The 576,716-nt window shown below is 41.5% G+C and overlaps 15 protein-coding genes across 27 annotated transcripts; 7 read left to right on the forward strand and 8 right to left on the reverse strand.

The window, feature by feature from the left end:
- Positions 1–395: 395 nt before the first annotated feature.
- Positions 396–17,772, forward strand: prag1 (PEAK1 related, kinase-activating pseudokinase 1). Its single transcript, XM_084035488.1, has 6 exons — positions 396–605; positions 3,877–4,221; positions 4,328–6,066; positions 11,976–12,121; positions 13,156–13,922; positions 15,256–17,772. The coding sequence occupies exons 2-6, from the start codon at positions 3,952–3,954 to the stop codon at positions 16,399–16,401; spliced, it is 4,068 nt and encodes a 1,355-aa protein (XP_083891614.1). The 5' UTR covers positions 396–605; positions 3,877–3,951; the 3' UTR covers positions 16,402–17,772.
- A 3,005-nt stretch (positions 17,773–20,777) lies between these two features.
- edf1 (endothelial differentiation-related factor 1) lies at positions 20,778–24,093 on the reverse strand. Its single transcript, XM_084034416.1, has 5 exons — positions 23,953–24,093; positions 23,047–23,098; positions 22,753–22,913; positions 21,981–22,074; positions 20,778–21,385 (listed from the first exon to the last, which is right to left on the reverse strand). The coding sequence occupies exons 1-5, from the start codon at positions 24,028–24,030 to the stop codon at positions 21,324–21,326; spliced, it is 447 nt and encodes a 148-aa protein (XP_083890542.1). The 5' UTR covers positions 24,031–24,093; the 3' UTR covers positions 20,778–21,323.
- A 297-nt stretch (positions 24,094–24,390) lies between these two features.
- LOC311029322 (uncharacterized protein) lies at positions 24,391–26,349 on the reverse strand. Of its 2 annotated transcripts, none has more exons than XM_084034418.1 (4): positions 26,187–26,349; positions 25,419–25,557; positions 25,221–25,325; positions 24,391–24,977 (listed from the first exon to the last, which is right to left on the reverse strand). In XM_084034418.1, the coding sequence occupies exons 2-4, from the start codon at positions 25,554–25,556 to the stop codon at positions 24,813–24,815; spliced, it is 408 nt and encodes a 135-aa protein (XP_083890544.1). In that variant the 5' UTR covers position 25,557; positions 26,187–26,349; the 3' UTR covers positions 24,391–24,812. The 2 variants fall into 2 exon arrangements, with proteins under 2 accessions (XP_083890544.1, XP_083890543.1); XM_084034417.1 differs by having other exon boundaries at positions 24,392–24,977; positions 25,419–25,575.
- A 500-nt stretch (positions 26,350–26,849) lies between these two features.
- On the reverse strand, positions 26,850–48,925 carry prrc2b (proline-rich coiled-coil 2B). 4 transcript variants are annotated; one of them, XM_084035422.1, is made up of 31 exons: positions 48,748–48,925; positions 44,215–44,392; positions 43,936–44,113; positions 43,541–43,643; positions 42,960–43,023; positions 42,629–42,772; positions 41,069–41,382; positions 40,791–40,915; positions 40,528–40,691; positions 39,826–39,910; positions 39,215–39,383; positions 38,184–38,523; positions 37,901–38,094; positions 37,461–37,662; positions 37,155–37,359; positions 34,946–36,982; positions 34,517–34,677; positions 34,176–34,291; positions 33,946–34,087; positions 33,578–33,654; positions 33,103–33,390; positions 32,806–32,907; positions 32,420–32,612; positions 32,234–32,331; positions 32,022–32,149; positions 31,663–31,891; positions 31,340–31,507; positions 30,791–30,870; positions 30,550–30,631; positions 30,031–30,234; positions 26,850–29,282 (listed from the first exon to the last, which is right to left on the reverse strand). In XM_084035422.1, exons 2-31 carry the CDS (start codon positions 44,327–44,329, stop codon positions 29,115–29,117), a joined length of 6,675 nt encoding a protein of 2,224 aa, XP_083891548.1. In that variant the 5' UTR covers positions 44,330–44,392; positions 48,748–48,925; the 3' UTR covers positions 26,850–29,114. The 4 variants fall into 4 exon arrangements, with proteins under 4 accessions (XP_083891548.1, XP_083891547.1, XP_083891550.1 ...); XM_084035421.1 differs by having other exon boundaries at positions 34,517–34,680; XM_084035424.1 differs by having other exon boundaries at positions 30,007–30,234; positions 34,517–34,680.
- Positions 48,926–52,540: 3,615 nt separating this feature from the next.
- On the reverse strand, positions 52,541–59,179 carry LOC311030072 (inactive phospholipid phosphatase 7-like). The gene is made up of 3 exons (XM_084035619.1): positions 58,794–59,179; positions 57,876–58,632; positions 52,541–54,121 (listed from the first exon to the last, which is right to left on the reverse strand). The coding sequence occupies exons 2-3, from the start codon at positions 58,366–58,368 to the stop codon at positions 53,733–53,735; spliced, it is 882 nt and encodes a 293-aa protein (XP_083891745.1). The 5' UTR covers positions 58,369–58,632; positions 58,794–59,179; the 3' UTR covers positions 52,541–53,732.
- A 658-nt stretch (positions 59,180–59,837) lies between these two features.
- fam78ab (family with sequence similarity 78 member Ab) lies at positions 59,838–70,046 on the forward strand. 3 transcript variants are annotated; one of them, XM_084034650.1, is made up of 3 exons: positions 59,838–61,056; positions 61,169–61,472; positions 64,953–70,046. In XM_084034650.1, the coding sequence occupies exons 2-3, from the start codon at positions 61,210–61,212 to the stop codon at positions 65,476–65,478; spliced, it is 789 nt and encodes a 262-aa protein (XP_083890776.1). In that variant the 5' UTR covers positions 59,838–61,056; positions 61,169–61,209; the 3' UTR covers positions 65,479–70,046. The 3 variants fall into 3 exon arrangements, with proteins under 3 accessions (XP_083890776.1, XP_083890775.1, XP_083890774.1); XM_084034649.1 differs by having other exon boundaries at positions 59,838–60,348; XM_084034648.1 differs by lacking the exon at positions 59,838–61,056 and having other exon boundaries at positions 61,106–61,472.
- A 7,498-nt stretch (positions 70,047–77,544) lies between these two features.
- Positions 77,545–105,564, reverse strand: nup214 (nucleoporin 214). Of its 2 annotated transcripts, none has more exons than XM_084035206.1 (36): positions 105,400–105,564; positions 104,391–104,586; positions 104,102–104,256; positions 102,341–102,539; positions 102,175–102,245; positions 101,999–102,062; positions 101,760–101,863; positions 101,033–101,139; positions 100,807–100,876; positions 99,797–99,920; positions 97,201–97,359; positions 96,249–96,684; positions 96,023–96,159; positions 95,811–95,893; positions 93,894–93,977; positions 93,457–93,606; positions 92,397–92,555; positions 92,190–92,293; positions 91,917–92,096; positions 91,599–91,687; positions 91,422–91,508; positions 90,636–90,944; positions 90,316–90,483; positions 89,853–89,964; positions 87,760–87,817; positions 87,131–87,200; positions 86,935–87,019; positions 86,644–86,696; positions 85,095–86,549; positions 84,140–84,207; positions 83,841–84,015; positions 83,550–83,702; positions 82,388–82,559; positions 80,635–80,813; positions 79,585–79,618; positions 77,545–78,066 (listed from the first exon to the last, which is right to left on the reverse strand). In XM_084035206.1, exons 1-36 carry the CDS (start codon positions 105,439–105,441, stop codon positions 78,030–78,032), a joined length of 5,928 nt encoding a protein of 1,975 aa, XP_083891332.1. In that variant the 5' UTR covers positions 105,442–105,564; the 3' UTR covers positions 77,545–78,029. The 2 variants fall into 2 exon arrangements, with proteins under 2 accessions (XP_083891332.1, XP_083891331.1); XM_084035205.1 differs by having other exon boundaries at positions 83,841–84,018.
- A 3,799-nt stretch (positions 105,565–109,363) lies between these two features.
- Positions 109,364–134,449, reverse strand: nacc2 (NACC family member 2). The gene is made up of 7 exons (XM_084035518.1): positions 134,345–134,449; positions 116,726–116,907; positions 115,854–116,603; positions 114,185–114,361; positions 112,747–112,852; positions 112,415–112,512; positions 109,364–112,315 (listed from the first exon to the last, which is right to left on the reverse strand). The coding sequence occupies exons 2-7, from the start codon at positions 116,835–116,837 to the stop codon at positions 111,783–111,785; spliced, it is 1,776 nt and encodes a 591-aa protein (XP_083891644.1). The 5' UTR covers positions 116,838–116,907; positions 134,345–134,449; the 3' UTR covers positions 109,364–111,782.
- A 2,602-nt stretch (positions 134,450–137,051) lies between these two features.
- Positions 137,052–138,889, reverse strand: tmem250 (transmembrane protein 250). Its single transcript, XM_084035016.1, has 2 exons — positions 138,685–138,889; positions 137,052–138,402 (listed from the first exon to the last, which is right to left on the reverse strand). The coding sequence occupies exon 2, from the start codon at positions 138,218–138,220 to the stop codon at positions 137,801–137,803; it is 420 nt and encodes a 139-aa protein (XP_083891142.1). The 5' UTR covers positions 138,221–138,402; positions 138,685–138,889; the 3' UTR covers positions 137,052–137,800.
- A 28,027-nt stretch (positions 138,890–166,916) lies between these two features.
- lhx3 (LIM homeobox 3) lies at positions 166,917–176,437 on the reverse strand. 2 transcript variants are annotated; one of them, XM_084034678.1, is made up of 6 exons: positions 175,908–176,437; positions 171,302–171,473; positions 170,977–171,179; positions 169,208–169,359; positions 167,957–168,128; positions 166,917–167,364 (listed from the first exon to the last, which is right to left on the reverse strand). In XM_084034678.1, exons 1-6 carry the CDS (start codon positions 175,975–175,977, stop codon positions 166,934–166,936), a joined length of 1,200 nt encoding a protein of 399 aa, XP_083890804.1. In that variant the 5' UTR covers positions 175,978–176,437; the 3' UTR covers positions 166,917–166,933. The 2 variants fall into 2 exon arrangements, with proteins under 2 accessions (XP_083890804.1, XP_083890803.1); XM_084034677.1 differs by lacking the exon at positions 175,908–176,437 and adding an exon at positions 173,405–173,511.
- Positions 176,438–190,748: 14,311 nt separating this feature from the next.
- gpsm1b (G protein signaling modulator 1b) lies at positions 190,749–213,433 on the forward strand. 4 transcript variants are annotated; one of them, XM_084035664.1, is made up of 14 exons: positions 190,749–190,966; positions 199,311–199,532; positions 200,485–200,620; positions 201,427–201,569; positions 203,081–203,204; positions 204,380–204,495; positions 204,732–204,887; positions 204,979–205,087; positions 205,217–205,331; positions 205,953–206,023; positions 206,115–206,285; positions 210,892–211,028; positions 211,129–211,357; positions 211,510–213,433. In XM_084035664.1, exons 1-14 carry the CDS (start codon positions 190,905–190,907, stop codon positions 211,708–211,710), a joined length of 1,992 nt encoding a protein of 663 aa, XP_083891790.1. In that variant the 5' UTR covers positions 190,749–190,904; the 3' UTR covers positions 211,711–213,433. The 4 variants fall into 4 exon arrangements, with proteins under 4 accessions (XP_083891790.1, XP_083891788.1, XP_083891791.1 ...); XM_084035662.1 differs by having other exon boundaries at positions 190,751–190,966; positions 210,889–211,028; XM_084035665.1 differs by having other exon boundaries at positions 190,751–190,966; positions 210,892–211,048; positions 211,152–211,357.
- Positions 213,434–214,135: 702 nt separating this feature from the next.
- Positions 214,136–218,995, forward strand: ak1 (adenylate kinase 1). The gene is made up of 7 exons (XM_084035350.1): positions 214,136–214,261; positions 217,088–217,125; positions 217,795–217,830; positions 217,944–218,107; positions 218,434–218,550; positions 218,634–218,825; positions 218,913–218,995. Exons 2-7 carry the CDS (start codon positions 217,119–217,121, stop codon positions 218,976–218,978), a joined length of 582 nt encoding a protein of 193 aa, XP_083891476.1. The 5' UTR covers positions 214,136–214,261; positions 217,088–217,118; the 3' UTR covers positions 218,979–218,995.
- Positions 218,996–226,240: 7,245 nt separating this feature from the next.
- eng (endoglin) lies at positions 226,241–377,033 on the forward strand. 2 transcript variants are annotated; one of them, XM_084034748.1, is made up of 15 exons: positions 226,241–226,334; positions 227,167–227,346; positions 239,967–240,109; positions 245,424–245,537; positions 248,864–249,041; positions 251,266–251,446; positions 251,539–251,641; positions 251,930–252,125; positions 252,538–252,689; positions 252,817–253,041; positions 253,230–253,296; positions 256,644–256,754; positions 256,841–256,888; positions 256,977–257,139; positions 377,023–377,033. In XM_084034748.1, exons 2-14 carry the CDS (start codon positions 227,292–227,294, stop codon positions 257,096–257,098), a joined length of 1,695 nt encoding a protein of 564 aa, XP_083890874.1. In that variant the 5' UTR covers positions 226,241–226,334; positions 227,167–227,291; the 3' UTR covers positions 257,099–257,139; positions 377,023–377,033. The 2 variants fall into 2 exon arrangements, with proteins under 2 accessions (XP_083890874.1, XP_083890873.1); XM_084034747.1 differs by lacking the exon at positions 377,023–377,033 and having other exon boundaries at positions 256,977–260,540.
- brinp1 (bone morphogenetic protein/retinoic acid inducible neural-specific 1) lies at positions 328,073–433,560 on the forward strand. The gene is made up of 8 exons (XM_084034746.1): positions 328,073–328,388; positions 355,353–355,620; positions 377,333–377,523; positions 386,747–386,916; positions 403,145–403,250; positions 415,944–416,180; positions 421,015–421,237; positions 428,809–433,560. The coding sequence occupies exons 2-8, from the start codon at positions 355,403–355,405 to the stop codon at positions 429,947–429,949; spliced, it is 2,286 nt and encodes a 761-aa protein (XP_083890872.1). The 5' UTR covers positions 328,073–328,388; positions 355,353–355,402; the 3' UTR covers positions 429,950–433,560.
- A 103,824-nt stretch (positions 433,561–537,384) lies between these two features.
- On the forward strand, positions 537,385–538,340 carry LOC311030365 (myosin light chain 4). Its single transcript, XM_084036068.1, has one exon. It carries the CDS (start codon positions 537,454–537,456, stop codon positions 538,060–538,062), a length of 609 nt encoding a protein of 202 aa, XP_083892194.1. The 5' UTR covers positions 537,385–537,453; the 3' UTR covers positions 538,063–538,340.
- Positions 538,341–576,716: the final 38,376 nt, after the last annotated feature.

Consider the following 576,716-nt stretch of genomic DNA (forward strand, 5'->3'; position numbering starts at 1 on the left):
AGTGGTCCAGGGGGGTGGGCAGGAAACCCCAGGGAAGCATGTATGCATCCACCTTCCACATCAAAGAGCTTCTGATCAAGATTGACTGCCTGCAGGATAAACCTACACACACACACACACACACACACACACACACACACACACACACACACACACACACACACACACACACACACACACACAAAACGTTACAGACATTTTTCTTCCAAATGACAGCTGGGTTATTAAAAAAAATCCAAAAATTGTTATGACAGCTAATAGAACAAAAGCCTTATGAAAATTTGAGAGTGGCCAGTGACCAGACTGCATGCTCGGTTAGGAGCTCCTCCCACCTCCTTGTGCTCCCTCCACGCTGCTGCAGAGGACTCCTGCTCCGCCTCAACACTCCACCTCTGCACACTAGTGCAACAGCAGCAGCAGCAGCAGCCGGAGCCGAGACCTGCAGCGGCACACAGCCTCCTGGTCATTAACCTGTCGCATGGGGGATACCTGAATACAGGATAGCGGCTTCTGCGGGGATTAAAAGAGCATACAACCAGTGGGGTTTTTTCTGTTTTTTGGGGGGCAGAGCTTTTGTGTTGCCAGGGAAGAGAAAGTCCGAGCAGGTAAGCAGCAGCCAGTCAGTCGCCACTCGATATAACCTTGGCTACATAGCTTGTTTCCCCCTTGTTACACATATTTTATTGCATTTTTTTATTAAAGCATGTAATGGAAACAGCCTATCTTGCATGAGGGGAGGACATAAAGGTTGTTTCCTCCTCCTACAATAACCACCGTAAACCAAATGCAGCCACGGGGGAGACAAGTGTTCGGTCATTTATCGCATCCAAAAACGGGAGGCTTAAACCCAAACACGTGGGGGTGCGGACGCCTGTAAACCGGGGGGGATATTAACCAAATGTGCCGGTAAACATGCTCAAAACCTAATGTGGAAGTTTCGAGGTATGTGTGAAAAGTTGGCAAGTTTTGGCGGAAATCTCTCCAGAGTATCGAAGAAACAGCTTGTGAGCCCCCCCTCACACTCCCCCTAAATGAATGGGCTGTGTGCGCGAGGCAGGCGTGACAAATGCTGCTCGTGAAAGCGTTTGTATAAAGCGGGTGACTCCACGCTGACGTGACCTGTTTATCACCGTAATATGGACTGGCTCCTTATTTTCGATGGTGGATGACGTTGCCACTCTGTCGGCATCTCCTCCTTTGAAGTGTGTGGGGTTTTATTTTTATGGTAATTCAGATGTTTAACGCTGTGAATTATGATACAGTAAACCTAATAACTAACAGACGCCCCATACTTAATTAAGGCTTTTCTATTGCTCGCTCGCGCATGTGTGTGCACGCGCACCTGTGCTGGTGCGTTCAGGGGCCGGTCAGACGTGCGTGCTGCTCGCCCGCCGCAGAAGGATTCAGACAAAGTGCAGTTTCGCCAGCTGTTGAGTGTCGATAAGCCCTCTAACCTTTACCTTAATGACTCCTCTGGCTCCCCATATCTCTGGGCTATTTCAACTGTTGCCGTCTAGTCTGACATCGCAGCCCGACTGCATTTCTCAGAGCATAACAGTCTAGTCAGGTCACAGCCTATCACTGCCCCGTTTTGTGTTTTCATGGGAAAGTGGCCTCCAGATTTAGGATACAGTGTTTACAATCCCTCAGATATTGAGACATCTAGTGGACTGTGTGTGGTGTACATGTGGTCCATGACTTAAAAAGTGTCTTTATGACACAACCCTCCAAAAGATATAAATTCCACACCAGACCAACACCAACCCTCGCATAATATTCCCTTGCACTCATCTTATTTTTCCAGGCCTTGACTTCTAACATGCTCAAGAGATATTTTTCAGTTTCTTTTTCCTTTTTTTTTTAAAATGGCAGGCAGGTCTTGAGTTTTGTCATGTGGCTGACCTTTTTGCTGTTTTGCCCTGTGCAGGAGCATATTTACAAGAGGAAGTGAGAAATATTGGACCTTGAGCTTGAAAAGGTGTGGGGAATGTAGACAGTGGGGTCTATCTCTGTTCAAACAAGCAGGGACGGACATGTAAACAACAAGTAGACTGACCTAAAGCTGAGGTGTGTTTCATCCATTCAGCATCTGAAATTAAAAGGAAATTCCCACATGTCCACATCTGTTGTTGTCTCTGATTTCCTCCGGGGAAAATAGCACAACATAGACTAAATTCATCCCGTCAGTTCGGTCTTAACCTGCAATACACGAACACGCCACTCCGTCTATCTATGCGTTGTTGTTGCCTGATTGTCCCATGAAGACGTTTTCTTGATTGACAGTCAGTCTGTTCCCTACAGCAGCAGGTCAGTAGCGTAATGATCAGTCATCGCTTCATATGACTCATGCACAATGCTGTGAGATGTTAGGCAAGGCGCCGTTTCCTCTGTTGTCGCAGGAACGGTTAAACAAACAGTGAGCTAGTGGGTGTTTTCCTGCCCAAACCGAGTCAGACAGGACAAAAGAAAAATGTTAGCATGCGTTATCTTTACCAACAGGAAAACTCTTCATTCCTATAGGATTAGTAGATGGCAAGGTTGTTATGCTGGAGCCTTGCAGGAGTCTGAGGAAGTCAGTCTTTTGTTCTACATTTAACAATCGTAGAAATCGAGAATCACCGTGGCTTAAAGAATGTATATTATATTGTATATCTGATTAAATGAAGGTCACCTGAGTGCATATGTTGACCCATTTTCATTGTTTTAGGTGAGTAAGTGTTCATCCTCTTGTTTTCTTTCCGGATAATGAGACATGATGGTGGGCTAATGTTGCCATGTGTCATTGCAGCACCTTGTTGAGAGGCAATTAAAGCTGTGTATAGAACATAAAGGGGGACACCCAGATGCAAGGAAACAAACGATCTCTCAGAAATGGTGTTGATCTTCTCACTGTCAGCCCAGTTAAACAGGACAGACAGAAGAGGGAGAAGAAGGAGGTGTGTGTGGGTCAGTTTGTTTGTGTGTGTGTGTGTGTGTGTGTGTGTGTGTGTGTGTGTGTGTGTGTGTGTGTGTGTGTGTGTGTGTGTGTGTGTGTGTGTGTGTGTGTGTGTGTGTGTGTGTGTGTGTGTGTGTGTGTGTGTGTGTGTGTGTGTGTGTGTGTGTGTGTGTGTGTGTGTGTGTGTAAGGGGGATGGGAGGTTGTCGTGGGTGTGAGATTCACCCTGGTGAGACTTTAGACATTCCTGACATTCCGACCTCTGGGATGCTTGAGGCTCCTCCGTCGTCTTCTAGCATGTCGGGGGCTGCAGAGGATTCTGGAGGGCTTTTATGTCGCTGGGCTCACACCGGCAGACCCTTTGGTTGAACAGAAGCCACATACCCTCTAATTTAGGAGGCCATGGGAACAAGAAGCACAGCACACATCAGGCCTTCTTACGTTACATTGGCAGATGACACTTAAATCCTAGCCGAGGTCTTCTACGAGCGTGGAGACACTTGTCACTCGCCGGGACTCACTCATCACTGTCTTTACAATTTAATGTAGATGTTTGAACTTTTTGAACTTTCTTTTTTTCCATCAGAAAATAATACATCTGGTGTTGGCAAAAAACTTTTTCTTAACTGTAATTTTCTTTGCAGAAAGACAGAATTTTACGTGACTTTGACAAAGAAACTGTATTTAATGTGGATCGTCATGTCATTTTAATAGTTCTATTAGTCCCAGATATAGAAGAGGAGATGATGGGATTAATTCTATTTTTAGACAGTTCTTCTGTACTTCAAGCAGCTGTACTTGGTCACAAAGACATGTGGGATTGTTATTTTGGAAACCTACACATCATGACTTCATTCTTTTAACAATTACGTATTCTTCTCTCTCCTCTCCAAACTGCCATGTGATCAACATCTTGTGACCTTGCAACCTTCTGCCGGTCAGCCATGATGGATCATCCGATGTCCGCCACATCAGTCAACGGCTACTTCTGACCAAACCTGATTTAGCAAACCAAAGATGTCAGCGTGCAGCGACTTTGCAGAACACGTGTGGAAACCCGGCTCTTGCAAGAACTGCTTCCACCCGCTCAGTGCACACCACAAGACTGTCGGCGGCCTGGATGGCAGCGTGCCAGCCGCTTGTTTGAAGAACACCCTGGGAGGCGATGAAGAAACTGGAGTAACATCGCCTTCACCATACAGCAAGCCAACCATCGCTGTCAAACCCACTATGATGAGCTTTGACACCACAGAGTCGATGACTGATGTCAACATGAACATAGAGCAGGTGAGTCTTTCAAATGTCTCTTTCCTGTAACAAACCTTGGAATTTATTATTATTACCCTGAATGGTGTTCTGTTCCTTAACATGTGCTCATGTTTATGTGTGACAGGAGAACACAAAGCGTTTGGGCCTGAAGACGGTGCTGGACCTGTCGTCTCTTTACATCGACAGTAACGGCTGCAACAAGGCCCATAGAGACACCGTTCTTCAGAGTCCGGAAACCAAGATGGACTACAACAACTGCTTCTCTCTGGCTTCCTTATCTCCCAACATCCTGCCCAAAGACTCCATGATCATCAGCAACATCTTTGTCACCCAGGAGGAGGGACGAGGTTCTCAGAGTTTAAAGAAGAATGCCAACGGAGACGCCTGTAGGCAGGAGAACACCACCTCCGCTAGAACCAACAGCACTTATAATGGGATTAATGTGACGACCAGGGCGAACTGCCAGGAGTCCCACCTGGTATCTGTGGGGATACCTTTTTCTGAGGATATCGTCACTTCCAGTCCTGCCACAGTTCATAGCAATGGCATCAACAGTGGGAGTACTGCTACTGTTACAACTAAGACATCCAGCACTTCTACCACTTTCCCCACCACAGCCTTAAGTGTGGACACCATTAGCCACAGCCCCCCGCCATCGTTCCACTCTCCTCCCATCCTGTCTAAACAGACCAGCCTATCAGACTCCTCTTGTTCTTATCGTAGTAGTACAGATTCACTTCCTGGGGCAGAGGGGTCGGGAGGAAGACAAGTTAGGTCAGGGAGCCCCCAAAGCCCAGCAGGCATGGGCAGCTCACGGTCAGCTCCCAGCTCCCCCAATGACCGGCCAGACTCAGAACCCATTTATGCAGAGAGCACCAAGAAGAAGCGTAGGCCTGAAGGAAATCAGCTGCAATCCCATCTTGTGTCCCCAAACCAGACTAAGAACTCATCCCAGAGCTCTGAGCTGTCAGGAGAGAGTCAACGGGCCACCATCACAGTAATGGCTGCTCACATAGAGGAGAACAGGACTTTCTACCTGAGCAGTCCAGATTCAGCCATCAGCACCCAATGCCACTTCAGCCCCACAGCACGTAAAGATCCCAGCAGCCCGGCCTTCCGCTGGCCCAGCCCCAGCCGTAGCGCACCATCTTTGGTTACAGACGCCAGCCTTACCCCGACTCTCCACCCCAAGCCTCACTCTAGCCCACCTATCCCCCCCAAAAGGACCATCCGTTCCCCCAAACTGGGCACCTCCAGTCTCTCGCCGTCCATCTCTTCTCCAGTCCCTCTTCACGATCTCCCCAGACTGGGCACCTCCAGCCTTTCGCCGTCCATCTCGTCTCCCGTCCCCCTCCCCGAACTCCCCATGCTTTTCCTCGTCTCTGCTCGAGAGGGCCACTTCAAGGTCCACACAGAGAACCACAGCGCAGCAGCGTCCGAACGCTGGCACAAGTCGAACCACCACAGTTCTGGCTGGAACTGTCGCATCGAGGAGGAAGAGGAGGAGGATGAGAGAGAGCGGAAAGAGGGGCAGAAGAAGAAGTTGGCTGCCAACCCAGGGATAACCTCTCGTGTGACGGGCCTGGTCAATGGTGCCGCTGTCTGGAAGGAGACCAGGGACTGGAAGGCCCAGAGCAGCCCCCCTCCAATGACAGAGCCAGGCACGGCCCCCCCAGCTGCCCCCAACAATGGTGCCTGTCAGGGGGAGATGGAGGGCACCGGCGCAGAGGAGGGCAAGCATAACGGGAGCATGCCGTCCAAGCAACCGTTGCAAGGCGGCTCATCAGGACTGCTGGCAGCAGGAAAGGGAGCAGCCAAGAATGAGCCCAATCCTCCACCTCCCCCACCCAAGAAACTGCACAGGTAAGAAAAACAGAGAAGGTTTTGTTTGGCTCTTACAATTACTGGATTACTGGATTCATCTTTTTCAGTCAGTCATGTTGTCTATGAAATGTCAGAAGTCATGAGAAAATGCCAATTAGAAGTTAACAGAGGAGTGAGACCGTTCCATTGGACATAAGTCATCAAGTTATTCAGTTTACAACATGAGTGAATACATTAGTTCTTGATAATTGGGAAGGATTTAGATGATTAACCATTTATCAATCTCACTGTCAGCGTCGTACGTTTTTTTTTTTTCAGATTCACCAACAATTATTCTCACGCCATTTAATTAAAAAAAAAGTTTCAGCAACTTTTCCAGCAATTGACCTTTTATAATTTCCCCATAATACTCGTTATGCTAAATATTGCACAGAAAGAACACCAGTGATCTCGAGGAAGGGTTGGTCTTAAATATTGTTTACAGTAGGGCAGCTTCTTAAAAGAAAGGGTCTAATTGAGTTTTAATTACACACTAGTATACCAAACACTTGCTGTAATTTGAACGCTATGCATTTATCAAATATAAACTGCCCATTATAACATAATGTATATGCGTGCCTTTCCTTCAGTCTTACTTGCATGAGAAGCCATGGCATCATTATATTCCATAATTTAGCACTTGCAACATGCACTTAGTCAAAATGCATACATGCCTTTTACTCTCTGATGGGACAGTGGGTATTTATATATATTATTGTTGGTGCTGCTTATGGAATATACGCTATGCTATTTTGCCCGCGACCGTGCACATGCGTATACATCCTCACTACACACGTACTTACAGTCATCTGTGTGAGTCCTACTGTGCCTTCCCCTTTCATAGCATCATTATTCAGCCTTGAATCAGCCTCCATTCTTGCAGCTTGTGATCATTCAAACTGTTCAGGCCTATTCCTCAATGCATGCCTTGTTCTATTCATGCAAGTAATGTGACTTCCCAATGCTAATTAACACACAAAACGGGTCTGTTAAATAGTCCCCCGCTGTGTCGCGTTTCGGTGAATTTGTTTTGGCTTCCTTACAGTAGACGGAACTGTAAAAAAAAGAAAAATAGGCCTTGTTGCACCGATGTTGTCATACAGGGACTAAAAGATCATATTTTCACTGTTGGCATGCATTTTTAAATTCTTCACGTACTGGTTTTTTTTAAGGCTTTGTAATATTTAATCCCATCACTTAAAGGATGTGCAGAATCATGCATTTCCACCTCTTTTCAAGACTATTGCAAGCTACTTTACTCAGCGCCTCCTAGCCCACAAAGCCATTTATTAGCAGCAACCGTTGCATGTTGCACGCTTTAACCTGAGTCTGCATGAGGATAAGAATACACTCCACTGTCTGAGTCAGCTGCACCAAAGCAGAAACAGAGGCCTTGTGTTGTTGCAGTTATTAGAGCATCAAATGATCCCAAAAATAAAAAAATGTGCTTTGTCCGGGTCGGCATGATGAGGTGTAACACACACGACTGTGGTTTCCTCAAGACAAACAGATGTTCCGCCATCTTGAGCTGCTGGAGTCAGCAAAAGCAGAGTGGGAGTGTTTTACCGTCAAAAACACAGACTGCCGATCGCATTTCAAGGGCCCTTATGTTTGCGGTAATTCTAGTAAGGACGCATCTCTCCTGTTATGACATTGCCGACATTCTGCGCTGATAAAAATACACCTTGTTGTGACACATGTGGGAACACGCCTCGAGCCAGCCAGCGACAGTTGTGGCTCGCCGAGTTAACGAGCGGGTTTAGTGTATCTAATCAACAAGTGTGACAAAGTGCTGCAGGGGATCTAAATCTTGTGAGCGTGGAGATTTATTTTTGACGGAAAATGTAATCGTGTGTGTGACATGAATGGGAAAACATTCACAATACAAAAAAGGCACGCGTTTACATGCAACCCGTGAAGCAGCATTCTGACGTGCTGAATCATTTAAAAGCCACAGATGGTTGGGAAAAATCTGCTCCCAGTGCCTTTTGATCACAGTGGAGAAGATCAAATGTCCCCTCTTTTACTCGTCAGGTCAACCTACATGTGATGTAGTGGTGGGTTTGTGTGCATGTGCAGGTCATGCATAAGTGTGTGTGCAAGTACTCTTCAACAGGGAAAGCATGTCCACTCCACTGGTCAGTGAAGGTTGCCAAAGGGAGGAGCTTTAGTGAACAGATTGTCGCCCCGGGCAACTTCCAAACTGCCCCCCCGTCTGGCAGTCGGTTGCCATCAATAGAAGTAGAATTTATAGATCGGCCGTGTGGATTCAAGTCCACCGAGTTTGACTCTGGTCGGAATTGCCTTTTGCGCTATAAACCATCGTTCCAAGACATGCGGCCCCTCCCTCACAGAGCCACCATGCTCCCTTCTGTGCAGCAGGACACATAGCATCTTGTTGCCGCCTGAAGTGAACTACTAGGTCAATGAGCGAATGCTATATATGAGATGCGGGTGCTTAAATTTTGCACATCTAACGGGCGCTGCGCTTTTCCTGCCGTGAGGGACTTTAAATACACATATGACTCGTGTGGAGCCAGGGTTGTGTTACTACACATGACGGGGCTTTAGAGAGCCACCAGTCTGATCCACGGGCATTTTGTGCCCGCCAGCCTGACAAGGACCGTTGCCCATCCAGCATGAGGTAGGCACCTGACGGCATCTTTTACTCATGTGTCCTCAGCAAGTATTGACGTCGCATCTATCACTGCACTTGTGAAGAGAAACGGTCAAGTTCTTGTTTCCGCAGGAAGGTGGTTGCAGCGTCTGAGTGCGTTTCAGGGGGAAACCACAGAGTTTCACACCTGCCTGGAGCGCGGTAGTCTAAATTCAGAGGCGCAGTGACAGACGACATCTGGTCAACTTTGTGCTCATTCTTTATTTCCCCTCTTTCACACCTTCACTTTTGCTCTTCAAATCTCTTCTCATCCTGTTTCTTCTGTTTCTGTCTATTTTTGAGCCCATCCTGTTGGGAAGATTAAAATAGTTACAGTTAAAATGAAGAGGATGAGAAGTTAAATGTATGTGTTTTACTTTATGTAAAGTGGGGCAAATAAATGAAAGTGGCTTGTACTGAGTAAGGGGAGGAGATACCTGACGGAGAAGCAGATAACAAGGCAAGGCTGGAGCAGTTTGCAAAAGATAACAAGGATTGGTGTCAACCATTAATGGATCTGTTTCAAAGATACGGTTTATATGGCTGTATAACCACGGCAACTATCCTGCAATCATGGCAAAGAAACAATGCATGCGCGTTCTTCTCTGCGTGTGCTGTAACACACAGGAGGTTGCAAAAGTCTGTTTCTTTAGGTCTCATCACCAAGTCAACGCTGTAAGCTTCTTAAAGGTTGTGAATGTTACATGGCTGTTGTGGGGGATTGGATTACAAGTGTTCACGAAAGACCACCTCCACCCGAGTACGTTCTGCCCGCTTTCATAGCCGACTCCACCTCATTTGAACAAAAACCTGTCAGCTGTGATCAGGTTACAGTATTTAATTTCAACACTCTTAACGCTGTAGATCTCAGATTTGGACTTGTCTCTGCCCCCGGAATACAGTAGTCTATCATTTTATATATTTACGGTCCTAAAAGGAGTCAGGAAGTGAAACCAGTTGCGTGAACTTGATCCACAACAACACTGCAGTTTAGTTTGGCTCTCGTCTTACACCGTCAGACTGCTATCTGTAGTTAGGAGGCTGTAACCCCAGGCCAATCCCGTTTTAAAAACTCCCCCGGCTCCTCTCACACCACTTTATTAATACCTCACAGATCCAGTGTGTTACTTACTGTCGCCTGATTGTTTACATCTTAAATGTGGGTGACTGTCGTTGCCGGGCTGATTGCAGAACACAAACCTTGTGGGACATTACATTACGGCGGTGACCATGATAGTTCATGTGTACTTTAATTCAGCAAAGGAAGTGATCATATCTTTTCTGAGGAAATGAGCAATTAAGATGTCTATTAATAGATGTTTAGACTAAAACTGCATTCAAGTAAAGTGATGAATGCTGCTTTTTTATTTTTAGAAGAAGAAGAAAAATAATTATGGTTCTCTCTGTCGGGCTGTAGATACGTGATTGTAGCGCTGAAATGATTAGTCAATTAGTACCCAGAACATTTATGCAAATATTATGGTAATTGAGAATCTATTTGGGTTTTGAATTCCTCAAACAAAGTCATTTGAGTTCCTTGAAGACATCACCTTGGGCTGATGGGCATTTTTCACTACTTTCTGACCCAACAATCAGTCAGTCAAGAAAGTAATCATCAGATTATGTAATGAAAATAATGCATTGCAACCCCTAAGTGACTGTATATCCTTACAGGCGGCCCTAATCTGATTCTTTGCATGCCCTTGCTCAGAGGGCTCATTCATCCATGCACATCCTCCCGCAGGACTTAGGCAACGACCTTCTTTCACCGAGGAAAATCACATGTTTTGGATACAAATCCGAGAGATCCTGAGTGAGACATGCACAGGCGGCAAACATGCACATGGACTCATAATTCCAAAGGCCATTAGCATTTCTCCTCCGCCTCAGCGTTTCCACTGCCTTTCATCACCACTCTTTGTCTGTAAAATGATAGCGGATCCTTCAGCTAACTGCCCGCAGAGAATACCTAACCCTTTGTCTCCCCCCAGTGCTCCTCTCCGTGTCTCCTCCTCATCTGTTTGTTCTGCTGATTTACGGTGGAATTGAAGTCGGGGGGCCAACAGATAAATGGAAAGCGGAGTCATTTTGTGATGGGAGAGGGGAATGCGAGATGAAGGGACGGGGATGAGACCCTGCTTCCCTGAGCCATTAGTGGCTATAATGAGACAAGTGAATGGCTGTCACTCAGCCTAATTGGCCACCTTGATTAGGAAGTCCGCTCATGCACCGTTTTCATTGGTATTATAAGTGGCCATCATGGTCCTCAGGCTGAACAAGAAGAATGCAGAGCTTCTTTTTAGCAAGTAAAAAAAGGGAAAAAAAGATGAGTAGTGCCATTTTTTAAAGTAGAAATAACACAATCTTTCTTTTAAAAGTGGAACGTGTAATTAATAAATAATAAAACACCATTACTCACTTACACTTACAAGTTTTGTTGCTGCAGCCTTTAAAAATATTAGTTTGGTACTACACGCCTTCATTTATAGACTGTATTAGAGAGATGACAGGAAATAAGGGGAGCGAGAGATGGGAAATGACTGCTACAGCTATATTTGTACTTTTATAGGGGTGTTACCGGTTTCACAATAAATCATAATAAATTCCTGACAGTTAGTATTAGGAGATTCAGGTGTGTTATGATTGTATCTAGCCTCAAGCAGCTCTTCTTCAGCCCTAGATTTTAGTTTTGATTTTTATTTTCAAATGTGTTCAGCCCCAACAGATGGTGCCTCAGGGAACGAAAGCCGAATATGACGTTCTTCTTTTATGCAAGACCTGTAAGCAGACTTTGATGTGTATAATTGGTAGTTTCCCTTTAAAAGAAACAAGGGAATCTTGGGAAATGTAGGAAAAACCTGCTATTCGTATGTACTGCACTCGTGGTGACTTGTGTCAGTTGTATTCATCAGAGAATCGAGAAGTATGTCTCCTGTACAGGGAAGTGAAACGACTCCTGACGGTGTTTGTTCATCACTGAAAATGAAACACTGCCTCTTTGACGTGGACTCATTAGTCATGCATACGGCAGATAAGATGCATCATGGGGAAGTTCAGTGCTTCCACATTCATGAACAGATAGACAAAAAGGAAATATCCGACCTACCGGTGGACGCACTTGGCCAGGCTGATGATTGGCAATGATGTCAGCAATGCAAAAAAAAAAAAAAATAGATGACTAAATATGGCTTGAATGTTTGTTGTTGTCTCATCATGCTCACTCACCCCGTCGCTCTGGTCTCCTCCCTTGCAGAGTGTGTAGTAAGATGAGCGGCAGCAACATGGAGCTGGATCGCTGCAGCCAACAAGGGTCGCTGGAGAGTCCTACTTCCTCTCTTCGGGGCCTGGGCAGTTCCAGCTTCTCCACTGCCTCCACAGACAACCTGACTGGGGACACGGGTAAGTTACACTCACTCATATTTTTGCTCCAGTAGAAACATGCACATGGAGTCTAAGGAACATTGATAAAGCAAACATAATTGTAGCCGATTGAGAAAGTTTCTTCCACAGACTTTAGTCGATACGTGTTTGCCTGCATGTCGTGCTGCTGTATCGCCAGGTTCAATCATGCAGATGCACTTTGTCACAGGGAAACTATGCAGCAATAATAAAAAGAGGAAAGGGAGCGTTGTGAGGTTTTACAGCAGGAGTCTGTCTGCTTATCTGTTCTCCTCTTATGTGAAGTGCACTTACGCTCATTTTCATGACCAAGATTTCTACTATCATCAAACCTGAAACGTGGCTCAGAATGAGTGGCACGGGTCCTCGGTTGAGGAATTATTGTCATCTTCCACATATCCTCTGCGGTGCAGACACTTGTAATTGCTGTAACTTCCTGGGCCAAGTTGTTTGAAGAGATAATTATGGACTCTGATAACGAGGGAAAAAGGGCTTGGCTACATCCTACAAAGTCCTTTTTCTCCTCCTTTACAGTCTGAAAGCATTTATTGAAGACTGCACCGCACAATTATCTCAGTATCTGTCTCCTCTAGTGCAATGTCAAGTCGCAACTTTTAGTCTTTAATTGACAAATGGATCATAATTGGATGGAAGATGTTTTGAGTCTCGGCTTCAACCCTGAATTGTGGAAATTTCCATCTCTTTTGAGGAAGCGAGGTACGTGTTTGTGCTCGGGCTGAGCACTAGGCAGCGACAGACGGGGTGTAGTAAATAAATCAAGTTCACAGCCGTCGCCCAGGAATATGTGGGTCTGTGAGTACGATGAGGTTACAGTAAGTTAACTCACAAGGAAACGGAGAAGCTAAGGATATATTGTGTTAACGGTCTTGGTCTTTCTCTTATTTCTTCATTTTAATTATTCTAATTATTGTATTTTCTACAATTAGAGAAGGAGTACACTGTACTGAACCTGGTCCTGAGCTTTCTTTTATTTTAAGCAGACTTGCTGATATAATTTCTTCTCCTCTTCTCAGGTTCTCGGGATGCCACACGGATGTCTTGTTCGTCTCCATTTTCCAGAAGTCCAGTGGCCTCGGCTCCAGGTTCTCCTCACCCGAACCCCTTTAACAGCTCAAGTAACCAGCCGCCTCCCCTCCCCGAGAAGAAAATGGTCAACCGCACCGTGTCGGCTCCGGATAGCGCGAACGGAAGACCGTTTGTCCGAGCCTACCCACGCCTTCTGTTCACTGGCTCGGAGAGCAACGTGTCTCGGCCTGCGGATGTGAGCTCCCGGGCCAGTTTACCATCCAGCCCTGTTGACCCGCGACCCATCTTCTCCTCCAACGAGTCTCTGGAGCGCTGCCACGCCCCGCTGAGCCGGCCTTCGAGGTCCCGGACGCTCGACGAGCCGCTGAAGACTCACGGGCGTCTGGGGGTCCACTGCCGCAGCAGCATCACCTGCTCCTCTTCCCCCCAACTCAGCGCGCCCTTCTCGGCCTCTGAACCAGGTTCTGCACCAAATCTGGGCTCCAACCTGCAGCTCCAGACCCTCCTGAGTAACATAGACAGCAGGGAGGGAGTGTACTCTAAACTGGGAGGCCTGTACGCAGAGTCTCTGCGGCGCTTGGCTCTGAAATGTGAGGATCACTTCACCCGCTCCCAAAGGAACCCACTTCGGTTCGAGGAGAGCAACTGGTCTCTGTTCCGGCTCACCTCCAACAAGCCGAGCTGCAACTCAGGAGATGCTGTGTACTACTCCGCTGCCTGCGCCTCCGACCCCAGCAACTCCTACGCCGTAAAGGTAATCCCTAAACTCATTTGACTAGTATTATCTTATACAGTGCATTTTTTAACAAAAAGTTTTTAAAAAATAAAATAAGAAAATGCCACCGCTGACAAATATATTGTATTTCTTGGGAGCATTTAGTCTAGCTGAAATGAAAAATGCCTTATTAATTACCCTTTTAGTTCACACCCCATCTTTTCAGCGATCAAACCAAATTCCTCCCACATTATGTCTCTGCCGATCCCGTTTCATTCAGAAATATGTCACGATATCGAAGCTCGATACTTTTGAAATCGTGTTTCAGCTCGACTTCATTGTGAAGAAGCAGCAAACATATTTGAAGCGTGTGATTTCACGGCAGACCTGGACTTTGAACAATGAGCGCAGAAGACGATGAGTAAAGGACTGGAAAGGAGCGCAGGTTGTTTGAGGAATCATTTGCACAGCGGGTGTTGTCAATTGATCTTTTAAGCCGGGATGTGACAGTTTGAGGATGGAAGGAGGGGATTAAAATGGGGCAGTGGTCTCGTTTGTTCCTAGGCTACAGATGGGACGGCCCAATCACAAACCCTCAGGGCATGAAGTGTAAACAGCGAGGAAGAAGGGTGTGGATTCAGTCTCACTAACCTTTGTCCCAAAGTCATTAGTGTTGTACAAAGCAGCAGCTGTTTGTACAGTATGTGTTGTGCCACAGGGAGGGTGCCCACAGTCTTGCTTAATATCTCGAGGCCCAATTAATCTTTACATTCCTGGCAGGATTTACAGTCAGACAAAAACCTGTTGTTAAAGCCAGCACATGCAAAACCCCCATACGCACTATTTAGTATGAGATCAATTAATAAAGATCATGTTATTATCTGAAATCACCAACGATTAGTGTCACATGCAAGTGTAGTAATTGTTATTTGACGTGCTAACCAGTGTGTTGCTGACTTCAACTCCATGAAAGTGGCTTTTAGTCCAGATAAGCGTTAAGAAGAGCTTATATTATATAATTATATATAACTCTGACCCGAACACGTTTGTTTCCAATTCTGATTAGGGTGTGGATTTTCCCACAGCTTGCAAGAGAATGGTAGAACCTGGGGGGCTGTGGTAGTTTACTCAAACCGAAGTTTCAGGGGTTTTTTTTCAAGCTTTTCAGGAGCTTTTTCACTTGAATGAGAGCAGGAACTGAATTGGCGTTGACCTTGGAGCCTCGCTAACAGGAATTCCTTTCTTATGTTTCTTGGCTCCGCTCCCTTCCCGTCTCTTTGTGGGGGATTCTTCTCTCTCCCTTCTGTCCCTTTCTTCTCCTTTGCTTCACCGTTTCCTCCCACTGATTTTTTTTTGGTGTTTTTTTCTCCAGATCTGCAAGAGTCCGTCCATGGAGGCCAAACAGGGCCATCTCTACGGCCTGTCGGTGCAGCAGAGCATGCCTCCCCACTTCAACCTCCAGCAGGACTGCGGCCACTTCCTCGCCTGTGTCCCCCAGAGCATGTTGCCTTCCGACGAGGTCTCTCTGCCCACCACACCTGCTTCGTCCCTGCCTCAGCCCCCCACGTCTGCGTCTGTTCAGCAGGCGGAACGAGAGCGAGTTGTCGTCATCACCTCGGAGATCCCTCGGCAGACGGCGGCTGACTTTGTCCGGGAGTGGGCGGCGTTCCACAAAACGCAGCCAGAAGTGTACGAGCGCCGCGTGTGCTTCCTCCTCCTGCAGCTCTGCCACGGCCTGGAGCACTTGAAGGAGCACGGGGTCACGCACCGCGACCTCTGCCTCGAAAACCTGCTGTTGGTGCCACATCTCCGCAGGTCCTCCCAGTTCCCCCAACCTTCCACCACTGACAATGGCACCAGTAACAGCTCAGACAATCAGCGTCACCTTCCCCGGCTCCTCATCAGCAACTTCGCCAAGGCCAAGCGTCGCTCCCCCGAGGACGCCGCCTCGACCAGCGTGGACCCTCGCATCAAACGGGACCACGCCAGGTTGGCGCCCGAGATCGTCTCGGCAGCCCAGTACCGTAAGTTTGACGAGTTCCAGACGGGCATCTTGATCTACGAGCTCCTCCACCAAGCCAACCCGTTTGAGGTGAGTCCAGCTCTGAAGGAGCAAGACTACCGCTGTGAGGAGCTGCCCCCGATCCCCGCCGTCTCCCTTTACTCCGCCGGCCTCCAGAGGCTGGCCCAGCTCCTGCTCCAGCCGGACCCCATCAAACGCATCCACATCCAGGAGGCCAAGCGCATACTGCAGAGCCTGCTCTGGGGCCCCAGGAAGGACCTGATGGAGCAGCAGCGGGAGAGACAGGGGGTGGGCTTCGTCGACGGCTCCCGACACGAGGGCCTCCTCAACTGGCTGGATGTGAAACGGGCCCTGCTGATGATGAAGTTCGCAGAGCGTTCGCTGGAACCCGAGAGGAACGCGGAGCTGGAGGACTGGCTGTGCTGTCAGTACTTCTCCTCGGCTCACCCTCTGTCTCTCTGCCACACCGCGGAGCTGCTCTACTCGCTGAAGTGACGGCTTCGCTTTAGGGGGACGCGCGGGAGAAAGACCACTACTGTCAGATGTCGATACACTGTGGACGGGAGATACTGTGAACCTACCCACCTGTCTGCGCTTCTGCTGCATGCATGACAGCCGTGCATCAGCCCGACCGTCCATTCTCCACCTTTCACACAAACAGTATCCTGCTACAGACAGTCAACAAAAAATCAGCTGGGTTTAAATGTTCTTTGTCCCCCGAATCATGAAAACATTCACTTACCGGCTGGAATGGTTTTGTGCCAGTGATGCTGATAAATACATCTGTAAAAAAAAAAAAAAATACGGACAGTATTCATGACCCTGTAATACACTTACCAAAGTTTCATGTGTAACACTGTATTGTGTGTATTTATTAAATATCAGTTTCGCCCACTGAGAACAAGCTAATAATTCATAACCTTCTTCTGTTTGCCAGCTTCCAAAGTACCGCCGTGTCGTCTCCACGTAAATGTGCAGCTAACTTCTCATTTTGATAGAAATACGAGGTCACGAGCAGACTTACACTGTTGCACCTTTTCCGTTTATAAATGGGCATGTACGGCACTGCTGTACGGTAAACTGTGCAAACAACACACATTCTAATTTCCTTAGAATACAAATGCACAGGAAGTTGCACAAAAATGTCCGTCAGTGAAGGCTGGTGCAGTAGTTGCACAATCCTGGTCACAGTCCTTGTTAGACCGCGTTGCATAATAAAGGCTTAGTATGAATCGTAAGCCATACTGTCTGACAACTCGAGATTAATTGGGTTGAGAAAACAATTGGACTGAATGAATGCCCACTTTTCCCTTCTTTTCAGTGTGTACTTTTAAGTATTTTGACATTTGTCACAGTGCCTTTTGTTTGTCGTATATGTTACAGTGACTCGGAAGCCAAATGTAAATATTCCCGATCATTCGTCCTGCGTGAAACTGGCCTTTCACCGAATGTTCGAGAAGCAACTTTGTACAGTAATTTGTAGATGAGAAGAGAAATGATCCCAAGCAGGTCTTAAAAAAAAAAAGCCATGAAAACGAGCGGCAAAATATTTATGATATAATTTGTTATCTTGTAGTAGTCACTGGAATTTCTCTGTTTATTTTCATATGTAGATTATCAAGGTATTTGTTTTTTTTCCTCCTGTATCCCACGAAGGCTGCAGAGAAAACTCCAAGCTCACGGATATTTTATCTCCGACAAATGTGTTTCCTAATAAAGTCGAGAATTGAACCGCCTGCGCCAGGTTGGAGTCCACGACTGACTGATGTTTGTCTCACAACTAATACATTATTGCTTTTAATTATTTTGTGTGTGCCTCACCTATTTGCATCTATTAATAAACTGTGCATATATTTTCTCACAGTACGAGCTGGTGTTTGGGTCTTTTTTGGATGCATCCCCTTAAACGATTGGGCCTTCGAGGGTGACATTCTGCCTCTATTGTTCAACTAATGAGCGCTTTAAGACATACATTCCTTGCATATGGAGAATCATGCATTTTATTCGCTGCCTTAACGAGAGATTCAACATTATACAAGGCAGTACGGGAACCCATTTTAATTGCAGCATGAAAAATCTTACGTTTGTAAGCATTCCTTTGTGCAGGAATTAAAGCGATTTATGCACCGTTACAACTTAAAGAGACAGAAACGTAACAAAAAGAGAGCCAAACAAACTAGTCAGCTGAAAGAGAAGAAGAGGGGGGGGGGGGTCAACACAACAGGTTGTACGTGAAGTGGAATCTCAATTGGAGTTTAGAGCCTCGGGCCAAAACTAGACCCCAGACTTCCAATTCCCCAGGCCTAATGTAGCTTTCTGCTTCACATCACTCCTTCAAAACCGCTGGCTGCTCCCTTGTCATAGGTGGAACTGTGTTGCTATGGTGCTTTGACCAATGGAATGGCATTTGCAGGAACGCAGCGAGTTTCTGTCTCCCTCTCTCTTTCTCTCTCTCTCACACACACACACACACACACACACACACACCCCGAGTGAAGCAGCCTGTTGAGCAAGAATCCAAATAACCCCCTGGTAACAACAGCAAGGCTCCCTCCTTTGTTTGTCCAGTGAACACCGGCCAGGAGGCTGCATATTTTATTCGAGCAAATATTCATCCCAGCACACCGTTTTCAGCACACGACCTGAGAGGACGGGGGGGGGGGGGGGGGGGGGGGGGGGGGAACACACACACACACCACACCCAAACTTCCCACAACTAGAGAATCGATATGGTACTGCTGTAAGAAACATTTAAAGTATAAGTTCAATCTAACTTGCCGGTCTTTGCTGTTGCTTCTGTTGGCATCCTTTCTTATCCCCAGGGATGGATTCACCAAACAGACAGACATATATCATGTAAATTTCCTACCCCACCACATTGTCTCTGCTGTGCATCCAGCCATAATTACTTTGTAATTACACTCATGTCTATTACATCTAACTTTCCATACCAGCTGTATAAAAAAAACATCTACCTGCCCTTTATCACATGAACACAAACCACCAACTAGATGCCCGTCAGCATCTCTTTAGCAGCGCAAAGATAACTGGAACAACATGGATGTGATGCAAGTGTGTACTGAAATGACTGCATGTTGCTCAAACACACGTCACACGTCACCCATACGCATCTCTTCACCCCACTAGCTGAAGTGGAGAGGTCACGCCGACATTAAGAAAGCCATCTAGAAAAGTTCCCATCCAGGTCGTTTCCATTCACATAATTAAAGCGCAGCCAGCGTCTGATTTGACAGTAGCCCGGAGTGCTCCGGCTCCGTCAGTTCAACATAACTACCCATTAAGAGCCTGCTCACTTAACACTGGGGAGAAGTGCAAAATGAAGGTCAATGGAGATGTCGGGCAGCGGTTTCCTTACTGTTTCTACTGTATGTTTAGACTCTAGTTTAGTCCCTGGACTACGAAACACAGCTCAACTTCTGAAGCTTTTTTCAAAATAAAACAAGCCAATATTATGCCTGCTGGCTTAAATATCACACATATTTTGTAGGGTACACTAATGGGATTGTTCCATTGGTCTAAATGTTAAAATCTCTTATACGCTTGTGTTAACCACAGGCCTCATTTCAGGCATTTGACCATAAACCCGTTGACTTTTAGACGAGGGAAGTGGAAGTACAACAATGATGACTCATTTCCTGGTTTTAAACCTCATTCCTGCACCACCTGATAGTTCATGTAATTACTAACACCTGCTTTTCCTATACGAGTTAAAATGTCTGCTGTGGGAAGGCTTGTTAGGAACCTCATGGGGAACAGTAATGGACATGGCAGCATCGCTCTCTAAGTATTTACAGCGGTAAAGGTGACACGTTACCCAGCATGCCGTGGGACAAGCTACCGAATACAAATGAGCAATGTAGTCAGAGCTGCCTGCTCTATCTTTTGGCAATTCCTTCCAATAATGACCACATTGATTTAAAGATGTGCCCGGGGCACCGCAGGGTCTTATCTCAGGCAACCAGAGATTACACCGTAGGGCTCGATGGTGGCTCATCAGGACAGAGGACGTTTGGGCCGCATGACCTCCGTGTGACCTTCTAGCACCCCTTAGTTTACGTCAGTCCATGAGTGGATCGTTTCACTCGCACTTCCCCTTACCGTGCTGTTTTTGCGCTTCCGTAACAATAAGGTGCAGGAATCATTAATAAAAAAGGCTGCCTAAGCACTTCTAAAAGTAAGTAATTCTCTAATTAATAACCCGTGGTGGAAGTGGAACACTGCCGAGAGAGGCCGCTGCTTAAAGCCAAGCTATATCAAGTTATTACAAAGTACATTGGAAGGTTAAAGGCATGACTCAATTTCAAGAGTTATTTTTTTTAAGCTAAAATAAACTTGACAAGTCAGAACATTTCAACATATCCATGCTGTCTAAATGTTTTAACAGACACGGTTTGAATTATGCACCTGTGCTTCATCAGCAGTAAACATTGACATTTTTAACGGGTAAGAGATACTTTTTTTAGAAGGGTTCAAAATAAAATGTTCAAATTATCTACAATTTTCACATTTCTACACAAAGCAGTCACAGAAGTTGACAACACAAATGATCTACTGCAGTATGTTGGGAGAGTGGAGCATTCCAAGTGTATTTCTGGTGCTATTCTGCCATCTAGTGGATCAATTTAGTATCACATTTAGATTTCAGGTTGCTGCAGCTTTTTCTCCCAACTCATTGAGAACAATGATCCAAACGTAGTTTTAATATAAATGTAGTTGGTTTTCTTAAATGTACACGGTAAAAAACTGATTCTTTGTCAGCGATTTTTTACAAACCTGCCAATGATACCAATTCATGGATGTTTAAGAATACTTTGAGATGAAATCTTGTGCTACAAATGCAGACCCAGAAGTGCCATGAACTGCCAAACTTTATTTTTTAGATCAAAACAAAGCACAGTATTAAAAACATTTCAACACCTTTATGGCATCCACCCACTGTCTCAAGTGTGTGAAAAAAAGATGTGATCAAGCACTTTTGGCTTAACATCATGCTCAGGATTAACATACTAGTTTGTTTGGTCATGAAAGACAATTCTACTTTTTAAATGAGTTCACATTACTATCAAAAAGTTGAATTTATCATGCCAAAGCCTAAGCAGACCGGTGAAAAGAAGATTTGCAAGACGTCATTTTTTGTGACGTGACGTGAAAAATACGTTCGACCATTCATTTGACTATGTGATCAAGAAACTGTTTCAGTATGCAGCCTGTAATGCAGTGGAGCACCGGGTCCTCAGGCAGGACACAGGTGAGATCAGCCCAGGTAGAGGGAGGGAGGGATGGGGGAGACAGCAGGAGAGTTTGAGGGGGTTCTCGGAGGAGGGGTGGGGAGGGGGTTCTGGTTTCAGAAACAGGGAAAAGGGGACTTGGGGAGGGCTGATTTCGAGGCTTTGTTTTCATTTCTTCTTGGGTTTTGCCTCCAGGGGTAGGCCAATATCCTTCCCACGCAGTTTCAGCCCTATTCATAAACAAAAGTACATTAGTTATGCATTATAACTCTAGATTCTTTGTGTACAGGTAAGCAGTCGTGAAGACCCTTTGCCCTGCATGGGCCTCTATAACATCCACACTTATGACATAACAGTTGTGCGACCATAGTTCTGCTCCCAATGTAAATGAAATGCTGTGGGAAGCCCCTCGTCTGTGTCCTCATTGCCTCTGGTGAGGGTCTCATAGTGAGGTACCAGCACTCTTAGTTTTCTGTGTTTGGAAGAAGCCGCCTCTCTGAAGGGCCAGAGCTTCAGGAAGTGAGGACAGTGGAGGACGTCTGGCCGGTGGCTCTTGCTGGTAAATGCTAACTTGGCAGTACAAAGGTCCCAGGGAGGATGCAGCCGATCTGGAAGTCAGTAAATGCGTTCACTTCTGCTGCTTGATTCTGATGGATAGGAATGGGACCAGAACTATGGTCGCTGTTTAATGTCACAAGTGAAGATCACAAAGGCGTTAAAATAATCTTAACAACCATGTATGTGTGTGGGGATGAAGCCAATGGTGAAATAGAAAATACAATTTAGACATAATCATAATTCCATTTTAGTAAAGAATATTCTTACCCAGTGCTCTCTCTACCTTGCCCAAGACCTGGTTGTTGGGAATTGCTCTCCCACATTCGTAGTCTGCAATAACTTGAGGCTTCTCATTGATTTTCTGAGGAAAAGATTTGCCATAAATAATTTAGAATCGTCTTAAACCACAAGTCAGCAGAACTACTCAAGCATGCAAAAGCACATCCTATGGCTGAAAACTGACACGAGCATGTTTCATGCAATGTTTGTAGCTGAACTTTTTCCATATAATAAATAACAGGAAATGGTTGTGTAGACATGTTTTAATCAACTATGTCATGAGAACATATGATTGGAATAAAAACAAAGGTCTGTTTAGTAAAAATTAGTTCACTGTACAATAAAATAATGTAATAATCATAGTATATTGATGATTGTATACTCTTTGCAAATACTATGACTCTCATTCAGCAACTGATTCATATTTTCAAAAACTTCCATATCGGAGCTAAGATATAGTATTCAATAAGAAGCAGTGTTTCACAGATGTTACTGCCAGTGTTTTTGGCCAGGAAATGCATCTGGCCTTCTACTTTCTTGGTATCTACCATTGGATGGTGTTACGTCAAAACGAAGCTGCACATTGATTCGGTTATCTCAATATAAAGTATGCCTTTCGCTGTTATGGTTACCGTCATCTTATACATAATAAAAAGGTAAAGAATGTTTTTCAACTTAACAAAAATGCATATTTTCCAGCAGTACTACCAACTGCTGCATATTTTGCATGTCAATATATTATGTAAGTGTGTATACTCACAGTGGCCAGGTCTTTCTGGGTCATACCGCAATCCTGTCTGCCTTTCTGAATGTACTTGCCCACCTCCAGGGAAACCCTGTCATGGTGTAGCTCCTCTGTCTCCCGGTCCAGTTTGGATGTGTTCTTTGTCACAAGATGCTGTTTGTTCTGCCCTGCAGACCCTGTGTGACAAGCAGTGTGTCAAAAACATATTGAGGCATCAGCCAGGGTGGTGGAGGTGCAAAGAAAAACAGGATAACATCTGCAGAATTCATTCTTGGAAATTGTCAATTTGTACAAAATGTATGAATTTACATTTCTTGGACGTCTCAACGTCCTCCCCACGTCTCTGAGCAGCAGTGATTGCCTAGAGAAAAACATTCAAATGTCAAAACATATTCCAGATTCACTGACTGTATATTGCATCATTCCGCCTTTGGCTTACGATTAGAAACCATGTAATTAATAAGTAACAAATCTGCTTATCCGAGTATGACGCATAAACTAAACAAAAGACACGAGCATTCCTGTCTGAGCTCAAACACGTCAGCTTTAAACACTGATTAGGCTGCTAGTCTTTCGGCTAACATTAATTTTCCAAGATATTTAACGAGAACAAGATATATTAAAACAGCTATTTAAGTAACTTGTATGCTGATTTGTCTGTGACTTTTAAGGTGTTTGACTAACGTTACATGGGGGTTGGGCATGGCGTCCTAGCCCACCTTATACCGTAGACCTATTTACGGCTTGGCGTTACTTGTAAGTTACTTAGCTAACGTTAGCTATAGCCAAGCATCGTTTTCAGGTTAGCTGGCTAATGCTAGCTAGCTAGTTGCTAGCTGCTATTTGGATCAACGTCGTTAATGTAACGTTGGCTAACTTAATCCTGACTTGGGTAACCTTAATGATACCTGCGTGGTGTTTGGTTTGCCGAAGAGAACAACGCTATGATAATAATAATAAATAACAATAACAACAATATTGGCTATCTACTATCCACTGTTGTTGTTTTTGCTAGCTTAACTTACCCACGGAGCATGAGGGATGTGTGCTACTCGAATTACCGTTAACACTTCATCCTTAACCAAGTGTAAACATTGGCGTTTTATACCCCTATAGACTAGACGTTTACTGATAAGCTAGTTCAGAGGATCAAAATTACAGCGTTTGCTTCAGAAGAGGTTAGATAAACAGCCGAAGCGAGATGTTCATGCTAACCTGCTTGGATTTGGCCTGGGCAGCAGTCGGCCCCTTCTTCCTCAAGACCGTCACGGTATCCCAGTCGCTCTCCGCCATGTTTTCAGGGGTTCCCTCTTACACGAATAGTTACAAAATAAGTACAACTCGGTGTGTTCAGTATTATGCTTTTACAGAAGCGTGTGTTACTTTGGAGAAGCGAATCTGACACTCCTTCCAGAACGATCACCCACGCTTTCTGCCAAAGCTTTATTTACAACAGGGGGATGAACACAGTTAGCATAATGGAGATTCAGCAGCGCCCTCTGCTGGTGGAGCACGTTCATCGACAGCCAGTTCACATGTTTCCTACCGGGACAGAACATATTTCCTGATTGCACATTTAAAAAAACACATTACATCATACAAGACTTATCTGAGTGTTACAAAATAACAGTTTCTTGTATCTGCTAGTTATTTGGAGAACAAAGTACAAACATTTACAAAGTCCAGGCTTAAATAAGTAAACGTAATATGACAATGTATTAGGAATAAGTTTAGACATAACTGTGAATAATGTATTACTGAGGGCACCATTTGTATGTTATGAGTACTGTTTTTTTATTCAAGCAAAATTGAAAAACATAGTTTATAGAATATATCACAAACTTTAAACAAAGGTAGCATGGAGTTAAAAATCAACATTCTTACAAGATAAGTTTAATCATGATTTTATAAAAAAAACTGAACGTTCAACAGCATAAATGCAGGACCAAATAAAATATACAGTATTACACTACATGTAAAATTAAGCTTTCAGTCATCAATTGGGTGGAAGTCAGCTTTACCATATTTTGCACAAATTGCAACCTGAGTTGATGTATAGGCCACATTCTACCAGATCACCAGTTACAAGACATTTCAGAGGCAGCGTCACTGTTTCGTCGGGTGCGGATGGGGGACCAGCCGAACTCTGACCGGGCGTCGTCAGCAGGGTGGAGGCGTCCCAAGCGGTACCCACGCTTGGATGTCCCATTCCCTGCCCACACGCGAGGCTTGGGATTCATCTGGAAATAGATGAAACAGAAATGAGTGAAGAGCACAATATACTGTCTGGTGTGCATCCAAGTCTAAGAAATAGCCCCAAGTAGAGCATGGGAATTAATTAACTTTTAAAAAATTTATTTTGGGGGGTAAGGTGTACTTCTAAATCACAATAACTTGGCAAGGACCTCAAGGTCTATCGCAAATAACCAAAAAAACAGAAGGGGATTTTGCACCATATTACCCAGACGCCATCAGAAACTCACCTGAACAAAAACATTTGTGTTCATGTGGAGAGTCTCCACTCGCTCTGACAAGTGGTTCAACCATTCCAGGTGGTCAGCGATAGACTGGGTCAGATCACTGTTGTTCTATTAGAGGAAAATAATGTTCAGACAGAAAAATACATTTTGATGAAACTGAGTTTTTATTATAGATAGGGATTTATTGCACGCCGAACGTACCCCGGACAAGTTGTCCTTCAGCTCAGTGGCAGTGAGGCGAACATGCTCCAGTTTGTCAATCTGCTCTTTCAGCCGGTCGTCAAGCTCCTGCATCATCATCAGGCCTTCATCAGACCTGACGCCACGCTTGTTCGCCATCCTGGGTCACAAAACAACCCTGTTAATCAAAGAACACTGAACAATCCTGAGAATTGAAACAATTTAATGTTTTTTGACAAAATCCTGACACTAAATACAACTAAAGATGGTTTTGCCATTACTTGCAGCTGGACACACACACACACACACACACACACACACACACACACACACACACACACACACACACACACACACACACACACACACACACACACACACACACACACACACACACTTTAGCTAAAATCTCACATACAACATAACGGACTATAAAGGAAATAATTTGAGCACAAATTAAATAATCTGATTTTTGCTGCATATTGCAACTTCCATCCCCACTCAAAGCAGAACACTGGGCCAGTTTACGCTTTGGCCTTCACAATGCTTTTAGCAGCGTTGTAACAAAACCACAATGCAATTCACCGTCGGATATTCAGAGAACAGTACATTTCAAAACGTCGCTAACGTAAAAAACAAAAAAACCCGGCTGATTCTAATGTTAAACGTGATCAAAGAGCAGTAGATGGCGCGTGCAACACACCGAGAGAACAACATGTCTGTCCTCACACTACCACGGCGGGGGCAACTCAAGACAAAGGAAAAGACAGTAAAATAAAGTAAAGTTACCTTGTTTCTTTGACGTAGAGAAAAACCCAAATGCTGGGAGGTAAACCGCCGAGTTTGGAGGTGAAGTCGGCTACGAGACTTCTTCACTCCGAGAGACGACTCCGCTGCAAAAAGGAAAACTTTTTCCGTCCAGACAAGCCTCTTTGTCCCCCAAACATCTCAGGAATCTGACACTTCTGACGTCACGCAGCCTACTTTTTTTTGCAGGTGCATTGTTTTGGTATTACTAATTACTCTGCAAACCATGATTTTACCCCTCCTCGTTTCATCCGGGGTATTTTTAAGATGATTTTTAGGATTTAGGATGTAACCAACCTTCATTCCCTAATAAGCAGAGTCTCAAATCAATGTCTGCAAGTATCATGTGTACAGGATCACTACAAGTCACAGGACAGGAACCAGTGGTACGCTTTCATGGCATAACCATGCACGGAAAAACTGCCCATGCAAACCATGTTTTTGTTAAAATGTATATGTAAAGTTCTAAATGATGGTGGGGTCCACATAAGCTACCGGGACAAAGATACTTGCAGTGTTCAGGTGGAAGCGCTGATCTACAAGTGAAACACGTTTGCATGTGCTAAAACCACAGCATAACATTCAGTATATTTCTGGACCTGTAGCCTAAAACCATTTCCCCATAATATCTGCTTTCACAAGAAGTTGATGCATGATTTTAATATGACAAAGTGAGAATACAGATTCAACAGTACATTTAAGAAATCACAACTGCTTTATTTCTTTTCTTTCAATAAGCTCTTTTTTTTTTAAACAAGGGAGAGTAATGACCAAATATCTGAAAGGATAAAGATCAAGTAGGATAAATAGAATGCTGGATCAGCTGTAGAAAGCACTGGTCCTTTGACAAAAATGAAATATGCATCTTAAAAGTACAAAAAAAAAAAGTCAGGGCAACATTTCGGTGCAGGTACAGTGATGAGAAGCATCGAGATCTTTTGCAGTAAGGGATGAGAAGCAAAAACACTCCAAGCCTGATAAACCTATCAACAAGTGAGAGCAGTCCATTCTGAGAACACAGTGACCTTTTTAACGTTAAATCCTTTATAGTGCCACAATATCTAAAATGAAATGTGGGTTCAAGCCTCCCCTCGCTGAAGAGGCTCGACTGTACAGTAAAGTATGCATATACATATATACCAGTGAAACACTGTCAAAGATAAATCGCAACATTTTGTAGTGTCATGGAGCGTTAAGGTAAGCAGTAACATTTAACCAGTTATGACATTGGCCTTGTGAGTTTCAGGATGAGTGTCCATTACAAAAAAAAAATAAAATAAGAAGATTCCAACAGCTTCACATTTTCAAATAGAACAAACACTTTAAAAGTCCTTCGTAGTTGTCTGGAACAGCAGGGCCCACAAAAAAAAAAAAGCTTAAGCAAATATTGTATTTTAAATTCAATAAGCAATGCTATACGCCCCTCGTTTGTGATCATTAGCCTCTAGCAGAAGAAAAAAAATGTGTTTTTTTATTTGGACCCTGATTGTGATTATAGTTAGGCTGCATTTATTGCTAGTGCCACCTCAGAGACCAGATGCTGAATAATCAAATGGTGTTGAGTATGTTTCTTCAAAAGTCCCCACAGTACTGTTACATGGGGTTTGAACAGAATCGGAGAGAACAGCCTTTAAAGAAAAAAGCTAAACGCCCCAGACTGAGGGATGTAAAAATCATCACTTACATCACGTTCATAAACAGACAGTTTGATTCATTACAACCCAAACAAAGCGATAAGAAAGCAAACATTTCAATCACCTATTTCAGGGGGGTCCTTTACAGCAATTGCGAATGTAGCCCCTCCCCCGCCCCTCCCCACACACAAAAACGTCACAACGAGCCCCCACCCCCCGCCCAAAAACAAATGTTGCCAGCTGGGTTGATCAAAATTCACACAGTCGATGGCAGCACTGTGAATGCTGAGTCCAGGTACAGTCTTGGTGAAATGTTGCTCTGTTCTAAATAGGCGTCCTGCAAGTCTACACACGTTCAGCACATCACATGCACACGCTGCATCAATGCCAGTGAAGTTCCCATGGAAGCAACATGATTTTGGAAAGAAATGTCCAACTTTAAGTTTCAATTTACATATAGAAGAGAGCGAGCAACCGAATGTAAAAGAACAGTTTTAAGAAAAGGAAAGATTGCTACCAATCTAAGCAGTTTCACAAGTTGATGGGCTGGGTGAGTACTCCAGAAGATGCATTTCTAGGGTGATGCGCTTGACTTTTGCCATGTTGACATGCAATGATGTCCACAAATTTGAGGATTCTTTTTTTCTAGGTTAGTAAAAGAAGTCCTTTACCAATAGCAGGAATGGGTGATGAACATTATATTTACCAGCAAAAATTCCAATGAAAAATGGCAAAAAAAAAAGTGCCCCACCGCATTTCAAATTTGTTAAAAAAAAAAAAATTTAAACAGACTTTGCTTCTCGTAATGAGTTGTGACAAGTGTCTGTCTGGTCTCAACCGACACAGTCCATTAAGAGGGAAATAGTGGGTAAATAGTTTTACAGTTTGGCAAAATAGTATGAAAATGAACCGTCTGAGTTGGCCATTTTCCTTTTCCCCACCTTGACGAGAAACACAAAAAAAAACAAATATCTTTTTTTCTTTACCATTCTCTTAAAAGTGACTAATAATAAATTAAAGAGGACCTTGAAGAGATCTGTTTAAAAGACTGTGTGTGTCTATGTATATATTTATATATATTTATATATCTCTATACGTGGTGTGAAATAATAGTGTCCAGTTCTGATAGTTCGAGAGGGGTAATTCATTATAATGTCTGCATGGATGCGCCCCTTGCCATGGTGCCTTGGGACGAGGTGGTTCTTGCAAGGCTCAGACATTGGTCAAGGGGCTTGCGTTAGCAGGCCGAGTGGTGATGAGGATTGAAGGTCCATTGTTATGCCTTGCCCTCCTCTACTTTGACAGCCTGGGGTTTGATAGCTCCAGTGCGTGCTGGTTTTGCTTGCCCCGTGGGGGAAAGGGGCTCCTGGAGTTTGCTGGTCATGCCCCCAGATGGTGCCTTGCCCTCACCCACTACCTTGCGCACTTCTCGCATGGTTTTATTCTGCACGAAGAAAAGCCAGAGTTACTAAGACCTACAACAGCACCTGCAAGACCATACATTTATGCATCAACACTTGTTTGGATAACCCAAGGCTGAAAAACAACTAGACGTCTACAGTTTCTGTCCATTTTTAGCAGTTACTGTATTTATATTGGGTGAGTTTCAGAGCATCGTGAGGCAGGAAAGATTCTCAGCACATTTCTAGCTCAACTATAATATATAAAATATTTATATGCCATGAACGCCCCCAAACTACGGAGATAATGATTTAGTGTCATCTCTGATCCATTTGTAAGCCACTATAACCTGACAATTTCTAAACATAAACATGCTGATTAAGTACAAAAGATACTGACACATTATTGTCACTTAAAATTAAATTATCAGCCTCAGACTAACCAAAAATGTGTGAACATTTATTCCTATTTGATTATAGAGGGGAAAAAAGTTAATTAATGTTGCCACGTGGATGAGGATCCAATACATTTTTTAGACAGTCATTTGTTTTAACATTTTATAGTGCATTTGAGTCTACAAACATCATTATTAACAGTATAGACTTATACAATCACAGATAAGTCTTACAGCAATACAAATGCATCCTATGAAATCACAAAGTATTTGTAACTATAAATCAACATCGATAGTCAAAGGCACACACCGAAAAATATACAATACAAGAAATGCAAGTAGAGTAAAAAGAAAATGGATGAAATTAAATTACCTATATTTATAGTGGGTGGCTCACCTTCATGCCATCCTCTGGCCCTTTAACAGGGGGCTCGGGGACTGAGGGAGGGGTAGAGTGGGAAAGGCCAGGATTGGGGTAAGGGGGAGGGCGGATGATGACAGGCTTGTTGACCTGCATGATTGGTCTCTGGATGGGGTTGGGGAAAGGGCCATTGGTGGGGGGCCGCATGTGCATCACCATGCTGCCCTGAGCAGTTGAGACCTATGGGTCCCGGGACAGGAGAGGAGGGAAGGGAGAAGAGGGAGTGGGAAATAAATTAAAACACAAATCATTAGCATGCCATTATTGAATTTAAGGACATTTTCAGATTTAGTCAAAATACTATAATTCAGTTGCAGGTTTGTTTCTTTTGTTGCGTGTGTTTAAATATATCGTTTTCTATACTTTATTCCAACTGTACACGATGTCAGGCAAATGTGGATGCGTATAACCAATCGTGTTGTTCAATTTTAATTCTTAAAAGTGAATTTGTGGTTATCTTTTTGAGACGGACAATATACATACAAAAATAAATACCTGTTGAGCATAATGTGTAGGCAGAGGACCTACAGGTCCCCCAGGACCAGAGGGTTTCCCACTGGGGCTGGCAGACCCAGGCCTGATGAGGAGAAGGGAGCAAGAAAAGACATGTAGAGTTAAAATCCATTTCCTAAACCACTGCTATTGTGATATATCTCACTTTGACAGGGAGTTGACAGAACAAAGCCGCATACTTGGTCTAGACAGCTAATTATTTGCAAAAGTAATTTCCGTTCACCTGTAGGACCCTCCAGGCATGCCTGGGGAATGACTGGGCTTATCAGAGAACTGGAAGCCTTTCATCTCCATCTGTGAGGCCTGAGAAAAGGGCAACGAAAGAAAGAGACAATGTCAATCCCAATCCAAAAAAATGTCAATTGTGGATTGCCTATTTAGGGCCTGTGTCTAGATAGCATGCATTTCTACCAGAAAAAGGCGGTCGCAGGGTGCTGGGGAGGGCTTCATTCCAGTGTTTCATAGAAAAATTCCCAGAGCGTACAGTAACGTGACAACATATCACCACTATAACCATCGTAGTTAGTAATAATGGTCGCACTCTGGAGCCCTGGCTTCCTCAAAAACGATCCGTGTGGAACAATGATCCCTGCGCTGAGCACGAGATAGGAATTTAAGGAGGCTTCAAGGCAGAGTTTGATGTGAACACAGGCCCTTGTTGATGACATATTATAAGGATTTCACTACATGTTTTTGGTTGGAAAAATGGACTTCCACTAATCAATGAACAGACTAGTATTAGGTTGAGCAACATAAGTTCAGTAAGTCGTACCTCTCGGCTGCCAGTCATGACGGTAGGCTGAGAGCCAGGTGGCAGCATGCGGCGTGGGCCACCAACTGACAGGTTCTGACCCTGCTGCAGCTGGATGGACTGTGGAAGGATGAGATGCTGCTGAGCTGAGCCATAGCGCAGCTGAGACCCAGGCAGGGGCATGGTCACCTATTGAAAACAAGGATTTGATTGTAAATGTCATCAACAGTCCAACCATAGTCTGATTACGCTATGATAGGGCTAACATTAATGTAATGTAGCAGCATCAAGAGGAATACAGTATCTTGAGGAGTTGTGAAACTGAGCATCAGCAATCCACTGACCTGGATGAGCTGAGAGTCCATTAGCTGGGAGGAACCCATACCAGGCCCTTGGTTCATCTGGCTGTCATAGACTAGTTGCTGGCTGCCATTCATAGGCTGGTAGTGTGAGCCTGACTGCGTCTTGACCATATCTGAGGGGTTCATGCCAGGGAAAGCAGAGTAGGGCCCCTTGAGAGGGGCTCCACCTGAAAGCACCATGGGGCTGGGCTGGTGCATGTAAACCTGGGACCTGAACAGAGCAAGACACAACAGGACAGCAAAATGAGCGAAAGGAAAAGATATTAAACAAAATGATCGTGCCACCTACATGAAACAAATATGACCCGTTGAAATCCAATGATAAATCGAGGTGGCAGTACCTGAAGGGGGGAATAGAGTTGAACATCTCTTGGGACTGAGAGACAGGTAGACCCCCCCGAAGCCCCAACTGAGCCTGAGCCTGGAGAGACGTGTGTAAAGAGATGGGAATCTGCTGGGCTGCAGCCGCCTGAATTGATGAAAAATGTCACAGTGACAATTCTGCTGATACACAAAGAAGCCTGTGTGTGTGCGTGTATGCATTTATCTCTACCTGTTGGTAGGTCTGCTGTTGGGTCATGGTGGAAGGTACAAGGCGGGGCTGGCTAGGAAAAACATGACCATCCAGATACAACGGGGGAATATGACTACCTACAGAAGGGACAACAACAGGTTTTCAGTTTAGTTCCACTCAAAGATTAAGCCCTCATTAAAAAGAGAAAATGAAATGCAGTTTTACCCTGCATGGACATGGAAGGTGCTACTGATGCCACAGGCATCGGAGGCATTGAAACCCCTCCAAAGGAACTGTAGCTAACACCGCTGGATGAGCCAACGCTGCAGGGAGCCTGAACACCTGAAGCACCTCCACCAGGAGAGCCCTGCTCGGGGAGGGACTGGGAGTTCTCCCACGCCTTACGTGCTGATTCCATCTGAAGAAAAAGAGACATTTATGGTTGATGTGCACGTTAGAATAAAACAGTCAGTTTTGCCTTAAAGTGCCCACTATATTATTACAATAATTCAATACAAGAAAGGGTTGCACAAATAGACATTCCATATACCTTATTTGCTACATGTATGAAAAGATGCAGCTCTGTAAACATTGAGTTGTATTTCAAATACCTTGAGAGTGAGGTCAGCACTAGGGAAGGACATAGGGTTGAGGTTAATGCCAGGCTGCAGATGGTTGGAACGCAGCATGGGGATACCCTGATTCAGAGCCGTCTGTTTAGAAACAAACACAAGTTTAAGATCAACAAGTCAATATCTCTCAGCAAAAAAAGATACTTCCATGAAAAACCTTGAAGCCCGGTATTTATGATTCCTGTGATGATGGTTACATCAATCATTAATGTATATGCCTTACCACTCATTATGTTATCTACAAGAGATCACAAAAGTATAGATATAATGACTCACATTGGTGGCAAGTGCCTCCTGAAGCTTGTTGACAGGATTGGACACAGGGACTGGGTTGGAGCCCGGTGGTAGGCTGAAATCAGAGTCTTTAGCACTGACACCAAACTCGATAGGAGGCACAGGCAGCACAGTGTCCACATGGAGGTCCACACCGTTTACGGGTGTTATCGGGCCACCTTCCAGCCGATCAACACCTTCTGATCCCTTGCGGTGCTTTAGGGAGCGCTCGTTTCCTATGGGCCCTGGCTTGTGCTGTTCCTTACTCTGCTCTGGGCCAGCATCAGAGTCCTGGCAGAAGAAGAAAGATGAAGCAAAGGCAGTGATTAGTTCAAGGTTCTCAAAGTTGGAGCCAATTTGTTATTTATCAATAATAAAGAAAAGCAAAATTAGGATTTAGAAACATTGTTGAATTGCAGCAAACAATGCAGACACATATATACGGTGTAGGTTCCAATGAGTAACTGCAGTGTGCTACCTCAGAGTTGGGCTCGCTCCCAGTGTAAGACACCTGTTTAGTCCATGAGTCTCCCCCTGAAGACTGAACTGAAAGAGCTAAAAAGATAAATCAATGGCATTAGTGAAGTATACAATCAATCTATTTATCCATTCACAAAAATAGCCTGAAGCCATCTAGAATATTTACACTTTTTTTTTATAGTTGTGCATAGTTGTTTAAACTAGGCATGCATATTTTAAATAATTCTTTACAAAAATGTCTTCTTACTGGTCGTAATAAAAAGGTCAAGAAATGTTTCACTTTGTCTTTCGGTTTAAAGAGCAAATCTGTATGAAATGATATTCTGCTGACAAAAGCATGGACACAAAGTTGGGTCTGTCTAATACCTGAGCTGTTGGTCTCCCAGATTTCGGTTCCCAGGTTGTTGGAAGAAAGTGCGTCCTCAGTTTGTTCAATGCTCATGCTTCCATGCTTTTTGGCAAAGCGTGGTGGTATCTTGGATGTGATAGTCCTGTTCTTCACTGGCACCTAATACAGGCAACAATGAGAAAAAGCTTTAGAAACGACACACTTATTGTTAATTCCTGGCATGATTACTGATCATATGCTAACTTACAGCAGAACCCTGTTCCTTCCTCCTCCTATCGTCTTCCTGTGGGCGTCTTTGCTTTTTGGACAGGGCATCCTGGTATCCATCTTGATTTGAAACTGGTCCCCCTACATCCCCTTCAACTACAAAACAGACATTTTGACAATATCAAATTATCTGCTGATAGGTTGGAACTGCAGAACTGAACATTATCTGTATTTGTTTAAAAATGCGAGACAGTACTTCAATGAGCTCAGTGTTGAAAAGTAGCAGCAGGGTTTTTTTCAGTGCAACAGTTCACCTTTAGAAATGTTTAATTTCCATCAACATGGATCATTTAAAAAGATAAATAAAAAATGTGGACTCACTTGGATAGCTGCTGAGCTCATACTGGGACAGAGGTTCGGTTATGTCGGTCTTGACAGGTCCTTGCTTCAACTCCTTATCCAATTTCTTTCCTGACGGCTCATTGGGCTCCCTCTCCTCTGACTGCTCTAGGCTGTAGACTGGGCCAGACTCATCTGGGCTTCTGCTGAAAAACAGGAAAGATAGACACAAAGGGTTTAACTTGGGGATCATCAAAACAGTGTCAAATTAACCGTATATTGAAGTCAGATATAGAATACACCCAGTATACACCAACTAACTATAGCAATCAGATCTGAAGCATCACAGGAGAGCATTAATGTAGTTCCCCAATACATACTGAGTTTGATTCATTCTCAGTGGCAATACATATTGGTACATTAGGACAATTACTTCAACAGTAAGTTTTTTTTTCCTATTATTCACCTCACCTCTTACAAGATGTCCCTCCATTCTGCCAACTGTCACTCCTGTTGGAGGACAAGGTAGAAGGATTATCGGGTGTACGTGACATCTTGCTGGCTTCCAGCAGTGAAGGCTCTCCTTTCCTGTTCTGGCGTTCCACCAATGGTCTCTGGCTAGAGAAGCTTCTCTTGCAAAGTTCCCTCTTCTCGCCAGAGCCTGGTTCACCATGGCCAGAGTCTGAAGGAATATCACCATGTCCTTGTGCAGGTGCACCTCCGGTTCCACCCCGCTTCTCTCTCCAGTCAAAGTCGCTGTTCTCTGATCCCGTCTCCCATTCCTCTGTCTGACCATGCTGGCTTGGGCGTCCACCAGTGTAGTGGCCGCTGGGCCAGTTGTCTTCCCCACTGCCTTTGGCACGAGCAGGCCAGGGGTTTGTTAATTCTCCATTTATGTACTCCTCACTTGTCCACTGGTTTGAGCCAGGTTCCCGTTCTTGTTGTAGACGACGGAAGCGCGGAGGCTTGTCTTGACGAGGGGGACGCCGTCTCCTTAACATCTGTCGGTCAGGGTTTTCATTGTCAAAGTAGTACTCTCCTTCACGCTCCTCTGTGCCATTTTCCATGAAGGAGCCAGTGAATTTAGGGGGGTACTTCAGAGTCTCACGTTCAACAGGGGGTCTGCGGGAGTACGTAGCCTCAGCTCCATAACCGTTTTCTTGCATGGGACCACCTGTGCTACTAAACTGGGCCCCACGGCCCCTCCATGTAGAAATGTCCCTGGGTCCTCCAAAGCCTCGACTGTAACCGCCTGTGGTATTCAATCTGGGAGGCAGCACGCGACCTCCAAAGCCCCTGGTGGCCTTGGCTTTTTCTCTGGCATCTGGGGCCATTTGGTCATCTGTGTACACCTTGTTGGATCGCCAAGAGTCTCTATCAGCCTTACGGACTTCTCCAGACTCTGTGTACCCTTCTCCATTTTCAGATCCCTTCTGGCGGCGCCTCTTGGGCAGCTCCTCATACTCCGAGGCTTCACTCAAGGTCTCACTGACGTTTCGCCTGCGGGGCTTGCCCCTCTGGAACTCCTCCACTGTGATAATGTCCCTAGGCGATGCTCTGCCTCTACCTGTCCGTTGGGTGCCACTGCTGCTGTTATTGTTGTTATAACCCCCCCTGAGATTGTCTCCACCTCTGCCACCACGGGTTCCACCTCTTGAGCTAAACTCCCTAAACCCTCGACTGCGGCCTCTACCTGTTCCCCTGATGGCACCAAAGGCCTGCTCTTCATCAATGAAGATCCAGTTATTGCGCCGCGGTGCCTGAGGCTCCCGAATCTCCTGGCTTTCTCTAGGTGACTGGCTCTTGCCACTGTCCCAGGCGTTCTCCTTGGGAGCTTCATCACTGTGGGTGCTCAGAGGCCTGTCTGTTTTGGGAGCTGGTGACTGACGCTGCCTCTCTTCGGGCTGTTTCTCAACAACAGGTGAAGCTGAACGCCTGTTGCTGGCAGGCTGGTTATCTTTCTTCAAGTCATAAACATTAGTTAAGATTTCTTTCTCCAAGCGGTAAGGGACAGGCTTCTCCTCAGGCTCACGTTTAGGCTTCTCATTCTCCTTGTCTTCCACTTTGAGAGCCTTGAGTACTGGTTTCTTGATGGGCCCAGTTCTGCGAGTCAAGATGCGTCCAATGTTCTCAGATGGCTGGCTGACACCACTACTGGAACTGGAGCTGGGTTCAGACCACTGGTTTTGAGCACTGTTGAGTCCTCCGTCTTGTTTTTGGACTCCATCCCTTTTCCAATTGTCCTTAGGGCCATCTGAAGTCTCATCGTGAGATTCACAGCCGTCTTTCAGGTGCTTGTCTCTAGTGTCTTGTTTTGGATAATCACTATCAGCATGATTCAAGGGGTGGTTCTGAGCAGTGGTCAGCAAGCCTTGGTCATGGTGTTGGTGTTCTCTCTCTGGCCCTCGGCTCTGATAAGAATGATGGGGAATATCATCTCTGGGGTGGGTCAAGCACTCATTGGCTCTCTCTTCATAGGAGTCCTGTTGGGAGCAGGCCATATCACTTCTGTGGGAAAAAAAGATGAAGAATGACAACAATAGACAGAGGCCTATGTCACCAAGCATGGTTTGGCCTGCTGTGTGAGGCCGGTTCCAGGGATATCAATCAACATACAAAAGAATGCCTTCATTAAATTATTGCAAAATTCACATTTCACATTTTAAATATAATTACTGACCGGTCATCTGGCTGGACACTGTCTGAGCTTTCATGCTGTCTCTGGTAGGGTGGAGTGAAGCTGCGCAAGGGGTAGCCATCTTGATTCCACATAGGGTAAGGCTCAGTGGAAGGAGCTCTTCTCTCCTGGTGCAGGTTGGGATTGCATCCCTCATCGGAACCAGGGCTGTTCAGATGGTCTTGATGCATCATAGGTTTCATCATTCCTGAAAACAACCAATGTTCAAATTAGAGAAGAAAAAGTACCAGAGGAAAGTCTTATTTCAGATAAGAAAGTATCTACTCATTCTATTGAGTTAGTGCTCACCTGAAGAGTGGACAGCACCGGGGTAGTAGTCCACAGGAGATCGTCCTTGGGTCATGCGGGGATCCATGAAAGGCGGCATCATCATCCAGCGGGGGTCAAACCCAAGGACATGTGGGGGATAATAGCCCCGCTGACTGTGGTTTGTGCCAGATGGGGCAGGGTGACCTGACTGCTGCCAGTGCTGCATCTTGTATACTTGTTCCTGTAGAATTTATGCAACAAACACACTTATGTTATGGTGCACAAAATCTACTGTCTTGTATAAATGACTTCTAACATTCAGCTGAAGCTAATGAGAGATTTTAGAGTTAGTTTGCAAGTCAAGAGGATGAAAAAAAAAGCCTACTTCCACAAACTCTTGAAAGTCCTCTTCGACTCAACGCATTGAAGCATTAGTCTGGGATTAAGACTATGGGTTAGGGGCATCATATGGCTCTTACCTGCTGTTGCTGATGGTGCTGTGGCTGCTTTTGAAAGCGGGGTGGGATGGGTTTGGAGGGATGACGTCCACTGTAGTCTCCTGAGGGGGAGGTGGGCTCCTGGCCATCATCCTCACTGGCACGGTAGTTAGAGAAGGCAGGTTCATCATGGTAACTATGGCCAGGAGAGTTGTCTGGAGGACACTCAGTTGCATCTAGAAAGAATTAGGTCATAACACATGATTCTAATTTGCTGTTATAATCTGCAATAAGTATGCCTAAATGTACAAGTTTACGTATTTACCTTTTGTGCTGTACTGCCAGTTCTCATGGTGGCCTTTACTCGGTTCCCTCTCTGGGGAGAGTGGAACTTCTTTGCCCTCTCCCTCTTTCTGTCCCTCCTCTGTTCTTGATGTCTGCCTTTCAATCTTTCCAAACTTCTCATCCAGCCTTTTGAGTTTTTCAGCACAGGCAGCCAAGCGTTCATCACGGGCACGCCTCTCTTCCTCCTCCCGGCGTCTGCGAGCCCTCTCAACAGCCTCAGACAGCTCAGGTGACACATACTTTGCCCTAGCTGGCGGTTGGGACTGCCGCTGGTGATTTTCCTGTTCCGGCAGTGGCTCACCTTGGGTTTTCTGCTGGGCCTAGAGATGGAAGGGAGTCAGTCCAAGGTGGAAGTATATACATTGACCAACATTTACTTTTTGGTTTTGTGTGTCTATCTAAATGATAGAAACATGAGGAAAAATTGAGGGAGAAGGAGAAGCAACTAAGGTCCCAAACCAGATTAAAAAAAATAGAATGCACCTTAGACCAATAGGTCTTATGGATACCCCTAAATGAAATTGTCTGCTTAGCCCATCCACTTGCATTGGCAATTTAAAAGCCTCAACGTCTTGTTTGGTGAAAGAAAATATTAAATATGTAGGTTCAAACATGCAACTCTACTCATAGTTTATTTTAGGGAATTTATCTGGCAGATTTTCACATTGAAACCAGCCAAAAAAAAAACAGAGGCATAAGTCTGTATTTCCATTTTGTCTGTCACATCATTTTCAGTTGCCAACAAAATGCAATGCAAGTGAAAAAATAGTCAGACACACATCTCTATGGTAACTGCAAGGTCATCTCTCCCAATTCACAATGACTGTCTCACTAGAGGGTGTGTGAAGGCACACTGCTAATCATATGCTCTGCAGTATTGCCCTATCCTCCACAGGCGGATTAAAGAACAAGATGTGTTATACTTGTGGATAACATCATAATGAGTAAATCTTAGATAAGTCATCTCAGTGGAGAAGGATGAAAGTGGAAAAACACAGCATAGTGTGTTACCAGAGTGTCCGTAGAGAGATATCTGCCGTTGGTCTTCCTGGGCAGCTCGTGGTGGTGATGTTGGTAGGAATAGCTCTCTTCTGGGCCCTCCTGGGGGTAAGACACCTCACCCAAACTCAAGGAGGATTGGCAGTCACGCTGGATCTCTCTCTCCCTCTCCCATTCAGTCCTAAAAAGTAACAGGGCAAAATTAAATTAGGAACCCTTTAAAGAGTAAGTGCACATTTAAGGTTTTTAAGCTATAAAATAAATTATATGACTGAACTGTGATGAAACACATCAATGTTCATGTTAATATTGACATTTCTATGTCATGAAATACGAGCATGGTAACGCCCACTTATCGCCCCTCTCCCCACAGCTTGTATAATTTTACTTTTTCCATAACCACTAGCATTACAATCACAGCACATGTAGCAGCTGGCTAGCTAGCTAGCTAACATGCTAGCTTGCTAATCCCACCGTTATCATGCTAACATTACACCGGCCAGCAACAGCACTGGGCCCTTGTTCCCCATAGCTGCACAAGGGCTGTCGAAGTTACACTTTAAATGATGACAAAATCAAGAATGTTTTATTTCAGAGCAATAATGATAGGAAGGAGGACTCACCACATCCTTTTTTTTTCACCGGTGTGGTCTTCTTCGTCGTCACTGAATTTAAGCTTCTCACCATAATCAACTTCCTCATGGAGTCCTGGAAAGAACAGAAAGTACAGTAACGGTCAGTGGCAGTCATTTTGGATGGGATATAAAGCATTGGGAAGAGGCATTGGTTGACTGGAAAAACAATGTTGAAGTTCCTGCATGATCCCCATTACATTCACACGGTGACAGATTGATATAAACAGCCATAACTTAGTATTTTTAGTGAGTGGAGTGAATTAAGCACCACATATGAGAGGACAATCTCTGACACAACTGCTTAAATCATTTGGTTGACCCATAGAATGTTACACTAGTTAATGTAATAGATGCAGCTGGATCTGATAAACAACTATTTGAGTTACATTGAGATCTCAAGATTTAGTATCTCTCTCTCTCTTAATGTAATGTACCTTGACTCACTTTTGTGTAAATGTGAGATCAAACCTCATCTTGTAGCTTCCATATAATACTATTGATTCATGCTATGGAGATCAGCAGCTGCCATACATTGTTCTACAAGAGTACATCATGGCAGGGAGTAAATTATGACATCTGATGGTTCACACGCAAACTATAGCGGTGGTGAATATTAAAAAGCTCAAGAAGAAACTAATATTGTATTTGGAGGGGTGTGGAGGCAGTTACACAAGTCTAAGAAATACTGACCTGCCCAACCATCCTCGCAGTCATTGTCAAGCTCATCCAGATCCTTCAGGTCGTCTGGATTAATGATGGCTGGGCGTTGTGGTCTGTCACCAGGCCTGCGGATGGGCTGAGAAGAGGGTCGAGGTGGAGCACGGACAAAACGGTTCTCTCGTCTAACATCACCACTGCAATCAGAGATGGTAGAAAGGCAATTAGCAATTGCCAAATGTCACAACACACTTGGTGAAATTGGATAAATGCTCTCACATTGTGGATGTACTTACTTGGCAAGTTCAGGTTTGGCGTAGCTCTGCCTAAAAGTGGGTTTGCTTTCAAATCGGGCTGGGGCTGCTACAGTGGCTGGAACATGGTCTGTACCTGGGGTTTCACGTGTCTCTTTAGAGCACATCTGAAAAGAGCAGGATGAAACAACTTCTTCATAGCAGAAAAACAACGCAAGATTTGAGCAGTGTCCAGCAGTGTCCGGCTATACCGATAATTTTGTCTTTGATGCTTTTTTTTCCAAACATAAATGGTCTAAAAGGAGTCATATTGTACTTACAAATGCAGGCAACATGTCATGGTAGACAGCTGTCGAAGTGTGGTGAAGCTGATACTGCAGGGCAGTTGGGACGGTTGTTCTGCGGACAGGCTGGGCGGGACGCAGGGAAGGCTCCTTGGGGTCGAGGACTGGTGACTGAGGAGTCACCACACTAGTAGAGGTTGTGCCAGTGGCAGAAGGGGGGTGAGATGAGGCGGGAGGGCTGCCATTCTCACACAGGGCAGTGAGCTTAACCTCAGGATCTGCTGGTAAGCCGAGGGTCAGGGACGAGGGTTGAAGGTTCCTGCCACCACCTTCCCTCCAGCTCGTCACATCTTGAAAGTGGGGAAAGGGCCATTTCAGAAACATTGATGAACAAATTCTATATGGATTGACATGTGTAAAGTGAAAAAAATAAAGTAAGTGTGAGGATGTGATGGCGTGTGATTTGTGCATCCAAACCAATGGGAGATTTTAGAAGAATAGAAAAAAAAAACTCAGCAAATTGGGGAGACAACAAGGTTACTCTAAACGGTATCCTTTTAATTTGTTATTAAATCTATAGTGGTTATCGGCATAAAAAACATAATTAAAATCATTAGGAAATAAATTATTACATTTTTATTTTAATATTATGAAGTTAAACAGTTTATTATTCCCTCTCCAATATATTGCTGTGTTTTTTACTTACTAATTCATACTGAGTAGCTCTTGAATGCGCCATAATGCAAGTCAATGCAGCCCCTGTTAATTACTCTTAGCAGCATGCGGGGGAATGAATTTTAATAGCAGGGATCCCACTCTTTTCTAGGAATGATTTTCCAAGATTAGAATATAATTTCTCTCTGTGGAAGTCTGTTTAAAAGCTATGCTGTCTATGGCAATACATACTTTAAAATATGACAAATTGATAACAGAACAGTGTGTGTGTGTGTGTTTGTGTAGCTGTGAAGGTACTGTCTGTGTAGTCTTGTCTTGCCAGCCCCTTCTCCACAGTAGAAGAGTTTGGCTACAGTATATCGCATCTCCGGGATCGGGAAAAAAAAAATGCTCTGGCTCGTTTGTATTTCTTTCAACCAATCACAATGGTCTTGGGCGGTTCTAAGCTTCGGAAGCCTCTGTGGCAGCAAAATAGTGTCGGAAACTTGTTTCGATGAGCCCTGTCATTAAAATGTCAGATTCCCCGCAAAAGAAAACTCTGCATAAAACCTTAAAAAAAATCTATGTCGATTGTGTGACAAGAACAAAAAACATAATTTGATCGTCAGTGACCCAGCGGTGAAGCCTGTCTATACTTAAGCTCTGGAGGAGCTCACTGGACAAATTAAAATAGCAATAGCAAAAATATTTGCTAGCCGTTTGTAGCTCTTGCAAAAAATTACTCAACCAATATTACTGAAGTGATGTGGAACGGATCGGTACTTTGGTCAAGTTCACAACCGATCAGCTGAAAACAGTCCGGTTTCGATTTGTAGTCGATTGATCGGTGAATCACTCAAGACACTCAAAAAAAAAATGTCTGCTAATTTAATATGTTTCTTTCCAGCAGACATCATCTTATTTATGAGAGTTAAGACTTACTCTGGGGGCGGAGGCTTGGTCCGGGCCCATACGACGGATCGAAGCCGCTTCTTTCCTTGCCAGCCCTGTCCTGTTCTCCAGCTGCCTTCAGTGTGGGAAATTCCTCGTGAGAGAAGGGCTGAAGTCGGTTTGAGGCCCTTGAACCTGTTTTCATTGGAAAAAAGTTGCATAAAGAAATAAGTTTGATTGACGTATGCAAACAGAACATTACTCTACTAATTGCCAAAGTTGTGTGGGGGTCACAATCTGGACAGCATATTGCTCACCTTTAGCATGTCATTTGATTTTAAGCACTGCTCGCTCAATTGTAGATAAATCTGAGATGACTCACCATCTTGCTCTACTGCCTTTCCATTTAGCTGGGCCCATTGCTTTGGTCCACCTGTGTTTGTGTTCTGTGGAAATAGAGATGAAGAAAACCATAGTCAGCCTATTATCTGCTCTCTCTTTGACCTTTGTGACATAGATTGGGTCTTTTTTCCTGACAAAGTGTGGTTAAAAGCTGCCAACTCCATCTAGATTTTCTCTGTTACTTACACATAAAGAGAACAGATAGACTGCAACAGAAAAGAGTAGGAGGTATCTTCCTCTGTGGATGTTTCAAGAAAAAAATGTATGTCCACCAAGCGGAGAAATATGCTCCTAAACTGAAATTGTTAATGCAGCCAAAAGTATGTAATACAAACTGGGACACACTGAGAATTTATGAGAATTGCCAAAAAGTGCCCAATGGATTATTAAAGCTTGGCGTGTGTGGCAATTGTTCAGTCACATTTATTTTAGGTTTAAGTTTTCTTGCATAGAAAGAGCATTTTTATAACATATTTCGTGAAATCTGCACTAGACTGTGTATTGAGTGCTTCTCTGACGATCTTCATGATGTTGAACATAACCAAAGCTAAACATACACACCTCCTGGTTGGCTACCGGTGAGGGCTTCTGAAGATTGGAGACAGATTTCTGTAAAGCCAGCTGTGGCTGCAACTCCGGCAGCTGTGGTGTTGATGCAACAGAACTACAAATAAGCAGAGAAGAAGAATAAAACCGTTAGGATTGTGAAGTGGGCCACAGGTACCATGACTTGATAAAAGGCAAAAGCACAAATACACAAAACTATAGACTGTCTTCCACTGACAGACTGGACCAGTTGACATTTACAAAGTCCAAAACTTTATTGTATTTTTTCCTGATGCTGCCTTCTGAGAAGGAAAAGTGTTTAAATGATGCTGGTGTCTTTATGATCAAAAACCACAAACAAATGCTGGCAGAATACCACTGTAGTACATATTAATATCATAAATGATTACCTCTTTTGATCGGGTTGTTCCTGCTTGTTCGCCCATCCTGTACCGTCTTTTGGCACAATAATCACGTTGGGATCGTTTCCTTTGTTTTCGGACTTCAAGCTCGGCAGGTGAGCAGGTGGGGGCATGCGCCGGGCTGTGGCCACTTTGCCAAGACTCTGCAAGCCATGTCGCGGAACTACTGTGAAGAAAAACACAGCATAGATCAAGCATGGGGAGTACAATTGTCAATGACATTGAAACATGGTTAACACAGCGAGAATCGAAATATGTCAGCCTTACCTGCGTTTTTCTGAGTTTCTATTGATTTTCCCTTGTACTTGTCAAATAGGCTGAGTGAGGAATACTTGCTTTTCCCATCCTTGGACTTGGTAATTTGCCCCAAACGATCGGACATTGCGATGTAATGTCATCGAGTATGGAAATTTCTCTTTGCGCCTTTTCCCAGTGCCTTCTGATTCTACAAAGAGAATAAGACATGAAATGTCTTAAGTACAGACCTCAGTGTAAGAAGAAAATATTTAGAGGTGCAAAATACAAGATTGGGAGCATTTCGCCTCAACATGGTGACCCCTGAGCAGGCGGCTCATTGCCAACAATACAAACTATGTCAAATATGCGGACACAGCCAACAGCCCTTTACCTGAGGGGCAACCAAAAAGTGGGTGCTACGCCTCCACGACAAGGTGGTGTTATCAGTTGTAAATGCTGTATAAGAGCAGTGCAGAGTGGCGGTCGTTAGCTAGCCAGTGGGGCACGTATGTAAATTTAAAGCACACATTGTTGCCCAGCTATGCCAGCAAATTTGTTTTATGAGTATAAAAAGACACCATGTTTTGAAAGCAACAACTCTCTCTTTGCTGCAAAAAGCAGCTAAATGTATGTCCAGTTTTAGTTCAATGTGTATGGCACATATGTATAGCATTGATGGGTCTAGTATAGTTGGTAGTGACCGTTAACAATGTGCAGTGGATAAGAGAGCATTTTCTGATCTGTTCAGCCCAACCTAACAGGGTTCAACCCATAAATGCCACTGCAAAGCAAATAATGGAAAAAGCAAATTAAACATATAAAATGCCAGTTTCCACTTTAAAAACAGACATACTCTGTATTGTGAGCATATGAGTTTAATCAGATTCATGGTAATGTAGCCAAATTATGATTGGATAATTTGTTGTCTATGTTCTGTTTTTTTTTAATTTAGAGAAACAGAGTATTTTCTCACACAGGTGCAGGATGCACATTGACGTTCGGAAAGGCTGCTACGTATAGTTGTTGCAATGTGTTCGTGTGCAACTTTTAACAAAAGATGCCATCTAATGTGAGGTGACACATCAGTCTCTTTGTCAGTGCTAGTTCTTCCGTATGTCAGGGCCCTTGGCTACACAGTGTTCCTAAAGCATTTCAATGCAACATCAGCAACATCACAGTTAGACAGAAAACTACTTGCACTGTGTCGGCTCTGATCACAGTTTGATCACAACATGATTTGGAACAGTATCATCACCAAACTGAAAATACCTTTTGTGCTCAGGTAAACAATGTGATGTATATTTTAAAAAGCAGTTACTGTCCTGTTTCTAAATCCTATTTGTTTTTAAATGGAATAACGTAATGTACTCCATTTCTATTTCTGCTGTGAAACTTCACTTTAGTTTTTAACTAAGTGCATTTCCTGTCCTGAGGTCAGAGATGTCAACACGTCCAACTTACATGACATATAGCCTAAGTGGCATAGTTCCTTGAGAAGGATTACTGGTATTTTACGAACAACTCTGAAAACAAATGCTGCCAAGACTCTGCCCTTCATATGCCAAAAGGAAAGGTATGCAGGACTGAAGATAAAATTCCTCTCTTCCCTATTTAACTTAAACCAGGCACTTGAGTATCATCATTTTTTAACTTTTTTAATTTTTTTTATAAAACAGTTCAGGCCTATAAGTTATATGCCTATAATCCCTTCTCTCCTGGGTGAACTTCATAGAACGGATGTAACGTTTTAAGAAACACTTTGATTTGTGGCATGGGTTTTTAGAAAGAACTGTGCACTCAAAGCACCAGGTTAAGCATATATACATCAATGTGCTTATACGTAGTTCACATCTGAGAACAAAGAGAAATATGCCAACATACACCAGATGTAATGTGACGACATACAGCAAATACTACTCCAACTTCTAACAAAACTATCCACAAATGTACAGAAAAACAAAAACACAATTATGCAAGAAACAATTAATACAACATTTTAAATATCATGCCAATTCATTGATGTTTATGGTGCATTCCAGTTGTACTCGGAAATCGGGATATCCGAGCTCCGAGTCGGAAATTTCAACTGGAACGAGCCCCGAGGTCGGATTTCCGACTCGGAAAGTCGGACGATCCACACAAACCCGACTTGACATTTAAAGATGGCTGCCCCGGTTGTAAACAGTAACGTTACTGATGACCGATCAAAGGGCGATCGATACTTTTTATTTCGATACGTATTTTATAACAATGAAATACGTAGAAAGACTTTGTGTTTTCTCTTAATACACCGTGTTTGCAGGTTGCAGAAGGACCGCATATTTGTCCAGAAGGTGTTTATATTCGGACAAGGCAAGCGCGAGAATAACTTTTGTAGATGTAGCCATCTTGTTTCCTTTTCCGTTTTTGGCCGTTGGCTACTTTTTCCGACTTTGTAACTGAAACGCTGATAACTCGGGTGTGACGTCATTCCCAGCTCCGGCTTCCGACTTCCGAGGTAAATGGAATCTGCCCAAATAGTCAAGTCGCCGCAAACATTAACTAGCAATAGCAGTAAAACAAGATGGACTAATTTCTTGTATAAAAGAAATTAGAATAAATGTATCTTAAATTAAATGGTTTTGACAAAGACAATCAAATCAGAAGTGCGTACACAAAAATGTGTGATACGTGGCCAAACATGTTACTAAATTAACATTTCGCATGATGGCTTATGTTACACTGTTTTTAACAGTGATTGCTTGATGCAAGTACCAAAACAATATAGATGGAGACACAATGCTTTAATAATGTGGGCTAAGGACCACCAAATATAGTCATGCGGGAAAGAGTCCTAAAAAAGAAATGAGTTACCAATTTTCCATTTCCTGTTCCCATGTTTTTCTTTTAATGGGTTTTTGGTTAGAGGCCTGAAATAGGGTCTGTGTTTACCAACAAGCTTTAGAGATTTAAATGTTTTGTTCTACAATATAAAAAAGTCAGTAAAACAAGTCAAAGTAAAGCTGCAATCCATTTTATCTGTAAAATCGAGGGGGGAAATTACCTCAGAAATGGTGCAAGTTCAAGTCAGAATTCCCTAATTCCCCAAGACTAACCCAACTTGCTGACATAAACACACCTGTTGCGACAGCAACATGGCAGTGCAAAGTGATTTGTGTTTTCTTCATTTTAGAATTAGGTATTATGTAGTCTTCAGATCCTTGAAACATCTTGATATATATTTTTGGAAATATTTCTCCACAGGATTGTCTAGTTGTTAATTAAAGATGGTGAATGTATCCACCATTTCTCTTTGCTATTGGCATTGTCATAATTAATGTAGGATGTCCTGTTGATGCATGTGAGCTCACATTTGATATACAAACATCAGTTTGCTGCAGGTATCCATGTTTTCTCGAGATGAGGCACTGGGGAGCGTTTAAATTGGAAGTCGGAATACCAACTCACAATAACCGACTTCAAAAAAAAGTTACATTGGTTTTTTACCAATTGAACCAGAGCGATGCTAACTTCCGGGGTTGGCCTACAAAAATGCGTCATCCCTGCACCACTCAAATTTAGAGTTAGTTGACATTAGGTTAGAAATAGAAGCTAACGTTATGACAGCTAGCTATGGTTCGCGGCATACATCCATTGACGTTGTTTAGCATTTTAAAATGTTATTTTCACCCGACAACCTATGGGGAGGGGGGAAGTAAGGTTAACGTTACAACAAACGAACATACTAGCTATAAGTATAACATACTTTTCACGACCGCTTGATATCGTATGACCTCTCAAACGTTAATTGTGGGTGTCGTTACTTCATTGAATGCTAATGCTAATTCCGGCAACTGAAACGGACACCGCCGCACGAAAACAAAAACAAAATACATTTCAACTGGCATTGGTGAAACAAAACAAACGGTCTTAGTCAAATAAGCAGATAATAAAGACTACCCGACATTGCATTACATTAAAACGTAAGAACACAGACGCAAAAAAGGACCATAAGTGCACTGTAGCTAGCCATCACTAGTAAAATATGCTAGCTGGTGGCTCTGGAAAATGGCTATGTAAACATGGCCAACAGTAACCAAGGTCCTGTGGAGCTGTATATCATTTTTTATTACATATTATATATGGTTAAATTACCATTGTTCTGTTAATTTAAGCTAGCGTGCAGAAATACCCACAACCAATTGTTCTTACTTAGCATCAGCTAGCTTCGACAGTCACAGCTTGTTCGAAAACTAGCGAAACAGCGATCCCGTTCAACTTCCAGTCAAGCTAGTGTACCGAAGACAACCCTGACAAGCCGGGGGATTTCAGAACATTTGCAGTTGTATTTCACATTATTAAACACCGTGTTTTCGAGGGGAAACATCTCTAAACCCCTCAGATCCACGCTAACATTTTCAACGGTTCGTGGTTTTTCAGAGAGGTCTCACGACAGCGATGGGAATGTAGGGCAATGCGATTAAAAATGGCTGCTGCTCAGAACAAAGCAACAATAAAACTGGGCAGCGGAGAAGACGAGCAAAAACTGGGGATTTGACACAGCCACTCGCAACCATTACTCACCGATTGAACGATTTAGTGTATCTTCTGAGCAGTGACAGTGATATATTTCCACAAAATGTTGTCTATTCAAAGGATGGATGGCGATTGAAAAGCCCAATCTTCATAGGTTGAACCGATCGCAGCGTTGTTGCTGGGGTTCTACCCGGCCTGGAAATGAACAGGGCTGTGTGTAGGCTGGATCGGCTCGGCTGAGAGCGTCATACGTCACCAAACGTCGTTCACACAACACAGCAAGCGCCTTTTCTCCTTGATTTCAGCGCCTAGTCTTTAGCCTTTTATGAATAGATATTACATTAAAAAACTGTATAAAATAATAATATAGTCTGACATGGGATCAGAGTCCAGTGATTAGCTGATGAGGTATAACATAACTGTAGGTTCAGGGTCAACTTCTCCAGTGTTAACTTCTATCTATCTATAAATAAATATGAGAGATAATTTGTCTGTTACACCCATAAAGTAACTGCAATAAAGTTGAAATACATTAATTGTTATTCATATCTGGATTGGGATGGATTGGTAAATGGCCTGCATGTATATATTGCTTTTATCCAAGGGACTGTATAGTTTGCCTCTCATTCATCCATTCACAACTAAATCTCTGCGGCAATACAGCAGTACTGTAAATTATAAGGATGTGTGTGGAATATATTAAAAGATTATGTAAGGAAGGAAACGTAGGTCTTGACCCTTTTCATAATGAATCAAATGAGTTTAACAGGGAATCCAGCTATTCAGTGAGTATGTTTACATTCACAGTAGTGTCCCAGTAGTGAGTCATATCCTGGCATTGAGCTTCATCCAGTTGTGACTGACTCTACTGGTATGTCTGATCTCTTACAGAAAATTAGTTTTTCAATTACATTTTAATAATACACATTTATTCAACCCTTTTCTCCAAGTTCTAAAATAAGCTGCGCCTAAAAAAAATGTAAATACATGTGCTTCACTTCACAGAAAGTTAAATGGAAGATATACTAACCTTGCTGAAGGAGCTCTTCTATGTGATGTGTGAATTAACTCAGACTGTAGGACACAATTAAATAACAAAACAATTAAAGGGATTCAATAAGGAAATGAGCAAATAGATGCACATTAAAATAAGTAATACAATGTCAATGCGTTTAATAATTTTTCTCTCTGCACTATACATTTACGGTGTGTGTAGTATGAGTGATTTTCACAGGTCAAAGTCATATTAGATATGTTAAAAAATATATCTTTCTGCTGCTTTGAATCTTTAAGACAATAAAAACGATATATTTGCAGAGCATTGCCAATGCTCATAGTCAAGACAAGCAGATTCCTCTAGAGGGAGCACTTGCCTGCAAATATCTAAACTGATCCACTGCATGCTATTTTCAATGGAAAAAAGTCAGTCATGCAAATATTTAGTGCAAAAATGAATTAATACAAATGTTTATTAAAGCAGTTAACAGTGAGCCCACAAGATGTTTCTTGTGTAAAACGTAATTTACTCCACCAATGTGGCCAAAACCAATTTTTTTGTGAGTTCATTGCATTTGTATGCAGCTATTTTGCAGACTAGTGACACATGCTTTGCAATGGTAATCGTATTTTTTTTTATCAACTGAAGGAAAATTTCAAAAGTTGAGAAAATGCAAATGTCTCTGACGATTGTCAGAATACCCGTTTAGGGGTTATAACATGACCACAGCTACATACAGCATACACAAAGGTCAGTGGCACCTGGGAAGTTGTGGTGTCTAACGTTTTCTCAGAGCATGACACAAACAGGAGCATCAAGACACAACAGAAGGAAGTGTGGCGTCTATTGAGATGGTGCATGTGAACCCTGCAGAAACAGGCATGCAAGCACTATCAGCACCTACTCACAGGGATATTTTGGGTACATAATATGCAGGATTGTAAAGGCCTTGATTCTGATGCAAAATTAAACAAACCTGTGCTGCGAAAAAACTCATTTTTTCCCCCTTTTAGACAGGTAATCCCAATGAGACAGCGACTCCTTCTCAAAAGAGACCTTGTTCAGAAGCAACAGCCATACGACAAAGTTACAAACAGGCATGACATTTACACAAAAGACAACATAGAACAAGTGCACTGTTTACGTGACATATAAGTGGGCAGCAGTCCGAAGGTGGATTATAAATAAAGGTATATCAGTGCTTAGTTTTGGGCATGGATAATGATAATGATGAGTACAATGGTGTGTGTGTGTAAGGGGTTTATAACCAGTTATGAATATAAGAGGCTGCATCCAACAGGTGACGAGAATGAGCTGGAGCCGATCCCATTGGGCGAAGGCAGGATAAGTGGTTTTGTTCTTGCAGCCTTTTTATCCGAAGGTAGATTGAATAGAGGGTTTGCAGGGTGTAGAATGCGGTTGTGCAAAGTTCAGAAGTGAGGCGATTCATTTAGGCTGTATAATTGCAATATACCTTACAGTTATTGAGAAGGTGAGCACACTTTTTATTACCCCTCTGCAAAATTGTCACATTGCAACCTTTGCCACATTAAATCTCCTAAACTGTCTTCAAAAGAATCATCTTTTGCTAATTCTGTTTGTGTGGAAACGTAGTTCGGATTGGTGAGATTGATAAACAAGAACAATCATCCTTTGGAAATATGTCCATTATTTCTCAAAGCTCTATTACTGAAATCATATTGTACGATATTGCTTCAAGCTGTGTACAAACCAGACAACTTGAACTTTATCTGAATCTGATTTAGACATCGATCGGTGTTGGCAGCACTGTCAAAGGCAAAAAACTCTTGTGCTCCAAGATGGCTCTGTCTCGTCTGATGTCTAACCATGCAAACATAACAAGGTAACATAAGAATCTCTGATTGCTGAAACTCTTTCCCCTGTGACTGAGCCAGAGAGTATATTTAAAGTAGTTTCTGTTCCTGCTATTTGAGCGGTTTCAGAGCACACACCAGTGCATTGGCGTTGTTTCCTGTCAGATTTCTCTGTGGTAAGGGTTGTATGACAGGAAACCAGTGCCAAAGGCTGTGAAGACACACAGACTTAATGACTGCCAGAGATATTGTTGCATCAATACATTCCCATTTGCTCTCTCAGTCAAATGAAATGTTAAGTCTAAAATTAGTTTGTTTTTAATAGGGAACTGAGACTAAGATTTAAACACCGTTTTGGAAAAACACAGCTCTTTTTCAAGTAAATCCCTACTTTGCATTTTGCAGAGCTCTGGCCGTATAGTTGCACTGGAAATGCTGAGATTGCACATTTCTTTTTTTCACGTTGAAGTAATTCTTTTTCTGTGTAATAAGCATGCATTTATATGATTCCCCCATTAAGTGTACCATGGACAGAATGCCATGCCCGAGTTGTCTCATCACTAGGATTGTGCACCATGTGACGCATGCCATTGTAGAAGCAAACATAATTTGTTGCAGAAAGCCGTCTTATAAGTGGGCGGTTAAGCTTCCTATAGGATTCAACTGATTCATTAACATTCATCAAATAAGGTTTAATGGGGGTTTCCGTCACTCAAGACGGCGCACGGATTCACCCAAATTTCAATTTAAGGTATTTGCAAATCCTCATAAGAGTATTGCAGATGGAGAAAAGCTGCATGGCAACATCATACACCCACAAGATTCACCCTGAAAACGGATATAAAAACAAACTATTTGGACTATTATTGGCATTTTACTGTTCAAATGCAAAATGACTAAAAACGCGACGGCATCTACGTTTTACTGACAGCGCACCTCGTTTTATTAATGACTGAAAAAACAACTAAGTAAAAACATGATACAGATTGCTGTACAGAACTAAACAAACTAAAGTACACAACTTTATTTACACGCCAAACTGCAAAAAAAGGTCTACCACACACACATACACACAAAAGAAATCACCAGTAGTCATTCAAAGGTCCATAACAACAAATTAAGAAAAGAAAGGCATAATTTGTTAAAAAATGATATTTCAAACAGATATTTTTATGCCAACATTCATGCACACACACACACACACGCTTCAGTTGTTTTGTGGGGCACAGAATCAGCATCACTGACCATACATAAGCATCTGTTAGGCTGATGTGCAGACTGTAGCAGCCTCAAATTAAAGCGCTGAAGAGAAATCTGATTATGCCATAAAAAAAGTGAAACTCTTTAAAGTGTAAATGGCTTGCTGAAAGGAAATTATACTTGACCCTGTAAGAAAAATATTAAATTCTGTGCAAGTGTGGCATTTCGTATACACAAGCAGCTAAATTCAGTGGCATCAAAATAACTTCATATTTGATAAACATTCAGCAAGAAGAACAGAATCCCATCAGAGATATACAAACTTTATAGTCATGCCAACCGGGGACAAGGTGGAAAATCCAAACAACAATCAATTGATATATTCTAGTGTTACATCCAATATTGTAGCCTTCCACCGATCTATTCAGTGTCCCAGGTGGTTTAAGTATATCACTGTTTCAAAATAAAAGCATGGATATTCAAAACAAGTGAGAAAAGAGGAAGAGGTGGAAGGGAAGGTAAAGGGAAGTGAGATGGGAAAGAGGAAGAGGTATATCGACTCGAGAGGATTTGTTGAACAGAAAGAGGTTAAGTTATGGATGAATGGCGGCCGACCAGCTTTTATACTGCATGAGAATCACAAATCTAAAATAAAAGAAACTTCAAAAATCCTCCATATACATTATCACCAAATCATTGTGAGTTTGCATTTGACTTTCCTTTTATTAGTAGTATTAAATTGAAGTTAAGGACCAGTAGAGTTGGGATTTCGTAGATTTGACTGAAGATACTAAGATTTAGGAAGCATTATGGATGTCCTGCCTGTCTTGGCTGTTACATGCAAGCCAGCATCTGATTCCAAATATGAATGCTTCTCTGTTCACACCCTGCCGTAAGAACTTCAGACCCTTGCAACAAAAAAAATAACTTCATCAGACCGTAGTCCTTGACATTGCGAGGTTCGTGTATCAAATAAGCCCTGTGTGCTATATATCAAAAGCTCAGAAAAGGGGGCTCCAGCTGAGCGTGCCTATTGAAATCAGAGTCTGACAGGTGCTTGATGAGAGCCACGCCGACTCCATCAAGCTGAAGTGGAGCATGCCCAGCGCAAAGCCACACACCATATCAGTTAGGTGGTGCTTCCCCAGCAGCACCCGGGACATGCCCACCAGGAGGGCCCACAGCACCAACAGGATGCGGAGCGGCACGGCGAGGACCAGGTGGGACAGCAGGAACTTGGAGACCATGGCGGCACGGCTGGCGTGAGCGGCGGGGAAGGAGTAGATGTCCATTGCCACGCAGTCCATGAAGCCCGGCGTCATCTCCCAAGGTCCCCTGCGCTTCACCAGTCTCTGGACTCCAGCCACCGTCAAGATGTCAAGAAAGAGGGCTGTCACATAAAAACAAAAAAAAGGGGGAGTGAGGCCGAGATCAGTAAGAGGACATTTTAGCAGTGATTGTTTTCAATAAGAGAGAAGCGTTTTTACGTTGCTGAGCAGCTGTATCAGTATGAGCTTCACGTTTTTGTAGGAGTGCCGTGATTGCCTCAAATTAAAAAATTAAAAATCAATACAAAGCAGAAAAGCACTCAATGTCATTAGCATATTTCTCATCTGCTTGATACCTGTAGCTTTACGACTTTTCCAACCGTCGTTATCACGATCTGAACACAAAACAGCAGGCCTGGAGGCATGTTAGTGCGGTACTTGTTTTATTTGTTCTATTAGAGGTCGTGGTTTGTGCTAACATTCGCACTCATTAAGCTCTTTCAGTGGTTGCCTAGCAATAACAGAAAAAGAAGCAGCAAACTGAAATAAAATGCTCTGTCTGATCCGACAACAACATGGCAGTGTGGTTCCTTTCCATCAAAGAACACCAATAGTTTCCCTGTAGCACCACCATGATATTCACTTTTTAAGTCAGATGTGATTCAACTATTAACCTTGATGTTTGGTGTAGACCACTTTTATAACTTTGTAACATCAGCAGGTCCACAACTTCGTAAACGTTCATTTCTGACTAATTGCTTGCAAAACGACAATTTGCAAATGATAAAATGCTAACATGCTAACATGCTTACGTAAGGTGTGAACATTATACCTTCTAAATATCAGCATGTTAGCATACTGTAGTTAGCATTTAGCTCTAAGAACCTTTGTGCCAATAACCTAGTAGATGCTTAGTCCTGATACATCTGTAAACAAAGGACAGAACTATACTGCTACGAGTAATATACAATAATTAACATCTAAGAGTAACAAACTGCTTCAGTGCATTTTATATAATTAGTGATTCTAAGCAGAAATCAACTATAGTACATATGAAAGCAGATATCTGGGTGACCAAGAATAACTGATAAGGCATACAATACTGAGAAGCATTTGCTTTGAGTCTGCATACCGGACATATGCAGAGGCCTTTTATAGCTCCGCAGCAGTCCCCAAAAATATCCCTCCCATTGCCATCTACAACTTTAGTTCACGTCAGCCATCCTCACACACGCTCTGCCAGCCACGCGCTAAATAACTGTCAGTTGTCTGACATATTCGTGATGCCGCCCTAATTCTCATTCCAGTCACCGACTCGCTGTCCTAACGGGGCCATTATTCTAAACTTCTGTCCCAGCTCCTTAAAGGCAGGCTAGTGAGGTGGAAAAAAAATCTAAACGCAGAAGGGGAGATGAAAAGAGAGGTGGGCAGGCTTGTAAAAAACCAAAGTAGTGTGAGTGAGGACTTTGCTGCAGGGGCCAGGCGAGTGAGCCAAGACACGAGGCACCTTCAGGTGACTAAATGAACAGTGATGACTTGGTTTGTCGGAGTAGGAACGTGAATGTGTGTGTTCAGCGTTCTTGGCTGCAGTCAGCACGGTGTATTAACATGTTTGAGGTCAGCCACCCAGTCAGTACGGCACGCCGTTATTGATCACACGGATGCTGTTTTGAGCAGCCAAAACACTTTCCGTCAGTGAGTCAGATTTACTGTTCGAGGGGAAACGGTAGAAACAGGATGGAAACTCCATCTTCAAAGAGTGCAACAGGTGTGGGCAGAAAGTCAGGCTGCCATAGTTCTGATTGCATTGTGAGGAAATACCACAATAAAATACCACGATACTTCTTGTTTTACTCACACAGCCCAGCTATGACAAGTGCTAGAACAACACGTTTTGCTGTGCTTCTTTGCAAATTCAGCAGTCCGTCACTGATTCTAATTGACTCATTCAGGCCAGAAAATAATAATTAAAAAAAGATATGCCATATCGGGACCAATCTATAACCCTTACTAAAGGCTGATCTTGCTCTTCAAATGTACTTTTACAAGATTGTTCAGCTGAAGATGATTTTAAATATGTTTTATTCCTTTTAGCCCTGTTTTGGTCTCCACCAACTCCTATGCAAAATATCTGTCTCTTTAGCATCTAAATGCTCCACTATGTTCACAAGCAAGTTATTTGTTTGTCGTCCGGTGCTCAGCAGGTAGCACAAAGTGGGTTTAGAGCTTTTTTCGCTAAAGACAGTTGCCTGCTGAGCTGATAAAAGCGGTGAGAGTGAAGTGAAACGAGTCAAAACAGGCTGCAGAGCTCTGCAGAGCTGACCGGTACTGCAGAGTCAGCTGAAAATTATCTGTGGTCTTCTATTACTGTGGTTTTGCAGATTTTTTTTTGCAAATAGAAAGTCAGGAGCTGCACACAGGTAAGCCACTCAGAATATAATGCTAACCTCTGTTCCATTGAGCATAGTGAAGAAGACAGATGTGTGATGTCATCTTCCATGCAGGCCTCAAATACAGTGCAGGGAAGTGAGCATTTGAATGAATGTTAAAAAGGGATTGTGCGTGATATGAAATAAACATGGACTGGGAGAAAGAAGTACAGTTACACAGAAGAAGAAACCTGAAAACACCAAAACAGAGCTACACCTCATGTGATAAGGATGGGAATGTCAAGTTCCTCTTCAGGAGTCTCTTCTACTCAGTGGTTGTAGTAGTTTGTAGAGAGACCCTGTCAATTCAAAATATTTCTGCACTGCACAGTTCTTACGCTCATGGCAGTGGACAGAATTAAACCAAAGCTGACAGGCCAGTCTTGGTTGATTATTTTCCTGTTAGGTGAAAACAAAACAGAGGTTCAGTCATCGTTAATATGTTGTTTCCCACTGTTCAGCATGTCTGTAGATTTTCTCCTGATGGAGCTCAATAGACTCAAAATGATCCGGGGCCGACAAATAATAAACAAGCATTTGGGGCTGACCAATGTCCCAAACACAATACAACAGTGTCCTAAATCCAGAGATTTACTGGCTTCCAATCAGAGCTCAATGACGCCACAGCCAAGAGATTTGCGCTGTTTTTTTGGTCAATAATCAGTGTTTGTGCCCAGACTGTAAAATCCATTCAGAAAAATGTGATCTCATCATAAACGATGTAGCACATACAGGAAGTCAACATAATGTCGTGAGCCATTGTGCAATCTGACGGGAATATATGCACTGCACATTTGCATATATTTGTAATTTGGAGTCATTCATGGCTGTATGAGGTTCTGCCGTCACATTATAACTCATAATGCATCAACATTTCCATGCAGTGTCAAAAAAAGATTAACATGAAGCACGTTTATGATGATTAAGATTCATAAAGGTATTGCACTACTAGAAAAACTGCTATATTAAAAACATCCCTTTAATATGTAATGTGAACTTTACTGAACAGAAGTGACACACGTTGGCATTCTGTCTTTTTCTTCTGAAAGTTTGAATTTGTTTATCTTCTTCTTTACTTTGTCGCTGAGGGACAATCAGCACAAAACGAATAGTTTGTCAACCATAAACATAATTTACAATACAATACATTTTGTATCATAAAGTGTGAGTTTTAAAACACAAGCTGGTACCACTTTCAAACAAGCCATACCTTATGAAGTATTCATATAATTACTTTATTAATGGTTGATAAACATTAATCATGTAATTTACAACCCCTGATGTATTTGACTGTTTGGCTGAAACTTTTCATACAGTGGAGAATGACGCTGACTGTGATTTCACAAGGGGAAAGAAAACAACAGAAAAGCGAAAAAGGGAAACTGTGAGCGCATGCGCGGTGCATTCTGGGTACTGAAGTTGCACGGTGTGATGTGTGGCAATTTACCAAGCAGCAGGTTGACGAGGACCTCTTGCCCGGCCAGAGTGTTACTCCTCGTGAGACACACGATCGTGCCAATGATCCACGTGATGCCGTGGCCCGTGAGCGCCAGCAGGCTGACCATGGAGCGGCAGCCCCCCCAGGAGGACGACGTGTTGGCGCACACCCCCATGCGCTTGGACAGACAGATGTCGATGGCTAGGAGGGAGTTCATCGCTATCCCTTTGAACGAAGGGTTCAGCAGCATGCAGTCTTCCTCTGGCATCTTGCTGGGCTCCCTCCGGTCCTTGCTGCCGCTGTCGGTAGACTCCTCGCTCGGTTGGCTTGTTTGGTGCTTGATCTGAGGCGGTCGCCTGGCGCCGCCTCGGCCCTCCGCGGGGCCGCCACCTCCAGCGCTGCCGCCGCGGATCGGGGGCTGGTTCAGGGAGATGAACTCGGGTCTGCTCAGGACGCTGTTTCTCTCCCGCGCCCTGGACCTCACATTGGAACTCGAGGGCATGTTTTGGATTGGGCCGGGTCCTCCTCAGTGGGTGCAACAACCAGGTTGTCAATCTCCGGAGGACAATTCAAGTGGTGCGAGTTCACCACGCCAGTGAAACGTCCCAGAATAAACCCCCACCCCTGAACAAGTCCTCCCCTCCGCTGGCCTTAATAGATATATTTAGACCTGCTGGAATGTGCGATGGCCATGCTGTTTATACTCATGCAAGCTGGGAGAGTCCATTGAATGGCATCCGCCTCAGCCAATCCGGTGGAACCCGATCTACAGCATGGAGATAAAATAACATCATGAGCATCTTGTTTCGCCACAGCATGATGACACAGAGCGCCTCGGCTAACAGCTGCTCGACGGTGTGCGGAGCAAAACAAGCTCAGTGAAAGAAAGGTGCAAGAAATACGCAACACACACGGTGCTCATCTTACCGAGCGAAGGGCGAATCTGAAACGCATCACCCTAAATCCGCCCCGCAGCCTTCCATCACACCTCTGGGGTCCTGGCAGCGAGGAATAGGGGGATCTTAAAATAAACCGACGCAGGCAAAAAATGCTGAAGCGGTTTAACCGTCCGCCGATATCGTCAACAAAGAGGGGCAGCCCCGGACGGTGCAGCGGTCGCTACTTCCGGATTTGACGTAATTTACGCACAACGCCGATTCCGGCTCCGCAGTGCGCTCTGCTGTGGAGCGGAGTTCTCCAAGGTGCTTAAACAGACCGCAGCAGGACGGAGGAGCCGCCTGGCAAGACGTCAGCTTCACGGAGACGGAGGGAGGATCGTCAACGTGCTGCTGCCACGCTGATAAACAAAAGAATAATACACATGAAAAATACACGAAGAAATATATATAAATTAATATGTATTTTGGTTGTTTTGTGGAGAGAATGACCTACAATAAAGGAATCCATGCAAAGAAAAAAGTCACACCACATAATAAAAACATATCAGTCAGACTATATTGATCATTTATTACTTACAACAATATCCAACCTTCCCCTGAAAGCTGAAAGACAAATCAAATTAAATTAATTGGCATGAACGTTAGTATGTCTAAGTTACTAAATGGGTTATTAAAATGAATATAAATGATCACAAGGTATTGTTATTGTGAATCTGTTTGTCTTCCATTTATGTATCTCTCTTATTATTAACATTAGCCTATTATCATTATTATTGTTATTATTATTAGGCTATTATTATTATTAATATTATTATTATTATTATTATTATTATTATGTCATTTGAATCCTCTTCAACATCAACAAGTGTTCAAATATTCTCTCTCTCTCTCTCTCTCTCTCTCTCTCTCTCTCTCTCTCTCTTTCTTTCTCTCTTTCTTTCTCTCTTTCTTTCTCTCTTTCTTTCTCTCTTTCTTTCTTACTGAAATCCGCCGCGCCTACGTTTCCCAGCATGCCCTCAGCTCGGAGCGGAAGTGTCGCCTCAAAGATACTTATAAAGCCGCTTCCCAGGCAGCTGAAATAGACCAATGCGTAGCGGGGGTGAACCTGCCGCGGCGGCGATGGGACGAGCACGGAGAACTGACAGCTTGTGCAGGAATTTAGGCTGAGCCGCATCCCATCACAGACAGGACCGCAACTGTCGACCCGGTCGAACTATGTGACAGCTGACATTTCTCCTCTTCCGAGGCATTATAGGCTGTTTTTTTAAAATATTTTATTTTTTTAAGAATGGATCCGGTGAAATGGGTGCTAAAGTTGACCCGGCGGTGTCCTTTGGGCGCTGCGGTGCTCCGTCTCCAACTCGGCTAGATTTCAACGCTCGTGGAAATGCCACCTCTCTCCGTGGGACGGTGAAATCATTTGCAGCTGCAGGGGAGAAATAACGGGCAGCGAGCGTGGAGGAGATAACGGAATTACCTCTCGGACCGAAGAACTGTGTGTGTGCGCCGCGGCTCACGCTGGATTCCTCCAGGATCTCACCCCGCCGAAGACACTGGGGACTTCCCAGGGAATTGTTTTATAGGTAGACTTCTTTTTTTTGCATGTTGTTTTTGTCACCTCAATATAAGACCGCAATTCACGCAAGTGCACTGCACGAGCCGGTAATCCGCACATGTATTAAAAAAAACGTTCGGAATAACGCGCTTAAATCGTTAAATTACACTTTTTTTTCTATAGTGAGGATTTGAGGCTATTGCGGATTAAATGGACATAAGGCTCCTCCACATAATGTGAGCTGCCATTAGTCGTAATAACTGTCATTTCTGATTACGATTCATGTCATCATCTGGACAGAGAGCACTGGCTTTTGAATAGTCGCCAACTGCCAATGACTTAGACACACGCTACAGATAATATGACGCCAATATGTAACATTAGTCCTTTTTGTTAATTATTTAGCTCATAATTAACTCGAACCTTTTACGCGCACCGTTTCCAATGGATGCATGTTGCCAATAGGCCGAGTCCTTTTGTGATGAAAGCTCATTTGGGAGGCAATGCCTATTAACTTGAAGCATGGCAACACCAGTGCACGGATAAAGGAAAGTTGTTGCACCTGCACTTGTTTGATGAAGTTGCGTTCAGGCACCGGAAAGCATGCGCTCTGCATATATGAAGGTCTTCTAAGCCCGACTTCTTCCTATTTTCTGAAAATGATTTTGCATCAAAGATGCATGTTTTTTTTTCTCTCAACGAGACTGTTTGCTATAAATAAACACTTTTTAATCTGGTAAGCTTTTTTATTTTTTTAGGGGGGGGGGGGGGGGGGGGGGGCATTATGTGGATCCACCTGTGGTGATTTTTTTTTCTTGCTGTTTCCATGCATCTTTCTTCTTCTCCAGACCTCTGGACGTTGTTGTGGATTGTGTTGCTATTTAATGCAATGGGCTGTATCCAGAGTATCAGGTGTAAGCCTAAGAGTTTCCGAGACAGTATCATCGTCCTGGAGGTGAACACTTCCATCGACCCCAGCCCCACCAGCATCGACGAGTCCTCCAGCGTAGTCCTGCGTTATCGGACACCACACTTCCGAGCTTATGCCCGGGTGCTGGTGCCGCCAGTAGCCTGTAAAGAGACATGGACCATCGGCTGGATTCAAGCCTGTAACCACATGGAGTTCTACAATACGTATGGAAACAAAGGGATGTGAGTACCTGTTCTTGCTCTGATCGTCCTTGATGAGGACACTATGGTTTATGTTTGGAATATCAAACCCCCAAAACTGATGAATGAAGCCTTCACAGCTCGGTTGGCTCATTTGCTGCAACATTTCTGCCATATTTTACATCATATCCTTTAAATAAACTTTGTGTTGCCCAATTGAACGCCAACATCAGTCTGCGCCATGCAAACAAAGTATATTTGATGAGGGAAACATTTATGGAAAAGTACAATAAATTCAACTATCTGTAGGCGGACAATGCATGCAGGCTACTTCAAAGCCTGACCAACATGAGAGCAGGACACTGTGATGGAAAAATGATTGCTGTGACCTTTCGGATGCATCCACTTGTCAATACGGCTTTATTCGGCTCCGGCAGTTACAAACACGAGCAAATTCAGCTGAAAAGTATGCTCATAACACAGAGTGATTATTAACAGGCCTTTTTCTCATTCTTTCTTTCTCTTTTTTTCTCTCAGTGTGTTTTTATGGGGGGCTATTGGTACCCAAAGGTTAGAAAAGTAGTGTTTTTATATCCTGTAGTGGGCAACCACAAGCTGACATGAACATGCTTTATCTAGACATTGCAGCTGCACGTCTAAGATTAGAGACAAAGTCCCCTCCCCAACACCCTGAACCCAGCATGGTACTACTGTGTGTGTGTGTGTGTGTGTGTGTGTGTGTGTGTGTGTGTGTGTGTGTGTGTGGGTGTGTGTGAGAGAAAGGCCCCAATTACTTTCTAAAAAAGTCCAGTGTGATCAACGCCTTTTGTAGATTGCATTTTGTGTTTACAGTAATAGCCTTTTCATCCAAGTTTCAATAGTTACTCTTTTATCGAGCTGAAGTCGCTCTTTTGTCTAGTTCCTTGCTCATCTGAAAGGAACATAGACACATTCAAAAAGCACCCAGTTTTGAAACACAAAAAGTAGAATATCTCCCCACTTTGAAGCCCAAAGGATCGTTACTGTCTCGAGTTGTTACAGCACGGTAGTTCTCTCATCTTTTGAGGGTGTAACCTCAACTACCAACAAACAGGATCCTGAATAGTGTGAACTCTGCATTGAAAGGGACTTAAATTCATTTAGGTTAAATGTTACTTAGCAGCATTTTTCAGCTATTAAAGAGCAACGGTCATCAGCACCTTCACATATGGCGTGTGCTTAAGAACGTAGCTCTAAAGGAGGGAAAACATCTGTGGCTCAAGTGCCCAACAAAAATAAGAGACAACATTCTCCAAAATAATTATTGATGTGAGAATGCAAGAAGTGAGTTTGCTCTCACTGCTGAGACTCTCATACTAAGTAGCTTGATGGCAATAAAGCTAAAGTGTGCTGTAATTGGACAGAACAGCCGAGGACGGTAATTGGATGGTAAATGGATTCTGGACACATTCATCATCCATCATCCACTCGTCCTCCCTGTTTGTTGTGCCCATGTGTGACTGGCTTCACTGTGCTACAGCTTTGCAGGGTTGAAGGGTGGGTGTGTGTTTATCAACAGGCAGGCACACATACCGACGTGTGATTACACTAAAGGTGCTAAAAACAGGAACTGTGGCTGAAGGGAAACTATAAAAAGAAGAAAGACAACTGTTGTAACAGATTGACACAGTCTGCATTGGCCGTAATGTTTCTTCAGATGAAGGTCAACCCCTGGTCGTGTTCTTTAATACAGCACGCAGACTTTACTCCCAATATTCTTGGCAAAGGCGTGGCGTATAATCTGCACCCGGCACGTACAGCTGGTGAGGCTTAAGCACGCTGTAATTGATTAGTTAATTGCATTGGCACACCGTTTCTTTCACTTCTCCAAAGTTGATCCAATCCTCGTCATCTGTTCTTACTACCGACACAGTTCGGATACTCTACAGCCGTTTGCTCACAGCAACACCAAAAACAACGTGGCAGCAGCAAGTTGCAGAAACAGGAAGTGAGCTGGGTTTCCATGTTGCTCAGCAGATTCATGATTACTCAATAGGGCCGTTTCTACATTTCAAATTGTGTGCTCATTTGAACTGGTTTCGCACTGGATGCCGTTTCCCAATATTAACCATATTGTTACAAATCTTTTGTTCCTAGTGTCAAGTTTGCAATGGCTGAAGCTCGACAAATCAAGCATTTAAGTCCATTTTTTCAGCTAAATCACTTGTCCAATAAGTGTAGCTAACCATTTGACCCTTGCCTTTTCAGCCATGTATCCATTACTTTGAGCTAACTGTTTTGAGGTCTCTGTTCACTTGCTAACTTGTTTGCACACACTCTCAGTACCAACCTGGCAGCAGTAGTAGTCCCCCCCCCCCCCGAGCTCCAAGCGCCCGGGTAGGGAATCACTGTGCTAAAGTGCATGCAGTTTGTAACATCCCTGCCGTTCTGTCACAGACACGCCACTTATGTCAGACCATTTGACTGTGACAAAGCGGGCAGTGAAGACACAAACAGGAAGTGAGCCACTTCTATGCAACGCTCCCCCCCCCCTCGCTTGTGGTGAATGTCCCTACGGCGGGTAGACGACGCCACGTTGTACCTGCGTGCAGTCCGCTCTGCTCTAGTGCTCACGGTTCAAATAGTGTCTGCCAAAATGGAGAAATTGCTGCAAATTGTTTTGGAGGCATCAGCTGAGTGAATTGTGTTTTTCCAGAACAGAAATGGGCATGCGCGCACACACACACACACACACACACACACACACACAAGGGCCAGCTATTATCATGCATGACACGCTAATCTCCCCCCCCCCTCCCGGGTGAATAGACAAATCAAAATGCGAGGCCAGGCCAAGCAGGCAGTAAGTCATGTGGCTGGTGATCAGACTGTTATCTCCTCTGTCCCGCTGATCCTCGGCTTCAGGGAATGAAAGGTAATCTTGCTCCCGCTGCGGGGCAGACAATCCATAGGTGGACAGACCAGAGGTGCCATGTCACTCGAGCCGTTCTGTGTCGCCCGCCACGGGCGACAATATTTTATTGTCGTATTGTGTTTGAAAATTGGCGGAAAGATCCAGCTATGAGGCTTTGAGTCAACTCCTTGCATCCGTCATGTGTTGTTGGGTGTGATATTAAGGGGGAGACTTGTCACACTGCAAATTATCAGCTGTTATACAAAAAGGAGTAGACGAGGCTATTTACAAAAGGAATCCTTTGGTTGGGTTTAGTTGCCGGGGATGAACTTAAAGGATAATTCTAGATTCATCTTGGGTCCTATTATTGTAGTCTTATATAATAGAAGTGATAACATCTCTAAAGAGAAGTCAGACGGGTCAAGAACATATCCAGAAGAAACAACAAAGGCAAATGGAAAAACATGTGCTCCAAACTAACTATGCAAAGGAAGTGGTTTAAATAAAAGCGGGCTTAATTTGGTAGAAACGATGACCAAAGTTTGATCAAATTACCAAATGTGTAATGAATGTCATGTCTACGAGTACCATTTGTGGGTAAATCTTCATCTGTGACTTTCAACTTCCAGGTCGAGTTGGGAGCTCCCCGAACTGCGTGACGGCAAAATCCAGGCAATCAGCGACTCGGACGGGGTGAACTACCCGTGGTACGGCAACACCACGGAGACCTGCACCGTGGCGGGCCCCACCAAGAAGGACAGCAAGTTCACTATTAGCATGAATGACAATTTCTACCCCAGCGTGACCTGGGGTGTGCCCGTCAGCGACAGCAACGTGCCTCAACTTAGTAGCATCCGCCGCGACCAGAGCTTTACGACCTGGCTGGTGGCCATTAACCAGGTCACCTCGGAGACACTTGTGCTCCAGACAATCCACTGGAGGATGCGGCTCCACATCCAAGTGGACCCGGAGAAGCCCCTGGGTCAGAGGGCTGTTCTGAACGAGCCCGTGGCCCAGGAACAGCCCCAGATCCTGGGCAAGAATGAACACATCCCCTCTAACGCCATGGTCAAGCCCAACGCCAATGACGCCCAGGTGCTGATGTGGCGGCCAAAGAATGGTGACCCCGTGGTGGTCATCCCGCCCAAATACTGACCTGTTTCACTGACCAGACTGGCCTTGGATACCTTAACAGTATCATCTCTTATTTGTTCTCGTTCTGTTGTTCCTGCTCGTCACCAGCTCTCACTGCTTTAACCCCTTTGCCTCTTTTTTTGCCTCTATATTCTTCTCTTTTATGTTTAAAAAAAAAAAGACTGACAGAGAAAAACAGGCAAACGAAACCAGCTCTGAGGAAAAAGACCAGCTGTTGCTCTGAGGTGGAGGGCTTGAACACACTTGTGAAACTGGAGTGAACAAACTGCAACCATTCTACCTTCAAACTGGGTCGGGTCGCACTGTGCTAAAAGAAATCATTGCAAAAATGAGAAGCAAGAGAATTTCTTTGTTTATTTGTTGTATTTTTTTTTTTTTTTTTGTATTTCAGTTTTATATTTCGGCCGTTTGGGCCAAGTGTTGTGGAGTTTGTGAGTGCGGGTGGATTTAAGTATTTGCATGACCATGTGACGTACATGGACATGCACAAACCTCGTGTATGAATACCAGTTGTGTTTTTATTTATGGGCAGGGAGAGAGTGCATTTAACTTTTATTTGTTGTTGCATTGGTTGACATATTAGGTTTTAATACTTTAAAAAAAAAAAAAAAAACATGCAAGACATTCAATCCATGCTGCCTTAAGTTTACATCGCTTTCCACTGCAAACGTTTTCGCCTTAAACAAAGTGCAATGCAGTATTTTGCTCATTCACCCCGTCGCTTTCAGACTGGTTGGTGCTGACGTGTGCGGGGGTTGAGGACATAATACCATAGAAGAAGACCCGGGTCCGAAGGCTTTTTATCGCATTTACCTGACAAATGTATTGTCTCACGAGTACAACCAGCATTGTGCGTAGCTACAGTTACACAACCGGGCTAACTAGTTGTGTTCCAAGTGCATTATGCAACAGTGAAACGCCCTGTGCCGACACAGAGAACACCAGTAAAGCCGACCGTTGTCAATAGCACTCAACACAATAACGTGCAATAACCTGAGCAAAAAGCTCCGTAGCACTCCTCAGCTAACCTCATTTCATTGACTTTATTCTGTTTATAGGCGGTCTCTGCATTCGACGTCAGAATACCAGTTTTCCTTCCTCTGTATCAATCCATCTCAGGGCCCCCTTTTTCTCCGCTTCCTGCCCTTCTCCTGTTTCATCCATCCTGTCTGGCCTCCTATTTATTGCCACAGTGAATAACTAAGTATTTGCATTGCTCACATTGAACAATCAATACTTTGATTGATAAGCAGCCACAGGCAAGAGGGAAAGCTGTGCTGTGCTGTCAATTATTTTATTTATCCACATTGCTTCAATAACACCCCTTTTTCTTTCTATCATCTTCAAATCGAAACACGTCTCTCGTGTTAACGGCGGTTTTGTTCCTCATCCTCAGTCATCTGTAATATTCATCTACACCAGTGCCCCCACTCCCTCCACTCCTCCCCCCTGCCTTCCCCGCTTCTTTCTCTCCCTTTTTATCTGTTGTCGAGAGCAGGAGGCATGCAAGTTTGATCCTGACTGCTCGGTTGGCATATAGATGACCCACTTCTCTGCCCTGCCAGCTGTAGCTCTCGCCGCAGAAACGCAGGGTTTGTCTCCCTTTTATGTTCGCTGCTCGCAAATGCAGGCCGCAAACACGCGTACACAAACAGCTGTGGTCAGCTAAATAGCACGAGGTGATGGCCGTTCATCTTTCGAGAAGGGCTCCAGCTGCAAACTCTTAAAAGCAGAGAGAAAGGCTGCACACACACAATTCTAAAATCTGCTAATGAGCTCTAAGATTGTTCTGTCTATGGCCAGTTTTTCCATTTTTTGAGCTCACCAAGCTCCTGTGTTTTGCCTCCGACCAAAGGAATACTTTGCATGCGAGTCCGACCTGCTCATGTATGTCACAATGATCAGTAAGCTGCTGCTGTCTCAGTGTGTTAGCTGGTCAAAACAAAGCATTCACCCATCAAACTTGGTTTAGGCCACATATTTAACTGTTGGGCTACAAAACAGAATTATTTTGGGGAGATTTATCTCAGTATTAATTTGATTTGGTTGACATTCTGCGCTCATGTCTGCAAAGGTAAATATGAAGCTATACCCGGCAGTTAGCTTAGCTTAGCTAAGCTTAGCGAAACTGGAAAAGGGGGAATTAGCTAGCCTGGTTCTGTCTGAAGAAAACAAAATACACCTGCCAGCACCTCTAAAGCACACTAAAGAACACATTATATCTTGCTTGTTTTATCTGTAAAACACCAAAGTGTGACAATGACGAGCTGTGACCTTTCACAGGCTCTTTCTAGTCTTTATGCTAGGCTAAGCTAACCCTGTCCTTGCTGTAGCTTCATATTTACTATACAGAGTGTTTTATTATTGAGATATGATTGATATTAATCGTCTCACCTGACTCGCGGTGAAATCGTTTTCCATTTAAGTTAATGGTGGAATGACAACACTGTATGGAGGATTAGCTTTAGCCGCTGCAGAGCACCATGTAGACTACATGGGCCCTAGCAGGCTAATATTTAGCTGAACCAGAGCTCAAACATCAATTCATGATGTCCATTTGATGCCACCAGCTGGACTGCTTTGTTCACATAACTTAATTTCGCAGACACTCCCGCTCACCTTGGTGCAGCCGTGATAGCCTCGGCTCGGGGCTGGGTCGCAGGGCGCCGTGGTGACGGGAGAAGAGGAGTAAAAGGCTAACTAAAAGGGGAACTGCTGTCATAATTAGATCTGCTGTGACATACTTAGATGCCCTAGATGGACTGAACTGTGCTGAGTTGGTGCGGTGCAAAGCGAGGGCCAGCTAGAGTCATGGGTAAGGTGTAAGTGTGAGGTCAGGTGGCAAAGGTCGGGGTCAAAGTGTCCGCGTGAGGGCCAGCCACCGAGGTCCGAAAATGTTCTGCAGGCGGAAGAGCGGCGCTGAGAGAATGAATACGAGGGTGACAACAAATTGAATCCATTTGGACATTATGGCCAGTCCAAAAATAGCAGTGACATTTACCAAGTCCAACTTGGATGTCAACCACAAGTTATTTCAATTTGTGGTTTGTTTTGAAGGCAGCAGAGGAGCTGCGGCTGATGTAATAACCTCGGTGACCTCTCACCTGAAGTAGTGTTTGTATCTGCCTCGTAATGGAGACGATGGACACATGAGCTGGACTGCATGTAATGTAGCGTGTCCCACACTCACAACACGTATGTGTGTCTGTGTGTGTTTTCATATGAGCGTGTGTGTTTAATCCCAATCGAGGGATTAGGCAGGATGAGGAGTTTCACTGATGTGCTTCTGCTGTTGTTGAGTCATGATTCTTTCTCTCTCACACAAACACAGTGCAGGAAAGGTTACGTCCTTGTCATAAAAAACAGGGACAGAGCTTGCCCTCACACACACACACACACACACACACACACACACACACACCCTGAAGGGAAAGGAGCAGGCCTGGTGTGGTATCTGATTGTTACAGCAGTGCATTGACAGTGAGGACTCATTTATCAGCCCTGCACATTGACTGTCTGAACACAAGCCATATGCACAAACACAGGAAGCGATACATGTATCCGTCGTGTTGTTAAACTAGAGCGAGTAGGCTTTAATGTGAAAGAGATTGAGGTCACTGCGTGGGTGCCTGTCAACTATCAGCAGCATTTTCATGTTTTATTGTGGGATAAGGCCACTAATTGTCTTCTCTGTGTGTGTGACTGAGTCTGTTTAACACGTGTTAAAGAAAACAGAAGAATTTCATAAATGCTTTACGTGTTTCCTTAACTAAGCCACAGAAAAACAAAATCGCACATTGTTTTTTTTTTTTAAGTTTTTTTTTATGGAGGGCAAAAGGTGCCAAAATTGGACAAAGCCAAAACAATGCATTAGGATATTGTTATTAACCAGTGAACTCTCAAAACGTCTTGGCACTTAAGAAGAGGCCTGTTTCACTTGTTTTTTGACCATGAAACATTTAGCAAATGTATATTTCCAGAGAATCGTCGCAAATGCAAAATGTAGCCATGAAGAAGATTCTCTGTTGTAGCGTTTTCGGCTTGTAGAGCTGAGACAAGTGGATGAAAGCCTCCTCTCCTAAACCCACACCATCACAGTTCTTCTGAGGGCTGCTATCTTTGCTTCAGATTGCTGTTTTTTTATTTAACTCCCATGATTAAATCAGGGGATTTGCATCCCTTTATCTAAACCAACAAAACATCCTAAATACACGATCAGGACCACCTGCCTTCGTTTTCTGCCTTTGACTTTTGGTTCTACCCCGAACAGAAAGGTTTAGTCCATCTTGCTGTCGTCCTTTTAATGAAATCAACATAGTCCCATGGTTTAAACACAACCCTAAATGTAGCACAGCTGTTTGGTTTTGTTTTCTGGAAATACAGCACTGAAATAGTGAAAGCAGTTTGTGTACTTTTGTTCAGCTTTGACTTTTACACCAATACTTGAAAATGGGTCAGTTCTGGCAAATATAAAACTGTGAAAATGCACAACACTGGGGAAACAAACCCTGAAGAAAAAATATACAAAAAAGGTCTTTTTCATTCATGAATAAAATGTACAAATACTATCTGTCGTATTTTCCTTTTTAGCTTAAACGCGGAGACTATTCCGACTGTGACCGTTTCATTTCTGTAATTTCACGGTTGTTTCCTTTCCCCAACATGTGGCTTTGTGTTCCTTCACACAAAGAAGCAGATCTTGTCTGAGCTGCGTCAGAGAGAAACGTGGGTTTGAGTGCCGAATTGGAAAATCTTGAAAGCGTGAACTTAACGAACAAACCCCGGAGGCAACACATACACGGCTGAGCACATGATGCATGCCTCGGCTAGTCAAGAGATTTCTACAGAAAAGGATGTCACCGTTCCATATAGTCTCTTATTGTTGACGGCAGTGAGTAAAGAAGGGACGTATAAAAGAGTGACATAATGGAGGATAAAACAGGAAAATTACAAATAACACGGTATAGAATCATATGGGAGAAGAACTTGAATTTTAACTATCTGTTTATTGCAAAGAAAACTGAGGAAATTCCCATTTTACATATTAAACTGTGAGAGAATATGCATCTGTAGTACAATATAATTCAGTGCAGTGTATCTGCCTTGCGCTGTATTTCCACACTGGTCTTTATAGCAGGGTATAAGCTGGTAAAAGAAATGCCCCCTTATCTCTCCTCCAACTCTAATTACACTCACACTTCTCTTCAATATTATTCTTTGGTATTACTTTCTGGATTTTCTCTTGAACTTAGCTTTATTGCTATTTAAATTGTAAGACTGGCAATATATTCTTATTGTCAGTAAATGCCATTTAAATACCAATACCGTCTGACTGTGGCAAGGAAACCTTTCACAGCTGCTCCCTGTTATTTATTCCGAGCATCGGCGCCACGTTATATAAGACGAGGCACAATGGAGCGACGACTTATTCTCCCCAGTGTCCCGCCAACACATCGTTGAATCAAAATGTATGAATCTGAATGAGGTCATTGGAATGCAAGAAGGTAGACGAGTTCTTCTCCACCACTTCTGCACCGCGCCTCCGTCAAAACTCTTCAAGGGGCTCTCGAAGGATTGCGAGGCGCTCTATTGGGTTGCTAGATTTCATCGCTTGGTACATAATATCACAAAGTTAAGCACGTAGGTACTGGCTTAAAATGAAATCTTTAGTCTACAGTTTAAGCGGGGAGCTGATATCGTCAGAGAATCTCAAACCTTAAGAGAAGTTTGGGATTGAGCCACTGGTGGCTTTAGGAAATCTGGATAACAGTGAAGTAGAGAAGGCTGATGAGGTGAAGCGATACTATAAAAACGACTGATCCTGTGAAGAGAAGTCCTCCAGCCGCCTAGTTGGACTGCAGCCTCTACTGTCTGTGCTATCCTGGTCACATTCCTGAGCTGTGCATTCACAGCTATATTTACTTGACTGGGAGTCTGGGAGTATGGTGCCGCGTCTCCCAACATACATCCACCTGTCTCTATTTGTAATACCAAACGATACACTGCTCCACCGTAGCCCCAGCACAAGACATTACAAGTAACACGTCGGAGAACTAGTAGCTCTCCATCACTCTTTGTGATCTCAGGGATCTGATACGGGGGTTTATTAGCCACTTGATCTACAGAAACGCTATTTTGGATTACTAGGATTGGTCTCTTCACTTTGTCGTGTGCAGCTGGACTTTACGCTTCCTATCACTTCACCCCCTCGACTTTCAAAGTGGAAAACATGGAAGTGTAATACATTGGAGTCACCTTTTCATTTTAGCCAATAGATTATTCAAATACATATTTGTGAGAATATAAACTATTAATGAAAAATGGAGGGAAATACGTATGATGGATTCTGACAATTATCTGAACATTACATTTGACGTGGCGTCCAGGGATTCAGTTTTATTTAGAGTGTCATATCACAACCAAAGTTATCTCAGGACACGTCACACAGAGCAGGAATGGAGGGGGGAAAGAATATAAGATTTCTATTAAGCGATAAACTTTCCTCCAGTCACAAGATGTGATATCTCCGTTGATATCAGGGTTACATTTCACACTCTTGTTGTCTCGTCTCAATACCTCACAACCATTGTACACTCACAGGAGGACAGTGAAAGTATTTGATTTAGTACTTCACAGCTCTATATCACACTCGTTAATTAACACAACCGGGACTCAAGCAGACAAAAGGTGGATTCCTTCATCAATTTAGTTTGTGCTTAATTGACACATGTCGATAATGGGATGATGATTCAGTTCACAGTAATGAAAGGGAAACTCGTGTGAACATAATCTGCTTTCTCCACAATCCCACGTTTAGTTAATACACAAAACATGTTTTTAAACTGAGGTTACTGACAGTAGACTTTTTTTTAATTAAATGTAAGACTTTTTAAATACATTGTATTTGTCAGACTAAGCTTTAAATAAGGACATGCTTCCTATACAGTATGGTGTAACTTTCCATTGACATGAACGATAGCCGTTAAACATTCAACACCCCTAGGTGTAGGGAGAAGGGCATTCAGAGACAAACTTTAATTGCCCTCAGTATAATTATAACGTGATGTTGTTGGACCCTACACCTCCCAGATATCACACGCAGCTCCTGGGGGAAAGCCTTCCTTTTCATAATTAGAAGCCAAACTACTTCATGAGAAGTTCAACCGAACGCCTCATCTGACCGGTGCCCGCCCATCCCATAATTACATTTCTGTGAATATTAATACCTTCACCCACATTAATAAAACATATGGCTTAGTCTCCTTTCATTTGGGAGTTACTTTAATTTCTCTCTCTGCAGTTTTAAAAGCTGCTTACAAAAAGGTTGGGCGAGGGCAGGTCTACAACGCAGACAGAGCGACAGCTTTTTGAATAATCTCAATTACAGACTCCTTTTTCTAAGAACACATCGGTCATTCTTCTCGCTGCCGGGGTCGGGGTGCTATCGTCCTGGGTGACGATGTGCAGCCACACGGTGATGAACGTTCACGTGTCAACCCCCACTCCCCTTTTTTAATCTCATGTGGCTTTCTGACCGTTGGGACAACATTTCACTCAGATTGATAGAAGTGAGGACAAAGTGTGAAACATTCTTCACGGTTATTTTTTTTGCTTCAACGAACTTCAAACTTGGAGCGTCGTGTCTCCTCATTCCACACTGTCGTGCCACGTGTATCACCCGCACAACAACAACAAGCCGCTCAGTCCTCAGACAATACTGAAAGGTCAATCAATCATTTAACGGCGTTATGGGTCACTTTTGGACGGCTGAAATCCTAATGGCTGGCATTTGTCTCTTTTTTGTTGTTGTTGTAATAATGCAATAAAATTAAATTAAATGTAGCTTATCCATTAATTAATAATGGGTTTTCTCACTTTCTAATATATTTACTTATGTGGATATTCATGTTAATAAGACACTAATAGCAGGTTTTCAACATCAAGACTACATCATTTATTAACAATTAATTAATTAATTAATGGTCACTAGTTAGGAGTTTAGTAAGTCACTAGTTACGTTTATAAGGGTGCCTTATAAGAAAGTGGTCAGCCATTGAAAACATGTGAATTTACTTTATTTGATCATTTATGTAGAATTTAAATATAGGCTTGCAATATTTGCATTTACCAGCAAGCATTCATTTGCTAATCCTATGCAGATAGCTCAATGCTGCAATATAGAAAGAGTACATTATCTGTCGGTGGGGTTTTGTGTTTCGCTATCTGGCAAAGGCTAAAGCTACACCGAGTGAATCACTTTTAAGCATTTGCTAACTGAGCTAAAGCCGAGAGACGATGACACAAAGGATCAGTACCTACAGGAGGTCGGCTCCTCTGACATCATCAGCAACACATGTGGTTGTAATTAATGTAAAAGCTCAGTGAGCACATGATTCCTATGTTTATCCTCTTTGACCAATCAGAGAACGGCAACGGTGACCGGTAGTTGGGCCACACGCCTGTTAAAACAAACACCATAAAGATAATTAACGTCAAATCTGTGCTCTTATTATCTAGATGCATACTTAGCACATGATGAAAATGTGTGTGTGTGTGTGTGTGTGTGTGTGGAGGGGGGCGGGGGGTGGGGGGGGGGGAGGGGGGTCTTATTTGGGGTGGATATGGATTCAGTTAATTTATGGACCCTACATTGTGCAGCACAACACACATCTGCTGACGCCAGCAGTGCTTAATATGCATTCAAATGCAAGATGCTTGCTTCGGGAAAAGACCTGGATTCAGCAAATGAGAGCATTAACTCCTGTAACTATCGTGTTGACTGAGACTCAAGAGCGCCAACTGGTATCGTCTCACAGGGGTATACTGATGAAATAATGCAAGTCTTCTTGCTGCAAAGCAGATTCCATAAATCACATAAAACACTGCAATGAAATTACACTTTGAGCGGTTGGATAAGATAACGACATAGTAACTTTAGGGATCAGCTGTGACGTGGATGATTGATGAAACCTGAGCGATGCCTGAGACCTTAATCTCAAGCGCGAACTGGATGCCAGCGCTGTGGAAACTGGGAATCCTCACCTGAGTGGGACATTTCGAGGTGATGCTGGGAAGCTCCTTCATGAAGAAGAAAAACAAGCAACTTTTGTTGGCCAAAGCAGGGAGTCTGTTTGCCTTTTTCTGGTGCAGTTTTACCGTCTCATTTTAGTTGCTCCCTTATGTTTACGTTGGAATAATGGGAAAGGAGACAGTGTGCTCAAAGCCTCTCATCCCTGACATCTGTGATAACGCCTGACATCCACCATCAAGTCTCTTAGATAAGACTTTAAGCCCCTTCGTGGTAATCCATTCACATGCAGAGTAAGGGCAGAAATTGCTTTTGCATGTACCTGTTTATGTGTCACGCGTAAATGGAGAGGGAGTGACGGCTCATGGCCTGGACACGTTGCGTGGACTCGGGAGGCTAAACAGAGTTTTGATTTCCATTTAACTAGGAGCTCATTGGTAGTATCGATGCTATAAGTAATGACACTGAACTGCGTAATCCCCGTGAGTCAGTTAAAGGCAGAGAGGTAATGAGAGGGAATGAGGAGGAAGTGAGGCAGGTAGGTAATTAAAGGTTGTGGGGTTTGGGATGGACTATTGGGATGGCTGGAATAATGGTTTAACCTACAGGACGCCAGTCTATCACAGGGCTAAGATGTAGAGACAAACAACCATTCACACTCACATTCACACCTACGGCTAAACATTAATAGTAAATGTGACAATGCAAGATTAAGGAAGTGAGTCTCATTTCATTAAAATGTTGGAATTTTGGAAGTGTTTTTTTTTTTTTTTAATTCCTTTTTGTCGGGTAAAAATATTCTAAAAAAACCCATCATCCAATTAACTTAATAATGTGTGGACTAAGTAAGGTTTTGTTATGCATATTTATGGAATTATGTGACAGGCATCAAAACAAGATGTCGAGCAAGAACAAGAGTCTACAGTCACGCTAGCGGTTCTGCAAAGTGTCTCCAGAGAACACTGAGGGTTCCTCCACTGCCCCGCCCCTTCAGGAGACTAGTGGGTCCTGAGTCTATTAACTCCAATGGGAGACGTGAGCCTGAACACAAATTATGACCGATTCTTTCGCTTCATAGTCATCAAAGTAAAAAAAAATGCACCCATTTTTCATAAGGGGTATGTCTTCCAACATTCTGACACTGAAATGCCACTTTTCAGAGATAGAATTTGGGAAAAAAAACAAACAAACAAACAAAAACCTTTCTGTTTCTTGCCAGATCTGGCAAGTAAAGTTTGCAGACAAACACATTTTCATAATCCTAAATATAATTATTAGTAATGTTAGCAAAAGAAATGCTACTAAAACGACCACGGTCCTTTAATTTAACCAAACATTTCCTTTGATTCTGAAAAAAAGTGTATTAATTTGTTGCAGATTAAGAAAACACAGCAGTGGTTACCTTGGTAACCTTCTGACCTTCCTTATTCATCTTCCAGATTATTTTTCTTGCGATCTTCAAACTTTTCAGAGCAGTGAAGCGACACATAGGTGTGGTTCTCGTGTATGGGGGGGGGGGGGGGGGGGGGGGGAGTGCACTACGATGCCAGAGAGAGGAGAAGCGGGGATTTCCTGGTTTGTTAGTGGATTATTGGATTCGGACCATCTGCGCAGGCAAAATTACCCATTAGGGAAAATTGTAGCACGGTCTTTCCGAGGAGCCGGTGTTCACCTCAAACAGCAGCGACCTGAACTGCACGGCTGGTGCCTGCGTGGCAGACACTTGGGTGACCAGAATCAGTAGCTTTCACCACCGTTCACAGAAAAGGCTTGAAGACCCGGCAGATACGTGGAGTGAAGTGGCATGACGATGAATGTGTCAGGATGCGCCTAAAAGCTGCTAATCATCACCCACTTGGGGGTTTGGGAGGGGGGGGACAGAGAATGAAGGTGGGGTCGGGGGAGGGGCGGGAGCTGGTTTTGACTGAGTTATTTTTAATCTGGATTCCATGAGGACAGCTGCCATCCTCCCGAGTGTCCGTGAGACTTTCCATCCCCAGGAGCAGCGCCACAAGACAGATGTAGTGTTACCATTTAGGATATCAGTCATATTTGGGTTGTAATAATAATAATAATAATAATAATAATAAAACAACTCAGCCATTAATGCTTTCATACCGGCCAGTTGGGTGCTGAAAATCTCATAAGCTCATCCGCTTTAGCTGAAAGTATTAGAGACTTTGGGCTCTGTAGCGGCCGTGTGCTTCTGTAATCTGCCAATGTGCCGACATGACTTCACCTGAGACATCGAACAGAGCGCACGCCACGTCACCCATCACCGTCAAACCAAAATGCATAAAGAAAAAAAAAAAGACACATATTTCTGACTTATTTATACTCATTTATTTTCACATCCACTAAGCCACCGGCATTCTGCAGGCACTCTACTATTTCCATCTATTCAAGGGAATAAGGGGAATGCAGATTCAAACAAGTGGCTGAGTTCGGGTCACGCTTCATGACCCTGACATTCCCGTGCCACTTCAGAGCGACCAGGAGCTCCGCCACCCGTCTGGTGACGAACGCCAGATAAGGATGGACAGAGCGACGGTGACATGCTCCACAGCCATAAGCCGGGAATGTAATTCTGCCGATGATGGCCGAATGCCACACCGAGGATCCGACGCGCGCCAAAGAACCCCATCAGCATTCTCCCACAGACCAAATTAGCTCTATATGCGAGTCAATGAATTCCTTAGTTAAGATAGAGGAATGAGCTGCATAACAAGGATTTAGCATTCATTAGTGAATCGAATAGAAGGCCTCGGAGCTCGCTGCCACGCTATTCTTCATGCCACCTCAAATTAAACTGAATTTAGGTTTTATGACTTCTGAGATTTTATGAGATTTGATTGTCCTCTGTATTAAAGGATGTGTTAAGAATACTGATTCTTAACTGTGATGCTGTGAAACAATGTTGCTGTGCATGTCGAGATGTTTTGGTAAAATTGGTTGGTTTTGAATATTTAATAAATTCAAGAATAATCAATATGCCATTAACATGACTGCATTAAGAAATCAAAGTTTGAACAGACAAATATGAGAAATGTTTTTTATTTCCACATGTCCATGTAAAAATATACATCAAGCTGAGAATTAATGCAAAAAAAAATAAAAAATTGAAAAGGAATATATAAGTTTCACCTCTGACCACACAATATCCTTTTCTTTTTTTATACAATCGTTTTAATATGTTGGGTTTGTTTAGTAAATTCTAGTCGACTCATTTTTAACATATCTTTCATTCATTTCTATGCTGAGGATACAATTACAATGAGCAAATGGTCCAGAAGTTTTTGCGCATTTCTACGTTTAAAAGAAGCAAAAACATCCAGAAAGAGAATAGAGACGTTTTCTAAAATGCTTTTCTAAGATATATAAAACGTTTCTAGAAGAAAAAAATGCATGTAGATCTTCTATTTCACTTTATTTAACCAAAATGCAACACATTATTCATACATTATGTGGCGCGAAGAGCTTGATTGCAGAAGTACTGTAGCGGTGACGTGGAGGTTTAATAAAACTAACTTCTCCAGCTGGCAAATGTTTGCGGACTTGATCTAGATGAAGGAATCACAGACAGAGAGGGAGAGATTATTAAAACAGAGTTTCAATGCTTGAATCAACACCAGTTGTAGTGTTGTTAGAATTACCGCAAGACCTGTACTATTAAGTTATAGTGTTGTTTACATGGATTTGAATATATCCATCAGATTAAAAGTTGAACAGGTAATTCTATTCAGAAACACTTTGTTATTTTACATGAAATCCTCATAACATACCGATAGCAAAGAATACATTAAATGTTCCGACAAACAATTTTTTTAAATGTAGCACTCCTTTGGCGTTCTGGGGGCGGGGCTTTGAACAGGGGTTTCGGTTCGGCGATGCATTCAAAGTCAATGTTTCTGTGGTTTTTCCAAATGACCTACCCAACCTTTAAGAATGATAAAGCTTCAATTGAGTGTTGGAACAAACGGATAATCTAAATGATGCTGAGGAAGATATATGGAAATTGGGAAATTTAAGGGGTTGATCTAGATGAAGGAGATAAACCTACAAGCAGTTGAGCCGGACAGACTGAATTTCCATATTCTTGTGTGATAAATCAAATATGACTGTAAATTAAATGGCAAACAATTTCAAATTATTTTCAACCAGTGAACATGTGTGTGTTTCACACAGTTCAGGACTCGTTGAGCATCGTGGATTTAGTATGGGCTGGTGATATCTGTTCAATCTGTTTTCTAATTCTGAGAGATTTCTTCAAAAGAAATTACATTTCTGTCAAAAATGATAGAGGCTTGTTTTTCATATTTACAAGAAAATAATAATAATGCAATAATACAATTAAGCAAAGAGACACGCTAAGCAGTAAGATGAATATACTAAGTGAGGAAACCACTAAATAAATAAATAAAGAGTGGGAAGGATTATTGACAACATGTGAATGTGTCCAATAGGCTAAGCTTCGTCTCGACACACCCCTGCACACTTCGGAGTGTATTCCACTGGAACACACCCCGGGGAACACTGGCTGCCATGTGACACGCAGCAGTTAACCGAGGGAGAAGCAGCATAAGCGATGGAGAAGTAGGAAGTGGGACTGAGGGACCAGGGGCCAAAAAAGAGAAGCAGTAGGAATCACAAGGGGGCAATTAATAAGGAAGTGCTAGAAGAGCATTCAGTCATGCACAGCGATCTTTAGTATGTGCAGTATTGTACAGTATTGTTTGTATTATTTATTGTACAACCTTTTTAAACAAGATGTACTGTAGCATTTATTCGTTCCCTGCGATTCAATAAAGTGAAATAACACAGCTGAGCGTGACTCTAGACAAATAAAGAGAAGCTTAAAGGCAAATAAAAGGAAATAAATGAGTTAGAAAGGTGGTATTAGATCTGAAAGGTTCTATGGGGAACTGTGTTGTGGAAGAAAGATGTGAACTTCAGCAGAGTTCAAACACTACAGGCACAACACACTGCTGGCAGGGGAGAACGGGGAAACGTGGGTCCATCCATTCATAAGTTCAGACAAAAAAACATTCATATAAACTAAATGAGATGAATATACTTACTGGTTTGTAGATCCAAAGGTGTTTCCAGAGAATCCTACGAAATGAAAAAAGGAAACAATAAAACATAATGACTCTGGAAGTTGTACTAAAAGGATGTAAAGCCACAATCCTAATGCAATTCTCATTTCACAGCATGACTCATGTCTACCAAACAGATCTGAGTGCTGTGAACGTAATACGATACGGACACAGGAAAAGTGTCGACACCCAGGGCAGGGAAGGTATAGAAAGATAAACGGATGAAAGGAGAAATTGGATGATCTGACATTTAATATGTATATGATTAATGACAAAGTCATTAAAGGAGAAGCAAAGGTGACTGAACAGCTTAAAAGCACCATACCAGTGTTACTACAAGTCACTGTCCATCGACATCATCGGCCTCCTAGCTTACTTGAACCCATCTCCAACTTCTCCCAGTACGACTTCCTCATATTCATACTGGGACATGTTGTAAGGTTGTTCTCTCACCAGTATCTTCTTGTCTACATTGAATTGTGGATTGTAAACCAACAAGATTGTTTATCTCACCGCTTGCTGGTCCAATCAGAGCCAGCCAGAGAACTTTTGGGATGCAGCCAAGGAAACGTGCGTTTCTTGTACCAAGAGTGTTCTTGATATTGAGGTCGGCTTACGCCGAAATGAGACTCTCTTGAACTTGATATAACCAGCTAACCCAGAACCTGCTTCTAGCTTCACATTTCAATGGCTTTTATTAGAGTAATACAGTAACTCTAGATAAAATAAACAACACAGTGATTTTCACATGGTTGAGTTACTTAAACCCATCAACTGAACAGTCTCGAGTGGTTTTATACACCGCTTCACACCGAACAGCAATTAAAACAGGTGTTTAAAACAGGTAGGCTGAGCTCTTCAAATGTAAACATTACAGACACTGATGTAACAAAATGTGTTGAAGACAGGAGATCTCTGCTAATGGAGAGAATTAAACTGGTATGGTCCTTTAAAGGAGACGAGAGAGAAAACACACAAAACTAATCGCATAGAGATGAGGAGAGTGGGGGGCTGCTGAGCTAGTAGTCTCACCTCCCGCCTGTGGCTGTGGCTGTCCAAAGCCTGAGAAGCTGCTGGGCTGACTTCCAAACCCAGGGCTCTGCTGGGGCAGGCCCTGCTGGGCTAGTCCTTGCTGGGCCAGGCCCCCAAATGACGGAGCGCTCTGATTGGCTAGTGCAGCGAAGGACGGGCCGCTGGGTGGTGAGGCAAACCTGAACATGGAAGCAGACAGGCGGCATGATGTTGGTAGATGGATATTTATGTTTAATGTAGTCGTCGTAGTAGTTATACCTTCTAGTTATTGATATTGAGCAGGGCAGATGAGACAAAATGAGTGAAAATACTAATCCATGGGGCAGGATGTCATTTAACAGCTAGGCTTTCAAATAGCAATTTATTTGTACAAAAAGAAAACAAGGGAGATAAGAAAGCAAATGTACTGTAATCTGTATATATTACATGTTTAGCTCCTTCAATGTAAACATGCTACATGACAGTGTTATACGGTGTGTGTGAGAGAGAGGACTGAGAGACGGGGGTTTAAACTCTAATCTCACTCCCATTGACTCTCAAGGGAGAGAGAACAGGGAGAATAAGCAAAACAGAGGGGGGAGAGAGAGAGAGAGCAGGTCAGTTTAATCTGCAGGCAGCATGACCCTGGAGTGGGATTATCTGAGGGGAATAATCTAGTCCTGCACAGGGCTCCATAGTTTTGGGCTCATAGCCATGCTCACTGTAACAAAACACATGGTGGACACACAATGGTGAGAAATGATGTGGAGGAGGAAAAGATTATATAGAATCCACCTTTCAGTAGTTTAAAGTTAAATTTCATTCAGAATAAGGCTGACCTTTTGGGAGCTGTAGAGAATTTCCATTTCAGAAAGTTGAGTTAAAATGTTTGTCAATTTTACAACTTTTGGTTAAATTTGGATTTGAAAGAAAAAAAAAAAATGTGTGTGAATTACAGTATGAAGACATTCTCGCTCAGTAAATGGACATGGTTTCAATGGGGCCTCCAAAACTGAATCCATTCGGTTAAGCACATCATCACTTGGTAATGTTAGCCTCGAATGGTTATAGAGGGTTTAACAATGTGGTGAACGGTGCTCTTCAATTGCTTTATGTGTTATGGTTCGTGATGGCGCACTGAGCGAGAAAGAACACAGATGTTCCAAGTTACAAAAAAGCTGCTTCACCCTGCAAGCAAAACCCACTACTCTGCTCCCCCGTCTGTGTTGCTCAAAAAGCCTGGATACACTGACACTCATTTCTCAAAGTAAACTGCTGGTTTAATGTGTTTCACTACCTTGTTACTAAAGAAGACTGCACCACATCTAACATCTGCTGATTTCCCCTTGAATGCCAGAATTTGATTTAAACCAAAAAGAAGAAAAAGATGCGCTTGAATATTCAGGCTGTAACTCAAATATTCTATTCAGGTTCTACACTGTAGATGTGGTGGGGTTGGAGTGGCAGTTCGCTACATGGGTTTTGTTTGAATTATTCTAAAAACATTGTGTTATGACTATTGGATATATTGACAAGTGACCTGTGTCTTTGTGCTTATGTTGGAGTCAATACTGGCTAGCCGGCCGGTTGCTACAGACACCCGTATGCAGCTATCGCCATGCCAGCTTTGTAAGGATCTCCAAAAATGGCAATTAAGAAGCTGCTCAAAAATATGTGTCATTTACTCAACTAATGTGCATTATTGTCTCACACATGTCTATGAACATATTAATGAAAAAAAAAAAAAAAAAAACTTTCACATTCAGTTTCTTACCCAAATCCTCCCATATTGGAGGCCGCTGTTCCCTCTCCAAACACTTTACCAGCAGAGGGAACCATGTTGTTGGGGAAGGAAGGGCTTGAGCCGAATGCTGTTGCAGCACCAAATGCTTGGGTACTACCAAATGAAGGGGGACTCCCAAACACTGGAGCACTGCCGAAACCACCTGCAGTGAGAAAATAGACCAGTGCTTAAAAAGCAGAAGAAAACATACAGGGAGTTACATGGTCCTCTGCACTTTTTCTACGGAGAAAATTGGTCAGTGATGATGCCGTTTCTGGGGCTTTTGAAGCATTGTGTGATTATAACTTCAAATACATTCCACATGCGGTCTGAACCAGGGATAACACACCGAAAGGGTAATGATTGTACACACGTTTATATATATATATATATAAAGAATGTATATAATTGTCAATCATATTTCCAATAACAGTGGATATTTTACCCTGTAGTATGCCCAAATAAGATGTCTGTACATGGTTATTCCAGTTACAACAATGCGTGTGGTGTACAGAGCATTATTGTTTTGAAACAACACAATGTGGCGGCTTAAAGACAGGATGGACACTTCACACCAACCGACAGCCTCCGAGGTGAGAGCAGCAGGGGAGAAGGGGTGTATTGAAATTACAGCCTGGCTCCCAGCATGCCCCAGTAAATAATTGATTGAGCTAATGTAACAAGATTACATTCCCAGTACGTAGGCCAGTGACAGGGCTTTAGTGTGCTGAGTGGTACCAATATCCCAGTACAACTAAAAACATAAAAAGACAGAAGCTCAATTTACATCTTGAAAGCCAAGTCATCTATACAGTAATAATATAAAACATCACTACTACAAGCCCTATCAGGTGAATGTGTGTAAGCGTGGAATTATGAAATCATCACCACCATAAACACCACTATTTACATTTGCTAGGCTTTAGCTCAATTTTAATTAAGAAAATTAATCCCTACCCTTAGGACGAATGAGCAGCACATGGAAACAAGTCTGGTCTGAAAATGTCAGCACTATAAATGATCTGATAAAATGTGAACTGCGCAAGCAAGCATCACTTTTTTAGAGTGGATGAGAATACCTTAAGGGTGAGACAGTAAGGAATGAAGAACCAAAGTTCTGTTGGATCAAAAAGCAACATGGAGAAAGCTTTACTTGATTTTGTCGGAGACGAGAAGGATCCAAATCCCTGGGCTGCGACACTCCCTGCACCAGTGGTGAAGGTCCCACTCGGTTTCTGCTCACCAAAGGAGGACTGTCCAAAACCAAAGGCCTTGGCACCGCTGTTCCCAAACAGAGTGTTGGTACCTAGAGGAAGACAGTAAATGGTTGTGTCTGGTACAGTTTCCATTTGGCACCGCTGGTACACTCATCAACATGTGAACAGAAGTTGTAATAAAAATATATCAGCAATCTTAATTATTTTAACAGATTGCAGCAGTTCACCTGTCTGAGCAGGCTGTCCAAAACCTCCGGGGGCGCTGCCGGTGCCGAATGGGTTCTTGTTGGCAGCGTCTTCGCTTGGTTTGCCTCCGAGGCCTGTGAAGAAGCCCCCACTGGCAGTTGAGCCCGCGGTAGCGGCTGAATTTGAGCCGAACAGAGTGCCACCAGATGATGGCTGCTGCTATGAGAGAAATGTTAGATCCACAATGTGTCCAGAAGAATGGCTTTTATTTAGAGACAATAATATTTATAGTTTGATCTATCAATCAATCAAAAAGTGCAAAATAATAATCAGTGGATACCTGTCCAAATACACTTCCACTGCTAGCTTGTTGACCAAACACAGGGGCTGCAGAAGAGCAGCCAAAAGCTGGAAAAGGCAAAGGAAATAGTCAAGACTGAGACAACCTCTGCACTACCAGATGTCATGTAGCCGATGATGCCATCTCCTGCAACATGATAGCCTTTCATCCTAAATGAGTGTCACATTGAACTTCAACCACCATAAAAATAAGCAGGCTGGCTGGTCAGTTAAATAAGATGATATTTCGCAGACAGCCACCTTAACTGCCCTTAACAGCCATAATACAATCAATACAAGCATAAACATTGGCAGACAATTGGCAGACATATTTGGAGCCGTGTTTTGTCTGGCTGACTTGATTTTACAATTGACTGGCTTGAAATAGTAAACTCAATTACTTTGAAAGCCTAAAGGCATAATTTTCCCAATTTATAAATAGCCACAGGATTCCAATATGAATATGGTGAAATGAAATGACTGCATTGACGTGAAATAATGAAAGTTTTTCTATAGTTCTAACAAATCCAACAGAGCGATACATCCTCTCTCTTGCGGTGTCACATTCATTTCAGTTTCAATTCTACCAGTTAAAACTTTAATTCGTATCAATAATCCATGAACTTAATACTTCTGAACCTGAACCTCAAGTATTTGCATACAAGTAGCTCATGAAAAATAAGCTGTGCCAAATTTAGTAGCTACAGCTATTAGTTCAAAGCATCACACACACAAACGTTTAAGTACATATGAATATCAGATCAGACTTTGTATTGGCAGATACCTGATCGGGATCAGAGCCAAATAAACTTGATTGGGAGTCGGTACATCACTAATCCTTATTTCATCCCATAGAAATGTTGGGTTTCATTATTCAGCGGAAGGAAATAAGACCATTAACGACATACCTTTTTTTTTTTAATCAATGAGAAATAAGAAATCAAGTACAGACTCACCTGAGGTCTGTCCAAAGCTGAATCCTGTCGATGAGGATGTGGTTGTGTTACTCCCAAACACAGACCCTTGCCCAAATCCAGTGCTCTGGCCAAATGCTGGTGCTGTGGTCTGTCCAAACAATCCTGAGCCAGTGCTGCTGGCTGTGTTGGCACTACTTGTGCCAAATGAGAAGGAACTGGCATTGGTAGCAGTAGCCGCACCAAAAAGACTTCCTCCAGTAGTTGCACTGTTAGAACTTGCTCCAAACGCTGATTGGCCAAAAGAAAAGCCACCGGACGTCTCAGTGTTGCTGGCAGGCTGGCCAAAACCACTCACCTGGCCAAACACTGATTTGCCGAAACCAGTTCCAGCTGATGCACCAAAGGCAGTTGAGCCAAATCCTGTGGATGCTGGGGCTGCAGGGGATGAAGGGACTGGGGGGGCCGGGGAAGCCGGAGGTGCAACAGGCTGCCCAAACACAGCAGTAGTTGTTGTACTGCTAACAACAGCAGGGGTGGGAGTGGTGGCTGCAGCGGCAGCTGTGCAGATAACTGGTGTAACTTCAAGGGAACTGCTGTCGGTCGCTATAGGGGCGGGTTGAGTAAAAATAGAACCTGGTTTGTCAGAATTGGGCACCTGAAATCCTGTTGGAGCTACATGGGAGATAGGTGCTACAGCAGGGGTGGCAGCAGCTGAAGTGGGCCCAGGACCAATGCTGGTTGTACTGTCTGGGGTGGCTTCTATTGTGGGAGGTGCACTGGCTGGTGTGGCAGGGGTTGCATCAGTTGGCGCAGTGAAGTAGGGGGGAGGGTCTGGGGTAGGGGCAGATGTGATGAAAGGAGGTGCAGGATTTGGTGCTGTAACTGCGAGTGCTGTGCTTTCTGTTGTGGATGTGGGCTCATTTACTACAAGGGGACTGGCGCTCTCCTCAGCTGGTTTGTTTTCAGGGGCTGCTGTGGGTTCTGAAGGTTGTGGGGAAACCTTTGGCTCCTCTGAGGTTTCTGAAGAAGCTGCAAGTAGACTACTGAAAGAAGTAGGTGAAGCTGAGGTAGCGGAGCTAGGAGGCTTGAACAAGCTGCCTGATGCTGCCCCCTTGGACAAGTCTGCTCCTGTAGAATCTTCTGTGGACTTTTGGAGAGCTGCAAAACTAAACTGTGGTGCTCCTTTGCCGACACCAAGTCCAGTTTCCCCAAAGGTAAATGATCCAGCAGTGGGTTTGGTGGCTAAATCTTTAGCCTCTTCTCCGTGGCCCACACGTAGTCCAGAGAAACTGCCCAGAGTCTCTCCTCCAATTGTCTTAACAGGCTGTGGCTCTATCCTAGCGGCAGTTGTGGTAGACGCAGGTTTGTCTCCTAACATGTTTGGAGGCTGGGTGGGAGACCCAGTGCCAAGAGCAGGGGAGGTGGACTCCTCTCCCGTCTGGCCAAACATGAGCTTGCCGTTTCCACCAGAGGAGAATTTATTCATATCTTTCACTGGAGAGATAAAAGTGGAAAAGAGGAAAAAATAATTATGAGGGTGTATTTAACACCATCGACTATCTGATTGCAAGTTGCTGTATTATTTTACCTTGTGACATTCCAGTTCCCTGTGCAATTGAAGCAAAACTGAAGCCTGCAGGCCTGCAAAAAAAAATTAACAATGAACGTATATGATGTGTAAGTTGGCCACTCAAAATTGCATTTGATTGGATAAATAAAGTATGCACCCCCAATGTAGGATGAGTCAACAAAAATATTTCAATGATTTACAAGAGAGAGAAAGAAAGAGGGATTTTGTAAGATGAATACTCAAAAACATTTTTGACAAGAACAGTTTTCCCCCCATAAAATTCACAAGAAAATGTTAGGTGTGACCCACCCTGATGCAAGGGAGAACCCTTTGCTGGTGCCTTGCTCTGCTGAGCTAGCAGGAGTCACTGAAACATCAGTTTTAGAAACCTGACCTGAAAGACAGAAGTTTATGAAGTCAATCAAAATCACCTTGCAAAAAAAAAAAAAAGTCAAGATGTTGCACACATATGGTCAGGATTATATATTCATCTAACATTGCTTACCAAACATGAAGCCTGTTTGAGGGGTGGTTGTGCTTTCAGTAGGCATCTTCTGATTACCTTGGGTAGGAGTCTGCACAGAAGGTTTTAAACAGGTATTGGCCTTAATACAGAAAACACTCTATACATCTATAATGTTTGAAAGATTAAAAAAAATCATTATGCAGGTTCCTTTGGCCACCCTGCTACATCTGTTGCAATCTGAAAACGGATGTAGTGTGTATGTTTCAGTATGTTTTCAGTCATTCCTATTAAATTGAACAGTGAAAAAGATTTGTGCAAGGACTTTCCCTGTCATCCAACTGCTACATGTAGCATCAACATGGGAGGGAGCTGGGACATTTCTCACCCATGCACTTAATGGTCAGTCTTTACATGCAAAACTGTCAGCAATCTGTGAATTCTCACCAGTTGAATGTTCTTTAAAGATACAGGGAGAAGGACACCAACAATGAATTTGCTATTAAGTAGTATATAAGTACCAACATGTAAATTGATTAAAAATACATTGAAGACATCTATGTGTAAGCCAACATGTCACTTCAATGATAGTTATATAGCGGTGTGGGTGTGCAAACATATGAAAAGATGAACAGTTTGGTGGATGATGGAGAGAAAGGTATAATACTTACTCGTTTGGCCTGGTGGGAAGAAACTGAAGCAAAGATCTGAGCTGCTGCATCTGATGAGCTGGGAAAAGAGAGAAAAAGTATGAGAGCACAGGTTCAGGTGTTTTTTTCCGCACACCATATAATTTTGTGATATTAGCTGCTCATGTTAAAATGGGTATCCACAACCAAAAAACTGGTCTCTGCTTCCAAATAAATTCTTTATGTCCCCGGATGAAAAAAAAAAAATTCAATTCTTGGGAGCATATTTTTTTTGGAAGATTTTGTTCTGGTAAAACAACATATTGAGCTGGGAATCATTTGAAGAAATGTCTGAACCGTGACTGTACTGTGAGATAAAGACTGTAAGGAATCAGGGAAAAAAGCCCATTTTCATAATCTCTCACAATGCCTTACTTTGCTTGTTTGTTATTGTGAGCAGGCTTTATTTGGGAAAAGCCCTAAGGAGGGATGGCCTGCTGAAATATCACGCACAAAAGTGGAGCACAGCCCACTGAGGCAGAAAGAGTACGGTGCAGGAGACCGGAAAGGGGCAAAACAAGAGCGTATGAATCATGGAGTGAATAAAGACCCAAATGAAAGTCATGAAGAAAAGGAAGTGAAGAGAATAATGGTATGAAAAGAGACAATTAGTCAATGTGAATATAATAAATCTAAGTATTCGCTTTGGGTTTTTTTTGGCTCCATTCTCCAGCACACCTTCTTACTATTTAAATGGAAGTGTAAACTATAAGGATATAGTATTGACTCCAATTTGTGCCCCTTTTTTAAAATACACAATTCACACAATAAGACTTAATCCTTAAAAAAACACTGAAAGTCACCACTTAACAGGCTGCATTGTATGAGAGCAGAGACAGGATCATTAATACTGCGTTAGCGTAAGGGAGGTTAAATGAAGGGAAGAAAACTAAAACAGATTTTTTTTAACTGGACATTAAAAGGCTAAGACTAAATACAACATTATGTGCATGATAAGAATTATGTGGAAGCTATAATGCAAATGTAATACATCCCCAAAGGCTGCTAGCCTGTGGCAGCCGTGTGCATTGGCTAAGATTAGGTGGAGTCAGTGACCTGATAAACAAACAGCAGACTCCTCGAGGACTCTTAGTGACTACTCACTGCATCAGAAATAGATACACATGCATACAGGCATGATTTTACAGCATAAATATCAAATATCATTATAATTTTTTTTCAAATCTGTCTCAGAGGCTCAAATGATTTTCAGAATGTAGACTATAGCTTTGAAACACACTTTATCAACCCCTTTGTGAAATTGCCTGAAATGATGTGATGACACAACACCTAAAATTTGTCATCAGTAAGTGCCTACAAATATCGTGGGAATGTTTATGGTTATTCTGCAAAATAAGACAATGAAATACGAATGTTAAGGTTCCTCAAAATCAGTCCTAGTAACCTTCCAGTGCCTAATGAAGTTCCAGTTCTTTGTACGGCTCACAAATTACAATAGGTTTTGGGATATCACTGTATCATAAGTACGGTATCCAAACCAGTAAATTCCAACATATACCAAAGAACTGTTGACATATTCCTGAATTTAACTACCTGGAACATAGAAAAGTGATAATGTTATTTTTGGTTGTAAATGGTTACCCTACATCAAGACTCACTGCCTGACAACCGATCCTAACTTTAACCACTCAAGGTCAATGCCTAACCTAAACCATTCACGGTCAACGCCTAGTCCCAACAACCTGGCAAGAGTTCTGTAAATCAGGGGTACCATCTAGGCACAGGGTTTTTTTTTAACCTATTTTCAAAAATCTGCACTATGGAATATGATGCCAAATTTAATCATGTATAAATGTTTCAAAGAAAAACAAATTGCACATTACACATTTTATGAACCATATTACATACTGTTAACCAGTAACAGTATCCTGTAAGTCCATCCAATGATAGCTAGCTGATAGAACCTCATACAACATACCGTCAGTCTTTCAGTATTTTTATTCTTTCAAAACATACCCTACCTCTCTACACTAGAACATTTCACTTACTCAAAGGTGTTTTCATGGCATAACTCCCAAGCAATGTATAGCTTGGGCTTTTTTTTTCATCTTTACCTGATGATATTGGAAACCGGCATAAGAGGCCCTTTGTCCTTGAACTCCTGGACATTGACCACCTGAGGAACCGTCTTCAAAGTGGATTCTGTCAAGGATGTACTGTCCACAGCTGGAACACACAGTAAAGCACATGTCACCAATCTATCTAAAAAATGTTCATACAACAGACAGGTGTATTTAGATGAAATTAATGTTTCATGGTGATTTAAGCCTGGTTTGAATTATAATGAAACAGTTCAGGTAGTGATTCTCAGATATGATGGGGCGTGAACTGTTCGTGTTATTTGGTCTGGAAGTCTGTGTCTCCCCCTGGTGAATTACAGCGGTTACAGCAACACGATAGTATACAAACAGCTTCTTATACACACAGTGTTGTCCATAGCAATTAAATTTATTCCATGCCATTTTAAAATAAAGAGATTAATGTTTTAAACTTTAGTCACAGTCATGTTATTCCAACCTGTCTTTTGATTGGCCATATGCCTGCGTAGAGCAGCACAGGCTGCAGCCTGCTGGGCGGGGATGGTGACAGGAATGGTCCTCTCAGTTGGTGGGGCTCCATGTTTAACTGTCTTTGTGGCCAGCGCTGTGCTTTCAGCCCCGCTGAGGTTGATCTTATTAGTTGGAACTGAAAAATCAATACAGTTAGCAACATTTATGAAACAAAGCATGCCTACTAGTGTTTAGCAGCTGCACTTGGCGTTGCACGTGACATTAAAAGCAGTCACCTCATGGCTTTGAATGCCAAACAACTCTGTAGCAATAGTTGGATTTACTCACTAGGGCTGGCGATAGGGCTGAGTCCAAAGCCCAAACCCGGTACTGAGTGAATCTTTGTTAAAGGGGTGGACTGGATGGCCCCGAAGCCTGGAAGGATAGAGGGGGTCCTCACGACTGTGGGATGGCGGGGGTTGGACATTGCTGGAGGAATGATAGTAAGAGGAAGGGGTTCTTGCTGTAGTTCCTCCTCCTCCAGCTCCAAGTCAGCTGGATGAGGCTCCAGGGACTGGGACAGAGAGGATGTGGAGCTCACATCATCCAAGTCCTCGTAGTATTTTGGCGAAAGGAAGGCTGAGCGAGACAGGTTGGCTAGAAGAGAATACATTAAGAAAATAGAGATCACCAATACACTTGTATTAAAGTTGCATTATGGTAATATTTTTAGAACACAGTCATAAACAAACATTTCAACATGAATCTCATCAAAGTCATGGAGCTCCACAACTGCTGAATTTTGACAATGTTATTGCCGTTCTTGCAGGGAAATTAAAATCAGCTCTATATAAGAATTCTGAGGATTTAACAGGTTACATCCCTTTACATTAATAGACAATCTTTTCTTGTTCAAAAACCCTTTCTAAGTGAGAATCCTTCCAAGCATGCATTTATTTCAATCCACTTTTTTTCTTTGTTTGACTGTAACTGCAGTCCATTTGAGAGTTTTTGGTAAAGCCAAACAGCATTCATAAAATTTCATGCAACTACAAATGTATAGTCAGCAGAGTCAATTTAAACAGTAAAAATGATTGCATATCAACGTAACCAGTTTGAGCAGGATGTGTGTACCTGGTGCAGTTGAGCGGACGGGAGGCATCTGCCCCTTTGAGAGGAAGTTGCGCAGCTGGGACTGTTTCACTGGCGATATCTTAACGGCTGGAGAAGCATTCATAGTTAGCATGTGTTGAAATTAAGAAATGTGATATTCTTTATGATTTTCATATCAAAATATATAAAGATTGATACCTGGAGATTTGGATTTGGTTTTAGGAGGGGTGGTGTCCAGCCTGGCTTTTAGGAGTGCATCCCTTAAACTCTCAAGCTCGCTTTCCAAGCTGTCATAAAAATAACAGATACAAAGAGTTTAAGTTGCAAACAACACCTTTTCTAAGACCCATTTGCAGTGTGTTGATGCACATCATTAGAAATTAATGCTAATATCCCATTCCACACTGAAATTAATTATTGCAATTTTTAAGGCATTCTTGGAATTCTATGGTAATTAGGGTTAGGGTTAGATTTTCACATTCCTCCATCCCTAAGTGTGTTTTTGCCAGCTCCTACCCGGCGGTCGTTTCTGTAGCAGCACTGCGGTTTATAGTTGGAGCGGTAGTCTTGTTGTAGAGGCGCAGTGAGGTGAGTTGCTTAATCAACTGATCCAATCTGTTCTTCTGCTGGTTGATAATGTACAGGTTGTTGGCCAGTGTAGTGAACAGACCCTCACGCCCCGGCACGGTCATGTGTCTGTGAAGAAGATGATATTGAATATATCAAATAATACTTAACACCAAAGCTTTTCAGTACAAAATGTTCAAATAGCTGGTGTTTTGTGCTTACTTCTGCTTTTTCTTCTTCTCCAGGTGTTTCTCCCATTCCACATCCAACACATCGTTGACATCTTCCACAGCAAACATAACGTACTGGTACAGCCTGCGAATCTCCTAAATAAGGAAAACATTTCAGTAAAAGAGAAAAAAATGCTATGTGTGTAGCTGACTCGTTTAAAGGCCTTAGGAAGAGTATCCACTCATGCAAACATTTCACCTTGAGCTGTTCCTCGCTGCGGGGATCCAGAGGCTTTTTGTAAAGCAACTGTCTGTAATTTCTGTCTCTGCTCAGCTCACTCTGGGCCTTGGCTTCTTCTGCCCCAGCAAAGCCCTCCAGCAAGGTGGTCTTCAGTGTACCAACATCCCCGTGGAGAGACTGCAAATCAGAAATACAGGTTGGAAGAGGAGAGCCGACCTATAATAAGCTTATTTCAACAACAATGTAGTTGTTGTTGGTGATTATTTTGTGGCCGTTTTCCTAACTTTGTTTTTGGCGAAACGAATAAGACTAAAAAGGCTCGTTTTTATTCGTTATAATCTATTCATGTAAAAGTCAATATACTCTTTCAAGAAGTGAATATTTATATTTTTTGGTGCACTTTTCAACATCGTAAGGTAAAAAGGAAAGAGAAGAAAATATTCTACATGCTTTCAACAGATTTCTTTTAAATGCGCTAGCCCAAATAACATTACCCAAATACCCAAATGTTATGCATCGTCTCCACCCGACACAAAGATGATACACATGCTAGTGTTTTTATTTATTCAACCACTGCAAACGTATGACAATGTTTGTTATTCTAGGAGCCTGTGTCCACATTATTCTGAGCACCCGTGTCTTTTTTAATTTGTCCCAAATGAGGAGAAATCGTATGCGGTCGAGTTCCGAGTGCTTCAATGAACACGGACACTGAATGTTGCTGGTGAGTGTTTTTATCGGCGTAAGCCTCGTCACTGACGGATCGCCCTCCTTGCTTTATCATTTTGGCTGTCAGATTGAACAGTGACAAGTTCATCCGTATAAAGTATGAAGCAAGCCAAGCTCAGGGTGAAAAAACAATATCAAACAAATAGGTAGAAGCCCGAATAGATAATAAAAAGCAAAGGGGCGATGCTAGTCTATGATACAAAGGTGGCCAGATTGGTGATGTGTTCTCAAGATCAAGATCCGCTGAGATGAAGGTCTCCCCAGCATCCCGCGAAAAAGGATTTAGGTGGCGAGTGTATTCTCGTTAGTAATATCTGAATATGTTTTGTTTTTCTAACTGTGGTCTTACCTCTGTTGTTTCCTTAATCTCTAAAGTGAAAATATGGAGGTCGTCTGACTCCTTTCTTAACTCCTTCATCTCCTCATTGCTGCCAACCTTGAAGTCAGCTCTCGTGCTCCGCGCCTTAAGATCATCCAACTCCTTCTGGAAGTGTGCAATCTGTCGAACATGCATAGTTATCTTTAGAAACAATTTGAGGAATCATTTTGACACTGGGTGTACGAAATTATCTCAGCCAGGAATTGTGCTTTTTGTGCAATGGTCTACCTAGTTTACATCATTATTAAACAGCACTTTAGTGTTAGACAAGACATTTCAACCACATTGAATGAATGATCTCTCCTTTATTAAGTTAACAAGTAAGCATCAGTTCTGTCATTTAAAACTAGCTAGCTAACCTAGTACAGAGTCTGGTATTCAGGTGTGTACTGGATGCATCATCTTACCTCCTCCAATATACCAGCCATAATGGGATCCGACTCTCTCTTTTGCTGGAGCTGTTTCTCCAGGACCTTTACACTAACAGCTGCCTGCATCGGGAAGTAATAAAGTACAATAAAACCTAGTTAAGTCAGTAGAACACACACACCAACAAATACACACAGCCAAAATAAGCATGAGCAAAAAGAAACATATGTAAGCTAGTTAACTTTTCTTCTGCCACAACAGTTGGTTTCAGTTGAACATTCTGTCGATAGCAAACATTACCAGTAAAGTTTCATAGCAGTTGCAGTTTAACTGACATTGTTACATTCACAATTGCATCAGATCTGTTAAAGGTTAATGTTTTGTATTTTATCTAGCCCCATTTTGAAGTATTATCTTTGGGTTCGGGTCAAAAATAAAATATACATTTTACTTCACTAATGGAGAACAATCTCTTTGGTCGTGTAAAAGTGCTTCGCTCCATGGACAAACTTACAATACCAATAACCTGAATCACTTAGGGTGTGTAAAAATGCCCCATGGGTTGAGTTACACAATTCCACGACCTAGGTCATGGAGATTATGAGAAAAATACCATTCAACAGTGTGTTTCAACAACCCGGGGCGGCTTTTTGAAATTGTTTTCAATGAAAATTAAGCGTTTTGCACTCGGCCTTTGCATTGGTGAGCACTTTTTCCATTTTTCAGCTCCATGCACAGCTTTTTCTTTGAAAAAAGGATTCAAATCAGGGTGGAAAAGGGCCCAACGTCTTTAGCATTTTGACTCATTGTGGTGACTTTCACTTGTTAAACAGAGCGATACGACTTTTCCCACTGTGGTTTCCGTGCTCTGAACAGGAGACATCAGTAGACTAATATGTGGTACTTGAACTATCGGTTCCGTTTTTCCATTCATTTAAACTGTATTATTAACTATTAGGTAGCGTATCATTTGGGGACACTGAACCTGAAGCATGGGAGGGACAGCTGGGACTGGAGGAGCGCTTTAACCTCTCGGTTAGAAGGCAGCAGGGGGATCATTTCATTAACGTGGCAGAATTTCACTGTCACACACTCAAAGGCTTCCCCCACACGTTTTTTAATCATTACGTGTCATGATGAGTCTACGAGTGCTGTGTGACAGGAACTGTGCTGCCTTAATGAAATGAGCCTGTGCTGACTTCTAACTGAGAGGTTAAAGCACCCTCACCCCGAAGCCCAAATGATACTTCTCCACTGAATGAGCTTTTTCTCATAATCTCCATAACCTAGTTAATTCTCTGCCAAATCAATGGAAGATGATTTAGTCTGTGTGAAAGCATTCCAATCCATGGGTTGAGTTACACAATTCCACAAACTGGGCTATGGAAATTATGAGAAAAGTCTCATTTATTATTCTAATAGACTGGATGTTAATTACATTGGATTAATATATTGGGTGTATTTCATACATAGACTGAATGTTGTTCTTTCACTGATGGTGCATATTTTGTTAATGCAGTGAAGCACAATGTTGCTAATTTGACAGTTTTCTTGGAACTGTACTGATCCATTCTAACAGTAATTGTTATTTAACAACTGCTGTCTTCAACCTTGATTGGATGAAGGTTATTTTTTTAGTCCAATGCATAGCTTAGCACCTACTTGAGTACTGAGCAGAGGGGAAATATATCTTATGTTAAAAATGGAGAATGGAAGAATAATACCAATATTGTCTTACTGAATATTTCCATGGTTCTAAATATTCTGGAGGAAGTTGAGGGAACAAAGAGAGGCTCTGTGCCTTCAGTGTGTCCCTATAGAGGAACTTTTGACATTTTGTGAGCAGAAATATAAAAAAACAACAACAACAACAAAAAACCCAACAACAACAACAACAAAAAAGGTCAAGTTAATATATTACAAGAAAAATATTATTCATAATAAAGAGACAGGACCTGTGGTGGTTGGACACGACCTTGGGCAGCGGGAGCAGGTTTCTGGACGACTGTGGGAGGTGTGCTGGTTTGAACTGGACGCACTGGGACACAACCAACAACATTAGAATCACAACCCAAGCCATGAACACTTAAGAATTATTTGATAAAATATCAAATCAGATGGACAAGCTTGTGTATGTATGTGTAAGTATGAAAGTGAAGGACCTTACCCAGTACAGCAGGTGGCTTAGTGACTGAGAGTGGAGGTGCAATCAAACTACTGGAATTGGGGGCAACTGGTTTGGGCAGTGAGGAATTGAGGGGGAAAGACTGTGGGGATGGTGCTGGGGTCTCCAGTGCTGAAAACCTTGAGAAAGAGAAGACAGATTATTTTGTATGGGTAAAGCTCAATGTCTAAGTTGGAATCTTCTTAAAATGTCCAAAATAATGATTTACCTCTCATTTAGATTAAGCTTCACTGTTGATGCGGTAGCAATGGTCTGGGGTGTCGGCGCTGGAACTGGAGTTGCTACTGCCGATGGTTTGATGGTCGGGGTGAAAGAAAACGCTGAGTGGACTGAAGGAGTGTCAGTGGGAGGTTTGGAGGCGAATGAGAAGCCAGAGGTCACTGAACCAAAAGGTGTGGCTACCCCCAAGGAGAAAGCTGGAGGAGCAGATGGGGCACATGTGGAGGGGACAGAGAACGTGAAGCCTGATGATGATGATGATGATGCAGGAGCTGTGGGAACAATGCTGAATGGGGCAGCAGATGATGATGCAGCAAGGGCTGGAAAAGTGGAAGCAGCTGCCGAAGTAAGACCGAGGTTTGGGAATGTCAGTGGGGCAGATGGGATAGAGGCAGCAATTCTGGGTGGTTGGGTTGCCAAAGAACCTGTGGAGAGAAAATAAATTGTTTCTCATTTGATTTCATCACATGTTGGGCAAGTTGTGTCTTCAAGCAAAGTTTGCTAATTCTAGAAATACCTGGATTTGCCTTAGAGAGAAGAAAAGGTCCACATTTTTCATGGTTCTGTCGGTCAGACATTTGCAAAGGCTCTCAGGGAATTTGGCTAAAACTGATTTTCTAGTTTTATAGAAACATAATCATTTTACAGTCTAGTCAAATATCCCTGTATGACCAAAACAACTGGTCTCTTTCAATAGAGTGGTGCAGGGATGACATATTTTTGCTGGCCAACCCCAGAAGTGGGACAAAAAAGCCAATGGAATTTTTCCACTGGATGGCAACACAATAGGAAATTGAAAATCGTACAAACACGTTGCTAATGCAGACTCAATAAATAATTATCATTCTAGGAAATGCATCATTGCAGTGTCTGTGAACGAATAACTGCAGCCCTGTCTGCAACATTTTAGATGAAAACATCTATCGAGTTTACTTTCTTACCTAGCTTGGGCAGTCTCTCCCCCTCCAAGGGGAGGCCAGTGGGGGCGGAGACCAGTTGTTTCACCCCAGGATTGAGGTTGAGCAGAGCAAATGGGCAAAGTAATCCCGCTGTGGATAGCATCAGCATAGTGGGTGCTGGGGGCAAGGTCTTCTCATCAGCTTTGAGGGATAGAAAGATGGGATACAAACACTGAGACCGGGAAATACTGTAGTCTACACGAGTAAGTCAAAGACTCAAAAATAGGTAGATAGTTTCACAAAATATGTCAAACACATAACCCTCCAGTCAAAAACACTCACTCTCCCACACACACAAAAATCCATTTGCTCTCCGTCTGATCTGTGGAAGGCTGCAAAATGTGTCAAAGAGATCCAGGAAGTATCCGTGGCTCTTGGAGTTTTGTATAGAGAATATTAACTGAGAGCCGCATTAATGTGCAGTAAAAAAAAATTAAAAAAAAGATTCTACACAGCTTTGTGCCTCAAACTGCACGAGGGAAATGAGACACAGCAAGTGGTGTATGCTCACTATGTTCAAATTGCTGTTTACTCATGCAAGTATTTGAGGCCAAAGACTGTATGTTAGTGCTGTACTTATCTCATGGTTCATTATGCCCCCCAGTGGTTAAAATAAGAACCCAGAGCTCAGTTCAATAAGGCAGACTGATGTCATCATGTACAGACAACTTTGGTAAAACGCAGTCTATCGCATTCCCCAAAATTCTTGCCTGCTCTTCACACCCACTTCCCCTGCACTCTCCATAATCATGCAGTGTGATGTTCGCTGCAGACAGAAATGGCAAAACCAGCCTAAAACTACATTTAAATAATGACACCGAGTATTCACACCCAAAATTAAAGATGCATTAGTCAGAGTTGATGCTAGTCGTTTCAGATACTTCAAAAAAGGACAATTTGTCCTCTACAGCGATCTCCTATATAAAGCTATTCCTCTAACTTTCATATCATCCATGGACGACAGCAGTAGCTGCTCTTACCAAGTACATTGTGGTGTTTGATTTATTGCCACTGACTCGCCTCTCTGACTATTTAACTGTATTTGCACCTACTGTGTATTCAACTCATGTGCTGCCTGTATGCTTCTGACATTATGAATATTAGGATTTTATTGTCCACATAAATGCAAATATCTACTATGGACACAAACATCCACACACAAAATCCATTTGCATATTCAATATACAAATACATATTGAACTAAACACAGAACATTTTTCAAGATTTTAAGTGTCCTAAGTTCTCCACAAAATAAGCACACAATGCAGAGAACAGGGACAAAAATATAGCATCTAATGTTTAGTTTGTTATTTCTCAAGTGTGACACTTTCGTTGAAAGAAAGTGAGAAGCAAAAAGGGGTGAAAGAGAGCGAACAGAAGGGAGAGACGCATGGTAAACCTCATCAGCATTCTGCAACAGGATTGTCTGGGCTTTGTTGTTTGTTGTGGTCCTCTAGTCTGTCTGAGCCATTTTAATGAGTGCATTTTTTTCTCCACAGATAACTTAACTCCCTTCGCTTTCCTTATCTAATGTCTCACTTCGGATAAAGGTTTTGATCAGACTACAATCATGTCAAAATGTTGCTCCCATTGCAGGATTTTTCTTGCTGGGGAGGGAGTTCTCGGAGTGGGGAGAGATGGGGCTAGACAGCAGCAGCAGCAGCTCTACGTGAATGTCTGGCAGACTAGGCCATTTAAGATAAAACAGTGTACTGAGACGGTAGCTTATCACTATTCTTTACACATGCTGCAATAGAGCACTGCAGTGGATGCTGTATGCACAAAGAAACCTGACGGCTTTCAGCTTCATCTGGGGTGTGTTGAATTTTAAATGTTCTGGAGCTTGAACAAAGACAACAGAACACTGTTCAAGACACCAATTTCTATGAAATTAAAAGTTAATTTTAATATGATAGACACCTCTTTGATTCTTAAATATGCCTATAAGCAACTTAATAACACAGAAATCATTCCTTTGTAGGAAACAAATTGAGAAAGTAACTGCTTTGGAGTAAAACAAACAGGTAAACATATATCTTACCAGCTACAGTATGAAATACTCTAAGCATGCAAGTTCATTAAAACAGGCTTATCAGGGTGGGCGGTATCACAGGTGGCAGATGGTGTACAAAGTCACCTAAACTGATTTCATTCTCTCCACACAGTCCATAATGTCATTTAACTATTTTCTGGAAAACCCAGTGCATGCCTTGAGCTTCACCACAGACATGCAACACCATTTATAATTAATATCACTGCAAAAGTAATACACAAAACTGTCCTACCTGAAATTAAATGGTACAGAAAAAACATCTATCTCAAAAACTCAAAAATTCAACTGCACCAAAGTGAGAATAAACTGTATTTAGCATTAAGCCAACTTCTCTTTATTGGACATATTTAAGAACATATAGCAACACCATTTTGAAAGTTGCTAAATTAACTTTGCTGTCCTCCAAACTTGGTGTTAATTGCAGAAGACAAATTACCGACAATATTAGGGAAAGGTATTGTGTAGATGTACAAACTGGTCAGACAGGAGAAGAGTGGAAGTACACAGAGAGCTAAATAAACTTACTGATGTAGATCGCCTCCTGGCTGGTGTAGTCTATGGCTAAGCCAAGAGGCAGAGTGTCTTCACTTGTGTCAGTCACTGGAAGCTCAGCCCTACTCGCATCTTCAAGGATCCAAAGCTCCCAGATCTGAAACAACAATCAGTCATGGTCATCACAGTCTATGGACGTTAGGTGTGTTTTCCTCACATCAGCTGTCTGTAAATAAAATCAGTTTTATATAAAACAAGACCAAGCATCAGAATGTCATGGAATTTGTTGTAGCCTTGATAAAATCAAGTCTCATTCAACAATAAAGACCCAAGATGACATTATTTGTTTTGCAGTAGAGACCTAATACACTAATTGAACAACTTTAGCACATCCACCTACCTAACTGTCCTCTAGAGGGCTAGTTAAGTATTTGGCATTTGGGCTTGTTGACTGTAGATGGGGGAAGCTCTGCTCACATAAATTATTTAACAAGGGTTTTGAGTAAGAAGACATTTGAAGAACAGTTATGTAACTCTCCTTGATACTTTGGAGCATCTCATTATGCCGGGCTCAAGACTGAAGTTTAACATTGGTTGCACTGATGTACCAAACTTTTTTTATTTTGGTGCACCCTTTTTAAGTGTTTTTATCAGTGATCATACACAGTGGAAATTTCTTATCACATAATGTAAATGATAAAAAGGTGGTGGAGTTCTGAATCACCAATCATTTTTAAAGTTGTGAGGGAGGAGTTCAGGGTGCTGTTTCACTCATACACACGTAGCTGCTAAAGGTGCACTGATGAAAATGTTCTCGCTCTTGACAGATTTGTGTTTTTTCCCCATGACCAATGCACTCCGGGGCTTTGTCATGTTTTGCTTTCAAACTATACAGATCTCATAGTTCACTCTCCTGGAATTTAAATGGATATCCGTCATAGTGCCATCATCGTGAAATTCACCTTTCTATTCATATTCAAAGCAGCATGTTATTTAAACGTGTGATTTCGATAGCATCTTCAGCTTTTCACTCATTTAGGTACCTTGTCTTCTTGTCTGGCAGCTATGACGCTGACTTCAATAGAAGCTGCCGATGCTGCAAAGACAAGGTCCCTGGATGAAAGAAACAAGGCAAAGCAAAACATTAACATCACTTTAACATCACTTTGAAATGAGTCAAACTTAAGCATTTGAAATATTAAACAACATTTATCATGCTTTTGGGTGCCTCCTATACAACCCATGCCTGTCGATCGTGTCAATTCTTACCAGTCCTCTACATGGCTAAGAAAATAGTGGTGTTGTCGCTCCGTGCAGCTGCCGTACACCGTGTCACTGAAGTTCAGATACTTTGTCTCCACCTTTTCATCTTTCTTCTACAAAAAACAACAACAAAACAAATCAAACTTCAACACATTTGCTTTTGGGATACATTCACAGGATGGAACACGTGATGAAACATATACACTATGTATTTCATGCTGTCCCTTGACACGCAACTGGGATTTGAAATGTCATATTCTGTGACAGTTGATATGAACAAGGAGATGTGTGATAAGTTGTGACTTCAGTAGCACTAAGAAACTGACAACAACAGCCTTACATACTGTATAGCTTAGTGGTCAATTACATGAAGGATCCTACTCAAATAAACAATATATAAGGAGGTGCATGGGAGCCTTTATGCAACTACAGAGCCACTACATAAAAATATGGTCACTCCACAAAGCACATGGCCTTCAAAGCTACAATATAAAATCTGGCAGCGCATCTAATGCTACATTTTTTTTTTCTTACCCTGTTCTTGTGACGATGTGGAGAAAATGTCTTCAATTAAACATGAAACATGCACGTGAATCTCATAAGAAATATATGGCCAAATGTATCTACTGAAGAGATGAGTTAGAGAGCAATGAATACTGCAGGGGTCCGACCTGAAGATAATCCAATTGGTATTAGGAGAATTCAGTGGTCTATGGATGTAGGGCGTACTCACAGGGAGGGAGATCAACACAAGCTCAGGAGGGGTCTCAAGGGACCCATCTGCCGCAGCATATACCACTGCAAACACAAAGGTTCTCAGCCACTGCACATCCAGAACTGTGAGAGACAACAGGAAAGAGAGGCATTAGCTGCAGATGGGATTTCGACAATAATGAAAGTAAAACTACATTTAGAATCTGTAATGTATTAGTGACATAAAAAAGTCTCTTATGTGAAGGGGACATGCCTTACCTTTGACAGGTTGGTCAGATGTGTAGAAGTGTGGACACGGGATAACTTTTTTTTCTTCCAGTGCCTTTTCAACAGAGGAGAAAATCATTCATCCAACTCGTCAGTCATTGAATGCTTCATCTCTGAGGGAGCAATAAGTGTTTTATTTTCAATGACGGTGAATTATGTTCACTTACTGGTGTATATTGACTGACTGTGGAATTCATTTTTCCTGCAGCAACTTGTTTTCCTTTTGGACTCCAGCAAACTGTGTGAAACAAAATACATTTACTAAAACTGAGCCGCAATAGAAATGTAGGGGGGACAAGTAAACTCAACTATAATGTGCAGAGTCTCACTCACGACACGTGATGCCGCTTGAAGCAGGTAGCTCAGCCTGCACTTTGACACTGTCGGTAACATCCAAAATCATCATACGTCCATCAGACAGACAGGCGGCCAACATGGATGCCTGTACAGGATTCCACTTCAGGTCTTGCACTAAATTGCCTGGGGGTCCTGCTGGCATCAGTGATGCAAAGGGTAGTTTTTGTTGTCTTGCCTGGAAAGGCAAAAAGAAAAGTTTAAAAACTGAATACTGCATGGAAACTGAAATGTGTGAATCTGAGAAAATATTTGATTCCCATGACATTATTTCAACATGTACTACCTTTTAATAATTTAACAGTTTGTTACATCAGTGTTTCCCCCACGTTCACACAGCAGCGGCGCGCCGCCGCCGCTGAATTTTCTCCGCCGCTGCAAAAAAAATCCTTTAAAAAAAAAAAAAAAAATTTTTTTTTTTTTTTTTTTTTTAAAGGATTTTTTTTAAAGGATTTTTTACGTAGCTCCTTTTAGAAAATGTACAGCGCGTAACGTCAATTGCGCAGCACGCGGCACATCGTCACGTAACCAACATCAAAGAAGAAAAATACACAGCGAGTGTGGCAGTTGTTGGCAGTAGGCTACCCTACACGGTTGCAAAGTTACATTGATTCTAGCAGTAGCGAGTGAAGCGGAAGATCGAAGAAAGAAGGAAAGAGTGAGACAGACAGAGAAAGAGAGAGACAGACAGAGAGAGAGAGAGAGAAAGTAAGTTGCTAAAATGTGTCGCTACATGACCACCAGTGTCGCTCTCTTGTCCTCTTCCCCTGACTCTCACTGTCTCACAAAGGAGCTGAGCTCACCTGAGGTCTATTTGTAGTGCTAAGGCTCACACTGATTGGTATTCAATTAGCTTTATTTTTTATTTTTCATGTGTGTGAGTCTGTGTTCTTTTCAAATTTTAGTTAGGTTTATAATTTAAAAAGATGTGTTTTGCCCATTGTTGCAGGAGATTTCATTTTTGAACAAAGTGTCTTATGTAAAAAACAGTTATGCTTTTGGCATAGCAACCATGTTTAGTGTTTAAGCATTAGGCAAAAATCTGTAAATAAATTGTGCAAATTATATTTGCGTTGTGGCATTTTTTGTTAAATATTACTATACAAAAATATAAAAATCTGTAAATGAAGACACAAAAGGCAAAGTTACAACACCAATAATCCCATCTACAGTAATACACAGGACTGTTTGAATAGGATTTAAGTGCATATTCTCCTCTCAAAGTGCACCAGATTCATGCATTCCAATGTAAAGGGTACAAAAAAATTTCGGCCGGGGGGGCATGCCCCCGGACCCCCCTAGAGGGTTCGGGGACCACCGCTGCTGAAAAAAATCCTGCGGGAAACACTGTACATGCAAGGCTGTATTTAAATGTCAACATAAAAAAAGTAGATTAATTATTTGTTTTTTTCCCTATTTAAGGCATCTGGTTTTTGCTGCTGCTTATACTGGATAGCTCTGAATAGCAATGTCAGCTTTAAAAGCTTAAAATTAGCAGATGAAAACCTTTATTAGAAGAGACTAGTAAGAGGTTTCCCCAGTAGAATTGTCCATTTCATGACATATTTACATTGGACAATTATTTACTGAAGGACTGTGACCTGCAGTAAAGCACAACTAGCAAACCTTCAACTGTGTCTTTATGTTTGTTCTATAAAAAATATGTTCAGACAAACCCTGAAATAAGCATGATATATTTTAAATACAATGGTACATTAAGTACACGACAAAAGTAGTCACCTTGTTCATGAAGGTGCGGACATCATAGAACATGAGGGACAAACCCGCCTCCTCAGATATGCCACATACTGACAACGTAAGTTCATCACAACTGAGAGCCAAGTGGTGAAGAGTCAATTCCACAGGCACCTCCGCCAAAGGTGCTGTCCCCTCAACTAGAACAAAGGACAAAATCTGAATTAATTTGAATATGAGACATGAATGGAAATTCAGATAAAAGTTGTATTGTTAGTTACAGTAAATTACGTGACAATGTAGTGAAAAATTCAAATCTGTACAAAAAGCATACCTATTTCATTGGCATTGCCATCAAATTTATCTGCACCAAGAAAGTCTCCAGTTAGGTAAACTTTGAATGTTCTGTCGAGCCCGACAAAAGTCAAACCAAATTTGTTTGAGACGGCGAGCAGACTGTTTCTTTCTTTTGGCAAATCTTTAGCAGGTTCAAAGACTCTTGTCTTCTTCATCTGACGAAACTGAAAATCCTGAAAAAAAGAAAGAAAAACAAGCACAGATTGTCACTTTAGGGTACCCAATTGTGGGTGGTAAACATATGCTAGTTCAGTTCAGTGACTTCAGACTTTAAATAAACAATACCTGCTAGTAATAAAAATAATACACTGTAAACAACCGTTGACAAGCGTTACAGCCACATTTCTTTAACTGCGACATGAACATTCAGAGGCATACTTGCCGTTTAAATAAGCATCTGGCTACTTTAAACTTGTGCTAGTACGTTGACAACACAGTTAGCGTTACTTTAACCTTAAAATTAAAGTGAAAATGTTGGTTGATAACCCGTTACTGTGCAGTCACGCCACGTTAGCTGATGATGCTAAGCTACGTCGGTAACCTTAACGTAACAGCAACATATATTGAACGTGACTGTAATATTTAATGACTTTATTTCACACACAGGAGTTTGTTAATTCACCCAACGTCAAGCCAACCTTCAACTTTCAATGAGCACAATGTTCTATAGTGTAGCTAATGTGCTAATAGCTTCCGTGTAGCTGTCTACAAACTGAAAACATAACAGTTGCTGTAACCTACGTTAACAGATTTTTACTTGGCTTTTTTTCTACTGTTACCGTCTCTAACTGTCGTTTTTGTCTGCGTTATCAACACTGTCCTGTATATGCTTTGGGGTATGGTTATCTAAACTGAAAAGCAAACGCGGCTAGCCGACAAGCTAAGCTAGCCAGAGCCATTGAAGAGGAACCGGCAGTGCTACAGTGCTATCAAACATTAGCATAAGCATGCTAATCTGTCAACACAACTTGTGGTTAACAGCATACCTTCATTTCCCTCTCAGGAGGGGAGTCTGTGTCGTCACTCATTTTGCCGGACAGAAGCTGTTGTTCCTCTAGACGACCTGTTGTATTAGTTTATTCCTTCCGTTTCTGTATCTGAGCCACATTAGCACATTAGTGTGTCAGGACAGCTGAACACACGCCGCGCGATTTTCCTACAGAAGGACGTCACAGCCACGTAGGATGACAAGTAGATACCAGAGCACCCCGATGACCACACACACCAGCCCATACACTAAACCTCCCTTACACAATGACAACATAGCTGGCATATTTTTGGAACAACTAGGGTCACATTTAAATACAAACACAAAATTATACACAAAAACATACATTTACAAAGAAATGTAATTTATCAAGCCATCAATCTGATAATAAACACTGTGAGAATGAATCAGTCATATGGGATTTAACCATTAGGATTGCACAGAGGCCTCATAACATAAATAATGTGATGATCCATGGAGAAATGCATCCAGCTCTAATTCAGAAACTGTGCCTTTTAATGAAGCCATCAGGATTTCTGTACCAATATAGAGTATTTCACCGTTTTACACATCCTCAATGTGTCCCAGTTTGTTTCAGCCTGTGGTGTATGTGGATGACATCAGCTGACAGGAAGTAAACATGGATCCAAGGTGTTGCCAATCAACGCAATACTGCTGAAATTAACGAAAATCAAAATAGATTATTTTTATTGGTACCCATTTACTGCGCATCAGAGATATTGGTAACAAGAGGTGAACTACATTAAGCTATGCAACTCTGTTGTACAATGACAATAAATTACACCTTGAACCTTCAGGACGATTAAAATGTTTTGTCAAGATGATGTGATTGCCCTTCTTCTTGACTTTAACCTGCTATATTTTATGTGAATCCAAATGCAGGCTATCATATGTCTACTATACATCACACTTCCTCGGGTGGAAATCTGTCCCAGCAGATCCTTTTGTGTAACAGGTATTTGGGGTTCAGCACTGTGGCAAATCCCTGAAGGTATCTTAAAGAAATAAACAGACAGAAGAAAGAGGAGGGCAGTATATGGTGAAGTAAGGACTTTTATTAGAAAGCAGAGTTTTCTGTATTGCATTTAAAGAAATCAGGTACTCTTGGACTACACAACTGAAACTGGTGATGGCAAATACCATGATGGGAATGAAAGGTAGATTCTTATGCAACATCAAAAAAGTGGCAACTTGCATTTCTGTTGTATATATTATTGATGCTTGAGTTCAGAAGGCGCATAAACATTTTTAACATTTCTCATTTGTAACACAAAGCAGTATCAACACCAAAATTGTCCCATCCTAGTTTTGCCAAGCCCTGTTGACTGTGAAGAACGTCGCCACGGTCAAAGTGTGGGGTTGCATGATAGGATCCTCTTTTGTCGCACGGACTGTTGTCCATCGAGAGGTTACCAATGAGCCCAGACTGAGGACCGCGTTTGGCCCGTGCTTCCCAGAGCATTACAGATATTGTCCATGTCAACATGGGACAGCTCTGTTCAAGAAGCACCAAAGTTATCAGTCAGATATCAGTCAGTCCTTGTTGCAGAGACATACATTTATAACCAAGAAGGCTGGAGTTAACATCATCGTGTCCCCTCCACTCTGGAAAGTAGCACAGATCAAAGCAAGCAAGGAGAAAGACAAAGCAATCAGCAAGAGCACAGCAAGTCATGTCAGATCTCCCATAATGCACTTTGGGTCTCATCCCTATTCTGATTGTCAGCGCTCTGAACACATGGCTTTAAAAGTTGCGTTTTCTCCTCATTCGCCAAACCCCTCGGCCACCCTTTTCTCTCGTTTATTTTCTAAGTAGTTCTAAAGTGCTGGCATTATTTTCAAGGACACATACATACACATACAAACTTTTAGTGCATTTGTTTTTCTGAGTCTGCCGAAGGTTCAAATGCACACTCAACTTGGGTAGTTCGTCTCCATATTCCACTCTTTGTCACTATTTTTCTGTCATTATTATAATGGATTAAACTTGACGCAAACATTCAAGAAAAGGCCAGGGTGTGTGTTAAAAATACAACTCTAGTCATCGCAAGACTCCGCAGTCTTAGTTTGCTAACAGTGACAACAGTTATTCAGCTTAAATTACATGGTGCATAAAGATCAGAGGTTTCATTGGGTTAGAGTGAGTGTCTGAATGGCATGCATTTTATGATACAAGTATCTTTTTGCATATAAATGTATCGTTTTCAGGATAAACCACTAGACGGAACATTACCACTGTTCCCATCTGTTTTTACAGTAATGTGGGATGAACGGAGCACTTTGTACAGCTTTAGAAAGTAAGTTACAATTTATTTGCAAAGAAATGTTTGTGAAAAGAAATTCTTTTCAACCAACAATTCCCTCCTTGTCTCATTTTTTTTTCCATTTTCAATGATCATCCATGTCAATGCCATATATTGCAAAAAAAAACAAATTTCTGTCGTTAAATACAAATTCTTAACCACAGAGTTTGAGACACCAGTTTCAATCAATATATGTAAAATACATATCATTACATACATTTTACAGGACTTTTCTTCCTTTTAGCCACCTCATACAGATTATCCTCCCCAAGGGTGAGCCATGACATTCTCTGAGAATATCTCAGTTTATAGTGCAACATCATTCATTTTCAATTCAACTTGCACAAGAAAAAAAAGACCTTAAGCCACCAATCCCACCATTTCCCTACAAAATGGAGTCAGACAAACAGTGAACAAGCTGAAATGTGAATGCATCAAGATAAATGAACATGTTTATACATGTGGGATTATTTTGTGAGGAAGACTCATCCAGAGTAAAGTCCCTCTTCTTGAATATGAGCAAGGGAATGCAATAAAATATATATTTGTAATACTTGTTTTGTATAACTGATGTGAGGATGTCGGTCCAGGGGAGTCAGGTTGCTGCTGACTCTTGAATGCATCGAAGTGCACTAAATCTGTTAGTTCAACGTAATTGGGCTGGTGCATACAATCTCCTTAAAGATGGGATGATGGCAAACATAAAGTAAGAAAATGAGCGAATGCAATATTCAATACATTATTCCAAGCAGACGTTATTAAAGGCCGATTTTAGTGCTGGAAAAAATAATCAATCGATATCTGCATCCTACCACCACAGGTACTTTGTCTGGTTTGTCTCTGATCATAAAGGTTCACATGCACAGTCACAGTCTAAGGCACTGCTCCACACCCCATTACCACTACGGTGGAGGATAGCAATGTTTCCCACCACATATTTTATACATACATTTTTCAAATTAGAGTTCATTCCAAATGAGTTAAAAGTAATGGTCATGCAATTAATCTGCCTGTTTGAAAATAGAACCAAAGGCATACATTTATTGTGCATGAAAATACAAATAGAGAAATAGATTAAGCATAGATGTTGTACTTACTGCACGGTTTAACAGTGGAGTAGGCAGCTTTCAAATTGGGGGTAGCAGGTTGATTAAGTCGCACGATTTTTCGTGAACTAAACTGTGAATTTGATTAACTTTCAAAATACATTTTGGGAAGACTGTAACCTTGGTTAACAAACAAATGGAGGTGATCCTCTCTCAAAGGCCAGTAACTTAGCGGCTCCAATAAACAACTGAATAGCTTTATTTTTCTTACAAGAGCAACTTTCGGAACTGAAGCGTAATAAATTAAAAATTAGATAAGGAAATAATTTGCTAAATCTTGAAGTCTGTACAGAAAAGGATTCCTCACTCTTGTGAACATTTCAACATTAGAGACAGAGGTAACTTTCAAAGTATCTAAAAAAAAAAAAAAAAAGGAGCTTGTTGGGATAAAAATAGAACAGAGTAATAAAAGCCTCACTCAATTATTAGGGAAATACTCCCAGTAGTGCTCCGCCTTGGAAGACCAGTTTTAAAAAAAATCACAAAATCACAAACGCTTTAAGTTTGAACATCATCCAGCCTCACAGTCAAATTAAGGTTATATTACGGCCCATTTTTATTTGCAATTGAGGAAAAAAGTAAGTCATATAAAAAAAAAGTTTGACCATGTTCAATCAAGGCTTTGAGCCTTCGCCAAAGCAGTGCTACAGTTTACATTCATTCATCATCTCAGCCATTCTATCACAGCCCTGTTTTTAATCTACGGTGGATCACATTTCTTCCAAAAGAAAAAAAAAAAAAAAGGTACTGTAAACGTCATTATTATTATTACCTAGTGCAAATCTAACGCTGTGTTTCTCGTGCAGGGCCATCTGAAAGCTTCTCCTAAAGAAGCCGAGCTAAAAAGCCTTTGAGGTGGCACAGCACGGAAGCATCAACAAACAGGTCGAATATATCGGGGGTCTATACCCTATCTTTTTTTGCTTGGTTGTCTTTTTGAAGTGGAAAAGTCTGATTCTTTTTGCCCATAACTCAATTTAAATGTTCTGACCTTGTGATGTGCTTCGACAGGGAAAACAGAAAAAAAAAACCTACAACAGTATATCTCTTAAAATCAATGCGCAAAACAACAAAGGAAGGTTGTTTGGACTACGTCCCGAAACGCGTGACAGAAAGCATGAACAACAGAACAGATACCAAAAAGAAAAATGGAAAAGAAAATGACTATGACAAATACAGGTTTTTGTCCCTGTTCGACATTTCGCTTCACTCCGCCCCTTTTCTAAAATATAGAAACAGTCATCTACAGAAAGACCAGTTTTCTCCTTCCAAACCCACAATCTTCGAATCAAATACACAATCGGGGTGATGTGGGGCCACATTTTTCAGTCTTTAGTACAGTCACATTTTGTCAAACACCTTAGTTTCCCACCCTTAAATCTTTTTTCGAGTGCAAATGCAATAAGCCAGCAGAAATTGCTTTTATAAGTTTTATTCAATAATTTACCCCCCAACCCCCGCTCCCAGGAAAAATAAAACAAACAAACCAGGATGGAAGCAGGACTAGTCTTGGTGCCAATCACACCAACCACATCAAGGTGACACAGTGCTTCCCTCTTCCAGCACTCGGTGTAGTGCACTTCCTCTTGCTACTCCATATATTCACTCTCCTCTACATGTGGTGACAGCACGCTCCATAGTTAAAAAAAGAAAGAAAATCCAACGGTCGGTCCTGCTTCACACCCAGGTCAGTTCTAACGTGTGCCGGATCCCAGCCAGAAGTGGAAAAAAAGTCCTTAAATACCATAGAGGCGACAGTAGCTGATTTCTTATTTAGATGCAGGTTTGTGGCTTTGTTGTTGTTTTCTCTGTATCCATTGTTTGTATTCGTGCATGCAAGCTTGGATTTAAGTGCATGTTCTTGTTCATGTCTCTCTCTTTATCTCCAAGACTGAATGGTGTCATTGAAAAAAGGACTTTCTCAAAGTTAAAAAGCATTGTTACTTGTTTTTTTGTTCTTTTTTTTGGACAGTGTATTTTAAATGCATCGGTGGAGTTATTAAAGGCTAAGTATCATAAGGTGAGAAATGTGTGCATGTGTGTGTGTGTGCGTGTGTGTGTGTGTGTGTGTGTGCGGTTGGGAGGGGGCGGGAGGTCTGGAGCAGACACAGGCATCACATTGACAATCTAATCCAATATGTCACGGGCAGATAAGCATGAAAACACAACTCCATGTGATAGATTATCTGTTGGATTATTGAGAGGTCTTTAGAAGTCAGCTTTTTCCAAAAAATACTTCTCCTCATCTTTATCTAGAAAATCACATGACTTTTTAACAGAAAGGAACATTTTTATGGTCGTAATGCAGTAGGCTACTTTACCCTTAATTATTATACAATCTTTGATATATATATTCATACTTTTTTTTTCATCATACAACAAATAAGCTGCTTTTTAAGAGAGCTTTGTTCCCTCGGTTTTCCCGAGGTTACACGGGATATTTTCAGATGTGGCTTTCCAAGGAAACAGAATCATTTTTAAAAAACCATTACACCACAATCCATAAAATGCCAGCAAAGAAGCTGTTGCTTTTTGTATTGCACTGAAATGATGAATCATTCCAGCCATTTGTTCTGCTATCAGGCCTTTGCAATACTGCTGCAGGTGCCGAAATACTGAGTAAATACTGAATATACTAAGAAAAGGGTGGAGCAGAGAGGGTTGCTTTTCTCAATGTGCTAATGCCATGCCTGTGTCTACTGCTACTATGAATGATCTACTTCCACTATCAGTGGGTATGCGTGTACACAAGCACGCGGGTGCGCATGCATGTGGGACTAATTCCTGTATAGTAAGATCTACGAGCAGCTTTTTGTGCTGAATAACTCCTGTGGAGGAAGCACAGAGGGGCAGAAAGAGTGGGGGACGAGATGTTAAGAGTAAGAGAGCAAGCAAAAGAAAATGCGGTGTTAAAGAGATTTCACAATGTGAGAGGCAGCCCGGATGGACATTCACTGTCCGTTCACCCTCAGACCTTGTCCAAAATTTTCCACTTCCTGCTGAGGCGGCGTGTCGCCACAGCTGCCCCCCTCGGCCCCCGGAATCAACGTTGGCGCCCCCAGTGATCCGTCCACACCTTCTAACCCGGCTTCATCCTCGTCCTCCTCCGGCTCCTCTTGGACCACTCCTTCGCCCTCGCCTTCGCCCTCTGCTCCGGCCGTCCCAGACCCGGGGCTGCCCTCTGTCAGCGGTTGGTGAGTCCTGAGAGGGTCCTTGCGATCTGGATACAACCTTTGGTCTAGGGCCTTGAAGTCAGCCTCGAAGGGGAGGGGTAACCCTGCTTGAGGGGCAGCCAGTGCCAGCCCCAGACCCACAGCAGCACCCATGCCCATGCCAGCGCGGTACACCTCCATGCCGTCGGGCAGCATGGACTTGATTTTGGGCAACCATCGCTTGCGGACACGCCTCGCATTTGTGCACATGTCAGCAGCAATCACATTCATTTCACTCTCCTTGAAGTTCGGGTTGAAATTTTGACAGTAGACTGTAAGAGAGAGAAAACAAAAAAAACTCCATGTAGACAAATGTTGCCTTTTTTAAAATTCGAATCAAATATATTTGGTGATTTGGACAATCAACCTACGTTTGACAGCGTTGAGGACCCTGCTGTCCAGGGGTTTCCTACTGGGGTCACTAGTAGAGGACCGGATACCTGTCCCACAGCTATTGGCTAAAGTGTTTCTGCAGGGATACAAAGTCAACACCAGGGGGCAGAGTCAGCAGCAGAGCAACATGGGAACACACACACACACACACAACTAACGCATTGCACAACATGGCCACAGATGGAGTGTGAAAGTTGGTTTGAGACAACAGCAGTAGTGTTGGAGTCACACAAAAGAACCCTTACAGTGAGCCCTTAAAGCCTCATGCAAACTGTCCTGCTCAGCCGGCGTACATAGTCTTTACACTCACCTATCAAAGAACGTGGCCAGCAGACGGCGAAGCAGGACTTTGTGTTTGATACCGGCACATAGATGACAATTCATCAGCTGTCCTCGAGTCATGAACACTTGTGTACCTGGTGTAGAAAGAAAAAAAAAAAAAAAAAGATTTGCTGAGAAAACCCACTCATATTACAATCCATTTAATCTGTCAGACTCAAGGGGTTTTGTCCTTTCTCTCTTCGGCCCAACTGCCAGTTGATCTTTTATTTTTCTGCTAAATTTGAAATTCAAGGAGATCTTTAACGCAGTGAAACAAAGCCTCAGCTGTCCAAACCGGAATCAGAAATCAGGAGACGAATCGAAGTTGAAGGCCATAAAAAAACGGCACACGATTAAATTACGTGGTTTGCTTTCTTTGCAGAAAAACATCTCTTTCACATTCGTGTATTCAGCGTCTAACATGCAGTCGACAGAACTGAATAACCCGTTTCCACTGTGTTCCACCGTGTTTTTCAATTCCATCTTGGGCTGATTGAATCTGAGCATGAGGTAACTTTTTGACCTCATGTACCATAAAGTTTTTTGAGTGATTACTGAGTACAACTCGCAGCATTCAGGCTCTATTCTTTTGTCTGAAAAGATTCAATACTGAATTGATTAAACCTTTTGCCCTGCTCCTTTATATGAATTCTATTAGCTGCATGTTGAACAGTACCTGGGCTCTTTGAAACTCCGACTGCCATGAGCGATGTCTGGCAGACCAAAGAGTTCAGTTTTTATTTCATCATACCAACAAAAAAAAAATCTTTTTCCTCGTGCTCTCGGAGCCCTGTAAGGGCCATTTGGCAACCACTCGGCAGGCTGTCATATGCTTTTTACTCTGGAGTGACTGTCTGTTCACTCTACCATAAAGGCCTGATTGATGAGTACTGCAGAGATAGTTGTCCTTCTGTCACGGTCCTCAATCTCTGCAGAGAAACTCTGCAGCTTTGTTCTGTCCTTTTGAGATCACCACAGTGATGTGGCTCAAAATGACTATGCCGGCCAATCAGAACCTGACTTGTTTTCATTGGGGTTGAGAATTCAACTGAATGCTATTGAAGTCTATACATAATTTCACCAAAAATGTCCACCATGGTTTCATACTAATTTATGTTAGACCTAGATAGAGCCGAGTCACTGGAAGAATGCATGTTGAATACATGCGTCTCCATAAAAGGAGAACAATCAATGGCCTATTTGCCCATTCATTGATTTGATGAGAATTGGCAGCTTTATTTTAGAGGATTTCTATTTCGATGGCCTGAATTCATTCGTTGAATTTCAAACGATCTAAATGTGACAAAAGGGTGGAGGTCTGAATACTTCCCAAACTAACCGCGTTACAAATGAGCCTCCGCATGCGTGTGATGAATTGCGAGTCAAAAGTGTGAGTGGATGCATGCGCTTTGTGTGTGCGTGCCTACCAGCTACCAGTTCCAGCTTCTCCCCGGGGTCCCCCTCGGTGTAGAGCTTAGGGTGGCAGCGGTAGCCTATCTGGCTGATGAGGCTCGCAGGCAGCGCCACCAGGTCCCTGCGGATCAGCACGCAGTTGCGGCTGTCCAAGGCCAAGGGCATCGCTGCCATCTCCGGCTTGTCCTGGACTGATGAAAGCAAGCGAGGAGCGAAAGGGTTCAGAGAGCTTTTGTTAGACAGCAGACACAGAAACTGATAAAAAGGTGTACCCGGCCATGTAATTGTCAGACTTTAAACTTAAAAAACAAAATAAAACAAAAACTATCATCCATGCCCTTCCGTGCCCTCTATTTAAAGAGCGGCTACAGATTTAATTAGTGAAGCAGGTTGGTGTAATCTCAGACAAGCTTGTTGTGTTTCATAAATGTTTCAGAGCATTGCAGATGTATCCCAGATAAGTCATGATGCCGCATCAGCAACTTGAGTTTTTGGACGGGAGACGGATCTGAAGCTGGGTGTTAGGTTCTTACTCACAAAATAGTTTCCCCTAACCTCTACGATGACTTGTGAGTGCATGCAAACGCACACTCCCCCTGTGCACACGCATGTTAACACATGCACACGCACAAACACACACACACACACACACACACACACACACACATAGAGAACAGGAGAAATAAATCTGTTAATTGCCAGGCACATGCAAAGTGTGTTTACAGAAAGGTGTGGATTAATGCACTTGCATGTGCATTCACACTTATACCCACACCCACACACACACACACACACACACAGGACAGACGTGCATGGTTCTCAAATATCCCACAATGTCACCCTGGGGTGCTCTGATTGCAGATAGAGTGGATTTCATAAATATCTGAAACTCTAGAATTTGACGAACCTGTGTGATGCCTTTGAGCTGCAGGATGCTCAGAATGTTGGCAGGCGTGTGTGTGTGTGTGTGTGTGTGTGTGTGTGTGTGAGACGCATATGTTTAGGTGTGAGTGCGAACATAAGTGAATATACTGTAGCGTCGACGCCTGCATGTGTAGGCAAACCTACACCAGCATGAAAACTCATGGCAGAATGCAGTTGACTAGCTGCTGTAGCTGTGATAAAGAGTGTGTTGTTGGTCACGATGCACTCCAATCATAACTCCATAAAGCTATCTTTATGCTGAGAGAACCCACACACACACTGGAGGCACAACATCTTGCTTTTTCAAGACGCTCAGGATACATGATTTATGAAAGATTGAATAATGTAACTGGGATAAAATGAATGTGCACCCGTTTTTTCCCCCACAATACAATGGAACTATGTCCCATAAATCATGGGTAGCCTATATAATTCTGCAAGTCATGCCTAGTTTCACGCTGACATTGGTCCATGGGTAGCCGAGAAAGTAACTCACTCAGATCCTAAATGAAGATTTTGGCGAGAGGATATTGATGCAGGCTTGACACTGAAATTCTCTTGTTAGCAAAAGCTCATTTGACTTTACTGGAGTTTAGAAGTAAGTACTGTACCGGTTTGTGAAGAGGAATCAAATATTCTCCAGTTTGTCGTAAGACATTTTTAAGAGTTTTTAATGATGAGTAAAGCATCAGTGATGAGTTCTCTACACCAGAGCACTGCTAAGATTTGAGAAAAGCATCAATATAACATAATACTCACTCCCATAGGGGTTAGCCGAACGTCCGTAGAGATGACTGTAGGCATCCTCTGTGATCCCATCGTAGGGCTCTTCCTCAAACTCCTCATCCTCATTCTGGTAGGATGTAGGACTGTCAGTGGTTGGTAGGCTGGACGCTCCGGGACTGGACCTTTCAACTCCTCCTCCTGCTCCACCCCCACCGGCGCCTTGAGGGTGGTAGGAAGGCATACCGGGGATGGCGGTCCCACCGGCCGTCGTGTAGAACAGTGAACTGGCCCTCGCCAGCCGACTCCCCAGCTCTGAAGACAAAACCTTGCTTTGCGTTGAAGCGATCGTCAGGGGCGTCGGGTCGCCCCCTTCTAGTTTAATCTTACGTTGCGGCATGAGCAGGGATGAAGACCAGCCTGGGGTTCCCAAAAGGGCCGCCACCGCCAGGCCGTTACCGTTGTTACAAGGACTCTGCGGCTCGGATCCTGTTTCCCCCGCCGTTTGCGAGTCACAGTGAGGTGAGTTTGCCTTGAACATTAGGTCCATGCCTCTTTCGACTATATGCTGAATTTGGAGGTAGCCAGCTGTGTACATGACCACCAGCTGTTCACTCGCTGCCATTGTTAGTTTCCCTGTATAGCAGAAAGTGAGGATCTGCTCAAAGCAAGCAGGTGTGACTGAGGAGGGCAACTCAAACTGGCTCTTGGTGGAGCTGCTGAAGAGGTCGCGAAAGTAGAGGCTGCTGGCAGCCAAAACGGCCCGGTGGGCTTTGAAAGCCTGACCTGGTTGATCAAAAAATAACAGAGAGCGGGGGGAAAGAAATGAGAATACCGATACAAATATTGTAGTGCGATTTAAAAGTCCTGTGACCAAAATAACATCTCCAGATTTGCTGCGAACCCACCTTTGACCAGGATGGATACATCGCAGTAGTGTCCCAGCAGGCGCTGCTCATTAAGGGAGCCCAGAACTGTGGCTCCAAAGTTGGGGATCTCCACATGGAGAAGCTGGGACATGTTGGCCACAGAGGAAGAGGAAGGTGGGGTTTCAGATATTCACTGCAGACTCCGCCACTGAGAGAGGCATCTGTAGAGAAAAGAAAGGACAAAATAAATAAAAAAGAAAGTATATAGAATGCATTGGAAGGGAGAAACGCAGCGATAAGGACGGAGCGGAAAGACAACGCGTGAAAGATGAGAAGACATGCCAGAGGGAGTTAGAGAGGCGAGAAGGGAACATTGAGAGAATCTTTAAAAGGAGAGAAGAATGGAAATAGAGTCGAGATGAAGTGAGAAAATGAATACAGTTGAGGGAGAAGTGAGAGGTGTGTTAAAGAGAGATGGATATGCGGAGATAGTGGGTGAGAGAGTAGAGGCAGGAGAGAGAAAGGAGGAGTCAACTCAGTCCACATGAAAAAAAAAAAAGAGAATACAATGCCGTGCCTACTGTACATGAGGACATTGTGAAATACCTTAAGGCTATGTTGTTTTACACAGCTTAAATTCCAAGAACCTCGGCCACTTCCATGTACTGCACTTAATGAATCGAGCATGGGCTTCGCTGACCTGCAAACCAGCCTCCACGATAACTTCTCCGAGGGATAAAAACCACCAGTTTTTTTTTTTTTTTTGTGTCAGAGTTAAGGGATACTTCTCGATTTTGCTGACTCTATACTGTTGTCAGCGTTTGTCCTCTTTCTAAACTCTGGCCAGGAAACAAAAACCACACAACTGAACGTGATGCACACAATTTCACACTAACTTTGATTTTTTTTCTTTCCTTCTCAGTAACATACTCCAGGCATGTTAGCACCTTCTTTTCTTCCCTGTCATTGTTTTTTCCCCCCTCCCTACCAGCCCACACACAGACACACAAACACACACATACATACACATACGCACTGGTTTCATTATTAAGCAATGCTGCAGAACTGTTTCCAGGAATACAAACTGAAAAAAAAAAAAAAAAAAAATGCCACCGCCTCTCTCTCTCTCTCTCACACACACACACACACACTCTCACTCTCTCCCACTTCATGCGCTCCATACAGACAGTCATGCACTCTGGCTTACTTACATAAAATGTTCACGCCTAAACACACATACAGTGCAGGCTGCATAGGGAAATGACTGTGTACTCTGGCACGCAAACACTCACCTGGGGAAAACCGGCACACGACTTTCCTCCGCTAACAGTCTCTCACACTCGCACAGATGCAGAGAAAAGCGCCCGCTGCTATCCCAGACAGTTCTGACCTGCGTGAGCCCGTCTTCTGGCAAAAACACACCATGGAGCCGTGACACGCCACTAACACACCGGCAGCGGTCAGGACCGGGACAGGAGAGGAGTAGTCGGGAGGTGGAGGGAGGGCACTCTGATGTGCTCCCGTCTGGTCGACTCTCTCTTTAACTTAAAGTGTCATCCCCACTGGCTCAGAGGTGATTCTCTCTCTGCTGTCTGACTGACTGACTTTTCCCTCTGTCTGTCTTCCCCACAGCCTGTCTTCTATCTCTATATCCTCCAAAGCCCCATTCTCTTTGCTCACTGTCTGTTCTAGCGCCGTCTCAAAGCCTGCCTCTGCCTCCCTGTCATTATCTCTCTCTGTTTCTCTCCCCTCTCTCTATTCTCCACGGGTTGAATTCAACAAGTGCCGCTGTAGAGAGAGAGAGAGAGAGAGAGAGAGAGAGAGAGGGAGGGAGAGAGAGGGGGAGAGTGAGAAAGAGAGACGAGAGAGAGAGAGAATGGGGAGAGAGGAGCAGAGCAGAGCGAATCAATGATGAAAGGAGTGGGAGGCTCAGTGTGCGCGTGTGTGTGCATGTGTCTGCGCGCGTGTGTCTGATCAATGCAGTATCTATACGTCGCAGGGAGTGGGAGGGAGAGAAAAACACAGGCTACAGTTACAGACGGAGACAGAGACTGGGCAGAGCTAGAGAGAAGCAAGGGAGGGAGGGAGGGAGGGAGGGAGGGGAGAGTTGAGACAGAGAGAAAGTCATTTGAGGACAGTACGAGTAGAGAAAGACAATTAGGTTGAAGCAACTTCTGCCACTTGCCCCTGGACACAGATCCTATATGGTCGAACAGAAAGGGGGGGGGAGGAGGGGGGGAGGGCGAGACAAAAGAGAAATGAGAAAAAGCTCACAGAGGTCATAGCCACCGTTAATTAATTAAACGCCGAATAGTGAAACTTCTGAAATCCCTGTTTGACGCAAGTCTGGAGAGGATGTGTCACGTCTTGGTAAAGGAAAGATTTGGCAGCTTAAACATATGCAATCCTCTAATCTGCTGAATTGTAGAGTTTCAAAAAAAAACAACAACAAAAAAGCACAAGCAGTCATTTTAAGGTATTTCCCATTGTCTTACAAGGACAATAGTTAACAAAAAAAAAGAAAAGGAGAGGTTTTTACTTTTGAGCAAGTGTTGTGTATTTTCTCTGAATCATGCGAGGACCTCTCTGCCAAACACCTACACATGAGCGGAGAGAAGTTCTGGCTCCATGCGAGGCTATTTTGTATTTCTACACGCATTTTCGGTCATTTAAATGATTAATTCACGCCTCCACTTTGCTGGCTCAGCGTATTCAGGTGACATTTCTGTTTTGTTTGCTGTTGACCAGCACATGGAAGGCATCCCTTCAAATGTGGCTCGATGTGGATGAGGGAGGACAGGAGCCAGATGTCGCAGCCTGTGACAGCGACGGGAAGATAAAAAGACAGCGACTAACTGAAAGGATAAGTTCCAGAAAGACGCGTGTGGGAGGATACCAATGCAAATTGCTGTGACAGATGAGTAAGTGCATTTGTACAGTACACACACACACACACACACACACACACACACACACACACACACACACACACACACACACACACACACACACACACACACACACACACACACACACACACACACACACACACACACACACAACACACGTAAATGTTGTGTAATTCTCACATGTCGGAGCAACAACACATAAGAGGAAGCTCTATGACCTCCGTGCTACATTTTGGCCCAAAGAGACCATGAAGAAGTAAACAAATTCAACGAGTGATTTCAAAATCTCATTTCATCTTTTTCTTCTCACAACACACCATCTGAAAAAAAAAAAAAAAAAAAAAGCTGATGTGGAGCATTTTTTTTAAAGATCTGTCCCCAGAAAGTATCCAGACACATTGCGCTTCATTTCTTTCCTTTTTTTTTTTTTTTTGCCAAAAAAGAAACCTCAAGTGGAGAAAGTTGTGCTAAACTGAGCTAACTTTTACTCTTCAGTCACAGCAGGAACATGAAAGGGAGGATATCACAAAGCGTTGAACACAGTGAGTCAGACTTTGGTTTAGAGAGCTTTGCCCCGGCAGTGTGATATCTGCACGGCACATATAGCTACACATGAGTGAGCGCACACAAAACGCAGGAGACACAAAATCCGCAAGCACACTAATGGAAACAGACATAGACACACACACTCCCCCCCCCCCTTCCTATTCTCTTACACACATACGCCAACACACTGTCAGGTAATCTCCCTGTGCACACTCAGCAATACACATTCTGTTTGTTTGTCCGTCTGTCCTTCTGTGAACCTGCCAGACTGCTTGTCCGTCGGTCCATCAATCAGTTAATGTGACTATTGTGTCCTTGCATCGCCTCGCGTTTCTCCCCTCTCCCTTTCCCCCCCCCCCTCTCTCTCCTTCCCGCCCTGCATACCACATACCCACTGTCTCTCTCTGCCAATTAATGCACACAGGGCTGCATTGCAGTGAGGTTGGCGCGTGCCACGGCAGCAAGCACAGTACAGAGTCTACAGACATGCATGTACGTGCCAGCCGGGCAGAGCGAGAGGGAGGGAGGGAGGGAGGGAAAAGAGGAAGAGGGAGGGGGGGAGAGAAAGAGCAAAGGAGAGTGAACGGAGAATATGTTGAGTCAGGCAGACAGGACGGCGGTGTGGCACACTGCACATATACACAGACACACAGCCGCATGTGCATGTAAATGTATGCACCACTGAATATATAACCAATGGGCGTGTACGTTATGGGGACACACAAACATGTACATGCACGTACACGCACACAAAGAGTCGCACGGAAAATCACAACCTCCTGCCTGCATTATATAGAGACTTTGCACATCTGTGATGATAAAATATAAAGGGATGAACGCCCTCAATGAGTGATCATGCATGTGTGTGTGTGTGTGTGTGTGTGTGTGTGTGTGTGTGTGTGTGTGTGTGTGTGTGTGTGTGTGTGCGTGTGCCTCTTTGCATTGCCATGTCAAAGTTTCATGCCTACCTCGGCTTGTTTTTATAATCATTGTTATATATTCGGCTGTGACTTTTGGCACTGTATGTCAGGCGCTTTTGTGTGTGTGTGTGTGTGTGTGTGTGTGTGTGTGGGTGTGTGTGTGCCGGCATAGTTTGCGATTTGAGATATGTGATCTGATTGCTGTTGTCTGCTTTGCTGGAATGTGTTACATCCATTTTAATCAAGGATTCATACCTACGCACAGTGTTATTAACTGTAGCAGCAGGTCCAGGCATATTTGAATAATATGAAGAAATGAAAAGATTCGCCAGATGGCACACACACACACACACACACACACACACACACACACACACACACACGCACACAGATTTAATTACGAGTTATACTGTAGCTATCTACCAAATAACAATAGGGTAACATTCAAACATAACACTATAAAAGTCACACACAGTTATGATTCAAGCTTCTGCCCAGATAGTACTTTATAGAACAGTTCCAGCAAGTCGAATCTGCAAGTTATGTCGCACTAACTTTTATTCAAGATGCAGATAATAAATGACGCACATTCAGAAAGAAAAAAAATACAGAGAAGCGATAACGTAAATTAATATTTCATTTCAGTAACAGCAATCCACGGATGAAAGGAAAATTAAAAGATTTTTTTTTTGAAGCGAGCTGAATAGAAGCAGCTCCTTCCTCTCGTGCTTATGTTGCCTCTATACAATCACAATATGAACAGTCCCCTCGTTATAAATATTCAGATCCTGCAGTTGTTCTCATGTCTAAAGTGTACCAGACAACAGATTCTATCCACGTTGAGACGGCAACGCTCCCTGGCAACAGTTCTACCAATCGGGACCGAGCGGGTGTCTGCCTGAGTCTGTCTGAGTATCATTATGGGATGTCGAGAGAGAGAGAGAGAGAGAGGGAGTGAGAGAGGCTGCTTATCACTGCTTATAATGCAACATCATTCTCTGTGTTATAGACCCTGCTGGTTGAAGTTGTCTGCACATAGTCAGGATCAAAATCATCTTTTCTTTAAAAAGGAAAAAAAAAAAAAAAACGCCCCATGATTCACGCAGTTATGTAACAAACAGACATCTATGAAATGATTTGTTGTGGGCTGAATACTGTCTGGTATCTTTCCACTTGTATTCACTCAATATGCACGAATAATGTAACTTGTGGTCTGAGTGTGTGTGTGTGTGTGTGTGTGTGTGTGTGTGTGTGGGGGGGGGGGGGGGGGGGATATGTGAGGCAAAGAGGCATTTTCAGGTAAAACTACTGGCACAGTCCTGTCGGTGACGACACAAATATGAAGTCATGTAGAAAATCTAAAACTATGGTTGGATGATGTAACCCAAAACCTGTATCATATCTTGTCACAATTAGTTAGATATTAAATGTTATTAATTGTTACATCAGTACCTGAATATTAATCTAATTTCTGATTCATTTATCCTGATTAATGCAGTACGACTTAGAGTTTTCTGGACTTTTGAACTGCACTTTAAGCAGATTGATTTGTTGAATTTCTGGTAAAATGAATCTGGCCTCTTAGCTCACTTAAAGCAAGTATAATCAATATTTTTCATAATAATGGATGCAAATACTATGTATAGAGTCAAGAGTGTGTTCACAGCTTGTTTACGGTGTGCAAAGTGGCCGAAACTGAGCAACGCAAAATGCATTAAACATTAATTCTACAAGTTCATTTGGAATTAGGCTATTTAGGTTGTGTTCAAATTTAGATAAAACAAATATTGTGTTAGTTCTTAGTTTTTTTTAACTTGATTTTATTGGAAAAAGTGGCAGCCGTGCTTGGTTTTTGTCGCTCTTCTCAATTTGATTTTATGTAATTCAATTTAATTTGGAGTTTGGGACTTTAATAATTTTGGTAATATGATAGATTTAGTTTCGTGACCTGCCCTAGGGGGTTGATTCCCCCTAAAATCAATAATTCAAAAGGCCCGAATTGTCTTTTTGTGCAAGATACTGTCCATCCATTTCTAGTGTAGGAACAAGGGATCAATACCCCCCCCCCCACACACACACACACACACACACACACACACACACACACACACACACACACACACACACACACACACACACACACACACACACACACACACACACAGTATGTAAAAATACTGCAGCAAGTTCACGATCACTTATTGCAAATAAAGCGCTGACTGTTCACGGAGGTTTGAGGACTCAAACACAAAGTTGTGACAGAAACTGTCTGTAACGCTAGGCTACCTGTCAGTTTAGCTTGTCGCCGTGGTGATGTGCGTGAGAGAAAACAAGACAGTAGGAAAGAGCATGTCCGTGTTTGCATGTGCATTAGTGAGTATGTGTGTGTGTGTGTGTGTGTGTGTGGATGATCCTCCTGAGGCAAAGGCATTGCTAATGAACTCCAAGTGGCTGTGGGAGGTAAACAAACAAACAAACAGTAGCAACCGGCTACTTCATCACACCAGACTCGCTGCACACACCCAAACACATTAAAGCAGATCAGCCCACATACCCTTGAATATACATGATGGCTTTTGGGCATACAGTTGAGAGCTGAGGAGATACAGATAGAGAAATATTGAAAAGCTACATGAGGGGAAAATTAATTGAGAGAGGCGGGGGAAAAAAAGAGGAGACGAGAGGAGATAGAGGAACAAAAAGGAGAGAGGACGGAGAGAGGGAGTGCGTGTGAAAGATGCAAATAGAAAAGAACAAGAGAGAAGTTGACAAAGCGGAGTCACAGGGAGAAGAGAGTTGGAGAGGAATAGGGAAATTAGTTGGAGTGATAGCGGAAGGTGATGCTTAAAAAGTGTTCTGGAGGAGGAAGGAAGCTGTGGGAGCCAAGACAACAAAAAATACAACCAAATTACAACATTAACAACAATAAGCCAAATACACCTGATTGGCTGTATCAATAATATGTCTGACTGTCATTCTGTGTGTCATTTCAAACGCTGTATTTGGTGTCTGCTTGTCAGAGGGAGGCAACAGACGAAACCGAGCGATATCAACAAACTGACACTTTGTTCTAATCAAAAGACATTCCACCTCCACATTACTGATGCCAAAAAATGTCAGCTCCGCCAAAGAGGCTTCCCAGACTTCTGGGAACGAAAATCCTGCTTACATGACAGAGGGAAAGGGGGAAGAGAAGAGAGTGCATGGGAACAACGGGGGAAAGTGTTCAAAAGGACAAAGACGGTCGGGCTTTTTCAGGAATACTCATATTGCAGAACCACAGGGGCCAGCAGGTCATTCCAGTTTACAGCAACACATTAGTGTGACGTTAGAGCAGCGGGGGAACTCAGGGCCGGCACTCACGCAAGAGTGAGATCTTCTGAACAAACACTGACACAAGACCGAAAATTCCCCCGATTTCTAACTTTAAAAAAGGGACACTACGTAAATAGCACAGGAAGAAAGAAGGAGGAAGGAGAGATGGTTCACCAAGACAAGAAATGAGTTGAATGAATGAGTGTATGTTGAGCAGCAGCGGTTCTCTTTGGGCACAATGATACAGTATACTGACCCACAACATGTGATATCTCTTCTTTTTTTTGGGGACAGTCTCAGCAATAAATCCTTTACATCGACGTTGAGCTCAGAGGCACCATGTGATCGGCGGGTGTCCAAAGCGTAACACAGACCCGTACATTTCCATGAGCCTAACGGGGCATAATTTCATGCTGGTGTGCATTTATCTTGTGCCAGGAAAGTATCAGTTGGCAGATTTGCCCATTTTGTGATGAAATTACTTAAAAATAAATGGGGAGCAAACTGATATTGGTGTCAATTTTGGTACGCATGGCATATTTAATTACAGTTTGATTGCAAAGTCGGTGGACTGTGTTGAATATTATTGTCCAGTAAAAACAGGGAAGGTTATGCAGTTTTTTACCCCTCATCACACCTTCATAAGAAAAAGGCCGGGTTTATTTCCAGGCTGTTCTAGACTCAACTTGTTTTGTGTGCCTCAAAAAATAGAAACGGCGGGAAAGGCAGAAATATTGTAAAAACGTTTTCATGGCAACAAAGGGAGACGCATGCGAACGGATAACTGTTGAACTCTAATTGACATACATCGTTGCCCTTGGCACGGCAGTCGAGGTGCTGAACTCCTGCCTTCTGCTTTGACGTCGACGCCGGTTTACACTCACGCTTCCACATTTCCAAACTGTGACTGTGCCACGGCGGGGAGTGTACCGGTTGGAGGAGGAGCTGATTGGCTGTAGTTGAGAGCTCCTCGATAATTTATTCTTGCACGTACAATTACAAAGCAGGTGTGCCGCTGCCGCGTTAGCGCTCCTGGCCACCAGACATCAGATACGCGAGCGCACTATAAAACACTGCAGATTTGTGCAGTCGATCGCACTCTGTTTGAAAAGCACAGGGCCCTAAAACCCCCGTTGGTATCTTCCTTTAACATGACCTTCATCTGGGGACAGCGAGGGCCATGAGACAGCCTGCTGAGTGTCACTGACTGTCACACAAGGACTAAAATTAGGTTAGATTTCACAGGAGGCCTTTATGTTTGCGAGTGCATGTGTATCAATGGTGACACTCTGTGTGCATTTGTTCCAAACATGATTTGATTTCCATGCTCAACGAGACAGTGAAAAATGGAGGAAATCGTATGAATCAGTATCAAATGAAAGCACGCACATGCTATAGAGAAAAGAAATAGCAAGTGAATGGAGGGGGAGAGAAGAGTCCATTGTACATGCTGTATGTATTTTAATGCTGCTCTGTGAATATTGACTTAGAATTAAAGCAATAATCAAACATGTTTTACCGAGGGCTACTTTAAAGGTGCCATGTGGCGTTTTCTTAATTATGCTCAGTGTTACTCACCACAACACAGTGTGTGTATATTTCAAGCTCATAGTTTCCTTATAATTAATCATTAATTCTATATTTTAAATCTTGAATTCCACATCCACGTTTGTTGGCTTGCCTTCTTTGTTCATATGTCGCTCAGCAGCAGAGCATGAACCTGGTGGCAGGAGAAGGGATTGCGAGCACGTTCGTATCCGTACAATCATTGCTCATCACTACTAGCGGACATTTTCACAGGGATTTTCTTTGGTAATTTTTCGGGTTTCCAGAACCTCCACTATTCTTTCACTTCAAACATGGTCTTCACATGTGGTTGGAGCATATGTTTGTCTTTATGTCAGCATTGTGTTTTTCTCTATGAAGATTCTTAGTCATCCAGGTCAAATGCTATCTACTCTCCCTAGGTTTAACGGTTCTGGCGGGTGGGGAGTTCCCGGGCATCTAAATCTCAAAGTGCTTAAGTTTTGCTGGGGGAGTTTTCAAGCTGATAATAGGAACAACTTAAATTGTTTGTAATGTGGTTCGAAAACGGCAGCTAAAATTATAACAAAACTGAGCAGAAGATGATAAGTTACCAATTTCACAGCCTCATCAGCCCTCTTGACTACCAAAATGGATTTTCTGAAATTGACTGGACTGTAACACGGATATTTTGGGGGTGTGCCTTTTAAAGAATAACTAACTTGCTATCCAGCAACATATTGGGAAACATAGCTAACATTTTTAGAGCTGCTAACAAATCCATATCCTTGTAGCTCCCGTGGCACAGCTCCATCCATGAGACTAAAGGGCTTTGATAGTTCTAGATTACCGGATTTGATCGTTGACATCAGGTCTGGTCTATAGGTTTTTACCTGCTGCAAAGCAATTTCAATGGAAAAGTCTTGGTATTCGCGTGTTGGTAGGATGTGTTATATCAGTGGATGTTCATCCAAGAACAATTAACAATGGTGGAGGGCGACTGCAGCAAGAGTGTCACTCAAATGGCAGCGAGGCAAAGTGAGAGGAATTTAAATAACACCAGCATGCAAAGAGGTTTTGCTCTGATTGGATTGTGGCACCTTTAAGTGTGAAGCAGCATTTAATTCCCTCCCAGCAAAGCCGCTCTCCGCCGTCTCTCTGCATGAAAACCTCATTAGGGAAGGACATACTGTATGTTAAAGCTACCGGTGCATATAGCACAGTGAGTGAAAGAGTGAGCGGCAGGAAGAGGGTGACACACGAGCAGAGAGAGGTGAGGGAGATATGGAGACGATGAACATGCCATTTTGAGCATCGCTGAATGTTCGGCAGTGACACATGCGTGACATCAGAGCAGCCCGACATGACCGCCGGAGGAGCCCGGTGCAGTGCAAAAAAAAAAAAAACGAGGACACATCTTTCAGCATCAGCCCCCCACTGTCTACAGACAGGCGTACACAAACACACACCCACACAGAGACGTATACAGAGAGAGCAGCGCCCGCATCCACTCGGTGCCATGTCCTTTTTTTTTTTTCTTCTCCCAGTTAGAGCAAGACAGAACGCTTTAATTAATTATCCTTCATGCAAAAAAAAAAAGAAAAAAAAAGAAAAACAGTGGGTGAACGAAATGCTGTTTGATATGTTCGGGGTAGGTGAATCAAAAGGATGTCTCATGACATGCAGCAATTCCCATAATAAAAATCATAATGCTGCCAGTGTTATACTGTATCATAAAAGACTGTTTGTTCCAGTGTACAGCAATACATTTACCCCCCCACCCCCCACACATACACACACATACACACACATACACTCACACACATTACTGTGACCTAAGAATCCCCCAGTCAGCACCAGACGAAGCTTGCATATACATAATCAAATAACATGCCACCTTGGTTAACCTCATGGTTAACGCTGAGAGGGCCCTAGCTGACCTATGCAAACAGAGCTTGCTTATCTCGGCCTCGCTTCATAATTGAATCAACAACATGGACTGGAAATGGACGTGGCATTTGTTTTGATGTGGGTCAGTTGAGGATGAGTGAATTCTTATTGCCGAAACATGTGATGAATGACACGCACGCAAGGCTATACACTGTTGCACAAAGCAGCACAGATATGATCTTCCTTGGAGGAGATAACGTCAAGAAAATGTAGAACAAGTTTTTTTTTTTTATTACTTTCAAAGGTCCAGTCGTTTAATTTGCTGACAGAGCAATGCGGCCTATGCTGTTTTTCACACAACTACAAATGTATCAATAAAAATATGTTTTTTTTAATGTTAAAGTAATAGTTCTACATTTCCTGAATTACACATATTTGTCTTTTTTACCACTGTGTGTTACGGCCGGGTTACATGTCAGACTATTTCTGTACTATACTATGTCGCAAGAGATATTATTCAGGTCAGCAAATTATATTGCATATTCCTTCCATAGAGTTTTATTTAGCATTTATATCTGCAGTACACCTTTGAGCCACATGGGGGAGCCTGAATGTTCGTAGTCTTCTGATAATCACAACTATAACAATGAATGTTTGTTTTACAGATAAAAGCAAAATTAAAAGAATGTAATAGCCTGTTAACGCCACCTAAATTCATTTATTTGATCTAATTTAACATGTTTCCGATAACACATCAAGTTGTGATTTATCAAGCCTGTATCTCTTCCAAATGGCTGGTTTACTTAATCAAGATAACAAAAGGTGATGCGGCAAAAATAGTCAGGAACGTTTATTAATTCACAAATTCTCTCTTCTCGTGATTTATAAATAAGGCCTATTGGGACTTAGTTGCGATGGTTTGTCATTTTTAAAAAGACGCTTGGGAAACGCTTGGGTATAGAGGAGATGTAAACCAGATTTATTAAAAAATATGTATGCTAGGCTAGTTTCCTTGTTTCGAGTCAAAAATGCAAAAAGTGCTAGCCTGCTGCTGCCTGTAGCTTCACAGCAAATCGAGGGAAGATGAGATTAATGGCTGCCATCAGAATAACCACAAAACAAACATTTGCAGTATTTTAGTATATTACAAATCACTAAATGCCAGGGCAAACATTTCCAGTTAGTGTGGCTCTTTTTTTTTACCTTCTGCAGGGAACACAATTGCAAGCATCAGGTAGGTAATGCTGTGATTTTACAGTAATTGCAAACGCATGTTAGCTGTGGAAATGGGAAGGTGTTGGGGGGGGGGGGTGTAAAGGGGGGGGGGGGGGGGGTAGTGAAAACCACCCGCCTCAGATTCCTGTCTTTTTCCACTGGCTCCTACCAGCATTCTGCCAGGCTGTTAGGACATGAAGAGCACATACAGGACAGGTCATCGCCACAGAGGGAGGGGGGGGTCAGACCATTTGCTTTCCTCACTTATTACCTTATGCACTAATTAGCCAGCTTTGTTTACTGGCACTAGTCTTGCGAGAGGTTTGAAGTTTGCAGCAATTTAATTATGTACAGCACACAGCAAAAGAGCATGGAAAATTGAGGTGGGCTGCAAGGATAAATGCCATCCACAGTGCTCTCTCTCTCCGTGTGTGGTGTGTGTATCTGAATTATTCTGTGGGGTATATTTATGTGTTTGTGAATGCATGTGTTTGTGCATGTCTATGTGCGTCACCCCCCCGAATTATAGGTTTGACTTTTACACTATGTCTAATGTCCCTCAGCTGAAAATCGAAGGATCTGAGAAAATGTATCAGGCTACAGTTTCAATGAAGCCCTTCCAAAGATATCAGGTTCAAAAAAAGTTCACTTAAGCTCACACTTTCTCCTCTAGAGATGTTTAAGTGAATGCCAGTGAACTTATGGTCACGAGCCCTGACCTGTGAATTAAAATGGGTTCAAGCATGGTTCCCAGAAGTGGAAATCTAGTGCCAGGTAATGCTGGCTTTCCAGAATCGGCCCTAATGCATATTATACAACAACAAGTGAAATAAGCTCTGTGTAAGACCACGTTACCGTCGTGAATTTTTCATGAGACGATGCCACAAATAGCCGTAACATGAGGAAAAATAGCTTTGTATATGAAGTATTAAATCTAATTTTCCATACAATTTGACAATGTCTCATGACTGTATCAGCAACACATCCTCGTCTTACTGCTCAGCGCCCTGTAATTCTCCACTACGTGCTCCTATTCAAGCTGAAAGTACTTGGAACAATAAAATGTGCACATGCTCCCTTTCTTTTCTTTTTTTCTACTCAAGCACAAATGCACACACACGCACACACACACACACACACTCACACAACACAGGCACGACATTCATGCCATGTGATCTCGCTAGGCATTATGCCAACGGCCAAACATGTCACTTACCAGAAATCTCTGAGACAGAGTGAGAGAGTGAGAGAGAGCGAGATAGAGCAAAAGAGAGAGAGAGAGAGGGAGAGAGAGAGAGGGCTTCTGCACATTTTGACCGTTTGTGAGAGCTCCCTTCTCGTCAAGTGTACAGTACACACACACACACACACACATGGAACATGAGATTCAGCCGCCACAGTTTTATCTGCGACGTAGCGCGATGTGGGGGCAGCCGATTCGGAGAAAAAGAGGGACACGTGATCTTTGAGATCTAATGTGGAATTGTTCTGAGCAACATGCCATGTTTACTGTTCATTGTCTAAATACTTGGAAGGCTTCCTGAAAAGCCCGTAGCGAGCCAAAGAAGCCCAATTCAGTTACATTTTCAGGTCGCTTAATGGCTTTTGCTGATCCTCTCTTTCTCACGTTTGCTCCCTCGTTATTTGCTTTTCTTTTTTTCACGTTTCTGGATCCCAGCACACAAACGGACGGCGCCTGCACGTTTCCCTCCACAGCAAATGACAACACAAATACATAAAATGCGTACCTTATTATTATCTCTATGTGTATGACTATAAACCACCTAGGGGAATACAAAATTAATTTTAAAAAGGTGGATGAATGAACAGAAAAACGTGTCCCCTACAGTTTATATTTTCCCCACATCTGTGTTTTCCTAAAGTGGGAGGGACTGACAAAAGGTTGTAGTGAATTCCAACAATTCTGCTACATTACGTATTAAACGAGTGCATTTGAGGAACTGCCCAAGCCTCTTTTGCAGCCTCGGCAATCATCTTTTACTATCAACTCAGGTGGGGAACGTTACCTCCCATGTATCAGTTAGAAGACAGAGCGGGGAAACGTTAGTCATTTTGACATGCTTTAGTTTATCTAAGTTAATTTATTTTTCCAGCAGCGCAGCCAGATTCACCTATTTAGCAGTCAATCAGATTTGATGCGAGTCCCAACTTAATTTAGCTTTTGATAAGAAATGATGTGGACAAGGCGAGGTCACGGGGGCCTCCAACTTTCTGTATTATGAGGATTTATAGCCGTTTAAACACACGCGTGGATACTCTTCCTCTGTTTTGATCTTTTAAACCTTTTGGACGAGGAGCATTAAAGTCATCTCAGATTTATGGACTTGCGAGGCATTTAAACAGGACTACCCTCATACCGACGGACCCTTCACCGCGCTAAGAAGAGAACCAAACTATCTCACTTTTATTTTTCTGGCTCTCTGGCACATTGTACAGTTTAAGTGCTCCACAAATAAAAAAACCCGACACGACATTTGTACGTCGGACAAACTGAACCAGCGCCACACGGCAGCGGAAAGGGTTAAGTACAATTTGCAATCAGCTTTTAAATCGTTGCCACTTTCGGGAAACAAAAAAAACACCTTGACACCTTAGAAAAGTACTGCGTGCTGGAAAAAAAATAAAACATTACAACCTGCTTCTAATAAAACTCACATTTCTGCCTGTGTTGTGACTAAATTTCGGGAGAAAGACATTTCTTCACAGCTAACGAATTTCAGCTGCGTTAATGGCAACCGACAGGCCTGAACACACCAGCGGCAGATCTCTGCTACATGGAAGGCACAAGAATGTATGAGAATATGATGCATTGCTGTTGCCCTGCATTGCATACCATCCGCGATGACTCATTACTGTCTCAGGAAAGGAAAATCAAACACCCATAAACACACTCCCCACATGAGTACACACACGCATATACAGTGCAGATGAAAGTGCACACACACACACACACACACACACAGACAAAGCAAATGAAGCAGCACAGGGAGAGAAATCTCTTTTAAATGCAGTTTGGATCGATAAATGTCTTCTAAGTGAGCTCTCGTCATCAAATATTTGTGTCATAAGAAATGAAGAATTTTATAAATGTTGTATAAACTCAATAGACTTCATGTGCCGAGGCAACACGGACCCTTGTTCATCCGTGGGTCTAATCAGAGACGAGGAAAGACTCAATGAGGCAAGCAATTTGTACTTTCCCCCTCTTTCACGCTTCTGCGTCAGTATCCGCATCGGTTCGGATCTGAAACTGTGTTGTCGTTCTCTCTCTCTCTCTCTCCTTGACACTCCCCTCTTGCACACAGCCCCGGGCCCCCTTGTGGAATGCTGTATAATGTGAGGCCTATGGAGGAAGGGCATCCCGGGACACGACGAGAGCGCACACATGCACACATGCGCACATGCGCACACACACGTGCGCGGGCCCTGCCGACACACTCGCCGGCACACGCAAACACGCACACACACAGACAAATACAGCTGTTGCGAGCCATCACAGCCCCTTTGGCAGACGTCCAAGTCAAAGACCAGTGGTGTTGGAAGGCCTCCGTTTAGAAAGAAAGGGGGAGAAAAAAAAGAGTCCCACATTTTCCATGTATGTTGTGTTGAACACTGGAGATAGAAACTTGGCAGTAAAAACTCTCATTAACCCAAACTGATTTCCCCCGTTTTGACGTGGATAAAAGGCCTTGGGTCTGGCAGGTACACCTATGGATCCATCCGGTTTTAGTTACTCCAAAAAAAGGTACGTATAATAGATCCGATTATCCCACCGTGACAACTCTGCATGAGAGAAGCAGAAACAGATGGGCACTAAAATGCTCAAACGCTCAAAAAGTGGGATTGAAAACTGTAAAGTGGTGCGGGAAAGCTCCACAATTCACACGGCGCCGGCTAAATGAATCATATGACTCCATAAGCCGAGCTGTCGTTTTAATGGCCAACCTGCGCGACACCTGTCGGGAACCAGGATGCTACATGTACTGGAAGTTACACACTCACAAGAGATAAAGATGGAGAGGCTATAGCTAACTTGGAAATATTTGTTTTGTGGTTGTTCTTTGGGGCTTTTTTTTTTTTCCACAGTCATCTTGAGAACAACTTGACGGTGGACCCGATACGCAGAGAGAACGAGTGCATGTGAGAGGGAGGGAAAGTGACAGGAAATGAAGAAAATTGCCACAAGCTACATGCTGGCTAGCACACACACACACACACACACACACACACACACACACAAGCACACACACACACGTTGCACCCATGTATACACAGGAGAGGAGGGAGGTATTGCATGTATACTCAGATGACTCTTGCAGGGTTCAGGTAAGGTAAACAGGGTCACAACTGACAGACCTGGCACAACACCAGGAAACAGTATGGTGTATAACTTTTAGTTATGTATTTAACTTTCTGAATGCAATCTTTATACTGCAATCACTCTAAAGGTATTTAACATTATGGATTACAATGTATTGATCCATTTTGGTTCCTAAATATTTATATAATTAAAAAAAAAACAGCTTAGTTTTTTGTCTCTTGCTCTAATGCAGGATTGTTAAGGCTGAAAATAATGATTTAAAGGAATGTCTTGGATTAACAGTGTTGACAATTTGATGCAAGGAGATATGCTTATGTTTGAGAATATGAGAAGCCAGCCGGATTGGAACATAGTATTCTCATTACTACACTTGTACAGTAATGCCCCCCTGACGAAACCAGCCACTGCAATGGATTTGTCTAAAGTAGACGTATCCCGTGTCGCATGCAACATATAGCACAACAATGGATGCATTATGGGTGGAGTTTTTTTTTTTTTTTTTTTTAGGTTTTGGCTTAATCGTGACGCAAGACCGATATCGTGCCAGTTTCTCCACTCAAACAGTTGAAACTAATGACAACACCATTTCCTGTGGTGAAGTGTTTTAAAAAGTGATGTCCGGCATTAAAAATAGACTACAAACAACACGCGCGCCGGTTAAGAACTACAAATATTAGCCTATAGGAGTCTTGATTAGAATGTTCGGGTGGCGCGTGGTGACGCCAATCTCCCCCCCAGCGCGTGAAACCTTCACATTTCGCGGTGTCACTTTGGCGAAAGTTGAAGAGTCCAACTTTAGTTCAGCCGGCGGTTCTCTCGACGTGAACTCGCACGCTGTAATGTCAGCAGAATGTCGGGGTGTGCAGCTGCCCATTGTGCCCATAAAGAAGGAGAAGCGAGGGGGGGGTGGAGGGGTAATAATGCATGGCGAACCCTATGCGTCACACAAATCAGGCACCGTAAACATCAAGCCGAGACAGAAGGGGGATATATTTACCCGATGTATGTCGCTATTCCATAAACCGCAGGCTGTCAGCTGGCGCAGATGTGGCAGGCTTTCTCTCCGGATAACCTATAAAGTTTGCGGGGTGTGTGAGTGTGTGTGTGTGAGAGAAAAAAAAAAAAAAAAAAAAAGCAGCAGGCCCCGCTTTCCCCCTCGTCCGCTGGCTCACTCTCTCTATATCACTCCGGTCCTATCTTGGCCGCTCGTCCCCCATCTCTCTATCCCGCTCGCTCTTTCGCTTCTATCCCTGTGCAGGAAGTGGACGCCGCTCACATGGACGGTGCAGGCGGACTGACATCATGCAGCGCACGGCGAAGAGTTCTTTTTAAAGACGCAGACATGTTTTTTTAATCGGAGGACCTGCCAGGTTATTGTAGGTACACTGTCCCTACTGTAGTCGGGTCGGACTGACGGCTCCGCTCGCTCATATCGTGCGCCTTTATGGACACACGAACTCGGTGCACTCTGCGGGCTTAAAGGTGCAGACTTCTGTCTGTGCTGTTAACCCCGCAGGGGCGTGTTCGAGCCCGCTACCGAACACTGGCTCTTATACGTGTTCATGGGAGGACAACTCGAGGGGACATATTTCGCAGCTGGGGGTGAGAAGAGGGCCGTCTTGTCGTCGCTCCTAAAGAAACATTTACATGCGCGGCTACCTCACGTGTCTCCGATGTGATGACAGCTCAGGCCACACGGTGCGCATGTGTGCTGTTCTGCTGGATTATAAGCGCTAACTGCTGGCGGTGTGACCTCATGTCAACTTTTCTTTACTGCAGACATGCGATATCACAGTGGCACAGCTCACCGAAGCCCTGCTAAGGGCTCTGCTGTAACTAATGGTGGCTCCTTAACACCATGGTATCACCATATATACATGTTCATGTCACCCATAGTATAGTTACACACTTCATAGTCAGGGCCAAATGTAGTCAAGTACATTAAAGACAGGAACTACTTCTTTGCCCATTTAACTATCTGTGAAGAATTATTTGTATCAGTTAAATTATCAAGTTTTCAAGGAATATAAAAAACTTCTATTCAGTTGTATTATAGTATTGTAAGTCAGTTTTAACTTGTGACCCTTTAAAATAAAGTGGAGCCAAATTACGACCATTTGCCAAAAGTGTACATATGTACGAGCTGTGAGCTCTTCAATCTAAGATCTAAGGTAGATTTTTCAGATTGTTAATTTGATTAGATGCCAGAAGAGGTAAGACCACTTATGTAAAAAGTAGAAAGAGAAATTTCCCCAACCCCTTAAATCCCGTTGGAAGTTATCCATGTTAAACTACAGCAATCCTTCATATTTTATTATGTATTTTATATCACACTTGGTGTTTATCTCCTCACTTCATGATGGCGTTACATTATTTTTTTATTATATCTATTTTTAACGTCATCTCCCTGTGTAAAAGTTTCCATGACATTTCAAATAAAGTGCTGTGTATTTGTCCGTACCGTGATGAGGAGTCCTGTGATATCCCTGTACGAGTTTACAGTAGGCTGATGGCATTTAGGAGAATTTACAGTGCCCTCATTGTATCTCCTGGTATTTAAAAAGTGTATGGTAGCCCTATGATATTCCTACAGGGACTATCATGTGTCTGTGGTCATCGGCAGCGCCCTTATAATGATCTCATTGTATTGGGTCCATGCCATTACACAATTAGGACTACATTCATGTTGGAGATTTCAGTTTTTTAATCATAGCTTGTTGTTCAGCTTGACTTGTGAAGACGGAACTGTAGCCGAATAAAATGGGATCGGATTGCGTTCACTCCGGTTGTAAAGTGGCGTCGACGCAGCAGATCAGACCACGGGGAAGAGTGAAGGTCAGCGTCATGCTTCGAGGTCATCACAGGAGAGGCGTCGACGCCGATCAGGACAACAACAAGAAATTAAAACTGACAAGTCATTCCTACAAGTAATCAACTTCAGCTTTTAAAAAACATAAAAGAAGAAGTGAGACTGAGCAGGCAACGACTTCATCATCGAGCCCACCTTCTGCACGGTGTTGACATCACAAGACGACTCATGTTCTCTAGTTCTGCTCTGCTGGAACTGGGCTGTCAGGTCGGCCCAACTCAGGCATGAATGAGGCATATGATGTGTTGATCCTCAGAACAAAAGCTTATTGTTTCCCTCGCCCGATTATCTAATTACAGACTGAAGCCATACCAGTCTCAAGCATGTCTCCGTCAGGCCGCCAGCATGTGTTGAAAGACGATCGAAAGATAGTTTTAATTTGCGCGGCGACGAATGAAAGCTGATGCTCGTACGTGACGGCATAGTTATCCTCACAAATTATACCGGGGCAGGTTTTAAAAAAAGAAGCTTATTTCAAGTGCTTCGGCCCTCCTTAAATCCTGTAAGCGTACTTCATGCCATGTGAAAATGAGGCTATATAAGGTGATTGGGACACAGCCATTGCCATTGTTATGCTTGGCAGAAACAGCGGGAGTCGTGGCTGGTGTTTGTGCGCTGGGAGGAAGCTAAACAGAGAAGTCTGTCAGAGCGGCTCTGAGACGAAGTGAGGAGAGCGAACTGACGGAACATTTGACCCAAAGACGTTCTCGTTTTGAACTGTCACACACTCTTGTGACACAGCTCGAGGCTCGCCATCATGGGTGTTAGCCAACACAGTACGCACATTCACACACACACACGGCCATGCAAAAGCACCAAACATTTCATCAACAGAAAATACGTTTAATAACTTTACAAAAAAAAAAGAACGAAAAAAAAGTCACTCTTTTTTTCCCTTCTTTTTTTTCTGCTCCACCCTTTCCACAAAACCACATCACACACACTTTACAACTTGACTTGTGTTTTGGTCACTTTATCCACTGTAAGTTACTGTGTCTGCGGTTACATGTATGTTTACATGATATTGTGTTCTTTTTTTTGTTTCTCTCTTTATACACACAACATAATCATCTCTACCTGGGAATCATGGGACACGTATGCGTTTGGAGCCCAACCCACATTGTTTTGGCACAAATGACTGGCTTGCATCACGCAGCCGCGATGCAAATCATTCACGTGTTCAGTCACCTTTTTCCATGCAACATCGACATTCACGTTTTCCATTATTGTAAACAAAATGTTTCCAGTCAAGATTTCCAAAAAACTGGTGAAAACGGTTTACAAATGGCATGATAATAAAACTGGAACATAAGCGTCTCCGGGGAGTCCTGCATGAGGATCCGCGTCTGACCCTTTGTCAGACTGACTTCATGCATCATTTGATGTTCGGCAATCAGCCGGACCAACCATTTTAAACTGTACATACAGTTCACAGATTCTTACTGGATTCTATCATAATCTGACACTAAACCAATACGATTTGGAGTTGAGGAAAGGGATGTGGAGCAGTCCTACGGGATGCAGAAGTCACAGCGTGAAGCATCCACATCACGTTCTACATTCCCCAGGGCGCTCACGCTGCCACTACATGTCCACGAACACCATGAAGCACCAGCCAAGCCCCCCCACCAGGAACATGGTGATCTGCATGCTGTAGATGAGCAGCTCATTGAGCACCCCAAAGTCCAGACGCCGGTGCCCTAACAGCAGCAGGATGACGGACAGCTTGTACTGCAGCCGCAGGAGCACACGCACGCTCACGTACTGCAGGAAGAAGAGGACGGAGAGCGCCACCCAGAGCAGGGAGGTCAGCAGGCTGCAGCCGAAGTAGAGGAGGAAGCGCAGGAAGCTGTACATGCAGCGCGAGCGCAGGTAGAGGTCAAAGTTATTGTACTTGGTGCGCACTAGCTTGGAGGCGTGCGTGGACCCGCAGGCCGAGTGCATGCAGGTGGTGTGGGGGCCATGGAAGCTGCGCACCCGCCGTGGGATGGGGATCACAGGCATGGGTGGGCTACCGTCCCACCCAGTCCCAGGTACGGGCGGAGGAGTCCTCTGCGAGTGCGTCCGGGCAGGGCGTGAGCTTCATTTGGTTGTGGAGCAAAGAGCGGCTCTTACAGGAGCCCAGGATGGAGGCGAAGCTGCTGGTGGTGTCGGTCTGCTGGAAAACCCAGTGGGCAACATTGTCTCTTTTGAATGCAGCACACAAAAAATTACATTGTTACTGTATGTTTTTGATAATCAAAATGCACACATTGTTGCACACCCAATGCAGGGAGTGCAGGCCCGTTTTCTTGAGTTTTAAAAAATAGATACATTTAGGTTTAATCGCATGTAAGAGCATAAAGATATCAATGGCTATATAATGGCTACATCATAGCTAGCACACGTGATCTGCACCTCCACCCAAAGAAGCACCTTTCATCCATATTGTGGTGTAGTAATAAGTGATCGTGCAGAACCGATCTTACATGCAACACTACGACGTCTTCCTCCTCACCAACAGAAGCTGCTGTTTGAGCCTCGGCCGACTGGAGCATTGTATCACATTATAAACGGCTGCGACGTGTAAACAACACACGGGACTTGTTGTTCTTTTCTTTTCTTTTCTGTTCCAGGATGATTTCTGCCAGCGGCGACGAGGCAGCGACGGCGAGCCGGTGGTTGTACGTCCTGTCGCAAAATATACGAGTCATCCTGCTGTGACGACAGCTGCCGAGTTAAAGGGGAAGTGCTCGTAAAAGGGAAGAATGCTCGCTTTGTGTTGGTACGATCACCACGCCGGAGTTGTTATTCTGTACGTGTGTGTGCTTTTCTTTCAGTTTAAAAACTAGATTGGAAAGATTATTATTATTATTTTACATTTTTAACAAAGTGAGGTAAAAATGTGAAATACATGAAACCGCAGATACACAAGATTCAGGGACTAAAATGACCCAAAATCATATAGAGAAAACACTTAATTAACTCCAACTTAAAATTATATATTTATTTGAATTAATATTTTTACATTTTCTTTCTCTACTACAATTAAGTGACGGTAAAAGTGTGAAATACATTTCACTACAAATACACAAGATTCAGGGACTAAAATGACCCAAAATCATATAGAGAAAACACTTAATTAACTCCAACTTAAAATTATATATTTATTTGAATTAATATTTTTACATTTTCTTTCTCTGCTACAATTAAGTGAAGGTAAAAGTGTGAAAGTGTGAAATACACAAAATTCAGGGACTAAAATTACCCCAAATCATACAGAGAAAACACTTAATTAACTCCAACTTATATATATATATATATTTTTTTTTTACTTATTGGTAACGCTTTCCCTTGACTTCCAAAAAAAGAAGACTTGACCTGCAAAGGTCACGCATGCATCTGCAGTCATGTGTCTGTAAATCTCACACAAGGTTGCACAGTGCGTCCACGTGCATGTCCTCACAAGTCTGTGAAGCCTCTACATCAAGTCGCCTAACCTTCATCGTGCAGATTTATGTGTCGGCCGAATGATTACATCCCAGCTATCTGTCAGCAAGCCAGATGGCAGCAGGTGACGGTAAATCATATAATACAGGCTTGGAGAGGTGGGAAAAAGAGAGAGTTGATTGCAGTTGTTAATAGCGTGCTTGATCACTTTGCTGGGAATTTAAAAGTGTATTATGCAAACTTGGGGAAAAAAAGCAGACCTAATAATATTTAATAAAACATACATTAAACTGTCACTGAGGCTGAATATATGAATCTGTGTACTTGGCTTTCACATTATGATTGAAATCCATAGCAGAGTGGCAGCCAAAGTCTGAAGTCAGCTCTGACCATACAAATTAAGATATTATAGCTATATATACATATTTTTTTCTTTGTCCACAAGCCAACTGCTGCACTTTCAGTGTGTTGCATATTAGCCTAAATGGCTCATCGTTCCCAGTACTCCATATCTGATAAAGAGTTTTCAAGGCTCGGGGTCATATGTTGAATTCATTGGAAGAGCTGCTTACAGTACTCCCTTTCATTTGCTCATGCAATCATGTGGCCTCTTAATGAACTTTTTGGCATATCAATGCCATCACTGTGACATACGACCTGAAACCAAACGGTCTCGCTTAAAAAAATCATTTTCAATATTAATAAACAGCCACATTAGGGTGTTTGTTATAACCGTGAACATTAATCATGGCCTCGTCCGTATCTTATTCGGTTGAAAGTACAAGCTGACACTCTATTGGTGTGTTATTCCATCACAGCTTATTCATGGGCTACTAGTTCACTTTGTCACTATTCAGTCATACACCAACAATAGTTCACCCGCACCAATCACATCCACTACTGCTTGCAAACGTCAGCATGGTTTTACATTTTGAATAAACACCAAATAACTTAATATCTCTCAAGGCAGAAACTGTTGAACCCTGTCATTTTAAGCTCACAAAGTACTTCCTTAAACTTTTATCACACCTATTTGGCAATAACTTTGTTCAGACACTTTCTCTCAACACTTTCTTTTCTATCTTTGCTCGGAATTGGATTTTTGGGTCTCTGGATCCCTTTGAGACCAGAACCTGCTGCACAGATTGTTGTGCTTCGTCTCCCAGCTGACTTGATTCTATTTGGCAAGAAACTTTTCTGCCTATCTCCCTCTGTAACTCCCTAGAGAGGTGTTCTTATAATGGGTTGTACTATTTTCTGGTTAGAAGATTAATGGTGGTCATTTGGAAAAAAAACATACCTGGAGGGGTTATCCTTGCTTGTCGGGTTGTGAAGAGATTCCCTTTTCAGGGATAATAATGTTGGCACGGTAGGAAAGGACACATGTACATTAAAGGGCAAGGCACCAGAATGATCTCCATGTGAGTTCACCTTAATTTGGTTGATTTTTGATTGTTAAATTGTGCAAGTTTAAGCATTTACTCTATAAACTTTTGTTAAAAATGAAGAGGATATGACCCTGAAGTTGTCCAACACAGATCAGCTCTTTTTTAATGAGTCTAAGAGAGTCACACAAGTTGACCTATTTACAAGGCACGCTCATCAAACGGAACAAAGCAGGGTTTGAATTTAGTCGTAATGCCAAGTTCCAAATTGGCGTTTCACAATGGGACACCCGCTATAATTTGCTGACAGGAACACTGGCCTACAATAGGAGAGGTTTTCTCTATAAATAACAACCATACCGTGCATAATATTTGCTTGGAGACTTTCCCTTGTTTTCATGTTTGTAACGTCTGTAAGACATTTCAATCCATTTTTGAAATAAAAAGAAACAATTGGATGAAGCTTCCCTTGTTGGATTTCAGCCTGGAGATGGGTACACAAGAGAAAAACATGTTTGATTACTCACCACTGGAGGGAGCTGTTTGTCAAGGTTTCGCTGTATGCAAGGCTTTCCAGTCCAGCGCTCGTGAGGAACAAGCACATTCAAGGGCATGGCTCCAAGCTATCTCTCCTCCTCCTCCTCCTCCTCCTCCTCCTCCTCCTCCTCCTCCTCATATAGGCATATTTGAACAAAATCCAGCTCCTACATTACTGCCGCCTTTGATAAATGGACACATGCAGCACTGCTGGGCTGCGAACGCTTCCAGATTGTGCGAAGTTTGGATGTTTCAGCATCTGGTTAATAACTGCATCCAAGCTGAGGAAGCTCCTCTGTCTCGTACCATTATCAAGAAAAACGATGTCGATAAAGCGGATGCTAGTGATTTAGGCATCCAAGTGCCCTTGTAAACGATGTATACTGGTTCTAATCATGCATTATGGCAATATTATTGACTCATACATTTTCTCTTCCAAAACGCGAGGACCTTTGGAGTATTGCCTAGTCTTTCCTGAAGGTGGAGGTCGGTCAGGGGAAGCAGATTCTGTGCAGGTCTAAGTGTCTTTCCAAGTTTGAAAGCAACTGAAGAATGGTGCTTTTAAAGTGTCGTTGCCAAGGCTACTTCTTCATTCACTGACAAACTGCAGAAGGCCAAATGTTCTCTGTACTCGTAGCCTTGTGGAGTGGCAATTGCGATCCACAGCCAGCCCCCCCCCCCACCCCTCCGCCCCTCCACCCCTCAAACCTTTGCCAATACATTGCCATCATGACCCGAAGAGTGTCTGGAGTAAGCAAGATTAAAGGGGCAACACGTCAAAATCCTCTTTGACTCCTCCAAATACACTTGGGCTAAATCAATTAATTCATTAACTAAATAGAGGTCACAGCCAATAGCCGAGCTAAGACAAATTAAATCAATTAGTCGGGCTAATAAGATAAGGGAGACTTTAATTAGTGAAAGTTTAATCAAAGCCATGTTTGCGCTGTGCTGAGTTATGAAGCAATGGATCTCCTATAGAAAAAGATCCATTAGGCCTGCCAGACCAAACTTTGGCCACACATATGGAAATATAAACGCGTGTCCCTGTTTTATGTGCTTGTATGTTAGCTTCATTTTATTAATAGGAGTTTCTGCCCTCTTTTATTTGTTTCTAAGGGATGTAACACTAAGTCTGAGCATGTTTTATTCATTTATGAGCGTTTTTAAAAAGTAGAGTGAATACAATTAAAGGATTAGAAAAGTTCCTAACACCGATCCACTCTCAGGACAGTTAGGTGTGCGGAGGATGCCAAGCCTCGGAGAGCAAATTAACTACCCTATTAAACTAATTAAAGTAAAGCAGGATGCAGCCACTCGGGTCAGAGAGTTGCTTCCAAGTTTCTTTTGCTATATAAAGCTGAATTATTAAGGAAATAGCCCCAAGGCCGTTCAAACGCTTTCAATCATCCGCAGTGTTCTGTTTCGCCTGGTTTTGTTCAGCTCTCGGGCATGTGTGTGTCTGTGAAGTGCATGCATCTGCGAGTGTGTTTCATAAGCCTGTCAAGCCATCTGTTTTCATCAAAACCTGCTCCTGTTGCACCAGAGATCCCGAGTACTCATCTGACCAGATGTTACTTTGAACTATTGTAGCTCAAAGTTTTTGCTGGTCGTTTTGCACCGGGCCTCGACAACTTTGAACAAAAAAGGAAAAAAAAAACACGAGTTCCCATGTGTGATAGTTTATGTGGTACTTTGAGAGCACCTTGGGGACAAGCTCATGTTTGGAATTAAATGATGTTATCCAACATTTTCATTTCAATAATGCACTTTCCGCCTGCAGATTCTGCCTATAAATAGCACATTATGAAAGAAAACAGAGGCTGGTTCGCATTGATGCAGCTCTTTCCCTTTTGTTCTGTCTTGTCACCCACATGTGGCTGGATTGGGCCTGGCTAGTGTTAATCCTTGGCATAAGTGGGCTAGGCTGGATTATCGATTATCTGTGAAACATCTGCACGCGTGGATGAGTGGGGTGGCGAAGCTGCCTGTGAAACTCGCCAAGACGCCACATATAAGATCATCACCAGATCTCCCAATTCTGTCAACTTGCTATTTTGGCACACAACAGAATATACAACTAGTTAAATAAAAAAAATGTTAAATATAATGATAGAATATGTTAAGAGCATTTTCAACAAATTAGAAAACTATTATTGGCCACAATAAGGAAATAGGATTAGTAACTCTATTCCTCCAAGATAAATATGACTACTAATATTTAAAGTCTTTTCAAGAACTTAACTTTACTGCCTATTTGTCAGCACAAGCGGTCTTGCTGCTCATCGCGAGCCCCAACAAAACCAGGACCCCGGGTTTGTGTTTTTCATTTTGCATATAGACTCATTTCTATCTGCATAGAGCCATTAGTATGCAGGGATGATTTAGAGGGCAGGGGAGACTGGGGGATTAGGCCTGATTCAGTCCTCACTGGGGGAGTTTGAGGAAGGAGGAGGTTTACATCAACAAGCCCTGATTTACGTTGGTGAACAGATGGCGGAGAAATTGCTCTGTTTGGAAAAGATGTGCAATTTATTTCAGTTGATATCGAAGAGAGAGAGAGTGTTTCTGGTAAATTCCATCAACAGCATCATTACATTTATCTCGTCTTTTACTGTTCTTGGTCGAAGCCTATGTATTTCTTTAAAATGAGCTGTGCTTTATAAAAAAATGTCATGACACTCGATAGTAATGTAACCTTGGGAGCTAACTCTAACGTTGTTTTGCTGAGCAACAGCAGTGTTTGTGTTCAACCCTGCTTCATTCCTAGTTTCTTAATTTTTTCAAACAACTGGCTGCATCTTGACACATTTGGACCCCGGAAAAGCAGCAATTTCATCACATTTCTTCCTCTGTTTGGCCCCTCTCAGCTACTGTACCATTCTATGATGTGGCCCTGTGACATGGGCATGTCTAAGTGACAATAAGCTCTTTACATTTGGTACAGGCATGCTCTGAGGGTTAAGTCAACTCCTTGAGTTTGGCCTGTCCGCCCCACCGTGTCTGGAACGACGCCCCTCTCTTGTCAATTAAGGATCCATACACTACCATTACATCAAATAAGTGGAAACATGATACAGTCACCACATACTGGATCTGATCAATACAGGCCACTGCCACTTCCCCATCCACACACACACACACACACACACACACACACACACACACACACACACACACACACACACACACACACACACACACACAGCATTTTAGTACATAATTGATTTATGGAAATTTAGCCTGCAGAAACATATTGATCCGCATGAGGCAGTTTTGACGGAATATGGTGATTTGACATTTTCATGATTAATATACACAAGTGGTCCCAAACGTAATATTTAGTACGTTTAAGACTGAGAACTGTGACAGCAAAAAGTTACTCCTGACTCCAAAACAGGCGAGCAAGGTCCGATCATTTATTTATAAAGTGAAGTGATCAAAGGCCCGTTGATTTTAACAAGCGTGCGGAGGGAGAAAGGTCAGTGCTAACGAGGGTCCCTCAGTGAAGGGCGTGCCAATACAAGCAGTTAAAATGGAGATTGGTTAGAAACCTACGGTGTGAGATACGGCTGGATGTCAGTCTGTGTGTGTGTGTTCAAGGAGTGCAAGTGAAAGGATACCAGTGAGGTAAGGCTCCAACCAACCAGCCGCCATTAGCCTGATTGGCCTGAGAGGTCAGCAGGGGTCAATTGATGGGTCAATCACATTGTCGATTTGATGACCCAACCACATTGGTTTGGCAAATAGAGGGCTGGACGCCGGACACGCTCGCCCTCCCCTCCCTCCCTCCGTCTGAGTTATTGTGCACGCCGGGGCTACGTTACATTAACGCAGAAAAATCTATCCGATCACTTATGCTGATTTACGCCCGGGCTGCACTGCCCCGTCAACCCTCTTGACCAGCTCAAGAGAACATTTTTAATGCAGGAAGATTTATGCTGCAAATTACTCCGCAGTGGTAAAATACGAGTGCATGAGATCTGACATCTGAGCAGCGTGTGTTGGTGTCGGCCTCTTTCAAAGCCGACCCGCTAAGACAATGTAAAGATTTATCTAAGATCTCTTTCATGAAACAATTACAATTTACTTCTCTTTTCTTTTTTTCCTCACTATTGTATCTATTACCATCGATTTACAGTCAAAAGCTGCTCGACCATCATGTGGCCGAGATAGAAAACACAAGATAAACCCACCAGTTTTCGATGTCCGTCTCCTAATCTGCAGCAAAGTGCCAGGAAAACTGTGTCTTTATCGTAGCCGCATTAATGATACAGCAAGTACAAAAGTACCACGGGTACCACGTTCCTCTGAACCTGCCGACTCAAATCTGAGCCACCGGAAAGAAATACCTCCACACGCTGCTCCCAGCGACATGATGTCAGGGGTCAACAGGTTAAGGGTCAGGAAAGCGGGTGACCTAACCTCATTGCATCATTGCCACCAAAGTAGCAATGAAATGATTAAAGGGGGGCAACCTGTTAACCTACATTTTGTTAATATGACTCTTTTCTTATGACCTGACTGCAAAGAGAGCCAAAGTCAAAGTCAGTGTAAATAATCCAACTGACATTTGGAAAAAAGCGAATTAGAAAAAAAATCCTACAACATAACCCGACTCAATATTAAGTCCACATATCTAAAAAACATTTCTTTGTTCCCCTCCTTTAATACAATGTACTAAAATAACGTAAATGATAGGATGACACAATATGGAAACATAAGAGAGAAAAAAATAGGTCAACAGACGAGAAGCACAAAGGAGAGCAAGGTAAGAGATGTTAAAAAAAAGGCGAGGATGTAGAAGTGGATGTGAACAGTCTTAGCCTTTTCTGTTCATTTTCAAAACCTTTCAGTCATTTTAAGTAATTGGCAAAAATATACAAGAAGCCAGCGTAGGAGGGAGAAGTGCACACTAAATGTCGAGTGGTTCAGCATGTCTGAAGAGACAGAAGGCCAAAAGGTATTTCAGAGACTGAAGCAAGCAAGTTTGAGTTACGATGACATAGGAGCACAATACATTCTCACTCCCAAGTGGACGAATACGTCAAATACTGGGCCTGACGAGGTACACACTCTCACACACTTTACACTGTCACATGCTTTTATGCACTAAGGCCACGAGAGGGTTTACATGGGCGTGAGCTGAGAACCTGGTGGGTCACTGAGTCCCTGTTGAGTTGGGGTGAGAACGAGGAACACAGTTGCTGTAAAGTTTTCACGGGAGCTGCTAGTTTTTTTTTACTCTGTTAAATCTACATGGATTGATTTTTTGGGGAGCAGAGCAACACGCTGTAAACACAACATATTTACCATCTGATAAAGTTAATATGGGGAACATTTAACTGCTCCCTTGTCACTCGTTGCAGTGGCTCCTTCTGTCCACTTACCCTCCACCTGGCACTATGACTTCACTTCCTGCTTTTACACCACTTTCTCCTACATTTCCCATCTCCACCTCGTGCTCCAGACGTCAGCAACGTCGTATCTCATGTTACCTCGCTATAGTCGATGTGGCATTAGAGATTAGTGATTCACGAAACTCGCTTAACAACCTCTCTCTTATCGGAAGACATTTATCAGCATTTTTCTCCTCACTTTTTTCCTGCAATTTTAAACATAAAAGGTAGGAATGAGTGAAGCAAACGGAACAAAAATCAGGCGAGGATATCAGTCGTCCAGGCTGCCGTTTTGACAATAGCTGTGTTGGGCAGCGCTGCAGATCATGTATCCAGCTTCACACACGGTGACCCCGGGTTTTCAGGTTTGCGGTTACCTCCAAACTCCTCCAATATTAAACACAGACGTCTATTATCTGCAACTGGTCTCCCTTTACACAGCGACACACGGAGAGGCACACACACACACACACACACACGCACGCACGTATTCGAGTTGTGTGCCTGTGTGTGTGAACTGTAAGGACAATGGATGGGCTCACAATGAAATATTCAGGAAAGAGCAGCTCATAGCCTGAAAGGTGTTGGGGGGTCACACCACCAGGAGGAAGATGAGGAGAACGAGGAAGGAACATGTGTGCTTTAAACATGCTTCCTTTCCTTTTCCTTGTTTCCTGATCCAGCCTTAGCTTTAGCTTGAGTTCACGTCCTTTAGCTTAATATTTGTGATGTTTAGTCTCTCTTTCATTTCACTTTCAAATCACATTTAGGTATGCTAAAAAACATGAAGGCTGCTATTTTCTGGGTCTATGATTGTATTTTAATTGTTCAAAATGAGCATTTCCACACAGAGAGATGATTCCTACCGGGATAATTAGAGTTCCTCCACAATTCCTAACATGTGCTACAAGAGCAGACTTGCTTCGGAGCTTGTGGTGGCTTATCCTGCCCAGGTGGGGTTTTGTCCCAGTCAGCTCGCTACAAAGAGCGTTTAGCCTCTCCTGAATAATCCAATGAGAGCATCCGGTAGATGGAGGCCTGGGGTTGGAAACCCGAGAGCGACATCTGACACATACATACAGAGGGGAGCCGGGGACTGGATGACTTCAGGTGGTTGGTTGTGGTGGCGGTGTGGTTCCTGGACATGTCACTTAACCCAGAGCTCTCTCTACCCCCCCCCCCCCCCCCCCCCCCTTTACTCCCTTGTTGATGCCTAAATGAGGCAGAGCAGTGGTCGAAATGAACACACTCTCTCACTTTGGCCTCGAAAGGTCCAGTCTACAGTCAGGGTCTTCATTCTGGATGGGATGTCTTTCTGTGGTTTCTGTGTGTGTGCATCTGTAAACTAATATGCTAAAGAAATGCTTAAAAAAAAAAGGCTTGCGGAATATTAACTCATGCAATAAACTCTGATGCCATTAAAAAAAAGAGAAAAATTGCAAATAAAGCAAATAAAACATATGATAAATGAATACAGGCAGGCATTTTGAGAAACGCAATGTTGCACCTTTTTCGTCCATTTCCCACCAAAGCACGTCACGGTGTGGTCCGGCCACGACAGAGGTTCATGTCCCAGCTGTCAGGCAATCACAATTACTGTATATTTGTTGGCCACCTCCACGACTCGCCCTGAACGCGGCGCTCAGTAACTTATCGCCCCGTCCCTAACCTTTCTGGGCAGACGGAGCATCTATCATCTTAAAGTGCGATCTATTCCGGTCCACCTTCAGTCAGGAAGGGAAAGGCCCGGGCCAGTGTGTGTGTGCGTGTGTGTGTGTGTGTGTGTGTGTGTCGGCACAACTTATGGGCTGTCAGCACAAAGTGCAGAGCCTTGCCGGAAACTGACAACCACTGAATGACTGACAGGGACATTGCACTATTACATTCCCTATATGTGTGTGTGTGTGTGTGTGTGTGTGTGTGTGTGTGTGTGTGTGTGTGTATAATCATGCACATTAAACCTCCCTTCAGTTATATTTCTCTCTTTGCCCTAAAGGATCTTTCTGTTTTTTTGATTTTTTTATGCTACTTGTCATGTAGTGGAGCAGCGTACACAACCACCACTTATCATTATGATGGCTTCAACGCTGTCACCTGGAAATGTGACTCTGGAAAATTAGACAAGCCTTCTTTAATCATTGCTGCAGTAATGGCGTTCATCCTTTTCCCAAGACTCCTATAATTGTTTCTGTTTACATTTTAATGTACCTCTATATATTTCCAGATCTTACGCCCCAAAACACATCAATCTCCCTTGGCGGCGGCGACACCCAATGCCTTACACAAGTTGAAATTCCGCTGTCATCGTGCTGCTTTATCGGGGCACCTCTGTCGCTCCTCCGCGTCGCTCTTATTCTCATGTTTTCTCATACATGGCTCCTCCTCCTCCATTTCTCCTTTTCTACTCCTTTTCCCCCCACTTTCAAACGTTCTCGCCTCTTTTTCCACTCCCTCTCTCCACCATGTGAGCCCTCGCTCCATCCCCCCCACCCCGCCGACCCTCCTCTTTCCCATCAGCACCCAGGGGCTGATGAATGCGTGGCCTACTATTGATCGCGATGGGTGATGGATGATGGCTGGGAGATGAGTGATGGGGTGCAGGCGAAGGTGCCAATAAGGGGGCAGCCGGAGGGTGGGGTCTCCCCTACTGCCACTAATGGGAGAAGACTAGGGGAGACGGCCGCTCAGCCCCGCCTTTCTCAACCCCGACCGCGCTCGCCACTGCGTTTCGGCTCTGCTTTGCATTTCCTTCCCACACACAGCACCTATGGGTCACGCGTTTGTGTCCTGCTTGAGACAGGCCCTTGCATTGCACCCAGCTGTGTGTTTGTGCATGATTGTTTTGTGTGATTGCATGAGGCTCTCAGAATGTATTCCTGTATGTGTGGAAAGAAGGGGTAAGGGTGTGTAAGTGTGCATCAAGTGTGCATGAGCGTGGGTGGTTGTAGGGGGGAGGAGGGGGAGGGAGGGGGGTAGCCAAGTGGTGGTTAGTACGAAAAGATGATGGATGATGGGGCAGGAGGGGAAGACTGCTTCGCAGCTCCAAATTGATATCCCAGCAAATGTTTTTGTCTGCTGTGAAAAATGGTGCTGCAACCCTCATCTCCACTGCCCCCCCTCCCCTCCTCCCCCCTCCCCCCTCCCCTCGCCTCCCCCCTCCCCCTCTGTGGTCTCTCTTCTCTCTCTGCAGTGAATCACACCCTGCAATCCATTTCCAGCACCCAAAGCTTTACTTCCCGCTCCCCGGCATCCTGACAGCAGCTGATCACCGCATTGGCCTCCTGGCTTTTTCTGCTCACTTTGTATACCTGGCTCTCATTTCCTTGTTGCCATAGAAACCTGCCTGGGATTATTGTTCATCACCCCCTCGTCATTTATCCCTTTCTTTGCTCTTGCCCCTCCTGGCGCAGCATTTGGAGAAAGCTACCTATCAGAGTGGACTATCGGCGGTGGCTGTTGGGGGAGGAGTGGAAGAAAAAGTAAAAAGTCCTCCGGGGAGAGGCGGCGGATTCTCTAATTGAGTGGGAATATGGTGGAAGTTTGGTAATAGAGCCATACGGTTTAGACAGATTCTTCAAATGTAGCCTTTTTAGAAAGCAAATGTGTGAATAAATCGATAATTAAGAGTCAAAATAAGACTACGGAATAAAAATGTATTCAAATGTGTGTGAAAGCAATTGTTGTCTCTTTGTAACTAATTTTGCATTTCACATTTATTCGGACAATTTTGACTTCTATGCGTTTTAAGGTGGATTTATCCCACCACAACAATGGAACTCCAGCATGTTTTGAGAGATAATTCCTTTTCATTTGTACAAAAATAAATGGAAACCATTAGAGATAAAAACTAAATAAATTGGTATTTCTCCTTTCTAGTAAATTGGCAAAAACATACAAAACTTCTGATTTGGCGTTTTATGTTTAAAATCTAAGGTTAGACTATTTAAACATTTCTCTCACACATAATATATATTTCAAGTATGCTTTTCTGTTGAACCTCCTAATAAAGAAGATAGGATATCCTGGCAGGCGTTGGCTTGTCTGATCATCTGACCTGCCTTACTACGCTGAAGCAATGTCGCCACATTCCCAGAACCCACTGATTGCTTTGGTGAGCACAATAAAAACCCAATCGATAGAAAAAAAAAGTAAGACCCATGTTGTAATAAAGCGGCACTTTTCTTTAATAGTCTATCTTTGTTTGGGTTGCTATTGCCTTGCCGTCTGTGCCGTCTGTGCCGTCTGTGTGGGTTTAAAGGACACGTTCACGCGATCACCGTCTATGCTTTATGGCTGTGTGGAAAATCAAGTGCTCGGGATGAGAAATGAGAGAGTAATGTTGGGAGAAAGGGATCAGAGAGTTGAGAGATAACAGGAGAGATACATGCAGGGATGAGCTCACTTCTTTTGCGGTGCTTAAGGAGAGAACCATCTGCAGGAGAGATTTTGCCTCAGATTAGGAGTGAGGCGAGGCTCCAGTGGAGAGGATTACGCCCGCGAAACAGAAGCAACACTAATAGAGGACAATCCAGCTGCCTGGCCTGAACCAGCTCTGCCACCCGCCCAGGAAGACAGAGTAGCAAAAGAAACCCCCCCAAAAAGAAACACACACACACAGAGACACATAAACTCTGCAGTAAAACACACATACTTATATTAAAAGTAGATTTAAGGGTTCTTGAAACCAGCTTCAATGAGGCAGTGAGCCAAGAGCAATATTTGGGAGACAAGTGATAAGTATTTGCCTATGCAGATCTTATTATTTATCCCCCTGACTGTATCTGGAACGCCTTGATAATTTGTCTGTTTTAAGCACTGCTTTCATCACTGAAAATAACAACGACTAGATGATCAGAAAGTGACAGAATTATGCTAAACATTCACTAATATTTTCTAGAACATGGCCGTCTATATCTCTCCTGTTTTCTCTTTTTTTGATCAGAGAAGCAAACCCTTTGACGACAGCAGTTTGTCTCAGTTGCATACTGTAAATGTGAGGATAGAGTCCGGCTATGTTTGGCTCCAGGATATGTCGTAACTCTAATCCTAGTTCACTAACTGGGCTGCCCAGTGAAGGGGCCAAGAAGCCTACTCCCATAAGACCAATCTCCCTGACATCTGGGCCTCTGCCTTTCTCTGGGCCTAAGACAGATGTTGGATGATTGTTAAGCTCCCAGGGTTCTTAGGAAAGGAGAAGTGAGAGTTGGCCACGGTTTTGACTGAAGTATGACAAAAGGTTTGTAGATGGTAGGATGGAAGGCCAAGGCCAGGTCTCTGAAAGAGAATGTGGTGAACTTGGTTTTGGAAGACACTCTTACCTTGTTTGGTCCGGACCTTCAGACTGCAGGTGTGAAAGATGCTCTGGGACCAAAGGACCACAATTTGGTCCGACCAAAAGAGGTGGTCTAGGTCTGGATCATACTGAACCCTTTTTGGGGGGGGATGGTATGAAATTAGAACAAATTAGAAGAAGTTAGAGGCAGCTAGCTATCAAAGAAGAAGAAGAAGAAGAAGAAGAAGAAGAAGAGTCATGGGGGAGGCGGAGACAAGATATCTAAGCCCATTAGGTGATGATGACGAGCTGTACTTTGTGATCAGGAGTAATTATTGCTAAAATAAGCAAATGCTAACTGAGATGGTGAATATTGTAAAAAATACACCTTTGGAATATTAGCATGTTTATTAGCGTTGTCCTTGAGCCTGATAGCATGATGATGTTTAGCTCAAAGTGATGCTGTGCCTTCAGCCTGCAGCGTCACAGAGCAGCAAAAATACATTAGTTTTGTTATTTAACACAAGAATGTTATGTTCATTTTAGTAAAATAATACTAGAATAATTTACTAATATATTCAAGCACACAGACGAAGGTCACACCAGAGTTCAGCTTAGAAAAACCCCTCCTCTGCTGCTTCATCAAATCTAACTTGCCATCAGCTGTTTTCTAACCACAGAATGACCTACTGTGTTGGACATTCAGTCAATGCAAACATGCGAAAACTCCTATCAGGGTCGTTTTCCTGCCCCTGCTGACTGTAACACTCTCCTCCAGATTTACAGTTGGGAGGTCAGAACACTTGTTATTCGAAGGCGACGTCAGATTTATGGACTTTGGGTGAGTCTCTCCGCTCAGCCGCTACTGAAACACATCCCGAGAATACACACGCAGACAGTTAAACACAGCAGCTTCCACTTATGTTTATTATAAGAATAAAGTCCACAACTTTGGTGGGGATATTTCTGGCCGTCTTTAGTGAAAAAAGCTCAAGACAACCTAATGTACTCGACCTGCTGAGCACTCTCACTTCCTATGGATTTTAGTTTATCTCTGCAATTACCAAACGTTCTTTCAAATAGTGAATACTTTTAAACTCCTGTTACTCGTGTATATTTCAGCCCAACAACATTTTCTGATTCTACATACCATAGTAGGCTAAAGTGAACCCACCTTGTTCACCCCATAATGTCCAGTTGTCTCTCTATAATAGCCATGATATAGTTTGATTGGTGGATTAAACACTTATCCCTCCCCTCAGTCCGCCTTATTGATTTCCTCCCCCCACACACACCTTTCTCAACCCCCCTCTTAAAGGTGAGGTGGATGCATGGCCTGATAAATGGCAGAGGATTGATTCGTATTTAATTAACAATTTGCCGGAGACTCTCTCTCCCTCCCCATCCCCACCCCTCTCTTCCTCCGTCCCAGACGGCTCGCGAGACACGCAATGAGGAGAGCAGAGGTGATGCATGGGTAATTTATAGTCTGATCAATAAGTCCTGGCCTAACATCTACACCGCCTGGATATGAGGGCCGGAAGGAGTGTCAGGGTCCACAAACGAGGACGAGGGTGAACGTTGGAAAAGCAAAGAGTGACAGGAAGAGAAAGACGGATGGAGGCAGGCAGAGAGGAACGTGGAGGCAGAAGCTCAGAGAGAACGGTGTGGAAATCATGTTCGGAGATCGAAAAGTGAATGAAAATGACAACGTTCAGATGCTGGAAGGAAGGGGAGGAAAGGACTGATGGATGACACAGTCGAGAACGTCAAAAAACGAACAGAAGCATGAAGGAAATCATGAATAGAGCAACAGAGTTGAGATGGTTTTTGCACTAGTTTCAGTGCATTTACAACTGAAAGCCTGTCAGTCTTTGTACAACAACTGTTAAAATGGAAATATTACATACATTATTATTAAATCAAATTAATCACTGCTGTGAATCAGCTTTAGTCACTTTATAGTCAACATAAATTGATTCATTTAAAGCTGCTTTAAAACAATATAAGAGATATTCTTTTACTAACAACTCCTTATCTATTTCTATTTATTGATTAGTCATTGACATATGAATATGTTGCAATCATATAAAGAATTTATAATTTTAGTTAACATTTCATTGCATGACATGTTATTTTAAGACATCACCGTGGGCTTATTTGTGATTTTGAGTATTTTTTTTTTAATATTTTCTGCCATTTTATAGACCAAACAATGAATATTTCAATAAAGAAAATGACCAACTGATTAATGAAGGATGCAAATAATAATTTGCTGTTGCCTTGTTTGAGCTAAATAACACACACTACACCTCACTCTAAGGTGCTGTTATTCTCTCATACAACCATCAGGGGGCAATGCTGAGTGCAAAGCCATATTATCCATGCTCCTCTATAAACCCAAACACAGAACAGAAAAGAAAAGAAACATGAAAAACAACTCTTCAAGCCACACACACACACACACAAACACAAACGCACACACACATATATATATATATATATTATTTTCCTGAAAGTAACGAGACACACGATACAAGTGTCTGCATGACTTTAGAGAGGCAACAAATTAATTTACCCAGAATGAACCTGGACCAAGGTGACAACAAAGACAATTAGTTCGTGCTGCTCCACCCCCCCATTAGGATCACTGGATCTGGACACCCACACAGACGAAATGGGCCGCTTAGTGGGCACAGCGTGGGATGGGACCGCAGCATTTACAGCCCTCCCCATAAAAGTGTTTTATCACATATCTTGTAATGCAACACATTAAGGGTTGCTGTTGTTATTTCCAGCAAGGTCATTTTTACCCTCTTCCCCCTGCATCTTAGAGTCTACCTCCCTCTCTCTCCCCCCTCTCTCTCTCTCATGATGATATTATTACGCTCATAAAGGTGTGAACGCTGGGAAAATATACACATGTAGGAATAGCAGAGTGCTGCATCGTGACAAGGTTATCTGTAGCATCGCAGCGTGTGCCCCACATTTCCAACCAGGGTTTATCTGTGTCTGTGTTTGTGTGTCGTCTGTGTATACACTTTATTTATTTTTTTCCCTCTTCGGTTCAGCCGATATGCACATTTCTTTGTTGGGGGAGATTATGTGAGACGTGTGTGCACGAAGTTTGTGCTCACTGTGTGTAGTCGAGTGTGTTTGCACAATCGTCTGTGTCACCGTTGAACTGCTTTTGAGTTCATCTTCGGATTATCAATCCGGCCAGACCTACTTTTACCTTTTATCTGGATATTTAGCCCCTTCTTTTTATTCAGGTTTTTCATTCAGTCATCATCTTAATGAACACATATATGTATTTTTCTTTTTTTATTATTATTATTATTCCTCCCTTCATATTTAAGTCCATGGGCTTTTCTGGTAATCCTATCAGTTCGGCCTTACCCCCTAACCCCACAACTCTCCTCCAGCCTCAAGCAGTAATAAAAGAAAAGCATAATCCAGTGTTTAGAAATATCAGATTTGCTTGTTGGAATCCAATGAGCCATGTTGGATTAAGGATGGCCTAGGCTGGCCCAGAGGCGTGTCTCTGAGCCCCCTGGTGATCATGGCTCTGGATGGGTGGAGAGAGATGGAGAGGTAAGTGTGAAAAACACTTCCTGTTGGAAAATGAAACAATAAATAAATTAAAAAAAAACGAAATTAACACCATTTTTCCCCAACCTGCTTGTTTTTTTGTGTAAAAAAAGGGAGAGATTGTGTATGTAGGCTACTTTGATTTTTTTTTGTGCAAGTGTGTGTGTGTGTGTGTGTGTGTGTGAATAAGGGTGATCAAGACAGAATGTGTGTGTGTGCATCCATGTTATTTATGGCTGCCAGGATTTGAGATGATAGAACCGGAAATTGGGCGGCGTTTTCATTTTTTCCCTTTCCTATTTTACTGCACCCCGCTCATTTCTTTAATACCCTCTAAAATGTAAATCCGTATGCACACATGCATCCTGGACAATGCCCCCGATGTGAATTTTATGTAAAACGTACCCATAACTCTAGCCGACGGTGTAACATATGACTCTGTGTAATTTCATTACGTAAAAAGGGTTTTGTGTTTGTTGGGGAGCGGTGTGTGTGCGTGCGTGTGTGTGTGTGTGTGTGTGTGTGTGTGTGGGCATGTGTTCTGTTTGCTGTTGGGAGTTAAGAAGATAGAAGAAGTGATTATAAGTAAAGCTTTGTGTTTGTGTCATGCCGGTGGTGCTGTGGAGGGTCGAGGTTGAGTGTGTGTCGGCATCAGGTTCACAGAAATGCAAAGTGGGCATTAAATAAAGAGGGGAGCCTTTCATTGACATTAGAATAATCCAAACTGTTTTTTTGTTTGGAGATTTGACCGTGCACTTCAATCTACATATGGGACTAAATTGGAAAGGTCAGATCCCAATCATTTGTGATATTGTAATGTAAAACAGAGGCAGGTCTCAACTTCGATGCACCTCATGAGAGACATAAATAAAGATTAGAAATTAGAAATTTGTTGAGTATGTTTTATTATACTGTTTAAAAACAGGGCGTCCATATACCTGTAATCCCACACAAGCATGGATATCATGAAATATATAATTTTATAAACATTTGTCATAAAGATTTTAAAGATCATATTCTATATTTAAAGACCAGTGTTTATTTTACTGTATATCGTTGCAAAACAAAGATGCTGCATAATCAAAAGGTGCTAAAATAGCTAAATGAAAATATAGCATGCGGTTAAAAAGTCCATAATTATGTCAGACAAAATCAAATACCATTAAATTAATTTAATAATGTTCATTCACCATTTAGATATACTTCGCCCAAAACCAAATGTAAACAAATATTATGTATTACTCCTGATTTGTGATGCATCTTGCATCTTGATCAGTTTCTCTGTTTCTATATTTTCCAATTAATAAATATTTTGAAAAAAAATAAACACGCTGTGCATATAATATTGAATTGAAGGGACTGATGCATGTGTTAATGAATCTGTGTGCGTTGTTATCACTCTGCATGTCCTTGTGGCTGGAAGCATGCATGTTAATATTTCATCATCCTGCTCTGCTTATGTCATAATTCTCATCAATGTCCTCTCATCCAATTAGCGTGATTAGAGGTTGAGTTTGACGAAGCATTTCTTGTTTTTCCTGCATTGTTGTGCCCAAAGTTGTGCCCTTTCTGGATTTTATGATGTGTGGGTGAAAAAGGCTTGTAATGTAGCTGTAGAAATGAATGAAAATATAGCCATGTCACTGTCTTCTATATTCTCTCTCTACATAAACAAGCACGTTGCACACGCATGGGAACGCCAATGCACACACACAGACGTGCACCTTTTCTTTGATGAAGGACCTGCCAGTCTGTAATGTGGAAATCATGCTCTGGTATTGATTGGGGTGGTGTGCTGTTTAGCAGCAATGGCAGCGAGACCATGAGTATTTTTGTTTGTACCTATATATTTGTGTGTGTGTGTGTGTGTGTGTGTGTGTGTTTTATGTGCCCCTGTGTTTGTGTGTGTGCTGTAGCAGACACTCCAGTCTATTGGATTGAGATTCATTCGCTATTTAAGGGTCAGGGTTCGGGCCACGTGTGCGCTGCATGCCTCACTGATCAATACCGCCGCCACACACCCTGCCTGACCCCAGCATTTTGTCACCGTAAATCCTCAAGCTCCCTTTTCTCCTGTTCACCCCCCCCCCCTCCTCCTCCTCATCCTCCTTTTTTTTCTCAAGTCATTGAAAGAATTGATGGATTCAAGGGGGAGCACTTTGTCAGATCTAAATACATTTAATGTAGCCGGGGATGGCTCTTTGATGTGTAATGCTGGTTTTGTCTCAGGAGGGATGTGTCATAATATAGCATGCCACAAAGAAGAGGAAGGTTGAGTTTGCATGAGGGGGAAGTTGGAAAAGGGTTTTGATGGTGAAATTATTAGGAACGAACCTGATCTAAACCTCTTCTACTTATTATTGCAAAAACAAGTGCCATTTTTTTGCACATAAAAGTTACTCAATCCATAAGGGTTCATAACTCATTTTGCAATGAACCAAAAACTATATGCAGATTTTTTTGTGTTGTAACAAACATTAGGAAGGTGTTTTTGGTATATAGTATATGATAACTAACATTATTATTTCCTTTCTATATGTCTGATGGTAATTCCTCTACACACAGGCCTCCTTTTCTGCATCTAAATACTTGTTTCTACCATCAACACACACACACACACACACACACACACACACACACACACACACAAACACACACACACACACACACACACACACACACACACACACACACACACACACACACACACACACACACACACACACACACACACACACACACACACACGCACACATCTCAGTAAGTAAGCAAATACATGCACGTGCAGGAATAAAAACACACAGCACATTTGCCCTTCCTCAGCGTCCTTCACACACGCTCCTCATTCCATACAAGATGCAAACACGGTGCCCCTTCACCTCCCATCACATCTGCTCTACATACCTCCCTCCCTACCTCCAACCTCTCCTTCCTTCCTTCCCTTCATCTGTGGGACGATGGTGGCAGCCGTCACACCGTGCAGACGTGTCTGCCTGTCTCCTTTGATATAGTGGCATAAGGTTTGCCTGATCACCAAGGTCAGGGACGGACAATCTATTCAATCCACTCATTATTATTAGGGGTATAAATAAATTCGGATGGGAGACTGCACCTTGAACCTTGAACCTTTACCCCGAACTGAAATTTATCTTTTTACCATTTCCCCCCTGTTGCTTGGTGACAAAAGGCGTCTCCTCCTCCACCTCCCGCCCTTGTGTTCTCCGGTCCAAGTGTGCAACAAATCCATTAACTGAATGAGATGCATGCTGCCACTCTGCATACGCAGCATTAACAGATACAGTTTCCATATTGACCGATATCTTGTTCCACGGTGGAATGAGACAAATATACCAGCTTATGTATGGCAGAAATATTGTTTTGTTTTTTGTATTTTTGAAACAAATACGAAATAATTCAGATTTAAAGTTATTCTTTCTTGGTCAAATTTAAGTATTCAAACCCCTTATATTCGTAACATGAGGTTGTCAGCTGGAATTTACAGTATAGCTTTAGCTATAGTATTTTACAGTGAAGTTGATTAACATAACACTGCAAACTGCAGACAGAAGGTGAACCTTTAAAGTTTGGCTACAACAAGTGAGAAGTTGCTTTGCTTCAAATAGACTTTGAGAGCGACATCATACCTTGTCTTTTGAAAAGATATGTCTTGACTGTGTATCTCGTAGTTACAACATTTTCAGAAACAATATCTCAGCTTAAAATCACCAACACTGTACTGTATTCTGCTCCAGCGTTAACAATAGTTTGCCGTCTCCCTCTTGCTTTTGTCCCTGATCCCCCCCTCCCTCCCTCCCTACCCCCAGAAACCAAATTATAAAATCATCGAGAGCATGATGAGATTGCTGCTCGGTTATTAATCTTCAATAAATACATCTTGACCCAGGGATTAAGTGTGTGCCCTCTCCACCCCCCACCCCCCGCCCCCCTTCTACCCCAACACACCACCCTCACTCGCTCATCTCTCCAGAGATGCTTTGACAGGAATTATGGGTGAAAAAAGAAGAAAAAAAAAAAAACAACAGCCAAGGGTTGAGGAAGAGCGTGGCCGGAACAAATGTTCCAACCTGGATTGTCTGTTTGGCGACTGATGGCGGCGACCTTGGGGGGCCGTCGGTGCCGAAGCAGAATTACTTCTTCTCTCTGGGAAAGACAAATAGCAGAGCTGGAAACAGTCAGATGGAAACCTGGCACTCATGTTCAGGATAGGTGCAATGAATGAATTTACAGACGTGCTATTTTTCACACGGTTACAACATCCTCGTCTCTCAGAAATGTAGAAAAATGGTGTAAAACCAACATTTTATTACACCAGCACCATCGTCAAAGTAAAACAATACTTCACACACAACTATATAGCATCACTTATTAATTAGATGAGAATTGGAAATCATACTGAAATTCTATATGGTCATAAAAACAGGGAACTCTGATGATCTAATGTTGTTCTGTAGTTACTGAACATTGTGACAGACGTCTCCTAAAGTGAGCTCTACATGGTGGATATGGTTGGAATATTTATTTTTTAATTTATATTTTGACTTGGATAATGTCAGCAAACATGCACTTGCTGTACAAAAGTGTCAAAATTGCATTATTGCTAATTTAACATAGATTCATTACTCACACAATAGGATGTGCCGGTTTGACGTTATGCCCATCAAATTAACTCTCTGATCAAACAGCAGCCATGGAGGCCGACCTGAAGCTACTGAGAGATTCACTTCCAGTCGATTCAGCAATCTAAATCTACCTCAAGCAGAGGTATCTCTTTGGTTGTGTGTTGAGTGGCGGATGACAGGAAGCTCCATTGAACGATAAACATACATACATATGGTGAAGAGATACATGTTGAGCAAAAAAACACTTCCTCAATGTTCTGCCCTCTTTTCCCCACCGTAAAGTGATAATCAAATTAAAAGGTGGACAATCAAACATGCAGGCCTCCTCCTCCTCCTCCTCCTCCTCCTCCCTTTTCATGCAACATAAGTGAGCATCCCTTCCGTTGCCACTTCAACTGTTGGCTTCAAAAGCAACAATTATACTCAGTGATTTATCACCTCCTTCAGTCAGAGATCAGAGACGCTGTGCCGGGTCGAGCCTCTTTGATGAGCATTGTCAACTCAAGCATGATGATACTGGTTCTATACTGAAAACTGGAGTGTGTTCTTTGGGTTTTCCAACTTTGGGATGTAGGAATTCTCCATCTCCCCTTGTTTCTCTGCCCCCCTACACCCAACCCGCTGTGTGTGTCACTGAGCGATGACAGCTGAGCTATGGCCTTTCCCAGGCGTTAGCGATAATTGAAAAGCGCGATGGCTGCTGGTGTAGCGACCATCTGTGAGTCTGAGTGGTTTGGTGAGTGTTGCTTTCGTGGGCGTGGAGGTCGAGGGTTATGTGAGAGCCAGACAGCCTCCCGTGGGGAGCTGTTAACACCTCATAGATGCCGAAAGGCCCCAAGATGGCCCTTCGCCTAGCCAAGGCTCCTAATGAGAAAAGGGGTGATTATCCCACTGCAAATACAAACACGTGCTGTTATGAATCCTGACAACTAAAATAAGAAGGCAAAATCCAGCAGAAATATGGTTGAAGCATCGGTATTTAAATGTTTTGTTAAAATGTACAAACACTGGTTTGTCCATAACAGCTGGCAAAATAATTATTATATTCTACCAGAGAATTTATTCATGATAAACCAACAGAACTGTAGATGGAAGATTTATCACCTATAAAAACAATTAATGCTGAAATGATTACTTAATTATTCAAGTGATCCATGGAAAATTAATTAAATCCAGATTGGATTATCATCTGTTTTAGTCATTCATCAAAACAGCTTCAAAATGCAAAATAACTGCTTTCTTTGTTTTCTGTTATTAAAAAAAAAAATCAGAAAAAGAAAAAGAAAAAGAAAACAATGTCATTATTAGAAGTAAAAAAGTTAAAATAATGCACTCCATACTTTAATTGATGATTATCATTGATTGGATAATTAAAAAAAACTGTTACTTATGTTAACTTTTCATGCAATTTGGTAAATATCACTGGGTTCACAAACAGCTCAAGCGAAGCGGTGAAGCGGTTGTTCATAATGATTTTTGAATAAGCATGCTGAAAATGAGTATGCATCCCATGTAGCCGCTCCCAGGTTAATGCCTGTGTGAAGCGCCTGGAAGATCGCATGAAAAATGACAAACATCTAAATGCCAGCAGTGAGAAGAAGCGCTGAGTGATACATTAGCCGATACATTTCTAATATGAATGTCCCCAGATGCATTTCAGTCAACCATGGCAGACAGATTACCAGATATTGCATTCCCGTCTAAGAATGAAATGAAGAGATAATTATGCAGCCGGCGGGTAATGGAGAGGTGGAGCCGTGATAGATTTGATTAAAGTTGTCAGTAAAAACACACGCTAATGACCATGTTGATTAGTTAGATTGCTTTAATGCTGCTGCCGCCATTAATCTACAGCATAAACAAAAGTATCCTGTTGGTCAGTGCTGTGTTTGCAGTTTGCATCATTTCACCTCTCCAGTCATTTACATAGCAATTAAAGCATCTTTTATGCTAAGTTTTCTTCTGTTGTTATTTGGAAACTATTTCCTATCATTTCTTGGCACAATAAAAAAAACCAAATCGTATCTTGTATTGATGCGTGACTATTTTCCCATCCCTCGTAGTTTTCCCAGCACATTTTCCTTCCTCATATCTGCCTCTTTTTACAACCACAAAGCCCCAAAAACTGCAGGATCTGATTCATTAACTCATATCTATAATTGATTGATAGCTGGACCACAGATAGTCCTCCGTGCTCCTCATCGTCTCTCCCCCACATCGCTCCCCTCCTCCGGGGGTCCCAAAATGAAACGCTGCTTCCATGCAACCGTGCATACATTTACACACACACACACACACACACACACACACACACACACACACACACACACACACACACACACACACACACACACACCAAGCGGCCTCCCCTCCGTTGCTGCTCCATTAGGTCTGAATTGTAGCTGTGATGTGTGGGACCCAAGGGAGGTGTTATTGTCAGACCTGATTTACTCAGCACCATCTGACATGGGGCTGGGGGGGCTTGTGCGTGTGTGTGTGTGTGTGTGTGTGTGTGTGTGTGTGTGCATGAGAGACAACAGGCGTGCTGCCAGGCTAAGAGTCCTTTACAGAAAGGACAGTCCAAAGCAACAGTTTAACAGGAGCTGCGAAGCAATGGGCAATCGTAACAGTCAGTGGGATATGAATTTATATTTCCTGATTTACACCTTGTCGTTTATGTTGCATAATTGTTACACTGTGAGCGCCGGTGACTTTATGAGGAATCTATTTTTATTTTTGTTTTGGGATTTAGAAACTGAAAACTCTATTATTCTTGTTTCAATGTAAATATTGTTCCTTTTTTGTGTTTTCTTAGATCAGCTCGACTAAAACATACACCTTATAACATCTTAAAATACACCACACATGTAATCAGAGGCCTTATCTTTAGAATTATATTCTTATAAATGTAATATCAAGTTTCCCACATATTCTAAACACATTTAGAACTTAAATATTTGAAATAAAAAGGTCTATCTGTGAATTTCCTTGTTTGGTTCAAGGTTGAGTTAGAGCAGCGATGCAGCTAAAAGGCAAAAACAAACAGACGATGATGCATTTTTGGAGTTGGGGAATGAGTAAAAGAGCTCAGAACAAAATAGTGTTCTTCGTCCTTGTGAGAGCTGCCAACAAAAATATAAAATAAATATAAGGGGATCATTCAGGGGACCAGTAAATGTGATCAGGGTACAATAAATCCTCTTCTCTGTTGACTTCTCTTTTTCAGACATATTATGCATGAGATTCAAATGGTGCATTATCTTATCAAATATGTGCCACTTTTATATGAACATTGGAAAAAGTCAGGTTCAAATTTCATTTTGTTGAGATATTAGAGTCAAAGGTTTTTATTGAGGGGGTTTTCTATATCTCCTTTTATCGCTCCATAAATCAGAAAATACTGTCGACAGCCATAAAAAGAAGTATTTTCGTCTTGTTTTTACAAATAAAATATTCTATAAATCAGGGTATGTGAATATATGAACAAACACCTTTGCAGAAACCTTCAAAATATAGATAGGAATGAAAGTAACTGATGATAACTTACATGAAGACAATATTTTTGATTAATAAAATAACTTTTTGTCAATTTAGCAGAAACCTGCAGATTATTTAAATACAAAAGTGTAGTAGAAATAAAGACCGTACTTTATATTTTGCATGTTTTTTCCCCAAAAACTAACAAAATAGTCCAAACTTTCAAGATTGACCAGTGCATGAAAAAAAACAAACAATGATTTTTTTCCAAGTATCCTTCCTTGAGGTCAAATTAATTTGAGGTAAGTAAAAGTCAGGAAGCATTTGGCGTTCAAATAGCTTTCAGTTTAGTCCCCTGATTCTCTGTTGTATGTTGAATGGCTCAGCATCATCAGCAGCTTTACGCTTCATCACCATCAAGGAGAGCCTTTTTAACTCACATACTTTTCCCACCATTTACATAATTATTGTGAATCCCTACATTTATTTGCCCCTTTCTCACCTTCTTCTTACACAACCCATCTGACAAATTGCATACCCGACCCTAATCTAATTCTTTACTCAGAAAACAGTGGATTTCCAAGTCAATCTGGAAGAGTGGGGCGGGGTAATCCTCCCAGGAGTTCATGCCGTGGTCACCAAACTCTCACACCTGCTGCGTCACAGAGCTTTTCCAGCGTGGTTCTTAACAATTCCACTCCGTCGACACATTCAAAGAATTCCCAAAACTCTACACGAGCATGCAGCCTCGGCAAATCAGCCTGTCTAACCCCAAACACAAACAGTCTGGTAAACTGGACAGGGTGGGCATCTGAGAGATTAACACGGCATTTGACACTTCACTCTCACCGCCTCGCTGTCTTTGCCAAACTGTCTTCGGGTCGAGTTACACACCTGTCGCTTTTTTGCGGGGCAACAATGATACCTGCCACTCAGCTGGAAGGATTCAGCTGGATATCCTGTCTGGTGTTCCTTTTCTTGTTCTGGGAACCTGAGGAGCAGAGCAGGCAGCCATTAATGGGGGAGGAAGTTGGAGGTCGCGCTCCAAAACAAAAGCTTTGAGGACAGCTGGCTGTCACCTTCATGCGTTTCATACCGAGCGATTCATGCATGCAGAAAACACAATAAGCATGCAACAATATACACTCTGAATGCTTCGGCTAAAACTGAAGATCTATTTTTTTTGTTCAGAATAGTCGGATTTCGCAGGAATGAAGTCTGGCATAATTCATTTGACTGTGTGAATTTTGTTATTTTGACTCAGATATTTTACATTTATTACTTAAGTAAAAGTACAGAAATAGGACCATCAGCAAATATACTGATGATAACTTATCAAGTCTCATCGTGAAAAACTACCACTTCAGTGTGTTACATTGATTAATGATTCATTTGAACTACTTTATATTCCAAATGATAGTTTTAGTTATTATAATGTATCTCATGTTTTGTTAGCTGTAGCTGTAAAATGTAGTAAAAATACAATATCATCCCCAGAAATGCAGTAATACATGTAATGTAATAGCATAACATGGAGATACTTCACATGTGTACTTCAGTACCTCAGTAATGGTTCTCCGTTACTTTCCACTTCTGGCTCTTCAGAATAAACAACTTTGATTTTTAGGCTGATTCATTGAAATGTGAGTCCCACAAACAGTCTTTAGTCTTGGCTTTAGAAACACTCCACAAATAAATAAACACACACACACACACACACACACACACACACACACACACTTACCTACACATATACTGTTTAATCTACTTAATTGAACCTAACTAAACAAACGATGAAATTCACAAGGGGCATTTGATCCCTCCTCCGCTAATGGATTGGAGATTCCTTTCCCATAGGGGCATTTGGGCAAACAAGACCCGGTAATCTCTGAATTGATGAGTTGACTCTCTGTCTGCATCACATTTCTCCACTAAAGAGCTCTTGAACCCCCCGATACAGTGTTGGTAGTTAGCCAGACACTCCATTTGCAGACACGGGCAGAACCGCGGGCCTGCTCCTGTTTCATTATCAGTGCTGTGCTATGCTATAGATCTGCACGCCAGATAGATGCTGCATGCAACGTTTTAATTGTACAAACGAACCACCGTTCATGATTATTTTAAGACCACTCATTACTAATATTTGGCTCAATTTTTTGTAGTCCGACCACAAAAAAAGGATAGAACTCCATTGTTGATTTAGATGACAAATTTATTAAAGTCCTGTCATTTAATCAGGAATCATCATCATCGTTACCAGAGGGAATAAATAAGACATGAAACATTTTCCACATAAACAAACATATACATCAGACCCCCGGGCGCTACAGCAAGTTCCTCCTCGGGGGTTTGTTTTTCGGTCGAACGAAACGAACGAGATACATCTGAGAACACACAAATGCATAGAAGTAATTGGACCCCTAGGTACCATTTAAGACAACATCTACATTTTTGCCTATATCCCTGTTTAAGAATGTACAAAGTCCTCATATCTGGGTTCTTATTCGTGTCCAGGAAGGGGTTTGTATAAAAATAAAGTCTCCACAATGATAGACCATTATATATTTATATATATAGACATTTGGCAACAACCAGACACTGAAAGACTCTGAACTGAATTCTGCACCTGAACACAGTGTAGAAAACAAAGAGATGAGAATAAAGAGGGGAAGTTGGTGAAAATCCAAATGATTGAGTGAGACGTAGTGGTATCTGAACATTTTTGACAGATTTCTTCCATTACATACGGTTTGACTACTGAAGGGCAATTGTTAGGCCAAGTGCTTTTAATGAAGGACATTGTCCTCCTTCCTTCCCTCTAGATACTGAATGGACCTGTTCATCAGATATTTGTAAAGGACAGCAGTCTAGTCCTTTCACTGTCCTGCATCACTACTTTCCAAATCCTAAAATCCAACAGAAGACACAGAAGAACCCCCCGCCCCACCACCCCCCCAAAAAAAGTCCAACTTCTTGTCATGGACCAATCAAAACTGCCCGTGGTCCACTTCATCTAACCAGGATGCAGGGCTGGCTGGAAAGTCTGGGTATCCTCCGCTGCTGCCAGTGGAGAGGTCCGAGCTGGGACCGTTGGCGGCCGCCATGGAGACCCGAGCTGGGTTGATCCCGGGCCCGCCGCCCTGGGTCATGATAGAAAGACCAGAGTCGGGGTAGACCAAGCTGGAGATGAGAGGCTGGTGTCTGGGTAGCGCCTGAAGCGAGCCCGGCGACTGAGGAAGGCCGTAGGGGCTGCTGGAGCGGATGTCGTGGAACTGGTCTTGAGAGGGGAGGACGCCGTGCTCCAGGGGGAAGGAGCCGTGGTTGTTGCTTCCTTGACGGCCCCCCATGGCCGGAGAGGACTCACTCAGGCTGCTGTAAATGCCGTTAGTGAGGCCGAGCTCCGACATGGGCGGTTCATCTGTGCAACAAGGACACGAGGACAACATTTGTTATTCAGATTGGACTACATTTATTCAAACGGCAATAGTCCACAATGGAAAAATCATCCTCCATCTCTTTGTTCAAGTATACTACAGTTTTTATCCTCCGTTTAGCGACTGAGCTAACCGACTCATTTCATTAACGTGGATGGGTTATCTCCTCCTCAACAACTCTTTTATTGAATGAAATAATGTAGCCAGGAACAAAACGATGCCAGGGTGGGTAAACGGCACAATGGCAATGGAAGGAAGTTTGGAGGGCTAGCGCGACTGCATAGCACCAACAAGTCCCCTGCTAATGTGTTAGCGGTTAGCTCGCCAGCTACAGTATGTGAGAAATCACTGTAAGCTTGTGGAACTACATACTTTGCGCGCAGAAAAGTCCAAAGATTTTGAATTTGCCTCAACCATTTCAGCTAACTAGTACTTTATTAATCAGTTCAAACTGGAACAATGCTTATTATTCCTATTCATAGTTTATTGTGTTTTACCTACAGGTGACTCGTTGTCTGCAGTGTCATACTGGGTCACTTATATTCCTCCATTCCTTGTGCATGCTTGACTCTGTACCTGTGAAGGACACCTCGGCGTCGCTGTCCATGCCCTCCTCCTGAATGCTGTCCTTGTCTGATTTGGAGCTTCCTCGTGACCTCTTCATGTTGCGGAAGTACTGCCCCCACCTCTGCCGACCGGCGTCTTTCTTCAGCCTTTTCTCTTTCGCTCGCCTGTTCTGAAACCAAACCTGGAGGATAAAAAAAATGAAATGTCTCATTTGGCAATGGCTTTGATGACTTACTCAAAGTACATTTGACTGATTAGCAGAACGAGGAAAATCATTATAAAAGTATATTAAAATGAATGATTGTAAATATATGATGAATGCACTTTTCAGACAGCAAAATGAAACAAACTGCTGCACTATTTGCAACTCTTCATCTCATTTACATAACCCTCCCAGTGTTGAAGTCCAAACACAATGTTGTTAAGTCACCGCGGCTCACAAGTCAACGTCCTCTACAAGCAAAGTCAGCTCTTTCCCAGATGAAAACAAAACCAGTGTTCAAGGACTGTCTGGACGCAGCTTCACACCTTTGTGAGTCCAAGTGGAAGAACAGTGACACTGAACAGTAATCCTGGGACCAGCACCCCCCCACAGCAGATTTATCACGCATTTAATAGCTCCACGACAGCTACAAGTTGTCCTCGCCCTGAGCAGACAGGTGAGGGTGGCTTAAATTATTTAAAGTTTTCTACATCCACTTCTGATCTCTAAACTTTAGCTTTAGAAAACACAAACACGACACATAACACATACATAACCTCACCCTTGAAAAAAATGGATGCAAAATGCCCCATTTCTTAATCATCTTTATCTTACGCACCGCATTAATTCATTTTACTCACGAGAACAAAAAGCAGTTTTACATTCTCCTTAATGATATTCCACCCTTCGTGAACCCTCTTCACCTCTTCTCTTTCACTGAATAATGAGCAGCATTTTAGTGGCTTCCATCCCTACTTTTGTCCTTGCAAATAAAACAATATATATGACCACCACCTAGCAACGGGCGCGAGGCTCCTCAGCAGCAGACAATATGCGAGGGGCCCTCTTAGCATTGTTAACGAGGTTGCACTTAAACCGTGCTGACTTTCAGGTTGACTTCATCTCACTCCATCTAGCCGTAAATCCCCCCCCACCCCCACCCCAACACGCACACTTATTCGTACAGTCGGCTTGTGCCACTTCAGCCACGATTGTCCCTTTATAATGAAGTCAGGACACTAATGGAATAGCCCTTAATGGATAATAATATACTTTACCTGCACAACCCGCATATCCAGGCCCGTCTCTGACGATAGCTGCTCCCGGACGTGGCGGGCAGGTTTGGGAGAGTTATTGTAAGCGTTCTTCAGCGTTTCCAGCTGTTTAGCCGTGATGGTTGTTCGTGGCCTTTTTGCAGTCGAGTCTGCTTCTGAAAGAGATAATGGGCAACACGTAATGTAAGCCAGTGCTGGACAATTATTCTGCTTCAGAGCTTTCCATTTTCTTTTTGAGGTCCCAGACCTGAGGTGTCAAGAAAAATGGTTTAATTTTGCAATCCTGAACTGAACAATAAATATGAGTGAATCTTTAATGTAGCAGTTTAATGTAGTAACTGTAGTCTTATAATTCCATCAGGTTGATATTATACTTGTGCAGTTTTTCAACTCATTGCTGTCTCTGACATTATAATACAAATATTTATGAAATTTAAAATAGGACTATCAACTTTCCATTTTCGACTCATTCTTTATGTGCATATATTTTGGGTCAGGGACATGAAAATGTTTGATCGAAACACATTCACAGCAACAGAACACATATAACAAGCTTGCATAATATACAACTTTTTCATTTAACATTAATGGATATAAATTCTCCTCTGCCTATAAACACACAAAAAAATCTGGCATCCTGCGCATAATTGCATCATGTCTGCACATCTGTTGGCCAGCACAGCAAAATACAGAAAACCATCATCCAAATGGATGCTGCCCAAGTAATTGCGCCCTCTCATTAGCAAAATAAACGTGTGTGTTTTTAGAGAAAACTTGCGTTAACTCGCTGCGTAAATCAACACTCGGTGTCCGGCAGTAAATTCAAACAAACAGATGGGGAGATAAAACTTGACCATACCAGTGTGCCCTATCAGGAGCAGAGCATGCTGGGAAGTTAATGTGGCATTGGATGATATAATCAGGGTGTCCTCATGAAAATATTTTGCGCATATATAAACAGTGTTGGAGGAAAATCTATTCACTATTTCCACACAAGACGTTATAAACTGCATATCAAATATGTTAAAAAGCAGTAAACATGCTTCAGATGGGATAGTGTGTGTAGAATATAGAATATGAACATTGTTGTTTTTTGGCAAAAGTATGTTTTTGATTATTTAGCTTCATTAAGCTTTTAAACTTGTTTTTAACAACTTGTAACTATTTGTGCTGAGTACACAATAAGAAAATTAAATTTTTTTACTAACAAAATATTAATATGAGTATGTTTGTGTATGTAGCTAAAGTATAATTGCAAATAATTATTCTTCTGATCAATATTAATGATGTTAAAACATATTAAAATGTTAATAATTTGTTTGAGTCACACATGAAAATGTTTATGTTCAGAATTTATTTCTGCTATAATGAAAGCAGGAAGCTACAGTGTGTGAATTTACTGCAAATGTGCAATCTCAAGAAAATAGTAAAGAATAAAAGCCTTCATCGTTTAATTCATTTTTTTTAGAATTTAAAAGGATTTTGATATTTTAAATCGGTTATTATGGCTGAATGCTTCTCGTAACATAATTGAACATAATAATAAACTTTGTGTTTCTGCATAGCAGGGCGCACGCGACAATAAGAGTTCTTGAAAGCTGATTCCTTGGAGCCGCAGAGAGCACGTGCAGCCTCCAGGCCTCCGCTTTACCAGTTTGCTATCGATTGGCTTTCGGGCAACGACGCAATTAGCGCAGGTGGGTCAGAGTTTATGGGCGACCTCGTGGTAACGTCCAACGCACAGCTCAAAGCATTAAAAAAAAGCAGCTCACCTCTCTGTTTGGCGGTCTCGTAGTCGGCCTTGCACACCAGCCTGCTGTCCTCCATCAGGTAGTACTCGTCACCTGTGGCCAGCTGCCTTTTGCACACGATGCAGGCGAAACAGTGCAGGTGGTAGACGAAGTCCTGCGCTCTCCTCACCACCTGCGTGGGCGGGATCCCCTGCTGACAGGCTGCGCATTTGGTCCCGAATCTCCTTTTTGGGAAATTAAGATCAGTCTGAATATCATTTTTGAGCGACGGATGTATTTTTCATAAAATAAAGTTAGCGAAATAAAGGCCCATTATAAAAAAAAGAAAGAAAGAAAAGGTCCTCACTTGAAGAAGTCCTCCTTGCAGTAGACGCTGTCGCCCCTGCTGAAGCACTTCTCCGACAGCTGCGTCTGGCAGTCGCCGCATTTCAGGCACTTGCTGTGCCAGTGGCGATCCAGCACTTTGAGGATGAAGCGGTCCACGATGTGTTGATTGCAGCCTGCACATACCGGGATTTCTGCAGGAGACGTGATGCATAGCATTTAGCATAACATAGTCAGTTAGCTAGGCTACGTAAAAAAGGCTTGACGGGGAGTGACAAGTGCTTAATATGTGCTGTACTTTCTGTTAATGTATGAATGTCTCGCGAGATGTCACGCTTTATACCTGAAATAAAGATCAGCAGCGTGAATATATAAAGAAACAATGAATCACTTTGTCTATTTTCTACTTTCTTTTTTACATTTTAAATAGTTGACTTTGTAACTATTTTTTGTTATTTTAAAATACATTACAATTTTCAATAGGAAATCAAATGATATAGACTTGTATTTCAAATAGCCTGAAAAACCTCTCATCACCAGAATTAATGTATCACCCAAATGCAGTAAAACAGCAGTAAAACAGCTAAATGCCACTATACACATCAATCCATTGCACGGTATAAGAACACAACAAAAATAAAGTAATGACTGAAGAAAGCACAGTGTATTTCTGGTGGTTTATAACAGCGACCGTCCAAATGTTTCCCCACACGTGTTTGTGCAGGGACTTAGATAAAAACAACCAGGATATCAATTTCTTTCTATTCGGTCTCAGTATCCCTTATTTGAGAATACAAGTAAAACAAAATACATATATTCAAGTAAAACTTAACTTGAACCCACTAATCTTATATCTCACATTTAGCCTAATAATAACACGCATTTCTCAGTGTTGGATTTTTAAAATAAATAATTTGTTATTGCATTATTATAAACAAATAATGATATCAGAGTAAACTGACTATTTTGTAAACTTTTAAATGGACATTCACACTTTAATTGTGCAAATAGATCATACTGAATAAAAATGAATCCATATAACCAACTGTGCAGACCGAACTTTGTAAGGTTTCCTAAAAAAAAACAACAACAAAAAAACACGAGAGGCATTTTCAAACTTCATATGAGACGAAAGCTACAACATCACCTTAGGAATGAATAGCTCGTCAATCGAAATCGGCTGTTTATAATTTTTGTCACGTGGAATGATCTTTAACAAGCAGCGGACGGGACACCATGGGTGTGTTGTATCCACATTCATTTAATCGGATTAAAACAACAACCTAGACAATTAGGAAAAGGTATAAATTAAAAAGTACAAAATAAGGAGAGCTAAAATGCCAGGTAAGACGTCACGACGGCCCCTTTATTACTAATTAAAGGAGGTTCAACCACTTCATATTCCATCCGTGCAAGGAATCGCATTCCTATTGTTCTGCTGTGGACAATTCGTGAAACATTAATGAACCATTTCTTCTGGCATCGGCAGCAGAGTCCTGCAAGTGTGGCGGCGGCGGCGGGAGCCACGTCAGGAACAGGTGTATCCAGCTCATCATTAATTCAACGCGCTCTGTAAAACTAGAAAGCGGCGGCCTATAGTCTCACGGTGCAAACCAATAAGGTGTCCAAGCAAAGTGCTCGCCTCGTGGGGCCCACTTGAAATATTGAAAATAAGCGCGCGTGCAAAAATCCCAATGGAAACCTTCGTCAATTCACAATCTCTCATCTGGGAGCAGGTGAGCGTCGATGCAATTGTTCAAAATGTCCTAGTGGAAAATGTCCCAGTGGAAAATGTCCCAGTGGAAAACAAACTCCACTCGGCAAAAGTTTATATGAAATTTTCATTTTCATTTTTAGATATTTTCAATCCTAACATGGTCACAAAGATGTCAGGGTAACACATTTCCAAATGAAAACGGTGCGTAAAACGACTTCACTGCTGTAGCATTCATCAATCCGTTTACCTCTTATGATAGCACACACTTCTTCAACATGGTGGAAACACCATCAACAGACTGCACTCACAGCATCACTCAAAGATCCATTCAAACGCTAAAGTCCAATAGCACACGTGTGTGGAATATGCACAAACGCATACATTGATTGCATGCTGGCTTCCGGTTACCTTTCCGTAGCTCCTCGCTGTGCGACAGCAGAGCGAGGAGCATCTCCGTGTTAGTTGGTGCCTCTTTCGGAGAGTCGCGCTCAACACGTCCATCCATTACTCATGATTTACGCTCACTTTAACGAAAAAAAAACTGTGTGTGTGTCGCATCAGGAGCCCCGGTTGGCGAACACGAGCGCGCGAGTGTCCGGCCGGAGTTTGCTTTTATGCTCCACCGTGCAGGATTACGCTGCGCCGTTTCCTGGGCGACGGGGAGGTAGATTAACATCACCTACCGAGAGTACTTTATACCCGGAAGAGGAATACACAGGAGGCGAGAGGAGAAGCCAATAGAGTTTCAGGGGTGGTAACGTTACTCGGATACGCGTTACATTGGAGCCTATTGCTCCAAATAACACGGAAAAGCGATGTATGTCAACACATCCTCCTTAAAATGTTCGTCATACATAAAAGGGTCAGCCATAATTGTTCGTGCTATTAAAGTTTTTGTAAGAGGCGTTCAAATGTCTCTCGTAAAATATTCTGACTTTATTTTTAATATTGCTTTACCGAGTTTGTGAGTAATATTCTTAAGTGTTTTGAGTGAGAAGTCCAAATAGAAATAATATTATTACATGACATGTTTATGATCCTACAGCCTCAACAACAAAATAACCAACAACAACAAAAATGCAGAAAACTGGACACTATTATGTTGTTGATTTATTATGGAAATCGACCGAAGTGATTTCTCGCGAGGATTCGCCGGGAATCCATTTTTAATTCAGATTCCAGTAGAGCCAGGCGTAAAGCAGAGATCGGGCCCTGAGGGAACACTACTGTCTTATTTTTAATTCATTCATTTATTTTTCAGCACAGCGTAAATAACCTCAAATAAAAAGGACAATGGACCAGCTATTATTTCTCTCAAATAATCCTTTCTGTGATTTACAGACAGATCCAAGTATTTTTACACTTAGAAAATATATCATATTTTTGTAGCTTTTATTATTTTTTATTCTATTCTATTATTATTAATAATAAAAGGCAACAGTGAGTTTTTTCACCAATCTAACTGCAAGTATACCATTTTGATTCTGGTCAAATGTTTAATAAGTGATTTTAAATATCTTACACACACACACACACACACACATACAATCTCCATCTCATGTGTGTTGAGCGCTGAAAGACAAGTGTTTATTTAGGGAAGAGATCGGCTGTTCAATAACATGTTGATCGGGCCAAAACCCCAATGAATTTTATTGACACTGATCTTTGGCATAAAAGAGCGCCTGGGGAAATCACGGGTAGAGCCACATCCGCACGGGCCCTGATGAATCCAAAATCAATGTCCCATTTGGTTGCATTTTAGAAGTATATGAAAGACGTTTTGGAGAAAGGCGCGGGGTTCATGGGTCCCCCTCTTACTTTTCAGCTTTGTAATAATGTTTATGTCATATCGATCGCTCATATTTTGAGGGGGTGAGTCCGACAGTAATGTGACAACAACGCGATAAAATGACCATCAGAGTGATGACCAGTCAGTCCGCGGAAGTGGAGGACGATCAAGGAAATACGGGTTTCTCGTTCGAGCGTTTGTTTGTTTTGTTTGCCTCAATTAGAATTTGTGAATTCGGTGAAGTCAACTGTGTGACCTAATTCAAAACAATAGTAGTTTTATTTAAATTTCACACACACCATTTATTCAAAATGAAATGAAAATTGAATTTGTTGTTGCCTTAAACACAACCAAACAATAAAACGAAACAGGCCAAATGTAACAAAACATGTATTTACAATGTTTCTTTAAGCCGCTAATTATTTAGCATCCAAGGAGGGCTTTAAATACGACCACTATGACATCATCACCTGCACTGGGAACCTCAGGTGTCCCACCTGTCGGGGCAGGAATGTCACCTGTTGAGCGTTTTGGAAGCAGCTCCTCCGCGCCTGCTGCCAGTCTGTCGTCCAGCCGCAGAGAGGCCGCTGCCGGGCCGTATATCCGCACCCTGCGCCCCGCACCCCGCACCCCCACCCCGCGCTCCCGTTACAACCGCAGGCGGCGGTGTGAAATGACAGCACGCGCATAACATCTGTTCGTGCGATTCTCCCAACAATGAAGGCTCATTACAGATTCATAACGTCTTCCACACGCAGCGCAAAAAGAAGCGCCGCTAAACAGTCTGCATACGTCAACACGGGCTGGTGAATGACAGACTTTTTTTTTTTTTTTTTGCAGCTTCACAATTATGTCCCGGTCCATCTACGACAAAACCCACCAGACCTATTTGATGGTGTCTTCACAATACATTTAAAACAGTTTAACATGTCACGCCTGTCAGAGCTCACTGCAGAGCCGTCTCCGTCCCTGCTGTGCTGATCTGCTGCATTATCCCCTATTTCACGCCTAATTGTAACTCATTAACTGACCCCGGGACATCAATTAAACTTGGCACCGCGTGTGCCACACACACACATTATAACGCACATGCACAGTGAAGTGAGTTAAAATGTTGCTTACCTTGGCCTGAACTGTACCGGGTGAAATTCCCGGTGTTTTGACAGCTTGACCCCGGATGTTCGAGCAACATGTTCAAGATGTTACGACGTCCCAATGGAAGACAGCAGTGCTGAAACACGCGTGGAAAATAAAAATAAAAAAAACCCTAACAATACTGGATAGAGGATGAATTCAAAACCCGCACTTTCCTGTAGATTTTATCCTCTCGAGAGTGAGTTGAGCTCTGTTCGATGGCAACTTGATTTCTGGAAAACGTCAAAAAGGACGCCCGTCGACCTTTCTCCTTTCGTCAGCCACCGAAGACGTAAACTTTGAATATTCATCAAGTTGCTCTTTGATTCCGCGTTGCTAGTAGGCTCGATAGGAGGTGGAGACGAGGGGTGGACGGCAGTGGAAAAGGTTTCTGACCATTAGCGGCGTCAGCTGACCTGACTGTGAGTCCGGAGGCAGCCGGAGACTTCACTGGAGGACGGAAGTAAGCGGCGGTCAGCGCTGCCGCTGTCCAGGGTGCTGAAAGGGGAGTTCCTCTGAACGGGCTGGAGGCGTGTGTGCTGCTCCCATCCCCCGTGGCTATCTTTAAGCGCTCGCACGCACACACACACACACACACACACACACACACACACACACACACACACACACACACACACACACACACACACTTGCCCTCCCCTCTTTCTCCTCATTTATGTTGTAGTGCACGTGTCCGTCTTTCAAGGCGCACAATGGGGCAATTGGGCGCTGCTGGGGACATTGTTGTCGTGCGTTTCCATCCCTGCGTCTCTCTTTTGTTTGGTTAAAAATAGACCGCATCGCATTAATGATACAAGTGGCGGATGGAGCGTACATACCGTTATGTTAGCTCATGGTGTCACGATTAGGCTGTCCTCAAGTAAGAGAAATCATATGCGCACCTTCACTGCTGGAATTGTTGTTGTGTGATTGTTTTGAATGACAATATTTTTGATTTAGAAATATGATGAGCACTACCGAATATATATGATTAATATGCATACGTGAAGAAATTAGTTTGAATTTGAGGTTAATGTAATTAATCTCAAACCTCTTTCTTTCTTCCTTAAAAATATTTTTGCCTAATTTATGCTTCCCTCTAAGATTTCAATTCAGGCGCTTGCGCAGATGTGGGCGACTATTTGGCTCAGTGCCAGCTTCATGTCTTTGACGCTGTGCCAATTACCACCACGACGCACAAAACTACTCTGACGTAGCCCTACAGCTTTGATTCAATTTTACTCGCCCAGCACGCCCGTCTACAAGTGGTGTAAGCCAATTAGACCTACGCTGTTCATTAGTCCACTAAGGGCAATTAGCCTCGCAAACAACCACCTTTTTTTCTTTTCTCTTTATACCTCACCAAATTCACACCCTCTCTCCCTCGTTCCAGTCATTTCACTACATTCCCATGATGCAGAGATTTTAAAAACAATATCTAGCGGATGTTTGTTTTCATGGACGAGGAGCACATTTTCTGTGTGTTTTCATGGGCTGTAATCTCTGGTCAACAAGTCAATCTGGATCTGCATGCAGATTAAGGGAGAAGTGTTTGTAAATCTGGAAGGAGCTGTACACAGTAACCTAAAGCCAACGCAGCATCAAAGAAGCTTAGACTATAAGCACAACAACAGCACTGCTTTGCTTTTCCTTTCACCCACTGTGAGAAGAGTCTTTGCTATTCCACCGTAACATGGTGATGTGTATGGTGAGGTGTGCCGGGTTCAAAACCTCTTGAATTAAGACCCCAAATAATGTTATTACTAACAAAGATGAATTCATAATCTATGACATGATCAATTCCCTCTATGTATTATTGTTTCACTATAACAACAAAATTATTGCTTTTATCACCAAGTTACTGTATGTTTAAGAACACATTTGAGGGGAAAACTGAGCAAAAAGAGGCAATTGAAATGAGTTCTGATACTGCCACGTTTTAAAAGACAACACAAACATTTTATTTTCTGGCATCAAACATGACAAGGCTTTTATCCTCTGAAACCCAGAGCATCATCACAAAAAAATTGGTAGAGTGTTCACACACCTGGGTCCTACTTGAGAAAGCAGCTGCAATCAGCCATTAAGGGTCCTCCATAAAGACTCTACCTTTTGCACCTATAAGAAGTTGATTTTTGACCTTGAATATGAGCAGGTTCGACAGCCTTAAGGACTACTTGAGAAGAACAAACGCTGTAGTGCACATGGAAGCTCTGTTTTCAAGTGAGGGGCACTTACCTGCAAAGAGGATGGGATCGTTTTAAGAATACTAATTTTTACTCTGATCTGTTGTGTTGACAATAAAACAGAAAATGATTTTAGTTTATATTTTTGCATAAAACAATATTTCAATTGGAGCGCCCCTGTTTTTTCTTTCAGGCATAAACAACAACAAAAAAACACTTTAAATGCTCTTCTCTGATTCAGGCAATTTTCAGGCATTTTAAATCTGCTAACAATATATAACTTAATGGCATATTTGCCTTTAAGAATGTATGAAAATGTGTCAGCCAAATTCTTTCTTTTTGACAGCCATGTATGTTGTTGTTAAAAAAGTTATGGTTTCAGCAGTGATTTGCAAAAAAAATAAGTCAACGTGGTTAACATTGGGAAAAAAGTGCAGCATTCTTGCAAAATCAGAAAATGAACTATGAACCATTAACAGTTTTCTGGAAGAGAAAACGGTTAGAAGAATTTGTAAAATCAACTACCTCATGGAAATTTCAATTTTTGATTTTATCAGAATTCTTTGGAAATCTGTAGTCTGTCTTTGTGCTGGCTTGAGTGCGTTTACATGCACATATTGAAACAAAGGGTCTTGTTTTTGTTTGTACTTGTCATTTTACATGCTTGCGTATGTCCATAAGTGCCTCGGTGTGCTGTGCTGAATTGTGCACATATATATATGTGTGTGTGTTTGTGGGTAAGTAACTGCTTTTGCACAGCTGAGTTGGGTGACGGAGTGGTACCGCGGGGGGTCCATGTGCACCCTTGCCACCCCTCTGACACCAGGCTGCCATTGTGCTTCTGTCATGATCAATCATGTCCTGCAAAGACTGGCCTTGTTCAAGAGGGAGGGGACCAATCACACGCCTCATTACCCAGGCTTGGTTACTCCTAAGCGGAGTGGTCCCAGGACACCTCAGCCTGTTGCTGTCTGGAGAGAAAGAGGCAGGGAGCAAGTGTGTGAGAGAGAGAGAGAGAGAGAGGGAAAACGAGATAGAGAAAGAAATAGTTAGCAAGAGGATATCAAAGATGGCAGGAGAATGACTTCTGAATCCGAACAAATAACTTTGACAGGTATATATATATTCAGATAAGTCTGATTCAGTGGCTGCAAGAGATATACGTGATCAAATGTATTAGAACTGAAAAACTTTAAGGAAACAAGTTACGGACCCAAAGAATATTTCTCAATATTGCAAACCCAACCACCCGTTGTAGATACTGTAGATAAAGGCCCGCCCTCTGCATCCCCTGAGCAACCAGCCTCCAGTTTTCAACCACGGCAAGCAGCTCTCATTGTTTTGAAATGGCTCCATCTGGCAAGGTTTCACTGACCAGGCCAGCCGTGGCTCGCTCCCCCAGCAGCTGGCTAAACTGCCCAACCGCTTTCCCGCTTGGCCCTAGGAGTAACCGACACTCTCTGGTGGCTTTGCCCCTCCAACACACTCATACAAACACACACACACACACACACACACACACACACACACACACACACACACACACACACACACACACACACACACACACACACACACACACACACACACACACACACAATAACACACAAGGTTAACTGTCCCCTGGCCTACCAGTCTTGAGGTCAGCTGGCTTGAGTTGGGGGGGGGGGGGGGGGATGCTGGAGGGTGGAATGGCTGACACCATTTAGCTCTTTGTTATTCAGCTCACTCAGAGTTGGAGAACTGTTTCAGAAGTGTTTCATGTGTTACTGTAAGACATTTGAAATACTCCTTGGAAAGTGAAAGAAAAAGTCAAAAATGGGAAAAAGTGAGTCATATAATTCATCACACTTCTTATTATTATGGGCTTAACTCAACAGCTGGCCCTTAAGAGTCGAATGCAGGTTCCATTATTTGTGCATGAGGGTCTACTCTAGGTTATAAAGGCTGCCACCTCTGCCCAGCATCAGCCCCTTTGAATATTGATATGCTAATGATGAACAACCCAGGGAACAAAGCCCGACTACTACCACTGGAAACCAATACAATGGTCCTTCAGTCAGGCCGTGACACTTTTACCACCCAACATGTGTCCCCGGTTTCATGCTCAGACAATAAAGGCCAACAACTGTCCATCCATTTATATGGGGGATGCTGTTACTCCGTTCCGACCCACTGTCTGGGGACCCGACTGGTCGTGTTGTGTTTTACCCGTCTTTGTCCAGGGTGGGAAATATCAGCTTTGGAGAGCCATGATAAGCCACCCCAGAAGCAGACATAATGTCCGGGAGGTCAGAGGTCAAACCTTTCAGGCAGAGCTGAGGCTTGACTTAGCTTGTTTTTACAGATGTTGGCCTGCTGTAGGTCTGTCTGGTTTGCAGGTGGTATATTTTCGTAGTAATACTTAATACAGAAAATAAAGATTTCTGAAGAGCTTACCAGTGATATGAGCTTCACATCTAAGGACTTAGGGTTTAAAGTTAGTTACGAGACCTAATCAGCTTTAGAAGACTTGATAGGATATGTTTATTGTGTTTCAGAGGGAAATGTTTTGATCAAAAATATGTGTGGCCATGATTCTGCTGATGGCCAAATGATTGTGGAGTATTTAACTGAAATCTATGAAAATTGCAGCATTATTGTCAATTAAAATGTACTTAATTCATCCTGACTATTCTTCTGTTGTTAAGGCTATGAATGCTCAGCCAACACAAATTAATATCACCACATACTCACCTAGTCGTTTAAAAGCTAGGTGATGTTGCCATAGTTACCATTGAGAACACTGAGGTAATGTCCTATGTTTTTTCTCTACAATTCAAAAAAATATTTTTTCTTGTATTCCTCTGCACTATTGGTTAGTCAAAAAGTCTTTGAAAACAGACTTTCGAAAATAAGGTTTTAATGAATAAAAAACCTAAATCAATCAAATAGGAATTATTGAAATAAATAAAAATGTTTTTCACATTTTATTTCTAAAATCCTAGTAAAGGCTCTGAGGTTGCAGGCAACATATTTACCAGAATGTTTTATTTTTCAGAAGAATTGTGTTAAAGACCATCAGAAGTCATGGCAGTCAGTGTGCTCTTTCTTGTCCTTTTCAGCTGTAAATGCACAAGTATAACTAACACTGACGAAGGCCACTGAGCCAGCATGGACAGAACCAGGGCTCTGGCATTCATGGGCGTCTCAGGGGCCCCGGGCAAACAGATTTACTCAGCACTGTTTTCTTTTTTCTCCTCCTCTTGCCTGCGCTTTCGTTTTTGATTGCCACGTGATACGTGTGATTCATGGTGTCTGTGATTTCGAAACTATTGGCAGCAAGTTACTGTACGTTAGTGACATGAGGACCCTACATGTTGTTGACGTTTCCTGTACATGACGATCATTGAATTTAAGGGGGTTTCTAGCAAAATTTTGATTGATTTTCTCAAAATAATCAGCAGCAAGTATTGTCCTGTACTATGGGTCCATGGTGACAAACAGAAATATTTCATAAAAACGTCTAAATTATGGACTTTATGATAACTAACGGTTTGGTTCTGTGTCCACGATAGATAGATTTAACTTGAGACCAGCACAATTTTATGTAACATATTAATCATCCTGTAGGCTACCATTCAGAGGTTACAGGGATCAGGTAATCCACAGAAAAAAGGGACAACATTTGAAAATTCTAATGATTTCCTGACAAAATAATACTACTCTTCTGTGTCTCTCTGTATAGTCGCCTGGCATAATGGAATTTTATAGATACATATTTGTACATACTAACTAACACCGTGGCTCAATTAATGTTGCTTTTGTGTTATTAAGGAGCTCATGTGTGACAGAGAGTGCTAATAATCAAACCCTAATATAAATCTCTCACAGATGAATTATGCCAATTCTCTCTTTGCAGCATGAAAAAGCCTTAATTCCAAAACGTACGAAACAATTGACTTTTTGTTATTCTTTTCATTTTGACTTGTTTTTAATCCCGTCTCTTACATCCAATAACTCAACCCCACCTACACTGTTAGGCCCATACGTTGAATATTTTGTTTTCAGACACAATCCTCTCTATATTCCTATTTAAATGCATCAGTAATCACTTTGGACCAGGTGCAATGATTACATTATGTGTCACAATTACCAAGGTGAAATTAATTAATGCATAACATTTGTTTGCCGCTCTAAAAGACAAGATATTTGCAAATGATTAAAACTTTATGAGCGACCCTGTATCCCCCCCAACTCTTACTTTATATCCAGCTTTCACAGTCTCCACAGTCCTTCTTTGATGTATCCCTTTCTTTCTCCATCAGTAGGTGGAAAGTGCAAAGAGGGACGCTGATTAGCAACCGTACAAGGCAACAGTCACTTCCAATGATGGATGTAATCCTACTGCTCCAAAATGAATGCATTTATTATTAGTAATTTATTTGCTTATTAATCATACTCCATGTCAGAGCATACCAGACAACCGGCCTGCCATTAGTATCACAGGGTCAGCTGTTTAAAAGCTAGCATTCATCATGGTGCCGCTATTAGATGTCATTATTGCTGGGCTGGTTGGGATCCGGTGAATCAGAGAATTCAGAGCACAATTGTCGTGAATAAGTACGTACGTTCAATTCATTTTAAATAGTTGAGCAGTTGCATCATGATGCACTTTGCATCGGGAGTCAGTTCTGAATTGTCTTAGACTAACAGGCTTATGGCAAAAGATGGATGCTTGCGTACCCGTCCGTGGTGGAGGACATGTGTTTTTTGCCTTTCTATTCCACTGAAGGGAGGGGGGTGGGGGGTGGGTGGGGGTCTAAACATTACGGATAAGAGGCAGCCCGGCACACGCCTGCCTGAAGGTCGGTAATCCCACAGTCTCAGACTCATGACCCACTTTCTTGGAGGAGCGGGTTGGAGCCGCGGCCTCTTACCACGGAGGAGCCTCCAGACGCAGGGTGGAGGGGTCAAGACACCCCCCCCCCACACACACACACACACCACCCCCTGCACTGTCAAGACAAAAGAAAAGACAGACTCTTGTGAAGACTCCTGAAAGCCATAAGAGGTTCAGGGACACTAATACCTCAACCTGATGCTCTTATCATTCTATCTATTGAATAATTCATCGGATGTGCCACTTTGTACTCAGTGCTAAATATCTGTTAGTTGGAGGCATCTTTTATTCCTCATTGCACCTGTTGTTGTACTTGAGATTATTTCAAGATGCTACAGCAGTTCAACGAACCTGTGACTTACGGAAATGTCATTTTATGCAGATGATGTTCAAATCTACCAGAAGATTCAAAACTGAGTCCGTGCAACAGAGTGGCCAACATGCTTACTTTGTAAAGTCGACATTCTTGTCAGATGGATAATATTCTTCTTGGGATGCGTCTCAATGCTGGACGTTTTAGTCAAAAGCAGAACTCTGCTTTTGTTTCTTAAATCAGGAAAATGTGAGACCAACAATATTAAGCAAATACCCGAGCCATTTCCTAATTAAAGCACTGAATTAAGCAGAGATCATCCATTAATACAAAGGAAATGAAAAGAACAGCTTCTTCATTATTGTGTCTTATCCCTTGAAAACATACTGACCGACATCGTGGCACGAGCCACCGGCAAATAGGTCAACAAATGATGCATTGATGTATTAGATCATATCAGCACCGTACATGTTATTATTTTATTAACCACCACCTGCCCCTCCTCTTCCAGTTTTTTGTTGTTGAAAACATCTCCCCATGCGCACCATCACACCACAATGCCTGCCGCTCTTACTTCTCTCTTTATCTTAATCCCTGGCAGACTTTAAGTGTCTGGCATCGGGGCAAAATCCCAAACTGGAGAGGAGCGTGTTTGGAGACCTAATCCCCTTACCCATAGACTCGAGTTGCCCTAAATTCACCTCTCCCAAAGTAGGCCAAGAACAAGGAGCCACAACAGAGAGGCAAGCGGCTTCACGAGGGCTCAGCGTTGTCACGCTGCCAGACAGACAGACAAGAGTGACACACGCGTTGGCACACACACACACACACAGGCAGACGTATGGACAGATGACGTATAAGCTGGTCTGCCAGTACAGTACACCAAGCTGACATACAGACACACTCAGATGCTAACCTGGAAATTAGACGCTTCTAGTTTTTCACCCCTTACACAATGCAGGGTAACTGCAGTTGTCTGTATCCGTAGCATCCCTTCCTAGTCATCAGCAGTCACCTTTCAATGCTTGACCTGCTCCCTGGAGGGGAATCAGCTCAGCTCCAGTGTTTATTCTCCTTTTCTTCTGATTAGATAATAACTTTCTTTGAGTGTGCAGCAGCTTAATAGGAGACAACGTGCTGTTTTCAGGACGGCAGGGCTCCTGAGTATAAGCTGTGAACACAAATCAATAATTTTCTAAATCACATCCCCATATGCTGTTTTCAGCCAACCTGTAACAATAATACCCTCAGTCCAAAATCTGGCAGAGGAAGGCATGAAATGGCAACTTCAAAAGGCGAAGGTGGAGAGTGGTGTTGCACATTTAGCGGCAGGGACCGTCTCCATGGAAGTTCATGTTGACAGCGGTTGCCATGAGGACAGGTGTAACCAAAGACTTGTCAGCCTTCAACAGAATGAAGATGAAATATTTTGTGATGAAATCTTTTGTGATGTTTACATTTGCGTAGTGGTTCTATCAGACATGAATGGAATATATGGCCGGTTTAAGACAAATATTTAAGCATGTAAAGCATATCAACATTAAATCATTATATTTGCATGTAATAAAAAAAAAAATCATGCCTGCCATAAAAACACTTAAATGAATATGTATATTACTGGAATCATTCTTCATTCAATCAGTCTATGCTGGCCGAATTCACCTCTTCCAAATGTGATTCTGTGAGGTCATGGGGGACTCAATCCAATTTCGTAAGGTTGCATTCCTTCGTTCAAACAAAGCTAATATGAGGCTCCAGCACTGAGTGGGTACCTGGAGGCCTTTGTGTTCCCCGTGTCAAAACAAAAAGAGAAAATGTCACAGATTGGAGACTGTGTTATATCCCCCATCATTACATTGTAATCACATTGGGCTTCATAGGGCCAATAAGAACAGGAATTATAGGGACATTTTTTTTTAATGGACATACGGTAGAAGTTTTTTAAGATTTCATGATTCACAATTCCTTTTCTACCGTTTCCTTTCCTTTCTGTCTGCATGCTGTTAATGTACCAGAGAGGAGTAAACAACACTGCCACCCTTTGGTCGCCAGGAGAACATCTACCCTTGAATGTAAAGTTTACAGCTGGTACAGGATTTGGAAATCCCAAGCCTGTGCAGCATTATAGGAAACTGAGACAAAACCTGAGTCAACAAAGCGATATGCCTCCATGTTGAAGGGATTGTTGGAGGCCAAAGCATCGTCTCTGGGATTGCTGCAAGATAACAGGCATTCAAAGAGGTTTAAGGACAGGGCTGAGAGTCTTGAGCTCCAGTTGGATTCTCAGATTTAAAGGCTCATCCACTGCTTTCGCCCTTCCCACCCTCCCTCTCGTCATCGTCTCAAGCTCCCATGCAGGCCGAGTTCTGGAGTAGATTAGGTCTGATTTTGCCATTATGCAAATTGTTTTCTCCTTCTCAGCCCGCCTGTCACCACTTAGTTTTGTTGAGAGATTGCTCTATCATTAGTAGCCAACCGCACATAAAACAGATTTAGTGGAGTGCATCACAACAAGCCACACAGGCCCATTGTCCTGCTTTCAGAAATGAATGAGCCCAGATGTTTGAAGGATAATCGTATGGCCAAGAGAAAAAAATATGCTCACCAGGTAATGTTGCACTTGCAGTTTATGGATATCTGTTACATATCTGTATGTTTTGACCACAAAAAAGAAGCACAAGCTGAAATTACTTTTATTTTTCATTTTCAAATTAAAAGCGATATCTGATCATTGTTATCACTGACTGCCAACAACTGTGGATTTCAGCTTGATTTGATTGATAATGCTGCATATTATTAAGTACGTGTTAATAAAGAACAGTCCCCTGGGTTCATATATTGCTGTTGTCTAAACAATGCATATTTTATGTTTTATATATTTTGATGCCTGTATGGTTATTTCTTAACTTGAATGAATGTGAATTAAGATGATGATCCTGAAATAATTGATAATTCAAGCAGTACATTTGGAGTATACCATTTTATTTAATCCCCCAAATTCACCAGGCGTTGACTATATGGGCACAAGTTGTTTAAGTATAATGAATGCAAAAAAATTAATAACAATTAAAAAAAACAAAAAATGAATACTTAGTTAAAAGGTTGTTATCCACGCCTTTAGAAGGGTGTAAATCCCACTGATTAAATCACTGAGGGCACAGATTGTCTTCACACTGCCTTACATGGGAGGTCAAGTGATAAAACAGGCTAAATCTATACATAAATATGGCAGATGACACAGAAGGGCACATATGGGGGACTTACTGGGATTTACAATGGTTGCAGCACCATTGTGTGATTCATATGTTTGTTGTCTTAAAAATTAAAATTCCTTTTCTGACTGGTCTGCTTCTCCTTATCTATTTTACTTTCACATTCACCTAAATTTCTTTTTAAACGAAAGAGTTTCAAAGTCGAATTTCATGTTTGTCTCACTTCACTTTTGGACATGCCCATAGCTTGTGTAACATAGTGCAACAAGTGGAATCACACGTTTTCATGTGATGCTGATGATACATACGTAAGCTTGTGCAACTCGGGAATGCTTCCTCATACCTTTGAACTGGTATTTGGCAGAGACGTCAAGAGGGAACTGGTGCTTTTTACTTCACTTTATTTTTCACTCTTTCACACTTTGAAAAGGGGGGCAGACTATAGCCATCTAACAATCTACCTGATATTTTATTCTCAATATAATATGAGTAACTTTCTTGTATTACTCTCAGAAAGAGTTTACTAATTTAAAAGTTGGCTGTTCAAACTGGCTTAATTCAAGCAAACCAACCTTTAAGGATCTCATTACCGTTTAAGTCCTCATTCTTTCCACCTTAACGTTACACAGCAGCACAACTGTCTCACTAAATAGATTATCTGTCTCTTTTGTGTCCAATAATATAAACATTGTAGATAGCCAATGCACATTTGCACACTAATTGGTGCACCTATTTCTTGTCAAATATAATACATTTTAACGTGCAAAGGGAGTTCAGGAGTTCAGGCCATGGTCAACAACAGCAGCATTAAAAGCACCAGAGATTGAACCTCCTGTTAATGGAAAAATTAGTATTTGTGCTGTTGGAGCCGTGATAGGGATTATACAGTTTAAGGTGCTATAGAAATATATCCATGACTCGTTTTCTCAAGATCAAATTGTGTCTTAATGGTTTGATAAAAATATCAAAGAGAATAAAAATGTGACATTGTGATGCAAGTTCAATAATATACATGAACCGCCATGTTTAGTTTTTATGAAACAGGGCAATGATGTATTTTGCAGTCGTATCCGGATGGAGAAAGGAGAATAGACGTCCCTTTCACACATCCACACCGACTGAAGCCACTGCAACCCTCGGAAAAACAACGCAACATTTTCAGGAGTATCGAATAGATGAAGGCAGATGGTTTTGTTTTTGTAAAACGGGCTGTCTCCCAAATGAGAAACAAATTTGAGTTGCTCAGTTTGAATCTGAAATCAGCTTACCTCAATCTCATTTTGCTTTTGTTGCTCCTTGTTGTCTGTCATGAGCTGCTGCCATGCACAAGACTCAACAGACATACGGCCGGAGGATTAAGGCGAAAACACAACAAAGTGTGGAACAAGAGACCAAAAACACATTTTTTTTTTAGAGAGAAAACAACAGCATATAAGAGTATGAAGTGACTGATTTGAGGTGCTTATTATGTCAAATGTTCAAGTGGGGCTTCATTAGAATAAGTGGTTTCCAAGTTGCATTGCAATAGTATATTGACAAAAACAAATACACTATAAACATACTGTAGTCTGAAGATTAGTGCTCGTTTGTCCTCTAGGAATATTTTTCTTATAATCCTTAGTTTGACATTAAACTGACCTTGATTTTGTTAATATATGTATCTATACCAAATTATACTATATAGAGTCCGATAATAGTATATAATTGTTATTTGAAAACCGTAATCATAGAAATAGCTTATGACAGTTAGGATTGAAAGACAATACCAAATTCATTCACAACAGAATTTTGACTTTAATTATAAAAGTCATAGAAACCTAGCATTTACTGCCATTGCAATGATCCTTTGAGCATAATAGATATATTTCCTATTTATTCCATCTATTCCTCTGTTAGGTGTTGTGCAGGAGGCTGGGAGGTGAATGGATTTGTGGCTCTATACATTAATAGCATTTTCACATATTATCTCAATCTCATTATAAACATTGCCGTGTTGCCACTAGCCTATTACTGAAAATAGAAGAGGATTGCTGCAAAGCCACAGGACCTGATACAAGGCAAAACAACATGATGGTCAGCACAACAGTTCAGAAGTGACAAAACAATCCCTTCAGTTGAAGTAAAGAATGTGATATCATCTTACAACATTTGTATGTTACAAACTTGTTTATGTTAATACATAGAATGAATGAATTAATTAATTAGAGTTGGAATTAGCTTAATACTTACTTAATAGCCAAATATCTAAAGAAACTCGTAAAAAAAAAAAATTACATTTAAAGCAAGATTCAATATTGTTAAACAAAATGTAGCACTCATAACATTAATACATTAATTTTATTAACAAAAGCTCCGCATTATAATGATTTCAGAAATTAAATCTTTGCACGGCCATTAACTTGTCATTTTTCTGCGAGGTGTTCATGTTATTGTGTCCACCCTGTGTGGTTCCTGTCTTGTTCTGGGTTTCTGAGGCGCTTCAGCAGGAAAACAGATGTCGCTCCTTGTTTACTGGTACAATGCTGCCCCCTTATGGTGGACCTTAGATACTGCAGCCACCTCTCAGGTATAAACTGAGCATTTATTCATCCCCAGAGGGAACATTCAGGCGTTGCAGCAGCACAAAGATATAATTAATTTACGAAGTAAAGTGAAACGGTGTGGTTAAATACAAGTCTAGTAAATATGTAAACAGACTACAGTGATATGAAATGGATTTAAAATATTTAGACAAAATAATAACATGGGAATTAATGGATGTATGGATAAACCTCAGGGTAATAAAATATATTGAAGAAATTAAAATATTTCGTGAAAGCATCACATACTGTACATTTGTTGCCTGTCTTTTTTATAGTGTAGAAGAGGATGATACCAATTATTTTACTATTTCAAGCCTTACATAAACACTACACGACAAGATGCAGAAGATGTAACTTTCATAACATAATGTATATTCTTATAATGTAAATACAAATAATATATATTAATAGTCAGAGAAATACATTTGATACCAGGTTTGTAGGGGCTTTAAAGAGAATGACACATTGATGAGCCACGACTCAGCAATTATGACACAGAACAGACTTGAACCCGAAAAGCATGACACATAGACAGTCATAGCAGACTTAAAGTTTCTTTGTGCTTGGATCCAGAAACGTCAGAGGTCAACACCCAGGAGATCAATCGGTAAAGGCAAGTTTTGCCAGGCAGAGGTTTCACTTAATATTTAAATAAGAGAGGAGTTCAGGCGAGCAGGTACCGACAGGATTTAACAACCACGGACGAAAAGCCAGCGCTGATGCAAACTAGACAACCTGCCAGAGGGCACGATATCAACCAGTATATGTAGGCTACTGGGTAATTAGAGGAAATGAGAGGCAGGTGAGTAAGTGGGTGTGGAAGCTCATTAGGTGGAAACAGGAAGGAGTGGCAGAATCTGTAATGACATCAGAATTAATGTTCTGTATGAGTTTAGACAGGTATTTTTCTACCTGGAAGGCTGGGTGTTTTAGAAACCTGTGGTGAATTTATTTCCTGGGCTGATTAAAGTTTTCAAAAGACTCAATGTTTTTGAAAATGTACTGCTTTTAGTCTCATAATTAAATGGAAAAAGTGAAGATTTAATGGTAGAGCGGAGAAGCCTTTGGGACAGTCTTCAGATCTTCATGTTGGGATATAACATTTACAGAAGTAGGCTGTTTAAAATAGTTACCTTAAAATTAAAGCAAAACTACCCTGTGATATTTAGGAGATACTGGTGAGGAAAAGAGAATGGGATTGCTTTAATGGTTTAAGATCCTGTAGATGTTCTGCATGACTGGCTGTGAATAAAACCCTGCCAACACACCTGAAGTTTTTGCTGACCTCCAGTGGTCTGACCTCTCGCCTGCCTGCGGTGCTGCTCAGGTGTACTCCGGGACAGTGACGTCAGAGGTGGGTGTGGATACAGACATTTGAAACAAGTAGAAACAACAATAAAACACTGAATAAAACTAACACACGCGAGTATCCGTGCAGTAAATGTAAAACGTGTAGTTTTCCTTTGCTCACCAGCCAGCACAGTCGAGGCTCTCGCGCGTTAAGCAACTCCCCGGGCTGTGACGTAACGTCGGGGGGCGGGGCTGTACGTTTTTATGGTTTATTTGCACAATACCTCACTTCCTCAGCAGCTGCCATTGCTGTGGTGAATGGGTGAGAGAGAGAGGGGAGGGAGAGAAAGGGACAGTGGGTGAGGAACGAGAGAGAAAACAGAAGGGGGGAGGCAGTGACAGAGACGCGGAGCGACAGAGAGAAGAAAAAGGTCTCGCTGCCTCTGGAGGGAAGCATTGTGAGGGGGGCCTCGTAGCGGGAGGAAGCAAGCTAGGAGGCGGGCAGGCTAGCAGCGGTTCCATGGCTCAGTCTGCTGCTAACGGTGTGGACCAGGACCTGGCCAGCAAGAGGCTGCACTCAAGGTAGGACCCTGGGGAGGGGGGACACCGGCACCGGGGGGGAAGGGGGGGGGGGGGGTAGTCTGTCCTTGAATGGCTGTCAGAGACAAGAGGGAGCGGCTGTAGGGGCAGAAAGCGAGGCAGAATAATAGAGACTGCCACCTCAGGGCTCTGCTCGCTAAGGAGGAGTCAGCCGGAACAAGAACAGCCAGCTCTCAGTGATTTGAAGCTGGAGACCCAGCAGCCACAGTCGCAGCCAGAGCCCGGTTCCAAGCCTCATTCCTGGCTCGGGTCATTGAGCTGCTGTGGCTGGAATGTACAGACTGAGAGGAGCCTCATCAGACGTGAACGCTGGAGGAGAGAGTACACACTCACAAACTATTTACTGGGAGAAAAACACCATTGTTAGATGATAGCAGCTACATTTATAGAAGCCTGTGAGGACCTGAGGACAACTAGTGTAACCTAAACACGGCCGACCAGAGACACACACTGAACATAAACACACACGTACTCTAAAAAGTCAATGACAAAAAAACCTGTTGTTCCTGGGAGAAACAGTGCATTATTGACAGCTAAATATGTCTATTCCTGCCAATAGAATATACGTATATACATATTCTGAATATCATCACCACCATCTCCCCTGCTTATATAGTTTGTATATATATATTTAATATATTATCTATATTATTCTGTTGTGTGTGTGTGTGTGTGTGTGTGTGTGTGTGTGTGTGTGTGTGTGCGTGTGTGTCCAGGTTCAAACCACACACACATGCTCATAGGTGTTGTGTGGGAAGCAGCATCTGTTGAAATGTCAGATTAAACCCATATTTGCATATTTAGTGTGTGTCATAACCATCTTCCCACTTTATTTGCATATGTTCTTGCCTATCTGTATAATTGTGCTGTCATAAAACAGCTTCAACTTTTATCTGGCTTTCAGTGGCATTCCCGATTGAGAAGTATCATAGTAAATTTTCATTAACAATATTTCCTCGATATACGAAAAGTGCCAAATCTTCAATTAAAAGAATATTTGCTATATTTATGCTTGAAAAATGACTGAAACGATTGATAAACTGTCCAAAATAACTTTTTATTGACAGTTTCTGTCAGCCAGACTTATTAATGCATTTTGACAGTTGCACTGACCTCCCATGAAAGAGATAATCTGTTTGTATTGCCTGTGTCAAATCATATCTTAGACACTGCTGATCAGATTTTGGTGAAACTTGTCAGACACGTTTCTGTTGAACATTTTGAAAATGACTAATAGCCATAACACTGAGTACATTGTATGAATGAGTCTCCACATGTCAGATGTAAAATTATATATCATATACCACCCATGGTTATTATGCAAATATCTATAGGGTAAACCGCAGGTAACATTTTTCCAAAGGAATTTTGGGAGTGGAGTGCTGTAAGTCAAATCAAGACAATATAGTATGTGCGTAATTGTGAAATATACATACACATATATATATATATAGCAATAACATCTTCTGCGCTAAAACTTTATAACTCAAGTAAAAGACATTTAACAGAACTGACTTTCACTCTGTTTTTGTTCACCCCGTGACAGAGTGGACTGCTGGGAATGTTAATAACTGTTGAGCGTTTTCAAATGACCTTCATAAACCCTGTAAGGTTGTCCATGTACACACACACACACACACACACACACACACACACGCACGTAAATACAAAAGATAAATACACAGTGAGTCACAGTACTGCATGATCATATGACCGTGTCTACCCTCAGTGATTGTTTTCTCACTATTTTACAAACAGATAAAGTCAATACATGACCTTTCAATGCAGGTTGGTTGTGGGTACGTGCGTGTTGTAAGGCCTTTGGTTCTTTGGCTTTAAATCTGTTCATTGGATATTGATAATAGTGCCAGGTTATGGAGAGAAGCATGTCTGAAATATTCTGGTAACTGATTCTGTAAATGAAATGGTAATATGTGGACTGAAACCTCCAGTAAGACTTCTGCTTCTGCTTCATATAACCTTTATCCTTAGAAGACTTATTTTCAGATTCAGTGTTATTCAGTCTTGCATCAGGAACAGAATTGTCTACAACATAATAACTATCAAGAAAAGGAGGTGTCCTTACGTCACCCCATTATGAAATGATAAATGCTTGAGGATGGGCATGTTATTGGATCCATCTCATCTTCTTCACAGAGACCAAGTATAATGAGCATTACTGCCTATATAACATTACAGTTTTTATTCCGTAAATGCTGTGGTATCTTCTCTCCATGGAACATAAGAAAAAACAAAAATGCAGTTTTATAAGCAAATCGGACAAAAGAAAGAGGAGTCGGCTCTGCTCTGACTGAAAGAGACATGCGCTGCAAGAGGAAAAACATTCCTTGAGAGTTTCTCTTTGGTTTCCCTGACAACTTGCAGTGGCACTCTGTAATTATGGCTGGACTCTGAGCACAGAGTTTCTTAGCAGTATATGTACAACCCTGAATATGGAATAAAGAGCCATTAAACATTTCAATTATTGTGTCATCTATTTGGGTTGCACAAGTAAAATCTAGGGCTGCAACTAAAGGTTAGTTAATCTGCTGTTTGTTTATTGATTGATTGTTTAGTCTATAAAAAAGATTTTTGAAAGATGCCCATGACTTCCTACAGCCTAAGGTTCCAGTGTGAAACACAGTAGGGTTTGCAACTAAATTCTTTTCATGGCTGATTAATCTGCCAAATATGGGAAGATAAAAATGTTCTCCCTTAATGTATGAATGGTGTTGTCTATAAAATATCAGGAAATACGGAAATGTTCAAATTGACTACAGCCCAAGGTGATATACTGTATTTTGATAGCATGTTTGACCAACAGTCCAAACCCTGAATATATATTCAATTTACTATACAACACCACAAAGAAAACCATGCAGTTTCCCACTGAAAGAACAAACTTTATACATGTTATAGCTTACAAACCAATGTCACTCATACATCCCTACTTACTCCCTGAAACCTGTCCATTGTACTGTGTGCTGTCATGAGAACACCATGGGAGACTGTTTCTCTGAGACCACAGGCAGGCTATTATGGTATGATTGTCTCCCAAACAGACCAATTAGAGTTGTAATCAGAGGAGGGAATGGTAGTCTTTGCTGCACAGATCCATTCTTACTCCAACCACAAAGATGACAAGAATTAAAGTCACTGTGAAAACCGCCCTCTTTGAGCATAGTCGTCTTATTGTCCCTTTTGCTGTGCCTTTCTTTACGTTAAAGTTTTTCTCTCACGCTTGGTCTGTTTTGTCTTTCTTTCTGTCGGCTAGTTAGCCCTCAAGCTAGCTCTTTGATCAAGGTGTGTGATGATATATTGGCCTCCTAACTTTACAACTGCACAGCTTAAGTTATTTAACCATGTCGCCATGCATTCTTACGACTGCACCCTTTTTCCAGCGTCTGTTTTAGAGTTTGGGGTTTTACAATTTGGTTGTGGTTCACTGAGGCCCCTGCACCATCTGCTGTTGGATGTCTTATGTCTTCCTCCTTGTCTTTCCTTTGTAACAGCACCTCTGTAATTACCTACTTCAACTTCCTTCCTTGTCACTATTATACTTCCATGAAGACACTGCACTGCTGTCAGCATCCACCTTTGATTGGATAGATGGTAGTTTTCTATGCTAGGCTCCTTGAAACCTCATTGAGCATTGGGAACTGGTCCTTGCCAATCATGAGCATTGTCTTCATGTCGATTTGTTTATATCCTGTATTTGTCAGACAAAGCTGGTTGTATGAGAAACAAAAGAGACACAGGAAAGCAACATTTTCCTTGCCTTTTTTTAGACCTGTGAGCCTCTGGAGGACAAGCTGAAACCTTGAGTGAGGCATCAGGAACAATTGAGTCTTTAGCTGATTGGTCATTTGCTCTCTTCTACATCGTGGATATGATTGGTTAATTGTAATCATATTCCATCTGTGATCTTGCAAACTGCAGTGGCCATGTACCTTTCACCCCTCTTCTGCTATCAGTGCCTGCTCCACTTTCCTACTTGCACTGACGAGTAGCCTTGGCTCAATCTACCACTTTGTGGGCCCTCCTTTGATTACTTGTTCAGATCTGGTTACTGGGATGATCCACATTCCTGTCCTTTTTTGCCCCACTGAAGGATTTCAGAGCTGGATGATTTCTCTCCACTGTTGCAGAAGTAGTTGTTATTTTAAGTCATATTTAATACCAAGGATTATGACCCTGCACACTAAGACTGTTATCTATAGCAGTTACCAGTTCAATCCACTTTTTCCCGAGCAAAGACTTTCGTCTGTAATTGCCAGCCCACCTAAAAGATGTTTAGACTATACTTTGCCTGAGGGCATTGACGTGTTGTCCCAACAACCGCAAGACCATTGAATACTCTATGCCAAAACAATAGACCCATGTATTTTCTGGTGAAGTGGTATTGGAAGACATGTTGTCATAGCTTCTTGGTTCATAACGGCTACTGTAGTTGCAACAAAGCGATAGAGAGCGCTAGTCATCGTGAATGCAAAATACAATTTCACCACTAGATGGGAGAAATTCTTACACACTGTCTCTTTAAGGCAAAATTTAGATGATTTCTGCATCATTGTAATGGAGTTCAGGTATTAAATTCCTGAGATAAGCCAACAACAGACATTTCTGTATGGTGATGTTATTCATCAGCAATTTCTCAACTGATGTCACAAACTGACTCAGCGAATGTGATGCAAAGGGATCCTCGCAAGGTTAAACTTAAAACCAAACTTATTTATCAAAGTAACCTCAAATGATCAATGCATGAACAGATATTACAAAAGACACTCTGGTGAACACTGCCAAGGACACGTTTTCTTTTTTCATCGGATCAAAGAGGACATGCCTGTCTCTAGTTATGATCTCAGCCTGCAGAATCAGTGTCTGTTTTGGAGAGGACAGCAGGTCAGCACATGAGCCTTTTTCACAAAAGACATTTTAATATGTCACAGTAACAAAAGCACAGGTGTAAATAATACGATGCGTGATGGCTGAATTCCACGTAGCTGCTGGGGATGCAGGATCCTGGTATTGTTCATGCTGGCTCGCTGTTTGTGGCTTACTGAGATGCTAGAACGGAGACATTGTCAATGTTATTAGAAACACCTGTGCTTTTCCTGCTCCGTGAAGCCAAAGCGTCTGCTGTGAGACCGGCTTGGAGTGGTCAAGCGTATCTCTGGTATTGAGACACTGTGTAACTGACACATATAGTGTGTCTAAAGGCAGGCAAAATAGTGGGTTCAACTCAGGAAGACAATACTCTGTTTATTCTTGCTTGGGGGAAGATAAAGGATCCTATCGCGATAATCATAAATACCATGACTTGAAAAAAGAATCATAGTAAAGAAGAGAAAAAGAGAGCCTTATAATTTATAAGAAAAATAGACCTTTTTTTAATGTCATTGCAGGAAACGTAGATGTAGTCAATAAAACAATAAGTGGTTAGAAGCGACCTGGGTATTGTGCATGTTGTCATAGACGTACCCCAATTGTTCATGTTATTGTTAATGTTATTAGTTACACCTCTGGCAAACTTGCATCATCTATGAAATTATGGTCTTCCGTGATGTCAACACAGGAGGCGAGGCGTTAGCAGCACATTAGCACACACAGGATGTGTTCAGGTGCAGTCAAGGACGTCTTAGCAGCATCAACATACACTGCAGGTGCATATGGCATGAGTGAAAGTTTCACATTTAGTCAATAAAGAATCATTTGCATTAAATATATTATGATACATTATTTGTAATGTGACTAGGGGTCGGAATCAAAATTTAGCGTTTTTTCCACTAAGAAAATGGATAAATGAACAAAACAAAAATCCAGTCCGCCTCTTCACCCCGTCTTTACTCACAGTGTTGTTTGTCTTGGCCGGCGGACTAATAATGTTTCTGCGAGTGTCAGCAGATAGTTGGATTAGTCTGGGCCAATCGGCGCACTGAATTGTCTCGACCAAGGACCTGCAGGTCACTGGATTAGCGAGCGTCTCTCTCTCATCCTTCCTCTCTGTCTCCGATTGGGGCATTTGTCAAGCTCCCACTCACTTCGTCATCCCGACTGTAACCCAAATTGTTCCCTACATTACACACTTCCTCCTTTTTAAAGCGTGGCTGGTATTGGCAAGGCAGAACAATGCTTGGAACAGGTTGAGGGGGATTTAAAAGAGGACATGTTTTTTGTTGGGAATATTAAGAACTGAATGGCATAACGGCAACGGACAACTCTTGATTCTGTTGGAGTATTGTAATATGCCGATTTATTTTTAAATCAACATGTTTTTGCTCATAAATATAATTGTTACTGGAACTGCTCCTTCATGGAATGTTTTACAATTCCCTCGTGACTGGCTCGGCTGTGGGAGTAGAGGGTTCATCGCTGAGTTTTTGGAACATTCCCGAGGACATGAACAGCAGATGTGATCCTTGGCTGATCTGGGACTGTGTGTAGAAATCCCACTTGGATTGTGTCCAGGTTTTCTGCAACATTGCTGTCATTTTGGATTCTTACTGAGTAATTCACTGCACAATAAGGACTTTGAAACAGTGAAACTGTTAGCTGATATCACTAAAAGTCTTAGCACTATCACTTTTCAGTGATAATTGTGCTCGAATGAAGTGCGATCTCAATGTTGCTCATCTGTCATTTGTGTTTGTCATAGCTAGTGTTGTTACCTTTGCCCTCATGGCGTGTGACCCTTGCCCTCTGACTGGAGCAGAGAGAGCTATGTGCAGACTGGTCCACTCTGGACCCCGACCTCAAGCTATGCTAAGGCCGTTACACTTGGAGCTACAGGTGTATGTGGACAAAACACGAGCCAAGCAAAAACACAGGTATTGCTTGAACCTTTAGGGCCAGTTGCTTGGTTTGCATAACAAATGACCTTGGTGAGGACACTTCTAGATCAGGACAAGTTGAGAAAATATGACCAGAAGATGGTTGGCAATGCAAATAACTTGCCTTTTGGCATTGGAAAGAATTGCAATTACAGTTTTTGGCAAATAGTAAGAAAGAGGAGACAACTGTATCTATATGTTACCTTGACACAAAATACATAGGGCTTTTAGTGGGGGAATTGCCCTTAATTTAATTTAAGATAACAACCTTCCAATAATCAAAATAGTAGTTTGAGTACACATGAAATTATTTAAACCCGTGTCCCCTAAATAAACCCAAAGCCACAGGTGAAACTACATATGGTGCACACTATCTCTTTGCTATACTGTAGAATCACCATTTGTAAAACAGATTAGATTCGAGGATAATCCTTTCTTAACTCTGCCTTCTAGTACCGTATCAGGAATTTAGAGCTGCGACCAAATCCGCTGGACTTTGGTTTATCCTGGATATTCAAAGAACCTGGGGTGTGTACTTTCTGGATGCAACTCACTGATGAGGTTTTGTTATGCATGTGTGTAACACACTCACATGTCTTATGACCACATGCACACTTTGAGCTTGATGCATCAATATTTGGGTACCAGATTATTTTGTCTCTCACATAACGCCGGGTTTTTGGAAATAGGATATCTTTGCATTCTATACGCAACATTTTTCATCCCAGAATGTGCTTGAAATGTTACCTTAACAATACAGAAGTTGGCATTAGACACAAAGTTAACATTTCTTTTACATTCCCTGAGTCAGTCATTGATCCAGCAGTTGCCATGGTGACTAGGGCATTGTAGAGGTGGCAGGAAGAGTCCTCTTGAATTCGCTTTTGTTATATCTCTAGACACATGCTGCTTCTCTTTTATTTCAGCTTATCGATGTAGGTGAGCAGAGATACACATCGTGTTTTGACACAATAATGATTTTAAATTTTCCATCTTCACGTTGACTGAACTGCATCAGTTAATGATTCTTCAAATTCTTTTTTATAGAAAGCATCACAATGCACAAAATGTAGAATTTCTCTTAATCTCGAAATTGTTCACCAATAATCCAAAACGACTGTATGTCTTTTTCAATCAGATGCTAAAAACTATTGAGTTTCAAGGTGCTACTCTCTCAGCCTTAGACTCAGTTGCTAAGGCAACAGTCCACAGATATGGCTACAGACCTTGTTGTCATGGCGATACTAGCCATTTGTTTTTCACCCTGAGAAGACATTGTAATAAGTGATATATTTCTATTTATTTAATTTGCACACACAAAACAGCATACAATTCAGATCATGAAAAAACAAGATATGTGTCAGGAAAGGTCAAGAAGCCACAAGCGTAGACCACAAACCGCCTGTCAATTTAAGGAGAAAAACAAACAAAACACGTATGCTCAAATGTTAATTGTGTTTTCTCTCTTTTCCTGTATGCATTTGTGCATCACTTAGAATGGAGGCCTCTTGCTTGGAGTTGGCTTTGGAAGGAGAGCGGCTGTGCAAGGCGGGGGACTTTAAAGGGGGAACAGCGTTTTTTGAGGCAGCCGTGCAGGTCGGCACAGAAGACCTGAAGACCCTCAGTGCCATCTACAGCCAGCTGGGCAATGCCTACTTCTACCTCAAAGAGTATGGCAAAGCTCTGGAATACCACAAACATGACCTGACTTTGGCCAGGTGAGCATTGTACCTTTTTTAATAGCTGCTACTCCTGCATCGTAAAAGTTTGTTCATATTATCACTACTTGTTTTCGACTGGTCAGACAATAGGTGCTGGAACAAAAATGGTTTAGTAAAAGGAGGAAGTGAGTTGCTCAATTTATTGAACACTGATCAAGAAAAACTTGCTCACCCACCAGCAAAAGTCTGCAGGATGATGCATCATCCAGCGGATCCTCGCCGGCGTATGAGCGGGGAGCTTCATACACTCCACAGCCCTGGAGTTTGAATGTGTTTGTTTTTGATACATCAGTGACTCTAGCAGATTAAACAATGATTCATAATTTATAACAAATGAAAACACAGACATTCTGCCGTGGCCGTCTCTGAAGCCTGATTGCAATTTAATTAGAAAAACTGAATCTGTTTAGTTGGGGTCTGATAATGGTTTAATGATTGAGATTAATAAAGAACACAGTAATTGCTATTCATATCACCAGTTGGCTCATTTGTGCAATCAGAGTAATAAAATGCAAATGATTCTGCCATTTGATGTCTGGACTAGATGCATATAAAGAGCATTAGGGATTTTATTTGATTGAAATTGAGTTATACAATGAAAATTCCAAGAAAAAGTGAGGGGACTTTCATATAGTAGCAGTCGACCGTACCAGCTGGATATTTAGCTTATCTAAGTAATGCGGCCCCCTGCAGTGAGTGCAGCTGGTCCTTCAGCAGGGATCTGATCACACACCCCGGGGAGATTTACCTTGTTACATTACAGGCTCACCAGGGCCTCTGGAACGTTAGCCTAGTAAGTAAACATCCAATTTAAAATCTACTCTTCAGCATCTCCCAATTAAATCTGCTTACAGTACCTTAATGGATATTGTTTAACTAAGTGACCTTAACATAGAAAAGTGTGGCTTATGCAACTGAATATCAATAATGTGTTTCTTTGCTTTCTCAGAACCATTGGAGACAGAATCGGAGAAGGAAAAGCCAGTGGTAACCTTGGTAACACATTAAAAGTGTTGGCGCGCTTTGATGAGGCTGTTGTCTGCTGTCAAAGACACCTGGATATTTCTCAAGAGCAGGGAGACAAGGTACCTTGCAAGATTATTTTTAAATGCATAGCATCTGTTTAAAAGTCTGCAAAAAGCTACAATACATTCAGTTTGCTGCCTATATATGCGACCGCATCAAACTGATATATGAGACGGATCCAAAGTTCTGTTTTCAAATGAATAAAATTTAAAACCCAAAGAAAAAAAACACACAGAAACAAATAAATGACATATATTGTAATTTATTCCCATTTATGCTGATCTCCTCTTGCGCCGTGCTCATGCATGCAGGTGTAACAGTGAGTTACTATGGTTACGCGTTTGCCCTCTGACTCTGTTGCCCAGAAACTTTCTGGCGATATATCATTCGTGATGCATACTTGGTTTTCGTAGCAGCCTCAATCTAACTCATCAACGCTAGTGTAGGTGGCAGATTCTTGACTTCATCCAAAAGTTTAGGTGGTGAAGATTTGCAGGAAATGTGTTTTTAAATTACAATATTTTTTCATTATCCCTCATGTTTGGCCCCTCTTTTTAAAACACAACCAGGCGCTCAGGGTAAGGAGCATATATCTTTATTATGCCATGTTTTCAAGAAAAAGATGTGTAATATCTGGATTGTTTGGCAGATATTCTTTATTTTTAAGAATCATGAAAGATGCCCAAATTAAATATGACATTGTGACGAATAACTTTTGTTTTGAGTGCTTGAGTCCTCAATCTTGTGGAAACAGAGAAATTAATACAATGGGGGAAAAGATAAAAATAGGTAGATAGATAGGCAGAACTGCAGAGAGATGTTTCTGTGTCCGTTTTCACCTTTTCTCATTATTATCTGATTGCAGGTTGGAGAGGCCAGAGCACTGTATAACATAGGGAACGTGTTTCACGCAAAAGGCAAACAGCAGCTGTGGGGCTGCACCCAGGAACCAGGGGACCTGGCTCCTGATGTCAGAGACACTCTGCAAAGGGCTACTGGCTTTTATGAGTATGTATTGTTGACTATGAACTCGGGTGGATGTATACAACAGGAACTCTAAACCACAGTGGTAGCCTAGACAAGTCAGCTTTTGTGGTGTCAAAATGGATTTAATGCAACAACAACAAAAAAACTACACAGTATTGATAGATTTAGAATATTTTTCTCTTTTCCAAAACTACACACAGAAATCATACTGACATTGGCATGTGTCACTAATTGGATCAATACTTCGACTCACCTCCTGCGGTTATTACCTATTCACTTATTCTTGAGTATGTCTGCTCCTGTGTGGCACATCTGTGTGAGTGGATCGCGGCACATCTGTGGGACATGACTGTGTTGCCAGTGTGTTTGATCAATGCAAATCACCCAAAGATCTTGCTCACTCGTATGCAGAATATCATTCACTGGAATTTGCCACTATTCATTGTTCCATTTATTTTGCCCCTGATGCCTAAAAGCGACACCACAGAATGCTGCCACTCTCATACTTTACAGCTGAGATGCCGTTGTTGAGTTGAGCCAGTTTTCGATGTTGAACGAATGTTACTGTGAGTTTATTTTCATCAAACCACAGCATAATTTTCTTTGTGCTCTCAGTGTTTCATATCCCTTCTGGCAAACCCCGGGCTCATGTTTGACTCGCTGTCAAAAGCAGTTCCTTCAGGCCAGCCCAGTTTTGTGAAATAGTGCACACTATTATTCTTTTGATACAATCTTCTATTGCAGCTAAAGAAATCTGCAGTTTTGTTCTTGGGTTGCTCAGTGTGAGGCGGACAGCAGCATTTTGTAAATAATTTTAACTCTTAACACTTCAGAAATATTATAAACGTAATTTATTTCTGTGCCATTATCTAAACTCTGTGTACTGTTCTTTTGATATGACTGACAAGCAGGTTTATCTAGATATATTACATTTCTTTCTAAATCATTGTCTTCCAGTCAAGTGGTCACCAGTAGACTCTCATTGATATTTGAAGGGAATTGAGTGCAGTGAGTGTCGATGTGGAGTGTTGCTTTTGAATTATTTTACATCAGTGTTGAGATGAAATAAATTCAAAATGAATGCTGCAAAAATCAGAAAAGGTGGCAGCATGAAATACTTATTATGGCATGTCAACTCACTGGTGGGAATGTGTGTCACTCCATAAATGTGAGGCAGGTTGGTGCTAAAAACAGCATACACGTTTGGCATTGCCTGGATAGATAAAACATAATAAAATATATCAGCTCATCTCACAGGGTGATTATCCAGACCCAATTAAAGCCCTTTTTAAAGCAACGGAGCCGTTAACATCAAATTGATACACTGTCAAAGAGAGGACTCATAAATGAATACAGGGCACACATAAAAGGCTAAATTAGTGTTTTTTATATGCAAAAAGAAATGCAGTAATATTTTTGGGTTTCATAACTAATCATAATAAACGTACCAATGTTTACCCATATTTAGAAATAGATTCCAGAATTATATTTCCCTGTTGTCTAATGTTAATAAATGCTGCTTCTCTCCGTAGGATGAACTTGTGTTTGGTCAAAGAACTCGGGGACCGAGCTGCTCAGGGGCGGGCCTATGGGAACCTGGGCAACACCCATTATCTGCTGGGAAACTTTGTCGAAGCCATCAAGTTCCACCGTCAGGTGAGAAAGTCAAAGTGCTTACCAGCATCGTATTAATACCACTAGATAAGAGTTATCAGCCTTGTTGGGCCAGAACAGAACAGTTATCTGGCGTCGCCATGACAACAGCCATACTTTACGTTACAGCTGCTCAGTAATGTTGTGGCTCACGATGATGTTGCACTGATGGGAGTGGAAATACAGTTCAAGAGACGCAGTGCAGTTTTTAAATGAAAAGATGAATAGAATTCTTTTATCTGCCCTTACTTTGATCGGGTTTTACAAACACTGTGGACACATCTTCCTGTTTTATGAACATGTTGGGTTTGCCTTGTTCAAACCTCTACCATGTAAATTAAATGTGGTTTGGTGGCTTGTTCATCTGCTGTGTGGCTACGAGGCCCTGACTGAAGCCACAATGCCACACGATAAAGTCGCAGACTGTGGTCGTCATCCTGTTTAATCTCCTGTGTGCTTCTGACATGTGCAGCCCAGAAGCAAATAAGTGGTTACTTTTTCACTGAACAAGCAAGACTCCATGCCTTTGCTCTTGCCTAGTTTGTTTGCACAGACAATGAAGGAGGAACTTACCTTTGTCGTTGTATTGTACGCGTTACAGTCTGATTGAATACTAATGGCAGAGTACTAGAGATGGCTTGGGTGGAAGTGAGTGCAAGGACAGGAAATAACACTTTAGTGAGTTTTTCAGTGGATAACAATCCGCCTCCCCCCCCTGTACCAGATGGATGACCTCTCATGGAATACAATGGAGGAAATTGGTTTCTCTGTGAATCAGTTGCAAGCATGACTTCATGCTCTCTCTCTCTCGCTCCATGTTTTCTGTCACCCTCAATTGTAAAACACTTGTTTTCCTCATGGGAGAAGCTGGCCTCTCCCCTCTTCCCCATTAGAAATCTATCAGTGTGCTATGGAGGGGTGCTCCTTTTAAAGGGAATCGGAGGAGCTGATTTGAAGCTACAACAGCAGGGTGTTTTTTTTAATTGGAATCATGTGCCCAACAGACTTGTAATTGCCTCTGCTTGTACAGTGAATAAAAACATACTGCAAAGTAAAGTGAAAGTTAAACTTTACCAATTTGCTCCTAGAATTAAGAGGGAGGTTAAAAAGGTTAAATACATTTTGGATGTGTTGATTTTTGGTTTGACTTGACGACCTTTATGCTCTGTCACTCACAGCGATTATCCATCGCCAAAGAATTTGGGGACAAGGCAGCAGAACGGCGAGCCTACAGTAACCTCGGCAATGCCCTGATATTCCTTGGCCAGTTCAACACAGCCACTGAATACTACAGGTGAGGAAAGAGGCGAGCCTGACATCTAGTGGAGGGAAGGTGAAGTCAGACAATTTCTGCAAAAGTAGAAAAGTACAAAATATGGGAAACATTAACATTCTGATACATGACACAAGAACTTAAAAATACCAAAAAATGCTTCACCTTCCAAACTCTCATGCCACATAAATCAATGTTATTTTCCTGATCTTCAATGAATCCTTCACTCACTTTCTTCCTCTTTCTCTTCACTTCAGGAAAACTCTGCAGCTGTCCAGGCAGCTGAGGGACCAGGTGATGGAGGCTCAAGCTTGTTACAGTCTTGGAAACACCTACACTCTTTTGCAGCAGTATGAGAGGGCTGTAGATTACCACCTGAAACACCTGTACATCGCCCAGGAGCTCACTGATAGGTAGACTGAGCAAAATCTAGTCCATACACACAGACCTGCATCATCAAAGGAATAGTTGTTGACATGTGTCTGTATGTTCTTGTCTCATTAGAGTTGGTGAGGGCCGTGCCTGCTGGAGTCTGGGAAATGCTTATGTGTCTTTACAGAACCACAAACAAGCGCTCCATTTTGCCCGAAAGCACCTGGACATTTCAAGAGAAGTGAGACTAACAAACGTAGTATTTCTTTAGAAAACTTCACCTCAGGAAGTCGAGACTTCTCGCATTCCACCTAATTCGACTCATCTGGCTCTGTTTGTCTTTGTCCCCGCCTCTTAATTTCTTATTCAGATTGGAGACCGAAACGGGGAGCTGACGGCCAGAATGAATGTGGAGCAGCTGATGGAGGCTCTGGGGGTCAATGAGAGCGACCTTTCACCCTCCAGTTCAGAGTTTGAAATGCAAGGTAATGAAGTTATTCTTACCTTTTTCCTATGAGATTTTAAAGCCAGGCCAGCTGCTCCCCTGGTTCCAGGCGGTATGCTAAGCTAAGATAACTAGCTGCAGTTTCACATATAACCGACAGACATGAGTGGATCCAATCTACTCATCTGACTCAAGAGGCACATAAATGTATTTCCATCAATTTAAAACAATGTAAGTAGTTTAACATAACATGTATGAGCTTGACCGAGGGGTTTATTAAATGAGAATGTATAAACCACCTTAAAAATACAACTAACAGATTATTATTATAGATTGGGTGCATTTGAACAAATTCTATGAAGCCTGGAGAAACTGTACAATCTTTTTCCGTGCATTCAGTTTGATTTATGAGCCCTCCTCTGGGCAGAAACTCACACCCTTGTCCTACTTTGCCTCTCTGGTGCGGAGCGGGGGAACAGACCCTCATTCAGATTGTTTGGTTGTCTGCCTAAACCTCAGATCCACACCGAGCATCATGGGACCAATGCTGACATGAGAAAAGACAAAGAGCACCTCACATGCTTGGTTTAATTCTAGACTAAACCTGTAACTTATGTAATAAGTTATGTTGTAACATTTACTTACTTTTTTTTTCCTGTAGGAGCGAGACCCAAATTCACCAAGAGGAACAGCATGGACAGTGTAGAACTGTGGAAGTACCCTTCAGATAAGGTGATTTGTCTCCCTCACATTCACTCCAGAGAAGAACTATGTGCCTGTAAATGTTGGATCACACACCTAACAATATGTACGTTTACTGCAGAATGGTGAGAGTCAAGACTTGGAAGGTATACCCAGGAGGTCCAAGAGTCAGTTGTCACAGCCAGGCAAGAGAAAAGGCTATCCTGACAGCCAGTCCTCAGATGAAAGGCCATGGTTGGACTCTCCCGTAGACACTGATGACATATCTGTGCAAGTCCCGCCTCCTGTGCCAGTGAGTAGCTGTAGTTTTATTTTCTTATTAGCCTCTTACTCTGACCCAAGTTTGCTCCTTTCAGTGGTGCTTTTCCCCGTATTGTGTTATAATGTGGAACTGATGTATCATTGAAACTTAGATTATAAAATATAAGTTCTGGCGCCGGGATGGCTTCGTCCCCCCTTTTACTCTCAATCTCTCAATAAAAGGCAAAAATGGCCCCAAAAAAATTGACTTCATAAAAATATAATATATCACACACGCCACATTGCTGCACTCAATTTCAAGGGGTATCAAAATTCACGTTGTCTTCAGTTTTGAGACTTAGATGAAAACCCCCTGGATAAAGCAATAAAAAAAAATAGGTATTTTACTTTGTATTTTTTGCTGACAACAGAGAAGATTGCTGAAGCTCTACATTTCATTTCATGCCTCTGAGTATTTAAGCAGCCTCCCAAAATACGTGATAGCAGGCCTTAGTTTATATTTGCCAGACATTTAAACCGTCTCACTGAGAGCCCACCAGAGACTGAGATTTAATTTTTGTCCTCGAAAGCATCAAGGGCACCTGAAATGCTGAATTCAGCTTCCTACCTTTCCCCTCCTTGTCTGTTCATCCTCTGTCCAAAACGTCTTCAGGGCCTCTGCTTTAAAGAGAAAATGAGAGAAATTGGAGAGATTAAATTGGAAACATTTCCGTTAATTTCCCTCTGGGTTATACAGTATTATGTTAGGAGTCATATACAGTGTAAAAGGTGTCTTCTCATTAAATGCCAAAAGTGCTCCAATTGCTGTGAACTAGATTTTTAATGAATATACTGTTTTGCAGCTGTTGTATCCCCACAATGCAGTGTCCACACAGCAGCCGTGCTTCTCTGACGATGCTAATTGTTGTAATCAGCCTGCTGACATGCTAGGAAAGAGTGAAAATTACTGGGATGCATGATGATAGGTCATCACAAGAGAGTAGAAAGCCCGATGTTGGTAATCCTGGTGACATTGATGTGTACCCTTTTTCCAATCTGCCATTCTTTTAAAGCCAGCTGTGTCTGTGAACACTCCCTCCTAAAGCTAGAACTTGTGCTTTCTTTAAGATGGATTGTAAATAGTGCATTAATAAAAATATTAATTTACTTAACAGATTGGAGTTCACATTCTGGCATAACCTACAAACAGCTAAGTGGTCAACCACTGTGTCACTGCCCCATTGGTCAGTAGATCATGGCTGCATTTATAAAGTGAGGGATTCAATCTGCGTTTTATAGGCTTCTTATAGATTGGCTAATGCATGCTCATCAGTACTGACTGAACCGTGTCGGTGCTGTAATGACATACACTATACAACTAAACTCAGCTCAAGGTCCACCAACTCCCTTGGTATGTAGCTTTTGACTGCGTCACATGGTCTTCATCAGCAGATGGAGTGAATGGAACTGTAGATCTCCAGACTTCTCATCCATGTTGGCTTAAAAGTTGAACTTGACAGTTTTTAAACGGTTAAGTTTTGATATGAGACGGAGGAAGATTTCTAGCTCAATTGATCTCGTTAGACCATCACTGTCTGAGGTCAGGTTTCATTTCTTTTTAAAATTGTATTGAATTTTTCCTTTATTCTTCATCTTTAATTAATTAAGATATGAACACATGAAGCTAGAAAGCACAATGGTGATGTGATTGAGGAAGAAGTCCCTTTGTCTTTTATTCTCTTCCATTCACACATTTAAACAACTTAATTTCCCTCCTTCTCTGACTCTCCTACCTTTATTCTCTCTCTCTCTCTCTCTCTCTCTCTCTCTCTCTCTCTCGCTCTCTCTCTCTCTCTCTCTCTTATCACCACCATCACGTGTTCCTTTCACTCTTGTTCTGTCCCTTTGGCCTACTTGAATAATTGGACAATACAGAGAGGGAAGTGAGGAGATCCGCACCGAGAGCACAGGGCCAAGGACAGAGGACAGACACTGCCAGAAGTCACAGCTGATTAGTTTGCAGAGAGGAAGTTAATCATAATGCCGCGGAAGTCATGCATGTCACATCAAATCCTTTGCTTTGATTGGTATATTATAGAACTTTTTTTTTTTGAAGAAGAAGAAGAGTACTGACGTTGGTGGTTCTTGTCATCTGAGTGTTTGATCTCAGCTGGCTGCCTCTGTTGGCATGCAGCTTACTCATAACTGTACCCCTGCACCCATCTTTCCACCCCCTTCCTCCCCTCCTCCCATTTGTTCCCCCCTATGCTGATAATGTGACCTTGATCACAGAGCTGCTCCCCTCCCCACAGGGTCATCCCCCCATCCTCCCCCCACTCCCCCGCTTCCCATAATGAGTTGTTTTCCCACAGTGGGTGAACGGGACAGAAATGGCCTGCAGAATAAAGAGAGAGAGAGAGACAGAGTGGATGATAGAGATTAAAAGAAGGCTGGAATAGAGAGATAGAAGAGGAGAGGAAATCAGAGGGAGGGAGTCGAGTGCAGCAGGGGAGCACAGACAGAGAGTAAAGTGGTGGGTGAAGGTAGGGAGAAGGAGGGGGGAGTCAGGCGTGTGGACAGAGTGGGAGAGAAAGAGAGCTCAGAGAGGAATGAGGGAGAGAGAGGGCTAGATAGAGGACAGTGCTGCCGGTAAGAGATTTCATTTATGTTTTACAGCTTGAATAACAACGTGGTGCAAAGGACACCAGAGGTTATTAACTTTCTTTTCCTTTAGACGTTTGGAACATGTGACTGCGTATCTATAACTGTATGATATACATTTTACTCTACTTCCAGGGAGTTGATGCAGTGTAATGGACGAGCCTTTTTATGATAAGTTGTAAAAGTTCTGTTAAATTTGAAGCATAGATTTGGATTTCCAATTGAATAAAAAGTTGCAACAGTAGAGATTCCTAGAACACATGAGAACTCGGTGAAATCAGGTGTTTGCTGACCTACTTCACGTCTAGTTGGTGTTAAAGATGTCATGTTTTTCTGGCTCGGTGGGACAGTTTGAAGTTTTTGGAGGTAGTTTGTGAAAACGGCGGAGAGAAGTATGATCTTCCATCTGTGGTGTTTTCTTTTTCCACGTCTCCCATTAACCTGCTTTTATTTTGTTAATGTTTTGGCATCGCAGACTAATTGTTCATGTTTACTAAAGTGTTGTCTTGTCAAATATGAGCAGGTAAAATGCGTTCTAACTACTTGATGAGTACTTACCGTGTATTTTAAGTCTTAAAGATTATTTTAATTTGATTTATTGTATGGATGCTTTATATTATAGTAATTGTTGATTGGTAACTAATGCTTTAATAATTGTCTCGGCAGCATTTATAGTTTTATTTAAATAACGTAAAAAAAGACGTATTTCATTTTAAAGTCTTGGACACAATCTAGATTTGAACTCTCTTTGGCAGAGAGGCGGCTTTAATTATTTATCAACTTAAATTTGCTGAGTGAAAGTCCGAACAGGTCTCCCTCGCTCTTCTTGTTTCAGATTTAAGGGGGTTTAACTCTGCGGGGTAATCCACATTTCTTCGTAAGCCACTTCTTGGAACTGGCTCGAGGCATTTCTATGTAGAGCCCATGAAATTGTGAGGAATTCAGCCTACCGCAGTCATTTCTAATTTATTTACATTAAAAATACCGATGAAAGTTTGCTTTTGTTTTGTATTGTTTTTGTTTTATCTGAGTTTGAATTCGTTCATCAGCAGTTTAATGTTTTCTCAGCTCATTTTTCAGGAGCAGCTTATTTTTGAAACTCTTCCGCTCAACGTTTTTGCGCTCAACTCGCTTTATTGCCGCTGTGCAGTAGATTAGCTCTCAGTCGTTATCATAACATCGCAGGCTCGTTGCCCGAATACTTGAGTAGCGCTGGTCAAACAGCATTCCACATCTGCTTTGCTGGCTGAGTGTATTTGTAGGCAAAACATTTTCCATGCATGTGTTGTTGCTAAGCTTAAACACATTAGCTAGACGGTGACACTGGGTGAAGGAGGGGTCTTTCAGTATTATGTGAGAGAGACCCTGTTGGTGTTTAAACAGCACTGGCAGAGACCAGCCGGGAGGAAGTAACACGTTAATAGCATTTAGTCGGTCAGTGATTGAATTATTGGTCAGCGGATCATTGAATGGAGCTTCATGCTCATCTCCAGCACTGCCAGCTGGTTCCACTGCTCATGTGTGTCGGACAAGAAACTGAATAAGACAGAAATATAAAAATTAAAAGCACAACCATTTCAAAGTGGCACATTATTTTATCACATTGAAGGTGTACCTGATCAGCATGCTCTATGGTCTGTTGAAATGCCCATCTCCCTTTAACAGTTACCACTATGTGGGCCATTTTACTTAAATATGAACGGGGTGTGTATTTTTACATGACATTGTGTGATATTGTACCACCTTCAGTATGTAGGCCAAGGCCAGCCCATGTGAGTTAATCAGATTATTATTCTCTTCCACTAGCTGGCCACCTCTAAAACCTCATCCTCATCATCCAACCCTACGCTTATCTGCAGATCATGGTTCAGTACTAGTGAGAGAGAGAGATGGAAAGAGCTTGGAAATGGAGATAATGTTTCCCATAATATCGATATTCAGTCGTTGTCTCTTAGTGCTGACCAATAACAAGAGTGTTGTCGTTTTTCTGCCAGAAGCTGGGCCGTGACCCCTCCGATGAAGACTGCTTCTTTGACCTCCTTAGCAAGTTCCAGAGCAGCCGCATGGATGACCAGCGCTGCCATCTTGATGAGCCAGAGAACGGAGACAACGGAGACGGTGCTGGGAACTCCGTGTCCTCCCTGAACGATTTAGGTTTGGCTGAGAACGAGTTGCACATAAATATTTGGTCCTTAATCGGCTATTTTAAGGACACTTGAACTCTTTTTAATAAGTGGACTCTTCCCTCTTCTCCCAGATCCTGCAGTCACCACTTCCCCCCAGACCGAGGAGCTGTTTGATTTGATTGCTAGCTCCCAGAGCCGCCGTCTAGATGACCAACGGGTGAATGTTGGTAACCTTCCAGGCCTGAGGATTACCCATAACAATCTGGGGCACCTGGTGGGTGAGGGAGACCATCAGGAACCCAGCGATGACTTTTTCAACATGCTAATCAAGTGCCAGGTAAGGAGGGTTTAATCCTCTTTCATTCTCAGTGGATTAGCTTTAAAGACAGTAGATATTATTGTATAGGGAATAGAAAAGTGGAATGTTATCTCTTTACCCCCCACTGTGTCACGTATCCTTCCACTTAATACATCTATTTCTGACACTAGTCCTCTAGGATTGATGATCAGCGGTGCTCCCCACCAGAAGATGGCCCCCACGCCCCCACAGTGCCTGATGAAGACTTCTTCAGTCTAATCCAGAGGGTGCAGGCCAAGCGTATGGACGAGCAGCGAGTCCAGCTGCCCTCTGACGACCAGGACGACCCCGAGTCCCCTGATCCAGAGCCACCTGGTGGCTTTGCCAGCTAGGACTCGTTGAAAAAGGCTGCAAAGTTCATGTCAAAGAAAATAAAAGGCAGAAGAAATGAAAGACAGCACTGAAGGGTGAACTAACAAGCTTTTTAATAACAAGGCAAATTCCATGTGCAATAGGTGGTGCCCTGTCAAATGTTGCTTGATGTATTATTATAAATGTGTGTTAATATAACGGGGAAACAAGCAGAAGTCAAACTCAGTGGTGCGAGAAGGAAATACGTTTGGGTGACATGAAACAAACAGGAAATAATTTACTCAATCTAATGCCTTAATCAGCATTTTCTTCAGACAAAAGATTGTATTCCCTGGAGTCAGATGTTTTCTGGAGAAGTGTAATATGGAGCGACAGCATGAGTTGTGGGAATCACAAAGATAAAATAATAGCAACCGTGTTAATAAAAACATCGGAGAAATGATAGATTTGCACTGAAATCTAAACCAGTTTTATAAAGATTTGAATTATAATGTATATGCCAACTTTATCAAACCAGTTATCATTTTATCAATGGTGCTTTTTATCATACATTTTTGTGGTTCCCACTGGCCATAGAAAAGTGGTGTTATGTGTGCAGTAACAGTATTAGAGATCATCATCCAGTGTTAAACAAACTGCTTGGGGCAGTTCAAACTTTCCACTGACCGATAACTATGCTTCATTTTTTGAATGACTGAAACAAAATACTATGAGTCCTTTAAATTGACAGACTGTGTGAAATATGATTTCCCACATAAATGTAATTTATGTCCATTTCTGCATTTATAGAAATGCATCTTCTTCACACAGTATGCTGTAACCAAGGTTACCGAGCAAACAATATGAAATAGCTGCTTCTTTTTTATAGATCCGAGATACAGTTTTGTGATAATTCAAGCTACAATTAAATGTTTTCGCTTAGCTCTGAAAGTAATGCAAGCTGCTGCCCATAATGTTCTCATCATCTGATTACAGACTACTGCTTATTGCCATTATTATTACTTAACATAGAAATAGATGCAGATGGATAAGATGATTGTGTCATATTTTGATGAATCTGAAACCATGAAAAATGTTGTTGCACTAATTCTAGGTAGTGCTGCTGGTGTGCTGCCCCCCTGTGGTCAAAAGCTAGTGTTACCTCTGATATACAGAGTGCAATCTATTGGGGATGAAAGGCGTTCCCTACTCTTGAATATTTGACATTATAATAATTATAATATTACTAACAGTATCACAATTCTGCCAACTTTCCTCTGGTTTCAGAAACAAAGGTTTGCAAATAATTTCACAAAGGTTACCGTGTACATTACAGGAAAGTTCCAACATCGGTAAGAAAGGACATTTTAATTGGCTAAGAGTTTGAACCCTTTTTGCTGTACAGAGCATCTATATAATGGTACTGTTAAAAATAGCTGACCTTTCCTATGGGCTTGCTTTTTATTCAAAAGTAGTGCATACCTCATTTTTGTACCTCAAAGCTCATGAACCTTAGTGATACTGAGTTCTGAACCAGGAGTGTCACAGTGGTCGTGTTTGACTCATCTATCTTTGATAAACAACACATTGGGAGTTAGTTAATATTTTCATTTTTGTGTGTGAATTAACATTTTTAGAAAGTACCTGGTACGCTTCTATTTGTCTTATGCCATTTGTACATATAAATATATTTTGTATTTATGTTCCATTTGAGGACATGGATAAGTCCCCTCATGCTTTTAATAAAAATGTTTCAGATGTTTATTTGGGCTCTGTTTTTATTTAGTTTTGACAAATGAATAGACGTTTTTATATGAGCAACACTGGCCTCTGTAGCACAGAAATATCATTGCATGCGGTACAGTGGAAGATTATTGGATTTCCCAAACTCTAATCTTTGGAACAAAGCAGGAGGGGCTTAGGAAATGTTTGGGTTTACTTCCAGTTTGGTTGCATCACCATGATTAGTAGTAGAGCAAAACAAAGATATTTATTCATGTTGATATTAAATTGATTCTTTCCTTTTTCTGCCTGAAGATGCCATCCTCTAGATTAAGTCATGAAACGTGTGTGCTGGTTATGTCTCATTTATTCCACTTCTCTCATACCAATGATTATGTATTCTTAAATCTGGGTTTTATTACTGTCAATAATGATAAACGCTTCTTAAACCATTATTATGAAACCATTACCATAACAGAATATTTCTGCTTTTGTACATTGATATTGATAAGTGAAGCATAAAATGTTTTTTGCACAAAATGACCTGAACTAAGGACATGCAGTGACGCATTCTGCCACAGCCCTCCCCTCCTCTCCCTCTGCCTCTAATCCTGTGCCTCCTCCTGTCCGTCATCCTTCCCTTCACTCACGACCGTGCCCTCACTCTCCTTCTCGCCTGTGCTTCCTCCCTCTTACCCAGAATGCAACGCCGGCTGAGCAGCCTCAGCTGAGCTATAAAAAGGCGTAGCAAGGGGGAGGGAGGGCTGCCGTGCAGTAGGAACTGTGCAGACACACACACACACACACACGGGGATCCAGGGACAGCAGCCCCCTTGCACTGGGATCTAGAGCCACAGCACGAGAAGAGAGGTCAGTACAGAGGACAAAGGCTCCATAGAGAGAGCAGCGAATACCAGGGAGTGTGTCCGACTTGGTCGGAGGGAGTGACAAGTAGAGAGATGGCAGAGGGAGAGAGTGGGCAGGGCTGTTTGATGGGATGGAAAGTGAATAAGAATAACACACTGTTATGTGTCAACTGTCACCTGGCATACTGTCTATAATGGTTGTCAGGAGATCAAGCATGTCTGCATAGTGCAAAGGCATGCAGCTCTCATGTGTCATTGACAGTGATGGCACTCAATGCATGACATAATTGTTTTGCTTAAAGAATGTATTACCATCGTGGATTCTTATTCTTTCCTACAGACATTTCATTGCAGACGGTTTGCCTTCACTCTGACAACATGGAAACATTATCCTCCACCTATACCCATTAAAAGGGCATTTTATGCAGCTAGCCTTTTAATTCCACAGCTATGCTTCCACCCTTCAGGAACGGTCATTAACTATTGATTAGGTTCTGAGTGCTATTGATCCTCGTCAGTGGACACATTATAACGGACCGAAGCTTGCAATTTGGATCAGAAACACATCCTCAACAGCCACAGCTAACACAGACATTATCTCGCTCCATCCTTTCACAAACACCATGGAATATCTCCCACTGCACTGACGTCAAAGGGTCCCCTGTTCTCCCTTAAAGGGACAGTACGCTCAATTATTTTTTGCACAGTGCCTTGGTAACCAGCGGTACGTAGAGAGAATGCACGGATAGATTGTGTGCCAAGTACTTTGTTTTCACTCCTGTTGCTTCTGCGGCCGGTCAGTGAAAGCTTCACCCCCACGTGCTTTTTGAGAATGGTTGACACGCTATCCCTTAACAGCTGAGGCTTTTTTTAGCGAGGCCAAAAGTTAGGAAACAGTAATAAGACGGGAGACTAACATCGGGGTGGGTGTCCTGGGGAGTCCAGTATCTCTGTATTTCAATTCAAGGATAGAATTACAAAAAGTCACATGTTCAAATTCCAAATATCAGGTTACATTTGGCATTAACGAGCACACCCAGTGGCATGGCATGACGTTATTTAAGCAAGAGACTCATCATGCATGTTAACGGACAAATATGGATCCAGTCCTGCAGCACATTCACAGGGCATTGTCCCCAAATGATGAAGTCCAGTTCAAACATCTTGGCATATCTAGCTCCAGTACTGATACGGCCTCTGTTGGGAAATGTATTAGCACAATCACACCGCAGCAAAACCATGCATGTATCGCTGCTTTTCCATGCCTATATTGAGTTCACCTCCCACAGCTGTGAAATGTTGTTTGCGCCATATTAGAACCAGAACACCTCTGCCATGCCGAAGAGGCAGGGGAACCAGAGGATGGCACCATAATAGGCCAGGGAGGGATTCCCAAACAGGCTCCGTGCTGACTCAGATGCCAGCCTCTGAGTGACATTTACGACAGGGTCAAAGGCCCCTGACATAAAACTAGACACCTGAAGAGCAGCAGGAGTGTCGGATGGGAGAATCAGAGAACTTACTGGTAGCATTAGGTATTACTCTGCTAAACTATATCTAAATGGTGAACTGGGAACACGTGTTGGATATAAAAATCTTTCATTTGGACCACAGTAGAATATCACTATGTTTCCTCTGCAGCACAATGAAACAACTCACCTTCAATAACGTACACATTCCTTAAAGCTGGTTTATCAAGCTGGCACCAGGTTTGTTTGAATAGCAGGCTGCTAGCCTTCATTGCCACATGCCTGCTATTCAAACAATATGATATCACAAAAGATATCACTCATTTGCCCCAATAGTCACGAATATGGTTTCATAAAACTCAGACAAGGAACGTATCAGGTTACCTGATGAACATAGTGTGCATGTGCATGTGTGTCCAAATCCATCCAAAGGGAAGTACCTGTACTGAAGATATCAACTGTATTAAAATACAGTGCAAAACTGAGAATTTAATTTCAATCAAGACACTACTTCCTGATAATCAAAGCAGACATGCTAAACTATAGGCAACACCTGTTAAGCCAAAAAGTTATTTAAAGCCCGTTCCTTCAAACACACCCACTATTAATACGAAGCACATGACAAGCAGCTAGTTGAAGATATCTTTTTACACATGCCAGCACCAACGGCTCCCCTGCCTCCTTCCTCATTCTTCTAAGTCTATAAGTCAGCTAAAAAGAGAAGTGTAAACAGGAAAACGTGGTTGTTGTCTTCTTTAGGAATGTTCAGTGCTGTTAACACAGAATGAATAGGCATTTCCTGTCTTGATCAAGTGAGGGAGTCAACTTTTTATCAGCGATGGTACACACTGTAAAAGTACTTAGTATTATTGTGCTGTATATAAGTTAAGTGGGGCCACATCGTAACGTTTCTATTAATAAAAACAATTACTCATGATTGAAGTGTTTGGAGAGATGCACATGGGAACACTGACAATAACATCACCAGCACTAATATTATTATCACCTTCTTCTGCAGAGCTTTTAATGAGTTTTTGAGGTAAAGGTGAAGCACAGCGAGTTAACATTTCCCAAACAAATAATTGCACAACTTTGATTATATTGCTTCAAGACGAGAAATAAGCAAAGGTCAGGACTATATTTGGGGATTTCCAATGGGAAGCAGTATCACATGACGAAAACACGATCAACAAAGTTTCATCTGCCTTTTCTGACTGTGTGACATTGGCCTTCTGCTTTTCATAAAATACAGAATGTTAGTTTATCCCTATGGACTCTCTAACTATTGGACTGTTTGCCTTTTAAAAAAGATCTACTGTCATGAACTTATTTTCTTTTCTGTTTCCTTTTCTGTCTTTTAGTTGAAGGATAATACTCATCTAAAGCAACACAATGGCAGGTAAATAATATATCATGTAAGAGATTCATTGATGATGATTAATGATGTGTGGAGTTACAAAGGAGCAGAAGCGGTCTTGATGTGTTTTCTTATACTCTGCTGCCCTCTTATGGCGATTTCTGAGATCACAGTGGAGGTTTTGAATTTTACATTTTTACAATGCTGTACCTTGAAAATTCCTTGAAGAAAAGGACATTGTTACAATATTGCATTTATTTAACAACAGCAGCATATTATAAGTCATTATATTGTGATATAACTGTTCACATTATCATAGACTTATGATATATCAATTTCAACATCTCAAAATGTTTTGGTACTTCTCATTTATTGCTCTTCTGTTAAATGTATAACATTTCTTACGTTAACTACGTTCTGTGTAGTTTCCTGTGAACGGTTATACCTGGCAAACTAGCATTATCAGTTGGCAACAGTTGCCATAACGACACTGTGTGAGGAATAACACAAACCTCCACAAGCGATCAAAGCAGGCTAGTGGAGAAGTGTTGCCTGCAAATACAAATGGGGAGTTTGTGTACGGCTGATTCAACTGAAGGCCTTTCTGCCACATTTGACTGTCGAGATGGTTTGTTCCAAAAAAAAAAGAAGCTTTTACTTGTTATTTTAAAAAAAAAACCTGGTAACCTATTTTGTTCATGCTCATTTCAGACAAAATTAAAGATGCCAAGATCATCTTTGTTGTGGGTGAGTACAGGATATTTTCTCTCATTTTCCAGCCCAATACCTTTAAATAGTAAATGTAAAAATCATCTGTCCCTCTCATGCTATACTAATGCTTTATGTCTCTCTTATTTCAGGTGGTCCTGGCTCGGGAAAGGGCACCCAGTGTGAAAAGGTAGTTGCAAAGTATGGCTACACTCACCTGTCATCTGGGGATCTGCTCCGTGCCGAGGTGGCTTCGGGCTCCGACAGGGGCAAGAACCTCCAGGCCATCATGCAGAAGGGAGAGCTGGTGCCCCTGGTAAGAGACTGGGACATAGTATCTCATACACCAGACCTGCAATATCCCCATAAAGTTAATAATGTTCAGGTTTTTAAAAACACTTTGAGACGAGGTGCTGAGTCAACTTGATCTATATGGTCATTTTGAAGGATGTAGTTTGGGGTGCTGTTGAACAGTATTGCATCAGCCAGAGAGGATCCTTTTGTTATTTCGCCAACCTTCATCGATATGAGCCGGCAGGACAAAATCTGTCAGTATAATAAACTAGCAACTGAGTGTATTTTTCTATCAGAAGAGCCGTATCATTGTGAAGGTTGATCATAATGTCTCACGTCTGCTTCCAGGACACAGTCTTAGACATGATTAAGGACGCCATGATCGCCAAGGCTGATGTCTCCAAGGGCTACCTTATTGATGGCTACCCCCGTGAGGTGAAGCAGGGCGAGGAGTTTGAGAAGAAGGTGGGTCTGGGAGAGGTGCACGAGCTGCTGTTGCATAATTCATCCCTGCAAAACAATGAAAAGCAAACCGTCTTTGATCTCAGATCGGCAAACCCTGCCTGCTGCTCTACGTCGACGCCAAAGGGGAGACTATGGTGAAGAGGCTCTTGAAGCGCGGTGAGACCAGCGGCCGCTCTGATGACAACGAGGAGACCATCAAGAAGCGCCTGGACTTGTATTACAAAGCAACTGAGCCAGTCATCGCCTTCTACGAGGGCCGCGGCATTGTCAGGAAGGTACGCCGTGTCCCTGCGACTGTATCACAGTTCAAATGTTGAATAAAACATGTGTGTAGAATCTAACACATATTCTCTGTTTCCTAGGTCGACTCTGAACTACCAGTGGACGAGGTCTTCGGCCAAGTCTCCAAGGCTATTGATGCATTGTAGTAAAACAACATAGATGAGCTGTGTCTGGTTGTTGTTGTCTTCTTTTTCTTTTTTTATTTATCAGTTTAAATGTCATAAAGACAACATCTTGGTTTCAAAAAGCAACTGAAGGCCGTTAAGGATCAAAGAAGCCTTAACTCTGCTCCTTCTCCAGCTCCATGTGTTTCTATGTATGTGGGGCTTCCATTCTCTGCCATACAGACGTGGCCGTGTCACAGTGATATCACAAAACGTGTGTCGACCATCTCCTAACCTGTATGGCACCGTGCTCATGCTCTGGGGGCAAACCTGCACTTTACATAATATCAGGATCCAGAGTTGATGGGGAAATAATAAGAGTTGTTTATGATTGTGCCATTGAACAATAGCAGAGATCACCCTCTGTGGACAAACCGGTGAAAATCTGCTTCTAAAATAATTTTCTGGACCGCCGTGGACATCATGCATTATTTTCTATTAATCCATTTACAACTACATTTAAAGTACATATTTAAAGAAATACTTGTTGTTGTTTTTTCCCATGAAGATGCACACATGGGTGTCTATAAAGAGGTAAATGTAAAAAAATAAAAGAACATTAAAGTATTAAAGTATATGGAAAAACACAATTTAACTGTCTGCACGCACGCACACACACACACACACACACACACACACACACACACACACACAGCATGGTGGAAAAAGGAAATGCTTTGACAGACAACATGGTCCAGGTGCCTCAGCATGTAGACACAACAGGATGCAGGACACACTGCTGCTCTCAGAGTTCATTCTAACTTTTCCTTTGAGCCGATGATGACCAGCAGGTCTTCCTTTACCTCTCACCTTCCTCGACTAACCCCCACACACACACACACACACACACACACACACACGCACACTTCCAGCTGGCCAAGCAAACACTGCAACAGGTATCCGGACAACTCTCCAAGGAGAGCGCTGATCATGGGGATGAGGAAGGGGATGACGGCTTCTGAAGGGGGACAGGATGTGTCCATCGGAAAGTCAATCAAGAAAAGGCGTCCGTGAGCACTTTCATAAATCTATCGAGGATGCTGCTTGAATGCTAGGAATGCAGCTTTTACCTAATAAAGGTGCAAAACAAAGGGAAAGAAAGGAGGTGGCGGTCACGTACTGCAGGAGAAAGAAAGAGACGCATGTCTGTGAATGTGGGGGAGCGGTGAAACAATGGGCTGATGTTTCACTGTGTGTGTGTGTGTGTGTGTGTGTGTGTGTGTGTGTGTGTGTGTGGACTTGCCTGCAGTTCAGAGGCCGCAACCATTAAGTTTGAAGACGACCTCTTGAACTTCCAAGTAGGGCATTACCTAAAGTATGTGTAGGGTTAGTTAAGGCACACGCCACTGGGCGGCACCATTTTCAATTCCCTCATCTCGGCTGCATCATCAAAATAACAATGCAATGCAAAGGCCCAGCAATAAGGAAACAGTCAGCTATAGTAATGTTTTGATGTTTCATAAATACTACACGATCAGGGCATTAACTTTTGTAAAGGAGCAGTAGATGTAGTATGGAAAACAATTCATTCATATAGATATTAAATGTATCTTTCGTCTACCTGCCTTCTTCCAAATAGGCAGTTGGTTAATAAGCAAAGTTGCAAACTTTCTGAGTAAGGCTTGCAACCAGGCAGGTAAGGTGAACCTAAAAATAGTGTGCATGCTATATAATTGTGTGCACCTACTGTAGCTGCAGAGTCTGACACAATTATAAGGACAGTAATGTGCAATCAGCCATGAATATCACATTAGGGTTTGGTATCACAAAACGGTCATTTTTCAGTTGGGTTGGTAATAATAAAACCAATCAGGTGGAAAATGCACTGCGGCGCGTGGCAGCTGGAGAAAAAAAGAAGAGGAATGAAACACATGCTGTTGTTATATAATAGGCCTATATGCATGCTTACATAGTGCATTTATAAAAAGCTAATTCAGAAATAACATGAGTCGTAGGGAAGACTGGTGGGCTAAATGTAACATGTTTATTCAGTATCTCACAGGAATCCTCTGGGCGACCAGTGAGTTATCCATCCAAGGGTGATACGGGGACGTTCACAGCTTTAAATATGGCTAGCTCGCTGAGAAAATAATCCCCTTTTGGTCTGTCACAGACAATTACATGCAGCATTGTGGCTCCAATGTAAAATTAACCAGCACCGCTCACTTAACTGAAACCCTAACTGCACTTAGTTCTACGCAGAACACATTCAACATTGATGTACGCGTTTACAAATGGGATGTTTGCAACGCCCTGACGGTAAGCTGCATTATGGGATTGCTGGATGTACATTAAGTGACTCTGTAAGGCGGACGGGCCCAGTTCATCTAGTGTCAGTCTTGGATATTACCGCTGCGAGTGACTGCGTCAGATCTCCCCTTGGAGGACGATAAGGAAACAAGTAAACTGGTGCATACACTTATTCTCTCTCTTGTGCTACAGACTGCGGCGGGCCGGCCGGCTGGCACCACAGAGACCCGGTGGCACCGCGCGGGAACCAGCGTCAACCTGTGATGAAAGACGATGGCCGATTGTTTCCTGTTATTGAAACACTACTCATGGGTGGGGGTGGAGAGTTAGGGGAGGGGGGGCAGGCTCCAATAAAAAAAAGGAAAGCCATTGAAAGAGAGTGCTACTGTAGAAGCGTCGACCTCAGAGACGTGACAAAGTGCCTTGAACGGATGCCAAATGTGACATATGCAGCTAAATCCAAGTCGGCGACGAAGAGGAGGGCAATCATTTAAGTAACGGGGAGTACGAGAAGAGGCAGACTGTCTCTGCTGAGCGTTGTTGAGCAGGTTCACGTCTTCCTACGCGCTGCCTGAAGGGACAAGGTCAAGACAAGTTCACGGAGTCAATGCTGTCGTTAGTGCACTATGGGAGAACCCACACATGCACATTTAGTCCAACTAGTCATTATTTAAGCAGGCATGATATGCAATCCAGGATTACCTCGATTAGGATCAATTCAGATGAATTCATAATGATAGCATGTTCTTTTTGAAGTATCTGGTGCACGTGGATTACTAGCAACAATGTTAATTAAGCTGTTAAGTTTTTAATTAAAGTGGACGTCAATACACTGCTATGAGAAGAAAAATATTGATTGGTTTGTCAGGTCACACATGGACGACGCCAATAAAAAGGTGAAATCAAAGGCACGCCACTATTTCACTAAATCTCCAACAAGCTGTTTGTTGTTTTGTCCTCCTGCTTTGTCCCTGTGATGTGGAGGACAGTTTGTTACTGAATCACACATTCAATGTAATGGAAAGCTTCATATTAAAGACTCCTTTATTCCCTTTCAAATATCAGGATTAGGAACAGGTTTAACTGAAAATGGCCTCGACGTTACTTACTGAAGACAGAATGGAAGAGAATAAAGATAGAGTTTTGTTTGGTATCAGTGATACACGCATGGAGCAAAAACAGGGGGGGTGTAGAGGGGGATCGATAGAGTTGCTGTTTGAGAAATTGTGTTTGCTGCAGCAGTTTTGTAATTATTCTAAATGCCTTTGTGCTATTGTTGAAGTGTAATCCATACGTGTGTTTTTCTCCTCTGTTCTGCCGGCAGGCTTTGTGTAGTGAGTTGATTCGACGCGACGAGGACTCCTCTGAGTCTGTTCAGGAGAGAAAGGATGTTATGTCTACTCTTTGTTCCAGTCTTTTCTTCCTCACACAGTACGAGTGTATATTAAATACTGTTTCCTCAAAAGAAGAATGCTGTTCTTTTTAAGTTTCATCAGGACAAATTATCAAATGTTAAAGAGCAAGATTTGTTTTTTTGTACGGATAGAAAATATGATATTAAATGTGAAAATTTAAACCTCCCAGTTCTCCCAGTGAGGGAGATTCACAGCACGTACCACTAGTAACATCTAAAGAGGTCAAAGTAAACACTCAAATGCCTTTTGTACTTGTGGCTCTGACTTTCAATAGAAGGCCAACACACTCGCGGTGCACCCACACAAGTGATTTCACTTATTTGGGTTGATAGGAGGAGCTCCTCTCAGGACAGCGTGGGCTTGAGTTTGATGCACCCGTTTCAAGGAAAAACATGTTGGCAGGAAGAGCACAGGTGGGATTAATAACGCATTAAAAACAGACATATGCACATGTTTTTGTTTAAAATTTGCATCTTATCAAAAGGCCGATGTGTGCATGCTGGCTCACTAAGTGTGTTTCTATCCACCTGATTTATTTCAATTTGCATTTTGCGGGTCAACTTCAGGTAAAAGGAATAGTACAAACCATGTGTGACAACAATGTTAGGATATTACTAATATGCGTGACTGATGTTCTGTTGAAAACAGTTTGATGCCAAATTAAGCTGTTGTGAGTCATGAAGTGTTTCCTCAACATTCATGTCCTTTGTGGTAAAAATGTATCCACCCTTTGTCTAAAAAAAAGTCTAGTGTTGAAACAAAGAACAACTATTTGCTACGTGAGAATGTATTGGGTGAAAACCAGAGGAATGATTATTACTTTTATCTGTCTGCATTATCATCATTCTGTGGGTCAATTTAAGCCTGAAAGGTCCCATACTGTCATGGGAGCAAAGCAATGTACTGTTGTGGATGGTGGCAGCAGAAAAACATATTTTAGTCAAGTAAGACAAGACCCACCTCAGAAAAATATCAATTTAAGTGTATTTTATTTAGAATATTTTCAGCTCTCTGGCGGGAAAATGAATCGTTATATGAACAAACAAAAAAAAAAAAACAGTTGCTGGTCTACCGCTGCCTATATCATTTAGTTTATTTGTAATATTGTGTGACTTTTGTGCTTCACAACGTCACAGGATAACACAAACAAAGTAACTGATCGAGGCAGCCAGCAACTCCCGTGTTAATAATTCATAAATCTGATAGGGGAAGCTAATGCCAGCAGTGCCAGGTGAGCTGACTGGCACAGCTGGAGCTCATTGTGGAATCGTCCTCTCCCTTCAAATGCAGCAGCATGCTGGACCTCATGGAAGACACACACACACACACACAGACACACACACACACACACACACACACACACGCACACACACACACACACACACACACACACACACAAACACACACACACACACACACAAACACACACACACACACACAAAAGGAGCCGGACTGAAGACTGAAGAGCTGTGAGTGGAGAAGCAGCTGGACCTTGTGTGCCATGAAGCCAGGCAACCAGAAGCACAGTCATCATCGTGTAGTGTATCGTGTTTTTAGGTTTGATCGGTAACTCAGACAGGTGTTAGCAGCAGGCCGTCGTGTCTGTGTTGGTGCTTTCTAATGGAACTCAGTTCTGCTTCAAACACAATGACAGAACGTAATACACTTTCTGTAATAAAACTAAAAGCAGGAATCCTGTCGCAAAGGGGACCAAGGGACAGAAGTTTATTAAATGGGGGTCCGTGATGTATTTTCATCAGTTAGGGGCTGTGAAAAAGTTTGATACTAAAATGAACGTGGTAGCATAGTATTAATAAAGCAGCAGAAACTATGTGCAATGTAAAGATAGTGGAGTAATGTCTATCTGAGTGGAGTACGAAGTCACAAAACAGATCTCCAACAGGGGGGACCTCTGCTCTACAATGTAATACTTATACTTACTTAAATCACATTAGTGTACTCTACTTATTTCTCACTATGATGTTGATTTAACTCATGAAATGTGAGTCATTTTTCCTTAAAGAGCTATAATACTAGGTTCATCAAAAAAATATCCCTGTGAACTCATCATTCTTTGTTGTGCTTACTTGGTTTTTCCAAGTGCAATCAGTTTAGGGTAGATAAGTAGATAAAGTAAACTAAACTTACTGACTTTACTTACTTATTTTAAGTGCATCCGGTTTCCTTGATTATTTTAAGTAAGATCAACTTGTCAAATTGAAGTGAACATGTGTGATCATGGCTGCCGCTCTGCACCGCTCTCATATGTGGTTACAGCCGATAAAGCTGTCCTGAACGACGCCGTCATTTTGCAAGCGTAGCAACCAGCCTCTGGTTCCCCCCCCAGGTAAAAACGATTAGCATCGTCACACTGCACTATCTTGAGAGCTGTGTGGGAGCACTAGAAATGCTGTGAATTCCAAATGTAGCACCTTTTTAAAGTAATCTCTAAGTCAATGCTGAGGTAACACAACCCTATGGCCCACTTATGAAAGCCATTTTGCATTTACAATATTATAAACTGGGTGTCTGTGGCCATATTGCTGAGAAACATCAACTGGTGAACAATGTTTGGATCTCTGAGAAGTGAGATCCCGAAAAAACCTTCCACCTGTAAAAGGTGAAAGCCACCATGGGACCTTTTACTTATTTATTTTTAAAAAATATGCATGGTAGTCAATGGTGAGATACACATTTCTTATCCATTTTAATTCACAATTCCACCCATGATGGTTAGCAATTAAAAAGATAATTCAAGAAAGTTGCATTCTGTCATAGAAGACTGTGGAAATACGTAATTACAATGAAATGTAAAAGTCCAGTAAGTGACGTCCATTGCTGAAACGCCTGTGTGCCTCGCGCCAGGATGTCACATAACTCAGACTAACAATGGGTCTGCACATCCCTTCGGGTCCCCGCTGATGAAGAGTGGATAAACCACATTGGAAGATTGGAGTCTCACACTTGTACATGGTAACCTAGCTGGCCAGCAAGCCAAGGCAATGCTGGAGACGTTCATTGTGGTTTTACACAAAGTTAAATGGCAGGGGGCCAAACCTGCAACTTTCTGACTTGCAAAAATTATAAGTGACAGACATCATATGTGTGATTGATTGCACAATTCCAACGGCATCAATTAAATATATATTTGTCTCTGGCCGTTGACCAAGGAAACTGTCACACATTTCAGACTGATATTATTATAGGGGGATTATAAAGCAGCACTTTATGTGTGCCCGGTAGGACACAAAGATATTGGAGACAGACGGTAGACTCCTGTATAACTTGTCACAGAAAGGCTATAGGGATTAAGGACAGTAGCTGCAGAGTAAATTAACCTAGGCTATTATTATTATATATATATATATATATATTAAAAAAATAATCCCGCTACAAAATCACAATACTAACTGTGTTGGGATTTACAGCTATTTTTAACAGACTCTCTGCTGACCAGATAAGACAATGACAGGGGTTAGCAGCAGCAGCGGCACAAGGCGAGCAGGAAAAGGAAGAAAGGCCGGTGGGAGGGCTACAAAAGTAAATGTGCGCCGCCCAGGCGGCACAAAGTTGGGAAAAGTCCTGACATCGTTACATCGGCCACATCCTCGCCCCGTGGATTATAAAGCTTTATTTCAAGAAAACCACCCGAGCTTAAAAAAAAAAAGAAGAAGTAAGTTTTGTGTGAACTTTGTCTTAACTTTCGTGTTTGATCTATTTCATGTCCCTGGGTAGAAACAGAGCCATGCTTACAAACCGATCTGTTTCATGTCTGTTGTGAAATGATTAGCCGGTCAAATAACGGTACGACGCGCTCAACAGAGAGTTGTGGGAGCAAGAAACGGTGGTTAAAGACGCGGATGTAACGGAGGGATCTACTTTTTCACGACTTTCTCCCATCATTATTTGTGAATGGACGTAATTGCTTGTTTTCGCCAATGAATCCACTACTATATAGTTCTTTGCAAAGGTCACTTTTGACTGTATCGAAGACGTTCAGGGGAATAACGTGACAGCTTCCCTGTGGAAGTGCAGCCAACAGTTTACACAGGCTCTTCCTCTCTCCCTCCATATGAATACGCATAACGAGAGCAGTCTCTCCTCCTTATCTGATCTCAGCATTGTGGTATTATTTAAAGAACGCGACGTCGAAGCGCTTCCTGAAAACACTGAGTGACCACCAGATAACCCTTGTGGGTTCCAGACCCTCATTGTGCGCCAGGGTGGCGGACAGAAATGTTGTGGGGATTGAAAATCCTGTCATCTCACTGAAGGAATGTAAGACATTCAGGCGACACTTCCCCCGCTGTCAGTGTTGAATAGGTTGTGTAAATGACCGGTGACCTGTGTGTTCTCAAATATTATTGTTGCATTAAACTGCACCTTTTTAATATTCATGTGTGATGATGAGTATAAGAGTCACATCCTTATCATCCATCACGTCTCCTCACTGATTCCCGGCCTCCTTTTATCCCCCCTCCCCCCTGACCTTTCGGGGCCTTTAGACTGGATTTGTCTGCTCTTCCGCTGCCACGCTCACTGCTGCTCCGGACCCCCGAGTATCTTCATCCCCCCACCAGAGATCCAGGCTTCGCTTCAAACCAACACCTCAGACGTAAACTGCACAGAGATGGAGGCTCACGTGGCACGGGTTGCCCTTCTTCTGTTCACTGTTGCAGCCTCTGGTAAGTTAACCAGCTGATATTCATCATAACGTATGTCGGTGGGTTTCATGCTCAAACGTGCATTCATTGAAAAGCGTAGACCAGAGGCAATGGGATTTAGTAGCTTTTAGGCCTCCAGGTGATATTTTTATCAACCTAAAGTTCAAAGGCAAATATTAATCTTGTTCTGTCCTGTGTTTTTGCTGTGGTTTTCTTTTTTCCTGCACACTAAATCAGGAATTTTACAATCAATCTTTAAAGAGAGATTGTGGGCAAAATAGTTTTGGCTTGAATGATGGTTTATCCTTACATCAACTCAGAGATTATATAGTGTACACTATTGTGCTATGGAGTTATGGTTAGAAGAAGGAGAAGGGAGATACATATCGAGACCATTGTTTCATCTTGGGAAGCAACTGTTTGTGTAGTTGGTCAGTTGTCAGAAATAAAGAATATATTTACTTTTGAAAGACAGCCCAGACCCAAGAAACCAATAAAAACACGTGGGGCGCTTCTACATTTCCCCTCTAACACTCCCTCCACTGGTTGCCTGTGGCTGCCCGTATCAAATTCTAACATGTAATCCCCTAGTAGGTGGCAAAGGGATCTGAAACCCACGCTGTGCCCTCAGGCCATAATCCTGTCTCACTCTCTCACCAGTGCTCTGCACTTTCCCTGCAGCAATCTGGCATTCGGGACGGTCACATGGCTTTCAATTAATACAACGGTGCTAATTATTTTTTGGGATTATTGGCTTTTTTTAATGAAAAGATCTTCAATGTATATGTAAATGTTCCAAATCTACTGATCTTAATTTGATCATATCAATGTCAAAAGTGCATCATCTTGGTAGTTTTCAGAATCTTTTAAATCTCTTAAAGATGAACTGGTCTTTTCCACCTTATGAATCTGGTTGTTGATAGTTGCATATATATATATATTACCTCACATATTAAATGCCATAAAAGAAAGCATAATGCTGTTATGTAATACAGTTCTAGCATGAGCTAGATAATAAGTGGCCGCAATCATTTTCCAGCGATGCACTTGAAGGTGAAACAAACACTTCCTTGCCAAATAACTTTTTTTTCTCCCACAGTCTGTGTCTCTAAACATGCACCAGAGGAAATAAACTGACATTTTCAACTCACTTTTTTATAGAAGCTAATTTGGCCCCGGCAGACAGACATTACTGTTAAGATGCTGCCAGTAAAAAAAAAACGAGCCTGGGTTGGCTGAATGTGCCTTCGGTGCTGACCTACTGTATGACAAATCACAATATCGCCACTAGTGCTAAACTCCCCCTCAGCGGGGGCGCTGGTGGCGGGGGATATGGAGGTTTTTTTTTTTTGGGCCAACTTTGCAGACCTGCGGAGAGTTGACCTCGTGTAGCTTCCACCGCGGGGGATCGGTCTCAGTGTCTGCTATCTGCAAGATGTTTAGCTCAGCCTTAATTGCCTCTGTGACACAGAGTCCCAAATATCACTATCATTTCATTTATTTCTTGAAAGGAGTTTTCTCTTCCTCTGATTTTTCTTCTTTTTTCCCCCTGTGGCTACAGCAGCTTTCGGAGAAGCCACAGAGGGAGCCATGACACTGTTCTCTAACAGCAGGGAACTCTGACCCGTGTGCACTGAGTGTTAATCACAACATTGGTGTGACATGTATGAATTCCTCTATCTCCTTCCTCTGTTTATTCGTCATGATTCACTCCAGTAGTGTCATATTAATTTGCCAGTTTCTCTGAAGTTGTCTGCTGAGCTTACTGTTGTTGTTGCACAAATAACACAAAACATCAGGTGTGACTCACAATGCGGAGAGAAAACTCCATCCCGAATCAAATTTGCACGAGTAAGGTGCTGCAAACTAAAAAAAAAAAAAAAAAACCCGCCACCTATGTGTGTTTGCTGGGAAATCAGGGTCTGTTTGTTTTGACGGCGTCCTCGCCAGCTGCGAGTCGCTGTGGATGCAGACACGATGTGCAAGTTCCTCCTCAAGAAAAAGTAAACACAGAAAAAGTCAGAGTAAATCAAAAATAGCCTACAGCCTGCAACAAATCCCAAGACTCCCTCGGCCGGTCGCAGGCAGTCGTATAGTGTTATTTCCTCCGTCAGCTCCTTCATATCAGGCTCATTAAATCCCTTTGTGGTGTCTGCAGCATGTGTATGTGTATATATTATATATATATGGGAGATACATTATGTAGATGTGATAGATGCATACATTTTACCAAGTGACCCAGTGAAGCCAAAGGACAAAGTTTGAGACTCATGTACTTATATATCCACTTCATTTCCTGAAACTGGAAACTTAATTCTTCCTTAGAGCAGCATCTATTTATTTTTGGACGGCTGCAGTCTGATGACTGGTCGATTAATGGAGGAATAGCTTTAAACACTATCACATAACATGGCAATAGTGTGTCAGTACTTCCACGGCTGGAGATGTTCTCTCTTGGGGAACATTGTTGAGTTGTTCCAATATCAACTGATGGGAATATCGGCCCGAGATAAATAATCTTCCAAATCATCGGACTGATTCTGCAATATGTAAAGGCTCTGTAGTTGATGGAATTTGCTGGATGGTTCACAGCATTCTCCAGCGGCATCAGAGCAAAACTGATAAGCCCACAAGCTTCAACTTCCTAAATTCCAACACTCGTTTTCTGTCCTCCTCAAAAATCCCAGACCTTAATTCTACCGAAATCCCGGGTTGTTTTTAACCAATAAAAGATCATCCTTCCTTCCACCTTCATTCCTACAGTCCCCTGCATGCTGGGATCAGTGAAACCTCTCTTTCTCGTCTACGGCTCATCAGTCTGTGGACGGGCTTCTGTCGGGCCCCGACATCGCACCGGTCTTAGTTTCACTACACTGCCTCCCTCGGAGGTTAATTGTGTTTAAAATGGAGCTGTTTGTTTTGAAGGCCATACATGGTCCAGCCAACTGGTTTATCTCTTAGCGCCTATGGTCCCACAATTCCTCTAAATCCCTTTAGTCATTTAAACGGGGTATTTGTTTGTGCCAAGATCATACAGGCGGTGATGCCTTTGAAAGGTGGAATTAATTCTCCCTCTATGTTTGGTCCTTCCTTCATGATAAAACACGCTAAAGACTCCTATTCACCCCAGCTTCTAACCGTATTGCCGGTTTTAATTTTTTTTGTTTGGATGTTACTCTTTTGTTAATCTTGTTTATTTCAGTCTGTCTGTGCACTGCTACTATAACGGTCGCAACACTGTGTTGTTAAAGAGGCATTTAATGAATATATTTAATTTGGCGCCTTTCCTTATGGATGTGATATCATCTACCTCCGACGGGGAGGATGTACATCATTTACGTCTAAATTTACTCACCTCGTAGACGGTTACTGCAGTGACTTAGTATTTAGAGTTGGGTGACAGAGGCCAAGATATTCTGACTGCTCGCTTGTTTTATGGTTCAAGCTCTGAAACCGCTCCAAAATTGACTGAATTTCCGATAATGCAGCTCAACAGTGTCTATTAGAGAGCCCTTCTCTGCATTTTACAAGCCCATGTTTTACAAACCGCTCACCCTCAGTTCACAGGCTGTTAGAAACTTGTCAGCGAATCCAAGTATATATATATATATATATTTTTCAGTCTAGTCTGTGTTGTTAGCTGCTACTTATTGCAAGTTCAAGATCAAACCTCATATCTTTACTCGCCAACAGCTGTCTCCAGCGGTGGGAAGCGTTTCTTTTCACTGTGGTATCTTGCCGGGAGTGGGCAGTTGGAAGGACGATCGCTTACCAAGAGTTTCAGTCATCTAAGTGTTTACTGTACCTCTAACCGGGGGCTGCACCTCCTGATTGACAAGCCCTTCAGGCGACTCTAATCCCGTGTCCTCTCATGTCACACCGGAGGGCGGACTGGACGCCACGGTGACTAACTATCACCTCTCAAAGAACAAGACAGGAAGCTACTGGGTGTCTTCTGGCTATGTCTAACAGTATACTTTATAAAGGTTGAGAAATGTGAGTTCTTCAGTCTAGTCTTGCTATCTGCTTATTACATGGGATTTAGTTGTATAAGTCCTGATAATAAGAGAAAATGATCAATTTCACATTTCCAGACCACTTTATAATTGCAAGCTGCCACTTAAGCTGCCTGTAGCCGTTGGACACAAACAATTATCTATGCGTCTGACTGAAGTCTTTGTATTTAGTGATTTTTATCCACTGTGTGCCTGGCGTTTCCTGGTGGGGAAGCAGTGTTGAATATACCCCTTTATGCAACTACTTCCCCAGTGGGAGCCAGGCATCATGATGTTAACTGCCAGACCTCCTGCTGCATTTCTGCCTACCCCAGAGTCTCCCTCCACGGGCTGGAGGAAAAGCACAAAAGTGATTAGCAGGCGGCAGGAGAAGGAGGGAGGGCCGTCTGAAAATGAATCATACAGGGGGGGGAAGGAGAGCGAGACAGACAATAACAGACAGATAACAGAATTCATAAAGACTGGTTCATGGAGACAGTAAGGGAGTGGGGGGGTCAAATTTATGTGACTGTCAAAGAACAGAGATAAGTGGTTCAGAGGGAAGATGTGGGGGAAAGAGAAGTAAATGGGGGATTAAAAAAACACAGATAGGGAAAAGGACAAGACAGAGATAAAGGCGGGGAGATATGGAGACCCAGTTAAGTGATAAGTTAGAAAAAGTGAAAGTAAACGACAGAGTAATTAGACATGACGTAGGAGAATACCCAAGAACACCATTTGTAGGTGTCTGGGATTTAAAGTGAGGTGGGGGGGGGGGGGGGGGGGACTAAGAAATGGAAAGAGATGACAGAACTTTCTCGGAAGGCATGCTGTAATAGAATCGGCTTAAACCAACAACAAGAGTCATGTTAAAAATGGCGTTGAGAGCCAAAACAGTCCACTTCCCCTGTTTTAGTGTAGTCAGCCGGCTCTGCCTGCAGTCAGACTGGGTGGCAGGGAGACGCGACCACTTGTCGCTGCCTCAGACCGATTTCAATCTCCTTCAATGTTATGCCCCTCCCAAATAACAATCCATTTCTGACTGCCTTGCTTTTCCTCTGTTGGAAAGTGCAGTGTGAGAGAGCCTCGCTAACGATATTTTCCTCTCTTCTGTTTTCTTTTCTCACATGATAGATCTTTTTTTTTCTACCAGCTAACACTTCAACACAGAAGCTTCCAGCGTGCATAGAAATAATGACATTGTGAGATTTTCAGAAACTTTAAATTGAACGGCATCATTTATTACGCTTTTTCTGATTTAAATGTGGAAATAAATCCGGAAAATTATCAGTATTTATTTTTCGATTGTTATTGTACTTTTTTTATATAGCGTCCGGTCCTTTTACATTAATGGCTCACTCTTATTCTAAATGGCATTACTTACTTATTAATAGTCAAGCCTGCTCCTGAGCACAGAAAGAGTTTAGTATGTATTAATCGGTTGGAAATCTATAACGCTCACCATTAGAGGTCATTTTAGCTTTTTGCTGTGCCACTGTGTGACTACAAGGTCTTGTGCCCTCCGGCCCAATGCTTTTCATTATGCAGTTCCATGAGCACTGAATGGCTCATTAGTAGTGGGCGATATCGGCATGGCGACCACTTGCTCATATCAACACGGCTGCTGTCTGCGCAGATAAGGCATGGCATTATGTGCTCTTATCTCTAGGTCTGTCTGCCCGTGGTCGACCACGGGGGTCTGCACAAACACAGGAAGTGTACCTGCATGAACTCCGGGCGGGGTCAGCGGCCTCACCTAGACCTCAAAGTCAGGAGGTGCACGAAGCAGGGAGGGCTTCCAGGAACACATTTAACATCGTATGTCTTCATTTCCTCCAAACTTTATCCACCAGTGACTTTATTAATGACGGTGCTATAATGGTGGGCAGGATCAGCCCCTTAATCTGTCCCCGAATAGCTATGAACAAAATGTTCTCGGGCTCAAATGTCGGCTCAAATGCTTTATGTCATGCTTTTGTACGAGTGAAGAGCCTTTGCTTTGAACTACTCTTTTGGCCTAAAGGAAGACAAACTCTGAAATAGAATTTTAGAGCACGCTAATGCAGTTTTGTTGTACTTGGTGTTTTTTTTTCCTTAAGAGAACAAAACTATATTTCAGCAGAGACATTCCCTGATTTCTAAAGTGGTAATTGCTGTGTGCAGCTGAGTTTTCTATAATGGCAGACCCCCTTGATCCGAGCACTGGGTGGGTAGTTTTCCTGTTGATTCAGGTGCCACACCGGTCACTCTCTATTTAGAGACCTGAAATCTCTCTCTGATGTCTGACCGTGTTTGTGCACAGTGTGTGCGTGGGTTTGATGCGACGAGAGAATCGGAGCTGGATTTTAAATTTGCTCGTATTTTTCTGTGATATATATGTGACTCAAAGAGGAAGCCTGGGGACACCTGACAGCTTATTTTAATCTGTTCGTATACTGTAACTACAACAAATCCACCAGTCAAACTCTGGATGCTTCATCTTCTCACGGACGCCGGAGGGAATAGAGTTACACCTGTTTAACAACCCTCCGTAGTCCAGACACGTCCATTACTTAAAACGTGAAAATCAAATCGTAAACTTGAAATCGTCTCCGATCTCTATGAGATCATTCAGAAACCTTTATGTTCTTACGGGCCTGGTGGGCTATTACTATTGACTTTAATAGAAAAAAGGCTAATTTTACTGATATCAACAAACGTTGACATTTGTTGTCTATTGAGGGAGTATTACTCTAAAAGAGCCGTCACTGAATTTAATGATTTACTCTCTGATCATATGGATTGCACCTTAGAGGTTTGGATTGTGCTTTTAACTCAATTTAAAAGTAAAAAAAGTCATAATAACAGAGCCTTCATTGCTATGCCACCGTCGTATAGGAAAGCATTAATATTTACTGGCAAAAATCAGTCAAGAAAAACGAGCTAATCTCTGTTGGTTCTCCGCGAAGCATATGTTGTGCAAAGCAACATCAATCTTGAATGATTGGGGGCAACCACTGTGCAATGAATCTCCAAAGCTTCAGTCTGCTTTGGTTGCACACAGTTGGCATGAAAGTTGCTAGATTAGTCTGTCTATCCACCAATTAACACTCAGATGATTAATTGTGTTTTGCTAGTGCTCTTTCAGTGGATTGGAGGGGGGGGGGGGACTAAACATATAAGTGAATGGAAAGGTAACTGATGGTATCTGGAATATAATAGACAACCAGAGATTATATATATGAGAATCAACATAAAAATAAAGGGGTTTTTTTCGTGCTGGCAGCTGCTGCTTGCTCACGCAATCCAATACGATCAGATTCGTCTGCATCAAAGACTGTGGAATGCCTAATTACCAGCAGCAGACCGGGCATAAAGTGAGCGGGCGAACAAGGGAGGAAGTGAGCCATAGACCTTCCATACGCCACCGTTGGATTTGTTGTTCCGCCGGTTTCCGACAACGATGAGACGACGGACGAATGGCTCCCAGAGGTGTAAACAGAACTAGTGTGAAGACAGGCTGTCTCCAGACCCGCTATCACATCCTCAGTTCCTCTCTGGCAAACGGGGGCCCGGGACTTGTCACACACGGGGAAAAAGTCTTACGCCATTAAACTGACAAGAGTAATCGGCAACCTTTTTTGGGATAGAATTTGGGGAGCGGGAGGTGAGATGGTCAGGAAGCCCGTGTGGCGTATGGAGTGTGTAATGTGTAGTATGCAGGGGTGAGAGGCCAGGGGACAGTGCGGGCCCCTGCAGAGCACTGATAAGGGCTTGTTTACCTTCCTGTGGATGGTCAGGCCTCAATCCGCAGTTGCGGAAACGCCGGGACAATAGGTGTGTGTGTGTGTGTGTGTGTGTGTGTGTGTGTGTGTGTGTGTGTGTGTGTGTGTGTGTGTGTGTGTGTGTGTGTGTGTGTGTGTGTGTGTGTGTGTGTGTGTGTGTGTGTGTGTGTGTGTGTGTCGGCCTTGAAGCTCCCCTTTCCCTCTCCCAACTAACTCCGATAGGACCGCTGACCCCTCCCTCCCCCTTCACCATCACGGCCGACCCTGGACACAAACAGTTTACTCTAGCCCGAGGGACCGAGGGAGACAGTTGGTCTTGAAGTTGTCTGCCGTCTCCCCCCCCCCACACCCCTCCCCCCACCCCTTTGCATTCGAATGCAGCCATGCACTGCAGCTGCGAGTACGACATGTCTTCCTTTCGCATCTAAACGCTCACGGAGCTGGTGCTCTACTGCACAGCGACTTACAATGAGGGAAGGCATAAAAGACAAGACATGAAATCAAGTGAAAAAGGCAGTTTGTCATCGGGCGCCGGTACTCAATCCCTTGAATCTAAATCAACATTTAGTGGAGGTATGATGGAAATTCAAAATTCAAGGTCTCGCCACTGTGAATCTTGTCACAGCGGTGCTACATGCAGGCGAGCAGGTTTTTAATTTACTGGTAGCCAGCGAGCAGAAACAGCACTTGCAGTGCAGACCTTGTTGAAGTCTAGTTGGTCAGACATTTCTATGAATCTATCAAATCAAATTTCTTTGCATTCGGATTTTCCTTTTTTCAAAGAAGCTTATTGAAGAAATCACAAAGAGACTTCTTCTTGCCTCGTATTACCCCTATAACCATAGTTCTGTCATTTTGTAAATTCAAGATACGGTCACTTTATTTCTGCTGACCAACGAGATTTTGACGCTTGACTATGTTCAAAACAAGAAGTGATAATCTCGTCAGATATAAATACACAGCCTAAAATGAACTCATGACGCTGCTTCTGCTTTGTGTGCCGTTCCGGCCAATCAGGAGCCCCGTGTCATTTCCAGGACATACAATATGATGTGACTTCTCAATTATGTTTGTCTTGTTTTGTCATATATAAGTTATTGCTTGGATGATGAATTAGTGCTGATGTAAATGTGGAACAATTTAATTTCCTCTCTCAAGGCGTTCTGCCATCACTCTCAGCCACGCCAGGTTTTCTACTTGCAGCTCACATTGAAGCAGATGAATTTCTTCTTATCACCATAATGTTAACATAGTGTGTACCAATGTAGTGAATGCTATCCTCAAGTTGGATCATGCTAATGTAATTTAATGCTTATTGCCTGCAGACATTAGTGCTCACAGACCCTACAATGCCTTTTTTTGGGGCCTTTGCGAATCCCTCAATGAACACCCGTATTATGAAAATGTCTCCAAGATCATCTGTGATTTTGGTCCACACGACTTTGGAATATTCACACTCAACACATTCACGTGTTTTAGAGAGGTTTTGTGTAGTAGAGTGGTGTATGTGCTGCCATTAGCATGTCAGGGACTTGATGTGTCTCTGAGAAGTAGAAGGAGGAGGAATACATGGGCTACTTTGATCCCTAATAAGTATTAATATACGTTATTATAGTCTCCAGGAACGCCTGAGCACAGCCAGTGGGCTTTGCATAATTATGTGGACAGTCAAACTTAATTTAGGAGGTCCGGGTTGGCATCCCTATAGTGTCTTTAATTGCTGTCCAGAGACAATGGAGACAAAACTGTGAGGCATACTTGGACAGTCCTTTTACTGGGATGTTGTGGGTCAGGCTTCCAGCAAACTGTGTTTTTAATACAATAATCATAAAATGTTATGTGTATGTCAAGCTCACCTTGTCAGGCTCGACTGGACTCTACTTTATCCATCTTAGATCTACTTTGTGAGGCTTTACTCCCCAGCTCCTGAGCGACGCTCAACAAGGTCGGCTTACAGACGGTTAACGCCAGGCTGATCCTGAGATGTCCTAAAATGGTCGCAGTAGTGGCCCCGCTGTCTTAATGGCACTACGCACAATTGAACACATGGGAAACGGATGTCTGAGATTTGGTGAACCAGTCCATTATCTTTTTTTCTGGGATGCCCTGGAGGTTAGGAGTGAGATAGACCCTGGACATGTGAAGTCACTTAACTTTTTGTTCTCCTCGTGGCTCCAGTGTGCCGCCGATAACCAGGACAATACTGAGGGCCGTTTTTAAAGTGCATCATATTTTAAGATATTAATAATATTAATATCTTAAGATATTATCTTAAGATATTAATATCTTAAAATATTGGCACACTCCACTAAAATGTGCTTTCTCCAAAAGCAAATTGGCCATCATTGATTTTTGGCTGCACACTTGGTTGGTGTTAATCGTATAAGCATTTGATCAGTTTGCCATGATAATGTGTTTCCAGTTAAACAAAAGTGTCTATTAGGTCTGGTGATTTGGTCACATGGTGTCGTTAATATGGTAATTGACGGTGGTCTAGTCGGGCATACAGATTCATTGATACCCATTTAATGGGATTTGCCTCGAGAATTAAACGCAAACTTAAGGTCAAATCTGATTACAAGCACTTTTCATGAATGGTGCTCATTTTCTGTCCTCCCTAATGTCCCCTAATGTTTTCTCTTCAAACCTCCCCCCTCATACCGAACATCTAAATGGAAATCATCAACATCCATAAACATGTCTTCTCATGGAATGGGAAATGGAGGGGACTGATATAAGTAGATGAAGAGGACAGGGAATGGATGGCTCTTCTATACCTCATTTACCAGCAAACCGCTTAGCGAAGCCATTGGCATTTCCGGGGTCAAGGGGCCAAAATGAATGTTCTTCATATCATAGGGTGACTCGTAAAAAAAGGAGACCAGTGACACATGCATGTGTACACCCACCCCCACACCCACACACACACACACACACACACACACACACACACACACACACGCATTCTTACGCAGTCAGTCTGATTTATACAAAGACCTCTCAGGCGACAGTCATGGGCCGTTGACTCTGTCACAGCAAAACAAGAGCCAAATAACTTTATGGATGTGGATATTGAGCAAGAGGCATTAACACAGAAGGCCAGAATAACAGGAAACCAGCCCTGACCTCTGGGTGAGGGAGTGAAAAAGAGATGGCAAGGGAGCACGGCTGGCTCTCTGTCTAGATTTGCCAGAAAAGCTGCAGCCCACCAAGGCTGAGCAGCCTAAGAAACAGTGAAGCCTCCCCCTCAAAACTGATCAGAACCAAATGTGTCCTTGATTCGGCCATAAAATAAGGAATACATTAGATAGGAATGGGGAACCAAACAAAACAACCGTTTCCAAAATAAGAAGCATCTCAGATCACCTACTTCTAAAAAGTTACATAACTGTGATCAAATCATTTGATATTTTGGGTCAGAGATGTTCTGAACAGATGAATGACTTGAACAAATGAGTCCATTATACCAATCAGATTTCATTGTGGCTGCAACAAAAACAGAAGAAAAGGCTGATTGTGTAACATGTTCCAGCTCTCTCTCTTGTTCTTGCTGTTTTTTCCCATCGCGTTTATCATTTTCTGGCCCGTTTTATCTGCCTCTCTGTCCATTCCCCTCCACTGCTAGTGCTGACATCGCCTCAACCAGTGTCTTTGATTAGTGCTGCTTTTAAATAAGGCACATCCTGTTGACCTTCCGAGCGTTGCTATTTCCTTTTTAACCCTTTCCCCTCCAGTCCTCTCTCTCCCTCCCTCGCCTCACTCGTATTACTCCACATCTCCTCCCTGAGGGATTGCTGCTTGCTGGTTGAACAGACCAAATACATCATAAAAGGCAGCAGAGCGCTATGTCATGCAGCATTTGCTTACTAAATTAGTTGTTTCTGTTATGATATCAGGCTTGCTCACTTACATGCATCGACGCCGGCTGTTTTGGGGGTGATTGAGGCCTGCGTAGCGGATGCTTAGGTGCATATTGCTTATATTCATCTTACTTTAGATGTGCTTGTCTAATACTAAGGCGCGTGGCAGAGAAGTTATGACCGATCCCACGAGAACCAACTCCACTGTGAAAGTGGGTAGCTTTTAAAGGCAGTAAATCCAGGACTCCAAAACCACAACGCCACAGGACTCCCATAATGCCCCAGTCAGACCCTTTCATCTCTAATCAGGAAAAAACCCAGCGATGGGCTCGGAAAGAGACCCTCCACACTGTGTTCTCCACTGGTCTTCATGAGGTGAAGAGGAGGTTTGCTGGAGAATATTTTGTCCGAGCAAACTTCAGGTTAGAGTGAGCGTGTGCGCGTTCATACTCAAACACAGCAGAACACACACACATAGCCCCGGTCAAACGCCAGGCATTTACACCCAACCTCATCCATGACCGTGCAGCCTCGGCTCGATTAATTCAGCCTCCAGAGATGCCCGGGTTAAACAGCGGGCTCGCTGCGGAGAGCAGAGTGAGCGGGCTTGATGAATGACTGCGGCCCGGTATCCTGACACGCTTGATAAACGTGAACCGGCAGATTCGTTTTTAAACAATGTGGTCCTACCCTCACATTTAACATCCATACTCCGAGACCAGGAGGGGAAAGCTCTCAGGATGACGAATAAAACATGTGGCCACCTTTCAGACAAGGAATCTGTAACACTGCTGGCCTCATCCATCTTTTAAATAATGGTCTTCATTCATGTGCCGGTCATGTCCAAATATGACAGGGTTGTTGTGGATAGAGCTGTAATCTCGACCCCACTTGGCATTTGACACACAGAGTTGGATAATGCAGGAATTTGCGTTTTAATATGGGAGGCAGGAGATTATTTAGCGGGATCTGATCATATACTGCTGACGCTGCTTAACCGTTTATATTTGATTTTCTTTCAGCCTCAAGTCAGACGTGCGTTCCGACGGAGGTTAATGACAACCCATGGGTCTACGTGAGCGAGATGCTAATTGGCTGTTGGACCAGCTTCATCACCCAGGACAAGGCGGAGGTCCACATCCTCAACCTGAACTTTGACGCCACGGTGAGCATGTCAAGGTTATACAAATGAGACGCCGGGCAGCTTGTGCTAATTAAGTAAATGTGGAGAGTTGACGGCGAGTGAAATGTTAGACGCTAAATCTATTCTGGGGAGAGAGAAAAAAATCGAACTTTACTCTTTAATCGTGGTAAATTTCAGCAGGCAGATGAAACCTGCTCTGTAGACCAGAATTGAAAAGCTGCTGTGATTGAAAGCGGGAAATTTAAAAAGGCTGCACAATCTACACTGTGGCTATCCATCAAGCTGACAACACAGCTGGATTGTCATTGAAATCCAATACCGTGGCCTGTCCCCGGTATGTTATCACCCCCCTAATAAATCAGTACAATATGTCAAGTCCCCTCACAGCTACAGTGAAAGGAAGAGAGAAAGAAGCAGTGAGCCGGTCAATGCATCGCACAAATGCTCGTCGTTTACATTTTACGTTTTTCAGATAACTGCTCACTCACAGTGGGGAAAGAATGGGTGTAAATGGACATCATGGTTTAAATCATTTAGTGTCTTTGGTATCAGGGTCTCTGCATTAAGCATTCTGGCTCATGGTTCATATTATTGTTGTTTTACAAACTCTGACCCCCGTTCTTCCCACGTTATAAAATATAAACACACTTTTATCAGCCAAATAACCAGCTCACCCGTACAAGATGCAAGACATATCAGAGAGATAGGGTTTTCCCAACATGCCTCTGGTTTTTAGTTGTTTTTATACACTAAACAGACAAACCAGCTTTGAGAGTTTGGCTTTGTGTTCAAAGTATATTCCCTTTTTTTCCCTCCAGTTCCACAACCACACACCATAATTGAGGATGGTGTATTGTGTCATTCTGATCATAAAAACTTTCAGCTTTAGGGGAATGACAGCAAGAACGAAAACGCCTGCGAACTTTATAATCTCTATGTTTTTATTGCCGTGCCAGACACCATTTTTCACTGTCCACCGTCGTCGGTCAGCCCACATTAGTCATTCCTTTATCAGCGGGCTCTGTTTGTTTGCTTCGTCTGTTTGTTCTCCGACTTGTTTATGTAGTACTTTCACATAACCGTGTGTTAAGCAACTGCTGTTTGTCTCTTTTTATTTTTACACCCCGCTGGCCATTCCTTCTCATTTGGTGGTTGTTATGAGGAGGGGAAGCAAATGTGCTACTGTATGCGCGGCGTTGCTAAGGCGCCATCGCACAATGTCGCGACACAATGCCTGCCTGAATCCATCACCTCCTGTAAAATTAATAAAAGCACTCAAGGTCCTTTCCCGTCACTTGCTTCTAGGAAAGCTGCAGAGAATCGTGTCATAATTCTTCTCTTAAGCGTCACCTTTGCCAGGAAGATAAGCTGATTTATACAGTATGAGTGCTGCTTTTCATTCAGAATGAATTCTTTTGGATCTGACATTTGAGGATACTGAAGTTTATTTTTTTTTCTTTGCTACACAAAGACATAGCATAAGTCTGTTAGCAATGTAGCTGGTTAGCTTCAGGTATGCCTGTGTGAGGTAGGTTTTGTTTTGTGTAAGTGTGCTAACATTGCGCAAACAGATGACATTGGCTTATACTGATACTGGGTTATTGGCATCAATGTTGTTGAACTCCTTTGGCAAGTGTCCAGTCTCATTTAATGGACTGCATTTTTACAGGATATTCAGCAGACTGGACATCAGAAGGAAAAGGTTGTTTGATGAGTAAAAAGGAGGGAAATGCGCTGTTCTTATTGGGCCTGAAAAGGGACAAAACTGGACAGGTTAAGTAGCGTAGGAGGGGAATTTCAATGCAAAAAGTTAGTTTGCACAATAATGGTGTTTGCACAATTATGGTGTAAGTAAAATCAGTGTGGGGCTTGTGGGAGTTCACAACAGGAATTTGGCTGGGGATGTCTATGACGCAATGGATGTTGGACAGGCTGTGAGTGGATGTTTTATCAAGACGGCAGACATAAGATCTACTAACACAGACACCTTATCTGCTCTCGACTGTCTGTTTAGAGCAGATTTCTCTTGTAAACACAGAGGAAGGGGGAACGTCTTCATCTCTTGCCAAACTGTCCAGTCAGATGGGAGGTTTGCACTCGCCTCCCCTCTTCTTTGTCCTTTCAATTCTGTTATCACCTTCTTCCCCATCTCTTTTGTGTTTCGCTCTGATTTACAACCTGCCCAGGATGGTTGACTCTCACAGTTTGACCGCGTAGAGAATTTCAGAGGGAGCATCAAGGGGCTGCATGGGCCAGGCAAATTCATAGGGAGGAGCTGCTTGCACGGGGGCCCATTGATGTCACGCTGGCTTGGGTAGTCGGGCTCCTGGCACGAGGCCGAGACTACACCAACGGAGCCAATTCAAGTGAAGGGAGTGAGCCAAAAGAATAACTGGAAACTGCATCAGCAAAGGCCCCTTCAAAAAAATGCTTTCTCTGGGTGAAAAAAAAAAAGTCAGAGAAGGAAAAACAATTGTATCTTGAAAGCGCAGGAAGAAAAGAAAGAAGGTGAGTGATCAGGGTCGACAACAGTCACGATTCAGGGTTCAAAATGAAAGAATGAAAGTCACAAAAGGATGAAGGGGGAGGGAAGTCAGACAGAAAGACAATGAGGCTCATTAGAACGGAGTATTTAAGGAAAGCACCGCTGAGTTATCTCTGTACGAAGCACAGTGAACTCCACAGGAAATACCATTCATTCATTTACTGGATGTACATGACATGCGATTCAGTTTTTTTTTAAAAAGAAGAAGGAGCAGAGTTGCTGAGAAGACTCTGTGTTACTGCATTTCAAAGTCTCCAGCTCCATCAGTGATAAGTGGGCACTCCAGTTATAATAACTGTTCCTCCTTATGATCCTTCTGTTGTCAGGGCTGTAGATGCTTTCCATATTTGGGGCGTTTTTAACAAAAATGTTAAGACAACTAAAACTTTTCCTATTTTTACTCCTGGTCCATTCAGACACAAATAATACCATCTTTTCACCGGTGAGTGCAGTGCCCCCTTTGGCCAATAAGAAAAAGAAAAGAAGAGAATAAAGAATGAGGTGCAGCAGCAATTATGCAAAATCCAAAAGGTGTGTGTGTGTGTGTGTGTGTGTGTGTGTGTGTGTGTGTGTGTGTGTGTGTGTGTGTGTGTGTGTGTGTGTGTGTGTGTGTGTGTGTGTGTGTGTGTGTGTGTCAGATCTCCTGCACCATGCAAGCCCCTCTTTCAAATGTGTTTTGCTCAAAGGCAATTTGTTGATGGTCTCCTTAGACCTAATTTGTTCTGCACAGGTCTGAATATTTCCACAGCTCAAGCCTAGGCTCATCGCAATTCTTTTGGATCAAGCTCCGGCAACATCAGTTTGCAAGTAAATGAATTTAATATCAGGGATTCACACTGTTTTCCCACCATGCTCATTGTCTCCCAGCTCGGAAAAAAAACAATCCACCTTCAAATAAGCAGAATAACATATTTGGTGTGGAGAAGGCATCACAGATGGATGAAAGCAGACATTTGCTTTTATGAATATTAAATTCCAGCAAAAGCCTCACACTGGAGAGATATTTCTAAGCTTCTTCTTCTTTCTTTTTTTTAAAGCATGTTGTTCATTTGTAATGCATTGAGTCATAAAATTGAACTGGTCTCCAATTCGATTCTTTCACTTTTGTGAACCCGATCGTCTCAGGGCCATTACAGTAGTAAAGGTAATTAGAACTGGGATTTATCGGAATTAAGTAAGTCAGTCTTGGGGGAAAAAACCCCTCTAACCTCAGACTTATTATTCCACAGTGAAAAGGTTTACTCACCACCACTTACATCCATAAAACTCAGCAGTAGCAGCTTTAGCCTGCGCTCATGTGGAGCTTGGTAATTAAGGCTGATTCATAGAGTGACTGTGGTGGTGATTAGTGGATCACGTTGCCATTGTGTTACTCTTAGCTGGAAATATGGTTAATGAAGTATTACATTATGTGTTGCATTATGTTAATGAGGTTTACTGTACAGTATATAACGAGCACAAGGATCCACTAGTGTGGGCGGACACCAGGCTGCAAGTTATAAGAAATACATCAATTGGCTACTGGACCTAAAATAATTATGAATGACATGGAAGGTAGGCCTATAATTATTAATGTCATAGCAGGGTTTTACTGTTCTTACTCATATTTTTTTCATCATTACTCCAGAGTATTATCACACTATTTCACATTGTTTTAATGCTCCAAGACATACAGCGTCATTTGAAAAAATATTAAAATGCAGCTCATTGCACATCGGGTAAATAATTGATTTTAATTGCTTTTTTTTTTTTTTCTCTTCCCCTTGTTGACGTTCACTGCACGGAGATGTAAGAATAGAACCAAGCTGCATCACCTCATTAACGTCGGTGTCGACACAGAGGCAGACAGCAAAGAACGCTTCCTGTCTATCGAACAGCCCCGCTCAAATGACTGGCACTGCTTTTTTTTTTTCTGGAGAGATGCATGTGTTGACATTTTAAAGTTGCAAAAACAAGAATAATTGTCATATATCCCACACTGATTTTTGCATTCTACCTGTGTAGAATTAAACTGCAGTTGGAACTATTTTTAAACTTGATGCCATAAGCAAAATGTCTCTGTCAACTTTAGGTCTGCTCATTTAATGGCACTCCATGCTAGATAGGGAAGTTTTTTAAATTGGGGAAAAAGGCTATATCTTTATACAGAAAGCAAGTGCTGGCTTGAAGTCTGTGTATTGGCAGAGTTCCATTCTGTGCAAAGAGTTCATAATAATTAGATGTCAGGTCACCTTTTATACAATGCTTACATTTTTTTTGAATAGTTACATATATATACTGTATCTTAAAAATATGACAATTTAATGGAGCCGTGTGTTTCTAGTTTCCCGGATGGATTTGACCCAGCAATATGCACAGTTAACGATTATATGCTATAGGAGCAATAGGCATTGTTTGAAGTACATATAAAGGTTTTTATTATTTTTTTAATTCTCTGCATAAAATAGGACACACTCAGCATGGTAGCCGTGCCAAAGATCTCATTATAGCAGCACAGAAGTTCAAATATGGGTGGCTTCCCACTGTGAGCGAATATTTATTCCACTTTATTTCTTTGTCTTCCTAATCAGTCCCACAGTTCCACCTGGAGATTTACACCGCTGCCAAACCATCTCTGCCTGCAACATAATCAGGAACTCCAATTTCTTTTGGACCTGCTCTGAATTTGCTGCTAAAAAATGGACACAAACTAATAATTAATGCTTAAAAGTAACCGAGGTTTGAATATGTTAAATCATCCTGATGCGAGATAACATTTTGAGTAACATTTTTTTGCTTGTTTTCTCTCAGGACGCCAAGATTTTTAATCTCGCTATGATCAACGCCAACCCAACGAACCTGATCCTCACCTCGTCAGACACGGCCTACGGTCTTCACGACATCAACCCCGACGTCAACATTTATGTGAGTAACGTTTTTTTTTTTTTTCCAACACTCAGCTGGATGGATGTGTGTGGAGGATGTACCACTAAATCTCATTCATGTCTTCCTCTGCTGTATGCCATTCCATCGCTCAGCTACCGATACAGCAGAACGGCAAAAAAGGAAATCGTGAAACATGAAGTGGTGTTGTCTCAGCATCGTATAATCTTCAAATACCTCCAGATGTAGTTAGCTTCTGTCCAGTGCCAGTTTTGCATACAGCTGTGCTGCTGTGGAGCGGCTCACAGAGACAATGAACCGTGTTGGTTTTCCGTAGACATATTCCCCAGCGGCTGCTCCGAGCGGGGCAGTTTGTGCTTTTGAGTTTTTTATTATCACTGCTATAAATCGGTGAGACAACTGGCCGGCGACGAGAGGGGCTGATGGCATCGGCTGTAAAATTAATGTACCAATGAAATTGGACATTCCGACTTTTACACACTGTCCGCAGATTATATCTGTGAATTAAATCCAGGGAGGCTCGGAAACAACTTCTATTCAGCTGCTTGAGTGTCTAATTAAATAGAGGAATAATACTGTTATGAGGGGAAAGCGTTGCAGCGGTTTTTCACAGCGTGGTCACCGTGGTGTGGTTTGGTATCTAAATTGGCAGCGGTGACGAACCTAACGAAGCGTATCGGAACACAAACACAAACCACTGATGGCTTCAATTTGCTTTTTGGCAGAAAGGTCTTCTTAGAATAAACCACACGCTTTTATCAGCCAACTGAATATTAAGACAGGGAATTATATTAAAAGAGACTGAGGTGTCTAGATGAATGAGAATGCCTGGACTATTATGTTCTAGTATGTTGCTGATAAAAATGTCCCTTTATGAAAAACGCTGATTAGTTTCAGTTATGGTCCGGACAAGAAACAACGTTTTCTGTAGATAAAGAATCTTTTTCTCATGCATGGGAAGTTATAACAACTTTGGTTAAAAAAAACAATATTTAAAGCAAAAAGCATCTGCAGTTGTTAAATAACCCAACTACAAATCATCCGAAGGGTTCTGTAGGTGACATTATCTTCAGAAACCGTATCAGAATGTGAAGTAAGCAGTTTCAGAGGCTCCATCTTACACACACTGGTGTCAGTTCATATTAGCACAGCATGAAAGTTTAAATCAAATCTGAAAACTTCCTCCAAAAGGAAGAATCACAATGTTTTATTTCTTTCCACAAACTGACATGACTTTGTAATCTCGGATTACTTGAAAACTTGAGATGTGACAGTTGGCTGCCACACTTTAACCTTTAAAACATAAGAAATCCACATGGTGTCCATCTCATGTTGTGAGTGTTAATCCGTTTGGCAGCTGACTCTCACATGTCTCACTTATCAGATCCAGCACACACAAATAGTCCCACGCTGACAGAAATGTGAAGATGAATTCATGTTTTCTGTGTTCATAACCTATAGAGTATGTCAATATATCCTCCCATAGTGACATCAAATATAACAAGTAGGCAAAAAAAAAGCTGTTATTCTGGGGAAAAGAAATGGTCAGCAGTATTGTACGTACCTGAATAAATAAAATAAAAATCTGAGTTGACCAATCAGGGTGATGAAATATTTGGGGGAATGTCACCAGTTACTGATATGCTGACAGCAGTGTGATACCGCATCCTGTATCGTGTCCTGTCGAGAGCCTGGACAGCGTTGGATGTGACAACCAGGATGTTTTTGTGGGATGAGCAGTATCACTGGGGGATAATAGCGTATTACTGCAGATTGCAGTTTAAGGAAAACAGCATCTGTTCTGCGTCTGACGAAGTACGTCACCGGCCTGACAGCTTGGCTCCGTATCACGATCGCAGCTCTGCTTGGCTTTCAGAAAATGACAAGGACAGCAAGAGTTTCTGTCTTCAGAATCTTGTGAGTCTTCATACTTGTTTTTCTTATCCACAAAAGGTTTTTTTCACTGTATTTATGAGATACTTTTAAATATGGAAGAAAAAGATGGAGCATAGGCACTAAAAATGACACACCCATCAAAGCTTTCTGTAATTTCTGTACACAGAGGTGCTAATTTCCCTCAACGCATCATTGAGTCCCATGAACTTTGCTGTGACCCTGCAGACTATCAAACTAATCTAGGTTCAATTCCGCTGTAATCATTAAATTGTTTACCATTGTTATTTCCCCTCCTCAGCCTGGTTCTGTCGGGACTGTTTTCCCCTTCTCTTTTTTTTATTTCTGTAATTTCCCTCTCACGCTGTTTTTGATCTCGCGTCAATCAGACGTAGAAAGACCAACGACTCCCTCAGGCTTACTTGGCTTTCACCGTTTGTTTGTCTCGCTTTGTGACGCAAGTACACATAAATAGTCACACCTACAAGACAGGCCAGGAGAGGGCTTTTAATTATTTAAACAAACTCACTCACTCACTGTATCACTCTGTATGGTTGTTAAAGCACAAAAATTAAATTAAATAAAGCACACCAAGCTCAGTTAATTTGAGTTTAAATTTGCTCTTGAAAACAATCTTAAAAACGAAATAAAATTGTATTAAGAATATTTTCTGGGAGATGATTGAACTGAAAAAATAGTGACTAGAAGTTTGGTTAGGCAGACTGTTCTTCAGTTCAAGTGTTAAAAATGAAGAGGTAGTACTCATGCAGCATTTCGTTTTCTGTGTCAAACATTTGTTCTGCTGAAGAAGAGGAGAACAAAAATCTGTTGAAGGGCCAGCCTAAAATATAATTGGAGCACATGCTCTCAAATTGTTATTTATTGAGCACATTAGTCGACTATATATTCCCAACTCCCTCCCCTGCCTACTTATTCATGCGGAGCTTAACGTAAACTCCATTATTTCCCATCGGGGCCAGACGAGGAAACAGCAGTGTCTAGTAGATGGGATGGATGTATATATTTATACCTTGTATGGAGCCAGATTCCAGCCGACTGTGGTGACGCACAAAGCTAAAAAAGGTCCCATTTCCTGGCCCCACTCAGGAAGCAAAGGAAAGACCATGGCTCCAACAGGGTTGTGCAACCCGGCTCGTGGACACTTAACCATAATAAACATTTCTTTTTAACAGCACACGGCCCAGAGAATGGAGGGAGAGTTGGGTGGAGGGGAAGAAAAAGTAATAGTGAGAGGAATGGGCCGACATGTTTGATGTGACAAAATGTGAGCAGACATGAGGAGAATATAAAAAAATATATATATTTTAAGATGACTCACTTCATTCTGTGTTATTTCACGTCTACGTTCACGTCTTTTAGGACAGGTGATTCTGACCGTGATCTTTCTGCAAGTCGTGTTTCATTAAACTAATTGGCGTGACTCTGCTTTCCAGATAAACAATGGCTCCACACTTGGCCTTCATGGCAATCAACATCACAACAACATCCACAAGTTGGACTTCCCCACTCAAGACGAGGAGCTGGTCAAGTGGGCAAAACAGAAGTTTGGGGGCGTGACCTCATTCACCACGGTCCGGAATCTGAAAGTGGTGACAGCGACGGGAGCAAAAGGTAAGAATAGTTTTCTTTTGCTTTTTTTTTTTGGAGCTCTCTCCACTAACTGAATCACTTACCTTCAGTTTTCGTACGTGTGTGAATTTCTTTTCCACTTTAAATCGCCGAGAAAAACAACTTAGACCAAACAAAGACCACATCCCATTCAAAACAAAGCATATTTCATATTCTATATTCAAACGTTGTTACTTTTACATTTGAATGATTTGGAGAAATTGTATTGTACAGTATGCCATCATTGATTTCCAATGTGTCTGTGTCAAATTGTAGAAGCACAAACCTCAAAACAACACTTGTCTTGGACTGATTTATAACAACATAATGGAAAGAGATAGACATACACATACATAAAAGAAAACCTGTCGGTATGTAGGATGAGATGATGGATGGTTCAGAGTTGACTGAGAGAATGACAACACCCAAAGCTGCATTATAAACCGAGCCAGACGCCATGCGGTTCTAAAGCAAGAGTGTTGGCCAAGCACCGGCTGCCATATGGCCATTCTCCTACAAAGGCACCTTAAACCCATAAAGGGATATACACTCTACTGAAATGCATTGCTGTCAAGTCAGGTCTATATACTTAAGATACTGAATGCAATTCAAAAAATCAAACACTGTCTCTCTTCTACTTTTCAACATTTCATGTGTACACACCAAGACTGCCCATACTAATTTAGGCATTTCCAAGGGAGCAATATGTGTGCCTACTAATCCTATATTATATAGAGCAGTGAGCTAAACATCAGCACAATCAATATCGGAGGCACAACAGAATTTTAATATCTACAGGATCCGTGTCAACAAGCCTCAGGAACCTTTTATTTGCTTTACCGTAGCATATGTGGAGCTGAAACTGCTTTGTTCTGAGTATTCATATATGCAGCTCTAAAGCTTTCATCATGCATGTGTGAAACACAAATATATACAATTACAAACTACTTACGCTTAAGAATGAGGCGCAAAAACACTGATTTGTAGACAGTTATTGTAATTGACTGCCATTTGCACAATTATTTCCTCACAAAGCCTGCTCTGGGCAGAAGAAGACCTCTGGCGTGGAGTTGCTGTTTTTATGTCCAGTGTCTTTTACATTAAGTTGGATGGATGAGGTTTGAATCCCTCTCATCATCATGTCCTGTCTTTCTCCAGGTCTATGAATTATAGGATTTTTACATTCTGGCACACTGCCCCTTTTTTTTCTCATTTGAAATGCATCATTGAAATTGCGATGATATATTGGTTTTCCAACCACTCTTGGTTTTACCTCATGTTTTTTACTGACTCATAATCCACAAGGACATTAATATTACTCAAGCAGTAGAACGGTTTGCATTGCCATTTTGTTGTATCCCTTTGCCCCGCATTGAAGCGTTCGTTGAACCTGCGTAGGCCTCGTCGTAGGCGTTTTTAAAAAGGTCTGTGCAATGACTACACAACAGCTCGTTGCCAAGTCGAACGCCTGCTGGAGAGGAAATATGTAAATGTTTCAGGTTTCTTGAACTTCTCGATGTGATTTTAAATCATCATGCTATTGCCAGTGTAAAAAAAAGACACTTAAGGAAGCTATTTTTCTATCTAGTTTAGGACTTGTAATCACTACAAGTAGATTGAAGTGATACTCAAAAGTCTTGTTGCAAATACTTCTCCTCCTGTGGGCTAAAAAGTTAAAAAAGGTGGTATTTTCCTCCATGCAACGATGCAAATTTAACCCTCATTGTACCTTTTTTTTTATATTGGAAAAAATGCTCAAACCACAGCTGTAGCATAATACAGGGCCTAATCTCAGTAAATAAAGCATTTGACTGACATATCCTGGTTGTGTCTTTCACCCTGCTCAGTGCACCTGGCTATTAGTGTGATGAGGCTTTGTGAGCTGCTGCCCCCCGCCCCCATTTCCAGCGAGCGGCAGTGTTTTGAAGTGCTCCAGGGTACACCTGTAAACCATCAGTCAGCATTATTTGGTCAAAAGGCTGAGCAAAGTGTACTCACATGAGACTGCTCTCATCGCCCACAGCAGGGAAGGCGACGCGCTAATGTGTCTATCCCCAGCATTGTGTTAGCAGTCCATCTTATGAACCGTTCTCTTCTTTATTATGAGTGTTATGCATGCAGAACTAATTTGATCATAATTTCCCCTAGAAAGTCTTTTTTTGTTTTGTTGTTATTGTTGAATGTATAAGTGAAGAATGATCCAAAATGACTGTTTGTGGTTTTACAGGAACCAAACCTGGCCCTCGTTCCTGCGTCCTCCAAAACGAAGACGCATTAGAGAAGCACTTCATGAAGATTGAAACGGCGCCGCTGACTTCTTCGTTCAAATCCTGCTCCCCACAGCAGCAGAACCCCGGCGACGAAGTGGGGCTGCACATCATAAACATCCCGGAGAACGCCAGCACTCGGTAAAACCTTGGGAGTCACCCGCCGTTATGTTTTGTTCTTCTGTCTTTGTTGGTGAAGTTTGTCTCATCGCTTTGGATTCTTCATATTGCAGAAATGTATCACTTCGCGTTGACGCTGAGAAGATCAGCATGCTCCTGAGAGGCCCTCAGGGCACCACATGGACCTTCCTCAACCCACAGCACACCTTTATTGGTGTAAGCTTCCACACACACACACACACACACACACACACTCCAGTAGTTATAGCGCAGAGAGTTAGCATATTTATCATCTCACATGTGAGATTGGATTTATTAAGAGGACAAAGACTCCAGTCTGCCAATAGTGTGATATAGCTCACTTAATAACGGAGCTGGATGATTTCTTGCACGCAGTAAGTTTTCCCAAGCCCGTGAAAATATGTCTATTATTGAGTGACTGCTTGTACGAGACAGTCTCTCAGTCGTCGCTGATTTATTTGAACCGGTCTTCTCTTTCTGCAGTCCAACAATGACATCCTGCTCCCCGCCATCACGCACAGAATCCCTCCATCATTTACGCAGAACAGTGACAACGCCGAGGATGTGCAAAGGAAGGCTTTAGATCATTTCAAAGCCAGTACGTTCACCAGCTACACTGAGATCCGGCCAAAGGACTCTGTGGTTTTACTGGTTCTTGGGAAAAAAGACAACCCTTCAGGTAAGACCATAAAAGGTAAAAAAAAAAAAAAAGTTGTTGTCAACTTTCAGGTGTTTTTCTTCAAAGATAATAATACTGCAAAAAGAATAAATCAATAAAAAATAAATCAACACAGCCCACGCAGTATAGTCACACAATACCAGCACTGGAATGGAATATTTGGAGGATAATGACTGCTGGAAGATTTTGCAATATCATTATTACGCTCGGTATATTTTCATACACAACTAGCTGTGCTGCTATGTGAATGACCGTTTTCTTTTCAGTTCTTAGATTTTGTCTTGAGCAGGGTATAGACCTCAACCATAAGAGTGCTACAGAAGCAGAGAGTGCACAGGACAACGATCCATCAATTCAATAAAAAAAAAAATGGATGTGTATAAATTATTAACTGTAGCCGTTTCTCTCTCAGTTATAGAACCTGCACCGGCACCAGTCACTCCCAGTACAGTCAGCGCCCCTCACCAGATGCCTCTGCTGATGCAGCTGTACACCTCCCCAGACTACCGTTCTCCCCTGGACCCCAACACCAAGGTGCAGAGCGACAAGAGAATTTATGCAGAGGTAAGACGCCATTCACCCCTTAGTTGTATTTAATGTCTCTCTACTCACCTCCTGGTCAAAGACATCTAAATATATGGATGCCTCAGTCTGCTGATGCTCGTCCTTGTGCCGCTTCTGTCTCCTGTAGATTTCAGGGCACACTTTGGGAGATATTGTCTTGACCATCAAGGTGATCAACTGTTCCGTGCGCTCCGTGGGCTCATGTCCTGTGGTGGAGGAGCTGCCCTTCATGCCAGAGGCCTGCTCCTCTTGTCCCAACACCACCCGACTCAGCTTCTCCTTAGATCACCTCCAAGAGCTGACGTCCACCACGTGGGACCTGGAATGCTCCGTCAAAATCTGTTACAGCGAGGTACGAGCGCGTCAACTACTTTCACGTAGCGTTTTAAATAAAACATCATGTAAGAAAATATAGAACCTGGGCTACAACTTCCCTTTGGTTGTCTAGAGTATTTTGTATTGAGTGTCAGTGCAGATCTGTTGTGGTGGTTGGCCTCTGACGCTTAAATGCATTTTTTTTTTCTTTCACCACCGAAATAGAAATGTGGAGATGGAGGAAGGGTGAAGAGGAATCTGGAGGTCACCCAGCCGTGTCTGCAACCACCAAGTGAGTTCAGGATAAACTCCAAAATATGGATCACATTATCCTCCTCAAGCCATCATTGAACCAGATTGGACTGGGGGTCTAAGATCAGCTTGATTCAGCTGATTTTCTCTTCTTACTCGTTAAAACTTTCCAGAAAGCAGTTGAATATGACATGTGGTGCATTATTTGAAGATCATAGATGTTTTAATCTTTTTTTAATCCCTGTAGCCATTTTGTTATATAAATGTATATATATAATAATAAAATATTGTATCATTTATGCAGTAAAAAGGCAGTTCAGTGGAACAAGAATGTTCACAGCAGCTATAAGAAACATTTGTGATGCCATTACGTATTTGATTCTTTTTTAATTTCGCTCTAACAACACAATCGACAAACGGAAAAAGAAAAATTGCTTTCACATAATGAAAACATAAAAAACAGACAAATGCCTTACAATGAAGATGTTTTTTATTTAATTCTCTAACAATGAACTCTCAGAAGCAAAACTATAAACTTTTTGAATTACCTTTTTTTTTTTCACTTCTGGGACTTAATTGCTAGTCTGGTGCTCGGCCAGCGAATTGCTGCTTGCTTCTGTCATTCTCATTCCAATTGTTGCTTTTCGTGCACAACAAGTGCTGTGTGGTTGTCATAGCAGTGAACTCAGGATGTACAGCGAAGCCGGTGAGGGGGATGCCGGGCTGGGCCTTGTCCTTTAGGAAGGTCTGCAGGCTGACCTTGTGGCCACAATCAGAAGTAACGGCCCTCAGGGGACAGGGGTGAAGTCCTTCGTGTTTCCAAGGGGGTCGGATCGGGTTGCTGTCCAAACACAGCCGCTGGGCCTGGCGCTATTGTCTAACCCTTCAACACAGTCGACTCAAACGAGGAAAGATGTCTTTCTTCAAGGGAAGAATACGTCTCCAGACGGGTGATTAATTTCTAGGAAGATTCCAAAAAGACACAAGGAAGTAGCTGTTGATTTAAAGGGGAATCACCTGAAGTTTTGTCAGACCTGATAATGGATTTGTTTATTCTTTAAGCTTCCTTTATCCTGCATTTCCTTGTAGAGGAGAAAGATAAAGTAGAATATATCAGTGCTGCACCAGATTAAACTACTCATCTGTGTCCTGTTTTGCTTTAATTTACGCAATTACTCCTTTTTTTTTCTGGAGATGGGACTTGATATACAGGAATATAGTGCTAGTTGTAAAGGAACATTTTGTTTTGGCAGGTCTGTTTATGTGGTTCCTGCATTTGGCTGGTGTCAGAGATACAAGGGTTATATCAGCAGGGCTAGGAGATTCTGTCACGAGCCCCTCGCCGGTCAGGACTGAGCGCTCCATTCAGCAACCATTCCTGTTTGGTAGTTTTCATGCGGAGTGCCCCAGGGAGTCACAACACAGGCCTGAACTCTGCCTCCTCCTCTCCACCTGCACTGGAGCTTCTGCTTCCTGCTCTTGTTTATTCAGCTTTGCTGTCAAAGCATCACTTGTACAAACTAACACACTGATTACAGAAAAAAAGAAGAAAAAAAAAAGAGTCTCAAGAGAAAGCACAGAGTTGCTGTGATGTTTCTGGCTTCTTCGGGGTCGAGGAATGTTCCTCGCTGACGGATCAACAAACCGGGTTGGCTGTCTGGGATGCAGTCGGCGTAAACACCCACAAGATGTCACTGTTTCAGTCGTCTGGTGAAGTCAGCTGAGATTTGTTATTATTGATTCAAATATTAGTTTGCAAGCATTTAATGTAGTCTTCATCATTTTGATTATGAAATAAACCAAAAAATCAAAGCTTTTGGAGTCCCGTACAATATCAGGCTTTGTACTTTCCCATGCAGTGCAGTCAGGAAATATTATATCTCCTGCATTAAATGACTCTAGGCTCCCCACAGAAGCAGTTGTTACACATTATGCACACGAGTGGTGGCAAGTTTCCACAAAACCGACCCGTTGTATTCACGTCCTCTCTTTAATGTACCTCAGGAAAGGGGAGCTGTGTTTTATGAGGCCCAGTATAGCACTTAGCCTAGCACTTTCCACCAGGAGGCAGGAGGAGGCAGAGGCAGGTGAGAGAAAGTCGTGCTAAGGTGATGATTAGTTTCTTCCAAATGTTTTAGATACTTGTGGAAGGATCTCCACAGATAGCAGAAGCAGGGGGGAAAGGGAAAGCAAGTGTACAATATTTTTCTTTTTTGCACAGCATGCACATACTGTATGTAGCTCTGCTGTTGGGGACTTTTACAATTGGATATATATATAATTCAGCCAGATAATATCTGATCTTGATATTTAAGAATGTTTTCATCTGCTTTAAAATCAGGAAAGATAGGAGTTTGATGTCTGAGTGAGGGAGAGCGCTATAGGTGATCTATTGTACAGCCTTGTTGAAATGACGTCTATCTCAAGGTAATCAATTCACGGCCTTGCCAGACCGCATTGAGCGATGGAAAACTGCGACGGCCTTGCCAGGCTGTACCGGATGTCGGTGCCACAGTGGGCTCGAGCATGTTTTAGTGTTTGTCCGTTCTCTTATTCTTTCAGAGAGGATTTCAGACAAAATTATTTTTTTATTACCGCTGGCTCAGATTTTTATGTTTTCTATTAAGATGGAAATGTTCTGTGTGCCGGTCAAGCTAGCACACAGAACAACGGCAATGTCAAACTTGATTTTCAAACAATATTTGTATCATCAATTAGAAAAGGCACATTTTTTTATTATTTCAGTTCAGCTGATGTCTAAACCAACGACTGTTATATTTACTGCATGGGCTTTGCTTGTATTGCCATGGTAACTAGGAAGGGGGAAAGAGTATTATTAAAGGAGCATACTGTAGCTGGTACAGGTTTTTCCATTAATGTTTTTAGAATCTATGGATTTTTGGCTCGTGCCTGAATAAAAATGTGTAGGGACTTAAAACTAGATGTCTTTCTGTCACAGGAAACATCAAGCCGTGTTTTTCTTTGTCAAAAAATGTCAAAAGGAATGCGGTTTTATGGTTGAAAGCAGGATTTAAAAAATCCTCCTACATCTTGAATTTAAGATTTCGTTGCCTAAAGACATATTATACACCAGACGCACAAGTACAATTACTGAGTGAGTGTTCTGTTGTACTGCAAGGAAATGTGGTGCTGGCAACTGGTACTTCTTGTTTGCTCTTCTCTGAAGAAATGTGATAAGGTTGCCCAAATCCTTTTTTGCTGTTGAAAACAATATATAATATTCTATTATATATGTCTCTGGATTTGTACATACATGTCACTGTGACAAAATAAAATAATTATCAGGTCTGACTTGCGGTTGTTGTGATTGCTGTTGTGTAACTGAAGCTTGCATACATTGTTTTTTTTCCCTTTCTCCTATTTCAGCCCCTCCATGCTTTGATTTCGGTCTACCTGGTGTTCTGGGCATTGCATTTGGAGGGTTCCTAATTGGAGTTTTACTTATTGGAGCACTGTGGTTCATCAAAATCAAAACAGGTAAAAGATCCAAGTGTTTCTGGTTGAATAAAGATGTGAATTGATATTTGTCTGCATTTGATATTGATCCATTGTGCTTATTTCAGGGTACCCAACTGGACTGGACATTAGCTCAACCGCAGCAAATCTACCTGGTGAGGAATACTTCTTTCCTTTTTATGTTGGTTCTCTTCTTCCCTTTTTCATCAGGTTCTTATTGGCTTCTCTCTCATCTTTCTTCAGGATGTCCCTGCTCAGGAGCAAAACGACAACCTGTTTCCACCAACCCCTCCCCCTCTGAGAACAGCAGCGCCAACGCCAGCATTGGAAGCACCCAGAGCACACCGACCAGCAGCATGGCATGAGATTATGATAATCTCCACCACCAGCAGAGCCACCGTCTCCCCCCGTCACCTATATGGGTTGTGTGCTTTTGTTTTCACTAATAATGCTTTTTAAAAAAGAAGCATTTCTCCCTTCCCTGCCCCCTTCGAATCCTCATCGAAAAGCACAACCCACATCTTTGACTCACCAAGCCTGGAATGGATGTGATCTGGGAATTTGTAATGGTGGATCGGAGGGGGGAGGGAGCTGGGTGACGGATAACAGAAGTCTAATCAATGGCCTCTGACGCTCACCTCTGCAGCCTCTCTGTAAAGTCAAGCTCCTAGACAGGAAGTTAAAGAGGGCAAGAGAAAAAAGAAAAATTGGCTCCCAGCAACAGGAAAAACAAACCATATCCCCCAAGAGCTAACAGGAAATTCACTGCATTCCTTTCAATGAATTGTGCTCGTGTGATGGCAGCACAATAATAGTTAGACAGGAGACAAACCAGTCAAAAGCCTGACTTTGAAAAATGGATGAAAAGCTGTTTTGCATTCACATCTAAGCTTCAAAAATACAAAGGGCTTTTGACTAGGTCAGTCCAAAAAAAAGTAATCAACAACGTCTCGGGGACTGAAAAGCTCAACATGTTAGGATCTCAAACCTGTCAAAGAAATGCTCACTTCAAGGGGTATTTGTCTTAATTGGAGTTCCAGGTCAATAGTTAACAGCTACCTCCTATTATTTAGAAGTCTGGAGCTAAGTTTAAACTTGACACTAGATTTCTCTGGTGAATTGATCTTATTTTCTGCCTTTTATCAATCTGTGTTTTATTCTATGTCACTTTAGGTGGATTTTATAGTTGACCTCTGGGTCTCTTGTAGCTTACGAATGCTATCCAATAGCTGTATCAAGGTTTTCATATGAAAGTTGTTGTTTTTTTCTTCCATTTATAGGAAGTTACAGAAAATATATACATTATTTCCTAATTATACAGCAAAACCCTAAATCATTTTCACGGCCAAAAGGAAGCGATGAGTCCTGAACCATTAAGGGGAAAAAAATACATTAATGTATGTGAGTTAAGAAATAATCACTCTTGTAATGTACAGTACAGCGTGCAGAGATACGTGGCTGTATCCAGAGCTGAGTAATGTGCCCATAATGAGGCGTCAGTACCAAAACTCTGCACATCAGTTTTCAGACCTCATACTGCTACGCCCACAGGGTGGAGTTTCCCCAAAATAGTCTCTCTGGAGGTGGAATTCCAGTACTTTTCCTTTTCACCATTACCTGACAAAAAAAATCAGTTTTTCACCATAAAGTCTGTGATAACATGACTAAACACATACATACACATACAGAAATATATTTTTCTGAATATATTGCCAAAGCATACCTGCCTGATTTTTAGTGTATGAACACTAGTTTCCCACCTGCTTGCCTGTGTTCAGTGTCCTTGCATTCAAAATGTAGCCGGCCACTAATGTTGTGCACTATCTTGTGAGACTTTTGTTCCTCATGGGAGGAACTTTTGGTACCAACAATAGGCTTCCTTTAATGAAATACACATTTAAGTTCTTATGCAATCTGTGAGATTTGAGGCAAATTTTTCTTTGAAATGAACCCATTGAAAACTCCTTCTTTACATCAGCCATTTTGATGTATATGCATCTAAAACAAAGTTAAAAACCTGCAGGCTTCCCCCAACCTTTCCTTAACTCTTGAACACCAACTTCCCACGTAAGTCACCAGCTCTGAATACAGCCCTGTTTTGGACTCCATAGTATAATCAATAGAAACGGCAATAAAGACTGCATTTTATATGTACTGCTTTCAACAACACATAAGTCAATCAGTTATGCTTTTAAAAAATCCAGCCCCGGCTCCAGCTGTCACGTGACATGCCTAATGATATGGAAACTGTCATTTGAGAGAAATGAATTTCTCGCTCAAACGATTAACTTCTGCTCTCTGCATTTGATCGGCTGCATCAGCCACTGCAGTGCCAATGCTCGACAGAAGCTGCGTCTATGCATAACGGGGGACTCGCGAGGGCTACAACTGTAGAGTGACGGTTGATCCGTGAACCCAGTATTTGTTTCAATGTACAAATGTAAATGTATTTTCATATTTTTATTTCCTATCACATTCCTCGTGGTATAAGTAAGCCGTTCGTAGCCACAGTACATATTTTTTTGACACAAGCACCACAATTGTGAACTTTTCTTTCTATACATTCGACACACAGACACAAAGTAATTTATTCACCTTCAAGCCCTAATGTCAAAAGTATTCAGTGTTTTTACCAAAAAAACAACTGTTTTTAAACTGCCTCCTCATTGTAAGCGAGTCATGTAGCTTATTATCCCCCTCTTCAACTCAGTGTGTATGTGCGTTTCTTCGTGCATGCCTGATTTTCTTTGTGTGTTTGTGTAGAGACGGAGAACAAAGAGGGCCAGTACAAATTGCCACTTGAGTAATTGTGCAATATGATGACGTAAACTTGTATGTCTACATGTATTTTTTTTTTCTTTTTTTTTTACCATGTGTTGTATGACATTCTTACTTTGAACCTTTTTCTTAACAGGCTTTGTTCTTTGATGTATTTGGAGAACTGGGACAATTCCTAATCAAGGCACTTATTAAATGCATAAGATTTGTTTTGTATTGTTATCCTTGTTTTTGTTTTTCTAAATTCTCTTATAGATTTGAGTTTTAATTACATTGTAGTCACGGACAGTACGTGTCACATCACATGTCAAAGACATTTCCTGTTTTTTTAACCCCTGACTCCAAACCGAAGATTCCCCCTGCTGTCCAAAAACATTGCATATCTCTGCTCATTCTGACATCCTGACATTGTATTGGGTTCATTGTACTATCTTCAGCGGGTGAGATGGAGAAGTACATTCTGAAAGACAGAAATGTCTCGCCACAGAGATGCATCTCAGCGAAATACTCAACACTCAGGAACTTGTGCAGGGAACATTCAAAAAGAGTGAAACTGTGGTTATTCAGAACTTTCTTTCCATTTAATATCAGGATTATTTTTTTACTGACAGTAAAATCAGACACTGTCAGCTAATTCCCTTGTTAACCCTGCAGATTCCTTTGTTACCTCCTACAACAGCTTCCTCCTCCACAGACACTACGCATTTAACGAAGTATGTGTGTGCACATACACAGTATCTGTGTAGGTGTACAATAGGAAGTATGCCTTCATTTATGTGCGCGGATCCTCGCTTCGGTCTGTTACAATGTCCAAACTCTGAATTCTTACCAAAGAAGATGAAGCCTTAACAACATGTCAGAATGTCGCTTTGATTTGATCACGTAGAAAACGCGGCGTTACTTTCCTACCATTTAAAATGGGTCCATTTCTTGAGACAAGAATCAACTGATGTCATGTAATTCAATGTTGCCTCTGAAGAAATATATGTTTTGTCTGAAATTATCCTAATAAAGTGAATATCAAACAAATGCTGTTTGTGTCTTTCTTACAACGTCATGCCTTTGTTGTGGGTAAATCTAGAGCATTAGGAAACAAACTCCCACGATCTCCTATGACAAGTAATAAAAAGTAATAATACAACACGCTTGGCAGAGCACTCGCACAGAAAACGAGCCAGAAATGTACACACTCGAAAACGTATTATTAACAGTGACAAAAGGAAGAACAAAGGATAATCTATTGAAACTATTTGGTTTTGGATTTAATTGAAATATTGTTGAACTGCATGTAGATAGTGGGGTGTTTGTGGGAGAAGACATATGATCCTTTATCTAAAAGTAGCATGACTACAATGTAAAAAATATTCGATTTCATGTAAAAGTCAGGTGGTCGCATGCTACTTAAGTTCATACATAAGTAGGAGTACATATATACTATCATGTAAAAGTAATTGTGTGCCTCTCAGTGTTTGGTGTGTATAATATTATTGGTTTGGACTATTAGTCATGAGTTAGTGTATAAGTAGCATTTTAATGTGTAGCTGATTGCTCATTTGATATCATAGCATCATCTGCAAAGTATCTAACTGCAGCTTTTATATTAATGTTAAAAGTATAACATTCCACTCTGTGGTAGAAGTATAGCGTATTATAGTATGGAAATACTTAATTGTACTTCTGTACATTACAAAATAAATATACTTATAGTTACATTGCACAGTTGATGTCTTTTTATTTTATTTATCTATTTGTTTATGTCATAGAGATTTTCCTCACAGAGTAGTTGTTAAAAGTCAAATGTGACACTGCTCTTTCTTGTGAAATTGTGTTGGTTTTTCAAATCACATAATGCAGAAACTTGTTTCTTTAGGTCTTGTTATTACATTCATCTGATTCAGCAGAGCTTGCCTTGGGCCTGAAGCACTATGAGCTAAAAGAATCAAAAACATTATGCAATAATAGTCCTATATATTATTGTTGGGCTAAATGGTGAGAATAATGGTATTTTCTTTCATCTATGGTCTTTCCTGAGGTTTCAAGCCTTCCTTCTTACATACAAATGCAATCTCTTTTTCAGTACTGAAGCCGAGGCACACAATATGTTTATGGTCTGTCGTCATCTCCAAGTATGACCATGGAACCATTTGGCCTTGCACAGTATACATTATGTGTGTGCGTGTGTGTGTTTGCGTGCGCGCTTGCATGCATTCCAGGTTGTTTATGTCTCCGGACAAATCTGGTCTTTTCTGCAAAATCGTGCATGCAACAGTGACCTCAGGGCAAAACCTGTCTTCACAGCTCTGTTCTATAAAAATTAAGGTGTGAATAAATGGAGAAAAAGATTGGTAGGGAAAAAGGCTTTCAATATCTCTCTGAGGTGTAGTGGAATAATGTAAAGTAAGTCAAATGGAGATATACAAATTTAATCTTGTTTTCTAGACTGATGGGGTCATACAGTTTGTGGTTTATATGTGAATAAAGAAACAGGCAATCAGAATGTATGGGGCTGTGAGCTCCATGGATTTCTCCTTTTTCAGAAAAAAAAAGAAAGAACATGGGCTGTAACATACTACTGCACAGTTCATGGTCATTGTTGCAATGTTGGTTAGCTCATGGACTTACCCATGAATGAAAAATCTCAACTTAGATGTTGCAATGTAGAACAGCGATGGGTCAACTTCACAAAGGAAAGGCAAAAATATCTTTCCAAATATTTCATACCTTATTGTTTCTTAAGCTTTCTGATAATCTTTTTTCAGATGAGAATAGCTCTTTCATTTCCTGTGCGTTGCTCTGTGTGACAAAGTACACTCAAAAATCAAGCTAATTTATTATGCATACTGACATTGTTGAGTACACTCCAATGTGTCAACCCATTACATTTTCAAAAATGTAAAACATTATTATGCAGCATGGAAAAAGCATTCAGCGAGTGGTATATATATTCTGAGCACTGTGTGAAGGGCAGAATTTGATTGATGTCAATGTAAAGGGTGACAGCAGACATTTGTTTACAGATGTCAGTTTTCCCTACTGTAAAATATAACATGGTCACTATAAAGCACACTGAGGGCGAGAGAGACTGGAAAAGAGGGATCGGACAGAGAGAGGTGAGCTGAGTGTGAACAGTTCGTTAGTAGAAGCTAAGACATTGTATTGTTCTATAACTTTCAATTAAATGAATCATAGAAAGAAGAAGGAATACACTACTTCATAGGATATATCCATCCATCCATCCATTTTCTACCGCTTATCCTGTATTTAGGGTCGCGGGGGAGCTGGAGCCAATCCCAGCTGTCATTGGGCGAAGGCAGGGTACACCCTGGACAGGCCGCCAGTCTATCACAGGGCCAACATGTAGAGACAGACAACCATTCACTCTCACATTCACACCTACAGGCAATTTAGAGTCACCAATTAACTTCATAGGATATATGAAATACAGATTATTATTATAATTGTATTTTTAGTATCTTTAGTCTGGATTCATATTGATTTGGGGGTCATTTTCCAATTAAAAATATCTTAAAATTAATTTGTTCCCTTCGTTGTTATCAGCGAATTTCATTAGTAATCAGTTAATTATTGCCACAATTGAATCTCTATCTTTCAACCTCCCGTGCAATACTGTCCTTTATTTATAAAACATATAAAAAATTAATAATGTCACAGACATCAAAACAGAAAAAAATACAGTGAATCAAGAAGTAGAATTCAAATAAAAAAATAAGAATGGGAGACATTGTGAGTCCTCACATTTTCTGATTTTAACAATGACCCAAATATAGTTAGAGATAGTAAAGGTCAAGTGTTAAATTGTATGTCCCTGAGCACTGTGCAAGTACTCAACAAACTGTCAATTGTGTAAAGTTGACCATAATGTATTTAAAAAAGATAAACTATGCAGCATAGCCTTCATTATAGTGTCAGATTTTGCCTCTAACGCTGTATAATGAGTGGCTGCAGGGAAAGATCCCATTACGTTTAATTACTCTGATGAATGGCTTACCACTGACCACCACTAGATGGTGGTATATTTTTTTAATTTTCTCTGAATACACAGATTGAGTCGCCTATGAACAGAAGAAGACAATGAGTCATGCACATTAAAACTGATTTAAAATAAGGCGGGGAAGATGTAATAAAGTAGAGAGCTGTTGAAGCAATGGAAACATTAATGCTCAAATGCCTGTATAAAATTATGTTTTTACACATTTGTGGTCTACATTACCATGTGATAATATTTATTAACCTCAGGTTAATACATCTGTGCCCGATCCTGACATGAACCCTATGAAGCCTCGAGGGTACGCTGAATCCAGGGAGCTACACGAGAGTCTGACTGCAGCTACTCGGAGTAAAGCCGCCTCTCGCTCAGACTTTCACACCCCGAGGCAATGTGCTGCACACAAGGTTGTTTACAGACACCGACGCTGTGTACAGGCTCTGCCTCTTTCCCCATCTCTCACCAACACGCAGACATTCACTCTCTCACAAGCAGCCATGCACTTGCCCACACGTCACTGAGCACCCACAGCCTGGACCAAAGTAATCCTCTAACTTATAGGCGGTGCTGCGTGCTCCAAGCAAATCCCATTCCTTCCTAACGCAGACACGTCTGGAGCTGTGGCCCAAACACCTCAGAGGTGAGATAACACAGCTTCAGCGTCTTTTATGTTTGCTTCCTTCTCGATCCACACCTTGCTCTCCCACATGTGAATAACTATAGAACGTATATCATCTAGAAAGCACACATGTTTGTTTGTGAGATTTCTCAGGCTGTCAACCAAACAATATGACTGATGGAACACATCGATGCAAGTGCTGAAATTGACACTTCTTACTAGATTTATAAAAATTGGAATTTCATGGTTGAAAATGCCTTAAAATCAGCCTTAATCTTGCGTGGCTAATTCTGAGAAAGGGTCGACTGTTTGGGACTTATCTACATCATGAAATAAAAGAATGTTAAAGCCCTAATCAGACCCTCCTCCTCCCGCTTGCTGCAACGTCTGCCATTTTGACTTTTTCCATGACCACCGTGTTACAGTCTCAGGGCACAAGACTTTACTCTCCATTCTGTGTACTAGAAATTGAGCACATTACAAAATCTGGTAAATCAATTTTAATGACTGATCATATGGCGATAGTAATGAGCTTTCTTATGCTGAGACAAGTGTGCAGATGAAGATATGCAAGATATAATGGAGTAATGTCTACACAAGCAGAGAATGAAATCACTCTCCCTCTGTGTGTGTTGTTTCTGAGCTTCTCCGTCTTTTTGGCTGTGCGTGCTTTTAGTGCATGGTCTTACATGGTGGCAGTTTTGCTGTAGTTTGTACTTTAAGCGCTGTTAGCATCTTTAGCTACGAGCCGATGGCAACAGCGACAGCTGTTGAAAGGTAATCGAAAAGCTCCTGATCTCATCTTATGCACCTTTATTTTTCTCGTTTAGTGGCTGAAGCTCAAACAGCTCCGAATGGATGGGAGTGGACAGTAGACGCCGATCCTGGAGCAAGGTTTACCTCCACCAGGTCAGTGGAACTCCAACTTAATGTTCCAAGTCAACTGAGATACCCAAAAGCAGTGTCTGAAAACAAATGTATTTTAATTGCCATAAAGGTGAGCGAGGTGATTGCAAATTTCTTTTCAATGCTAGAATAATTTTTTACCTTTAAAATTGACTGTTTTAGTAAGACAGCAGGTGAGCATTTGTTCCTTAAGCTTCTTTCCAGGTGATCCAGCAGACGTGTGATTGGCCACAGCTAAAGACTTTGCAGGTATTGGGTTTGTTTTCCCTTTGCTTACCGCCACAACGGATTATAGCGTTTTCATTATTTTGATCTCTACTTCAACCAGTAGCAAACTTTTCATGTTTACCACTTTCATTGAAACTGGGCTGAACAGGACCAGACTTACTGTAGAGTAGGAGTTGAGCCTGTGTGAGTCTGTTTGCCATGTTATGTAACTAAACTCAGCCAGCTACCACTGCAACTGGCAAGCAACCCCTTGACTCTGCGTTGTGTTTTGTCGTGTATGAGGAATGATGGATGGTTGGCTCAGGCATGTCTTTTATCAACTGGGACATTTTTATGGCCAAAATGACAGAAAAAATACAGTTACATGGAAATATGTACCAGAACTTGCCAATCATACAGTTGACCCAGCACACTATGAAATATAAACTTTTTTTGGCACAATGTCTAATATAGCTTGTTTAGTGTGGGCTATTTTACATTTTACAATTTAGCAAAATAAAATGTGTCTCATTCACTTACACTTCTCAATTAGAATTTCAATAAGTTACAGCACTAGTACTTGTATATCCTCTCCTCATATGGGGAAATATGAATTGTAAGCCACAGGAACAAGCAATTACATAAAACAACCAGTAAAATGCAAGTAGAAAAAGAGTAATACATGTGATTAACTTTGCTACAAACTGGAGTAATCGTAGACCCCAGAGGTAGTCTCTTTTTGTAATATCTCAAATGACTTACATGACTTTGTCCATTATTTTGTCCCCAATGACTTCATATCGTTGTTGTTTTAATAAGTGCTTTACATTTTTTTTTTAAATAAAAGTGTATTAGGTCCGTTGGGCACCCAGTTAAATGCACCCAAAGCCGTTTTCAGCTATAATCTATAGAACTAATTACTAAAATCACGTTTGCCATGGGTCCTCATTGCAAGTATCACACACTGCCATGCTCCATCTATTTTCAGTTTTACACAATATGCAATTCAACTGTAACTTTGCTCTAATAATGATCTGGGGTGTTTTTATTCAGATGACATTAATTACATAAATAATAGTGATAAGTTAACATTTTAAGATGACTGGCTTTTTCTTACTGCATTTGACTGTATTTAGTTCAAGGTTATTTGTACTTGAACTAAGTACTACTGCTGGACACTGATATAGCAGCTTTTACTTCAGTTTCCTGTTAGACAGGATGTTGTCATGAACCAGGAAGTACAGCTCAGGTGTGTGCAGATAATGGGATTTAGCGGTGTTTCATCTGTTTCCATCCTTCCTCGCAGAGCGTTAGACACAATAAATGTAAGTCAAAGTGTTTATCGACATCATCTCTATGCTTTGTGTATGATATTGAGCAAGATTGTAATTATAATGACAGTGTAAGTGAATGCATCCTCACTCAATATCCTCCATTGTTGCTGTTGAAATCCCTATAATTGTGTTCCTGTGAAATGATGATTAACCCTAAATGTATACATATGCTAACCAAAACTTTTTACCTGTAATGCAAAAATGGTGTATTTTAAATAAATAAATGGTCCATTGTTCCGTCCTATGTACATACCATGTAACTAAACCCTACTTTATTCTTCTTTATGCTTGGAAATGGCAGGTAGTACAGTAGTGAGTCTTTTTCCTTTTTTATTTTAAGAAAACAGCTTCATCACCTCTAAATGTTGTTTTCTACAATATGAAAATATAAATGTTTACATGTTTTATTAATCGAGGGCATGTACCCGGGCTTAACACTGGCTAATGAGGTTTGGAAGCCAGGCATTCCAGTCGTGGCACAATTTCAAGGCTTAATTGGGTGAAGACGGTTTGTTTTTGACAGTGTTGTGTCTTGTTTGTCAGATGAAATGATGATGATCTCCTCCGTCATCTCAGTTCTCTGCATTTTCATAACTCTTTGAAAAGTCCTCTATTACCTACTTCATCAGTGCCGGGTGGCACAGAAAGTGTTGTGCCATGCTGGTGGGTGTTTGATCTCTTATCAAATATGTGAAGTCGTCGGGGAGATTTTCAGGATTTGATGTTGTCTTTGAACTTGTCTGGCATTCTAAGTCTTTTTTTCATGGAAACATCAGTTTTTGCTTATTTTTGTTAAGACCAAAATCCTGACTGACCCCATCTGATATTACTATTTTTCATGCTGGTGTAGATGTTATTGCATCACCCTTCACTCTCTCTCAAAAAAAACGCCTATATGACAATGCATGTGTGGTGCTGGAACAGCCTGTGTTAGTTATAGTTTAAATGTGATTGATAAATTTCCTCCGTGAACGCAGCCGAGCCCCACAGTGGCAGATATGGAAATAAGTGGAAAGGAAAACACAAATGTAAATTAGTGTAAGCAGTAAGTGTGGCTCTAGATAAACCCCTGACTGGCTGTAAAGACAAGTGCCTCCGTGCACAGAATGCTGAGCACAGCTATAGCCTCTTGTAAACAAAGCTTCTGCTATTTAGTTTCAGTTGGCTTAATTAGAATGAATGAGGGGGGCTTGTGCAAAGAGGACAGTTTTTTTGTGGGTGGAGGGAGAGAGGAATTGGCCATGGTGGAGGGAAAGCTGGACTGAGAGATAAAGTTACTAGCGGGTGGCACAGACCAATTGGACAATGACAAACAAAGCCTCCAGCCAAAAGTGCAGCCATAATGAATTTAGGGGAACGGCATACATGTTAATGTGCATTCAAATCAAATTATTATGATTATATTCCATGTTTTATCTGTACGTCAAAGAAAGAGAGAGTGAGTGAGTGTGTATGTGTAGGATTTGCAGTTGTGATTTGTTTTTGCAGATACTTAGTATTTAAGTCCGATAGAGGCACTTCACCAGCAGGGGGAACAGATTGTTGCTCATAATAATTTTTAATACCAGTGTAACAGAGATTATATTATACAATTAAGATGACCCACTGTATTACAGGGAAGCTTCCAGGCAGTAAAATATCTAGATATTCTTACTAAGAGCAATGTTTTTCCAAAAGATCTTGTGGCACCAGTACATCCTAACTGTACATTTCATAAATTGACCGCATCATAAAAACACTGCTTTCTATATGTACTCCTGGGTAAAATTATAGTTGTAGGCCTCTATTTCACAGTGTATGTGCATATGTGCTACGTACCCTTTGCCGTTATTAACATGTTCTATGTGAGGTCTGAGCTGGGGTTGTGAAGTGAGATGCATCAGCACACCTCCAAATCTGTGAGGTGCTGCTTAGGTGCAACTTAATGGGATTTTCAGGGTAGTGATTCTTTATCTGATGTCTTCAGTGCGTTTGACTTCACTAACTTTTAAACGAAAGGGACGGTCGAAACATTACCCTCATTTGTGTCATTAAACATGACTTGAGGTTTCTTATGTCTATCAGGGTTTCTGGTCTTGTAACCCCCTTTATTTCAAAACCATTTATAAAACCCTAGGATTTAATCAAAAAGGTGACTCATGATATTCTGTTATATTTGTTTGTCCAGCTGTCAAAAAAGGGCACCTCTCGTAAACCGTTGACATAAATAAGCTGTCAAAATGGGGCTGTAGCTGTCGCACGGTACAGCGTCAACATACAAGATTAAGGAATGCATCAGTCCCATGTCCACCCACAGACATGACATATTGAGGGTGGCAGGTCATGTCCAGATAGAGAAGGTGATAATGACCAATGTTTGGGTGAAAGATGGAGACTGTAACCCCATCAGGTGCGTGTCACACCGAGTCCTGCCAACCACAGAGCACTGGATGACAGAGGACCTCTTAAAATTAATAAATAAATAAAAACAGAAAGACCAAAACTGTTAAAGTTTTAAGTGAGGAGAAATTACTACATTGACATTTGACATGAATGAATACAGTACATTTGGTGAGAAATGCATCCGAACAACGATGATAAATCAAACAAATCAATGTCCGTTCTCAGGTTGCCCTCTCTCCCCAATACGTTTGGTATATAAACAACAATAACAAGGGGTTACTGTGTGATGTGTTGAAACGTGAACAAGTCGTCCATATTGACTTTGTGTCACTCTACCACTTGGCCTTTTGTTTTGGTGGGGATGTCCTGTCACTGAGATGACAGTGGAAGGAGGGAAGATTTCTCTGAGGAAAGATGGGCAAGGGAAAGGTCACGGTGAATAAAAGGCTTTTAATCTGAGTACCTCGTGTCGTGTGCCTGGGGAATATCAAAGTCATCCCATTTCTAGTGGGGTCAGACCAGGGCAGCCTCCCTGTTTGTCCACTCCTCTCTTCTGTGTTTGTGATGCCTAAATACCCAGATGGAGAGCTTTAAGAAAAGGTTAGAAGCAGCATGGTGTGTCTTACTGTCTTCCTGCCTCCATGTCTCTGTCCCTCTCTCCACGTGTTCATATGTGCTTCTATAAAGCTCACTGCATGGATATAAGATATGCAATGTGGCTGCGTTCGGAGCATAAGACTTTGTGATGTATTTGCAAATAAAACAAACTTACTGTATTTGCTTGCTATTTTGTTTGCAACCAATGCGGAGCAGGATGCTGTCGCTTTGCCTAAGCTATTACATTTCTGCAGGGTTTATATGAATTCCAAAATGTATTCTTGATTTATTTATTTTTTATAAGCCAAGCTTGGAGTGTTTGTCTGACCCAGACAGACAGTAAAGCTTCAATTTGATGTCAGCAGTCTTGTCGGCTTGGAAAAAAATGTCTGTGCCTTTATTTAGGAACTCTAGCAGTCTAGGGGATGGCTTGCCAGTCCATTAGGTGTGAAGTGGAATCACGTTTTCCACAACACTGGCCCCGAGCATCGATCATGCTACACATTCACAACTATTCAACTCCACCTCAGTGCTCTGTGTAGTCCAAACACAAACAAAGGTTTTAGACCTACTTAGAATCCAGACACAACGGTGGGAAAAGCAATCACTTTAAAAACGAACAGCCGTAATAGAACAAATACATCAGATCAGGACTCCGGTCAGTGTGAGACACAGTTTTTATGAGTATGGTGTGTAACTTGAGAAGCACTGAGCAGGAGAAAGGGACTGCAACAGGCCCGATGCCTCCAGTGCTGTTATAAAGCAGGAATATTGTTGTGCATTAAGATAGTTCATGTTCTGTGTGCATGTGGCGGTGTTCAGATTCACATTTATAGGTTTCATTTCATGAAGCCACAGCACAACAAGCCACACACATCAATCGATAGACCGCTGCAGCTTGGGAGGGATTTTATGGCGTATCTTTTAGGAGTTCATAGAGGTGTGAATAATTTGTTGACTGAGAACACCTGTGAAACCTGCGGATGCTGCTAATTTGGCAGGCAGGATACTACCAGTCACTCTCCACAATTGCATAAAAGTCCTAAATTGGATGTGTACACATTTTCTACTCCTAAAGACCCCTCTATTCCACGGACTAAATCAACTGTATCAGCATCCTTGTAAAAACTACATTTCCCAGCAATTTCCTTAACCTCATGTTTTATGTTTTTCAGATCACAAAGCTGTCAGCGGAGCAACGTGGTACTGCCACTTTGCGAGTTCCTGTGTCCGTACATGCAAATGTAAGTTGTTATTGAAGAAGTAGCAGAATAATAATTGTTTGCCAGTTATTATAAGAGAGCACGTTTTGCCCGTGCGTACTCCCGATTTCCATGCTTAACGTGTTGCTAACGCTAGTGCTAGCCACCTGCTGTGTTCACATTTTCAAAGGCACGCAGTTCTGGATATGTTTCTGTGGTTATTGTTAACAGAATGGCTTCACAGTTCAGAAAAACAACATTGTGCATTGGAGTGGGATTTGGAGGCCGTTTGAAGCATTGCATGTAACTGTGCTTGTGTTAAACTGATAATGGAAGTTATTTTAACTCCCCTACAACAAAATGTGCTTAAATTGGGTTAATGTTGTCATTACCAGAGGGAGGTCATTTGATTGAATCACACCCAGGTCGTGGCTACTCTCAGCCAGAAACACGAGACTCCGGTTCAAATCCCAGGGGTAGCCTAGACATTAGCATTTGGCGAGGTGGCAACCAGGCCCCGCTTAGAAGAGCCACCAAAAGCTATAGATTTGTAATGATGTTTAGAATTATGAATTATCTTGATATGATAGCTGTACCCCAACATAACAAATTCACGCAAAGCACGTTAAAAATATGCAAATCAAATGTAAACTACTTATCATACTACTTCAGAGGAAGACATTTTAGTAATATATTTATCTGACAACAAAATGTTACTGTTTATGTTGCAGATCCATATTTGACAAAAAAAATCTGAATCTATTAGTAATCATTAAAACATCCAGCATCCTATTAAAATGTAAACTTCCAACAGTGTAAAGTAAATTTGTGTACATTGTGCTGATAATGTTCCTTTCACTATTTACCTTAAACACCCACTCCAGTCATAGTCCAGTCACAGTGGTACATTTAGCGAAGGTCATTTCCAAATAGCACATTAGTTGCTTGGTTTTACATAACCACTGCAGTTAGCAATAAGGAAGAGCATGGATTTAATTAGCAGTATTTTGCATGCCATAATGTTATTAGTGTTAGTATCACACTGGGGAAATACAGTCTTGCTCACGGGGGGAAAAACACACAGTGCTGCTTACTGGAAATACACTCTTGTTTGTTTCTGTTTCCAGTCTGCTGTCCGCTTGTGTTGACTCTAGAAAAGTGAAGAGTTGGGTTGTAAAGGGAACTGCAGTCAATGAGCAGCGTTCTGATCACTTCAGATAACATCCTTGACCCACTCCAGCTGCTTAATAGAGTTTGTTCCTGTGTTTAGTCAAAGTGTATTATTCTAGAACGTGTCCCGTGTCTAAATTGCCCCAAATTTTACAAAAGCACTCCCTTGGGTCCCCAGCAATAACCCAGTGAAGCATAACAGCCGAACGGTTGTCGAGATGTGTGAAGAACAGACGGATACATAGACGGCTAACACCGCCGGCCTCCGACCTCACGATAGCCACTACGGCAACGGGGAAATTGAACCCAAGTCAATGAGGTAAGCTAGTAATTATGCTACCAGTTAGCTAACATTAGACTGTTGGATGTCAGAGGTAAGGTTACAGTGAAGGCTAGCTAACCAGTCATCAACCAACGTTTGCATTTACAGCGAGTAAGCTGACCATAGGCTCGAATCATGTGACTGATGTTAAAGGTGTAATATGGAGGAATGTATAAACTCATAGAATCCCTCTGGGTCATCACTTCTGACCCACTGAGTCTACAGAGACCTTGCCCTCTGCCTGTATTTTCTCTTTTCTTCTATTGCTGTGACATTCTTGGATGTCAACAATGAGCCCTTTGGCCCCGCGTGGGGCTCTAACCCCCAGCAGAGTGTGCAGGCCATTCAGGCCATCAAATACTGCAGCTTTGTCACGCCCTCTTGGCGTCTGATACCGAGGCACAATTCTCCTATTTGGCTCTGTCGGATACAAAGCAGTCGTATTTGAAGGATGAGAAGGGCTTGTTGTTGCCTCACTGTGTTCCCCTTGCTCCTCTCTCTTTCCCCTGTTGTGCGCTGAGTGGCAGTGTGTCTGTTTGTGCACACACGAACAGAGCCGACAGGGTGAAGCCTGCCCTGGTGGTGGTATTCATTCAAAATCCGACAAGGTAAGTGTGAGGCCGTGGTTCTCTGCTGGAAAATGGTGGATTGTGCCCTCCGGGTTGGGAATGGGTCGCTACCCAAAATGAGGGATGAGGGATTCGAGTATCTCGGGGTAATGTTCATCATGTGAGGGAAAAATGGGGCTTCAGATGGATTTGGAAATATTGAATAGTGACCGAAATAATCAAATCGTAAATGCAAGAAGCTGAAATTGTAAGGTGGCAAGGTTCATATGATATCTTCCAAAAGGTTGGTTCTCATTTTCCATGCTCGTACATAGACTACCGTCTTTTTATCAGAATACACTTCCATCTTCACAGGAACCAGCTTGGTTAGGTTAAGGCAACAAAACTGCTTGGTGGTTAGGTTTAGGAAAATATCATGGTTTGTGCTATAATAGCTACAGACGGATAAATCAATGTTGACTTCTGGTTTCACAGGGGACACAAACAGCTGTCTTCTGGGTGAAAACAGCTACGAGGCAGATTTTTCAGAATTTATTTTGTGGGATGTATATATGGATTACAGTGCGTCTCTTTTCATAGGTTTACATATGAATAGTTTATGAGAACAGCCTGGGTGAGTTTGGGAGATGGTGTCTAGTTTATGAGTTTCCAGCTAGATTGAGATTAAACTGATTTTGAAATCACCAAGCTCAACCGCCATGGGGCTAATATGAAGGGTAATGGCGTGGGCGCTGGGTTTATTTCCACGACGGCAGAAAAAAATGCACTGTAAGAAAATCAATGGTAATAATGTCTTTCACTCGTGATTTGTATGTTTGCAGTTCATATGTTGCACCTTGAACAGAGTTGTACATTGAATTAGGTCGATAGCAAACCACACCGTGTGTGTGTGTGTTCATCTACAATTTAATTGAAAAGTTTTTAAAATCATTTTTCCCTTTGAATGAGAAGGTGACATACGTCATCGGCAAAGGCTCACGCAGACATTTGCAGCAGCAAAATCAATGTGTGTCGAGTGTGCATGTGGGATGTATTAATCTATGTTCATTTATATCAAGCACAGCACTCTGTAATGGAGGGATTGTGGAAGCTTAGCATCCTCCTGAGTAGCACTAAATGAGAGAAGTCAGGGCTGACAGGTAGGTCAGTGAAGTCGATGTCTGAGTGACTGTTCCATGACAACATACTGCTCTCCTCACAGACTTCAGCCCCAGTCAACGTGCCAAATTGTCTTTGTGGAACCCAAGCACAAAAAAGCATGTGGAAACACAAGTCAATCAAAGCAACCAGAAAAATGTAAGAAAAATGCAATGAGTGTTGCATGTCTGACTTTTTACAAAATAATCTTGACTGGCAATGCCTGTTAGGACAGCTTTTTAAAAACTGGAGTTATTCATGTCATGGGGCGGAGTACATTAATCAACATCAGAATACAAATACAAAATGTAAACATGCCAGAGGTAGCAAGAATGCTAATTTACATTCGTAGGACGTGGATTCATTTCTACATCCCCAGTCAATTGCATTTTAGCAAATGAGAAAAATCCTGGACATGAGTAAGATGGTTATGGTCAGAACCTTGGAGAACAAAAGGTGTTCACTCCTCAGGGCCGGGAGATCGACTCGGCCTCTACTTCATTTTATAAAGCAACATCATGCCCATAGCAAAAATAAAGCAGCAGCATAAAATATTGTAATCCAGCTTTGTAATGATGGTTTCAGCAAAAAACATGCAGCACCTGCCGGGCTGTGTGTGTGTGTGCACAGCAGCAGCCATCACCTTCCTTTTACCCAATTCAACAAATCTGAACTATGCCACCTTCCCTAGCGTTCCCGTCACTAGTTCCTCTCATCAGGTTTTTCTGTTATCTCCTTCGTCGTTTGCTCTTTTTCAGCGCTGTTGGCTCAGGCTTAGCATTTTAAATTAGGATACTCTGGCTGTCTTTTAAAAAGGAGATTTAAACAATTTCTCACATGCGAAATGAATAACAAAGGCCTGGTTACTTTGTGACACATCCAGGGCATTTGGATGTTAGGAGGCCTGAGGTAAAAGTCTCACAACATAGACATTTCAATACACTTTCCAGTGCTGTGTTGTAAAAGAGAAGAATGGGTGTCTTTAATGAGATGGGGATGATATGCCATTATATTGAGGTCAGCAAGATGTATCGACAAGAGCTGAGGCAGCAGAGAAACGCACTGAGAAAAGGCCATTTTGCATTGGAGCACTATATCTGATGTTGTGGATTAGATATGAAGAAAATGCTGAAAAAGAAAAGCAGCTTTTGGACATGAATGCCAATTTTAAGATCAATGAAGGCCGATTGTTGTGTAGAAAGAAAAAAAACCTGTGTTGGATGGGATGTAATGTGGCCATGCTTCACCTGAGGAAAATGCATCTTGGACAGGTTGACCTTTATTGTTGGGTTCACGCAAGGCGATGGCAAGACATTCGCAGGAATTCCATTATACTTTTATGTCCTTCCTCCCCTTTAGAAGAAAAAAATGCATTTGTCTTCCGTTACTCTGTGGCTGCACACGGTTGATCTTGCTGAGGGCTGCGTTCTGAATGAAAAGGTTTTTTTCAGTTTATACTGAATGGAATTATGTGGCTTTAAATTCAGCTTTTGAGTAGCATTCAACAGTCGTAAGGTATGAAGTAAGAAATATTGCTTGTCGATGTGCCAAGGCATTGATTACCATGTTTGACCTTAGTTGCCCATCATGTTAATGGACCAACATGTGATGTGATTTAACAAAGATATTACTTTGCATTGTTGCAGAGTACTTTCAAAGGCAAAATGCAGAGTGGAGGTTGGTGCTGCGGAGGCAGAGGAGATAGAGCAGAGTCCGACCAAGGCTTAAGAGGATGTGTCTGCCATGCCTTGCTTGATTAATGGCACCACAGGCCTGCTCATCAAGTGGTAATAAAATATGAGGGCATAAGTCAGACCTCATCCTAGGATTCTGGCAGGTGTACAGGTCTTCATGCACAAGCTTCTCCAAGGTAACCCAAACCAACACATCTATCTCCACCCTCTTTTCCTGATGTGTTCTACTCTTCCCTACCGAAAGTTTAAATTATTTCCTCCGACATTTCAGTTGCTAGATGCCGTAAATGGAAAGTTTTTCAACCTATAAGAAATTGAGGCTCCAAACTCAATGCTTTGAGGAGAATTCCAAAGTATTAGAAAGTATCTCCTGATGTCTCCTCCACAGAAGCAGACTGGCCAAGAAATATGCCGTCACAGTATGTCATGTTAGAAGACGGGAAATCCTTAAAGACAGTCTTAAAAATCCAGTCGGAGGAAATCTCTCTGTAGCCCCCAACACAGCTGCCTCCCAAGAACTTGATAGCAGACTATTTGTGACTGAAAAATAGAATGGAGAATGCCACCAGAGTATTTTTTTTGGGGGGGGCTGAAAGCTTTAGAAATCAAAATACAGCTGAATCCTAAGTTTTCTTTGAGATAAGTTACAGTTTCTCATGCCACTGTGTCTATTTTCCCATAAACAACTCAATTTATATATGTGGGTACTTTAGTTTTTTTGCTTTCAGTTTGTTTTTTGTTTCTTTTTAATTAACTTTTATTCAAATGCAACAATACGAGTATAAATTGTACATTGTATCTCTTACAATGAATGTTGGCTTCACATTCTGTGAGCACTTCCTGTACTATTAATACCTGAGTCAACTTGTGTGCTGGTGGGTATAAGGGAATTTGATGCACGCATGGGGAACGATCCAAACACAGATACACAATACTGTCAAACACAGAAGAGAGCAGCTAGTAGAGACTACGCTAATAGCTAATGAGATGCATTCATGATCTGTAACTTTTTAATCACGGTCATGGGGGAACCGATCCCAGCTTACAGGTCACCAAGCTATTACAGGGCTGACAGACAACCATTCATGCCCACTGTTCATATATTCTGTTGATGAAAGTGTAAAATATTAATGCGACCATCAGACACGACAACAGTTGTCAAATCCACCAAAATAGCACCAGAAAACAATGTTTGAGACTTGGATAGTAGATGTAATTTTTGTATCACTCACACTGATATAATTTGCTCCAGCCAATTCTCTCTCCACATTGCCCGAGGTAGAAACAGCAAACACTGCAACACTTTGGTATTGAGTTGTGATTTCATCACAGGTTGTAGTCCGTTTGCAATTGTCGCTATCTTCAAATAGATATCTTCCTGAGATTTAAAGTGCAACTTTTTTCACATAGCATTTTACCTATGCATACATAAGGCTCAATATGTTTTGTAGGTATTATAACACAACTACATTTGTTCTGCAAAGCATGCAGTATTACTGGAAATACCACAAAGAATCATGTTTTAAATTTCCTGTCGGCAGAGGGCTTGTGATAGTAATAGTTGATACTGTGCTACTGAGAGATCATCCTGCAAGATATCGGTGAAACTGACTCCTTTGCCAATTTCATCCTCATACGGCTCACAGCTCCTGATACAGGAAGATATCTTTTCATGTTTCACCTTTTAAAAGAATCACATTTCCCCACCGTGCCCCTCAAAATGTTTGTTTGAAGTTTCCCCCTCAATATACTTGATACATATTGACATTTCTGTCCTTTTTGCAAATCCAAGTCAATTTGGATGATTGTTTGTAGCATATAAAAGTGTCAGTCACCTTGGTGAAAGTCAAACGAAGTCAGGCTATGTCTGCCAGATGTAACAACAACAAAGACTCATAATGTGCCAGCAGGATAACAATGTAGGGTGGAAATGCCACAAACAGAAGCTGCAGTAATACAAATTATTTCATTTTTATTTTATATGTTTAATACCTTTAATTTATTGCAATCTATTTGTACATTTCATTGAGGCACAAGACTGTATCAGGAGCTTTTTTCAGCACAATGTAAATAAGCGTATGGTACTAGAAATCTATTTAAGGTTTAAAGGTCAATGTGAGAACAATTCAGTGTGATTGTGATTCTTCAATTGGCAAAAAAAAAAACAGTTGCTTGATGAAATGGAGCTTTCCAGGCATTTGCTATAAAAAAGGTTCCTTTCGCACGGTTTACGGTGTCGACACCTGCTCATCAATCGACTAGAGAGCTGCAATGTTTTCAAAGGTTGTTACAATATAAAATCATGACAGAGAATTAGATTGATATGCTCTCGCTCAATCCAATAGACTGTAATGGGGTGCTGCCAGAATGACTTCATGTCAGGCTGTCAATCCAGGCGCTGCTCAATGAAACTGATCAATCTGATAGCCAGTAGAAGCAATTAAACATGAAATTAACACTAGAAATAATACAACTTCGCATGAAGACCTCGTTTAGCTTTATTGGTGATGAGTTACAAATACTACTATACTTCCAGCCCGAAACAAATGGCACATTGTTCAATTTCAACAGCAATATTCTATAGCTCGTGTAAGACTTCAGGACAAGTATGTTCAGCTGCTCTTGTTCTAACATGTAGTGCTACAAGATGTACTCTTTCAGGATGTGTTGTCTGAACTAGGGTTGTCACAGAAATCGATACTTAGGCCTCTTCGTCTCCGCCTCCTCCAATTGGCTGAACAATAGCAAGTCCTGCTGCTGGAGGGCCTTCACTACCAGTTTTAGTTGAACAAATTTAAAAGTGCCATTTGGAAGTATAAACGAGGCTAATGACCAGGGAAAAGCTAAGGATGTAAACAAGCCGATATGCTAACAATGCTAACAAACGCAGTGAAGTGTCAGTAAAGCTCCCATTTCAAAAGCATTGAAGTTTTAAATGGTAACTCTGTTAAGTTATCATGAAGCTAGCGACTTATAACAAACAAGTACATTAATGGCGGAGCTAGGCAGCTACCGTCATCAGTCCTGCCCGTCTAATATTAAGAGATGTTAATTTAACAGGATAACACAATTATGTGTCTGAAAAGTCATCCAGCAACGAGACAAAAACAGTGGCAGCCCGCTCTACCAACTCTGTTTGATAAGCTCCGATAATATGGTGTCATGTCGTTAGCATGGAACAGATCCATGTTTACAATGTGGAGAAACCTGACTTCCAACAACTTATCCACCAACTGAATCCAAGGTTTAAACTTCATGGAATCATTTTATGTTCACAGAACTTTGAATTTGAAAAGACTGTCAACATTTGAACAAATTGTGACAGTTGTGAAACATATATACATACTAAAAAGTATGCCTCTTATCTTTTTGTCATTTTCTCCCCGTGGTATTGGAAATGGTATCAAGTATTTTCCTGGGTACCAGTATCGACCTTTAAATTCTAGTATTTTGACAACCTGAACTGAGCACTATAGTTTTCAATGTCTTTTTCACACCTTTCAAAAAGATCTTCAAGCCCCAGCAGATGTATGGCATTTGGCTGATTGGAGTTCTCCTCAGGAAAGTGTGTGCCTGTCCAGGTTTGCCTGCGAGGCACATAGTGTCAGTGCGCTTTAGCCTCACTTTTAAAGGGTCCCTGGTTGATCCTTAATAGTGTGTTTTCTGTCGGTTGATGAAGATGCTTCTGGAATCAGCCCTCACCGAAGCGCTGTCCTGACAATTGAAGTTGGTTGATTAGTTGGAACTTTCTGCTTTCAGAAGTCTCTCAAACTCACTCATCTGTCCGTCTCATCACATCTGTCCTCAGAAAACCTTAAGCTCGTGAGAAGCAGTTTCTCTGACAGATTTCTTCTCTCTCCCACGTACAGTTGCCTTGAAATCCATCTCTGCCCAACATTAATGTGGGTTGTTAAAGTTGCTACTACTGCACCACTACATTGGACAAATTGAATACGGATTTGTGATGAGCCTTTTCTATAATGCATTATTATCAGAGCTGTGGAATATTAAGATTCATTTCTGACACAACAGAATTACACCTCTGTTGTTAAAACCGGCTTCCTTTTTCATCTGAAACCACGAAAGGATCTCTATGTGGTGACAGAATCAGGTGTGTGTTTATTAAAACAAAATGCATATATGGAAATAAGAGTACAGTGCGTTACCTGTATCCCTAATAAATTTAAAATAAAATAACACTAAATTGTGAGGGAAATGTCTTCATTGATTTTTATTCGAGTTTAATAAAATAAAATGAATCATTCCTGACTTTCTGAAGACATTTGAAATAAAGAAAACTCTAACTATTCAAAATCAAGAATTTAATCAATTTCGACCATGAAATGGCAATCTGAAGTCATTTCATTGTGAATGTAGTCAGAAATGTCCCGAGGCCAAATATTTCAGTCATGGTCAGGAAATATTATGGAGCAATGTGTTTTTATAACACCTCAAGTATTCAGAAATGTAGCTCGCGGTAGAAACGTGTGACTTTCGCTATAGAACATTTCATTAATGATAAAGTATAAATGCTTGATTCAGTGTCTGTATGTAGATTATTCCTTTTCACACAAGGTAACCCATAACACATGTGTTGCTTAGATGTATTATTATGGGTGTATGACATTGTTTAAACCTTATTCTTTCAGGTGTAGTTGAATAATGTTTTTAAACTCATATTTGCTGCAAGTCATTTTCACACTAATAATACAATAATTTCCCCCATGGAATGAATAAAGTCTCTAAATCTAAGCAACACATTAATTTAATGAAATACACACATCTAATAATGAAAATTGAACATGAATTTCTGATCTCGAGATAACAATATTGAAAAAGAATGTTTGAATGTCCGTTCAGGGCTTCCGTAGAAAGAGACACAGCTTGAACCTGCAATAACTTATGTCGCAATTAAAATGCACCTCTGACATATTGGCATGGCGAACTCGTAAGAGGAGTTATGGAGCAACATCGTCGTAAATGCGGAGTCATGTTTCCACCAACTTCTGAAGGAAATATCTGGTTCTTTATCTACTCAATGCTCCATTTGTCCACCAGCTAGCCGCTAACTGTGTCTGTCTGCCGTTTGGTGCTCAGCAGGCAGTGTATAGTGGGGTTTTATAGCTTTTTCTCTCAACACAGCTGCCTGCTGAGGCCTAAAACAACAATATAAGAGCGACGACAGTGAAATTGTAAAGTTGCATGCCAGACAGCTAAACAATGAGCCAAAACTCACTATAAAGCTCCGTAAAGCTGAGGGGAGCTTGAGTCACACTGTTCTCATATTGTTATTTGATACATTGTTATTATGAAAATATCGATCATAGCCGCCTTAAGCTCATGATGTCCTGACCGTAGACCTATCTGTCTGCATCTGCCAGCTACCCATAACAGACACGAGGCAGGAAGGGGTTCGTTCAAGAGCTGAAGCTGAATGTGCTAACTGCTGTGAAAATGAATGCAAACAATCATCCCGCTGTAATGTATCTCAGTGCCTTCTCCCTAAAAGACCTCCTAAATGATGGAGCCTTTTAGCGAAATCAGATTTAGTCCTAATTGGATGACAGGCTCAGTGTAGACTCCCCCAGGACAGTGATGCTCATACATGGGCTGGATAAAATAACAAGAGCACATTACGGTATATTATAATGCCATGCAATAACACTCAGAAATACAACCGTTGTCGAACTTTGTCAGGAAGATGCTGGGGAATTATGAGGCCATAGTTTGTGGTGTTATCAAGCAAAAACACCAACATCTTTCCAGTCAGTCTTACTGTGGGTCTAATTGTCAGCATTGTTTATCTTTGCCAGTGAAGTATTCTTGTGTTTGGAGCAATGATCCAGCAATATATGAGAAAGTGTCTGGCTTTTCATACATTAAGTAATCATTATGGCCCTAAAACTTGCATACCAAAACAGCAATTGTCTGAGTGGTATTAAACCTGACATATGATGCTAATTACCCTCTCTTGTTGGTGTGTTTTTTAAATTTTAATTTAAATGTACTGCAACTGAGTGACTAAGGCACATAGAACTTTTCCATAGCAGACATTTTGACAGTGATAGCGGGGGAAGCTCAGGTGTAGCTAATGACATTAACAATGCTTCCATTTGAGTGTGCTGCACCACCAAACAAACTTGAACAATAATGAGGCTGTGAAACTGGAAAGCCTATATGGCATGCAGCTGCTATATGATGCTCTGTGATAATTACACCTGTGCTTTTCCTGCTTTGACATCTGAAAATGTCTATACTCCTATTCTGTCACTACAACAGTTCTATATCAGCGATACAACAAATAAATTCCACCATTTATTTTGCACACATTGATTTTTAAAAATTAGACAATGCATAAGTTAGACGAGTAAAGACGTTTACCCAGTTGGCAGGACAAGAATGATCCTTTTTCAGTCAGAAATGGGAAAGCCTCTTAATTACCCTCAGCTTAGATGGACTCTAAATGAAATGCAAATGCTAATAGGAGCTCAGAGTTCCTCAAAGGCACAAACATATTTGTTAATGAAGTGTACTGAGAATCTGTTTGAAAGAAACTATCGAATTTATCCCAGCAATGAAAGAGGCCAAGAGGGTACATTACTTATCTGAGATATGATAAACTGATTAATTACCATACTGCCTAAAACACCTAACGTATAGGGAAGTTATTCCCCTACAGGTTAGGTTGACTGCAACCAAAAAACTATTTCTACATAGTTTTTGTTTTGAACTATTACCTCCTTATATTAGGTGAGTCAGAAAAAGTTGCAACTTTATTGAGTTTATAAAATCTGTCCCTAGAAACCTGCGAAAGTATGTAAAACTGCTTCCGTGGTAGTTTCTTCTGCAGTAGGTGTTCACATTGTGCCACGATGACACACACACACACACACACACTCACACACACAAGGTGAAAACAATACCAGTGTAGCTCTTGCAGCTGGTAACAAAAAGGAAGTACTTGACTTAACTACATTCACACCAAACGCAACGCGAATTCGTCCCCCATTACTCTTGTGACTGCAGGATCAGTTGCATTTATTAGGTCATTTGTGTTTATTCACATCACCCAGTCCAGACATGCTCTGGGAATTTAATTGAGCTGTATTCTCTGTGTTGGTGTGAACCAAAAACCAACAATTTTGTTGAGATTAAATTGCAATAAACGTATAAAATGAATGCTTTTAGGTATTACATGATGAGGACGATTTGTTAAAAGTCTGTTGTCATTGTTTGTTATACCTGTCTGCAAGATGATAAGCAAAACAGCTTTTAAAATGCTTGTTTTCTAAATGTAGTTTGGATGGATCAGCGGTAAGCTATGCTAACACTATCTGCTCCATCAACACTCCAAATAACATCGTCTCTGCAGAAAAACGGCAGTGACCTTGTCGTTTGTACCACAGACAGTCGCTGGTTTATACATATAGTTTATTTCGGCCTCTATACTAGAGTTCTGGGCGTCCACAGACCATCACGATGAATACAAAATTTGCCTCATTCGCTTCACATTTTTGTCAATCGCATCTGTTCGCATCTTTGCATTGACTTGTATGCAATAACACCAGATGAAAAATGTGTTTGGAGTGAACGTACCTTCAGTCTCAGTAACACTTTAGGGCTCATAAATAAGGAAAACACATGTCATATTCAATGCAATAACAATGTGTATGTTACTCCCCTATTACCAAACCTACTAGGGTAAAAGACATATCTGCTACTCTGGATAATGTATTATTTAATATATTATTTAATATTTTAACCTTGAACCTAAGTCAGAATTTAATTTTTTTCTGCTCAATTAAAAAAAGCAAAACTCCCTTAATTCAAGCCACTTCAAATCTTACAAATAATAACATAATTTATCTCTTAGAAGTAGTGAAGAAAAGGTTTTTGTTGGCCCTCACCATTTTCTTCAACCTTTAGCTGTGGAAAGTCTACCTCCATAAGCTCTTTGTCATGCCTTGTAAATTTAAGGATTTCTTTTCAAGTGTTGGTGCATCCTTTTGATAAAAAGATAGTCAATTAAAAAAAAGATTCATTAGATTAATTAAAATGGTTCTCATCGTTAAGGTAACCCATAACACATGTGTTGCTTAGATGTATTATTATGGGTGTATGACATTGTTTAAACCTTATTCTTTCAGGTGTAGTTGAATAATGTTTTTAAACTCATATTTGCTGCAAGTCATTTTCACACTAATAATACAATAATTTCCCCCATGGAATGAATAAAGTCTCTAAATCTAAGCAACACATTAATTTAATGAAATACACACATCTAATAATGAAAATTGAACATGAATTTCTGATCTCGAGATAACAATATTGAAAAAGAATGTTTGAATGTCCGTTCAGGGCTTCCGTAGAAAGAGACACAGCTTGAACCTGCAATAACTTATGTCGCAATTAAAATGCACCTCTGACATATTGGCATGGCGAACTCGTAAGAGGAGTTATGGAGCAACATCGTCGTAAATGCGGAGTCATGTTTCCACCAACTTCTGAAGGAAATATCTGGTTCTTTATCTACTCAATGCTCCATTTGTCCACCAGCTAGCCGCTAACTGTGTCTGTCTGCCGTTTGGTGCTCAGCAGGCAGTGTATAGTGGGGTTTTATAGCTTTTTCTCTCAACACAGCTGCCTGCTGAGGCCTAAAACAACAATATAAGAGCGACGACAGTGAAATTGTAAAGTTGCATGCCAGACAGCTAAACAATGAGCAATGTGTATGTTACTCCCCTATTACCAAACCTACTAGGGTAAAAGACATATCTGCTACTCTGGATAATGTATTATTTAATATATTATTTCATATTTTAACCTTGAACCTAAGTCAGAATTTAATTTTTTTCTGCTCAATTAAAAAAAGCAAAACTCCCTTAATTCAAGCCACTTCAAATCTTACAAATAATAACATAATTTATCTCTTAGAAGTAGTGAAGAAAAGGTTTTTGTTGGCCCTCACCATTTTCTTCAACCTTTAGCTGTGGAAAGTCTACCTCCATAAGCTCTTTGTCATGCCTTGTAAATTTAAGGATTTCTTTTCAAGTGTTGGTGCATCCTTTTGATAAAAAGATAGTCAATTAAAAAAAAGATTCATTAGATTAATTAAAAGGGTTCTTTTCCATCTTTTTGTCATGTTGATCTGTATGATATTGAGGAACTGAATGATATCATATTGAAATAATAATAACAATTATCGGGTCATGCTATCATTTGCACATTTCTATTCAAAGAAGTCTGGATAATGAGCCTTTAACATTAATTTTTGCAAAATCTCTAGAAACTGGCATCATACCGTCCAACTGTTTTAGTTGAGTTTTCTCTCAACTAAAACAGCTGATCCAAGATCCTGTCATTCAATTTCAATACTGCCATGTTTTTGGTGGAAAATGGTGTAATCCTGGAACGCTTAAGCACATACGGTATTCTCTATAATCGTGGGTTCTGAGAGAAACTTACATTTATACTTTTTAAATGCATTTGACAATATTAGCCATGCTATTTTGCTTTCAGTATGTACTAGATATTATCACACTACTACAAATCACAAGACCGAAATGCACAACCACACTGAGGCAGGAAAGCATCAGAAGTCGAGACACCTGAAACAAGAGGAGAGGTTACACTACGGAACTGGAAATTACAAAATAAAACAGGCACTGAAACAGGAGAACGCAATAAACCTAAATAATGCAATAAAGCCTAAGAAGCAGCCATGACAGACATGGCTTTCATGATAATGTTTAGAAGTGACTCAGAAACGAGGAACTGCAGACTTAAACATGTTTTGAGCTAAAACCAAAATGACATTGCTCTTCTTTGATGCAACACATCAACTGTGTTGATTTCATGGTTGGAAATGGCTCAAAATGGCATCTACCATTTTTGAATTAACCCTAATCTTGCAAGGCCAGTAATAAGACTGGGACAAATCTCTTTAATTAAATAAAATAATAAACGCCCTATAATCAGACCCTCACCTCTACCCACACTGTGTAGAATTACAATATAGTACAGCACAAGTCTGTTCTCTCCGTTCTGTGGACTGGAAGTTAAAATATCAGCATATTAAAAGATCTGGTGAAACAGAGTTAATGAGCGATTAGCTGGCGATAGCTATGCACTTTATTTCATGTGATTTGTATTTAATATTTATGTGTGTGAAGCAAATGTAAAAAAGGAGCTTCTGTTCTCACCACTGGAAGGCTTTAAAGGGTGCCTATCTGAGGAATGTCCTGCTGGTTTCCCAGAAGGGAGATTCAGGCTATATAGCCTGTCAGGAGCTTCAAAAAGGAGCAAAGACAGAAACAGTACGGCTAGTGGCACTCATGATATCTCCTCTGAACACACAGCACAAGAAGTAAAAAAAGAAAGGAAAAAAAAAAGATACCCTCAGGGTAATACTTTGCTCTCCAGTTGGGAGCAGGGGCGTTAGATAACACCCCACTTTTCACACAGGTACAAAACAGATGAGCCATCGTTAAGACCTGTCACTAATTTGTTTTCATCAGCAGAAAAAAAAAGGTGACGTGGGGATAACTAACCCATTTGTCTTACAATATGAAGGGGCGAATGTATTCATTCTCCCTTAAGCACTGCTTAGGGATTGGGCAATATTTTGGCATAGCTGGAGTGCTTATCAAGATATGTAATCAATTCTGTGTTTTCATCCTTGGGATATGTTGACCCATATTTGTGCAAAATGGTGTGGCATTAAGCACAGAATGCAGTGTTTTGGGAAAAAAAAAATCCTCTCAGCAGGGAGAGGGAAGGAAAATGAAGGGAGACACTAAAGATTCACTGAGAAACAAGCACAAATGAACCCACTGAATTACAACGTCAACGAAATGCTTTTTGGCAGACAATAATGATGCTCTTCAAATAACAGCCATCATTAAAATCTGCTGTAAAGTGAAAGCTTTGAGCTCCTTCCTACCTTACCTTTTGCCTGTTTGGCCTCCTCACGTGGTTGACGGGGCATAAGGAGGAGCAGGAAGGGCATCTGACTGGGCGCTGTTGCAGTCCATCGACTGTTTTCTTCAGAGAGAAAGGTCAGAGGATACAGTGCAGTGGGACACCTGCTGAAGGTAATCATTAATGAGCCTGCTGTCCTGTCAGCAGCCCCTGGCTGCACCAGATGTGTACTACTTAAAAGAGGCAAATGTGGCAAGAATGTCCACACATCATTATGATACTGGCTGTCCTAAACAAACATGCAGCAATGGCGATGTGTGATTTATAGGAAACACGAGGAGCGAGACTGAATGTGCTAACTGGCACATTCCGACTGCTGGCGGTTTACACGTGTGACCCGTGTGACTGAGAAATTGGATGCCAGAGCTTCTTCCTCCGCTGAGTCTTGTCTTTAAATTAAAAGTTACCAAGACAACCCCCTCTCATACAGTAGATGCCTTCCAAGGGCAATGGTAATGCTTGAAACCAGCTTTTGTTGCTGTTCTGGCAATGTGGTGTGCAGCTACAATGGCTTATACAACAACTACTATTGTGCTGCAAATCATGTGTTCACAGTACCTCAGCAAGTTTCAAACACAAATGTGTTTCTTTTCTATTTGATGAGGATATGTAATATATTATATGTATATGAGGCTATATTAGGCTCCTAGATATTAGGCTCTGTGGTCCTGTCTAGCCTATTCTCCCCTGCCCTCCCGTCTCTCCCCACTATACTTCAATTGCTTCTTCATGCAAATAAGGCTCCTGTCCTGCAGAGGAGAAAAGGTGGGAAACCAAATTGGATCGAATGTAATTCAGTTCACCAAGCAGAGAATGAATCGATAATGCTGAGGAATGACTTTCAAAGGACTGAGTGCCCACCTCAGAGGTAAGAGGTTTCTTCTGTTTACAGCACAACCTGGGCCTGCATGCTTATGTATTTTTACGACAGGTTAATCAAGAATCGCAGTATCCTCCGCTTCCCCGATGTCTGTTCTTGTGATGTTTCGCTGTGCAGCGCTTCAGAAAATGTCCTGCCCGTTTGCATTCTCAATGTGATGGGTCTGCTTGAATGGCTGTTGATTTGCATTCTCATCTTTTTGTAATGTGCAATATTCCCGGAATAAAGCTGAGCGGACAAATTGGTATGGTTTGTATTTGCTATCAGGCCCATCAAGCTACTTACAAGATACAGTGTTTGTGTTTTCATACGCACAGGTGCCTTGTACGGTATCCGGCACACGCATTCAAAAGGAAACTTTCAAATAGTTATTTTCTCTCACTTTCTTTTTGCCCGTCTGACACACACACACACACACACACACACTTACACACACACACACACTTACAAATTGCTAAGAAATTGCAAATTGCTTGTTGAGACAAACAAAGCATACAAATGATGACACGAACACACTGAATTAATGTATTATTTTTTAATTGCTATGTTTTCACATTTGAACACAGACAGAAACTCGGTCGTACTTAATTTTCATACTAAATAATTAGGAATGAATAACCATGCTGTTCTAAGCATATTAGTATTTTAATTCTAAGATATCGTTGTTAAAATGCAGTATTTATTAGCGGCAAATGTAATCACCCGTGTTGCAACAACCAAAGGCACTCACACAAAATAGGGCGAGGGCACCAGTGATCTGACGGAACCTTGGAGTCAAGCGATTGCTGCTTTTCAATGAGAAGAGCCAGAAGAGGTTGTTTGGCAACCGATGTGAATTTGTTTGGTTTTTCTTGCAAGAATTGAAGGCGCTATCAGGTGAGAGACCATGACAAAGCAACTGCTGGAACGACTACATAAGAGCACTCAGAGATTCACTTGGAGGAGTTGAAAGAAGGGCATATGCATGGAGCAGCGAAAACTTTATCAGGCTTCTTTCCTGGTTTTGTGGCATCTTCGCTCGTAGACAACCTGGGGGAAAGGTAATACCCACGGGCATCTTAAAGTTAGCTGTCTCTTAATTTATTACCTCACCTGAGAGAATAAGCTAGAATGCTTTTAAGAAGTCAAAATGTGTGAAGCAGTTATACCATGTTCACTGTTACTTTTCTGTGCATAATTCCTCACACAGGGATGGATAAAGACGTATTAAATTGAAAACCACATTCTGTTTTGAGATATTTGAGTGGTAGTTTAGATCATTTACAATGCTACTTCTCCACCATTCAAGTGCCAGAATGCAGCTCCGCTCCGAGCAAATGAGCAGAGCCTCTCGATCTGCTCTAAACTCTGACTTGGAACAATTTGCTTTTTTCATTTATGCCCATAAAGCATTGGAATGTGCTTTTAGCTGAGCTTTAGCCTTGCACAGGTTTTTGTTCTTTTCTCGTGGTGCTGAAAACAAATGGATGTTGAGCAACTAGAGACGCCAACATTAATTTGACCTCGATTCCAGTTTATAATTGTACTGAATTGTAATCTTACAATTGTTCTGGTACGTCTGTATAATTGTTAGTGTGAAAGCCATTGTAATGGGTGTCTGCTGATTGTTCTGTGTGTGTATCTGCACAGGGACTCCATTTGGAAATTATTGTAATCATACCTCATACGTGGTTTTTGGTCCTACTTCTTTTAAAAAAAAAAGTATCATCATCATCATCCTTGAGCAGCAACTGTTTCTGCCGTACCTGCCACTGATCACATAAATATGCCTTGACCACATGGCTTGTGTGATCTAACATTTCGTCAGTGACAGCCCCATTCACTCTGAATAAAGCAGGTGTACTTAGTAAGGTGGCTGTGAGTGTCTTCAGGCTGGGTATCGTTGCATAGTGTAAACTTTTGTGCAGACTCTCTAGTTTGCCTTGCCAGCTACCAGCACAAGCTTTGGAAAGCACGGATCCATTAGCAGACCATTAGCATTTTGTTTGAACAGTTCCTGGCTGCGTGTCTCTCCGCTTGATTTAGGAGGGCAGAGAGAGCAGAAGGGAGAACGGCAGTCAAATAGACAGGGTGATGTACTGAGTGAGGGGAGAGAGAGAGGGGGGACACAAAAATTAGCTTTTCATCTCATGACAGCCACATCTCAAAGAGAAAGAGAGGGGATGGCAACGCCGAAGGAAAGGGAGAGCCGAAAGATGCAAAGTGAGAGTTACAAAGACGTGGAATATTGCTGCAGGGATCAAGAGAGAGAGAGAGGTAGTGGAAGGTGGGCTGTGAAAAAAAACAAAGTGAAGGGGAAACAGGGCAGAGTGATGGAGGCAAAAAGACATCAAGGTATCGGAACAGAAGGAGAGGAAGGTAGCCACAATCTTATTCAGATTAAGAATGATTGGTGGAGGTAGAGGTGTAATTAAAGTTCCATTAAGAGATATTAACATTAAATAAATGTCTCTGTAATTAAACTGTCTGTAATGTGGAAAGGTTGCTTGTGGGCGACTGCCAAACCTACAGAGAATCAACACATAGCAGCTTGTAGCTAATTGTTTGGGTTCAGACTGTATGGCCGTTCCCCATTGGCTCTTATCGACCCTCTGTGTACTGTAGGCACCCATTTCCAGCAAACAAGCTCAGGGACAAGGTGGCTTTATGCTACCTGTCCGTTGTGAAACACCCAGAGATTTTTCTCATGAGTTGATGGACCAAACCAGAGCTTAAAGTTCAGGGGAAATAGTCCACAAAGTGACGCCCACGTTGCTGTTTCTGCTGAATGTTTAATATCTTTGTCATTCTGGGCCATATGACCTTGGATAGCCTGAACTACATCAGGGCTTTTCCTCCTCTAGAGGTAAAACATTAATAAAAATACAGTGGGCCATTATATCAAATGAAAAATTCTAATGACTTGAGCATCATTTCATATACAACTTCTTTAAAATTCTGCCCCAGGCTTGATTAAACTGCATGGCCCTGACTTTATAAGCTATGCTGGTCTGAACAATGGTTGGCCACTCAATGAACTGAATGCAGTTTAAGAGCTAAACCTAAATAATCTGCCAGTATAGCCATGGACATCTCTAAGAACACTTGAATAGCACATATGACAGATATAAAGACAAATGTACTCATGTCACCATAAGGAAGGCTGTGTTGCCCTGAGCAACACTGTCTGCCATTCTTCTCTTTGCCCGTTGAGCGGCATCCATGACAAACAAGCATGTCCTACAGCGTGGCTGGGACTGGCTCTCTCTCCTGCTTTCATGTATCCAAGCTCAAAGCTGAGGCGAAAAAAAGGATGAAGAAAAAAGTTTGAGAAAGGGAGACTAACAAAGTTAGACAGAAATCGAGGGAGAGAAAGTAACAAAGTAGGGGTGAAGGGTAGAAAACACACAACACTCACTTTCAAAACGGGCAACATTGCTCACAAAACAATGGATTGGAAATTAATGGGTAGGTCTTACACTTAATCTGACGCAGCATTGGCAGTGGCCACCAGAGAGCCAGAGCACAATTAGAGCTGGTTTTGGGGCACTGGTTTTCTGATAGATGGCTACTTAGAAGCCCTATACCTCCTGAATAAGAAACCCAGGGCAGTGTCTAGGGAAGTTACATCAATGCTACTCACGTAACATGCAGAAAATAGAGGGGGTGACTGGCAGTTGGAGGGGGGGGGGGAGCAGAGCTATTTGGAGTAAATCCACTGATGTACAATGCACTGAGTGCACGTAAGCAGCAGGGGCAAAATGGAAGGCATGCAACGAATGCAGACACTCTAGGGGAGGAAATATGATATCTGTTTGTATAAAAGTTTGGTCACCTTGGACTATTGTTGATTCTGTAATTCACCCTCTGCGGGGAACAAAGCAAGAACAACACAGCCTTGAAGTTTCCTGTAGACACCTACTTATTTTTGCTTCAGGGTGTTTTTCACCACATTTCCCCCTGCAAAACATATGTCATTTTCATACAGTGCACTCCTGTGATATAACCACAGAGAACCACAGCTCACATTCAATTCTAGAGACTGAAGGCCAGTGCAAGAGCTCAATGTTCCTGTTGAAGTAGTTCATGGTTGACTTTGTTATGGATCACTGAATATTTTTTTCATATTTTGTCTTTTTCACAGACTGTTACATACATCTAAACCTTTTCCCTGCCATTCTGTTGCTAGGGCAACAGCGTTGGTCCAAGTTTATTTCTTGTCAGTTGCTTCGAAAGCCAGCAACGGCCGGTCACTGTCGTGCCCACATGTTAACGGAGACCTGGCTCCATAGTGGCATCCTGATGGACAGCAGGACCAGAGGAGGTGGGCTCAGCGTCTGTGATGCTTAATGCACAAACACAGTCAAAGTGAATGGATTTTTTTTAATGTTATGATGCCATGTCATCTGCCCGGATAATTGTTCATTTGCTGCTGTTTACATTCCTTCTTATGCAAATAAAAAACAGTGTGTTGCAATGGGGCAACAGCTGCATTTTATTGTGCAATGTAGGCATGATTAAACTGCATGACCATGACTTGATAAGCTATGCTGGTCTGAACAATGGTTGGCCACTTCTGCATCTCTATGTTGCATAATGACGATCAATGAGTTGTTGATGCTTGATACACTACACAAACCACAGAAGTGTGGATAGAATAGATAAAACTTTTAAAGACCCCAACATGTAAACATCATTTCCAGATATAATGAAGTCCTGCATATAAATAATGTTGTGTGGATTTGGCCAACAGACCAACAGCTTTCTTTGGCACTGAGATCAGTGCTTTGCTGCCCGCTGTGTGTCTGGGAGTCTTGGAGTTTCCGTCTGTGAATCGGTAACAGCTCGTAATTAAGGTCCGATAGAGGTGGCAGACTCGAAAACATGACTGTTTTATTCGTTTTCATAAACAATAAATACATAACTTGATTCACGGTTGTTCCCAGAAGGTGAAACATACATTTACGAAGAGTATTCTGTGTTGTTACAGTTTGTTTTCGTGAAACTTTACCTATAGGCAGGCATATGATATTACAAGTTTTTACTGGAAACATTGGGCATTATTTGGGGAAAGCATTGATACCAATACTTCACTCCGTCTGTCATCTTAGATGAAATATACCTATTTGAATCCATTCTTTTCTCTGTTCATGTAGTACTTACTGTGATACCGACCGCCACTCTGTATGCGTTACAGTTTTAGAGCATCAAGTATATACTGTTATTTTCAAGCCCCAAAAGACACAGTCTTGCCATCCCCAATGCTCGGCTGCATCCGTAGGAACCTTTTGGACAACCTTGATGACTATTGTGAAATATTTGGCCTTGAAACCTCAGCTTTTTGAAGTGTTTATGCATTACATATTGTCACAGGTTTTTTTTTTTTTTTTTTCCTGGCATAAACTCAAGGGCCAGCTGGACTCATCCTGGAGGGGGACTGGCTGACTGGCTGACAGGCTGATGAGGTGTGTGATTGGCAGGCAGGTGCACTATGCTTTGTACTGTTGCTCTACTAATCAGATGGACAGTGCATCAATATTTCCACAATCACATAAAACATCAGATGTTAATGTCAATTATGTAGACGCGTTCACATTCAAGATATTAATCTTGTGGAATACATATATAATATATGCCAATTTTATCCATCACTATTGAGTGACGCCTTCTCACAGGATCTTTGCAACTCTATTCACACCATAGCAGCAACAAGTCTCTATAGCATCAATTATTAGTATTTTGTGTTGTCAGTTTATGCAGTTCTGAGCTTGTTATTTGGAATGGGCACATAACAGTGGATGTGTACTGTATATATAGTCAATAACTAACTGGATGGGGGTTGCATGTGGGTAGCACTGTCGCCTCACAGTGAGAGGGTCCCGGGTTCGATTCCCAGGTCGGGTTCGGGTTCCTTCTGTGTGGAGTTTGCATGTTCTCTCGTGTGAGTGTGGGTTCCTCTCACAGTCTAAAGACATGCAGGATGGGGACTCTAAATGTCCCGTAGGTGAGAATGTGTGAATGGTTGTATGTCTCTACATGTCAGCCCTGTGATAGACTGGCATCCTGTCCAGGGTGAACCCTGCCTTCGCTCAATGTCGGCTCCAGCCCCCCCCCATCCCTGAATACAGGATAAGTTGTAGACGATGGATGGATGGATGGATGGAACTAACTGAATGCAAGTAAAACCACAATTAAGACTGCATTCAGCAAGATTCTTTCATGGAGCCAAGCCGGCTCCCTCCCAAACTGTATCCTTAATTATTTTCACACTCCGAATCTCTGCGGATCCACTTAAGAGACTGACGTGTACAAAAAGCACCAAAGTGACCAGTCAAGTCAGTAAAGAATGGGCTTTTCGGAGTATTGACACCGCTTGTGCCCTTCAGATCTGTGCAACAGAAGGCTGCATTTCTCCGCCGCATATGGAGCACTTGGAACGGCCTTGTTGAGTCGTATGTGATGTGTGAGCTTTTCTAGAAATGTAGACTTTGAAAGAGGCAGTCCTCGAATTAAGACACAAAATGAAGTCGTTTTAATGAAATATTGCTTGGCCGGCCCCGTAAGGGTATTTTTCAGTCCACTTCAACCTCGGTTAATCACATTGCATCATTGATTTAGCGGTTTCTCTAGGTGACATCTGGTGTGCTGTGTAGTCCAAGGCATGTTGGCAATCTCAAGCTCAACATTCGAGCATATTGGCTCTTGAACGCTTTTAATGGCATAAAAGAAACGGTTGGTGAAAATGAATGAGTAACACTGTCTCAACCTTGCTGAAGCGCTATCTTTTGCATGTGCTTCATTTTACCAAAAACTGGAAATAATCCATTAGGATGATTTATGATCGTTTTTACAATCTAATTACTCAAAATGAAGTGAGCATGTTCTCCTTGATATGGTTATTGCTAAGGTCCTCTGTCTTTGTGCTGTTGCTTTAAGAGAGGGAAAAATTACATTGGAATAGTCGCTGTATTTATGTTTAGGATTACTTGCTATGTAATGTTCACCATAAACTGCTGTGTAATGGTTTCATTCATAAGACATACATTAAGAGCTGCAGTTGTGCATTAAAATTGCATTTGCCGTGGCTCCTTACGTCACAGAAGGACTTCCACGGTAAATTAGTCATCCAAACAACCGTGTCAAAAGCTGTCACTCTTTCAAAGAAGTGCCAGATGGTGAAGATCCGAGCCAGGAAGTGTGTTCCTCTTCCTCACCAACATGACTAAAAGGATGAACAGTAAGAGATGAAACAAAACCGAGTCTTGTTTCGATTGAAATAACATGGATCTCTGCCCATTAAAACAAACAGGAAATGCTGTAAAAATGCTGTAAAAACACTTGAATTACATAATTAGACCAACAACAGTGCAGTACAGTATAAAAGAGAAGGCTGGGGCTGTGACCCCGGTGGTTCACCATTAATAGAGGTTTGCAATCACAAAAAGATCATTCCATTGTGTCCTGGCAAGGCAGGGCCCTTTGAAGGGAGCAATTACAGCATCCACTGCTGCCAGTGCCCTGACTTATTTCTCTTCAGAGAGTGCACTGTACACATAGTCCATTTTGCTTTTGCCCTATTTACCATCATTCTGTCTTCACACACTGCTCTGAGTCCTTGTTACAACTGCTGTGGCTTCAAAAAAAGACCTAATTACAGTAATGGCAAGGGATAAGCAGATAAGCAAAGCAGAAGAACTGCGGGGCCACGGCGGCAGTTTGATAATATGTAAACCTCCCACGCTGCTTGTGTACAGTTAAATCCATCCCAACCAGCCAGTTAGCTCGTCAGGAAGATCAGCTGAGAGCTGCGCCAAGGCAGATTACCAATAAGCATTAATATGATACACGCGCCACGTAATTATGCAGGAGATGTCCAGTAGTCTCATAAAACACGCCATTAAAAGTAAATCATATTCCATGTCAGATATATTTTTTAGGAAATTAAAATGAACACGTCTGAACATCTGCATGTGTGTGTACGTGAGGTGTGAATATATTCCGAGCATGTGCAGCAGAGAGCACCTCCGGGCAAGATAGCCGAATAGGGAATGGGTGACTAATGAGAACTTGTTTCACCGCCGTTGCCTTGACTCTCCGGGTGCAGCACTTAATCGTGACTGTGCATCGTGTCTGTCGTTTATCCACGGGACCCCGTCGCCACGATGGAGGGCCCGGTGCAGCTGTTGGAGACGGCTGGTAAGAGATCTAGGAATGTGTTGTTGTCCTTGATACTGCATAGTCCAGGATTATTGATCCAAGGGAAAGCACTCAATCATGACTGTGTGCCTTCTGCAGAGCCAGCAAAAAAATCCCTTGCCTGAAAATGTCCGAAGGGGCGTCTGCTCCCCGTCAGGTTCTCCAACACACATTTCTTTGAAATTACACATAATATGAGTGTAGGGGTGAACTTGTAAATGGGACAATTTAATCTTGATCAGTTCAAACTTAGTTACACCATTTAGTTTCAGGCATTTTTCCTTCATAATGTGAAAAGGACCTGAACAAATTCATGTTCTTTTGTAAAGATCAATGAAAGATGTTTCAGCCCATCTAATGTTTATTTTTCTTCATCCACAGCACATTTTAAGCTTACAATAAAGCACTTTTTATATGAGCTGTATCTGTGTGAGCAACGGAGAACCAAGTGTGAGTGTTTTTGACAGTCTATATGTGTTGGCCCTGTGATGTACCGGTGACTTGTCCAGACTTGTACACAATCTGGGGAAGGCGATAACACATTTATTTCTGGGCTTCACACTGAAGTAACAACGTGACTGAGTAATACAATTATGGTACAAAGAAATATATATATGAATCTCAGTCACAGAGAAGGAAGTACATTATACAGACGAGCAATTTTGTGTGTGCTACCAAGTTAAATACGTCTGAGTCAAAGTTCTCGTCTCAAGTGTGAAAGAAAGAGAATGGAGAACAAGGACAAAGGAGAGAGGCAGCAAAGTGAATTATTGAATAGTGCAAAAGCACAAAGAGGGATTCTGATGTGTACACGACTGAGGGGAGGACCTCCTTATGGCGTGCGGGTGAGAGGAGGAGCAAGGGAAAGGGGGACGGGCCTGACCTGTTTGAGTTGACAGACAATTATCATTAAGGACAGGTTTTATCTGGCACAATGAATTCACTTTTGTAGGATTTATTCACTTTATGACACATTTTTAAAGGCAGTTTGAAAAAAGGACGTTAAAAAAAAAACATGTTCTCTGCATTAACTTTCAGACCTTGTGTCAAACAAAGTTGGATCACCAATAGAAGCAAAAATAAAATTGGAGTGGGTCATCCTGTTATTTCTCACTCCGTCCCCAATGTCACATTTTGATTCGCTGTATTCGACAGCAGGAGTGACTGAATAGTATTTGGTTACATTTGCACGTACTGGTGAACATATGGAGAGAGTCCTTTCAGCAGCCTTGAATTAATTAACCTGATGGACTGACACGAGCAGAATTCTGATAACACGAGTAAAGAAGATTCATAACCGTATCCCTCGCAGCGCTGGGGGGATTTTCAGAATATAATGACAAAAATATGCATAAATGTGGGTTCTGAAATCAACACGCGGGAGTCCAGCCCAGCAGTTGTTTGCTGACTGCAATGGAAAAATAAAGTCCATAATCGATCGATGTTAATCGTGAGCGAGACCCTGAGATACTTGAATTCCTCGTGTGGGCAAAGAATTCAATCCCAGCTGGGCAGGCAACCTTTTTTTCTGGCAGAGTTCTGGACTCGACACAGCCAACTCGAAACCACGCGGGGAAGGAACGGGGAAAACACAATCGACTTATTCGATGCGTCTCATTCTTAAGTTTGGTTAAACGAGAACAGAATAACAAAAACAATACGGTAAGCGAGTTTGGGAAAAAAAAACACTTCTAATTGAATGAGCGTGTCTCCTTAAACTAAACAATCATTTATCCTATAAAATGTGAGAATATCCTGTCACAATACCCCAGGTGACATCTTCAAATTGATTCTTTTGTCTAATAAACCGATATTCAACGAGCAACAATGTAAAGCGGGAAAAAGCAGCGAATCCCTCACAAACTGCAACCTGGAGACGTGCGACGTCTTCGCCTGACAAATGACAAACTTGTTCGTTCGTTGTCAACTCGCCATTTGATGTATCAACTAATCCTTTCAGGCACTAATTGAACTCATCGGATGCTAATCGTACCTTCCTTCCCCTTCTTTTGTTCCTTTTCATTTCCTTTGCAAAAAACCCCAACAAAACAAACACTCCAGGACACAAGCAGGGCCAACTGCCATTGTCACTCTCATCACTAGCACGTAAGCCCTTGTCCGACCCCAAGGACGAGTGCACTCAATAACTGTCCCTGTCCAGACGCGGTAAGCCTGTGCCACAATCCCTTAAACCCCTGAACTCTGACATGCTTCAAAGAGTTACATGAAGCCTCCCCCTTTGGGAGATTAAATTGAAACTCCCACTAAACTCCTGATTAATTGGATTTTTTTTTTTTTTTTAACTGACGATCTGCGGTGTTGTATATTGTCCCCAAGCGGTGGTAAGTGATAACATCGGGGCGTAATGATGTGACGATGCTCCAGATCAGGTTTTCTAGAAAGAGAAATGATATGACGACAAAAGATTTGGATACATCTCTCAAGCAAGGTTTTTGCGTCTATCTTCCATTCTTCGCGTTAAAAACGAATCATTAATTTTTGCCATCGTTGTGCATAAAGTTTCAGACCCTTATTGCTATTTATTTCCTTTCAGCCACTACTTTTGTTTATTTATGAATTCAAGATAAATGTGTCAGCTCGGTTGCTTTTTCGCGAGGCGGTAATCCGTCATTTCTTTCTATCTGCCGCCCGTGTCCTACATACAGTTCTGTATTTACCCTTCAACATTTCTTTATTTTCTGTTAGCTTTCAGATATCAAATTGAGGTCTCAGACAGACTTTTTTTTTCTCACGTAGATTTATGTAGGGCTTTTATCATTTGCTTTAGTTGCTTATTTTGTCACACACACACATTTATCAATGTTATGACAGCGTCACTGGTTACGGAAATGCATGTTATGTTATCTCTCTACCTACATACTGTCCTTCCTTCTTTCCTTTCTTCCCGTCCGTCTGGCTGGGATCTAAGATGCTACATTGCACTTGTTTACTTTGACTGCACACCATTGCAATCCTCGAGGTGAGCCAGGATGCGAGACACAATCCTCTCTGAAGTGGGAACTAGAAATAAAAACTCTGGAGTTTGTGTGTTTTCTTGTATATTTGGATCCTTTGCTCCACTCGGGTTGGATCGTGCAGCTCCACGGTGAGCGCTGCGGTCGCACACCGTGTTGAACATTGGTTCCACTGTTTTCCAGCAGAGTAATTGAATCTCTGGCTTTGCTGACCTCTACCATCAGCATTGACTTAATATGTCATTTGTATCCTGAATTGAGCTTTTCAGTGTTTTAAAACATTTTAAATTACATCATCGCAAGTTTTCATGACGACTCATACAGAGGGCACCTTTCGTTTTGTGGTTCACCGCCCAGTGTCGGTCCTCGAGTGTCATTTAGCCACAACTGGGAATGGAGCTCAGATCCCAGACCGATTCCTCAGAGAGCCAATGTGATGTTTGGCTTCAGTATCTGACCTCTTATCTTAGCCTCTTTAATACCCTTTGTGTATGTCTCTTAGAAAAGATATCTTTCAACCCTCTTTTGCATAAAATCCCATTAATTTCTTGAGCCTGTTAACACTTGATAAGTTTTGCTGGCGTGAGATTCGAGACACATTCATCATATAATAGGCATATTTGTATTATCTGTCTTATTGGTGTGCAAGCCAAATTGTACTGGGAAGTGAGTGGAAATCTCTTTCTCTCTCTTTCTCATTTAAAATAATGCACCAAGTGTAGTTTGTGAGGCCCCAAAACAAATATAATATATTGAATGATCGGTAATGAGAATTATCCTTGCAGGCAATTCTCCACTAAGATGACAGAAAATACACCCTTACTGACTTTTTACTAACTTTCGGAAGTACTGTCTGGAGGCAGTTATTTGACAAAGCAGTCAGTATCAAGGAAGCATCAGTGTTAAGAAGCCCTGAAGCTATCTATATAGGGGGAGAAGTCATTACCACAAGTTCTCATTTGAAATTAAATAAAGAGCAGTCCCACAGCAGGAGGGCCTCCTTGCCTTGAATCCCATCTTTGAGCTCGAGGCACCGCACATGCGCACTGTGAGTGGAGCATGTGCGGTGAGTGGAGCCCTCATTGGAGGGCTACATCAGACGGCGCTACAAGTTCAGGATGTCCGCTCAGGTTGTTGCGGTCGGCCCAACAGCGCTGTACAGACCAGCTTTTACTGCGCATGTCCAAAGATAGGACGTGGCGAGACAACTTTATACTGTATTTATTTGCGTCGAAAATTGAAAAACAATACATAAATACATACGATACCACTAGAAAGAGTAAGTTGTGCCATTTCCAACAGTATGATGTTTTTGCGTCCTGGTTTGACTTAAAAAACTGCAGCGTTGCGGCAGTTGGCTTGCTTCAGTCGTTTCCACAGAGTAACAACAACGGGAACAATGTAGGAAAAAACACTGATTCATCCACCTCGACAGCCACCTGTGTCCTTCTCCTCTACAGGTGTGATGCAGCCAGGTGTGATGGCCAGACTGGTAGTAGAGAGGAGGCTGTGCGACCATCCTGTTACTTCTGAGCCCGCTATTGGCACTAAAACGTTTTCCCTGGAGCACTTCGCCTCAATCAGGATGGATGACACAACCTGGCAACACACGGACTGCTGCTGACACATGTGCAGGTAAGAGCAAAACTAGCTTCAAATATTGTCCTGGGTTGATTTAATGAAATTTTTTTATTTTATTTGTATCATTCTGTTGAGTTTAGGAGACTTTGGAGCGGAGTGATAGTTTGGTTTATCTCTTGAGTGAAACTGAGAAGACTTGAAATAATATTTCTTATATTAATTTCTGTTTGTTCTTCGTTTTAACTGCTGTATGCAGGAGCCAAAATCTCCTTTGTGTGGTATTTGTGCATCGCTGGGATGTACAGTATAATGAGTATTTGCAGGTTGTTCTGTTGGTTGAACAAATTGCTGGGATTGCAGTGAACAAAAAAAAAACACACTCCTTGTATGGGTTTGACTCTGCTGTGAACACATTTGTCACCGAACCGTGGGCCGTTTGGCTTGAATGGCTTCCTGAACCAGGCTTGGGCATATCTAGTGATACAGGCGCATGCTTATTTGAAACAAGTCTACCAATAATGTTTTAATTATGTGTGTAGCGTTGACAGTGAATGTGTTGCAGTCATGTTCTATGCAAAAAGAGAAAAAGCCAAAGCATATTAGTTGTATTTGTACAAGAAGACGGGGGGGTTGGCTCCATCTAATTATGCGGTAGAACCCAAAAGGGCCAAAACGTCAGGGAAAACACTTTGGATGATCCAAACCAAGAAAGTTTGACTAATTGGATAATCAAATAAAGCTGGAGTTAGTGAAGGAGTTGGGGGAAGGCTAAGAAGGAGGTAATAATAAAAGAGTCGAGGATGAGCAAGAGAGAGCACACGATAGCTCGGAAGGAAATGAAAATATGTAATCCAGCCGCACGCAAATTGGGGAGGGAGGGGTCAAATCGATGAAAGGAACACATTCCTAACCAAGACATATTAAGTCTCTTCGACCAGTTCAGAGGGTCACGGTGCAGGGCCTCAGACCTCTGAATATGCCTGACACACTCCACATGTCAACAAGCAGTACATGGTAATCACCAACACAGCCACGCAAGGCCTTGCTTCAGAAGAAGTCAATATCTGTCAGCAGTAAGCATCCACAGCCTGGAGTTCTGTTCTGGCCCCCCTACAGCAGACCTGTCAGTATGCCTCAGGCATTGCATCATTAGTATAACCCCATGTCAGCACCAGCTCGTGTTGTAGCCTGGTGCCCACTCTTTTTGTTCACAAAGAGAACTGAATGAAGTCTTTGTGCAAATCCATATCTTCATTTACCTGCAAGTGATAGATTGGACATGAAAGTTGCCTCGCATTGCGTAATATGTAAAAGAGGCTGACACATCGACACGTGTTGCATCGAGACACTCGGATCAATTGTTCTGCCAACAGGCTGCACTCGTGTTCCAGCAGAACTGGCCTTGCTTGTTTATGTAAAAACTGGAAATCCCCCAAAATGATAAAACTGTACTTGTATTCTTAACATTTAGCAATGAGGTCTAAAGTTGCAGAAAATCTAGATAGCAATAAACCATGTTATCTCTTAATTGTAAACAATGTACATACTATCTACCATTAATAAGCATCAAATTAAATTCCCAAGTAATAATGATGTTACTGTTTATCTCTAAAAACAGGCACCCGTTGTCTTCATGCAACTAAATTAACTTTTGAAGCTCAAGACTTCCTCTATACCAAATATGCAACTAAAAAGAATGAATTAGTTTGGCCGACCATCGTCAACGAGGACTGGAGATAAAAATGTTCATACAAAAAATATATTAAAAAGTGTTAGAATAGGATAAGGCTGTTTTGATCTTTTGAATTATCTTTGTAATTAGACTTTCACCTGGAGGATAATACAGCAAACGGCAATAAACTGTGATTGCCTTGTTTTTGCTTTTGCTTTGTAGAGTTATCTGTCTTCCCCCCGATCCTCTGTAGTTGTACTTTATCACTCATCTGGAACATATCCAATGATTTACTTAGAGGCTGCATCACTTTTAATGATGGGGGACACTGATTTGACAGTTTTTGTCTTAGCTGTATTAAGGTCGATGGGACTGAGGTTCCTAAATTAATCAAATGAAAACAACAATCAAGATTTTGAATAAGCAAAGTGAAGGACAAGCACTGAGACCTTCTAAAAAGCTCACGTGTTTATTGTGCAAAACAATACACAATGTTTTGCATTGCACTAGTGTGAAGACGAGAGCCCGAGGAAGTCCGGTCATGTTTTATCCATGATTCATGCTCCGTGTGAAGGCTAGGCAGCGACTGTGTCCTCCGGGGAGTCTCTTACTTCTTTCTCTGTCTTTACTGAGAGAGACGATGTATGGCCGTTGTCACTGGTGTCAGATTCAATGCTTGTTAGAGCTCCGTAATGAAAGAACACCAACAGTTCACTGCATACGTTTATAGTTCAAACACGGCACCAGCCACAGGATGATAATTCATTTTGGTTTTCCCTGGATGTTGTTTCATTAGGAAAGTAACATTTGATTTAACTGCGAAATGGGCAGTATTCAAGTAAAACGTTGGATTTACACCGACGGGTAAATTAATGTAAGGTTGAAGTCGTGAAAAAATATACCTGAAAATATACCAAATATACCAGATTCCCATCATAAATCACCTGGCAGAGATGGCAACAGAACCTGGGCTGATGATTCAAATATTTTACTAGAAAATCCGACAGTTTGGTTCCACAACAGGTGCTTACAAAAAAGGTATATTATAATTAAGAAGCCATTAATAGCTGTATAGCTCGAGATCGTCAGCAGAGTGCCAATCAGGAAGTAAGCATTGACAGACAGGCAGGCCGTCCAATTATTTTCTCCGGCCTGACTTTTTTGATTGGACGGGGTTTTTACAGTCCTGCCACGGCCACAGATTACATTTTTAAAACATTTTTTATGTCAGAGCATTCAATGTATTCCTTGCTATCGGTATGTTACAAGGATTTCAAGTAATATAACAGGAAGTGTTTCTGAATAGAATCACCTACTCAACCTTTACATTTTATAAAGACAGTTGGACCAGCTGGGTGGCATTTCTGTGGTCGGATCTCTACCCTACCAAAGCCTAAAGCCTGATGGTTGAGTATGAAGGACCTCCTGAAACATTCTGTCCTGCAGCTGGCATGATGAGCTGCTAGTTTTCTGTAAATGAATTAACATTAATGTATTGGAGTAGATGAAGGCTGTTGTCAGGCATTGAATCTTGTCTCCTTCCAAATCTCCATTCATCTTTTAACTTGTGCTTTCAGTGCCCTTTTTCCTATTCAAGCTGAATGAGATGGGCCCTGTGTTTTTTGAGCAACATGCAATGCAGTGCCCCAGAGCCAAACGCTTGCAAAGGGTTGCGAATGAGTTCTCGCGTGTTTCAGTGGAGACCTCCATCACACAGAGGAAGGTGCGAAAGCTGTGAATGCCGTTGCTATGGCCTGAAGTGCACCGTGGTGTGTATGTATACAGAGATTGCTGGCTACAGTCAGTTTTCTATCTTCAGGGAAACTCACTCCATCATGGTTTTCACGAGAATGTCACTGTAAAAGCATCGTTATAGATATTTTTAAAAGTTTCTTCTTAGTAGGAGGGAGTCTTTGATGGATCCAGAGTCTTTCTGCAGCCTCTGGGCTTAATGCAGCTGCTGCACTTCATCGATAAAATAAAAATACTTCCAAGAGTTCCGATTTTTCAACTGTGACACCCCGTCTGCTTAATAAACTACAAATCCTGACGCAGATTTACTGTGAACTCGTCTCGTGCCTTGACAGCGGCTTACACCTGCCTCGGCATCTGCAGTGGAATCAGAAAGGATCCAAGGTGTAGTCGACTAAGTCTCCGCATGCAGTTTTTCAACACGTTGCAACTGTTAACAGGTTCAACTGCAGTGAACAAATCCATATTTCTTATTTGTGGTTTTCTGTGTGACAGCCACGCACATGCTAAGCCCTTATCCCTTATGTTCGAGGGTGTTTGCCTTTTAGTGGGGAGCCCGTTTTGTCGTCTTGGAAGGCGAGTGTCTATAAAACAGCCTTCACCCTCCTTGACTGCTCTCCATAAGTTTTAGGAGGCTTTTTTTTCTTCATAATGGTCTGTGCACGCTAATACAAACCCTGATTTACAGGCAGAATATAAACTTGCAGAGCAGCGTGAATGGATTTATCTAGTGAAAAGCCGCAGTGGTAACCGTGGGGACCGTATCACCCCCCCCCCCAGTATCACGAAGCCTGCCACCACTTACGTGAAGTCTTCATTCATTGGTTGCAGATACAGCTAAAACATTTTTTTTTTTTTTCAGAATGACATTTGCAGTAAGGCAGGCAAATGACAAAGTATTCTCTGCTGTGTGTCATGGAGTGTTTTGTCTTGAAGGCAGACTGAATCATTATCTGTGCAATTACGCAACTTAATTACAACTGCTCGGGGCGAGCCCTGCATCTCTACTGTCCATCTGTCAGCCATCCTTGAACTCCATCCGTCGTTTTTTGTCCCTTTTTTTTTTTTTTGGTTCTTAAATCCAAGGATGAAGCTGAGATTTGAAGACAGCTGAGGGCTGTCATCCGTCTGTCGTCCCTTTTATCCTGATATTGCAGAGACATCGATTGTCTTGCTTTTCAGTCTTTGAACACAAGCTATTTTCAAAGTTGGGGGATGATTCTTTGCTTAGGACACATGGAACCTCTGCCTCTTTGAAAAGCGCTCAATCTTTATCGAGTCTCGGCGGTGTCAGACGCCAGCGTTTGAAGGAAAAATGGGGAGTTCTTCATCGGGAATTTGACAAGTCCCGTCTTGCATGAGTGCAGCAATGTTGTTGGGCTGGTGAAATAAAGCGGCTAAATTGGTAACATGTTTAGAATCGGTCTCTGTTGCCATGAGCTGTTCCAAAAATAGAAGTGATTCCTCGTCTGTCGTCTGCACAATTAATCGAATAGAAATCTGGAGTTTGGCTTCCTACGGTGAAATAACGTGGTCGACTGTGATATTCACATTTAGGATGCGTGCTGTACTCACAGAATATTTCCGCTGCATATCAAATCAAGCAGTTCCTAAACGAACAGCCAGCCACCATCGAGATGTTTCGGCTTAACTTTTGAGGAGCTGTCATAACGCCAGCCTGTGGAAAAACTTCCCTCAATGTGGAGGCTGCAGTCCAGAGGGACTGACTAATCGTGATCTCAATATTAATAAAACTAATCTTTGCTTGTGATTTTAGTCATAATCGTGCAGCCCTAGCCTGTGGTTATTTGGGCAAATATTGCGTTAAAATAATGGAAAAACATCTATGTTAGAGTATATATGTAGTATTTTTAAAAACAGGGTATGCTGTATGTATCATGTGTGGAATTTTCTGGCATTTTTTTAGAACAGTTTCATAAAGCCCCAGATGACAAATGTTTTATTTTGGCCAATAATCTTTGCTCCATAGATGACCTAAACAACACCATTTATCAAAATAGTTGCCAATTAATTTTCTGTCAATAGACTAAACCAGTAGGTTGTTTCAGCTTCAGTTTCAGCTTTGTTTTCTAATTGCTCTGGAAGGTCTTTAGGTATTGTCAGTAAGCAAGGGACTGGCTTTATTTATCTATTTATGAATTTATTTATTAATCTGTTGCCTCGTTTATTTGCTTTGCCCGTATCGAGGCCACTGAGGGTCACAGAGATACTGAGATGCACTAGATGATTATGTGCCGATGGTGAACACTGCTTCCATCTAGTAGGATACAGACATTTGCAGTCATTTAAGTGTATTCTTAAATTACTGTTGACTCCCAACTGTTGTTCTGTTGCTGTGAGAGCCTTCACTTGAAAATCAATTGAAAATGCACATTTTTAGCAGTTTCACTGCCCCATTACTCTCACATGAGTATGACTAAATACGATTCACATTTTTTGGCAGTCGTCCTGCTTTTTTTTTGTAACAAGTGTTCAAACGCGCGCCTGATAATTTCCGTATTAGTGGGATGCGCAGTCGGACAAAATATCCCATTTGGTGCAGGAAATTGATTCGGTCTAATTGATTAATTCTGATTTACGATGAATAGAGTTCTCCGAAGCTGCACTGCAGTTCTATACTGGGGGACATCAAATGGATGCATGCACACTGACATTATTCATGAAGCTGCGAAATGAAACCATGATGAATGACTGGACTGCTCGCATATGCAAACACACACACACACACACACACACACACACACACACACACACACACACACACACACACACACGCACTCATACATAAAAAGACAAGCATCCGAGCATGCACACACCCCAGCCACCACACACACACATACACACACACTGCGAACACAGGCTGCTTTGAAGCCAGTTCAGTGAGTCCGAGTCAGAATGACTGTCAGTCTAATCAGCAGTCAACACGAGCTCAAGACCCATCAAGAGTCAGACAAGAGATCAGTCATTTTTTTTTGTACTCACTTTTAATTTGCTGTGTTTATTCTCACTCTCCTGTATTTGGGTGTATTTTTTTAACATATCCTTTACCGCAGACAACATATAAACGTCATGAAATACAGGTACGGTAATAAACTGTGAGACGGCACTGAGAGGTTTATTTTCACTCCAGCTCCATTCTAGTCCATGACCCCGTACTGCAGTGCAGCTCACAGCTATTTAGACGGAGCCGAGATAGAGAGAGAGAGAGAGGGTAAAAGAAATTAAGCGAGGATAAACAGGAGGTTTGGGGCCACGGGATGGTAAGTTAATTTCGACTGTAATGATCGAGCCTAGGGCTGGATGGTGGTGATGAAAATGCTCTTGTCCATTTGCTCAAGTCAGGCATTTCGCCAGCACACAAACATGAACAAGGCAGTATGTGTGTGCTTGGTGTGTGTCGTCATGTTGTGTCCCTGTGAGTGTGTGTCTATAGGTGCATGAGCCGCGGTGCGTCACTGCCATGTGTTTACCCGGTGTTATGAGCTGTAACCTTGGCCCTGCCTCCATACTCCGAACATGCTCCTCCACCCACACAGTTCTGCTGGTCGGATCTGGAATGAACCATCGCTGCCTCCCACCCAGCAGCCTTTCACAAGTAGTTCTGAGGCGCGCGTGTTTGTTGAAATGCAGCAATCAAAAATCAATTTCTTGATCTGCCCAAAATGTTGGTCCAGCACGGGAAGCAATCAAGTGGTTTTCTCCCCTGACGCACCCTTTCTACCCCTAGAAAGTTAAAGCACAGTTGGAACTGCAGCCGCTTTATTCTACGTTTCTGTGTCTCTCACTGTTGCAGCTGCCGACTAGCTCACTATTTTGTGCTCACCTACTTTACACTGTGCTTTTTGCCTAAAAGCCTATGCAAATAAATTAAATTTGCCAGAATTCATGAATGTATTACAGAAAAATTGCTTTTAATATGCAAAAACTACATCTAATATACACACTCAAACCATGGGTATATATTTTTTTCCTTTAAAATGAGACAAACCAGGTCTTACAATTGAAATCGAACAAGCAAAAGATGCAGTAATAATAAAGATGTCGTGTATGTAGGTCATTACTGTCTAGCTCACACAAAATGTATCTGTCCACTCTTCACACCCCTCACAAGGGGTGTTAATATTTCATTGCAAGCAACATCATAAATGATGGATTTCACCTGATTAGGCATTTTCATTGTTTTATGGACTCAAAGTATTTCTGTATCTCTCTCACACTGTTGCTAGGTTTCCTCTTAGTCCTACTTAAAATGCAAAAGTTCCAGGTAAACAAAAAAAAAAATCCAATCATCATGCATCATAGCTGTGACTGCAGTTAACATGAAACCCGTCTAAATGGTCTAAATCTAGCAGGTTTACCGGGACCTGCGTGACCTCTAGTCCTCTGAGCTTTTGCTGACCATGTGGTTTCTGTATCTCCCACTGCTGATGAACAGCAAGAGCACAATTCAGCAACAAAATACTGAATACTGAAGGTTGTGAGCATGCGGCGTCCATGCTTCTCTGTCATCCTGAGACGCATAACATGTAATAACACAAGGAAATTCAGAATTTCAACATTACATTTGTATTCATTGTCAATAAGAGCGGGAATTTGCAAGACGTGGTCGTCCTAATAGATGTCATGAGGTACCTCTTCCCCAAAGGCAAATCATCAAAGTGAATGTTCACCATAGACTTCAAAGTGTTTGCGACAGTATTTGCCAATAAACAACCCAGTCTCTTTCCGTTCTCTCCAAGGACTGAAGTAGTGAGCAGCACATGCATAGATGAATGTTATCCCTTAGCAAACAAATCAATAAAACTCATTTCCTTTTGGTCAGTTGTTAATTAAATGCCAGTTTTCCTTCAATTAAAAACTGGCTAAAGTTCAGTATATGGCATATAATCATATTCTCCCCCCCCCCCCCCCCAGCCCCCCCACGCGCCCCCGTGGGCAATTGCAAATACCTAGGGATGATAGCTAATGCAAAATAATTTTCTGATTTGTATCTGCAAATTGCTGCTGCCCTTGTGGTATCATCAAAGCTGGGTAAGCTTTATCAGCCCCCTCACCTGGTAAATGATTTTAATGTTGATGGGTTAGATTACCCAGAGAGCAAGGCTTGCCAGTATGCTAAAGGTCATTCCGTATTATATAAAGGTTAGGCCTGACAATTATGCAGAATAGAAATGTGGTCTGAAATCCGAGCATAAGGTATATGTACTTTAAATACAGCAGCCATGCTACTATATCAGGACAAAGTGTTTTCATTACTGTGATATTTCTCAAAGGGATAATGAAATGTCACAGTGGATCCATGACTCGCATTACCTTTCAGTTTTAAAAATCTTCTCTCTTCCATGAACGGCAAGGTCCTCTCTCTTTCCGAAGCTGTTGTGCTGCATGATGCACTATATTACTTGAAACCGATATCTGACCAACCAAAACTCCCTTGGCTCTGACCCGAAGAGTAATGCATTGGATACCGGCCTTGGTGAAGGCGGCCATCAGCCGGGATCATCCGTGATTGGAGGGGCAGGTGTGGAAAGAAGGGGAGGGGGGGGAAGTGGACTGGCCATGGATCAAACTGTGGCGCAGGGATGTTGCTCAATGGGCCGCAGTCACAGTGAGATATAAAGCTTTTGACGGATCTCTTGAAAATGCACTGCTGCACCGAGCTGGAAACCATGCAAGTTCTCTTGAGCGACTCATCAGAATTCCCAATCGTCAACATGCTCTTTCCTGCTGCCCGCATCCAAATGTGTATGCTTACACGTGCCTGTCATATTGAGACAGACATGCTCACACATATCTTCACTGTTATGCATCCACCCACTAACACACACACACACACACAACCTCCACAGTTGTAGTCAGAAATAAATCAGTTTCGCTGTCGCTAAGCACGCCTGAAGCAGTCTACAGGACTTGCTCTGTACTGTCTAACACCCAGACTATTTGCATTTTCTCTCCCCAGTTTTATTTATTCACTTTTTTCCCCAGACAGTGCTGTGTCTTTATGTTGGACCCAAATAACCTGTAACAAAACACTGAACATGCATTTTAGTTGAGCAGTTAAACACATTAATACAGATTTATTGGAGTCGGTGCTATCGCTTAGTTGGTGAATTTTTCAGAAAATATAAACGACTACAAAACGAAACAAATCATTTAGTCAGCTAATGGGCTTATGCAACACGATTGAAATGGTCTCTCAATATCAGGGTAATACAATGTCGGTATAAGTGTTTCAAATATACTAATATGCTGAGGTGAAAGGCCTCATTGTCACTCAATCCTTAATTCGTCCGAGAAAATTAATCCGTACGAGAATGGAAGAATTATTCAGAGGCTTTAATTAAACAGAGGTTAAGGTTACTTTCAGAACTCCTTCAGCCAAACCAGAGCACTCAGTTTATAACATGGTTGCTCAGCAAAAACATGCATGCATATTTTTATTGTTAGATGCGTGTCCTACTGAGGGAGACAAAAAATAACACACCACACTTGAAACATCCCATCTATCCCCTTTCCTGACGAGAACCTCTTGTGGTTGTGTGATAATGACTATCGGTAACAAAGATGTGAGTGTTGGTACAAAACCTGTTTCAGACTGAAACCTGCCTTGTGTTGAAGTCTATTTCTAAATAATAAATAATAATATTCATGACTAAATATGCAACCTCAAAGTAAAAACGTGAGAGAAAAAAACATCCTTAATCCAAAACATAACTGCATCATTGGGACTGTAGGTGTTGTCTTCTCTTATTTGACTGACAGAGGCTCTAACATGTCATCACATTTTGATTCAGATTTTGTCGAATCAGAGCATCATGTCTTTCCAACGGAGCCCCGCCTCCTTCAAACCGGTGAGAAGCACAAAAAACGAAGAAATCTGGCATGTGGCTGCTGTAACGTTGGCACAAGACTTTGTGTCGATGAAGGATTGCGTCACCCTATCACACAGAAGCTGAATGAGAAAAAAAACGTAAATAAAGGGGGTGTAATGGTGTGAATGTGAAGGTTTATCAGTCATCCAAGCAGTGTTTTATGATATAATGAAAAAAGATTAGAACGCTCTGGAAAAGTATCACCTTTTATATTTTGTTGCTGCAACTGTGAGGTAAAATACTTAAAATGCTACTATGTGAAAGATGACTTAATTTACATTCCCTGTAAATGTATCAATATAGAGTTGAGCTTAGTTTTATTCACCATCATCTTCATTCTATTTCATTTGATCATATATACAAATAAAACAGTGCTGTTTGTTTTTAGTTGCTCTTCCACATTGGCAGCTTTATAGACCTGCTTAACTATTGGTATAAAAAAAAGAAAACTTCGCCTGTAAAGTTACCTGATTTACATGCAGTCTATTTTTATCGGCACTTTGATTTATTTTTTCCCTTATAAAGGAAATTATGCCTGAGCTAGGTAAGTCCGTCAGGAAATTTGCCTGAAAACAAACGTTTCTATCTTGGGAATGATCAGTGCCACTGGCTTTCTATCCGAACACGACGGCCTGAGTGTGGTCCTGTCAGTACCACCGTCACTGTCCTGGAAACCATCGACCAATGCCAGGGATTCATGCTGGTCCTCCATAATGTTCGGCAGCCTGTCCTCTGCTGTGGAGATGGCGTGAGTGTGGAGCACATGGCCCACTGTTTTCATGCCAGATGCAACGGTGCAACTCCTGTTCGGCATTCGGAGCGGCACCGTGGATTGCTCTAGTTCGGTTCCAGAAGGAAATGATGCACCAGCAGGCAAACAGACAAATTATTACCACCTTCAAACGCTCGTACGCACAAACAGTGACACTCATTGCTTGGGATGGATACAGAAATCGCCGGGGACAAGAGCCTTTGCAAGTGCTCACAAAGGATATTGTCCCCAGGATTCACACCACATTAACATTGATGATAGCATTCAACGCTCCAGCTCTTAACACTTTCATTGAGGTACACAGGAAATACACCATGTTAAACTATGATAAAATATTCTGCTGTATGCTCGATCCAGGTTCGCATTAGGATCAGCAGGCCTGGGATGAATTTGTCATTATTTCTTATGTTGAGCCCCATGTATGACGCCACAGTGCTCATTGAAACAGCTTGCAGTCGAGTGGCTGTTTGAGAAGTACATTGAAGACTCGTACACGCCGCCGGACATGGAGGACATTTAAGCTCCCAAGCAGAAAAAAAAAAAACAGGAGGACCAGTGTAGGTTTTGCAGTTGAACGTGAGATGATTCGAATGAAGATGCAACATGTAATTAAAGTAATACGGCAACAATTATGTTGTCTCATAAATCCCCTCTGTAATTTTCTCATTTCAAAGAGAGGAGAGGTTATGGCGCAGTGCTGCAGCAATTTCAACCCGGCATTCCCGGTTTTCATCCGTCATGCACAAACCCGGGAACATGCACTTCTGGGTGATGAAGATCAGTTCTGCAGCAAGGCATGTGAGGCGAATGGATCATATAAATTGATTGTTACTGCCACTAAAGTCGAGGGAGAGGGGGCAACTGGTCCAGGGTGCACTTGTACACAGCTGCAGTTGATTTTGGGTGGAGACACTTAACTGAGCTTGAGAATACAGCATCTATAGGTTAGTGATTATTAACCTGCGTTTAATTGCACATATGCAACAGAATGCATGAAATGTGCAATTAAATAATATTGTCATTGTAAATTATGTGTTCACCACATTACTGCTGCTCAGACATTTCTGTTAATGAGAAGAGAGAATGAGAACTGGGTCCAAAAATATTACAAAGTTGTCAATGAAGGAGGATTCTGCCACCTGGCCAGACATCTCGCTGTGTGGGAGGGCGATGCTGATGGCAGAGTTCTCGGAAATGAACCTCAAGTGATTTTGCAACAAACCGCAAAACTCCTACACCGTGAAATTTTGACTGGTGAGGACCCAGCGTTCACTCATTACTCATGATCATTTACATTTGAATCATATTTCCACAAAGTAACGATAACAAAAGGGATTTAACCATAAAAAGGACGTACAACCTGAGGTTCAACTGGCTAACAAACCTGCACGATAACAAAAGATATTGTCTTAAACGTCAGTGAATAAGATAAAAAATGAGTTCAACGGTTTGGTATGCTTCATAATAGAGGGCTTAAAGTTAGATGCGATTATTAATGTACCCTGTATTGGATAAAATGTACAAGAACTGTCCACCATTCCCCATTTCTTTTTAAAGAATGTTCGGGTTTCAGTGCAGATTTTAAATGAAAAAACTCTCTGAATGTGCTTATGTATAGTAATTGGAAATTTCTGACTTTGGCGATTCCGAGTGGTATTATTAAGGAGGGCTCACTCTAACAGCAAAGCAATCAGTCAGAGAAACCGCAATTGACTGTGAATGGCTGAAAAGAACATGCGAAAGAACCCAAGAAATCAAAGCAAAAGGGAAATTCACTTTGCATCTATATGCGGCTGGCTTATTATTTTTGGAACAATGCTTGAAAACAAGCACCACGGGATGCTCTGCCTCAGCGCCATGCAGATCACATAGCCAACTGATAAGATTCAGTTCATATTACGATTCATTTTTCAGCCTAATTATGTATATTGTGACATTATTGTACTGTAAAAAGGCATGCGATGCCATTTCACTACTTACTTCCCTTTGTGGCCACTGGCATGTAGGGCAGCAACACAGCATCTTCACTGCCTGTCTGCTTAGGATGAACTTTCAGATGGTACCCCAGATCTGCTTCAGGGCTTCCAGTTCTCTCTCCACCCATGTGTCCAATCCATCCCCACTGCCATCTCGTGATCAGGATGTTTATGCTCTCTTGATTGGACCAAGTGAGTCCAGTAGGCGATGGTGACAGGCCAGCAGGTACAGGGTTTTGTGAGGCTCCTTGTGTGTTCATAGCTTGGAGAGGTCACTCTGTCATTCTCCAGCGTTGTGGGAAAGAGCACAGCTCTGGCACAGTTGGCTTGGTGCTGATGCTGTCTGGTGGGACGCATCATTCAGCAGTCTGTTTTTTTTTTTTTTACCTGGCTCTGTTAGTGATGTCTATGTCTGACACCTTCTAGTTGGTCGATGTGCTGTTGATATGATATGGGGGTGCGTTCAAGGTCATCACTTCCATTTTGTTGCGTAACGTGTGTATTGCAGTTTATGAACCTGTACTTACAGACGTTATTAGTACTCTAATAGCAATTTTATTTGAATATTTTCTTAGATTTAAGTGGTGTATTTATAAAGGTTTTCTTCTTGTAAATGTACAACTTATATCTTGAAAATTAAAAGTTTTTTTTTCTGAATATTGCCCACCAGCCCCCGGCATCCGTTTTTTTTTTTTTTACAATAGCCCTAATACGCCATCTCGGTTTTCTTAGAAAAACTCAACGGTCAAGAGTCTTGCACTCAATCAAATTGACCAGTTTCCCCTGGAATTTGGGAAAGACTGTGATGAAATATTTGCCTCGGCTTAAACTGAGTATTTCATGTCCTCGGTCTTATCTCTCCGTTCCAATTCTGCACACGTAAAGGCAGCACTTACAAAGTTTGTGAAACAGTATGGAAAGGATGGGATGTTTGCCTTCCTATCAGGCAGGTAGCACAAAGGCTTTGAGGGACTTAGAGGTACCGTGGGGAAGATGAGGAATAAAGATAAAACACCAGTGTGATCTGAACATTGGATTAGAGAGGAATACTATATGAATTAGACATAATTTTAGATAGGTAATGGGGGTTTTGTGAGAATATATATAATATGTGGTTGGAGATGACACAATCTTTGCTGAAGTTTGCTAATTTATATATTTTATGCCTGAGCTTGTATTACTTAGTTATATTATTTTTCCTCATGCCAATGGATTGCTTAAATGTGAGGTCTAACTAAGGGTCTTCCCGTGAATTACTTCCCAGAAAATGTAGAATTATCCATCAGTCTTCTTACATTATAGTTGTCACACACATTATTTGTGGCGAATTCAAAATTATGTGTCTCACATGTGACTCGTCAACAGTTGCAGTCTCGGCCTTTTCACGCCAACAGTGTTGGCATCGTTGAGTGTTACCTTTCAAAATGACGAAGGAAATGCTCCTGCAATTTTCTCTTTTCAAATCTGCAAATGCAGGAACTACAGAGAGGCAAATGTTTTTGTAGTCCCCGGTGTAATTTATGCTTGTTAGTGGTATAAATTGTATGCAGTGCCCCGAGGAACGTCACCGGGGGGAAAAAAAAGAAAAGAAAGGTGTTTACTTCAAGTAAGGATCCAATTTGGCTTTGAAGAAAAAATGGACAAAATAACTCCAGTGTGAGAGATGGTCACAAGCTTTGATTCCTCTACAGGATAATGAAACACACGTGTTTTATGACACATGCTGTCTTCATTAGGGTTGAGGCAAAACATTGCACACACAGATCTTAGATTCCAGTCAGTCAAACAGAACTGCAGTAGGCGTGTGCTACCTTAAACATTTCTTCAAAGCGAGACTGAAGAGCTTACCAACCTACAATTTCAGAGTTCAAAACATTTAAAGGTATATCCTTTCTTGACAGGTTGACAATCGCATTCATAAGCATTGCCAGTTTTATTTGCTTTTTGCTACGTTGCCAATCCCAGCATGAACGCAGATAAATAAACGTCTAGCATATATAGAAAAAACACGGTGTTAACACAGAGATCACATGCTAATCGTGCCGCGTTGATTGCGTTAGACGGAATAAACCGTTTAACCAGCCTAATCCAGCATAGCATTATTTCTGATGGGATATAATTGTGCTATCTTACTTGGGGATCATTTTGAGTTCATCCCTCGCACACTGTTTACCCACCAACATCACTGCTGGCTATCTCTGCAACTGCACAGTCAGGTTTTATCCACCCAGTCAAATTAATCCTCAGGAACAGCTTTGAATTTACCTCATCACGGCTGGATTTGGCACACGCACATAAGAAAAATGTCATTCAGAGGGAAATAGCAGACTCCTGTTGGCAGTAATTTGGAGACAAAAGACACATTAGCTCCCCATATGGTTTTCCCTTCATTTCCCAACAGTCTCATCCCATCCATATGGTTTTACACGGTGTGAATGACTGTGAAGTAGGAGACTTCACAGTAGACTCGTCTGCCTAATAATAGCAATAATGTATATGGCCTGATTCATATTCGATACCCCTCAAACCACTTGATTACCCTCGTGTCAGTCCAACGTACTTGAGTGTGCTTCAGTTACAAACTGGATGAGTCTATTGCATAATAATTGACATCATTATATAAACTTCCCCTCACTTGCTTTACTCATAGAAGCAAACATCCCCGTTCAGTTTGACATAACAGCTTACGCAACCTTTCTTTCTCCACCTCAAATGGCTCCATCTCAATCTCCTCCACGGTACCCAGACGCCCCGCCGGCCTCCGTTCGTCCGAGGTCTGGTGCAGCTTAATGCTTCAAATGTGTCCTCGCCCCACGCAGTCATTTCAGTCCGATGATCTTCTTCTACAGCGTTTGTGTGTTTTATTGATTGCTTTCAAGTGTACTGCCACCCAATGGCCCCTGATGTTTTCAGTAATGAGTTGTAACTTCCTCTCTTTTTGGGAGTGTTTTCAGTTCAGTCCTTGTTCTTTCCTTGACCTTCGCTATGGTTACAGTACAACAGAAGATCTAGAAACAAAAATTGGTAAACCAAATGTGAATAAGCTCACAACTTCAGAATTATCACCTCGGGGGGGGGGGGCATCTTTAGCACATTGTTTTGGTTTTAAAGGCCTGCTATTTTACTGTTGTGATTCACTCTCAACGCTCTCATAGTGTCGTAGCTACACAGTAGGGCTGGGCGATTAATGACATTTGATTATTTTAATGAGGATTTCCGCTTCCAATGACTATGAAACGAGATAAAATAATTAATTTGCCGCACTTTTTATTTCTTAGTGAAGTTCTAATTTTTGTTTTGGGGCAGTGCACCCCTTTCCTTTTATAGACGTAGGCTTTCGCCCCACTTTGCACGTCAGGGATGGCCGTAGCTGACTGGCCTTTTCCTCTGTGTGTGAGCTCGACAGCATTCCTCATCGAGACCTCAACACTTACTAGGGTCCTCATTTATATATCGCTTTACACATTCACACACCGACGGGAGTCAACCATGCAGGGCGACAGCCAGCTCGTCAGGAGCAATTAGGGTGAGGTGTCTTGCTCAGGGACACCAGGCACTCAGCTAGGAGGAGGATCGAACCGGCAATCTTGCGGTTGCCAGCCAACCCGCTCTACCTCCTGAGCTAAACCCTAGGGCCGTGGATATGTGCTCACTGCGCCGTCTCTCCCCCGGCAGAGAGGCGGTCTGTGGCGGTTTTGAGAACATGGATCGCGTCTCGTTCATGTTTGTACGTCATCACCATTTATGTCTATACAGCCAATATGTTTATGATTATAAAAGCATGAAATGATGTACAAGGGCATAAAGATAGCATAGAAAAATCAGTTAATTGTCATTAAATGAATGTCATAAGGTGACTAAAGAAGTCAATGAAATGGCTGGTAATATCTGTTAAAAATGTAGAAGGGCATTGTAAACACTGTGTGTGTGTGTGTGTGTGTGTGTGCGTGTGTGCGTGCGTGCGTGCGTGCGTGCGTGCGTGTCGATGCATTGCTAACCTCACTTCAATGAGATGGGAGCTGAGCACATTTGTTAATGACGATGACTTTCTTGTCACATTTTTCAGACTGCCGAGGCCTTAGCTTACTGATGCTCATTTTATCTAATTACATTTATCAAACAACAAAAGGCCAGAGCAGGCAGATGAGAGCCACACTAATTACATTAGAGCTGGAGGAAGATTGGCACATGTGATGAAGTGATTTGGCCACTCCCCGCCCTGCCCGCCGTGCTCAATAACTTCAAGCCCATCCCAGTTGTTTATGAGATCCAGCTGTCATCCGGACATTACTCACTTAAGACGCTGCTTTGGTCTGTATGTTAGAGACCTTTACCAAAGCGGGGCAGCAGGGAACCAGTAAGGACGTTATTGAGTGATTCAATCAAATTAGACAAAGATCTGATAAAAAAAAAGGTCAACAAACAAAGTCTGTGAATTGAATATTAATGCATCGTCTTTACACATTTTCACACTGCAAATGTAGACTGTAGGAAACTAGCTTTGTTATTTCATACAGCATAGTTGACTTGTTTTCCGTGCTATTTAAATCGCCTTACGGCATTCTCATCATCGTTCAAATACCATACTGTTTACATTGTGCAGCACTATATATTTTGCTCCAGATGCTCGGCACGCTGAGCCCCAGGGGTACCAGGCAGCTCAAGCGGGTCCCAGAAAGCAAATCCAGCATCTCTTTGTGGCCGTCAGGTTTTTTTTCCTCCCTCCCAGTAGACAGAATGTCGCTCTTACTACTGTACAAGCTTTCAACACGTCTCAGAATCTTCTGTTGACACAAAAGGGTGTGTGTGTGTGTGTGTGTGTGTGAGCTGAGGGGGTACAGACAGGAACCTACGAGTTTGCAGCTGTCACAATGAGATGTCAATATTTATGACGCTTTGTTTGCTATCTGGTACGTGTGAGCTCTTTGTCTTTCAGACATCTGTTTCAGATATTTGCACATTCACACACTTGAGCAGTATGAATAGAAACTAGAAAAGCAAATCTAATCAAATTATCTCATGACAGTGAGCGTCCTATCCGCGTACAGGTAAACGATGTCTCTGGAAGAGCCCGTTCATACTCGAACTGTAACTGTACATACATTTTCACCTGGAAGCTTCCCAGCAAGTCTGATCTGATTGCCACGGAAGCACTCGGAGATTAATTGTTCATGGTAATGAAGGAGGGGCGAACGCTGCTTGGGGATTCTGCCAGAAAAGTTGTTAGGCCCGGTGGCAAATATCTTTTGATGGGTGCCAGCAGCCAAGTGTCTTATTTTTGACAGGAGGCAGCGCGGGACGGTGACAGACTGATGGCAGCATTAAAGTAGGGTGACTTGGGCGGCATTATGATATAGCAGGGTATTTAAACACTCGTTGGCTTTCCCCACCCAGATCTTCCCTGGTAGTCCAGGGGATCGAACCACAACCTTTGATTCACAAGCGCTCTAGCTCTCTTGCCGTAAGCCAGAGGTCAAATCATCATGGATTGATTCTTTTTTTTTTTTAATGAGGGAGACTTGAAGGTGCAGCTTTGTATGATAACCCGCTATAATAAAAGTTTAGAGCTGAAGGTTTATTGCAGGTTTATTAATGTGAGGGGTCAAGTCCATCACCCAGCCCCATTCAAAATACCCCTAAGCTTTAGTGACGGACCCCTCCGTCCACAAGGTAAGTACACCGCCGTGCGAAGCATATGGCTCGTTTTGGATACGAACAGACCATGAGGGAAATGGCTTTGCATCGATGCCTCTGTAGGATGTACGTTGTTTCCCTCTGCATCGTCAACACCGGGCCTGTTGCAACCCGTCCATGTGGACCGGGACCTTCGCTAACAGTCGCTAAGGGCAGGTTTTTGGTACTGTGTTGCACTCTGACACTTCTTTCCAGCGCCTTTTTCAATTAGACCCCCTTCTGCCCCGGCCGTAAATTAAATCGGAAGTGTACCAAAAGGCGTCATATATCTTCCACTGTAAAACTACACCATGGAATGTTGTTTTGCCATTTATTTGATTTGTGCATGTAATCAATATGGAATCACTTGCACAACTCCGTCTGCAGTTGGGGCCTTTTTTTTCTCCCCCAGACGCAATTTCACCGACAATACTTTGGTCATTTGGAAAGAGTTCTCTCTCCTTCCCAACTTGCTTTCAGGCTGTTTTTATGTATGCTGATGTGTTTCCAGTCTATCGTTTGTAATCAGACAGTGTTGTCTTTATCTTGTTAAAAGCGCACATCTTTGAAGTTATAGAATCTGTAGCCTCACTGACCCTCTGTCGCTCTGCAATTTATTTTATCTGAGATCCTAGAACTCAATCCACCAAACAATATTGCTTTTTTTTTTTTTTTTTCACTTTTCCCATTTCATTTACAGAGGTTTCAGCCTCACATTCACTAATGCTGCAGTTCGTCTTCACTGTTGTACTTCTCAATTTTCATCTGAAATGTGCAGTGCTGCTGATTGCCTTCATGCTGTGATTCCTAATGAGACGCAGGTGTATGTGGTGTTTTATGAATCTAGGAATAAACACAGATACAGGGAGCCGTGTATGTATTTTTTTTTCCTGGCATATCGACTAACTCCTTAATATATACATATATGGGGGGCCAAGGCTTCAATAATGGGCTGAACTCCTGCCAGACTCGGGCATCTACAAGCTCTCCTTTTGCCTTGGGTGATTAAAATATCATCATAGCTTAAATTAGCGCTTCATTAGCAGAGACCTGCCTTCCCACAGTAGACTCCCTGCGAACAGGAATATACAGGGTTTTTTAACAAACGCATGGGCAGGGCATGAAATGAAATGTCGAAATGATCAACGGAATGTGAAAACAAAGTGGCGTAAGTGTAATATGCTTCTAAAAAAGTGCCGAGAGCTGAGAAATGCTATGTGGAATGATGAGTGGGTACACACATGAAACGGGCGGAGGAGCAAAATATAATCTGAACAGGAATGAAGAACGACATGTTGATGTAGAGTTAGGGGGAGGAAGAGAATGCTAAGGACGGAGAGAGTCGCTATCAAGTGGAAAATGGGAAAGTAGGAGGCATGAGATTTCTTGACTGCTGCCGACAATAATGCATATTTTTTGCGACTGGAGAGCTCCGGCCCAGTCCACAGCGCCACGGAGTCCATCACACAGCCTTTGGCCACATCCATCCTTTGACCTCACTGCTTAATTATTTAGACTGGACAACTAGCTATCAAGGCTGCTTTGTTTTCTTTTCTGTGATCCTGTTGCATATGTTTATTCTTTTCTTCTGTTTGGGGCGAAGAAAAAACAATTATTGTTTAAATGACATTGTTTGCCAAGAGCAATAAGAGGAGAGCGAACTCCCTGCAGTCACAAGAGTGTGATTCTTCCTACATTTGCCAAACGTCTCCATCGGAGATTCCATGTGATAGTGCTTAGTGCCTCGAATTATAGGTGAATAATTGATTAACAGCTCTAGGTAAGATATGTTCGACGTCTATTCAGTGCAAAATACCTGCAGTGCCTTCACTGATTAGGGCCAGAGGTCTTACATGCTTGAAAGTTTCAACCTAGAGAGCAGTGCAGCAGCTGTTTTCTGTCGTCTGTGATTCATAGTTGAATTATTCCTAAACACTCCGCATTGCACTGCTCATAATTATAGATTGTGCTGTCCAGACTGGTGTTCCTATAATGCACCAAATTTGCGATGACTCCTTTTCACCACTTGACTGCTGGAATGTCGCCTCTTAGGATTGTGACAGGCTTTACATACTGTAAGTGCTGACTGAAACATGTTTTTTTTTTTTTTTAATGGCTTTGGATTAATGGTCAAAACAACAGTGTTTGCAACGATCCATTAGGTTGTTTAGAAATGATCTCTTTGGAAATTGTCTTCATTTATATTGGCTTCACAGGGATTCGATTATTTATACATTAATTTATAACTGCTTACTTTTTTTACATACTATGGACTGTATAAATTATATAGGGGGGCTTCCAATATGTATAAATGTATACATTATGAATATATATGAGTAAATAAATACAATTATTTACAGACTTCCTTTTTATGTGCCAATGGATTTCTCAAGATATTCATGTTGGAACATCCCGTTTTACCACCTATTGACAAACCCAGGGTCATCCAGCAGAAAGGTTTAATCTTATTAAACTTAGACCACATTCCAGGTATATCACCATGTAACGTGAATGCCATATGTCCACTAATTACCTCCTACAGACTAAACAGTAGTTATATCAAATGATTGACTTTCAAGGGTTATACACCCCTGTGTCTTATAAACCACTTTGAAGTGTTTTGATTTTCAACTGATGAGGATTTATTTAATTATTTAGTACATCATTCTGTGACTTTTCTCACAGACAAACTTTCAAAGAGACCTTACCACAGAACAGACGATGCGATGAAATAGCCGAGCAGTATTTTGAACGGTGAAGTGTTAATGAATCCTAAGAGGCGACATTCCATCAGTCAAGTGTGCTCCTCGGGTAAGAATTCAGCAAAGTCGTTCGGAAAACACAAAGCGGGTTGTTGAATCTCGCCCAGTAATGAAGAATGTTGTGAAAGAAGTGCTTGAACATGTTTTTTCTGATATTATTCTCAACATAACTTTGTGGTTTGGTGTGTACCCTCCTTTGCTTTTGTGCCAGATGGGCAATTAGAAATATGGTTACTGCATGCTGAGCAGCCACCCACACACTGTCTGCAACATTGCCACATGTGGTGAGATTACCTGTAATACAGCTCATATTGTATACATCAGTCAAGGTCCTTGTCAGAAGCTTAAAAACTGTCTGCTTTTCACACAACCAATAGGGAACGCATCTGAGACTTTGTTACAGATATATAAAATATAAATCTTTCCACAGAGTCCTTATGGGACCAGTTACTCCAGTATGTGTTTATATTACACGTATTGTCTGGCTACTGCTGGCTGTACAACAAAACGCATAATTAAGATATTCCTGGATGTACTTTACATTGTGTTAAAACCAATTTACAATATGTTTTCTCAGATGGACTGGAAGTTTCTCCGTGTCTCTGTGAGAAAAGCATCACTGTCATTCCCTCTCCTCTTCTTCTTCTTTTTTTTTTTTTGTAGACACTGTCCTCCCAAGGAAATCGGCAGCGTCCACCCTTTAATTCTGACTGGGGCAAACGAGGGAGTCAGTGACCTTATTGAAGACTGACAGTCTGTGTAGAGAAGAGGTCGAGCTCAATAAATGAGTCAACAAAATGGTAGCATTCAACAGCTGTTCACTTCCTGTTCCTAACACAGTCAGAATTGTTTTTGTAAGATTCACCTCAATAGTCCCAAACCATAGCGATGCGTTTATTATTGTCACCATGACAACGAAGTATGTCAAAAAGCCAGCATGTTCTATTTTGACTCACAATAGTGGAATCTTGATCTAACCTTATAAGAAAAGATGGACTGAGCCACCCCGCCAGCACGACCAGATGACGGACTGATGACGCCATATTAGAAGCTTAAAAATTCACAGTGTGAACAGAAAGCAACAGGTATATAAGAAAACGGATCAAAGTTCAAGGAGTGATGTTATGGTAAATAGACCTGCATTTCTACAGTGCTTTTCTAGTCTTTTCGACTACTCAAGGCTTCACACTATTCAGTCTATTTACCTATTCACACACATTCATATCCTGATGGCAGAGAGGCCGCCTGCACATCAGAATCCAACTCATTCACACACATTCGCCGATGGCACAGCCTTAGGGAGCAATTTGAGCTTCAGTGTCTGGCCCAAGGACACTTCGGCCTGCAGATTTGAGCCACAGATTGGAGAACAGCCGCCCCTAAAAAGTAGTATGTCCCAATTGTATGCACACTGCAACCTGGAATTTGTAATGGCAGCTTCAGTACGTAAAAACAGAAAAAAGAATGTGATTTGCAATATAGCGTTTCCCTAAACCTAGACGTATGTGTGCTCGTCGTAACCAAACCTTGACATTTTCACTTCATAAAACAAGTTTGTTTTTCAACAGTCATTTGTAACTGCACAGACAAATGAAAAAGTCTGACCGATGGCCGTCAGTTCAGCAAACACTCGTGTGGCTTTCTGAAGAGCAACGACAAGTATTAGCATAATATGTCATTTTATTTGTAGGACTTTAGCCATTTCCTTTTTCTTTTCCCTCTTTTACACCAATTGCATGAATTTAATCAGCAAGTACACTGAAACGTGTCACCAGTTCATTTTGAAATGTTTTCACAGTTAATTAACTGACTGATGACATCACAGCCAAGAGGAGCCCTGTTTATTTTAATGGCTGATAAAAACCAAAAGAAATGTAACATCTACTGTTTCTTTTTTACTAATATTCAGGAGAAGCTTGAAATAGGAGTCCTGAGATGGCCTCGATAGTACGGTAATACTTTTAAAAGTTATTTTTCTATGTTTGGCTCTGGTGGGTTGGCTGTCTTATTACCCAGGAACTTCATGAAGATGAGATTGTTTTCATTAGAGTAGCAGAATGGCTAGAATGGTGTCATCTTCATGTGTCTGTATGTCTCCCATTTGACCCTCCTTACCTCGCCCTGCTAGAGGAAAAAAAAAAAAAACATCTTCATGACTGATGGATCTGCTGGCTATTTGGACATCTGTCTTCTCCTTCATAGCCCTGGAAGGGGGAGGTCTGGGTGCAGTGTGACAGGCTTCCGCATGTACAGCATGTACTAAGACCGGGTAGCAACATCTCTGTGGCCTCAGCCTTGGAGATCAGCCATTAGTAGGTTGTCAATCTAGCAAACGCTAACAGTCTTCCGGGCAGCTCGGAGGGATATTCTACCCGTAGCTCCAACAAGGAGGTATATGTGAGATCATTATGGTCCAGATAAATTTAGCTCTTATAGGGTTTTGTGTCTGGGCCGGTGCTGAATATGGCGCAATTATTGGAGTTATGTGGATAATGGAGTCAAATCTGCACAGTATAAAAGTATATTCTTACTTGACAGTGGTATTCCCAGAAGGCTGTGAGTTACAAACTTTGGTCAAATTTGACATTAAGGAACACATGCTCACCAATAATGAGATGCTGAATGGCATGCATGCTAGCATATTGCTCCTTAATTCCCCTTACAAGAAGTCATTAGGGAAGTTGGATGTATTAGGTTCTTAGTATGCTTTACGCAGTGGGCATTGTGGCTAATATGGTGTTAGTATAGGAAAAAAAAGTCATAAAAATAATTTAGTACATATGACTAAACGTATACGTAAAGAGCTGTTATTTCAGCAAGGATGACTCCAAATACAGCCCACTTTGTAGTCCAGATGAGAAACCTCAGTATTCCTTTTCAAATATATTGCACCATGTCACACTTGAAGAGTTTTATCTTATTTCTTGCCAAAGTATTCTACCTCTTTTGGGATTAACTCCAGTCCTCTTGGCAAAAAGTAGTACTTTGTTTCTGTTCTCTTCCTTGTGTCCTTGCACTTGATTGCAAATAACAACTTCTGTGTGTTTGCATCATATTTGGATTCCACAAACAAGTCTGGTTGTCAAAATGAAACTGAAATAAAAAACTGATTTATATCTTTTTAAAGGAAAGAAAAAGAAAACCCTGCAATATAGTTTTATTATTGAAAAGAAGAAAAAGAAAGCAGACTAACTGAAAAATAAAGAGCACGTCATTTATCACCTAAACTGACCAATGGTGACATTTGGTTTTAAGCTGATCAATATGCTACAGCTGACGAGCTTTTAGTCTATCTTGGAAGACACACTATTCCAAAATAGTTAGACCCCACTTCTAACGGAGCATCTCATTTAAAGAGGAAATATTCATGCTGTAGCAGAAAATAACATTCTACTTTAAGTTGGACTTCAAGAGTTTGAATGTATTCTTCATTCTAACTCATTGATCAAACCTTCATACATCTGTAAAACTGCCATTCTGTCTGCTCTGCCCAGGGCGCACATTCCATGAATTTATTTGTCTGAAGGGGAGGAATGCAGAATCTGTACAAGAGAGCACCTTATTTTATCTCCTACACCCTCTATGCCAAATGCCCAATAAGTCTGTCTGCTCACCGGGTCCCTGTCATCACCATAGGCTCTTTATTAGAAGTTAATATAGTCAAGGTAATGTCACACATTGGTTCGTAACTGCCGTTTTGAAACCTCGAGTGACATTTGGCCCTCTCGCCATCTTGGTTTTTGGCCATCATCATCTTCTTTTATGCATCAGAAGGAACACAAGTGGGTGGAGATAAGTTCAACTGAATGTCGAATAAGACATTTTTAGGCCTTTAAAATGTTACAATTGACTTTCATTAACTGATAACATACTGAAAGGCTTAAAGTTCGCACCTGAAAACACGGACAACACCCAGGCTGGACAACGCCGTGGTAGTGACCTGTCAATCACAAGAAGGTAACGCCCCAAAGCACCCCCTGCTTTATCATCTATTTAACTCTGAGAGTCTGAGAAGGTTGAGACCATAAACTCATGTTCACAATGTTTACTGAGATATTATTTCAAGGAAGAAGGAGGGTAATTTTCTCACTTCTATACAATCAGACTTCTTTTTGCCACCAGAGTAGTCGCCCACTGCTGGCCAGTAGAAAGAACAAGTATAAGGCATTTTTAATTGGCTTTACTTTTCAGTCCCGGGGGTTGTTGCCTGGTCATCACCAACAATTGATGACCACAATCAATCAAAAGAAAGATATTGAGCCCATAATCTGTTAGCTGTTCAGAAGTATATTATTGGCCTTGTACAGGATATTTGGTTTGATTTTTTTGTGTTTGGATTTCATCTTCTTACATTTTCAAATAATAGATAATAATCCTTTCTTGCCATTTTTCCTTTCCTTTCTGTTTGCTTTCTTCTGGGTAACCTTCTCTGTTTGCAGGTTTACAATTTCAGTCTCTCTGGATATCCAGTCTGTCCTTATATCATTGCTTATATATCATGGAAAGGCTGACAATTACTTTGTTTTAAGGGGCAATTAAGCGACAATAAGATGTGTGAAAAAGTCTCAGAATATCCTGATGAACGAAGTTGAATGGAAGTTTCCAATTAAAAGCTGCGACCAATAGAATTATAGAATGTAACGACTTCAACGATCCCTGAAGTATTTTATGTCTACAATTGCAAAGGCAACTTGTCACGTGTCACCACCACTTCCAGGCTAATGACTCTGTAATGGCCCCATTTATCCATTTAGCCTCATTGGGTTCAATGCAATGCTGGTCCCGCCAGGTTTTTGCCCATTGGTGGATGCTTCAGACACTTGACTACAAGTGGACCATTGGATAGCTAGTGGAGTTGCAAAGCTGTCCGACTGCAATAGATGTAGTGATGTCAAAATGAATGCACAAGTTATCGTTTCTACATGTTTGGGCTTTGAGCTTATATGAAGATTTAAAATGATAAAACTGTAGGGTGCTGTCACTATTATTATTATTATTATTATGACTATTAGTATATGTAGTAGTTCTAGTAGTAGTAGTAGTAGTAGCAGTGTTAATAGTTGTTGTAATATTAATGCATTATTAAGGGTTTTACCCAAATAACAACAAAAAGACAACCCCTCTCCAAAAAACAAAGAAATCCGCATAATAATTTAGGTGGCCTACAAATTGAAAGCAGACTGTTAATTCTAGCAATTATACGCAGCATTGTCCGTTTTTATTTTTTTTTACAAACGGAGTGAAAAAACTAGACTTCATTGTAGAATGAAGATAGTAATTTTACTCCCACAAGAACTGAAATTACTGACATTTTACTTATGGATCTAGTTTAGCTTTATATGGATTTGAATTATTTACAACTGTAATGAGATCTTTTAATATTGCCTCTTTCCAATATTGACATCCTAAATAAAGTGACCGGTTTGTAATGAATGCACTATACTAACAAGATACATGCCTATAATTAAGCAAGAAATGAATAATGAATGTATGATTCATACATTGCTTCAATTATGTCAGGTGTTTTGTGGAACAAGTATAATTCATTAATCGTGTATGCACGTCTTTTATAAGACTAATGACACAAAAGCAAGACCACAATTCTGAGGCGTCCTGATTAAGGGAGATGCAAGTTCATATATATTTTTGTAATTAATGTCAAAGACAGATTTTGATGATTCCTTAAAAGTATGTTTGCACCATATATTAGTCCAAATCCTGTTTACGCTCTAGTTGTTTCAGCACCATGCACACGAGCAGAAAGTTATCCTTTAGATTAAGTTTCAGCAACCAGCGGTGTTCATTTTTAGGGTTTTTAGAAGAGTTTCACTACGAATCCTCCCGAGTTGACATGAACACAGTGATACAGTCACGTTGTATTTAATGCAAAGCGCACAGCTTACACGTGGCATAGTGTGGCACCTTCTCTGCCACTCACCTCCTTCACTTTGTTGCAGTTTCAAAATCCCCCATACCTCATAAAGCATATTTGCGCTATATTATTAGATTTCCCTAACGTTTCCCGTCACAATCAAGCTATATGTGGTGGTCCACCTCCAGCCTTGGCGTAAACGTTTACTCATGAAAGAAAAGTCACGACACGGATCCTTCTCCTCGCCACCCCTCAGTCCCCATCGCCTTCCGCCTCATCCAGTCCAGACCCACCCCTTACTGTCTGCCATGACCGTCCTCTACAATACGAGACTGTATTCTTTGTACCTCCCCTTTCTCGCCCTCAGTCTGTGCATCCCAGCCTTCCTTCCTAGATATCCATCCCACACCTCTCCACCCGTAAAACGGCTCCTACGGTGAGGGGGGAGAAGGAGAAAAAAAAAAACCTGAGAGCAGAATAGTTTCAAACACGTCGGCATAAATCTCACATCCAGAGCTCCCTTTCTCTTTTCCCTCCTGACGGACTTCATTACTTTATTCCTCTGCGCGCCAATGCCTGAGAACACGCCGAAACGAAGGATTTTTTTCCCTTGAGCATGAAAAGGATTGCCAAATCATCCGCAATCCAACATCACCGACTGAGCCACCAGCATGAGCACTGGATACATATGCTCCAGCAGAAGTTGTTGGCTAGAGAACTAACAAATCTTGGACCGCAAATACCGCTAAGAGGGGAGAGTCAGTTTTAGGTAAGTGCGGTTATCCCGTCTTGGACATCTAACGTAATACGAGGGTATCTTTTTTATATATATTTATATATTCTATATTTTTTACCCTCTGTTCAGCACTGACCACGAGGTAGTGATCGGGTAGGCAGGGCTATATTGTGCCACAATTATGGCGATGTTGCGTGGTCAGCATGTTACTGATGTGGCCGGTGTTGTCCTTTTCAGGATGGAGGCAATTTTGTTCTTCTCACTGTGAAGCCACCTTTTTTTTTCTTTTTTTTTTTTTTTAAATAATCGCTGTGCAAGTGCTCTCAAGCTTCGCCCGGGCTGCATGTCGACGGAGCTTTTCCGAGGCTATTAAAACATAATACCACGACTCTCATAATCTCATAAACGGCATCATCTCCAAAAATGATGCAAATGAGTTATTCTCTCGATTAGGTGCACTCGGCTGCGTTTCTCTCTCCCCCTGCACGTTTGTGAGGCAGCATATATTCCCGCGGTGATGCTGCAGAAGTGCGTATAAAAAAATAAAAAAAAAACAAGAGGAGCATGAAACAATAATCTCGGGATTTGGTGTTCGCATAACAACACGGAACTGCCAATTCAATAAATGGCATTAGGCTACAGGGGCAACGTTCAGAGTGAACGCAGGCCTTCGGATCGCTGTGCAGTCGGCGTCAATATTTGAATTCAAGCTAAATCCATTTGCAGTCCGGTCGTGTATTATTATTATATTTTTTTTTACATCCGTGTTGATCAATTCGTCCAGGAAGCTGCATGATCCAGTCACTAAAAGTGAGTGTCATCCCGAGCTTGGGTATCGGATATGTGAGGAGTTGCGGTCACGCTTCCTGTTCTTATTATTTCTCTAGATTCTGTGTTATGGATGAATTGCCGGCTGTAATGAATTTCTGTGAAAGCAGATAGTCAGCTGGTTCAGTGTTTCTGTGGACGTGCCGCCGTGTTGGACGCGGCTCCGGGCGCGCGTGCGAGAAAGCACGCACGCGCACCGCACATGCTTGTTTTATTTCCATGTGTGCGTGCGTGCGCGCGTGCGGTTGTCACCGGTGAGGCAAAGTTGCCGTTCCGTGTTCCCTCAAGTTGCTTTGATTGCTGTTCCACTGACTAACTGCGAGGGGAGCTCATGCTCTTTTACACCAGGTGTCATTCTGTGACTAAAGGCAAGATAACTGTGTATGATACTGATCCCAAGTCTATGAAATTAGAGAAACGGCCTCTGTTTGAAATTGGTCCGGAAGCATTTATCTGCACTTCCACGACTGCCACTGCAGTTTTTTTGTTTGGTTTGCCATTGTTTCGCTACGTTCATGTATTATTAACAAATATGCACGGAAGGAAATGCACTTCATTCATATACAGTATGATTGCCATGTTTCGAGCACAAGGCGTCAGTGTTATTTACAAAGACACGCATAGGTCAAGATGAGCAACACAACTTACACACAACACTAGCTGAGCCTTCGAAGGGCTTGGCACCTGATTGTGAATAATCCTGCATTCAGAATGTGAACTGTAAGTTGAACGTTATGTTTGAAATGGACATTATTTTTGACAGCATGTCAATACACACTCTGTGTTGTCTTGCCTTCATTTCCAAACGCAGCGCGGAAAATTGAATTGGCAGCGGAAATAGCGGGAGAAAGGCTGCCTATTTCAGTATGCCTCATTCAATCTGGTGGCCTTTTCAATGGCAAAAACCCTGGCAACATGTACTCATTTTCAGAGGGAAGGCATTCCACGTCACAATGCCAAAATGAAAATGCCTGCTGTAGCTTAAAGCTATATTTATGTCATGGCTTTTAGTTGACCCAATGTTGATGATGCTTTCAATGACTGGAAAAAGGAGAATTCAGCTGCAGCGGTCCTTTCACAGACCTTTTCATCACGACTTACTGATGATTGTCTGCAAAGCATGTGGCTGTGATTCTTAAAAGGTGAGGTAATGAACATAATTAGAAGGAACATAACATAATTTATGCATTCACCCTTTGCACAAAGAGCTCCTCTATGTATTGCCTCCCAGGTATGGATATTATTTACAAACTCTCTGTGGTGGACAGAGAACAGGACTAGTCGTGTGTTGGCAGAACCTACCAGCTCTCTCTGTCACTGTCTTTGTATTCTTGTATTGGCATGGCTTTGTTTTTATGTGGGGGCTGGCTGCAGCTGTAGTGGCCAGAAGGCTGCATCCCAAGAGGCTTGAAAAAAAAATCTGTTTTTATCGGAAACAAACAACGGGGTCACATAATGACATGTGGCGAAATCTCACAGAAATGCTGGTGAGCTTAGGATATTTTGAAGAGCAGGGTGAATCATTTGACCTCCACTAGGGGCTGTCTGACCTGCTGCTGCTATCAGCCCCGCAAGACCACATAGAGCCAAACCATGCTTGTACATAGTATGATACATACTACAGTATGACGTTCAAACAGAATTCTCACCCCGTGAGCTCATAATTAAAGGGTTGGTAGCTGATCACAAGTGATTAATTACGTCCTTGCACACCAGGAAATTCAAACCATGTTAAGTCTTGATTAAAAATTCCAGAAGGAAATTTTGTCGTAGCTTTTTCTTGTCATTTTTTAGAATTGCCTTTTCAGAAAAAGACCTTCATCTGAACATTTGTGTAGAGTGACGCCCTCTCAGCCCCACTCACGGTACATAAACTGCATAAAAACATTGACTCATTGTCTGAGACCGCGACCATAGTTGTGGAAATTCATTGTTGCCTCTCCTGCTCTTTGCCATCTTTGTCAGTCACTGGAGCCACACATTTTGGACTCTGTGTGAAGCCTCGGGGAGCTGAAGGCAGGCTCAAGAAAGCATGACGTTGGTGACAATTTTATTGTTACGTACTTAGGCATTCAACGCACACAGTTTGTCATCTTTATGCAGTGGCCTTCTGTATCTGCCGCTTTCTCTTCCTTCACAGTGGGGGTCCACAGTCTGCATGTTGTGAGTGAACACAAGCACCATTTTATGATACAATCAAGGAATAAAATGCACATAAAAACTTAACCAGCAAACAGAAAACAATTATGTATCAGACAATATATGCACTTTTAGTTCCGGAAAGCAAATCCTGTTGTGGTTAGCCTTCCTCTGACTGCTGATGAACCTCAATATGATGTTACATAAAATCCATGAATTATTAAGTCCATTTGCAGGAGCTGCAGTTAGAGAGTTTTGCACCGGAATTATAATTTTTGGAACATTATATTGCGTTTTGAGGTTAGCATTGGTCATGAAAAAGAGATCAGGGGCGGCTGCTGAATGTTTGTAATTAAGTTTATTAAATATAAATATGCGAGGGCACACCTTGCATATTTGGTTAACACACACAGTCCTCTGCAAACTGTTCATCTTGACCTAACGTTTGGTGGTTGCCAGGGAAAAGATGCTGGATAGAAACGTGATGCTAAATTGAGGCTCTGTAACCCTAACCCCTGTGTCATTAAGCACTGCCAGAGAGCTCAGTTATTACTCCTTAAAAATATGCTCACTCTGACAACACAGTAATAACTACAGTCATTTGTCTTGCTTGACGTCGTCTTGGTCTTTGCTGGCTGGCTGGCAGTTTTGCACATCCGTTTCTACCCAGTGCTACTGTGAGAGAGGCAGAGAGAGATGTTTTGATTTGCTGTGGACTTTCACATCACTGAACAATGGAGGTCTGCACCGGCCGGCGATTATAGAATCTTTTAACTTCATTTGCTTCACTGTTGCCTGCTGTATTCCCTCCAGCAATGTAACTTGATCTGCTCCGGTCTGTGTCTGAGGTATCCTAAACAAAATACGTTATTTTCAGTCAGAAAGTATCATAGAGCCACAGTCTGGATGGAGATGAAACGCAGCTGTGACCAAGATTTGGCGATTGGTAAATCTGTTGTGGAGATTTTCTTTTCCATCTACCATGTGTTTGGTCATTCTGTGGGTATCCTTTGTATACATTTTTGGGAAAATGTAATGCTGTGTGGATTGTGTATCAGCGTATCACGATGATATATCATACTGTATGTTGAGAATGTTTCAGTGTTACATTCTACAATATCAATTTGTGGCAACTAAAGCATGAGGAAAATATTGCAAAAGCTACTTGAATCAATTGTTCTCTATTACCAATGGATCAATTGAGTGTGTATAATGGGAAAGGGGTCGCTCGTAGTGATGAACCTCCGGGGACTTACCACCCATCTCTGCAGTTCCCCTCAGCTCTACGGGGCTCACTGTTTTGGTTTTAGGACCCGCAGCTTTACTGTTGTCATTCAGTGTTCTGCTCACTGATGCATCCTCAACGATGCAGCGGGCTTTCTGCGGTCAAAATGATAAGCCCACTACACACTTTATACTTCCTGTGCCTGGCACGACTAACTGGTAAGCATAGTAAAGCATTTAGTAGCTAAAGAGCTGGATATGTCTGCTCCTTGCATAAATAAGCACAACCTATTTTTCCATTTCAACTTTATAAGGTGATCATATGCAGGGTTGTGTTTGCAGCTTGATGTTGCCCCGAGTGGCAAAGAAAATCACTTGATGCAGGTTTAAAGGCAGACGGAGTAGGAGTTTTCGTGAATAAAATAATTGAAGACTCTAGGAGTGTGTGGTGGTGTCTGTATAGAGACCCTGCCCATGCCTAGTTGTCTTATTTTGCTGTTTTTGGGGTGTTTCTGACCATTGATTGCTATAAAAACCATACATTTTATAATATGAAGGAGGCAAAGTCACCATGATGTCAGCCTTGAGTTCAGCCTTTTAACCAGCGCCATGTTGTCTTTTGGTTGTCACCATCTTGGCATTTTGCAGTCAGAAGTGGCCCGTGAGGGTGGAGCTAAATGCAGCAGAACGCTGAATAAAATAGTTTTAGGCTTTAGTTTAGGTGTTGTAAGACATAAACACGGACACATCCCAAACCAATGCCGAAGCAGACCCTGCTTTATCGTCTATTTTACTCTAAATGGGACCATAATTTCCTCAATTAACATCATGCTTTATTGAAGGGGTATGCAGGTGGGGTTTTATGTGTTATCAATAATTTCTTTCAATTTCTTTCTTTTTTTTATTTTTTCAAAATGCCCCATATTACCAATTACTTACTGATGCTAAGTTTTTCTTTTCAAAGAGAATGCTGTGTTATTAGGAATTGCATTTGAGAAACAGCAAAGACAATTTCTGACGCAAAAATATAGCAGACAAATCCCATACAAGAATGAGAGTGAATGATAACACTTGTCAAAATTAACATTTATTCAGTTCAGTTTTATATCACCCATCTAACATGCATACCTCCACATTCTTTATATGTCACTCTGTCCTGCATTGGCCAATTGGAAAGTATTTACAAGTAAACATCATTGGTCATGTGCCCGGCTTATCCTGCTGTATAGAGGTTAGAGACAACTCCAGTCCAGGTACTTTTAACTTAAATCTAATTTTCTATAATACATTGCCAATCCACACCTGTGCAAATGATTTTCTTCTAGCCTCATGCTTATCAGAGTCAGTGCCCAAATGTCTTTACACTTCTGTGGCAAACTTCCAACTGGTTGGTTATAACTCACTGTGTGGTATTCACAGTTTCAGGGGCTGACAGTCCAGTTGCAACTGCACTGACAGGGATTTTCAGGCTGCAAACTGAAAACATTAGAGCATATCTACCCATTTCTTTTGAAGATAGGAACTCTGTATCTCATCAAAAAGAAACTGTGTTTATCAGCGGCAGATGTTATCGCTCTCATTCTTCCAACAAGTCACCATCTTAATGTGGTGTGGGGGCTGAGTGCCAGTAACCCCGGGGGCTTAGTTGTACAGTAGCTCCTGTTAGGGTCTGCCAAGGAAAAGTGGGCGCACGGGATGGGCCAGAAAAAGAGCGATTCTGTGACCCTGTGTGAATCGTCCAGATAAGAGTTGCCTCACCTTGCCTGTTCGAACGTCGTTTAAGTGCCGGTTGAGCGCCGGTTGAGTGCCAGTCGAGCACCTGGTGGCCAACCTTTGATGTGGAATGTCACCTCTCTGGCAGGGAGCTGATGCAGGAGGAGAAGAGTACCAATTAGATAAAATTTGAGTTACATACACATACAGCAATGGTTCTGTAACCAAAGTTCTTGAAAGGGGCATGACTCTGGACTTTTCCAGAGTAGCCCAGGGTCAGAGGCATCAGGTGGGTGCGGGGATACTTGTATTGTTTTTATCTTTCTTGTGTAAAGCACTTTGTGGTGCACACCTGGTGTATGAAAAGTGCTCTATAAATAAAGTTTGATTTGATTGATTTGATTTGATTTGTAAGCTGCTGTATGAGCAGTTTTCCTCTGGGAATGAGAGGGTCACCTCTATACGACTGTTGTTTGAGCCCACAGCAGCTCGGCCTCCATTGTGGAAGCCTTTCGGTCGTGGCAGTAACCTAAGAACTACCTGGTGGACACCAGTGGTGAAGGACTTTGTCAAGCTGAAGAAGGAGGCCTTTCAGGTCGGGCTGGCCCAGGGATAGCTGGAAACTGCAGATGGGTATCTGTTGGCCAGAACAGCTGAAGCTGTGATGGTTGGAGGATTTGGAGAGACTATGAAGAAGGACTTTTAGTTGGCTTCAAGTTCTGGAATCTGATGACTCAGACTAGGGATATTGTCTGGTAAGAAAACTTGGAGGAAAGTTGACGAGGCAGAGTTTGAAGAGGAGAAAACCCAACCACATCCCTGGCATAGGTCACTGAGGTAGTCAATAAGTTCAAAAAGTCAAAATGGGTGGATGAGATTTGTCCAGATTTGGGCTGTCTTGTCTGACACAACTCTAAAGTGTCACGTGGAGGTCAGGGATAGTGCATGTGTCCAGCCTTCAAGATAGGGTGGGGAGCTCAGACAGCCTGAAGAAACACATGAAAAGGGGTCAGCTAGGTGGTTCGGGCATCTGATCAGGATGCCTCCCGGATACATTTCTCCAGGCACGTCCAACAGGTAAGACCTTCCGAGATAGACCAAGAACACTCCGGAGAGAATATAAATCTTGTTTGGCCTGGGAATGGCTCGGAGTCCCACTGGCAGAACTAGAAATTCACATCTGGAATTCCCTCCTAGGCCTACTGTTACTGGAACCTATCCCCGGATAAACGGACAATGGATGGATGGAGTGCTTTGGCAGAGATTGATAGTGGCAATGCATTGTGATAGGTATTTGATAATTGGTTGAGTGATTTAGCCCAAACAAACAACTGAAAAGTGAATCTATGTGCTTGAGCTATTGGAACAAAATTTAGGATAATTAGTTGTCAGTTCTTTCAGACATCTGCCTTACCTCCAATAGGTTCATTATTTATACATGTGAATATAGCTATTCATCTACTGAGCGCAGCCATTGGAGCATAATGTGGAAAACAAACTACAGGCAAGCAACAAAACAATGGCAGTGCTTCAGCTGTGCTGTATGAGTCTTGCCTTTCCTAATGGGTTTGGGTTACTATGGGGAGACAATGCTGTGATGGGGATTACACATCTTAAGAAAATGGAGCCCCTTTTATAAAATAGTTTCCAGGTTTGGACTTCTCTGGACAACTGTCATTATGTTGTAGCAGCGGACACATTTCCAGCACAGCTTTTTTCATGAATAATGAACATGAGTCCAACATAATAACTCTGTCTATCTTCATAACTGAAGCAGACAAACATACAAGAGTGATTTTTTTTCTTTTCAAATTTATTTTGAATGGAATGGATTTATAAATGTGTCTAATCCTGGACGCCAGCACTTACTGTTGAAGTTTATAAACAAATCTAAATCGTTACTTTTTCTATGAGTCAGCTAAGTGTCTGCCAGTGTAAAAAGCCTCAATTTAAGATGTGAACAATCATGGGATGATAATCTTTCTGAATAATTTTAATTAGGCCTCTCACAGAGAAGGTTTTAATCTTTTCAAATCATCCTAACGCTGACTAGCAAGCGAGAAGCACTCCCTGCTGGAACATTTTAGGTACCTCCAATTATGCCTTAAGAAAAGAGAAACATTTGCAAAGCATTTCAAATAGGCTAGGATTTATATGAAACCCTGAAGCTTCTATTTTCATTACATACATTCTATCCCAATTTATGAAGAATTCAACAGCTGAGCAGTCATTTAGGAGAGAGAGTAGATACATAGACTGACCCATGACCGATGTGAAGCTGGTGAGTCAATGGACTGTTGGCTAACGCCAGTGGCTCTCAGCATCACTGACCTATATTGCAGCTCGGGGCAGCAGCAGCCAAGAATGCAGCAAGTGACAGATTTGAATATTCAAATTGTAGTTGAATGAATGAAAGTGTGAGCATGATTATAAAAGCGTTCTTATCTAGCTAAGTAGCTTGGGATAGATACATGTACTCAACAATTTTAGATTTCTTACATAATCTTATTGCAGACCAACTGCTACTGTATCAGCATGTGTACTGTTTTTTGTAGCCTCACTTGTAATCACATTTTAATATGTTCCCTCTGATTACAAGCTACGGCCACAAATGTGAAAAATTTACTTTCCACAAACTGGATTTTGTGGCTGCTGCAAAAACTGAGATCCTGATGGTGTCACTCTTTATGTAAATGTGATGGCAGTTTTACTGAATGTCTGAATAAGGAGAGTGTCCTCCTAGAAGAACGACAGCATCAGTGGTTTCACATTCCCCAAAATGACTTGCAGTATGTTTACTTACTTAAGACAAGGCCCCCATCCCTAAATCCTATATCCTAGAGCATCATTCAAGCAGCAATGTGATTCTCCTCAAATATAACTGCTAAAGCAAAATAGACATACTTTTTAGGAGACATAGTTGATTTGTGCTGCACTTTGTAACAACTTAGTGCTGTTGAAGACTTACTGACTCCAGAAGTAGCACATGAAAGGCCTGACACAGCGCTTTCGCTGAAGTACCAACCTATGGATTTTTCCATGTACCCGACCTTGCTATGTGCCTGTGTACTGTGTGTGTGTGTGTCTGTCTTTTGCACTTTGAGCATCTTTCAGTGGCTGAGCATCCACCATGACAGCAGTCATGTATATGAATAAGTATTTAAACATAGATTGGTCATGTTCACCCATGTCAAACCTACATGTCCCAATGGGTGAACCATTAGTACATTTGCATACTATGCTAGTTTCACTGCCAAACACGGCATCCTGTCAACCTTGGCCCCGAGGGATACTAAAGAGGGATCCATGCATATTTGTGATCATTTGGCATTTCCTTCAGGTATGTTGCCATGGTAACTCCTATAACCTTGTAGCACATCTTCAGCTGCTGTTTGTGTATTTCTTCAGCTTAATTTCTACTTATCATTCATGCAATCCTTTTTTAAATTGACTCAATGAATGGATGATAAGAAAAAAAACATTAACTTGAGTTTCATGACCTGCCTTTTCAAACGATGTGGATTCACTACTGTAGTTGGTTTTTCATGGCCATTTGTGTTTTTGAAAGGCAAATTCACACCCGGACGCTGATATATTGTTAAAGACATTATTAAATTGGATTTGCCTCAGGATGAAGAATATAATTAAAAGCCCATCAGTAAAATAATACATCACCTCCAGGCCTGCACATGTTGCTGCTATTGCTTGGCCTCTAGATAGTCTTTTGGTTTTGGTCAATTTAAATTCTCTGTTTATAATTACAGTTAATCTAAAATGTACAGTGTGTATGCACAGCCTGCACAATAGCATCAATATTCTCACGTTTAAAGGCTATAATAAAATCTGTTGTTTTAAATACACATTTTGGATTGTGTTAAACAGGGGACCACCTTGAGAGATACATGTCTTGATGTTGTAACAGCTGTATGTGTTTTGAAAAAGGTAAAATTTAGCAATTATTATAACACGTGATGAATGTGGGTTGATGTGGCCTCTCATCTCTGGTAATATATTTCCAGATCACTTAAAGTTAAATATTGTTAAGAAGAATTTTGCAGTTGAAAGGAGTGGAAATGGCAATTAAACATCTAAAAAAAAAAACAAGAACTTAAACTGTAATTGAAATCCCACATTTAATGTCTGCTGCAGATAAAACTAGCAAGCAGATGTTGTGTGAAAAACACTGAAGCAGATGTAACTATCCGTCAAACTCCATGAAATCTACTCAAAAGCGTCTCCAATACCAACGATCATACTGTAAAACCATTACTTTGATTCCCAATTAAAAAAAAAAAGCTCATGTAACCCAGGTAACAAAGGGTTAACCACCCAGGGGTGTCAGCCAATCAGAATGCAAGGCCACAGCTACTGTAGGCAGGTCAGGAAGTACGTGAGCAGGTTCAGGTGAACAGGTGGCTAGAGTGAACTAATTAGCATGAAGTTATGAACAATGCAATGAGTCTTCTGTTGTAGAGTAAGTCAAAGTAACGTATAACAACTCGACTGGAAAGAGTATTATAACTTGATATAGTGTTGCTCAATGTTTTCTCTGGCTGATAAAGCTACAGTTTGTTTTGTCCTTTTATTTATTTACATTTGTATAGTGAAGCTGATTTAAGAATGTGTAAAGTTTACACTTTACAGTTGTAATTCATGCAGGAATTAATTTAATGTAAATGTTATTTAATAATATGTACAATTTACATTAAATGTATATTTTGTTTTAATTAAAATAAATTATTATAATGCCTGAACGATTTTCAGTGACCAATGTATATAAAAAAAAATCCTTTAAGGGGACTTATTTATTATTTTGACACAGGAAGAATACCAGCTGTGCTATTAAAAAAAAAAAAAATCATTATATTTAAACGTATAGGGAACTGTGGCCACAGAACTAGTTGATCTCGACAAAACGCTCAATCAAATGTACTAGAAACTTAGTGTGACAAATTTATGGGACAGATTGATGACTTAATGCCAGATTGCAAAAAAAGTCTTTGCAGCTGTTTTAAGTCATATTTTAATTATTAATCACCTTGCTTCATGTGTTTATAAGTGGAAATGGGCTTTGAGATGGCTGCTGCTTTTTTCGGTTTCAGATGGGAATCCTCGCATTAAATTAACAAGATGGCATCCATTTGCAGTTAGCATATTACGTTTTATGACGCAAAACAATTGAGGATAGTTAACTAAGGTTTCCTCGTGCAAAATTACCAAACATAATAACTGCATTCCTAAACGGTTTGGATCCCAAAAATACTGCAGATTCCAGATTTCAAAGCTCTCAATTACCGCCCAATTACCGTCTCCGATATATTCAGCAAATTCGAGGTTATTTCCAGGCTAATAATGCCTAAAGCAATACTAATATTACATATACACGGCACATTGACAAGCCTGGTTTAGCTCAACTACACCCACCAAGATAAAGCTTTCTGCCACGTGTATCACACACACCATATTAACCTCGTAGGTAGACTGCTTGTGATGCTAATGCCCAGAGCTTCATCACCACCTGGTCGCTCTCCGACTCAACTAAACTTTCACGTTCTCCAATATGACAGGGTGGAACAAAATGATCTCACTGCAGCAGAGGCTTTTATGCACCGTTGGACCCCGTTCGCCTCCACTTTGGTTTCCATGAAGGCTGTTGGGATTACTTATAAACAATGGCAGCGGGTTTCCACCTGGCAACCTATTGTGATTGCCTGCTGGAGGGAGGAAACCCAAACAGCTGGCCATTCTTTACCGGTGGTGCCAGCCACCGTCCCTCACACAGCACATGTGTAGTGTTCTATAGGGATGAAAGCTTCCTCTGTGGTGGCTCCATCACCCTCTGTAGGTTATAACCCTGCCAGTTACTGCAGGCGAGACTTGTGCCGTATGTCTATAATAGCAGCTTACCTGCGTTAGGTAGGGGTGTGTAGTCTGGCATAGTTTTGTGCGGCGTAAGCTGGTACCATTATGTTCCCGGCTGCAGCTGCCTTTAGTGAGTCTAGTACTGAGTCCTGCTTCAAAGAGGCGGACGATTGGAGGGTGAATAAAAGCTCCAAGTCAGTCAATTGGCTCTGAATTGCCTCAACTTAACTGCAATATCAGCAGTGCAAAAGAAAAGTGGCTGGCGTGGTCAACTTTTTTTCCCCGGCTTAACTTGCTCAGCTCCCCTCGCATCGACAGCAGGTCCAGGTGGATAGAGAAGAAGTGGAAGGAGAGGAGGCAGTGGGCTCGATTTATCAGTAATTATGGAGTGCTATTTTCTCCCATCTCCTATTGATGTTCACCCTGGGAGTAGTAGCAGTAGCCATTCTTTAATCTTGACATCCTGTGATCATGTAACACGAGGAAGTGGCTATTAGAGGTGGAGAGAAATTGGAGGGGGCCCTCGCTCGTGATCTTCCGGGTTGAGGGAGATGGTGGTTGTGTTCGGGGGATGTGTAAGCGAGGGGAGAGGGACAAAGGGTTGGGCAAGAGACGGCGCTTGAGGTAACGAGGACAATTTGGAACTGGTTTTTCAAAACTCTAGAGGGTTTTGTAAGGGTTGTAGGGTTAAGGGGAACATCTAGGAATTCTCCAGCAGTCTGTAAGCGTAAAAAAAAGAGACTTGCCAAAGGACATGTGAACTAATTAGATTTTTTTTTATTTTAGATGAAATAAAACAACTGTAATAATGTGAAATTCAGTTGTAAAGCAGAGTAGGTCTTTATGCTGCTCCCTCTGGGCTCTGTTTGCACTGAATCAAAAGCAATCAAGAAAATGTCAGGGGTAATTATGTTATTGTGTATCAGATAACATAAATCAGCTGATGGAGATGCAAGCGAGGCCAAATGTTGTGCTTTAATACCTCCTTTTGATTTGCGTTAAAGATCATATCCAACAGCAAAAAACTGACTGAACACCTCAGTAAGAAAAAAGCCCTTTTCTTAGTGTTCAACAAAACACCCAGAGCCAAGAAGCAGAGAGATGCAGATCAGCAGTAATTTCATCTTAATTGGGTTAAAACTAAACTAAATCCGTCCATATGCATTTGAAAAAATCCATCTATTGTGAAAACTTAACTGGGTGACACATTTGTTGCATTGAATCAAAACAGCAGAGACATTAGAAATCCGCATTAATTGAGTCTCTCGACATGAATAATTAATTCTCCCACCCAAGTGCGGCGACGCCAGCGTTTTGCCAACCCGGCACCTCGTTCCATTAACAGGCCTCTTCTAATTGTGGTCCAACACCAAATCACCGAGTGGCAGGATTACTATGAGCAATCTCATATATTGCTCTTCACACAAATAAGAGACACAGACGGATCCTAAGTGTTTCAACTATGAATTAAGTATCACAAATCAGCCCACAGTGGGCCCATTTGTTATGCTGAAATGCCGTTTTAGCACCAAAACCCTGCAAAATCTGACACGCGTGCCTGAGCCAGACAGAGAAATGATTTGTGTCTCAGTCAGATTTGTGTTTGAATCAAACTGCTGACAGTGTGCTGACTGGGAGAAGATGCACGGCGTGCACTGTAAATACAGAGGCATCTCATATATGATTTAATCAGCCACTGTACTGTGATTCACTGAACGTGTTCGGCTATATTTAATTCCCAGCAAATGAATTATGGATGCAATGCCACAATGGTGTGGGTATTCTGCATACTGTGAAGTTACATCATTGCTGAATACGACGCTTGCTGGCACATTTGCGGTAAAACAATATGTTTTGCTGCATGGTTGCCTTCAAAATGCTTTGCAACGCCAGATCCTAAATTGGTCATTGATATTATGAAAGCTCTTAATCAGAAACAGCCTCAAAACTACAGTTAGTTACTGAGAGTCGGAAAATAGGTGGTTCAACTAAAGGGATGAAAAGAGCATTATCTTTATGTAATTATTGTAGTATCAATTAGGAACTGTATATGCAGTAAACATTGTCCAAATATACAGTTCCTTAATCATGCCGTTGGTGGCCTCCCTGATTATGTTTAGTCTTCTGTAAATCAGACACATTACCAGTGTGTGCTTCATTGATCCTGCTCATTGATCCTGTTTTGCTGCTCTCTCAACCACATAAATACATATATGAGAATGCAGCACGTATTGCAAAAAGAAAAAAAAAAAGCATTGATTGAATCTTAGGGGACATGGACCAGTACACATTTACATATTCAGGCACATGTTCACAAAGCACACACACACACACACACACACACACACACACACACGTGTACAATCCCCAAGGACCTCTGCGCTGCGTTGCTGATGGAGCTGGTGCTGTTAGTTTTAATGATGGAGAGGCCAGTCCAGGTGAAGCTAGCCTGAGCAGTATCCTCCCCGGTGCTTTCGCAGCCTCAGCACACCAACATGACACCGATGTAGGGCAGCGAGGAGGCAACGCGGCACATTCAAGTCACATTGGTGAGCAGGAGGGAAAATGCATTGGTGGTTGTCTTTTGGCTGCATAACCGTCTGGCTACATTGACAGAACAGTAGTTCTGAAAACAGATCACATTTGAAAGAGACACGAACAGTGACATCAGATTATGTTCTGCCAACAGACCGTTGAGCTTCCATGAAATGTGCTGGTACTTTGATGCTCTGCTCCACTGATCTTTTGTTCGAAATGGTTCATCAAACAAGTCTTGTATCCTCACAATTGAGCTTAGCGAAAGTTTAATAAGGAGGGCTACTTAATTTTTAATTCTTCCACCTCTAGGCTACTCTTTCATTCATTACTCCTCCGAAGCCACACCTCTTGGCTGCGTTCCTTTCATTCCCACCGCCCTCCATCAGCATATCAGTTTAAAATTCAAAAGGCAACCTCCTCTTAGTTCATAATCCAATCAAGTGAGCCTAAAACTCACTCCTCCTCTTTCCCACATGGGAGCTTATCACTAATCAGTGTCTCTTTATTAACCAATTCAACTGCTACTGAGACTCGCTGCTTCTTAGGGCCCCCGGTTGCCTTTTTGGCTCTAATGAAAACATCCTCGCCACCCCTATCAAAAGTTGTAGGAGACGGCCAGCGTCAAAGCCTCGTCACAAAAGAGGACATGGATTACCAAAGCTTATTTCCAGTCCAGACAAAGATGGTCCTCCCGGTGGGAGCCACTCTTAAGCATAATTTCTCTAAACAGTATAAGATTGCTGCGAACATGTTTTCTCCACATTGGCGCTCTCAGTAAAAGCCAAGTCTGTGATCAGTGATGACCACCCTGCAGACACGCACAAACTGATGCTTAATATTAACAGAAACTCACCCACACACTAGCTCGCAGGTTCAAAAAAATATAATGACATTTAAGTATCAAATTACTATTGGTTGCTTCTTTTGGATATGATGGCAGGAAAAGCCTTCACAGCAACAACAAAAGGCTAAAAAGTGAAACCAGTTCATATATGCAGCCAACGCTGGGAAATTAGAAAAGGAAAGAGAAGATTTTCCGTCCCCACGGAGGTGCAGATATACAGTACGTATAGGCAGAATGCTATTTCTGTTATTCTCATGATGTCACCGCCATGTTGTTTTGCTTTAACCCTATTAAAATATCTCTAGAGTCGTCTTCGCTTTTATCTAAATGTGTCATCAGAGCTCTTCTCTGGCTATAAAGTATGGCACAATGGCAGGATCAGAAAGTGGCAAAAGTGTGCCGACACCCATCTATGACACCATCCAATTAACGGTTATAATACCATTGAATGCCCCGGTAAAAAAATGGATCATTGTAATATCAAACCTTCACGGCCTGTAGGCTTGACAGCTACAAAACAGCCGCTTCAGTCATTAAGTATTGACAGTGTTTACAATGATTTCAAATTGCTGCCCTGCCTCATATTACAGATGGTATCCACATTAACCCAAAATATTTTGGAGGATATTGATTCGAAATAATTTTCAAAATGTTGTATTTGGTCAGAGTTCTCAAATAGAAAGCTGAAAAAGCCATTTTGTGCTAGCCCTTATTTTTTGGCATTACCACTTAGGGGGCGCCAAAGTCACACATTTTCTACATCTACATACAGGCATAGTGGCTTTAATTTAATTGACATTTGATTTACGGTAAGTGCGTTATAGAGAGAAGGAAGTGTTACCTTTTAGCTATATCACCTTATTAAAATTTAAATTGTAAAGAGGCGTTTGCTTTCTTCGTTGGAGCATAACTGTTTGAAGAAGACCTGGCTCACAGCGCCATTTGTAAAAAATTGGTCTGTAAATTATTAAGCAGCTGTGGGCATGTTGTGATTGGCTATCATGCATTGAGGTTTAACTTAACGCTCATAACCACAACTGACTTAAATCTCAGTTTAAGGACAAGCTTTTTACATGGCTCCTGACTCTCGTTTACTTCCGTCTTGGAGAGGAAGGACGTAATAGAAACGCTGGAGCATGGGAAATGAAAACGATAGCCTTGTGGCAAAAGCCTCTGAGCTCCGGGATGAAAAGAGGACAGCTTAGGGGGGGAGGGGAGGGGGGGATACAGCGACAGTAGAATTTCAAAGGCAAGAGGTCAAGAGCACTCTATTTTCAATCTTAACGTGGGGAATGGGTACAAGTCGGCTGCTGTAACCCATATCAAGGGCACATTTTTGCAAACGATAACCTTAAGTAGAGGAGAGGAAATATGGTGCAGAAAAAAGAAAGCGCTTTTCTCAGCAAAAAATCCACAATCCTTTTAGTCATATCAGGCCTGAAAATGTCTGCTCAGGATGCCTTTGCGCATGTGAATACGTATGACCACGTTAGCGTGCTTGCTTATATGACAAAGTATCCCCCCCAAAGTCTTCTTCTTCTCCTCTAAGATACAGTGAAACACGTCGAGCAAAAATCACTGAAAGTCATGAACCACAAAAGAACTGTAATGAGCTGTGCCAAAAAGCTGTGACCTACTTTTATGTATTTTTACCATACCTTTAGAGAGAGGTACATTTCAGATTTATTGGCTACTCATGTCTGCAATTAGACCGTAACACACTCACATATACGTCTAAATTAACTATTTCCATTCATTTTGTGACTTAATTGTCATTCTCCATGGCACTGCAGAGTAATCGCTCAAAATGCTCCCCGGGCTAAACGACAGATGCATCCAATTCATCTGGAAAATACAAGCAAATAAAACGGGTATGTGCTTTACAGACTCCTCCTCATGTGTGGTGTGTCACAGACATGGTGCACTTTTGGATATGAAAAGCCAAATATAGAGGTCCCCGTGTGCCTTCGTGGGACGGAAGCTGTAATTTACCTCGCAACGCTAAATTGCAAATGACATGCTGTAAGTTAATCGATGGCATTAAATTCCGGCCGGCGCGGAATAAGTTCATTCTAACTGTGAGGGAGATTGAGCCTGGCACCGAACAAAAACACTCTTAGAATACTGATATTCATGCACAGCACTGACATCAGGCATGCGTAATACAGAGCAGTTTAGCTTTGCAATACTTAATCTGTAAGGCAATTGAGATGGGAGCGCTGTTTTTTTTTTTTTGGGGGGGTCTTTTTTTTCACCATCTGCTGCGTCTCTGCAGATTTCGCTGATTTATGGAACCCACTGAGTCCGTGCTTGCTCCTCTTGCTTTCCTTCCATTTCACAAATTTATGGCTGCGAATTAGGAACAATAGGAGCGGTGACCGTCGCCTCAGCGGCCCATTCCTTCTGTTGCCGGAGAGCAAGGCGGTCGGTCAGGGGAACTCTTGCCAAAGTCTTGCGATTAGCAAATCCGTCAAAGGGTGAATCTGAAAGTAAACATCAAATTGGGAAGAAAATGAGGTCAGTGAATTCAGGTAGGGCATCAGAGTGCATGGAGCAAACGGGGGCGGCAAAGGCAAACAAAAATAACCCACTGCAGCTGGACAAAATCTCTCTCCACGTAATGCCAGTGGTCCAGTCTCTTGAGAGGGGAGCAGCTGTTATGTATTTCTTTCAGAGACCCCACACCCCTTCAAAAATGTGCAAATGTAGAAGGTTGTCGTGAAAAGGTTAGGTGAAGCAGCATTAACTCTCACAGCACATGTGCTGGCGAAAAAGAAAATCATCCTTATCTTTCCTTTTTTTTTGCCACAGACTTTTTCCTGTGATTTATAAACATCTGGCTTTGGAAATCGTTCAAGTACGACGGTCCTTAGGAGCGCAAGTGAGGAGGGAGTTTTAGTGAAACACATTGTTTCATTCAAGATTCATTGTTCTGCAGGAGCTTCATCTTGTGCGCGCGCTGATAAAAATCCGGATGAGAAAACGAGAAACATTTCTTTTCCCTACCTGAGTCCTGTACCAGATACTGAAATGGGATGAGCAAATCATGCCCTCCTCCCTGATAAGGTGGTACTTCTCTCACATATGTCTGGAAAATATAAAAATGCAGCCCTGCAATCCAATCGCGGTCTCACAGTTGCCTCGCAACAACACTTCATCGCACCCTGCCCCGTGGCACTGATAGTGAGATGTGAGTAAAATGTTACAGACACAAGCAATTGTGACAGATCAGTCACAGATGGCAGAAAAGGGGAAGGAGGATCTGCTGTTTAATTCTGCTGGTAATTACAGTTTAAAAAAAAAAAAGATATATTACTTGGGCCTGAGGTTAGCTTCACCACAGCTTCATTAAATCTTTCTTCTTCTTTTTTTTACTAAATGCACAGATTGCACAATGGCAAATGCGACAAAGGGAAGAAAACAAATGTGTGCAGACACTTTGGTGAGAATCAGCACCTTGGGTGTATTTGTATTAGGCCTTTACTTATCTTTCATGGAGATAAAGACATTTAGACTCCCTCCGAGACATTCTTTTCCCTCCCTGTTCATCCTTTCCTTTGGTCCAAACCATTTGAGTCTATTCAGTGGAAGCGGTACGGAGAATAACATCACTTGACATTTACTTGCACAAGCACGGAAGGACCGCAGTGCGAACAGTGCCGTTTACATCCTCCCAGTAACTCCTCTTCAGGCGCTCAGGGTTTCCTCTGGGTGCATTTTGAACGCGTCCAAATCAGGGGATGGAATTTGTTCTGGCATTATTATCTTTTTTTGCCTTTAATCTCACATCGTTTCAGGAGCGAAGTCAAAACAAAAGAGGTAGCATGCGATATCTGTAGCATTTTTGCCCCCGTTTTCCTTTGCCCCTCTAATGCCTTTGAAGAGGTGAGCAACGACATATTCAAAACAAAGACTGTGCCCGGTGAGGTAAATCGAAGGAAGGCAGTCAGTGGTTGCGCATCAATAAAACCACAGAGTAATTAGAGAAACCACTTGAAAGCCAATTTGCGAGTTGACAAATGATCAATCTTCATCTGTAACGCAGCCACGGTAGCATACAGCAGCAGTGGAGGATGTGGTGACAGATGGCTTGCCTGTTCCTGCTAGCATCTCATTCTCTTTGGTCACTCTAATGCTGGCAGAAGAAGGAGAATACTTCTGCTTTTCCTATCAGTACAAACCACCTTCTTTTGGAATGAGATGAACATAGGAAATCCTCTATGCTTTGCTCTTTTTCGCTTAAAGCGATTGTTCCGATTTTTTTAGGTCGGGTTGTATGATAATTAAGCCACGTAAAAGAAAGGCGCACCCCAAAAAAATCAATAACAGTTTGTTTTTGTAAGGTATATATGAAATATTTTCAGTGCTTTAACTTTCCATTAGACAGTCTTTTATGTCAGGGAACTGAAGGCCACCAAACTCCATTGACAAAACCAGTAATTTTACCTGGAAGAACATTGGAGTTACTGGTCTAGCACTGCCTCAGTAGGTTAGTTTGTGTTATTATGTGACTTTGGTGAACCCGAACTGAGTCTTTTTCATCAAACATCAAATTGACCAATCACTGCAGCAACTCCCCGTGTTCTGCAAGGTCAGATTACTGTTTTTGTCAGATGAGGCACCCGCAGTAATTCTTCACCATCTACTGTAACCTCACAAGTCCAAACTATCCCTTTAATGCCTTTAAGTGACATATGCGACTGATCATCAGTTCAGCTGTCGCATTCATAAGAATAATGAAAAAGTGAGCTCTGTGTATTAAGGCAACATATTGAAGGCAAAATCTGCGGGGTGAAAAAAAATAATAATTCAACTGTCATAATATGTTTATTTCCCTTGCTGCATCATCCCTCAAGAAGCAAATTAATTTCATTTTTATTTCATGCCAGATTTAATTGCCCGACGGTTAGCCAATGTGCTTAATTTATCTGAATCACACACCCAAAATCCTTATACCCTGACCATCCGTGGTGTTTGCTGACTCTGAGACCTTATATATTAGTTTGCTTTATGACAGGGGTGTTCCCTGTTTAAAACCATGTCATAAACCGACCCCACCACGCTGCTGATCAACTAGGCAGCCATCAAATAAACCTTGCAGCGCACTCCTCGCGCTGCTTCACATTACGGATGCACCCGGCTCCCCTCCGCCGCGCCTCTCCCCGGCCGGCATTGATCCTCCCTGAATAGATTTGGACACAATAATTCAGCAGCCAGGTAAATTGGAATAACTCTGACCATTAGTGAATTAGTTTGCTCTTTAAAATCAGCCATTGATCCCCGAGCCGGGCTGATTGGTTGCTGCTGACCAACCAGAGAATTTAATTATCAAACAGAGTGTTGCCTGCTCAGCCATGTTTTCTGAAGGTCAGGGTGCCACTGCAGTTTTGAATGTAAAAAAAACACAAATAAAACAACAGGGGGGGGAAATCCAGTACAAACAAAGTTAACCGAGGCCAGCCTTCCCATTCCTCTGTTACATCCCAGCAATTGCAAGTGGCAGACCGTCATCTGGCTGTGAGCTGTGCAAAATAATAGTTCTCTGAATTCAGATGACACCGGTTTGGCATATTTAGTTGCAGCTCCCTCTCTCTCTCTCCAAATTCCTATTTCCTGCCGTCAGTCTCGCGTAACGCACATAACTTTTAGTCCCATTGAGGTCATATTAATACGTTCAAATAACCCAAAGGAGTATAAAAATGTATTTTTAGGGTGCCAGCCATCCATAACCTTACGTCACAGGTTTTTGCTTCACTCGGCATATTTTACCTGTAACAGTGGATAATGGTGGTTGCTCCGAGGCTGTGATGCTGATAACAGTTGAGCTTGTATCCAGTTCAACCTACAAATAACGTAGAAAATAAATATCACATATTGCTGAATAGATGTCATGCCGGAGCAGCGGATGGATGACGCAGAAATACATTATATATGCTCTAATTCCCTTGAGTCTACCTGTCTCCTTGCAAAAGGCTTCATTCTGCCCTGATCTCTTGCCTCCCTGGGATTTAGAATACAAATAAGGAGAACAAGCCTCCCCATTCTTATGAACTTTTTAGAATAAAGAGGGACACTTAGGGCCCCACACAGGGGAGAGACGAATTGATTGGCAAAGCTAGTGACGGGACCAGAATGGAGATTGAATCTCCTTGAATGAACCAGAATGGAGGAGGAGTTGCGGCATGAATAAGGCTGTTTAAAAAGAGGACGGAGAAAACAAGCCTCCCTTGTCCTGTCTTGTGATTTCCTGAATCAGACATCCTCCCCTTTTTGCTCTGCTCATTCAAGGGTAAATGTGATCCACTCTGTCTCTTCCTCTCTCTGTTTCGCTAATCCACTCGGCAAACAACGGTAATCTGTAAATAACACAGGCTAAGTAATATTTCTGACAGACCAACAAACAAATGTGTGGAACGTGTGTGAGATTTGGGATCGGCTTGAGCGATGCTCTCACGCAGCAGCACAAATACTTCAGGATGGAGAGAGAGTTGTATTTTGCCATGAGGGAGTGGATTGCACGATATTTGGTGCATTATGTTTGTGTTGAGAAATCTCACAAGTGGTGTTTAAATGCAGGGGTGGGGGGGTTAAAGTGCAGTTTGTTAGCCCTAAGGCATTAAAACGGATCGATTGGACCAGCCCGGCACATTTAGGCCTTTAACATCAGGGTGGACTTGTCATTACATTTGTATGTCAACTTAAAATAATTTATTTTGCATGGGATGGGTGGCTCAAACACAACTTTTTTAAATGCGTTATTATAACTGTAATCGTTTTTTTTATTATTGGAAGAATTGAAGAAAAAGGTATTTTGGGAAATATCCAAAATGCTCCTTTTTGTCCGACGTCTGTGTGTGATTGACGGCAGCTGGCAGAGTGTCGGTGTTCCACCGTAGGGCAGGAGAGACGAAGTAAACAAACATGCCCTGTAGCCCGCTTGTCATGGGCCGACGGTATGTTGTTAGTGGCAGAGAAGGGTAAGGGCCAAACCGCCGTCTAACCGGCCCAGCGTGACATTAGCAGGTACGTTCACATACTGTTTAATGTGCTGCTGCCGAGCGGCTAATTAGCTATTCCGCCTGCAAACGGTGGTGCGCTTCTCCCTGGTGAACGTTTGTTTAGTGCCTCGTTCAACAAGCTAAGGTGCAGGACAAGACGTTTGTTTGTGAATTAGATAAGAAGGAGACTTCAGGAGCAGGAACACTAATGTGCTTGTTGTTCTAAGTCATTGGCTTTCCTGTTTTTTAAAGCAGAATGTTGTCAGACTCGGTGCAATCTGGGAACCCATCAGCTCTCAGTCTCGGGGCCTCTGGGGGTCCCAGAGTGCGTTTTGGCCAATGCTTTCCCCCTCCTTTGCACTCCATGTGAACTGTTAACGTGCATTCAACCAACGCCTGCTTGAAAGCGATTATTCGATATGGTCTCCTTGAGGCCTGTAGCACCTCGAGCCGTGGAGCGTGTGAGATACAGGAAGTAGCCCGACCCGTCTGTGATGAGTCACTACAAACTCACCAAGATGTTGTCCCGTTGCTGGCAGATTGTGAATGCAGAATCTTTTTATAGAGATGAGCGTCTGCTCTCATGATATAATAGAATGCTGACGTTATTGCTTTATGGTTGCATCAAACGAGGTCTTCATCGATAGCCAAATACTAGAGGCATTCTGTCGAATTAATGCAAAACTAGGGTGGCGCCATCATGAAACAAGATTTTACAGTTACACAACAAATGGAAGCTGGAGAAAGCTGTGTCCCCTTTGAACATCAAATCCACGCCGTTGGAGATTATGGAAGATCTGAACACCATCATCCTCCCGATGACGCAGCACTCGATTTGTCCAACGTCAGTACATTTTTAATAAAGTCTCACCAAATCCAGAGTGTTTTCATCACTATAACTTGACATTTGAAAAGTCTGGGCGTACGCAGTTTCCCACCTGCAAATATAAAGTCCGTGTTTTTGTTAAAAGCAACCGCATGTCCCCAGATTTCCTTCCAACAACATTTGCGATGAGTTTTGCAGATGCAGCCACATCCTCAGTACCAGTGAGGGACTGGCTATAGTGGATGGCCCCCTTCCAGCTGTTAAACTGTCCCCATGGTTCCCCACCAAATTATTTGGCTCTCCTTGTGACGGCATTGAACCGAATCCTACATCGAACAACAGTTCTCGTAGGACCTGGGCAGCATTTATTAACCAAATGTGTTATCTCCTCCCAAGCTAATTTAACATCATCCGCCCTCAGTGGCTTGTTTACAGTGCTGCATATTTCCTCCTGGTGAGTCAGCACTTCTTGCAAGTGAACATCAGTTTATTCCTGAGAGAATCTTTTTTTTTTTTTTGTGCGTTTGTGTGTGTGTCTGGTAAATACTCCCGACTTTTCTTTGTGGCTTTCATTTTTAAGCTGAAAGAGCAGCATGGCATAAAATCTGCATATTTCAAAGGGAAGAATGCTTTAAGAGTGTGTCTGATTCCTAATTCCAGCCCATTTCCAGCTGTGAAGCTGGTGCACTGCACCGCATGGCACCAACCCCCAAAAATGCCAAAAGTCAATCACCCCACCACCACATGTGGACAGTGTTTTCAGTGAAATGGGGCATTTAGATTAAGATGGGGACATACAGTACATTCATTTTCTTCTTATAGTGATATGTTTTTAACTACGGTACAAAAAAAAACAATTTTAACTATTATCTTTTGTCCTCATCTCATAATCATAATACCTCTTATCACACAGACAAATGGGGCCTTTTAATGCTAAGAATATATTTCACATGACGTAAAGATGACAACATCCCTGTCATGATGAGAGCTTAGTGGCGACGATGACTCACATTTGTCCACTATTCCACCCTGCCTTCGTCAAACCGGGTTCCCTTTTAACTAGCAATAAATTTAGATTTAAGGTGTAATAATGATCTGATGCAGAACCCACAAAGCAAACAAGCAGAAAATATGGCATGAGATGAATATTATTTCATGGCGGCGGGAGATGTTAGCATACAGATAGGAACAGGCTCGGAGAATTTGCTCTCATCATGTGGTCATATGAATGTAAATGTAGTCACTGCAGGAGGATTCGGGGAGGCAGGCAGCGGTGAGCCTCATGTGGTTAAAATGACTCTGCCTCTGGGTCAATGCAGGACTGGTTTTCTTGCTGATGGGGCAACCGAGAGCACATGATGCTTTTAGGGTTACGGTTTGGTGTGTAATTGTAAAAGTAAAGATCAGATTGAGGGGTATAGCAATGGCTGCAATATATTAGAAATGTTCTAGGGCAAATTCTCTATGGTTCCCTTATTTGTTTGTTATTGCCTCAAAGTACAAAATAAAATAATGCAACACTGATAGTTTGTAGACCGTTTTGCACAAGGCCCCTGTATATGGAAGGATTTAGTCTTCCCCCAATAAGATTTCCTTACCAAATTGATAAGTTGACAATTTTATGATCATGTGAAACAGTAACTCTTCAAATAACAAAAAAATGTATTAAGATTTTGCCTAAATGACAATGTATTTTGTTCCTGCCATTTGAAGATGTGTCCAAAATGGATTTGTGAAGCCACTTTAAACACATTTAGTAGAGTGCTACCATATTTAATACAACACATATCCAGCCATAAGCAAAATAATGAATTATCCATCTGTTTTTGTCCATATTTTTTAAGATATGCTACCCAAGTGGGGCTTTATATTAACTAGCAAAATCAGGTTTTCTAGCATAACTGAAAGTTTGGTCGATGTTTCACCACCATTAAGTCTAAAAATGAATAATTCACAATGGATTTTTTTAAACAGTTTTATTTTTATTTATTATCACCGGTTTATTTAAGTTATAAAATGTGGTTATTTCTTTTGTATTATAAACAGTCAATGAGAATTGACTGATTGAAAATTGAGATTTCAACACTATTTCAGAGTGAACTCTATAATTGAATTAATCATGTGACTAATTAAAATCAATGAACTATTTTAATACATATTTATTCACCGACACATTTTCTCATAATTGTTTTGCTTTCATATCAAAATTCACACTCACACCCCATCTTTGCAAAAGGACATATTATTATCAATCCTCGGCTCAGATTCTCCCTCCCTATGAGATTATGTATTGTTTCATTTTGACAGCCATGCTCAAATTAGTCTTATGTAATTAGCCTAAAATGGGCCCGTTCACCACACTGTCATATTGTGTCATCGCCGCTGAGTATCTGGTTGATAGGGTGAAAAAGAGGCTTGTTTTCCTTCTGTCAAACGTGCAATTATAGCTGAAATGCAGAATTATCAGTTGATTGCTGAGATTCCATTGCAATCAGTTTAGAGAACTGATTATGGTTCAAATATGGCAGTGTAATTATAATAAATTACACAAGTAGATATATTGAAATTGTTCCGGGTCCTTTGGCAAGTAGGTGAAGCAGTGTTTAAATAATAAAATACGGAATTAATTCACGGCAGCATAAGAAACGGACACACTCATTTTAACGGTGATATGACACACTATTTCGCTTTAAGTATGCCGCTGTGATTTCTTTAACTTCCGCAATCAAGCAGTTCATCATCTATTTAACAGGAAATGATTAGGTCCATTAAATTTTCCTTGCTCTTTTATGATGTGTTATTGTCTAATAAACCATGAAAGGGGGAGGATTTTCTGCATACAGTAGCACTTGATAGCACACTGTAGGGTGCTCCACGGCCAGGGGCCAAAGTTCTTAAATGCAATTACTGATGGAAATCATTTCCTTATCAGTAACTATGAGACATCTTTTTACTTCCAAGTGGATATTAATGTTCACAGCCAATGTAAAGTGGGGAAATATATCATGCTAATGCTCTGTTTGAAATGGTCAAATATTTTTCAAGAGTTTTTTTTTCTCTCTTTATTTCTTCCATGAAGCAGGATGTGGTGATGTTAAATGCTGGGATATTTTTTGCAGTGTGGTACTTTACTTTTTATTTTAAAATATATGGGTGATGATGCTGTGCTGTTATATTTACTGCAAGTAGCCCAATCCATGCAGTATACGGTGTAGTCTATTGTCTGCTACCTCTAGGATTTTATAAATAAAGAAACATCATAAATCTAGTCTTGTTTAAATCTGTTTTTAGACGACCTGTTCCTGCTTCTTTGCTGATCTGTGTGCCCAGTTGTTGCTTTTAAAAAAAAATGCATTGTCTCTAAATTATTTATAGAATGCCTGGTTACATTTAAGCAAAGAGGAATAACAATTGTATTCACCACCCTTAGCAGCTTTAGTGGAACCAAATTGCCTTCATACTTTGTATTTGATGAAAAAGGCAATATTGTGTATCACATTAGTTTTAACAATTCGCAAAGTCACAAGTCAATAGTTGAATTTTTTCTCCGGCGGTAATTGACACCACTGGGTAAAGGGAGATGGTGTGCTTCCACATTAGCGGCCGGGTGTCATAACATATCATAAAGCAGTCTTCTAACCTTGTCACAAGTTATCATGACACCAATTAGATGTTAAAAAAAAAAGAAAAGAAAGAAAGAAAGACAGCCACGCGGTCGAGGATGTGCTTCATGCTCATCTGCAAAAGGGTAACGGTCCTTCTATGGAGAGGCCCAATCTGTGCGGCTCTGTGGAAAAACTCCAGGGAGGCGTGAAGGGTGAAGGGTCTGAGGAAGAGCAGAAAATAAATACACTTCATGTCACAGTAAAGTGACAATGACAAGGGCACTATCTTATTTGTTCAGTACAACACAATTAACCTAACTCTATGACATCTTCTCGCTGCTAAAATGGACTTTGTCATGTAACAGCTCTCTATTTCTCTGTCCCCCCCCCCTCCCCCCTTCTTCTTTTCTCTCCCATCAGGTCTCCACATAATGGAGCGAGAATGAACAGAGAGCGGCTTAAAAAAAAGCATGAACTGGAGGTTTATTGAGGTCATCTGCTTCCTGTTTATATGGGACCATATAACAGTTCAGTCTTCCCGCCAGGACCCGTTGGCCACTGAACAACATGTCACCAAGCAATATGACTGGCTCATCTCTGACCGTGGACCTTTCCACCACTCTCGGAGTTACCTGTCCTTTGTGGAGAGATTCCGCCAAGGATTTACGACCAGATATAAAATTTATAGGTGAGTTCACTTTCAGCCTGTGTACTGATGAAGAAGAATCTGTCTGTTTTTAATGCTTTTCTTTCGTTCTATTTTAGTTGCAAAAAGCTGCACCGTGTACATTTTTAAGCTATCAAATGTGCATCTTTTATACTGACTTTGCGACCACTCTCAGCACTGTGAACTTCTTTTTCTTCTATTAATAAGGTACTCTGCTAGGACTGTCGCTCCGCTCTTGGTCATGGAACAAAATCCAAAAATACTGGACCCTTCACTTTGCATAATCCAGTTTAAAAGAGTCACACGTCTTTCAAACAACACCTAGTTTGTAATACAGGCTTTATATATACATGTATAGTCCTCAAGCCTGAACCAGGTGACCCCGATGACATCATCAGAGTTATTTTTCAGCCCCTGAAATACTTTCCTGTAGAAAGTGTAATATTGGGTTACATTAGCTTTTATTAGTCAAAAGATGAGCTTTACAATACAGAATTGGACACTCCCGACCATTTGGCACATTAAACCATGCATAATGTATTCACTACAAATAAAATTAATAAAGGGGTTCAGGGTGTTAAGTATCTCAGCAAGATAAATCATAATTAATGGGTAATCTAATCCATTGATTTACTATTAATTCTCAGTGTTTTATGCTAACCCTAAACAGTTAGCAGACTATTAAAAATACATCTGTCTTTAAACCCTTGATCACTGACTTCTCAGTCGGCTTTGCATCGCACATCGTATCGTTTGTTACATCCAGATGAAGAGGTAGAGAAATCAGATGGATAAGATAGAAAGATTGTGCTTTGATTCCCTCGCATCCGCAGCCTGCAAATTATATACAGGCTGAGAGCGAGTAAGAGAGTCATTTGCTACATTCCTTTGGCACTTTCCTTCACAGAGTTTGTTTTCTGTCTCTCTGCTCCGTCTCTCTTGGTAACTTGCCACAGCCCTGGGTCCCCACTGGCTTCCCGAGCCTTGATATTGTCACATGAACAGTAAACAATGCATTTGCATAATGTGTAACTTGACAGAGCGGGATGTTGCACAGAGACACGAATCTCGGAGGCGAAACTTCTGAGGCCGCTTTGCACAGACGTTGAGCGTTGCCTCTGATGCCGCGGTGATTTATTAAAATCGCGAGCGTGTGTTTGCATGTTGGGGGGGCTGCTGGGAACGTTGCCGGGCCCAGGTGGCTCCCGTTGTTCCTTCCCTCTTAACAAACCATTAGTGGCATCAAATTCAGCCATCACTGCGAGATATACCTCTCCTCGTGACAAGACGATTAAATCTTGCATTAACAGTGCGACGAATGATGTATTTTCTCATTAAAAATTAGATGACAACAATCAACAATCCACGTTCACTTCTGCCAGACATCTGCGGAGCTGTCAGACAAAGTTAAGTTGAATAGATTCCTTTGTAGCCATGTTCTGTGTGACTTGCCTCATATTAGGCCTTTGAGCTTATCCAGTACTCTAACAGAGAGTTTGCCCTCAACTGCTGCATTAGTGGACTAAATGAAAGATGCTTTTGAGCATGGAATATATATAAGTAAATAATCATATACAGTAGTTAAGTGAAGGTTGTGCAACATGCTCCCCGAGGCCCGAGCGTTTTCTAAGGATTCTCATCCCAACCTGGACCACCAGATAATTTCAATGATTAGTACATCTTCCACCAGAGAGGCGAGAGGAAATCAGTGACATCAGCTGGCGCACTGTTTGGTTGGAATGAAATCATACATACCCCCGGTCCTCCTTGGCACATGATTGCCCAGCCGTGCTCGACTCTAACCAGCAATGAGAACTGAATCGCTTTGTAAATTTCCCCGGGGACTCTCTCTGCCTCGACGATTTAGTGGTGGAAAGTGGTTGAATCAGATTTGCAGAGAGACAAAGCATCCATTCCTTTCGGGTTCACTTATCAAGAGAGATTACCCCCGGAGTCACGCTGCATGGACAATGCCAACCTGATCAGCAACAAACAAATCTGCCCCATCTTTAATGACATGGGCATCGTGCCTAATTTGAAGGATAAACAGAGATTTTGGAAGTGCCAGCACTCTGAAAAGGTCACAGTCGCTTGGAAGGGGAAAGGCACACCACAAGGCACCAATTATCCTCTCCCCATAGACGTAGGTCTCTTAAAGAAAGGCTTGGAGTGTGTTTTGTATAAGTGCTCATCGCCACTGTGACATTGCTGATTGCAATCTTCAAACTGAATCCCCCCCCACCCTTGTAAGTGTACATTTCCTGTATGGTATTCATCGGTCACAAGAAAGCCACTTTCACCGTTGGCTGAATCATTCTCCAGCATCAGAGACCCGCGGCCCGACTGATATGTATTAATGCGCGCTTCAGGTAGTGGTGAAACTCGATGGCCTGTTTTGCTCACACTAGCATCTCTCATTCTGGTTGCTTGTACTCTATTATGGGGTCGAATGTGTTTCAGATAATGCGTGTTCTCTCTTTGGTCTTTGTTCGCAGAGCTCTATCTCAGGTTCTTGTGTGCCTGAGTGAAAAACCAATATAAATGCAAATCTGCTAGCCATTAATGCATTTTAAAGGCCTCAAATCAGCATTGCACTGTAATCAAAGAAGTGAGATGGGAGTTGCTATTTGGAATAAAAATATTTATGAAAATGAATAGCTGTGATTGATCAGACTTTGAAAAGACATGCCGGAGTGAATGAACAGAGAGGGTTGATACGGCAACTCCTGTCATCAGACTAGTGCCCATGAGACCTCAAAATCTATCAATGGAGAATTAATACTTGGAAATTAAATGAAAACCAAGATTTGGCCACGGTAATATCAAAACAGACCCAATTTTGGTAATGTTTTCATGTTTGGATTGACTTAATGCTCGAAAAGCACAGACGGAATCCATTAAAATATCTATGCTCTCTCGTATTGATAATACAAACCGAGTGTCGCACACAGACTCATTTGAAAGGGAAATGGAGCCATTGTATGTTTTACTGCACTGTTTAAGTTAATTGCAAAGCCAGCATAATATCTATTATCAGTATGCTAAATTACTGACTCATTAAAACCCTTCGTGATTGCTTGCACGTACATATGTTACCCAAATGGTTCTAGCTCTGCTCAAAGAACACAAAGAACTCTTTGAGACGGAGCCTCCTTTCTGTTCTATCACTCCCAAAAACTGGGAATGATATCTTAGTTTCTGTAATGTATTTAAACTCTGTTTGCCTGTATTTCTGTCTCACCATATTTCCTTTTGGTCCGTTCTGATGATACAGCAGTAAAAGCTTTGTGAGCCTTATGTTACATGAACTGAATTTGAATGAACACAAAATATACATTAAACAGTTTCTGAAGCTAACAGCTACCTAGCTAAGAAGTCAAGCCAAACAGTCTCTTGGCGCCCATAATAATGAGCTCCTGTGCTTAAAATGACTGTGCTTAATATTCCAGTCATTTAAAATACCATAAAGCTTCTATAGAGTGTTCAAAAGAGTACATACTGATTTATTTTTGTTTATAAATGATACATTTTTTATTACCTTATTCTATTCGGCGGGTTTAACCAAAAGAGTGGACATTTTAGGAAACATTTTTGCACACCTCTTTTGTCCGTACAGTAAATGTAAAGCTACTGCCCACAGTGGGTTGGCTTAGCTTAGCTTAGCTATGGTTAGCTTAGCTTTGCCAAGTTTAGCAGCATGGAAACGAGGGAAAATGGCCAACCTGGTTCTGTTCAAGTATAAAAATCCACAGACTTAAAATAACATAGTATAACTTGTTTGTTTATCGTCTGTACAATCTCCTCTCAAAGCATTGTGGGATAGCAGGTGCAACAAAAATAAATGTTGTTAATTTTATGCAAATGAGGCCTGAGAATACGATGTCAGGTACAAACCAAATTAAACTCTACTTGGCACAACATACACTCACAATGTTTGCTAACAGGAAAGCTAGTAGCTAGCTTGCACACTGTTCACACTCCAGCAGTGATGAGGGGGAAGTGGCAAAAGGCGATGTTGGCGATTTCCTCACTTTTACTTGGTATCCACCATATGGACATACCCCGACATAGCTGTATCCTTTGAGGTTTAAATACACACTCATTCTTTAATACTCAGCTTTAATGCCACATTTTAAAGGCAGGACATATGCATGCAAATTCTGCACATCTCTAACTGAATATTTCCTTCATGATATTAATTATTCCTAACTATAATCAGACCACAGACAACCACTTGATCAGCACTAAACCTTGAATGAATAATCTGCAGTTCTCATTTGAATGTGCAAACAACTTCTTTTATTCAGTCTCTAATTTAAGTTGTTCATCAAACAGATCGTCCTACATCTTGAGCCTCCAATTTTTTTTCATCTCTCATTTTTCTTTTAATTTGTTATTAGCAAAGCATCGTCTGCTGCCTAATTTGGTAACATTGAATGATTCACAATGAGCTGTGATAAGAAAAGATACTTTTGGAGTTTCTTAATGCGTTCAGAGTGGATGCATCTGTCAGTGCCGATCTGGGCCCCATTTGTTTTAAACAGAAACAAGGTGTAACATTTGTCCGACTCAGGTCTTGAATTAGTTTGGATGAGCCATCTGTAATTGGATAGAGCGAGGGAAGGCGGATTTGATGTAGTCGGCAGATTTGCGGAGAGAGGTTGCAGCGATGTTTAATTCAGCAGGCTGCAGCCAAGGAAAGAGAAGGAGGGAGGCAGTCAGGAAGTCAGGGGGGATGAAACAGACTGTGGAAAGAGGACGGCGACATCGTGGGGTCTGAGATGCCATTAGGCAGAGAGACGGGAAGGTGCTAAAAGTGCGTCATAATGGAAATATATATATACGTGCTGGTGACATGGAAAAGGGTCCGCTGAGTTCAGTAGCAAAACAAGAATTGGTCGAGGTGAGGAAGAGCCGCCTGGCAGAGGAATCGGAGTGGCTCAGACTCACAAATACCACCTGAGTGCACCTCTCTCTCTCGCAAACACAAGAGACCAAAGATATTCTAAACACCTTCTCTGTGTTTGTCAAAATATTTTCTTTCACGTCCAGGACATAGACAGGAATACTGGGCACAGCGAGGAAATTGCATATTTTGTCATAATTTTTTTATTCATCCGTGCACTTATCTACAGAAGCTCAGTGGGTAACACAAGATCGTTTTTATTTATTTATTACTTACTTATTCATTCATTCATTCATTATTTTTTCAGCGGAGGCAGGGTGACAAAGATAAAATGTTTTGGGGGCATCATGATGAATGTGGAATAATACCAGCATCAGTGACATAAATCTAACTACATCCATAACAACACTACCTATGTCACCGTTCTATTTTAATAAAGTCAAATAAATTCCCTTGTGTATCATATACTCAATTTCCATTAAAAATGACCATGTTGATGGTAAAATTGTAAGTAATTTAAATCAAAACCTGAGTTAACGGTAGTTAGTGTGTAATGCTTTCTACTTCCAGCATTTAAAACTAGTCCTTAAACGCAGCACATGACACATTCTGCCGTGAAACGGAGATATGTTGTGCAGTTTCTCGGTGACACTGTTGCGAGGCGATCATGTATATTTAGCTGAGATGACTCATGAAGATGCTGTCACCAAAGAGAATGCTGGCTGTCACCTCACACTTTGGCAGCAGATGTGACTTCAAATTTGCTGACTGAAGCAGAAACCACTTCCAACACATTTTAGATTAGCCTCAGCCAATCAGATGAGCTGAAATTCCAGCACAGCTTGTCACTTTTGTTGTTTCCTTTTGCTTTTGAAAACAAAAAAGTATGAGACCTGAAGTGTGCGCCTGTCATTGCCTGTGGGGCAGAAAAAAGTCACAGAAATGATGACTTGGACACATGAGGATTAACGCAAACTTATTACTGAACTGGAGCAGTGCTGATACTTGGTGCTGATCTGGATTACTTACTCTGTAAGTTTGGGAGACTCAAAAGGGATGGACCCCATGCCACTTTCCTTCTCCTACCTAGTGGAAGAAAGCCCCCGCTGTGGGACGACTTAATTACTGGCAAGGAGTGGATGGTAATTAGAGGAGAATCGGGAGGCTAGTAGAAAGTGTCAGGGTTAAGCACTGACTAATTCACTGCGTGGGACGCCTGTGCCACTCTCCCATGAGGCTGGCAATACAACATCACCAAGTGCAACACGCTCTGAAGGGAAGATGCTGGAGCAGCCATGTCTCGTATCACCATTCTGTGAGGTGGTGTTCCAAGCTGTTAAACTCAACCACTGAAATGAGGCCTATTTAAAAGAAAATAATCAGAAAGTTGCATTTCAATCTTCTGCAATGCTGCCTTTTTATCCACAAGAGTAAAGAGCAAGGACTCACCCTATTCTTTAGTCCATACTTTATGTTTAAAAGGTTTTAACAACCCATGTAAGTACCTTTCGTTCTAGCTGATTACCATTTCAGGTTAAAGGTGCTAAATTTGAAATCCAGAGCATTAATATAGCAACACAACTATTTTCAATTTGAAAATTTTCAATTTGAAAATATAGTGAAGTAATGTCTACCTTCACCTTCAACCTCGGCTTAGCTGTTAGCTCTATCAGAACTGTTTCCACTGTAAGCATATGCTCAGATGAGTTGGAGCTGAGGTCACCAAAACTTCATATATTCAATAGAGCATAATATAATATAATATAATATTATATAATATAATATAATACAAACACTTGGAAATGGTCAAACCAACTGAAAACACCCGTATGGATGTACTGTGCAGAGGCTTTAAGAGGGATTACCAGGCAGGGATATGGTATATAGATATAGTCTTCGAGTTTCAACATATATGTGCAAAATAACATATAGTAAGACATACATTATTACAGTAATAAGTTGGTCAGGACTACGTTTATCTTTATGTGTACTGTGGCCTTGGTTAATGACCCGCCCACAACACTGTCTATCACGAGTAATAGAATATAAAGTATATATATATATAGTGTATATATAAACACTGAAGGTCACCGTGCCTCTTTCAGTCAAAGCTGCTAAAATTACCAAGCTGTGTTCAAGATATTGCAGAAGTTGCAATAAACATCACAGGAATATACACAGTAAGAGTAATACAAACAGCCAGTGTTCCTGCTGCTGTGTTTTATGCGGTCGCAGCGAAAAAAGGTAAAAAATGGAGCATAGCAGAACTGCAAGAAGAGGGAGGAGGAGTGAAATGCCACCTGGATGCTGTTGAGACATATGATCCATAACCAGATTGTCATAGTTCATAAAGGTGCAGCACAGTGAGGATACAGTCATTTCAAACACCAGGTGCATCCAACGTGGACCCGACCAGCTGATGCTCATTCAACCCACGTCGGACCCGTCTGCGGTGTAGTTCGTACACTTCACTGACAAAACAGAGGATTCTAGAGTGATATTAGGCTTCATTATCAAAGAAGGTTTTCATCTACACGTCAGTTCATTCTGGCATACTCCATTTAAAGCTGCATTCGATGTAGAAATACTCATAATTATTTTGTGTTTTGAAATTTTAATAAAGTAACAATACAAGAATAACATATAAACTCATTTGGGAAAAGAAGTAGTCCTTTAGTTACTTTGATTTCAACTAAATTGTTAATACTACTGCATTAGTGTTACGGGGAGTTTGGGATGGGAGCTACAGCACCAAACAGCATTAGCGTCAGTGAATTTATTTATTATTTACAAATCCCCAAATATTATATATAGATATATATTCTTGGGATATATTCAGTCCCAGTGTCAGTGCACACACAGCATCTCTGCTGAACACCTTGGCAGAGATGTCTTTGCTCTCTTACTTCTCCCGTCCTGCTGTCAGTGCACAGCTTTGGTGGTTTGTGTGACCTGCACAAACACAAAAAGGCTTTTTTCTCGGCCTCCCACAGAACATCTGAGTCAGATCACTTCCAGCAAAACACTGAAAACGTCGGGCATGTTATCCTCAGTGTGGAAAAAAATATAGTGTACAGCAGGGTCTCCTGCACTGTAGGAAACCAGAAAGGTTACTTACTTGAATTTCAATAGGGCTTCTATGTGTTATCTGCCTCAACATGTTGCTCCCGTGCCATCAGCGTAAAGACATAGATTTGCAGCGCAGCTTTAGCATGTGCGCTCCATACAAACACTTTGTTTTACATGCTCTTCACAGAGAATAAGCCAATTCTATGGCGATTCAGGTTGAAAATAGATTTATTGCAACGTTTTTCTTTCAGTAAAAGGTGTACAGTGTGTATGGAGGTAGTTTCAGAAAGAGGGCAGAGATAGCCGGCCTGATATCCTGGGGAAGGTTGTTCTGATCTCGAGGGGTTCACACAGCAGAGGCCTGATAAGTGGGTTTAACAAGTAATGACATGTTTCTTATTTTTAGACTGGAAGCAGTGAAGCAGCGCTGATATTATAGGTTACAGCAGACGTGTTCTCGCTTGTGTACAGTTAAGCACTTGATTTTCTTAATTCTGTACCACACTAACACATGTACACACCGGTTTCCTTGAATACAAATTTAATTTAATGAGCTAGACAGTTCAATGTTGACCTTGGAACAAGCAGGTGTCTCAACTCAAAGTCTGCTCACTCGCTTGATCTGGAGCTTTTGTCCATTACCACGTTAGACGGTTTTCTTGAATAATTATTTTTGGTGAAAATTACAAATAATTACACGCACACCTTCTTTGGCCCTCTGTATGCATTTGATAATGAGTTGAGATTGCATGCAAAGCCCCAAGATCAACAGAGCAAAAAAAAGAAAATTGAATCATTGCTGTGTATTGAATGTGTGACAAACGGCTTACAGCATATCTCAAACAGAAAAATGGCCTCCTTTTTTTTTTTACAGGTGTTTCATACATACAGCTCACAAAGAGCGTTCCCCTGAATAACACTAACACACCGGCTTTCTTGAATTGGACCTGCATCCAAAGGTTTCCTTTTGTGAGGCAACTATCGCTGTCCAAGGTGCTGAAGTCTCCAAACACCTTATTGGCCTCAGCAGCACTCTTCACAGTTTGTGCCACAATTCTCAACAACACCACAAAAATGTTGCTTTCCTTTTTTTTTCCTACCAGGCAGTATTGAACAGATGGCTCTTTTTTTCCTTTTTTTTTTTTTGCTGATTTGACATAACACCATATATAGTACCAGGCGTGACACTACAGAAGTCATTTTGATATCCTTGAGTTCAGAGAGTGACATACATTGGAAGCTTTTGTTTTTACGCTAGATAAAAGGATAAAGGGATTATTGAATTGATAGCCTGGCACTTATTTTACTCATTACGCAAACAACAAACACCACACATAGAAGTCATCAACATAATGCTGTTTTATTTGAGGTATGACTGACTGTTATTACAGGGCAAATTGAGTTCAGCAGCAAATGGATGGGATACAATAAGCTGCATCCAGGGTACCGGCAACAGCAGTTGTTGTTTTTTTTTATTGCATGAATGCCTTGACCTTGGTAGGGTTTGTGTTATATGTAGATTGGGAGGGGATTGTTGGTGATTTCATTACTGGATGTAGAAGGTGATGAAGTGTTTCATCAGCTGTAAACCGTATACAGAACGCGATGGAAGCATATGGGAAAAGATGAAATAATCTCCTGAACTGCGATGGCTTTTTGTGAACGCCGTGTAAACAACATTTTCCAGACGATCGTTAATTTTGAGATTCTGGGTTTCGCATGAATGCAAATTGTGTGGGCCTCGTAATAATTTCCATTCAGTCCTTGCCCACACACTCTAGACTAGTTCATCAGCAGAAGTTCTCACATTACACAGTTAATTAGATTCAAACACATGCTCATGCCACTCACCCGTTCGTTCCCTTCCGGCACCGTGTCCCCTCAAATACTCGAGATCAAAGTGAATTAAGAGATTGTTTTTGATTAGACCCATTTACATTTCATTGCCTCCTAACAATTACAGAGTGCACTAACAAAGTTATTATGCCAGCAATCATATTCCATTTAGGCAATCACGTTCCATTTCTGATATGCTCCATAGTAGTTCATAACTGAAATAGTCACATATAATGATGGTGGAATATGGAGGAAATGTCCTTAATATTTAAGGATGTTGTATAGTTGTTATTTTGGGAAGCGCTGTTTTAAATATGAAATATAATAAATATATGATAGTGAATGAGATATATGCTGTTTATTTCCTCTTTTCCTAAACTATAGCCTATTGAGGATTTATTCTGGGTGTTGGTCACTTTTCAGCAGCAGAGAGAAAATGAAATAAACGGATGCCCAGCCAAAAGACCAACAGAAAAGCTTTATACAAACAGCATTGCAGTTAATGGAAAGACAATTCCTTCAGATATGCGTTCCTGAATTTGGGCAGGCTTCTCTATTTCATTCTCTATCTCTGTTTAGACCTCACAACTGGCGTTGCTGAACAAACCTATACAACCTTCCAAAAGGGAAATGAAATTTAAATTTTGTCAGCTCATACGGAAGTTGGCAGGAGGAATCAAAAATCTACCCAACACTAGATTGATGGAAGCCTCTTCTATATGTTGATTCAGTGCATCACCTTGACGTAATCCTTTATACACAGCTGATGTTTTCTCTCTCAGTCTATTCTTCCTTTACTTCCTCTGGACTGAAAACAGTACCAGCCTAATGGCATCACGTTGCATGACATCACGACTTGGAAAGATTTTTGCGATTTGCAAATGTATCGACGATAGTAAAGGGAACTGGATTGATCATCCTGGCAGGATTAGCAACACTATTCCAGCCTCCAGTCCAGTCCATCAAATAGCTTGTACTGTAACGGCCTTATGACCTTAAGACTACCTCTTACAAGAGATCTCATATAAAAGACCTCATTATAAGTAGTCATTCCGTACACTTCCGTTGCCTCACAGGATGTTTCTATATTTGATGTGAGATGCAGCCGTCTGTGTTAGACAGTATACAGTATGATCATTAAGTTGACAGACACGTGGGAACATCGCCAGTGAAACCAAAGCGATAACACGCACCTAATTTTATCGAAACCCCATAAGCTTGGAACAGTCGCTTGGATATTTTTACCACTCTGCTGATGGTGTCTGCTTTTTTTTTTTTAGCAGCTCCATAGCAGATTTTTTTCAAAATAGCCCCCCGGATTTCCTGCAGTATTTTCACGACTGTGTTTTTAGAAATCGGGGGCCATGCCAGTGTTGAAGTGAAAATAAATAAAACAGGCAGAAGCAAACAGCTCGGGCCATCCAAAATAACATCCCGCCTCTTTCTGCGTGGTCCTTCACTGTGCACTGGAGCGTAGGATTAAGATTCATTCTATAATATCTTGAATGGTTCTTGGTGGTTGAAATTCATACAGGATTCCAATTGTATCTCTGTCTGTTTGATTTATTACTGGGCCTTGCCTCCTTATTACCATGAAAGGCCTGGATTTTTTTTTTCTTTCATTCTGTCAAGCTACTGCATAATACTGAGGCAGCACAGGAACAAGGCTATGTGGACTCAGATTATGGGGGCCTTCCCCAAAGAAATAACTGTTGGACTGCTAATGCGGCCCCCCTCTTGTAACCTGTAAGGCATTTTCATTGTCAGAAAGTCGATCTTTCCAACCATGATTTCCTGTCCATATATGGTATTAGTCCTTCGTTCCACACCAGAACAAAACCCTCGCCCTGTGTGTAAAATGCTAGTTCAACCCCTCTGAATCAGTGCATTTCTGATTTGTTCAGTGAGTTATGTAGGTCTGGCGTTCTATGATAATGACATCATTTTACTGGATTTACTCCTTTCATATTTCTTCGATGTTTCTTCTGCTACTGCAGCTTCCGTGTTACACCAAAATGATGTTGGCAGGCAGTATGCATCCCTTGCTGCTGATTGGTTAGAGAAAGTAAAAAAAGCAGTTTAGCACTCGATTTTCTCAAGTCTGCACCACATGAACACTGGTTTCCTTGAATACAAATGTAATTTAATGAGCTTGACAGTTTAATCTTGACCTTGGAAACAGCAGCTGACAAAACAATCTCCACTCAAAGTCTACTTGCTCGCTTGATCTGCAGCTTTTGGCCGTTACCACGTTAGATGGTTTTTCTTGAATAATTGTTTTGTGCTCACAAGAAAACACAAAATTACAAATATTTACACGCTTGCCTTCTACTTTAGGCTTCTGTACACTTTATGCTAATGAGTTGAGATTGAATACAAAGCCCTAAGATCAACTGAAAAATACATTTTAAAAAATAAAACAGAATAGCCCTTGCTCTCTCATTAAGAAACTAGCTTACAAGAAAACAATGTTGGACTAAATAAATGATGAAATGGCAATTCTGTCTGATGTTCAGGGAAATGCTGCTTAGAATGAGCATCTGACGTTCAGTTTTCTGTTTGTAGCCTTCTGTGATCTTCACAGGCTAATTAGCTATAGCAAGAGACCTCAGCATACTGTTGTAAACCGTGTAAACCTCATGATATATATAATATGTACGCTGTCATCCACAAGTTAGTACTCACAGAAAGGTGAGACATACACTAAATGATTGATTGAATAATGAAAAAATCAGCCAAGTTTGACTTCACCAGATGCTGTGTCCCATTTTAAGGATTAAATCCTTTCAAAATCTGCTTTTCAAGAGCTCATTTGTAGATAATTTAGCTTATATTTCCAAAGATTTCAAATGACGTTCAGAAATATTTTTCCCTGTTTTCAAGATTTGAGCAGTGGAGCTTTGCAGACCCTATACTAGTATGCCAGGATCAATAGTATCCCTGTAAGGTCGAGGGCAGCCGTGATGACGTTTTATTTACCAGGTGTTTGCCCTCCGGTGCTCATCCATCACCGGTAAATCCCATGAACAAATGACAAATGAAAAAGCTACTGCACTCCTGACTTCCCCTGACTTACATGTATGTCAGGGGAAGCCTTGCTGGTGTCCTTGACAAGTTGTTCTTCAAAGAAGGCAGCCTCCAAAACGCATACGGGCATTCCCAAACCCTGCTGGGCCACGCTGTGAAATAGATGTAACATTTACTCGCATCCCTGCAAATATGTCATATATCCAAGTAAATGAGATCCTGCAGCATTGTTTCTGAGTGGGAACAACATGCACGGAATGAAAGGGAATACGTCAATACTCCACACAGAACAATGTGGCAAACATTCAATCAATAGCGTCTCAGGAATGTTTAATGGTCTAATGTAAATAATGTAGGATGCTGTAAAGCAAAATGTAATAAATACAAATAGGATTTGCTAATACATTTTAATGAGATAGTACAAATGAGATCATCATGGTGGGGATGAAAAGGCGATGCCATTTTTGGACAGACATGGATGTGGTTGGTGGAGGCAAACAGCTGCTAGTCTGCTGGTAACACAGGAGTTCTCCTCACGTTTCCAGCATCCGGATTCCTGACGTCCTCACCTCTCTGTCACACCTTTACCATGAAGAGCCAGTAGGCGTGAAGCAGCGAATACACCGGAGCTAATTAGATGCACCTGCACCGCTATAATCCACACTCTTGCTGTGATTAAGCATCCATTCTCAGATTTGCCCCTCCACCCCCACCCCCACCCTCTAAAACACCAACATAAGAAAGAGAGCACTGACTGCTATTTCCATTGCTCTTCCTCTTTTTTAATGGTTGTTTTGATGGATCTTAATGTTTATGTTAATCGGTGCAGTAGCTCATTTGCATAACCGCTGCCTTCGTACCACAATGTTCTGGTAAAATATCTTAGAAATATGGGAAAATGTGGAACTGGTTAATGACCTTGCAGAACTGCAAGCCTGGCTGTGTCTCAATCCTCTGGGGAATTCTTTGCATGTAAAATTGCAGTGACGTTAGTATGAAGCTGCCATGCATAAGGACTTCACCTGATTTCTACTTTTACAGCAGGGATTAGAGACACAGTGTATATGTCTCCACTCCTTTGGCTGGTTCTTGGAAATGGACTGTAACCCCCCTGAGTATTTTGTTTTCTAACAATAAATTGGACCAAATCAGAATGATGTTGCTGTACCTTCAACCAGCAATTGAAGTATTAGTCAAGTCACCCCTAACAAACAAGCAGTGGAGCAAATTAATAAAAAATGAAAGGTTCATCTGTCATCAAAGCATATAATCGATGCCATCTCCTCACATCAGTGGCACCAAACAGCTTATTCTGTGTAGTTTTGTATTTCACAGGCACCATGACAACAGCTCCATTCGTGGGGAGAAACACATTCTTCAGTTGAATCTGATGTTAATTTATGTCTTTGTTTTTGTTTTTTTCTTCTCCACTCTGAAACAAAATTGTTTCTATGTCTCATTTACAAAAATAAACATGATTCCACTGATTTCCTAAACTAGTGTGTGTTATTAGTTTTCAGATTCAAGTCAAGTCAGATTTATACAATATGGTGAGTGGCAATCATCCAGTGAGTTGTTCCCTCATTTAGTCCTTTTATTAAAATATGTGTGAATATTATACAATAGCATAACAGAACTAACTGGTTCACCAGATATGAAAAGAATGAAACGTGTAAAGTGTGACAAACTGGATGACTGCAGAGTGAATGAGAAGGAGTACTGGTTTAGTACTGGTGCTGCTCACAGTGGACGCTATAGCAGAAGCAATGCACCAACAAAGTTTAAATAATAATAATGTAAACTCTAAAAGTGATGTAACTCTAAATTTAACATTTGGTCTGACTCCTGCAGGATAAATATTGTATCCTGCATATAGTCAGACTTCCAGAATGATGAATATTGCATCTTTATCTATAAATGAAACCCTTGAAACTGAAAAGAAAGTTATTTTAAGGTATTTTTTGCACAACAAACATTATATATTTTTTTCTTATAAAACTTTAACACATGCACCTTTCATCACTCTAATCTATAATTAATCATAAACCAACAGACTATACGTCTCACACTGTTTAATTTCACAATCAATATGGAGTGTGCTCTTGATTAAATCTCCGATATTAAAATGTAATTTCTAAATCATCAATGATTAAAATTGTTGGAAGGATGCCGAACCGACGCTTAAATCCTACCCTTTGAAAATGTCAGTAAACAGATGGGTGTGACCGAAAATGTGACTTCAGATTTGAGGATACTGTATGCAACGATTATTGCTGTTTTCTAACAGCATCAAATCAGTCTAAATATTAAATATTTTAAACAAATTTGACACTAACTGTACCAAATGAAATTTGCCTGTGACACGCTTGCTATGAATACTGCAGCTACTACTAAAATATGATGTTACTCATTACAATATGGGCAAAAACTGCAGCTACAGAAATTAAGTGGTGAGGGAAATCCTGTGTCTAAACAATCATTTGAGCTCACTACAGAATATACAGAACATAAGGGGCTGATTCTCTCTTATTTACTGCATGTACTGCATGTCAGTTGTATTCCTCTGAAAGTAGTACTATTTTGAATGACTCTCAGCATTTTAGCCAAAATTATGCCAGAATAAAGAGTAGGCTTTTACCCGACTATTATAAGACCAGGACATTGCATTGTTTTTATTGTTTTAGTGGTGTTGCATGTAGAATATTAAAATATATACGATTTTTAACTAAGAATGTATTGCTCTTTGCTCTTGGAAAGGGTGAACTTGCAATATTAAGCTATTATATCATCGTTATATTAGTAATGGAATGGTCTTAAATTTGCAATAACATTGTTTATCCCAATTGTTTCTAACATGTCATCTCACAAAAATAATTTCTTGCGCACAAATATTCTTTTTATGAAGTTTTCTCGAATCAATAGTCTGAGATACAATCCAGGCCCACGTTTATTCCCCTTTTTGTTCATCCATTAAAAAACAATGTGAATCAAGCTGAGTTCCATCATTAGTCTTTTATAAGTGGAAACACAAGGGAAATACATAGTGAAATACGTTGTATGAACACTGTCCGTATTCATTACCAAAGTATCTGCAGTCAAAGGAGCTGTGCACACAGTGCGTCAACTCCAATATATATATATATATATATATATATATACACACAAACACAAAAACAAAAACATGTAAGATTTATTACGGCCTGTTTTTGTTCTTGCATTACTGTTTTTTCTTCAGCAGGTGCATCCTTTCAATTCCCCTTGTAAAATGCTGTGTGCCACACTGTTGCCCTTTATGACAGCGTCTTGTCGGCTTCAAATAGAGTGAGCGTCTTTTGATAACACTAACATGTTTATAGCTCGGCGTAACATTTTTATTTGGTTTGTTTCATCGTAAATGGTTGTTTGTGTGCCTCGAGTGAAGAGAAAATGGCACGGGCTTGTTGTCAGATATTCATGATTCCTACCACAAGCTGACAAAGGTCAAGATGTAACCGAGCAACCACATCCTTCTGAATATGTATCGTGACGACTTTCATTCGGTATGAGTGGGAGGACACAGGTGAACGAGAAGCCAAGTATGACAAGTTCTGTAATTTACTGACACTTTATTGTTTTTTCTCGCGTCATTTATGAGGCATCCAAGAACATGTTGTCTCTAGTTCCTGCCGAGCCAGTTTCCCACTCAGTTAATTAGGGATTGTCTTTCTGCAAAACTGTCCCTCTCTCTTTCCCCCGTGCTGCCACACATCCACTTTGAATGTCTGTCATGCTCTCTCAAGGTTTTTTTTTTTTTTTTTAATCTGAGCTCCAGTTCCAGGATCAACAAGGTTCCCGTGGTGACACACTGTATGATGGTTGTTTCCTGCCCCTGTCAGAGCTTTAGGGAATATTCATTGGATGTCAGTACAACCCAATTCTAATTGAAGCAGACAACGCGCTGGCTGAAAGGTGTGATGACATGCCACAGCAACACTCTACAGCCGTGGTGGTTTACGGAGAGCTCAGTGATATTCACAACAACCTTAACTGCAAATGGAATCAAATAATTGCTCCATTCCCTTCATATTTGCTGTCCCTTGGAACGGTTGTCGTAGAGATTTTATGTGATTCATACAATGTGTTATGTGTGATAATGCTCTTTCAAGGCATGTATTATGTATCGTACGTTTGTGTTTTACCCTACATTTCATTACTGGCAGGGTGTTTGAATGCGGGAGTGGATACTTTGCTGAGTGACGAAGAGAGATAAATGTCATGTAGGATTTAAATGTGCTCCTTAAAGATTAAAACATGCAGCAACGCGGCGCCGGATTGTCTGCCGAACAAAGTCACCAACAGATAATCAGAAAAGTTGACGATTCGGCATGCGCAGATATTTGCAGCCGCTTTGTCTCAAATACAACAGAAGGGCTCCACAGTCGATGGTTTACAGTGCAGCCAAACAAACTGACCACAAATCTGATTTCCTACAATTTGCCACTCAACAGCATGCCGGGCTAAAGCCTTGCTAGGAAGTTGGAGATGTGCAGCCCGTCGCCTGCAACTCTTCACGCAGCAGCTTACCTCGGCCCGGGCCGTCTTGTTCCATTACTCCCTGTAATGTGTCAAACCACATCGGCTTTGTTTGGCGATAAAAGCCACCTTTGTGTTTCCCAGCTGAAAGCCTTTAAAGGGAAGGACTCTTAGTAGGAAATGTTCGGTTTGCATTAGCAGCATTGGACACCGATGTGTTACAGTGAAAGAACACTAACATTGGAAATAAAATCTGTATCCAGTACAGCAATGGGGGACGCTGTCACTAACACTGAAAAACACTATACAGAGAGGTAATTACTGAAATAACCAAATAACACTGATTTCCTGAAAATCGTTAGCAGCACAATTTGTATCTCCTCGTCCTAAATTATTTAGTTCAAAGCAGTTTAAGTAAATAACTCAGTCATTTATCTTGTTTATATCTTTTAGCAGAGTGATGCAGCTGAATTTGCATAATTAATTTAATTTCGATTGATCATAGATTGTATACAATGGTCCCAGTGTCTTGGACGTCAACAATAGTGTTCTGAAGGGCTGTTTTGAAGCTTCAAGTCTTGACAGTGACAGCACCGCCGAGCTGCTAGCAACCTGAGACGCCGCCTGTCACTAAAAGTGGTTGTGCGCCTTCATTGTTCTCAACTTTAAACATCAATGTCATTTAAACGGGTGAGCAATATATAGAAATTCACCGCCATACAGTTGTCACAAACGGCATATTCGTATTGGGTGAGCAAGATGTACAGCTATAGCTCAATGTGGGAAAAAACCGAAAGGTACATTTTGTCACAATCGATGTGCTCTCAGCGTTACTTTTCCTCAGTCGTTCTCTTGATTAGGCTCTAAATAGAAGCAGACATGTTAGAGCCACCAGTACATTCATTAGAGCAAACCTTCTCATTCTGATTCATTCTGATCTATTTGAGATGAGAGGCTTGTCTGTTAAATTACAATGATGTATTTCCTAGCAACCACTGTCCGGCTTTATTGGCCCAAACTTGTGCTGAGACAAATAGAGGAGCCGATGTTCTCAATGAGAGCTCTGGGGAATCAACCAACTTTCTCTTTTGCTGAGAAGAAAAACAAACTCCTCTATCACCGGGGGAACTGACAAAATGTTACACACATAATATACATTTAATGCACATATAAATACAGACACATGCATGTATAACTACCGATGTATTAAGGTTCATGTGTCTTTGGGGGCCTCCTCCACCATAAAATCCTTCTGCAGATATAAAAGGATGTCAGAGCTATTTACAGTAAGTATTTATGAATGAATTAAATATTTATCTGTGGCCCTCCACGTCCATATTCTCTATTCTGTATTTTCCCGAGCTCACAGAGACTTCCACATAGGGAAATATAATGTTCCACCTTCCCACGCGAGTTACTTGAACACCGTAAAGCAATGATCACCTACGCTCCCGTTTTGCTGCTATGCAGCTGCAATGCCATTTATCTCCTCTTAACTTCCCCTGATAGGTCATTAAACCAGTCTTGGACCTGTGAAGTAAAGCACTGAATCATGTCGCAGGTTCCATCTGCTGGCCCGCCTAATCTGGGGCAGAAGGGCTCGAGTACATATGGCTACCGTATAAAGTTTTATATAATAATTGGCAGTGATGGAGCCATGAGGAGGATTCGCTGAGAAGGAATGGCCATGTTAGAGGGGGAGATGGCGGCAGAATGGAGGGAAACGGTGAGGGAGCTGGGCAAAGAATGAAAAGGGAGACGTTTTGGTGCATCTGCTGCAAATCCTGAAAGTCTCTCGCAGTTTTACCCAGACTTGAAGGTTTGCTCCAGATTTTAGAAATAACCAATGGTTACCTTTCATGAAGCTAGAGCATGGAACAGGAAGAGGAGGTTGACTCAGCGTGGACTCGTATACGTGGCGAGCCACACATAGTAAACATCTGCCACATAGTATTTATGGAATATCTGATAAGAAAGCATTGCTGAGTAAGGAGAAAGTGCTCATTCGGCACTATACCATCACTTCTTTCATCGTACTGAATGCGTATCAACACCTCTTTGAGAGAGTACTCAAGATATGACCTTTGAAGTGTTGGCCACTTTATGAAGTTGTGTAATCACACAACAGTCGACTGGCGGTAGGGAATTTGACTATTAATGCTACTAAAGAGTGCTGAATAGAGCATTAAAAAGTGCTGCGGCTAAGCCGGACTGATGCATTGCTGACTGTGTGTCAGAGAATTCAAATTAAGTAACCAATGATCAATTTGAGGGAACCCATATTGATGGCTAAATCATTCATTAGCTGCCCCCGAAGGGCCTGTGAGGGAAGAGCCTTGGAGGAAGAAGCTGTTATATAGATGCAGCTTTTATCCAGACTGCTTTTTAAATAATAATAAAAAAAAGATTTCCATAGAGTGTTAATTGCACTCTGGGGTCATAAAACAATGTGTTAAATAAACCTTTATGATGTTTTGGTGGTTCTGTTTTCTGTATTCTTAGCTGAAGTACAGGCTGTACAACACACGAGCTTGGCGTGTGCATCTCACCGTAGGTGGCATTTGCCCTGAAACATCTATTTTTCAGAAGTTATGATGTTGGAGGGAACGCAGGATTTCTTTTGTGTGAACAAAAACAACCCTGAGAGTCTATCTCAAAAAGGTAGCTCTTCTGAATCCCTCTTTTCGATGTACTTTTGTATTTTTTCAATACAGCAATATTTTTTTTTTGGACAGCAAGCAAATCTCCATTTGATTTTTTTTTTTTTTTTTTTTGGGAAGAATGAAATGCAATATCCAAAAAGCCAAAAGAGTGGCTAACATCATTTAAACATGGCTGGGTTGGGTTGTGTGTGTGTGTAAGTGTTGCTTTGTTGGTTGAGTTTTACATCAAATTTCTAAGCATTTCAATTAGAGAAGGCTTTTAGGGTGAAATTATAGAGACGATAAAGCCTTTTGTTTGTGTTTGATCCAATGGAGCTTTTATTGCACTTTAAGTCACACACTTACTGTAATTGGGCTCATCGTTCATACAAAGTCTGCGTCATTAAACATATCGAAATTCAATCTAAATCACATTTTGAGGAAATGCTTTTAAAACTATCGGTCCATAATCAGGATATTACACCCCCTCCCCTTCCTCCCCACCCCGTCAAAACAAAAAAAGATTTGTGCTCATCCGTGCAGTTTGGAAATACACCCGTCTATACTCGTGACATGCTCTTTACATCGCGGCTTTCAGGTGAAAGTGTGAACATATGTATCACACATCCGATCCCAGTGAAAGACCAGCATGCGGCACATGCATGTTTGATATAGCGGCGTGTCAGAATGTGCACATTCCTTATGGAAATAGAAACACTTTCCGTCATTGACAGAAAGAACAGATGGTGATGAAAATTACACTTTCCGATTCAATTTGCATTGAAATGATGACTCCTTTAGAGCGAACCAATGCGTCAGGAATCCTCTTGTGCTGTGTCTTTTCCCAGAAAACGCAAATATGCCGAATAACTTGTATGAGCCACTTGTTTTAGAAGAATAGCAGAATTTGTATGCAGCTCTCTATACTGACAACTTTACCACACAATGAAATTGACTTGCGTGTACGCCCTAATCACGGATTTTCAGTCCCTGGGTATGCCAGGCATTAGCCACTGACTCATCAACAGAGTGCTTTTTTTATTGCATTTCATTTCAGCAGAAGAAGAAAAAAACCCTGCTGTTTCATTCTCATGGCAGGGATGTTTGTCCGTGTCACGGAGACGCCTGTGACGTCTGCCGTCTGTGGAAATGTTTTCTCGACATATGTCTCGGCGGGAACAGAAGCCAACAATACGAACATCAGTGGAAGTATTGTCAGGGTATTTTTAATCGTGACGCTGCATCTCCCACACTTGAAAACAACCAGAGCAGTTTAACAGCTTGTACTGTTGGTTCAAGTTGGATCGTTACGCAGAGAAGAAAGGCTCTGCAGTAAATGAAAGCAGATGAACATCACAGGACACTGGTCAGAATACAATCCCAAAACTGTCATTTTTTTTTGTGTGTGTGAGCTTTGGGAATACGACTGAATTCAAAGTCACTGCATCACCAGACTCATTATGGTGTGTCATTTTGCTTTACTGTCTTAAAATTAACTTTAATTGGAATTTTTAGATCTGGGAACTCAGAACTGCTTAATAAAACAACACTCTGGTCTTCTTTTTTTAATTGTAGTAATTATACAAGAGATTAAACCACAGTATCCACTGTGGTTCCATTTCCCCACAAATGCATTTGGTGAGATGAGCTTGGGCAAAGTGTCGTGTTACCACCGCTTGACGTTTATTATGGACAGAGTGGTCGTGTTTGCTAAGTCATGTTGGTCTACTGTGATTTTCAGGGAATTTGCACGTTGGAAGGTGAGGAACACAGCGATCGAGAGGAGGGACCTGATCCGGAACCCCGTGCCCCTCATGCCAGAGTTCCAGCGCAGCGTCCGCTTGCTGGGTCGCAGACCCACCACCCAGCAGTTCATCGACACCATCATCAAGAAATATGGGACCCACATTCTCATCTCAGCCACCCTGGGAGGTAAGACAAGTCTTCTTGTTCTCTTGCATCCTTAATTTCATGTCAATTCAGGATTTTATTGGCAAGGTTCCATTTCTTGAGTACAAATAAGGGTTAGTAATCGAATGCCACCAGGTCCAAATGTTACAACAGGTCTTTAAGAGACCGTGTCCCTGTGATGTGTATGAGGAGGTGGAATATATCTAAACAGAACAGATCATAAAGTTTTATTAGGCACAAAAGTAGAACTTTTTTTAAATAAATGTTTATTTTTCAGGGAACAGATCGTTATTAATCTTGAATATTAAAAGAAAAAAAAAACAGAACCCTCTCGACAAGTTAAGGAATAAATATTTCTTTTCATTTACACAAATAAATAACACTGATGAATGAACTCGTTCCACTGCAACACCACAGTGTTGATTATGCATCTGCCTGTTTGCAACGATGTCACAACAGCTCACTTAAGCAGTTTGGGGGCCAAGTTTGTCTTCAGGCTGTTGGAGAAACTTGACAAGAGGGCACGGCAGAGCCGGCTGGAGACATTTCCACACACCAAATAACTTCTTCCTCCAGAGCAACCTTAAAGTGACAGTGAAAGATTAGCTGAGCCATTTTATAAGACGTATTCGCACCGGAGCAGCAACTCGCATCCATAAAGCGGACCCAAATGAACAGCGTTGATGAACGAGTAGCAGTTTCCAATCCGCTTCCTTGATGACAAAGTGAGTCTTAATGTTGTGCATTTGGCCAAACAACCCCAAGATTTAAGAGTCAAAATTTGAATCAGGTTTCCATTTGTAACGCTGATTGTAATTGGATAGTTAATATAATGAGTCTGCCGTATGACAAATGAATGCAACAGCATATAAGAACCTGCATTTAAATATATATATGGCTAGGTTGGGGGTATTTGGATTCATCAGTTGTCTGAGGTGGGGATCGACTCCACGCCGGCCAAACGGAAGCACAACTCTATTCTGGACGGGTTTTCCATCTCGTCTGGCTTAAGTGGATTTTCCAGCGGGACAGTGACCCAAAACTTGCATCAAAGCTATGACAGGACTATCTTATATCCACAGTCGACAAACTCCATCCCCGTGGGACACGTGGGAACATTTGATAAGTGAAAAGGCAAGGCATACCGAAACATCCTAAAAAATAATGTGAATTCTCACAATATCCAATATTGCGGAAGCGAGTCAGGGCTGCCAGCTGGAAGCTGTCAACCTGCCAAACACGGAGAACTCTCAATGAATAGTCTCCTTGCATGAGAAATGATCAGTGCGTATCTAAAACAATACATATTCCTTATCAACATGCATGCAGATAAAAACATAACGCAAATTTGCATTGCCTTGCATCGTGGGCAGAAGGGCCACATGTGATAACGAGATGCTGATCCTTCCGAGAGTCTAACAGCACACCTTCAAATTCATTCACAACACGCCAAGAACATTATAGTCATACATATGGTAATTGCATTTTCATGTACATGCCAAATTTAACCTGAAGATAATCTACTTCATAAGTACTTACAGACCTTTCAGGGAGATGGGAGAGGGCCATTATCATATGTATTGCTCCGGTTCATCTACAGGCATTGACTTATTGGAGAAGAATAACAGATTCCTTTAGCACTTTTCACATTTCACATTACAGAGGAAGTGCTTTCACCAAGTAGCCTGAACAGGCATGCCATTTTTAATCAAGGAAACATGTTATTTTATTTCATGGTGTGTTTCTGTTCCTCAGCGCGGGCGACCATCATTCTATATTTTCACTTTGTCCACCGGAACGTCAGTATCCATTCTCATCAACGGTGAATGTCTTCAGATTTGCCACAAACGCTCACTTGAACTCAAGGATGAATTGGTTTGTCGAAGGTCAAGGTCACTGTGACCTCACATCTGTCCCATTCCAGAGTATGCATTATATAAATCCAGTTGGACTCAATGATAAACTGATGACTGAATTTAGAGGTCAAAGGTCACTGTGACCTCACCTCAAATGCATTTTTGGCCATAACTTATGCTAATTGACACATGAAAGGATAATCGGAGAAAATAATGAAGTGATGATATTTGAGACAAACATTGACGTAGACTACTCTTGACTACTGATAATCGAGGGCATACAAGCTCCGTACTCTAGTTGTTACATTTTTCTAATTTGTAATAATAACTTGTAATAATAACCACCATTACTGAAAACACTGGAATTGTAGCAAAATATATTTCTAGAGTCCCATTAAATCCCTAATTATTAAAACCCACTGTGGAAATATGAGTAAATGGCTCTAATGGATGATTTCAGTTTTTTGGATGTGGTTCCCAAAATAAACGTTAAGCGCCCCTTCTGTCGAAGTCTAAATATAAATGGCTTCTCCCTCCAATCTCTTATCTAATCTCAAGCTCTGAGGGACACATGAAGGCAACTATCTGTGATTACTTTGCCAGTTGCATTTCAAAGATATAATTAGTAAGATTATTCGCTTTTTTACTCAAACCCTGTGTTATATAACTGTAAGCATGAAATATTGCCAAGTAATCGCTCCAGATGTGTAAAATGAAGTTTTGTCGAAGTTGTAATCTCACAATCACATGCTGTCGAGACAATAAAGCTTTTGTTTCTGCTCTCCTTAGTGTAACATTGTACAGTACGGACATGCTTGGAAGTCGGAGCTTAACACGTGCTAGCCTAGTTTAATTAAAGTACATTCATTCTAACATTTAGAAAGAAACATAATTATGATAAATGAGGAGTGTTTTTGCTGACATGTATTGAACCTATAGATGTGGAGAACCTTCATTTAGTTCCTGTTCTCTTTTTATTACTAATTACAGGACAAATTCAAACATTTATTCTGTCAGCTGTGATAGCTAGAACCATTATTGCCGAAGCTGTTGGCGGAGAAAATCAATCCGACCGGAGACTTCTTTTATTTAAAAAAAATCTCGCCGTCTACTTAATGTCAAACGAGGATTTAATAACTTCGCTAAACTGTGCGGAGGAATATCAGGTGTGAAGGGCTGCAATATCGTATACACCGCTCTGTAAGGTGATTCATGCTGAGGAAAGGGGAAATACAATATTGGTCTGAAACATTATATGAGGGTAAAATGTAATTAAGTGACTCTAAGCTATGGGAGAATGCCACGGATGCACCAGGTGGCTAAAACTGGTGGGGGAAATGAGCCACACGAATAATCCCAGTATCATTTTCAACCACAGTGCCCTTCCTAATCTCATTGTATTGCATTGCCTCAAGTGTGTCCTCTTCCTCTCCACATTTCTCGCCTTTCATTCATTTTAAACCTCGTCCCCACCTCTGAGTTATCGCCATATTATCTCTGACCTTGAGGCCATCTTGTGTCAAGTTATAGGTCAGATGAGATATCTTAATCTCAGGATTGCCCATTAAAGGAAGCGGTTTCATGAAGCAGTAAATGTGAACACCAGACTAGCAATGAAGTAAAGAAGAAGAGGCAAATTCTCTCTCCTCAGCGACCTCCACTATGTTGCCTCAAGAGCCATTATACACTTGAGAGGGAAGCAGCGAATGTGCCTTTTCACGAGCAGTTGAGTGGTCACTTGTGAAGAGCCCCATTAGAGGTTTCCTCCTTTGAACCTAATAGAAATAGTTACCATGCACAGCCATTAAATCGTTACGTCACCTAGGGTTACTTTTTGTTATCTGATTGTGCCACGCAGCAAATGTACATTAATGTGTTCTTCAAGTGTCACATCTCTACCTGACTGAGTGAAACGCTGCTGATTGAGTTTATAAGCTCAGCAAATAAGGACCTTTTTGGAGGAATTAAGGAAGCATCACATCAAGTTTAAAGCCACCGTTTTTATCTTACTTCTTCGCTTCTTTCATTGCATTTGTTATTTCATGGTATACTGCAGCATCTCACTTGGATCGTTTGGTCCTCATGCATAAATGACAAAAAAATCCCAAAATATCTTATACTAATGTTTTATGATCTGGTGCTTCTAAAGTTAAAGGCACTCTGTGGGGTGTTTGACCACAAATAGCACTCATAACTAGTCCTGATTAGTTTTTTTATATATATATATTTCGAGATAGTACGAGTTTCACTACAATTCTTGGACTGATATCTGCTGGCGGTAACACGCACAGAAGGAGTCCAAAAGATGACTGCAAGCTAGCAAAAATTATGTAACGTATGCACAATTCTAAAATATTAAAATACGTATAAATCCTTTTATGTCCAACCATCTGCCCTTTCCTCTTCCGTAAGAGTTTGTTGGCATTGGCAGACGTTGTTTAAACAGCTGACCAGGGCTGTTGTTGTCTCCCTAAGTTTAGTGGAGAATTACTTTAGGAGTCTACAAGCAGAGTGTGACCTTTTTCAATTTATCTTTTTTCTTTGTGTTTTATTCTCCCCTGCTTTTCATGTCAAAAACAATGCTGCCTGCGGCGCCTGGAAGCGGAAGGCACCAACACCCGGCGCTCCAAGAACAAAGCACTGTTTGTGACAGTAGCCTTTGTTCATGTTGGGATTTATGAAGATGTAAAGATTTATATATTTCATTTCCCGTAGTTGTTACATATTTTAGTCCAAGCTTAATGCTGATCATATCTGATTCATTTTCAAATAACATACTAATAATAACACCAGATTTAACTTTAGTTGTTGTTGGAAATCGGTCCGTGTCGGTGAATGTGTGGGAATATAATTCTTCTGTCAGGGTTAACGAGCATTTAAGAGAGAAAGATTGTCAGTTAATTTCTCTTGACACTTACTGACTGACAACATCTGCTGACAACGTTTTGAGGAAATAATTATCAATCACCTGATGCTTTTCTGCTGTCGGGACGTCGTAACTGCCTTATAGTGGAGTTTCTGGCATATGTGGATGCTTTAGGCAGTGAGGGAGACTTGTGTTTTTACTGAAGTACATCTTATAACCAGACTGCATTCTGGGTGCACGCCGTGTGTGAGGAAACTAAAAGGAGTGAACACCTTTCAGACAACAAAAGACACCTGTTAGTCGATGCTCCAGAATTTAACTGATCTCTGAACCCCGAAAATAAAATAAATATAGAATAGTTTGACAGAGAGGCTGGATGTCTTTGGTTTGCCTGCAGCCACAGAGAACACTGAGGTGCTCTTTGTTTATTGTGTTTCTATGTGTCCAGGGCTTTAGAATGGGGACTAGTCCCTGCACAGCTGAGGCGGTGCTGTATATAAATGCTTGAGGAAGGTACTGCTATCCGGGGAAGAAAAAATAAAAAGTGTGAAGGACAGATTTGCATTTTGCTAAAGCTGTGCGCGACATATTTCACCACATCTGTGGTTCTGTCTCCTTCATATGGTTGAAATCGTTTTTTACACGTTTAGCGTGACCGCTGCTGTTTTCACTGTGCGTCGATGTTGGTATTTATACAAAGGGGGTCCGGAGCATTTGGGTTGACAGAGATATGAGATGAAAATATTTGCAAAAGCATTAAATTCACTGTAAATTCACTACAACTGCATTTTTGAAAAGGTCATTGTCCCACAAAAAGAGACTCCTCCAACTTTAAATTGACACTATGTAACGCTAATTACACGGCAAAATCAACCTCACTTTTGTTAAGATTAGCATAGCATTTCGCACCATGAGCTACTGGTAGTATCAGATCAAGAAAGGTTGTGTGTGCAGAACCCTTGATTTTATTGAATTGAAGAAAGTTCCATTGTTTTTTCCCACCCACTCTCCAGTTCCCCTACAGCAACACGTTCAGCTCTTTCAGCCCCTTTTGCAGTTGTTAGCACTGTTAGCCGCAAGCTGCCAGCTCAGCGCTCCATGTTGCGAGCCCTGTGAAGGCACCGGATATGCTCTGAATTTCTTATTTAGCACCTTTCAGGTCAGGCGAACCTGCGAAAAGAGCCAAGACGGAGCGATTACATTGAGATTTCACATGCAGGAGGGACTGTGGCTCGGCTGTGAGGACTGATTCGACATCCTCCCGTCCAGTGAATACACGACCTCTATGACTGGATCGGAGACCTTTTCAGCACAACAGTCTTATGCCTTCAGGTCCGGAGAGGAAGAAGTAGTTTATTGAAATGACTTGTGGTCACTGAAGCCTGAGGCTAGAGTTCATATGCAGGAGAGTGGCTGTGCCCTGGGTTTACGGTGGAACGCTGGCCTGCGGAAGCTATCGACGCTAACTTTCTTGCCATATCGGACTTGAAACTTTTTGTAGCTGCTGTTGTTCTGCTGCCAGCACACACAAAAAAACAGGACATAATTGGGCAATGAGAGCGTGGCTATCTCAAAGCAACAGCCCCCCTTAGAATATCTCTTGCTTTCTAAAGCAGGGACAGTCCAGTTATAGTTGAATAAAAAATTGGTCCAATTAATTTCCCTCCACATTTTAATGTGTATGCAGTTATTATGTTTATTTTAGAATGTATTTCCACCTTTTTACAATTATATAGTACTGTAATCATTGGCCATTTATTTTTGACAGTTAGACAAAACATAAGAAAACAAAGTTTGGAGGGTCCTATTAGCCCAGGTTGAGTTTTGCAGCTCTCTATGGTTCTAAAATACACATATTGTCCCGAGCTTAGGATATATCGTTTTTTTATTGTTTTACTTTTTTCATCTAAAAAATATATACAGACCTCCGTTTAAACGAAAATAAAGCAGGTTATGCTCTAATATATTCGACTGGGTCTTATTGTATGAATCTATATGGTTAATGAAAGTGGTTTGAAAACAACATCAAATCCATTAGGGTCTGTCTCTGCACAAAGCAGTATGGTTAAACGTTCTCCATAAAGTGACCCTCACATGTACCATTAACACCAAATTGAGCACTCCCAGCGATTCCATTACTTTAAAGCCCTCCTTGCACTCTCAACCCTCGTCGACATTCACCTGCGCGTGCAGGAAAACAAAAAGCAACAGAAATACAGGTCCATAATGGGAGCAGGAGACGCCTTTGCACGCCCACTCCTTTCAGGGGAAACGGTGCATTGTTTTTAAATACCTCTCGGCTTTAACCGCGTAAGCGCCGCATGAGCTGATTAATTCTGGCAGGGTGCCAGCAAGCCGTCCTGTAATAATGTAACACAATGTATTTCTTTCAGAAAAGTGCACACGGGTGAATTTATTTAACAGATGTAATGATTTCGCCGTACCAGCAGCATTAACCATGGAGTATTTACGTACAGAGGACTTCCTTTACTAAGTTGCAATGGAGATTAAAAAATAAAAAAATCTGGGCTTAATGTGGGACTGTTATTCTTGTGCAGTAGTGTAAGTCAAGTGGGTGTAAGTAACTTTGCTGAACCCCGAGGGAGAGAGAACATGGTAGCGTTAGAGAACGGGGCCCTTCAGTGCTTGTACTCTAACCAGGCATAAGACATTGGCCCTGACTGCTACCCACCCCTAGTCACGGTCACCACAAGTTAAGTGACCAATTCCAATGCATCGCCGGGGGCCAAATAACCGTTCACATCACTGGGAAACCTGAACATATGTGACACGCTCTTGAACAAGTGCCAGGCGTACGGTCTCGCCATTCCAACGGTAATCTTCAAAGGCAAGTTTGTGTGAGCTCGCGGGAGCGGATCGGTGTTTGCTTGTTTGTCCTTTTTTTGACGCGTCTGTCTCTGAGAGATGGGGAACAATACGTTGTGTGAAGAACCGAGCGACTCGAGCCTTCATAGTCTGTCAACAAGCAAACACACGACGGGCAAATTCACAGCCATTGTCTGGCGCTCGGTAAATATTTGGCCCTTTTCGCTGCTTGGAGCGTTCTTTTCGGCGGTGGACGCTCCCGGAAAGGTCAGCGTTTAATACAATCTCCCCCCGCCGACTTCCCGTGGACATTCAAACTTAACACACTGCGCACACATACAGCGAGAGCGAGGGTGTTTTTTGGCTTTTATTTCTTTCCAACTTGAATTCTGGGCATAGTGCTGCAATTACGGGGAGAGATTAGAGACACGCTGATTTCTTTGTGTGCGTTCACAGTAGCTGTGACCTTATTATTGTGGAGGTGATTTTAAATTCATTCCACACCAGAGGTGTTCCATACCCAAGTAAATGAGTAAGAATTCTACCCAAATCTACCTTTTCAACCATTTGAGAAACGACAGCACCAACAATAACAACAGCTCTTTTTCGTTCGACTTAATTGCGGCAGGCAGTTATGTCAGCAAGACACCGAACAGATTGTTGATTTAAAAGACAACAACTTGGCATATGTGAGGTTTCCTTTTGTGGCGTAAAAGCACGGGCGATAATAGAAGCAGATGTAAACAATGGGGAATAGAAAATAAAGAAATAAATGGTACAACACCTGTCAAGGCCTGTTATCAGACAGGGTCACTAATTGATCCAACCATACACAAGTGTTTTTCTTTCTTCAACCCGAAAATAAGATAAAAATCAGTAGCGGTGGTAATTTAGGGATCATGCAACAAAACGCCACAGGACAGATAAAGAGGTCCAATCGTCTTTAAGTGGTACCACGCCAGCCCCCTATACTCGTTTCTATTTAATTCATTTTCTCTGCACTACTTAAACATCTGCAATCTGTAATGTTATTTTCTACGTGTGTGATTATCAATCAATCAATCAATCAAATTTTATTTATATAGCACATATACAAACGGCTGAGCCGCAACCAAAGTGCTTCACAGAAAGTGCTTGTGTTTGTGCTAAATGCAAAAAGGGAAATTTTTCAGGCATTTTAAAAAAAGACAAAATTATAGTCAGTTAGTCTTTCTCCTGTCTGGATTAGCTGAAGGAAAAAGATACCGGATGTGAATCATTTGTTCTACACGTACTTCATTTCCTGTGGTATTGAGGTAACATTTCTATATCACTAGACCTCCCATGGAAATAATGCTTTCCCAATAGGGGTAAATCCGGGGACATTTCTGGGGACGGTGCCAGCTTGGGGATAAAGCGGCAAATAGACACTGTTCCTGGAAAACTGGGGCATCTGGTTTCTCAAGCTAAAACTGCTCGCCTCGGTATTCCGACCTCTGACTTATCCCTCCGGTTCAGAGCTCCATCGGCTGCTGAGATAACAGACAATTCTCACAAATGAAAATATCTCCACTACACTGTATTTATTTAGTGCAACTTAAATCGGGGAAGTTGAGATTTAAAATGCCTCACTTTACTTTTTACTTTAACACTTTAAGCACAGCTAAACTTCGAAGGCATTAAGCGTGTATTCTCCTCATCGTGTTTCCGTCTGTAGGAGAGGAGGCGCTGACTATGTACCTGGCCAAAAACAAGCTGGACAGGAAGCTTGTCAACGCGACTCAGAACGTGGAAGCCCTTCATCAGCTGGCCTCGTCCTACTTCATCGACCGCGACGGCACCATGAGGAAGCTGCATGAGATCCAAATTTCCACCAATGCCATCAAGGTGAGTGCATGATAGAACATGGCTGCACTACCTGACAATGCAGGCGGCGTAACAACAGTAAATAGTACCTCAGGTGAATTTCATACATGCACCTGACAGCTGGGTTTCAGAATGACAGAAATCCATTTTTTCTTATAAACAACGGTGATTTTTATTCCTGCGGATGACTTTATTCAGTATTCTTTGCTGCATCACCTTAATCAGAAAAAACAACACAGTAGGTGTTTGTGAGCACCTTCCATTCTTGACTGTATTTCTGATGTGCCACGTCTGTGGGAGTGTTACAGGCAGCTAAAACTACATGGTTACAGTTGGAGGAAGATCACTTTCTCATTGTGTTTCATGAACAGTGATCGCTGGTGTCAAAGTCACACTCTTATGCCAAAACTTCCTTCCTTAACACTTCTTGCAACAACATTGCGCTTCCACTCTTTGCTAATGGAGCTGTTCTTAGAAGGAGCGTTCCTATCTGGAAAACAAAAGTGTACAATCTTCCACACAACTCGTGTGATTTGAAGGTCAGTGAAACACCTTTCTTTCACTTCCTCTAGAGACAGATGGCGGTACTCGACACAGTAATACAAACAAACGAAACGGCAGTAAATATGTGGAAAAGTGCGTCCCAATGAATCTACATTAGCATATGTTGCTAATAAGCTTGTTTTAATACACGCACTCAGGGAATTAACATATTCCACAACGTAACTCATAAAGAGGAGTAGGTGCGATGAAACCGATGCTGCCACCGGCCCCAGAATGTGAGCAGATGGATTGTATTACATTGATTTACATACATGCAACTGAACGGCAAGCGTAATCACACATATGCATATTCATCCCATGGCGGGGGTCATATGAGCACAGTTTCAAACAGGGGGAAAAATGTAATAGGAGATGCTAAAAATAAGAACATTAACAAAGAGGAACAGGGCGCATAGATTAGGCTTTTGAACGAATGGCCTCTCTTGATTTTTCTTTGTCTTTTTTTGTGGTGAAGACAGTCTCCTCCTCCTATTCTGGCTGTCAGAACTGAGGAACAAATAGCTACGTGTGTGAGTCAGCTGCCTGCAACTGCTTGCCAGTCGTGGTCATTCACATGCTCATTCACCCAGGGACAGGAGAGGGGGCAAGGGAAAGTAATTGTAAAATATAAATAACATGGAGCAAAACCACGCAGGTCAGAGTTTTGGAATCCTCCTCTCTTGTGACCATTTCCAGTAATTAGACCAAATGTTCGTTCCCGTCTCAGGTGAAGAGGGAGGTGGTATCAGCTCGGAATAAGGTTTAGCTTAAAGAAAATCATAAAAATACAGGAAATAAACACAAAATGATTCCCCCTCTTGGTTCATTATTATTAATAATAAACATAGTAATGGAAGTAATAATAACAATAATCATAATGCATTTAAAAAGGCTTGACGTTCTATTTACTGCAAACTGGATTTGCCCTTATTAGCATTTTATGAAATGGCATGTAAACACACAAGCCAGTGTAATTACTTCTACATATTGTCTTTTTTCCCTGTGTCTTCTCCATAAATGTCATGAAGTGCTTGCTGAAAATGTCAACATTTCAGATATCGTCTTTGGCTTGAAAAACAACAACATAAAACACGGCCACGACAACTCAGACCCCCCAGTAGTGATTCACTCCGATACCAAACTGTGTTACAATTCCATGTGTGCACCTGTATGACAAATAACTAATACCGCCGAGGACAACACGCTGCTATGACCTTGCTCATGCAACTTGTTTGCAACGCAATACATGTGCCTAAAAAAGTAGAGTATACCCTAGCGTGCAGCACTGCTTCTGGGATGTTTTCGTCGTGTGAAGATGTCAACTTGATTAACAAGTCAGCGGTTCAGCAGCAGGGACTGTTTGCTTCTATTACGCTTCCAGAATAGTGTCAGGAGCCCGGATAACCCACAAGAAATGGTGATTGCTCACGCTGAAATGCATCGGCGTATTTCCGGCGTCACTCCACCCGAGTATGTTCCGTTGTAAGCCAAATATATCACAGCGACGTACACGCGTACGACACGTCTATAGCTGCACGGTGAGAAAAAAAGAACATCTCTATGCAAATTCCCTTCTAACGGTTGCCATCCCGACTGCAGTGTGTTGGCGTGCGCTTCTGCCGCAGTGAAACAGTGGAAAACATACCATTTTATGAACTTCACTATACCATACTCTCAGTAACACAAAATACAGGAATGGACAATAAGTCAGTTGTGTGGTGAAAGAAATATCAAACAAGTAGGTGGGAGAGAACACATTAAAGCACACACAGTTGAAGCCTCGGCACCAGAGAAGCTCTGCGTTGATATGGAAACAGAGTGAGGAAAAAGCCCAGACAACAAAGCTGCAGGTAGAATTGTGTTACCTGCCGTTGTCAAATTTTACCTAGACTTGAGTGAGTTAGCTGGTGTTAATTTCAAGCCCTGGTGAGCATAATTATTTAGACTTCTCTGGTTTTCTTCCCCGAGCCTCCAATCACACAATTTTTTTTTAGCTGATTGCGGGAGCCAAAATAGGCTGCACCACAGAGAAATTGGAATGCCACATGATTGTATAGACTTTCATCCTGCAACAGTGCATCACCCCCGCCAATACTGCAGTAGTGCTTCGCCTCCTGCACTGTAAATATCACAGTAAATAAAGATGAGTATCTCTACTTTACTACTTGAGTGTAACTTCAGACTGAGGTATTTTGCAATTTGGGCACAGGATAATATTTTGTCATGTGGCATCTGTGTGATCCATCTGATCTGGGGACTTGAGAGAGTCATTCGTCGAGATGCTGCAGGAGAAGACGTTTGGTATTTTCTTTCACGTTTTACTGAATTAGCATCAGCATCAAAATACCGTTTTAATGTGCAGTAATGCTAATAAAGTCTCTGCTGCGCTAAAGATTAATGGGTTACGGCATTCATCCATAGCCACATAGTTTTTTTATTTTTCATTCGACTTCAGCTGTCTGAGGGAATCAGAAGTTCCATAAGTTTCACTCATTTGAATGGAGCACATTAGGAAAGCAAAGAGCAGTTACAGAGCTGTAATCCATTGCGGCTGGCTTATCCAATTAAATCATCCACCAACAGCACTAGGCTGTTGCGCGGTAACCATCCTTCTACCCAAACTGCTACAGTTGTTTTTGCTGTGCAGATCAGCGGGAGCGTAGGCATCCTGGAGGACTAGAGAGATCCATGAAAACTAATTTAAACTTATCCATGCTCTCTACATCACCAAACATCCTCAGGATGCCTATTCTGCCAATCCGCTTTCCACGACGTCATCCTGGCCAAACAGCTGCGTGCCCTGTTCTCACTGGCAATCTGAATAACATTGATTTAAAAAAATAAAAAATGTAAATGCATGCTGAACAAAAACTTGTCAAAAGAACAGAACAACTGCCTCAATGCTTTCACTGCATTTGATAAGTAACAAGTAACTGTTCAAAAAGTTCAAGTTGAGCACTTTTTTGTCAGCGCTTAATTAACTCTCCTATATTCAGTATTATACAACACATTGCTTACACAGTAGGATTATGATTATACTAATAATGGTTTAGTCTAGGAAGTGTTACATTTTTGTCAAACTATTCTGTGAGTCTGAAACTCCCTCAGCAGCTGCTATGCGCCTGTGCATACGTCCATACCTGCACCAAAACCTCCCCTGTCTTCATTCAAGGAGCACCTCCCTAGCTTTTAGTTGTTGTGAGTGACAAGTGGATTAAGGGGCTCTGGCAGATGAGACTCTTGGTAGCAGGAAGTCAACCATGACAAAATTAAGCAGACCTGACAGTGGGTGCTGAGTCAGGTTCTGCGGAAAGGAAGGCAGGAGGCGTTGAGAGGAGAGAGTATCCATACAGCGCACACACACACACACACACAGACACACACATACAAAGTTACTGCAAAGCTGACTGGCCTGCATGACTGCTGATCAAGGCCGATGGACCTGAAGCATATGTCAAGCGTTGAGGCTTTGTCCGGGTTCGGAGAAAAGGCCGAAAGGATGGATAGGTGATTGAGTCAAATTTGTGAGTTAGTTAATGGGAATGCAGGCGTGCAAGACAACTCTCACCTGTCAGGTGTTTCACCCTCCGAGAGTCAGTAACCTCTTGTTTAAAACTCACAGTTAACGTCTCCTACTCTTCTAACGGGGATGAAACAGCAGTTTAATAGGCTTGCTCTATCAAGTGAGACAAACATGGCTGTGTGGAGTTGGAATGATTGGGGGGGGGGGGTTTATTGGTGGGTATGAAAACAAAATGACTCAGACTAAGAATACATAATCATACTGGTCTAAATATTAATGGTGTACATTTTCTTTCCACATTTTATGTCATAAATTATGCAAATTTTACTCTAAATTGCTGACTCAGCATAGCGGTCAACTGCCCCAGGGGGCCCCGAAAGCTCCAGGTTCAGTGAGTGTAATTGCTCTGTGTTAATTTGATTAAAGTCAATTCATTGATTAATTAAGGAAGGTGAAATTTGTATTATCTTGGCCAGAATTCGAGATTGAGACAAAGATGAACTGAGTGTTGTCGTTGTGTCACAGCTGTCTGGAGCCTCGGCCCGTCCTGTCTCGTTATTCCTCGAGAGGTGATAGTGACTCACAGTAGCGCCAGTCTGCCCCAAGAACCCGGCAGAGCTGCCCCGAGGGCTTGTAAATAATGCATCCGTGGTCGTTGTGCATCTTTGCTAGTTTGTTTATTGTATTACAGCCAAATGAGAAAATGACTCGCATCCTCGCCTCGTCCTCCCCGCCGCCGGGAGACCACTTGGCCATGAGTGGAGCGTGCCCGAGCTCAGGGAAGACAGACAGACAGACCTTCTGTTAGCAGTTAGCAGCTAGCTTGAATTTAGCCAGCGGCACAAAGCCCAGCTCCAGGGGTCCGACCCCAGGGGGCTTCCCTGACTCGCCACCGGATCAGCAAACTTTCTGTCGCTGCCAATACAAATGTTGGATCCGGCGCTCCACCAGCCCGCTCTGGGACCCGGCGGCGGGGTTTTCACCGGCCGAGTTGCCGCAGCAACCGTCTGAAGCAGTGGAGCAGTCCTCCATCTGTGGAGAGGAAGAAACAAAGAGGGCTAATGTAATATATATGAAGATTATATCATCGCAGTTTCGTTTTGACAAGCTCTCAGAGTTTCAGCAGTTTGGTGGAGAGTTGCGTACTCTGCTAGTAGAAGTAAAATGTTGGCCTGTATATCTTTAGAGCGTTTGGCTTGACATTACACTGTGCACCTTTTAAAATGGGCACTAAATGATTTCAAATTGTATTTCCACTTTTCTAGTTTCATATTACTAGATCAGTTTGTGTTTAATCAAATCATCACAAATAGATTAACATTGGTAACTATAACCTTTTTTTTTGTTTTTGTTGTTTTTTTTACAAATAAGCCAAAGGCTCAATGTATCCTCGTAAACAATTCCAGGGTACAGACATGCTTACAGTGGAAAAATAGAGGAAAGGGGTGAAATAGGGATAAATACATTGTTCAGGAATATATTACCAGATGATAGAGTTGGTGCAGACTTGAGTAATGGCCAATAACATTAACTTTTCTCATTTCATTTAAAAACTGCAGACAGTTTTGTTATGCTCTGGGATTAGAGAGCAGGGTGTCTTCGCTCCAGAGAAAACCGGCCCCTGTGCTCCATACTAGAAAAGCATTATATAAAACTTGAGAGCCTATTTTGATGTGCACAAAGGAAGATTTGAAAAAGGCTGGAATTTGCTGCGCAAGATGATTTCAAGGCACACACATCATTTTGGCATCATTGTGCACCGCTTGTATATAAATATCACATATTGATGTCCATACTGTGTAATCAGTATGTCCTCAGATAGCACCGTCATGAGAATTTAAATAAAATAAAATATATGGAATGAGATTTGAAAGAATTCAAATTAGCGACCGATTACGAGCGTCGACGTTTTGCAGCAACGTCAAAAATCTTCAATTGGATTTAACTATTACTTCCAAAAATGTGTGCAACTGTCAGATACATATCAGCCAATATTGCCCGGGGCTGAATTTACGTTCTCGTATCTGTCGACTATAAATAAATGCAGCATGAATTGCAGTTCCCCAGTCACGTCTCCAGCAGACAGACAGCGATCTGAATGTGCAGAGGAAGCAAAGTCCAGCAGAAGGCATGGATCTATAAACACAGAGAACAAGGGCTTTGCTCCTCCAATATTGATTCAGCATGGCTGCGAGACCTGCTTTGGAGTGCAAACTTACAATCAGGATGAAGAACACGTGTCAATACAGCAGAAATGTTTTCGACATTTACATGTTGAAAGTCAAGTCCACTTTGTTCACTGAAATATCTTGAAAGGCCTCATAAGTTGCTTTAATACACGTTTATATATTTTTTTTCTTGATTTGTAACATTTTTGAGTTAACACACAAACATAATTGCTTTCATTGAAATGTTTAAATAACTTTAAATTATTCTAAAGAATTAACACATTTTAATTTACATTCAATCCTCTGCACTGTAGTAGTTATAATATTACAACAATAATAATAATCAAAATAAATAATAATAATAATAAAGAACAAAAATAATCTTAAAAAGAAACTATATTCAAGTAAGCATTGTGCCATATTAATGATATATTCTTTTAGTTGATCCCCTGAGGGTCAATGAGAGGAGTGTCTTCTTTTATTTAGGATTTATGTATGCCCAGAAATTAATAAGCAAATGTATGCGGATGGCATAATGAAACCCTACTGTTGCAATGAATAAAACTGCTGATTTATCTTATATTTTTTTTCACCTGACACTAAATACACTGAAATATGTATGCCCTCTTTGATTAAAGACAGAATCCCAGCATTGATAATGATCAGCCTGAGGCAAACATCAGGGTATAGATTCCACTGTGTCATATATTAAGACTCACTATTAATATTATTAATGTTAACTCTATTTTAACTTTAACATCAGATTAATTGAAGCCCTACAATTTACAAATTGCTTTTGAACTGTAGATGCATTTTTGTTGCAGAACCAACAAGATTTATGCATTTAGTGATAATGCCTTACTTCTGATCACAGCTAGTACAATAGTGATGCCACCTCCACAGCTTCACTATTAAACATATTTTACTAATTTAATTAGGAAAAACACATTTTACCTTCTTACAAATAATGGCAGGTTGTTGTTGTTTTTTTAATTCATGCAAATAAATGATCAGAAATCCTCGTTGATAAACCCTTTTTACCCAGGGAACACCATTAGCCAAGTAGAGACAAGAAAATAATTTGCCACCGATTATTATTTGGCTCTTCACCTGCTCATCACAGACCTGTTTCCTCAGATGGATAGCGGTTGTCCTTGAACCAAAAACAAAAACAACAACCAAATGTGTCAGCATCCTCTGAAAAAACCTAAGATGGGTGTGATTGCGTACGATACAGTGTGGCGAATCAGAAACCATGGCAGCATGTTGTTAGTGGCGTAGAAGAGTAAGGAGCACACCAGCAGGTACATTTACATGCTGTTTAATGTGCTGCAGCTGAGCGGCTAATTGCCTCTCTAGCTTGCAAACTGATGTGAGCTTCCTTATTCCCTGGTGAATGTTTGTTTGGTCACAACATGCTTAACGCTTGATGTCTGAGCCCATCCTTCCTGTCGTATCACTTTCACCTTGACAGGCTCTAGTGAGTCAAAGTGTGTGTATTCTTGCCCTGCTGACGGGTAAGTTATTGGCTTTTTTCTATAACTGATGACTTAAGATTTAATGACCCAGTGGTCCAGGTGAAATGCTGTTTGGAGCATGTGACCAAATCCTACACGACAAACCATTAAAGGGATACTTCACCGGTGAAACATATATTATGTAGTCGAAATGTAAAATACATTTGGAATTTGGTGCCTTCTTGACCGAGAAAAGGCAGACAGTGACTTTTTGCCGTATGTGGATGGAAGACAACAACACCCACAATGCACAGCTCCGCAGGCCACTCCCACTATATTGCAGCTCGTAGAGATAGCCACGAACATCGGATTTGAGCACAATCCCCTTCTTCCATATCAGTTTGAGTACCTTCCGCCATTCTCGTTACTTCTCAGCTTTCTCCACAGCGCCTGTTAGCATAGCTTCCAAGCAAGATGGAGGATGTTGCTTTTAGTTTCTGCAAGTGAGATCCCACCACTGGTCTGTAATAGATCTGTAGCCTCAGTGGGTCCCTATACGTGTGTTGAAAACATGAGGAACTAGTGTAGTCTTACCCCCTCTAACCAAAGCAGCCTCTGATGACGCAGATATCAGCATCTTTTTCAGAATAGAAATACGGAGATCTCCCGTCTCTGGGGAAAATGAGGGGATGATGCACCACCATTCAAAAATACTACCGGGTTTCTATCAATACAAAGCTCAATGCAGATGGGTGAAGTATCCCTTTAAAAATGAAAACGTAAATAAGTGCATCAGCACGATGTCAAACCAACGTTTGTGCTTTGTCAAATTTGTGGAAGCATTATTTGATTAACGGAGTCGTTATCAGACTACTAATGAAGCAGCAGAACATTACGTGAACATCAGGGCAACCAGCAGGACATATAACAATCAGTCTTTTGATGACATCAGACATCTGTGCAGGCAGTAATGCCAAGCTTTCTCATTAGAAACTCAGTCGTCTTTTCATCACTGCGAAATACAAACAATTGTTTGATTGTTATTGGCCTCCTACAGGTTTCACACGCTGTGCAAGCCGCTGTGGTTGGAATACAGGAAAATGCTGAGAACACATTTAAATGAGTGCGATGAAGGTTACATGTGAAATTGGTCCCCAAGGAGCGCTGATTTTATTGCCAGATAAAATTCACTAGTAATCAAAACCTGTAATAACCGTCTCTCAAACATGAGATTTGAACAGCAAGGGTGTGCGTCTCCTTTGTGCAGGCTGTATCTAATTGCTTGTCACTAAATGTGTGGGCTCATAGGTCTATAGTGGCTGGTTGAATTTATCAAACCCTTCATCCTTGATACTCTGTCCTGTCTCCCTGAGCCTTTGCACTGCTTAAGCGGTCTTAGCTACATGTGAACGTTAATCAAAACCCAGACATATCCCCAATGTGCTGCTGGCGCCTTCAGCAGAATCTTAGCCTTGTTATTTACCTGAAACCCACCTATCCATAAAAAACCCACATCGGCTAAGACAAATGCCTTCTGTCCTCCTTGTTCTTTAAAAATGAACCTAAACCACCATGCAGTGAAGACCACGGATAGAGTTCTAAGAAAAGTAAAGGACAAATACCATTTTACCTAAATGTGCTGAACACAATGAGGGACGACGCAAGCTGTAGAATAAACCTGACCTGTTTTCATTTTCATATGTGAAATATGAGACATGTATACACACAGACAAACAAACAAGCCACACAAGTCCCATTAGTATACGGCACAAGCTGGCCCGGGGTAATGTTGTAATGAGATCGTACAGTAAGAGGGGGGGGATTCCTGCTGTACATCATTTATCTCCATGAATGTATTGCAGCTTTTATTAAATACACAAAAAAAAAATCACAGAAGCCATTCAACATAGGGGTATTATCCATTTTTTTTACAGATTCATAAATCATAATTCAGTTCCCTGTTGTGCCTAGATCCATATACAGCGTCATTATCATTACTTCTCCAGCTACACTTAACCACTGGGCAGCACAGCTCTGATGCATTTTACCACTAGGGGACCAATTTTTTCCCTATGCATTCACTTCAGTTATCCTTTAGCATGAAAAAATAAATCATTTCATAATAGGGACATGTTTCTCCACATATATTGTATGTCCGTAGGGTTCTAAAACCACACACATACACACCGCATATATATATACAAAGATGTCCCTTCCAACTGTGAACAACATCATACCTTGCTGATAGAAATAAATGGCATGTGGTTGTTTGTCTCCATGTGGCTGAACCTGATTGCTTCAAGCAAGGACTCTGGTGGGGAGGGGGGACAGTCATTTTGAAATGAAAATAAGATACCCAATGGAGTGTTTTAATGGAAAGAACATGACGGTTTCACGAATGAGCGGCTTCCTGTGGAAAAGTGTGATTATGCAGGAAAGGAGTCGCGTATATATGCCGTCCCGACTGCGTGCGAGTGTGCATGCGGCGTGTGTACTGTATGTTCATTCATGCATGAAGTGTGCAAGTGTGCATTCCTGCTGGGGAGTGTGCTTCCGGCATCCCTCGCAAGGTCACCTATCCATACCGCCGCTGTGATTAACAGCGACGCTCAATGTGCATAGTTTTTTCCCTGACGGTGCTGCGGCGCTGTCGGCGGTGGTGTTGTAAGCCTCCGCAGCCATACTGTCCTATATCTCCAGCCCAGTCATGTGAGTCCAATGCAAAAAAAAAAAAAAATGTAAAAGGGGAAATTTAACGTGTATACACTATGACCCAGATTTTTCTGTTGACTGCGGAAGCCAAGTTCGGAGCAGTTTGCTAATTTGCATTCGCCACAAGCAAGCAGATTTGCCACGCAGCGTCAACAGTGCCACAGTTATTAACAAATGCCCCAAAGTTGATCATTTTCTACGTATCATTTAAAACAAATGAGTTACATTAAAAAAGGCTTTTACAGGCACAATTCCCAAAGAATGCTCATGCAGTTATATCAGAGACATGTGCAATGACGCGTGTTACTCTAGTACGGTTGCATCGTCCTAATGTGACACGGTAGCCATGTACAATGTGATATATGAGCAAGGCAGGGGAAAAAAAGGTCCTCGGAGATCTTCCACTATCAGGCTTTGAGAATTACTGAGGAGCATGTCCCTTCATGTCTATGCATCCAGAAATAGCAAGTCATTAAGAGAATGGCAGGTGATGGGCGTATTAGGAATTCTCAGCAGAAGCAATGTGTAATGAAGACAGTTCAACCTTACAGTGTTCTTCCCCGTCCCACTCAGCCATCTTATTGCCTTCATCCCTTGTTTTCCTTATCGCACGTAGCTTCAAACCACCTTTTTTATTCTCCTGGGTCTTTCAAGTCGGAATGCAACCGCGGGGACTCAGTATAATGTGAGGATTGCTTTCCAAGAAAACGGCAGAATAACTCCTCTCCGAGTGGCTTCGACAATCCGAAGTGAGGACACGCGGCTCCCACGACAAGTTACGGGAATTATAGAAATAATGAGAGCTACTTGTGCCGTGATAATTTTAATGAACTTTTGCGAAAAGCGCTTTGATTGCATGACTCAGCCAATCGTCTATCATATCCTTCTCCATTCTAACAGCACTGCAATGCTAATGTACAGCTAGTGAGTTTATAGATAGACCTTTTGATTTTATTCCATACACTGAAGTACACTATTTAATGTGAGTGTTTATTACTGTGTTTGGTCCAGATATATGGGGATAAAGATATATGCAAATTTGCAAATCAATGAAACCATTTACTGATATGGATATTGTTGGGAAGAATTGAAAAAAAAAGGAAATGTATTAAATAATAATTATTTACCCTCTAATTAGGCACAAGGAAGTCCTATGACAATGGAAGTTCTGAGAGGTCTACAATTATCCCTGATAAGATAATAAGTCTCTATTTCTTGGTGTAATCACATTATTTCCGCTGTCATGAGCTGACCTTTGACCCCCATGTTGACTGCTTAAAATTTCAAACTTTCTGCATTTAAGAAACTATAAATTGCCGAACTCCAGGATCTTAATGATATTTTTAATTGGTGTTTAGCTAAAGGCAGGTGCATCATGAAGGTCAACCACACAAGTGAGTAGGCCTGTGTGCTGAAAACACATGGACAGTGCTGCGTCAGTCGTAAGATAAATATAGCCCACAGTGCATGCAGTGTGATCGCTACAGGTGCCTAATTAGACTGGATCAACGAAGCCACTTCCAATCACATGAAGTGACGAATATTTCTATTCTAATTTTAGGATTGTGTATAATGAGAGCATCGCTTGAGAAAAGTGTATAATAGAAATACCTGGCTTGCACATTTTTACTCCTTCTGTTGAAGATGTATGTAACTGACAGAAAAAAGCTCCAGAACCCACGTTTCCGGCCTACACGCCCCTGAGATACTGCCGCTACGTCGCACGTGTGTCACCAGGAGGAATTTTGCACTTTTTAAAAAAGAGAAGTTTGCAGGAGAAACTTAGTATCCAAACATTTGGGGCTTAGGGAATAGCACATTTGGTTGCCAACAGAAAATACAGAAACAGAAGAAACTCAGCATCTCATGTGCGTCATCTCCTATTTACTTTCTTGGATGATTTTCTTGATGACAGATGACAATTAGAGAGGATGTTCCAGAACCGTGGTTTCTGACTGTGGGCTATGATACATCCTGGGTCCAGTGGGAATCCACTGTTATGTTCTGCTTAATAATCCAAATCCTCTAAGTCCCCCTCGGCCCACTTCAGTCCTTTGATTGCTCCTTGTATTTTTATTGCGTTATACTCCCATTTTCATAATCTGGTGCACAGCACTGTTACGGCGCGTGCTTGAGAGAGTGGAATAAGAGAGCCAAACAAGCGCCGCACACTATCCCTGCTAAAGTCATTCAGATTACAATGGTCAGCCTCTAATCCATAAAGCTGGGTATGTCTGCTCCCAACTTGGAATAATAAAAGTGACTGTGTGGTTAACTGGCTGCAGCAAGCCGCACTCATGTTTATGCACATCCGGCTGAGTGCGTGATTCGCGTGCAGCTACTGATGTCGTTCGTGCATTCGCCCCTGGGAAAATGTCCGCTGGCGACAGAGGACAGATATTCACTTGTCACAGTCACCATGGATCATGCAACACAACCTTTTGGAAGGAAGTAATTCATTCGGTGATAAGCACAACAAAAAAGGGGGGGCTGGAGGAGGAAAGAGCGGCGTCAGCAGCCATCAAGATGGTGGAGTGTGATAGGCAAGTCTGACTCTGTAATCAATCTGTGCATTTACTTTATGCAAGGCCACGAAGTGCATTTCAATGTCCGTCGCTTGGAAAGTGAAAAGTGTGGAGTTGAGTCAATAAGAAAGCATAATCATCTACGTCTCATACACACGTTTCAGTCAAGCGCAGTAAACTAGATACATATTTGCTTTATCGAATGAAATTGGACTGACATAAACCTCATAGTAAACATCATTGTTGATTTGCAAGAAAAGTGATTTTTTTTTACCACCCAGATGGAAGTTTGTCTTTAACCAAAGAGGACTAAAGTGCATTGAAGCAGCGTGGGTTGTTTGTGTACTATTCATATACTTGTAAACCACAGCTGAGCATAATGTTAGTTCATATAAGTAGGATAACACTTTATTTTCACGTCTTTTAAAGATCCAGCAGCCAAAACAGATTAACTGCACCAGACGCCCACACATCACCCAGAATGTAAAATCCTTTGTAAGAAGGTCTGATCTGGAGTTAAACACATGGATTAAAACATCTGTGTGTGATTTTAGATTTCTTTTCTCATATTGGTAAAATGTGTATCTCTATGTAATTATGTATGTAATACAACAGCAGGACTGATTATTTTTATTTAAAAAAATCAGTTTTACCGTTTTAAATTATCAGCCTAAAGATCCTACTCTGTGCTATAAGGACAAAAAGGATATTTTTAAGAAACAAAAATGAACAGGCTACACTTTACATCTGGTCTAATATTCTTATTCTTATTCTTATTATCATCATTATTAGTAATGGAAAGTCTATTGCTCCTGGGGAACATTAGGGTACCGGTGGCACAAAGACATTACAGTGAATTTAACGTATAACATTTTATTGTTATGACATCACATCGGTATTGAGAAATATTTCTATAAATGATGATTCTATGTCGCTCCGTATTAAATGAATTAGTAGTCATTAGGCTTAGATTAAGGATGCCACTCCAGTGAAACAGTAACTCTGTCACATACTGATAGTGCCGCTTTGCCACCCGAAGATTAAAAGATTTATTGTGATGAAATCACACATTACCCTCAGCAATCATGTTACAGCACTGTGATGTTAATGCCACATGGCCTAGCTTTTTGAAAAATGCATTCAAAAGCAATATTATTTGAATACAAAGATCCTTTGAGTCTGTCCCTGCCTTTCTGCCCATGATTGGACATCCCCACCCCCACCCCAACAGCCTGATGCAAAGGGGAAGATATACATCTGTCTAATTTCTTGCTTGTCATCCCACCATCTGGTGCAGTAGCAACATTAAAGACAGGAAAAATGCCATCCAGACACACACATGCACACTAGTGTGTAGAATGCATAAATGACTGAGGCTGTTGGCGGTGGATGTTAGAAACACTGTTCATTTTTATTTACCTGTCAATGTTATGGTTTGTGTCAGGAATTAGTTTGAAGTACAGGTTGATTTTGGTGTAAAGGGATGATTTTAACTGCTGATATACTGAGGGGACAATGGGTCACATCCAGTGAAGTAGCGAGTAGTAAAATCATCATACGTGTCGGAACTGGCCACATTCCCAATCCTGTGGATCAGTTTTCAATAACGTCCAACTGCATCCAATCCCCCTAAAAATACGAGTATAATGGTCATTTCCTATACAAAGCTTGAGACAAAATTGTTCAGGAATATTAATGTGGTATGAAGTGCAAATTTGTGTATATTTACTTCTAGAATGATCTTTGTTTTCCCTCTCATGAGTGGGATCTCCTGCTCTGATTTGAAGCAGCTATAATACTATGATAATGGATCACATGACTAACTTCCTCAGGAGTGGAGACCAAAACCTGCTAAAACTGAGTTAAATGTTGGACTTACATTTGTTCTCTGGCTGGAAACATGACTCCAAATGAATTCACCACATCAACCTGAAATAGGATAATACAGTGCGTCAATGCTGCATTCCCAGTTTGTTTCTGCTGCCCCCAAGTGGCCAAGAAAATCAGTGAGCGTGGGTCCAACTCCCAAGTCTTTCACCACCTGCGACAGACACATGCTGGTCACACATTGTGTCGCTCATGAGCCACTGGTGAAGCAGAAAACTCCCACTGTGTCTAAGTGCTGACGGACATGAATACTAAAGAAAGGATCTTGCTATTATCAACACTCTATATATTTCTGGAAAAAAAAATAGTTTTATATTTATTCATATGATTCCTGTTTTCTGGCATGTTCAACTTGGTCTGCTACTTGGCACTGGCTCTTTTTTTTTCAAACAAAGACATGCAAGAAACAATAGGTTAGGTTTTTAGTGCGATTCATCAAGTCTAAATCTCCTTTTCTTATCTATTTTGGCTTTTTTCTTGTAAAAGTACTGTTAGGAGCTGCTGGAACAACTTAATTGAGCAAAAGCTGACAAGAGGAGAAATGTCAGTCCTTTCTGTCTTTTCAAGAGCGATCCATTCAAGGTCTCGAAGGTGGGAGCTGTATATTTTAAAACAGCCTCTTCACATCTGAATAGGCTTGTTTTGTCTGAAAGTGGTCTGTGGAAGGGTAAGAAGTAAGAACCATCGCTGTAGTCAGTGCTGCTGTTCGGAACAGAACAAGTACATCATTCAAGAAAGATAAATGTTTCTCCTTCAAATAAAAATCTTTCAAAGTCACAAAAAAAAAAAATCCTTGCAACAAGTTAGAAATGATAACCGCCGCTACATTTAAGGTCTATTGTACCACCTAGTGGTGAGGTTGCAGATTGCGACCAACTGAAACTTCTCACTCATGTAGATCCAGTGTTTGGTTTGTCCAAATTAAACACTAAAGAAAACATAATGAATAATATTATATTCTCCTTTCGCCAATAGACCCCCTGAATACTACACAATGTACCTTTTTAAAGGTGCACCGTGAAGGTGTAGTGGTGGTGGTGGGGGAATTAAATTATGATGAAGCATGTTTCTTTAACGAGACGTTCTGTCACTGCACAATCTTCCCGTGTCTATGTGCCACAGGAAGTTAATGCAGTGGCAGATTGTGTGAACTCGGTGCAATTAGCAGACATGGAAGTCTAAATCTAAACTGATACTGTTACATTATCCACTGACAGCCGTAATGAATAGATGTTAACTTCTTACTACCATCTGACATTATGAATGCCCGATGGGTCTCGCATTGTATTCAAGTGTAGTGTGGTGCTGTGTAATACTTCACACTCGGAAAAATGAAAGTGTTCAATTCCACACGCCCACGCTGACGAATGCGAGGGCATTCATTTGCTTCTCAAAATGTCCATCAATTAAATTTTAGTCTTAATTCTATTCCAGGTGACGGAGACACGGACGGGGCCACTCGGATGCAGCAGCTACGACAATCTGGACTCGGTCAGTTCCATCCTTCTGCAGAGCCCCGAGAGCAAGCTTCATCTGCAAGGTAAACAATCCCAGCACATCGATATTTTCCCCCCATGCTGCCCAGTGATGTTGGACAAGGCAGGGCAGCAGTGTCAAACTCCATTTCATTTCATTTCTATAGTCATACATAAAATGCTCTTATTTGGACAAGGGGGGAAACGGTTTGTGCCTTCTCAAGAATTGAATGTCCATGCAACCTTTTTTAATTGGGTACGGGGTAGATTTGCTTCCCAATTCTTTGGAGGCTGCGATACGATTCTCTGTGGATCTGGATGTTTGCTATTGTGATCATGTTCTCAAGTCTTTCTGAAAGCTTTGCTCAAAAATAAATTCAAAAACCGCTGCATGAACTATTCAGACACGAGAGCAGAAACCAGCACACTCCATGCAGGTACAATGTACATTATAAGAACTGCCCGCAGATGGCATTACTATACTTTACATTACAGTCCGACGTCATTTTAGTCCATCAAAGTTAATCCACTAGCATTCCACTCACAGATCATATGTCAGTGGATGCAAATAGCAACTTCTTCCAATTAGTGGGAGAGTTCTCATAAGTGAAAGCAGCTCCGTCTTAAACATTGACACACCTTCTAATTAGCACGAGAGAAGGAATTGCTTGCGGTAACAATCGCCCAGGGGAAAAAGAGAATGATGAAAGTGTAACTGGGGTCAAGTGTTTGAATGGAGTGATTGTTTCTTTGATTTCTTTGAGTTTACGCAGGTTATTAAAACCGGTTTGAGAATCACAGAGGCTTATTTTCCATCCAACCCCCCTCCCCCACTAAAGCCCCCCGCCTCTCTCTGAAGGGATCATTATTTGTCTTCTAAAATCAGAGAACTAAGTGGTTTGTCAAAGAAACACTTTTAAGTCTTCGGCTGCCACTTACTCAAAGGACTCTATAGGTTTTGAAAAAGCTTTATTGTCACGCACCAAACGTATTAGCCCCGTGCTTTGAAGACTGTTTTGACATCCGGTTGATGATAGATGACAGGCCTGGGAAAGAATCTTTCTTTTGGCGCGATAATAACCCCAATAGAATGGAAAACCTATTCTGATTGGTTTCCGCCTTAGAGGTTTTGCGGTTGGCCAAATTACATTAGCGTGTGTTTATGCATTTTGTGTGTGGGCGAAGGGTGAGGGAAAAGGGGTCGGAAGTTCCCCTGAAAATGCGTACTTTCAAGAGCAATTATCACTCCTGCCTTCTATTAGAAAGACAGCTGATGTTGTAACTTCTTCAACAATCACACAGCTCTTCATAGCGCTCTTCAAAGTGATAGCACTTCACACGGCTTGTAGAGAGGTGTGTAGCTAATGGACGCGTTTAAGTTTTATACCGCTCAAATACATTTATAATGAGATCCAATCGTTTAATTCACCCTACAGTTCTCCTTCTGACATGAACACACTAGTTTAAATGCAAGAGTGTTATCCCTTTGGTCCTTCGGTGAACGATACATCCCCTTAAAGCCAGCATGTGCCTTCAAAAACAACTGCACAGGTTAAACGTTTTTCATTCAGTTCACTTGGGTCACAGGCTCCGAGTCCCATGTTGGTAGGATTAATGCAGATTTTCTGTGTTGTTCACAGGCAATTATGTCAGCTTCAAAACAGTGTTCTTTTTTTTTTTCTTCTAGGAAGTGCTGAAAAAAAACAATCACATATTTTTCAACATCTCTTGGTTTCTTTTTTTCTTTCTTTAAAGACATACATTTATATTAATATTATGTTTAGGTCCGACAGACGCACACACTGGTCTTCACTTTGACATGTTAATTTCAAAAGCACAAAGCTCTCAGTCAGAAGCATCGGTGGGTGTATTTGTGTTGTTGTGCTTGTGTTGATTTATTTTATATTCTTAGAAAAGGATACGTTTCTTTAAGTTTTTTGATATGCAAAATGCAGCCATGCATTGCTAAATGCTTGGTTGCTAGGGTATTGCTAAGTGGGCTGTAAGTGGTTGCTAGGGTGTTTGACAGACATGCACTTGCGTGTTCAGGTAGGTTGCAAGGTTGTTGGTATGTGGTTGCTATGTGAGTGCTATTGTTTAGTTGGGCGTGGCTTGATGGTTGCTAGGGTGTTTGATTTTGGGACGTAGTTGTCCCAAAATCATTGGTCAGGTTGTTGTTTTGTGGCAGCACTACCTGACGGCTACAGTGTCTCGCGGTGTTGTTAGGTGGTTGGAACCGTCTTCTCTGTGATTACAAGGGTTATAAATGTGCTAATTGTGATTAGTGTGATTACAAAAAGGCATAAAACACCATTTTAGCAGCATGTGTTTAAATGTTGTTTTCCCCCCCTTTGTCTGGGCCCGTTTACAATAATTGTAGAAAAATGTCAAGTTAATGCTTGAGCCATTTGGAACAACATTTGTGAAACCTAACAGTGATTCATCACCTTGTTCTAGTCAAACCAAACCACCGTATTCCCTGAAAGATTTACTGTATCCCTTTACTGGTCTTCACAGTCGATGCCCAAAAATAACAGCTTTGACAGCGTCGTCCTCGTCTTTGACAACAAGCCATAAATGGACTTCACAAACTATCCCCCGAGGAGGAAGACATCGACTGGGTCCAGGATTGCTCTTATATGCACTAGCAGCTCCCAGCACATCTAATAAACGCCCACCACGAGTCTCATTTTCAAATCCCAATTGACCTTTTTACCAGACAGTTAGCTAAAATGCTAACTGTCGGCCTTTTAAACTGTGGGGAGGAGTCAAATCTGGCCAATGTAGAAGATCAAAGATCACAAAATATGCACGTCGGCAACATTTTACTTTAAATAGAATTTTAGCTGAAAAAAGAAAATCTCTCAACCCAAATTAGATGTACTTCCAAATAAGCATTGAACATCTGGGACATGTAGTTTCTGCAGATTGTTCACCATATTGTATCATATCTGTTTACTCCGTACAAAGGTTCAAATAAACACGCTGACGATGTGTTGGAGATCTCATTATTTTTGAATGTTTGGTGCTTTCAATCGATAAAGAACTGAAGGGAAATACACATTCGTGAGGTAACAGTTCACTGATAGACATTAAGGAACGAGTAGAGAGACTCTGATGCCGTTTTATTGCATCTGTAACTCTTCAGAACATTTCATTTTCCTGTGATTGAGACAAACCGAGTCATCTTCCGAGTATGAAGGTGCTTTAAATCAGCTCACAGGGAAATCAGCGCGACTGTAGAAATACTGTCCACAGAAAGGTTATTCAGACTTCCAGCAATCAAATAATAAAATCCCAATGACACAAGCCTTTCAAATTGAGATTTATGTGTGCAATTATAATGAAGATAGAATTGTGGATTTCGTTCTCTTCTTTTGTGTAATTGCTACTTCATTTGAATGTCTTTATTCTTCTTTGTTTTAGTTTTATTTGGGATTTGCTTTTTTCTACCAAGTCTTGAATTAACGACCTCTCTATGGAACATATTTCTATGTTCATTTTGGTTCGCCCTGCGAGCTCACTGATTTGAATCACTGCTACACACTCCATATCTCCACCGTCCTGTGAAAACCATGCACCTCCACGTCCGGCTATCAAACAGAAGGATTAAGTACTCCTGTATGCCGGGTGGAAACGCTCCTTCTTCTTAAGTTGAATGAACCATTTTAAAGTCCCTTTGGGTTACCTGAGAAATGTATTGTCTGGAAACAAGGCTGTTTTTCCATCGCTCACCAGAAGCTGACGTCTTGAAGATACTTTAGTTTCCGCGGGACAGCGACAGTACGTCACCCGGATGAGTTGTAGTTTTCATCCTGAGAATGAAAAACGTCTATTCACAGAAGCTGGAATAACAAGATTGCATCTAAGTTATAAAAGTGCACCTCTTTTAGTTTGGTGCCTCCGACCGAAAGGCTCCAGTAAGCAGATAAAAGTTTGAACTCATGAACTTGGTCAGAAAGGTCTGAATTCTTGTTTTCCTCATTTATCAGCACTGGGAGAATAATGCTGCACAAATGTTCCACCTTTCAGCCCGAGGCTTCTTCGCTCTGAACTCGGACGAAAGAAGGCCTCTGGCCACTTTGTCAAGTTAATCCTAACAAGAAAATAGAGAGTTTTGCCAATGAAGTTGGAACACAGCACCGTCTGAGTGAGAATAGCCAAGAAGGAAGTGTCATCTGACCGTATTTACTTAACTGAGGGTTCATACAGGAGCCTCTACTCTGCAGGTACTGAACTGTACTGAAGGAGAGAAAGTCCATTTCAGTCTGTCATCTTTATCCCTTCCATTTTATAGCATTTTCTTTTATCTCAAGCTGCGTTTTTCTAAAATTGTTCCCAAAAAACAAATTCACTATGTTGCTTTATCTACCTCTTACTCAGCCCATTTGTCTCTTCTGACCATTTTCTGCATCATTTTGTTTCACTGTTTTTATAGATCTATTTATTTTGATGCTTCTGTTTTTTAGTCGACTCTTTACTGGACTACACTGTACAGACAGTATGATCCATATTTTTATAGATATTTTCATTTTTATGCCTTTAACTCGACTCTTAACTGTATTTTCTGATCCTTGACCAGCTAGTAAATTATGGACAAAAACCTTTTTTGTATCATGCCGTCTTTTGGAAATTAATACGTTTAGAAATTGAGACTAGCTATTTTCATTACTCATAATGAAGTACATAAAAGCATCATATTAGTATGTGGCGCCATGTGAGTTCCAACAAAGAAGCAGTAATAGAAAACCCACTCCATTTCATTCTCCTAATTATATTTTTATATATATATCTCAAGCTAAGTTGATGAAGTTGTGGTCGAATCTCTGGCCAAGATGCTTCCGACTGTCTCTCCAAAATAACCGAATTCTCTGAAGAAAGTGTTTTTGTTTCCTCTCCTTCTCCCCCCCGTGGTCCGCTCTCTGTGAGCTGGTGGGGCTGTGAGCCACAGATAACACAATGCGGATATAGCAGTCCCTGGATATTCCCTCTGCTTTCACTTAGATTGATATTAAAATGCTGTAGTGGAATATCACCTCAAAGGAGCCACCTATCAAAGCTCCAGTCCTCTTCTCTCCCACAGTTTTGCTTTGTGAAATGTTTGGCAATTTAACCAACACCTCGCGCCTTCCCTCTCTCTTTTTTGCCTTTCTCTCCCTGACAATCATCAGAATTAGATATGGCACTGGAACTATTTTTTTTCACATTAGATTTCATGCATGACTTAGCAAAGCTTTGATCCATCGAACATGAAACTTTGCAAACGGTGGAGGCTTCATCTTTACATTTGGGCATGTTTAGCACCGGAGAGCACACGATAGACACAGCTGTATTGGCAGCTAAACACAGGAAAGGAGGGCATCATGAGACAGTGTGTTATTAGCAGAGACTATTTGTGGACATGCAAGAGGAATTCATTGATCCTGGCCCAGTCTTCCTCTGTCACCTAACACGAATTACATTATAACCTTGCACACATCGATGTCTCCAAACGTCATGCAATCGACCTATTTTGCATTACAAATTATCAGCTGGGTCAAAGACTTATTATGAGTATCAGTAGCCACGAATGTGAGCCCAGCTCTTACTTTTTATGGATGCATTGGAACAAAGAACTTTTTTTGTTATTGTTGTTTATTCTCTTAAATTCAATCTTGGCGAAAGATCCACGCTATTTAGTTTTATTACAATTGGGATTTAAATACACTTTTGTTCTCCCACATTAATTTGTTCATTGTTTGTTTGTCCTCTCTCTCCAGGCTAAAAAAAAAACGATGATATTGGTTTTGGCTGGATTCTCACTATCTGCGTCCACTGGGACCATGCAAGTAAAAATAGCTTATTGAGGGGTGAGAATTAAACGGAAGAGGGAATTAACATGTGGTAAACAGACGGTCACAATTGTTACTGTTTACTTGAACTCTTCTTTTATAGTTTCAAGTGGCAGGGAGAAAATAGTCACCTTTTTCTTTTCTCTTCATACCCCAATCTCGTCCTAATTCAAATGAGATATCTTTGAATATCTCATTTGAATTGCTGGTATTTTTAAAATAGGAAAAACAGCAGGGAATTTTAATGTATTAGGCAAAAGATTGCAATATGCATACTGGGAATAAAAAAAAAAAGTTATATATTAACTGGGCCAAAGAAAGATAAAAGGCCCTGGAACCTCCACAAGCCATTACCTCGCGAGGACCCAATCACCTCCAATATGGCTGTCATAAATTAGCACCAAAACAAAAGCAAACTAATTTGCTTCTTCCAATCCCCGGCACATGCTTTCTCTCTTTTCTCTTTCTGCGGTTTCCTCAACAGCCTATCTCTGGAAGAGCCATGAGCCTATCTCGGAAGATTTATGAATATGTTAGAATAGCCTGAGCCAACAGTTTTCAGAGTGGTGAAGTGAAAATAAATTAAACTGGCCCTGTAGGCGAGTCGTGCGGAGAGTGATGAATTAGATACTCATTGCTCTGTCGCTCAACGCCTGTCCCTTCTTTCAAGTGAAACGGCTGCAAACGTTATGGGGGAAGACAAACAAACATACAAATCAATTAAGTTGTTTTTGATGACAGACTTGTTGAGAAATTGATTCGGGGACTAAAGTATATCAGTAAACACAATGCCCTCGCTTACCAGAGAGTAATTCACTCAAGAAATTGGTGCTAAACATGTGGAGAACAAACGAGCACAATTAACACACAAAAGCTCTTTTTTTCCTCCGCATCTGTCCATCTTTCTGTCTGAATCTAATCTGAATCTTTTGATATCTACCTCCGTTTAAAAAGATTTGTCAGTTGTTCTGACTTAGAAACCAGGGGATTAACATGTCACAGTAGCGGTCTGACGTATTGTTCCACCTTTAGGACGGGGCCGTTCCTTTATGATCACATGCGTCCCCCTTTTTTCAACCAGAAAAATTGATAACACGGCATCATTTTCATCAGGACGGGTGGCTGCGCACATTTCTTTTCCCTCCTCTCTAACGTTCGGAGAAGCCCGGCCCCTGATGAAATCTTTCTGTGTTGACCTGCAGGTCAGCTATCAATTGGAAGTGGTCAATCAAGAGTGAGTTTCCATTTGGGCCAGCATGACCATAAATCTCCTTTCCCACTCACCCTTGCCAGCTGCAGGCCGCCGTTTCAGCGTTTCGGCTTTTCCACTCAGTCTTTTTCTTCTCTCTCTGACACACTCTGTTTCATCAATTGATTGAGGGTTTCTTTTTTTTTTTCATTTAGAAGGGCCCTTACACTATCAAGTGTGGACACTAGTGTAGAACAGTACTTAAATCGTTGTTAAGAAGATATTATGTTGTCATTAAAAGATTTCAGAACTAGTTATACTTCCAGGTGTTATGAGGTAGTTATTCTAGTTCTATCACTAATGGAATGATTTACAGCAGACTCACCATCTATATACAATACACAGAGGTGGGAGGTAACTAAGTATGAATACTGTTGCTGTTCTTAAGTCATAGTTTCAGGTGTACTTTACTTGAGTATTGCTTTTTCTGACTAACTTTTTCATTTTTACTCCCTGCATTTTCAGTCAAATGTCTGTGCTTTCTACTATTTTCAAAACATGCTCATTACTTTTCACGTTTTACGTTACGTTTTAATGCATTTCAGGGGAATCATCCCCTCAAATATAGTTTTTTATATAAGGATATATATACAATACGACACGGAAAGTGACCTTGTATTTTATACTTTGAGTACATTTCCGAATCAAATTATAATGTATTTAAATTTTGAGAAGCAGTCCAACACAAAATGTATTTACGGAGCCAATAAGGTGATATACACTGTCTAATAGTATCTTACCACAAATACCTTTTGAAAATATGAAATATTTCAATAAAAAGAGCCTCAATTCTCTCTTCCGAAACAACAGTTTGTTTATGAAACGGCAGATTTTTCATTTTTAGCAAAGTTTTCAGCAAATATGTGCGTTCTCCCAATACAAATAGATGAACATTATTTCTGTATTTAGGGACGTTTGATGTAATTTCGGTGATGGATCTGGGCTTTTGATCTGAGACGCTCATACAGCACATCCTGACACTTTGAGGGCAGTTGTATCTTTTCTAGCTGAAATGGAAATGTCAGAGCTTGTCATACCTCTCTCCGCCTCCTCCTCCTCCTCTGCAGGGTTCCTGTAAAACATGTGATTTCTGCAAGAGCCCGCAAAGGGTGTGTGTGTTTGCACGTGCATGTGTTTGCTTGTGAGCGTGCGTGTGATTGGAAGTGTGACACCGGTACGATCGCTCACCAGCCGAGGCCTCGATGACACTGCTGTGCGGGGACACATGGCGGCGCATGACGGACCAGTTTGAACCGTGCGACTGTCGAGCACAAGCAGCCAACAGCCACTCCAGCACATATTCAGCTGGATTGAGAGTATTCTGTTGCTTGAAAACATTCAACTTTGAGAGCATTATTTATCTTTTTTTTTTAAATAGGAAAGAAAGAGTGACAGAGAGAAATAAAGCATTCAGGTTGAGGAGAAGAAAAGCAATCAGTAACTTACTTTTACTTTGACTCAACTTGTGTTGCAGCACAACCAGCAATAATTCAGCACCACGGAGAGCTCCTCTCGCTCTCCAGACTTCCTTCCCTCCTAAACACAGCAATTGCTTCAGTTTGTAATTTTAGCAGTTCCTCTCTTTTTCAGAGGTGTGAGCAGCAAGCCCTAAATGCCAAAACCATTTCTACATGTAATGTGTGCTTTTACAGCGATTACTGCACCTCCATCCTCGCCCGCTTTTTTTGTGGTAACAATACGAAGAAGTGGGTTTCTTCAAAGCTACGCTACATAGACGCATTGTGTGAAACGCATTGTGTGTCTTTTCTGTTCCACAAAGACGCGGCGGCGTGTATCCCATAAGCATAAGTAGACCTGTATGTTAATATGTTCAGGGAATGGGATTTTCCACTCCTCTGTTGTTTTCCGCTGATTCAAATATATGCATGCCCAGATATTAATGTAGCGTAAAAATCCCCAAACCTTGGCAGAGCACTCAGCGCTGAAAAGAAAACAAACATTCTTTTGTGCTGCACTTTGGACATATTTGAGCTGGAAATTAATTGTGCCGAACAATTATTCCCACACACAAACATTTAAGTAAGATTGTAGAACAAAAATCGTCGGCAGTCCTGTTTGGGAAAACACAGGCCGCTGCCTTTTGAGTGCGCTGGGGACACTTATGATAATCTACGATAATCTACTCAGCACAGTCACAGCAACACATTATCCATCTGAATGCTGAGTGCACCTCATTCAGAACTGTAAAACATGCTAACATATTCTGAGAGCAGAGAATAGCTCCGGTGGAACATGTTATCCTCTGTCAAGCCCAACACACACGCTGTCAGAGACTTAAAGCGCTTTATGGGAAGAAATGAAAAGTGGATAATCGCTACTTGAGCTGCACCTTTACCTCGTAGTTGGTGGAAGTGGAGCTCTGGTGTGAAATGGGCCAACGCAGCGAATCTTTAAGCGATGTGCCCCTTCTGTTTTAAGTATCCGGGGATCAACAGGGCGGACTGGGCGGACTGGAGAGAAACAGGCAATCTTCCAGTTCAAAGGTCTTTTGCTTTTGTATCATGGCTGCAACGATAACCTCCAATGGTAATTTAATGCCGCTATTCAAGTAATGCACTTTATTGCACCAGTGGATTAAGTAATGATTATTTTGCGAAATTGCAGCCACACAATGGTCAATTAATCTTTAATGAAAGTGTAACTTATGAGGCGAAGCGTGGCATTGCAATAAGCAGGCGACTGCTTGCCAAGGCAGTTACAAGCCTCGGTTGTGGCCTACACTCCTCGTCGATTACCATGTAAAAAAAATAGAGCACTCGAGGTAGTGAAAAGGCAAAATCACAGTCGCAGAGTCTCTGTTTTTGAAGCATTCATGGAATTTATATGAAGGCCTATATCCTCCGTCGTACGTGGAGGAAATGTATCAGCCTCTGATGTATGCCGTGAGATTAACTGCCATTAGGTGCTATTTATTTAGAGTAAGCCAGGCATAGGGGTTGCAGGGAATTATGTGCACTGGCAGAGCATGAAGTTGGAGGTTATCAAACGGCTGCGCGAGAATTCCAATATGCACCTTTTCATTTCATCAGCACCTGTTAAATGATGTAAGTGTGATTCCCTGCTCCAATATCTCCGTTTTCTTCCTCAACAAACGCATGCATATGTGCCATATAAATTATTGCTTTATCGCCCAATCGCTCTCAAAGTTTTCACGTTACTGCCTTTTAGAGCCAGGAAAATCACAAAGATGAATGTTTCTTATTCTGATTAGTTTGTTATTTAATTTTTTGGACTCGAGGCCTCTGATTCTGCACCGCGCAGACAAAATGTTGATGGATTCGCTTTTATTGCCTGACATCATTTCTACACTGGAGTGGGAGGATGAAGACGTCGCGTATCCAATACTGGAGCACGTGCTCGGAGTGAGGGAGAGGTGGAGAAACAGGAACGAGGAGAGTGATTGATGGAGCGAATGGGAGCCAAAGGATGATGGGGGACGAGTCAAGGGCCATGTGCACGAGTGCAGCGGGAGTAGGAGTGAGTGTAATGAAGTAAGACAGAAGAGATGTGTACGGAGACGGAGTACGAGGCAGAGGAGAGGGAGAGGCGTGGAAGGAGTAGGGACAGAAACATTGAGAGGAAAAGGGAGTGGAAAACAATAGATCGCAAGACCGATAGCGCCGAGCTGAACGTCGGCATCCCAAACGATTCCCTCTGCAATCTCCCGCTACCAACACGCTGATATCGCAAGAAACGCCTGTGTGTGTGTGTGTGTGTGTGTGTGTGTGTGTGTGTGTGTGTGTGTGTGTGTGTGTGTGTGCGTGCGTGCTGTGTAGGGTTGAGGGTATGAGGTATGGTTGGACAGCAGAGGGAAAGAGAGGCACTTGGTGTTATTGTGCAGCCGGCCGCTGGCACCAGCACTGTCAGTAAGCGCCGCTGATCCGTGAACTTGCCATCTGGATTCTCCCACAAATCACATTAAAGTTTCAAGCCCAGGAATACATCAAGCTAAATGAATATTGGATCCAGGGGCCGCAGACAGGCCTGATGGAGAAAAAGCCCTTTGCAACCCAACCCTTTGTGGTCAGACATGATCCATCCGTCCCCTTTTACACCCTCCATCCCTTCCTTTCTTCTGGTCCCTTCACCGCTGATGGGCAGTGGGGCTGATGAGTTCCTGTAGAGGAGAAGGAACCGACTAATATCCAAAAAGAGGTTTAGTTTAAAGAGTAGGTGAACCATGGTTGTGTCCAACTAGAACCAGCCACCCACTTCCATCCCTCTTACTTCCAGCACTCTTTAAACTCGACCTCGACTTTGATTCCTTCATCTTGTATAGCTCACACACTAACACACTATCACAATACCACTCACTGTCCCAGCTGCTACATATGACTGAACTATTAGCATGAGTAACTGGAGTATATAATCGGCAAACATCACTGCACAAATTACACAAACACAGTATGGGAAACTTTTCTTCAAAGGCTGTAACCATGACGATGGATGAGGTTTGAGTGGCAAATCTTGGCACATATTAAGACTTTAATTTGCTTCTTAATTGCCTACAGTTTGCAGTTTAGCATATGTTTTGGGTGAAAATAAGGAGCATTAATTGCTACATGCATATTCATAATAAGACATAGCGTTCAACCACATGACAATACCCAAGACATGATTCATGTGTACAGTATAAATTGTAGACTTGCTTTCCCTTTCATTTCAGCCAGATTAGGTTGATTTTGCATAAATGGATTCCAATTTTACCCAAAGGTGAAAGAAATACATGAACGTGCGGGGAAAACAATGCAATCACTCACTCATGATTCAATAACATGTTATGTTCAGGTTCCTGATTGCATATTTTCTGCTGAAGCACTGTTTGTGCTCAAGTAAAACCTATTAAGAAAATATTGCCTCACCACGATACCGTTTCATACAAGAAGGGGGGAAAAAAATCTATTTAGTTCTTTTCCAATCCAGTGGTTTGTAGAGCTAGAAGTGTATTTTCCCCCGGCCTGGACTGAAGAGAAAGGCTTTACCGTTAGCTGTCCTAGCTTCACTTCTATGAGATCCCCAGGGTGAGATACGGATGCTCTCAGAGTCTAAAAATTATAAATACCTTGTCAGCGGGTGAGAGTGAAGAGGTACTCTCATCTTCAGCCCCAATTTGGCATCTGGATTATGAATTCAGCCATTGCCATTAGCGTATAATTAGCCAAATGCTGCAAAGTTGTGTTATGTAAATCACAAGCAAATGCAAATGCTAATACTTATTGTATGCCGTAAAGAGTGTGATAGAAAATGCTCACACAAAAAAATCCTGTGCTAAATAAACCTCCGCGGTACAAGCAGGCATCAATCACCGCTATACGCTGCTACAACACGAGTGACCGGCCACAGAACAGACAAGCTGAACACAGTCGAGCTTTGAAGCACAGCTTTTTAGAAAGAAAAAAGAAATGCTTGTAACATGAAGCAAAGCTGGAAGGGAAGCTGGCCATTTAACCGCAGCTTTTCCCATTTCCCCAACTTCGTTCCCTTCACATTTTTGTTTGCTCTATCTGTGAAGAGATAACCGTACACTCTGGGCATCACACGGTGACAGTTGTACTTGGCTCTTATTTATTTTAGTTTTTTCCATTTCAGAAAGCAAACTGTTTGTTTTTTTTAACACATTCTGTTTCACTAAAATGTCACGTTCATGTCTGTTTCAGGGCTTCAGGTGATTTTCCCTGAATACCTGCAGGAGAAATTTGTCCAGTCGGCTCTGAGCTACATCATGTGCAATGGAGAAGGGGAGTACGTGTGCAGCAACAACCAGTGCATCTGTCAGTGCGCTGAGGAGTATCCCCAATGCAACTGTCCCATCACTGACATCCAGATCATGGAGAACACCCTGTTGGGGATGTCCGAGTCCTGGGCAACCTCTTATAAGGACTTTGAGAACTCTGGTAAGCTGGAATTTCCCTTCAACTTTTATTTATCATGACAGTGCAATGAAATGGAAATTGCAGTGCAATGTTGCATTTATGTTTAAGATGTTACGTATGTTTTACTATTTTCGCAAAGGCATAAATCAATATGACGGCGTATCAGTGCCACTGTTGGGAAGAAAAAGAAAATTCATTCTGAAGTTAATATTATTAATGAACACACAGCAGAACTTAGGTAATTAAAGTAATCTCGTAATCTCTCCACTTTCTTGTTGCTCCAAGACCATTTAAAAACACATTTCATCATTTGGCAGCTTCCTTTCTCACTGCCAAATCTACATAATTGATAGAAAATGAAGTTTTCTTGTGTTCACTGCAGAAAGCAGTGCTAGACATTCATAATGCTTCAAACATTTACATGGATGGGACACTTTATTTATTCCGACAGCAAGGACTGGTGTTTGCTTCCTGTCTCCAACCAATGCTTAACATTGATTTCCTTTAAGCCATCACAAGGGTCTTTCCTTAACAGCAGCCATGCATTTTACAAACAAGCGAATTAAAAGGTAGAACACACCCCGTCTAGACCACAAGTGTATCAGACATGTTTTTCCACAAGTGTTCATTTACGCATCTATTTTTTCAACAATAGGCGTGTAAACGTTAAGTGCACGCCCAATAAAAACTGACTCTGGCCATTTAGTAGCGACGTTGTGTTATCACTTACAGCCCCTACTGGCAGGGAGACTGTTAACACGGGTGAGTGAGGAGACAGCAGGCAGTCATTGGCCGTATTAAACAAGGTTTGTTAAGAAAATGTGACTGACTGCAACATTGAGAGGTCCTTGACTATGCAGCCACAACTGGCCATCCAAAATAGTATGCAACAGGATGGATGATTAGCCGTGGACAGACACACAGATGCACGCTCACTCACTCACATGAAGGTGGAGTTGATAATAATCATCTTTTTTTTACTTTGTTATATGTTGTTTATAAGGAAGGAATGACATTAAAAAAGACACATTTTCAATATCATGCCAAGTAATATTCCCTCCCGTACGAAATCATGTTCACTGAATACAAATGCAGACCCAAAGGGGAGCCGTAAAATATTGGACACCTTGAGCAAAAAAAAAATCACAGCTAGTTCCCAGCTGTTACATGGCAAGTCGCCATGTTTATCTATTATTGATATGATATAAAAGTGTCCCGATAAAGGCTGCCAGCAACAGATGAATATATCTATGCACGAAAGAGGAAAGTTAATACGAGTCATGGAGGTCACTGAGTGGAAAGTACGCATTAAGTTGTATAAATGTAGAACTGTTCCAGAAAGAACTAAATGTAATTCGCACACAAACCAAGAAATAACTTTCTCAGGGTCACATTTGTCCAAAAGTTATCTCGTCTTTGATTTTTTTTTTTTAAAGTTATTAAACAGACAGGACGGGGAACAATTCATGTCCAATAATAATAAAGGGAACGTTCATTCCTATCAAAGACAGTGATAAAGCAAAAATGACCCTAAATGTCCACTATTACCACAGTGAAAATGTAAAATAAACTTTTCAATAATGTACAGCACCTCCTCTACAGAGACTCCTCCTGGGGAAAACCTGTTGGCCGAGGCAGTTGCTTTTTAAAGGGAGGGAAAAGAGGTGATTTGATGGTTAAAGGCTGATATCGCCATCTACTGCTCCCACAGATAATGGACTTTACACTGCTGCACACAAAATGACCACGTCAGCTAGACATTTTCACATCCATTTAATAAAAGTTCAGTATACATTTTAACCTAAATCAAACAGCTACTACGAGTTTACAAACTAGTTTATTTGGTTGTGATTTGGTTTCCTCAGAATCTGCGGATGTTGTATTTTTTTTCTTGGTACAACCACAGTATAAATCTCCATTGTGACCAAAGCTTTGGAAACATTAGATAAATACGATCATAATAGACAGATTGAATGTATTTGTGATTTGTATATATTTGGGACCAAACAAATGATGATGAGATGCAGTGGCACGAGAGGTGAAGTGGGTTTGCATTCTGAGAGCTGTAATCTGGAGATAAGGCGCTGGGTGACTTGAGATAAGAGTCATACCAGGGACTATGTGGACTCTTTGGAAGTGGTATCAAGGAAGAGATCCTTGATGGCTTTGAAGCCTGTGTACAAGGACTTGGCAAATGTTGAACTGGCATGATAATGGATTTTTCTATGGTGAGGGAATCAAGACAGTTTTGAATATTTATTTTGGATGATGGAGACATCCAGCTTTTCGAGGGAAAAAAGGGGTGGGGGGGCGAGGGAGGTTCCTGACATCTCTGAAAACTGGGTGGAGGAATATGGCAAGTTGGAAAAACAGGGGAGGAGAAGGAATCTGGGCTCTTTGAAGAAAAAGGGGGGAAGGGAGCCCTGACATGCCTGGGAGGAGAGTGGAGGAAGTTCTGACATTTCTTCGGCTGTGTCTCAAAAAGAGCTCTCAACTCTAATGCTGTTAAACTGCCTCGGATGGGTCCGTGGGAGGGTGCTGGCTCACTGCGCAGGTCTTGGATACGGGGATCTTTTTTAGAGTTGAGTACGGAGAAGCTTCTGTGTGACTTTTTTTTCCACCGTGGCAAATATAGTTCAGCACCGCAGGTTTCTATCTCCCGGGCATTAGATTGTGTAACTTTGCATCCTCTCATCTATGACGGCTTTAAGATTAAATGTGAACCCCGAGTAGAGATAGTCATCTTTGCGTGGGACTACTTTGCACTCGCTTCAACTCGACTGTTGACATTGCAGAGGAGACCTTTTGGGCGTTTCCTTTTTTTACGCTATTATTTGTAATTATGATGAGCAGTGATGATCAGAAGCAGCAAGAGGAACATGAGGCCAATAATCAACCCTGGCGGGAACACATTTGTCTGGGCAGTGCTCTTCAGTAAGTGTGTGGGAGCACGGAGTAAAGCCGGATGCTATTAGCAACCAGGTGTTCAAAGCCGACAATGCTATTTTCACCCGGCCCGGACACACATTAGATACTTCAGGTGGATATGTAGCCAATTTCAGGCTGTGTATGTTTTTCCTAAAAGGTATCAAGTAGTTTTTTTCACCGAACTGATAAGTAAATACATAATGCGATGGCTAAGTGTATGAAATAAACTTCTCACAAGACCTTGTCCACCACAACCTTCTCCATACACTCTTTGTCGCTCCTTATAAGATAAGTTACCTATCTAGAAGAAAGCCTTTCAGCGAGGTAATTATCGCTAAATAAAGTTATCCTATTGAACTGCTGAAAAGCCCTGGTGCAAATAGACAGAATTCTCTGTAAATGCAATCTAAAACATAAACCATTTCACATCCAACTACGTATTAAGCAGAAGTGTGTGAGACTCTGCCCTCTGCTTGAGTTTTTCCCCTTTTCTTTTCATTTTGCGGTGTTCAGGACGTTTCAGGGTGTCAAGCTCTATTAATCGTAGCGAGTGAGCGCCAAGAAAATGCATATAGCAAGGTGAAACGCCAAGCGGAGATAGCTGGTTCACAAACGAGAGTGAATACGTGGAGTGAACACCATAACCCATGTTGACCCATGAGCTGCCAACTGTGAAGGTTGTGTTTATGAATATAATACAATTCTTTGTACATTTGTAACCTTATAAACTGAAATCATGAATGTACATGAAAGCAACAACCGTATGTAAAAAATATAAACTTTTGACAACACCACCAATCCAATATCTTTCTGCATAAAACAAAATATGATGAACGCTTACATCAGCTAACCAGCCAATAATATCATCCGCTCTTCAATGTGCAACTTCGTCTCCGCACAGATCTAGAGGAGCTCGTTAGCTGGTTTTCCCTCCCAGCGTTACGTCCCACCTGCCGATCCTGTTTCAACACAAACACATCACCACATGGAAGGCAGAGACTCTTGGAATGCAGTTGCAGCTCCAACTAAATTTTATTTTGAATGAAGTGTACCCTGATTGAGTTATTTAGCAGATTAAAACAAGAGTTGGCAAGTAATAGCATACACTAAAGCTACAACACAGGAAGTATTTGTTTCCTCAGTTATGAGTTAATTAAAGTGAATTAGGACGAGTGAAGGGATTTTCTGCTTTGTGTCCTGCTGTTTTAAAATCCCTAAACTATTGTTTTTAGCAGTTCATCATATGTAAAACTGGTCAGTACTGTTGCATTGCTCGTTATTACATTACATCCGTTTTAGACACATTACAGAAAGAATACAGGTCAACACTACCAAAGAAATCCAACAGGTTCAAGAGTTTTGTTCCTCGCCGGTAAACAGTCTCCTGCTTGCTGTTTGTGATTCCACCTCGGATGCTAGCTGGATTAGCGTTGAGCAAATAAGTGGTTTGTAAAGCAAACCCGCTCGCCAATATTGTTGACGTTCTAATCATTCGTGTGAACACACACCGGTTGGTTCACAGATAAGACTGTTTGTAGAAATTATTTTTTATTTCACTATTTCAACAAAGTTAAACAAATCCTCAGAAGCGCTGCTCTGGAAATGTCAGTGTAGCTTAACTGCTGCTGAACAACTTCAACTTTTGAGAATAAATATGAACGGCTCTCCTTTACTTCAGCAGTTCTCATTGGTTTTTATAATAATACATTTCTTTATAATATAATAGTTTACATATATTAAATCAAATAAATGCATTTTATTGTATCACCCTTTCCTCCTAACTCAGCACCTTCCATGCATTTAAGTCAGAAAATGAATTACACACCTATATTCCTCTTTTTATTCCTTTTCTGTCAAACCATCACACTCTCCCTCCTCTCCTTATCTCTCTGCTTTGCAATCTGCTCCATCCCTCTCTGTCACCCAGATGAGTTCAAGTCCTTCCTGAAGAGGCTGCCCTCCACTCACTTCCTGCCCATCAGCAGTGTGCATCTCCTGTGGGGCAGCGACTGGGACCTTCAGGCCCGCTACAGGCTCCTACAGAGCTCCCTGGAGATCCAGCGGCTCAAGATCCAGCGCACCGCCCGCAAGCTCTTTGGCCTGAGCATCCGCTGTCACCACAACCCCAACCACCAGATGCCTAGGGAGAGGTGGGTAGAAATACGACCTCCGCATCCTGATGGATATAAAATGTGGGTTTACTCGGCGACATAAAGCAAAGGTGCTTTTCTTCCCACCGTTGATATATTTGGATATTAGCTTTTTTCCGAGTGCAAGAAACGCAGCAGATGTGAAAATGTAATGACATATTCCGGGGGAAACGTCTCCTTTGAGATGATGTAGAGGTTTTATTTTGATTGTTGCTTCTCGAAGCATGCAGGTAAGGATGTCATCCATTATACATTTCTTATCAACTTATGGCTCTGTTTGTTTCTGTCCATCACGCCAACTTAGTGCTGAGGCTTGCACATGCCCAAAGCACTCTTGCTCACTCTTGTATTTCACATTGCAGTCTGAAAAGAAAATGTAGCTGTGGGAGTTTTCTTGATAGGTCATTGCACACATCTGTCACCACCTACTGCAGCTGCAGCATAAGAGCCTCGCTGCCGTGCTGCCGGGGTGTCAGACCTGCCTGAGATGCCAGGAAGTTCCCTCCATTCGCTGTAGCAAATATTAGAAAACACTACGTGAAATGTGCAAAAGTTCCCGGGTGTCACATGAAACACCCCCTAAAACTGTTCGGCGTAGGTGATGTCGGCGTATAAATGGGAAAAAGGAATCTGAAATATTCATTTAAGGGGGGAGGGGGAGAGAAAATGAGCAGTTGTCAGCTGTCACCGACAGACAAAAAAAAAAAAAAAAAAAGGAGCAGTCCCACATGTGTGTGAGCGAGTTGGCGAAGGTTTGTTCTGAAGTGTTATCAAAGAGCTGCAGTACATGCGCTCCCCTCTCCCATGGAGGACGCATCAAGGGTGCCTGATGGCACTGGATATAAGAGCTGTGTGTTTGTTTGCTCGCTTTCTGTGAGACAGCTTTGCATCAGATGGAGCAATTATTTGTTTTCATCACCTGTGCATGTGTGTGCGTGTGTGTGTGTGTGTGTGCGTGTGTGTGTGTGTGTGTGTGTGCATGTGTGTGAGGCTGTAAGTGGTATATCTCAACAAGGAGCTCTAAACTATGCTCTTATGTTTTCATATAGGGACAGACTGAACACAAAACTCTTGTGAGAACAGAAATTAATTTTGTTTTATTTATCCCCATCAACCACTTAGTTTGTCTTGTAATATCTGATGACAACATATTAACCATATTGTAAGACTTACTATGTTAAAAGACTATAGCTTTATTGCATATTTTTTTTATTTTGCCCCATGCATGTGAATAGTCAGGGTAATCCCATTAAGACATCTTCCCTTATCCCCTATTCAAGAGCCTCCATCACCAACGGGGACTCCGACCCTCACCTCTCCTCTGGGCAGCTCTCTAAGAGCTGATCAGAGGATGAGGGAATTGAGGAGAAGCTGAAGACCCATAAACCATCAGCCCAAGTGTTTTCAAGGTGTGTGCCAACCACCTCTGGGAGGCCTTCCAGCACATCCTCAACCTGTCAGGGAAGCTGCAGAGGGGGGCTGATGATGATGTGAAAAACATCCCGTCTGGCCCCAGTGGCCAAGAATGGGCACACCAGGGTTCTAAATGACAGCAGGCCAGATCCCTTGTGAGGGACCATTTAGATTCCCTCCAGTTCATACATCAGGCCCACAATGGGGAGGATGATGCTGTCAACCACCTGCTACTCTGTGCATACTTGGACAGGCGCTGCAAGACTTGTGTTCATTGACTTCTCCAGTGGCTTTAACACCAGCCAGGCTCCTCTGATGGGAGAATCTCCCCGAGGTATGCATGTGGAAGCCAGAGTGCTCGCTTTGAGTGGATCACAGATTACCTCACTGACAAGTGATATCACTTTGGGTTTATTTTTATCACACCCACTAACCCGGAAATAACCTGTTAATTTTTGAGAGAAAAAAAAAGGCAAAATGATACAAAATACAGCAGGCTTTGGCTGAAGTTTATTGCTGCATTGAGCTCAGATCACAAGGGTGCTCCTATTGATCAGCCACCAACTGTTATTGACTGATCTTTTTTTTTTTTTTTTTTTCTAAATAGTTTGATGGGAGGTCTCTTTAAAGTCTGAACAGATGACACATAAATTCCAAATTTAATTTTCAATACTCATTCGTCTGCTTTCTTGGCTGCTCTTTAATTCGCTGTGGGAGCGATACAGCTGGACACACACACACACACACACACACACACACACACATATGCTCCAGCGGGCCGCTAAATTACGGATCGCAAAGGCAACTCTACCTCTGATTGGCTTCTTTGTCTGGGTTGGGTAGCAGACAGAGTGGGATTGGTTAGGGTAATAAAGTCACTGTGTACCAATCGGTGGCAGAGTACAGATCAGAGGAGTCACATCGCCAGTGACTCAAAGTAACCAACATAAGAGAGATGAGGGAGTAGCGTCCTCCCCCAGATTTTTGAACACTAATGAACCATGAACTGCATCTTCTAAGAAGGTACTGTAGTGCTGCAGGTGGCTCACACAGCCTTTTGAAAACTGGCTGGAAAGGTAAGAAGAAATAAAGACAAGGAAAAGCTTTTGTGATTCGTTGTTGCCTTGGCAACCTAGCTAAGAAATATGATTCAGCCATGAAGGTGCGTTTAGACAAGTATTTTTTTTATTTTTTTGTATAATGAATTTCATATGAGTGACCTACTAGCTGCTTAGTAAAGCTTGTTTATCACGCACACGCCATTAGTGCAGGGCTGCATGCACGATGGTGAACATAAGTAAATGTATATTCAATGCCAACGTTAAAAATAGAGGTACGCATTACACCATAATGTATTGACTGACGCCACCACACAGTGGAGTGATGCATTCTTAATGAACCAGCTCCCAGTTTCATTTTATTTCATAATTCTTACATGCAGCCTGAGAGCATTCACATTACGCCCGTCCTAGTAGGCTTTTAGTTCAATTAAATTATGCATGCGAGGTATGGGGAAGTTACTTATTACTAATTGCAATTACGAGGATGTAAACTTACGTCATCAAGTTTGAAACCGCGTTGTGCCTTCAACACTGCATTTTTGCAAAAGGTCAGTCAATAAACACATGTATTGACCTCAGCTGGCGGTGGACAGGTATTAGATGGGTTGCGGCCCGAGCCATAATTGCAAACGCATACCGCCGCCTTACAATTTTGTCGAGGTTTTACCTCGCCGCGGGGCATCCGTGCATTACGAGCGTCGTAAATCCCCGTTGGCAAACACTCACTGCAATGACGGCGTGGAAACTTTATCACTGAACTGTATTGGATTTGCTATTGCATTTCCTGTAACGAGCATAGCAGCTCGCTTCCAATGGAATCAACACAGCAGTTTGTCTTTGGTATAGATGATTAATAGTGACGGATATGAAGTCGCTTCACTCTCAGCCAAATCATTTGCATCCGGCCTATGCATTCGCAGTAATTATTCATGTCAAGTCGAGCATATCTACAAATATGAGCGTGATTATTTACATCGCCCTAATTACTATCAGTTTTGACATGACACTGCTTTTTAACACATCCTCCTAGTTTAAGACATATAGCCGATCCTGTGACATGAAACCATCGTGGGTATTGTTTCCTATCATTTCTTTTGCTTTACCCCCCAATCCATAACAACAGTTGAGGAAAACGCTCTGCAGATACTACAGAAAGCAGAAATGACACTTCATATAGTGCGTTTATTCTACATGAGTCCTTTCAAAGGGACTCCGACAGGACACCGCTGCAGCTGTCACGGCTGTAGCTGTAACTGTGGACGTCGTAGTCGCTTGGACTGCGGCTGCCTTTTCGCTGTCGTACCTCTGCTGCTCATGTCGTATGTCTACTCTTTACCGCTCCGTATTAACATTCACCAAGAAAGCATAAGCCACATGGGATTGGAACCTGCAGCGCTTCTATCAGATATGACAGATGTGTTACACACTGTGAGAGTTCAGGAATCCAGTGGCTTCAAAGCTCAGTCAGCGCAAACCATGTCAATTCACTCCACACATACAGCCGCTGCATTAGTGTTGCATCCTTTATAAACTGTGTCACAGTCATGATCCGAACAACCGAGCCGGCACAGCCGTGGCTGCAGCCTCCATCACGCCACATACTCCCAAATATATCATACAGAAGCTCAGCCTTTCTCTGTGGATCAGAGGGGATGCTGAACACTGTGAGATAACGGGGGAAATATTGCAAGGGAACTCAAAACTTAAGCGAGATAACGCAGAATAATTTCAGAAATAAAAAATCCCACGTGACCTTTAAGGAGCTCTGCTCTCACATTATTGGTAATACCGTTTTTTTTTTTTTAGTTTGCGTACATCCGTGGGATTTCCTCTTCTGTTTTCTTTGATCAGAAACAGATTCCATTATCCTGCTCTGACATTCTGTTTCCCTTTTCTTTGCCATGCTCAAACGTAGGAGGGAGCTATGACATATGTCATCTGAATTATACAGCACCAGGGCTGTTTAAGCCTCGGATTCACAAAAACAAGTAGCATCCGTGTATTTTCATTTAATTTTATATGGCAAATCTAAGCAAAAGCTTTGGCTTTAGAAACAAATAATGCAATAATAAAACTAGCAGCGTGATGCACTCAAATAGCTTATTGAGGGAGGCAGTTATATGATAGAACATATTTTAGTTCACTCTTTCAGGACCGGATATTTCAACAGTTATTGCGAATAAATTCAAAGGAGGGATCATTATGACTGTGCCTGTGTCCAATGCGATGATGAATAGACAATAAAAAATAATAGGAATATTTGAGGCACCTGTGAAAGCAATCTCTTCTGAATGCCACCTCCAATGAGGATTTTTATTTCTTAAATAAAGAAATAAAAAGTATGTTTGTTTAACATCTAGTATGTCACATTGATGTAAACGGTTGAACAAAAAAACAGTCGTCAGTAATATTTACAAATCACATGGTGTAATGGCCTATAAAACACACTTTCAAACCCCAGTAGCTCAAAGTTGTTGTTTTTTCCACAATAAACAAAAGATTTGTAACTTAGTAGGAGGGATGGGCTGGTAAGATTATTGTAGGCAAATAATCACTGTGAATGGCATTATCATGATAATCATGAAACTTTCTTTAAGCTATTAGAGCTGAGATATCGAGAAATGTATGATGATTATACTGCTTTATTTGCAGTGTATAGTTTTCTTTTACTCATTTAAATGCACTTAAGACGCCGTAAAAAAAGGAAAAAACAGATTGTTGTTGGGAATTTAAGACAGTCGATTTAGAAATAACATTAAAAGCAGCCTATTATATGTGTAGATTTTATCTCTGGTTCCCTCGTTTGTGTTTTCATACCCGTTCTGATTTATTTGCATGTTGATAGATGTGATCATTTTTGCCAACAAAGTTAGGTTCAGGCAACAAAAGCATACCATTAGATTTAAGAAAAGAGCCCAGAAAGGAGTCACATGACTAGTGACATACTTAAATCATGTGATCACATCCCAAAATAGTGATAATGCAGCATTGATGGTAATGTTTCACTATGATATAGTAAAAGCAGTATAGTGGCACATCTCTGTTGGGTAGCTCCTTTTGTATTCATGCTGAGGTGGACAGCAAACACAAGCTGGAGGGAACAAACTTCATACACTCATCTTTCTAGACACTCCAGGCCAAACTGTAATACTACAGAGAGGCAATGGAAGGTGATATAAAAATCACAAATACAGTACCTGCACCAGGAGATTAAGGCGTATCATCTCTAGGGGAAAAGGCAGACTCAGACAGCGGCACACTGGGGCACATGAGCAAACAAGCTCAGGAAATAGCTGCTCGACACGAGGCTCATACGGAGGCTGCAATGGAAAAAAATGGACAAATGGGGAAACCAGTGAGTGACACGATCACATGGGACGCGGCGTAGGAGAGAACACGTGGATTTATGAGATTACAAGAAAAGACCCAGGTCAGGAAACATGAAGCCAAAGAATAAAAGAAAACTGAGGATAGCTCATATTAAAGGGGTTGCCAACTCTAACGTTTGACACGTTCAGACTCTGTCTCATGCTGGTACGTCATGTTGCAAACAAATACCATGCCAGACAAAAACCCAAATATACTACAAAGGCATTCCATCTCAGATCAAAGTCTTGCTGAGTAGATTAAAGGCAATATTGACCTGACAAATCTCACATCTCGGAGCACATTTTCAGAGACATAACATTTGCAAATCTAGATCTATTCAGTTTCTTCTTCAGCAATTTTAATATGAAGAAAATGCCTCCTATCCAGAGTGAATGCACTCTACTATTGTTCATGGAGAATACCATCCCTGTGACTCCTGCAAACCATCAATTGACCAATGAGTAAATGTCAAAATTCAACCATACTAACGTTCTCTTTTCTCAGATAGGGTTGTCCCCTTTTCCTTTCTACTATACATTTCTAACAATTCTAGACCGTTTCAAATATGCAGGTGTTACATAGGGACCACAAATAAAAATCCAATAAAGAAAGAGCAAAATCATAAATTAGTTGTAAATGCTATTTTTGAGGAGTTGCTGGAAGAAAATATAGAAATTCCCTTTACATTCTAGCAGTGGTTAATATCACTGAATTGATTTCAAGCCATTCAACCACCACTGAATGTTTTGTAAAGATTTTTTTTGTGAGGGAATAAAGTAGATGCTATCGCTCTTGACTACGCTTCAAGTTGATGTTTACAATTCCTTAAATGCAGGTGTGGGAATATCAAATCATGTCAACTGTAGCTCAGCCCCATCTTCCATTTGAAGCCAAAGTTAGTGGAATCAAGCATTGTGCTCCCGTCGTCCTCTATAGGTGATTTGTTCCAGGCTCGTTTTGGGTATAGCTCGGGGGCTTTCTGGCCTGCTGAGAATGCGATGTCATCCATCATAGTTAAGCCGTAGCTTCATTAACATGTCAAGCTAACCTTGACCAGCCCTCCTCTGAAAAATCCGGATTCAGAATTCACCTCCTATAGTCAGAAAAGAAGTTCCGGTACTGTCAAGATGACAGGAGGGAAAAATGCCTGAGGGGAAAAGAAGAGACAAGATAAGAATAGCAAGTAATGCCTTCCACCTGAGGGAAATAACGCAGCTCCTCCTCCTTGAAGGGAAGAAATGATCCTATTCCCCGACTATCCTGACTGGATGGTTTTCATGTACACATTGCTGCCAACAAAGCATTTAATTGTCGTTTGATTGATTGTTTAATGTGTTTTCACATCTTCGTACCATTTGTGTCCGCTCATTTCAGTAAGTCCACCTGTCTAGAAGGTACAAGCTTACAAGAACACAGTAATGCACGCCACTTAACTTAATGATGGGTTTTATTTTTAAAGCTTTCAACTGCATCATCACACTATAAAAAGCCAAGTAAGCACAATTAAAATAAAACACAGTGTCCATGGTGACAGACGTCAAAGCAAGTTTCATGTCTTTGAAAGTTGGTTGTCAGAACATAGGAAGCTCACCGAAAGGCCTTCTGGGAAAACAAGTGCATTGGAATGTATGCATTATGTAAATGACCTAGCAAATAGTGCTGATATGGTAGGACGTTCCATCCGACCCCTGTTAATGCTTCTGTCCTGGTTTCCTTCGGTCTCTGTAGATCTGTGATGCAGTGGCTCAACAGGGTCCAGTCCTTCCTCTACTGCAACGAGAACGGCTTCTGGGGGACCTTCCTGGAGAGCCAAAGGACCTGCGTGTGCCACACGGGCGTCACCCTGTGCCAGCGGCCCATACCGTGCGTCATAGGCGGCAACAACAGCTGTGCCATGTGCAGCCTGGCCAACATCTCCCAATGTGGCTCCTGCAACAAGGGCTACAAGTTGTACCGCGGCCGGTGCGAGCCCCAGAATGTGGACTCAGAACGCAGCGAGCAGTTCATCAGCTTCGAAACGGACCTGGACTTTCAAGACCTGGAGCTCAAATACCTGTTACAGAAAATGGATTCGCGACTGTACATTCACACCACTTTCATCAGCAACGAGATCCGACTAGAGACCTTCTTTGACCCCCGATGGCGCAAGCGCATGTCCCTGACTCTCAAGAGCAACAAAAACCGGATGGACTACCTCCACATGATAATCGGCCTATCGATGAAGATCTGCCAGATGCGGAACAGCAGCATCGACCCCATGTTCTTCGTGTACGTCAACCCATTCAGCGGCAGCCACTCGGAAGGCTGGAGCATGCCTTTCGGAGAACACGGCTACCCGCGCTGGGAAAAAGTACGGCTGCAGAACTCCCAGTGCTTCAACTGGACCCTGCTGCTAGGCAACCGGTGGAAGACCTTCTTTGAGACGGTGCACATCTACCTGCGTAGCCGCGCCAAGATCCCGACCGGCCTACGCAACGACACGGGACAGGGTCCAGTTGACCTCGGAGACCCCAACAAGCGGCAGATCTACATAAAGATATCTGACATCCAAGTGTTCGGCTACAGCCTGCGCTTTAATGCCGACCTGCTCCGTAGTGCCGTGCAGCAGGTGAACCAGTCGTACACGCAAGGAACTCAGTTCTACTCATCCTCGTCCGTCATGCTCCTGCTCCTGGACATTAGAGATCGGATTAACCGCCTTGCCCCTCCATCCGCACCTGGCAAACCCCAGCTGGACCTCTTCTCCTGTATGCTCAAGCATCGGCTCAAGCTCAACAACAGCGAGATGATTCGAGTAAATCATGCCTTGGACATGTACAGCACAGAGATCCTAAAACAATCAGATCACCTGACTACTAAACTCTGTTGAACATAGTCCCATTAACACCAAGGACAAGCAAACAGAAACACCCAACAAATGAACTACGAGGGGGAAATTAATCTTACATTTTGTTTTTCTCTTTTTCATTTTTTGGACCTTTTCTGCCTTTTGATGTAATATTAACTTTGTAAGCATAATTCTGAAAGAGATAAAAAGGAAAAAGGCAATGATGAAAAGCGTTTCAGATCAAGATAAAGAAGATAAATGGAACCATTATAAAGACTGTATCATATTTGTCCCAGCATGTCTGTCATTCCCTAAAAGAATTTAAAAGAGAGAGAGAGAGAAAAAAAAAAAGAAATATTAAAATATATGTACTGGTGAAAAAGAGGCCTTGATTTTACTCTGAGGGATCAAAGGTTATATCTGAAACTGCCATTCTTTACTGAGAAAAAAAAACATTTTTAAAGATAACGATATAACACAAGGGCAGACCAGATATCCTTTTATTTCAGCTAATGTGCAAAATATTTCAGACATAATGGACAGTTTAATATTTAAAAAAAAAATGTTTATACATTGTAAGGATTAAATAGCCCTAGTGAGTAAGTAGTCGACACATTACTTATAGACTCTTGATTACATCTCCAACCCACGGCGAATCTGCATTGCTCTTTGTGAGTTATGAGGCACTCTGTCATTGTTCTGACACATAAGGCACACAGCAGGGCGGTAATGGATAGTCATGTCAAATAACAAAAGCCAGCTGTTTATATATACATATATATGTGGGTGAATGTATGTGTGTATGTGTGTGTGTGTGTGTGTGTGTGTGTGTGCAAATGTGCGTGTACATTCTTTTTGGCTTGACGCTTCTTGCTGTTCGTTAAAATTGAATGTGTCATTTTGAGATTGACTCCAGTTGAAGCGGAAATCTTGCATTTTGGAGTGCTTCTTCCCGTGTTTGAAATTCAAGCTGTGTTTTTTCACAAGGCAGTACCTCCTGGTGCGTGAGTGCAATATTGTGGTCTGAAGATTTAACAATCAATGCTATTTTGTACAGCTTTGCAAAAATGTACATGTTGTGACTGCTGATTTGTGGAGCTTTTCAGCACCAAGAGCAAAAATGTAAACATTCATCAATTCAGGCACATTTTGCGAGACAACTTAAAGCCATACACTTCCCTGAGGTAGACATACAGTAAGACGTGACGCTCATCCCAGTTTCACGAAAAGTGCATCCATGAAAAAAAAAATAATAAAAAAAAACACGTTCCATTTGTATGTTTTTATTTTACTCTCGATTTTTTTTTTAGATAAGAGCACAGCAAAAAGGGAGACAACAAGAGAAGGCAAATTATGTTCGATACGAATCGTGTTGTAAAGCCATTGAATTTCTCTGTTGTGCCACAGAAAAAAAAAGAGAAAAAAAAAAAAGAAATGGTTATATTAAAGCTTAAAATACCTTTCTTTTTTGGCAGTGTTTACTCTGTAAGATTTCTATTACCCCATGTAAAGATTTCCTTTTTCTGTCCATATGCCTTTTGACCTTGTTTTGCATGTTGCTGGAAACAGAGCTGCAACTGTGTTTAACACTCAATCATCCAACTGAAATATGAAACACTACCTACGTATTGTTGGTCACACTTTATTTGGGTAATCTGATGCTGAAACATTGCTATTGCTGATAAGCTTTTGTAGGTCCAGTCCATTAACCTGCATGTTTGTTAACAACAACAAAGGCAAGGTCACTCATGTCATACAACCTAGCTGTTCTAGACATTGATGGGTTTGAATTTAGACAAAAAAAAAGAAGAAAAAAAAGAAAAGGAGACTTCATATTTGCTGCCATGGCTCCCAAACTCTGGAAAAACACTCCTCCTTGTGTAAAAGCTGCCAGCCCATTTCCCTCTTCTTCTTTTTTTTCAAATTGTTTTATTGTTTTTTATTAAGTTTCAAGTCTGTTGGTCTCTTTGATGTTGTTATAGTTTGATTGCCTTGATATTTTTTTGGATTCATTATGTGTTGTTCTAAATAATTGTTCTTTTGCACTTGTGATGATACTAGTCTTGTGGGTTCAGCTCGAAGCAGAGGAGCGTATCTGGGTTGTGACTTAAACGTGAACCAAGAAACCAGGCTTTGAAATCCTCCACCAACTCTACACCTTGAAAAGCAGTGGTCAAAGTCGGGGCAATGCTTTTTAGCAGGAGATTGCAGCTGCCCCGGAACGAAAAACCTGGCTCTGATTCTTATGAATGTAGATTTGTCAGCTGCAGACTTTAGTGCATCCGCCATCGCAGCTTTAACAGTCATATCTAGATGTGCATTCTCGTCACCACGTAACTGGCAGAATCGTGTCTGGCTTTGTGTGGCAAAGATTATCCTCGTGTTTTATTTTCGCTGTCGTCAGTCTTTTTCGCGAAGCACTATTAACTCTCGATAGTACTTTACAAATAACATCAGTAAATGTATTGCGACAAATCCAATCAATTTCAGGTGATTCAGTAGTCTGCAAATTCATTTTTCCGATTTCCACTTAAATGGGTTAGCGCGTGTGTGGCGGCTGGTTCAGGATGACTGATGCTCTACCTGTCGCGTTAGCAGCGTCCGCTTGGTCTCACAGCTCCTTGGTGTTGAAGTTTTATCTGGCCCAAGCTTATTTTAGCATGCTAATGTTATCATGGTAGACTTAACCATTCTGCAAATGTTGGTATCCAAAGCATTGCCATTCTAACACCTGCATGCTACCAGTATCTCTGAATGGATTCATTTAAGCTGAAGTAGAGCTGATTTTGCAGTCAGTAGAGATGCCGTAAAACAGGGGACTTGATTGTTCAGCAGTTAACATTGGACTATCCAAATGAATTGTTACCGTATTATTATTATGATTATTATTATTATGATTATTATTATTATTAAGTGCCTGTTATCTATCCCTTTAACACGTTTAGAGCTGGTTAAAACTTTTAGACATTACACAGACGAGTGACACTGAATTAGCTTCAGAATTTAAGACCATAAATGTTGATCAAGTAAACACTCTTCATCTCCTCCTGAGAACCACGCATCCGAGGAGGTTTGTGCATGTGGGGAACTCAACCACGACACGGAGGGTCAAAGGATGACTTCATGTAATGGTTGATCTTTTTTTCTTTGCTTTTTTGTCCCCTGTTGTACAATGTATCTGTAAATATGAACTCTGTTACCGTAACAATGCTCTGCTGCAGTAACAATATTATAAAATATAACAGTATTGAAAGGGAATACCAAGACTACTTCAAAAAGAAAAAAAAGGAAGAAAAAAAAAAGCCCTCCATTTGAGTACATCAGCACAAAGTACAGGGCACCCATGTCTTATGTATCGAATTAGATTCATGACAATGTATGACTGTTTTTATATTGTCAAAAACATTCTGTACATTACGATTTGAGTTCTGAGCCACTGCAAAGTCCATAAAACAAGCACATTTACTCGTATGGCATTACGCTACCACAGTGTTGCTTACATGTAACCATGGATATGTCTGAAGATTTTTACACCTAATACCTTGCCTATGTACTTTTTTGCTGTTCTGTTTGGGATCATTCTATCAGCTTATTTCAAATGAATGTTTCATATAATAATCTATTTCTCATTAAAAGGCTATATTTAATAAGAAGAGCAAGGCTTTGTTTGTACCATTCCCACTCTAGAGACTATTGTTAGTATTTTGCACACGACGACACCCCACATATATCAAATCCTAGGAGTCAGCTAATTTTAGTGTCCCGGCACGGTCAAAGCATCGCAGAACTACTTTCTCTAATCTACGGCTTTTTGGTTCTATAGAAGATTCTCGCCGTGAGCGTTATCCTGTCTCTGAAGTTCGCTGATAACAAAGATTTCTCTCCTTAAACCACCAGGTCTTTATGTGGCTTCACGTTTTAGTGTTGGCTGAATGCAAGGGGAAGAAATAGTGTTTGTGCTGAAAAGAGTCACCTCCACCAATGCGATTTGGTAATTATTTCCCCCGTCATGCAGACCCAACCACTCGCTCCATCCACTTAATCATGGCCCTGCGTTTGTCACTGCAACGGCTAAAATTGCTGCCGGTACAAGCATCAGAGCAGAACTGTTCTCAGTCTCTGACATGTATACAATGGAAAAACGCCTCTGTGATGACATGTTAGGGACCCGACAGCTGCAGCAACAGCATGAAGGGGTTGCAGAAGATTTCCATGTCAGGGGGGAGATTCAGACTACCGAACAGTTGTTAAAACAAGGATTTTGGTGGCTGTTTTATGAAAAATCAAACTCAAATATATTCCAGAAGCGACATTCAATTGCTTTCATGTTATGCATCATATGAAACAGCATTATTATTTCAATGATGCTCTGAGACGCAACGAGACAAGAGGCTTCAGTGAGGAGACAAACTATTGATTGTAAATGTGTTTGCTTGGGTCACTGTTGAAAGTGAAAAGTTTAGATACGGGGTGGTCAGGTGATCCTGGTCATTCGAGTTTGGTGAAAGCTGCAGTGCCCCCTACTGCACATGTTCGCAATAATTACTCCAATAATATCTATGATTACTACTAGACATTCTAACAATATTATTAGTGATGAACAGGGAAGCAGAAAAGGGGCACCATTTTTATTGTCCTCATTGGTTTTCATGTGTACCAGTATAGAGCGTACTAGCATTTCATATTGGAATTGTAGATGATACCATATTTTACACTATACCACGATATGCTGCCTTGAAGAGCAGTTTTTCACAAAAAATGAAATGGTAATACAGAGATTAGATCTAATAAGATGACTTAACTGCCACCAGTGCTATCACATCCACATCTAACAGTATACTGTGCCATGTAAGATGTCAATTAGTGTTCACAAGATGCTACGGATTTAAACATATTTCAGTTCATTATGCATGTCTTGTGTGTTGTTTGGATACTCTTCATTCTCGTTGCAAAGACAAAAATTGGATAACGTGGGAAATTGTTTTTCAAAAGTATAAGAAAAATAACAGTCTTTGTAGTTTGAGCATGAATCGCATGCTAACTTTGCAAGCTACGTGCGATCTACGACGTGACACATATGCCTTATAAGGTAGTTCCATGCCTATAACAAAATGAACAATGATATGTAATGTCATCAGCTTCTCTGTGAACCTCTGCAAGCTATTATTAACATTTTCTTTACATTCCTGCATTTAAAAAAAATATGATTTGATTATGAAATACTTTTTTTGTACATCTGCACTTCAGCATTGTAAGACTTTGAAAAAGACATCAGTTTCAAGCAAAGGAGAAATTAACATAATATTCTTAAAGGGGGGATTTTTTCTTTGATGGGCACAAATGATTGCTGAGTTCCCCAGAGGGAACAAAATGGTTCTATTTCTCCCGGGCTGCGATTTGAACTAAAAGGAGAGGTTTTACAAAAAAGACACTGAGGGAAAGCTTTTAAGGTAATTTGATTGAAATGCAATGGAAGTGAAGGTGCTGTTGAACTAGCTACTTCACTGAAATGTACTTGGCTGCCATATATACATAGATAGTACATAAATGAACAATCGTTTACAACACTGTTGAACTTTGCACTTCAGAGTCTCAGCAACCAAGATTCTAAAGAACTGGAAACAAAAGGAAGAAAGCATCAATGTCCTGGAGAAAAAAAGTACATTTTATTAGTGACAGCTGGTGTCTGCAATACTATTGTCCTCCATGAATGAACAGAAATTGAATAATATATATTGAGTGCCTGTAAAGTATATAGCAGCACCTAAACTGATGATAACTGATGGGAGTTTCTTGACGTATTCTTTATGGCAAGTGGACAAATGGGCTGTCGCTTGTCAGCGCCAAGGTTTTATAAATAAGTGATGAAAACTGACAATGGAGACCATTTTGATTTCATTGACCCAACGCTAGTAGCCACAACACGCAGACTCCCTGCCATACAATGTATATAATAGACAGCAATACAGTCACTCAATCTGATATTTTGGATGCAATTCAAATTTTTTGACACAGTAGTGCTTTGTCATATTTTAATCATTTTGAGTTCCAGTTTTTTGCACTTTAATCACTAAAAACAATTAATCCTCAATCACAAATGTACCAACTGTACTGATTATAAGTTTTCAAAAAGCAAGGTTAACAATAAAAAATGTGTTTATAACCTTCAACTTTCTCTTACCCGAAATGAAATCCACCGCGAGACAGTGAACGACTTGACATTTCCTACATAATAAGAGAGAGCTCCAAACACAAAAAAAACTACACATAATGAAAATGCTCTTGGAAAATTTTGAAAAAGTCAGATCTCTCAAGAAAATTTCCCCAAAGGTCAAATATAACATCATTAGAAAAAATGATGAATGCTAGCACAGGGCCAGAACAAAGTATTGAAAAAATAAAGATACTGAAACAGGATTCCAGTTTCTTGGACTCACTGTCTTAGAGCTGGGACTAAACAATTCCAATCCAGCACACAGAAAGTTTTCTAGGGAAGCTTATGTATTGTTTTCTCCACTACAAGGGCACCCTATGAGGGCACTTCATCACATTCTTTCCACTGGAAGGGCACCCTAGAGGGCACGTTATCATGGTTTCTCTATTGGAAGGGCACCCAGAGGGCATTTTATTACATTTTCTCTAATGAAAGGGCACCATTGAGGGCACTGCATCGGGTTGTATCGAGTATAATGGCACCCAATAATGCACTGCATCAAATTTTCTCCACTGGAAAGGCACCTTTGACAGCAGTTTGATCCATTCGAAGGGCATGACATTTTCTTGCCGGGTAGAGCACACTAGAGGGCAATTAATCACATTTCCTTGCACATTTGGCCACCAGGGCACTTTATCATGTTTTACTTACCACCGGGGCATCCAAGAGAACGCTTTTTCATGTATTTGAATTTTTTATACCTCCCCAAGCTTCCTAATTCCCTGAGCAATATTGTATTCTCAGTAAATTAACCCATAATAATTGCTTCACTATTGAGTGAGAGCTACGAATGTAAGCTCCCCCCCCTCCCCCTGCAAAGCCTCAGAACTCGTCAGTGCTAATAACGATAATCATTACTTTCTTTTTGACATGATAGCTTTTTAAGAAAAAAAAACTTCTTGGTGAGCACCTCCTATCATTGTACCCATTTTCTGCAAATTATTTCTTAACATTCTTTAATTCCTTCATCTTCTTCAATCACAAATAATTGACCTAATCAGACATGAAATTATCAATTTGCTTAACGAGGTCTCTGGTCTCTAAGAATACACACCTACCGCTTTGGTTGCCGCCAGCGTATTTTCTCAGTGAGAGACGTGTTTGCCAGCCGTGCATGCTGCTAGACCAACATCTTACCTGTTCAACACGCCGCCTGCCAACGTCCATTCAGAGCTTTTTCATATACGTTTCCTTTGCAGGTGGTCACATTAACTAAATGTTACATTACAAAATCATACATTTTAAGCATTATTTGAATATCTTAACATTGATAATGGGAGTCATGTTCGTTGAACTGGACAGCATTATTGGAGCTTGAGCCATAATACCATAAATACTTAATTCCTTGTTTGCTCATTTAATTTAGTCTTAATCTTTAGCCGCAATAACATTAACAGTTCCACCGAAAGTAACACAATTTCCTCTGTATTCCACTGCACCTTAATATTTATCAACCATAAATTATTCTCCACACTTATAATAATACAAGGAGTTTATGGGTTTGTCACTAAAGTCTTAAAGTGATAAATTCCTTAAACTTTGCAAATCAGTACAACCTTTTATGCACGGATAAGCTCATTAGTGAAGGAGTGTATCTGCTCTCAGCATATCTTGCTTTGTATTTTCAGCCAGCTCTGTAATAATCTGTAATAATGTATGAATTAAAATGAATAAATACATGAAATTAGGGACGTCAGATTGTGCACTCACATGAAGCAGCCACCCACACCTAATTACAATCCAACAAGCAGGGTGAAATGCAACAATAGTCTTTTGGTAACATTAGTGATAGGTTTGTTGTTGGGGTTTAGTTTGTATGATGTCATTGTTGTCCCTTGGCCTGGTATTGCTGTCATTACTTACTAAAGTTAAAGTGCTTACTACAGCTATTGTGCTACCCTATCGACTATTTGCAATTTAATTCAAACTATTATATTATATATCAAATTCCACTAACCTTTACATATTTAAAAAAAAAAAAAAGCTCCATTAGTATAATTCAAGCAATTTACTATAGCCTCCCGCTGGCACACAGAATAATTTGTTTTTTATTAAACAAAAGTTTCCTCTTGCATTTTTCTCCACTGCACCTCATCGAGCTTAAATGAGTGTCTTGAATACATATTTTGTGGTGCAGTGTCTGAAGTTTCACAGGCAACACCTGGCAGAGTGCAGCACGGGAACAGGAAGCCTAAAGGAGACAGATGCCTTCTATCAGAGACATTGCACTCAATAAGGGTTTGGCAGAGATCATCACACAACGATGCAGTGGGAACAACGTATGTCGCAGGGTTTGGAAAAGATAAAAAATATGATACACTGAAATGTACATTTCACACATTTCTTTCCACGCACTCCCCATGGCCTCTGCTTCACAGGAAATGATTATGTTTTGAAGAAGAAAGGAAAAAAAGACATTTCTGAAAGTTCACAAAACCCGGAGCCCCCAGACGTCAGGAAAGCAGACAGCAGTGATACATAATGGGACAATGAATCCACACACCCTAATATAATGATTAATTGAAGGAAACAATCCAGCCTCATGTTAATAAATGTCAAATAAATAAATTCCATTATAGCGAGGAACAGTTGAACTCACTGTTTAGTTTATACTTTCCCGTGGGCAGAAAAACAGGTGACAGGAATAAACACACTTGTTAGTGTACACTCGCGCCTTGCAAGGAATTAGACACAACCTGGCAGGTAGCTCTCCTGATAATTGAAGACACTACTCGTAAACACCTCAAGGCTGTTGTTATTCCAGAATCTTGTTAACAGCTGCGAATGACAGCAATGTGTGAGCGCAAATGTTAAGGGCATTCTGCAGAGTGGATTTTTTTGACAAGTCACAAAAATAAGGGCAAAAAGTATTTTTGGTACAAGATGTTGTCACATGGCTCACAGCTAGAAGACAATGGCTTGAAAATCTTTTTAATGCAGTTTTGCGCGACGCTCGGTGGAAAGTAGTGCAGTTTGAGGAGCCGTCTAGATATTACGATGTCTCTGGTTCAGGTGTGACGTTATTTATGGCGGCTCTCAGGTGGTGAGGAAAAAGCACGCATTTTCAAAGAAAACATAACATAGTGAGTGGAAGCAACCTCACAGCATGGCAACACGATAAATCAGAGAATAACTCTGCAGTGTTGTTGTACACATAATACAAAAGGCCCTCGAATACAATTAATCAAAAAACATAGTTGCTCAAAAAATGTAACAGTTGAGAAAACAATTTTTCACAAAACCAAGACCACACGGTGGGAAGATAAAAATCAGCCACCAAAGACCACAGCTGGGATCTGTTTATTCTCGACAAATCTTCCGCCCTGATGCATTCAAATGCATCTGTGAAAACCAGGAGTTGTGAATGAACACCCCCATTCCTCATTCAACAACCACAACACATTATCCAGTATTGCTTTTGACTATATTGTGCCTGAACAAGAGATAAACTAAAACACACCTATGCGCACCATCCCGCACTCACCCTGCCCGGTTAATATTAGCAGCATTGGAGCAGGGCTCGTGAAGGTTAAAAATAAATAATATATAGTTATTAGCCAATACGTTTTGCATTTATGCTTACATATAATATGTTAAAAACTATTTTGCGGACATTTAATTACTGATTTAGCAGCCTAATGTAGGTAAAAACTAAAATCTCGCATCAACCCATCAGACCCATCAAATCTCGCGCAGAACTGCGAGATTAAGTAATGACCTGCGAGGTCAAGGGTGAAGCGCGCATCGCACAGAGCATTCTGGGCGCTAGCATTAGCGAGCATGGTTGTGAAGTTGTGTGAAAGTTGCCGAATGTTAAAGGAAATACAAATGACACGTCCCACATGGAAACAGAAGGAAAGACATGCTGTTGGAAGAGGAGGGGAAGAAGGGGTAGAAGGCCGAGAGATAACGCTGACAGTCCGGCTAAAGCCTCGCTGCTGTCATCGGGAAACGAGTGTCACTGTCGGTGGACCACAACGACGATCACCGACGGTCCGTGAAGGGGCCCTGCGTCGCCTGCCTCTCCTCACGTTAACGGTGAGTCCAGCTTGTAACGCAACGTTTGAGTCCCGGCGGGCGAGTTGCCAGTGGTGGTTAAACTCAGGCTCCTGGGTTATGTTTTGAGCATTTTTGGTGCGTTTGCGTCCTTCCATTACTCATTAAATGTGCATCGGAAAATGTGACTTTGGTTAGCAATTTAGCGATACGTTTCTTGTGTCAGAACACGGGCTGTTAATTAAGGATGCGCTATCAGCGGTCTGGGGTTTCTTGTCACATACCGGTAGTTCTAATAACTAATACAGTGGAAGCTAGTAGCTAGTAGCCACAATATCACTCAGCGTCTATTCCCCAGCAACTGGCTTTGTCATACTTTTAGTGGAGCACTAAAATTAAAGTCTAAATATGTCGGGTGACACAGAATTTGCAACTCTGCAGGATCCGGCGTCACATTTCTTTTTAGTCAAGTGTCGGTCTGAGAATCAATCCAGTTACAACAGCAGCCAGTATCGTTGTTGTTAATCTGCGTCACCTGCCAACTATTTTAGTGGCAGTGTAATTTGCTTCTCCCCTTCGGGTGTTAGATTTAAGAGAGGAAAAAGTCACAAGCATGACAGAGTCCTATGCTATAAACCTGAATTATCACCTGGCAGCTGATAATGAGCTCCATACAAAAAAAAACCTTCTGCAGTGTCTGTGCTAATTATGGATGTATGGATGTAACTGAGAGTGATTGGCTGGTGAGGATTGCACATGCTGTTGATGTGATAGATGTGTATGTGAAGTGCATCCTGCGTTGCTCTGGCTTTTGAACATTCTCCCTTTTCCTGCAAGAACAAATCTCTTTCAGTTCAAGCTGAGAGGTAAAGGTCTTTACAGACTGACCCATATAATGGACTCACTTCCTCGTTGTGCGAGCATATACTATTTCTTTCATTTTCAAGGTGTTCCTGGACTCCTCGATTGCTGCTTCAAAATGAAGCATGCAGTGCCAGTAACACATGGTTTCTGATTAAAACTATGAAGGTTATTGGACCCCGGTCGGTGGTTTATTTATTTCATATATTGAACATAACATTCATTTCCAATATAACTTCTATTGTCATAGCCTCACAAACCATATGGTCCCATCAGATTTGGAGGGTGGTCAAAGGTAGCTGATATGAGCGGGACATTGCACAGCAGAATCCTAATGATGGTAATCAGATTTGGAATCTTTGATTTTATTGGAACACTGTCCCCTTCTTCTATATTGAACTCTTCTTGTAACTCGCTTTGGACAAAAGGGCCAGTTTAATGTAAATGTAGTGGTTTAGCAAGACACTCTTTTTATATAGAAAAAAAAGCAGGCCCAGATGATGAATGGTGACATAGCGCTTTTCTGTAACCTGCTGCCTCATGAAAGTGACTCAGATCATAAGTCACATTCACTCAGCAACACTCAGTTTACTATGTGTGGAGAATTGTGTCACTTCCATCCGTCCATATGACATGTTCATCTTTTTTTGACTGCTACATTCTGTTTAGAGTCATGTCATTGCACCTTATGGTAATCATCGCTGTTTTATGTAAACAACAAGTCTAAGTTGGCCTGACAAGGCATGGAAATAAATGGGATAACACCCTAGTTATCTATATATCAACTGACATATTTTTATGACTTCGTTAATCTCAGTTTTAACCAGTTTAAATAGTGCACCTCCTTTTATGGCAGAAATGAATGAGGTCTGCCCCTCCTTCCCCACCTATCCAGAGTGGTTTATTGCTTTTCTCCTGAGGTTCAAGCGACTTCACTATGAAACAAGAAAATACTCCAACTTTGGAGGAATATAATATCAGTGTATCCTTTATGTTAAATATATATTATATTATTTATTTATAGATATATACGTAGTTTTAAAACTCATTCTCACTCAAGTGAATGGCAAAACAAAACAATTTACAGTCATTTTCAACACGTCATGTTCAATATGCAGACTCATCATTGAGGTTAAAAAACTCACCTGTTTGATAAAACAAACGTTGTCTTTGAAGATATAAAAAAGTACTTATTTTTTCTCTGATGCAGCACGTTCTTGGCCCCGTTAAAAGAACGTGATCGCTCATCAGTGTAGACGCTCACATCGCTGTAGTTATGGTTCTTGGTGTGGACATCCCTCAAAACGGGGTCAAAATATGGATGGTCAAAGTAGATTAACGTGTTGCTACTCCCCAATGTGTATGTGCCTGCAAATAGTCCTGAGAGGCTGTTCATTAACACAGGACTGCCCTAGTTTCACTGTCTGATTGACAGAATGGGGCAATTTATTTACATACTGATGACCGACAGCTTCACCTTTTAGCCACTTAGTTCGTTTGCATGGAACCGCTAGCCGCTGTTTGGTCTCTGAGGCCTTGGAATAGCGCAGCATAATACACTCATCTTTTGTGAACACTAACAAACTAGCTCTCCAGCCTGCTTGATCTCGACAGCCACTGGTGAGATTGATGGCTGTGACTTGAAAGCTGTATTTCAGAAACTGCCTACTCTCCCCTGACAATATTCTATAAACTGCTTCCCCTGGTAAATCTGGTGGCTCCCACTCCATCTGTCTCTGTCAGGGGGGAGACACACACACACACATGCACTATGATCACAATTTCAAATCACAAGCCAGGAACACCTTTCTAGCCTTTCTCTCCTCCTTCCTAAGGCTTTTAGTAGGATAGAGGGGGATTATGTAGACACATTCATATGCATCCATTTATCAGTATCAGGATGGGTGGGGTCAGAGACGAGAAGCCAGCTATTGTCTACTGGAGGGGTCACTGTGCTACTTTTATTAAGGACCTGCTTCTGTTTTAGGGACAAGCTCCTCCTGGGTGTTGAGGGGAGCTCTGAGAGCTAAATGCCCAATTAACCTTGCCTGGCCCAGGCACACTTTTAAATGGTTCCCAAATGGCAAAAGGTAATTAATTAATTTAATAGGATGGCATGCTCACCTCATTGTTGAAAGGTGCAGAATTCACACGACACTAATCAATGGGATTACCTTTGGCCTTGTTTTGCATGTCACCGAGAGGAATCTTTGACAAAACAAATTATGATTTGTAGGACAAGTAATTAGTCTGTGCAGATACCACACTACTCAGTCATTCACAAACATGAGAAAATGTGTCATTTTGACGTTGCAATGTTGCTGCTAATTGTTATATCTAAAGAACACAGATGCATTCAAATGTTAATGCGTGGTTGCTTAAAAACATTTAATGTGCTTTTTATGTTGATACTCATGTCACTAAAATAAGGGTCTGAATAAATTATACAAATAACTGCTCTTAATAACTTATTGCTTCATATGTGAAGCATCAGTGCCTTTTTTTAACTGTATATTTCTCTGTGTTTGTGGCCAACAACGCTCAAAAATAGCATTAGTCTTCAGTGCTTCCCTGCAGTTTATTTACTTTTCTGGTTCAGTAGCTCAGTTATGAGCAGTTGCAAATAGTTTAATCTCATATCATTTTTATAGAATGAATCTTTAGAGACCCAGTTTGGCTTTTTTTAGAGGGGGACAGGGGATATTTAGGGGGATGGCAAGTGAACAGTATATTCCACATAAAAGTGGTATACATCATCTGAAAGCTGGAAAAGTGGAGATTAATTTGCGATGCAGATCAGCAGAGTGTCATGTTATTAAAATCATAAATCAGGATTTAAAAAATATTTAATTAATTAATTAAAATGAAATGGCAAAAGTGTAAATGGGTTAGAACATTATGATGGAAGTATATGATGGCCTCATCATGACAGCACACTTTGCCATATAATGACTCAATGAATGAAGTGCAGCAATTTTTAGGTTGAAATTCTGTGCTAAATGTAGCAATTTCTTTTTACCACTCTACCAAAATAGAAAATCCCAAATCCCTCCAAAATACAACATTAGGACACCAACACATTAAGGAACACCATAGGAAAACGTATGTTGTGAAAAAATGGTCTCACTATGTAAAACGGCAACAATGGGGAATATTATCCTCACAAATTAATACAGTTCATCAGATCCACAAGAGTCTCGGCTTTTCAGTCTTTCACAATTCATGCAGTTACGTGACGGTTTAGAACCCATTATGCAGAGATATTCAAATATACCATTATAATCAATATTACCCATTTTCATCCACACCTTGAGGTCAGAGGTCAAGCAACCCCTTTTGAAAATCACCATGTCAGTTTCCCCTTCTGAAAATGTAGCCTAAATTTGGAGCATTAATCTGCCCCCTGGTCAACAAGCCAGCAGGACATGGCTGATACCAATCAGTCCTTAGCTCTACTAGTTACATATGATGGTAGCTTCACTCCAGCTTTAGGAGTGAGCCTGTTGCAGCCATATATTGCCGGCGGTGCATCAGCAATATATGCAATATATACATATTTTGCTCTTAGAAACTGCTACTGCTAACTGCTACATGGAGAAAACATGTCTAACATGAGCACAACATCGGACTGGGAAATGTTTGATTATCGGCCTCGTTGGTTTCCATCTGTGGTGGATTGCGCTTTGCTGTCTGTCGCTTTGAGGCTGGTTGTCATGTTGGATTTGCAAGAATGTAGTATAAAAAATAATAGTATCAGAGAAGCCTGTTATTTGGCTATTACATTCATTTATTTTGTCATAACAATTCTCAGCAATTAATTCTAAATGGTTGATGTTTAATGATCCAAAAACTTCAGACGGCTTTTAATTAAACGGTGTAATTTAGTCATTTGTGGAAGTTTCTTTGTCGAACCTGGAATTGGTTACAATCGTTTATTTGTTCTCAATAGTTAGACCGCACACCACACGTGTTTCACTCTTATAACTGTAGCTTTGGTTTAACATGATGCTTTTTGACATCACTTATTCATTGCATCCGTCCCTCTCTCCCTGCCTAAAATAGAAATGCACACTGCTCAGAAACATGGTTTGTTGTGCCATTCATGTTGTTGTGCTTAGTTCACTCACACTTTCTGTTTCCTGCTCTGCAATAATTTCATCACCAACTCCAGACTGTTGCAACTATGTTGACGCTCTCTGGCTGAGGCATACAGTAAAATGGCTGTGGGATTACAGTTACATTCACGCTGTCCACCGTAGTTAACGAGCCTGTCGCCTAGCAACCTCAGCCATGTGCGTTTGTTTTGGTGTTATGTCTTTAGGTTGTTGGCATTATTTATGAGGCCTGCTTGTTTTCATTTACATTATATAGAAACTGGAATTGCCACATGAACCCCTTCAATCATAACAAATAGGGAGAGCCGGCAGGATAGTCGGGGCTTCCTTCTAACAAATGAGTGTGTTACAAGCTGCCATTTTGAGATGAAAGAAATGAGTATAAAGTGATGTATTTTGACATTTGAAGCTTATTTGTTAAAGCAGATCGAAGAGTATCAATGATAATAGATTTTCTTCAGTGCTAGATCCCCACAGGCAGGAATGCAATACAACTGAACTATGCAACACATAAACTATTGAATGATTATTATAAATAAGCAGTATTAATACATGATGCATACAACTATTATCTCACTTCCCATGACAGGCCTGAAGATACAATACTTGCACAGTCGGAAGCAGCAATTTTTTTTTTCTTTTTTTCATATTTCAATGTACATTAAGTGGCAACTTTACTGCTCACCTTAGTCACAGTGGCAAACAGAGGCCAGCTGGCTGCCACCCCATGGGAGAGCACACAGTTTTGCCATCTGCCACCAAAATTTGGCATGGCCAATGTGTGCCTCTTGCCGCTGCAGTAACAGCCAGGAACCAATGTTGCTGCCAATCAATGATAGGATGAGATATTACTGCTGACAAACAGCAGAGGAAACAGACTATGCTGCATTTTCTTAATGTACATTTAATAGACATTATGTGCCATGATGGTATGACTGAGTAATGTGAATAGGTTCCACATATTGTGGAGATTGCAGAGAATGAAACGTCCAACTCTGTCTACAGAGCTTTTCAGCCTCTTGCAGCATGTTAATTTGCTTTTGCTCAGCATGTTTACTGTATGGTTGAATCTAAGCAGCTCTCGTCAACCCCCGTTGGAAGCCGTCGTCAGCAAAATACTTTTTGCTAACATGTTCCCGTTAAAATCTATAAGACGATCACATGTAGTGCGTGTCTGTCAGCATATATTGATGATCTGTCCCATGGTGGTAAAACAAAAAAATCAATTAAAACAGCTTTAAAATAGACAAAGTGATGATGTACACATGGTGCAAAACTCCAGGTGGCTTAACGCCGTGCAACCAAATTTCCTCATGTGATAAATTAAACTGTTTCGCCTCATCTGCTTTGAGTGAAGTGCTGCTAATATATAAAATATATACAATTCAAGTAATGCTACTTGTAATGTGTACTCGACAGTGACACTAGTGTTGTTTTCACCTTGTGAGTCATCATGCTTAAATATTGTGTATTAACCTTTTGTACAAGAACTAGGCATGGGACAATATGATAATTCAATTTCATGATTATCCTGCCCAAAAATAATTGTCATTCATGATATTGTAAAAACTCTTAAAATGGCACTTAAACATACTTGTGTCACTAAACAATGTTAAGAAATAGGGATGCACAGATACCAGTGTGGGTTATGGGGTCCGATACTGAGCTTGTGTACTCGTAGTACTCCTGCTCCTTAAACTACTCTGATATAACTGCACCAGATACCACTAAGGCAACGGGACATTAACATATCATCATTTGAGGCTCATAACCTGCTCAGCTGCAACAATATCCTGATGCACAAACATGTTAAATCCATCATTTATCGCCAGCTGCAGAATGTGAACAAAACGATTTGTAGTAAGTCCTCAATCACATCATTTTATTTAGCTGTGAGTTTGTCAGCGGTGTGTCTGCTTGCTATAATGTGTCAGGGTTTCCACTGATGTATTACAGCCTGACATAACATTAGAAAGTGTTCAGTCGAGAGAGAGAGAGCTTGTCTGACGGTGAGTATGAAGCCAGCATTCCCATCCCTAGTGGGAACTACCACAGCTTTGAGTACTTTGCCTGGTGTTTATGCCTGCAGACAGATTTTGTTACCGCCATAGGGTCACATGCATGCAAGAGGCAGTCACAAAACTTTAAAGATGTGTAGCTGAGATCAAAACAACGGCTGAGTTGGAAAATGCAAACGTCCCCTAGCCCGATTTGTTGTTTCGTGAGGTGTGATTCCCTCACAACAGGGTCTGTAGTTCACTGTATCAATCAGAACTGTGTTATTCAGAATATATATTATAGGGATGTCCCGATCCGATATTTGGATCGGATCGGCCGCCGATATTAGCAAAAAATGCATATCGATATCGGATCGGCCTGCACGGGAAAATCCCGATCCGGACTCCCGATCCAGTTTTTTTTTTCAAAACTCCGGTCCGTGTTTTCCAGCGCACCGATGTAGGTAATCCATTCCAGTTTTTTTTCCCGTTTTCCCCCAAAATCCGGTCCGCGTTTTCCAGCACACCTAGCGCACACCTCGCGACCTGTCCAGCATCCACTAAACAACAACAAGACGGACTTGTGTGCATGTCCAGTGTTTCCCCTACCATTGTACAGGCCATAAAATCAATATGCCAAAAATAAGCCACCTATCAATTCATTCATAAATCAATAATCATTTACATTAGGAGCGCCTCCGCGCAGCACAGTAGACTTGCTCCGCAAGACGCGCAGCCACAACAATCCTCGCCGCGCGCTCCCGCTACGTTCTTCTTCGTGTACTTTACGCGCTTGATGTTGTTCTGATGCCGCTCCGCCTCGTTAAACCACCACGATGTCGCTTTCTACTTTCTACGGAGTTGACACTGTATTTTGATAAGCTGTTGCACTCTTCAGACTCGTGGTGTGAGCGGAACCGGACCGGTACCGGAACCGGACCGGCTTCCGCGCTGCCTGCTCGCACAGATCCGCTCGTGCGCACATGCGCTGATGCAGGTCGAGTGTTGTCGATAAATATATGCACTCCTTCAAAACAGCATCAAGCCATATTGTGTGTGTAGTATTAGGACGTGATGACGTGTGTACGGGCTAAAGCCCGTTTGGGCTGGAGCAGTGTGAATGCAAAGCAAGGGACTCCCTGTGGGGGGAGGATTGTTTTTGATAAGCTGTGGAACTCTGAGTTAACCTATTTCTACCTGAATTTCTATGAACTATTAGGCTGTTGAGTAAACCTATAACTTATATTTTACTTGATAAAATAAGACAATATATGCACTCATGTCGTTTTACAGTATCTGTAGCTATTAATGTGATGCTCATCATTTTCCAGCCATATTTTTCCAGCCCCTAATTTTGGATAATTTCCATCAACCGGCATCTTTAATCTTTGATACATGCTTGGATCGGCCGGTATCGGTATCGACCGATACTAAAAGCTACAATATCGGTATCGGATCGGAAGTGCAAAAAGCTGGATCGGGACATCCCTACTATATTATATTTGCATGCTTCTAATCAGTTAGATATTCCTTCCTCCACACTGGTTTTAAGTGCAACGCACAGACAAACAAAATTGCTCGGCTCTAGCAGAGTGTCACCATTCATGTTTGTATTATTATTAGTTCCAGTATTTTTTGCTTCATGTCGATAATCAAATTCATTGTTATTAATTGCAGGTAGGCAGAAAGTACCAACTTATTTCAAGTTATAATGAAGCACATCAAGGAAATCAACCAGAAAGTCGTGTTAAATATTTCTGGTGTATTTTAAAATATACCCTGTCTACTTTGCTCACTCGTCATCATTTTCACGGATCTCCATTTAATGGGTAGAACAGAAAACCTTTTGGCTTCACCCCACGATACACACTAATGGAGACTGGCGAAGTCCATGCAAAACTGTCAAGGCTGATCAGTTAAGTAGGGCAGAGATTTATCTGCATCAGATTTGTAACCATGCAAAGATAAGCGTGACCGATTCAGTGTTCAAATTGATGAGTTGATTGCACAACCCATGTTGCCCACCCCAGGACAGGGAGGCCATTAACTACAATGACCTTTTTGTCTTTCAATGTGACAACAATGAACCGATGACTCGGACTATATATTTCAACATTACAACTCTCCATCTTTAAGTCAGCCTCTGTCTACCCCATGCTCCATCTCCACCTTTTAACACATTGTTTCTCTATCCTCCCCATCTATCTCCCATTTTTTAATCCTTTGCTCTGCTCTTCCTCTCTGTGCATTCAACCCCCTCTCAATCTGTTTTGATCCAATTCTTAACAGCCGTGTGCACTTCTGTAAGTAAGAGTGAATCACCCAGGGGGCTCTCATCAAAGGGCTGCCAGGAAGACAAAGAGGCTGGGCAGCTCTGTGCTAACCGCCAATGTCCTTAAAGGGGACTTGCTGGCAATGCCACCTTTGATCAGTCCGCCATGACTGTACTCCCTACAGCACTGGGACTGTTAGTTAGCTGTTAGCTTTCATGTGTGATAACATAGCATTGAAACCAACATCCTCAGTCTGTTTAAGTAGCCACCTATTAAACCACCTCATATCCAGCATGTTTAACTGAGGACGCTTTAGTTTTCAGGGTTTTTTTTGGCACTAACACTTTTAGCCTGTGAACCAGAATAATATGCGAGCTCAAGTTTTATTTGGTCTGGCAGACACGTCTGGTCCCCCTCCACTTTGGACAGAGTTCAAGCAGCCCGAGATGTGCCAGACCAATCAAAACCATTTATCTTATATGGGGTGTGTTTGAGACAAAGGCCGTAAGGAGGAGCGCTGTTAAACAACCAAGATGGCTGCAAGTGATGTGGAACTATTGTGTCAGTATTGAACAATCTGGACTTGCTAAAAAAACAAAACAATCAACTGCATTTAAAGCTTTTTCTTAACGAAATATGTTTTTTGTCTTCTTCTTACAGGATTTGGCAAAAGTGAAATGTACTAATTCAAGCTCATCTCTGCACGCTGCATTCTGTTCCCATTTTGCCGTTGCTTCTTTTTTCCACACCTGCTTTGTGCCAAGTCCCTGCTGAATGAGCAGTGATTGACCATCTACACTGGGCAGACCTGGTCAGTGGTTGCTCACATCCACTTCACATGTTGATAATCCATTGAAAAAAAATGACTAAGAGTAAATTTCGCATTTACACAATTTGGCCTGGCAATGTCGGACTGTAGCACTTTGGTTTCCATGTAAGAAATTAAAATGACTGAAACAGGAATATCCTGTTTATCCTAGATGATTTTCCTGTTGAACTGTAGACCTCATAAATATAATATGAGTATAATAATAATAATAATTTGCTGTGTATCATCTGTACTTTCTCACATGCTGTGATTTAAAATGTCTGATGAAGCATTCTGGCGTTGACGTCTCTATGGGGGATGATTGGAAATTGTACCGGGGTTGGATTGAGGGTCTTCTTGCTTCATGCAGAGTAGTAAGCTAAGGTTTTTGATATGACAAGGTCGGGCCAGAGTTTAGGCCACCCGCCGTCACAGCACAAGGACATGGGCAGCCTTGCAGAGCTGAGCCAGTGCCGTGTCAGTCAAGCTGTGCCCCAACGCAACTGCTACCGCTTCCTTTTCTTCCCCACCCAGAACTTCCTACTTACTGCCCCTCTACAGAGGACGAGTGGAGGGTGGGAACTGGGCTGTGTCCCTCCCCTCCATCTGGTGCCGCATGCCTCTGTCAGGATGTCAGCCTGCACATAGTAATGAAGGGTGTCATCAAGGTTACTGCAGGCTGGAATGTTGCCTGCCCCCCCCCCCCTTTGTATCTCTCATCATCATCTCTTGTAGCGCATATTGTCTGTCTGTGTAAGAATCAGGTCGTTAGTGATCATTACATATTTTCTTTCACGAGTTTAGTTTTGGTTAGACGTTGGGACGAATTTGAACCACTAATTACCTGCTTTTGTTTTGATAGAATACAGGCAGGAGTGAACTATATTCTGTGTCCTTTCTATATTGCATTTGACTTAAAGTCAAACTACTGAGGCATTCATATAAAGGGGTTTTATATCATTAAATTCTGTTGTAAGTGAGGAATGACTCTTTTAATCATAGGTAGTAATTCCATGGTATTGTAAAACGGTAAAACCTGCTCTAATTACAGGTTCAGAAAGGTTCCACCTGTAGTGACTAATGGAACATAATGACAGACGCAGGTGCAGGAAGAACATATTATCATGAATTCGTAATAATTGATACTACACTAAATGCAAGACATAATGGAGTGTTGACCGGTTACGCATGTTGGTCTATAGGTTAACTTACGTCTCTGTAAGACAACGGACAGGTTGGGTATAGCTCCGTAGAGTGGAGCCCCCAGAGGGCTTAACGGCACAGCTGGATACAAGTAGCAATGCTTTGCGGCGTGCGGCGGTGCGTCCGGTGCCCACAACATTTATATGTGCGAATGTCCAGCTGTGTTGCTCTGAGAGCTAATTTAATAGCATGCTTGAAAGCAGACAGAAGAGTATTGAAAACATATATATGTATATCAGCTTATCTGCAACAATGAACTTCCACAAAGCCATCAGAAAATAAAATAAAAGACCTTGACAACACAAAACATTAAAACTAGATGGATATAGTGCGTTGAATCAATGGTGCAAGGAAAGGGCTTGTATTTCACTTCACTTTACATTTTCTTTGCTTACAAATGAGCAGATTCGCTTAGCTTAAGCCTTTCGCTGCTCTAGGGAACAGAGGCCACTGACGAATATCACTCTGTTGTTGGCAGTTCTCCCCAGCTGAGCCCACTTGTAGACATTTCTGCCTGGACACCTCTTCTCCAGCCGTTCTTGAAACAACCTCTTCTCCTCGTTCCTTGTGGGTTCCGTTTCGGGGATTGTCAGGTGATGTTTGTGGCAGGTTTTCTGAGGGTGTGTCTAATCCAACGCCACCTTCTCCTGGTTTGTTCTTCTCCACAGGTCTGCATTACTTAGGTTGTCCCTCCACCAGATGTGCAGTGTTCTCCAGAGGCTTTGTGAATGTTTGCAGTCTGTTTCTTGTGTGTTTTGTTCTCCATGTGTTTGATCCATACAGCAACACCTGTTTCACGTTGGAGTTAAAAATGCCCATTTTGTTGTTGATTGAGATGTGTTTTGAGCTCCAGATCTTCCTCAGTATGTTAAACTCCACCCTAGTCTTATTGATCCTGCTCTTTATGTCGGCCTCTCCCTCCTGATGGTGTCCACAACACTACCCAGTGTTTCCCCTAGAATTTTTTTCAGGCCCGGTGGTACCCACCGAAAAAACACTGAACAGACAAGACGCGTGGGATGGTGTATTGGTGCAGTTGTATTAAGTCAGGTGGCACAGCAAGTAGGGATGGGTAAAAATATCGATTCAGCAATGCATTGCAATTCTTTTCCCCGCAATTCAATATCGATTCAGCCATTTTCTGAATCGATTCAAGCCCCTGGCCAGTGGGGGCGCTGTGACCGCCACCCTCGTGTGATTCGCTCTGTATGGACGGGGGCCGCACTAGACCAAACCATTACAATATGGCGACCGGTGTGAGTACAGCGCTCACACCGGCCGCGGAAGCGCTGCAAATAGGCGCGTAGCGGAGCCGCTTCCTTTCGGCGCCCTTGTTAAGCGATAGTGTCGTTCACACCAGACACGGAGCGCCGCGAATAGGCGCGGCCGTCCCGCGCTGTGAAGCCATCGTTTCGGCGTCTGCTCTATTCTTTGCGCGTGCCGGGAGCGAACGCGTCTGTTCTGGCAGGAAATCACACAAAGAGACACGAGACAATCCGGTCAATTTTCAAAATAAAAGCAATTTTCAAAATAAATTCCGCGATTAACAAATGCGATCATAGTTGTGTATCTCAACTCGCACTGGGAAACAGGAAGAGACAATACATTTAATAAATGTGAAGAGTAGATAAACAAATATGTGCATTTCAACGGTATATCTGCACTACTACTGTCTACTACCATAGCTTCCACGGCGGTTACATGCACTGTAGTTCAGTGTAAGCAGTGTCCTGTTTTATCATGCTATGAGTTATACCACGGCTGTTCATAAGGCATGAAACTAAATAAATTATTTGAAAAAATGATCTGGTACTCTTACTTGTGTATTTCTACTTGATACTGAATCGATATCGAAGCATTTCAATCAATATCGAATCGAATCGATATTGAATCGAATCGTGACCCAACGAATCGAAATCGAATCGAATCGTGAGATTCTAAACAATACCCAGCCCTAACAGCAAGCAGTCTGCAATTCTGCAATTATTATATTTGCATTCAACATTTTTGTTCAACCTGAGTGTATTCAAGGTTTTCAAGGATTAAAGGAGAGAGTGACTTATTAAGGTGCCGGTTGATGGAAATGATCAAAAATTAGGGGCCGGAAAAATATGGCTGGAAAATGAGGAGCATCACATTAATAGCTACAGATACTTTTATACGTTATAAAACATTATAACGACATATGAGTGCATATATTGTCTTATTTTATCAAGTAAAATATAAGTTATAGGTTTACTCAACAGCCTAATAGTTCATAGAAATTCAGGTAGAAATAGGTTAACTCAGAGTTCCACAGCTTATCAAAAAACAATCCTTATTTTATTAGGCTGCCTATGGCGTGATGTTGTTTTTAAGGAGCGCCGTCTCTGCATATATTTCTCGACAACACTCGACCTGCATCAGCGAATGTGCGCACGAGCGGATCTGTGCGAGCAGGCAGCGCGAGGAAAGCGGATTTTGGACGGAGACACAGCTGCATTTTTCTTATAAATGCACCGGTCCGGTTCCGGTACCGGTCCGGTTCCGCTCACACCACGAGTCTGAAGAGTGCAACAGCTTATCAAAATACAGTGTCAACTTTCCGTGTTTTCAAAGTAGAAAGCGACATCGTGGTGGTTTAACGAGGCAGAGCGGCATCAGAACAACATCAAGTGCATAAAGTACGCGAAGAAGAACGTAGCGGGAGCGCGCGGCGAGGATTGTTGCGGCCGCGCGTCTTGCGGAGCAAGTCTACTGTGCTGCGCGGAGGCGCTCCTAATGTAAATGATTATTGATTTATGAATGAATTGATAGGTGGCTTATTTTTGGCGTATTGATTTTTTTTTTGGCCTGGCGGCAGGTCTCCTTGGCCTGGCGACCCGCCAGGCCTATACAATGGTAGGGGAAACACTGCTACCAAATTATGTGAATGCTTCTACCTCCTCTAGGGCCTGTTGTGTATGATGATAGGCTTGATGAAGTCAAGGTCATCCAGATGCTCCCACTTTGTCCACTGGATCCCATTGCCCTTCCCCGCAGATGATTCCTTCAGGATCCAGTCTATGGCTAAGAGAAACAGGAATGGTGAGAGTAAACATCCCTGCCTCACACCCATCCTGACCATAAAGCTCCGGGAGAGTTGACCTGCATGGATGAATTTGCATGATGTTTCTTCATATGGATTTTTGATGTTTGTTAGTGGTGGGAATCGTCAGTCACTTCACAATTCGATTATTAAACGATTCTCAATGCATCACGATGCATCTCTATTTTGGATTTAAATATAATGATAATTTTCCCTACAAGTATTTCAAACCAATTCCTATTTGAATGATACAGTTGATGTGCTTACTTTTATATGTAATATGTGGAAATATTGCACATTTTTTATTATTAATAATTAAAACTACAGTCACTACAGGTCACTACAGTGTACAGCTATATTCAAAAGCCGTTTTCTTGTACATGCATGGATTTTTATGGCATAGTTGCAGCAGCCACTACAATGGACTCTATTGCATCATCTCATGCACTTCCACCCAGTGACAAGCCATTGCAAGTCCAAAAAAAACCAAGTTATCGAGTCAAACCAACATGGTTCACACACACCGGCTTAGGCCGCGATGCGCTTGAGTAAATAAAGGCTCTAAATATATTAGAGGATTTACGGTAGTCTATTACTGCTGTTGTTCATCCACAGTAACTTTTTGTGGCTGTAAATTAACTTGTTTTTAGAATGTAATTTGAAGTTTTTGTAAATCTTTATATTTTTTTAGAGCTCAGCAGCAGAGTGTAATAGACTCTATGGGAATTACCTAGTCAAGTGAGGATGATGATGCTTTTAGCAGTGAGGAGGAATGGCTGCCAGAACAGGAAGGGTTAGCAAATGCTAGCAGTAGTGACAGTGGAGCTGAGGACACTGAATCTGGAAAGGATGCTGAGGAAGATGGAGTTGGGAATGCATATGCTCGTGAGGGAGTTGAGGCTGAGGATGCGTCACCTAACAGAGCGCAAAAAGTCATGCATTGACCTGGCTAATAAAACAGATGTTAGTTCTGATTTTTAGTTTCCTTGCATTAAAGCTAGCCATAAAAATATTCAGTGTAAGTTAGTGCTAGATGAAGCGAGAGACTTGGGAGTCTATACAGTGTGAATTATTCAATGGTGTTTTAGTTATGTATGCATAAATTAAAATATTTTATAGTTCACATGAAACTGTCACATTTCATCACACTATATAATATAATTTTGTTTGTTAAATATGTTTCTACAAAAATGCATGCTGTCCACCTAAGTGTACATGTAAGCATATCTTTATGCATATGGGTTGAAAAGTTCAAACCTTGTTTTTCATGCCTAAAGATTAATAAATACACTTGGTAAAACAATCCTGACTGAGGTTATCATAATTCATGCATGAAAGGGTTAATAATCGATAATAGACTTTGCTGCATTCATGCAGAATCGTTAAACAAAGCATTGCAATGTATCATTGAATCGATTATTCCTCCCACCTCTGTTTGTGCATAATTAGCAGGTTAGTTAAAGGTTCACTGGTGTTAGGCTATTGCAAGCTCAATTTAAATTAAACGAAAACCGACATTCCTACCCAGGTTAATGGCATCATGTTTGATAACTTGGGTGGTAAGGTTGGCTGGGTTTAAACTTTTAATACATGCCTTTTCTTGTGTATGTGTGAAGCAATAACCAGACTCTTCGCTGGACTGGGAGGTCCAAGGGGCTGGTGCCCTTGAAGGCTTGGCAGTAAGCTCTATTTACAGCATTAGCTCTCTCCATAACCTAGCAATATTGGTGTTGTTACTGAAATATCTTGGAATCAAATCGAGTCGGGACCTTGTGAACAGGAATATAATTTATTCTAGAAATCATTGGTGATAGCCAGACCTAGTCTTAAGTCATGTCATCCTCATGATACTCTGCCAAGGAGTGTTGGATTGTGTTTTATTCCATGAATTGCAATGATCGTTAATTAAACATTATATTATAATCACTTCATCATGTTTGTGACCCTTCATCTAACATGATAAATTGTCTCTCCCAGAGACTGATCTATAATGCGTTATTAATGGTAGCATAATTAAAATGTTTGGCCCCTCACTGAGACCTCCTCATCTCGTTACTCTAGTTATTCCAATCTCATACAGAATGTTCTTATGACATACAAAGTTCGTTCTTAAGATACCATCATGTTTTCTGTTCATTTCATTGCTTTATAAAGATTTAAACAGTTAAAATATTTGATGCTATTGAGCAATTGGAGGATATGTCTTTTCTAATGTTTTCTAACGTCGGCACGTAGCATTTAAGATAAATTCCACTTGGACACAAGCAGAGATCGAAGGAGGCCTGTTAACTGTAACACATAATGCTTTATTGTGGATGAGCTAAGCTGAAGTCTCATGTGTCTGGACGCTGAACAAGATGCCATCAGCAGCATCGCTGGGCTCTGGATCTCAGCGACATTAATTTTCCCAGTGTCACTCCTGATGTATGGGGCTACTGGATGAACAGGGGAGGGAGGGCATGCTAACCTTGTGGGAAACCGTTAGGGGTCACACCTTACCCATCTCAGATACTGTGACATTTTTTCAATAACACAGTGGGAACTCTGCAGTCCATACTATTTTTTTCTTTTTTCTTTTTTTTTACATTACAATGTTTATGTCAAGATACTTTCTAACCTAAATTCCATTTCATTTGTCATCTTCTGTGACAAAACATATACATCATTGCAGTTGATATGCCAAATAACTCTATTATCTTACCAGTTATGAACTCTTGGAGTTTATTACATTTAAGTCATACTTTCATATTTTATATTGAATGATATACAGTACCTAGCCCATAATCAGCCTTTTGGCCCCTGAAAACGTCTGATGATAAGCCTGAATTAATTTCCCTGTTTCCAACCCGGTGTTGAATAAAAAAAGGGTTTGTGTCTTTGTCCGTTATGCTATCGGCCTAGTCCCGCTCTACCCTGGGAGACGGTATACAATACAGATGAAAAGGAAAGGGGAACATTCTCAACTCACTACAGACCCGTGGAATGAGGGCATGACACTGCACCCATGAATCTCTTTGTGCGGCATAATGTCCCCGTTACTCAGGATAAACTCTGCATCACCACACCTGAAATAGTGCTCTTGTGAGAAGGAAGGGTGTAGAGGGCAGGTGTGGGACAAGGTGAGCTCTGACCATTGCTGCTCAACCTTGTCAGACAGCAAAGGGAATACACCTCTGCCAAGCTTTTAAAGAACCATTACTGTCATAGGGAGTGGTGCGACACTGGGAAAGGGACTACAGGGGGAAATAACTTGACAACCTTGGCTGTATAGTGAACAGACGAAGATATGCTCTAATGGTGCCAGAAAATATTGGGTGCCCTGTCAGTAATCTCCTAGCAGATAAAAAAAATAAACAAAGAAAAATGATTTGCTTTTCACACAAAACTGATCAAAGATGCAGTAGATTTCATAACTCATAACAACAAAAAGTTTGACTCAACCCCTTGTGACATCCTTTGTCCTGATTTTGCGTCATCTACTGGATTTCTGCAGGATTTCGCTCCCCTGTCCCCAAGCATAACTTTTTTCCAGTGCATTTGTGACTGAAAGTCTTACATAAGCAATGTATTGACTTAATAGAAACACAAGTAAACAACATGAATTCAGCCTCCTTATATCTGGCCAATTCATCCTGGAGAGGAATGTCACTTAATAAGCATCCATTATTTAAATACTAGATTTGATTTGCTTTGAGTATAGAGCGCTTTTGTTCAACTGTCATAATACAGACCATATTATGCTAACTCAATGGCCTTTCAATGTCAACTCTTCAATATGCTCAGAAATCATATGCAATTTTAATGCTACATATGCTTCATAATGTATAGAACACCTACATTAACTGTTATAAATACATTCTCTGTTACCAAATAGGTCTATATGCCCTCAGGCTTTCTTTGCTTCTGCGGTCTCGCAATCTTTTTACCAAAATGATATATTCACCTTATTCACAACTCAGCTCTCATGACCAATATATAAAACATAAAAGTGCTATACAAATGTCAAAAACACAATAACAATTTTATGTTAGTGCTCTTGGGTGAATATGGAAAGCAACGTGGCCCTCTCTGGAAAAAAAAAGATTACCATGGGTCAGAGGGAAATATTAATGGAGGTGGAAGAGCTCTGTGGCTTTTAAATCCCAGGACTAATGGACTGTATTGACCACATTAATAAAACAGGATATGTGTTTCTAATGTCCTCTCCGTGGTGCATTAGGCTAGGCTTTGCTTGGACTGTGGTTCCATTTGTTTGTCTGGATGGCAGCTGGGTGCAAGCAAAGATCCCAAACTCATTTGCTCACTAGCAGAATGCAGTCAAAAAATCTTAAAAATCAAATCTCCATGCTGTGCAATGAATTATTGCAAGGTTTTATAAAAGTTTCAACATCTCTGAGACAATAATGTTAGTAGGAATTGACTCATGGCTGTTATATAAACGAGAAGTGAAAGGTAAATGATGGCACACAGTACTTTGTGTTATTATTCTATTTTATTTACGTGAGCCTTCTGTGTTGTGGACATCCTTTACTTTTTATCTGTGACATGTGCTCTCTGTGAATCGCCTAAAAAAACAACTAAAAAACCTTCCCTTTCCCAGGGACCCATGAGCAGTGTGCTTTAAAAACCACCTTGTAATTGAATTGTTGGAGGGGGGCTCATATACAGTAATAGGTGGTCACATTAAAGGAAAAATAGATGAAGGAATAAAAGTCCAGTCCAGAGTCCATGAGTCTTGCCAGACATACACTTACAAGGATACTGTAATTTTGAGTTTAATGAGCATCAAGACTCTAGTAATACTGTACAGTATATTTCATATGCATTAATATTCATATGCAACGACATACTGTATATTGCAATGACAAAATACATTTTGAGGACCATGTAATGCTCCCATTTTAGCCACACTAGTATCATGGCCACATGGGGATGGTCTGCCGGTCTCTACGTCAGTCCACCACTTTAGTGTAGACTGAAATATCTCATGAACTCTTCCTGGATGGCTTACCATCAAATTGTTTAGACATTCCTGTTCCCCAGAGGATGGTCCCTAAAGTCTCTTACTTTTTCCTGTAGCGCCACCTGGAGGTTGACATGACATGTTTGTTAGTTAAATGTCTCAACATCTTTTGGATGGATTTGGTACATCAGTGGGGCAGAGAGGATTAAGCCTACTGACATTTCACCAAGAGCCATCATCAGGCCCATTTGTAAAATGTGTCCAATGCGCATACTAAACCGAGACGGTGAGCATGCTCAGCATTGTAATTGCAAAATATTAGCATGTTGGCACTGCTATCGTTTCTTACTTTGAGAAGCGCACACAGCGAGGTGCAGACCAGAGGAGCTTCAATGCAATACCATTATAATGTATTGTGTTTTTAATTGTCATTATTAGCATGCTTTTGCAGATCCTTAAGCATTTTGAATATGACCATACTATTTAGTCTGACAGAAAGAGATTTAGTTTGTCCCAATATGTAGTATGTCAAATGCAGTATGCCAAAAATGCCAGCATGTTCTACTGCATCTGGTTGCGTTTTGCATTATGCTTTCCTGGCTGTTCTGACCCTGCATCCACTGCACAGTGGATAGTCAAAAGGGTCAAAGAGGTGCAATGTTATAACAAAGTAGTGTCCCATTTGAATGTACACTGCATTTTTATGGTCACTCGACTGAGAGACAACATGTTGCATCAGTACATTTGATTTTATGGTAACACAAATAGAAACGGGAAGGATTTAAAAAAAGAAATACCATGTTCATGAGCATTAGTTAGTTCTATGGAACAAGTGCTACAAAAAACTGTTATGTCTGAAGTGACCTCAAACTAACCAGTCTATTCATTGCATTTAACAATAAAATTGTCTTATAAATTGATACTGTTGGACCCTTAGGAGAACATCAACAAAAATGACAAAATAATATTGATCCACTTAAATAAAGAGGGACTGTTAGAGGGCAGATGGCGCAAGACTAAGTTGCATGTGCAAAAATATATTTTACCTTGAAAAAACATAGAATAAAGTGATTCGTACTGCAAAGCAGTCTTATTTTTCTAACCGGATAGATTCTAATATAGGCAACCCTAGAGTGATTTTTTAACACCATCGATCACGTCTTTAATCCTATTACAGCCCACAGCAATCATCTTATTGCTTCTAGAAAGTGATGAATTTGCCGTCTACTTCGCAGAGAATACGGCAAACATCAGGTCTAGCATATGTCAATTACACAATGCCATAACAGCTCAAGTTTAGTTTTAGCCTGGTTGATGCTGAGATGGTCAGGGAAGTAGTAATATAACTTAAGTCGTCTTAATTCATTACAAATTTGAATCGCTTGATGCAACAATGCATACATAATTGGATTCATAGCTCGATTTATAAATGCCCAGTAACTATGGACCAATCTCCAATCTTCCATTTTTAAGTCAAATTTTAGAGAAACAGGTGTACATTGAATTAAATAATTGTATCTATTTGTAACTTAAACAATGAGCTAAACATTCTTAGACATTTGATCACTTGACCTTTTTAAAAAGACTAAGGTATTGTATTGTACTGTCAGGAGCTGTTATTAACTGGTTCACCATTTATCATTCTGGCAGAGTTCCTTGTTTTGATTGATGATAACTTCTCCAAAACCTACAAAATAACATAGTTCCCCAAGAATCAAATTTAGGACCACTTCTTTTTAATCTATAAGTTCCCCATCGCTGGCATCATGAGAAGTCACAGCATCTCTTTCCATAATTATGAAGATGACACAACTTTACGTGGCTGTATTCTGATGACACAGGACCATTTGATTCCCTTATTTAAAGGTTTTTATTAATGTTTGATTGTCACAATCAGACATATTTACAACTCAACCAGAATAAAACCAGCATTTTATTCCTAGGTTCTCAAGCTTAGAAAGAGAAAAATTGAACTCCTTGAACATACCGCAAAACAGCATGTAGGAACTCTTCAACAAGCAGGAAGGTCTTTGACTCAGGTCTGAGCTTTAAGGCTCCAGTGGGGTATGTCACTAAATCTCCCTTTTATCACCTTAAAAATATTCCTTAAGTGCAACCATTTCTCTCTCTGAGTGACACAGAGAGACTAACGCACACTTTTTCATCTAGCAGGCTGGACTACTGTAATGCTCCCCTATCTGGTCTACTAAGAAAAGTTATAAATCAGCTCCGGCTGATTCAGAACTCTGCGGTCCAGTGCTGACTGGGATCAGAAAAAGAGAACACATTACACCTGTTTCCTTATTGATTTCAAGTCTTTTACTTGTTTTGAAAGCACTACATAGTCTTGCACCGGCATCATACCCTTGCAGTGTATGAGCTGGTGCGACCCCTCAGGCCCCCTGGCTCAAGTCTCTTAGTTGTTCCAGACTGCAGGACTAAAACCTTTGGTCGGTCAGCTTTTAGCAGTTATGCTCCAGACCACTGAAACAGTCTGCCTGAGGATCCGAGAGTTGCTGGAAGGCTTTAAATGTGAACTTTAACTTATGTAGACTTCATATCATTTTACTTACTTACTTACTTACTCCTATTATTGCTATTCCTATTTTATTTTCATATTTTCTCATATATAACTTAAAAAATATACTTATTCATAACTATTTAAATTGTTTAATTGTATTGTATTAATCTAGTTCTTATTTGACAATGTTAAATAGCTATTCAGTCATCTGTGAAGCAATTTGAACTGCATTTACCTGTATAAAAGACAAATAAAGATGATTGATTGATTGACAAAAAAATATACTAACTGCTAACATTGGATGAATCTGCAAATTTTTTCAGTATTCTATGGCATGGTCATAACATGCTGCTCCGATTAGGATTATTCTGATTCATTACAACTATAAGATCACACGTTGCTGTTTCCAAAGTGTGTCTTCAAACCGTTGAAGTCAAACCTATCTGGCCATAGCTTAAGCAATAGACACATTACAGGTTCAGGCAATGCTCTCTGAGAATTTCCTCTATGTACTTTGAAGTTGATCATTTTGTAGGGACATGTTCTTTGTGCCCCCGTCACTCCGTCCAGCCTCTGTTTCTCATTTCCCCAAGGCCCTTGCAACGTGCTGTTTCTTCTTTTTCCAGCAGTTGACCCCAGTGTGTTCTGGCCTCCTCACATTACTTGAACTCCACCTTCTCCTGCTCATCTGCTCCTCATTCCCTCATCAGACCCTTAGCATATGAAGCAGCCATCCACCTAATCACCGCCAGATCGTTTATCGTGCCCCTAGCCATACAGCTCTCCAGCCTCTATTTTAGTTTCCTGTCTGTTTTGATTTTTATTGCCTGCCTGTTCCCGTTTTGGACCTGTTTGCCTTTTGTTGATTAACTGCCTGTTGCAAGATTCCTCATTTTAACTTTACCTGCTTTGTCTCTGAGTCTAAACATCTACTATCAGCTAAGCTATCCAAAAATCAAGCTCTGGTGCACGCATGGCAATTAGCAGATTTCTGTATATGGATTTGCATTTAAAAAATAAAGACATCTTCCCATCTGTCTAAAAGGAAACCTTTTTAAACCGGTTCCCCTCAAACTTAATGTTGCGTTCGGTCCTTTCTCACTCTTGAGCAAGCATCATAGAGCAGAGATTCATGACTTTGCTAATTAAATTTTTGAAAACCTGGCGGAGCCCCTGGCAGCCATTATCTGCCAACGGGATTTTGATTAACTGGACATGAATACACTATTATCTAGAGTTACTGTTTGGGGCTTATAAACATCAGCCCCCTAATTAAAAAGAATAATGCAGCGCATATCATGTCCAAAGCAATCTGCATCTTGCTTAGCTATCAGGGGGAAAATGCGGAAAGTCAAACACCTCTTAAGTTCGTGCATAAAATTTAATAAAAGCAAAGTGATGATTCATGTTTTGTTGTTTATAGGAGGTTGATCAGGAAAAAAACCCTTCATTGTTTTCAATCTTCTAAAAGACAAGACTTGTTCAACCAGACAGTGAAAGAGGTAGAGTGAGTGTACTCCTTTACATACAGGCTTTAAATGATACATCCTCCCTTTTTGATAGTCAGAGAGATGTAGGGTGACATTTTCAGGGTGAAGGGGACATCCATTAGTGTGTTCAAAGGTACGGCTCTGCTGTAGATTCTGTGCAATCTTTTGTACACAGCGCGGCCTACTTCTCTCTGGAACGAAACAGAACCAGTTGTTGCCTTCTTTGTTTAATGTCTTATTCATTAATACAAGCTCATGTCAACAATCGCCAGGTCCCACAGCTTTGATAACTACGCAGCTTGTCAAAACCCATGCTTACTTTGCAGTGGTACAGAGGCAGTTTGCCGCTGACATACATAACTCATTGAGTAGTCATTGAGTTGATAGCTCATCTACACTAGCTAACATTGGAATTCAGTGAGCACGATAAAAGCTAACACAATGTAATGCAGTTCAAGGTGAGGCCTTACACTATATGCAAATTAGATATTATGTTCTGTGTTTTTAAATGGAATAATGGTACTGTGTAAAAGTCCCATTATGGTATAATTATGGCCCAGTCTTACCCAGAATATGTTGAATTTAGACCAATACTGTGATTGCAAAGATGCACTATTATCCCTTATACTCAAGATTCTGTCCATAACTTGGGGAGTGGTTTACTTCTCCTAACATCACAATTGATCAGATGACATAACATTCTACCAAAGTAATTTTAAGGTACACTAAGAACAATCACATAACTTGGCTGATAAGAAGTAGGAGCTGTTTCACAGAAAAGTTAGCACATTCAGTAAACAACATTTCCCCCTGAGAGATGTCAGGCCAGAAGAAAGAAATAAAGAACCAATCCTGGCTGTGACGGAGATGATGCCCATCGTTTGACGCCTCTAGTACAAACAGGCCTGCACAGCCTATTCAGAAATCTATTGTGTGTTAGTAGCCAGTGACATTTTTTGTATTGGCTTTGTAATGCCGGGACTGCTGGTCAAAAAGTTCTTGGTATTTGTACATTGTATATTGTGACAACAACAATGTGTGGGGGCTTGCAAACGATTGTCACCTGACGTGCAGTGATGCAGCAGGATATTCCAAACTAGGCAGTGAGGCACAGAACAAATAAATGCACAATTTTTTTAGGACGTAATCATTACAAAGAAAACGTTCCTTACACTGCAAATTTAGAACCAAGTTCAATGAGTGTCAGATGGCTGTAAAGGTTGAGGGGAGCATATCTGGCATTATCTTTGAGTTGCAGCTACCCATTCAGTCATATTTCTGTTGTGCATTTGAGAGGACATGACCAGCACTGCTTGATTTGCCGTCTTTTTTTTCTGGGCAGTTTTGTTGATAGAAAACAGTAGGAAGATCTAACAGGATTCTGGCACTTGTGTTGCAGACCTCAGTAGAAGTTTCATGGGATGTGATCTTCACGGGAGTGTTGGTTCAAAAGAAAAGCATCTGTTCAAAGAGAGGGATGTCAAAAATAAATGTAGCCATTTGGTGACTAGGTTTAACTCTACTTTTATTATTTAAGCTCAAATCTCAAACGAAGCAAATGTATTTTTAAAGTTTTTGCCATTATTATTTTGGAAAAATAGCTTATGGTAAAAAATTAAATAAAGCTTTCCACAGGACCAGAGAATAAAACTCACAGAATCATCAAGAAAAACCACAAATCATCAGAAAGAAATCATGAAATGATAAAGTAAGTAATATAAAGTACATGCAGTAGTAGTTCAGTTTAAATTATTGATACATGTGCTTTAATCTATATTTCACCAAATACATTCTGACAGCGGTTTTCCAGTACTGCGTGAGAAAATTGTGCTTGGAATACAGCTCCAAGAACATTTGTTGAATCTCTTAAAGAAACATTTCACATGGATGAATATGAGTAATGTATAATTTAGCCTCAATTGATTAAAAATAACAAGAAGCGCTGAAATAGTGGCCCTGCAATATGTGACTGGTACAAGACTACATAAAACAAGCAAACGGTCTTCTTGACTCCCACTCTGAGGAAGATGGGCAATTACATGTAAGGATCAGCCTTTGAAGGTTGCCCTCCGAGGCTCATGTCTTTTACTTTGGCATCAATCTCGGGAATCAGCACGGACCTTCCACTGGATGTTAAGGTAATAGGCATAGTGTAGATATCACCCACACAGCTTCAAAGAGACCTATGGATTCGAGATACATTTTTTATCTCCATGTGAGAGCTGTTCATTTCAGGTACTCTGAAATGATGTGAATGCGTTCTGCAGAAAGATGGCAACCTGTCTTTAAGTGATAACTGATAAGATGCATATAGCATTTGCCGCTTTGTCTTCCTGAAGAAATGTTTGCTAGTTTTTTTTCTCTTTGCTTCCTGAGCGCACCCTTTCCTCGGCACAGATTTATCTAGATTTAAAGGCAAGGGCCCTCCAGCAGCCAAGGCTTCAGCTCACTCCCTCCGCCATGTAATTTTGTTTCGCCCCGCCAAAGGCCACAACATAATTTGACATAACGGAGCCTTACCTCTTCTTCGGTCTGAGAATATTGTGACCTTTCATTATGAAGCTTCTATGAATCCAGTTCATCACTATAGCTCAGGGATTTGGTAGGGGTGGATTGGTTTGAGAAAAGACTACAGAAGCACTCTTCTTAATGCTGGCACTGGAGCGATGTTTAGAACAGCTCCAGGGCTCTAAAGCAAAGACCTTCTCCCTCAATTAGATTGATTCCGAAGCCCATGGCTTTAACCTCTGCTGGAACACAATTTGTCTCATTTCGCTCTGATTTTAGGACGTCCGAAGCAATCTCACAAGTGCCTACAGATTCCTGGCTTGCCATTTCATGTTTGCCTTGCACATTGTTTCCATTGTCTTCCATCCTGCATGCACAGACCCATTTGCCCTGACTAAGTTGGCTTTGAATGCTGAGCAGGACACATCGAATGTGTCTCTGATGTAGTATTTAAGGCTGACTTATTTAATTTGTCTCAATTGTTTTGATGTTGGTAAATACGAATGTGAAAGGGAAACACACACCTAACCCTTTACTGTGATTGTGCTCATGAAATACCTGCTCTTGTTCGGCATGACAGAGTGTACAGAGGGAAATTTCACTCTTCGGTCAAATAGGGAACATGACTGCAGAGGATACATCATCACATCGTGCTTCAATAAGGCAACTAACTAAAGAACCAAATATGCTGCAAAAGTCACATGAAATGCACACTATCCAAAGTGTAAATGGCAGCCTTTACAGTCCTTTACAGTTAAGGTCACAGTTTCGATTGCCAGTCCGGCACTGGAGGAATCGGGGCGAGTAAAAACGTAAGAATGTGCTTGCTGTTCCCTAATTACCACCACTGAGGTTCTTTTGAGCAAGGCCTCTAACCCCCCTTTTTGTCCTCTAACCCCCTTAGTGGAGCTGCTCAGTGGGGACCAGAGCAAAGGTGCTGACCCATTGCCTTATTAATAACCATTCTTAAGAGTTACACAAAGCATACCAGTTTGTAGCTGATGACATTTCAAAGTCAAGGAAGGAATGGACTAGAGCTTTTATATCGGTGAGGATTTGTGTTTTTTTTCTGCATTCCTCTTTCAACACTTTGGCCAATCAGGAAAATGTTCTTAAACAGTTGTATTAATCAATCACAATTTACACAGGGAACAACCCTTATCATTTCACAACCACTGAGCTCCATTAAAAAAAATGTCTTGTCTGACAAATATATCCTGAATATTATAACTCATCAGAAAGAATCATGAGCATGTTGAATTGAATTGGACCTGGTAAAGCACTTTGTAACCGTTTTTGAAAAGTGCTATACAAATTCGATTTATTATTACTATTATTATCCATCCATCCATTGTCTACCGCTTATCCTGTATTCAGGGTCGCGGGGGGCTGGAACCGATCCCAGCTGTCATTGGGCGAAGGCAGGGTACACCCTGGACAGGAAGCCAGTCTATCACAGGGCCGACATGTAGAGACAAACAACCATTCACGCTTACACTCACACCTATCCCCATTCTGCATGTCTTTGGACTGTGAGCACTACTATTATTATTATTATTATTATTATTATTATTATTATTATAACAATAATGATTTTGATCATTATGCGATGATAATGAAAAAATCTGCCATTACTGCCATTGTTTTACATGTTTGCGTGTACATCTAATGGAGATATAATCAATTACGGCCCTGAAACGGGTCCATTGCTTAAGAGCTTTAGTTCAATGAGTGAGAAATAGAAACGCATCTAAGGTAATATGCAAAATAAATTCCCAAGATGCAATCCCTCACCAGCTCTTCACCTTCAGTCCTGACTTTTTGGTAACGATCCTCTACCTACAGGACATGGATTTATCTTGAATATCCAGAGCAAAGAAAACGTCACCACTTGAAATATGTTCGGGCAGGACAGAACTCTTAGTAGTCTAAATGAATGAATGGTCAGACCCACATTCAAAGTATTAAAACGTAAGGCAGGTACACGGCTTGTGTGCAATGTGAATATGGTACAAATATCAGACTGTCGTATTGTCTGGTCTGACAAGGCAAATATTTGTAAAAGGGAAATGGAGCCCAAACATGAAAACCTTATAGGCAGAATTTAGATGTGGTACCCATGGACAAAGGTACAATGATCTGCTTTATGCCCTCTCTGGAAGGGCTGTCCACGGAATTGTTAGAAATTCTTTGTCGACTAACATTTATGTCGTTGTAGTTTTTTTTTTTATTGAATTGATAATCTGGAAAACTGAGTTTCTCCACAAATATTCAACATATAAGCACCACGTGTTTATAAGATCTATAGAAATAAGTAATTCAGCATGAAAGAACTAAAGAAATCTCAGGTTGCGGACTATGAGGGGGCAGCACTACTCTTGGATTAACCTTTTACCTTACTGAAGCAAAGCTGGTACACTTTCATCCTCTGCTTTGCCTATAGTAAATGTAACTAAAGATGTTCTATGTTGGTGTCAAGGCTCTGGTTCATAAGTGAGAAATAATTTCAAGCCAAGAATAAGTAAAAGCTGAGGCGATCAATGCTACTTACCTATGGGGAACCATGCATAAATAGAGCCAGCAGGTGGATAATTGAGTACCATGACATGAAGTAGCAGGAGACGGGAATTAGTTTGACGTCTTAAATCAACAACCCTATTGGTGATGGCACCATGCGCGCTCAGCGGATTCTGGCCACAGCACTATGAGGTTGAGAAAGGGTATATTTTTATTCAGACCCTCTCATGGTTTGTTCCTACCAGAGACCAGGTGTGAGGAGCTACATGGCTCATTTACCTTACCTTAGCAAATGGATAGATATAAATAATTACAGAGGAATAATGCAGATAAACTCGTTGGTGCTTAACTTAAATCTCTCCTCGCTAAATGACCTTTTAGCATTGATTCCAAGATATGGATAATGGATTCTTATCCTTCTGGTGCCTGAGTTGCTGTTAAAAAAACAAAAAAAACATTTACTTTTCAAACTGACCTTTACTAGGTTTGACTTTGATGACACTGTGACTCTCCCCATTGTCTCAGCCGCTGCATTCTATAAACAGATAGTGGCTTAAATGGGATTTTCTCCCGTGGCGCTGGAGCAATAATCCACTTTGTAACATTACCTAACATGATAGGCAAATTTCCCAATTTCCCGTAAGTGGTGGTGAGTCAACATTTTGCTTAGGTTCGCGTTTCAAACTTGAGCACACACAAGTCTAAAAACGACAGGCGGACTAGCTCTGTGGTGCCAGTTGAGTTTTATAGTCATATTCTATTTATTATTCCGACCTTTTTTTCTTTCTTCTCTCAGCCACTTCCCAGCCATCTGTAGTGTCCAGGGGTGGCCTTTAAACACAACACATGGACAGTCGATGGTCAGACGTGGTACACAGAAAAGGAGAGAAAAACATGTCATCAATCATAAAAGCTTAAGGCCAGGAAGGCAACAGCACCATCACCCTATTCATCTCCTTTCCTTCCTTCCATCTTCACTGCCTCTTTCCATCCCTGAGTCCATCCTTTCATTTCTGTCTCCCACTGATCCCTCCTTCCTTGCTGTTTCCCCTCCATTTTATCCTTCCTCCCTCCATCCATCACTCTCTCATTTCATCCATTTACTCTAGCCTTAATCCCATTTTCCCCTTCATCCACTTCTTCTTTCCTCAGTTTCCTCCGTTTGACTTCCAGTCTCTGTCCATGGCAGATTTATACAACTACGTTTGCTGTTGCAAGCAAAAATAACAAGGACATAAATGCAAGGGTGTTGACTTGTTTGTGTGTCTGTGTGTGTGGAGTATATAACTCTCATTTCCCAAGACAATGGATGCAAATATGTGAAGCTAATAACAAAGGTAGTTGATGATTGTATCAGTGTCAAAATCAATTTCAGAGCAATGTTCAATTAATCAAAAATGTGAATATCTATTCATTCTGTAATTGCAGATACCTTGATCGGTAGTGAAACTGTGTTTTGACACATCGTTCAAGTGTACGGTCTTTCTTTGAGGGCGTTCCCTCTTTGATATCATCTGACCACTGAGCTTTATGGCTTGTGATGAGTGTCTAGTTGGTCTTGCCTTCCCACGCTTTCTAACTCACTTTAATCTAAATTCATCTTTTATTTATATCAGATTATATTTGATTATGAAGCGCGTGTGCTTGAAATGTTGAGCAGTTGAATGACTAACCAGGCTTTCCCCCCAGATCCCTGAGAATATGGTCAAAACAAGGAATGAAATAGAAAAGCTGAGAGGAGAGAGGGTGTTATCCATGTGTAGTTAACAGGGCAGCTACATCTGCTGTTTCCAAAGTAATGGCTCTGGGAAAAAAATCATGGTAGTTTTTCAGCTGTGGAACAGTTTAATCACATTTTTCATATGATGGGGGTAAGTATTAGAAGGAGGGTGAAGAGAGGAAAATGTCTCAAGGATAAAAGCATGATGCATGCTTCACAGTGTGATGACTGCAGATAGGACCTATCTCCTGGATATCTTTTATTGCTTTTATATTTGCTCCTGTCCTTAGGTTCTTCATAATTGGAATTTGTTTCCTTGAAATGCATTTCTGCCGGCACACAGAACAATAGGCCCATTCAAATGGCAGGAATCATACTTGCCTCTAAAAGCTTTTCAGGTAGACCGAGTGTGCCATTGGATTGGAATATTTTTTTTAATTAAGTAGTATTCAGATTTAATTTGACACACTAACGATAATGTAAAATGAAATCTTATCCAAAATCATACAATCAAAGACTTTTTTTGTATTCATTAAACATTTATTTAAATGTCCATGAGGAGTCCAGAGCACTTTCAAGGCAGTTATTCACAAACTAAACACAAAATCAAACTGAATATTCTCTGCCTCACGCCACCTGCCTTATTGAGGTTATATAAGAGTGAGCCAGAGGCAGGGAAACCATGGGGCGCTGTCACTTTCACGGTGACAGGGAGCATGCTGGGACCTAATGGTTTGCCCCCACTGTCATCTGCAACCAGCAAGCAGAACTCACAGAGGACCGCTCAGGTATCCTTGCATCTTTGTTGTTTACTTCTTCTGAGACAGCTTGATGAATGGATATCTGATCGGGTGGATGGATTCTTTTCCCCCTATGGATTTGTTGTCTCAGCCTGTCGTGGCCTGTTCCCAATAACATGTTCCCTACAAATTGTCTCAGTAATAAGTAATAAGTTATCATTCAGTTATGTCAGAGGACAATGCATAAAACATGCCTCCCCATACTCAAGGCTTCTCGACAGTTTCCTCTGTGTTAGGCACTGGGTGTATCACAGAGGTCATTAATAGGTGGTCTGGGCCATTGGAGGAATATATTGGCTTTCGGCAATTGGCTGAGTGCATTGCTGGTTGTTTTTTTTCTACAGTTGGGGGCATGTTTCTTGTTTTATTTTGCTAATGTAATGGTCTGCCTCAGAAGAACGAGAGCCGCTGCTCAGCGGGCAGAGAGAGGAGAAACGGCATGCAGAACTCACAGACTAATTGCATGCTTTATAAAACAGCGTACGTGATGCTACTTGGCCAATCACATCTTTGCGTTGCGATCAGCATTGCGACCTGAGTGAGCAAGTGAGATATTAACACACACAAAGGAGAGATGGGAGACAATATTAGGAGTAATAAGTGAGTCAGAGAAAATAAATTGCACATGGCGTGCAAAAAGAGAAAGGTGGAAAGCAGAGAATGGACGGACTCTTACAGTGCATGTTCATTCTTCCCAAGGGCAGCTCCGAACCAGCGTGTGTCATATGTTCAGAGGCAGTGCCGATTATTAAAAGGGGCAATGCGAAGCGCCACTACGAGGCAAAGCACAAATCTTGTCAGCAGACACACCACACACATTTGAACTGGAGGCCACAGAAAATAAACAATCTAAGCTGCTGCTACTTCAAATATGGCACTAAATCATAATGCGAGTTAGACGTTACGATGCTCCAGACCTTTGCTGAGGCTCTAACTGGACCTCTTTGAATTTTAATTGAATACCCCTGGTGTCTAGGATGTAAATGTGCTCAGAACATTTATGGAGATGTTAAAATGTCCTTCGGCACCGTTGTATAGCATGATTCAGCAGTATGGTTTCCATTGAACCCCTGACACGTGTATAGAATAAACAGAATATGTTGGGTTGCTTTCTCTACCGGACATGGAGAGCAACGCCAACTTATTTTTTATATCTATCAATTTGTCAAATGCTATCATTTTGCTTTTATTTATAGAAAAAATACTGTTGTGTAGGGCGTATTTAATTTCTTATACATTCTATGACTACATTAAATTGCAGGTTTAACCATTCAGTATAGAGTGATAATTAGCTCAGCATCTGCATTCACAGGAACGCCACCATCAGCCGCTGCGCTGAATGATCAAGGTCATTGTTGTGTTGCTTTCAATCCAGCGACATCACATCCATCTCCGCTGCTACAGTTCAGAAATGAACTCTTGCTGCATACATTCCATTACAATATTACAGCGCATTTAGTAGAGAGCTTAGGTTATTTCCTCTCATGCTGACAAAAACAATTTCCCTCTCAGGTCTTAATGAGTATTGCAGAGCCTTTCATATTATGGTTCCACATAGCTTATCGCGTCTTGGCCTATGTGATATTGATGAGAGGCAAGCAACTGCATTCATGAAATTAAGGACTTAAAAAGTCACTGCAACAGAATGCACTGCCGTTAGCATTTCTTCTGATGATTTAGAGGGTCTATTTACTGGCAAGTGCATGGTTTATAGCTTAATTTATGCTCATATTTCAACACCAACATCGCTATATACTTTGTAACATAGTCCATACACAAGGTGAAATAGGAGAGTAAAAGTAGAATAAGCACAACACAAAGGACAAAGCTGGAAGTGAAAAGATAGTAAGAGAAAAGTGTCACAATAAAAGAGGCATCCAGTAGAACATAATTGTGTTCAATATCTATATTATTCTGTTATATAATAACTGTTTTGTTATTCATCTTATTTTTGTGCCAGTTGAATGCATTGTATGTTGTAATTGTGCTTTGGCAACACATTACACATGTCATGCCAATAAAGTCTTGGGAATTGAATTGAAAAGAATGAGAAGGTGAGAATACAAGACGGCGATGGATAAATCCTTCACCACTTATCAGGGAATAGCCGCCTGAGAGCCAAATCAGACTATTTCAGAAATCTACTGTCAGTCAACAATAGACGTGAGAGACTTGCCTAACTCCCATTAAACATGGCCTTGTAACAACTAATATGATACCTATACTGCCTATACTACTGTTATTGAGGTAACAATAACAGTATTTCCATTACAACTAGTTGTGGAGTGTACACAACCCATCAATTATATGTCAAGACTCGTAGTGCAATACAAAGCATACATTTGTGTTTTTGAGAGACAGCTGGAAATATTTGATCCTCTCTTGAACAATCGTTTTAGTCAAACGGCCCCTCATATAAGGATTTTTCTCGGTTTATATCCGATTCATCGGTCGACCACTAGTGAGACTGCACCACTGGCAAGCTCACAGCCGCTGATCTGCACTGTTCCCTTATGGTGGTAACAGCTGATAGCGCCATCCCGACTGGCGGCGTTCTAGCTTCAACCCTCTGGTTTCTCCTCAGGTAAACACTGTTAGTTCGGTCTGCACGTTTGCAGTAGTTTGCACTGTAAGCACCGTTTGCCAGAAGCTGTTGGCTCAGGCGTCGCCATGTTGAGAGCCGTTGGGAGGCAACCGAAATGCTCCCAATCTTGTATTCTGCGCCTTTAACAAAAGTGTTTCCTCACATACCAGTGGAATGAAATGGACCTTGTCAAAACAACTATGAAGTATTTCAATATGCTAATCAAATATGCATGAGTGAAGAGAGGAAACTGCTAATTTACTTTGCTTTCAGACTCAATTATGCCAGATTTTAAGTGATTATAACCAAAGTAAGATAGCATTTCGACATTTTCGATAGGGCGATAATTTCATCAAGGCACAGTTACGTGGGCTTGATGTCTTTAACCTAAGTAATTAAGCGTCCATTTAATTATATTTGCATGTGCCTTAATGTAATAAAAATGCTACTGCTGTCAAATTGGAGATGAGTCAATTGTCTATTTAAAGCATGGTTATGAACAGTCTCGCTCTAACACTTCTTGTTGTTAATTGCAGTCACAAGTCTTCCCTCTTAATGTAAAAATGCAATTCTTCAGCGGACACTTACGCCAGCCCTGTTGAAACTAAGTGGACGACACACTCAGCCGCAGCCCCCCACTAACCAGGTGTTATGTGAAAGAAGTGAGACAGGATTAGTGGAACTATAAGTCTTGAGGGAGTTTAGTTGCACTATATTGCCAAAAGTATTCACTCACCCATTCAAATAATTGAAATCAGGTGTTCCATACATCCAAGAGATGTTGGACAATTCCATGCTCCCTATGTTGTGGGAAGAGTTTGGGGATGGCCCCTTCCTGTTCCAACATGACTGCACAAAGTAAGGTCCATAAAAACATGGAGCTGTGAGAGAAAACTTAACATTTTCATAATTGTAACATCTACACTCTGAAAAAACTAAACTCTGTGTGTGTCCAGCACTCTTGTTGAATTAATTAAATGGGACGCTGCGCAGAATAATGAATCAGAACCAATCAGTGTGATGGTCATAAGGACGCAGACATTTGTGGGGTTATTTTGCGACAACCTGGTGGTGGTTGATTTAATTACGGTGACCACTGTGGAACCGCTATGTGTAATGTGTAGTGCTGAAATTGGAGGCTGCAGATGGAGTTTACCTGCCGAATACAAATGGCTGTAAAGAGAGTGAACTATAAGGGAAGACCTTTATTTATGCATTCTGTTGTGGATGACATGGTCTAAGAATAATAACTCTGCTTTGCCTATGAGCATTATCACCACACCCTGATCAAAACTGTATTTTTATGGACATTTAGATATGGATTGAAGAATTTATGATGATAGTAAGGCAGACAAGCAAAACATGAGTTTTTATTTTACAGGTTTATGTGCTTCCATCAATTATGACAGAATATCACAGAAGTAGGATACAAAGATTTTTATGTCGACACCAAAATTGTGACTAATTACACAGTTGTCAGTTGTTTATTCAAATATCTCACAGTCGAGGAGAAGGGATGCACGATATAGTTGTCTTTTCAACCGATTTGATAACATTTAAATAAATGCTTCTCATGGCCGATGAAACCAATACAATATAGTAGTGTTAAGTTAAATAAAAATATTGATTGATTGTATTTGTTTAAATATTTATCTTAAATATTTATTTAACATTATACACATCATAATTCTTGCACTGTTTTGACTTTTAATTGACATTTGCACTTCTTCCAGTAGCACTTATTCTCTTATACTAAATATTTATTATTGTGACAGTTCTCTGTTCTAGTTCTGCTGACAAGAGGATCACTTGTAAATGTAAATGTAAATGTACTTTATTTATACAGCCCTTTACAACAGACCTTTCGGCGTACCAAAGTGCTTTACAGCAGGTAATAAATTAAAAGAGCAAAAAGAAAATAAAGACAATAAAGACAATTAAAAACAATTAAAACAGTGAAAGTGAAAAAAAAAGATAAGAAGTGTCATCACGCTACTGAGTATTAAAAGCCATCTTAAATAAATAGGTCTTTAGCTTAGCCTTGAAGAGGCCCACGTCAGAAATAAGACGCATCTCAGTGGGGAGCTTATTCCAGAGCCTGGGAGCAGCAACAGAAAAGGCCCGGTCCCCCCACTGTTTATATTTTGACCTGGGCACTTCTAGCAAACTTTGGTTAACTGACCTCAGAGCTCTACCAGGATTACGAACGGTTAAAAGCTCAGATAAATACGATGGGGCGAGGCCGTTAAGGGCTTTAAAAACAAACATTAAAAGTTTAAAATCAATTCTATACAGGACAGGAAGCCAATGAAGGGAGTTAAGAACAGGAGTGATGTGCATACGTCTGTTAGTGTTGGTTAAAAGACGGGCAGCAGCGTTTTGCACAAGCTGAAGGCGACTAAGAGAGGACTTGGAGACGCCAACATAAAGTGCGTTACAGTAGTCGAGCCTTGAACTTATAAATGCATGGATGGCTTTCTCAAGGTCATGACGGCTTAAAAACATTTTAACTTTAGCAAGAAGACGTAATTGGAAAAAACTTGTCCTGACAACATTGCAGATATGTTTGTCAAACATCAGGTGACTGTCAAAGGTCACTCCCAGATTTCGTACAGTTGAACTGAGATTTGAAGACAAGGTGCCAAAGCCAGCTGTCACATCATCTCCAAACATAATACATTCAGTTTTATCATCATTTAAATGAAGAAAATTTTGGGCCAGCCACAGCTTAATATCAGCGATTCAATCAGATAAAGAACATTGTGCACTGTTACTGTTAGGCTTCACTGGCAGATAGATTTGTAGGTCATCTGCATAACAGTGAAAGGAAAGGTTGTGTCTGGCTATAATTGACCCAAGTGGTAGCATGTACAATGAAAAGAGTATAGGGCCCAGAATAGATCCTTGTGGGACTCCACAGGAGAGAGGAGCACTGGAAGAGGACAGGTCACCAACCATTACGGAGAAGGTTCTACTGGATAAATAAGATGAAAACCACTTTAATACAGTGCCATGGATTCCAACATAATTGCTAAGACGTGAAAGGAGGACTGAATGGTCCACCGTGTCAAATGCTGCTGTGAGATCGAGCAGCACTAAGACAACAGGGCACTTAGCATCCACAGAGAGAGCAATGTCGTTGTGCACCTTTAACAGTGCAGATTCAGTGCTGTGACGAGACCTGAACCCAGATTGGAACTTCTCAAGGACAGAGTTGTCTTCAAGAAAGGACTGTAATTGTATAAAAACAACTTTTTCTAAAACCTTAGAAAGAAAGGGCAGATTGGAAACAGGTCTAAAGTTTGATGACACTGAGGGGTCAAGATTAGGCTTTTTAAGAAGGGGCCTGACCACAGCATGTTTAAAGGCAGCTGGGACAGTTCCTAATCTGAGGCAGGAGTTAATAAAAAACAGGAGACTGGGCCCAACAGTATTAAAAACCATTTTCAGCACTTTGGCCGGGACAATATCCAATGGGCAATTAGTAGGTTTCAAAGATTTCACTACATCACCAAGAGAAAGGAGGGAAACCAACTCAAACTGGTCCAACACAGCAGAATGAGCTGGGACAACGAGCATATCCCTATTGATATTCATTATGACACTCTTACTGGTGTTTTTTCTGACAGAATCCACTTTGTCAACAAAATGATGAAGAAATTTTTCACAAGTGGCGAGTGAAATGTCAGTCACAGCAGAGGTGCATGGGTTAACAACAGAATTAATTGTATCAAATAGCACCTTGGGACAGTGACTGCTGGTAGAAATAATATTGGAGAGGTACTGAGATTTTGCTTCACGTACAGCACTCTGATAGTCAGTGAGGCAGTCCCCTAATATTTCCAGAGACACATGCAGTTTGTCCTTCTTCAATCTGCGTTCCGCCTGCCTGCAACGATGCCTGATGACACGGGTGGCGTCGTTCAACCAGGGGTCCGTTCTTGGTTTGGCAGATTTTTGCCTAAAAGGGGCAATAGTGTCCAGGATTCCAGCACAGGTGGAGTGGAAGGAGGAGAGAAAATTATCAGGACAGAGAGGAGAAGCCAAGCTGTTCAAGGCAAAGAACTGTGAGTCATTGAACGCAGCAGCAAATTCATCAGCCGTAGAGGGAGTGATGATACGCCGCTGACGGGATGGAGCAAGACGTTTACTGATTGGTTGGGGCGATATCACTTCAAAAACAACCGGGAGATGATCTGAGATTGCAGTCTCAGAAATCTCTTTGAGGGAAATTGAGAGCCCAAATGAAATAACGAGGTCCAATGTGTGGCCAAGATGGTGTGTTGGTTTATCCACCGATTGAATTAAATTAAAAGTTGCCAACAGGCTTTTGAAGTCAGTGGCTAATTGGTCAGACGGACAGCAAACGTGAACGTTAAAATCCCCACAGATCAGGAGCTTGTCATATTTTGGGAGAATGTCGGCCAGAAACTCAGAGAACTCCTGAATAAAGCCCTTATTATATTTCGGAGGGCGGTAGACAACTGCACACAAGACAGGACTTGCAAACTCCACCACAAACAATTGCAGCTCAAAAGAGGAGTATGCACCTGTGGGAAGAAGCCGACATTTAAAACTGTCATTGAACACAGCAGCAAGTCCCCCGCCTCGCCCCGACAATCGCGGGGAGCTGAAGAAAGAACAGCTGGGTGGGAGGAGCTCTGAGTAAGCGCTGATTTCACCTGGTTTCAACCAGGTTTCAGTCAACAGGAGGAAATCCAAGGAGTGCGAAGTGAAAAAGTCATTCAAGATGAACGTCTTATTCACAACGGATCTGGCATTGATGAGAGCCATGCGAACCAAACGCCGATCCGTCTGTTGGGAGGCCGGGTTAACCGGACGGAGATTCTCCAGCGTGCAGCCCCATCTGCGGATTCTCACGGGTCGGCGGCAGGGAAGTGGGCACCCGGCCTCCGGTACGGCCGGGAGCAGCCATCGGTAGGAGTGATCCGCGGAGCCTCGGATGCTGTAACCGGCGCAGTCCCTAGGGAGACCAAACAGCGGGTGGCGATCGTTGTACGTGGAGGACGAGGCTAGGTGAGCTTTCAATCGGCATATTACTCCACCTCTCTTTCCTCGTCTTCTTCGACGGCTGTTGCGTGGTAACTGAACAGGTAGACGCCATAGGTAAGAGGGTACAGACGCCATAACAGGTGGCGGTGGCTTAGTCTGGTCGTTAAGGTCCTGGATCGGTGGTTTGTCCACATAATCGCGGATTTTTAAGAGACTCAGGCGATCATACACCAGTAGTGATGACACTTTGTGTGATAAAAACGATAAAAACAGGACAATACATAAAAAAGGTAGCAGAGGTAGACGGCCAGCCACACACAACGGCGCCATCTTGAATACTCTTCACTGCTGCTGTGTTGTTTTGTTCTTATATTCTTGATTTCTAATCCCTATATTCTTGTGTGTATTGGTGTTTTGTATGTGTTGTATTAGCTGGGCACTAAAGTTTTCCTCAAGATCAAGAAAGTATGTCTCCCTCTCTCTCTCTCTTATCTATCTCTACCGGTCCCTCTCCATATTCTTTCTCAGCCGCTGGTCAAAGCTGGCTACTTGAATTGCAGAGTATTGCTCTAGGAATCTCTCCAGCATTCGGTCGAGAGAATTCCATCGAGTTCTCATGTCAAGAGTGAGTGAGTGTTGAGGCAGCTCTGACACAAACAAGAAAATCACAAAAACATAGAGGTATGAGATTATAGCAATGCGACATGCAACATGTATATAGTATAGATACATTAAGACATGAGTTGCATTGTTTTCCAAATGTTAATATGTGAAAATGTTTTTAAAATTATTTTAATTAGATAAGATGCACAAAGGTCAAATGAAGACGACTCAGTGATTCTTACTGAGGAGATCCTGCTTCTCCAGCAGAACAACCTTCATCCACATTCGATGGCTACGTACATGTTGGCTACATTATCAACAGTCATGGCCACAACAGGTCCTGGGTAGACCACTGTAGGTCCTTTTGGCTAATTTTTGCCCTCCACTATATAGTGTGCTTTGACAGTAAGGTAGTAATGATCGTCCAGCTGTACCAAGTGAGGACAACAGAGTGGACTTTACTAAGTTCAACAATTATATTGGATTTTTCTATTTTGCAGCAAGATGGATTAACTGATTTGCCAAATAGTCGGGGGCTGTACTCGGGGTTAATAGATTTCATCATATCTCTGCTAACACAAACACAACATACCACGTTACTGTGACTTTAGGTCAGGGTGGTGGGTAGCTAGCTAGCTGCCTTAGCTCTGTTATGTTTACTTATCTAAAGGTGACAGGATGGTACCCACCACTAAGGTGACATTTTTAAAGGTTTCTCATTTAGAAGCGATTTAGATGCCCAACCCTATGCAGGTAGCAACCATGTGTTTACCTTTTTTTAGGGTTGTTGATCAATCTGTACTGCATTCAGCATAATACATATGCATAATATGGCAAACTCAATTAATTATTTCTCTAAATTGGCTTTACCTGCGCTGTATGCAATATATCGAGGAGAAATAGAGAGGGCTGTCACAGCTGGCGAGTACTTTCCACTACCACTGACCTATTGTCAAGCAGAGCAATTGAGCCTGACGATTCACTCCATCGATGGTAATTCTTTTTTTTTTACCACTTTGTTTATTGATTTTTCACAATATAGCAAAACATCATTTTACAAATGTAACAATTTTTTTTTTTTATCCCCAAAAACAAAAAGACAAACATAAATCCATCCATCCATCCATTGTCTACCGCTCATCCTGTATTCAGGGTCGCGGGGGGGCTGGAGCCAATCCCAGCTGTCATTGGGCGAAGGCAGGGTACACCCTGGACAGGACGCCAGTCTATCACAGGGCCGACATGTAGAGACAAACAACCATTCACACTCACATTCACACCTACGGGCAATTTAGAGTCACCAATTAACCTATCCCCATCCTGCATGTCTTTGGACTGTGGGAGGAAGCCGGAGAACCCGGAGAGAACCCACGCTTACTCGGGGAGAACATGCAAACTCCACACAGAAGGACCCCGAATTTGACCCCGACCCGGGAATCGAACCCAGGACCCTCTTGCTGTGAGGCGCCAGTGCTACCCACTACACCACCGTGCAGCCCCAAACATAAATCAATAATCAATAATTATTATAATAACAATAAAACAAACAATGACAACAACAACCATGACAAAAAAAAAAAAAAAAAAAAGTGTGCACAGATTGGAGTTATTGGGATCCATAGCAAAATAAAAGTGAAAAAAAAATGAAAATAAAATATAATGTTGTACATCCGTACAGCTGGTCAAGCAGGTATGTAATGAATGGCTGCCAAACATTGCTAAAATTGTCCTTTGAACCCTTTAAAGCAAATCTTAACTTTTCAAGCTTCAGAAATTGTAGTGTGTCCCTAATCCAGTGTTTAAAGGAGGGTGGAGTAGCCTGCTTCCAATTAAGTAGAATTAATCTTCTGGCTATAAGAGTGACAAAGGCAATACAGTTTGATTGTGCTCTAAAAAGATTATCACCCTCACATTGAATACCAAAAACGGCCGTAAGAGGGTTTGGAGCTATTGGTCTCTTAAGTATCTTGGATAGAGCGTCAAAAATAGAGGACCAGTAACTAACAAGTTTCGGGCAAAGCCAGAACATATGAGCTAGTGTTGCAGGGGAATTTTTACATCTGTTGCATGAACTATCACTTGATGGATACATTTTTGAGATTCTGGCTTTAGAGAGATGGAGTCTGTGTGCCACTTTAAACTGGATCAAGCCATGTCTGGCACATATAGATGAAGAATGTATTCTTAAAAAAACATTCGACCACTCAACATCTGTAAATTGTACATTCAGATCAGCCTGCCACGCCTCTCTCAATGCATCCAGAGACTCTGATTGCACAGAAGAAAGTTTTGTATATGTAACAGATATTGTGCCCCTGAGCTCTGGGTCTGCTGGGAAGAGACTATCCATAGGTTGAGGTTCGGGGATTGTTGGGAACATTCCTGTATTGTTACGTGCCCAGTCCCTAACCTGTAAATAACTAAAGAAATTAACATTCCGTAGATTAAATTTAGTTTTGAGCTGTTCGAATGAAGCGAAAACACCTGTTATGTACATATCTTTAAATGAGATAATACCCTTCTTTTGCCAGGCCGAGAAATAGTCATTATGAAATGAAGGGGCAAATCGATGATTAGACGCAATTGGGGCCCAGAGCGAGCCAGCCTGCCAACCAAAGTGTCGTCGCACTTGAGCCCATATGCGTAAAGACTGATGAACTAAGGGGGCACTTGAAACATAGCTTGGAGTGAAAGGCATTGCAGAATACAGTAAAGCAGGGAGTGACGATGGCAAGCAGGCAGTTGTCTCTATCTGAACCCAGGTAGGAGTCTCATTGTCGATGTAGTTTTTAAGCCAATATGCCATAGCTCTAAGGTTGCTTGCCCAGTAGTATAATTGGAAATGTGGTAAAGCCATACCACCCATTGATTTTGGCCTCTGCAAAAATTCCCTACGGATACGGGGTGGCTTCTTATTCCAAATAAAGTCAGATATAATCTTATTAAGGTGCGAAAAGAAAGACTTGTTGATAAAGATTGGTATAGTTTGGAAAAGGTAGAGGAATTTGGGCAACGTAATCAATTTAATTAGATTAATTCTTCCTGCTAAAGAGAGAGGAAGCATGGACCATTTATTGAAGACAATTTTAGAGCTCTCAAGAAGGGGAACAAAATTAAGCTTAAAAAAGGTCAGAAAAGCCACGCGTAACAACCACCCCCAGGTAGGTGAAGTTGTCAGATGTCACCTTAAAAGGACAGGAATTAAAGGATATGGACTTAGCGGCAGAGTTGACAGGAAAAAGCTCACTTTTTGAAACATTAATCTTATGCCCAGAAATACTGCTGAATTGGCCTAATAACTTCATAATATAGGGCAAGGTGTTCTGTGGATCAGTTATATATAATAACAGATCATCAGCATATAATGACGTTTTATGTTCCTTACCCCCTCTTACAATACCACGAATCTCAGGAGAGGAGCGTATTGCCATTGCAAGGGGCTCAATAGCTATAGCAAATAAAAGTGGGGAAATTGGGCATCCTTGCCTTGTCCCGCGTTGTAATGGAAAAGATTGGGAATTGGTGTTATTAGTGCACACTGATGAAGTTGGAGAGTTATATAGCAATTTTACCCAAGAAATGAATTTTGGACCAAAACCAAATTTGTCTAGACACCAAAATAGGTAACCCCATTCCACTCTATCGAACGCCTTTTCAGCGTCTAAAGAGATAACTGCCTCGGGCAAGTGTTGACCGTCTGCGGAATGTATGATGTTTAAAAGTCTACGAATATTAAAAAAAGAGAGACGTTTTTTAATAAAACCAGTTTGGTCAGGTGAAATAATCGAAGGGAGAGTGATCTCTAGACGGTGAGCCAAGGCCTTAGCCAACAATTTATAATCCACATTCAGGAGCGAAATAGGGCGAAATGACCCGAAATTGAGGGGATCCTTATTCTTTTTCAGTAAAACCGAAATAGAGGCCTGACAAAGGGTTGGTGGAAGGTGGCCGATCGATGGTAATTCTACAATAAAGAGTTGAGTTTTACATTTTTTCCGCAACACGGCACATTTTAAGTCTTATTTTGATTTAAATATTTGAATATTAGTGTGGATGTGGCACAGTGCAAGTAGAGGGCTGAAGCCACCTTATTTTGAGTAAGTTTGAACCAAAAATTGTACATAAGCAAGAATCCTCAAATGTTCTTTGTCATACTCTATGATGTACATCAACCTAAAGAAGGGGAGGATATATGTGTCATGGTTGTTTTATAAATAGAATTTATGTGGCTGTTAGATAGCTGCTAGTAGTGTCAATACAAGTGCCTCACTTTGTGTTTTTTGAACACAGCGAAAGTGGCACTTTTGTATTTGTCTAAATATCAATAAATATTGATTGAAGCAGACTATGTTGTTGGATAAAAGCAGGAATTTTGAAAATGGTTAATTGTGTTGTGCTGAGGACTGTAACGAGGATCCATTCCCTATGAGGCATTGCTAGTATATATATTCCACTTTTTTTTTCTTTTTTTTTCTTAATAATTCCAGACACTACAGTAACACAGTTTTGAGGAACATCACCATCAGATGTCGGGGCCGTCCTCTGGAGAAAGTGCAACAAGGTGAGCTATTCAAAGATGGGTCAAGAAAATGGTCAGCATTCCCAGAAGGCAGTTGCTGATGACAACAAGCAGTTGACAGGACCAAATAACTTAAGCCAAGACTGATTTGACAGGGGCCGCCATTAAGGTGCTGACCAGCTGACAGACTGTCATACAGATAGACGGACACAGGCAGACAGACTCGCAGTGCAGACACACACAGAGGTGCCAGACAGAAGAACAAATGGTCCGATAGATAAAATGACAGGCAGACAGACAGATGCAGCAGATATTTGCCATTTCTGTGTGAAACTTTGATTTGACATGATATGGACTGTGAAAAAATGATATACCAGACATCAAGGAAAATCTATTTATTTTTAATGATGCTACCAAAGAAGCATGTGTGAATATTGCACTCAGTATATGAATCCTAGTGGTGGTGAAGTGTTGGGATGAGCAGATACAGAATATGACTTCTATCATCATGCAGTGCAACATCTTTTTGAGATTATGTTTGTGCTTTCGTTGTACAATGGTACAGCCTCATCAAGGAACATTTCGTAGCTTGCACTACCAAACAAAACATGTATCCTGCATGTTTTATGTGACATCATGTCACACTGAGTATGAACAGGGCAAATTCACCATAGCTGCGATGCTTTCATGCGTTCACTCACAAACACTTCACTGACAAATTTCAGCCTCCGAGAAGAAAAACTGTGTCCACAAAAATGCCTCCACCTTTTTGCAGATCAACTGACGAAACAGTTGTGTAACTCTCGTCTTGGGAGTGTACTCTATGTACAATTCAAGCCTCCGACTCTACTTCACTCAGACCAGCATCGGTCATTATGTCTTACCTCCTTTTCATAGCGTCAAATAATTCAATTAAAGCAAACTTCTCCGAAAAATGAACATACATCAGTGTGATTAATAACTACCTACCTTTTTTTTTCTTTGGTTTGGTCCACGTCCCATCTACTAACATTGAGGGGGGTGTGGTAGATATGTATGTAGTCTATGTTTATAATAATGGTGTTCAGAAAATACATCAGAATTATACTTTTTTGTTTTGTTTTATTCGAACAACAAAAAGTGAGAGTTCATTTCTTTGGTTTGGAAGTTGTGTGCGTGCGTGCGTGCGTGCGTCCATATGAATACTAATGTTGCAGCGTGTCTGTTGGATGCGTAAACGGGATAATGGCAGTTAAGTCAGATTATAACAAGAACACACTGATCTCATGCAGTACATCTACAGTAGTAACACACGTTCCTGTTGTTTAATTCACAAAAGTCACAGTCAAAGAAATGCAGCCCTCCACACAAGCTCCCACAACAGTTCTGACATCTTATTAACGATTTGGAGAAGAACGCCGTTATACATTAACTGTGGATTAAAGGATATAGTCTAAGAACTGTGTCAACTGAAATTATACTTCTCATACATGTACTCCATACAAGAACACTTAATGCACTTTCTTTCTTTTCACAATAGCTGCTGGTCAGAACGCTGCACATGGTGAAACATAGCATCTTGGGTAAGAGTTGTGATTCTATCAAACAGTTAATGCTCTACCCGTTGTCAAGGAAACACAATGTCAAGCTGTCACTCATGTGTATAGATAATGGCAGCGTGTGTATGACATGGTGATACGGGTTGTTGCTTTGATGCCGGTCGTGAGAGACAAACAAATATTATTGGCGCGGACTGAAAGGTCCATCAAACGAATTCAGCAAATATCAAGTAAACAGCACTCAACTAATCTGTATTTTTCCCGCAGTATTTATAGATGTGCCTTGTGTGGTGTGTGGCTTCCTCAAAATATCAGAATGTGAATTTACAATGAAACTGACAGCAGTGTTTTGCTGTGTGAATTTGATGTGTGCTTGCCATGCTGTTTTGATTTCTCCCGTTTATCAAGCATCATAGCATCCTTGGCATCACTGAGCGCTGTCATAAAAAAAGCAAATGTTGAAGAGATGACTGGCCAGTGGCTAAGAAGACATCACTCCTGTGCTTTCATGAGTCCGAGGAACTCTAGAGCAGCACAATAAACCCATGCATCGAAAAAGCTTCAGTACAAAAAAAAGGTTTTATCAACCTGCTGGGGTCGTAATCACCAATTCCTTTGTATGACCTTGAGTTTCACTGTCTGTACCCTAACTAGAGCACATCAAAGACACTTCAAGCACCACACCTGGCTCTCTGGAAAAAGATGAAAAAAGGTGCAACCTCAGGCATTAGCCTTAGAAGTTGTAATCTCCTGTGGTTAAAGGTGCCTCAAATATTAAGAGAGTAAATGAGAAGGAGATTTAATTGGTTATTACATTCTATTTCTCCACTTCTTCCGATACCAGAACACATTTTTACTGCAGACCACTGAGTTTTTGTTTCCCCTGCCTGCATGCTAATAAATGTATAAGAATGAGGACTGTTTTGATGAGTTGCAAGATGTACTTCTGAATGGGAGGATTTGCTTTGGCCTGAGCACAGTAACATTAGGTTTTATTGGAACTAAAAATAATCTCTTCTGCACACACGTGGAAATATGTTCCTTTCCGAAATAAAATGATCTAAAAGCCTCCTCTCTGAAAATGTGAATAAATTATTCATGCCGCAAAATACTTTGGGCCCAACGTCTAAATCACAGCATGTGGCTCGTTCTCATTTTCTTCACGTTCTGGGATAGCTGTGCATGTCCAGGATCCAGGTCACCATACTTAAATGATCTTGATTTAAGGCAACACATTACATGCTGGGGACCAGTTAATGTTTGCTGGTGTTATCACCATGTTAGGGTCGTCCCCTCCTCCCTGGGGATGCTCTGGATGGTGTAGGAGTTAATGATTTCCCAGGGGACCATATCAATCCTTGCCGTATTCAAATGTCACTTCAATTTAATCATTCAATTAAAATGCTGGTGATTGCAAGGTATGTTATTAGACACTCAGAAATATTTTTCCCATGCTGATAATTTACATTTTTGATATATATTTTTTTTATTAAAGTGGAAAATTTAATTTCATATCATTGCCTTGGGAAACTGTATGTTTTTGGATTTTTCTACAGGGCTGTATTGGATCAAATATCAAGTGTCTTAAGTTTGAACCGAAAATAACTAAGTTTAATCCAAACCCAACTCCAGAGTTAAATTTTAAACTATATTGTAGAATTGATGTGGTTCTCCTCTTGCCTCCGCTGCCTCACTTGAGTGGTAAGATGACTTGGGATTTGATATTGTGGGAATGTTCCGGTGAGGCGGGTGCATTTCTAAAAGGCAGCTAAAAGCCTTACCTTTCGCCACAATCCCCACACCATCTGTGGTGTCAAATCCCAAATGCTTCCACACATCGCTTCTCAGACAGTCTGGTGTTATGATGATCCGTTACACATGGCTTGTGTTGTGTCCTTTTTTTCTGTTAAAAGAGAGAACAACGATTGCTTGGATTAGTGACCAGCCAACTGAATGGAGTGACAGCAAATGCATTACCATATGATATATGCCATATTTTACTTTTTGTCCATGGTTTAAATGTCACAGTCCTACGAGTTAGGTGTTCATGTACCATGTGAAACCAATACATTATACTAAAAATATGTTTACACGTTTTTTCCCCTCTAAGTATATTTTGAAAGTAAAACAGCATTTCTATAGAGCTTTTTTAGTCTTTCCTCAAGGCTAATTTCCCATTCACACACATTCATACACTGATGGTACAGCCTTCAGGGCAATTTGGGGTTCAGTATCTTGCGCAAGGACACTTCGGCATGCAGACAGGAGGAGCCGGGATTGGAACCGCTGATCTTCCGATTCGATGACTCGCTCTACCTCTGAGTCATAGTGAGGTGAGTCACACCGTCCCTCTGAACCTGAAACTAAAAAGATAACTAGTCATAGTCTGAAGCGTAGAGATGCAACAGTGGAAATGGAATGGGGTGTCAGAATCATATAATTTCTCAGTCAGTAACGCTTAGAAGAAGTAGGATTTAAAAAGCTCAGCATTGATCCGTAGAAGATAGAAAACCAGTCGTTGCTTGCGCGAGGCTGCCATTGTATGCATCAACATGCTGTGTATGATGCACAGCAACTTAGCTTGCTCTTGAAGAGTCGTAAATGTGCACGACGAGCCAAAGAAACTCAACTCTCGGTGCAGCTTCCATTGTTGTTTTTCCAACACTTATTTTACATATCCCACTACCACAGACGCCGATGTGTTGCACGTCACGCCCTCTCTTGTTCCACAAAGCCGGGATGCTTGTGTGAAAGGAGACAATCACTGTGTTCGAAATCGCCCCCTATCACGGATGTAGTGCACTATATAGTGTGTTCGCCATTTTGTAGTGTTGTTCGAATTCTCCGTGGCTGATTTCATCCACTATGTAGTGGACGACAAAATACCCACAATGCACCGCAAAATTGAGTGAACAAGCGATGTACACTACATTGTGCTCCCGTATCCCACAATGCAATGCTGCCGTGGTTTGTCAGAGGAGAAGAAGGCAATGCCCGCCGCACCAAACGCCGCACCAAACGCCGCTTTTGTCTACAAATGTAAGTAACGTTAGAATGTACACATTTCATGCGTGTAATACTTTAGTGGCGTAGTTTTTATGCCAGTAGTTTTAAAACGAGCCGATTTCTTGGTGGAGAAGCATCCTGTTTGTTGTTTGTATCTGCTAGCTAACGTTAACACTAAGCTAACGCTAAAGCTAACGCTAGTAGCAGACAGCCGCTCACATCTGATCATAACGTTTGTTCTCTTTTCCCAATTGGCGGTGTGTTAGAAAAATATATGCTTTTCTGTTTCTTGTTTCAAGGGACTGATGAGGATGTGGAAACACTAATTAAAATGCGAATGAAGCACAACGAGCTGTTCTCAGGCCGACGAAATGCGGCTCTGCATGGATGGGAGTAAGCAAACAAATTTGAGTGATAGCATCATTTTGTTCCTTACTGAATTTTACAATTTTGTGAACTTATTATAGTCTTAAACTCTGATTACCTGTGATTACCTCTGATTACAATCTGTGCTATATGCTCATGTAAAGCGCCTTGGGTATTTTGAAAGGCGCTATATAAATAAGTTATTATTATTATTGTTATTCTCACAGTGGTTTTTTGTATTTTGTTTTACAGTTACTGACATCTCCAGCTCCTTCAAGGATTCCCTTGGGCGGGGAAGACTGTTCACCTGATTCCCGTTTTTCCTGATTCTAACCCTTTGGCATATTCTTTAATAAATACATTTTTGTAGAGTTCATATTTGTCATTCCTGATTGAAACATTAAATTTATCATTTTTAGTGTTTAAGGGTATAGAAATAAGGACTGCCACAGGTATTTCCAGTTAATTAACCAGATGATTACCTATTTCATTATTTTATGTTGTTGTTGCTGCAATTACTTGAACTGATTTATCAAAAAATTATAACCTTGGTGAGTTATGTAATAACTCACCAACGGGGCTTGCGGACCCCTTACGTCCTTGCGGACCCCCCTTACGTCAACGCAAGGGCCTGACGTGTGCCTCCCAAAAATCCTCGACGCGCGTCGAGGCGACGCAACAGCAACGCAACACCAACGCAGCGGCATCGGCTGTGATTGGTCCGCTAACTACATCCGCTGGAGACCGCTATCCGGTTTCCACTCATAAACACCGCCATTTAAACTTTTAAAAGGCTACTTTTATTGTTTTCACCTCGTTTTATTGTTTGCACCTTCTCGCTTTTGCACAAAGAAATAAAACACCAAGTTCTGAAAAATTGTGGATGTTTAAAGCCGGAAAGTAAACAAATAGGCTATAACGAGGCTACGACGATATACGCCAAGAGTCTCGGTCGGTCGGTCAGTCTTTACAAAAACCATAGCGCCCTTTACCGGTGTGGCATTGAATTGCATTTCGACACGTAAACCCAACGCAGAACCATCACGGTCTCCAAGCAACTGCGTGGCCGTTGCGTTGCCGTTGCGTTATCACTACGCGGAAGCATAATCAAGCCTTAAGACGCCGTTCCCTTCGCCTCCGTCGGTGCCTGAGAACCAGGAGTTGGGCGAGCAGCATCAAAACAACAACGGGTACCATTTTTTCATAGAATAAACAACTTTTTTAAGAAAGTAGCCGATACACAAGTAGCCGATAGCTACGAGCTAAATAGCTACTGACCACTAGCTACTTAGCTACGAGCTAAATAGCTACTGACCACTAGCGTTAGTTCGCACGCGCTACGTATCTTACAGCTTGTGCGCAACCCTGAGCATTTACAGCTCATGACGAGGACACAAAACAGTAGCTGACAAAACCAAACTCACACACCATTGATATTTCAACAGTTTATTGACCAAGAAACACAAACGCCATGAAGAATCACATCTTTATACCGTCAGGTATGTTTACATGATGCTCGGCGCGCCCACTCACGTCACATGAGTATCTGGCGCATCTGCTGACGTAACCACGTTCAGAAAATGACCCGTGTAGTGTCCGAATTCTCCTCCCGTCGTACCCTACATCGTGTACATGATGTAGTGCACTATATCATATACACGATGTAGGGGATAGGGAGTGAGTGAATGAGTGAATGATTTCGAACACAGCCAATGTTAAGGCGTTAATTACGAATGGTACGATCATGGCATGTTGAGAGGTATCTTCTCTGCGTCATTCTGGCAGAATGTCTCTGTAAAAACACCTCACGTGTCAGCCCTGTGATAGACTGGTAGATCAGTGCTTCCCTACTGGAGTGTCGGGCCACTGACCAAGTGTCGGTATTTGAAGAGTTAGGAGTGAGAATATGTTGGTTTATCAGCTGATGATCAAACAGTGGCAGGGTGTCAGAATCCTCCTTAGAGAGGTTAGATAAAGCTACACTTTCATGAGTCCCGCCTATATCCACACCCCCAACCCCAACCCGAACTTTGCTATTCCCTCTCCTCCCTTTGTTCGCTTGAATATATGAATACACTTAGAATATAAATACAGATGGGAGGCATTAAACAGAGAGCTGTTTGATTATTTAATCAGACGGCTGAGCATTTCACTAAATGACACAGTCACACTCCACAGCTGATAGCCCGATTACACAGAGGAGGAGGAGGGGGATTGTGATCAGCTACATGAAGGTGCAGAAGAGATAGGAAGTGAATTACAAAGAGAGAATGAAATGGGTTTAAATGAAGAAATTGAACTGAGAGAGTAAGCACATCAGATAGGGCATACGGAGGCATAGAATTACAGAGAGAGACTGAAATGAGATTAAATGAAGGAGAGAAAAATGGGCAGCAAGTGGAGAGGAAAAACCGGAGTATGACTGAGAAGACGGGTAGAGAGAGCAGTAGGTGAATATGAGCTTGATATGAAGAAATGTGTTTAATAATAGCAAAATCTGATGAGAAACAAGATTGATCTTCCTGTTTTAAGGTTGAAGAACAGGAGGGTTTTAACATTCCATGGACCAAATAGGATGTGAAGACTATAAGTTGAAGTAAGAGGTAAACGTTTAAGAGACGGCCTCTCTATAATGAGCGTTGTGTTGCAAGTGCTATACAGTTTTAGCAGCTTGTGGATCGATAGGCGCAGTCTCATTTGCGGATACTCTCGGATGATTATTGATAGAGCCGCATTAAAACGATAAATGGCTGCATAGAAATAGTAGACTGATCATGCTTCAACAACTGAACCTGCTGCAACAAACACAAAAGTGGCTGAAGTCATTAATCCAATGTCTAAATGTTAAAGCATGAGGGAATTCAAATCGAGATTTGATAGGAGTGCTGCTTAATGAGAAAATAAAAATATACAGTGTGCTTTCAATGCAATCTAAACTTGTAGATACAGAGGAGTTGGGGACATATATCATCCTTTTTCTTTTTTTTTTAACAAAAGACACTATTATGCATAAAATTCAGTCATTGAAACAAGGAGGATGAATTTCCACCAAGGCAATCACATAGAAACACGTATTGGATTTGATGAAACACCCATCAAGTTCCTATAATTTGAGCTGCAGACCGTCACAGCGGAAAAGCTGAGTGGTCAAACAAAAGAAGAAAAAGATTTAGAGCCATCTGGAGAGTCTGGAAGTAGATTTTATTTATAGTTCTTTTTAAAAAGTGTGGTCTGCAGCAGTAAGGAAATAAAGAGACGAGATAGAAGACACCTCTTTGAAAAATGTGCAATGATTTAGCTTCTCCGAGGCATTAAGGGAGGCTGTTGAGAAACAGCAGCAAGTTTTCAGCCCTGACCTTGGAACAGCCAGAACTCCCTGTTGTCAGGACATGCAAAGAATGAGAGAATAGATTAGGAGAAACTTGGCCAGTGGGCAGGCCAGATAGCCAGAGGCAGGTGATATTTTTGCCATGCAGGGTTATTCTGTGTGGTGCGGTCGTAGGGATGGATATCACTGGGATATTATCGCTACTCATCATTTCTTTTTCCTTCATTTTTAATACATTGTTGATAAAAAAATATCAATAATCAATAATACCTTCCTCCACCAAACGCCAAACAAGTGCTCGAGATGGGCAGAGTGCGCAATCGAGAAGTAAGCATCGACAGGCAGACCGTTTTTTGATCAGACTGCCACGGCCACAGATGACATTTTGTCAGAGGATTTAATGTATTCATTGCTATCGGTATGTTACGAGGATTTCAAGTAATATAACAAAGTGTTTCTGAATATAATCACCTACTCAACCAAAGATAAAAGCTACATACATTATTTGTAACAATTTTCTATTGGTCGAGTTACAGTTCAGAAAATAAATACTGCTTTTATACATGTTTACACCATGTTTATGCTTATTGAACAGGTGTCTTTATAAAGTATTAGGATACGTGGATGCATTCTGTAACCCATATGTGTGTAGATTCTGCGGTCAAAAGCACATTGTAAACTTGTTTATAAAAGGTGCTATATACATGTAAATCAAGTTATCGACTCCAATAATCTTTGGCTTGCTCAAGTTAATTTTTTCGCATATCTGGATTATATGCAGATTGATTTTTGGAAGTCAAAAATAAATCCCTATCTTCCCTTTCTGGTAGTTTTAGTTCTCACTAAAGTAGTGGCGACAAAGTCAAGTAGCACAACAAATGTGGTGAAACGTCTTAAAGCCCAACACCATAGTCTTTATGGGGAGTTTAGAGAGTCAGTAAAGCTAATGTCCATTAGGTTATCATTACGCTAGCGGCTAACGGCTTGGTTTTCGGTAGCGACTTTCAAATTCTAGTATCGTGACGACCCTAGTTGGTATAGCTTACAAAAAGCAGTATTTATTTGCTGTATGAGCTGCGACATTAGGCACTGTGACACGTCTCGCCTCTTGCTATGAGAATATGTAGCGTAAAGGTCACACTGCCATGATGAGGTGATAATCAATATTCGAATCAGGACTAAGATAATTAAAAGATAATGCATTTAACTTTGGTCTTAAGTTTGTGAAACACCTAAGTGAGACAAACTGCTGTATACCCCACAGAGAAAAAATGATCACATAATACTTTATATAAACTGGAATATTCTGAGACCATATCATATAATTTATTAAATAGTGCCTCAGCCAATATATTTTGGCCACATTGTGCTCCTTGTTTTATTCTCTAAGAACGTTCTCCTGTTCCAAAGTTCGCTTGGATTGCATCCCAATGTGTCTGCAACAGATACATTTGACAAAAATAACTTGTCCATTTAATCATCCCGTAATGTAAACCTAGTCCTGGACTCCATGCACAATCTCAACTAAAGGGATATTCTATTGGATAATATATGGGTAAGGCTTATTGTCATAATTTCAGTTTTCCCTCCTCCTTTGGCTCATTTTGATCAAAGTTTTCACTCACTGCATGCCAGATTATCTACAGTCCACGGGGAACATGTTTTATGACTCAAAAGTCAGGAATAAGGCAGAAGGAATTGTCCCCAATATATATATATAATATAGGGATGTCATGATACCAGAAATTGAGAATTTGATACTAATACAAGTGCAAATCTGGTATTGGAATTCTACAATTCTTGATACCTAATTCAATATCACAGTTAAAAACAAAACTTTGAGCTAGTGTCCCCTCGTGATAGTCGGTTTACTGCTTCCTTTCAGATTTTACCATCCGTCACCATCTTGGATTTTTTCAGCCAGTGAATGAAGCAACCATATTTCGGGGATGCAATCAGAGGAGTCGCCCCCTACTGGCCAGTAGAGAGAAAATGCAGATTTAAGGCACTTTCGCTTTCACTTCTCAGAACTGGAGGTTGCTTTGCGGGGGCCATCATGTTATAACTATTCTACTATTGACTTTCTACCAAAGTATTGCCTTTTGTGACATCCCTACTGGTCAGTGCCAAGTTACCGATGAAAAACCAGAAAGATCTTCATTGAAATGCAGAAGGAATTGCCCCGTCAGTGATGCTCAGGGAAAACTTGACCAGTGGAGACACAGAACTCACAGGGAGCAATAGATGAGGGGATAATAGGGCAATTGCCAGGCTTACAAGTGCTTTAGTCCGTAGTCCAAGTTGCTGTTGAATCCTTCCATTGCAGGTCAGGTCTGGGGGGCAGCCACTTAATCAGTAATCAAGATACAAAGCACAGATCGGGGCGCATAGAGTTGAAAGCACTTGTCAAATTATCCAGAGAGTATTGATCCAGAATCGATCCCACTCATCCCAGATGGGCCTAATGGAGTGGGCGCCGCCCCTCGTGCAGAGTGGCATTAAAAAATCTCACAGCACACAGGTAGTGTGAAAGCACCTGGTGATGATTAGCAAGGCATTTTGAAAGAGGAGTGAAGGAGAGAATATGTGTCAAACATGAACAGCTATCCCTGAACAGAAGCGAGGGCCTGCAGCAGCACTTATCAGCTACTTACAATGCATCTTGATGTCCCCACCGAGGCAGTTTCACACCAGCACGCGCTTACAGAGGACAGATGATGAGGTACTAACTTTTTCTGTGCCTATGCACATACATTTGGGTGTATAGAGTGTCTAACAACTCACTGACTGTAAAAAGAAGTCCCTTTTTGTGGGTTCTTGGATCAGAAAACATAATTCAACAAGCCTTTCAGGTTTGGCTCCCCTTCCTATGTCTCATGCAGGCTCATTTGAATACGGCACTCACAGCTTGAAAATTGCCTTTTGAAAAGGTGCTCTATAGTTTTCTCGCAAGCCAATCGGAGCCGACTGAGCATTTTTGAGAGAGAGGTTTAAAGAGACTGGGTTTAGAAATAATATAGGAATATTCATTCAGACCGTATGAGATAAATATGTTTATTGAACATGAATGCATGTAAACGTGTTCTAGTAGAAAACCAAAAAGTATAAATCTGAAAATGAGCATACGTCCTCTCAATGACCCTTGAAGTCAACTTGTGGAAAATACTTCTGTAAAAGTAGCATTTATATCACTGAACTGTAGAACCCTGCCTACTATTCATGATCAGTGCCGGTCACAGCCGTGACCTGAGGCATTATGTCATCCGATTTTCTGGTACATTCTCATGAGGGCGATATCTCAGGAAAGCCTTGAGGTAATTTTTTCAAATTTGGCACAAATGTCCATTTGAATTCAACGATGAACTGATAAGAATGTGATGGTCCACGGTCAAAGTCACAGTGGATTCACATTCTCTCATTCTTGTGAATTCAATATTTCAATTGACGATTTGAGTGCAACAGCCACCTGGACTTCAGGTGAAACTGATTGAAATTAGATTATCCAAGGTTGTTGGCCAGAACTCAATAATTCATATATTACTACTTTCACACACATGTCTGATGAAGGATAAAATGATGAAGTGCTGACATTTTCGACATGCATGGGAGTAAACTGTAACATGACTCGCTGGCGGAAGCATACAACCACAAGGCGGTAATTCTATTTTTTTGTTGTTGAAAACTCATTCTTCTCTAGCAACTCACATTAAGTAAAACAATAAAGCACTAACTAGGAGTGCCATCAATCTCAGTAGACAACTGAAATTAAATAAAGGAAACGTATTTCCCCATACACTTGAAATCAAATTATTAAAGCGCTACTTTAATAAAGTTAACAGGACAGTACCCAAATCTGACATTACAACAAGAACAGCGTTTGGTCTCGGAACAACGATTGCTATAACATTAGCAATACACTGACCTCTGTTGTAGCACGGCAGAGGTCATAACAAGCTGGCAGTGTCTTTATTTATTTTTCATTTTTGCCTTAATTTTGCAGCATAGAGCAGGAGAAAACGCAGGGAGACAGAGGGGGACAAGGTCCTTTGCTGGACCTGAATCGCAGACATTGCAGGATAATGACACACCTCTCAGATGTGGGAACACCAGGACACCACTATTTTTACCGACACATGGCAGAAGACGGTTTAGCCTTAGGGCTGTGAAGTTCTAAAGGGTAATGCAGGGTTTCCAGCAGCAGCGACCATCCACTTTTCATATAGAGCTGATGTGAGGTGCCTTCCATCCAATTAAATGGAGCCCAATTAATGAAAGCAAAGGTTAAATGGTCACTAACTGCTGGTGTAAACGCTTGTCAGTCATACAGTCCATTCTGACGAATTAACGTAAAGTCACGTTAACTTACTACCATTATCAGCTGTGTAATTCAAGTAGATAACAATAACGTCATCTAAGCACCAACCTAGAAAATAATGTGAAGTCCTCTCACTCAAACAAGATACATTTTGAGATTTATTAAACTACAAACATACCTAAGGAACAGCGAGTGTGACTTAGTAACTTTATCTACGTAATATTAAGACTTTTTCCTCAGAATATATCTTAATTCTCAACTTTTCAGAGGACACATGTGGGATGTGTGCAGATAATCTTGCTGAAATTCATATTACTATTAAAGTCCAGCGGTTTATGAAAGTATTAGATTGAATGAATGTGTCATTGAGCTGGATAAGTGGCACATGCACATTTAAAGAGTTTACTTCCCGCGAAGGAAAGACACAAAGGAGGAGGGAAGAGTAAATGTGCCTACATGTGTGCTGACTCAGCAAAGATGACATTAAATGAGAAATGCTGATCTACAGGAGAATGAATAGTTTAAGCAATACAGAATGTCTGAGAACCTCACTGCAGCCTACTGCCACTTAACATATTCCATCATTGTGTTAATATATTGAAATATCACCAAGCGCCTGAATTTAATGTTTCCCTTTACATAAATAAAGACATTAACACCAGAAATTGGTCCATAAAAAAATCACCAGAATGCAGGAAATAAAGTGTTTGAAGATCATTAGTCATTTCTGGGTCAAGTCTTATACTTCTAAAAGTATTTTTTCCACCATGACCCTATTTTCCCATGTTTTTGTTTCCCCCCGCGGCTGTAACGCAATCACTACAACTCCTACCCATCAATATACGTCCACTAAAAGTGCTTGTTTGGAGAGTGGAGTGCCACGGGACAACAATGTTTTTTGTTTTGTAGTACAGAAAGTCAGGCTGAGTGTTATCTAAAAGATTTTCAATGTCGTGGCTGATTTTGAAAAATATGGATGCATTGCAAGACTTCGGAACGAGACTTCTCTGAGTTAGACACATACTATCAAACAGACCGGGTCGAGAAAAGGTACAGAAAAGCACGTATCTAAGCTGTGGGGTCCTCTCTATGATGTTGTGACACTTGTTATAACAGACGGAGCCTGTCGGTGGCAAAAACCAGCACTTTGAGTGGACGCGCATTGACGGTGAACAGTTGCCCCTAGCGATTACATTAGAGCCTGATTAGCTGCTGCCGTCTGCAGCGCACTCCCTCAATAATGGACCAATTTCCAAAATTGTTGTCCCCATTAGTCACTTGGACGCACAAGCTTGGGGGAAACGGTTGCCCTTTTAGTCTGCGTGAGGCCATTTCCAAATCAAGTTTGACAGGACAAGACGTGGAAAGTTGCTATCGCTGGCGTTGGACAGTGCAGTCGTATTGGGTTGGATGATAATCATATATCAAGATCTTGCCCTTAAGTAACACTGGTATGCAGTAGATTCCATTGCTACTGTGGAATAATGAATGAGGCTCATGCGCACATCCTAAGACATGTAGTGTTGTGCAGACATTATTAATAGTAAATTGGGTGTATAGGGCAGCAGCAGTTGTGGGGAGACATTCTATAGATCTGCATAGCATAGCAACTAGTACCAGATGGCGGCGATGTGACGTGCTGTCGAGTCACAGGCAGCAATTCTTTGTGCCCTCTTGTTCACCTTGCTATCATGCAGTTTTTCCAAAGGAGGCAGCTGAAAGAACAAGCATTCACCCACTCAGCAGAGCAGAGCACTATTAGTAAGAGGAAAAATCAGACTGACGGTGCAATGTGAAAGGGCTAGATCACAACAACTGCATCTTTTCGAAGTAGAAGGGAACTTTATCTTTTTCAGTCAGACAGGTTAATGTCAAGGAACTTTTTTTTTTTTTTTTAAGGAAATGGGCATACAATGCTGTTTGGGGGTGCTCTCAAAGAGTCTGTGCAGCAAATATTAAATGAACAATACCAAAACGCACTCAAGCACTTATGTCCAATGTTGAGCGAGACGCGTCATGTCGGCACTGAACACCTGCATGAATGTGACGGGACCTTTCCAGTGAGCTGGTTGTCAAGCAGCTGAAGAATGAGCCAGCGATTGTGAAGCATGAATGAGGCGGCGTGTGCGTGTGACTTTAGTGCTCTGCCTAAACTAATGATATGCTCCATTTATTATTATGTGAGCACCTCTGTGTGTCTGTCCATTACTGATCTCACATTCTGCCGCAGCAAACCGCATGATAATTTGGATGCCCGGTCGTGGCTGCGTGCTCAAGGACCTCCTGCCGTTCTGGTGACTCACACTTTGTCAAAATACCTTATATTACCTTGTTTTACACATACATTGTCTGCCTGCTGACTCCTCACTCACTACTCTTAACCAACCGCTAGGGGCCATTAGTGATAACACAGCTGAGTGCATGTCTGCGTAAACATGAGTTTCATGCCTAATAAATTGTCACTGAATAATATTTATATCCACATTTGGCAACTTGCACAGCAGCATGTGCTGTATTTGGTGGATGCTGCTGCTGGGAGTGGCTAGAAGCTGTCGGAGCTCCCCCCATTTAAGGGAAGCTGTATGATTTAATTTTTGAATTTTAACAAGATGATAGCATCATCTATACTATCTTTTTTAAACCTATTGTTTGACTGCAATGTGTAGAAAAATAATGTAGTCCACAATGTAGTATTTAACCTATGTGATGTGCTTAAAGCTACTTACTACCAGCTAAGTTGAAAGTGCACTCACTGGATGCACGTGTTGCTGGATGGTCACATGTCTCAAGGCAGCATGTGTCCAGCGACTGCCCACGTTTCCCATCATGCAGTGCTGGACTGAATATTGTGTAATCTTCCTGTGTTAAGAAACAACAGTGGTTGCTGGAGACACATCTGGCAGCGATCTAGCCTCTACTTAGTGCACAGCTTTCACTGTGAAAGAATGGCTCTGCATGCCGTTTTAATAAACGCTAAACTAATGTTGCTTATAAAATGGTTGTTTGGTCGCTGTATCTTAGTTTTTATCATGTTGATTAATGGCAACATTTGCAGAAAAGCATGCTTAGAAAATAGCACATTAGCTCCACAGAAAGTACAAGCAAAATTAGTATCTGTAAAACTTTCCACTTTTCGAGATCTATGTCTTCCATAATCCAGCACAAATGTGTATTTCATGGTGAGAGTGATTGTGCGTTGGCATGTTTTTTTAAATGCACCGGTGCTTTCTTCAGTCTGCCACAGCTCCCTTCGCTCAATTTCTCTCCGAGCAACAATCAGTCCAAATCACAGAACACAACGTGGTACATCGAACAGGCAGATATTATGTCCGCGTGCATCTACACAGGATCCACGTTTTGCCAATTTTCTCTCATAATACAGCCCTCCTGCAGTGAGAGTAGCTAAGAATAATCCTGGCGTGATGGAAGTAAACAGACAAATTAGACGGAACACAAAGGCATTGTTTATCAAGCGCCGGCGTCGCACATTTTGCGACCGCATTGTATACACAGATAAATTCATGGGGTTTTTATTATTGACTTTTATTTTTATTATAAACCAAAAATAATTACCCCTACTTTCTGGTTAACATCTGGCATGGTAAAGACCAATAAAATGAGATATCCATAAAAGTCATTCCCAGTCTGATTTACCGGCCTTTTGGAGAGTTGCCTTGGCAATAGGTAGTGACATGGTCTGTGCTAAAAGTCCCCATTGGGGCAGTATGAAGGGTGTGACTAAAATGTTCACACAAGACTATCACCACGCCATCTGTAGTCACTCCACAGGAACATAACCGGCATCATTTATTGCACATATGATTACTGCGTGGAATACTTTCCTCTCTCTCTTTTAAAAGCCATCTGCTCAGGAGAGGTCTGGAGGGAATTGTGACAGGGAATACTGTAGCATGTCTCAGCTCACACACATAAATATCCATTCTTAGCACTTGCCTGCTTTTTTTTTAATTGTGTGAGGTAAATATGTTAATTCTCGGGCAACCTGACCCGTACATGGTTTAATATCTGAGCAGACAGGGGAGGGAGGGACACATCTGCAGTCTGCTTTCCTGCCTGTTTACGAATGTGAGCTTGTCAGTTGTGTCGGTCCAAAAAAGAACTAGGTCAAAGTCTTAACAAAATAAACTTGCTCATATTAAGTTAAACGATACAATGGATGCATTTCACGTATTTATGTCCGACGCGCTTTGATGAATTTGTTCCCGTGTCTTATCTGTCGTCTGATAGAAAAGAAATCAAACAGGAATCCTTTGCGACGTGTTTTGACACCCTGCGCAACACAACCCTCAACCTCGCAATATTTAGATCACACATTGCTCCTGGTTGTTCACAAATAAGCTGGCTCCTTTTAGGTGAATGATGGGAGCTGGCTCATGTGTCTGAGGGTCCTTGTTTTTTTTGTGTGTTTATTTTTGAGCCCATGCACCTGAAACGTCTGACTCATTTGGTAACAAAGCTTTGGAAAAATTCTAAGACTGTGTGTGTGACTAACTATTACTGTAGTTTTTATAGGTTAGGTGTATTCAACCTTAATAAAGTGTTATACGTGTGTATTTTTATGATCAGAAATCCTGTCTCATATTAAACAGAATTCTCTGTTTTTATGGTGCAATTAAACATCCATTTTGTTTGCCTAATTAACTTCATCATGTATCTATAGGAGTCTCAGCATTGCCATTGTTTCAATGTATTTAGTTGTAATTCCTATTGTGATCATTTTGACATTAACGTTTGAATGTGAACAGTTGGGTGATTGACTATAATGGTTGTTGTGCCCCCCTCCTGTCAATCCATGCGTCTCATGCCGAATTGCAATAACACTTATGTTTAGTTAGTAGCATAAAGTGCAGTGTCCTGTAGTGCAAATGTAATCACCTCAGTCTCTCTGTGGTTTTCTGTACTGATGCTGGATGCAGTTCTATCTGATCATAGACCATATACAATGTCACCCAAAGGTATCTGAAAAGTTGTTGAGACGGCACCCACCGGTCACTCAAGGTGCCTCCTTATTTATGCATAAATGTAAGTCTTTATATAATCCAAATAATAACTTCACCCCTCTGGTATATGTCTATAGAAACATACCCCTCTCCTGTAAAGTTGCCCAATTTAACATAATGATGTAAAAGGATTGACTCACTTTTGGAGTCAGCCCCAAGTGGCCATTTGAAGAACTGCAGGTTTTTGGAACTGGAACTTGCCTCTTATATTCTATGTATTTTGATATTTTGTTAACCCATGAATCTAATTTAAAAAAAACACAGCAGGTTTATACTCCTCATTCACATACATTGCCTTTGCATTTGGTGTTGCTCTGTTTATGATGACACGATGGACTAATGATGTCATTGTAAATATGAAATTAATACATTTAATGGACAAATTCAGTTAGCACCTTGTTAATTGTCTTGAGTGTGACAGTGTGTCTGTATTGAGCCTGCATGATTGTTATACTCCAATCAGATCGCATCGTAATGGATGCGTTGTAAGGCCTTAGGAACTCAGGAGCTCAGGTGTGTGAGAGTTTGAGTCAGCCAAACACAACATCACTCAAGGTTGGAGTACAAAAAGAGAGATTATGTGGGGGCAGCAACGTTAGCACAGCAGGACTGTTTGTTCACACTTGACGGCTGCCACAAAAAAAAAAACTGTTCTTTGCACTTCAGATTAAAGTGGTTTCGGATGACAGATAAACCGAAAAAATATCTTGCCAAACCCTGTGCCAAAAATCACTATGTGCCACTGATATGTATTAACACCAAACCAACTGTGTCACTCTGCACAACTCTCAAATAGGTTAATTTGGCAGCAGCAGAGCACTTTGGGCTAAGTATCATCGATTGGCTTTGGAGCTTCGTCATTAGCTTTAGGTTTAATGTCCTGGGTGAAGTTATGGGCTGAGCTGTCAACTGATCGCCACCTGGTAGTGATTCGGTGGGCAATAACATCGGGCGTAACGTACGACGTGTGTGCGAGTGGTTTTGCTTTGATCACGTCTGTCCAAAATGATTTCAGCTTTTCCCTCTCAGGACTCTTGCTGAGCATTGTTCAAAACCTACAGCATGGACACCAGCCGTGAGGGGAGGCTGTGCTTGTGCCGGCCAAATGGCTTCTGTGGCTTCAGGAGAAAACGGGTGTGTGTTTGGAGAGACTGAGGATAACTTTTCAATGGTCCCAGTCTGAATAGCAGTCAGCAAGTTAACATGGCAGAGGCGGTATTGGACCACTTTAGCTGGGCTAGAATATCATTGATTCAACTGGCAGTTATTACTACAATATTATATTTGTTATTCATCTTAATCTTTAACGTTCATTGCGATAATTGCTATTACAAAATGATTCGATTTTGTATGGTTAGGCACTGTCATTTTCTTGAACAATGCAGTTGGGCAACTTTTCAGCAACTGACTCACTCATTTGCTAATCCCTTTGCGTATGCAACCCACGCCGTTTTTTTATTGGATGATGTTATTTTCCTGAAAGAACCACACAGATTATCCAGTGGTGAGAAATAATAACTGTATAATTTTGCAGAAATGTAACATGCATGTTGTATTATTGCTTCCTAAATCAAAAGATCCAGTTTCATGCCACCGAATTGCAACATGCAGCATCGTTTTGCATCAGTTTTTTTTATTTTTTTATCTGCTAGCCTTAAAAGAAGGATCAATATTGTGATTTGGGCTTTTTAATTTCCCCCCTTCATAATCATCCCATGCTGCTTGGTTGGGTTTGGCTGATTTGGGTTGTATGCAGAACCAAAGCCCCCAATGCCAAGAGTGATTGCGTGTCATTTGGTGCAATAAGTGCTTCTAAATCCTCTGACGTGTCTGACTGAAAGTGTGTAAGTTTGGGCGGTGCTCTGAAGTCATGCACGCCATTAGCTCACAAGTACTGGCTGACTCTTATGATCAGCCGTCACATTCAAACAAGTCAGTACGACGACCTTGGTAATGTAACAAGCTTATGCTCTCAGTCTTCTGATCATTCATGCCGCCTCTACGTTTACTGGTTTGACTGCTTACTCCTGCTATAGTGTGTGTGCGGATTTCTCCCTCTTATTACCATGAGCCTACTTGAGATGGCATCTCCTGCCTTGTGCATTATGTATATCCCCCATCTCGGTGACATCTACCCTCTGGGTTCTCCTCTATATAGTCCTTGTAGTTGAAATGGGCTCCCGCGGAATCTCATATGCTGCTTGGATACATTTAGGGAGCGCCATCATGCATTTGAATACGGACCCCGCAGTGGCTCTCTGTTTAGATCTCTAGGGATACAACGATACAATACAAGTATGAGCCCTTACATTACAGTACTTGCCATTACCAAGTACTAGGGCCCTATGATTTCCGCGATGTGGAAAACGCAGACAGATGCTCGGAATCTGACAATGAGAATGGAATCAGTGTTTGTCACCGCACCTAAGCTGAAAAGGGGAAAAACACGTTGAGAGTCTCTACTTTGTTTTTAGTGTAATTAAGGGGCGGGGGTCAGATGCACACACAGATCGATAGTCATGTTGAAGACGTTTATTCTAACTTTTCAACATACAACTCCTCAACAAGAATGACTCGACCAGCAAGACTAGGAGAATGTTTCTTCAGTATTTTGATTCATCAACCACATGATTAGACACAATTTGATGGGACACAATGCTATAAAGTTGTACAACACAGAATTTAGAAAAATGAAAACGGAAAACACAGAATTTAGAAAAAATACAACGGAATCTGGAAAAAATGAAAACGGATTTCACAGAGCCCAACCAAGTACCAACAAGTACTTAATAATACCATTCGAGTTCCAACAATAACTTTGAAAACATGTTTTATTATTTAATAAGATGTTCCTCACTTTCTGACTCTAACAAATTGAAAATGCAACATGATGCAGTTCCTGATATTTTAGCATTCAACTTAGTTTATCTGATACAAACAGCAGAATTTGCAGTAGACATGCGGTACCCACAATGCACTGCTACATAACCACCTGTAACATTACTGCTTCATACTCACCCCTCTCTCTCTCTCTCTCTCTCGACTGGACACTCGCTAACGTTACTTCAGGCTGTAGCACATTGGCCGAAGCTCTGTCAGGATATGTCAGGCAGACACACAGCTGACAACTTCACAGCTAATTTAATTGATGTGATGGAGACCGACTAGATGTTTTGCACACAAACTGTAACATTACGACTGGCTCAGACCTTTCTGTGTAGAGTTGGGGTTCTCCCTGTGTTTGTGGGTTCCCTCTGGATTCTGTGGTTTTTCACAGTCTGTATGAAAACGTGCAAGTTGAAGATGGATTTGACACTCGAGATAAACTGCACTGTAGGTGTCAATCTATCCAGCTGTTCTTTGCCATGTGCCAAGCAAGCAACCAGTCAAGGGTGTCTCTCTTCCAGTGTGCTGAGGCACGTTTTAGTCGTATTTGTCCCTGAACAGGATCCATCCATTTGTCGAAATAGCAAGTCCTAAAATGTTTGACGTGTCTGTGACAAAACTTTCAATTTCAAAAGGAAATTTCCATCAGCATTCTAGTGCAACACTTACCACACTTATTCAATTCCGCAAAGTATTTGCTTTTTGGTTTAACTCCCAGCTAAATAAATTCAAAAATGACAGACTGTGAAGAAAAAAAAAAAAAAAAAGAAACATGAGCTACAGAGGTGATATCTGCCCTTGTTACCCTATCTTTCAATCTGCCACATCTGCTACACCAACTGATGGGTTAATGAGGGGCACACATGTCCTGTCCTATTTCCTGCAATCAGCTCACTCAGACAATTTGACAGGAGGCAATTATGGACGAAAAATACTGAGGAGGCTGCAAAATTGCTTAGACACACACACACACACACACACACACACACATTTGCTGAGGGTCAAAACCACATTAGGTCTAAAGCTTGGTGTATCTGTTTGGTAAACCCGTTGGAATTAGGCTCGATATGTGTAGACTCTGGATCATTTAAACCTCAGTCCGTTTTACACACACTGTAGGCATTCTAGTTTGCAGACGATGTGGGGTCATGAACCGATCGGCTCTCCAGATGTTTTGTGGATGAGCATTCAGTTGGGGTGTATCAAAATCAGACTTTTTATATATAAATCAATATTTTTCAGGATGATGATTCAACTATTCATTCCTTTTTTTGTCTGTCAATCCAAAAATAACAATTTGCATAAGTGTCATTGATGATTTATAAAATACTGTAACGTGGTCAAATGTGGCTGCCACCATTTCATAATGAGCCAGTATGTAAAGCTAATATAAATAGTTATTACACATGGGGGGCAAAAATGTCTGCTTGGGGGATTGAACTCGGCTGCTCATGGATTAAGAATGTTAATAATTAACAGATTAATTCAGTTAAAACAAATATTCAGCACAAAACAGATCTAGTCTCATAAATTTGCTCCAGTTTGTGCATCAGATTGAAATATTTAACTCTAAAATGTGCAATATTTTTGGACGCTGCATCGCTGAGCACATAAAACAGCCCCGACATTGCGTTGGTTTTGTGTGGACTGTAGGAGAGAGAGCCAACTGAAAGTGCCCGACATGATCTGCTTCTGACTTAGGTGGAGGTTGGGGGGTCATTAAAACAGTCTAGCTGTGCATCTCCATCTTGCTGAGTGATTGAGTGATAAGGCAGTCACAAATGATGCAGGCCAGTCATATATCAACCAAATACTTCATATAACCCACCTCCACGCCCCTGCCTCCCCAAGGTGATATTGACTAGAGCTTGATGGAGAAGGGCGAGAGAAAAATGTCTACAGCCAGTGCGCTTACATCATACTTTAATCAATCTAATACATGTCAGAAGCTATAACTCTATAAACTCGTTTGTGTCTTTTTTGCTTATGAGAAGAAGAGGAGACCAATAGCACTTACACTGAAATTGTCCTAGCTTCAGCATGTTTGACTCACAAGTGGCCGTTACATGCACAAGAAAATTATTTGGGGTATTTTTAGCAACAATCGAATATGCTAATAATTACAAGCATCCTCTCTCTGGAAAGTTTGCTAATCAAGGCCTAAGACACTTTTAAATAAAGGGGCTTAAGAAACACATTAAAAAGCCCCAGACTAATTCACAGATGCCTGGTTTCTGACAAGGAGCTGATTTAAACCCGGGAAGTGTCTTCTAATCTGTCCTTCCACCTTGGGCAATCTGTCATGATTGACAGTGTGTGTTCAGTGGTAACAACACAAACATTCAATCTGACTGTTGAGGCCCCACGAGGCATTTAATTTCCCTCCAATGAGACAGCTAGGGAGTAAACCCTGTGATTACAGGTAGAGCACTGGTTAAAGTTCAGCTTGGGAGGATACTGGTCTCTGGTGTTTCAAGCACATTAACATCCCGGACACTCGAGATGATTTGCATGCGTTGTCAGCTCCTCTTTTTTTTTTAAACATCACACAAAGCACTTTAACAGCTTGCTGCTACTGGGGCCAAGAGGCCTCACACCTCCCTGCTGTCGAAGATTTGTACACTCACAGCCCTAGCCGCGGTGATGAGGTTACATCTTATCTGAGGAGAATGACTATGGAGGTAATTTGTTTTCTTTTATCTCATTAAGGAGCTTTAGTGGGCATTAGTTAAGAGCTGGTGAAGTAGGGGCCGCACTGGCATCCTTTGCCAGGCTGCGTTGGGGCCATGGCATTCAGATGGGGTTGGAATTCACTGCAGCTGAACCCTCCAGATCATCAGCCATGGTGGTGAAAATGTGAACAGGAGTGGGGAATTAGCATGTAAGTGCATGTTCCTGCAAAATGGCCACAGAATGACGACTGCAGTGGTCTTTATATGTAGATAACGCAGAACGGCAACGGATGTAGTGGGGACATCATGCCAGCATTCACAGGACAAGATGAAATCGTGTTGGTAAAATGCATGATTCACAAGCTATTCATGTCTGAAAAAATGCATTAATGCAATTGTTATTCGATTGTTATTTCCTGCATTTGATATTTTCTTTCATTGTTGAAGGGGGAAAAATGTTTTCTGTGCTGAAGCACAGTACTTAAAGTCAACAATGTTGACAGTGTTACAAAGTGCTTCATATGAACATAAAAAACAACAACAATCACTTTGACAGTCAACTGTAGAAATGTGTTATGAGACATGATTTTGTGCAAGTGAAAGGGTGATTGTTCCGTAGTACATTGCAGTTGCCTTTTTCGTCTTTCGCCGTATCCTGTTGTGGGAACAGCCACGCATCTTCAAACCTTAGAGGTGCAACTAAGCAAAAATTATTATGTGCAGGCTATTAAACATTTTTGCAAAAAAGGTCACTCCAAATGCTTGTAGTCTGTGAGGCATTTAACCAGCACTTTTCCTGTCATATTTCTGACTGCTTGCTGCCTTTGGCATCGGTTGTTTCTTTGCTCAGCTTTGAAGAGACTTCCAAGTTTCCTGTTTCTCACACACACGAGCTCACTCCAGAGAAGAATGGTGTCTCCTCTATTGAGCAACGTCTGCCTCCCATCAGTAAAGCCCTTCTCACCCCAACTCATGATCTGGTAGTACTGTATATTATGTCTATCAAAGAGGTTGTGTTTTTGGTCTCAAATGTTTGTCTATAAATATTTAAAAAAAGAAAGATTTTTGCAAAAAGCCATGGACAAAGCAAGACGCGTGTGTTTTAAGTACTTTTAATGTGATATTTCTTCCTCGCCGCATGATTCTGTATTAACATGCTTATGACTGAGGCATATGTGTATTTGTATTTGAGTACCTGTGTGCCGTGCTTCCTCCCTGCCTGATGGTGGCACTGCTCAACCTGCTGGTTGTGCTCCTCAAAATGTGAGTTGCATGTGACATCTGATTGGACGGGAGACCGATGGTGCCTTCTTTAAAAGGGCGGGCCTCCTCGTCTTTCTCACTCCCGACCAGACCATGCTGTGTGTTTTTTGGGGGGGCAGACGTAAGTTCATATTTTGAGTCGTAGAGATCATAGCCTGACTTTTTCTTTTCACACCCTTTCCCCTGTTTTTGTTAGGGAGCTGGGTAAGATGCTGTATTTTCTTTTGTTCTACTTTGTTCATCATTTAGATCATTTTTCTTTATTGTTTATTGTTTTGGCAATGCTCACCCTGATGCTTTTCTACCCCATGTATTAATCAATGCATTTCCTGCATCTGCTGGTCATCCTTGGGAGTGGGGGAGTCATGTTGTGTTTCCCTTGAGGGTGAGTGTCATCAATACTGATAAACAACGGTGCAGATGAGCTGATGGCCACCATGAGTTTTCAACAATAGTGAGAATGATTTTCAGTAGTGTTAGATTTTATACAAGGATTCCAAGGTTTATTTAAATGTGTTGTGTTGTTGCCAACTCCACGGCGTGGTACCTCTGCTCGGAGCATGCACTCAGCATGGTTGTTGGTGGATGCACTGGATCTCACTGAGCTTTTCAATGTGCATCTTTTTGTGATATCTTCGTTTTCTCAGTTTCCTTTCCACTTTGATGTGAATCTCACCTCTCACCAGAGAGGACAGATTCATCTCTGCAGGCCTCTCTCTCTCCTGTCTCAGGTTCATAGCTCATCTGTTATTTTTCTAGAGACATGTTTTAATCGATAATATATGAATGGAAAAAAAATCACACATTTTAAATTGTTGCCTTAACAACAAAACAAACAAAAAAAAACCCATAGGGATGTTTTTGATTTTTTTTTTCACAAAGATCAATATATTTAAATATTGATAATTATAATCTGTGTTGTATCATTTTTCACTACTAGTAAAACAAATTTAATGACTTTAACTGTTCAGAAAATGGTGATGGGAAAATGGGAAAGTGTGACAGGATGGCTGTTTGATTTTTCGTTAGTTGTATAGAAACCATGCTACAGTATCAGTATTCTAGATGAGGCACGTTTGCACATACACCCTGCATTGTTTCTCGTCTTTGCTTCACTGCGTAAACCTGCAAGATGGCCAAATTAAGCAAGCCACTCCTAATCCATCAGGACATCTGCTTGATCGGGCTGCTTGTCACACAGAATCAAAGCTCCTTCCTCCGACTAAATGATCATGTCAGCATGAGATGACGGCACAACCTCACCTCTGTGTGCAGGGGCAGCAAGCGTTGGCCGGTGTCCAATTAACGAAGAAAGGGGACAGCGTCAGGATTGAGATTCTCATATTGATAATTGCATCCAGAGTGATACTGAAAATGAAATGTGAGACGGTATGTGAACACATTTTACATGTTTTCTTTTCACTAGTGATTAAAAGATGTTTATTTTTATGGACCTATATTTATTTTGGTAATGTCTGTGTCTCCTGCTATCTGATTGATTTGATGGCTGTTTACCTGCCAGTTGCATCAGTATCAGCCAGTCTTATGCAGTCTCCTTTGGCTAGAGAGCTTATCTTTCAAAGCATGAGTCACAGAATTCTGGCTAGGTCAGGTTTGTGGAGCTGCTGTGGAGATCGATTTTGCCTAGCAATGTGAAATTTTCCACCAAGTCATTACTTTTAGCACTGTATGGCTCCGTGTCAATCATTGGGTATGTTTATTCATGGCAAAGTTTTATCCGTGAAGCAAATCGACTCAATTGAAGCTCTACGAACGTGAATAATGTGGTGTCAGAAGGTGTTACGACATAATCCTGCAGATGCATTGAATTGCAATGTATCATTGCTCTGTCATTGCTTCATTTTGCTTAATGATTCATTTTAATGTCAAGGCAATGCTATTCTAACGGCATTTCTCAGTAGATTTGATGTTTTATGTCAATAACACCACAAATCATCAAATACACTGCCTGGCCAAAGAAAAACAAATACTAATATTTTGTTGGACCGCCTTTATATTTAGCTTATGCAATGTCACATCATTAATTTCTGTCCAGAGTTGCATTCATTTTTCGCTAGGATCTTGTGAGAGTTGGACGGCTGCGTAAAGTCTTCTCCAGCACATCAGCACATCCCAAAGATTCTCAATGGGGTCAAGGTCTAGACTCTGTGGTGGCCAATCCATGTGTGAACATGATGTCTCATGCTCCCTGAACCACGCTTTCACTATTTGAGGAATCCTGGCATTGTCACCTTGGAGTATGCCATCAGGGAAGAAAAAAATCCATTGATGGCAAAAACCTGATCCGACCTTCTGTCTATTCAGGTATTCAGCTGACATAATTGTTTGGGCACATAACGTTGCTGAACCGAGACCTGACCAACTGAAGCAACCCCAGAACACAACACTGCCGCCACAGGCTTGTATGGTGGGCAATAGACATGATGAGTGCATCACTTCTTCCGCCTTCTTACCCTGATGCGCCCATCACTCTGGAACAAGGTCAATCTGGACTCATCAGACCACATGACCTTTTCGCAGAGTCAAATCTGTATGTTCCCTAGCCTTTGGTGGTTTTCTTAAGACTACACAGCTGTTTAATCCCAATCCCTTTTGTTCTCTTCGCATTGTGAGTTCTACAGTTGATTATTTATGATTTGATTTCACCAAGTGATCTCCTATGAAGATCAGTCGAGATTTTCCTTGACCGCATTTTTCCTGGATGATGGTGGTTCAACACTATCTTTCCAGCTTTTAATGTGTTGGACATTTCTTAAAGTCCCAGACGGCAAGTCCGGCGGATCGAGGGCACTCTGTCAGATTGTGAATGTTTACAACTCTCACGCTCCTCCCCCACGACCACCGAGCGCCTTCCCCTCGACTTTGTGCCCTTTGAAATCCCTTAGATCACGCCACCTTTGAAACGCGGGTCCGATGTTGACTCTGGTTTTATCACGGGACCGTCGCAATCTTTCTTTTTTCCCTTCTTTTCCACCGGTGTTTTCTTTTCCTTGGTTGTTTTGGACCTCCTCGTTTCGGTTTTTAACCGAGGAGTTGGAAGCTTGTTGCTACTTCTCTCCCCCATCACGCTACAAACAATTCAACGCAATGTGTGTGCCTGTGATATTGGAACGAGTCTGAGGGGGGAGGGGCTCTGTGTGTGCACGAACACAGCCCTGTGTTCTGATTGGACAGGATGAGCCGGGCTCTGTCGATCTTTGCAAAACAAATAACAGGCTCTACGTGCACGTAGAGGCGCATTTCTTTTCTAAAACCGGATGATTTATGTTGTTCTATTGGAGCATAGTGTCTGCTTCGGTGGATATGATCAAAAAAATGTTGCCCAATTTTAGTAGTTTCACCAACCTCCGACATTGTTTTCTTTAAATGATGCAGGCCAATAATTTCAAGATTAATTTTCCATTTGATTTCGATCGTTTTCTTAAATAAATCTGTCAAAATTACAATCAGCCTCAGTGATCTAAACTTTTGATTGGAGGGGGTGAGGGGGCAGTTCGACGTGGTTCGGGCACAAATAAACAAACCCTCCGTGTAAATTGACCCGTACGTTGGACCGTCTGGACCAGTTTAAAGTGCTTTGTGGCTAGCTGTTTTTTCAGGGTCTGATGGCTCCCAGAGCGAAGAGTTAGGGTCAGTCTGCCTTCCATAACAGGCTTCTCTCATCCGCTCTAAAAGCAGTGCTCTCCCACCGGGACGTGCTGACAGTTTGGTAATGGAACGGAGAGTTCAGAGCAGCTTCTCTTGAGTGGAATCTAATATTCTCGTTTCAGATGTGCAGGGTTGCAAGTTTGTAGATACAGAGGTCCGATTATGATACCAACAGCAGATGATATCCTGTTTTTAATTCACATTTCAGAACGTCCCGTCAGTTAAGGGATGGAAACTGTTTTCAATGCACAGTGTTGACATTATATTTGGGATTAGAATGATCCTTACATTAACCATATTTGCGGTTCACCACTTTATTACAATATAACACCGCAGCTTTGGCAAGAGAAGCTGTGCTTGACAACATATGTCACTAAAATTAGAGACCCCAGATGGAGCACGTACCTGCCAACTTCAGATGGTGTTCAGATTGTGTTAATTAACTGAAAAGGATCAAGCTCATTGAGAATGTGAGATATTTAGGGTGACAGATGTTAGTAAGAACCCTTGTGCCAAAATTGAAATCAAACTATATGCACGCAATATAATTTGTCTCTGCTGTAGGATGGGGCAATATGGTTTGTTTTTTTATGTGATTGTAATAAAAAAAACACTCACAACAGGCCGAGTGTGGAGATTTTCTGTTAACGGGATAATTGTGAATTTCCTCACATGAGTGACTTGATAAAACAATATTTTCAAGATGTGACAATGCTATGGTTAAGGTTTGATGAGGTTTATGGACAAAAACAACTGTAGGTTTCTGAAAAGATCCTGGTTTGGTTTGAAAAAAAAGTTCTTTGTAAAGGTTATGTCATTATTTCTGTTAAAATGACTTCACCAATGTAGGTGTTGAAATAATCAATACTTGGTTAAGGTCAGTGAACGATTTTTGTCCAACATTTTTTTTTTCACAGAAGCTGCAATCCACCATCCAGATACTGGAATGTGTAATACTTTTACAAGTATTGGTTGCTCTGTTCAGATAACATTGGCCTGAAAAAAACATGCAGGCTGAAATTTAACCTTGGTGTTCTGTTAGGAGATTTAGTGACATAACACCAAATTGGAGGAGAAGAGGTCTGCTAGCCGCTAGGCTAATTTATGCCTATGGCAGCATTGGAGCGATAGGGACAGCACACATTTCCCATCATGCCTGCCTTAGGCCTTATGCTGGACTAAGTATTTTAATACGTTTGCTGTTTTGTGTCCCAAAATGCAAATGTTACTTGTGTTTCTGTTCATACCATGGTGGTTTAAGTTGGCAATTGTCATTTCTGTTGGTTTAAGGTTTTGACTGTGTGTGAGGTGGATGCTTCATTTCTTGACTCCAGTTGTTGTTGCTGTCGTTCCAACACATTTAACACATTGCAAAACTTAACAGGGAAACACAAATACCAAGTAAACTCGGGTAATGCATACAATATAAAATAATCAAATCCAACATAATGCAACTTGGTGCTGGGAAAGGAAGCCCACAATCCCCCTGATTGGACGGATCTTAAAGCCTGGAAACATTGGCTAACTGCCTCCAATTCTAGCAGCTCTAATCAATCAAGGACCAGCAACCCTTAAAGATGGACAGCACAGGCAACAACACACACAAGCCCTTGCGGAGGCCCTGGGGCCCCCACAACATCCATTGTATCACAATAGCGAACATTAGGAATGCTATTTTAACTTTGTTGTTCATGTTTTTAAGGACATTACTGAACTGTAAAACATTCGTCACAAATGGAGACTGAATACAGAACACTGGTCACAGTTGCAGGGGACAAATCTACCATCCACGACATTTGTACATAAAGAACATTTTTATATTCCTAGAAATTATAGGATACCCGCCTCCTGTCAAACAAATAGATGTGGGAGCTGTGGAAATGCCAGATCTCTTGTAGGCTTAAAAGGGAGAGAGTAATCAATTCAGTTGTACTGGTTGCTTGGAAACTGAGGTCACGCTTGGACATTTTCATAGGGTATATATCTGTTCACAATGATGTCCCTGAGCAGTACACTAGCTGAGCCACTTGCACACATCAACACAAAGCATTTCAGCCTTACAATCTCCCTACAGAGAATCAGGAACTGCGAGTGGAACAGCTACGTGAGCCGCATGGCAGACTCGTATTTTACCTTCAGGCGTTGGCTGTCAACATCTCGACCCCAGAATTACAAATGACCGAGCACTTCCTGGAATCAAGACCATCCATTTCTGCACCAGGAGATGTTGGCAATAGGATGTTAGTGATCCTTGTGTTTCGGAAGTTTAGACGGCGTTACCATTTCATTTGGTTCCTCCGTAGGAACCAATGTGATGCGTATCGTACTGTGGCGTGGGCCACTCATATGTGATGACAGTACATGCAAATAGCTACATCTTGGGAGGCAGAATGAACCTCAAACAGGCGTTCTAGTCTTTGTTGCCTTTGTTAACAATTTACATGCACTGTATAGGAGTACTGTCTCTTTAAATAGTGTTAATATTGATTTCCTTTGTGAATAGTGGTGCACATTTTTCCTTTTTCCTGTCAGCATGAACAGCCCTGACCCCTTGCATGAAATGCCCAGTTTTCTATTTGGGAATTCAATCAGGTTCATGAGGGAGAAAATTACAAGTCTAGTTATTTTTAAAGTGTTTCTTCATGGAAAAATAATAGAAGTAATTATGATAATAATAATAGTAGAACTTTGCTTAATACAGCAAAAGTAATATCAACTATAGGGGAGGAATAATTACAGTCAAATATACACACTGTCCTTTTGTCATACACTCCTCAACAGTTATAAAGGAGCTCACATCTTAATACAATGGGGATAGGCTATCTGAGATTGCATCATGTATGCTGTAGGAATTCTAACTCTCAGAAAATAGTGTATTCTCAATTCTTATATCTAGACAGACTCTGGTCATAGACCCTCAGTAGTTGTGCAGTTATATCCAGTTAGATGGGAAATAAAAGGTGAACTATGGAATAAATGAAGAAAATAGTGGACAGACGAAGGCAGCTAAGACGTACCTTTCTGTAAAAAGCGGTTGAGGTGAGAAGGCTGGCTTAGGATCTCTGCATATGGGTGTAAGCACCTTATATTGATCCATTTGTATTAACGTATTGTAATATATAAATGTCACACAAAGGTCACACTGAGCTTCTGCAGGCAGTTTGGTCTTGATTGGAAAGAGTGTCCTCAATCACAGGAGCCATAAGCCAATCATCACGATGAGTTCAAGGTCATGTGTCGCAAACCTTTGGGGCATGCCACTACATTAAATAAGGAGAAAGATGTTACCGTCCTTCTGGGCTGTCTTCCGCATCTGATAAGATCCACAAATGCGTTTGATAACGGATGATTGAAGGAAGGGGCGGGGTCATGGTCGGGGTTAAGGTCGGGGTATGCTGGAAACAAGCTGGTACGTACGATGAGTGGTCGGACCGAGGCGTTTACAGCCACATAACGCGGGGTAAAAAGAAAACTCTGCCATCATGCCTGCTTCCTCACCTCAACACACATGGGCAGACACTTCATGCTTGTTGGATTTATGGTGTCACACTGGATCACTTCACGACAATAAGTCAGAAAGGTGTGGAGGCCGGCAGGATTTCTGTTTCGCTACAGAAACACCAAACGTGCAATGCCAGGCCATTATTATTGTTGGTGTCATTATTGTAATATTTGCTTATATTTATTCCAGGTCAAATATGTTTTGTTTGATTTAAATCTTTGGAGGTTGCCTTTTGTGCTTGTCAATATTTTTTGCATTTCATGTTCGGATATTGAAAAGCAAAAGAAAACACAAAGGGAACACAAACTTTGTGTACTACAGCAACGTGTGTATAACCAGCTGTTATACATTACAGAACTACAACATTATGGGAGCATAATGTAGAGAGAAATGGCAGTGGAGAAAATGCAAAAATGCATGTGCATCATCATTCACAGTACAAATATATTATTAATACATGAACAGGAAAATTGCCATATGTGCGCAATACAGATCAAGTTTGTTGTTACTCCAAATGACACAAATTAGGTGTTTTTTTTTTAGTTAAGCAGGCAAAGTTTTGTGAAAGTTTAAAGAATGAATGTGCAAGAAGTAGACTTGACAACAAGAGAGGATGTCTTAAAAAAACAGAATATTTTCAAGGTTACTTTCTTCATAAGCAGTAATTATTCTTTGGCAACTGCAGAATGCAAATAGGCACTTTGCTCTAGTTACTGTAATGATTCGCTTATCTTCAAGGCAAATCACAGGATGAGTTTTTGTCTCGCCATAATAAGGTAATAGCTCTCATGCTGCCTGTGTTTTTGCGTAGGATTGTACCACAAGATGGCATTGTGAAGACGGATGAGAGGTGTCAGAGTGCCTCCTGTGACCTACAGGGATTAAGTATAACATAACTTTGTAATTGGATGTTTATCACTTTGGACGAGGTCAATGTCGTTCAGGGCTGTGGCCCTCAGGATCAAAATATCTTTGCAAGATGAATAATGTCTCATAGCAAAATTTGACTAATAGTCATTCCATCTTTTAAAACGCTCAAGAATACAAAAAAAAAGAGGATATCAATGATAACATTTTATCAGTGAGATTCTATAACGGTGGAAATATCCCAGTAGTATTAGCATGCAGGAAAGATGGGAACCTCATACTCAGTTTAAATCATTAACACAAAATACCACAGGCAAAAGTGAGTCAGAGGATAGATCTGTTATGAGACAAGAACACACACACACACACGCACACACATATTGAAGAACTGCAAACATTAGGTTTAAGTGGAAAACTATGCAATGTAATTTACTAAAGAAATATATCGATATGAATGTTATGAAGCCTGGATATAGATTGACGGTTTGATGTAATCTATATCGTTGAAGCTCTTTTAGCAAAGCTGATGATGCATGCAGCTGAGTTAGGACACGTAGATCTGAGAAAGCTGTCAATCACGCAAACAGGTCCCAAAATGTCTTCTCTTTAAGACTGAGAGGGGAAATGGTGTGTTTCAACCTGATGAATTTGGCCATTGTGAATATCCCAAAATCTTTGCAATGGATTGCAAGTATAAAGCTGGCATGACCCCAAGTCACAAAGGCCACATTTATAGGAAATTTTGCTTTAAAACCATCTAAATGGAACAATAATTCTCCAAATCACCCCCAAGCAAGCATTTAAATGAGTGAAATGAATTATTCAAAGCCTGAAGTCCTGTTGGAAACACGTGTTGACTGCGGCTATAGGAACCTTTGCATTGGCGTCACTCTGGCTTTTATGAAAATAGGATGAAAGATGCATCAAATTGAGCCATGTTGAGGCAGAACATTGTCATATCACATTACCTGGGACCCGCTTCAACAAATCAGCCCATTGTTGCAACATGGGATGGTGCTCCCTGCTGTTGGGAATGATGGTGAAGACACAATGAACAGTTCACAACAACAGGAATGGAAGCTCTGTGCTGCAGAAGCAACGTGTTGCACACAAACGTGCCAAAGCAGCGAGATGAGACCAGAGACAGTAAAAGAAAGTATTCAGCTACAGTCCTGTTTATTTCCTGTGTTCCTGGTGACTGCACCATATTTTCATTGCTGATCAAATAGAGTTGGTAGAGCAGGCACACATAATTGTGTTATCCTGTTAAAACAACCTCCCTAAATGTTAGACGAGCAGGACTGATGACGTTAGCTGCCTAGCTCCGTCATTACGTTACTGTTTTTTATTAGCTGTCAGCCCCAAGTGTAATGATAACTCTCTAAGTTCCCCCACAATGCTTCACCACGTTTGTTGTGCTACTCGACTCTACGCCAAATTTAGCATTGCTAGCATATCGGCTTGTTGACTTATAGCCTTTCCCTGGTCGCCTCGTATGCTAAATACTTCCAAACGGCACTTTTGCTTTAATGTTCAACTAAAACTGGTGTTTAAGGTACTCCAGCAGCAGTCAGTTCAGTCAGCTCAGATGTTAACGTGGACTAGCGTTCATGTGTTCAGCTGCTAGCCGGGGACGGAGCTGTGTAGCTGTGTCTGCTGCTGGAGTTACTTTTGTAAGTTAGTATCACATCCAATACTAAATATTGATTATATATCCAGTATCGTTTTTTTTTTTTTTCGACAACCCTAATAAGGAGTTGAAGGTACGGATTTATTTTTAAAAGTAAGAAGAGTAAAAGTAAAATGTAGTCAGAAAAATACTCAAGTAAAGTGCAGATACTTAAAAATTCTACATAAGTACAGCAGCAAAGTATTTATGTCGTTACTTTCCGTCTCCGCTGGTTAGGACACAGTACGCAGTATGCTCCACTCTATCTAATCCCTAAAAGCATTAAAAAACATTCAAATACATATTCAGTTCTTTTACAGTACTGCATTTTGGCTACTGGCATGATCAAAATATTTTATGTCAAAGGTCATGGGGTCCTGCAACTAGATCAATGTGTCATAGAAAGTTTAATTCTGATGAAGTTCTTAGTAGTATGTACATGACCTTGATTTGAGAAGGATGATCTTTGTGTTCGTGGACAGGCCCAAAGTCAAAAGCTGATTTTATGAGACGCTTCAGCAGGAACATGCGGGGGTGCTCAGAGTTCTCCATGCTTTTGTGTGTGGATTCACAGATTGGTCAAGTCTGTCAGGGCTCTGAACACAAGTTTCCACAAGAAGAGATTGTTTTTTTGTAATCTCATTAAGTCCAAAGTCTTCGCTCTGCGTATTTGTGGCCACCAAAGGGCAGAGAGTCTCCATGGCCCTCGTCATCTGACCGGACGTGACAAAGTGTGTCGGGGCTGTCGCTACCCAAAAAGCTCCCTCACCCGGGGACACCCTCTTACAACACTATTGTGGCAGAAACCAAAGCCCCTCTCATCCGCCAAGCTGCCCTTCTTCGAGGTAGTCTCAGGAAACCATGAAACCTAATCATGAACCAGCCCGTGCTGCCTTTCACTGAAAATGACCTGGCTGAGTTTATTTGATTATATCGGAAAAAAAACAAGTAATGAAGCTGCTTCCCAGGAATACAGACATTTACACCACCTACATTAAAAAAAAATGTAGGATTAAAATGCCAGATGGCTGATTTCCCATTTGGCTCCCAAAGATGATGGTTATTGAGTTTTTTTATTTATTTATTTATTTTTTATTTCCTAATAATACAAAAAATGTTGTCTTTGCTGAGGAAAATGACCAAGAGGGAACTTCTTAATGATGTTCATCCATTGGAGCAGAGGCTGTTATGTTGAGGTATAGTGGTAATAATAATAATATCCTATGTATGACCAGCGTGCAGTCCGGTGAGACATTTACTGAAGTGAGTCCCTGTTAACGTCCTTGTTAGGAGCTCCAGCAGCAGTAGACCCGTTGGAGGAGAGAAATGCATGGGGGTTGGTGAAGAAGAGCCCCTTCAAGTACTTTTGAGACGAATGATTTCTCTTAAGCCAGCCGTGATTTATTCAGATCCAGACCTGCACCAAGGCAAGGTCTCTCCAAGACAAGCAGTTGACAGGTGTTGTTGATGCTGGTACATATTTATTATTACCTTGTATTGTACAGTGGAAACATCTAGGCATAAGTGCATGTAATTTGATTACTGAATATATTATCTATATTTGATCATTCAGCAGTTTTCACAATGTCTCGTCTCTGGAGGCGAGGAAGCCCACGAAGAAGAGGCTTGCCGCGCTCCTTTCTCGTTTTATCAGTGGGCCATATTCGGAGGTCTGGGCTTTCCTCCAACAGCTTCCCCTCCTCTCTCATGACCAGGCAGAGAGACCGAGGCCTCCCTCACACCGGCGGCCCTTTACCTCGGCAGCAGATACTAAATTCATCTTTAGAATGAGAGAAGAAAGAATGAATCCGAGGCCCAGCGCCAGAAGAGAGAGGCTGCTGAGGAGCACTTGGAGCAACTTAAAAAGAGCAGTAAAAGAGCATCCAGGAACTGTCTGAAGGTCAGGCCAGAGACGTGGATGATTTGGCGGTCGAGGCTGAGGGAAAGCAAGATGACAGAGCTCATTACGTGTCAAAGGCTTTCCGAATGGGGGTCGCAAAGAGAAATTGGCTTCGCTCAAGAACCTGGACGGACAGATTGCGGCCAAGGGAGCAGAGCTCTGAAGACCGTGTGCTACGCTTTATATGTTTTTCAACATATTCATGACTAGCTTCAGGTCAAACACGTAAAGCTGTTAATACATCAAAAACATCTGTTTTTTTATCAGAGTACACACACTTCACCTTCACAAAGCTATTGTGTATTAAATATGAATGCAGTCATTATAATAAAATATTAAATTAAAGTACTTGGTAAATAGTTATTGTGTAGGACTTAAAATCCGTACTGATTTCCAGTAAATCCTTCATACTTTTGCCAGTATGGCTGTGAAGTTGCCATTAAATCTCATTCAAAGTGGTTTTAAGAGCTCTTAAAAAGTCTTAATATCACTCAGAGAGCTCAGGAGGTTCCCTGAGTCGACCAGGGCGCAGATGTGGGAAAAGTCATTGATACGAGTCTACCTCGTATTGTACGCCACCTAGAGTTTATTCTTGTCATTTCCTCTTTTGCTTTCTTCTCCCTCGCCTGGGAATACTGTGACAAATGCCTGAGTCTGGATTGCCAGGACCTAATTGCAAAGCGTCGTCGCAGGCATCAATCCAAATTGTGATTTAAAAAAAAAAAAGAATAAAGTTCTTTCACTTTGCCACCGTCAGCTCTGCTACTGCACCAGTTTGAAAACACATTAAGCAACAATCATTAACAGTTAAAGCTTTTAAATTCTAATGGGCAACTTATAAATCTACCATTTTACAGTCACAGTTCTCATGTGCAGAGTCCGTTTTTTTACGTCACGTTGGTGATTTGAAGGCATTGCAGGTCTTTGTGCCGTACTCTGCAGCATCTTGGAAAACATCCATGAAACACTTGTCACCTTGTTTTGTGTTCGTCAGTGCTGGTCAGCAGAGGGAACTCCTTTTGGTGAGTTGAAATCAAGATTCAAAAGTGGAGTTCTTCTCCGTCAGAGTGACTTCTGCTTCATCCTTTTTTACGAAATCACAGAAAGCTTAAAGAGAGAATACAGCTGCGACAATCTTTAAATTAAGAAGCATAAACCCTGGGGCACAAATCCTACGTCAAACTCTATATGTGAAATTAACACACTGTTAGATGTGTGTTAATTTCTTAATCGATGCAGCAACAGAACTTAATTGCGAGTTCAGTTTCATCTCGGCTCCGTCATTTACCGTCTGGCATTTGTCTCTCTCCTCTGAGTTAGCAGTCTGCTAACGTGTCGCTCTCGCTACCATATTAGCTCTTTCAACACAGTGAGCTGAAGGACATTTTCATGCAGCCAGAAAGATTAATGCTGGACATGGAAGAGCCACGACATGCGGAGAATCGTACCAAAGCTCTCGTCTCCCGGGGGCTGCGAACAAATCTGAAGGAAACACTTACATTTTATTCTAAACTATACAAATGATATAAATGCTCTCATTCTGATAAATGATAAAATGTCCATCCCACGCCTTTTGACTTTCCGCCCCTCTCTTCCCGCTCCTGGAGTTTAATTTCCCCCGATTTCCCTCCTACATGATCACATTTCAAAATCCATCCACTATATTTATTAGATGTAGCCTAGTGTCACTGCTGTTTGTGTTTTTTTTAGGGTTTTTTTACATTTCCTACTTATTCCACATATTTGTCAGTTGTGACAGAGTAGGTGTGCACACACATACCACACACACACACACACACACACACAAGCAGACAGACAAAGAGGGAGGTGAGCTGTGTAGAAAACACTAGGAGTGCTTGTATTAGTTGATGGAAATATAAATAATATAATAGTCAATTTATATATATATATATATATATATATATATATATATATATATATATACACATTGAGGATATATAATGTATATTATGAATTGTCGACTGGTGAATCATAATTGAATCGCAAGGCCAGCGCAGATTCAAGCCTATAATGTTGAGAAAAACAACCTTGTTTGCAGACCTAATTGGTCATAAAGGCTTTTCACAGGGCACCTGGATTTATTTTGTTCATATTGAAAGGAACATCAGTTGCTATGGGCAAAACGGTGGTTGCTATGTCTTTGAATAAGGAGTTTATCAATGCAACTAAAATAAAACGGTGTCTTCATGACACGCTCTCATCCCAAGCCTCTGTAGGTTGAGATGTTTATCCTGAAGTACAAGGTTGCACTTGGCTGCATTGGAAGGTAAACATGCACTCCATAAGTCTATCAGCCTTTTTGGAAATGTATTTTTGTGTACGCCAGTGTGTCGTCTTTTGCCCTGTTGCCCATCCCACCTCATATCCATTTTTGTGTAATACGGCACATTGATTTGAAACTTGATATTAAAGTCCGCTGTCACAGTTGTTCTGCCAAACCATTTCTTCCAGGCATATTATTAAACATATTTACTGTAGGTGCTTGGCCCCGGTGCTTATTTGTTGAAATAAATCCCAGGGTGCTCTAAATGCCGTCAATGCTGCAGAGCTGTGGAGGTATATCACCACACTAACTGTGGGGGCCACAAAGAGGGAACGTTGGGTGTGTGGGCTGTTATGTATCCATAAAACTGGTGTGTGGTGGAGGGGGGGGGGGGGGGGGGGGGCTGTCTGTGTGTTTTGCGGCGGGGCACAGCATGGCTATATTCTCTTAATGGCAGGGACTGTTACTGTGGGAGTCCGCAGTAGAATGTTAAAATTACCAGTTGTTGACGGTGCCAGCGGAGCCAAACCCCATGACTTTATACTTTCCTCTAGAGATACTAAAGATTTTATCCCCAGGGATCATAAAGTGGGCTCATGGAGCTGTGGCTCCCAAATACTGTGTAGTTCTGGAGTCTAACATACATTTATATTACTCTGTTTCATCTTACTTTTTATTATATATTATCACTCCATTCTAACTTGAGACCCGAGATTGTCCTTGACAACAACTGCGTCTGTGATTGTTGTGCATTCGCTCATAAATAACGTGAAACGGTTGAACAAACGGCATTATTTCACACAGACGGTTTGGGTTTCAGGTCTTGACAAAAGATGGGAATGGCTCTCCTGAAGGGCCACACACCTGTTCACATTTTCCTGATTTTTCTCTGAAGAATTTATTAAGTTACGTGCTGCCTTCCAGTCACAGCGAAACCAAGATTGAGCACTGCCTATACTTTCCTGCTGTCGTCCCTGTCAATCTTAATGGTTATTGCTACAAATTTGACAGCCTTGAGGCCACAGCCGGGTTCTGACACACAAGAAATCCCCACAGGAAGGCTGCCAAACAAACCTCATCAGGTATCATCAGAGGCTTATAAAAACCTCTCCCAGAGGTCCAAGAAGTAGACAGCATGGCACTTTTATTACGTGTATTTTGGGCTTTATATATGAAGGAGACGACACTCTGAAGGGGATAATTACATCCTTTAGGTGTTTGAAATGCATTGCATTGCGGCAAAAGGAATGTCCAGGACGGCGGCATACGACACGTGCACCCTCTACACACAACAAACAGCGCCGTCCATCCAAGATCTACACAATTCTACGTCCACAAAAGGAAATAATGATGCCCATTTCATTTCCTCAGGTACTTAGCCTTTTCTCCCTACATAATCACAACACCCATCCATGGTGGGTATTAGTTAGTATCCAGTCATGCTACCTTGGAGAGGTGAAATATCCCAGCAGGCCTCTGTATTTCTCATCATCATCTCTGTCTTTATTTATGCACTCATTACATTTTGATGCAGTGGTCCCAGCTGTTCCTCGTGCATACCATTTAGTCCAATAAACATCTCGCACTTTAAGCCGTTAATATAGCATGAGCACCTGCCAAAATGGAAAAAGGCCCCCGTCAGCTGCATGCACATTTACTTGTCTGATTTGTTTTGTTTTGCCTTTCCACTCAATGTGATTGACAGATAACTTCCCGCATATTAAATATATATATATATTTTTACACGTGCAGAGCGATGCTGGATAACTCCAGTATACAGCTTCCTTATGGGGACACATTTCTGTGTTAGACAGGAGGCACACGGGAAGTAACGTTGGAAGGGATTTGATTTGATGGTTCAAAAGATTAGCTCACCATCTTCTCCAGCTCTGTGCAGAGATGAAGTTGCAGATTGATTGATGTCATGATATTATTGGTTGATATTGGTTGGTGCTAGCTGTATATTTAGTTTTCCAGGAAGGAAAATAACATTGGATTTTGATACAAAAACATGATTGTTAACTAGGTGACAAAATCTGATGTCAAAACCGGTGCTCTCCAGGCCTGGCTGTGCTTGTAGGGACATGTATAAATCCATTTCCCGCAACTGCAGGGTCTGTATTAGACATGGTTTTGGCGGGACCCTGCTCCTCATGTCCACGTGTCAAAGTGTCCTTGGGCGAGACACTAAACCCCAAATTGCTCCCGAAGGTCAGACCAGTACTTTGCATGGTAGCTCACTGCCAACACTCTGTGTGTGTGTGTGTGTGTGTGTGTGTGTGTGTGTGTGTGTGTCGCAGGCAGATTGTAAAGCGCTATAGATAAAGCAGCCATTTTTTTAAAGTGCAGCCATTCTAGTTAATGAAGCAGTGGAGACACTTACTGGGAGCTGGTTAGCTAATGTGAAGGAGTGGCTGACATAAATCGCTGTGCCACTGTTTTTGTTGAGTCTTGCTGTTTCCATGTCTGTAGTTGACCGATCAACATAACCTCTTTTGACCTGCGACGCTAACTAGCAGTTAGCAAACACCACAGAGAATGAAGATGAGTTAATCGTATAGGCTTCTGTGCTTCTGTCTTTGGGGGGCTACACTCATAATGTCTGCTTAACCCCAGTACTGATGTTTCATGTATAGATATTATATAGCAATATTTTGTTGTTGTGCAAATGTGGCCTCAATGGAGGCAGCCCTTTTGTGGCTTAATGTGATTTGGTTGTTGTTTTAAGTTTTCATCTCAAAATGTATAAACTCACCTGTCAGAGTTCAAGCGTCTTTGTGTTTGGAAAAGCACTACAAAAATAAAATGCTTATTATTATTGTTATTATTATTATTGTTATAGGGTCACAGTGGTCCTCATTGCATTGTCCTACTATAACCTGTGTACACAGAAGGCATGAACATATTTCACTTTTATTTGCTTACTTAAGAAAATGAGTTTGTTTACTCTATAAAACGATGCCGTGCAGCACAAGTGTCCTCCGCAACCGCGGAGTCACCTCTGCAACCGACCGAAGCAAGGTGTCTTTGGTGCCAATGCAAGCATGGAGCAGCGGAAATGTAGATGAGCAAGCACATGCATTTTTAATGGCGTAGATTATGGTCTGATACTAACACTTGCAGATTAACCTACTATCCAAATTTGATACCACAACGCAACAGAGGACTTTGTGATTATTTGGCACAAGAAGCAATTTATTTAAGTCTTGGATAATTAAAGTGTTTTATCTTCGTGACATTTATAATGTCTAGCTGCTTCTTGGTAAAAGGGCAGGAGGACTGATTAGTTCCGTTAAATCTATAGTTTGGGATGCTGTCAGAATCCTCAAAGATGGAGTGGACGTGAAATATTGAACTTTGAATTAAAAATGAGTACATTTTACGCATTTGCACTACCCACTCTGTTGAGAGCTATTAAATGCAGTGTAACAACTTCAGTCACCTTTTGGTCTCAGCTCACATGACTGCTGCACTGATGACTAAAGTCGAGTCCATCTCTCTTTTGGAAGAAATCTCACACATGTTCCCTCTGTGTCTGCACGGGTGCTCTGGTTCTCTCCCACCCTGAACTTCCTTCGTCTGTGATTTTGAAACTCTCAATTGCACACAGGAATGGAGTGCAGTGTTTGTTCCTCTCTGTGTGTTTGCTATGTAATAGAATTACTTCTTTTGCCCGGTGCATGCTGGGATAGAACCGGTCCCTCGTAACGCTACATAGGATAAGCTGTTCAGAAAATACAAGCAGTGCAACAAAATGCATGTGGAAGTATATCAATATCAAATTGATTAATTACTGTACACAAGTCTTTGCTCAAAAAACATAGAACAATATCACTTCTTCTGAACACAACAACACTCAGATTTGTTTCTCATTCTCTACTGATGATGCGCCATCTAATGGGCATGGTAATTTACAAAGCTCAATATATCTGAATGTTTCTAAATAGAAAATATAAGTACATAACAAAATAGTAATTCAAACAAATCATAATTCCATTGACCATTAATTAATATCATCATGCCAGACATCATCAGTTCGGGACCAACATGTTTTGCCACTGTTATCTAGCTAACGTTTCATCGGACACAAAATGGATCGAATTTTGAAACAGAAAAGTGATGTGAGAGACAACCCGGCACCAGTAAAAGCTGGACAGCATGTGGTGAGAAAATATGACCCTGAATATGTTAACTCTGGATTCAGAATGGCAGGCATTGATGTGTGAAGGTAAAGGCATATATTTATTTTGCTCATTATAACTGATAGTGGCATAACACATTCACAGCCTCGTGGATTTTTCTCTTTTTTTTCTTGATTCACTTGAAGGTGGTCCTTTAACAATCAGAATTGAGCCTTAAGGTAGTAAAGGTTGAGAAAACTCTGTTGCAGGTTTCAGTGTGTGTGGTGTTTCATAACCTCCTGCAGTCAATTTGCATAAAGAGTAAGGGGCGTTTCTCCGCTTATCTCCTCCACAATCCGCCACAGTCTGGTGAATGTTCTTGCCAACATGAAAGCATGAATATCCTTCTCCCTGCTCTGTGGTCACAGCTACCGCTACAGCTGAGCAGAGTGGCTGGCCTTGCTGCAGAAAGCCCCAGATTTGTCAAAGACCAGCCTATGTACACAACGGCTTCTTCTGTTGCCCAGCAACTGACCTCGTCTAATCGCGTGTGTGCGCCTCATCAGACGCGGCGGGTTCGAGAAAGAGCGCTTCCAACAGTGTGTGTGATTTCCCATGTCTTCCGGCTAAGAGAGAACCGATGAAACTGATATTAAAATTAACATCAATAAACTGTCTCACAATATCTTCACTTAGTTGGATGTCTTATTTGTTGATAATTCCACATAGATTCCTAAATTAGATGAAGAAAGAACCTGTTTGAGACTATTCTTAATAACGTGTTTGATCCTTAGGAGTTGGCAGCGAGGGTCCACAAGAAACCATCAAAAGCAACATATTAGCTCTAACGGAAGGGAAATAAAAAAAATAAGGGACAATCTGATATTAAGTGCTGAATTCAGCACACATGCCACCGTGAAATGCTGTTTTAAGCAAACAAGCTTTTTGCAGAAAACATAATGGCGTAAAGCCAAATCTGTCTACTAAATATGTCAAACTAAAGACATAGTGGTTAAAAAAAAGGTCTGCATTTTGTCAACATTGACCCGCCCCCCATGAGTAGTAAAACAGCTGAAGCACAACTGGCGGGTGAAATATGGACTGAACCAATCCAGATATTCCCACTGCAGCAATAGCAACTATAATGTATCATGTCGATATTTCACCAGCTGTCAAGGCAACTCCGTGTGGTCGCTGAAGGTGCATTTTTCTCGAACGATCTGCCGTTGCAAATGCATCGCTGCTCAATGCATATACGTTTTCCACAGCAAATGGATGTGTAATGGCCGCACAATCTTTTCTGTTTCGGTGCGCGTTGCTCATGAGTGCAGACCCGGTTTGCCTTTGTGTAGAGAAATAAGCAGACAAAGTAGAGGAGATGCAAAAAACTGAAAAGTTTAGAGTCCGCAATTTCTGTGGTAAGCACTCCGAAGACATGTTTGGTCCACTTTCGCCGGGATTAAGGGTCTGAATTAAACATACGGGCATTCCAGCTGAGAAAAGCACCTGGTAAGCTTCGAGGAAAACATCTCATAAGCCTGTGTGCTGCTGGGATAAACAGGTAAAAGCCATTCAGAGACACGCTTCCAAACACGGCATCAGAGGCACATCGGAAATAGTCCAGCTGAACAGGAGAGGATTCTGCCACCAAGCCAAGTGCTCTGCAGAGAATAGGAGTGGTATGAATAGCTTGGAAACTTCCCTAATCTCCCCGTCAGAATTCCAATCCGAGCTTGTGAGAAAGCGGCGTAGTGCTCATTCCTAGTGAGGGGATGTGGACTGTGATCTCACAGCTATTGTTTGGTGCCAACATAGATGCCTTATATACATGAGTGACTAAAAGTTGGTAGAATATAGAACATGTTCAACTTTTGTAAGTTAATTTTTAACATATGTCCTCATGTACTGTTTCAGTGTGATGGCAGAAGAGGATTTGAAATCATTTTATTTGCAGTCCCAAGTTGCCTCACAGTAATGTACACTGAAGTATCATCAACAGTGTCCTCAGCCAACCTTTAACATGGTTACCTGGGTCGTCACAGCGACAAAGACATTCAACAAGAATTGTGTACAGAACATTTCAGAAGCATAACACGGATAATTTTTTGACTGGGAATAATAACATAATGATAACTTACACAAAAGTATTTTATATTTTATATAGGGTTACTCTTTGGTAAATTAGTGTACATTTATACTACATTATTCTATTATAGGAGGTCAGTGTTTTCCAAACTTTTTTTCCACATAATTTTATATTATCTTGAATTGTAAACCAGTCATTATAGAGAAATACGATGGATGTTAAATCATGTTTTGAAAATAAGACCAAATAGATGCGTTTAAGAGTATCTTTTTTTGTCCTTCTAATCAGTAAAAAAAACAATGCACGCTGGCCTTTAATGTTAGAGTCAGTGTTATACTTACTTTACTGTTAATAACTGTAAACTTGATAATTTTATTGTAATTTTACTTGAACTGTTATTATGTTTTGTGTACTATACCATCAACCTGCCCAGGGACTGCAGGTGGAAAATAGCAATCTGCTAAAACCTGGCACAATGCATATTTTCTTGTTGAGCAAGATACATGTTTTATTGTGCATTGTCCCTTGCAGACGGCAACTTCCGGTTCTCAAAATGCTGAAGTGCCTTAAAGTTGCATTCTCGCTGCTGGCCATCAGGGGGCGACAACTCTAGTTGGAAAAATAAGTCAAACAGCATGGAAGTTTAAAATGATACTTCTCACTTCATTTATTATCTAAGTAAACATTGAAACATGAGTTGATGGTCTCAATTGTTGGTTTCAAGTCTTCTTGATGTCAATTTAGTAAATTATGATCCATTTAGTAGTGTGAAATAGATCATAATGCATGGTATATTTAGGGCCTCGCTATAGTCACTAAGCTAAAATGCAATTAGCTACGAAGATTACTTTAACACTTAGCTGTAAAGTTCACCTTTAATTATGGAAGCTAACTTTTTTAATGGCTTCATAACTAGGGTTGGGCATCGAGATCCGGTTCCAAATAGGAACCGGTTCCTAACCTCCGGTTCCGGAACCGTTAAGAAGCTGTTCGAATTGCGATCCTTTTTTTTCGGTTCTTAAACGTCCGCACTAGTTTGTTTGTTTTACTCCGCTCGCACTAGTTTGTTTGTATTACTCCGCCCGGCGTGCGGAGACTCCGCGATAGACCGATCAGTAACGAGTAGTCTAACGCGCTACTATTGCCAAACCAGTAGTCTACTATTTTTGTCAGTAAAAAAAAAGATCTGCTTTCTTCGTGCGTCTCGGGGGTGACGTATGTTAGCCGACACCTTCACGGACGGTCGCGTGTAGTCGGCTATACCGGCAGAAACGTAAACAATGGAGGGGGAGAGATACGCATTTTCCAGCTGGAAATACAAGCATTATTTCGACTTCATCTCAGCAAAAGATGGCAACATAAAGGTTCGTTGTACACTCTGTGTTAACAACAAAGTGTTGTCTACTTTCAAGAATACAACGTCAAACTTGAAAAAACCTTTAGAGTCACAGCATGGAACAACCACATTAAAAGAGCCGGTCCCGTCCGGTGACGGTGAAAAGGTGTGAATAAACAAGACGAGTTCTCGATTTCACGGAGCTCCTGCCAACTCAGTCTGTACTAAAATGCGAGCGGAGTCTCTCTTGAGTGTTTAGTGGAGAAATGTCTCGCTGCTTGCTGGCCCCGCCCCCTCCCTTCATCATCACGCCGCTCATAGGACTGAGGACTGTGCTCATTAGTTTCATAAAACCAATCCTTGCTGCTCTAATGCCGGTTCAATATTCATAAAATGTTCATTCATGATGTTACTGTCATTACAATATGCAAACAATTATTTAAGTTAAGTGAAGTCAAGAGTACTACTTTTCAAAGTAACTGTGGCAACACTGGACCTGTTGACCTGCACCTCAAAGAATCGGAATCGAGAATCGTTTAGAACAGGAATCGAAACAGAGGATCGAAATCGGGATCGGAGTCGGTAAAATCCAAACGATGCCCAACCCTATTCATAACTAGGGCTGGGTATCGTGGCCAATTTCCTGAATCGATTCGATTTCGATTCATAAGGTCCTGAATCGATTAATCACGATTCGATTCGATTCGATTCGATTTGATTCGATTGGCTCATACATAATGAAAATGGCTCAACTGTGTTACAAAATACAGATGTACTTTATTTTTTGCTCTTCACCATAAACAACACAAGTTCTGCCGACACTCTCTGCTGACTGCATTTTCGTTAGGATGTATACATCATGGGGATAACTGTTTCAGTCAGATGTTTACGTTGCACCATAACGTAGTGTGGATCGAGCACTAAGGCCTTGACTTTTGCCCAAAAATCATATTCGAAGTTCGTTTGTTTATTAATATTAATATTCGAATATATTCGAATATTTATTAATAATCTTTTGACCATTAAAAGCCTTCAGTAAGACCTATATGGTATGGTATGGTACTTAAGTTGTATATGTTTTGTCCACCAGAGGGCAGTGTATCAGTCAACGTCAATAGGCAGGCAACATGTTTTCAGAACCTTTATTTATTTAAGGTCAGACATAAACTGTGTATGCATTCGGTTTCATCAAAATAAAGCTAAATAAGCCAGTCGGCGGGGTTTGTTTGCCTATTTACGGGCAGTATTCGGGGCGGTGCGTCTTAAGAGTTTACGGTTTTCAGGACGGAGCGCGAGTGCGGGCTCGCGGAGCGTAATTGTGGGCTCGCGGAGCCGTGTGCTGCCCGGTGTCGGTGAGAGCTCCAGGCTGCTTTCGGACATTATTTGGGCCGTCAGTGGCGACTGTTCGGCAGTGTTTGTTTGCCTATTTCCGGGCAGTATTCCGGGCGGCGCGTCTTAGAGTTTACGGTTCTCCGGACGGAGCGCGAGTGCGGGCTCCTCGGTGGCCCTTGTCGATGTTGACGCGGCCATTGTTCTGCAAAATTGGCACAAACCAGGGCGCTAACGTCACCTATAGGAGCCATCTTGCACGCTTGTGCGCATGAATGAACGTCAACCGGACGTAAACGCGCCACTGCTGCATCACGCACGAGGGGTAAACTTCATGGGGAAAAATCGATCTCATGCCCTATGAATCGATATTGCAAAATTTAAATGAAATCGATCCAAAATCGATTGAATCGATTTTTTTACCCAGCCCTATTCATAACTGAATCCAGATGGATCAAGATCCAGTAAGGTTGCTGCAACACAATGTGAAAAAAAAATCTCTCAATTTGGCGAACCCTATTAAAAATCTTTGGGAATGACAGTTTTAGGTTGCCTCTGGAATATCACCAAACGTGCCGTCCTTTAACCTATCTCACTTGGATACATGTATCTGAATATAATTCTGCTTTATTTTTGAACTGGTGTTTCTGATGATCCTGTCAAAGGAAACCAGATCCACGGATTGTCTGAATCACACATGATAATCCGACTCCTCTTTGGTTCAAGGTTCAGTGGGCTAAGCCAGTGCTATTGTTATGAGTACTGGCATCCAATGCTTGGCTTCACTGATGATGCACCTTTTTTTTTTAATGACAAAGGTCGTTCCTATATATAACCGTCTACATGAAAGACACAACATCCTTTGCTTGAGGGCTTTTTCACAGAGGCAAAGTGTGCGAAGAGCTTTTGCAAATCCCATTTACACAAAAGAATGACTAAGACTTCATATTCAGACTTGGGGAAAAAAATAAATGGTATTTCTCAACTAAAATGTAATTTTGTTCAAATGTAATTCTTGCCCACTACTATTTTAAAGATTGTAAAGTAAAACATAGGGCTGAGTATCACAAATTGACTCCACTCATTTCATATACAGCGCCTCTTTATCATGTTGTAAACTTATTGTGTTTTGATTAATTTCAAATTGCTTGCTTTGCTTCAGTAGAGTGTGAAATGCACTTTCCTTTTTGTAGTTTTTCAATTTCTATCATTTTGAGCAGGGGGGGAAAGAATACAGGGCGGGCAGAGAGAATGAATACATGGATGTCTGGTGTAATTAAGAAGCTGAAGTATTAGAGCAGGCAGTGCCTTCGCTGACTATAATTCATCAAACATGGTCTTAATTAAATTGTTTACACAGATGTCTGCAAGCTGGTTCCTGCAACAGTCATTCCATTATAACAACGCAATATTATTACCGGACTTGTATGGAAAGTTTCGCAGTGCGCTCTATAGGACGCCATAAAATAGAGGAGTGAATTCTTATTTGAGATTAGCTAATCCAACAAGTGCCATATCTCTCTGGAAGTTTATATTAAAAAGGCTCTGTCCTATGGAGTGGCAGCTGTTAGGGAGGGGGGGATTAAATGCCTCCCTGTCAACTAATAATTAAAGGTTGCTAGGTGTTTATAGTTCTTTTCGACATATGGTTTCCATAAATTAGGAGGTTTATTTGTCAGATGTAAATGGTCAAATACAGTAGCTGGCTATTCATACGGAGACAGGCTTGTTTGGTTTGATTGGGGTTTTTTCGAGGACAGATAATAATAATATCTGTTCTTTTCATGCGGTGAGCGCGACACCTGGAAGGATGAAAGCACTCCGGATGCTTCCGTTTTTAGCCAGTTAACAAAGTGTTGTCTTTAAAGTGCGAGTCCCACCCTGCCAGGGCCATAGGAGGAATGTTACCGCTGTCTCAATCACTCTCTTTTATTAGCGCCGACCAGACCAGTGGTCTGCCTGCCCTCATTCCCTCTGTTATCTCAGGGATTAAGGGCTCGCTGCCTTTGACCATTCTGTCTTCGCCTGGTCACACAGATATAAACAAACACCCTGAAGACCTCCACAAAAACACAGGCATGGAAGCAACAACACTTGCCCACCAATGACTTGCCCAGTGGAGTTAGAAGGGAATGACTGACCTTAGGTAGGGATTTCCTGGATGTAGTTTGGATTCTTTTTTTTTTTTCTGTGTTCACTTCTCAGAATAGCTACTGTAAGTATGGTCAATATTGTAGTGATGCACCAATACCACTTTCACAAATATTTGCTGATACTGAGTAGCGGTATGAGTACTTAATAATACCATTACAGTTCTAACAATCACTTTGAAAACATTTTATATATGAAAGAAATATGAAAAAAAAACAACAAAAAAACAACAACTAAGAGACTCAGAGGAGCAGCTTTTCACTTAAGAGGAAAAGTGCTGATCCACCTTTAAGGTCAGCGCCGGATCAGCCAGGAGTTGTTGCCAACTTCGGGGTCAACCCCTCCACTTAAATCATCAGCCATCCGACAACAAGACACAGGAACTTAAATGTGTCTCCTCAAGGATCTTGAGGCGTTGTAGCATTTACTCACAGACAAATAAGTGGTACCCACAATGCACTGCTTCCTTCCCAGCTGTTATGTTGCTGCTGCCTTCATACTCACGTCACTCAAGCTCTCTCTCTCTCTGGAGACTCCGGACACTCGCTAACATCAGGCCAACACACGGCTGACAACTTCACAGCTCATTTAAGCAATGTGGTGGAGACTTACTAGGGACTCTCTGTTTACTCTCATTCTAGAGCTGCTAATAAATCATGGATTTAACATGTTTGTGCATCAGGTTATTGTTGCAGCTGGGCGGCTTATAGGCTCAACTGAGGAGATGTTTAAGTACCGTTGCCTTGGTGGTATCAGGTGCGGTTTTATCAGAGTAGTTTTATTAATAAAAGTATGAGCACATGAGTATTGTGTTGGACTACTGATACTGGTGCATCCCTACAATATTGTCCAAGAGGCAAACCAGAGTCGCGTCCTCTTTAAAGTTGCATTAATTTCGGACTCTGTTTGCCAGTTGGAGGTAGAAGAAATCAACTACAGGCTGACTAACACACAGCCATGGCATAATCACCCTTTTAAATGTTATTATTTTTTATTTACAAGCTGTGAATTTAGAGTGCAGTGGTAACACTATAAATCCACATATATTACCACATCGTCAATGTATTAACATTCGGTCAGGAATGCAAGACTGGACTTGAGCTATAGGCTCAAAGAGCTGTAGGCAACCCCCCCTGACCCCCCGCTCTCTCTCTCTCTCTCTCTCTCTCTCTCTCTCTCTCTCTCTCTCTCTCTCTCTCTCTCTCTCTCTCTCTCTATGTATATATATATATATATATATATATATATATATATATATATATATATATATATAAAGCTCGAAACTGGACTAGATATTTTTGCACATTTGAGACGGACAGGGCAATGAATATGTTCCTGTGTACTCTAATAGTGTGTGCATATGCGTCACATCCTCATTTTTATCATATACCATTTCATATAAATATACTGTCATCCGCGTTTCAATCCATAACTACTTTCTGCGCAATTGTGCTGTCAACTGACACAAGTTGACATCTTCATGACACATATTTACCTGTGCAGACTACATCCTCAATATTTGGATCCTGCATCTTATTGCCAGTTATGGAACGTAGGAGCGACAGGCAATATTCAACATCATCTTCAGTTTTGACAGGAATCAGCCTTTCAGCTTCACCATGTCCAACTTGTTGTTCTAATCCTATTGATCGTTTTCCTTTTTAACTCCGTCACTCAAGCTGATGATGTGTACGTGCAGATAGCACACTGATACAAATGAAATGCCCTTTCTGTCTGAATATCCCCAGTCATACGGACCCGATCACAGCAAGAGTACATATTCCGTGATATTAGTGATGTGACGACGTTTAAGTACAGCTTTGAAAATGAGAGAAAATCAAGATGGACTTTAGAAGATCTATTAAAATGGCTGTGTTCTCCATGTAAAGACTGCCTATCATAGGGATGATGAAAATACTCGTTTGACTTCTGATGCGAAGAGCAGCAATTGACTGGTTCAATCACTGCAATGGCAGTGTGCTGATTGAAGCCTAGTTTGAAGGAAGTTCTGAAGGAAAACAGGAACGATAACAAGTACCTCCATGACTCATCCAACCAAAACCATATCTGTGCGCAGACTACTGACAGCTTGACAAAGCCTTGGCTCCAGAGTTTCGGTCAGATGCTCAATCCACAAAACTGCATTTGCAATGGTTTGCTTCTCTGTAACACAAACTGCTCCATTCAACATGGATGTCAACGAGCATCCGATGTGAGGTTTACATTGCTTGAATTGTACTAATGTTACATGACATCATACTGGTCTGTAAAAGACTGTATGTAAGAAGTGGTTTGTAGAACCTGGTTTTTAAGCCTTGAGTTCAGCATTTTGGCTGTCGCCATCTTGGATTTTTGGAACCAGTGAAGGAGCGATGGGGTGGATCTGACTAACACATCTGGCGTGAAGCGGTTGAGGTAATTAGAGGTAAACTTTACCCAGTAGCCAATTGCATTGGTAGCGTGGTAGCTACGGTAGTGGCCTGTCAATCATAGGATAGCCACGCCCTAAAGAATACCCTGCTTTATCGTCTTATTTGACTCTAAAGGGCACCATAATTTACAAAAGTGACATCATGCTATTGAAGAAGACTTGAAACTAGTGATTGGGACCATAATAAATCACAGAAATAGTCATTTTCTCATAGACTTCCTTGCACTCTGACTTTTTACCCCCTAATGGCTAACAGAGAGAATGCAACTGACTTCACTTTTCAGAACTGGAGGTTGCCACCTGCTCTGTAATGGACGTGAGGCAAATACCTGGAATTTCACATGCAGTATGTGGCGTTTCAGCATCGATATTCTACTTGGCCTCTCACGCAGGTCTCACTCTTTGTTCCTGCCTGACACAAACGTACACACATTCGCATGCACGGACACACCGAAAGACGACAAATTAGTTGTCAGTTTTACTAGCCGTGTGACCTCAAAAACAAAGAGAACGGAGATAATGATCTTAGTCTAAGGACAATCACACACACACACACACACACACACACACACACACACACACACACACACACACACACACACACACACACACACACACACACATCTAACCACTACACTGCCCAAGGACTTCAAGCTAGAGATTGTCGGATCAAGGGGGACTGGCAAGAAGATAGAGAAGGGTAAATGTGATTATCGCATGACAGGCTTTAGCTGTCTTAAACAGAGTTGATAAACTGATGCGCGCATAAATTAAAGTTGTTATGATTAAGATTGTGTCACAGAACTGCACATCCTATACGCACCCTCTCTCCAATAAATGAAGTGAATGTTTTGTTGGTAAATTTATCATTCACTGAAGGGTATTATGGAGCAGTTGACTACATAAAGCCAAGTGACATATTACGTGTTTATAAACTAGACACATAATGGAATTGCCTTGTCTCGCTTTCACCTTGCAACCGTGCGGCCTATACTGTACATAGAGCTGGGCAAAGGGACACACAGACAGTGGACGCATTCAAACCACACACACTGCGCCCATTTGCATATGTAGTTTTGTATTATGTAGGTAAATAAAATCTCTATTTCATCATATGGAAATAATCTAAAGGCCCATGATCACCCTAATTAGCCCCCTGCAGCCGGCAGCATACATGAAGACTGTCTTATAATTGATACTGGCACTGAGCGTATTTTTAACATTTAAGGGCTTAACTGGTTGCCTTTTCTAGCACACCCGCCTTTAATAAAGCATTAATTAGGAGTCCCTTTAGGATCTGTTAGAGCTAGCCATGTTTCTAAATATGGTGGAACACTCAGTTACTCAGCGACAGAATGGAGAATGCAAGCAATCATTTATCTGGAAAATGAGGAATTGCCAAAAATCCCTAAACGTATCATCGAGCGGCAATACTATCCGAACGCACATCTCTCATTGGCAGACTTTCTGTCTGTCTTCTCAGAGAATGCTCTCCCTCTTATTATAAAATAAAACATGGCAAGTCACACACTGTGCTGATTCATCCTGAGGCCTCTGACATAAAATCATTAATTATTTGTGAGTTTGCCACCACAACGTCCTGACAAAAAAAAAACATTTTTTATTTCCAGAAAGCAGTAATTCCCAGACTTTCAGCTGTTTGTGAGCAAGTCTATTTTGGTGCCTCTCCCTCATGGGCTGATACATTGTACTGTGATCCCTTTGTCCATCAGAGGGACAGAAAATTTTCAGCCTAATGCAACTGGACCCCCACTAATGACAGTGAATAGCCCTATTGGCTAGATGACAGCAGCTGAGAACAATACTTAATGTTGACATCACTTGCTATGGCAATCTATTTTGGGTTTCTTCCTTTTATAGTGTGCTGTTGGAAATCCCTTTCTTGCTCCCATAGACAAAGCACATATAAAAGCTTTGGAAGAGGTGGTGGCCCTCTGTGCTTGGGGGTCCTTCCAATCCCATTCAGACTTTTTTCCGGCAAGTACCAGCTCACCTCCTGAATCCGTTAGCAAGATGCCACCAAAGAAGATCGAACCAAAGAAACCAGAGCCGAAAAAGCCGGAGCCGAAGAAAGATGCGGCTCCAGCTGCTAAGCCAGTCGCACCTCCGCAGCCTCTGCCCGAGGTGCCCCCGGAGCCTGCGTTCGATCCCAAAAGCATCACGCTTGAGTACTCCAATGACCAGATAGAGGAGTTCAAGGAGGCCTTCACCTTGTTCGACCGCACGCCGACTGGCGAGATGAAGATCACGTACGGCCAGTGCGGTGACGTGATGCGCGCTCTGGGCCAGAACCCAACCAACGCCGACGTGCTCAAAGTGCTCGGGAAACCGCGGCCGGAGGACATGAGCAGTAAAATGGTGGATTTTGAGACCTTCTTGCCGATGCTGCAGCACATCTCCCGCGCCAAAGATCAAGGCAACTTTGAGGATTTTGTGGAGGGCCTCAGGGTTTTCGACAAGGAAGGCAATGGCACCATCATGGGAGCGGAGCTGCGTCATGTGCTGGCGACGCTGGGGGAGAGGATGACGGAAGACGAGGTGGACAGACTGATGGCCGGACAGGAGGACGCCAATGGTTGTATCAACTATGCCTCCTTTGTAAAGCACATTCTCTCCGGATGAAAGTGACATTAAGCCATAAAGACTTTACCTCTATTTTTCTCCACTTTCGGGATCCTTGCTAAACATTTGTCCATGTAGAGGTGAGCTTGTCACTTAGTCTGGGACATTATTTTGCTGTCGACAGCAGCATTTTAATGTTAAGTGGAAAAAAAGAAATGTTGGCTACGAGACCTATGATTCATTCTTTAATAAACATGATAAAGTATAATGAAATGCCAGTGAGATAAAATTGACATCCATAAAAAAAACTCCATTAATAAAGGAAATGTAATTACAAACTGCCTCACAGATGTCATTTCAGTATAGCAAACATTTACATTTGAAGAGGAGATGATGATGCATGCAGGGTTGCTGATAAAATTCCTAATTGTTATTTTTTTTTGTCTCTTCAACTTTTCACATCAACTGTGTTAATGTGATTAGGGTGAAAGTATTGCTGAGAGAGGAGGAAAAAAACAAATAGGATTTGTCTCTGTCTGAAAATAGAACAGATTTGATTCTATTCTACTTTACACAAAGAGAGTTTGAATGAGAGTGCTTGTCATAGTGCTTAAGGGGGCAGCTGCTGTGGATCAAGATATACCCCCACATGCTGGACACACACACACACACACACACACACACACACACACACACACACACACACACACACACACACACACACACACACACACACACACACACACACACATATCTGGTTCCCTTTGACATCTACTAGACAGGTGCTCCAAGGACAGGTTGTAGCAGGGGCTGATTTGGTTGTGCCTTTTCCAAAGCAAGAATTTTAAACTAGCTTATCAAATTTTGTGAATGACTTCTAGATAATGTTTTTCTTTCTCTTAAGAGTTGAATTTTTCAGGATTTAGTAGCAAAGCACTGTGTATGCAAATCCTCCTCTATAAGAATGTGGCCACTTTATTACTGTTCATCACTTTAACAGATTAGTATATCAACTTTTCCGCGTCTCATTTACTCAAACAACGATGGATAGGATACATCCAAACTATATGAAAAGCTTTTAAAGCTGCATTAAGCACATTTTGATGGCCAGGGTGTAAAAGGCACCCTAATTAGATTGCTCCGTGTTCGACTTTTCCTCAAAAGTAAATCGTGCTCTTTGGCTTGCCGTCGTTTTGTACCGAGTAGAGAGCATTCATTTGGGTTGTGTGTGAGTTAACGTAATGAAAACGGCTGGCTGTGATTCACATCCAGGTTTGGTGAGAGCTGTTGAAACCCAGCCACATGGACCAGTGAGCTGAAAGCAGATGAAAGCTTGAGAAGAGCAGAATGTTTCCATTCACAGTGGAGTTGACAGTACTGGAAGCCCACATCATGAGAAGTATCTTCTTCAATGTCAAAATCAGACAGGGAGCTTTTAAAAAAAAAAAAAAACCTTGAAAGTTTGTTGTGTAGCTTAGAATTCAAATTTTAAAAGCAACTGGGGGTACAGCGTATGGCCCTGGCCTGGTCACAGTGAGCCACGTTGCTATGGGAGCAGCCGCTTCACAAAATGCCTCGGCATATTGTGTTGGACCACAATTTGACGTGTGCCGGTGGAGCTTGGCTGAGTGTGCAAGCTAATTAATTAATTATGATTGATTAACCTGGAAAAAAGAATTCAAGCAGACATCAAGCTCTTGCCATTATAATAAGGATCACCTTTACTTTTGTCCCACTATTCCTACCGCATCTACCAGCATCAAAACAGGAAGGAAGTGTTAAATTAGTAAAGGCCACCTCCTGCTTGATTTGATTGGATGCCTGGGCTAAGTGTGACTCTGACCAGAAGTGTGGCAGTGAAAAGAAAAGTAAACCCTACATGTGGCCCAAGAGTGGAGTGCACGCCTTGTGCACTGAACTACAGGAAGATAATGGTATTGCTAGGGACTGAGATTTTAATTTCACAATTCAAACGGTTCTCAACAATATTCAGACCTTTTGTTTGTACAGTGCAATGCTGTGTCATAAATACAACTCAGTCATCCAACAGATCCATTTGACGTCTACCATGGACATGTCATTTAGTTTAGCTGGTGGGACTTTTCCCTCTGTGATAGACTGGCGACCTGTCCAGGGTGAACCCTGCCTTCGCCCAATGATAGCTGGGATCGGCTCCAGCCCCCCCGCGACCCTGAATACAGGATAAGCGGTAGACGATGGATGGATGGATGGATGGATGGTGGGACCTTTCCAATATTGATGAAACCCCTTTTTCTTTTATTTATCAGATGTTGGAATCACATTTGTTGATTTATTGAAACTAAAAAAATACCCCCTAATTCACTTTTGTTTTTTTAAATAATGCATATATTCAGTGGAATGGGAGCTCCTGATATGAACCCTCACAGGACTAATATTAAACACAGAAGATAATCTGCATATGAACTCAGGGTGAGACAAGTAATATTATCAAGGAAATTAAATGATCAGCTACTGAAACAAAAAGAAGACGACATCTATTCTATGAGGTATTAGTTTTGGCCAGATTAAAGCTATTTAGTTTGGTGGATTCTACAGGATGAATTGGATTGGAAAAACAATTTTCCTCGTTCAAAGTTTACCTGCATTGTCTTGGAGATTAAGTTCCTAAATTTGCTCTATTGAGTATCAACTTAATCAATTAAAGTAAGACTGCCTCAAACATTACAGCCATGGGTAGAGTGGGTCTGGTTTTCAGCCTGGGAATAAAGGTTGTTGACGATGCCAGAAGGCAAAAAAATACCCAAAACAACTTAAAACCAAAACAAAACGAAATGATAATTCAACAAAAAAAGTTTCTGAGATCAAAACGTCTCACATGAACTTCAGTCTGATCATTCTATAACTTATACACACTCTCAACAAATACTGTTATCCACCTCCTTCTAACCTTGTTTCATTGTGCTGACGGCTCAAAGGCTGCAAAAATAACATTGACAATACATTCTTCTCCTCCCAGTGGATTTTAGAAATACACCGTCTGTAAAACATGCCTGACCTCCTTCAAACCTTCAGACCTCCATTATTACCTCCGTTCTTTTGTTGTTGCTCTTTTAACTTGATTCAAATTCCATTGGACACTATCTGAATCCTAAGATGGACAGCTAATGATAACAATTTGAGAAAGTTATAGCGTATTTGAAAAATCACAACTCAGTTCCGTTAATGATTTAAGCAGTTTCAGCATGCTATATATCCATTCTATATTTTAATGCACTTGGCAGCATGCTGCTCCAGTGTACAAGGCACTTTGCACCCTATTGATTTCTCCTTTGGCTCTTTTTGGAGACGCTGCTGTTGGATTTTAGTAATGTCCCAGCAATGATCATTTATTCCCCTGCTGTAGATTACTGTTGGTTGAAACGTAACCGACGACGTCATGTAGCTGTGCGCACACTCGCTTGACAGCTCGGCCTTGAGCCAGGCTCAGTGTTGTTGGCTCTGCCCAAAGGAGCAGAGAGACGTCAGTACCTGGTTCAGTGTCAAACATGAATAACTACTCCTCAAGGGTGCTCCTCATTCAACAAACACACTGCAGCATCAGTGAATACAAAAATACTGAGAAATATAGATGAGATATTCTGAAGAATATAAAAACACAGTTGTTTTTGTATGACCTTAAGTATTTAATAAAAGCAGGATTTTGTATCACAAAATATTCTTTAAAAATAATATTTTTTGGGATGTATAAGGTTGGATACATTTTCATTTAATTGTAATTATTTTTCACTACAGCATTAAACCAGCATTATATTTGACATACACTGTATACAATATAATGCTGAACATGCATCATAGTCATCATACTTTTACATCAGACAGATTTACATTGATATGAAACTGGAGTAATTTCTTCCCCCTCTGTGAACTGCAGGAACGTAGCTGTTGTGCTGATGATGACAGTTAATGGAGACCAAATAAATAAACCCTTATTATTATGTATTTAGTGTAAGGTAATGGGTGCAATACAAGCCTTACAGCAAAGTATTGATTGTGCATTTTACCATGAAGCAACTAAAGGAAGTACTGATCTGCAGAATACCAAGCAGTGAGAGTAGCCTAGCTTATGTGAGTTTTTAATTGAAGTTAGAATTTTATTTTAAGACTATTGACAAGATTCTTGCATCTGAATCCAAATCAATTGGATCTGACTACGTGATATCAGTTCATAAAATATACTGAACAAAAATATAAACGCAACACTTTTGTTTTTGCTCCAATTTTTTCCACGTGTACACTAAAGGCCCATTTCTCTCTAATGTAGGTCACAAATGTGTTTAAGTCTGCGTTAGTGAGCACTCCTTCATTGCAGAGATAATCCATCCACCTGACGGCATATCAAGATGCTGATTAGACAGCATGGCTATTGCAAAGGTGTGCCTTAGGCTGGTCATAAAAGGCCACTTTAAAATGTGTTCACTGACAAAGATTTAAAGACATTTGTGATCAAAATTTAAGAGAAAAAAGGCCTTTTGTGTACGTAGGAAAAGTCTGAGATCTTTGATTTCAGCTCATTCAAAATTGGAGCAAAAAAAAAAACCTTGCGTTCATATTTTGTTTAGTCCCTGTAGAAGGAGAAGAAAGATGCAGCATCTGCAGAAGTGACACCTACTCTATGCAACTGTCAAGTACATGTAAAGGAGGTTCTAAGTGCACTGGGCATCCAGCTCCATACCCAGTTGAGAGTGAGCCAGTAATTTAGACCCATCATGATTAATCAGCAGCTGTTAAGCTTTAAAGTCCTTTGTCAAATATGTGAGGTTCTTCTTGGCTGAGAGGATCCACAAGCTTGTGTACATAAGTTTTAATTTTCTATACAAAAGGTGGACACGACGTGCTAAATGTTTAGTGTCAAAGCGGGGACGCCTCCGCTGTGATTTCCCGCGGTCTCCCGTGTTGTCGTTTTAGCTTGTGTTACATTAAAAATGTCAGACACATGAGCCGATCTCTGCGTGGCTCTCACCGCCCAGGTGGCAGCGTAAACCACCAAAGTGCTCCAACGCTCGCACAGAAATATCAAGTGGCAGTAGTTTTGTGTCATTCAAAGTGGCAATTTCTCATCTTTGAGCCGAGGGGAAGCGAGCGTTGCTTGTTGCCAAGCAGTTACCGCTGTTGCAATCACTGTACCTTATTTCGGGAGTCCAAATGTCTAATGAGCGCTGAGTCGTCCCTCAATTTGAATTGTCATTTTCTCTTCGGGTCTTGTCAGCATTGTTTTTCCTCGAACAGAAAGCATTCACAATCCATTGTGGGAAAATATTATTTCATGGAAAAGATAACGGTGAAAATGGGCTGTAGATTATTACTCGAGCACCCATTGGTTACCGCATAGTAACAATCATAATCAATACTGAAGTGGGCATGGATATTAATTGTGGGACAATATATCGGAATATGAATGTATTGTGATATTCCCTGCTGTGATGTTATCGATACACTGGCACCAAATATCGACCTAAAAATATTTTAAAAATCAAATATTTTTTTATTCTTCATTATTTTTTATTAAAATATGAAATACTGTTTCCATGCCTGTTACCATTTTGCCTCACTAGAGTCACTTCTTCATGATAGTGGTAGACCGATTAATCGGGCCGATAATGGCATTTTGAGATGAACAGCATCGGCCAATGCCTGCGCTCACGGGGCAGATAAACAAACTTTTGCATTTCACTGGTATTTTTTCTCCTTCAGATACACAGATATTGTGATGCATATCGTCGATGATTTCTTGCAATATATATAGTATATATCGCAGAATCGTGATATAATCGCTATATTGGGCAAAATATTGTGATATTATCGTATCGTGAGTTACTCTGTGATTCTCCACCCCTAATGGATATGGACAATATTCTGGGAACAGTAAATATTTCTAATGTCCGGTTTAACACTGTTTAGCTCAGCAGTTACACGTGGCCACGAGAGTGATGACAGAGATGGATGTCAGCCTTGGTTCTAAAACAACTGGGAGTCACAGAAGGTGTGCCAAGGTCAAGATCAGCCAGCATCGTTGGTTGGCAGTTGCTCATTTTTCACAGGGAGCAACACATTCACCTCTCCATATTAAGAATAGATGAACTCATTTCATTTACTAAGGAGCCTGACTGGATTCTGAATTACAAGAGCAGGTTTCATCCATGGCTGAGGCCTTATCTTGTGTGAACAGAATTTCTTCATGTGATAAAAAAAAATAAAAAAAAATGGAATCATATCCAACCTATAAGCTACGAACGCTCTCAACTCATTAATGTGTCCAATACATGATGAAATTACCATCTCTGCTCAGTGGGAGGGGAATCCCTTTAATGTAGACACTTCACACCAGCTGCACCGTGATTATATCACCTCGGAGATCCACATTGAGCCAATCGTCTCCGCTCTTCCCTCCCAGACTTCCAGGTCACACATAGCTGGCGCCAAATGAGTCAAAATGAGTTAAGACGGATATTTACGGCGGGACTCACGGAGCCAGCGCCGTTAGAAATCAATGCAGTTAATTGTTTTTTGGGTGCGAGCGCCGTCAACAGAGACTCTCTTTCAGTAGTGGCGTCCCCACTCCCACGTCATATCTGCAGATTTCCTGTGCCAATACCGTGGAAATCTGCTGATGCCCTCATTGTGATGCACAACTCCACGCGCTTGTTAGCACTAATGACATTAGAGTGCATGTGTCCGGTTGACTGATGACAGTTAAGTAATCACACCGATGCTGTGCTTTAAAGAAATTACAGCGGAGATATGTAACGTGCCGCTCCTTCAGCTTTCTTGAGCTCTTAAAAAAAAAACAATTAGGCAGATTAATCAAACACCTGGTATTCTCTTGGGGCGAGCGCATGCAGAATCAAGGTGTTTAGCACATCAACGAAAACATTTTATTATTATTTGTTGCGATTTTCCGTTTTTTAAACATGCGGATTATAAATGGCGTGTCAGTGTTGGAGAGAGGATGATGAATGTGTTCCATTAACAAAAATGAAGAGCTCCTTCAACAACAACAAATGTACTCACAGCTTTGATGCTGCCGCCAGTAAAAACAAAAAGATTCACTGTGGTTTCAACGTGAAATCTGAAAATGGTGTGACGCTAAACAAAATTGTTTTTTTTTTGTTTTTGTTTCGCTCTCTGCTTTTTCTTATTTGTTGTTTTAGATTGATACTAAATACATAATTTGAATGATTGACGGGATGAGAAGTTATAACGCAGATGATTCACATAGTCAATACAGCCTGTGTCTCTTTGATAAGCCTTTTGTACGATGTCCTTTAAAGTGAGTGGTGGGAAAAGCGAAGCCTCTGTATAATAAATGGCCTCACAGCTGCTTTCATTACTGTTCATTCAACACGTGCTGTGTCCTGGGATCAATACTTCTTCACCTTGTGCAGAATAGATGCCAGATTAGATGCAGCTCCAAGGGCAACAATGGGTCCGTGTGTGAGTCTAAAACATTTAAACTGATCTGTTATTACAATATCAAGAAATTGTTAAAAATGTATAATTTTAGAAGCAATAAGTCCTAAATATGTATCAGCATCGACGACATATCGGCTCCTTAGACACGTAGTGCAATCCTGGATCCTTCAAATGTATAATTGTAGAACCTTCTTTCTGAAATCACGTTATTTTTTTATTCAATAATTATTGTTAAGGGTGTTCAGTTAGTTACGATGTGGGCCTCATGGTAGGTCTGGACTCAGCGAGGCCTACATATTGATCCTATGCACAGTGAGTAAATAATAAGTGAAACATCTGTAATTCTATCAAAACTGAAGCTGCTGGTGCAGCCTGGTTTCTCTGAGCTTTATGGACATTGGTTGCATAGAATTCCTAAAATACTTCTTAATTAGAGCGTCTCATTGTGTTATAGGACGTCAAGAGGCAACAAAGAACATAATCACAACCTCATTTGTCTTATTAAAAGTTATGAAGTTAACTCTTGAATTTCAGAGGTAAAGCAGAGGTAAAGAACATAACTTGAGCCTTTCGCCATCATGTCTTTGAAATGTATTAAGGTACCTAATGAACCTGTGTGCCATCTTGTAGGCAGCAGCACACAGCCATTTATTTTAATTCCAGGTCTTAAAAACACAACATTCAAATGGCTAATAAAGCGATTTTTTTAAGCGTTTCTCATTTCCTGAAGATTATATAGGATCATAACAAGATCATGATGTTTCTCTAATGCCTTATAGGAAAATCAAGCCCCCCCTAAACAGAGCTACCACTAAGCTCTGTTTCACCTTTTTAAAAAAATCCTTCTTTTGACATTTATTATTCTGGCTGCCCTATAAATAAAAATAATTTCTAGTGCGGACAAAGTTACATACCTGCCCATTGGGAAGGTGAGCCCTTGTGTAAACCTCCTGAGATGTGTCCTTTGCCATCTTCAGCAGCGCGAGGCTATTATTTTCCTGTAGTCTGTGCACCTCGACAAGGAGTCAAGCTGACAGTCATGCTGGAACATAAAAACCTCCGCAAGTTCTATCAGAAGAAAAACAAGCAAAACACAAATCTCTCCCAGAGGTCTGACGTTCTTCTTTCAACATATTGATTCAGATTTCGCTTTTATTCATTTTTTTCGGTCAATGATGGCATTATTCAATAGCATGCCGACGAGACGGAAAAGACTGAAAGGAGGGTTCAGCTGCATGTTAGACAGCATTGTCTCAACATCTTACAGGTTGCAGTGTGAGGAAGCAGGATAATAGCAGCCTGGCAATTTTCTTCTTTTCTTGAAAGAAGTTATTTGTAGAAGGACATTATTGGTCTAAACCATTCAGAAAAAAAGTTTTTAACGCAACAGTCACACTGAACTACCTTTAGAGAATAAATAATAAACATTTCTAACCTTTATACCAATACTGAGGTGAATGTAAGTGTGAAGAATTGTTTGAAAAGTATTCTTTCATGTTGTGAGTAGAAAAATGAAAAAATGATCATCCATATGCCACTTGGAAGTTAAAAGAGAAGTGCCTGCTAATTGTGAAGTCCATGACCTTTCCAAAAATGACTTGAGATATTGTGAACAATAACTTTAAAAAAGATATTGCCTCTTCATGTGGATTTAATACAGTTTTGCATTCCTGTAAAAAATATGTGGAAAGCTCCATCAGTTGGAAAGCTATACTTAACAAGCTAAACACATGGATAGAAATGCTAATCACCTGCTTGTTGGCAAGTCACAGTGATTGGACCTATTCGTTTTCGATTTCATTTAATTCTAAGGTTTCTACCAAACCCATTTTTTTCTGCGTGTGGGTGTGCATAAATCAACCCAGATATCAGTTCTTAAGCTGTCATGTTGTGAAACCTTTTTTTGTAATAGATCTGAATGTCTGTTTAAATCACTTGCTGCTAAAACAACTTTACAGTCTAAAACGTACGACTTCTCATCACATTTATACAGCAAATGATGAAGTAACCAGTGTCTTTAACATCCGTGTCAATCACTGGGAATTAAGTCATCTGGCTGTATGTCATGTTGATGTCTTGCCGTTCTAGAGGGAAACACTTAATGTAAATCTTTGTCCTGAGGTCTAATCCTAATTGAGTGTTCTAGACGGTGTTTTCCTTATTTCTTTTGCCGTAACTGAAAAACCATTGTAGGGATTACAGACACAGCCTCTAGCCAAAACATCTAAGTAGCACTAAGAGGAAACACTTTCTTTCATTTCTCATTAAACATTGCAAATTTACTTAGCTGCAAGTCTGATGTGGGTTACATGGTGAAACCGACTACATACCCCATTTTCTCCTTTCTGCTTATTTTCTTTCCTTTGCCTCACTTATTGGTCTACAGTTCTACTCCTCCTGACCCCCAACAACCACCGGTGTCAGCCAATCTGAGAGTTTCTAAAGCAAATGAAGAAATAACATTCATTGTTTCAGGGAAGAAATGTAATTAATCCACTGAAGTAGTTGGGCTTCCTTACTGCAAAGAGGATGCAGATTTTTTTGGGAATCATTTCTTTTGATCCGTAAGCTTTCTGAAAAACACATTAAATATCTGTTATAGCCTCGAGGCATTCCAAAAAAAACTTTCGACTGTTGAGTTCTTCTAAGCAAACAGTGATGTTGTGATGAAGCGATTTAAACATTTAAACACATTTCTGTGTGAAAGGACACGCTAGGTGGATTAAGTGAGAAGTAAATGGGAGCAGCTGGTGGAGAGACAGAGTGGACAGATGTCCCCCATGAAAACCATTTACAGCGCCCGCTATAAACGGGGAGACAAATCTATTTCACCTCACATTCGTCACAATGTCACAGTCACAGATAAAAAAATCAAAGATCCCCCCACTCGACCCTTGGGCGGTTTCGTGTTTCCTCCTTCAGGCTCGGGTCCTCTACCAGAGGCCTGGGAGCCTGGGGGGTCTTCTAGGACTGCACTCTTCTGGACAGAGATCTCGGATGTTGATCCTGGAATCTGCTCAGATTCCCACCGGCACCACTGATGCCTTAACTCCACATATTCTCTATCTCCTCTTTCAACCCACTATTCCAACCTCCCATGTCCCTTCTTCCTGATTGTTGGTTAGCCAACACCAGGTTATCAGTCTGGATCTGGGAGTCCCACAGAATCTTAGCTTGGTCGTTCTCAACCACGTTTGGAGGAGTCTTTCAGTTCCAGCCCATAATACACAGCACAGATGTTCCAGCCATTTGGTGATGGTGCTCCATGTACAGCGTACCTGCCTGCATCTTACACCCTGCTGTGATGACCGAGACTGTCTGGGGCATCTTTGCACAGCCTGCACCCGGGGTCCTGTCTGGTGTGGTAGACCCTGACCTCTCTTGATCTAGTGCTCAGCACCAGTTCTTGTGCTGCCATGATTTTTGACTGTGCTGTCCTTCAGACCAGCCTTTTCTAGCCACTGATATGATTTCTTGATATCATCCACTTCATGATGGTTCCCCTTTCTTTTCTGCTGTATCAACTCCTGGATCTCGGTTGTTTCATTCTGGATAGCGGATGCTCACTAGTCCTCGACCTCCCTCCTTCCGCTGAGTGTACAATCACAGAGTGCTGGACATGGGGTGAAACCCCCTCCGTGCACAGTGAGGAGCTTTCTTGTCTTGATATCGGTGGCCTCCATCTCTTCCTTTGGCCAGGTTATTACACCAGCGGGGTATCTGATGACCGGCAGTCTGTACGTGTTGATGGCTCTGATCTTGTTGTTACCATTCAGCTGACTTTTCAGGACTTAATAATAATCTCGCGTCTCTTGGATACCATCCGACCACACACACACACACACACACACACACACACACACACACACACACACACACACTGTAAGAGCCTTCATCAAGAACTCAATGGGGCTGTGGAAAACGACTTTAGAGGCCGACCCAAAGCCAAGTACACAAGTAACCATCAAGTTAATTTAAATGTTATTCTAAGCCAGTATGTGCTTTTAATTTAGCAAGTTTGTGCTTTGGTTTTGCGTCATTATCTTTAAGATAAGTTCAAGATGCATACTGTAAATCTTGTGTCCCCTCATTTTTTTGCAAAGCATCATCCACATTCACATTCATAAAGAATTTGTCTGTATTGAAATTTGAATGTTTTTAAACAGCTTTTTTGCTTTGTCATATAGCCTTGGAATAAAAGCAAATAAATGAGATGTACCCACTTTTAAAATCTCTCAATGAAATGTTGAAAAATGAATGCGTCGTGACTTCGCTGTAGGTCAGTGTGTGTATTCCGTCTTCTGAGAAGGGAGAAGTATATCAGAGGGTCATTTTATTTTCAAATGTCGAGTGCAAATATAAGTGAAGCTGACACGGCCACTCTGATCACATCTGCTCACAGTGTGAAAGAAACTGTGGATAATAGAGTCTCACGTCCTTCAACCCAGTGAGGAGCTCCACTGTACAATCCACATAATGGCGTCTGTAGTTTAAAGCTTTAGTGGTGTGACAGCATGTTATTTTCTGAAAAGCAAGCGGTGTCAGTGAAGTCCTGGGTGGTCAAATCAGAGCAAAAAATAGGCTTACAAATCAGAACTAATGTATAGAAAGAAGGTGTGCCTATTTGGGGGAGGTAGAATGCTTACTGTGCAAAATGCATGCAAAGCAGAGTAAAGGGCGAGTTAACGGCACTGCCAGCTAGCCATGAGCCAGAGATCAACGGAGCTCGGAGAATTGATCACCGCAGACTATTGTTCCTTGAGTGAAGGCTAGAAGTCACCTAATTCTTCAGAGGCTTCAAGCAATGGGCTCATCCCATTCTCTACCTGTCCGCCACAAGCGATGAGGTGTGCTTTACTTATCGCTGTAGCAATTTATTTAGCGCTCCTCTAAGTGAAAAGAGGCTTGTTTTAAACAGCAGCCCGTTTTATTGATGCCGACACTCACAGATCGTATCGCTTCATTTGCATTCATTTATCGACTTGGCAACATAATATCACATTTTAAAAAGCTTTTACAAAAGAACGTGACCCCTTTGTCCTCGTTAGTTGCCACGTGGCACAACGGCTTCTGTTTGCCTTGATGTAGATATCATTTGTAATCGGACTGGCAGCAGCCTCCGAACGATGGATTGGGTTCTTTTAGTTGATTAAATCTCTACAGCCATTTAAAGGTAGAAGGCTTGTGCACCCTCCTGCTGCAATTGAACTTGCGTTTTCCACTTTATGTAGTGCAAATCAAGAGTACGTTAACAAGTTATTTCTTTTCACTGCACCACTGAACTCAGGACTGCCCGTTTCCCACCAGTCTTAGTTTACTATCGCCTTAATTTCATTGGTCCTGTGCAGTGGGCAGCTACTGTACGGCATCCGGGGAGCAGTTTGGGCTCCCGGCCCTGTGCAAGGGGCCAGGCAAACTGGCACCTCTCCGATCGGGGGGGACTTAATCCAGAGACCATCCGGTTCCCAAGCTAAGACCCCACGGACTCGGCTTCTGCCACCACTCATCATAGATCACTCGAGTAGAGAATTCATCGCCAGCAAAAACTTCAGGAGCTCACTGGGTCTGGCAACTGAATAAGTCCACATAACTTTCAGTGAATCTGCAATCGTGTTGACACGCCGTACACACAGAATAAAAACATAAAAGGGAATATGTGCTTTTGTTTTGCATCATTATCTTAATAAGTTCAAGATGCATACTGTAAATCTTGTGTCCCCTAATTATTTCTCAAAGCATCATCCACATTCAAGCACCTCATTATAAAGACTGTCTGTAGTGAAATTTGAATGCTTTTCAAACGGCTTTTTTGCTGTGTCATAAAGGCCTTAGATTAATACGAAAAATAAATAAATGAGATGTACCCACTTTCAAAATCTCACAATGAAATGTAGGGAAATGAATGCGTGTGTATTTCAAAAGAGCTTAGCTAACGGTGCTAACTGCCCTCAGTGCAAACAACAGCAATTGTACTGACACAGTTTACAGTGTTCACCTGAGGGGGAACCAGAGCTTCCGTGACATCAGTCAGGACGACCTTATCAGCTGTAACCGCCATATGAGAGCAGAGCAGAGGTGACCATGAGCTAACCAGTGGGGCACGCTAACGTGCACTGAAAGGCACGCACGGCAACACAGGGAAGAGAAGCTTGGTTAACAACACACACAGAGGGAGCGTGACTTCCTTCTTTGTTCAGGTAGACATCACTACATCTTTACAAATCGTTATTTGCTGCGATAGGAATGCTCTGAATGTTGTATAGAGAGCTTTTAGTATAGATATAAACTTCCCAAAATGTAATACAAATAACATCGGTTCTGCATATTGCCTCTCGGGAGAAGTTCTAGACCCAGTATGAAACTGTCAGTACATCCTGCTCCTTTAAAGAGATGAGAGGAGCTAATATGATTGTTAGCCTAACACACCCGCTGTTATGTAATGTATGGTAATGTATTCGCCCTAATTCCAAACCATTACCATGTGCTCTGTGAGTGCACTGGATGCCTTGAGCCAGGAACGTACCAAAAAATCTCTCTCTGCCCACCACCCACTCCCCGTGGCTTCTGCTGTTTGCTATGATTCACATGAATAAGAAGCTAAATGTACAGTATTTCATACAAACATACAAACATCTGTATTTGATGGAACTCATAGGCTCCAATATTTCAGAATGCTGTAAGAGCAGCTCACTAAAGCACAGCAGGTGATCCTCAACCTGCGTGGGACCTCAGCATGCCGCCGACTCCTAGAGTCCCCCGGCCGATCCCCATGGGAAATATGATGTATAACATACCCATAGTGTTATGAAATAATGTGCTGATGACATATGTTTTTCACCAAAAAAAGGGATTAGGTAGCATGCAACCATTTAAAGCAGATAATAAAAACAAGTTATATAATGGAAAAAAATAATTGGTAAAATGTATTATTTATAAATGTTTAAAAAAGGTTGAATTATTCATGCAAAGTTAAAACATTTAGTAATTTTTGCAATCGGTTCAATCCCCTTGCTCGCAGGTTCACAGTTTGACAACTGCCCATCACCTGAATCCCATTAGTCCCACATTACCAAAAAAAAGCCCACAGTCAATTTTGTCTGACTTGTACTAAAGTAAAGCCTCCCAATTTAAGTGTGGATAACCTGACTTTTTGGCATAACCTGTCAATTGCAGACCCCAAACATGCCCCAATTAGCTGCATTGTGGCTGTCACTGTCCCCGGCAAGAGGGCAAAGAAGAGCCATTAAATGCTTTGTTTTGCAACATGGTTTATTTCTGTAGCTCCGACCATCACTGCCTCAGGCTATGTTGGTCTTTCACCGACCGGCTTGAGAGCTGATATCCTGGGACGAGCCATACGACATTGATAGAACAAAGTCCAGGAAGGCAAGTAACACGAACGGTCAGGCAATCAATTTGTAAACAAACGCTGATTTAACAGTTCTGACAAAGACCCCTAACATCTATTAGAGATGGGGGAGGGGGGTGGGTGGGGGGGGGGGGGGGGGGGGGGGGGGATAGTGCTGCAATAAAGGTTTGAGAATACGTAAAAAGAGATTGCCTCTGGATTCCCACTGGCTTTACCTTTCCACATATCTGATCAATATTGTCTATCTAGTGAGGGCTTTTGATATATGAGGAGTCAATGCCCCCCCCCCCCCCACACACACACACACACACTAACTGAGGTTCTTGCTCTTTTACAAACAAAAACTCTGTGCTCATTATAACCAACCTTTCCATTAGACGTTTTTTTTTTTAGTAATTGCCGTAAAAAATGAGGAGAGTATCTGATGAGATTCAAGGCGAGCTAAATCTGACACCACCAGTTGTGTCGGCTATGATCTCTTAATTACCTCACTGAGGTGGATGACTCTACATTGAGGGCTGGACACGGTGTCCAACCCCCGACCGCTTCCATCATTTACAGGGCACAAGTGCTGGAATCTTAAATGAGAAATAAGCTTGATGGCCGTGCTAATTCCATAAATAAATATAGTTTTATTGATTTTAAATATTTTGCGCGTGCCCTGGTATTGACAAAAGAGTCTCTCCGGCTCTTAAGTGCTAGAACACGTACCGCACTGAATGATGCAAGAGAGGCTTCACTGAGTGTTGCAGGGTCCTCAGAGTCGATAGGTAAGCATTGCTCATCAAACAGGGCTGACAGTAAATTACAAGCAGACAAATAGAATACATTTCAAAGACGGTTATACAACATAATTTATTACACTACTCATGTATTATAATACGGCAGACAGTTAATCGAACAGAATATACGTAGTATATAGTGAGCTATATAAAGTGAGCCTCATGTCATTAGCTGTGAGCAGAGACAAATCACTTAACTACAGCAATGTAGAAGGCAGGAGATAATCTTAGATGCAACTATACAATAGTCGTTTTTTTTAAAGCAGCCTAATACAAATAAAACATGAGGAAGAACTTTGCTCTTGACACCTCCGCATGCTGCATAGGTGTGGAGGTGGACGGCAGCACTCAAAAGCACAATGTAGGCTCCAGTAACCCACAGGAGCCAGACTTGAATGCTGCAGGGAATTTGACTTAACACCTAAACAAGATATTGGCTATAATGATGTTTATTTTTGCACGGCAACCGAAATATCCGCTGTTGCTTTAATTTTAAAGGAAGGGATAGGTTACACAGAATTGGCAGTGGTATAATGGATTTATTAGAGGATAGGGCCCTCCAGCTTCTTCTCCATGGATTGGTCTTGAGTGCATATCTGATTGTTTGCTGGTATTAGCTCGGGATGTACTGCCTCGGGCCATTTCCCGCATCTGCACCTCCTCTGTACATTAAAATTGTATAACTTTTATCAACAATCTGTCAGAAGTTATCATATTTAGCCCTGGTAGTTCGTGAGAGGCTGTGCAGCTTTACACATTGTAACACCAAGAGAATTGTATTATTTTTCTATGCCTTCCTACTTCTGTTAAAATGCAACAGTGCACTAAACATGGTCTCGTTCAACATGGAGGAAGAAAGAAATGGCTGAAATGTTTCTGGCTGCCTACCAGTGTTGCACCATGTTGTTATGGACCTGATTGGAATGTAACCACGTTACCCCCGCTATCTATTAGAAAAACACAACCTAACACAGGTATGAACATGTTTACCATAGTATACTGGCAATATTTGTGTGCTGGTGTCAGTCAAAGAGTGCTGCTATCGGCTGGTGAGAGAGTAGAAACTGCAGCTTTTGACACGGATGATGACTTGGAAGTTCTTACACAGATTACTTTTGCCGGCAGAGGGTCAGATACAATGGTCTGTCTGTCTGCTCATAGTGCGTTTCTAGAACAATAGGAGTTTGTTTTGTTGGGCTATGTTTCGGTCCAGTGGGACATTTCTGGGCCTGTTGTTGTTTTACAACAGTAAGCTTTCGGCAAAACAGCAGTCCTCTTCTCAACATTCAGTAATATATGAAAAACACCACGGAAACAACCTCAACAACCAAGTAAAGGACAATACATGGCAACAAAAAAAAAAAAAAAATCTAAATATTTAAGAATTAATCACTGTCAAAAACTGGAACAATTTAATTATAAAACAGTTTTGTCGCACACGAAATGTGGAAAAAAACTGAGAGGAATACATGATAGGCCTGGTGAGAAACAACCCCCACACACACACACACACACACACACAGAGATCTAAGGGAATTCCTGAATGGTACTAAAAACCCTTTAAGCCATTGGTTTGTTCTCTGAGCAGGATCTCTTTAAATGTGCACCTTATCTGTCATTGGGAGACATATCTAACTACCTCCCTATTACTCTCCCATTATATGCCGCCACTCTGGCATTTTCACAAAACCTTTGCTTCAGTGAGAAAACACGATGGCCCCCCAATTGAAAGCATGTTAAAAAGGTCATACATCCAAATAAATGCCAACAGTGCCAAACGTATTTCTCTCTTTAAACCAACACTTCCACATGCAAAAACAAGAGGCCCGCTGCACACAGGGAGAGCCCGGTCTTGTTGAAAGGACTTGATGAAATGTGAGCTTGCCCTTTAATTAAATAGCACAGGATTGATTTTGTTCGGGCCACAGATGAATGGAACTGTGGTAGAAACTAAGCTTCATTATGATATGGCATACTCTCCGACATGATTAGATGGGGTAATTAAAAGCACTGCTGTATCTGCAAAGTTCAAAACCTTTGTTAAAAATTCTGTTTATTGCGTGTTTTCCTTCAACTGTGTCATCTACTATCTGTTTTTCCAACAGACGTGTTCTAGATTTTACTCGTGAGCCTTCATGGCAATTGTCAGTGAGGAATGGAGCACAGCTTCCATGCGTGGTAGTTATGCTGTTGAGAGTAAAGGCGGCGCATTTGACTTCAACCCCTAGCTGACAGGCGAACTTCCTGAGGATGTATTCAGCCTGACTTTTTCCAAGGTTATAGAGACATTTATCAGTGCTGAGTTCTTGCTAAACACAATAGAGGAGGAAGAAGAATGAGGGCACTTTTCCTAAAGCAAGGGAGCACCGGCTGAGCTTTTTACATCTTATAAACTAAGTGCAGGAGAGACAATGGTGTCATAGGAAGCTATATTGCATTAATCTGGTTTTCCAAAAATAAATAAATACCATTGCAGTGTGTATATATATATATATATATATATATATTATTTTGAACTATTGAATATTTACAATCCACCATGCATGTCTTTGGGGAGGCAAACCGACGTAAACACTGCACAAGATGAGCTTTACAGGCCGTGGCATGAACCTCTTGTTATGAGGCAACACCAACTCCGCTGAGGGTTAATGCAGAGATAAGAAACAAGTGTATTTTAATGAATGTGTTTCAAAATCCCGACAGTCAACATTAATGCACAGCACATCTGCAAACATCATGAGGCTGTTCCATGCACACAATGTTGCAAACCTCTTTTACAATTATGTTCCCGCTATGAGGTGCGACCCAAGTAAATGAAGCATGGCGTGCACCATTTTTAGAAACAGTACCATGGTGCTGGTTAAAACCAGGAATTAATTTGGATGAAGTCCTATTGCTTTCCCGGGAATTTTTAACATCCATAATGGCGGCATTTTGTCAACATAATGGAGAAGTAAATGGTGTGGGGTAATAAATGACTTTGTTAAATGAAATGGAAAATGAAAGGTTGATGTAGTACGGGCCTTTTTTTCGCATTCTCATTGTTTTGTGCTCCCATGCTCAACCCCCCACATCAGTGTCACACAGGCAGACCCCGCTGTAGACTACATGGTAAACCCTCGAGCGGGGGGCCTGGACACATGGCACGGAGCGCAGATGTCGTTCTTTGTGACAATATCGGAACATTTGGGACATAAATGCATCAAGGAAAGCTGGATACGCCTTGGCAGAATCAATTTGGAGATTTGTCCATTGGCCAGCAGTGACTGCAAAAAATAAATAAAAAATCCCATGTTCCATCACAGGGGACTCATAAACCAGCTACAAAGTGAATGTAATATCGGCAAAAGCACATGTGAATACAAATCACATTATTTTTTCATTAATGTTAATTTCTTCCCCGGTTAGCAAACAATGAAAGCATCAAATGCAACTCTCCAGTGTCTTTTTCCAGCATTGTGAGCTTCTGTAGTGCTATCATAAGACAAAAAGCTCTCTAGAGGCTCCGTGGAAAAAAAGACCTACCCTCAAGCTCCAGAGGTGCAGTATAATACAGAAAGATCTTCATCCCACACACTGGGCAACAGTGACTTGATTGATTAATTGCTTCACTGATCTCTGTGGTCTCCTTGATATTAGAAGAAAATAATAAATGCCCGTGCCTCTAGGTAGTTCGGAGAGCCATGCAAGACCACGTTGCAGACAAAGCAAAGGGAAGAGGAAGCTTCGTCATTCTGCCAAGATCAGTTCGGCCATTTACAGTGACGAGTACAGCGATGACCCCCAGCAGGTCCATGGCATCCATAACTTCTTCCTCGAGCACAGTGTGTGCATTCATTTTTTTTTATACCTAATGGTATCGTCACAATTACATTCCACTTACTCCCATGAAGGTTAGACTGCAGAGAGGACACATACATCGCCGGACAATGTGTGTCTGATTCATAAGGTGCTCCAGGTAACTGCATGGCAACATTATTGTCAAATCCACAGCAACCGAGTTCACATACGTTGGTTACCCTGCCTTTGTGATTTTTCTTGTGTGGGCTGAAACACTTACTCAACCACAGAGCCACCTATAGGGCCGGCCCTCTATGGCCAAGCCAAAAACCATCCATCAAGGACAAGAGGACATTGTTTCAGATAACAGTACAACATTGAAAACAAATCCAACATCAACAAATGTATATAAAGACAAAATCTAAACATAAACTGTCACATCTGTGTTGCCATTTTTAGTTGAAAAGGGCTGTGAAATGGTCATTAGCTTGTCCCCTCTTCCTGCACTCTCTGTGAATCCTTGCATTCATTCTCCAGCTGCCTTCTTGCACGTCTGTCCTCCCTCTCTGCTCTCCAACCTCTCGGCTCTCTCTCTAATGCCTTCCTCTCATGCTCTTCTCGCTCCAACGGCCTCCTCTCCCTCTCCTCTCCATTTTCCTGAAGCTACACAAATCTGGCTCCCTGTGCTTCGTAACTGGCGCGTCCTCCTCTTCACAATCTGCCCGTCTTTTTTTTTTTTTTTTGCCCTGTGCTTGTGTTGGAGGAGAACCCGCTGCTGTGTCCTTGGGGGAGTCACACTGGGCCTTAGGATTAATGTGATGTTTAGGTCTAAGCGTATCGTCCATCATCCTGTACTACTTCCAGGATTCAGCGGTAGATCCTCTTCCCTCTATAGCCCAGCCCATGTTGGTGGGTCCTTCAGCTTCTGAAAGGCATAAAAAGACATTCTATTATTATAAGGCACTGTAAAATGTCTAGAGATGTCATAAAACGACATTGGCTGTAATTTTCTGAGATTTTCCCATTCTCCTTTTACATTTGGCTCTGTTTTCCCCCCAGGTTTTTCTTTCATTCAAGCTTTATCAATATTAAAGCAGCGTGGTCTATTATAATCAGAGGTGATTTCCTCCTGACCCTTTTGAAAGTGATTCAAACCTACAATTCCTTTGTGATGCATTTTAATATCTTGCCTATTTTATGAGCAGTTTAGTTATTGTGAGCCGTTGAACCAGAGGCCAATACTCAAATGATCGACCCTCGCACATCGTAGATACATTTGAGGATCCTGCACAGGTCTCGCACTTATGTGATCCCAAGTGTTTATTTTCATTTCTGCAGAGTGTCAAAATGAACAGCAGAATAAAATGATCTTGCGTGTCACAGTTTGCAGTACTTAACTCACTTTGTTCTTTAGTTTCCATGCAGCCGATAATCAAGTTAGCCAAGTATCCACATCAAAGCTTTCATTTTCAGGCGCTTTACTTCCAGATGTACATCAGAACACCAAGAAGAATATGAACCTTTTCTTTGTCAACTCAGTTCCACAGCCTTTCAGTCTGGCTGAAAATACATTTATTGTCACCCTATTAGATCACATCCCCTGTCATATTGTGCACATATTTAACAAAATCTAACGAAACAATTACAAAAATTCAATTACTTCATATTTTCATGTCAGAATCCAATAGAACAAAATATGCTTACACCTGCTTACATCAGCTCGTACCAACCACTTTAAATCAATAATATCACGACACCCATTCACCATTAATTCTGCATCTGTAGCGGAGGAGGTCGTGAGCTCCTCTTTTGATCAAATCAAATTTCTCCCAACGTTATGTCCCGCCTGGATTCTCCTCAAGCCCCCAAATCACTTAATCAGCCCCTGCATATACAGCACATTGCTGGGTTGTGGCTGGCTTGTGGAGGGTTTAGTGTTCGCATCGCATCATCAGGTCTCCAACTTTCAAAAATGTGGTCCAGCACTTCTGCTCCAAAATCTGCTACTTTTTACAAAAAAAATAAAATAAATTTGCGATGCAGATTCCAAGACACACGCTGCTCTATAGGCTGTTTATAGCAGAGAGTGAATCCTCCCTAATCCTCCGAAGAAACAGGGAGTTGACAGGAAGGGCATGACACATCGCAGACAGGGGGGTAGTGTCATCTGACTCCAAGAGTGCGGCCCCCTTTACCCCCTCGCAGGGTGCACACTGGCTTCGTCGCCGAAATGGGAAGTGACAGCTCTGTGGTATACAGTCAGCTGTTAACCTAATTCACTACCCCCTTTGTCGCAAATCTGACTTCTTTATCTTGACGTAAACAAGGCATGTTGCTAACATGGGTGAGTGATAATGAGCTTTCAAATGTGATGACAGAACAACAGAAGCTTTGGAAGTAGGGAGTGACGTCGGTGATGGGAGATTGTTGGTAAATCGGCCTCCTAAGGCGTCGTATGATAAATGTCAGAGTTTAACCAGATTTTAGACGACTATAAGAGAACAGAGTTCTGTCAGAGTTTCCAAAGCATCAACTACCTGGAATATGTTATTTCCTTAAAAAAGGAGAACATGAGGGCATTTAAATTAATCAGTCAAAGACGGTTGCCACACTTGGTGATGCACGAACAATTTAATCTCATTTACCTAAGTGAATCAATTGCTCTTCGTCGCTCGGGGAGTAGGACATCACACTTCTATAGATTATAGCGTCCAGGGTGTCTTTATGGGCTGCTTCACACAACAGCCATCGAGCTTGTGAATCATCTACCTGCTGTTGAAGACGGATTATGTTATCGCGCCTCCTAATGAAATTAAAATGGACTCATATTTTACTGCTCTCTATACGTACGGTGCCGTCACAACGTGTTAGGGGGAGGTGACACGTTTCATATTGTATTGTCTTGCGGTCGCACAAACACATCAATCCTGCCGTTCTCTAAATTGTTTATGCAGTTCAGGCTGGTAGGGGGCCCGGAGACTTTCCCAGCACACAGGGTTCACCCCCTGACAGGTCACCGGTCTGTAACAGGAATTACACATGTAGACAAACACATAAATACGAAGCCGAATCAGAGTCGCCATGGCCTGTGGGTGGAGACAATGGAAAGAACTTCTCCTAGGAAAGTCCCAGTCAGGGATTTCTTAGTGTGAGCTGACACTGCTAACAACTGAGCCACCTTGCTGTCCAAATGCAGTCATCAATTGCACTAAATTGTTTTAGTGCCATCCTGTGTAAAGCAGGATGGCACTAAAACATCAACGTGCATAGACCATATTTTTACAAATTGTCCAGACCTGTGTAATAATATATTGTCTGTGCCCATCGGCAGCAGTGATCACAACCTGGTCATAGTTGGAAGAAACATTAAAGTAAGTAATCCTGGACCCAAAATTATTTTTAAAAGGTCATATAAACGGTTCAATCAAGATGTATTTGTTAATGATGTGAAAGAAATCTGTTGGTCTGAAGTCTTAGCAGCCAATAATCCTTATTGTCTGAAGTTTAACAATTTATTTTTGCCTCTAGTGGAGAAACATGCACCACTACAGAAGTCTACTGTCAGGAATGCCAAAACACCCTGGTTAGATAAAGAAATTAAAGATGCTATGAGAATGAGAGATCAAATGAAAAAAACTGCAAGTATAACAGGAAATATATGTGACTGGGACCTCTATAAGAAAATGAGAAACTCTGTTACCAAACTTAACAGGAAAGAAAATTTACTTTGAAAAACGAGTTAACGAGGTAGGAAATTATAGTAAAAAACTATGGAACATTTTAAATGATCTGACAGGGAGAAAAAACAAAACAAATCCATCCTTTATGGAGGCAAATGGCAAGTTCATCACCAAGCCCAATGAAATTGCAAACTATTTAAATTATTATTTTATTAGCAAACTAGAAAAAATAAGAGGAAACATGTCTAATCTAAGTAATGATATATCTCACCTATTAATAAGAAATAAAATCATGAATGGAAAAAACCCCAAGTTTAAACTGGAGAATATAAGCACTAACAAGGTAAAGGATTTCCTAAAAAATTGCAAAGACAAACCATCGGGTGTTGATGGCCTTGACAGCAGGCTTCTCAAAATAGCTGTTGATCAGATAGCTCCTGCATTAACCCATATAATCAATTTAAGTTTTATGTGTGGTACATGTCCACAAGCATGGAAGCAGGCGAAAATAATCTCACTGCCAAAAAACAAGAGAATGCCCTTTTCCAGCTCAAATAGCCGTCCTATAAGTTTATTACCAGTATTAGGAAAAATAATGGAAACGATTGTATTTGAACAAATTAATAATTATTTATCTGCGAATAACATTATCTGTAACTCTCAACATGCTTACAGAAGGGCTCACTCCCCGGCAACGGCGCTGACTAGCATGTCTGATGATTGGCTTAGAGCAATTGATAACAAAAATATGGTTGGTGTTGTATTTCTGGATTTCTCAGCTGCTTTTGATGTAATTGATCATCACTTACTACTAACAAAACTGTCCTGCTGTGGCTTTGAGCAATCTGCACTTAATTGGTTTTATAGCTATCTATCAAACAGGACACAAACAGTATTTTTTAACGGCAGCTACTCAGAAACCAAAACCACGACATGTGGAGTACCTCAAGGGAGCTGCCTTGGTCCTTTATTATTCAGTATTTTCACAAATGATTTACCGTATGTATTAGAGAAAGCTAACACAGTTATGTATGCAGATGACGCAACCATATATACATCAGCATCTACTAATAATGTATTAGAAACTATTATGAATAAGGAACTAGAAAGTGTGGCTGAATGGGTTAAAGAAAACAAGCTGGTCCTGAACATATCTAAAACCAAGTGCATGATTGTAGGCTCAAATCATAATATTGATAGAAATCCTGTATTAAATATTAAAATCAAAGATATCACTATAGACCAGGTACATGAGACCAAATTGCTGGGAGTGACAGTTGACAACAAATTATCATGGAAAAAACACATTAATAATATGATTGCAAAGATGGGTAGAGGTATATCAATTCTAAGAAGACATGCAACTTTTATAAATATAAACATCTTGAAAACAGCAATCCAATCGATAATATTATCACATCTCGACTATTGCCCAGCAGTTTGGTCAAATGCCACTGGAGACATGTTAAATAAACTACAATGTATACAGAATAGAGCTGCCCGCACAATACTGAAGTGTGACTACAGGACAAGGATAATTTCTATGCACAAGAAACTTAACTGGTTACTGGTCAAAGACAGACTATTGTACTCACTGTTTGTGGTTATTAGAAATATATCTGTCCTAAAAACACCTGTTATCTTGTTTAAAAACCTCGCTTTTAGTGCAGAGAGTCATAAATATATCACCAGACATGCAGCTGTAGGAAACTTTACATTACCTAAAGCAAGATCTAACGCCATCAAGCGTACGGTTTTGTATAGAGGTATGAAAGAATGGAATTCACTGCCGAAAAATATCAAACTCACCACGAACACAAAGAAATTCAAAATATTAATAAAACAGCATTTATCAAAGTAAGACAACATGGTATATTTATATATGGAGTATATTTCGATGGATATATGATATGTGTTATTATAATGTATATTATGTAGAATGAATGTATATACAAGTATGATGTGTGAGGTGTAATGATGTATACATATATGATATGTAGAAATGTGGGTAATAGGATTAGTATGTGAACAATTAATATAACGAAGAATGAATGAAGCACAGTTAAGAAATGTAAACACTTATTCTCTTTTTGTTTTGTTAGGTTAAGCATATCGGTCACTTGTTTTTTTGTTTTAAATTTTTATAATGTTTATGTTTTGTGTTTTCAACTGTATATTTGATACTGTTGGACCCCAGGAAGAATAGCTGTGGCTTTGCTGCAGCTAATGGGGATCTTAATAAACAAATAAACAAATAAATAAATAAGATATTAAGTCTCACAGTACTGTGTAATGTCTCTAACACTAGAGGCCTTTTTGTATTGGATCTGTACTCACTTATAGGACATAACTTATAGCCCCACTGTTGATGTCACACTCATGCATTGTATGGTCCTTTCTAAAAGTATGTTTAGAGGCTTCATTTGAAAAACATTGGTTACACAATTCTTAAAAACTCAAAATCACATAGCTCGTGATCGACCGTCCTCTGTCAGTAGGAATGTTGGAAGGAGCTTAATGATGTTATTTGGATAGGAAGACATCAGGTTTGAGACAATATTAAAATATCATGTTCCAATTATCCTGGCCAAAATACATTATTTTACAATACATCAGAATATGCTGAAAGCTCTTAAAATGACATACACATACTCTATCACTTTACATTTAATAAACACGTTTTAATGTGTCACAGATAAAACACCCTTTTGTATGAGTGAACATTATTTTTAGTGAAAAACAATCAAAACTATCTTAAATAAGATTATGAAAACAATTAAGATAAGCCTTCTTAAATAAAAGAAAAAAAAAAACATAAACAATTATTTTGTAGCCTGTATTTTTTTCAATCAGACCATGATAGCGAGCTAGACAACTCATTCAAGTCACTTCTTATGATATTTACAAATATCGCGATGATGGAAATTCCCCACAATCAACTTCACAAGACAGAATCCTACATATCCCCATCCCAACAAGGCATACAAAGTGTGACCTCCCGTCTCCTACAGACAATGGCTTGTGTTTTCTCTTTAGCGGCTGTTTATACATTGTTCCAGCTCACACAATCAAATGAAACTATGTCTGTCTATATACAGTCTTCTGAAGGGCGCACACACACACACACACACACTTACATGAATAGCACCCAGCTCTCCTCCCAGTGCAGCATGGAAGCCGGGTGACCCCCTTCATATAGAACAGGTCAGCACTTTTTTGATTATGCCATTACGTCTTACGACAATTTAAAGTTCTTTCATCATCTGAAGCAAAAAAAAAAAAAAAAATGAAGAACGACAGGAGCAGGCCCAGAGTAAAAGGGAATAGGGAATAAAAGCGCAATCTAACAGAAAGGTTAAATAATAGAGGAGAGGGTTTGCGAGGGAGAGTAAATGAAATGTGAGTGGCACAAAAGTTGAAAACAACTGCTTGAGTGGTCGGGTGTGGTGTTTGAAGTATGGAGGAATGGATGGAGGAATGGATGGCGTAAGCGCGGAGTGACAGAGGTAATTATAGCTATCTGGATGTTCTTTTTGTTCAAAGGGAGAAGACAAAGCCAAGCCAAGGGAGAAAAAGACTCTGCAGGTGGAAACAGCTGTGCAAAAATCCCCCGGGGGCAGCAGCATGTTCGTTATAGCACACGTGGATCTTCTTATTCGCTATTTTTTTTGTGCATAATAACTAACACAGTGTTCTTGTCACTTGCTACGTTCAACAGCTTCGCTGATGTTTCTCTCAAACTGCACGTGTGCTTAATGTTCTCAAAGCCATCTCCCTTTCTTTCTACATCACAATTCTATTACATGCAATACTTCACCACCATCACTGCATCTTCCAAAAATACAAGGTAATAGATTGAAATAACTCCTTTTCTGTTCAAATGCCTTTTTTTTTTCATGGGGCTTAACCGGTTGGATTTATGCAACCCGTTGAACCAGCATTCATCCTTATTTTAAAAAAAAACATCAGCGACTTGTGCGAACATCGATCCGAAGAAGATAAAAAGTGGTTAGTTGCTCGTACGAGGCCGCCGTTGTATGCAGCAGCACTTAGATGAGCAGTGGATGAACACAGTGTTTTTGGCTGAATCTTTTCAAGAGGGCTCACTTAAGTTCACTCATGTCTTGGTGGCGGGAACATTCCAATGTGAATAATAGAAATATTGCATCGTATCGTTTGTATTGAGATATATTTGCGGTCAGACTAAGTGTGGGCAGTAAGAGAAATATCAATGCGGACTCCAATAATGGATCGGTGAAAAATGCGCGGGGGAGGCTGGAAGGATAACACACCATGCAGCACCAAAGGAAGTAGAGGCAGACGACGAGTGGAGCGTGCGACGGATTAAATAGGGCGCTCAATTGTTGTTGTTGGTGAAAATGCAAGCTCAGCCGATGCATCCGCTGATTTACGACTAGGACCCAGCAGTAGTTATCCAAACACAAGACTTTGTCAAGTCCTTGGATGTGAGCATTTTCATTAGGATATGCGTACATTTTGATTTAGTTTCACCGTCAGCGCTGCGTCTGGTATTATTCTCTAAAAAGGTCGGCGACGTGTGATGCAAGGTGAGATGAGTTCAGTTTGTCAAAACCAGATCATCACGTCCTGCAAACAATCAGCAGCGGTTTAATCAGGACGGGAGCGACGCCCTTTACCTCAGAGGTCCTCAACGTTTTTCAGGCCGAGGACCCCTTAGCTTATAGTGACACGGTGGAGGGTCCCGATCACATATCGTATACAAATTGTGCCGCTTATTAACCAGTTAATGATGTACATATAGAATGCTAAACCATTAAAAAAATATTGTTGACAGATTCATATATTTATGGAAGATATTTTAGTTCTGTATTCCCATTTCTACATCACCATTCCAGAGCATTACATTTAATTAATAGAAATATTAATATTTGCTTATTATAGGTTGTATTCATGTCAATGTGTATTTTTGGACATATTGACATTTTTGGAAGAAAAAAAGACTGGGAGCGAATCATTTCGGCGACCCTCTGCAGTAAAAGAGAAGATCAAGTAAAAGAAAAGCTGGGCAATGTGTCTGTGACTGTTGTCTGTTAGCTGAACCATGCTAGGGAGGTTGGCCGAGCCCCGTAGTCGACCTTGCGTTGGTATGGCAACAAAGAAAACTGCAGCTTTTATAATCATAACATCATATATATTTTTAGTCCTCATGAATCATTATGGTTTCAAAAGACAATGAAACAAAGTCTGGCATGAAGTGCGTGTTGGCACTGTTTACCCAAGGTCAAATAACACTTTGTCTGTAAACTCTGTAGGACTCCGAACACTCAGGTGAATGTACATTGTATGCTTCTAATTGTGGAGGCTTACTAGAGTACAATACAGCAGACGTGTTGAGACATATTACCATAGAAAGTGATCCCTATAGAAGATGTAATAGACTATTCCCAAGTAGGATTGTCTGCCAGTTAATTACACTGTATGGGGAAATTTCTAACTCCAGGCCCCCCCCATCGATTGGTTTTCTTTCCTTCCATTGCAGAGAGCAGAAATGCCCACTCCATCTCAATTGTCAGAGGCAGCAGGATCCACTTATAAGTTCTTCTCAGGTAATTGCAATGCAAATGAGGTTCTCGAAAGACAAATTACCCCCCCTCCCCCCTACTCACACACACACACACCTCGATGGAGAGGCCATGTCCTCAGTTGGCTGTCGGTCTAGTGGTTAGTCCGGTGAAGGTAAAAGAAATAAGTCCTCACTTTGATTAATAAAATATGGCTGAGAGATCCTGACGATCTGCGAGGGAGACAGCTTTGATCTCTAACTGTTGAGAAACACCAGTGTTTCACATACGAGGAGAATAGTAATGCCGGTTTGCTTTGTATTCTCATTTAAAAGACTTTGGGCAAAGATGTGTTTGCATGTGTTGGGTTTGTGATTTAATCATCAAGATTATAGTCAGTTTCTTGTATTGAAAGTTGTGCAAGTAATCAAAACAAAAAATCTGAATTTCCAATTCCTTCCTAAACAAACACATTTTATGTTTTGTTTTTGTTGCATGACAAAAAAGCGGGAGGGCATTTGCCGTTTGGTTAAGCGGCGGTTCGCTCAAACGTGCATTTTCTGTCGCCTCACTTTCTTCTGAGAACAGAATCGGTTAGAATGCGCGTCCACTCATCCCTGGAAATGAGTAGTCTCGTTCCGTCTGTGACATTACAGTCGTGTAAGGTCTCCGACGGGGGATAACGGCGAGTGAAATCATTCACGTTAATTGTCGCACGCGTGAGGTGCAACCGCGTGAGCAGCCGTGCATTTTAAACGACGCCGACGGCGAACTCTTGGGCGGCGGCGTGTTCAAGTGTGGAAAATATGTTGGTCGGAACGTCTTTGGCACTAAAGCCTTCCTCGGGCCCCGTGAAGGGTACACAAATTGTCGAGCGTGTCCGGGGAGAATTAATGTGTGCACTTCCTTATTGCGACTCAATTTAATACCCCGGTGATTAATGAAGTCTTAATTAGCCATAACTTACCCCTGCATTTTGCATATCTTCCAAAAATCAGTACAAATTGATACTGGTTGTGCTTTTTTTTAAAATAACCTCATTTTGCGACATTGTCCAGCAAATGTTTCAACGAGCCAGGCCTCCACCTGCTGAGAAGGGCACGCCACCGGAATACCTTGGGAGTTTTAAACCTTTGGCTTTTGACTGCTGTCCGATTAAAGGCTGATGTTGCTTCGTCTGATGATTTGCAGCGGCGGTCCGCCAAATTATCCCGTATTTCTGTAGCTCATTAACACGAAACTGATGAAGTGAAAGGCAATTAATGAAAGGTCACTACTGTCAGTTCCGAGAACCTCCCACTGAACATATGGCACCGAGCCAAAAGCGCAGAGTCCCCCCGGGACCCAAAAATCAGGGTTGGAGTCAAAAGCTAGAAGAGCTTTAGAAGCCTAAATCTGTAGCATTGGTTTATACTCACGTTAAGTAGATTGCATCATAGATGGTGATCCTTTGAAGGTCTCTTCGAGGGCAATTAATATTATGTGCACCGATGGTGATGTATGTTGGAACATTCACCTCTTAAAGAGCTGGACTCACAGTTTGGAAGTTGCTTCATGTTTCTCCAGTAGACGATGGAAAACAATAGAAAACATGACATAAATGTATCATAATTTCTTTGGCATAAACATGTTGTTTTTGGGGACTTTTGTCGGAAAGACTTTTCTATTCAAATCAGCAACACAGGGAGAACAAATTGTAAGTCAGACAACAAACTTGACCGGCCATAACATAATTAAGTATAAAGTACAGAGGGAGCAATTGTGATGTAGGCTGACAACATAATTTGCATCTTGATCAGAAGATTCCAGTATATATTCCACGATAGCCATCTATGACCTAATCTGACTCAAATGAGATCAGCGAAGAGCATCATTAATCAAACAAAGGCTTCAGCCCACGTTTCCCACGGACTCCTCCATGAATGCAGTCCCTGGCCCGAGCTGGTCAGAAGGTTTTTGACCCGCAGTAATGATGATGTCCACCCGGTGGGGCCAGATAGTGGCGGGGGGGAAAATGCTGAAACACGCTCGTTAGTTGCATCATGCCTCCAAGTTTTCATCTGAACTTCCCAATCTATCCCTCGCTCTCCCAAAATCGTTCAGGAGAACAATTACATTGCTGTGTCGTCGTTTTTTGTTTTTTCTTTGGCTCTTGCAGCCATTCAAACGCAATAAAAAAAAGGAGCGCCCGTTCTATAATGTTGTGGTAACATTCATGGGAACATGTTCAGCATCATTAATTATTTGCCTTTTGGACCCACAGTGGATTGATTTTTGGTGCGACAAAATTGGATTATGCTGCACAAGCTGGTTGGACTCATTCCCCAGTAGTTTATTTTGTTTTGGCGTCCTCTATATGGTCTAATAGCTAGCTGGCACAGAGCTACACACACTTACTTATCTACATATCATGTGGTAAAACCTTCAATTTAGGACATTTAGTTAGAAATATTCCTTTATCAGTCACAAATAGTAACATTCTATTGGCAGCACTTCATGTTAAAAAAAACAAACACATATAAATTTAAGAAAATCCCTGCCCATGGTAACACTATTATTCTCTGTGTCCTCAGCCCAGCAGGGGTGGGTGGGTGGGTGTGTGTGTGTGTGTGTGTGTGTGTGTGTGTGTGTGTGTGTGTGTGTGTGTGTGTGTGTGTGTGTGTGTGTGTGTGTGTGTGCGTGTGTGTGTTGTTCCAACACTTGACAACTCAACAGTGAGAAGGTGCTTGCAGCTACAAACTTTTTTTTTTTTTTTTTAATTTGAAAGACTTGCACATTTCAGAGGAAAAGTTTTTGTGCTGCAGCCTGCGAACACGGAATGATTCATTCGGTTCACGAGGTTCATTGTGGAGTACTTGCAGATGGCCGTAGAAATTAATGAGATGTGTAGGAGGAATATTCCTGTTTCTGTGCTTTGCCTTAAACGCAATTATACGTCTAACCCCTGACAGCGGGTTAAGAGACAGAGAGAGCGGTGGAGTTTGCATACATCCATATATATATGTATATATATTCTTCTCTGAAATCAAATGTGTGTCACTGAATAACTGCGTGCGTGTGGTTACAACAGAACAAACCTGTGAACTGTTTGATATTTTCATAAGTACATCCGGAGCGACAGCGAAACAAAGCCCAAAGTTTGAAAGGATTCAATCAGCTTATCTAACAGACAGCTCCAGCGGCACACGATGAGACACACACTGTTTGTGTTGGCATTGATTGTTGCCCATTAGGCCCGAGGAAGCACCAGCTCTGCTGAGGAACTAATTACGGTGGATGCCATCCAAGACCCTGGACTGAAACACCAGTGTTTGTGCAGTGATGTCCCTCGATAGAAGAAAACCCCCTAAAACAACAACTACGAAGAACAAATTGTAGAACAAATAAATCGCTACTATTTGATAAAACAGTTGTCTCTTAAATGCTAAGCTCCATCAAATGTTTGTCTTCAACTGTGCTGATTATTAGTGATTATAATGATTAGACCCACCATATACTTTTAGTGAAGATTGAAATATCTTTTGTTGTCCTTTCAAGTGGAACGATTTGTGGTTTTCCAATTATTAAAGTAAATTACAGTTTCTCAAGTAGTAGCATGTAAGCAGTATCAGCGTTGCCTCATCCGGCCTCCACTTTTAATGGCTTTCATGCGTTACTGTCACAGACGCTGGGAAAGTATGAGCAGCGCTGGTGACCGTTGGAGGTCCACGGGGATTAACCACCTGTGGGGGTGTGACTTTACAGAATGAGGAAAACATCCAGTCATGAGCAGGTGGCTCTCGCTGTAGGCGGTTTCAACAGGGCAGAGATAATGGATTCTATCAGCTGGACTGCAGGACTGGAGACTTTTTGTGTTTTTTTGTGTTTTTTTTTACTGATATGACCCAGTAGCATAACCTACAGCATCTGCTACCAGTTTAACAAAGCCTTGTTAATTACGATTATTACTGTTATGCATGCGTTGTTTTATGTCAGTGCACACGGAAACACGTCTTTAATGAGAAATAGAACTCAGCCTGTATAATATATTTATTGATTTTTTGTATTCCAAAAATGTAAACTTAGATATAACTTTTCTAACATGCTTATATTATAACAGAAACGTGAATGAAAGTGATCTCTTGTGTACATTAAAGGTACCTGTTGTAATCAAATGTGGAAAATAATTTACTGGCTTGTGTGTCTGGGTGGCCATTTTTGTTTTGTTGTTACTTTCAAGATTTAAATAAATGTGCACTCCTTTTCTAATTTAATCAGCACACCACTAACTCCAACGTGGCTTTATTGCCGCCGTTAGTCGGAGCGCATCAGCAGAAACCCGTAACGGCGTGCGATGCATGCAGCACGTGCCGTTATACATACAAACACTGCATTCTCCACAGTCGACTGAAATATTAGGAAATCACTGCTACATCTATTGAATTGCATTATTCAATACACCGCACAACATAAGGTTTGTTCATGCATATGTGTGTGTGTGTGTGTGTGTTGGGTTAATGAGAAAAATAACCCGCGAAGAGAGTTATCTCCAACTCTCATCTGAATTTATTTAATTGCCTCTCTGCTTATTAAAAATGCGTTTTCAGACTGTATGATTTATAGTCAGATGTTGGGGCAGGAAATGGTAAATTCATTGCCGTGTGTTGCGCCAGCTAAGGCGCCACCTGCTCGATAGCATGTCCAAGGGGAATCACTGCAATCTATTACAAGCTCTCTCTGGAGCACAGCTTGTTTTGTCGCCCCATGCCCACTGGGTAGTTTGGAACCTGGCCCACTGTTTTTCTACAACATCCAGGACACTTACACCACTGAATGTCTCAGACACGGAGTCATACTTTATTCTATTCAAGAAGTCAAATATGCTTTAGGTTGTAGAATGCACTTTTTTACACAGGAATGTGCACATTGGAAAAATATGCAAGGTTATGGTGGACAAGCAATGCTATTTAAATAGCTTTAACCTCTTTTAGCTGTAAAGTGGTGGTCTAAGGTGATACTGAATCAGGGGCTGCCGCTCCAATCCCCCTCACCCACAGTATCATTAGATATAGTCCCCTAATATTTGGGCTACATTTTACGCTGAACGTCTCTTATCAGCTCACTGCAAATATCAAATACTTAATTAACTTTGAACTTGAAGGCGAGGGTTGGAAACATGGAATCTCCCCACAACAACTGTGCTCTTATTTTGTTGTCCTGCAGCCGACTTCTCAGTAAATAAGCATATCATCATGAGCGGTTGAGTCAGCAAAAAGCCAAAGACAACCAAGCACTAATACATAACGGTGAGCTTATTGGCTGGTGGCATGCATGTAACTCTTCGTCTTCTAAACTGATTTTAATACTGCATGTAGTACAATAAATCCACTTATTTTGCTTTATGTTTTGACATACTGTGTGTGATCTCACTTCACTGTAAGTCCAAGTTTTTACTTTAGATGCAAATCTATGGCTTTGACCCAAAAAGAAAGGAAGAAAAATCGTTTAGGCTATCTGTTTACTGCGTTCAATCCTCAGAAGGCACAATTACCAACTCACTCCCTATTTTTCTACCCTGATCTGTTGGCATCAACATATTTCAAACACAGATCCATCCAAACATTAGCTGTGCCCGCAAGCACAAACATTTCTCTTTTTTTTCAGTAAGTGTGCTTCAGCTCGTTCCATAATCCTTCTTCCACACAGATCCTGTGACCCTTCCACCTCCTGCTGTGAGTACAGACACACTACTCTGTTACTCTGTGCCACACTACAGTACAACAAGTTGCTACGTTGCTACCACTTCTGTTAGAAATCCCCCTTATTGTTTCAAAAAAGACGCGACTTTGTGCTTTTATTCACTGAGCGGAGGGATGCAGTGGAGGCAGCAGACCAGCAGGTGTGGATGTTACTTCATAAATGTCCGCCGGAAACATCCATCCGTGTCTCTCTCTCTCTCCTCTCTGTCCATCTGCCACCTGCCGGACACTGGCGCGTGTGTGTCGCCATGGCAGCAGAGGGTTGCAAAGACAAAGTCAGCTGTTGTCATGTTGACCAGTTATTTTCTCTACGTGGGATGATTGAGTGCTCCTCATGCTGTCGTCACGTGACCTTTTTACTGGAACTGTACATAAAAAGCAAACAATCATGCTTTTGGTCCACATTCATTTAAACATAAGGCAACGCATCAGACCTGAAGTGTTTCTCTTCATTAAACTGTAGTGTCAGACTCACTGCACCTTTAATGTAGTTACCAGGATTATCCATCTCTCTCCTCAGTAGTCATTATCTTTCCTCGGCTATTCTTCTGACTTTGATATTTTGTTTACACATGGCTTCCATTATTAAATTGCATCATTAGGCAGCAAGGTGAACTGATCCGCTGCACATTAAACGGAGGTGAAACCGGCAGCTATCATCATATATCTGGGGGGGGGGGGGGGGGTTGCATCAGCACAGTGTTTATGCAAACTTAGGCACACATCAGAGGTGGTATGGGGGCATCATCACAGGTTTTAACCTCCTAAGAGAAAGTGCCCTTTAAGTCTACATGTGCTTTGCTCTCAAGTTTGCACCAGCTGCTATCAAGGCACGTTTTTCCAAGGTATGAAACCTCCCACTGTGGGCAACAGGCGAGTGCCCGAGTCGGAGCCCTGATGTGCTGAGCTTGTGGCAGCCACCGCAGCTGAGAGCGATCCCGAGAGGCACGTGCAAGTCAGCGAAAAAGTGGCCCCCAAAATAAAGCCCCACGAACTGCGATTAATGTTCAGCACCCTTTCCGCCCCGTCGTCACATCGCGGTCGCAGCTCCGAGCTCCACATTAGCAGCTGAGCAGCCTGAATTTATTCTGACACGCCAGCACTAAAGGCACAGCGCGCATCCGAGGTGGGCTGCAGCTCTCACAGCAGGTCACAGCTCAGTGGACGGATTCATTCTTTTGATACAGTGGTCAATTATAGTGTGCTGTCCAACACATAATGTCCACTTCGGGGTCCACTTTTCTTTTTTTTTTATTGTGTGATAAAAGTGATTGCAGAACAGGTGAAGACAAGTACAATTAAAGCAAATAACTATCATACACTATATTGCCAAAAGTATTTGCTCACCTGCCTTGACTCACATATGGACTTAGTGACATCCCATTCTTAATCCATAGGGTTTAATATGACATGACATGACATCAGATTGCCAGATGGAGAAGCGAGATTCGTCACTCCAGAGAACGCGTCTCCACTGCTCTAGACTCCAGTGGTGGCGTGCTTTACACCACTGCATCTGACGCTTTGCATTGCACTTGCTGATGCTTGGCTTGGATGCAGCTGATCGCCATGGAAACCCATTCCATGAAGCTCTCTACTCACTGTTCTTGAGCTAATCTGAAGGCCACATGGAGTTTGGAGGTCTGTAGCGATTGACTCTGCAGAAAGTCGGGTGGCTGAGTTGCTGTTGTTCCCAATCGCTTCCACTTTGTTATAATCCCACTGACAGTTGACTGTGGAATATTTAGGAGCGAGGACATTTCTCGACTGGACTTGTTGCACAGGTGGCATCCTATCACAGTAACACGCTGGAATTCACTGAGCTCCTGAGAGCGACCCGTTCTTTCACAGATGTTGCTTTTATACACCTGTGGCCATGAAGTGACTGGAACACCTGATTTCAGTTATTAAGATGGGTGAGTGAATACTTTTGGCACTATAGTGACAAAGCATCACATTTAGGTCTGTTTTTTAAAAATAAAGTCAGCTGACAATCTTTCCTTGAAACGTTTTTTCATTTTTTTTAACACAATCTGTATTTCTTGTTCCCTAGAAAGTGAACAAAGTTATATCCAACAACAGACAGCTGCTGGCAACATTTCCACAGAAAAAGTGATTGTGCGTCAATTGGTTAGAATCCAACAAAAGTGCCTGTGCCCTTGTTGACGGGAGCTTGTCAGAACATCGGTTTTGTTTGGTAAAGTTACTACTGTTTCTCCCAGCAGCAGTATTTATTGTCTCCCATGGGATATGAGTTTTTTAACCTAAGAGCAGCGTCTGGGTACAAGAGAGCCAGCTGGGCCGTGCTTACAGCAAAAATGAACAATATGATAACAACGAGGTAGACGTCTTATTTTCAGACTCCTCTCTGTTAACAGAACTGGTGCCAGACATCTGCAGATATCACCGGGAGATTTGTCAAAAGGACACAGTGAAGCTTGCTGAATCTTGCCCTGGCAATAGGAAGAAAATGAATCATATATGCTGCTCATAATCTCTAATTAAGACCATTATTGCCACCTCCCCCCCAACCCAGTCCAAACCTAATGCAGTTTTAATTGAGCTCACGTAAGAAGCCACTTCCATGCCATCACTTTGGTATATAGCCTGCAATTTGATTTAGTAACATATTTAAGCTAATACCCCCCTCGATGCCTGTTAACTTAATACAGTCGTCTTCGCAGACATTTTGTCACGCCGTTAAATGGGAAGCATTCATTTTTCGGCTTAAGTGAGCCAAAGAGGCTTACCTGAAGCTTTATCTACTAAAAAAAAAAGAAAAAAAAAAGAGGAATCTTTGTGGTTATAAAAGCCTGGAGAATGTGGCATGATAATCACTGAGTCACTTACTGATATATTACAGGACAAAAGCTGCATTATGATGTGGAGAAATTTAATGAATGCAGTGCAATGGTTTAACGAGTACGGAAGTAATGTGAATCAATCTGTCATGACCTTTACAGTCGCCAGATGTTCCACGGCGCTCTCCACCGCCACCATCAAGACACCAAATAGAGTCATACCTTGTGGATGAATGGTGCTCTGTCCCTTCAGTGGAGCTCCTGAGATTTATGGCTTTGCCATGCGGCATTATAGGTGTTCTGTTTTCTGGCGACACTGGCAGTCTGCTCACTAGTATCCATAGCGGCAGAGCATGCAAATGGATCTACTTTCTCACACTTGTCGGTCCTTTGGTCCATCATTTTGGTAGCTGAAGTAACTGAATTGACATTACATTTAAAGTCATGGTCCCCAGATGATAACACTCGACTTTCACAATCCCTTGACATTTTCTCTAGCTCAACACCGAGGTTGACTTTATTGTGGTTTCTAAAATGTTCTCAATTCACTATTTGAGCAGTTGCCATAGAATATCATACAAACATTCAGTTTGCTCAAATTGTGTCATCAGGACATTGATGAAGCTGCATTTTCCTCCCGGACCACGTTGAGGCTGAACATTTCAGGATGAATTACAATAGTTTAGGTCAAAATATGAGTTTGTACAATACTGTCTCCTAATACATTAATACAAAGTCCTGCATTGCTTGGATTATTTAGATTGACCCCTTTTAAAATTATATATTATTGTATTATTCAAGGTTGTACTAGCTCGACTACTCTGTTAAATGCTGCTGTGTAGCTTAATTCATGATACTTCACAATAGTTTAATAGGTGTTTAAATTTTATATTGGTAATTAGAATCTGCAAAATAATTCACTCATCGTCAAAGTAAATGTAGTGCCATAAAAAGCACAATATTTGCTGACAAAATGTAATGGAGTAGAAGTATTAAAGGACCATACCAGTGTTACTACATGTCATTGTCCATGTATGTTGGTTTACATTTTGTCCATATTCAATAAACATTACATAATGTACCTGGAAATGTTTATCCAGGCGTAATAACATTCAGATTAATGCTGTCTTGGCTCTGTTGTGATTGACAGCTCAGAGGGCGGAACCAAAGTATTAAGAAAGTCAACGATTGACTGACTTGGACTTGTACAAATTTCAGGCTCTTGATATTAGCAGCTAGCTCCACCCGGGCCACTTCTGTAAACTGGAAGCAGCCGGACATTAACAACAAGTGCACCCAGAACCTGCTTCTAGTGTCGGACACAGACGTGATTTGAAGACAAAACATGTATTTTAATGGATTTTATTAGAGTAATACAGTCATTTTAGATAAAAACAATGCTGTGATTTTCACAATGTTGAATTACCCAAACACAGATACTTAACAGTCTGGTAGAGTGTTTTTACACTCCGTTTCAACATGAATGACAGTGAACGGCGGTTTAAACAGGTTGGTGGAGCTGCACTAAAGTAAACAAAGCAGACATGGATGCCTAACGTGTTGAAGACA

This window comes from Eutrigla gurnardus (genome assembly GCF_963514095.1).
Source record: "Eutrigla gurnardus genome assembly, chromosome: 19".
Lineage (NCBI taxonomy): Eukaryota > Metazoa > Chordata > Actinopteri > Perciformes > Triglidae > Eutrigla > Eutrigla gurnardus.

Coding starts and splice junctions, on each gene's coding strand:
- prag1 (XM_084035488.1), top strand. CDS start 3,952: ATGTCAGCGTGCAGCGACTTTGCAGAACACGTGTGGAAACCCGGCTCT. Junction 4,222..4,327: donor TCAACATGAACATAGAGCAG/GTGAGTCTTTCA, acceptor TATGTGTGACAG/GAGAACACAAAGCGTTTGGG. Junction 6,067..11,975: donor CCACCCAAGAAACTGCACAG/GTAAGAAAAACA, acceptor CCTCCCTTGCAG/AGTGTGTAGTAAGATGAGCG.
- edf1 (XM_084034416.1), bottom strand. CDS start 24,030: ATGGCGGAGAGCGACTGGGATACCGTGACGGTCTTGAGGAAGAAGGGG. Junction 23,099..23,952: donor CCCAGGCCAAATCCAAGCAG/GTTAGCATGAAC, acceptor GTTTTTCTCTAG/GCAATCACTGCTGCTCAGAG. Junction 22,075..22,752: donor CCCAGAAAGACCTGGCCACT/GTGAGTATACAC, acceptor TCTTTTCCTCAG/AAAATCAATGAGAAGCCTCA.
- LOC311029322 (XM_084034418.1), bottom strand. CDS start 25,556: ATGGCGAACAAGCGTGGCGTCAGGTCTGATGAAGGCCTGATGATGATG. Junction 25,326..25,418: donor TGAAGGACAACTTGTCCGGG/GTACGTTCGGCG, acceptor TTCCTCTAATAG/AACAACAGTGATCTGACCCA. Junction 24,978..25,220: donor ACACAAATGTTTTTGTTCAG/GTGAGTTTCTGA, acceptor ATCTATTTCCAG/ATGAATCCCAAGCCTCGCGT.
- prrc2b (XM_084035421.1), bottom strand. CDS start 44,329: ATGTCCGATCGTTTGGGGCAAATTACCAAGTCCAAGGATGGGAAAAGC. Junction 43,024..43,540: donor CACCGGTAGCCAACCAGGAG/GTGTGTATGTTT, acceptor CTATTTCCACAG/AACACAAACACAGGTGGACC. Junction 36,983..37,154: donor AGTGTCCAGCCAGATGACCG/GTCAGTAATTAT, acceptor TTTTTCCCACAG/AAGTGATATGGCCTGCTCCC.
- LOC311030072 (XM_084035619.1), bottom strand. CDS start 58,368: ATGCCCTCGAGTTCCAATGTGAGGTCCAGGGCGCGGGAGAGAAACAGC. Junction 54,122..57,875: donor CCTCGTCAACCTGCTGCTTG/GTAAATTGCCAC, acceptor TTTATGTGACAG/CCCTCTTTCTTGACATCTTG.
- fam78ab (XM_084034648.1), top strand. CDS start 61,147: ATGCATCTTTCTTCTTCTCCAGACCTCTGGACGTTGTTGTGGATTGTG. Junction 61,473..64,952: donor ACGTATGGAAACAAAGGGAT/GTGAGTACCTGT, acceptor TTCAACTTCCAG/GTCGAGTTGGGAGCTCCCCG.
- nup214 (XM_084035205.1), bottom strand. CDS start 105,441: ATGAGTGACGACACAGACTCCCCTCCTGAGAGGGAAATGAAG. Junction 93,607..93,893: donor TGGCTGGTATATTGGAGGAG/GTAAGATGATGC, acceptor CATGTTCGACAG/ATTGCACACTTCCAGAAGGA. Junction 83,703..83,840: donor TGGACAGCCTGCTCAGACAG/GTGAACTGCTGC, acceptor GTCTTCCTCTAG/GTACCAACACTCTGTTTGGG.
- nacc2 (XM_084035518.1), bottom strand. CDS start 116,837: ATGTCCCAGCTTCTCCATGTGGAGATCCCCAACTTTGGAGCCACAGTT. Junction 114,362..115,853: donor TTCGGCTAACCCCTATGGGA/GTGAGTATTATG, acceptor TGCTTTCATCAG/TCCAGGACAAGCCGGAGATG. Junction 112,513..112,746: donor CTGGCCACGTTCTTTGATAG/GTGAGTGTAAAG, acceptor GTATCCCTGCAG/AAACACTTTAGCCAATAGCT.
- tmem250 (XM_084035016.1), bottom strand. CDS start 138,220: ATGCCTGTGATCCCCATCCCACGGCGGGTGCGCAGCTTCCATGGCCCC.
- lhx3 (XM_084034677.1), bottom strand. CDS start 173,501: ATGGATGGACGTGTTGAGCGCGACTCTCCGAAAGAGGCACCAACTAAC. Junction 171,474..173,404: donor CAGCGAGGAGCTACGGAAAG/GTAACCGGAAGC, acceptor CGTCTCCTGCAG/AAATCCCGGTATGTGCAGGC. Junction 168,129..169,207: donor TGGATATGCGGGTTGTGCAG/GTAAAGTATATT, acceptor TTTATCCTCCAG/GTTTGGTTTCAGAACAGGCG.
- gpsm1b (XM_084035662.1), top strand. CDS start 190,905: ATGGCTCAGTCTGCTGCTAACGGTGTGGACCAGGACCTGGCCAGCAAG. Junction 206,024..206,114: donor GGAAGTACCCTTCAGATAAG/GTGATTTGTCTC, acceptor CGTTTACTGCAG/AATGGTGAGAGTCAAGACTT. Junction 206,286..210,888: donor AAGTCCCGCCTCCTGTGCCA/GTGAGTAGCTGT, acceptor TTTTTCTGCCAG/AAGCTGGGCCGTGACCCCTC.
- ak1 (XM_084035350.1), top strand. Junction 217,831..217,943: donor CAAGATCATCTTTGTTGTGG/GTGAGTACAGGA, acceptor CTCTTATTTCAG/GTGGTCCTGGCTCGGGAAAG. Junction 218,551..218,633: donor GCGAGGAGTTTGAGAAGAAG/GTGGGTCTGGGA, acceptor CTTTGATCTCAG/ATCGGCAAACCCTGCCTGCT.
- eng (XM_084034748.1), top strand. CDS start 227,292: ATGGAGGCTCACGTGGCACGGGTTGCCCTTCTTCTGTTCACTGTTGCA. Junction 252,690..252,816: donor ACAAGAGAATTTATGCAGAG/GTAAGACGCCAT, acceptor TGTCTCCTGTAG/ATTTCAGGGCACACTTTGGG. Junction 253,297..256,643: donor GCCGTGTCTGCAACCACCAA/GTGAGTTCAGGA, acceptor CTCCTATTTCAG/CCCCTCCATGCTTTGATTTC.
- brinp1 (XM_084034746.1), top strand. CDS start 355,403: ATGAACTGGAGGTTTATTGAGGTCATCTGCTTCCTGTTTATATGGGAC. Junction 377,524..386,746: donor CATCTCAGCCACCCTGGGAG/GTAAGACAAGTC, acceptor TTCCGTCTGTAG/GAGAGGAGGCGCTGACTATG. Junction 386,917..403,144: donor TTTCCACCAATGCCATCAAG/GTGAGTGCATGA, acceptor ATTCTATTCCAG/GTGACGGAGACACGGACGGG.
- LOC311030365 (XM_084036068.1), top strand. CDS start 537,454: ATGCCACCAAAGAAGATCGAACCAAAGAAACCAGAGCCGAAAAAGCCG.